Source organism: Rattus norvegicus, chromosome 2, assembly GCF_036323735.1.
Source record: "Rattus norvegicus strain BN/NHsdMcwi chromosome 2, GRCr8, whole genome shotgun sequence".
NCBI classification, from domain to species: Eukaryota; Metazoa; Chordata; class Mammalia; order Rodentia; family Muridae; genus Rattus; species Rattus norvegicus.
Window position 1 is genome coordinate 137,801,839 of NC_086020.1, and position 490,871 is coordinate 138,292,709.

A 490,871-nucleotide genomic window follows, 5' to 3' on the forward strand; every position below is an offset into this window, starting at 1 on the left:
GAGAAGACGTGGCCCATACTCCTGCAAGCCAGGATGTCCAACAATTGGGGATAAAAGAGCATCTGAAACATGCGTTATAAAAAGCACTCTCTCCTCTCTCTTCTCCTTTGCCCCTCTGATTGATCTTTCCTTTGCTCTTTTTTCCTTCCTTCCCTCCCTCCCTCCTCCTTCCTCCTCCCTTCGTCCCTTCTTTCTTTCTGTTTTGAGATGGGGTGGGAGGCTTGCAAAATTGCTCAGATTGGCTTTAAATTGACTCTGCATCCAAACTGTCCCGAAATGACAATGCTCCTGCCTCCACTCCCAGATAGCTGGGGGGGGTGGGGGGGGTGGGCGGGCATATCTGGGTCACTGGCCACTGTGTATGATTTTTTATGTGCCAGGCACTGTTTTGAGAGTTTACAACATTGAGCCTTTTTTAATTCTCATGGAAACGTAAAAACATTGTTTTTGTCGTTTTACATTTTAAAATATTTATTTGCTTTTGTGTGGGAGGGTGGGGTACGTGCACCTCTACATGTCTGGGGTCAGAAGAAAACTTTCGAGAGATTGTTCACTCTTTCTACTATGTGGGCTCTGGAGACCAAACTCAGGACGTTAGCCTTGGCAGCGAGTGTCCTTACCTGATGAGCCACCTTGCTGTCTGATCTCTCAGAGACTTTTGGGCATAGGTACTATGTTTACATTTTCCAAATATGGAGTAGAAGGCACAAAGCAAGTGATGCTCTCAAGGACACAGAAAAACAAATGCCTATGTTTCTCTCGGCTCGGCCACTCTTGTTCTAGAGTCTAGCCAGGTCTTTAGGTAAAGTCACCTCATTCCTCCTCCCATTCCATCAGCATCTCCCCACCCCCAAACGCATTTCTCTCAGAAAACAAGCAAAACCAAAGCAGCAAGGCTGGGCTGTAACTCTGGTTGCAGACTACTTACCCGGGCTCCCGAGACCCGGTTCAGTCCCCAGCACCAAGCGGAAAAGCACAGATACAGCGTGAGGTAGTTCGCTAGCTACTGGTTGTTGCAACTTCCTGGAAGCCCCCTGGCTGTGGTCCGGCCCTCGGTGTCCTGTTGGAGTTTACAGACCCACGGCTGTGGACAAATAGAAAAGTGAAACCGAGGGAATCTCACCGATCAGAAGATGACTGAGTTTTTTTTTTTTTCTTTTTCTTTTTTTTTTTTTCCCGGAGCTGGGGATCGAACCCAGGGCTTTGCGCTCGATAGGCAAGCGCTCTACCGCTGAGCTAAATCCCCAACCCCGATGACTGCGTTTTAAAGGATTCTTTGGGCAGAGGCAGCTCAGTGGTTAGGAGTACACGCTGTGCTTTCCAAGCGCCCGAGTTCTGTTCCTGACACTCATTTTGGGCAACTCCCAACAGCCTGTAACTCCAGCCCCAGGGATCTGATGCCCTCTGCTTGCCAACATGGGCTCTAAACTCATGTGCACATAGCCACACACAGAAACACGTGTATACATGTAAATAAACTGAGATCTGTTTTAAATAAAAGATTCTTTAGGACAGGTGATAATGTTTACTTAGCATGCATGAGGTTTGATCCACATTAATGCATAAATTGGGTATAATGATATATACCTATAAGATCAGCCCTCACTGGAGGGTTAGTAGCTCACGGTCATCCTTGGCTACTCAGAGAATTTGGGGTCAGCCTGTGCTACATGTGACCCTGTCTCAAAAAAAAAAAAAAGACATTTGGAAGATATTTGATTTGGAAAATGATTGAATTCCTGTGATAGTTGCTTGTTTATTTGACAAAAAAATGCTTGGCGAGGGTGAGAGAACTCTCCAACTAAAATGTTCACAGATCAGTGTGGTGCGTTGAAGGCCAATCAGAGACTCTGTGGTAAATTATCCCTAAAATGCATGTAAGCAGGGAGAAAAGGCATTTGTATTCACGATACCCTTTTCAAACCACTTTGCAGTGACACTTGGTGAAGCTCGTCTCTGGCACGAAGCCTAGTAAACGCACACGTGGCTGTCACATGAACTGTCTGGTACTCACCAGACATTAGAACGAGAAGTCAGTATGGCTGGGTTATCAGTGGTTTCATTGGTAGACGGAGCAAGTGCATGTTCTGATCGACATGCGGCCAGACCACAGCCGCTCATTCACAGACAGCGAGTGGGCTGTCTTCTTTATGCGAGTGTTTTTAAAAGCAACCACTTGCTTCTCTTTCAATGGTTTATTTATTTAAAAAAACATTTATTTCGTGCATGTCATGTTGCACACACGCTGTTAGAGGACAATTTGGAGGAGGAAGTCCTTTCCTTCTTCTGTGTAGAGCCTGGAGATCAAGCTCAGGTCATCAGGATTGGCACCAGTGCCTTTCTCTGCTGAGCCATCTTGCAATATGATCACAGTAAAGGTTTACAGTCTTTGCAAAACTCTGCAGGTCTCCAGAGACTGTCAGTAGTCACTTGCAATGTTATTCTCCCCCCCCCAAAAAAAAATAAAAATCATGGCTGTTTACAGAGAAATTTGTGGAAACCAGCACAACCCAAAGTTTAGCATTGAAAAAAAATTGAAACTAGATTCTTCTTTCATATACTATATCCTGACCAGTTTCCCCTCCCTCCACTTGCCCCAGCTTCCTCCTCACCCCAGAACACTGACATTCCAATGTCCCCTCTCTCCTGGATCCATCTCCCCCTTTTTTTCCTTCAGAGCAGATCTCTAAGCGACAACAAGCAAACATGACAAAATGAGACACAATAAGACAAGGCAAGAGCTGGGCAAGGCAACCCAACAGGAGGAAAAGTTCTGGGAGCAGGCAAACGGGTCAAAGACACACACACTCGTTCAATGAGGAATCCCATAAAAACACCAAGCCAACAACCACACCGTAGACTCAGGAGATCTAGTGCAGACCCATGTAGGACCTGTGTTTCTAGCTTCAGTCTCTGTGAGTCCGAGTGAACTCTGCTTAGTTGACTCGGTGGGCCATGTTTTCCTGGTGTCCTCTGTCCCCTCTGACTCTGACAATCTTTTCTCCCCTCTTCCAAGGGGTTCCCCAAGCTCCAAGGGGAGGCAACTGATTCACTGTTAATAGTAATGCCTGTGCTCTCTGTGTTCTGTTCAGAGTGTCGTCTCCTGTGCCAATGCTTGAACAGCATTGAAGACTTTTCTCCACTTTGTCTTCTATCAAGGTTCAGTGTGTGTGGCTTTAAGTTGAAATCGTTGATTCATGAGTTGAGTTTTGTGCAGGGTGATAAATGCAGATCTATTTGCATGCAGACATCCAGGGTACCAGCACCATGTGTTGAAGATGCTTTCTGTTTTTCAATTGTGTATTTCTGGCTTCTTTATTAAAAACCAGCTGTCCATAGGTATGAGGATTTATGTCTGGGCTTTCAATTTGATTCCATTGATCAATCTGTCTGTTTTCATGCCAATACCATTTAGTATTTATTATGGTAGCTCTGTAGTACAACTTGAAATCAGGGATGGTGGTAGCTCCAGATGTTCTTTTATTGTTCGGGATGGTTATGGGCTATCCTGAGGTTTTTTTTTTTTTTTTTTTTTTTTTTTTTTTGGTTCTTTTTTTCGGAGCTGGGGACCGAACCCAGGGCCTTGCGCTTCCTAGGTAAGCGCTCTACCACTGAGCTAAATCCCCAGCCCCCTGAGTTTTTCATTTTTACATATGAAACTGAGAATTGACCTTTTAAGTTCTGTAAAAGAATTGTGTTGGAATTTTGATGGGGGTTGTATTGAATCTGTAGATTGCTTTTTGTAAGATGGTCATTTTTACTATGTTAATCCTGCCAATCCGTGAGCATGGGAGCTCTCTTTTCTTCTGATATCTTCAGTTTTTTTTTCTTCAAAGATCTGTGGTTTTTCCTTGCTTGTTTAGAGTCATTCCAGACATTGTTTATTATTTGTGGCTATTGTGGACGGTGTCGTTTTCCTGATTTCTTTTTTGGTCCATGTATTTTTGTATTTAGGAGGTTTACCGGTTTTGTTGTTGTGTTTGTTTGTTTGTTTGTTTTTAGTTCTCTTGTATCCAGCCACTTAGCTGAAGGTGTTTATCAGCTGTAGGTGTTCTCTGGTAGGACTTTTTGGGGTTGCTTATGTATACTATCATATCATTTGCAAATGAGGATACTTTGTCTTCTCCCTTTTCTATTTGTATCCCCTTGATCTCCTTTAGTTGTCTTATTGCTCTAGCTAGGAGTCTAAGTACTATGTTGAATAGTTATGGAGAGAGTGGGTAGCCTTTTCTGGTCCCTGCTTTTGGTGGAGTTGTTTTGGGTTTCTCTCCTTTAATTTGATGTTGGCTCTTGGCTTACTGTATACTGTCTGCACTGTGTTTAGGTATGTTCCTTGTATCCCTACGCCCTCTAAGACTTTAATCATGAAGGGGTGTTGGATTTTGTCAAAGACGTTTTCTACATTGAACGAGTTGGTCATATTTTCTTCTTTCAGTTTGTTTCTATGTGGACTACATTGGTAATTTTTGTATATTGAACCATCTCTGCATCTCTGGAATGAAACCTGTTTGATCATGGTTGCTGATCTTCTTTATGTGTTCTGGATTCAGTTTGCAAGTATTTTATTGAGAATTTTTGCATCTCTGTTTTAAGAGAAATTGCTCTGTCTGTTGAATATTTATGTGATTTTGGGTGTCAAGGTAACTGTGGCCTCATAAAATGAATTGGACAATGTACCTTCTGTTTCTATTTTGTGGAAAATTTTGAGGAATACTGGTTAGATCTTCTTTGAAAATCTGGTAGAATTCTGCACCAAAACCATCTGGCCCTGACCTTTAAATGGCTGCTTCTGTTTCACTGGAGGGGGGGGGGTGTTATGTAGGTCTATTGGGGAGAGTGGGAATGAAGTCTCCCACTATCAGTGTGTGAGGGTCAATATGAGGTTTAAGCTGCATTAAAGTTTGTTTTATAGAAGTGGGTGCCCTTGCATTTGGGGCAAAGATATTAAGAATTGAAAGGTCCTCTTGATATATTTTTTCCCTTTTGTTAACTATGTAGTGTCCTTCCCATCTCTTCTGATTACTTTTGGTATGAAGTCTATTTGGTTAGGTATTAACATGGTTATACCAGCTTGCTTCCTAGATCCATTTGCTTGGGATATCTTTTTCCAACCCTTTACCTGAGGTGATGTCTATCCTTGATGTCGAGGTGTGTTTCTTATATGCAGCAAAAGGATGGATCCTGTTTTTGAACCCATTAGTCAGTATCTTTTTAAGGGATAATTGAGCCCATTGATATTGATAGATATCAATGACCAACGGTTATTGATTCCTGTTTTGTTTTGGGAATTTAACATTGATTGTATCTTCAATGCCTGCGATTCTCTCTTCCACCTATCTCTTGTAGTCTGTTGGTGAAGCTTGCCTCTGTAGTTCCTGTTCAAATTTCTAAATTGTTTATACCCAGCTTGTGCTTTCTTTATTGCTTCTGTTTCTACTTTCAGGTCTTGAGCAGTTTTATTCATTGCCTTCAACAGCTGGTGTTTTTCTTGGCTTTCTTTATGGGATTTATTCATTTCTTTTCTTTCCAGTGTTTGTTTGTGTTTTCCTGGAATTCTTTTTTTTTTAAAAGAACCTCTATCACCATCACCTTTAAGGTCTTTTTCTTGTACTTAAGCTGCATTGGAATCTTCCAGTCTTGCTGTCATAGCATAGCTGGACTCTGGTGGAGCCATATTGCCCTGGCAATTGTTGGTGTTTATGTTATTACAACACTGGCATCTGGGTTTGTGTGAGTATAGACCTAGCTGCTGGTTTCTGGGTTTGTCTTTGTTGGATGCATGTTGCCTGTCTTTCAGGCCTGATCTGCTAGTGTGTTCACAGGAAATGCTTGCTGATGTTGAAGGCTGGGATGCAGTGATGAGGTAGGGGAGGGGATGGCCCGTGGGATCCCCAGGATGCATGGACAGGTGTTCTGTTACAGTATTTAGGGGTTACCCTGAGAATTGGGTCAAGGGGGAGCAGAGAGAGTGGAGAAGGTCCTTTGGCAGCCTAAGTGGTCTTCTCACAAGAACATCTATATATTTAAAATGTACCCCTACCTCCGCACCAAAGGACACCTGCAAAGTCGTCAGAGGCTACCTGCTTTGTGAAACTTTAAACACTGGTTAGTTATACAACCCTAGTAGATTTCTCTTAATTGTAAGTACAAAATTTATTTCTCCCATAATGTGAAAATACTATACACCAAGTCATTGGATGTCCATTTTAAGCAATTTAACAGGGACACTCAGTTCTTGTCATGAATGCTCATGTTGCCAGGACAACTGCAAACTATGGGATTATAGCATTTGGTACCACAGAGAGGTCATGCTAGAAGACTGTGAGTGTCTTCTTCAGGGAGAATCTTTCCTGTATGCTTCATGGCTCTGTCTAGTATCTCACAACGCCCCTGCCATCATTATCAGCAGTAGATCATAGATTCATCCACCACCATGTATTTACTGAACATATATGGTGTACCTAGTGAAGCAGCAGTGGACAACATAGGAAATATCCCTGACTCAGGAACTTGCACTTCAAGGGGTAGAATGATCTTAATAACCCATCCAGACAAAACAAGATGGATTCCAGAGTGGGCAGTTTAAGTGTGCTGTGAACACTGGCTGGACTGAAGTCATGGAAATATAGAATTTCCAGGGAACAAATTGTCTGCCACACATCAGGTGGCTTAAGACAACCAAATTGGGTTATTCTCTCTCAGGGTCTCATGTAGCCCAGGCTGCCTTCTCTTCTGACTATGTAGCTGAGGATGGCCTTCTGCTTCTGATCCCATAGAGTGCTAGGGTTTACAGATGTGTACCAACTCACCTAGTTCATGCATTTCTGGGGATCAAACCTAGAGCTGTGTTCTTGAGCAAATACTCTACCAACCAAGCTGTGCCCCAACCCTGCCTTTAAAATATTGTTTTCATGTTTATTTAGTGTGTGTGTGTGTGTGTGTGTATGTGAGTGAGTGTGTGTGTGTGTGTGTGTGTGTGTGTGTGTGTGTGTGTGATGTTGCCATAGTGTTCAAGTTGAGGTCAGAAAGTAGCTTAGAGAGGACAGTTCTCTCCCTTTTCAATGTAAGGTTTGGGTCATTAGGCTTGGTGACAGGCATCTAACTCACTGAGCTTTCTATCAGTCCCCATTTGCTTATTTTTAACTAAAAAGCAGATTGTTGTTGAGAGTGAGTCTCACTATATAGCCCAGGCTAGCCTAGAACTCACAATCCTTCTGCTTCCGTTCAGGTGTACTGGGATCTCAGGCATGCACCGTCATGTCCAGGTCTCAAGTTCTGTGAAGGCCGGTGTCTGAAATGAAACATCTCTGGGCCCCTTGCAGAGAGTGATTTTCTTGCTTTTGCTCGTGGCTCTCTGAGCTGCATTGGGTCCTTTTGTTCTCTGGCTTCCACCTTCCTCGGATGCTGTGTGATTGCAAGTAGGACTTGCCATGGGCTGGGCTGTGCCTCTCCTCCAAATCTATCTGCTGAAGCCACAGCTCTCAGTTGTCTTAGTTAAGGTTCTACTGCTGTGAAGAGACAGCATGATCAAGGCAACTCTTATAAAGGAAAACATTTCATCGGGGCTGGCTTACAGGTCCAGAGGGTCCGTCCATTATCAGTATGGCAGGAAGCATGACAGCATGCAGGCAGTCATGATGCTGGAGGAGCTGAGAGTTCTACATTTTGAGCTGAAGGCAGCAGCAGAAGACTGTGTGTCAGGGTGGGTGTGGCTTGAGCATACATCACCTAAAATCTCAGTCTCCACAGCTACACACTTCCTCTAATGAGGCCACACCTCCTCCAAAAAGGCCACACTCCCTTATAGTGCCCCTCCCTATGGTCAGCCATTCAAATACAGGAGTCTATGGGGGCCATACCTATTCAAACCTCCATTCAGTTAGTGTAACTGGACTTGAATGGGGTAGAGAAACCCATAATTAAGGGACACAATTAAGTTTAAACGAGGTCCCAAGGTTGGAGTCCGAATGCTGTACAGCTGTGTCCACACGGGGTGAGGAAGAGAGGCCAGCTCCCTCACCCCCCACAGTCTTGTTTCTTCTTGCACACAGGTCGTTTTGTGTGTGTGTGTGTGTGTGTGTGTGTGTGTGTGTGTGTGTGTGTGTAGTGTATGATATGAAGACACAGAGGAAAAGCAACTGTCTCTAACCCAGGAAATGTTCTCACCTGAACTCATCCTTGATGTTGGATTTCAGAGCTTAGAAATGTGAGTGGGGGAAAAGGGAAGGGCACAATGGAGGGAGAATGGGACACGGACAAGACACTAGATGACACCACCTTTCTGAAAGGTTGGGGGAAGCAGAGGAAGGCTCAGAGTAAGTGCAAGGAACAAAGAAGAAAGCAGTAAGTGCTGGGGAGCTGTGCAGAAGTGTGAAGAGCTAGGTCAGCAGAGCCCTGTGAGCCATGGGTGCCCAGGTCAGCGTACCAAGAGCAAGGTGTATGCCATCTCATCTTCAGGCAGTGTGAAGTCTTGAGTTCAAACACAAGGAACCAGACAGAGCTCAGGAGACCAGAGCCACAGCTTGCATCTGGAATATCCTCCAAAGGTTTCTGTCCTAAAGGTTTGCTGTCTAGACTACAGGTGCTGTTGAGATGGGATGGAGCCTTTAGGAGGGGTGCCTGGTGGAAGGAGCTTAGGCCCTGAGAGCAAGTCTTTGCAGGGAGACTCTACCCACTTCATCACATGCTTCTGCCATGATGTGCTGATACAGCTCCAAGTGTACAGGGTCCAGTGATCGTGTCCTGAAAACTGTGAGCTGAAAATAAGCTGTCCTCCTTGTAAGTTGATATCTTGCCCCAAATGGGACATCTATATCAACCCCAGGACCTCACAGGGGGCCCAGGGGGCATCTCAGAAGAGGAGCTGTATGTGAAATGGTGTGTGTGTGTGTGTGTGTGTGTGTGTGTGTGTGTGTGGTGTGGTGTGTAGGGGGCCCTGGGAAATGCTGGCTTCTGAACACAATGTGACTGTTCTCCTTGTGGATTCACTGTGTGTGTGTGTATTGGGGAGGGTTGTTACCTGAACAGCGCTATACAAGATCAGTCTGGCTTGTGTGGGGTAGATGATGACCTCATGTGGGGTAGATGATGACCTCATGTGGGGTAGATGATGACCTCATGTGGGATAGATGATGACCTTCAGGACCTACCCCTTTTTGAGGAGCCACAGGCTGTCATAGTTCCCAGGGGAAACAGGACAATCATTGTTTATAGTGATGCGACTTGATGTGATGATTCCTGTGCCCTGGTGAATGGGACCGCGCTTACTGGACTTAATATATTATTTAATCCCCCCCCCCACACACACACAAAGTTGTGAAGGGGACATCATCTTGGGGGATTCAGGGGCAATTGGAGGAGGAATGTGGTACACATATCATATTTCATTGTATACATGTATGTAATTCTGAAAAATAAAGTTTTGTTTTTCTTTTTTCTTGTTTTCTTTTTGGTTTTCAAGACAAGGTCCTTGTGTAGCCCTGGTTGTCCCAGAACTAGCTCTGTAGACCAGGCTGGCCTCAAACTCACAGAGACTGGCCTGCTTTTGCTTCCCAAGTGCTAGGATTGAAGGTGTGCACCAACACAGTTTTTTTTTCTTTCTTTTCTTTTTTTTTTCTTTTTTGTTTAAGTTTATTATGTTGAGCACTTTGCCAAACAATGCTGAGCTTATTAACAGCATTTCTAAGCTTCTCTTACTACTCAGAGTGTGACCTTATGATGACCTTATGTGGGGTAGATGGTGACCTCCCATTGCCCCTTTCCCTGTCTATATAGCTTATGGACATTTTAGAATTCATCAATTCACCTACTTCTTGGCTGATGATCAAGCATTTTCAGAGGTGGCAGAGAACCGGTATCCAGAGGGAAGGGTCTTTTGGGAAATGTGTGTCTAAGATGGACTTAAGAGAATTGGTTGTTGATTGGATCCGAGAGGGACAAGAGAGAGGCTTTGGCAATCCCTCCTGAGATCCAGTTTAAGATCTGTGCTGAACAAGTGGATACTGCAAGTGTCCCTGGCACCAGGAGGCAGCACTGAAGCTGAGACAGCCTTAGCAAGGGTTAGCCAAGGACACGACTGGAGGGCTGAGCTGGGAGGAGGGGCCGAGGGTGAGTCAGTCTGGGGCATGATGGGGCTGAACAGGATGACTTTGCAGGAGCAGCTCCAGGGGAGGTATTTGGGTACAGGCTGCTGTCTGAAGCCAAAAGGAAGCTGTAGACAAGGGAAAGAGCAACGGGGTGGTCAGACTTTGGTAGAAAGAGAAGCTTAGAGCATCATAAAGAAGCTCTGGTTCATGAGAGTTTAAATAATAATCTGGAGCAAGGAGCCAGACAGAGCTCCAGAAAAAAATGGACTGTAGGAGAGAGACAGAGATATATAGAAAGACAGACAAGGGGGAGAGAGAGAGAGAGAGAGAGAGAGAGAGAGAGAGAGAGAGAGAGAGAGAGAGAGAGAGGCAAACACACAGACAGATAGAGAGACACACATAGAGAGAATATTAAGACCAAGATGGGGCACCTGTTACAGAAAGACGACAGGGAATCCTTTGTAGTAGAAAATGTTGCCTGTGGGTAAGACACAGTGTTTATTACAGAGCTCCATTCTGGGTGGCAGTGGCTCTGGTGACAGCCATTTTGGCATCCATCCTGGCCTGCAGTGGAGGAGAGGGAAGCTGGGGAAAGGAGATAACTATACAGGAGGAAGGGGGTGCTGGGTATAGAGGAGAATGCCGAGTGAGTGAGTGAGCACTTTGCTATTCCCTCTCTCTCTCTCTCTCTCTCTCTCTCTCTCTCTCTCTCTCTCTCTCTCTCTCGTGTGTGTGTGTGTGTGTGTGTGTGTGTGTGTGTGCATATGAAGTTCAAAGGTTGCTGCCACGTGTCATCCTCAGTTGTCCCTCACCTTTCTTTTTGAGACAACCTCTTCCTGTCTTGCTGACCCTGGAGCTCTCTAGGCAGGCTGGCCGGCAAGCAGGTCTTTGTCTCCAGCTCCCTGGTGCTGGGATTATAGGACTTCATAGCTATGCTCATCTTTTCCGTGGGTGCTGGGATCAAACTAAAGTCCTCCTGCTTGTGTGGCAGGCACTTTCCTAGCCTCTGATTTTACTTTCAAGGCAGTCTCTTACCAACTTCTCTCATTACCGTGGCAAAATATGTGACTAGACATGCCTTAAGGGAAGAATCTAGATTATGGTTTCCTTGACTTCAGTTCACTGTTTTTGCTTCCATCGATCATGGTAATGGGAGCATATGGAGGAGTCTGCTCAATTTATGTTGGGTAGGAAGTGGATATTAAAGAAGGGACCAGGGACCTTCAGAGGTGCACCCCCAGTGACTTGTTTCCTTCAGCTAGGCCCTGTTCTCTTAAAAGTCCTTCCACCTTCCCAGTTGGCATCACTGACTGGGCACCTGAGCCTGTGGAGGACTTCTCATATTCAAGCCGTAGCCAAGGAAACCGAGGAGTAAAATGAAACATGCTTAAGGACAATGGGGGCGAGCTTATAGAAAGAGGGACTGGCAGGCAGTAGCAGGAGCAAATCCCGCCACAGGAAGACCACTGAAAAGGGATCTCGAGTCCCCAACCCAGAACGATGGGAGGGACAAGGTTTATTATAAGAGATGAGGAGAAGGGGGAAGTTGGCAGTCGTACAGATTTGGTGAGGGGTTGTTACTGCTATTCTCTCCTAGGTAAAGTGGTTGGGGTCATCTGCTGAGGGAGGATTAGAGCAACAGAGCTGCAGGGTGGATTGGCACACAGGGTCAGGAGAGAACCAACTCCAGAAGCCAGGGAAGGCTGCAGAGGTCAGAGATGATGTCTGAGAAGCTACTGAATGTCAGCCAGTCGGAAGGTAAGAGGCTACAGGTCTGTGATTTCAGAGAGGTGACAATCTGCTGTGACAAAGTCAAGGTGAGTCCCTGAGTGCAGGCTGAGTGAAGGAGAGAGAAAACAAAGCCGTGAGGTGACACTGTGGTGGACACAGAAGTCTAAGATTTGGACAGGACTTAGGAGCTAGAGTTCAAACGGAAAAATAAAACCTTCCAAGGAAGCCAGTAGCTCACATTGTTGGAAAATCATGCCCCTAAACCCTCCTTCAATAAGTAACCTAGCAACAACTGGCACCATTAGCTGCCAAAATACAACACAGTCCCACTGTTGGGAGTCGGTATTCTCCCTATGCCCCTTTCTGAAAAGGCAGGGCCTTCTCTTAACACTCTTTCCCTTCTACTTCACACAGAGGCAGCTTCTGCAAATCCCCCTCCCACAATAAACCTCTCGTTTGAGATCTGCTGCATGGTGAGATCTTTGCAGCATACCTTGGCCTAGAGCTGCCAAAGGCACTCTCCCACTAAATCCTAACACTCATGGACTGGGGTTTTGACGTTAAATATTGGAGTCCTGGAACCAAGGCCTTGGACTAAATGTGGGAATGGTTTTCTTCTGACTGATAAAGGTATGCATAGCTGTTGCAAGGGACTGTTTTCTCCAAACTGTGACGAAACCTACTTGATGATTGACAAAGCCTTACCCCAAAGCACCTACCATGTGATCCAATCAATTGTGCAGTAAAGGAAAGCAATGTCTGTCCATAAGGAAAGTTGGCCCAATGGCCCGACTTAGTCAAGGACGTCATTCCAAGGCAGAGCAGTTTCCTTTTTAAATAATTAATCTTCAGTATTGACTTTGTATCCTGCTACCTAGCTAAACTCAAACTCACATGCTAGTGTTGGGGAACCTTGCTATTAAGGTAGCAGGCCCCCATGACTTTCTGAGCTCAGAACAAAATGGGGAGCTCACTTTCTCAGTGGGGCTTCCCTGTCTCTGCCTAACTGTCTAGAGAGTGTCCCTGAACACAAGTGGCTGGCCTTGCCTTTAAAGCGACCTTGTACAAAGCTGTCTGCAAGGCTGCATAACTCAGCACTTGTGCCCCTCTCTGGCTTCCTGGCCACATGATAATTAGGTGCAGTACTGTAACCAATCAGCCCTTCCTGCTCGATTGATACCATGAACAATTAGCACTTTCCACCTGTACTTCTAAAAAGGCCTTATATATCCCATCCCTGGAAAACAATGTAGATTTGTCTCGATGCAGTGGTCTCCGGAGGTCATTACGTCCCTCATTCTTTGCCTCTGCTCCTTTTGTCCCTTTGGGCTGGTGGCCACATCTTCTGAGGAGAAAGGGAGGGGCCATGTGTTAATTCTGGTATAGTTTAAATATTTTTCAGATATTTTATTTCTTTGCATATATCTAGATAGACAGGCACACATGAACTGTGGGCAAGGTCAAGGTTAAGATCAATGTGCTAGCTGATGATTCAACATATGGTGAGGGCTTGCTTACTCTTGACAAGGTAGCACCAGAGGGACTCTGTGCTCACATGGTAGATGACAGAAGGACCTTTCACATGGGTTTTGTTCCCTTTGATGAAGTAGGGCCCCTCACAACTTGACCAGTTATTAATCAGTTATTTAAACTCACATCTTAACCTTTTGTTTAAGTTCTGACATGTATCCAAACAGTGGGGGTTTTATATACCAGATATATTTCTTCATTTGTGTTTGTGTACTTGTGTGTATGTGCACGTGTGTGTGTGCGTGTGTGTGTGTGGTGTGTGTGTGCATGTGTGTGTGCATGTGTGTGTGCATGTGTGTGTGCATGTGTGTGTACATGTGGTGTATGTGCACGTGTGTGTGCACGTGTGTGTGCACGTGGGTGTGTGTGTGCGTGTGGTGTGTTTGTGTGTGTGTGTGTGTGTGTGTGTGTGTGTGTGTGTATGTAAGCATAGTACATGTACATCCCTGTGGAGGTAAGAGACTGATGCCGGGGAACATTCTTTGACCATTGTCCACCTTATATTTTGAGTCAGGGTCTCTCACTGGGCCTGGGGCTTACTGGTTTGGCTAGGCTGGTGGGTTGGTTAGTCCCAGGGTCCTCCTTTCTCTATCTCCTCAGTACTGGCACTTCACTCAGGTGCTGGGAAATCCAAACTCTTAGCGAACCATTTCCCCAGGGTCAAGTCCACTTCCTAACCACATTAGATAGTCAGGTGGTCTATGATACGGGCGAGATACAGCCTCAAAGATACTTCATCAGATACTGATAATACCCAAGGTCACAGTCATGCAGATATGAAAGCACCGACCATGCTCAGTGCTGGGGGGCAAGAGATTTGCCTTCTCTGGTTAACCTGGTGGATTTAGGTGACCCAGACCTGTACAATTTGGCCATTGGTGACATTTGCCATTTTAAAAAAGATTGTATAAAGTTTCCCATGTCTACAGTTCCTTCGGTGGCCATTTGAGTCACAGGGAAGAAGACAAAACCTCTCCAGAAATCGCAGTATGAATATTGGCAGCCCGAGGAGTTGATGCTCATGTGATGGCCCACTCACAGATTTTTGAAATATAGGTCGGGTGGAAAGGAAGTGAAACTTCCTGTTGAAGTTTCATTTATAGCATGTGTCTGGAAATTGCTAAATGTAATTTCTTGGTGTAAAATAAACTGCAGAAATCTGGGCTGTGTCCGTCTGCTGTATGTTTATGGAAGCCGTTCTGTCTGAAGCCGAGATGTTGTAAAATTATATAGTGTCACGAACAGCCACAATTAGTTTAACAGATGTGACCCCTCAGCTGAAAAGCCGCCAAGATCTTAGCAACCAGATCCGGAAAATATCTGGGAATTCCTAAAATCTATACAACACTACCCACGGGAAGTACACCATTGACATTTTATTTGTTACAATTTCTGTGTGTATCTTAGCACTTTCTATCTTTCTTTTTTAGTAGCTTAAAAAACAAACAAAAAACAAAAACAAAAAAAAAAACAAAAACAAAAAACAACCTATGGGGCTGGAATGATAGTTCAGTTGGTAAATTGCTAGCACCGTGGAGGTAGAGACAAGATAATGCCTACGGCTCAATGTCTAGTCAGTCTGCCAAATGGATGGACTCCAAGTTCTGGTGAGAGGCCCAATCTCAAACGTAAGGCAGTTGGAAGAAGAGGGCCAGAGGGAGGCTCACTGCGTGAGAAGGTGGCAGTGTAAGTGTGAGGATGAGAGTCAGGGTATTTCTCAGCCACATAAAAGGCAGGCAGGCATGGTGGCCACTTGTCACCCCTGTACTGGGCTAAGTAGGGACAGAAGATTCTCAGGGCCAGCTAAATGGCTAGGGTAGCTGGCGTGGTGACCTCTAGTTTCTGGGAGAGATGCTGGCTCACCAAATACAGTGGGGAACAACTAAGTCTGATACCTGACATCAACACAGGGCTTCAATACACATGTGCACCCATGTGTATACACCTCCACACACACAATCTTCCCCACCTCCTTCTGTCAACACAGACACACACACACACACACACACACACACACACACACACACACAAACTAAGGTGGAAGATCTAAGAAACTCTTCTGCCTCCACGGATATGTGCGTACACATGCATGTGCACCGGGCCATTCACACTCCTCCTACACACATATGGACCCTCTTCTACAACGCATACCCACAGAGAAACAATTCAAATAATGTTTTAGAAGAATTGAAGTGGTTGGGACCCTTTGAAGGCTAGAGGTCCCCAGCCATGGTTTTGCAATAAGGCTGTGTTTAAGGAAAACCATAGAAATGCCTTCAGTTCTATGTGACAAGCATGGCTAGTTACTTAATCTACAGTCTCCACTTTGATTTGGGATTTTTTATTCTAGCTCGGCATGAGGAGTGTGATGTCCTTGTCAACTTGGCCAGCCTTACAATCCCCTAGAAGACACATTCTGGTGGAGGTCTTCCAAGGGAAGTTTAACTGGAGAAGAGTGTAGCGACTCCATCCCACAGACTATGCTTTTGTAGTGACTGGAACCTGGAAAAGGAGAGAACCAGATGACTGCCAGAGGTGAGTTTTCTGCTTCCTGCCTCCTCCTCTGTGGCTGTGAACTCTGCAACCTTGTCCCTGAAGGGCCCTAGGGGCTTTGGCCAGCCTTTCACCCACCCGCTTCAGGTCAAGGCTAGGCTAGGTTCCAATCTTCACCCACAGTTCTCACGGGAAACAGGGACATTCTTGAAAAAACTGAAGAATGTCCTGAGAGTCACCTGATCCTCTGGTCCCAGATAGAGTTCGAATGCATGTCATAATCTGCCCATGCTTGCTAATCAATAGATTCAAAGGTCAATATGTTTAGCCAATGAGTTTGAACTGTAACCTTGCTGATGTAACCTTTACCCACAAAAAGTATAAAAACTGCTTGTTATAGCCATCCGGGGTCACCTTCTAGTCACTCAACATGACGGGCTGATTGAAGGTTGACCCTGACCCGCCAGAAATTAAACCTCTTGCGTTTGCATCGAACTCCATTCTCGCGTCTCACTTGGGGGGCTCCCAGTAGTTAAGACTCACTTTGAGTCTTACATCCCTATCACGATGAACAACTCTGTGGAGAGCTTTTGTGGCCCCTTCTAGAAACTTGGTGGTAAATTGACATCAGGCCAGGACAAAGAAGTAAGCTCCAGATGAGAATCTGACTTTGGGTTAGGACTCAGGAAATCGGCTCACATTAAGAATATTTACATTTGAGTTAAAGCAAAGCTCAGAGCAGGCTCAGCTGAGGCTTGTGAGGCAGTCCTTTTGTCCTGGCTAACCTGATTGGTGTTTAGAGATTTTGTTTATTGCCTTGCTTGTTCCTAGACCCTGAACCGATCTTATTGTTTTGCATGTACTTAAAGTGGTATAAAAGCAGACTGGGAAAAAAACCCATAAACCCCCGCTTCAACCTCAGAACTGTCTGGGGTCATGCTACAGTGTGGTCTAATTGTCTTTTTTCTTTTTCATCCTCGCTCCTGCCCTGGAGAACCTGTTACTGACTGAGCTGGCTCCATCCCAACTCCCTCTCAAACAGTGAGACAAAATAAATCCTTCCCTTCTTTGCTTCTTCTCCTTCAGTTTGTTTTTGCTTTTTTTCACACGAGGTTTCTCTGTATTGTCTTGGCTGTCCTGGAACTCCCTATGGAGAGAAGACTGGCCTTGAACTCAGATATCTATCTGCTTTTGCTTCTGGTGTGCTGGGATTAAAGATGTGCTTGGTCTCTCTGAGGCTTCTGTCAGATTTTTTTGGTTTGTTTATTTTATTTTATTTTTTGTTTGTTTTTGTCAGCAACGAGAGTAATGAATACAAGGACCCTTAGCTGTGACAAGGCTGCTGACAGATGCCACTGGGTGTCTGTCATAATGGGCACTGCTGACTGCCTGGCCACAGTCAAGGATCTACTTTTTTGATGGGCCCATCATGGATGACGGGCATGCTCTGTGACAAAGACTTTGATTCCCACCCAGCTTAGTTTGATTTTTCTGAGTTAACCGTAGTGATTCCGTTGTCCTGCTTGACTATGTGTAAGGGACAGAATGGCATGGTTCCTGCCCCTTGAACAGAGCCAACAGAGCCCGGGCCTCCACAAGTGTTGATGATTGCTGTGGGCATAGGCTTGTTTGAATACCGATACTTATTTTCATGTTCTTCCTTTGAGGAATGTCCTCTCTGCCAAGGTTAATGACTCCATGATAGAGACAGTACAAGTCCGGGAGGCAAGGGTGTGGCGAATGTCTCAGCAAAGTGGAAGAATGCTGTGACCTTCAGGAAAACCCTTAAGGCTCTGAGAAAGAACGCTGAAAACATGAGTTCAAAAATTTATAATTTTGGATTACCCAAGATACAATCTACAGACCACATAAAGCTCAAGAAGATTGACCAAAATGCTGATGCTTCAGTCCTTCTTAGAAAAAGGAACAAAAATATTCAAGGAGGAGATACGGAGACAAAGTTTGGAGCAGAGACTGAAGGAAATGCCATTCAGAGCCTGTCCCACCTAGGCATCCAGCCCATATATACACAGCCAACAAGCCCAGACAATATTACTGATGCCAAGAAGTTCATGCTGACAGGAGCCTGATATAGCTGTCTCCTGAGAGGCTCTGCCAGAGCATGACTAATACAGAGGCAGATGCTCACAACCAAGCATTGGACTGAGAATGGGGTCCCCATTGGGGTAGAGCCCCATCCAGCTATCTTACTGTCTGTGCTTGTGCTTGCTGTCTCTTTCTAAGAAGCAAGGGGTGGAGTTATGGGATGCTGATTCATGGGATAATCAAAAGGGAACATGGGTAATGCATGAATTGATATGTAAATAGAAACTGGGTTTAAGGATCCACAAGAGATGAGCTATCCAGAGACTTTTTAAAAAGTAGTCTTGAGCAGAATGTAGAGAGAGCAGTCCGGAAAGCTGTCTCGAGTGTAACATAGTCCATCAGCTTGGACCCAGGAGTTGACTTCAAGTCATTTTGTTTAGCTGCTCCCAGATATCCCTTCTCTGAGAACCTCTCTCCAAGCTAAGGCTGTTCCTTGGCACCTGACTGTGGCCTTGTGCTGGGAAACCTCCTCTATCTTCAGAAAGTTCTAAGAGGAGACCACCACTGCTGCCGTCTTCTGTTCAGAGACTCCGCTATGCTGTCTCCCTCTGGTGCTGGTGCCCGAACTCTCCTCAGAGTCCCTGCCTCTGTCGGCTTTGCTTGTCTATGGCATTAAAAAGTCTTGTGATGCCGAAAGTAACCGTGCACCTTTTGAATTGACCAATCATGTGTAACTGCGCGAATGCCCCTTACCTCCCCTATAAAAACCCCCGAGTTTGGAAGCTCGGGGTCGATTCCTCTGTCTCCTGTGTGGGATACGTGTCGACCCGGGATCCCGCTAAGACCCGGGATCTCGTTAATAAAGCTACCTCTTGCTGTTACATCAAAAAAAAAAAAAAAAGTCTTGTGATGTACAGAACAATCTCTGTCTTGGTGTTCATATCTGAGACTCTCCGGAGGCTCCTGGAGACAGAGCCCTCTCTTTGAGGGTTGTTGTGTTTGCACTGAATACCTTGAAGAACGGTAACCAAATGATATATCGGGGAATGCAGAATTGAATTAAATGGCTTAACCATCAAACTGTGGAGCAGCTTGTATGGAGACTTCTAGAAGAGTGTGAGAGAATGAATCTCTCTGAACATCTGAGTCAGAGTCAGTGATCATTGTCTGTTCTTTGCTCCTGAGATCATTCCAGCTAATATTGCACTGGGGAAAGTATCTTTAAATGACCATCAGGGACAGAGCTTTCATGGGCCCCAAGGATTGATAAATATTAGCTATTTGGAACCCAGGAAAGGCAGGACAATGTTATACAAAGACCTCTTGGCTTGATGTCAAAATAGGTGGCTGTAAACCCTACCTTTCATTTGTTTTTTGTGTGCTTAGCTCCTAAACCAGCTCTACCCAGTAGAGATTAGAATGCTACCTTTGATGCAAGTCATGTATAATTAAAATTTACCTGATAACCATATTTTAAAAAGTAAAAATAAATCAGTGAAAAGCTAGTATTTGGTGGAATCCAATATATTAAAAATATTAAATATGTCAGAGTAAAAAAAAATCAATCAGGTATTTTATGTAATTCTGTATTTTATTTATATTGCTTTAAAAAAAGATTTATCTTAATTGTATATGGATGGGTGTTTTTGCATGCATGTATGTCTGTGACCCATGTGTGTGCCTGGTGTCCAAGGAGGTCAGAAGAGGTTTCAGATCCCCTGGAAATAGACAGACAATCGTGAGCCATCATGTAGTGCTAAGAATCAAACTCCAGTCCTCGGGAAGCCCAACCCGTGCTCTTAACCACCGAACCATCTCCAGCCCCTATATTATTTTTAAATACCAAATCTTTGAAATCCAAGTTTCCATTCACAGTGCATCTCAGGTTAGGCTAGTTATGTCAGAAATTCTCAACACACATGGTTAGGCAGTTATTATAGTAGACACCGAGCTCTGTGGGATTCACAATCACACAGATTCCAGTTCTAACAGTGTGTTCCAATTCTTTAGAAATGTCACGAGAGTCTGAATCTCCATGGGAACGACCTCTGGGCATGCCTGTGGAGGAATTTCTGGATTGCATTAATGGAGGTGGGAAAGCCTTCTGAGTAACAGGGGAGAAAGAAAAGGAGAAAGCAAGAGGAAGATCAGCATTTATCTCTCTTTGCTTCCTGACCGCAGATGCAGGTAATCAGCTGCCCCACCCTATGACTGTGTCTTCTTTGCTATGGAAGTGATGGCAGCCTCAAACTGTGAGCCAAGATAAACCTTCCTTCCTTTCTTTGGTCAGGTATTTATCACAGCAGTGAGAAAGTGACTAATTCAAGAGTTTCTCAAACTCTTGGATTTTCACTTGTCTGTGGCTGTAATAAAACACCATGACTGAAAGCAACTTATGGAAGAAAGAGTGTACTGACTTACAGTTCCAGAGGAATAAGAATCTGTCATGGCAGGGATGCATGGCAGTGACTGGCAGGCACAGCAGCAGGAGAGAGAAGCTGAGAGATCACATCTTTAAACAGCAAGCATGTGACAGAGAAAGAATGCGATCTGGATGTGGGGAAAGACTATAAAACATTCCAATCCAATGAGTGATGTACTTCTTCCAGTAAGACCATACCTCCTAAACCTCTCCAAACAGCGCCACCTACTGGGGTAAAACGTTCAAATACCTGAGCCTTTGGGGCACATTCTCATTCAAACTCAGCCATTTTGTACATATATATGCCAGCCTTGTGTGCATGTTACATGCATTGTACATAATTAATGTGTATTTATCCCTATAATTTCAATGGTCCATTGATGTGATTGTTCTGTTGCATTACTATGCAAATTCAGTGTATTTGCACACTGCTGGGACTCTTTCTTTAGAGCAGAGTTGAATCCTGTTGTCTCTGTTTTGTTTTTTTTTTTTCTCGGAGCTGGGGACTGAACCCAGGGCCTTGCGCTTGCTAGGCAAGCACTCTACCACTGAGCTAAATCCCCAACCCCAATCCTGTTGTCTCTTACTTTCTCATCTTCAATTCTGTTTCAGGACTATAGAAAGTGAGGTTAAGGAATCTTCTTCCTTAGTTAGTCTAGGAAGGGAGTTCAAGTCTCTTTGATTTCCATGATGCACATCTCATGGAAGCAAATTGTTCTCTGTGAGAAGTCTACATTGTGATTCCCAGGTCTAAAGCAGTGACTCTGAGAATGTGACCTCAGTGGGAAGCTTGAAACTGTTAAAAAAGAACCATTTGCAAAAGTTTTTTTTTCAGGAGAAAAGAAAAGAAAAGGAAAGAAAAGAAAAGAAAAGAAAAGAAAAGAAAAGAAAAGGAACCACTCTATTATATTATTTTGGACGCTAAAGGGAAGGCTGCAAGAGCAAAATAGAAAACACATGCAATACTGTGGTGTAATTTTGTACACAGTCCCAGTGGCTCTGAGATGACAATGGAAGTCTACTATGTATCTGATTACAAAGGTGATGGGGCTGGATAGTTACGGTTCCAATCTGAAATTACCAATCCATATCTGGGAACAGGAAACTTGACAAGTGGCCATCCCCCTGAGGACCCTGAACGAGATCCCTGAAAGAGCATAGTGGCAAGCTTATTTGGTGAGGGGAACTGCCCACAGCCAGCCAGTCTTGATGGTGCCAAGGATCAGGGGGCTTTCCAAGAGGGAAGACTAGGGGGTAGTGTTTCTTTCCTTTGTTGTGTGTATCAGCTGGCATCTTGCTGGGTGTGGTGGTGACTTGTCAGGAAGCAGACCTGTTGCTAGGCAACCAAGAAGGCTGAGAAAATTCTCCTCCCCAAGGAGACTGAGTGCCAGGAACCTTCAAGAAGGATTTGGATATTAACAAACAAACAAAAACGTGCGGCCTTAGGGGGAATAGCAGCTCAAAAAGAATTTTTTTTTGGTTTTTGAAAAGACTGCTAGAAAATTATGACCTGGGTGGGCATGGAAGGGAAGTGAAAGAAAGGAAGAATAAGAACAAAAAGGAGGAAGGATCAGGTTTGTGTGTGTGTGTGTCTGTGTGTGTGTGTGTGTGTGCGTGTGTTTATACATATATATATGTGTGTGTATACATATATATATGTGTGTGTATACATATATATATATGTGTACATATATATGTAAATATACACACACACATATATACACACACATATACACACACACATATATATACACACATATATATATATACATACATATGTATGCATATTTGTTTATTACTTTTCTTGTTGCTGTGACAAAATACTTGGAAAAAGCAACATAAGGAGAGGTCCAGCAGCTTACTGTTCAGGTGGATGCAGCCCGGTGTGGTGGTGAAGACGAAGGCATCTTCATGGCGGTGGTAGCCATGCAACTGGGACTTCCTGTTTCCTTGTATCTTGGCCAAGGAGGAAGTGAGAGATGAATGTTGGTGTTCCTTACATTTTTATCATTTTCTGTTAATCTCAAAGATTCAGGGAGAAAGACCATTGACCCAAATCATAATGGCCAAATTAATTAAAGCAAGCTTTTGTATTCTTGTACTGGGCTGTCTTTCCCTAAGGTGGGATTCAAGAGCTTAGCCTTGGACATGGTCCAGATAAGGGTTTTTATAGTTCAAGGGCAGGGGCTTTCCACATGAGGACTTTGGCAGGCTAATGGGTGAAGTTACAGGAACAGTGCAGCAAGGTGGTTATGACAACAGATAGTCCTAACAACCTTCTAAAACAAAGGTAGGCTTGCAAGATGATCGGAACAACTCTTTGAGGCAAACACATGGTTACCATTTCAAAGAACAAGCTATGCAGAGCCATTTGCAGTTAAAGTTACAGGTGGGGCATAGCCCAATCCTTGAGAATCAGAAGTTTAGTCATAAACAGGAATGAACCTAGTTTTTCTTTACTATAAGGTGGCTTTTAAGCCAAAGATGGGAACAGGCTGGTTTATCATTTCTTCCCTTCTATTCGGTCTAAGCCTCCAGCTTATGAGATGCTGCTGCCCGGATTCAGGGGTGGGTCTTCCTTCCTCAGCTAACATACTCCCTGGAAACATATTCATAGACACGACCAATTGATAATAAAAACTGATCACCGCAGTCTATCACAATGGTGCTCAACCTATGGATCGTGACCACCCCCAAAGACCATCAGAAAACACAGATATTTACATTATGATTCATAACAGTAGCAAAATTACAGTTATGAAGTAGCAACAAAAAGAATGTTATGGTTGGGGATCACCACGGCATGAGGAGCTGTATTAAAGGGTCACGGCATTAGGAAGGTTGAGAGTCAGTGCTCTGTCATCAGTGCATGAGCCTGTGCAGGTCAGATGACAACTTTTTAAAAGATTGATTTATGTATTTTATATATGTGGGGTTTTGGTCTGGATGTACATTGCATACCAGAAGAAGACATTGGATCCCATGGGACTAGACAGTTGTGAGCCACCAAGTGAGTGCTAGAATTGAACTCAGGATCTCTGGAAGTGCAGCCAATTCTCTTGACCACTGAGCCAACACCCAGATGACAACTTCTGAATTCTCTCCTGTTAAAGGGTCCTTGGAGATCAAACCTAGGTTCTTAGTTTGGGCAGAAATTGTCTTTACCTACTGAGCCATTTCAGTGTCCATGGACTTTCTTACAGGCTTCCTTTCTATGTTGCGGAATGGTGGGGATCCAGGAAATCATGTACCTGAGTATCAGTTTGTCCAGAGGGGCTGACTTTCTGCCCATCCCCATTGTCAGGTCTGGTTGGGTTTCCCACCTAACTGGCGACTGAGCATGCAGCACCAGGGAGGTGAGCTAGCTCAAGGAACAGGCCGTTACCTAGTGAGTCTTTGTGAGTAAGAAAGAAATTCATCTTGGGCAGCCAGTGTACATGTAGTTCTACCACTGATGAAGGATCAAGCAAATCTGCTTACTGAGAAGGACATCTATCAGTCCTAACGTGATGCCTGTCTGCTGAGGAATGGCAGCTGCTAAGTACTAGTATTGGAAGTCCGCTTTCTGCAACTGAACCGCTGCATTTTTGTGAAAACGAGGAGGAGGTTTGTATTCACAGTAGAAACACTGCAATTAATAGTATACGGCAAACTTGAGTCTGAACTGAGATGTTTCAGGCAGGGGTTCACGGTGTGCTGTGTATGATTACATGTGCAGTGTGTGGAGCATGCTGTGGGTTAGCAGCCAATAATGCTTTGAAGTCATGTGACACCACACCGGCGAGCTCCCCCAGAAATGCCTCAGATTTATTACTTTCAGATTATTCATTTTTTATTTTGAGTTATTGAATTATTTGGTGGTTGTCTGTTCAGAGACCTTTTTCTGTTGCTAATTTTCTATCTGACCTAACATCCTTCCAACTAGCAGGTAAAACCTCTGGGATGCACTGGATTCATAGACTGCTGGTTTCTATCAACCCCAAAGCTAAGAACGTCATCCGATAGCATCTGAGACCTGAGCAATGGCCATCACTTTTCGATCACAGGCCTCCCTGCTGTTTGCACCATTGTGTTTGATAAGTATTCTGACTTATTTTGTTTTAGGATGATAATTGCTTGCATCTTGGGTTACGTTATTTGTGTAACCTGGATCTCTGTCCAGGCTACTCAAATTTGCCCCAGCATAAACTCTTCCTGCCTTTGAGGTGAGAAAAAGCTGTGTTTTGCGTTGACAAAAATCAATGTCCAAACTAAGCAAGATTGAAAAGTTCACAGTTGGCTTAAATCCCCATTTGAAAACTGACCACCCTGAAGAATAAAGTAAGTTTTCCTTTTGCTTCAGTCTCTGAACACACTGAAGAAACCGAAGGGCAGTCTGGAAATCTTTAGCCACAAGAAGAAGAGGCTGGAAGCAAAGTGGGCGACATTCTTCTGATAGTGCCGACACCCTCCAACACTGACTGGGGTCATTTGCCTTCCAGCTGCAAACCAGGCTGGTCTGGCCTTATTTGAAAGGGATACTCTAGCCAGGCCAATCTTCCCTCTGAGAAGCCCAACTTGCTGCCCCTAAGAAAGACAGCCTCTGAAAGGAGCTGCTCAGATGTTTATCAGGGCAGATCTCTCCCCCATGTTCTTTCCACTAGGGATTTTCGAACACTTGGGCACTTTAGACCACCATGTGCTCAGAGAGTATTGAGAGATGTGCTGGTATGGTTCAACTCCTGTGGAAGCTTCTTTAATCTCCAGCATTGTAGGGGCATGGTGGGCTCTTTGGTGACCCAAGCAATCGTGAACAGGGGAGCCTGAAAACCTTCTCTTGATCCTTCCTTAAATCAAAGGAATGAAATCCTCAGGGCTTACCATGGACTTCTAGGAATCTAAGCTAGGGTGTTAAAAGTAGATAGGGTTGGGGCCTGGAGAGATGGTTCAAGGGTTATGAGCACTTGCCAGGTTTGCATAGGCCCTGATTTGATTTCTAACTGCCCATGACTTCAGTTCCAGAGGATCAATACTCTTGTCTGGCTTTCATAGGTGCCTGAGTCCACATGGCGCTTATAAACGCATTCGGGTACTTACATACATACACAAATGTTTAAATAAAACAGAACAAAATTGAAGAATGGACTAGGAAGTGACCCAAGAGTATAGAAAAGACTTGCCTTGGTGCAATGTGTTTGACAATGGGCACAAGGTCCCTTTCCCCTTCTCTCTCCCACTGCTCTAGAGCCTGCTTTGTGAAGAAAAGTACAGCCCCAGTATCCCACGTACACCCTGGGTTTTCTTGTAATTACCTATGATTCTATAGACACATTGGTTCAGGCTGTATAACAAAATGCCTGGAGTGGGTTTGGTAATCAGTAGCCCCTGATGTTCAGTTCTGAAGGCTGGGTGTCAAGATCACAGTGTACACGGTGGGTGGGGACCTCCCTGGCTCTCACAGGACAGCCTTCAGGTATGTCCTGGAAGGACCTATTTTCTGCTTTTTATTTATTTTTGTTTTTCCCTGTAAATGTCTATGTGCCAGAGGCCAGCTCTGGCCATGTGTTCAGTGACTCAAGGAGGAGATGCTGGGTCGGGGACTAATGCAAAGCAGGCACTCACTCACACACACTGCGGATGAAGCAACTCCACCAGCTCTATTTTTCCTCTTAGTCCTTGTGTACCTTAATGAAACCCTCCATGCAGGGAAAAAAATCACATTACAATAATTTCTTAATCATGAGTTTCAATTACACACAATGATTACAAGTTCCATATCTTTAAAAACAAGTTATTTTAAATTCCACATCTGATCACTCAGCTGCTCACATGGTTTCCTCCCCTAATACATCTATACACTAAAGTAATAGTTTTTCTGTGGCAGATTAACAGAATTTGAGCAAGCCAACTATTTTAACAGACAGTTTCTTTTGAACTGGCAGGTAGCAGTAGCAGTTTGTGGTTACAAGAAAGGAGACAGACCTCATGTTGTTCTAATTTAACACAATTCTTTTTTAGATTTATTTATTTATTAATATAAGTACACTGTAGCTGTCTTCAGACACACCAGAAGCATCAAATCTCATTACAGATGGTTGTGAGCCACCATGTGGTTGCTGGGATTTGAACTCAGGACCTCTGGAAGAGCAGTCAGTGCTCTTAACCACAGAGACACCTCTCCAGCCCTTAACACAATTCTTATTCATCTAGCACAGTTAAGCATCTACCTACTTTTATACTGTGTTCATAGCAAAGTAAATGTATAGTTAACTAGAGAACTTTAGGTCAGAGACAACAGGAAAAGAAGGTCTGTTCGATCTGCTGCACAGTACTGAGTCCTCAAGGCACACCAAAGCTCACTAGCATATTTATAGCTATAAAGCCAGGAAAATCAGATTTTATAATGAACACTGTCTTAGTTATGGTTTCATCGCTGTGAAGAGACACCATGACCAAGGCAACTCTTAGAAGGACAACATTTAATTGAGACTGGCTTACAGGTTCAGAGGTTCAGTCCATATACCTACAAAAGCCAGACGAGGACACAAGATCCCTTTTTTTATAGATGGTTATGAGCCACCATGTGGTTACTGGTAATTGAACTCAGGACCTCTGGAAGAGCAGTCGGTGCTCTTAACCACTGAGCCATCTCTCCAGCCCCTTGCTTGGCTTTTCTTACCCAGTCTGAGAACCCATGAGATAGTGCAGCCGGCCACATTTATCTTGGGTTTCTCCACCCTAGTTAACCCAGCCTAGAGACTAACTCACCTTTATCCCTGGTAGTTTGTCTCTTAGATGATTCTAGAGCCTTTCAAGTTGCTAATAAATGTTTAAAAATAATTTATATGCAGATGTAGGTATCAATGTGTGATTATGTGTGTGTGCATGCATGTGTGTGCATATATGCATATGTATAGTGTGTGTGTATAGTGTGTGTGTGTGTGTGTGTGTGTGTGTGTGTGTGTGTGTGACTGTAGAGGTCAGAATAGGGTATCAGATCAGATCTCCTGGATTTGGAGGTATAGTTATGAGTGAGCCACCTTACATGAGTTCTGGAAATTGAAGCCAGGTTCTCTGCAAGAATAGCATTTGCTCGTAGCCACTGATCTGTCTTCCCAGCCCTGACAGTAAACATGAACCAGCTGTGATGGCTAATCTCAGTTGTCAGCCTGGCATCTAGAACCACATTTGAGACAGCTCTTTGAATGCCTGTGTAGATCAGATTCATTAATCTTGATTAGATTAATTGAAGTGGGTAGATCTGCCCACTGTGGGTGGCATCATGATGGCCGGCCGTCCAGCCGTGAGCCAAATATCAACCCTTTCTTCTTTAAGTTGTTTTCAGGAACAGGGAAAGCAGCGAAGACAACACTGCAGACGTCTTTATGGCTCGTTGACATTGTTGGGACATGTTGTAGTGTTATGTGACGAGTTGTGATGTGTGTGTCATATGTGTTATGTGTATGTTGAGACTTGCTGTATTGTGGTCTGACATGAATATTGTGATGTGTTTGTGTTGGGTGCTGCAATCTGTGGTGTGTGCCTTGTGATGTGATGTACGCATTGTTATCTGTGAGTTGAATATGTTCAGATGCACTGTATTGTCATATATGTTGTCAGGTATTGCTACATGTTGCACTGTGATGAGCTTCACTGCGATGTGACGTATTGTGATGTGCTGTGTGTTGGAGGTGCTGTGATGCAGTGTGTGTCTCCTGATGTGATCTGTGCATGGTGTCTGCTGTGTGTGCTGTGATGTGTGTGCATTGTGTAGGTGTGCGGGGAGGGGTGTATCAGGGAAAAGGCTTTCCAGTAGCTATAGGAAAGAGCTACAGCCTAAAGCCTCTCCATCAACCAGCTTGTCGCCGCCCTCTCTCTTCAGGACACTCTATTCTCTGACGTGGGTGGGATTAGTGCCCTGCCCTGTGTCAGGAATGGAGAGAAAATAGAATCAGATGTGGGTTAGCAGTAGGCTGCGGAAGGAAGAAAAGCTAATTCACTTATAGCCTGCCGAGAGCCAACCAAGTATCCCGGTGGGAGACGGGGCAGGCAGAAGGCTTCACTTTCTTAAATAGAACTCTGTTTTGACATTCTCCTTGCTGCCGCTCCCCCCACGCATGTCTGTCTCAAGAGCATTGGTAAGAGGCAGGAGTTTGCCTGTCGTTGCCCCATCTGGTGGCGAGTCTGGAGAACTGCAGGCTGCGGGAGCTCTGAGCCTGGTCCACCCTATGCTCAGACTGCTCCAGGACAAGGAGCAGGCTAGAGGGATGGAGTTGAATAAACTGAGAGGATCGCAATAGTGCAGAGTGCACTGGGCTGAAGTGAGTGAGTGACACGCGGACTTTGCGTCTTATTAGCTGGGTCATCTTCGGAAGTTCTTCGTCTTTTTGTTTTGTTTTTGGAGACAGGGTTTCTCTGTGTAGCCCTGGCTGTCCTGAAACTCAGAGATCTGCTTGCCTCTGCCTCCCGGGTGCTGGGATTAAAGGCGCATCACTATGCCTGCCTGGCAGTTCTTCACCTTTTTGTACCTCATTTTCTTCTTGTGAAAAATGTGGATTGTTACTGTGAGGATCTTGGGAAGACCCGTAAGAGTAGACAGTGGGGGGCGGGGGGGTTGGGGATTTGGCTCAGTGGTAGAGTGCTTGCCTAGGAAGCGCAAGGTCCTGGGTTCGGTCCCCAGCTCCGAAAAAAAAAAAAAAAAACAAGAGTAGACAGTGGGCTGTGTGGTCCCTGTCGTGAGTCACCCCTCTTCCCTGCTTCACCCCCACATTGAATTTCCCTCCCCTAACACGACTGTATAGCTGTTCTGAAGTGTCTGCTGTAGGCACTGTTGTGTTGAGATTAGTTGGGAACCAGAACAAGTAGCTGTGTGGGGACAACAGCAGGTTAGGGGCTTGGAGCCCTGCCCTTCTGTACTGTGAGGTCTCCCTTGGACTTACTGTTTCACAAGAGGTCTTATCTGCTTATACTCAAGAGGGTGTACACTCTCTGTCCCCTTTGGCATCTAGAAATAGGGACTTAATCATTTCTAAATTGGAGTTGACATTGGTGGTCCAGCCTGGGGGCTTGTGTTTGTTAGGTTGTTGTTATTGTTGTTGTTGTTGTTGTTGTTGTTGATACTATTACTATCGATAGGGTCACATTATGTAGCCCTAGCTGGCCTGGAGCCCCTGCAGATCCCGCCTCTCTGCCTCCTGAAGGCTGGCATTAAAGGCATGTGCCACCATAACTGGCCACATTACTAATTTATAAGATCCTCTCCAGGTCTGAATATTACTAGTTTTATGATCTTTTAAAAAAGACTTATTTACTTATTTTATTTATATGAGTACACTGTAGCTGTCCTCAGACACACCAGAAGAGGGCATCGGATCCCATTACAGATGGTTGTGAGCCACCATGTGGTTGCTGGGAATTGAACTCGGGACCTCTGGAAGAGCAGTCAGTGCTCTTAACCTTTGAGTTATCTCTCCAGCCCTAGTTTTATGATTTTAAAGTAACATTTACAGGAGCAAAAGTCAAAGGTAACAATGGCAAAATAGCTTGCAGAAGACTAGCATTAGCCACTCACAGACCTTACCAAAGACCAGCATTAGCCACTCACAGACCTTGCCATTTGTGTTAAAGGTGAGAGGGAGGACAAATGATTCTTACAAATGGGAAACAACAACATATTAACATTTTCCTTTCGTGGATTTTCGTAAAACAATAGGATGTTCTCTCCCCAGCAAGCTTTGGGGTCTAGGCATGCATCTGCAGAGGGCAGCTCTTGAAGGAACCTTGCTCTTCCTGTAGCTCTGCCTGTCTCCTTTGACAGAATGCTTTTTTAAATGCATGACTCAGCTGATGAACATCCCCTACCTGTTATGTGGAAAATACCACTCAGGAGAGGAGGTTCACATAAGCCCTATGTTTTCTCGGGGCCTGTGGGTTAAGATCTATGACTTGGCCGTAGACTTCGTAGACTGGATTCTATTAGTCTTGTGGGCTGTGGCTCTTAACTGAGCTTCTCGGTCAGGGTCCAGTTTCCCTCTCATCAAGTAGAGCCACCTAGAAACAAGTCAGAAAAGGGACGCCCTGCCCTCTTCCCCACTTCCTTCATCAGTCAGACCAACAGTATCTCCTCTCTAAGTTTCTTGACCTCCTCTCTGTCCCAAGCGTTCGACTCAGTGTTCCCCCTTGGCTCCACTGTAGCTGATAAGCTTCCTTGAGTTTTGGAATGTGGGGTGCAGGTGAGGAAAGGGCTGGGGTGTGCTCTGTTGTATTGCCACTTGAGAATTACCAGCCACGTTTCTGATGCTCCTGTCCCCTGTTCAGAGTACTGCTCTGGTGCAAGCGGGAGCTGGCACTGTTAACTTGTAATGAGGCCGTTCCAGTGGCTACTCTAGTGCGACAGACAAATCACGCCTAAAATTTAGGGCTAGAAACATTTAATTCTGCTCATGGGTTATGTGGGTTAGTGGGACTGGCTTGTGTCTCAGCTGGGGAGTAACTCCATGTCGGTGAGCTCGAGTCATGGGAAAACATCTTCAGTAAGGTGAAGCAGGTCATGCTAGCTGTCGGCTGGCGTTTACCACGGCCTTTACACGTGGGCTCTTCACGTGGCCTACACTTCCTCTCAGCATGGTGGCTCATGGGAAGCTGACTTCTTATACTGAAGGCTCCGGTTATGAGTGCATCGCTGAGTAAATCAGATGCTGTCCTACATTGCCCTGGAAGCACTGCCTGTCATCACACTGGTTACGAGTGAACTGAGGCCGCTTTAGGCTCTCAGTAAGGATGTACCAGCAACTTCAAGCTCACGATGCCAGGCATGGCAGAGAGTGTGTAGATATGCGGCTGTAGGGATTGACCAGTGGGAAGCTGGGCATAGAAGGTGAATCCTCTCTCCTTTCTCCCAGGGGGTGGAGACTGTGGCTGCACTGTTTTGTAGAACGGTTTCCCCTCACAGTCTGTCCAGAGATGTCCCGAGATGCTAGGTGGAGATGCCTGTTCAGGGACAGGCTCTCACCGCAGCTCATCTGGGTAGCAGCTGGCCTGCATGGCTCTTCCTCCTGGATTCCTGGCTCACTATTCTTCATGTGCTATTCAAACATGGCCCCTACGTTTATGCTCTGCCTGATGCTGACCCCTACAAGGACCCTCCCAATCCTACTGAGGTGGTCCGTCAAACCTTTTTCTCATCTACTGTATCTGCTCATACTGACACCCTACTGGCCAGGGCACCCCCATACCCTTCCCTACTAGACCCCTTCTTATGTCCAGTAGCCATGCCATCCTGATGCCACAGTGAGACTTAGTGCAAACTTCTTCAGCAAGTCTTCCAGCTAACTGTCCTTGGGTGGTTCTGCAGCCTCAGCACCATGGACCCTGTGAGTAGGATCACTTTTTTTTTTTAACCTATCACATGTTAATTTTATGACAGACAAACAAATATATTTTCTTTTTTTTCCATCTTTATTAAGTTGGGTATTTCTCATTTATATTTCAAATGTTATTCCCTTTCCTGGTTTCCATGCCAATATCCCCTAACCCCTCTCCCTCCCCTTCTATATAGGTGTTCCCCTCCTAGTCCTCCCCGCCATTGCCACCCTCCCCACAAGAATCCCATTCACTGGGGGTCCAGCCTTGGCAGGACCAAGGGCTTCGCCTTCCACTGGTGCTCTTACTAGGCTATTCATTGCTACCTATGAGGTCAGAGTCCAGGGTCAGTCCATGTATAGTCTTTAGGTAGTGGCTTAGTCCCTGGAAGCTCTGGTTGCTTGGCATTGTTGTACATATGGGGTCTCGAGCCCCTTCAAGCTCTTCCAGTTCTTTCTCTGATTCCTTCAATGGGGGTCCTATTCTCAGTTCAGTGGTTTGCTGCTGGCATTCGCCTCTGTATTTGCTGTATTCTGGCTGTGTCTCTCAGGAGCGATCTACATCCGGCTCCTGTCAGTCTGCACTTCTTTGCTTCATCCATCTTGTCTAATTGGGTGGCTGTATATGTATGGGCCACATGTGGGGCAGGCTCTGAATGGGTGTTCCTTCAGTCTCTGTTTTAATCTTTGCCTCTCTCTTCCCTGCCAAGGGTATTCTTGTTCCCCTTTTAAAGAAGGAGTGAAGCATTCACATTTTGATCATCCGTCTTGAGTTTCATTTGTTCTAGGCATCTAGGGTAATTCAAGCATTTGGGCTAATAGCCACTTATCAATGAGTGCATACCATGTGTGTTTTTCTGTGATTGGGTTACCTCACTCAGGATGATATTTTCCAGTTCCATCCATTTGCCTGTGAATTTCATAAAGTCATTGTTTTTGATAGCTGAGTAATAATTCCATTGTGTAGATGTACCACATTTTCTGTATCCATTCCTCTGTTGAAGGACATCTGGGTTCTTTCCAGCTTCTGGCTATTATAAATAAGGCTGCAATGAACATAGTGGAGCACGTGTCTTTGTTATATGTTGGAGCATCTTTTGGGTATATGCCCAAGAGAGGTATAGCTGGATCCTCAGGTAGTTCAATGTCCAATTTTCTGAGGAACCTCCAGACCGATTTCCAGAATGGTTGTACCAGTCTGCAATCCCACCAACAATGGAGGAGTGTTCCTCTTTCTCCACATCCTCGTCAGCAGCTGCTGTCGCCGGAGTTTTTGATCTTAGCCATTCTGACTGGTGTGAGGTGGAATTCAGGGTTGTTTTGATTTGCATTTCCCTTATGACTAAAGATGTTGAACATTTCTTTAGGTGCTTCTCAGCCATTTGGCATTCCTCAGCTGTGAATTTTTTGTTTACCTCTGAACCCCATTTTTAATAGGGTTATTTGTCTCCCTGTGGTCTAACTTCATGAGTTCTTTGTATATTTTGGATATGAGCCCTCTGTGTGTAAGATCTTTTCCCAATCTGTTGGTTGCCGTTTTGTCCTAGTGTCCAGTGTCCTTTGCCTTACGGAAGCTTTGCAGTTTTATGAGATCCCATTTGTTGAGAGTAGGATCATTCTTTGTTGTGGGCTGCCCTGTGTAACATAGGATATTCAGTAGCATCCCTGGCCTCTACCCACTAGGTGCCAGTAGCATCCCACTCCTCAGCTGTGACAAGTTTTTTAAAAAAGTCTCTGACATTGTCCACTGTCTCGGGAGGTGAGCTAACCCTAGACGGAGTGCCTCCGGTATGAGGTAAGGGTGCCAGCATGGCTCTGTGTGGGCCCACCCTGGCTCCTCACTTGCTCTGCCCTCCCACAACTCCAGAATTCTTTGATCATGACATATCCTTTCTCCCCTCAAGCCTTTTAACTGCTGCTCCTTCTGCTTACACACCAACACACACACACACACACACACACACACACACACACACACACACACACCCTTTTCCCCAGACCATTCGCCTAGCTGACACTCTGAATCGCCACTCTGCATCTTGCGTGAGCCTGATGCCCATCGTCCGTCTGGTCCTGGGAACCTCTCCAGAGTTCACCTGACTCTCTCACTTGCTCCTCTGTAGTGACTGTAGGCAAACAGAGCTACTTATTCTTATTTTCACAGTCAAGATACTCTAGAAACTTAGAGTTAAGTCAACATCCAAAGCAAGATGTCAGCTTCCTCAAAACATTTTATTTTCAAGAAATCCAGTACCCAGCACATGGAAGCACTTTTTTTTCTGGGGTTTGCCACAGACCCGGGTCGTGGTTTTCAAATGTGAAGCCTTTTCTGGATGTGCTGTTCTCAGGCAGACGTGAATCTACGTGGTCTCTGTGAGTAGTCTGGTCTGGAATTGTTAGTGCCGAGCAGTCAGGGCTAAGGATTAAGTCCTAACAGTATTTATGTATTTTTCTACCTGTGGTTTTGAGCTATTATGTGTGCCGCTTCTTGTCAAGGACTCTTGGAGACGATCTATTTGTTATCTCTGAAAAATTGCGTTTTTACAGATCATTTAAAAATGATTCTAGCAGACTTCCCTCCACCCCACCCCCCATTTCACTTCTAACTGACTTGTTTCAGTTTTGATGACGTGCATCCTCGGGGTAGTAATACCTGAGAGATCAGAGTGGCCTCTAAGCGACAGACAGTCCTGGTACTCCTGGGACTTGCGCCCCCTTGTGGTCCGACAAAACAGGCTGTGAAGACCTGTAGGTAGAATTGAAGGCACTGCTCCTAGTCTGACCAGGTGACTCTTTAGACGCCTTCCCTGCAAACTAGGGGTGTACCAAATCTGCTGAGAAGAACGTGAGAAACAGACTCGGGGGTGGAGGGAAAGGGAGGATGCACTGGGCAGCTTTGTCGGGAATTCTGGCCCCAGGTACTTTTTTTTTTTTTGGGGGGGGGGGTGAAAAATGTCAGTGACCGAAATTCTGTTCTGAGGAGGTTTTGCCAAAGCCTCAGGAACAAAGGCTAGAGCCAGACAGACACAGCCTAAGGAACACATAGAGGAAGAAAACAAATAAGAGCGGATGCCTAAGCTTTGAGCGCAGTTGCGGTCTTGCTGGATAACCGCCCTCCTGGCCTCCTGTATTACTCGGGATGGGGGCGGGGTGTGGGAGGGGGGAGGGGGAAGGGCAGGGGGGAGGGGAGGGTCCAGCTCGGGCTGGTAGATTTCTTGTTTTCCAGTGTCACTTTCCTTCCTGCTGGCCTCGGTTTGGCGGTTTGGCCTGCGATCTGGTCAGATGAGTGTTTTCCTGAGTCATGTGGCCGCTGGCCTGTGCTGCAGTTAACTGTTGCTAGTCCCCTCAGCCCAGATGTAGGCTCAGCGCTGCATTTCAAAGTGGAGGGAGTGAGGGAGAACCTCCTGATCTCGCTGTTGGTTCTTAATTGGCCAACCTTTTCTGAGGGCTGGGGATAGTGCTCCACCGACCTTTTCCTTCTACCTTAACAAACCCCGAGAGACACGGAGGAAAGCACAGAACCCACGGTTTCTCAGCCCACATGCTATATGTCATGCACACAGCGATGTCTTTGTAGGCTCCATAGGATCCTAGTGATGGGGCTGGGGGGATGTGTTCACACACAAAACAACATGGATGTCTGAATGACTCGCTGAACAAGAAGAACTAAGCACAGAAGCTTCAGGAAGTTCTCTGGTCACTCTTGTGTTGAAAAAACCCAAGAGATTCCTGAGTTCCATAGATGTTTATTTAACACCCACACATGCACATCCACACATGCAGCAGTCACACATACACACTCACACGTGCATGCGTATGTACCCATGTGAAGAGCAGCAAGCAGGGAAATCTCACTCATCCATAGACAGAACTAGCAGTTAAGGACATCATTTCTTGTGGGTTGGGGAAACATACACACGCGCATGCGCAGACACACACACACACACACATACACACACACACACACACACACACACACACACAGAGCACATGCAAAGAAAGAGTCCCTCTGTGAAGGAGAGCGGAGACTCAGGGAGCTGAAACTCTCTAGTCTCTCCTCGAGGCCTGGGGGTTCTGAGGCCTCGGAAGAGTCTTCCTCTCTTACTCTTGGGTCAGTGAGTTGAAAACAGGCAGAGTGGCTGATTGGTACACAACTGTCCTGACATATCCTTGTCAGGCCCTGCACTTGCTCAGCCAATCCACCAGTAGGGGATGTCGTGAGTTAGGACGGTAAGGAAGAAGTCAGCCATCTTGGAAATTTGCCACCTTTATTACCTAGCCATGGTTGCCCTGTCTGTTTGTCTGTTTGTCTGACCAACTGACTGTCTAGGGAGCCTGTCTAACTCCTGTTTTTGTTTTTGTTTTTATTTTTAACTGAAATAATAAACCAAGCATCGGAAGTTCAGTGGATCTTGGTTTCTGGATCTGTAAAATGGGTATAATTTACAACCTCATGGGAGTCTTGTGTGAGTTCCGAGAGGCTGTATGTCAGAAAGAAGCCCAGAAATCTGCCCATTCGTACCACTTCAGACAGTGCAGACTACTGAGAAGTGTTAACTGCTGACAAACTCAGAGCCTCTGCAGCGGGCAGGGCATGAGGTGGAGGGCTGCAGACAGAGCTCAGGGATTAAGAGTGCTTCCTGCTCTTTCAGAGGACCTAGGTGCAGTTGTCTGCACTCACAGAAGTTGACTCACAACTGTTTGTAACTCCAGCTCCAGGAGAGATCCAGCACCTTCTTCTGACCTCTGTGGACAAGCACGGATGTGACTCACATACATGAATAAGAACAAAGATAAATCTTAGGAAATCTCAGTTGCTCAGTTGGAGTGGATGCCAACTAAATCTGAAGCTCCACGTGTGGGGAGAAGACCCCGTGATGTGACCAAAGTTAAACAGAAAGGCTGCAGGTAGCAGAGCTTGGCCCAGTTGCTAACCTCTGAGCCTCACGGTAGCAATCTAACAGTAGAGGAAAAAAAATATGTATTTAGTTTTTACACAGATTCATGGAGATAACTTTGTGCAGGGCTGTCACTGGGTGAAGGTTAATACCTTGTCTTCATTGTTTCATTATCTTTAAAAAATATGTTTCTTAAAGATTCACACACACACACACACACACACACACACACACACACACACACACACACGCACATGAGGGAGGAAGGCCAGGGGTGTCACATCCTACAAGAGCTGGCTTTGCGAGTGATTAAAACCATGTGGCACCTGTGCAGGGGAACTGAACTTGGAGTCTCTTCAAGACCAATTACACTCTCAGTCAGGCCTCATGCTCAAGTGTATGGATTACCTGTTCAGGTGCATACATTGCTTGTACCATGATCCCCAGCAATTTACGGCGAGCTACCAGGATGACATCAGGGACCCTGGGCTCACCCTGAGCACCTCAGGCCTGTGATTTGGGCCCCAGTCTCTCGTTGCTCTGAGCCTGGTTGAGTTCAAGTATCAGACTCTGAGCATGGTCTTCAGGGACTAGGGCAGAGTCCTTGTCACAATCCTGGTCTAATAAGTGTAATCCAGTACACTGTTCAGTTGAAAACAGTCATAATTAAGACTATAACATTACTTAGAAACAAATTATTACATTAGTTTCACTTGTTATTGTTACAGCCAAAAGCCAGCCTGCAGTGCATCATCTACTTAATGCTGTCAAACTTTTGTTTAAGGTGTGGTACTATGGAATCTCCACCTTTTATATGCATGAGTGGTGTGTCTGTGTGGATATGGGTACTGAGTAAACATGTATGTATTAGCATGAATGTGTGCTAGTATGTGTGGCTGAGAGCAGGAAAGGTGTGTGTGTGTTGTGTGTGTGTGTGTGTGTGTGTGTGTGTGTGTGTGTGTGTGTGTGTGTGTAGAGCTGCAGCTCGGTGTGGGAGTTGGAAGGAGGACTTCTATTTCTCTTTACTAGCCTCTGGATTCTTTTATTTTATCCTCTCCTAAGCCTTAAATAAACTTTAGATGACTCAGGTTGAGACCTTCTACTACTGTCAAAAGCCATCGTGAAGCCATTCAAATGGTATTTCCAGTCTACTGGGGGAACCCGTGCAGCCTTGGAAATTATGCCTGCATTCTGGAGCCTGTGTTATGAGACGGTGTGGCCTCATCAACACACAGGGTTGGTCTCTCTGTCCTTACTGGAGGCTGGCAGCCGTGGGTTTTGGTAGCACACATGGCTGGTGATGCCTGTGGATAGCATCATGTTTGCTCCCTGGTGTTAGCTCATCTGCATGTGTGCAGGGTCCTGGAAGGACAGAACTATCACTTGTCTTTGAAGAAAAAGCATGTGCAGAGTGGCCTCTGGCTCCTACCCCAGGCTGTGAGCGTAGGTCAGTAGTTAGGAACAGTGCCTTCCCTTACTTAGAAGGAGTCGTCTTCTATTTCCTGCCTTTTGTTCTTTTATCTTTGGGTTTTGGCATGACACTCCAGGGTTGGATGATGGGCAGTTTGTGCCAAGGCTTGTTCTAACAGGACTAGAAGCCACCTGCCTGTGCCTAGGGCAGATGACTCCTCAAAACGGTAAAGTGCCTTTATCCTCTTTGGTCGGCTTCTCCTCATATAGCATGATAAGGCAAAAAGCCTCCATTTCTGAACAGCGAGAAAGACAGTCTGTATTGTTTAGCTTTGTGCCACTGTAACAAAATACAGGAGAAAAATCAGTTAAAAGGGAAAGAGGGCATTTTGGCTCATGGTCAGCTGCTTTGGGCCTCAGGTAGAACAGTATCTCTTGGCAGGAGGATGTTACATGGAATGCCTGTTGGTCTCATGGTGACTGGAGAGTAAGGGGGGAGGGCAGGGTCTCAATCCCTCTTGTAAGGGCACTCTCACAGCGGCCTCACGTCTTCCCAATATGTCCCCCTCCCCCCACCCTCTAGACAGGGTTTCTCTATGTAGCCCTGCTTGTCCTAGAACTCAGAGATCTGCCTGCCTCTGCCTCCTGAGTGCTGGATTTAAAGGCATGCACTCCAGATTAGGCCCTGCTCACTGAAGATTCGTCCAGCACTGCCAATGTTTTGGAGGCCAAGCCTTCAACACAGGAGCCCTTGGAAAACATAGAAGCAATGGGGTATTCTGTCTTGTATCACATTGTATCCTATTCTATCCTATTGTTGCTGGTTCCCATATCTTTGCAGTACATGAGAAGTGGGTACCATTCCTAGTTCACTTATCTGAATGTTTCTTTAAACCTTGCCTAGTTGGCATGGGGCTTTTCAGAAAAGTTGGTCAGAACGTCCTTGGGTAAACTTGAGCCATGTGGAGAGTATCTGTGATGCACTTTCAACCCAGACCATTGGGGTTATCAAGAGAACTGCCTCCCTGATTGCTTCTGAGTAACTCCGGGAAAGAGATGTATTTTCTGTCTCGTTCTTCCCTTGCCACACAGCATGCTGGCAGCTGGGAGAGTTTTGCCAGAGTGCCTTGCACCCTCCGGAATGATGGACAAGCTGTCATGATTTGGAAGCTCTTATTATATTTGAAGGACAGGGAGGAGAGGGAGAGGGTGGGCCAAAGAAGAATGTGGGGCTGTACGATAGAGAATGTTTGAGAGAAAACATTTATTTCATTATAGATATCATTTCTTTACATCGGTTATCAGAATTGTGCAGAAATAACATTTGTTTTGAGACTTGTTCTACTACATTGCCCAGACAGAACCCCACTTTATAGTGATGGGGGTCAATTCCAGGGCCCAGTCTGTGCTAAGCAGGTGCTAGTCTATGAAGCGGCATTCCCAGGGCCGAGCCTAGAGCTTCTAGAATAGTTATATTTAATGTTTCCATCTTATAAAAACAATTCATCCCCATAGTTCAGAAGCATTTTTCTGTTACCAACCCCTGATCTGCCTCATCCAGAGAATGGCATCGTCTCTCGAACGACACACTCTAAATGTACTTACCTGCTATTGTGAACATGTTGCTTACTCTCTTAGTTCCCTCTCCTTGTGTCTCCTTTTTTTTTTTTTAATTTATTTTGTATGTGTACACTGTTGCTGTCCTCAGACACACCAGAAGAGGGCATCAGATCACACTACAGATGGTTGTGAGCCACCATGTGGTTGCTGAGAATTGAACTCAGGACCTTCAGAAGGGCAGCCAGTGCTCTGAACCTGTTGAGCCACCTCTCCAGCCCCCTAGTTACCTCTTCTTAGCTGCGAGCAATGTCTAAGGTTGCCTCTCAGTGGTTCAAGGCTAGCATCCACAGGCCCTGGTTGCTGCTCTATGGTACATAGCTGGCATGTACAAGGCTCTGTGTTTAATCCCTAGTGCTGAGAAAGGCAAAGAGAAGAAAGGGACATTCTAAAAGAGTTGATGTGTCCCGCAGAGAAATGTCTCCTCTTCTTCAATCCAGGGGATGTTACAGAGAACATCTGTGACTCAGTAGGTAAAAGCGCTTTTAGTTCAAGCCTGAAGGCCTGAGCTCACTCCCTGTCCTCTACAGTGGGAGGAGACCACCAGCTCTGATCTCCACATGTGGGGTGTGGCACACACATACCTGTCCATTCACATACCTGTCCACACACCTGCACACACACATACCTGTACACACACATACCTATACACACATACCCATACACATATACACACCTGTCCACACACCTGAACACACACATACCTGTACACACATACCTGTACACATATTCATACCTGTACACACACACACTTGAACACACACATACCTGCACACACATCTGCGCACATATTTATCTATATACACACATACTTGTTCAGTTTATATGTATAACCTGAACATACACCTATACACACACCTGTATACACACATATACTTATGTATACACATACTTGTACACACATCTATACATATATACCTATACACACATATACCTGTACACACATACACATGTATACATACCACACCTACACCCATATATATATATATATTATATATACACACATACCTGTACACACACATACCTGTATGTGCACATATTTATATACATACACCTGTACACACATATCTGTACACACACCTATAGATACACACCTGTACACACACCTGTACACACACCTGAGCACACACCTGCACACATACCTGCACACACACATACACACACACACACACACACATACACACACAAACACACACCTGTAGACACACACCTGTACACATACCTGTACACACACCTGTATACAAACATACCTGTACACGCACCTGTATGAAACATACCTGTATACACACCTGCACACACACCTTTACATACACACTTGTTCACACACATACCTGTTCACACACATACCCATAAACACATAACTATACACACACACACACACACACACACACACACACACACACACACACACACACAGAAACTAGACTTTGAGGTCCGGATGAAAAGGACAAAAGGAACATTAGTTCTGTGTCCTTGTTCAGGAATGGACTTGGCACAGCCTGCCTCATCCCAGAGCCAGTGCTCTGAAGGAGCCAAGGTGGTGGCTTCTGGGATCTGATTCTTCACCCTGGCCTGTGGCTAGCAGTCCTAAAACAACTGTGTCTGAGGTAACCTGTGCTTTCCTTGCCAATGTTGTCTGACTGAGCTCTCTGCTGACCTTGGCCATTATTCCCCCTGAACATAGGTTTAAGATGCCATGCTTCTTAATGAACTTGCTTGGCATAAGTGACCAGCTTGTGCAGATCTCGCTGGCCCAGCTTTGATCTTTATTTCTTATCCCTGGTCCTTCCACTCAGTGGCTCATTGGTATGTCTGCTGGCTCAGACACAACAATATGTATTCAGGAAATAAAACACCCTTCCAGTTTTGTGGGCCTTGGTTCCGCAGCGGTAGAAACGCTGTCTCTGCAAGAAGGGTCAAAAAGCCTGAGTGAAGCCGCATCGCTTTCTACCTTTCTAGAGGTAGAAGCTATTGTGCACAGGATTAACCAGCCTCAAAACAGAATCGAGAGGTTTCTGGTGAGTGGGGGACAGGGCCATGAATAAGACTGACACCAGGGAGCCCGAGTGCCCTGTTGGTACAAGGTCAAGGGCATCTTTAAGCCACTGAGGAATAGCACATATGCAGGCATGGCCTCCTGGGCAGACAGGCCTTCACCGTCCAGACTGCTGGGCCTCAGCACCAGGCCCAGCCTCCGGGGCAGATGGTGTCTTTCAGAGCCTTTGCACTGAGCTTTGCTTCACCTTGTGGATATGGTTAAACACCTCAGAATCCTAGAGCAATAACTACAAATGCTCGAGGCCCAGAGGCCCAGTGTCCCCAATGAAAGAGTGTGTCAAAAACTGACTTCTAAAACAGAGAGGATGCACAAGGCTTCTAGAGGCTTTGGGCTTTTATTTTTAATTTGTCTCTGGGAGCTGGCGTTGAGGAATTGGGAGAGATCAGTGTGTGTGTGTGTGTGTGTGTGTGTGTGTGTGTGTGTGTGTGTGTCTCAGGATTTGTTCAAAAGAAAGACAGTAACTCAGTAGGCAGCCCAAGAGGGTCAGTCTGGAGGACACACACACACACACACACACACACACACACACACACACACACACGAGAACACGAATTCTGGATCTTCAATCTGCTAGGTGAGACAAGTCATCTTAGCGTAGATGTTGAGTTAGCATAGAAAAGTCTCCATGGGACAGAAAGTCACACTAACACAAAAGATTAGAGAAATCTCAGGAAGGTTTTGGGGAGGGTGTAGGGCTGGTGAAGAAGCAGAGAAAATAAGGCAGGTAGCTGAGGCGCTGAGGCTGGAAGGCTCACTCAGGGCGAGCTGGTAAGTGTGTGCATGCACGCCTGTGTGTGAGTGTGTGTGTAAGGTGTGTGTCTGTGTAGGGTGTGTTCAGGAAGGAACAGATATGGAGCTGTGCCAGCAGCCCAGCCTCGCCTGCTTCTGTGGTTTTCTGTTGCAGTGCAAAGGTTGTTACTCAACCTTGAATCCTGCTTTTTTTTTTTTTTTTCCTTTCCCAACTCTGTTGACTCAACTCTGTTGCCTTTATAAGGGAGAAGATCAGCCCATCAGGGTCCTAAAGAGCCTTCGTTCTTCAGCTGGCTTCCTACATACAGTTCTGTGAAAGAGATCAGAGAGTGAAAGAAAGATGGCGGGGGATTCAAGCCTGCTGGCTGCAGTCTCCCTTCTCTCTGCCTGTCAGCAAAGTAAGAACTCGGGAACTCTGTGTGTGTGTGTGTGTGTGTGTGTGTGTGTGTGTGTGTGTGTGTGTGTGTGTGTATGTGTGTGTGTGTGTTTATGACAGAGAGAGAGAGAGAGAGAGAGAGAGAGAGAGAGAGAGAGAGAGAGAGATTGCTTCAGTGTTTGGGTTTCAAGCCTGCATTTCGTTGGTAATCCTGGTGCCCAGCAGAGACTGCTCAGGGTGTCCTGCCCGCTCCTTCCCTGAGATGGGTAGAACTTGGGAATGTTCCAGAGACTAGTTCTCTCAGGGATGTCGTAGGCCTCAGGGCCCAGTGACTCTGTATCATTTATGGTGACGGTTCATACCTCAGTGCGGGGAGCACCAGGAGTCTTAGGCAGGAACATGAGCACAGAAAATGGAGAGCACAGTTATCTCTTAGGTGTGTTCACTGGGAGACTATTCCTGTTTCTAAAGTTGGCTGTAAACATTTAGCATTTTTTGTTTGGTTTTAAGAAAAACTGCCCATAGCCGATATGATCACCAGGGTAAAGTTCTGCAGAAATCTGCAGTTTAGATTAAGTAATGAGGTCTAAACATTGCAAGATTTCTTTACTAGGATGGTACCACCCCCAATTCTGCCTGGGGAAATGGAGGCTCTGTCTCCCCAGGAGCAAAGTTATTCAACGCATGCTGTCTTCCCTTGTGCTTAGTGAACAGAAGTTCTTTCCAAGAGTGCCTGTTTATTCTTTATGGGATGTATCTTCCGGAAACCTGGGTGGAGAGCTGGGGACAGTGCAGGCTGCACTCCCAGAAGCAAAAGACTGCTGTGCTTAGCGGCAGAGCATGGTCTTCACACTCACCAGTGGCTGGCCTAGCCAGTCTGCTCTGCGGATAAGGCAAAGTGTTAAACCTTCAAACACATGTTTTGTTTAGCAGCCTTTTCGGAACAGAGCAGGAATTTGCTACCAACCCCTGAAGAACTCGGGTCGAAGCAGACAGTGTGCTCTGGTCTTGCAGTTGCAGAGCAGACAGGGACAAGGGCTACACGTCTCTTCCCACAAACGCTCTCTCCCCACAGAGAGCCTTTTGTGTGCTGGCTCATGTTGAGGACACTGTGTTCTGGGACCAGAAGTGAAGCATTTCGATGGTGACGGAAGAAGAGAACAGGAAGAGAAGAGACCAGAAAAATGATGTTTGTGGCAGAAAAAAAAAAGTCTAATTGTTGGGGGTGGATGAGAAGGGGGAGGGAGACGGAGAGACAGAGACTGTTTAGCTAGCCACTTCAATGGAAGTTTGTTTTCATAGACTTAGGACACCTCGTGCCAAGGTATAAATAGCTCAGGCTTTTAAGACAGACCTACCAGGATCTGTGTGGTCCAGCCTTCCAGAAGTGCACCAGGATCGATGTGTGCGGAAGCTCACCTAGACCTGTGTAGTCCAGCTTTCCGGAAGTACACTTAGACCTGTGTGATTCAGCTTTCCGGAAGTTGACTGCTCCAGGCCAGGACATTCTGCTTTTCCATGTCCTCAGCACAGAAAGCCAAACAGGATCCTGAGTAGGAAGTACCTCCATGGCGACTGGCCCAGAATAGGTCCTTACCACTGTTCCAGTCCTAAACTTCTTATCTGCAGAGAGAAGCTGCCAAATAGAGAAGTGGCTTCCCCCGGGGAAGGCTCTGTGATTGAGCGGTCCTCAGCAGTGGACGAAGTAGCCCCCTTTACTGTCCCTAGCAAACAAGCATCCCCCAGCCCCGAGAAAGAGGAAAGATAAGAGAAATTCAGTCTTTCCACAGAAGGGATGGAATAGCTTGTCCAAATTTACCGTGCGCCATCTGCAGCTGGGTTCTTCCTGAGGCAATGAGCTCAGAGTGTAGACTGGGGGCTTTTACTCCAGAACCTGACGGCAAGTCCAACGTTCCTTCTCTTTGTGGATGCTCCCACACCTGTCTCATTTCCTTGGCCGGTGTGGCAGACAGGCGCGTACTGGCTGCAGTTCAGACTTGAGAGAAACTGACCTCTTAGAATGTTTACTCATTCCCAAGCCCTTCAGAAACCCCGTGGAAACCCTTAAGAAACCCCGTGGCAACCCTTCAGCTCGTTGGTTAATCCCGGAGCGCATAGGCTTCATTGGGCTATGAAGCAAATTAGGAGAAATAGTAAACAGTATAGGCCCAGCGGGGTGGTATTGGGGGCCAGAAAGGCCAAGTTCCAATTTCTCCGTAATAGACAGGGCTCCCTTCTTTCGTTGGTCCTGAGAGCTACTGGCTCGTCCACAGTTATTTTGCCCAGCAAGGGTGTACTGGAGGGTTGGACAGGAGGGTTGGACAGTACCCACCCCTCTCTTTCATATCTCTTCAGCCCTAAATATTACATATTTAGCATGTTTACTTCCGCTGTTTAAGCACTTCCGCTGTTCAGCTAACGGGGAGCCAAAGAGAAGGAAAGGATCCTGCTGGGGGAATCCTTCCCAAGCCAGGCTCAGTTCTGACTTACTTCTGTCACAGGGCAAGTGGGCTGTTTCAGGAGAAAACCGTTTATCTCCATGAATGCTCACAGAGGAGAGACCGAAGCCACACAGTCGGTGTGGGATTTTGCAAGAGGAAGCTGTTCCTTATAAAACACCAGTGCGTCAGAAATGAATGTTGAGATATTAAAGTGAGACCAAAGCCTGTTTGAGACAACCATCAAGGACAGGAAGCTGGGGGAGGTAGTGGGAAGGGAAATGACAGACGGCAGGAGGTAATTGTGAGGTAAGGAGATGAGGGAGCTGGGAGATAATTCAGGTGGTAAAGAACTTGCTTTGAAAATGCAAAGGCTTCGATCTCCAGAACTCATATAAAAACAAAATAAAACAAACAAACAAACAAACAACAACAACAATACACCTCCCCACCCCCTGCAAACTGGGCATGGTGGTGCAGGCCTGAAATCCCAGTGCTAGGGAGACAGAGAGAGACAGACAGATAGGTCCCTGGGGTTCACTGGCCAGTCTGTTTTAATTTGATGATTTCTAGTAGGTAGTCCTGGTTCTCAGCCGTACTCACACTTCACTGGTGACCAGTGAGGGGCCGGATTGTAACACGACATTCCATTCCCTTGCAGGTTATTTTGCTTTGCAAGTCGGACGAGTAAGATTAAAATACAAGATCGCACCTCCAGCAGTCACGGGCTCTCTGGAGTTTGAGAGAATATTTCGCGCACAGTAAGTAACACTTTTCACACAGGCAGGCCTGCCACAGACACAGTCTGATGAGGGGAAGCCCCTAAATTTATTTTCAACTACCAGCCCAAGTCACTCTACCTCATTCTCAGGCTCCACTATCATGAAACATCCAATGGGTGATGTTTGCCCAACTTTAGTCCAGAGCTAATAGGGTCATTTACCCAAAATGCTCCAACTTAGGAAGAAGAGTGTCTCTTGAGCATGGTGGCTGATCACAGAGTCCTCCCTGGCCTCCATGATGGCTCAGGAGACTCAGGTGGAACTAACGATTTCATATTTTCTCTTCTTTGGCTGTTAATTTCTCCAAGAACCATTTTCTAAAACCCGAAGCTTGTAAGGATGAGATGTTCCGAGTTACATGGGTTCTCAGAGTCTCTGCTCATCCTGTGTTCCCTGCCTTTTCGGACACACACAGAACCTTTCTGTCATGGACACCATGCACTTGCCTGCAGACATTAGGGTGACCTTTATACTTCATCCCCAAAGCCCAGTGCTTTGGAAACTGTCACCATCACCAGTACCTATTTGACAATGGATTCTTTTGCTAGTTTTTAGGGTTTTTCTTTTATGCCCAGGAGTAAGGTTCACCTATATTTTTCCTTGTTATGGTTCTTGTCTCATTTTGGCTATTAAAATAAAAATTACACCTTGAATTTGGTTTTGGTAAGGCAAGACCCTTGGGTTGACAACATGGTCTCTTGATCAGCCTCTCACTTCCAGAGGGTTTTATAGCCCTTTCTTTCCCTCAGTTTCAAAGTGTACCAGGAATGCCACTGACAGGACACAGTACAATTTTAACTAACATCAAACCATACAAGGAGAAGTCATTCCAGTCCTAGCTGTCTTTAAATCCTTTTGGTTTGTCAAGAAACAAGTATTGGTTTGATGCCAGGGTATTTGACACCTAAAAGTAAACATTTATTTTATGTGCACAGCCTGGAAACAAAGTGGAAGTCACTGTCTTTTGTCCTTGCCCCTTACACACCTTCCTGCCCCCCCCCCCCATAGCCACTGGCATCCATTTGGTAACTTTTGTATTTTTAAACAACTGTGATCTCGCTGCTGCTTTATTTGTAGACGGTTTTAAGCCTTGCCAGTTGAGGACCTTCTATGAAAGGACGTCATACTCTTCTCTTTGTAGTCTTGTAATTGGGTCACTATGTTGCATTAAACCCCGAGCCAGTGTAACATTGTGGTTAAGTAAACAACATTCGAAGTGCAGCAGCATAGAATTCTGAGATTATATTTCCTTCTTATGGTTAATTTGTTTGTTAGTTTCATTGTCTTAGTTTCATTCCTGAGTCTTCTACGGAATGGATTCTCTCCTCTGAGCACACTGAGATGCACTAGCAGCCTGCTATCATCCTGTTCCTGCTTTGAGCCAGGTCCGCTCGAATCCTCCCCGTTTTGCTCCAGAATGGAGGATGCTCTTTAGAGCTGCTGCATGGCTGTTATTCTGGGTCTTCCTGTCGCTACCCTAGAATTTCTTATACTCTCAGGTTTGGGTCACCTGGTACCTGGATTCCAATTTTTTTTGCATTACTTTTGTCTCTTATTTTGGTGGAGCACATTTATTAGTTGTCTGTTATAGCAACAGCTCCATGAGATAAGCAACTTGCAGAGTAGAAGGATTTATTTTGGTTCAGGGCTTTAGATACCCAACTCTGTTGGCCGTATTGGGAGGACATACATCATCATGGAAGCATGTGGTGGGACAGACCCTGTGCACCTTAGGGGTACATACAAAAGAGAGTCCAGGCCTCAGCATCCCCTTCAAAGGTCTACCCAAAGACCTAAGCCCCGCTCTTACCTCCACTCCCTGAAAATAACACACCAACTCTATCACATAGGGGCCTATAGGGGAACTTTCCAGATCCTCGCTAGGAAACCTGTCTGGATGCTTCCTGATTGGTGCTCAGGTTCATAGAATTTGGGGACTTATCCTTTTTAAGTAGAGCATAGCCCCTCACAGCCTGACATCTCTGATGGCCTGGCGAGGTATTCTTATTTCCACATGAAAAAATCTTATCTGTTCAGAATCATGAGGCAATTGTGCCATCACTCTATAGTGTCTTTGGATGCTGTTGACATTTGTCTTCTAGTCCTTGCCATGTGGTACGGGAACCTCGAGAGGTTCTGGGGTGCTCCAGGCCCCATCCATCTCTTCTGCATTACGTCATGCTGAACTCCAGAGCAGGCCTCCTAAAACTCGTGTCCTTCTGTCCTGGGAAACTAAAAAATATATTCTTCAATTTCTTCTTCATATTTTCATTCTTTTCTGGTAGTTGCTCCTGAGCTGGTCTTTATTTTCAGTTCCCGCATTTGGGGGCTTTTGTTCTTTTTGGAGAATTTCCTCACTGCCAACTGTTTACCAGCTGAAGGATTTTTGCTATTCATTGTTCTGACTCTCCGAGCTTATTGTCACCCCCTGCTCTTGCATGGCTGTTTTCAGTGATGTCAAACCGTTATGTCTTTGGGTCTCACGGGTCTGATTTGTTCTTTTCCATTCAAGAATTTCATTAATCACTCGAAAGAATTCTCAATCGTCATTCCTGTTTAAATAGCATTCAGCAAATTGTAAAGATATCAAAGCACACGAGTTTCAATTTCCCAAGCCCTTATGGCCTTCGAGTTCAAGTTACTTTTGATTTTGAGCTTTGTCTTTCGTTTTTGCACATTAAGTAAAAAGCACACATTGACTGCCTTACCTATGCATGACTATCTCCAAGTACGATGGCTTGGCCTGTATCAGTGAGTAAACCAAGAGTCCTTGTGGCATTTACAGCCGAGGAAGACCAAAGGCCAACAGCAGTCACCTTTGCTCCTCCGAGTTTTGTGTTCTGGAAACCCTTTGGAGGAGCCCAGAAGGGGATGCGGCCACATGGGTTGGGGTGGACTGCAAGCTGAACTAGGTTGGCTGGTAGTGAGACCCTGTAACCCAGACCTGGGGACAGAGCTGGGTGGTAGAGTGATTGCCTGTGTACCGATTGCCTTGGGTTCAGCACTATAACCCCACCCCCCAACAGAAGGAACAAAAGGGCTGAACAATCCCCTGAACCAACCAACCCACAACGGGTGTATAGAAGACTGGGAAGTGTCATGTGTGAGGGTTGCTTTGGCCCAACTGAACCGAGAACTCCTGGTTGGGAAGGATGAGTCGTCTAGCAGGTCAGATCTGAGACCACGGCTTGGTTCTATGCTCCTTCTCACTATTTGCACACATTTGATTCTCTGTTTCCTCCCTCCCTTTCTCTAGCTGGACTCCTTTAGTCCTAGAAATAACTCTGGACACAGTTGTAAATATTTCTCTGAAGTTGTTATTTATGAAATAACTACCCAAACTCAACTCGTTTGTCAGAACTCTGTTTGCTTAGCCACAATGGAAGAGACAGAGGCTAAAATAATAAAATAAGAGAATACCCTCATAATACCAAGGTGGATTTGGAGCCAAGAGAACTTGACTGGTTCAGGGGCAGCTCCCCTGCTTCCTTTGGAGGGGAAAGAGGGTAGTCCTACCCCACTCCCTGTATTTCTTCTTGAATGTTCTTTTGCACTAGTCAAGTTCTTGCCTTACATTCTGACATTTGGGACAAATCTAGCCAATTCAGATTCCATTTGTCGGGAGTATGGCGTCTAGTGAGGTGCCTGGAAAAACTACCTGGGCCAGAGGTCACTGCAGGCTTTTCTCTGTCTCTCCTACACTGGCTTCCTTAGTTCTGAGGAAGGAGTGCACATTGCTTTCTCCCTGTCCTGGCTGAAGCGTGGACAACTTCTTCAGCTATCCTCAACTTTCATAAACACGCTGCTTTCCCCCCCCCCCCAATTCTTCTTTACTGTACAGCCCTCAGCAGGGCCAAAGCCACTGCTCAGCCTATCTGAGTAGAATTATCTCAGCAGCATCACTTCATGGTGCTCTAAGCCCTGCGGAGGCACCGCCCTCCTCTTGCAGCAGGCTGGGGCAGTCATCTGGTAAGCTGAATGGCGATCGTTAACTCTTCACACTCATTTAAAACTTGAAGCCTGGAATTTTATAAACGTGTGTTGTATGGTGTAGGATATGTGCATACATGTACACACAGGGGCAGAGGAAGACATTGGAATCCTGTTCTCTATGTGTGTGGTGTGTGTGTGTGTGTGTGTGTGTGTGTGAGAGAGAGAGAGAGAGAGAGAGAGAGAGAGAGAGAGAGAGAGAGAGTAGAGGAAGACATCAGGTGTCCAGTTCTTATCAGTCTCTATTCCTTTAAGACAGAGCATGTCACCAAGCCCAGATCTGAGCTGTCAGTCAGCAAGCCGACATAGGCCATGTCTCTGGCCTTCACAGTGCTGAGGATTAAGGTATACACAGCCACAGCTGGCTTTCTTCACGGGTGCTGCAATCTGAACTCGGGCCCTTGTGCCTGTATACTCTTACCCAATGAGCAATCTCTCTGAACTGAGCATTTCTAAGGACGCTTACTGCTGGTCTGTGTATTAGGCACTATCTGTGGAGATCTGTGGAACTCTGGCCTGGCCAGAGCAGCCAAAAAGGTGCACTTTCGGAGGGGGAATCCATCTTCCAAGGCCGCTGCTGCTCTTGAGTAGTAAGACGCTTTGCTGTGCATATGCCAGCAAGAGCAGGAGGTGGCTAGGAGCCAAGGTCCCGGCCACCAAGCAGGAAGTGACCACAGTAGGCTTGAGCAGCTCCAGTGGTGAAGGCTTCGGGAGAGAACTCTCTTCCCCAAAAGTGTCCCAGTTCCTATATGGCAGATGTTCTCAGACAACCTCTGATGAAATAACTCTGTGTGCCTTTATTCCGTGTGCACAGGGCCTTATATAAGTTTTGGAGTGGGTTGGGGTTTAGAAGCAGATGCTTTCTATTGGCTTGGTCTGAGATGTTAAGGCTGCTTCATCTGGATGTGGAGGGGCTTCTGATGCTGTCCTCTCCATGGGGTGCTGTGGTCATGTGGCAGGATCCCAGTCAGATGCCCTTTATCCATTGAGTTGGATAAAGAGGATGCCCAAGGTCATGAATAATTCAGGTCGGGGATAGGCGGGGGAGTCTGGAGCCCAGCTATAGGTCGCAGGTCTGTCTGTGTTCATCCTGCTTCTATTGGCGGTTCAATTGCTGCATGGTAGAACTGGACCCTGCTGCCACCAGGATACACCTCCCGCTGTATTCCTACAGGCGGCTCACCCAATGGGGAACAATTAATTAATAATTAATTCTTATTTTTGAGGTATTCATTGTTAGGATTGGTATTTGTTCAGGACACACAAGACCATGTGCTCAGCACAAAGGGGATTTATTTGCCCCGGGAGGACAGAGGGCAGGGAATAAGGGACAAGGACAGGAGATAGAGAGGGAAGGAGAAGCGAACGGGGCGGGGGGGGGTGAGGGGGTACTTGTCCTAGAGTGAGACAAAGGACTGTTTCTGGATAGAGAGGAGACAGAGACATGGCACATGGGGAAATGGGAGTTTATAAAGCTAAAGGGGAAGCCCCGTGTAGGATGAGGTGTTTAACTTTAACTGGGCTTGTTAATTAGGTGCACCAAAGGGTGCTTTTGAAAGCTGGACCTTGGTAGTCATCCTCAGGAGGAGGAAGTGTCCAAGCAAGGGAATAGACCTTGATGGCAAGCTTTAGGAATGCAATCTAATGGTTTTAGCAAGGCAGAGGGAATGGGGGAGAAGGGCAAGGCCTGCCAGAGCCATGCTCACCACACATGAGCTGGCCAGAGTCCCTTCACTCACTACGTAGCTCAGATTGGCCTGGAATTCCTGCTTCCAAGTGCTGGGACTCCAGTCCTGGGTCACCATATAGCCTGTCCTACAAGGAGCAATTTAGACATGAACTCTTGTAACCCTTTTCTCACCCAGAGGCCTTCTCCGGGCATGATAAGCTGTCATTCTGACCCTTCTGATAAGAGTCATAATTCACAGGGTTTCTTGCTCCCCAAAGTTCACAGACCAGGCCCTGACACCTGTGAATTTGCAGCTGCTGAATCAGAGTGAATCAGCAGAAACGCAGGAGGGAGAGAAGATCTTCAAAAGCCTCACTGAAGTGTCTGGCCTGTCCTTATTTTCAGAAGCTTCCCTATCTACAGTGAACACATGGTTAGGAAGGTTCTAAGGCTGGCCAGCTTTGAGGATGTCCCCCTCCCCAGCTTTCAGAATGAGGCTGTTACAATCAGAAGTTCATGTTGTGTGTTCAGAGGTCTATGAACTAGAAGGGATGCTGAGAGAAGTCTCACGTGAGCAGCTTCCCGCCCACAAGAGGGTCGCCCTACGTGATGAGTTTTTGAGAACGATAGGACTTTTCTTGGTCAAGTGTGCATGAACCAGGGACTTAGGGTGTCTAAGTTACCGTTCTATTGCTGTGATAAGACACTAAGATCAAGGCAGTGTATAGAAGAAAGGATTTATTGGGTCTCGAAGTCTCATAAGGTTAAAGTTTATGACAATCATGACAATCATGGTTGGGATCTTAGCAGCAGCAGGCAGGTATGGTGCAAGAGTAGTAGCTGAGAGCTTACATCTTGCTCCACAGAGAAAGCTAACTGGCCCGACTCAGGCTTTTAAAACCTCAAAGCCCACCCCCAGTGACATACCTCCTTCAATAGGCTACATCCCCTAATTCATACTAAACACCCAGCCAAACTAGGGACCAAGCATTCAAACAAATGAGCCTACGGGTATGGGGATGGAGGGTGTGTGTGTGTGTATTCTTGTTAAACCACCACAGTGGGTGTTGGAAAATCTATGGCCACCAAAAGTCAGTGGTTCTTGAGTTCCAGATGGGGGTAAGCAAAGGACTTTATTGAGGGTCAGTAAGGAAAAAAAAAATGAGAAAAATTCCTGAGAGTGGGAGGGGTTCCCAGAGAGGGGAAAAAATATCCTAACACATTGTTTTGTGTAGGAGTTTTTGTAGGACTTATGGTAGAAACGAGGCAATGACCAGTGTAATTCCTGTTGCCTTGGTTTTCTGGGCAGAGCCAATAGAAACCCCCATACTCTATGCATGCCCTCCCCATGAAGGTGGGAGATGCTAATGCTGTTTGTTCACTGCCCACCCAGACAAGGGTGGTGGAAGCCCCCCTCCCTTTGTCTGTCTCTGGCTCACTCCTTATTAGCTGCTGACCTTGACTGTCTGATGGCTCTTAGCCTGCTAGCCATTGGCCTTGCAGGTGTCTTGGTGGCTGTTAACTAAACTGCTTGCATTGTTCTCGTATTTACACAATCAGCGTGTATTACAGCTGCCAAGAGGAATCTGCAGTCTTTCTTCTACCTTAGAGATGGGGCCGTAGTCTCGTGTATGGGGTGATTTGCGGTGGTCTCCTTTCTAGACCAGGTGGACAATGCTGGCTAGAAGCCATTCTTGCCTAATAGTAGATAAATAGTCTAATAGTAGACTATTTATCATTCGACAGGGGAACCATGCCTTGCATATATTCTCCAAATAATGGAGGGGGTTGGGGCCTCAGGGAAGCCAGCTGGCCTGCTGACACCGGCTCAGAGCTCTGAGGTCTGGCCTTCCTTTCTCCTTATCTACTTGGTTGTCTCTTGTTGCTGGTTCTCTAATTTATCTTCCTTGGCGCTCCCGACTTTATTGTTTTAACCCTAACCTTCCTGTTAATCTTTATGTGTTATCTGTTTTCACTGTACTATTTGTTATCAGAATGTACTCTTGTCTATCCCCTATGACTTGCATGAGCTGCTTCTGCGTCTAAGTATCCCACAGAGAGGGGAGGGCAACGTTGCAGCTTCTGTTCACTCTTAGAATCCCATCTTTTTTGTTCTGTGTGTTCTACAACACACATAGTATTGTTTTCTAGTTGATTGTCCCAAATTCTCAGAGGTTTAACACAATGGAAGTTGTGCCACACAGGGTCACCGGACTGAGCCCCAGAGGTGTAGGGCCGTAGAGGTGACAAATAGGACCAACTACAGCAGTTGGAATGGTCACAGATTGTCGGAAGCAATAGGGATCGTGCCTAGCTGAAGTCCAGGAAATGGCTGGAGTTCTTTGCTTGTGGGTCCTTAGATGTACATAGGATAGTTGGATGACTGCTGGGTGGAGCTACGATCCTAGCAGTGTCAGGGCTCCTTATTTATGGGGTCCAGGTGAGAGCGTTACATTTTACAACGGTTCAGTGTGATTGACAAGTCTTGGACCTGCGTTTTATAATATGGTTTAATCCCCCCCCCCATGCCCCTGCTCTAGTTTGATAAAAGTGCTACCTTTGTACTTGTGGGATGGGTTTGCTCTCAGTCTGTGCGCATGGGCGGTGCTGGACAGCTGGTGGTGCCTATAGATGGATCCAGGGCTACTTCCCTTTGCACGAATACCAGACATGGAGCCAAAGGCTGCTTGCTCACTGGGATCACCCCGGGGCCAAGGCACAGGCTGCAGCCACTGCTCCACACAGTATGGAGGAACACTGAGTGCACGTGATGGCCACGGTACCCAGCGTTTTCTCAGACTCTTACCATTTTCTCCCTTAAGCCTCGTGTCTCCTAAAACATGTTAGCACCAGACAAATCGGCAATGTATCAGGCTGTACTGGTCTTAAAACTTGAAGTTCCGCCTTCTAGAGAATATCTTAAGTCCAGGCCAAGCAGGACACTTGCTCCCCCTGCTGGCCCTCTAGTGAAGAGCTTTCCAGTTACTCTTCCTGGTGTGGAATTTGAGGCCCTTGGTGACATCAGCTTATAACAGTGACTGCTCCTTCCTACCCCCCTCTCCCATTTCTATATGGGGTGTCAATGTGCAAAGAAGTCAGGGCTATTACACCATGGGGGCTCTGATCAGAAAATGACTAGACACAGCCTGTCCCCCGCACCCCCATCCCCACCGGGTGCATTTACAGGGGAGGGAATATTTGACAGGCGATCATCACTAACCGAAGGGCTATTGGCACAGGAATCTTCCTACCAAACCTTGCAGGGAGAGTGTAGAGCGTAGTTGTTTAGGTGGTCAGAAAGAGGCTGAGCTTTCAAGGGGAAGCAGTACTACCAGATAGACAGCAACAAAAAGTAGAGATCCCCATCTGGCAGCCAGAGAATCACTGTTGATGTCTGAAAGATGAGAGTGAGACAGACGAAGGTGCAGACAATGGTGAATCACTGTAGACCGACTGGGTTTGAAATCACTTAGGAGACACAGCTCTGAGCTGGTCTCTGAAGCTGTTTCTTTCTTTTTTATTAACTTGAGTATTTCTTAGTTACATTTCCAGTGTTATTCCCCCTAGTCCCTCCCCCTCCCCTTCCTTATGGGTGTTCCCCTCCCCATCCTCCCCCCATTGCCGCCCTCCCCCCAACAATCATGTTCACTGGGGGTTCAGTCTTAGCAGGACCAAGGGCTTCCCCTTCCACTGGTGCTCTTACTAGGCTATTCATTGCTACCTATGAGGTTGGAGCCCAGGGTCAGTCCATGTATAGTCTTTAGGTAGTGGCTTAGTCCCTGGAAGCTCTGGTTGCTTGGCATTGTTGTTCATAAGGGGTCTCGAGCTCCTTCAAGCTCTTCCAGTCCTTTCTCTGATTCCTTCAATGGGGGTCCCGTTCTCAGTTCAGTGGTTTGCTGTCTGAAGCTGTTTCTTGATAGGCTTAACTGAGGAGGAAAGACCCATCCCACGGGCTGCGGCCTCAGACTAAATTAAAGGTATCAAAGGAAGAAGCCAGCTAAACACCACACCCACCTTTTTCTCCTTATTGACAGTGGAGGGGGTGTGGCCACTTGCTCCACACGGGTCACCAAGCCTTCTCTGCTGCGGCGGACTGTGAACCATACAATGCATCTTAGAGGAAGCAAAGTTTGAGCATGTCTGCATAGGTCTGAGGTCGGGTGAGTGCAGGAGTGCCTCCTACTTGTAATAGGAGAAGGGACCCATTTCTTTGGGGGATAAAGATGGAGAAATACAAAGTAACCTTCATTCTCTAGTCTTTGCCTTTCCAGGAGCCTACATGGAGCTATAATCAATGCTTGGCCTGATCTCTATGGGCTCTAACTACCCTTGGCTGATGCTGTGTGTTAGCGCAACGTTTGTATTTTCTTGATTACTTCTGGGAGTTGGGGTGTTCCCAGTGACAGCAGCTGGCTGGCTCGGTGTACCTGGTATTGTCTTGGGGTCAGGAGTGTTGTCCATACCTGGGTATCCTGGCTAGTTTTGTGTCAGCTCAACACAAGTTGGCGTTATCTGAAGAGAAGGAAGCTTAGTTGAGAAAGTGTCTCTACAAGATCCAGCTGTAAGGCATGTTCTTAGTTGAGGACTGATGGGGAAGTGTCCGGCCCATTGTGAGGGGCGCTATCCCTGGGCTGTAGTCCAGAGTTCTATAAGAAAGCTGGCTGAGCAAGCGAGTAAGCAGCACCCCTCCACGGCCTCTGCATCAGCTCCTGCCTCCAGGTTCCTGCCCTGTTTGAGCTGCTGTCCTGGCTTCCTTCAGTGATGAGCAGTGCTGTGGAAGTGTAAGCTGAATAAACCTCCCACCTCCAACTTGGTTTTTGGCCATGTTTCATTACAACACTATAAATGTGGACCTAACTAAGACGCTGGACCAAATCCCAGGGCTGCTTTGGGGGCTCCAGTGGAAGGAGGTGAGATTTCAGGGCTCTCTGTCCATCGAGCCTTGCCACCTGAGGCCTGGTACTGGTTCTGGTCTGGAGGCTCTCTAAGCCTTTCACGAAGGCTCTCTAAGCCGTCCACACCAGACCATTATTCTCCAGCTTGAGCTTCACGGAAAGACCCGCACTAGCCCTCCCTTCTCATTCCTCTTCTCTTCCAAGAGACTTCCTTCCTCTTTCATGTAGGGGAACAAAAACTCATCAGTGTGTCAGCTCTGTGGACAGAGCCCCAAAGAGACCACAGGCCCCCAGACCCTTCCCCACAGTGAGACTGGGTGCGGCTAGGAGACTCAGCTCAGTGTAGCATCTCTTTGTTCCTCAAAATGCAGCACCAGGGTCATTAATTCACTGCAAAGGAAGTCTGAAAATAGACTGTTGTGAATGATGCTTCTGAGGTGTTTAAAACGTCACGGCTGACTTTGAATAAGGAGATATGGGAAAACTCAGTCCTTAGGTCTGGAGTAATTTAGGGTGTATCTCGAAACCTAATAAAGGATGGGCCACTTGGGCGATGTTTCCAAAAAGGGCCAGGAAATTGCCCTGACTGTGGAAAGGGCTACAACCCTCCCATGCTGTCCTTCTCTTTTGTTCTCTAGGAACGATTCTATGGAGAGAGAAATGCTGGGAGGCAGGCTCTTAGCTGTAGCTAACTGTCGTTAAGCTTCCCATGAAGCTTTGCGCTTAACCTACCATAGCTACATACAAACTCATAAACTCATCACAGGCAAAAACATGCCGGGGTCATGCCAGGGCCGCAGAGAAAACCAACTTTGTCACTTCTCTGAGTGCTAGAGAGCTGAGCCTCCCCTTAGATTCCGAGGAGAGCTTCCTGGCCACTGGTGCCCTTCTGGGCCTTAAAGAGATGACAAGAAGAAAGAGAAGGATGCATTTCGACATTAGCACTTCCATTCTCCATTTTCCAGGCCCCTGGAGAGCAAAATGTCCTCACTGGTTTTGTTGGTGAGGTTAGGGCTTTCCATGTGTGCTTCAGGATTCCACAGCAGCCATGGCTTTTGTGTGAATGTGGGATTTGCCCATTGTTCATCTTCCTCACTTCTATTGAGGGCAAGGTTTAAATTTAGAGCCTTGAACATGCTAGGAAAACACCTCAACACAAAGAAACATCCCAGCTCTTAAAAACATTTATTATTATTATTTTTTTATTTTTATGTATGTGTGTGTCTTTGTGTGCATGTGCGCATGTGTATGGATCTCTGCAGAGGCCAGGAGAGGGCACCGACTGTCCTGGATCTGGAGTTACAGGTGCTTGTGAGACATTAGGCATGGGAACTGAACTCATGTCATCTACAAGTGGTGAATGGTCTCTTCCGGCTCCACTCCACCCCAGCCCCATTTCTGAAGTTTTTGTTTTGATACAAGGTCTCATTAAGTAGCTCAGGCTGTCCCTGAACTCACTCGGTAGCCCAGGTAGGGAGTAAATGTAAAAATTGCCTGCCTTAACCCCTTCCAAATAGCTGAGGTGACAGATATGTGTCACCAGGCTCAGAAATGACAACTTATTCTGTTAAGCTCCACTCAGATGAGCACTGAGAACACTGTCCTCCTTGGCTGAGCTATCTGCTAATGGGCTAGAGCTAGCCCGATACTGCACCTCACCCTCCCCTTCTCTGCCAGGCACAGATGGGTTAACTGCAGCTCCCAGAGAACTATTTCCTCATGCTTAAAATAGTGTCCAAATCTCCACCTGACTTTCCCACAAATAGAGGCTACGGAATGCTACTCTCTACTAATTTTAATTTTTACTTCATGCCTGTGATTATTTTGGCTGCATGTGTATCTGTGCAGCCCTTGTGTGCCTGGTGGACACAGAGAGCAGAAGAGAGGATCCTGGAACTGGGGTTACAGACACATGGGTGCTTAGGAATGAACTCAGGTCCTCTGCAAGAGCTGTCAGTGTATTTTTTTTTAAAAAAGATTTATTTATTTCATGTATGTGAGTACACTGTCACTCTCTTCAGACACACCAGAAGAGGGCATCAGATCCCCTTACAGATGGTTGTGAGCTACCATGTGGTTGCTGGAACTTGAACTCAGGACCTGTGGGAGAGCCGTCAGTGCTCTTAACGGCTGGATCATCTCTCCAGCCTGTCAGTGCTCTTAAAAAGATGTCAGTCAACTGGTTACCTTCCCACTGCATACAATGGGAATTAAATGTATTCATTTCTTTACTTCAGGTGCTTTTAGGGGAATTATTTAAAGACTTGAGTGGAAAGCTATGGGTGTGAGAGAATTTTTAACAAGAGAAATGCATAATGTGAATGAGTAGCCTCTTGGGCTACTTGGTTAAGGCGTGGAAATCTATTGAGTCCCTGGAGACCTGGCTCTTAGAAAAGAGCCGTGGCGGGGCTGGGGATTTAGCTCAGTGGTAGAGCCCTTACCTAGGAAGCGCAAGGCCCTGGGTTCGGTCCCCAGCTCCGAAAAAAAGAACCAAAAAAAAAAAAAAAAAAGAAAAAAGAAAAAAGAAAAAAAGAAAAGAGCCATGGCACACTTCACTGGTGAAGGTTTATGTGTAGAGAATGCTTCTTGGCCCGGCTGTGTGGTTTGAGCAATATCTGACTCTCACTTCGAAAGACTCCTGTTAAGTGGAAGGATCCTTTAAATTCCTCGTGTAAGTTCTGGTATTTGTTTGAGTTGGTGGAATGCTCACCTGCAGGTGGAGAATCGATACATTAGTGTTTCTTCGGGAATTAAGTTTCTTCTTTCTTTTTCCCCTACAGGCAAAACTCTTTGGAGTTTTATTCCGTATTCATCATATCGCTGTGGATGGCTGGATGGTATTTCAATCAAGGTAATTATAAGAACATGTCAACTCATTCCAAAGAGGACCGTGGTGTTTAAACACAATTAAGGGGCAGATAGATGACCATATGGCTACTGTTGCTGGACATGACTTTAACTATAGGAAGCAATGCCTTTATACATCCAAATTCTAGGTGCACTAAGATGGCCTCCATGTGATTTAGATCAGGAATTAAAAAATAAACCCAAACACTGGCTGTTGGATATAGGGGTAAATGCCTGAGAGCCAGACAGAGGCAGAGCCTCACCGTCTCTCAGATAGCGATCCCTGGTAATGTAGCTTGGTGGAAGAATACTTGCTTGGCATGTACAGGGCCAGGAGTCTGGGTTTGAGCGAATTCACACTGTCCAACATTAGCACCTTGGATGAGATGGGGCTCATTCAAGGTTGTCCGCCTGTGGACCACACCCAACTTGAGACAAACAGCCTGCTAGACACTCAGGGGGAAAAAAAAAACTGACTCAAACCTTGTCTTTGAACCTAATAATCTAATTGAACTGGATAAGCAGAACACAGAAAACAAATTCACCTTTACAACAACAAGGTTCACGGAGCACTTACTGTATGCCAGGTCAGTTTTTGAAGTTCATAGATTTGTAGGGTTTAAAACTTTCATATGATACAGTCAATCATTGAGTCCTATTTTACATACGGGGAAACAGAGGCACACAGGTGTTAGTGAGTTGTCAGGCCTGGTATTCACCAACGAGGAGAAATCAAGGACATAGCAGGGCTGTTGATATTTGTCCAACAGCCTATGTTTGGAAGGCTCAGAAGAACCTGTGTCTTGGATGTCACCGGCTTGCAAGCATCTGAGGGCTTTTTGTAGCCATGTGTTCAGGGGTTGGACCTGCATGGATGCACTAGCTGGAGGAGTAGAATCCCCTTTGGTTCCTGCACTGGCCTCTTTTGGTTTTGCATTTGATTGGTAAGATTTAAATAAACTGAAATCCAGCTGCTTCCAAGGAACCTTCATCAATCTCTTGTGATTTTTCCCGCCAACCAAGGAATTTCAGATACGGTGACCTTTAGAGAATAAGTTTTTAGCTTTACTCAACTCATCCTTTTGTTCCTTAATGGCAGGAGTGGAAGTGGCTGTTCCTCTTCATCTAAGGGCATATTAACAATGAATAAGGGACATGCCGTTAGATAATGGGATTCTGTCTCTGTCTCTTGACTCTTCAGAGTTTCCCATGATGGACTTGAATGAGGCTGACTGCCTAGAAGAAAAGGTTCTTGGGTAACTTGTCATTCTTTTCTCTCCTGAAGTAAGTTGCCTACTAAGGTGCTTCTGGCTATTCACTGGCATTGGGGGAATAATTCAGTAGGTTGACATAGTAGATCTCAACAGAGAGCATGCCTAGAATCTTTAACATCCTTATATGCCAGGGAGCATGGCCTCTACTCTGGGTTCCCGTGTTCTGATCCTTTGGTGCCTTCTCTCTTCAACAGTATCCCCCAGAGTCATTTCTTAGAGGACAGAACTCCTTCTGTTCCCTTTGCCCCACAGCACCCCCAGGGCTTTTTCACAACTGTTTCAAGCCTTTGATTTTCTTCTCTCCAACCCTTGTCTTCTTTACTGATAGAATAAAGGTGCTGGGGTAATGGCTCACTTCTTAGAAACCTCAGTTCTGATCCCAGCATCCACACAGAGAGCCTGGTGCAGAGAGGCACATGCATCTATAACCCAGTGACGAGAAAAGACGCTGGAGGCAGGTTCTAGCCAGTGAACTACAAGCTCAACAGGAGACCCCTGGCTAAAAAATTGGGAGGTTGGGGATAGTGACTGAAGAAGATACCTCATGTCTGATATGAGGAAGATATCTGCTATCAATCTTTGGCTTCCATAGTGCACACATGCAAATACATCCACAGGCACAAATGCCCATGTGGACATATACTTCATGCAACACACACACACACACACACACACACACACACACACACACACCTCACATACACACACCACATATACACCACACACACACACACACACTTCACATACACACACCACATATACACCACACACACACAGGCACACACATACACCCCTCACATACACACACCACATATACACCACACACACACACACCTCATATACACACACCACATATACACCACACACACACACACCTCATATACACACATAACATATATACCACACACACACACACCCCTCACATACACACACCACATATACACCACACACACACACACCTCACATACACACAGCACATATATACCACACACACACACCTCATATACACACATCACATATATACCACACATACACACACACACACACACATACACATACCACATATACACCACACACACACACCTCATATACACACATCACATATATACCACACATACACACACACACACACATACACATACCACATATACACCACACACACACATACATACACACACATACCTTACATACACACCACACACACACATACACACACACACCTCACATACACACCACACACACACACACACACACACACACACTTCTCTATCATAGAAAGGATCAGCTATGGGCAGAAAAGATGTTTGTTTCCTTCATTTTATCTTCTTGGGGTGCTGAGAATCAAACCCAAAGAATGGAGCCAAGCACCCTGCTGAACTGCAGCCCCATCCCAAGAAGAGTAACACCCAGAAAGGTAAATCTGATAACCAACTCTTTAGAAAACACCTGGCACATCCTGGACATTAAAACAATCTCGGTGACCAAGTAAAATGGAGAATTTAGTTATCCAGAATGTCACAGTCCCAGACAGAGGTGCTACACCAGTAGCTCTCAACCTCCCTAGTGCTGCAGCCCTTCAATACAGTTCCTCTTGGTGTGGTGACTCCCAACCATACTATTATTTTCTTTGCTACTCCGTAAGTGTAATTTTGCTACTGTTATAAGTTGTAATGCAAATATTTGTGTTTTCTGGTGGTCTTAAGTGACTCCTGTGAAACGGTCATTCATCCCCAAAACATCTCAACCCATAGGTTGAGATCCACTGCTCTAGACATTCAGTTTGTATCTGTGAGGTGCCGAGGAAGGGGCCTCATTTAGAGAAGACATCAGTATTTTGACTGTTGAGAACGGCAGCACATTCTGTTGTGCTTTGCATATTTGGGGGATAAAACTTAGATGTGGTAAAATGCATAGATCTTAGGTGTTCAGTGAAGTTTCACAGAGGAGCACACTTGTAGGAATCAGTTCTCTATCAAGATCTGTAACATGGCCGCCACTCGGGAAGTCTCCTCTTTCCCCTGCACCCATCCAGTTCTGTTCCTTCCACAACCCTGATTTTCCCACAGTTTGGTTTTACCCACTCTAGAGCTTCATGTGACGGGAACAATGCTGTATGCTCCGAGGTGCAGTGCCTCAGCTCACACCCGAGTGTTACTGAGATGCGGTGTGTTGGTTGCAAATGGAACTCTTCTCATTCCCTGTCAGGTGACAAGGGCACAGAGGGCTATCCCATTTGCTTATCAAGTCTCCCGATGACAAACTTCCAAACTTTTGGTGACCATCAATACATAACTCATAGTTATGGTGACCAATCACAGTTCTCACGAATGTTCTCGAATGGGCCTTTTTATGGACACATGCCTTCCCATTTCTAGAATAAATTCATAGAAAAAGGATAGTTGGTTAAATGATATTTTACTCTTATGAGAAACTTCCAGAACTTTCCCTAAAGGGGCCGTGTGATTTTGCATCCTAGCACTGATGTGTGTGCATTCCATGCACTTTATACTGTTGGGCTTTAAAATTCTCTAGCCATGCTGGACATGGCGGCACATGCCTTTAGTCCCACACTCAGGAGGCAGAGGCGGGTGGATCTCTGAGTTCAAGGCCAGCTTTATCTACAAAGTTCTATGAAAGCCGGGGCTACGCAGAGAAACCCTATCTCGAAAATATAAATAAATATAAGATCTTAGGCATTCTTTTGGGTACTTGGAGGTGGCATCTGACTGCAGTTTAAAAGCATTTAAAATGAATTACGTTTTACTTCTTACCATTGCTCGTGTGTGTGTGTGTGTGTGTGTGTGTGTGTGTGTGTGTGTGTGCGCGCGCGTGTGCATGCCATGTGTGTGCATGCTATGGGTATGTTGGAGTGTGTTCTACAGAGCCCATATGGAGAGCTAAGGACAGTGTTGCGGAGCCCCGTCTCTCCCTCCTGCTTTCCTGGTTTTGGGAGACAGTATCGGGTAGCCAGGTTTGAGTTGCAGGCTAACCTCTACCCACTGAGACGTCTCCCTGGCTCTCACTGTTGTTTTAACTAGCAGTTTGCTGACCTTGAATTGCCTTGAAACATCTATTTAAAATGTGATTACTGGCACACTTATTTATCATATTGTGTGAATTATATGTTGTTTTTCTTTTATTAACATAAGGATTCATTATATATTCTGGGCACATGTATTTTGTTTTTGTTAAAATACTTTTTCAGAAACATTTATTTTGAGAAACATTCATTAAATTCTCTAACTTTCCTTGATTTCATTTCTTCCATAGTTTTTGCAACCTGTCTGGGTCTCCTGTACATATACGCCCGTCACAAGTATTTCTGGGGCTATGCAGAAGCCGCTGAAAAAAGGTAAAGAGAGCCCAGTTGTGGCATATTCGAGCAAGTACCGCAGGGTCAATTTGCTCTTACTGAGAGGCAGTAAGAGCATGTGGAGTATTGGTGACTAAAATGGCCTGTGCTGTCTGAGGCCAGTTTTGCCAAGCCACACAATTAGGCATGAGAGGAGAAAATGGAAGTGTATATTTGTTCTTTGCACAGGAGCTTTGTTTGTTTGTTTTGGTTTTCCAGATAAGGTTTCTCTGTATAGCCCTGCCTGTCCTGGAACTAGCTTTGTAGACTAAGCGGACCTTGAACTCATAGAGATCACCTGCTTCTGCCTGGGTGCTGGGATTAAAGATTTGGGGCACCAGCCTCTGGCGAAGGCACTTGGGCTCAACCAGCAAGGCTTCAGCACTGTTTCTATCGTGCTTAGTCAGACCACCGCTGTGCGGGGCACTGTTTCAATCCTGCTTAGTCAGACCACTGCTGTGTGGGGCCCTGGGCATCCTCTTTACGTTTTGTGGAAGTTCTGAGTAGTCCAGTGACCGAGCAGCCTCTCCCAGGACCCTGAAGTCTCATCACAGCCCAGTCTGACACCTTTCTCCCTCACGTTCACCCTGCAGGATCATTGGTTTCCGGCTGAGCCTGGGCATTTTGGCCTTGCTGACTGTCCTCGCTGTCCTGGGGGTAGCAAGCAGATTCCTGGACGAATACCTGGACTTTCATGTTGCCAAGAAACTGAAGCGGCCCTTCTAAGTTTTTCTTCCCTTTCATGCTTGTAGAGGCCTCGGCACCACTCTGAAAACAATATGATGTCATGTGTGAAATAAAAACTTTTATTTGTCTTGCTGTGGCTTTGTGGAAACGCTCCCTTTTGCAGAACCCGGCCCTGCTCGAGAAGTGAGTTTCCCAGTGAGCCAACCGCACTAGGTGTATAGTCCCGGGCTCTTAGGATACAAGCTGAGGGTGTGACTGTTTTAGTGAGGACAAAGCCTGGCCCACGTGCTGGCATTCATGTGGGCCATCACTACAGCCTCTGACATGGCTTCTGTCTTGATGAAGAGCCCCAGGTAGAAGCAGCTCAGGCGGATGGACCCACAGCACTGGCTACAGAAGGGCAAGAAATGCCAGGAGAAGATGTTAAAGGCATGAAATAGTCAGACTAGAGAGTCATCAACTAATCACAACTCTGTGAAGGTGTATTTCATGAAGAACAAAGGAAAAGGGGAAACATTGCATCATTTTAAGGATTCCCTAAGGGGATGTATTCATTCCCCCTGACAGAGGATCTTGGGTCCCTGCAGACAGTGGCAGATCTGTATCTTGTGGGGCTTGTGGTGTAACTGAGGACACAATGGAAGCCAGGTGGCTGTCCTGTCTTTGTGTGCAGTCACTACCTGGCACTAGTCATTTGATATCTCATCTTCTCTTCTGACAATTGGGAGTGATTCTGGCTTCTGGCCTCAAAGACCTTAGAAAAAAGGATCTAGGTAGAGCCCTCTGTCAGCTGGGTGCAGACACCTTCTAGATACTCTTTAGTTTTACTAGACTATGAATAATAGAAAAGAAAACAAAAAGTAACAGTGCTTTCATAATAAGAGGAGCTAACGGCCTCCTGGACAGCACCGGACACCCGAAGGAACGCTGGTAAGACACTGGTTTGCAAAGGGGACATTTGGACTTAAGTCGAATTCCACCACTGGTAGGCGATCGACTCTGGACAAAGTACCCCTCAACAGGAAGTTGTAGGAAAGAAACCAAGCACTCCAGCATCATGAGACCATGTCTGCCCAGTCACCTTGAAAATGCCACACTAGATGTAGTTGGGTTTTATTGATGTTGATTTGGTTTTGCCCTATGGCATATTTACCACATCTAAATGTTATCTGGAAGAAGAAAAGAAGAAAACTTTCAAAAATGTTAAGATCTTAAAATAACTTCTCCTTTGATTTAGTTATGCACATGCTCATGCACACACATGTCCCCTCACACGCATGCTCACAAATGGTTAAACACATGTGGAAACAGGCAAAAGATGAACTCTAACCCAGGATGCCTCTGTAGTATTTTAATTACTATTAAGTTGGGCTATAAGACCCCAGTTAGAGCTAGCCTTCTCCACAGTGAATTTCCTTTTCTCTGTTTTTGAGACAGGGTCTCAGGGTTTTCTTGATTTCATGATCCTTCTGCCCCAACCTTCCCAGTGTCTGGCAGGCTGTAAGTCTCTGCTTGGTCTGAGAGTTGTATATGTCTTTATTAGTAAATCTGACACTTTTTACACTAATAAATCAGATTCATTACTTGGAAACAAAGTCATGAGAAGAGGGAACAAGGATTTCCTTTTGTCTACTACCGAAGCCTCAGAAGGGGTGAGGACCAAAGAGTGGAGAGATACTTGATAAATCCAGTAGGGAAAAGGGACAGCGGTGGAAGACCTTTGTGAGATTGCAACAACTTGGATACAGAGTAAGAACTAGAAGCTATGAGGGGATGTATGTTAGATGTTGTAGGTGTTTTAATGACACCGTGGCTAGGGTAGAGAGTGAATGCTCTCTGCGGCTGAGTGGGGATGTGGTCATGGGCCGTGTTTTGCTTTGAAATGACTCCCAAATTATGCCTAAGGAATACTCGGGGTAGAGTAGTGGCCATGATGGTGATGGCTGTAGGTACTCTTTCTGTATCCCTGATGGTTTGGAAATGTTTAAGGTTTTAAACTCTTAAAGAGAAGTTGAAACAAACCAACAAATAAACAAATTGGGTTTTTCATAGCTGGAAAGTTTCTTTTGCTCTGTGTCAGAGATGTGATGGGGACCATGCATTAGTGTTTGTCTGGCCCTAGTGGCCTGTGCAGGGACGTGGGGACTCCTGGGTATGTGGAAGCTGCTTGTTATCAGAAGTGAGGTAGGCACCTGTGACAGCCAGGCCATAGATTCAGAGTGTCCCGTGCCCTTTGAACTGAACAACAATGACCAGGGAGAATAAGAGGAGGGTGAACAGAATACAGTAAACCAGGAAGCAGCTGAACACTTAAGACGTGGGTCTTCTGTAGTCTTGTTCCTTCACCTTCTGCTTCTCTCCATGCTTGGACATCAACATATGTCCAAAGCATCACCTCAGCTCCCCTTTCTCAGACACTTGAATCTGGGAAGGTCCTTAACTCACGAAGACGGTCCATGCGTCTCATATGCCCAGTGATTTCCTAGGAATCTAGAAGCGTTGTCTCTTCCTCCCTACTGCTCTAGGACATCATAGCACCCGGAAGATCACACATGGAAACCTTTTTTTTTTTTTTTGAGATAAGGTTTTACTATAGGCTAGCCTCACACTCACCAGAGATCCACTTGCTTCTGCTGGGATTAAAGGTGTGTCCCACCACGTCCAGAAAGACAACAAAAAGCTTATCAGGACGGACTTTGATATGAACCACACACGGGAAAGGAAGATCCTGAGTCATGCCTAGGGTGGCTGCTGCTACAGCAAGGGGTTGGATGGTGACCACAGCTTGTTATTGTCCCTCTGTCAAATGACTTCAAAAGTCCTAGTCTCCAGAGACTTTCACACTGAGCCTGAAATGCAAAAATCTTACCACTCCCCTTGTCCCCAACCTCAATACTGCCTTGACTCATAGGATCCACCAGTTCTTGGCATTTTCTAGACTGGCAGCTACAACCATCTTGTAGAAGCCGCCTCTCAGGCACATGGTAGATGGTTGTGAAATGTTTAAACATGAACTTCATACCACACATTCAGTTTTATCTTAATAAAATTATAGATTTATTATTTTTTTAAGAAGAAAGGTATTCCATTCATCCAGTGCCCAACAGATTTTAGAATAAATTTTAAAGAGAGGAGTCATTACTCTTGTCAGAGTGCCATGTCTTTACCCTGTTGTTAACTCTCTCTCTCTCTTCCATTCTCCCTCCGACAAAACAGACTCATGTTTACCATCCTGCCAGTTGGAAGAGTCTGGGCTAGCCTACTGCCAGCCAATCTGGAAGCATAGACCACTGTGGGTAGGGCTAGCCTCTTCTTCCACAGTCAAGTTCATGCTTTCTCTTGGCTTATGTATATTAAAACTCACCTTTGTTTTGGAACTGCTTCTGCTCATGACTTCTTCTGTGATCTATTTTCCTGCTTAACTTGGTTTTGAAACGTGTTATTTTACCGTGTTTTAAGTTTGATGGGGTGTCTTGGGGCAGGTCTTCTGAAAGTGAAGAAATGAATTCCCATGTATAGGTTTATTAATGAAGGGCTTGAGGAGAAAAAGAGAGTGGGGCAGCAGAAGGAGAATGAGAAGAAACCAAGCAGAAGGGCAAGTGTAAGCCAAGCCCTCGCCTCTGCCTGATCCTGCCGCCAGCTTGGAGCATCGTTCGATCTCAGTTTGTCCAGACAGGTTAACTGGCCTGTTATGATTCTGCGGCAGTGAATTACTGGCTAGAGTTAGCGGAGGAGTATAAACCTGAAGCATTTTCAGCTCAGGGTGGGTACAGGGAATGCTGGGTGAGGCCCTGCACTGATGGAGAAACAAGGAACACCAGGAAGGGGAGGTGTCAAAGTGCCCATCTCGGTGGACAAGACTGCTAATGTTTTTTCCTAATGCATTCCTGAAATTTTTATCCATCAGATTATCTCTTCAGAATATTGTTATACATTTATTTGTGTGTGTGTGTGTGTGTGTGTGTATGTGTGTGTGTGTGTATGTGGGTGTGTGTGTGTATGCGCACGCGCGCATGCGTGCATAAACCATGGGGCTCATGTAAAGGTCAAAGGACAACTTGTGAGAGTAAGTCCTCTCCTTCCACCAGGATGGTTCCAGGGATTGGACTCCAGTTAGCAGGCTTGGTAGCAATCTCCTTTACCTGATGAGCCATCTTGCTGGCCCTGCCATTTTCTGAATGTGCTGGCTGAACCAGTTTTGAATTGTTCTAGTCCTGGATTTATAAACAGACTCATGTTAGACCTCCTCCCTCCCTTTTGCCCCATCCTTCAGGGTGCTCCAGTAAATTTAGAAAAATCTCTGTTTGTGTGGTTGAGCTAGAAAGGTGGCGAGTGATTGATTTCTACTGTTAAATACTCATTTAAATAACAACACCACAGTTCTGAGAAAGGAATCTGCAGTCAGTCCACCAAGACCCAGGCAGGATCCATCTGCCTAACTGGCAGCCGGACACAGAGAGGACCCTAAAGCCGACTGTGCTGTGGGTTGATTCAGATAGTGACACTTTATTGGCTGGTTGTTTTCTTCTTTCAAAGCGGCGTGTCAACATTGCTTCACTTCTACGTATCAGAGTTGTGTACATCCCATGAAGGAGATAAGCAATGCTTGATGCACAAAGTAAAAGCAAAATAGAAAAATCCGAATAGAATGGAGGGAGTTGCCATACGTCATACAGTAGAAATCAGTAATTAGATGTCATCTGAAGTGATGAGTTAGGGAGGAAATAAAAATACTCTATTTTAAACAAACATTATATATATATATATATTTTATATGTATACTTTTTACATATAGTAGACCCAGTGATATCTGTAGCATTGTAAAAACTTATTTACAAATAGCTTTTTTTTAGACATTACATATACATCAGCACCGTAGTAAAAACAAAACAAAACAAGCTCATTAAAATCTACCACTCTATTAGTTGGTCCTCAGACTGGGCACTTGCAGGAGGCTTTTAAAAGACAACGAGCCCCCTCTCTCCACCTCCCGTTTCTCATCATTGCTTGTATATGTCTTTCCTGTACGTGGCAGGAAAATGTGATAAATTTGTACTCTATGCTTTCCCGATTTACTATTTTTTTTTAATTTTTATTTTTTGGTTTTCACGTGTTTCCACTCAGTTTCCTAGTGGCAGTTCCTCCCCATTCCAGGAGGTCATAGTCACCTTGCCACCACCTCTTTGGAGAGGCACACAGCTCCTCACCCTGGTACCTCAGGCTTTACTTCCTGTCTGAGCAGGTCTGGAACTCTGGGGATATGGAGAACAAATCAGGGTTTCCCTTTCCCTCTCCCTGCATCCCACCTCAGCTTTCTATTGCAGTGCACCCTGTCTGGACTTTCTTGGCTATGGCCACTTTAGTCCCCACAGGCTCCGGTCTTCTGTAGTAATATGTATGTGAAGACATAGAAGGAAGCCAGTTTGTGGGACGGATGTGCGGGCGCGCATGCGCACACGCACGGTTAGGAGGAAAGTAAATAACAAGGACAAATGCCACATGACCTCCAAGATGGGACTGCGGGAGGCGAGGAAAAGACCAGGAGACGAGGCTTGTGACCATAGAGGCTGTTAACTCCTTCTTAGTTTTCACTTCAGGCAGGCATGTGTGAGTTCCAACGAGAACGGCTGCACAGCTTTGGAAGTGGAGTGAGTGCCTTTAGGATAGCGACCACACCTCCCTCTCCTCTCTGTAGTATCCAGAGCAGTAAGATGGAGTTATGCGGTTCAGCTTTTCCATCTCTAGCATTTGACATTTGTCTTTGTGATGACGGAGTCGAGAGCAAGACTGATTCTGGAGTGTCATCGATGACACCATCTGAAAGAACTGGGCATCTTCAGGCCATTCTTCCCTGGGGACCGCAGAAGTATGGGTGTGGCTCTTATAAGCCTGCAGCTCTTATCAGGGCGGCCCGCTCCGCTCCAGCAGAGACATTTGACTTTCCACACGGTGGAAGAAGATTCCAGTGCCGCCTTCGCATGCCGGGCACTGTCTGTATTCCTGCATTACGTTGACTGTGCCTCAGCGCTTCACTTCCTGGATCGTCTGTAGGGAGAAGTAAAGTCATAGAGGCTGGGAGGAGTGGAGGCAGGGGTGAGGGTGGAAGGGGCTGGCTTGGCAGACACCGAATTCAGCAGGAATCTTTCCACCCCATGGCCATAGGCATATGAAATCCAACTAAATATGTCAAATCGGATGGGAGCTTAACTAGAGCGATGGTCACCATGGCTGAAGCTGACCATCATGGCTCTGAGCTGGGCCCTTCTCAAGCATAGCTGGCTCCCCTGGTGAGGTGCCTGGCAGCAACACCTTACCATTCCTGAGGGTCATCGATGGGCAGGATTCAAACAGGCCTGGAGGATCTTTGCGTGTCTCCCTAGGGTCAGCTCAGGTGAGCTCAGGGTTCTTTGTTCCTGCCTCCAAATCCAGGAACGTGTCTGGAAGCATACATCTCTTTCTGACCTTTGCACATGGCGTGTGTGCATCCTCTGCTGGGCCTTTTCTGGCTGACGCTCCATCTCTCGTCTCCAAAGCTGAGGTCTCGGACCCGAGGCAGGAAGGCCTAAGGGGGCCTCATCTTGGGCCATAGTCCCTCTGGGCCGGAACAGCTCCTTGTGGGGATCTTGTTGCCTCGACTTCCCCGCCTGCTCTCTACATCCCTTCTCTGCAGGCAGGTCTTGGCTCCCCCTCTCTACTTGATTGCTCTGAGGAAGTCAGGGGGAATGGTGCCCCACGGAGCTGGGGATGGACACCCGTGCCTTCTACTGTCAGCCAGATGCCATTTTCTCAGTTTACGTGGGTCAAAAAAACAAAAAACAAGGACGGGGCTGCCATCCTGTTTCCTTTTCACTTGTGAGGCTTCTAGCAGAACAGCGGTTGGGTTCCCTCCTGACTAGGGATTACCAAACAGTTCATCAAGCTCTTGCATCCACTCATCCCCTGGGCCACTCTTGATGATGGAGTCCACGAGGTCTGTACTGTCTGGGAGGCCAGGGAAGGAAGCCCCGGCACCCTCACCGCTATAATTGTATGACATGTCCTGGGCAGGGTTCCGCTCGTAGGCCTGGCCCTGGTTGCCTGCAGCAAAGCTGCCACCTGCTATCTGCTGCTGTGCTGTGGGCTGGCTGAATGCTGGCATGCCCGGGACACCCTGACTCAGGCCAGGGATGACCAACGGCCTCCCCTGGCTGGCACCTTGCTGTCCTGCCAGGGGTGGCATCATCTGACGTCCCATAGCTGCTGGGTTGAGGGTTCTCACTGCGCCAGGGTTACCATCCATGACTGGCTGGCTCAGTCCCTGTGGGAAGTGTTGTTTGGTCAGTCTTGGCTGACCAGCTGCAAGTGGGTAGCTGGCGCTATTGTTGAATGGTCCCAACTCGCCACTAGTCCTCCCGGGCACTCCCTGTAAACTTCTTTGTTGCCAGTTTTGTGCTCCTTGCTGGACGGTTCCCATGACACTCTGAAGTCTCGGAGGGCCTTGGGGCCTAGGCAAGGCCTGGCCCACAGGTCCTTTCAGCTGCTGGTGTTGCTGGGAAAAAGCCGAGTTCACCAGCATGCTCTGACCAAAGCCACTCACCACGCCGACCCCTTGGCCGGAGGCTGGCTGCCTGGGTCCCTGGGGTTGGTTGTGTGGGATGCCCATGCCACTTTGGTTGGGGTGCTGCAACATTTGGGTCATTCCTGTGTTCATGTTGTACATTCCCGGCTGGCTGGTTGGAGGGGCACTGTAAGGGGCCAGTCCTATCTCTGACTGTGCTGCTGCTGTAGCCATTGTCCCTGGGTTCTGGGACGGTCCCATTCCCACCATGCCCGCATTCTGTGCCATCAGCCTTGATGTCCGCATGCTCTGGAGAGCTACTGCCTGGTTCCTCACAGCTGCTATGTCCTGGGGTGAACCTAGAGAGAGAGAGAGAGGACAGCCATCATCCACTGTTCTCCATATCAACGTATAAGACGTTGCTGGAATCTTCCTCAGGACGACAATCCCGAATGTGAAAGGATCTACTGCGGTAATAAATCTTCAGAGGAAAAGTCATTACTTTTAATGATCGTAACGCCCGAGTTGCGAACATTTTGCAAAATATTGAATAGCACAAAGTCAGAAATGAAAGTCACCCGATTCCCAGCATCCAGAGAAGATCCCTGCCAACTCTTATTTATATTTAAATAGACACAGAAAATTGAGGTCATGCCCCCCCCCCTCCCGTGTTCCATTTGTTCATGTTTCAGACGCAAGCTATTTCCTTCTCTGGGTACTATGCCATCAGGTCAGTGGGGTGCCAACTCCTTGGGCTATGCTGGGAGTGGTGGTCTGTGCGTGTAAGCCAAGCAGCTCGGAGGATAGGGAGACGTAAAGATCCTGAGCTCGAGACCAGGCTACGCACTGAAGTCCAGGCTCTCTCAGAAAGGAGGAGGGAGAGGATGAAAGGGAAGCCGAGGAAGAAGAATAAATCTGCTCACTGCACATTCTCTTTGTCGACCTCATGCAGTTCAGTAGAGAACCCACTCAATGACTCTACACTCAACTGGTTTTTGTTTCCCTTTCAGACATGAGTAGGCCTTGAGGTAAAAGGTTATTACCACTGCCTTCAAGCTGTTTGACCAACAAGGCATATTTTAGATCCACCTCGTAGCTCTCTGACTCATCATTGGCTAGTGCAAATGGGCAAGCGCCTGCAGCTAGAAAAAGAAGCCATCCCGTTTCTCCTTGCTCGGCAAAGACCCATCATGTCTTTCTGTAGCAAAGCCTACCCTTTTGGACTGGTAACCACTCTGCACCTCCCCTCCTCTCCCCCCCTCCCCCAGTCCCCTTCTCCTCTACTCTCCCCTCTGCACTAGGATGGCTGTCTCACCATGCAAACAAAAGACTGCTAGTGGGGCCGACGTGCACTAGCTTGCCCTTACGAGTTGTTTAATGATCAAAATGCTCTGTAGCCTTGAGGAAGGAAAGCAGTCGAGTCTTACACCCCACCCTGGGCTGGCTAGTACTTTTCTGTGACCACCGAGGATCAGCGGGCCTAATAGAGGCCCTCCAGGAGTCCTTTGTCCTTGCTCTCTTTAGTTTGCCAGTTGTTAAGTTCCTCGGTTCTGACCTGAGTATACACAGAAAGCAGTGCCTCGGCCATAGACTTGGGCTCACCACAGTGGGGAGCCAGGGCCAGCAGACACACAGTGGCCTCACCTTGGAACTGATTGACCTGCTGCACTGGGTATGGAGTCCGCTGTTGCTGGAGGTGCTGGCGGGGCAGGTGTGACTGGTGTAATTGCTAGAATAACAGAAGACAAGAGAAGCCAGAGGTGAGACAGGGGAGCACACAGTTGGGGACCTGCCAGCTTTCATGAAGGCAGTGTATTATTTTTCTCTCAAAGACTCAATTTTGTGCGGAAAAACCCCATATACGTAGAGGGGCTGCCTAAAGTCAACAGTGGGTGTGGGTGGATTTTCACAAAGTGGAAATACCTAGAAATCAGACACTTGTTAGAGGCCCCCCACTTCATTCGTCTCCCAGAACACCATTAACTTAACTTTGACCCACACAGGCTACCGTCGTACTTCATTGAAAGGAATTCATCCAGTGCATGTCCTGTGCCTGGTGAGGTTCCTTCAGCTGAGGCATATGCTTCCTTTTCACTACTGTCTAGTATTCTACCGCATGGACATACCACAGCGTACTCACTCTACCACAGACAGTCATTTTGGGTGTCCTAGTCTGGGGCCTGTTGCAGATGTCACTGCTCTGACACGTCTTCTGCTGATAATTACTTGTGCTCGATGCTGGACTTGCTGGCCATGTACCGAGTGAAGCAATTTTAACTTTGATTTTTCCAACGTCAGCCAGAGGACTGCTTTCCTTGGCACTCTGGGGATCTGGCTCAAAGGGACAAGCAAGTGCTTTTTTTTTTTTTTTTTTTTTTTCCGGAGCTGGGTACCGAACCCAGGGCCTTGCGCTTGCTAGGCAAGTGCTCTACCACCGAGCTAAATCCCTAGCCCCAAGCAAGTGCTTTTTAATGACCTAAGTAGATACTGTGGGTACAGGAACATAGGCTCCTCAGGGGCCATGTTTAAAAAAAAAAAACAGGCTAATCTTATGCCCATGAAGTCACACCACCTGTACAATACATGTTTACAAGTAAAATAGTCTGAATTTGCTGCTCTGAGGGAACCATGTGGGACTCCACCTATTCTGGGAGTTCAAGGCCTGCCTTTTAGTCTTTCTTCTTTGACTTGCGTGGGATTCTGTGCCACAAGCATCATTACCAACCTGCTGGGCGGGCTGTTCTGATCATTATAATGTTCGAAGGGAGAGACACAAGGGCAAGGGGAAAGAGCAGGGAACCAGGCTTCCAGTTCTCGGTGGGCCATCAAGCAGTCACGTGACCTCCGATGCCACTTAACTGCCTTCCTGCAGCTACAGAATATTCATTAAGTACTTTTTATCTGTGAGAGCCCAAAAGAACATGCAACCAGATCCCTGCTCTTCAGAGTGTTGATTATAAAAGCAACACCCACTGGCTACTTCTTACCACATGTGTTTACTTCCGTTTTCTCTCTCACGTTTATTCCTAGACAGGTCTGTAATTTTCCCAACTTCTTTCTTTTCCCCTAAAAGACCGGCTAGCATTCTGTCATCCACAGGAGAGAAACCACCACCACCACCACCACCACCACCACCACCACCACCACCACCACCACAACAACAACAACACCCCACAGCTTCTGCCCTGTTGGCCCCACCTGTGTGTCTCCCATGGGATTCTACAGAAAAAAAGAGATCCATCAATGTAGACCATTACGAGTGTAGGCCAGAAACCAAGCGGCCCTTTCAGGCGATGGTGCAAGGGTGTTATTGGGAGTAAGTGGAGCTCTTAAAAGTTTTTCCTGACCTGGGGAGATGGCTGAGTCAGGAAAGTAATTAACTGCCTCAGAAGCATGAAGATTCGGGTTTGAGTCCTACAGCCCATGTTGAAAGAGAAAAGAAAAAAGTCAGGCGTGGTCTAATCTCAGGGCTGGGGAGGCAGAAGCAGGCACCTCTCTGGACAAACATTCTAGCCTACGTCTCAAGCTCCAGGCCAATGAGACGCCCTGTCTTAATGAACTAGGTGGAGAGCACCAGAAGAATGCTACCCGCGGTTCATCTATAGCCCCATATGCTCACATTCACACACACGGACATGTTTCTCCTTGTCAAACTTCCTATACAGTACCTGAGTTTAACTGTCTCATTTACAAGAGGAACGTCTCTGGTTGGTGGGCTGGGGCCTGGCCTGGAGCCAGGATTCTCTACTTCTCTTCCCTGCTCTAAGCATGAGGTCTCAAACCACAGACGTTCCTCCTCGGCTTCAGTCTTCCTGCCTGTAAGTGATGGGACTTCAGAACCTTGACTGCTTATCTGAGACCTCAAGTGGGAAGTTCTGTTCAACCTCTGTGAGGGGCCACGCTATGTGCTTGTCCAGAGCAAAGCCTTATTAGCCTCAGCTCCCACCTGCTTTTAACCTTCGTGGCTCTGACTGCCGGGTCAACTGAGTCCCCGAAGATAGGCAGGATCTCAAATCTGTCCGTTTTCCATCACAGGGCCCCTCAGGAAACACAAGTGTTTCCAATATATTGTTTTCAGAACTGAAAGTGACGGGGCACGTTCAATGCTGCTGAGACTGAGAAAATCAGTCAGCCTGGTGCTGATGTGACGATCAATATTACTCTCAGGGCTGGGGTGCAGCCCAGAAGCGGAACACTTGCCTAACGTGTGTGAGGCCCTAGGATCCACCCCCAGCACGGCCAGTAACAGCAAAGAAAGCTCAGCAGAAAGTTGGGAGCATCCCACCGTGAAGGCCCCCAGTCACCCAAACTCAAAGCATCACACAGGGCACAGAGACATTCCACTGACATGGATGGTACATGGGCTATAGCTTTTTATCTACAACAATCCCTAATATTGTCATGTGTCCTAGGAGCCATTTCCACACATATGTGTGCAAAACATAGTTTTCTAGGGACTTTGCATTCTTTATCTCAAACTTGAACATAGGAAAATTATGCAAACCCACCTAACCTGCTAGATGAAGACAGGCTGGTTTTTAAAAATGTGTGTGTGTGTGTGTGTGTGTGTGTGTGTGTGTGTGTGTGTGCTTTGTGAGTCAAGGATACAGGAATCTCTGGTATTTTCTCACTTTCTATTTTGTTTGAGGCAGGGTTTCTGACTTGCCTCTGTACATGCCAGCTAGCTGGCCCGGTAGCTTCTGAGGGCCCCCCTGTGTTCCCCATCTCACTGTAAGTGCTGTCATTCCAGATGGGCACTACTTCACCTGAGATTAAATGCAGGCCCTTGTGTTTATACAACAAGCACTTTACCCATCTCCTCAACCTTCTGTGATTTACTTACTTATTCAAAATCATATTAAAAGCGAAAAGGACAGACAAGTCCAGACCCTGAGCTGGGTGATTTCAACTTGGTCCCTTATAGACTGTATATACGGTTGCTAGGGCAACTCAGACAGGTTTTTGTTTCCTCCATGTTTTCTAGGTGGTCCCATCTCATCACGATCCTGGGGGGGTTGCTATCCTGTCTCCTTGTCCGAAGGCATGGGTCTGACACACCTCTCCCTGCAATCTTCCACCTCCCCTTTTTGCTCCTCAGGGCTTGGTGGACCAGGCTGTGGAGAGACATGAGAGTATGCCCCTGGGTAGGCACAGATGAGTTCTGCCTGGCTACTCTGACTCCTTCTGAGTCTCAGTTGCAGCCCACGTATCAGAAATAATTTCTCAGGGCACCAGGCATACCTGAAATGCCCTGGTGGAGGAGAGATTTACAAAGCCCAGAGCCCCTTCGCAGCTCCATTTATCACTACCGGAGAGATATTAGCACAGCTCCTTGTCACACACCTTATGCAGGGTGAGAAGGATAGAGGTTTGTTTGTACAATGGCTGCCAGGTGGCTGACTGACCTTGGTCAGAAGGGAGATAATTACATGGCTGTTCAGGAGCATGAGCCAGGTATGCTCAGCAGTGCAAGCTTTCTCTCCAGAGGGTAACCAGTATTATTCATAACTGCTCTTCTGGGTGGGTAGGGGCCCTGGTGTGCCCACAGCCTACTCAGTACCTTGGAGAGGAAATCCCAAAATTCTAATTCTCTTACAAGCAAGGTTTGAGCAAGAGTCAAAGCTCTGCTGGGCTTTTCAGCCTACCCTGAGACACAGGGCATGCCTTGCTGTTCGGGATGCCCTATGCAGGGTTATTAGAGGCTCTCTTAAGAACAGATTTCTACACAATGGAATATTACTCAGCTATCAAAAACAACGGCTTTATGAAATTCGTAGGCAAATGGTTGGAACTGGAAAATATCATCCTGAGTGAGCTAACCCAATCACAGAAAGACATACATGGTATGCACTCATTGATAAGTGGCTATTAGCCCAAATGCTTGAATTACCCTAGATGCCTAGAACAAATGAAACTCAAGACGGATGATCAAAATGTGAATGCTTCACTCCTTCTCTAAAAGGGGAACAAGAATACCCTTGGCAGGGAAGAGAGAGGCAAAGATTAAAACAGAGACTAAAGGAACACCCATTCAGAGCCTGCCCCACATGTGGCCCATACATATACAGCCACCCAATTAGACAAGATGGATGAAGCAAAGAAGTGCAGACTGACAGGAGCCGGATGTAGATCGCTCCTGAGAGACACAGCCAGAATACAGCAAATACAGAGGCGAATGCCAGCAGCAAACCACTGAACTGAGAATAGGACCCCCATTGAAGGAATCAGAGAAAGAACTGGAAGAGCTTGAAGGGGCTCGAGACCCCATATGTACAACAATGCCAAGCAACCAGAGCTTCCAGGGACTAAGCCACTACCTAAAGACTATACATGGACTGACCCTGGACTCTGACCTCATAGGTAGCAATGAATATCCTAGTAAGAGCACCAGTGGAAGGGGAAGCCCTGGGTCCTGCTAAGACTGAACCCCCAGTGAACTAGACTGTTGGGGGGAGGGTGGCAATGGGGGGAGGGTTGGGAGGGGAACACCCATAAGGAAGGGGAGGGGGGAGGGGGATGTTTGCCCGGAAACCAAAGAATTATTATTAAGTATTAAATAAATTAAAAAAAAAAGAACAGATTTAGGCAATTCCTCGGGATAACACTAAACCAGGCAAAGCATCTAAAAACAAAACAAGTCAAAGGTAAGAGGGGTGGTCTGCAGGGAAGGTTTTCTTCCAGAGCTGAGGGTTAGATGGCTGGGGTGGATGAGTATGTTTGGGTAAAGGCATGTTTGTATAGGCCTTCTTTTAACTCACAGATTTCGAGAGTTGTAGGGAAAGGTGTCAGGGACTTTCTCCAGTTACACCCTCTCTATTACCCCTGTTCAAGTTCTCTGATAGTACTGTCTGCCTTACTGTATTGCTCCTATAGTCCTAGGGTTCTGTTGCTATGAGGAGATGCTATGACCACAGCAACTCTTACAAAGGCAAATGTTTAACTGGGACTGGCTTACAGTTTCAGAGTAAGTTTAGTCCATTATTCATCACAGTAGGAAGCATGGTGGCATGCAGACAGACATGGTGCTGGAGAAGGAGCCCAGAGGTCTACACCTTGATACAAAGACAGCAGAGAGACTGTGTGCCATACTGGGCATAACTTGAGCCCAGGAGACCGAAAGCCTGCCCCCACAGTAACACACTTCTTCCAACAAGGCCACGCCTACTTCAGCAAGGCCGTATCTCCTAACAGTGTCATTTACTATAGCCAAGAATTCAAACACATGAAACTATGGGGGCCATTCCTATTCAAACCACCACACCAGTCTAACATTTCCAATCAACTCAGTTGAATTCTCTAGTCTTTCTGATTTTCCCCCCTTTATGTTCCTGTGAAGGGCAGGGCCGTGAGCGTCTTGACAGGGACAGTGGTGACTTTCTCACCAATAGGAGGTGCCAAATAAGTGCTTGTTGAATCAGTGGCTTAAACCTTGGGGCATGTTACCTACCTGCTCAGCCAGGATCTGCTGCTGCTGCTGTTGCTGCTGCTGCTGCTGCTGCTGCTGCTGCTGCTGCTGCTGCTGCTGCTGTTGTTGCTGTTGCTGCTGCTGCTGCTGCCTCTGCTCCCGAAGGAACTGTTGCTTCTGATGTTCCATCAGCTGGGCGCGTTGATCCATTAGCATCTGCTTCATGATGGCTGCCTGTGGCTGGCTGCCTAGAAATCCAAGACCCCCAGGGCTCGCTCCGGAGACCATGCCGCCCGACCCTGGAGGCACAGAGTTCTGCATGGGGCCCGTGGTCCGGGGAATACCAACTGCATGCTGCTCCTAGAGGGATCAAGAAGAAAGCAATTTAGAGATTCTGCTGAAACACTTCCTGCCATTTCATGGGACACTTCTGGGAAGGGGAGTGGGAGCAGAGATGCTAGCTTGGGGATGCCAGGGGTCCAGAGTGGTACTGGTTATACCTCCAGAAAACCATCTTGTTGGCCTCGCCGTAGCAGAACTGGAGAGGCTACAGGGGTAGGGAATAGAATCAGAGAATGGGTCTGGGAAAAATGGGAAACCAAGTCATCTGTTTCAGATGAGATGACGGAGTGGCCGTATTACGATTTCAATGCTCTGTTTCTCTAAAACAAGGAAATAAGCCTCCGTGGGGGCTCACCATAAGTCTCAAAGTCAACTCTACCCTTACCTTCTTTCACGATCCTATCGCTTACTGTCTACTTTGCTAAGATATCTTAGTAAATAGGAGGGACGGGCACGGAAGCCATATACTGCTACAGTGCTAACACACAGACCTGATGCTTGACATTAGTTCAGCTAATCAAAACACCTGCTTTTTTGTGCTTGCGTGTGTGTCTGTTTTACTTTATTTTGGGTGTGTGTGCATTTTAATTCTGTCAGGCAGAGGTTTGCTAGTAGGAACTGAAAATATTTTATTTTGACCAAAGCTATGTGATCTCAAGAGAGGGACTTCTTGGGAAGACCAAGGGGTTCAGTCAGAGGGAGAAGGGCATGAGAAGGTAATGGTAAGGAAACATGATCAAAGCGAGTTATATACATGAAATGAGAAATAAGGCATTTAAAAAAGCTATGCAATCTCCTAATCTCTTTTAAAAATAGAATTGCATCCCATGTGTCTGGGATAGTTTCAACGCCAGGGGCTGGACTGGGACTCTTGGTCCTGTAATTACTTGTCAGAGAGTTGACAGAAACTCATGAGGACTGACCCCTGGGTATAGAGGTATTGTGCTAAGTAGCTAATCCCACAGAGCCCAAGGGGTATCTGGGAGAATGTCCTCAGAAGGGACATCTATGCAGCTGCACAGTGGAGGCTACCAAGGGAAATTTCTAGTGGACACAGGAGGTGTGTAGTCAGCTTCTAGACAGAAGAAGTATCAACAAAGCAGCAATGGCGAATGCTGTGGGGATGTCCTGTGGAGACAGTCCTTCCTTTCGATTCACTGCTGTTGATCAATTAGCCTGGGCACACAGGCACTCACACAAGGACAGGCACAGCCATACCTCGAGGCATTCTCATTGGGGCCCAACAAGAAGAACCAATAAAACAAAACATCTACTATTATTTTAAATTATAATCCAAGCTGGATTTTTAATATATCCTCCCCTCTGAGTGACTACTGTTTTGATATAGATGTGGTTGATTGCACAAGCAATTTTCTCTCAAAATGCAGAAACAAGTCTGTCTGCCTCTCCAGGCCCAGTTTGAGGTTGATTCCCCCATAAACCTGGGCTTCTTGGCCTCTGGTGCCGACCCAGGCAGGCGGTCCTTTCTGGTAAAGTTCCACCTAATGCTGCACCTCTACTTACTCTGCCTCTCTGCACCCAAACAAAAAAAACTGGGGAAGCAAACCAAAGCACATCGCCTCTATGGACCCAGAAACGATAGCTGAGGGAGATACGGTTAGTTTGTGAAGTTGTTCAGGACACAACAGGATGGTCCCTAAGAGAACCATCCTGATGCTGACGCTGAGTCTACTTCAGCATTATTTCCACTTATGTCCCTGAACTCTAACTCCACAGCACCAAGTACACGTCTTAGAACAGCCATTGTGTGTGTGTGTGTGTGTGTGTGTGTGTGTGTGTGCGCGTGCGCTCCTATGCACAGGTGCTTGCAGAGGCTAAAAGAGGGCGTTGGCTCCCTTGGAGCTGGAGTTTTAGGTAGTTGTGAGCCTCCTGGCATGGGGACTGGGAACTGAACTCTGGTCTGAGAAAGGCAGTTTGCATTCTTAACTGCTGAGCCATCTCCATAGTCCACAATAAAGGCTTTTATTTATGCGTGTTCTCCGAAATCAGGTGGAGAGCTATGGAATACTTTTAATGTTAACAATGGACCTTTATGACTGCAGGTATCCAGATGCACAGGAGATGCCCCAATCTTCTAGTTCTGCTTGCTACCAGTTTCTAAGCCCCTCCTTGCTACAGGGTCAAGCTGTTTCTTGCCTCCTCGAGAGACAAATGGCTGATCAACTTGACACTTAACGCCAGATCTAGCCAACCAGCAGAGGACAGATAATAGGTTTCCTCCCATGCATTTCAACCTGTGTGATACTTCTTGGTTTTGATGACGAGAGATTTGAAGGGAAAATGAGATCCAAGGAAAGACAACACTTTCTTCAGCTTTTTCTTGAAAGGGCTGTTCTTTCTGGCCTTGTTTCTCTCTAAGCACTGAGATTTTATTGCCCATGTGACCCTCTGCATAGCTGAGAGATATAGCCAGGAGTGAAGGACTTCGTTCACAGCCTTCTCTCCCCTCGGAAAATAAGAGAGGCAATCGAGGCGACGATGTTCATACAACCAGCCTCATTTTGTTCCCGTGGACACCATCAAGCTTCTGGAGTTACTTTCATTCCCCAAATGGTCCTGCCCCCAAAGTTGTTAAGGCTCCCAATGCAGACTACACCACCCAATATGGCTGCAATGTTGCCTTCCGTATACAACGTCTTAAGGGGCTTCTCAGCAAGTGCACAGGTGTGTGTCCCAAAGTGGGAAGGCACATTATGATTGGCTTTACAAATGAAGCTGGGGCAGGCGCTGTTTATGTCACGGGCTTCTTTTAACCTCAAATCTAAGAGGGCTTAATGAGAAATAGTCTGTCAAATTCTAGGATTCCAAGTCCCCGCTGTCGTTTCTATGGAGGACACATACTGGGTTGTGCAATTAGAGAAAACCAGAGTGAGCTTTCGTCATGCGACATGTAATGCCTTGGAGCCAAATGATGCAGTATTTTTAGTTTTAATTACTGGTTTGTTCTCCACTCCCAGCCCAGCCGACCTCCCCTTGCTTTCCACTCAGAATCTTAATACATTCTCTTCTCCTTGAATCCAATTTGCTACGCAGATCTTCGAGGCTCTCCAAACACTCTTACTTTCTCAGTAAAATAAGGGGAGAAAAAAAGAGATCAAAACCAAAGAACCTGTCTTACACATTCCCCTTCCGCTCCAGGGACAAGAGCTTTAACAATTTTCTAACGGCTAGAGCGGGGGGGGGCGTGTAAACAACACTCTAGCCTCCCCCAAAGAGGCAGTTTCCGACTTCAAAAATCAGAGGCGATAAAAATATCTCCCGAGAACAGCCAGCTGTTTATTTATAAACCCACTTGTGGGGAAACTTGCTTTCTCTGAAGGGATTTTCCCCCCCACAAGAACATGCAGCATTTGGGTGATAGGGACCAGAGATGCGGCGGGTATGGAAGGTCATTGGTTCCTGGGAGGGACAGGATGCGGACAATCTGTGTACTTGGATCCAGCAGACCCTGTGCTTCATCCTTTTCTAGGTGGCCCCAGGGGGATCCTCATGAGCAGCTGTTGTTCTGCCCGTAGCCCAGCAGAGGGTGGTGTGAGCCCGGGACCACACTCCAGGCCTTGCGCCGAGTTCCCCTCACCCTCCGCCCCCCATCGCAGATGGCTTAATCAGGGCTGGGTCCCCCGCCCCGCCCGGGCCGCCGCTGCGGACGTGGAGCCAGGCAGTCAAGTGTTCCTGCGTACAGCAGGTAGCCTGGCAACTGCAGCATAATACGGAGCAGATGGTGTTCGCACGGCGTGATGGACATCACACACGACAGCCTGAGACAATCCAGGAATTCCCTGGTGGCTCGAGGCCCTCTTTGCACAAAATGAGTTCTCTCACCACGGCGGTGCATCTTAAGGGGTGGAGGTCTCTCCCTTCCCCACACCGAACTGGTTTCTTATTACCGAGTTCTCTCCAGCCAGAGGGAAGAGGGACTTGGCAGGGTGGGGTGGGGGTGAGGGGCGGGAAAAGGACGTGGAAGGAAACCGAAGGATGGGAAGCGGGAGGAGAGAAAGGGGGGCAGTGGCGACCAGACCCAGGGGCACCTCGCTGTTGGAGGGAACAGGGTTCCTCTAGCTAGAGAGACACAAAGCCTGTGCAGGGAGAAGGGACCTCTGCTCACCCCGCAACCGCATTGGCCTACCAGTCGCCCAAATGAAATTTAGGGTTTTCGTTAAAAAAGTCCCCTGGGGCGTAATATAGCCTCTTCAACTCCAGCCTATCTGCTTACAAGTCCTCAGGGGGCTCAGGCAAAGGGCACAGGAGTGGGCCCGGAGCTCCAGGCTGGCTAGAGAGCTCCTCACTGTTTGGTGGTCCTAACAAAGACCAGGAGCTCATGAGTTGGGCGGGTGCCCTGGGCCCCCAGAGAAACTCAGCCTGACACTCTGGGGGTGGGCATAGTGCCTAGTGCCACCACTCCGCGTGTGCCACTACTCCGTGTGTTCCTGTAGCCCGGAAAACAGAACACTGGAGGAAAGGAAATGTATGTTGGGCAGTTGTGGGTAAGAAAGAGTTGGAATAAATCGATAAGCAAAAAGAAAGGATACCTAGAAAATACCCCCCCCCCCCCAACACACACACTGAACTGGGTCAAGTAATAGGAAAAAATCTTTAACCAATCTCGGGCCAAATGGATTTTTGACTGAATTCTAAGTATCAAAGACTTCATATTCAGTATTTAGAGGCTGTCTACAAAGGCAAATTTTAAGTGTCAGAGGGTTAGGGTATATAGAAGAGGACAGCTAAGGTCACACCTGCCCAGCAAGAATTTAGTGCTTTCAAGTCAGTGAGCAGCAGGCAGAATGAATCCATCACCCAAAGGACCTGGGTTGTGACTCCCAGAGGGACGGGCTGGCCATCATGGCTCCATCCAAAGTCCCTCGAAAATCTGAAAATCACATTTAAAAGTGGTCAGTGACGACGAAAACTTTGGAGATGAAAAAGGCTAAGAAGATGTGACAACCTCCTCCTGCTTCCATAAGAGCTATGCGTGTACAGCAATGGCCAAGAGCGCAGCTTCTCAAAGTGTGGCCCAGGCTCACCTTGCATTAGTATTCCCTGGGAGCATGGCAAAATTGCAGATTCCCTGGCTCCACCAGACCTACTGAATCAGACCAGGTTCTCCAGGTGATGGGGCATTCTGTAGTAGGTTGAGAATTACTGGAGCGAGTAATCCTGGCTGATTGCAGCCTGGCCCTGATTTGATTGCAAACTTGCATTTTCAAAATCAAGTCTGGGTGCAGGCTTGCTCTGGCTTTAGTGTGAAATCTGTTGCATTTAGAGTAAAACTCCCCCTCCCGGCTCGGGCCTGCTAGGTTCAGTGATATTTGTCATGAAGACCTAAGAATTCCCACGGGAACCAGGGACCATAACTCTTTCTAGAAGGATGGTATTCCATTTGCAACTGATCTCTGGAAGCTGAAAGGTAGCCAAGACCAAGGGATGGGGCTTGGGGGAGGGGTGTGGGAGTTGGGGGTTCCTTGCTGAGGGAGTGTACCTGGCATGCCCCGATTTCCCTAGGGTAACATGATAGAAAGCTATGGTTTGACAGATAGCCACCCTGGTTGGGAAGGGTTCCTTGTATAAAGAGGAGACTACAGGGGCCACACTAGAAGATAATGGGCTTGCATGAGGAACTCAGCATAGGCAAGGGCTCTGCTAGGTGCTTTTACCTATGTAATCAGACTCATTCCGTTGATTAGAAAGCACAAGTCTCTGAGGGGTTAGGGAACTTGTCTGATTGTCCCACAGCTGGCGGTGGCATCTTTGGGATTGGAACTTTTCTACCACCAAAACAGACATCTGGTCTCAACTGAGCAGACTGCCCAGAACACTCTGGAATGAAGAGCAAGCGGCAGGAAGGGGGAAAGATCGGATACAGAATTAAAAAATAGAAGCTGTTAGAATAGAAAAAAAATCAAAGAATGAAACTAAATGTGAACAACAAAAGCCGACTTCTTCTTCTTCTTCTTCTTCTTCTTCTTCTTCTTCTTCTTCTTCTTCTTCTTCTTCTTCTTCTTCTTCTTCTTCTTCTTCTTCTTCTTCTTCTTCTTCTTCTTCTTCTTCTTCTTTTTATTGTTTTCTGAGACTCCAAATCAGGATGTCTGTGTGAAATCACTTTGACATTTTTTTTTAAAGGGCAGATGACTAGGCTATCCAACCATAAGAGGAAAGATGAAACAAAGTAAATTAAAATCGGAGTTCCCTCTGAAGTCTACAAAGTGTCAGGGCAGAAGCACAGCCTAGGCATGGTGACGATCCTGTACAAAGTTCCTTTATCAACAAGTTTTTTTTCACGCTGGGGTTGGAAAGCAGCTTACAACAGACTCCTACCAGAGCCCAGACAGCCACCCCAAACACCTCTGCTTCATAAGATGATTGGAGAAGGTTGCATTGAGCAGTATGTTTTCAGCAGAGCACACTGGCACATGCTTGTAACAGTAACACTTACAAGGTGGAGACAGTTGAGGGCTAGCCGGGGCTACAAAGTAAGACCCTCCTATTGTTTGTGTGATTATATCCCCCAAACAGTTGAGTTTTAAGGCTGTGGCAACAATTTAGGGAGTGTTTCACTCAGACAGTAGTAACTAAAGGCCAGCTCTACTACAGAGAAGCTCTTTTCCTTATGGGGACCCAGGGACCGGACTAGGAACTCAGCTCCTCTAGGGGATCATGACTGAGACACTCTGATGGCACAAAAAGCATCATCAGGCTGTTACTGTTGCTGGATCTCTCTCTCTCTCTCTCTCTCTCTCTCTCTCTCTCTGTCTCTCTGTCTCTCTCTCAGATGCGCGTGTGTACACACAAACACACACACATGGGGGTGGGGGAGACAAAGGTTGATGTAGCCTATCTCGTTCTTTTGTTCTCTACATTATTCTTGAGTTGGATTTCTTTTTTTTTCTTTTTTGAAGATTTATTTTTATTTGTATGAGTACATTGTAGCTGTCTTCAGATACCAGAAGAGAGCATCGGATCCCATTACAGATGGTTGTGAGCCACAATGTAGTTGCTGGGAATTGAACTCAGGACCTCTGGAAGAGCAGTCAGTGCTCTCAACCACTCTGAGCCATCTCTCCAGCCCTTGAGCTGGATTTCTCACTGAGCCTGGAACTCATGGATTTGGCAGACAGGCTGAACAGCAAGGCCCTCCTGTCTCTGCCTCTTCAAACCTGAGATTACAAAGCTCTTTGTAACCCAGGTGCTGAGGATGGAACTTGAGTTCTTTAGCCATTGAGCCATCTCCCCAGCTCCTGCAATAGCTTCCTGGTTGTGTAGTACATCTTCAGGGTAGAGCGTGTGTTGTGCTTCTAGCTTCGTTCCATGGAAAAGAGACCAGGACTTTAAACTTATATTTTTCCCTAGTTTCAGTGAGCAGATAGATGATGTCTACTTAGCACTGAAGACAGCAAAAAATTGTGGCCACAAGTTTTTCATCCACATATTGAAAATGTCTGAAACAAATTGCATCCAGACTTTTCTCTTGTCATTATTTAAATAATACAATGTTAACAACTATTTACATAGCATTTACATTTTTAAGGTATTACAATACCTTACAATAGTCTAGAGATTATTCAAAGTATACGGGCAGATTGCGTAGGTCATATGTATATCCCATAATGGTTTAGATAAAAGACTTGAGCATTTTGATGTGTTGGGGTGTTTGTCCTAGACTCAATCCCCCTAGACTCTGAGGACAGCTGTATTTAAAACATGTATGCTGGGCTAGAGAGTTAGCTCAGTTCCTAAGAGTGAGTACCACTCTTACAGAGGACACACATTCAGTCCTCACACCCATTCCAGGCAGCTCACAACCACTAGTAACTCCAGATACACGATCCAGCGCCTTCTTCTGGCCACCATAGGCACCTACACTCACATGACAGATACACAATACACATATGTGATTAAAAACAAAATCTCTAAAATAGGCATGTTGTTGGCTTTCCTGCTCTCACTCACTCAGTCACAGAAGTTTTAAAAGCAATGTAGGAAAGTAGAAAAAAAAGAGGTAACACTTGTTTATAGCACTCCAAAATGTAATCTTAGAATTGCATTTGTCTCCTTAGCATGCAAAAATGTATTTTCGTGCTCTTGCTCATGGTATATAGCTGACAGAACATCCCATCAAACTCTGAAAGATGGGAAAATGGGAAAACGGGAAAACGGGAAGTTCCACCTTTCCAAATGCTTAAATACAAGTCACAGTACTGGCATTTAACCTAGAGGCTCATTCCTGGCAGTGTATTTGGTTCCTTGAGGTTTGTGTATTTTGCCCCTAGCACCCAGCATAGTCAGAAGCACAGCCTCGACAAGCTACTTGCCTGTGGAATTCAGCTAACTAGGCACGATGAACTCTACCCTAAGCCAATATGGGGTGTGGGGAAAAAGATGTCTGTACTGTACTGCTTCTTTGAGGGTCTAGTGGGGACCTCTGTGAATATTAAGAAAAGAGTTAAAGTTGGCAGTACTCTGTGAAGCCGTAAGAGCACAACCAAGGGAAAGGTCAGGTTTTCAAGGACTTTCTTGGGCACAAAAATACAACAAAAACTACCAGTTTTTCTTATCGGTGCTTTGACCAAAGTCACAGGCCCACCCTGCAGTAGAAACACAACTTTGAGAGTTGTGCTTTTCCTCTGCCTCTGATGTAAATTATAGACTTCTTCCGATCCTTTTGTTGCATTTAATTCTACCACCAAAGCGATGCTAAATTGGTTAAAAGTTCATTAGTGTGCAACAATAGTGGCTCGATTAAATAAATTATGGCACATCCATACCATGAATGTGAGGCAGTCAATAAAAATCATGCCTTCTTGGACTGTCTAATCACACAGGCGGAAGCTTACTCTGTGCAGCTGACAGAGAAAAAAATAAAACATCTCTGAAACACTAGTCACAGGAAATATCACACACACACACACACACACACACACACACACACACACACACACACACACCCCTGATGTAGACCAGGCTGGCTCTGAGCTCACAGAGATCTTCTTGCCTCTGCCTCTTGAGGGGAGGGATTAGAGGTGAGCTTCACCATTCCCAGCTCCAATTTTTGTACTTTAATATTTTTATATTATGAATGCACGACACTTTTATTTTGAAGTCACATTAATTAGTTTGTTTATTGCGTGTGGGGAGGTGGGGATGGGGGTTGTGAATCAAGGCAGTCAAATGAAGCTCAGAAAATAATTTTCAGTGAGTTCTTTCCCACCGCCACTCAGGTCTTGGGGACTAAATTCAAGTTGTTATGGTTGGCAGCATTGGTTTGCTGAGCATGGATGTACGAGACTTTCACGTAGACGTTACTTTTTCATTGTTTATGTTTTTGTTTTGGGGACAAGATCCCAGTTAGTCTAGGTTGGCCTCAAACCTGCTGTGTAGCCTAGGATGATCCTCCAGCCTCCACCTGCCCAGTGCTGAGAACACAGACCTGGGTCACCACGACCACTTAAGTACTTAGAGTCTAAGAGTGAGTCTAAACTGACATGGGACAGAACAAGGTTCATGAAGGACCCAGGGCATGTCCTGGGTGTGGTTGCTTCCCTCTGAGTCTACCTTCTACAACAGAGAGTGTTCAAGGCTAGAAGGTATGGGCAACTGGGCTTGCTCAACAGGAACCATCACTGTGTCAATGGAAAGCCCTGTATAGCCAGGAGAGGCTCGGAGTACAGTGAACACCTTCCAAATCCCATCTCACCTTTAGTGGAACGAACCTGCTCTCCATGGTGTCTCTTTACTTTAGGCTGCCAACCACAGAGATGGCTAGGGCTGCATGGTGGTGCATACTTAAAATCCTAGAGCCCGGGGAGGCTGAGGGTCTCTGAGAGCTCCAGGCTGTATCAGTTTCCTTTTCTGTTGCCCCTAGCATCCAGGGGCAGCCATTACTATACACAATACCTGACAGAAACAATGTAGCAAAGGAGGGCAGGAGAGATTTTGCCGCCATCCAAGAGGCTGCCCTCGGGCATCATAATATACAGACTATTAACAGTTGGTCACCCGCTGTTAGTGTTTCCACCCGTCTGACTTCTACCTGCTTTCTTTGACTTACAAACTGGGGATAGAATTGTCTCAGCTGTTGTCTACAACCAGGGTACTTTTTTCTTGGGCTTTCTCCCCTAGTCCAGACCTTCCTTTCCCAGCTTCCAGCCTTCTGATGAAGTTCCTAAAGTCAAGGTTGTGTAACGGGTACACAGGCCTATCTTGTGTTATACTGGGAGACTGGCCAAAGTTTCCATTTATAGACAAGAGCATTGCTGTGCGCCAAATGGAGCGCGGTACTGGTGTGGCTACAAGACGGAGAAAGGAAAGAGCTGGAGCTCAGGGCTTACAGGGAACCCTTGAACCTCCTCCGCTAGCCTGGGGACTGTGGCTGAGGAGACACAGCTCTAACCATCTGAGAGGAGAATCTTCCAAATAGCTACCCAATTCCATTCCCACCATACACTGCCACAGGAGGGTCAGGGCAGCCTGCTCTGCGGCCCTCATGACAGCTGGGCCCATCTGTAGGCAACCCACATGAGTATATGAGGCTGAGGAGGGGGCTGTTGTAGACCACTGCCCTTTGGGTAAGACACAGAGGTTGCCTTCTTGAACTCAGCAGTGGGACTACCAGAAGGAAACATGCCTGAGATAGGACCTGTTAGCATTCCATCAAGCAGTGGGTGGGACTGACAAAGCCCCACCCCTCCTTGAGGATCCATGTAGAATGTTACTGGGAAACTGAGACACAATTGCTTCCGTGGTATAGCTGCTCATAAGTTGCCCATGTTCCTTAAAATATCCTCTTACCCTTCTTCTGTAAGTTTCCTTAATTAAATTCACTGAACAAGCTTTGAGTGGAAGAGTTCCTTTGGTTTATGGTTGGTGCCTTGTCATAGGGCAAATAGTTACTTGTCACCCAAAGACAAGTTTGTGGCACTGGTGCCCTCCTAGCATCTGTAAGAGCAGCATCCTGCTCTTGGTGTGTGTGTAGGTCAGTGGACAACTTTGTAGGGTTAGTGCTCTATTTAAAATTTTTATACAGGTTCTAGGCATCACCCACAGGTTGTATGCTCTTGTGTGGCCAATCACCTGCTGGCCCATCCCCAGCAGTGTTTATGTAGCTCCTGATGTGCACCCCCTATCAGCCTTTTATGGATATTAGTTGAGTTCTGGGGACTCAACTCAGGTCTTTGTGCATGCAAGGCAAACATTTTGCACACTGGGTCATCTTTCCAGCTCTTAACTAATATTCTTTCTATGTGCCCTGGCAGAGAGAGAGAGAGAGAGAGAGAGAGAGAGAGAGAGAGAGAGATTGATTTATTTTTCTCACCCTTTCTTAGCCCTAATAACATTTTGTATTCATTTTATAAATATCTATATGGTAGATCTAAAAAATAAAAGTGGCCCAGCTATTTTCTTAACTGTGAGACTTAGGGACAAAATGGGACCAAGAAGCAGTTTGAGAAGGAATGTTGACCTCAATTAGTTTCCTACTGAGCTCCTGCATGGTGAAGGAGAAACAAGCTGGGTGGATGTGCAGGACACTGAACTCAAGGGCTAGCTGACTTGGTCTAAGACCGAAAGTTCTCTGCTCCTACTTGACAGCAGGTTCAAGGGTGAAAGAGGATTTGACTGGGAGTCTAGATGGACTTGTAGATTCTATTGAGTGGAGAAGAGAAGGAACCCCACCATTGGAAGGCAAAGGATGAAGAGTTTGCCTGGGTGTGGGGGAATCCATCTGTGCCAGTATATTGGGGAGAATGAATAGCAAGAGACAGGCCTAGACACAGGCAAGACGTCAGATGTGACCAGGGGACAACAGGAGCTGGAGTAGGCTCTCAGGTGATAAAGGCATCAGCCTAACCAGGTATCAGATAGAGCAGAGATTAGACTGGGGCTGTGGGACGAGGAAAACCGGCAGGGAGGATGGGGAGATAACTCCGTCCAGTCAACCAGTGAAGTGAGTCTGGTTTCTCCCTGTGGAAACTGAGGATGGAGTCGAGGTACTTGCTAGGTATTATCCCGTAGCACTCTGCAGCCTCTTCATCTCATGCAAAGTCCACGTTCTGGTCCACTGGGCTGCATCATATCTGACAGAGATAAACCTTGCCTACACATCAAGTATAGACTGAGGGAGCTGCATGCCTGCAATCCTGGAACTCAGAGAGGTGAGGCAGGAGGATCATCAGTTTGAGGCCAGTCTGTGTTATAGACTGAGGTCCTGTCTCAAAACTAAACACATAAAACAGAAAGGTAGACAAGATGACTCTTGTGTGTCCTGAGCTTCCCAGTCTTAAATAGCTCATTGCACGGGGTGGGGAGATAGCTCAAGGGTTCCAGCATTTGCCGTGTAAGCACAACGCCTAGAGTTAAGAGTCCCCAGCATCCATATAAATGCTTGGTAGGCATGGTGGTCCATTGGCAATTCTAGCAACAAGAGGGGTGCAGATGGGACCCCAGAGCAAGCTGGCCAGCCACTTTGCTGACTAGCTGGCTGGTCGGATTGCCAAGCTCTGGTTCACCTGGGAGACTCTGCCTAAATGAAAAACTGTGTAAACTGTGGAAAGTGTCAAGGCAGTTGTTAACAGCATCTCCATTGTGGGTCATCAGACCATCATAGACTTCTCAGGCTTGGCCATCAGTCTCAGAGATTCCCAGACACCATAACCACAGAGCTCTTGGTCCCATTCTCCATAACAAACCAAAGCACACCATAGCAGGCCTTTCACACAGCAAGCCCTCCTAGGAGTTTGTAATGGAGAAGACGAAATCTTTCCCACCACCCATCTCAGAACAGAAGGATAGGAATCCAGAGCCACCTGCCATGCCCCGGCCAGTGCCTACAGCGTAACGGGGTCTTGGTAGATGCATCTGGAGGCTGGAGGCTGTTCTGTAAAGAGGTTCAATAAAATCTTGTACAAAGACATTTTTAAAATGTGGACAGTGATCAAGGAAGACCTTTCATGTCAACTATGGCTCTCGATATGCACACACAGTAGTGCATGTGGACCTACACACATACACACACACACAGACATGTGTACACAAACATATATACCTAAACCCACACATACCACACATTTATGCACACACACACACACACACACACACACACACACACACACACACACGAGATAAGAATTTAATGTGTGTAAGTATAACCTTAGTACACCACATGCTTTGGCTTTAGAAATATTGAGCAGTGTCCTGAGAACTGTCAGATCCCCTATTTTCTGGGGATGAAAGGAAGCCAGAAAACAACAGAAAATAAGATCAAAACTACTTCTAGAGGAGGGCAACTTTTAATTTTGTGCCCCTTTCACTTGGCTCCCCAACTTTCCCCTTCCTGCTGAGCACTTCAGTCAATGTCTAGAAAAGCCGGACAAGGCAGAGTGAAAGTTTGGGGGTCGCCCAATTTGGGTTTTAATAAGCAGTCTTCGTAGCAAACACAGTAACTATTTTAGGCGAAAGTTCACGCTTAGACAGAAACAGTCAGCAAAGTCTTACTGCTATAACTTGCTCGCAATAGAAATACTGTGTTAAATAAAAAATAATGCTTAAGTTAGCATGTGGTATGCTCTATTTTTTTAATGGATAGTGCTACCCCTTCCACTAATTTTTAAAACTAAACTTGACATGGTGGTTAAAAAAGTATTCGAACAAAATGGCAAATTTGCACGAAGCCACTGGGATTAACAACCCCTACTGAAGTAAAGATTCTGCAGGAGACGCCAGGGAAGAGCTGGTTTTGTATTTTAACCTGGAGGCCTGGTGTCTTCTGTTACACACACGAAATACTTCCCTTTGAAAACAATCTTTCGCTTCTTCAGGTGACAGTCGGGTAAAGCAATGTCTGTCATTCATAACACTGAAATTTTCCTGCCTGAGAGAAGGATGCAGCACCTGCGGGCCCGGCATGTCTCCTACTCCGAGGGGAGGAGCTACAAATCTCTCTGAGGCTCTCAGGGCCCCTGCCACATCGGTCTTTCCCACACTGGCCTCAGTAGGAACAAAATTCCTCAGATGCCTGACACCAGCCAATTTGTTTTGCTTCCCCCTCCCCCCTCTCCACCTCCCCTTCTAATATGGCACATGCTGTCTGTGCCTCTCAAGGTAGCCAGGGGCCAGCAGCTCTAGCCTCCCCTTGTCTGAATGAGCCTCTTCTACTCTGTTCTGAAGGAGGAAGAGAGGGGCTAGCCATCAAATGTATGGGGAACCCAAACTTAAACACGATTTTGTTTCTTCCCCCTCTTGAGATACAGCTCTGGCGCATCTCGAACTTGTGACTCTTTGGGATTACAGCCTGTGCCACAGCGTCTGGTTTAAGAATTATTTACATATTACAGAATACTTAACAAGATTCCTGAGGAGTGAAGGAAGCAAGCAAGTGGAAAGCAAAACCTAAAGGGCCTAGGAAAGCCATGCCTCATGTACCGCCAAGTCATGCCACATGTACCGCAGAGGAAAACTACTCAGGGTAGAGGAATGGAGGGACAGGAGTGGGGCACAGGGCACAAGGAGCAGGGCACAGGGCACAAGAAGTGGGAGGCGATTGTCCCCTCCAAGCAGCTGTAAATCTTCACTTTAGACATGGAGGGTGGGACATATGGGTTTAGATATACAGTGATTACCTAGCAAGGGCTTGGATTTTATCTTCAATACCAGAGAGAGAGAGAGAGAGAGAGAGAGAGAGAGAGAGAGAGAGAGAGAGAGAAGAAGGAGGAGGAGGAGGAGGAAGGGAGGAAGGGAGGAAGGGAGGAAGGGAGGAAGGGAGGAAGGGAGGGGAAGAAGAAAGAAAAAAAGGAAAGGGAAAAGAAAAACAATAATAATGCCCCCTCCCAAACATTGTAGGTAATATTTATTCCTTGTCCACATTATCAGTCTTATGCCTGATACTTAAAAAAACTGGTGTGTGTGTGTGTGTGTGTGTGTGTGTGTGTGTGTGTGTGTGTGTATGGTGCCTCATAGTCCAGGTCAGGAAGGGTTTGGAGTCTTCTGCTACCACTCTGCACTTTTGAAGACAGCGTCCCCCACTGAACCTGGAGCCGGTTGACTGGTGAGACTGGACGGCTGGAAGCCCTCTATCCATCTCTGCTCAGTCTCTCTAGGGTTGGGTTTACAGTCGTGCACTGCTCTGCCCAGCTTACCAGTAAGTCCTTTACTCGCAGAGCTATCTCCCCAGCCATTTTGCCTGATACCTTTTAAGAGCACTGGGAGCATTGAGATCTCTATGGAGTCTTTGCAGAGCTAAGGACAAAGAAACCCCCCAGCAACATTGCCTAGTACCTTAAGCTTCTATGTCCTCACGGGCTTTTGTGAATGTGCTTCTATCCCTTTCTACTGTCTGGAGGCTGATGGGGGAGGCACTTTGGAATTGAGGATCAGAGGTTGGGATAAAAGGGGAAGACACGACCCATCTTGGGCTTTGCAGTCTCTATGCCTCTTATTCAGCCTACAGTGGCTAGAAGGAAATGGTCTAACGGGAGACTTAATTCCAGGAGGGGCTAAGATTCTCAGAGGAACTCAGCTCAGGGGGAAGAGAGAAGATAGCAACACACATACATGGGAATGACTGAAACTGGAGGCAGGGGAGTATAGGAGAGGAACTTGCCTGGGGTAAGATCAAGAATAGATGCTAGCTGGGGACACAGTTACATCTTTGTCCTCAAAATCATGTTAAGGTCTGGCTCGATGCAATGTTACTTTAAAAAAAAAAAGGCTATGCTTTCTTTCTGGGATTCCAATGGAACTTCCCTTCCTCCCCAAACCAGTCTAAACTTCCTTGGGGAATTGGGCAATTTGAAGTGTCAGCTCCTTAGATTGTGAGAAGGGCAGTTAGGCTGGGAGGAATGGAGAAGGGTCTCAATTCTAACAGGGTAGTCTGCTGGCAGCCATTTTGAAAGTCGGCAAAACACAACCTGACTTTGATTTGTTGGCCCCAGACGACAGCTTGTCTTGGTGACTCAGTGTGAACACTATTTCAGTTCCTGCATCTTGGTGAGCAGAGGGCGGGTAAGACGTGCAAATATATGAGCCCTTCCTTTAAAGTCCTAAAGAGTACGTATGCTTTTGTCTGAGTCCCCCAGTGTAACCAAACAATCCAGCATTTCTACAGGGAGTTCAATATCTGTCCATCCATCTATCTGTCTGTCTCTTGAGTGTGTGTGTGTGTATGTGTGTGTGTGTAGATTAGCATGTATGGAGGCTGGAGGACAACCTCATGTGTTTATCACGGACCACCACTTTCCTCTTTTGAGACAGGTCTCTCAACGGTCTGGTTCTCAGCAAGGCAGCTGCACTGGTTGGCTAGTGTGCCCCAGTGAACCGACTGTATCTGCATCCCCAGATTACAGTCTCGTGATACCATGTAGACCTTTTTAATGTGGGCTCTGGGTATCAAACTCAGGTCCTCTCGCAAGGACTTTACTGGTTAACCCATGTAACCAGCTCTGTAGCAAATATTTTCTCTCCAGAAAAGATTAGCAATTTACTCTAAGTGTGTGTGTGTGTGTGTGTGTGTGTGTGTGTGTGTGTGTGTGTACCAAGGAATGTTTTCAAGAATATATTTCTGATTTTAAAAATTAATGGTAATGTTTGGGGCAATGCTTGGATCTGACCTTATGTTTTTAATTTAAATTTTACATTTTTATGGGTATGAGTGCTTTGCCTGCATGTGTGTGTATACCTCACATGTGTTCCTGGTGCCCGTGGGGTCAGAGGATTCCCTGAAATTGGAGTTACGGATGGTTGTGAGTTGCCATGTGGGAGCTGGCACTTGGGTCCTCTGGAAGAGCAACTAGAGCTCTGGACGGTTGAGCTCTCTCCAGCCCCTACGCTTTTACTTTTGAGGTTTCTTTGCATTTCTACAGATTTGTTAAAAAGAAGCATACAGATGCTAAAATGTTGAAAAGCTTTCGCTAAAAGTCATTATCCCTCAGGTACCTCAGGGCCAAGACATAGGTTGGGCAGCGTGATCAGGGGGCAGCGTGATCAGGGATGTGCACACAGCCCCTGCCTTATCCGTTTTCTCACAGAGCCAAATGGGACTCTGACTTTTCTAGGCCTGGGCCCCGTAGACACTGTCCTGAAGGCACTTGAATTATCATCATCATCGTTGTCATTGTCGTTGTCATCATCATTGTCATCATCACCACCACCACCACTACCACCATCATCATTATGGCTCATGATCTCTGGCTACTATGTATGGGATAGAGAGACCCCACCAGAGGAATTTGAAAGACTGGAGTCTTCAGGACATGTGAGGGACTCCACCCTAAGGCCATGTTCATGTTCTACAATTTGTACAAACACTTCTGAGCAAATGCTGTCTTCATGTGGAATCCTCGAAGCAGAGGCAGCAGTGTTAATTGGTGAGGTTTCCACTCAATTGTGCTACCAAACAGGAGCTCTTGCTCCTTGGGTATGAATGAAACAGTCATTAGCTAATCTGCATCTCTGGAATTCCAGCATCTCTTTGCCCAACCCTACAGTGGAGGTGAACGAGAACACCACTGCCCTGCCCTGCATGTTCATTCTACCTCCTGAGTGGAATTCATGTTACTTAAAAGCAAGTTAAGAGACAGCGAAGAAACAATATCACCAAGTGACAGTGCATTTGACTGTACCAATAAGATGCCAAACATAGCTTCGAAAAGGCCAAGAAACATGGAACATTCTGGAATTAATCAGCAAGAATTCTTTTCCTTCAAGATATGGCAGCCCCAGTGCTTCCCACACAGCTCTGTAGCACAGGGAAGGGAGAGGGACAACCTTCTAGCCCCTTCCTGGATGGCAATAGAACATTTACAAATCTAATGCGGATGTCTCTTGCAGGACATCCTCAAGTGTAAATAAAAATCAATAATGGGGGGCGGGGTGGAGAGATGGCGGAGCGGTTAAGAGCACTGACTGCTCTTCCAGAGGTCCTGAGTTCAAATCCTAGCAACCACATGGTGGCTCACAACCATCTGTAATGGGATCCGATGCCCTCTTCTGAAGACAGCTACAGTGTACTCATATAAATTAAAAAGAAAGAAAGAAAGAAAAAAGAAAGAAAAAGACAGCATTGGCACAATGTTTGAGGTCATTCTGGTCTGAAAACTCCTGTTTTTTTTTTTTGTTTTTTTTTTTTTTAATCAATAATGGGAGAGAAGGAGAGAGAGAGAGAGAGAGAGAGAGAGAGAGAGAGAGAGAGAGAGAGAGAGCACGTGTGTCTGTGTGCGTGTGTCTGTGCATGCTTATGCATACCACCATACCTGGTTTATGTGTACATGTGTGTATCCTTATGTGTCTGGGGGGGTGTCACTAGCTTTCCTGAGGATACGCCAGTATTTGCTGCCTTTGAATTCCAATTGAATTAAAACCAGGTTTGCTCTAGAAATGGCCTGTGGGACAGTTTGGGGTTCTTTTCTCTTTGTTCCGTAGAGACAGTGAGCCATAAATCCAAGTTGAACCTCAGACTTACAACGAGTCTCTTCTCACCCTTACTGTACCAGTGATGTAACCTGACCCTCTGGAATCCCCACTCCTGCTCACTCTGTCTGACCCCAATGCCCATATTTGTTTAGTTCATAAGAAAATACATTTGAGGAGGGAGTTGGGTCCTCCTCAGCCCCCATAAGCTTTCTGTGTGTTGCCTGGAAAATGTCTTCCCTAAGATCTATGTATTTTGGATTTCTTAAGTTAGCAAGGCGCCTCAAAACCAGCAGTTCTCATGTCCTGGTCCCACCAACCCATGCTCGTTCCTCCCCACCCCCACCCGTGTGAAATTTTATGGCATTATTCATTTCTTTTGAGACAAGGAGTCACTTAGCACAGGCTGGCCTCGACTTGCTAGGTAACAGAGGATGACCTTCAGCTTCAGAACCTTCTCTTGTCTACTTGCAGTGTGCTGGGCTATCATACTGGCCTCATCTGCTTTAAAACGGAGGTGGGGAAACTTCCAGAAGTGCAGAGTGTTTTTGCTTCTGGTCTCAGCTTCAGAGAAAAATGAACAGTGTTGCAGGCAGGAGGAGAAGGCTCCTGCTTCAATTTGGGGCAGCCCACATTTTCTTCCTTCTCCAAAGCAGTGATCTCTAGATGTGGGAGTCAGTCTTTAGATGGGAGGGTCTCGCCCTGGGTTGTATGTGGTTCAGGCTAAGGATGCACAGTTTTGGGGGGGGTGAGATGGGGTACAGCATCTCCTAATGCAGCTCAGGCTGGCCTTGCTCTTTTGATCTCCCAGTCTAAGCCTCCTGAATGCTTGGACTACAAGAGTAGGCTGTAAGCATCATGTTAGGCTGAGGATGAATCTTAAAGGTGAGTTTAGCATGATTTGTCAAATAACAAAATGTGTTAGTTTTTTTTTTTTTCCCCCGAGACAGGGTCTCTATGTATCCCTGGCTGTCCTGGAATTTACAATGTAGACTAGGCTGGCCTAAAACTCAGAGAGATCGTCTTGCCTCTGTCTCCTGAGTGCTAGGATTAAAGGTATGCATCACTATGCCCAACTAACAAAAACTCTCTCTAAATCCCTCTCATATCTTTGCCCTAATGTAATATTTTTCTCCAAGTGAATTTAGATTCTTTAGAAGACTGTTGTACTTCAAGTACTACTTGGAGTGCTTAGATTTCAAGGAATATAACTCAAGATGGGCTGTAGGTACCCAGCAGGAGTCAGAAAGCAAGAAGGGGAGGGGATGGGTGTGGTGGGGGGGTTGGGGTAGATATTGACATAAATCTCACCCAGGCTACAATCCCACTCACAAAGTATCCAATTCTGATTTTTGTGTGCAAGGCTACGGTCTAGCTTTTTTTTTTTCATAAAGAAAGCCACCACTCAATGCAGAGAGCTCCAAGGAGCCCGATGTAAACGGAGGCCTTTTTTGCTTTTATTACCACTGTGGTATCGGCCCAGAATAGAAGCTGGAAGTCCATCATCTCCTGCGTGATCCTGAAAATAGAAGTTATCCTCCTGACCCAAGACTTGGAACTTCTCTTAGGCTGTAACTCGGAGGTTCATATTCAAACTTCCCTTCCAGCTAGATATTCAACAGTTTCCTCAATACCTTATGGACAGCCATGTGCAGGGCCGTATTTAGGACTACCATATTCTGTCAACTTTAAGACTCAGAAATTGGGTTGGGGATTTAGCTCAGTGGTAGAGCGCTTGCCTAGGAAGCGCAAGGCCCTGGGTTTGGTCCCCAGCTCCGAAAAAAAGAACCAAAAAAAAAAAAAAAAAAAGAGAGAGAGAGAAGACTCAGAAATTGAAGGCGCATACTCTATGTGTCTGGGAAAGATTGAAAGATTACCCCTAACTCTGGCATATCATTCATTGTAAGATGCCTACTAAAAAGAACACACACACACACACACACACACACACACACACACACACACACGGGGAGAGAGAGAGAGACAGAGACAGACCGACCTTTGGGAGTTGACTCTCAACCAACAACTAGCTGGAGTGGTAGTGGTCACTTGCATCAGTTGACTCTCTTACCACCCACAGCTACCCCTGCAAAGAGTGAGCGATGTAGCACTTCCTACCTTCTTCTCTGAGGAGAAAGAGAGGGCAGTTGTGGAAAATAGCCAAGACCCAAGGAGGCTTCAAAACCAGGGTTTCCCCTCTTGGTTGCACTCAGAGCAAGGCTTGCCACAAACAGACTTCCTGTATTTCCCCTTTCCTCCCTCCGTCCTTCCTTCCCTCTCCCATTCCTTCCTTCTTTCCTCCTTCCCTCCTTCCCTCCTTCCCTCTCTCCCTCCTCCCTCCCTCCTTTCATCCCTGCCTTCCTTTTGTTCTTGGAAGTGTTGAGGGTCAAACCCAGGACCTTCTGCAAATTTTCTACAACTGTAGTTTTCTGAATGATAGCGAGACAGACCAGAAGCCCCCATATGGCACTGTACATATTTCTTCCAAGACAGCATGTGTATTGATAAGAAGTATCAAGAAGAAAGATGCAGTATTTCTTACTCAGAAGAACACAGGACCAGCCCCTAAATAATACTGGCTTGGTTCTAGAAGTGAAAAAAAAAAATCCCGAGGTAGGCACTAACGTTAAACAACGACAACATCCCTCTACATTTTCTTTTTTTTTTTTTTTTTTTTTTTTGGTTCTTTATTTCGGAGCTGGGGACCGAACCCAGGGCCTTGTGCTTCCTAGGTAAGCGCTCTACCACTGAGCTAAATCCCCAACCCCTACTTTACATTTTCAATCATCTTTCTCAGGCTGCTTGTGTCACCAGCAGGTCCTCGTGCTGGTGCACGCCAAGGGTTCAAGGAAGGAAAGAAAATGGGACAGTTGTGTAGAGGCTGAGCAGATTTATTTTGTACCTATATGTGTAGGCATAAATTTTTCTCAACCTACTTTAGTAATGGCTCAACCTCCCCTCTGGACTACCACTTACCAGAGGTGATGGAAAAGGAAAGTTACTAGGACACAGGGAAGTAGATCTGTTTAGGAATAAATAGTTCCTTGGGGGCAAGTCCAATCTTCATTGTCAGGATATCAGCCATTCGTTTGGCCTAGTAGCAAAAACCAAATATGAGTCATCAGCCACAGTCCAGTCCTCTGGGCAGACACTACACAGGAACCAGCAAGGGCAGTTCAATCCAGAAACAACTGCAAGGTTCACCAACTGGCCCAAGGCTGAGGAAGCGGCACGAAGCCACAGGAACCTCACAAGAAGTTCTTTGACAAGTTTCTCTCTAAGGTGTTACCACAAGTGAAGCTGAGCAATGCGATGTAAGGCAAACCAATACATATATTTCAGAAAGTGAAGAATAATGAGGCAGAGCAAAACAAAGCAATCCTCCAGCTCCCACTGTCTGCGAGGTCATATTTATACTCCTGAACATCATGTGTCCTTTCACAGTTTGCTGTAGCAAAACGTTCTTTCACCTGTGTCTGCTTCAGGAAAACATTCTTTTATGTATGTGCTTTAGCAAAATATCCTTTAATCTGCGTGCCCCAGCAAAACGTCATTTGACATAACTGACTTTCTAAAGAAACTAGAAGTTTTCACTTCATATATGCTACGTCAAGACAATGGGTTATACTACAAACATGAGGAATTTATTCCTTCTGTCTTCACAAAGGCACAATGGTCTAAGTCTAATCCAGAAGTGGTTCAATTAGTAAAAGCCAAACGTATAGAAGATTGAGTGTCATATTATTCAATTCCTAATCCCCCCCCCATTCACATCCCTCTATCCACAACATGGGGTTGGGGATTTAGCTCAGTGGTAGAGCGCTTGCCTAGGAAGCACAAGGCCCTGGGTTCGGTCCCCAGCTCCGGGAAAAAAAGAAAAAAAGAACCAAAAAAAATATCCACAACATAAAATGTATCATTTTACCTGCTTTTGCCGGTACAGTTTAATAGCATTAAGTGGATTCACGATACTTTGTGACTATTTCAACTACTTTCAGGACTTTTTCATCACTCCCAACAGAAACTTTGTACATATTAAGTAGCATCTATTTTTTTCCCCATAGAAGCATTTTAACTGCTATTATGGGTATTGATATAAATTTGGAAAGGAATGTGGGGAAGGCATGATGGGAAAAACTCCGAGCTCAAGTTAAAGATGTTTTCAGATTTGTAAGTGAACTATCATCTACAGCCTTTCCAACAGAATCTAAAACTTATCAAGAAAATAAAATACAATTTTACAAAGTGATTGAGAGAGAACTGGGTACCTAGAGGTCTCTTACAGTCCTTCCTTACACACACCTGGGAGACTGAGGTCTGAAGTAATGGTTCACAGTGATGTTTAAAGCAAAGAGAACCGGCCATTGAACCCTGGTGCGCATGTGCCAGCAAAACGCTCATACACGTAACATTTGAAAAACATTTAAAAAGCCCACAGCAAACCCTTCATTGTGTAATTTATAATTCACATTTTAAGAACCAGGTTATTATTTTAATTTTGTGTATATATATACATGTGTGCCTAGGTGTGGGTGTGTGCATGTGAATTCAGTGCCTGCAGAGGCCAGAGGAGGGTGTCAGATCCCCTGGAGCAGGAGTTACAGGTCATTGTGAGCACAGGAGAAAAGACCTGAGAAGTCCCTGTACTATCTAATCAATTATTTTAAAGTCTTCCATTGTTTTCATTAAAACTTTAAGATGTGGCTACCCCTCTGCATGTTCAGAGTTTGGAAGAGGGGTCAGCATGTGCCCAGCTGTAATCCTGACTAGACACACACTTGGATCTGTGATTTGGACCTCTCTGAATGAGAGAGCAAGTTGTGAACACCGTGCCAGTGCGTGTTTCCTTCCGTCGTTGGTGTTACCCTCACTCTGCCTCCCCTGCTGCTTCCCTGTGTTTCCCATCAACCGTGCTCCCAGAACGAGCCTGTTCTCATCTCGTTTGTGCTATCTACTGACTTGTTCCCCTCAGTTCTTCTGTGTGATTCACATCTTCCTCCAGGCTTTTGCTGGACAAAAACTCTCATGGAGACTGTCACAAGCTGACAAATATGCCAAGTGATCCCCCCGCTTCTGAAATATCAATCACTCATCCAGAGGGTGACTGCGCTGAAGGAGACCTCTGGGCAGCGTGGCTCCTGAACTTCTCTTGATGAGAGCCGACAGGAGATTTTGTTAGATGTTTGTCCATCCATCCATCTGTGAAAAATCACTGTGATGGGTTGGGAGGCCGGTTGCAAACTGAACATAATGTGTTTTGGAGACAGATGTCCAGCTCATCACGGTCATCCAGATAGAACCTTCTCGCTCATATGATTCCTCTCTAATCCCTGACGTTTAAACTGACATGTAAGGGATGAGAGAGACATGCCCAGACAAGACTCAGGCAGGAATCTGTGGAGCACAACGAGGATGACGGAGACAGAAAACCACACAAAGCAGAGTGCTCCGGGTATGTCCCTAGGGAAACATACCAAGAGTGTTGGGGTGCAACCATGTACTGCCTTGAATATCAACACACCAAAGTATGCAAAACAAACGAAGTGAGCCCACTGAAGCACAGAGATGCTTGGGGGAAGCTCCTGTGATAACAGGAACTCTCTTCCCTCCCACCCTTTATATCCAGCCTGTCCTTCCCTGGGGCACAGCCTTCCCTCTTACCTCGGGCCAGCGATCCTCTTCCATAAACATAGCTGGTACTGTGCTGTTGTCTCTGTTCTAGGTGTGGGAGACACAGCCTAGGTCTTGTCCATAAATGATTTAGGCACCTGGGCAACCAGCCTCATAGTTACTAAAATAACTTGAATTTTAGGGCTGTAGGACAATCTTGGTTTGTATTTCTTTACCCTTTTTCTTACTCCCCATGAGAAATATGCATTATTTTAACATTTAAGATGAGAGAAGAAAGTTATCTAAGACCTAATCTACATCCATGGCCATGCAAGCACAGTTAATGACAGAAAATGAATGCACAATGGTAGGTCAGAGTGAAACATGGAGACAGAGCCAAGGTAAAAGTCCAGGTTCAAATAAGGAGCAAAAGAGGAAAGCATATAGGCTTCTGGAAAGTTCTAGGACAAAAGGCTAAACGCATGGCTTGTGACAATGTAGAAAAGATGCCGCGTTGGGGCTGTTGCCTCCCACTGTCAGTCTGGTACTGTGTGGACTGTCTCAGTTCTGCTCCTCAGGGTGATGCTGACTTGTAGTTTCCTGGTGGGTAGGAAGAGGCCATGGATGGCGTGGGATTGGATGAAGGCAGCAGACAGGAGGGAAAAATGAAGCTAAAATCTGCCTGGAGTGTTTGAGAAACTCCGGAGAGCCAAGAAGAAACTCAGCAAGCGTAGCAGTTAACCCAGAATTTAGGGTTAACAAGAGAAATTAGTTAGAGATGAGAGGACGAGATGCATTAGACCACATTCGTGCTTTGGATAACAACAAGCTTGGTTGAAATCCCAGCATCTGAGTAAATGTAGGCCCCAGAGTAAGTAGGAGAACTAAGAAAAGCCAATGGTAAGTACTTAGCACAGGACCTGGTCTATGGGCACAGGGTACTCTCAATATCCAGGGGAGATTCTTATCATCACTGTTATTAGAGGCAGGGTCTCATTACATAGCCCAGGCTGGCCTGGGACTTGTCATCCACTTGCTTAGCACTTCCTTTGTGCTGGGATGGCTGACAAGCATGTGGGACTGTGCTCAGCGACCGTTATAATGAGTAGAAGTGTTCTGACGCAGGTCTGTAGGACACTAAGGCCTTCCGTGCCACAAGAGCAGTACGAATGGAAGCGGTGACAAGGCTCTAACACCAATGAATCTGAAGTTACGCTGTAGACTCAGAGGGAGAATGTACCGCCGACGCCGATCAGAATCCATGCGGAGTACTGTTCAGCTCAGGACACTAATGTTTTAAGATGTGTCAAGAGGCCTAAGGGCATCCAGAGCTGTGGGACATGACAGAAACTGGACACATCTGGCGAGGAACAGTGACTGTAACATGGTCATAACTCTCTTGAGATCCCCCGAGAGCTACTACACATAAGTGAGAACAGAATTATTCCGCTGCCCTGGAAGACAAAAATGTAAAATTCTTCAGCCAAGTTTGCTTAACAAAGGGGTAGGTTTTCACAGAGTGGACAGAGGCGCAGCCTCCTGGATCCCACTACTGCACATGCTCAGAGAATCTGCATGGCAGATTTGAGGAGACTGCTTTGCTCCACTGTAATGGAAACAGCTGTCATGGCTCAATCTCACAGGGCTCTCCCTTGTCCCATTAAGTACTGTCAGGAAGGACATAGACTGTGCAAATCTTTCCCAGTCACAGGGTCATGCCCAGGTCCATGTCCACCCCAACAGGTACTCACTGATGGAAGTCCACGGTCAGATACTGTGCTAAGTGATAGATCTACAACAATGACATTAGGTCTCAAGGGGTGCCTGGTGAACAGAGGGACCCCCCCTTGGATCCTGTGGAGGGACAAGTGCTGAGGGAGACAGTAGAGAAAGGGGCCCTCAGAGCATACAGATGGTTCAGCCTCCCTAGTGTGACAGGGTCCAGGATGTCCATGGTAGGGGCCTGAGGGAGAACATTCTGGAAGCTGAACCGGGGTTGAGCAAGCAGAGTGCTAGTGGCAGTAGGATCAGCAGGAGCAAAGCACCAGAAGTAGGAAACAGCCCTGTGGCTAGGCAGTCAGGTGGCCGTGCTGACAGGTATGGCTTAATAAAGGCCTGAAACTTAGGCTAGTTGGTACAGAGGGGGCAGGAGTCCAGAGCACTCAGTGTTGTACATCTCTAAAAGCTTGCACGGCCCAAGCAAACACAATGGACTCTTGTTCAAGCTTCAGGATGCCAACAAGTCTCTGACAGCTAGAAATTATTTGTTGCACTGTCTGTCTAGCGGCTCTGAGTGTCAGTGGTCCATGGTTGTGACCAAGTGAGTGTCTCCTCTGAGATGCTGACTCTATTCAGAGAATAGGCTTATTCTGGCTTATAGTTCTGAGGCTTTCGGTCCACGATGCTCGGCTTCACTGCTTTTGAACTCGTATAGTGATGGGAGCATGTGACAGATAAAGCTGCTCTCGACATGAGATGCTTTAAAGTAGAGGGGAAGAGGAAGGGACCGGGGTCCTGCCGACACTTAGAAAGCAGACTCCTAACAACCAGGTCCCAGCCCTAGAAGATGCACTAACCCCAAGTACACCACAGGTCAGGGACCCAGTCTTTCACAGTCAGGCCTCTGAAGGAGACTTATCTGTGGCACCTTGCTACTGAGGTTGTAGTCTACCATGTCCGGATAGCTCCTTTGAGTTCAGAGCAAAATGGAGGACTCCTTTTTCCAGCAGAGCTTTCTCTTCTCTGCCTGATCTGGGAGTCTAATCCCTAATCTTCTATCTGAGGAAGGTCACATAGCTCTTGGCAAACCTGTAATTTCCTCTTTCCCCCATAAGAACCTATCTAACAAGTACCTGGGGTTCCTGGAGTGTCTCTCCATGCAGATGAGGCATTCGCAGTAATTTTAACTCCGGCCAGGGATTTTACGTTCACCCTGAAGACTCCTTCCCACTCTCCAATGTAGCCCTTGGTCACCCCTAACAAAGTGTATGTGCACTGGCTGTTTCTCTGAGGATTATCTAAGAGAGCTGTTTCATTGATTGCCGTCTTAAGGAGCTGAAACACAAACCCCACCCGTTCTGGACTCAGCTTCATCCTTTTGGCCTGGACACATTAAGGAGGAAATGGAGGATGCAGAACCCCAGCCGGCCGGTCCCTAACATTCACGCCACACTTATCCAAACCATAGCAATTATCCTGTATGGTGCACTTCATGAACATCCCAACTCTGTTTATCTAACTCACTGCTCTACTGCTTTTTCTAGACTGGGCCTGGAAGGCAAACATGAAGGGACAGGAAGGACCCAACCTCACAGGGTTCTTGAAACTACATGGAGAGAGCTTAGAGCAAGCCTGTGCCTAGTAAGCTTGGGTAGGTGAAAGCCACTGGCATTACTGCTCGTTTGCCTTTCTTATTTAACTTTTACTTTTGTGTCTGCACTTGCTTGAACAGACTTTTGTTTTGAGGCAGGGGAGGGTTATTGCTAGGAATCGAACTCAGGGCCTCATGCATGCAAAATAAGCAGTTTGCATCACAGTGCTATAGCCTCACCTCCTGTCCCTTTCCTTTTTGTTTGAGGCCAGGCCAGGCCTGGTGTGGGGCTGCATGCCTTTAATTCTAGCACTCAGGATGTAGAGGCAGGAGGAGCTCTGTGGGTCCAAGGCCTGCCTGGTCTAGATAGCAAGTTCCAGGACAGCCAGGGCTGCATAGGGAAACTCTGTCTTAAAAAAAAAAAAAAAACAAATCAACCAAACAACAACCAAACCAACAAACCAAACAAACCAAAGACAGGGGAGTTTGGCCTAAATTCCTCGTTCTGAAGACTCAAGGGTGACAGATTATATTCCATTCTTGAGAATCCAAGGACTTTATCAGGGATGACTGTAATCTCGGAGAGATTTCTCCTACCACAGAATAAGGCCTAGAAAGGCTCTGAACATTTTTCTTCCCGTTCAAGTCCTAGAAAGCGATCTTGGGGTGTCTCCCTGTCATTCAGGCCCCAGGCAAAGCCAAAGAACAGTTTGGAATGATGTTCTGAGCTGACAACTGCTGGGCTGTCTGTTTAACAGTTTACAATGTATATGGCATTAAAACATGCTGGGGCCACACCAGGGCTTTGGTCAGTTCTTGAGTCTGAGGAGAAAAACGGAAGGTTAGGTGTTAAAAACTTGGGGGTAAGGGAAATGACTTTAATTTCCAAAATAAACAAGACTGTTTAATCTAACTGAAACAAACAATCAAAAACTGTTCAGCACTACATAAAAACAAAAACAAAAACCAAGTCCTATTGATGTGGCTGGGTGCTGGACCAGGAGGGTATATTTAGTGTCACGCGCCGTAGGGCTGCGTCTTGAAGCCCGACAGGAAGTATCTGGAGTCACAGCTAAAGATATCTCTGCGTGTTTGGAAATTTATGAGCAGCTGTAAAGTGGTTCTATGGTGGGCAGAGGGCTGGAACAGGCTTCCTTTCAAATGAGAGAGGCCGCTGAATTAAACACTCAAATACACCAGGTTCGTGGCAGGCACAGCACACCTGACACGCTAAAAATAGCCGCAGTAGAAGCTTCTGTTGCTAAAATAATACCGAGCCGATGTGAGCCTTTTCTCCCTAGCCTAACAAGGACAGATGAAGGGGTGGAGGATGGGCCCCGAGGTTACACAAAGGGTGCTAGAAACCCTGGCCAGAGCGTAGGAGTAATTTCCTAGATGTGGCACTTTCCAGATATGAGCAGCTTCCGTAAAACCAATCGTCCAAAGTCCCAGTAATCAATAGATTATTTTTAATAACACAAGACAGAAATGGTTGCACTGAACAGGACTTGTATACCAGTCCTGCTGACGAGCGGTGCTTCTGCCCGCTCTATCCTGGTCAGGAACTGGTTATTTTTAAACATCCTTTTGCTGGCTTCCCTTATCAGCAGCCCCACACCCTGCTCACTCATGCTTGGCTGCAACCCCCGCCACCCACCCAATTCCATGCACACGAGCGGCGTGCTCAATGACGTGGAAAAGGGTGAGCGTGTGGGATTGATTGCATGTGGCTGCAGAGCAGGCCGCCACCCTTCACAGCATGATTTGTGGACCCAGGACAACTTAACTTTGAAACTTTCATTCTGTGATCAGAAACATTGTTTCATTTTTCTTTTTTCCCTCCTGATTGTCACTTTTGGGCCAAGGATATGAGCCTACTGTTTAAGCATGGGAACCTGCTTTCGACCCCCCAGAAGCCACATAAAAAAGCCGAGAATAGTGGTATGTGCTTCTGATCCCAGCAACAGGGAGGCAGGGATAGGTGGATGCCTAGGGTTTGGTGGTCAGCCAGCCTAGTCTAATAGGTGAGCCCAAGGTCAGTGGAGAGACCTTGTCTTAAATAAATAAACAAGGACAACAATGCAAGGGAGACTGTGCGGGGGGGCGGGGGGAGGTTTCGTGTGTGTGTGTGTGTGTGTGTGTGTGTGTGTGTGTGTGTGTGTGTGTGACACTTGAAGCTGCCCTATGGCCTCTATTACACAAAACCAATTGTCATTTTGGTTTTTGTGCACTGTAGAGCTGGTAAAGAACATCCTGGTAGCCCCGAAACTTTCTTGTGGTGATGGAGGGCCCAGCATGCAGAAGCACCATGTGGGCCCTAGGGATGTTGCTGTTGCAATAGTTACTGGGTATTTTCATCAAGGGTGGGGTGGGGGACAGCAGAGAGCACTGAGCACACGGACCTCAGTGTGTCTCTGTGGGTAATGGGGGGCTGCAGGAACTGCCTGCTTTTAACCTCAGCTTGAGTTGTTACCATCTTGGCTGGACTGCACTCCTGCTTTCCCAAGCTCACAGCAGGGCCGGGCCTGGTTGCTGCCATTGCTCACACAGGGACTGGTCCTTCAGGCTGAGAAGAGAGGGGCCCACCATCTCCAAAGCAGGCCTCTCTAAAGGCTTCTGGTCGGTGTCCATTTAACTAAGGAGGTGATCACACCTAGTTTATTTGTTCCCTTTCCCTCACAACACATTCCACTGGGACCAGGTTAGAAAACAGTAACATTGCCATGACAGTACTTGTGACACAAATGCTCAGAATCATACATACTGCCTCCGAATGGGACTTCATATGAAAAAGTGAAATTACTTCCTCTGTTAGATGGGGGGATTATGGCGATTTCTTTCCCTGGCTCCCTTTCTGCACTGTCTATGCTTGTTAAAATAGCCTTTACATTTCTTTTTGAGATTTTTTTATTTAATTTTATGTGTATCTTTGTTTGCCTGTGTGTGTACGTGCACAGGGTGAATACAGTGTCTGTGAAGACCAGAAGAGGGTACCAGGTCCCCGAGCACTAGAATTTCAGTTGTTAGCTGCCATGGGAGTGGGAGAAATCAAACTTCGGTCCTCTGGAAGAGCAACCAGTGTTCTCACCTGATGAGCCATCCTACCACCTCATTAAATAGTCTTTAAAAACAATTTAAAAATACAGTGTGACTTAACACTTTATAACATGGTGCCAATTACCCTGAATTTGACTTGACTAGGTGTGAAAGTATAAATGCTGGGGCATTTAAAGAAATACCACACAGACTAAAGGTCAATGAAATAATTATATTTTCAGCATCTAAAATATTTTAGGGTAGCCCGCTTCAATACAGATTTGCTTGTTTGTTTTTTACAAATGTAGGAAGCGGCAAATGTTGTTTTTCTACTTAGAACACCTTTGAAGTCTGATATTTAAGATTTAATTGTCCCCCAAAGGCCCATATGTTGAAAGGTTGGTCTTTGGCCTATGTTGGTATTGGGAGGTAGCAGAAGGGCCAAGTGGAAGGAAGGTAGGTTGTTGGGGAAATGTCCTTGGAGAGGTTGAGAAGTCCCCTCTTTCTCTTTCTTTTCCTTTGCTTCCTGGCCACCAGGAGGTGAGCAGCCTCCTGGGTCAACCACTCCTACCTAGATATATTGGTTCCCACCACCCCAAAGCAACGGATGGTTCAACAACTCCAAAACTGTGATCCCCAAAAAGGATCTCCACTTTTTAAGCTGTTTTATCTCAGGCATTTGCGGTCGTTATAGGAGGCTGGCTATCGCAGAAGTCTACAAGGTTTCCACAACGAAGAACCAAATATTTGCTGAGCACCTGCTGTGTGCTGAACACTGGACGAGGTGCTGCGTTTTTCCCTGTAGTTCACCCTCTCCCCAACTCCTCCCACAGAGTAGGAGCACTGCCTGTTTTGTGAGGCACCAGGAGACAACATCCTCCATGAGTTTTAGAGCTCTAGATGCCAAGATCGTGTTACCAATGAACTCCCAACGATGTGGGCTCTTCCAAGAATCGGCAATCATCAAGGACCACAAAGCAAAGTGGTGTGGCTGCTAGCCATCGGCCGCTCCTCACTGATTCCTCAAGGCTATAACAGAGTCAGTGCCTGCCCAGAGCGTCTTTTTCTCCAGATGGCTCTGAGGTCAGCATCTCCTTTAGCTTGAGTTTTAAAGAAAAACTCCTGACTCACTTGACATAGAAGTAGACGCAGTCAGGTGAGGTAAGGGTACTAACAGCTTGCTCACTGAAGAGACGAACAGCAGAAAGGGGAAAAGACCCTGATGCTGACTAGCATGTGGCTCTGACCGTCAGCCCTGTAACAGCCGTTGTGTGATATTAACAGCAGTAGACATGAAGTGTGAGCTTCATGAGGATGTGAGGATGCTGTCAATTCCCCATATTGCAGCGAAAACTGGGGATCCACGAAAAATTGGGGATCATGATGTGTGTTCTCCCTAAGCTCCAAAGAAATTTGCCTGTGACCACCATTACATCAAACTGTTCAATCCATTCATACCTTCTTTGCCTTTCCGGGAAATACACCAGCTAAAAGAATCACACCATAATAACTTTTCCAGTCGGTACTGGTGATAGATTTTAACTTAAAAAAAAAAAAAGTCTTCCAAACTAGGTCAACACTTAAACCTTTTTTTGTGGCACATGTTTGGAGAGCAAAGTTATCCGTGTCAGTATCAGCCACAAATGGTTGCTACTCTACACCAGACCACCGAGTCTTCTCCTCCAGGACACCACGTACTGGTCTTAAACCGTTTGGAAGGCTGTACATAGCTCTGCCTGCCAGCTCATGAAAACAGCTGTGTGAGTGGCCGACCCTATATTCTTTTCCCTTTGAATTCCTCCCTCTCAGGTGTGGTCCCCCTGACTTCATTTTACCATACCAGACTTCAGCGGCCATGTCCATAACACTGACATTTGGTGGGGGAAAGACTCCAATAAACTCCCCAAGTCTTTACATATCAAGATCGAAAAGAATCTAAACTTTGAAAACTACCTCATTCAAAAGATGTATTTCTTTCAGAGACCGACCTTAGCTTTGGATCTGCATGGAAATCAATGCACACTTGTGTGTGTGTATACACATGTTTTTCCGGAGCTCCTCTCTCTATTAAGGTTGGGAACTATTACCCTTCGTAATTACTCAGCTCCTTCTAGAATCTTCTTTATTTCTGATTAGTCCTTTATTGAGAGGGAATAGCCTGGGTGATATCCACTAGTGCAGATGAGGCTATGTCAGATTCCAAAAGGAAGATGATTTTTCTTTGTGATCCTTCAGAGGACGCCTGCTATTTGTAGGATTCGGGGTTGCAGCAGCTGCCACTGGATCCAGGCCTTTGGGGAATGGCATCTAATGATCCTCATGCCCATCTTCCGAGTGGAATATTATTATCCCATTAGTCCAACCTAATTTGGATCCTTTTCCCTAGATGCTCTGCCTTGTATTTTTCCACAGTGAGCTTCAGCTGCTGCCTGTCTACCCCTCAGCTGCCATCCTGTCAGATCTTCCTCAGGAATTTACATAATGTGGACTTGGCTTTATGATGTGACATTGTCCTCTGCAAACTTGCCGGGCTCCTGTTCCTCCCTAAACAATGCTTAAATAAGGAACTGTGCAGACGGTAGAGACAGCCACCCTTCCCCCTCAAACCCTGTGCAAACACTATGCTCCTGTGCCCACAGTAAGGCTTCCACTGGGTAGACCCTACCTGGCAGAGACCACAGTGCCCAAATCCTCCTGAGTCTGGCCAAATTACCAGTCACTGCCAGAGATGTAAACAGAAGTAAAGGGTTGGTGGAAAATGGTGTGTGTGTGTGTGAATGTATATGCCCATACATGTATTAAATGTATGCAAACGTGTGTGAATGTATGGCACATGTGTGTGTAACCATATGTACGTGCATGTATGTGTGGTTGTGTGTGCATACATGTGCACATGTGTTCTCCACCAACTTCCCTCATTTGATACCAGGGCAAAACAAACCCTCTGAACCCAGCAGAGGCAGAAGCGAGGAGGAAACCAGGCTGAATTCCTGAGACACCGGTGAGGTAGGGCCGCCTGCTCACAGGGACTGTGTGGGTGAGGAATTAACAGGAGGCGCCCCACTGAACTGCAGGGCGGCAGGCAGGCAGCCTGCACACTGGCCACCGAGTGAGATGCTTTGCTTCACAGAAAGTCCCATTCCCCCGTCCTTGGTTCAGCGATGTCCACACTTAAATCTGAAGCGCCTCAACTAATTTCATGAAGGATTTTGTCAAAGATATTTTTGAGATCTTATGTCATAGCAGCGTCCAGTAAAAAAAAAAATCACATACCTGAAGAGTATTTTGATTTACATAAGCAAGTTGTCTCATGATCCCTACCTGTTGGTATTAGTTATGTGGCTGAGGCCCACTCAGTCTTAAACCGCACAGGTCCTGCTAATCAACACGCCTGAGTTTTGACCCCTGCAGGAGCCAACAACACGATAGACAAGCCATACCAGATCCTCCGCCTCTTCTCGGAGTGTTTAGAAATCATACACTGTGAGTTCCTGGAGTCACAATAGTGGTGCTTTGCTGTGTTGTGTGGTATTGGCTGATGCATGGGCTCCGGGTAGACAGACACCAGGTTCTGAGAGCTATTGTTATTCTGAGACCAACAAGAATGCTTGACATTTCCTCTCCAACAACCCGCCTCTCCTCTTCTCCTATCTTCCTGATACAAGATAAGGGTTTAAATTTATTGCCCTGATCAACAGTGACACAGAGCATACCTCCCTCTATCAGAAGGGGACATGGCAGAATGTCCACTGGCTGAAACTCCACTGCAGTTGTAGCTGCTGTGGCAAGAGTCTGCCTGTTTAGGAAGACCAACCCACCCCTCCTTTAAGGCTGATCTCCTGGGGAATCATGAAAGGAATTAGTCGCTGAGCAAAGGCAGACAGCCTATTGAAAGGCCTGAAGGACGTTCTAGACGTGTAAAGAACTCTAGGGGCTTCGAGGATTCCATAATGAGCTCGAAGCAGATGGGCAGAGCTTCCTACTTCTGGGGTGCGTGTCCTTCTTCCATAGAAGATGATGCTCCCCTCATACGTGGAGAGGCTCTGGGATGATGGGTAAATTAAAACACACCCTCCTGAGAATGGATCTTAGGCTCATGAAACAGAAAATCTGGGACTGTAATCGTAGCCTCTTTAGGGTTTGTTCCAAGCTCCGCAGGAGAGAAGCATTTTCATGGTGGCGACACTCTAGTTCACTACAATGTCCTAATTCACCATGACAACTCTTTCTTAGGGAGACTACCTTGAGTGCGGCATCACACAGGAGACTCGAAGACTAATGGCGTGATCACAGGAAATGGACAGGTGCGAGGCATGCTTATCAACCAACGACAAAACTCAGCCATTTCCAAGACTTTACACATCAAGGTTCCCATGCCATGGGAATTTAGAGACACTCCCAAAGACACTAACATTACCTTTGCCTACAGTTAAAACAAATAATGGTGGGTGTCTTTGGAAGCCTCTGGCTAGCACAGTTGGGTAGAAGCTGTTATTTCCACAGATACCAAAGAAGTCTCCACGTTAGTTCCTGCTTTACCACCATCCTGTTTCTGTCACCAAGAATAAGCACTTCCCAGGCTCCTCTTGTGTTGAAGCTGGACAGAACCAGATATTAGTGTTAAGGGACAAGGCTTGGTTGGAAAATTGCACTTTGTTTCTAAAATAAACCTGACTTTTTTTTTTTGTTTGTTTGTTTGTTTGTTTTGGTGGGGGGAGGCTTCTCTGGGATGAAACCAGCCAAGCGCTGGCCTCTCTTCAGAAATGTCATCATCTCCCTCAGTTCATAGGTGAGCACCACAGACCTTCTAGATTCCCCAGTCTCTGGTGAAGCCCAGCACATGTCAGAGGCCATTTTCCTTGACAGGATATGGCTGGTGAGTCCACTCTGACAGAAAATAAGCTCTGAAGAAAGAAAGAGTGGACTTGAGCACGGAGGACTCCTGAGGGCAGAGAGGGAAGGTTTTAGAAACCGTGAAAGAGTGAAGTCACAGGGGGCAGTAGGAAATTCTCCAAGACTGGGTTGGAGCGGCCTGCATGTAAGGATGCCCACAACCAACGGCTTCTGCATCAGCAACTTCTCTCAACTCCTAAGATCAGCTGTCCAGTAAAAAGATATAGATTAAAGGGGAGAAAGAAAGGTTTATTCTGGCTTATAGTTTAAGGGGAAGGCAAGGCAGAGAAACCTGAGTTAGGGTTCAGTTCTTTCTTCCATCAGGTGGGTCCTGGGGACTGAACTTGGGTCCTCAGGGTCAGTAGTAAGTGCTTTTACCTGCTAAGCCATCTCACTGGTCCCAGAGGCCTCTCTAACCATCTCAGTCGCTTGAAATGAGTACATGCATAAGGTAAACATGAGATAATGAAGTTCTTACTCCCCTAGGAGGGGAGGCAGTGTGAGCAACCCCATGCTTCCCCAGAGCTTGGAAAGAACTTGGGGTGAACTGGTAGGACCTAGCATTGCTGTCCACATAGACAGTTGGAACTATAGAGTGTAAAACACTGGACAGAGTGTTTCACTAGTTCATCTCCACCCCACCTCTGAGTTTAGTCGTTAAAAGAAGAATTCTATTTCTTTTTTTTTTCTTCTTTCTTTTTTTCGGAGCTGGGGACCGAACCCAGGGCCTTGCGCTTGCTAAGGAATTCTATTTCTTAAGAGAGAAAAAAACAGGTGTAATTGATTTCTACAGAACCTTCCCAAACGAGGCAAGAGTTTCTCATTCACATCAACCAAAGAGATGTCTAGGATCAGCTGCTGGGGCTCTGAAGAGGCAGACTCCAGGGGGCTTGCTTGACTGGAAGGGAGAGTGATCTACAACAACCGGAACCAGCTCAGCGGGTCATTCTTACACACACTGACTGGGCCTTGGGAATTATTAGGCCTTTTTTGTTGTTGAGTTGAGGTTTTAGAGACAGGGTTTGTGCTCTGTAGTCCTAGTTAGCCTTGAAGTTTTGGTACTTCTGCTTCAGTTCTCAAGTGTTGGGATCATAGATATGAGTGACTACATTTGGTCATTTCTACACCTGCTCTTTTTGGTTTTCAACCAAGAAAAGATGACCAGATGTCACCTCACTCCTCTGGAGCAGTTCTTGTTCACAGGCTTCACCTCTTTGGTTTTTTTTTTTTTTTTAATGATGTTATGTCTACGAGTACACTGTAGCTGTCTTCAGACACACCAGAAGAGGGTATAGCATCCCATTACAGATGGTTGTGAGCCATCATGTGGTTGCTGAGATTTGAACTCAGGACCTCTGGAAGAACAGTCAGTGCTCTTAACTGCTGAGCCATCTCTCCAGCCCAGGCTCCACTTTCTTAAGAAGTTATTTTAGCATTGATGCCCTCCCTGTATAACTACTACATGTATCACAGCGAAAACTAAAAAAGCCCCACTCTCCAAAAAGCAGAAGGCCTTGGTGAATTTTGCATCACTGAGGCTGTAGGGGCTGAGGCTGGAAAAGCAATTTTCCAAAATACTGGGGAGAGAACTCAAATGTCAGTGGAGGATCCCAACTTTGATTTTTTTTTTTTTTTTTTTTTTTGAGCTGGGGACCGAACCCAGGACCTTGCGTTTGCTAGGCAAGCGCTCTACCACTGAGCTAAATCCCCAACCCCCGATCCCAACTTTGAAATAATACATTACATCATTTCTACGTTAACATTGTAACAAAATAAGTCCCCGTATGTCAAGAACTACATATTTTAAAAATCTCCATATGCACTCAGAAACTTTATTGGTAGTTTTGAAGAGGAGTAAGAAAACTAGCATCTAGAACAGGAAATCCACAAGGTAAAGACAGAGCAACCAATGGACGTGGGGGCTCTTAAGCTTAGATTCTATCCTTGAAACCAGTTCGCTAACTACAAACACAGATAAAAGAGAGTCAGGTATGGTGGCACAAGCATGGTAATGTTAGCAGTCTGGAGGAGGTGGAGGCAGGAGGATGATGTGTTTGAGGCTAGCCTGGGACACATAGTCTTAGTGACAACTGCCCCCAAACAAAACAGACAAAAGACAAGACTCTATCACTCACACCCTGGTCTTTATCACCCGAGCATCCTGGCCGATAGTAGGTGCATGCCAACGAACGCCAAGCCTTTTCACTGAGCATTGTGTCATCTGACGGACGGCTCAAGGATCTCGAAGCTCTCCTACTGTTTCAAGTTCTTCAACAGCAAAAGGAAGATATCAAAACTGTGCAAGGAGGCACAGCTCCCAGGAGGGAAAATGCCAATGGCCACACCAGTTTCCTATCACTCCAGCGTTTCCTCCGTACTGGTTAAGAATGTCACAGGCGGAACATCTTTGCTACAGAAAGCAGTCCTGACATGCAGTCGTGAAGCACAGAACCAAAGACTCCTCCATCTGTGGTCATAGGAAGGAAGAGAGACAGGCCCTGGTCAAGCAAAGGAGGTCCTGTAACCCTCATGAACTCAGTGAGCATCTCAGACTCACAGAGTGAGTGAGTCTGTGATCTATTTATACAGATGGAGATGACCATGTGGTCACTGGCTCACACACACACACACACACACACACACACACACACACACACACACACACAGGCACTGTATGCATTGTATGGACTGTGCACAAGCGTCCTAACAGCTTTGGGCCTCAGAACTGAAGTAGCCACTGAGTTAGCTGAGGGGAGAAATACTCAATACAGTAAGAAACCACACACAACAGGACCTGGTCTGCCTTTGTCCAGTGGCCTTCACTTTCATGAGAAATTATGCATGGCCTTAGAGAAATGCCAGCGTCATAAAGTAGCACTGAGCCGGCCCTTGGCACAGCTCCTTGCAGCTGAGCTCTGCTTCACAATCAGCAATAGCTGGAGTGCTCCCTGTCTGCCCAAGTCCTCCCGGGCAGCGGCACACTGGGCAAGCATTTATTTAACTGAATTGTGCTTTACTACGATCTCTGGCTAGTCTACAGGCGTGAGGACAAAGGCCATGTCTGTTTTGTTCACTGATTTTTCTCTGGAGCTGGTACACAGCGAGTATTCATCTCGGGAGAACGGAGGATACTCTTAAGCAAGGTCCCTAAGAAAGCACTGCATCTCTAATCTCACACAGCAGCCCAGTGTGTCAGGTACTGATCGGGTCTTGAGGCTGCCATTGTCATCAACTACATCACGTTCCCAATCTCAGAGTTGAGTGCTTTCAGAGGCCGGAGGACAAGAGACACCAGATGAAGGGCTATGGCATCACTAAAGAGGAGATGATGACTCAGCGGGGAATGGGAGCCCAAGAACAACAGGCTTTGAAGGGGAAAGTGGGCATTTTAAGCTAAAGGTGAAGGGACTCATATTTCCTCTGGAAGCAGCTGTCCTGCAAATGGGTTTCAGGCTAAATCCAAGCAAGTGATGGTAGCCTGAGTGTGGAATGAATGAATGAATGAATGAATGAACGAACGAAGACTAGAGAACAATAGAAATAATTAGGATTCAATCCTGAGGTCCACTCTTTTTTCTTTCTTTCTTTTTCTTTTTTTTAGAGCTGAGGATGGAACCCAGGGCCTTGCGCTTGCTAGGCAAGCGCTCTACCACTGAGCTAAATCTCTCAACACCCTGAGGCCCACTCTTAAGAATGACTACACTTGGAGGGTTTCATGTTTTACTTTCAGAGAGTGGGAAGAATAATTTTGTGAACTATGAAAAGAATTTAAATTCTGTGTTGCTCCATTACCGATCAAGACAAGACACGTCTTAATAAGAGAATCAGCAGCAGAAAAAAAAAAAATCCTGGGAGGGGAAACTGTTGGGGGAGGATCATGTTTGGGAACTAATTGAAGATTTATGATAGTAATTTTTAAATCGTAGACATGAATTAGTCTGAACTGTGATGGCTGAATTCACTACACAGAGTGGTTGCAGAATGATACAAATGGGTATGTGATATTATATTGAACCTCCACATTACAAGATTGTTGGAAATTAAGCTGTTTGTAACTTCCTTTGGAGGGAAGAGAAATATGTGTGCAAATGTTAATCAGGCCCCTGACCTGTCTTTTGGTGCAGTTTGATAGCCATATCTGGGATAGGAGCCAAACTCTCCCTTGGGAGAGAGCTAGCAGTCCCTAGAGCCTCGATGATGAATTGCAGCCTCTGGGAAGAGGAGAGGAAGTCCCCAGGACTAGAACAAAGGGCTGGTGCTGTGGCGGGTGCTTTGCTCCTTGTGGCTGCAAGTGGCGTCTATGACTCTGGCTTTCATACCACTCCTTTCTCAGCCCTCAGGATTCTTCATCCTATTTTCATCCGCTCTAGGTAAACCGGAAAATATTTCCTTCTTGACTGCGGTTACTCACACAATAAACAGGTAATAAACATTTTACTGCCTTGAGCAACCTCCTGCCGGCAGGCAGGCAGGAGAGAAAAGGCTGCAGAGGGTGACCCCCTACAGGACAAACTGCCGGCCACAAAGGAGGCTAGTAACCCTTTAACAGTGCTCACCTCAGTGGTTCCGGGAGAGTGACCCTGAGCTGCTGGCACGAATTAGCCAGCCCCAGCGCTAGGGAGTCCTCTCTGCTTGAGGCTAGCAAGCGAAGATTTGATTTCACCAAAAGGTAATTTAGTTGCCATTTCAAAGCTCTGTCTGTCTAAATTAAGGACCGGGATGAAACAGAGTTTAGAATCTCACAGCTTAAACCTTGAGCAGGGAGCTCTGAAGGAAGGAAGACCAGAGAAGTGGTTCTGGACACGGTGGTTCTCTTTCCTGTTTGCACCTTGCTTCCTAACACATCTTTACTTTCTTATTCTTCGTTATATCTTCTCTGTATATCAGATTAGATAATTCTTATCATTCCTTTGTCTTGTGCAAAATACAATGGACATCCTATCTTCCTTCCCTCCCCCCTCCCCTTCTCTTTCCTTCCCCCTTCCCTCCTTTCCTCCCTTTTGTTTTGCAGAACATCAAACCCAGGGTTTTGCGCATGCATCCCAATCCAACAACATATATGTACATGTACATGTATACGTATGTATATATATAATGTATGAAAACCATTTTATTTTACATGTATTTATTATCTGGGGGCACTGTGGAGGTCAGCCAGTTCTCTCCTTCCACCTTGAAGACTCTGAGAACGAAATTCAGATCATCAAGCTTGGTGTGCCATCCTAGTTTTCAATCATACTCAGGGTTCCCTCAAAAGTCTGCTACAAGGCTGGGGAGATGGCTCAGCGGATAAGATTCTTACCAGGCAAGTTTGAGGATCACAGTTCAAATCCCCAGACTCACAAAAGGCAGATAGATGTGTTAGTAGGCACCTGAAACCTTGAATCGCTTGTGGTGAGATGGAGATGGAGACAGGACAATACCTCCAGTTAGCCTGACATCTGCAGAGGTGATCAATGGGAGAGTCTGCCTCAAAGCAAGCCGGGAGCAAGGACTACACTAAAGATCCTCTGGTCTATACATCTGTGTGAGCATTCTCTGTTTCTCCCTCTCTGTCTCTCTCTGTCTCTCCCTCTCTGTCTCTGTCTCTCTCTCTCTCTCTGTCTCTCTCTTGTGCACATGCACACATATACTTCCCTGTTATCTTCACCTCAGATTTTTTAACTGCTTGGGAAAATATATTTCAGTTCTCTTTCACTGAAAGTATAACTCACAACTATGAGGAGACACTGTGCCTTTCCCCACTGTAGGAAAGAAGGCATGGCCAAACAGAATCGGATAAAGTCTGCCCCCACCACCGCCATTCAACTTATTTGTGCGAAATTAAAATCTTACTTACATAAACATTTCCCACAAAATAGCATGCCAAATTTGAATGTATTAGCCCAGGGCAAACGATAAATGCATAGATAATTTTCCAATTCATGTAGGATGAAAAAAATGATTATTTTTATAAATCAACAGTTCTATGAGGCCAGCTGCAGTTAATTTATGGTATCTGGTTCTAATCTTATTTCAGAATATTAATTTTTATTGTACTTTGTTGCAGAATGGCTAGGATTGGTAAGCAGGTACTGGGGTAGCACCCGGTGTAAAGGGGCATTTTTTGCTTGAGACCTGATTGGGCACTCATTCTCAAAGTAGCTACTGTCTGGACACAAGGACACAGACTGAAACACATCCTTTCTGCTTTGGCCTTTCCTTTGGTCTTTTCCTGGAAGGGCTAAGGGAGTAACTGAAAGTGAGGAGTCACCTGCTTACCAAACACTCAGGAGCACAGCAGAGAATGACAAAGCCACCGCCTGCAGCAGGGCTCCTGGGCTGTTTTTGGACATTTTGATGGTGGTGGTGGTGGGGTTGTTTTAGGTACATAGGGGTTTTCCCTTCACTCTTCTTTGGATGCTTCCTACAGAGAAAGGATGGAGGCGACACTCAGAGCAGACACTGAAAACTGAAAGACTTTAACTCCCCCTTACCCCCAACAAAGGGAACAGAATGGCCCCGGATGGGTACACACAGCAGCAAGGGGAAAGAGATCACAGGAGGTTAGGGATCAGACAGGCCCGGTCTTCATGAAAAGGAACAGCCTTAAAAAGAGCAAAAGGCAGGGTGTAAACCCTTTGTTTTTCTGTCATTAGACTTTTATTAGGCATCTGTCCTGATTAGCCTTAACTGTCAACTTGACACAGCCTAGAGTCGTCTGGAGGACAGCCGCAGACCAGGAATTCCTAGATCAAAGTATATATGTGCAGTTTTTGTTCATTGACATGGAAATGCTAGCCCACTGTGGGCAGCACTGTCACCATATAAGAAGGCTAGCTGTGGATAGGCCATGCTGCTAGCAAGCAGCATCCTCTATGGCTCCTGCAGCAATTACTTCTGGGTTGTCAAACGAGCTCATTGGATATAATGTTGTGTGGAACAGCAAGCAGGCCTGCCTACTAGTTCCTGCTTGAGTGTACCTCCCTCAAGGATGGCTGTGATCTGGAATTGTAGGAGGCCATAAATCCTTTCCTAAGTGACTTTGCTCAGCATATTTATCACCACAAGAGAAGTGAAACTAGAACAGTGTATTAGACTGATTATGCTTCCAGATTAACAAATGTCACATAGAGCCAGGCATGGTGACACACCGTTAGTCGCAGTACTTGAAAGGCAGAGGCAGGTGGATCTCTGTGAGTTCAAGGCCAGCCTGGTCTACATAGTGAGTCCCAGGACAGACAAAGCTACAAAGAGAGACCTGGTCTCGATGATGATGGTGATAAAAATGTCATAGAGAAAATGACAGAGGACCCAGAGACCAATGGCAGTGACTACAGAGATACAAAAGGCTCTTGAAATAAGATGAAAAGGGTCACATGGCTTATTTTGGAGGATAAAGGTTAAGGATGATGCAGCAGGGTTTGGATGCAGGGAGAATTTTAGAGGGGCACCCCTCAACTCTATGGTTTACTGGGCAGATGCTACTGACAAAGAGCAAAAAGTGAGAACCTTCAGTCAGATAGAACAAGAATTTGTGGAATGGCAGGCTAATACAAACCACAGGCAGACTGATAGGGATTCTGGCTTAGGATGTTAAATTTTTGGTTCTTGCTTGACCACTCATGAAAGACATGACCAATGTATGTCTTGCTTATCAGGTAAGAGATCCTAGGCTAACACTTCTCAAACTATGGGTGTCTAAGACCATTGGAAAGCACAGATAATCTACATCATGATTCATAACAGTAGCAAAATTACAGTTATAAAGTAGTAATGATAATATCTTACGGTTGGGGGGTCAATGGATCCTGTGTCCTCCTCATGCCGAGGATTGCTGTACCAATCACACAGAACTACCCTCTTTTCTCTGGTGGCCTTCAGAACCTGTGTCTTTAGGCTCCTCACTTGAGTCCTCTCTCCTCCTTGCCTTCCACCCAGCCACTCCTTTGGGCTACATAGACTTTTCCAAGGCCTTGAACAAGCCTGCTTTGTTCTGTCTTTGTGACAGTCGTTGCCTTCTTGGAACCCTCTTGCCTGGCTCTTTACTTGGCAGGCTCTTCTCAGTCTGGTCTCAGGTCAGCTCTGGTATCACCTGTTGCCTAAGATGTTGATGGTATAGTCAGCATGGTCTAGCCTCAAACAGGCACCTTACATACTTGGGTAACACAATAAACATTGGTACACTGAAAGAATAAATTGGCTTCAAAGGCAGGTTGCCACTTGCTAGACTGAGAAAGTGGCATGTGAGAAGAAAGACCATTGTGGGGGGTGCTGGGAGGCAATTCAGCTGGTGAAGGGCTTGCCATGTAAACACAAGGGTCTGAGGTCTATTCCCAACACTCACATACCAAGCTGGGTGTAGTACCACATGCTTGTAATCCTAGCATTGGGAAGGCAAAGATAAGTGGGTTCCTAGAGATTGTTGGACAGTGGAATGACTGATGTCCAGGCCCTAGTGAGAAACACTGTCAAAAATTAAAGTGGATGACACCTGAAAATTAACACTTGAGGTTGACCTCTATACACTTGGATACGTATATGAACATATACACACTACCTGGGACTCTACATAGGACTAGATGATATTTCCATGTTAATCATAATACTTCTCTCTTCCCTTTCCTCCCTCTCTCCAAACACTATGCCTAGGACCAGATGATATTTGGGCTAGAGAGAGACAATCACAGGCTTATCCACCTTGGCAGTGAGCCTCTTATCGACTCCATTGTAGTCATAGATAGAATTGGGCTGTACCCAAGGCTCAAGGAAGGTTGCAGAAGATAAGGTAGACAGATTGCCAGAGCCAGAGGGTCAGGGGGTTTGCTGTGAGATTTGTCTCCTAGTAAGATCAGAAGTGTGTGAACAAGGATAGTACCAATATGCATGCCAAACTCCATGGAAAAAAAAAGCCCATGAGGCCTCAGCCCTACACAAAGAACTATATAGTCAACTGAGGGAAGCTGAAAATAGGAGAGAAGGGCTTCCAAAAGAAAGAGCAGGGGGTTGGGGATTTAGCTCAGTGGTAGAGCGCTTGCCTAGCAAGCACAAGGCCCTGGGTTCGGTCCCCAGCTCCGAAAACAAACAAACAAACAAAAAAACAAAAAAACAAAAACAAAAACAAAAACAAAAACCAAAAGAAAGAGTAGACCAACCACAGTACCAAATGGTCAGCCCTGAAAACATACAGACAGGTAGCGTTATACAGAGTGAATGTGTTATATTTAGAAAATATATGGATATCCATATATGCATGCATTAGCAATTAATGAGAAAGAGGACATGGATTTGAAGGAGAGGGGAGGGGTTTGTGGGTGGGATTAGAGGAAGCAAAGGGAAGGGAGAAATATTGTAATTAAATTATAACCCCTACACCACTCCCCAAAAAAGGGAAGAAACTTGAGTCTTGGCCAACAGTTTAGTCTTCCAAAATTCCAGCTCTGTAGAAATCTGATGTGTTAAAGGCTTAGATCGATTTCACATTAGCTATACATGACAGGCAGGTTATTTGGCCTCACCCAACCTTGTTTCCCTCACATTAAAGAAGAAAAGATAAAATAACACAGACTGTGTATTATTTTGTAGACATAGCTATGTAGCACACAGTAGGTCTGGCTACCAGCCTGTGGTGATCTCAATGAGGAATGCTCTCCATTAGCTTATGCATTTGAACACTTGGTCCCAACTGGTTGCACCATTGGGGCTTTGCTGGAGGAAGCATGTCACCAGGAGCGGCCGCCACACCACTTTCAGTTTGTTCTCCCTGCTTTATGCTTGCAATATGATATTCTTGCATATGATAGCTCAGCTTCCAATCCTGTTGCCATACACACTGCTGGCTACCATGCTTTCCTGTCATGGTAGACCCTCATCCCTCTTTCTTCCATAAGTTGCGTGTGGTTGTGGTGTTTTGTCTCAGGAACAGCAAAGTAACTAATATACAGCTTCAGGGCAAACAGAACAGAACAAGCCACCAAGTGTATTACATTCAATCAGGATGTACCGAGGTTCCCATTGTCCTTCTTCATAGAGGATCCAGGAGGCCGGGCTGCTCCCTCACTCTTCCTGAAGCTGGAGCATCTTTCCCTCTCTTACACCCGCCATCTCTGGGACATTTGGAAGGCCCTTGTAGTTCTAGGTTCTTAGAAAAGCTGTCCTAATTGTGCCTGGAGAGAGCCTACTTTGATTCAAGATCGAACTATAGACATTTTACATGCAGTAGATTACCAAGGCCTCAGTAAGTTAGCCAAGACCTTTCCACCATGGCCAGAGTCTTTTGATTTATTCTTGACCCTAATTTCTGTATAGAGCTGAAGGGCAGGCTTTGAGGATTCTCTACACATTGATAACTCCCTGACATACAGACTTCTTAGAATGGTTTTACCAGAGCTGGGCTGTATTTGTTGTTTTTTGGTTAAAGACCCCGAAGTGTAGCTACTTGGTGTTCGAAAGAAATTGAAAACAATGTTTGTACATTCTGAAATTTCATTAGAAAAATTAATTTATGATCCTTGCTCCCAAAACCCTAGTTAGTGGTCACAATGTTAGCTGTTGTTTTCAAACCTCTCTTTTACATTTAAGATTGTTTCTAGAAAAGCAATAAACTATTTTACTTTAAATCTAGGAATACAAGTTAATATTTATGGCCTGTTGAAAGAAATAAATCGTGGACTAGGTCTGTGCCACGGGATTTGCTGGCATTACATGTGACTGTTGACGATGATGACAGCCTGGACATGGGAGAGAGGTTCTTTATAAATCAATAACCAGAGAAGGGGCTGGCACTTTGGTGATTTCATTTCTAGCCACAGCTGGCCAGATTGCTTATTGGAAAATAAAAGTCATGGTAAATTGAGCTTGACGATAACCAGGCTTGACTATGTAGACCGGGTTCTCCACTCGAGGCAGTTAGAGTGCGTGGAGGAGGGGAAGCGACAGGGAAAGGAAGCCTGTCACAGATCCATCTTCCTTATCTTGTAGGGCACAAGCCATCTGCTGTCTGTGTGAGTGCTGCTTTCTGTCAGCTCCTGGACTCTGTACCTTCACAAATCTTCCTAACCAATACCAACAATCTAGTCCCTCTCACAGGGCTAATCCTCGAGCTATGATTATAGTTCGGCTGTGGATTCGTTCGTAATTGGTGTTTGCTAGGCAGAATAGGAGTGAGGATTCTCTGCACTGCCTGAAGTGTAGCTATTTTACCTTTCCTGTTTCTCCAGAGGGAACAAAAATGAGAGTCATGCTGTGCACTAAGGGAATCATTTAATCTTAAAAACCCAAGGCTGGAGAGATGTCTCAGTGGCTAAGAGCACACACTTCTTGGCTGAGGACCTGCAGTTGGTTCCCAGCACTCCTGCCTAGTGACTCTAAATGGTCTACAACTCCGGCTCCAGGGGGCTAACACCTTTGTCCTCCTCAGATGCCTATGGGATGCCATCCCCATCCCCAGGTATATGCATAATTAACATCTTTTTGATTTTTTTAAAATAAATGCTGCCACTCCAGTCACCTTCCAAGTGTTCTTCTTCCCCATATGTGGCTAGTGACTATTGTGTTGGGCTGTGTGGTAACAAATCAACTCTCACTTCCCAGAATGTTCTAGCAGACAGCTGTAGTTCAGAAAACTGAATTGGTACCAAGAAGGCCTTCTATCTTGGTCTCCTGATTCCGAGGGCATGGTAACCTTTGTGGTAAAAGTGCTGACTGCTACAATGTGGCAGATCTCTAGCATCCTGTATCTTCCTGGTCTGCAGGGAAACACCCTGACCTGGGATGTGGTACAAGCATTCTGATACCTGAGACAAAGTGTCAACTTTTTATTTCCTCAGTAGAAACATAGAGCATGATGTGAGTCTTCCACCCAGCCACAGGAGACCCGAGGGTGTTTACCTTATATGAGCCTCTCCTACTGCTACAAGAACTTGTAACAAACCTGTCTTTTTAATCATCTGTCTGTACGTGACTGTGCAGGTGTCATGCACTTTCGCTTTGAAGACCAAGAACTACCGAGGCTATGATAATTCTCTGCTCAGAGGATAGCCCTCCAAGTCCTTGCTTTAAACTTTCAGGGTGCTTAGTCTCACAAACTATCATTCCAGCCAATGGACTTCACTAACTCAGAGTCCCAAGGGCAGCACTCTCGCTCTCTGGATGCTGCTTGTGATATGTACTAGGAATTCCTATGTTTTTCTTTCAGTTTTGGGACAAGGTCTTGCCATGTAGCTCAGGCTGGCATCAAACATGTAATCCTCCCGCCTCAGCTTCTAAAGTGTTGGGATTACAGGTATGCGCCTCCATTCCTAGTTTTTTAAATTCTTCACTTATTTACGACCCTCGGGGATGTTACACCTCATTAATAAAAAACATAATCGTGAGGGGCAGTTACCTAGGAAACCGCAGAACTATTCTCTGATGTGTAACAATATAACTGCCTTTTCCTATTTGGGTTGGGACAGCGTTTTCCAGAGGCACAGCCTGGTTGTTGCTCCTTTAGCGCAAGCACAGGAAAGAGAGAGCCTTCCTGCTGACCAACAGACACAAAACAGGGAGACACACAGTTTGAAAGGCAGGACCATGCTGTTAAACTTGGTAAACTTCATGCAGTTTAATTTTGGTGAGCCTCACAACCCCGGTGCTGTGGCTGGCCTGCGTTTACAGCAGGTGCTTCCCTTCGTGGTCCCGGAGCACTTTTATATGCATCATCTGCGTTGCGCACCCATCATGGCTCCTTTTCCCTCTGCTGATCTCATTTGTTCTCCTGCATTAGGCAGGGTTAATTATTGCCCTAATTTCCTAGGTAGGCAAACGGGGGACAAAGCAGCGAGACTCCGGCTTCACACAGCGCAGTGAAGTGTGGCTTTACTTCCAGGCCACCGAGCACAAGCCAAGCTTATTTCACGGCTGGAACATGTGACACGGGGGCACCTGTTCTGACACCAGCTAGTCCATTCATGGTGACACGGCCTCTCAATGAAGACTGGGCAAAAATCTCTCGACACCTTCAAGTCAAGGTGACTGACCAGAATGAAGAGCGTACTGTTGAGTAGGACAGAGATCACTTCATGACATTTTCTGCCATGTAAGACGCCGCCTGTCTCTTTTGATGGGCTGATAATATGATCGCCAATTTGGTGCGGGTTACAGGTTGAATGTACAGTGTCCCCCAGTGGCTCTTGCATTTGTGCCTTAGCTTCCAGGTGCTGGTCTTGTTTCCAAGGGACATAGGCCCAGCAGACAATGGACACCGGCTACCAGGAGGCAGGTGGGCTTCAGGATTAAAGCCTGGCCCAGCTTCTATCCTCCTCTCTGATTCCCCATCTTCCAAGATGTGAAAAAGCCACAAGCTCCCGCCACAACAGGCCACACCTTCCTAGCTGCTATGTCTTCCCTACCCAGAGGCTGTGATCCACGATGAACCTCTCTCTCCTCCTTTAGGTCACTTTTGTTGGGTATCCTGTCGTAGTGATGGCAAAAGTAACCAATACGGTCCAGCGAGGCTGAAATGGGCTGGGTGGAGGAGAGGGAAGAGGCCGTGAAGAATCTCGTCATGGAACAAGAGCACGGGGGAACGGGTTGAGAAGTGGAAGGGAAACAAAACGATGAATCACTTTGTTCATCCACAAGGTCAGATCATCGTTTTTAACTCTAGAACCTTGAGGGCTGTGGTTTAGACGAATGTGCCCTAACGGTCTGCGTGTTTTGGGGGGTTGATCCCTAAGATGATGGAGCCTTTAGGACTTGAGGGATACTGGGAGACCCTGAGGTCATTGGTATTTTTGGGAACTTGACAGGCTCATGAAGTGTGTAGTTGATTCTGCCTTTCGTGCTCACTGTGATGATGTGCTGTCCTTCCTGGAGTGTCCCGCACCCCACCCCCCATGGGAATGCAAGGCTCAGGATGTAGCCCAGTAGAAGACTGCTTGGTAGCATGTGCAAGGCTTAAGGTTTAAGCCCAAGGACCGCACGAAATGAGGAAGGAAAAAAGATTTGAAGGAAATAGTGGGGAAGGGGGAGAAAGGGAGGTTAATGGAAAGAAGGCCGGTCAGCCAGTTATTAGATCTTGGCTTGGACCAAAATCTCCAAAACTGTGAGGAAAACAAAGCTTTTTTTTCTCTTTATAAGTTAACTGCATCAGTTACTTTGTCATAGCAATGTGAAGCCGACTCCTCAATTAGTTTTTCAGGACATTTTCTGGGATAATCCCACTGATGTTTTTCCTTTTAAACCAACCAGGCATAGTGAAACGTTCAGTTCATGTGGACAAAGGAATAGAAGTATTAGGTCTTAAACGTCTATTGGATAGACGTCTTTGGAGGGTTCTCCCAAATGAACAGGACCCACATACATACACTAAATGCAGGTGGCCTTCCTGCTAGCTTGTGAGACTGGCCTGTAATGAAGGGCCAAGCTGGGCCAGGGAGCAGCTGTGGGAGGGCTGACAAGAGTCAGTGTGCCTGGGACCCATGGAGAAAGGCCCACTGGGCTTCTCTGCAGGCAGGTCGACCTGCTGCAGAGCTTGTGGCTTTTGGCACCAGGGTTCCATTTGTTCCCCCCAGCCCCTCCCCCCCATCTTTCAGAGGAGGATTTGAAGCCTCCGAGGAAGGACCCTATAATGTTATTTACTGCTATTTCCTTCGCTCCAAATTTGGCTTTAGGCTGCCTATTTTCAGTATTTGGGAGCCTCAAGACGAGAGCAAGGCATGAAACCTGCAGCTAATATGAAACTTTCCCCAGGGCTTAGCATTTAGCTGCAGCCCCAGCGGGCATTTTGAATTAAAAAAAAAAAAAAAAAAAAAAAAAAAGGTCCATGCAGACTTTCCAAGTACAGGGCCTTAAAGGCAACATGGCTCCGAAAGCCCCTTTGTGTTGTGGAGCTGTGGGAAGAGAGAGTGACACGCTGTTCCTATGTAAATGCTACCTCCAGGACACGGTTTTTACCAGGCACATGGCTCATTTCTGGTCTGTAACCTCATTTTTCCAGTGTCCCTGTGTACTTGTGAAGTTCTGCCCCTGGAGTTAGGTCCTAATTGGTGTCAAATGTTCAGAGACAAAAGCGAAGCGTACACATCATTCATGAGAAGGCTGTAGCTGCAGTGGCGGCCGGCCGTGGCTCCAGCAGGGCTTGTGGCCAGCAGGGCCTGTTGCTGCAGACCTGCTTAGAGCTACTGTCCTCTGAGTGCCACGCTAAAGATCTCCCTGTCATCACCGCCATCTCCCGACTCCAGCGCGCCTTTCTGCTGGAGTCCTCTTCAGGTCATCTCTATGTTGGCCTCGGTCTGGCTCTGCAAATCTCGGTAGGGTTGAGGGGGGACCTATTCATCTCACCACAGATTTGGGGGCCACTTAGAAGCCCTGCTGCCACCCAGCAGACAGGTAATCCTAATAGCCAGAACTCTGCAGTCAGCGAGCGGCCGTCTGATTGGATGCACATTCCTCTTCAAATTACGTTGTGTGACAGCCTGGGCTGCTGAACGCCATTTTAACATGCAGATTGACTCCTCCGAGGCTCTTCATTATGCATTTAGCGGCCTGTTTTCAGACTAACCAGCATGTCAGAGAGGCCCTATCCTTTTTCCACCTGGGTGGAAGAAATCGCTCGCTGACTGTGGGGGAGCCGTGGATATTAAAATGCATGTTTATTTTTCTGAGTATCCACATATAACACCGCCCCCCCCGCCCCCACCCCTGCCGCCGCCAATGCAGGAGGAGAGAAGAAAAGGGGCAGACAGCTTTGACTCTGAAGCAAAGAAAATGGCTATGCCTAACAAGCCAGTCTCTGTGGAAGACAGGAGCTGACAAGGCCAGGCCAGCCTGAGGCCTCCTGGCTGCCCTGGCTGCCCACAAGCCGGCCTGGGTGCGTCCACACAAGCGCTCTTCTGAGACACGCAGCCCCGAGTATTTTAAGCAGCATACTTCCAATTTCCTGTTTCTAAAATTGTCTCGAATCTTCAATGGCATTCCATGCAATCCTGGCAAGTCACGGGCTGAGGGGCTGAGCTAACTCCACTCCAAGGACAGGGAGAGCCCTGTGTCTGTTGAGGAACAACTGAGTAGGGCCCTGGGTCACTCATCCCTCATCTCTTCCTGGTGCGACTTAACCTCAGTCTGCTGGGACTTTGTCTCTGTGACCTCTCTGTGACCTCCAGCTGCTATTGGGCAAGCACCCAATAGTCTCAGTCTCTCTCTCTCTCTCTCTCTCTCTCTCTCTCTCTCTCTCTCTCCTCCCTCCCTCCCCTGCCTGTGTGTGTGTGTGTTGTACCTATGACCTCTAGCTGCATGTATGTGTCTGTGTGTCTATGACCGTCAGCTGCTATTGAGCGAATACTGCCATTTTATTTGTGTGTGTGTGTGTGTGTGTGTGTGTGTGTGTGTGTTGGTGTGTGTCAATGTGGGGGGGCTATAGGTATGTCTGGTATCTGGTGTGTGTGTGTGTGTGTGTGTGTCAATGTGGGGGGGCTATAGGTATGTCTGGTATCTGGTGTGTGTGTGTGTGTGGTATGTACATGTCCTTTCGAGATGATCTCTTTTCATTGTTAAAAAGGAACTGTATTGTACTAGCATTGGTTTTAAGATTCCATTTCTGTCCCCATAGGCCCTAACGGTGGCATTTTCTCCATTTGTTTGAAAGACTCCTTACTTTCTAAGCAAGGACTCCACTATTGACTACTGCCCCTCTCTTCTTGAGAGGACCCCAGTTCCTTCAGCTCCTGCTGTGGGCTGGGCTTGCTGTGGGACAGCACTTTCCTCTGTCATCCGACTTGGGAGGCTTTCCAAAGTGGAGCCAGGCTCTCCTGCCTCCATCCTTTGCTGCCTTGAAAGAATGGCTCTTCAGGGTCTTAAGAGCCTGGCTTGCTTGACCAGCATGCAAGCTCAGGGGCCAGGGTTGACCGCAGCCACTCTGCCACATGTTCCCAGAGGGCAGGCATGTATGCTTAACAGCTTCCGGGTCTTTTGGGGTGCTGTCAAATGCTGCTCTCAAAGATGTGTCTGGGGCTATGCTATTTACATTAAAATATTACATAGTATGTTCACAGGACTCCAGGCACAAAATGAAGTGAGGAAGGCGGAGTTATGTTCTGGATTCTGCCGGCAAGGCTGTCAGTGGGAGTGAAATGGTTCAGATGCTTGCTCTGGGACTGCCGTATTCCTGAGGAGAGAACCACCTCGTGGAAACTGCGGCCTTTTATTTTCACACGGAGTGTGGCGATCCCCACTGGTAGGAACAGGTCCCACGCGGTTGTGAGGCTGTAGCTGGCTGAAGTCACACTGCGGAGCATTATCTGAAAAGGTCTCAGCCAGCGAGAACAATGGCTACCCGGTGCCAGAGGCAATGCTCAGTGATCTGCCCCCTTCATGCATCTCGCCCGCCCTTTATTTGTTTATTTCTGTAACTAGAAACATGGGAGTTCTTAATTTTAAAGGGCTACTGAAGGATTTGTTCTCAAAATACGGTTTAAGGGAAGATCCTGGAAGGGAAACAAACGGAACTAATGGTATTAGTCAGGCCGCCTCCAAGTGAGGCTGTTTGGTGGGAACAGCTGCCATCCTTATCCAGTCTGCCTGGTGCTCATGTCAGACGAAGGAATTTGGAAATAGACGGATAAGGGATACTGTGCTAGGACACAGGCACAGAAGGCCATCTCTAACCCAAGAGGCCTCAGAAGAAACGGAGCCTGCCAACATAGTGATCTCAGGTTTGCAACCTCTCCTTCCTCTTTGAGGTAACGAGGGCCCTGCCGTTTGAGCCCCCTTCGCTTTAGTACTTGGTTAACTCCACAAAAGCAGGTAAATAGGAAGGGTGTAAATAGGGACGAAGGAGAGATCTCGGCATTTTAGGGATTTGCAGCATCTCCTTCTCTAGCACATCTTCAAGAAGGCTCATAACCTGCAAGCCAGATGCTGATTTCGCAGGGATCAGGGGAAACTGGGCTGTTTTGTTTTGAAAAAATCTCCACAGAAGTGGATTTGCTCTTTGGCTTCCTGTGCATAAGGCAGAGCTGACATTTTGAACTGAGAAAATGCCAGGAAGGACCTATCTAGCCCTTCAAATAAATCTCTAGATTTTTCTTTGAACCAATCAATCGGTTCTCTGAGGTGTCAGCCATAGCAGACATATCTGTCGATAGCACAGAGCGGTCAGGGTCGGCTATGCTTACAGTGGGCAGTGTGGCTGAGTGGGTCCTCAGATGTACAGCATGCGAGTATAAAGATTGTATGTTTCAGGGGTGAGGGCAAAGTGAGGTGAGGGCCAGGAGATCCCGCAGCTTCCAGTGGAAGAAGAGGGAGTTATGTTTTGTTAAGACTCCCTACTCCCTTCTACCCAGGACAGCCATGACAGGGCAGGACACAAACTGTGTCTGAGTGTCCACTTCTAACACCCAGGATATACTGAACCACGGAGAGTACAGTTAGAAGCAAAAATAAGTATTCCAACACATCAGAAATGTAGTAGCACAGGCATTTCTACCCATCCCCTGGGGCTGAAGCAGAAGGATTGCTGTGAGTTTAAAACTAATCTGGGCTACAGAGCAAACATCAACCAAGCCTGGATTACAGTGTAATACCCTGCCTCAAAAAAAAAAAAAAAAAAAAAAAAAAACAAAAAACCAAAAAAACAAAAAAACAAAAAAACAAAGAAAAACCTCCAAAAGTCCCCCTGAGAACTAACAAAACCCCAAAAGAAACATACATTCCTCCTTGGGTCTGACCACCGAGCCTGTTGGTTCTGGTCTCTGACCAGCAGTAAGCCTTGGGCTACACCACCCCTGTCCAAACCTTCGCTGGACCCAGCACCCCACAGAGAACATCTTGTCTACTACCTGCCCGCTCTACCCTGATTGGAGACAAATGTTTATGTAATCCTGTGCCCTTAGCAAATACACATTCCTAGCCCAAGCAGGGAAATCTCCAGTCAAAAAATCCCGGGAAAGCATCCCTCTGGGTCTTACTGAAGCATTCACTAAGTGCCACCTTTCCCCACCTCACGACAGTAGAAGAACCAATCCAGAAACAGCCTTCCAAAGCTGGCCCTGTCTTCTGGATGACACTTCCGCCTCCTTCCTCCTCCAAGTCAGTAAACTTCTACAAACCCCGAGCCTAACTTCTTTTCTAAATGATTTTCAAGTCCCTTTCCTGGGATTTAATAGGTCTCTGGATAACCTAGACTGGACACAGAATAGCACTAATGTTTTATCCATTACCTTAAGTTTTCGATATTATTTTTTCTTGTAAGCCCCCAGCATCCTATTGGCTTTTTAAATTGTTGTTGCATATTAGACAGGCATCCCCCAAGTTATGGACCACGACTCTTAACTTACTCTGCTATGAGTTCAGAGCTGATCAGAGATTATGAGACACTCACATGATTTCTCCCACAGTGCACTGCTTTACACTTAACCAAATTAGATTTCATCTACCTTCACGCTCCCCAATCCCCCAGTTTGCTTAGCTTTGCCCAAAGTGTCTCCTAGCAATCCTTAATTTTTTATTAACTGTGTCTATTCCTACTCAACTCTCCACCTGAGTGCTTTGGCCTCAGATTCTCCTCACCCTTTGGGAACTAAGGCTTTAAGAGGGATATCATGAAAATGGTGATATGTAAAGTATCCCCCCAAATTTATGAGGTGACTCCCGAGGACAAGCTCTGAAGTCACATGTGGCCCCGAGAAACTTTCTCCATGTTTTCGGATGTCATGAGGCAAGCTTGGGGAGGAACCGAAACTGGTTGCTTAGCTGCTGACAGGTCCCCTTTGACTCTGGCTTCCTTGGTGAGCAGGAGGGGCAGCAGGGTAGACGAGTGGAGGCCCTGAAGGCCATTCGCTCTGCCTTCCTCCTCCTGGGGGTATCAGGTCTGGATTTATATGTGTCTGTGTTCATGTGTGTGTGCAAGTGCAGGAGGCTTAGCCCACAGCTTGCACAGGGAGGTCAGAAGACAGCTTCTGGTGTGGCTCTTCACCATCTAACCACAGGACGGGATCTTTGTTGTCCCCGCTGGGTGTGCCAGCTGGCTGTCCCACAAGGCTCTCGGGATTTCCCTGGCTCTTCCTCCATTGCCCTATGTAGGCCCTGGGATTACAGAGGCACAGTTCCCCGGGTTTTGGGGATTTGAACTCACATGCCTGTATGCCAAATGCTGTGATCAATGAGTGATCTTCCCAGACTGAAGGCTTTTCTCTTAATAATTAAGCAATAACAGTAATTATTATCTTTATATATAATCTAAATACACATAATATATTTACATAAATGTATATTTTATATACAGATATTTATATAACATAAACACACACACACTTCAATTGAACAGAAGTGAGCTCAGCTCATTGGGTAATTGTTCAGAGTAATTTTCTTGAGTGTCAGGGAAGTACAACGTCTTGTGCCTTCTCTCTCGTCTTTGCTTCTGTCTGACTTGGAACCTCTCCACAGCCTGAGGAAGACCTTACAACAGACAGAATAAACTCCTCCAATAGGGCTGAGACTGCTCATGGTTTTCCAAGTTCTTTCTCCTGCTTACAGCTATAATCTTCAACCTCCCTGCCCACAGAGATGGTCCCAAACCCATGTTTTGGCCTATGTGATGTAATGTCACTTTGGGCCAGTTTGCTTTAGACATTCCCACAGAGAAAGAGTCACTGCCTTTTACTCCCAGAACAGGTTCCCTGCCTGGAACTCACTTGCACTTACAGTCAGAGCTCAAGCCATGGTGGACAGTAAGCAAAGAGAGAAAAAAATGGCAGAAAGGTGCATTCTTGACGACCAAGGCTACCGCATTAGCCCTGGACCCCTCAGTTCTGAACGTTCAGATGAGAGTCAAAAAGGAACTCGCCTGTTCAAGACTCTACTGTGGGACTGAGGCTGGGAGGAAAGTGAGGTCACATCTAATTCTTATGGACATAGAAGACTGGGCTTCAGTTGCTTTCATGTAACCAGAGCCCTTTAATGCTAGACAAGTGGCCTTAGAGATCAACAAGTTCATTGCAATTCATTTGTTGGATGACTTCAAACAAAAAGCCAGACTGAGAAGATGGAGAGAAAAACCCTATAAACTGTCCCTTAAACAAGTTTTGATCACACAACGAGCAGTAATACAGATGCATGTGTTAATATCCTAACAGGAACTCCCTGCACTGACATGGGAGTACGGTATCTAATCAGGGCTGGGGAAGGGTCTAGACCCCAAATGTGAAGCAAGGCTTGGATGCCCATATGGAAGCTGAGGGTGTTCATAACAATTTTTTACCATAGCCTATAAGTTTGTGGAGGCACCAACATTTTCTGTTCAAAGAACATGTAATCAGCTTTTAAAGGAAGTATTTGAACAGATAGCAGATCTCTCTCTCTCTCTCTCTCTCTCTCTCTCTCTCTCTCTCTCTCTCTCCCTCTCCCTCTCCCTCTCCCTCTCCCTCTCCCTCTCCCTCTCCTTCTCCTTCTCCTTCTCCTTCTGAAGGACTGAGAAGCTCGTGCAGATTTTCCATAGATCTGGAATGTGCTGGGCTAAAGCACCATGTGATAATTTCAGGAGATGTCTGTTTATCTGGCCAAGCAAATAACGGCTTGGCACAAGGGACATTCAGATCTTGTCTACAAGCTCAAGTGGGAAGCTGTGGTCATTCAGGCACTGTTAATGAGCAACTCCCTGAGGGGTCAACAAGGCTGAAGGGCTGGCTCCCTGTACAGGCAGACAGATGCAAGCAGGAAGCAGAGTGGGATAAGGGACCCGCCGCCCAGCTATGAGAATGGTCTGCTTTACTCTAGTGACCCGATGAGACGGAACGGCATTCACTTCTGGAATGAAGTAGATTAGCTCCAGGGATAGACCTGTACCCAAAGTCACTGTCCTGAGGTTTGAAACCAAATGTGTCACCCAACAAAGAAAGTGAAACAGGGAAAGAAAAGGAGGTGGGCAGCTTTTGTCCAGTGGGCTCACCATTTTGTTTCAAGGCATCATGAAGGGAGAGTGGAGAAGAGGAGTCAATGATGAAGGCTAAGAACAAGTACCTGGAGAGGAGGAGGAAGAGGAAGAGGAAGAGGAAGAGGAAGAGGAAGAGAAGGAAGAGGGGAGGACAGGGATGCTGGGAGGTGGCTTCATCATACCCAGGGTATCTCTCAGGATAGTGATGAGAAACCTATAGACTTCAGGTCCTTTGTGTGTCCAGTTGAAGCAATAAAAAGAGAATTTCTCAAAGCTGTGATGAGAATCACACAAAGCCCTGCAGGAACATGGCCTCCCATACGTTCCACGAACACAGCTCAAATGGGCCAGTAACAACACTAGTGAAGACGCCAGCAGGTGACTGTCCATCCTCTTGTGTTTTACGGCCTCTGTAATCTTATTTTGCACCATGTATAAGCAAATCACCTTTTTCAATTGTGAGATATATATACATACATATATATGTATATATATATTTTTTCTAAATGTCCCATTTGAACCCTTTGTAAGCGTTCAGTAGCATTAGCACATTCACAGTACTGTGCAACTCCCTTCCATCCACTAAGAGTTTTTTTGAAGCCCTTAGAGAAAACCTGCACCCATTAGTCACCATTACGTTTTGCCCTGAATTTCTGGAAACATCTCTTGCACTTTTAGCCTTATGAATTTTCCTAACCTAAATACCTCATCTGAAGGGTACTGGGTGCTATTTACTCTGTTGGGTCTCACTTATTACATTTGGCATAATGCTGTCAGGGTTTGTCTGGGCTGCACATAGTAGAATGTCCCGCTTTTTAAAGGTGGATGATGTCCCGCTGTTGGCAGTGCAAAACCACCCATAGCAATAGCTCCAGGCTATGAGCATGACGCCCCCTTCTGGCCTCCAAGCTCAGTGCACTCACACACACACACACACACACACACACACACACACACACACACACACACACAAACCTCTAACTAAAAATACTTTACAAAGTAAGTACCACATTAACAAAAACTAAACAGACTAACTTATAGGACATTAATTTAGTCTGGGAGGTAATTTGATAGACATTTTGCTTAAATATTTTTGAAGCTCTCGATAATACCTGATTTCAGAAGTTTTACAATCACAGAACATTAGTCATACATACATCTTTAAAATTTATGAAGTATCACCTCGTGCTGGAATTAAACAGGACACTCACTGTTCAGACAGATTATCTCATTATCTTATCAAATTGTGAATAAATTCTCCCTGCAATAGTACAAAGGAAGTGTCAGAGAGGGTCAGTGGTAGAAGGCTTGTCTAGCCTGTTGAGGTTCTGAGTTCAGTACCCAGCACATTAATGAACAGTGTTTTATTGCAAGTCACAATTCCCCTCCACATATACAGTTTTTACTTTATGGTTTCCAAGAAATCACCTTCAGTTCTAGCAAGCACTCAAGTCTGGGCTCCTGTACACGAGAGGCAAGTCTGTACCGTTTGGCTACATACACTTTCAACTCTTTAAACTCTTAATTTCAAAATGATAGTCAAGAGAGCTTTGTTCATGACGCTGATGAATGCCCTACTGGAAATTAACCATTTAGTTCTTTGGTTACAGAACACATTATTCTAAAACCAATATTCCTGAAGCCTGGGGATATTTGCAGTATTTTAGACCATTGTGTTTTAGCCATATGTTCTCTATTGCTCCCTCACTGAGGTAGACTACTGCGTAGTAACCAGCTTCCTGGCATTACTGCGGGAGATGAGGGTGTTCCCTTCCAGGGCAGTCTGCTGGAGACAGATGGGCCCTGTCATTAGGCTCTCTGCTAGAAGGTCTCCACGAATCAGAATATTTAGGCAGATGTACGTTACAGGTGAGAGAAATATTAATTTAGACAGTGTGATGCTTTTATTGCTGTGAATAAATCAATTTAATCCAACCAACGTTTAGTGAGCCCTTGCTAAGTCTTACTTGGAGTCCAACTGGGCAATCTGCTGGTGGAAATGGGGACAAGGCAGATGAAAACCTTGTTTACTGTCACATACAAAGAAATGAGGCTGAGGTGCACACTGTATTAAACAAACCCAAGAGAGACCAGAGAGGCCATCTACTTCAGTTCTTTCTAGAACAAAGAGGTAATGAGACCCTTTACAGATAGCATATTAAAAAATGGTATAGCTGCGTTTGGCTTACCTGTCACCCAGCACTCAGGAGACTGAGGCAGGGGGATTGTTGAGTTCAGTGCAAGCCTGGGCTACATAGCAAGACTTTGTCTGAAGAAACAAAACAAAACAATATAGATATTTTTGTGACTGAAACTTAAGATGATATCTGAACACTAATTAGGTTTCAAATATTTGAGCTGGAACTTTGATATTAATTTATGTTTCTTGTGAATGAATATAGTGTGAGTTAGGAACATTCTGCAGTAATACCCTTTCACAGAGGTTAAGTGAACTAACCAAGATTACACAGGCAATCTGTTCTGGTCTGAATTATACAGCATACTTTACACACGTGATGCTCTTAGATTCCTGGAAAAGACCAACGCCCTGTTCAGAGCAGAGATCTAAACAGGGAGATATGCTGTGGCTCAGAGTCTCCCTATAGAGGACATTTCTGGAAGCTAGTTAGCCTTCCTCTTCCTAAGAGCTCTCGAGTTTCTTCACCATCACCGTTGGCTGTGAAACTGCCAAATATGTGCATCTGACCCTGGCCATGTGAACATTAGCTCTAGGCTTTGAATCCAAGCAGACAAGGAGAGAAAAATGGAAATGACACATTTTGGTGGGTGGCATCTTGATAGTCTCAGTGGCATTTCATGCTGAGAGAGTCCTAGTGGTACCTTTAGTTTGCTTTTCCAGACATGATGGTTCCCAGGGTTCTGTGGCTGTCTAACAATTTTCAGATACAACACACACACACACACACACACACACACACACACACACACACACACGATTCTACTACCCTCAAAGCACCCAAATCTCAAAGCACCCAAATAACATACTGAGGACAGACACAAAGTTCTAATTGCAGATGGCTGGGTGTACCTTCTAAATCTGCTCAGGTTTGATTAACAAACTTCTCTGTGTATGAGTGGTTTGTGTGTGTCGCTGCACACCTATATGGAGGTGAGCTGATGACCTTGGGTACTGTTCTTCACTGGCCTGGAACTTTCTAAGTAGATTAGAATAAGTGGTTAGTGAACTCCAGGGATCCACGAACCTCCAATTCCCCAGAGCTGGGATTACAAGTTTGTGCTGCCATGCATGAGGTTGTTTTTTTTTTTTTTTTTTTAAATTAAGCCTGGGCCTTGGGAATTGAACTCAAGTCCTTACATTTTGAAGTAAACATTTTAGCAACCTAGCTCTCTCCCCAGCCCTAGGCTACCTGACCACCCAAGGCTGATGTTTGAATGTTCCACCTGTAGTATCTACCAGTGATTTTGAGAACATCATTGTCATTGTACACTGACGATACATTACTAATAAAAACAAAAAGACAAAATACCTCGACTAGCCCCTTTAACACTGGCTGGAACACCTTGCTTGGAAGTATTGTTTAAAGAGAAGGCCTTTGCAGAAGATCAATACTTGTGACCAAGACTCCCTGCCTTCACTGTGACCTGAGGTAACCCATAAATCATTATCAAAGAAAGATGACATCCAACGCCCTTCATTTTTAAAGTGATTAATCCTCCATCAAAAACTATAACATCGCTGTTCACTGCTCATGCTCCAAGACAGAACACTGCACGTCTGAGGAAACAGCGGTCATCAGGCATTTTATCCAAACACCACCGCTCTGCCCTCGTGTTCCCTGTCGTGGAACTAAGGAGGCACACGGAATGGCTCTGAGGGTGGGGGACAGTCACTGAGCCCACAGGTTCCATGCATGCAAGCCTGGCTTCTTCCGGCTGCATCCTGATAGCTCCTTCACTTTCCGTCACAAATGCTAAGACCTACTGAGGTGGCCTTGAGATGAGCCAGGCATGGCCTGTTCTCTTCTAGCCCCCAGAACAATTTCTTGGGGAGCTGCCAGTTTGTAGCTAAGATATAGCTTTGGGGGGTCAAATGTCCAGGCTGGAAGAACACATCCGTACCTGGTTCTAGCTAATGGCCCTGCCCACCATGGTCTGCTCTTCCGTGCTGCTGACCAAGATCACACAACTTCACACAGTGAGTGGTCAGGTACCATGAGGTGGTCTGCCTCGAAGGCGCAGTTTGGAAGGAAGGTGAGCAATGGTAGCTAGAACATTCCAACAGCTAAAATCTTAGAGGGGGTAGGGAGATAAGAAAGAGGAGATAGGTAGGTAGGTAGGTAGGTAGGTAGATAGATAGATAGATAGATAGATAGATAGATAGATAGATAGATAGATAGACAGACAGAGAGACAGGCAGGCAGGCAGGCAACATTCTTCTGCTTTAGCAATACAGTTCTCTCTTCTCAAAAAGTGGCAAAGGTTCCATTACACCTCATCTTGCCGAGAGCTCAGAAAGGACAGCCGCGCTGTTGGGTGAGAAGGCACAGTTGACAAGATACACGACGTGCATGGCACCTGTCAGGTATGTCAATAATACATTCTGAACTTTGGGTAAGCCCGAGAAACTGTCTAACTTGGAACTTCATTAGTAATACTAATAAAAAAAAAGTCCCAACCCAACAATAGACCTGCAGAGTGCGAGTGTCACAGACACGATACTGAAGAGCGAGAGCCAAGCAAGCAAACGGAAGCCCCTTCAGACACAGCCTTCTGCTCATTACACGGAGTAGAAGGATACTGGCTAAATCTGGATTCAGTTAGAGGAGGTCATACTTTATGTGTTGTGTGTATTGTACATGAAACATTTTTGAATACATTTTAGTGAGGGTTCGGGGTGAAATTAGCAGGTTTTTAACTCTAAGACGCTCTAAGGCAATTTCCCGTTAAATTGTCACAATCTATTTTGTTACAGGTGTTCCTGAGGGATGTTTAAAACTCCACCATTCTTGCTTTCTCTTTCATAAGAGAAAGTGGAGAGGATCTTTAGAAAGTCCCATTTTCTGGTAAGGAATGGTCTGCCTTCTTCAGAAAACCGTCAGACCCCCTTGGCAGCAGCCTGACAAGTCCTTTTCCTCAGAGACAAAGGCTGCAAACAGTAGAGGAGCATCCATCGTCATGGCGATCCCTTCCTGAGGACACTTCAGGCTGACCCCACTGACCACCGGCAGGACTACGGTTGTCAGTATATAAAACACGTCTGAAAGGTTGTAAATCACTCTAGAAGAGCTCCCCAGGTGGGTTCCGATTCAGGTCTGTACACAGAGCTACGCGCACGCACGAGGAACGACAGAAGCCTGCCACAGAGTGACATGCGTCCCAGACAAACACCTCTCTCAAATACCCAGAATCTCACTCCTCACTCGGGTGCCCGCCTTGCACGTCACAAGCCATAAGCCCCTGGGCAGAGAAGGGGGATGATGGGAGTGGTACCTCTTCGAGGGTGGAAAACTTATTTCTCTTGGGTATATAGTTTGAGGTGAAATTTCATAGAAGTTGGGCATGAGGGGTGGATCAGACTTTTTTTTTTTGTAGTGTGACTTCTCTTTAAATTTTTTTGGGGTGGGGTAAACAAAGGACAAGTCAGTGTTTTCCTGCTGGAGCAAATCATTCTGTGTTATAATCCTGGGCTTACTGATGGGACGACTGTTAGCGGCTTTAGGAACCATTGCTATCTAGTAGGGCTTTAGAGAGGGAAAAACTGGAGAAAAAAAAGAAGACATTTTACGCTTCGCATGTCTGACAAGGGTGTGTGGGGCCAATTTACAGCAGGGGCTTAATATATTTTTGATGAAAATTGCTGCAACGTGGCACACAGATTAGAGAGAAAACAGCTCTTTTGTAATGACAGCAGTAGATTCTGAAATGAAGCCCAGCTGGTCCAAAGATCCTACACGGATCCAGAAATGCGCTGTCTTCCCAGGCGTCACCCAGCATGGAAGAGGTCCTTCCGGCTGCAGGCCTTATTGACTCTCTGTGGGGGAAACTCCGAGGACCCCCACTTTCTGAAAGAATCAGTCCACCACAGGAAAGTCCGATGACACGAATGTGTTGAGAAGCCAGCCAAGCATTCAGTGAGGCTCTGGACAGGTCACTGGGTGTCTCATCTGACCCTAACCTATATGAAACCTGATGCCACAGTGACCCATCCATCGGCGGTGACAGTGGTGTCCCTCTATACCAGCAGCAGAAGGCGTTTACAGTTAGCAGACTTTGAAATATTACATACCACATGAGAAAACGTTTTCTCCAGGATTGGGAACAGAGTTCAGTTGCTACAGTGCTTGCCTGTGCACCAGGCCCTGGGTTCCCTCCTTCTAAACCTGGAGTGGTGGAACATGATGAGATTTGGGGGCAGGATGATCAGAAGTTCAAGGTCGTCCTAGTTTAAAAAGGGAGCTCGAGGTGAGCATGAAACAGAGGCCCTGCCTCAAAAATAAAAACCCAAACAGAAAAACAAAAACCCAGCAAACAAAAGAATAGTGGCCACTTGAGTGTGGCAGGTGGCAAGTAAGACTGGATTAATGGCAGCTACAGCAAAGACTCAGAAATTAGGTTTCCTAGACCTCACTGTCTGTATGACTCCTGGGCATGGACAAAGCCTTATGAGAGAAGGTTTCTCCCCTCCCCTCCCCTCCCCTCCCCTCCCCCAACCTCCGGTGCTGGAAGAAGACTCCTGACATTGTACGTATTAGGCAATGCTCTCCATCAATAAGCTGCTAATCTTGATAACCTTAGGCTGGCTATTTAATTTCCATAAATCCAATTTTCTCATCCGTACAATGGGCTGACACCTCACAGGCTCGTCAGGGTACCCTGCAGTGATGACGTCACAGCACTCAGACTCCTGCGAGTGGTCAGTGACCTTGAGGTTCTCTGTGGAGACGGCGGCTTTTAATTGGGTGTCACGGCTTAAAACATGTATGTCGTGTAAAACCCCCCTTTAGGGTTTAATCTCAAAGTTAGCATTGTTTTATTTTTATTTGGTATGGGTTTCACTAGGTAGTCTTGTCTGACTGTGAACTGACAGAGATCTGTCTGTCTCTGCCTCCTGAGTGCAGGAATTCAAAGCACGTGCCATCACTCCTGGTGGTCAGCATTGTTTTAAGGGAACGGAAGCCGTGGTAAGACAGAGTCATATCCAGGTGGTGACATTTAACCAACCACAGTCCAGTCAGCTGATGTCCTGGTTCTTGGAATGTCAGACACATCTGCAGGTTCACGCTGCTATGTGGGATGCTGAGCTGGGTATCTGGAGAACCAGGTGACAGGCCCTGGTGAGAATCTCTTGACAGCTAATAACATCACAGGACCCTGAACATATCAGTTCAGGCCATTTCACAAGGCAACTGACAAGTCTCTTCAACAAGCCAGGGTCACATAATAAAACAGGAAGGAGTGGATTGCCACTCTAGATGAAAGGAGATATAATACACATGCTATATCCTTGATGGGAAGTGGCATCCGTTGGCAGAAAGGACACCGAGAAGAGAGGGAGGGCACTGCGGGTTGGGCTGTGAGCACACGGGTGGAGGGGCCCAGCAGGGGCCATTTTACTGTTTGTGAACACAGACCCTGCATGAAGGCGCGAGGCATAATGGCTGGAGTTTGCCAATTAGATACTTGAACGAGAGGAATGGAACGAATGCAGTAAACATTCACTTAAGCCCTTGACCCTATCAAGGACACTTCGAAGACGTCACACTTAAACGTAACAGCCAATTTTAGGGATGACCTCCTTAAAAACCAATCATACCCAGTGGTTTTGTGATGCTGTAACTAAGGACGAAGTACTTTAATGGCTATGCTAGAGATACTGGTATTTAGAATTGTTAGAGACTCAACTATGAAGGTGGCAAAGCTATTGAAGCCTAGAATCTGCTTGAAAACGTTCAGATGCTAACACAAAAAAGAGGGAGGGGCTGCTCACAGAAGCATGGCACTGTTTCTGTAATCGAGTTTCCACATCATGTTTATGGGAGTTCAAAAAGAAAATCCACTTATTTTGAGCACTGGTGCAAAATACTTATTTGAAGTAAGTCTACATACTATGTTGAGCCTTATAAAAATTGCTGTCAGTAAAACGTGAGTTAATGTTGACTATTTCCAAATGTCCAAAAAGGAGCTGGGGTTGGAGTTCATTGGTAGAACTTGTCCAGCACATATGAAACCTGTGGGCTTGATTCCCCAGCACCACAAAAACACAACAAACAAACCAAAAACAAAACCCTCAAAAGATCGAACTGAACTCAACCCAGGGACCTTCAAGGTAAATTTCATTTCTGATATTCTATCCATAATCATAGATGGCTAAACTCTGAACAAAGTTCAATCCCAGAAGCAGCTGTGCAGGACTCTGCAGAGATGAGCACGAGAAGTTATATAGCCTGCCACTGCTCTTTGGTACTGATCCTGTTTCAACCCTACTGTTAGATGCATTGGAAAGACAAAAGCCACAGAAAGGCCACAGCTGTTACCTGCCTCAGCCTCTGTGGTTAAACCCACGGATCACTGGCCACTAAGCATGCTCCAATAGTCGTTTACCTGAAAATCCCGACAAGTGTCACATCATTCATCAATGACAATCTAAAAAACAGGTCATGGTCAATTCAACAAAAGCCCCAATTTCTCCCAGTTCAGATGGGAAAATTCTCCAGGTTGACATTTCACCAATTTCTCAGCATCTTCTTCTCAGTCTGATTTCCCAAATGAGATAAAATCAGCACACTTCTGGTTGGTACTGAGCTAAGGAGGTTGTCTACCTTAACAGGACTGTATAAATGCATCCTCCTATTTTTAAGTACTTGAAAACAGACTCACATTAGCTAGATGAGCCATTCCCACTGAGACACACAACTCTAGTCCTTTAAATGCATCCCCTATTATAGTCCTGATTCTCCACTGCTTGCTTGTGTGCTCATGTACATATGTGTGTTTGTGCATGCATAGTCATGTGGAGGTCAGTGGATAACTTGAGTATTTCCTTAGGTGCTGTGTGTGTGTGTGTGTGTGTGTGTGTGTGTGTGGTGTGTGTGTTTGTGTGTGTGTGTGTGGTGTGTGTGTTTGTGTGTGTGTTTGTGTGTGTGTTTGTGTGTGTGTGTGGTGTGTGTGTTTGTGTGTGTGTGGTGTGTGTGTGTGTGTGTGTGTGTGTGTGGTGTGTGTGTTTGTGTGTGTGTGTGTGTGTGTGTGTGTGTGTGCATGCACGCTGAGTCAGACAACCTTGGTTCTCAGGTGCTATCATCTTTATAATTCTCGATCCTTTTCCTGGCTCATTTATGACCTTCACCCATTAAATCTGCTAAACTCCAATGTCTAATACGTTTTCTTTTCTTATCTAGGCAGATTAAAAGAAGTTGGATGTCTGGGTCTCTAAGTAATTAGTTAAAGCAGCTTAGTCTTACGCATGGGTGTGAGAGGTCCCTTCCAGAACTTTCTTCTGTTCTGTGGCTAGTAGGAGCATTCCAACCCTTGCCAGCTCTACTATCAGCCCTGGTCCCCTAATGTCCAAGTTTCGAAGAACATAATGAAGGAAAAAAAAAAAAGCCCAACAACCTGGCCTGTATTCCCTGGACCAAATTTTGCGTGTAAAGAACTTCACATAATGAAACAACCAAATTCTAAAGCCAATTTCTTCCATGAGTTTAAAGTTTGATTTGTTGTCTCTGTTGTTCTTAAGAATCCCTTCAAGTGATTCTTAAGAAAATGTTACCCAACACCACGAATCAACTTCATGCTATAAGTGGTCTAATGATCAAGGTGACCATCAAGTGTGCACTGTGTGTGCATGAAGGGAAAACAGAAGTTTGAGAAGAACTCCGAAACCCAAGGAAGGGAAGTAGCAACACTGTCTTCCTTAGGCCGGGCATTCTCAGGTTCCTCTAAAGAAAACTAAGTAGGGTGGTGAAGCAGAAAGACCATGAGGTGGGAGCCCAGCAATGGATGGAAGGCCAGAAGGAGCCAGATGGTGTCTTTTCCTGAGTTAAAATACTCCACAGCAATGAATGACTGGTGGTCAGAGCCAATTGGTCCACTCCTACGACCGAGAGGGGGACAAAGGGCAGCCACAGTTGATTCCAGTTGTGGTATTTTATGACTATTTTTCCAGAGGGAGACCCTGGGGCAGCCTGGGACTCAACACTTAGATAGAAGCAAGCACATTTCCATGCTGACCCACTGATGTTTCAGGAAAACTGAGGGAAAAAACAGGAGAAGGGAAGGCTGAGACCAGATCTACACCAGGAAGAAAAGTGCAAATCTTTACATGAAACGGAACAGGACCACTAAGGATTGAAGTTACTCTATCTTTCACAAGCAATACCATACCAAATACAGGACCGGACAAGTTCTGTTGTGGTAAACATCAGAATCTGGTTATTTTCTGTCAGACCTTAATAGCCCACACTCTCTAATTTTTTAAAGATGTTTTATGTGTTGTCAACAGTGAGTTCAGTGATGTCAGAGTGGTTCAAACAGGAAGGACGACATTTCTTAGTGCTGTAGATTTCTCATGATTGCCTGTCCCCCTTTTAAGAAGGCAAAGTGGAACAGGAACCCCTGTGTGATCTCCGCAATCGTGAATTATATTCTAAAGCCATTGCTTTTGCCTTCTATAAACCCCTAATGGATGGATGGTCACAGATGCCTGTGAAACTTAGGAAATGACCTGGCAGTGAAAGGTGAAACTAGAAATGATATATTTTCTCTTTTAGAAATTTTGCAAGGCTGTGGCCCGGTGCTAGACTTGCCTAGCATGTGTGAAGGATTAAATTCCTGGGACATCATTACTTTTTAACAGAGCAGAGAAAGGTTCTTAAAACACAGCAAGGACTAGTGAAGTGCCTCAGAAGGGAAGGCACTTGCTGCCAAGCCTGACAACCTGAGTTCAAATCCCCAAGATACACATAGTAGTAGGAGAGAAGCAGCTCCTGAGAGCTAGCTAGCCTCTGACCTTTATGCCTATGCCGTGGCACATGTTCCCCACCCCCACTTAACAGAGAAATAAACATAACCAAAGCCTGAATGAGACACACACAGAGACAGACAAAGACACAGACACACAGACACACATAGACACACACATACAGACACACAGACAGACAGGCACATATACAGACACACACACACACACACAGACACAGAGACACACAGACACACAGACACACACATACAGACACACAGACAGACAAGCACATATACAGACACACACACACACAGACACACAGATACACAGACACACACACACACACACACACAGAGAGAGAGAGAGAGAGAGAGAGAGAGAGAGAGAGAGAGAGAGAGAGAGAGATATCAATTTCTTTTAGGTGCCACTCAGGACTTCACGATGTAGGAGAATTATGGTTTGGATCCTAAAAGCACAGATGCTAATGTGCTAACCATTCGGTTGCCAGCTGGTGGTTTTACTGGGGTGTAATGGAACCTTTAAGGGGTGGAACCCAGTGGTAAGAAGATAAGTTGTGGAGGCATACCTGTGAAGGGCTCAAGACTCCAGCCCCTCCTTTCTCCCGTCGCCTCTTTTTTCCTTCCTGATTGTCATAAAAGTAGCAGATACAGGTTTTGGGTTGTATGCTCTCTGCCTGACGTGTGGTTTTGCCACAGGCCCAAAGCAGCAGGGCCAAGGAACCGTGGACAACTCCTAATTCAGAAGGAACCTTTCCTAACTGTGAGTTGTTCACCTCTGGCACTCGCCCTGTCGATTAAAAGATCAACTAAGACAGGAAGCCCTCATCCCAGGAAGATGATCCAAGAGGCAAAACAGAGTCAGAAAGGCCTCTAGTTCACTTGTAGCTGAATGCTCACTCCACCTTTAATTTTTGAAAGGAACGGGAGATAATGACTCCAATATGGAAGACTAGTTTATAAATAGCCGCTTGCTTAGAATGAGTCAGAAGCTTGGAGCGCTGAGCTGTAAACAGCACCGATCTCACTTGTTTTGCAAGCAGTCATCCTGGTGAGCACAGGGAGGCTGGTGGATTGTTTTAGTGGCTGCAATATTTTTGGCCCCTATTTGCAAAGTTGGAGGAAGTCCCGGCAGAAAGAAAACACGGAATGACATTATGATGCCTCTGTAATGAGATGCATCCAGGTGGGGCAGGTGCTCCAACCAGGTCTAGTGTGGGGACCGCAGATGTCTGGATCCACAGACAGACAGGCCAGTGGGGGTGGGGAAGACCGTCCTTAGCGCAGGGTCTCATCATCTCAAGAATCTTCCTTAAGTGATAAGGGCTGCTAAGGAGCACTACTGGATGTCATGGAGGATACTCGGTCAAACTTCAACTTCAGTTCAATTTATGGGCTATACTCACACACATACCAAGAAAAATGACTTGTTCAAGTTTAACTAGGCACCATTTTTTGGTCTGTTTTCTGAATATACAACCTGATTCCCAAAGAAACTGAAAGGCAGAAGGAAGGGAGAGCAGATCAGAAAATACAGGCTCAGAAACAATGGGTTTTTGCCCCCTGCAGTGGTCTGAACAAGAATGGCCTCCATAGGTATATGTATTTGAATACTTGGTCCCCAGCTGGTAGAACTTTTTGGGAAGGATTAGGAGGTGTGGCCTTGTAAGAGGAGATATATCCCTGGGTGTGAACTTTGAGGATTCAAAATTCCACACCATTCCCAGTTAGTTCTCTCTACTTTGTGGTTGTATCTCAAAATGGGAGCTCTATGCTACTGCCCCAGTGCTATGACTTCCTACCTGTCGCCATGCTGCCCTCCATGATACTCATGGATTTGAACCCTGTGGAACTATAAGCCTCAAATAAACATCTTCCTCTATGAGTTCCCTCAGCCATGGCGTTTTATCACAGCAATAGAAAAGTAACTAAAACACAACCAAATGAAAAGTTGACATGTGCCCCTGTGGAGATGGTAAAACCTGGAACAGACTTCAGACTTGAATTAGCAACCAAGAGAAACAAGAACTGAAGGCAGTAGAAACAAGGCAAGGGTGTGTCCACTAGGCCCACCAGTCTGGTCGTGCCTAAGAGTCCGGGTGCTTCCTATCAGAGCAGACATGGAAAAGGTATACATTTCAGGAAAGAGCTATCTTCAGATCTCTCTCTCTCTCTCTCTCTCTCTCTCTCTCTCTGTGTGTGTGTGTAACACACACACACGTGCGCGCACGTTATTTATGGGGTAACCTATGATCTTTCCATGCCTGTACACATTGGACCAACTAAATGGCTATAGTTAAGTACTTATCTTGAAAGCATGAACACTTGAGTTCAATTCTCTAGAACATGGGGGTGGGGTGGGGAGAAGCAGGAGGGCTTGAGTTATACCCATGCTGGGGAGACAAACAAAGGTGACCTTTGTCATTTTCTGACCAGCCAACTTAGCTTACCAGGAAAATTCTAGGCTAAGGAAAGACTGTCTAACAACTGAGGCAGTCCTCTGACTTTTATGCATACGCTTGCAAACGCACTGCCACGTGTGCAACTGCATGCACACAGATGCACAGCACACACTACAAAGAGGCAAATAAATAAAAGCTAAGCCATCGTTTGCCATGGTTCTCTTATTACTAAGTTACGGGGGTGGGGGTGGGGGAGGCTGGATTTCATAAAGTGAAACAAAACAAAACCAATCCCCCTGTTTTGAAATTGGAAGGGCTGATGTTCCTAGGCGTCGTGCCATGAGGAGGATTTTGTCAGCAGGTGTTGGGGAGATGTAGGACTTAATGACCACGCTTGCTATCAAAACAGTGGAGAGGGCTAATTAGAGCAGGGAGGCTGGTTCTGGCGGAGGGTGAGACACTGGTGAACACGGGTGGCAGCTGAAAATTACTAATGCTGCCACCTGACTCCACAGCACTTCTTTAACCTTCATCCCCAGGAGTTAGGACGAGAACAGCTAGCGCCACCCAGAACTTTCCAGTTGATAAAATTCCCAGCTCTCTACCCGCGCACATTATCCCAGTACAACGAGGCTGGTACCCCAGGAGGCAGATCTTATTACTGCAAGTGATCATTGTAGAAGAGGAGACAGACAGTGTGCTAGGGGTGAGGGTGGCGGTGCTCTCCAGGACTGGTGAATGGAGAACAAGATCTACTGTAGGAACTGAGCTCCAAATGCCCACGCCCGATGGTTCCACTCCCTACCCATGGGGCACAGACTGAGCAGCATGCAGACCTCTGATGCAGTCTCCATAGAGAGTACACAGAGAGGTGTTGCCGAGAAAGTTGGCATGGGGAAACCCAGCTCTCTCCTCTGGAATTCCCCTGCAGAGCCTTAACAGTCTGGGCCTCTATTTTCTCATCTGATGATCAAGAAGGGTCAGGTTGCTCAGTCAGTCCCACCTCTCATTAGAGTTTTAAGACACTTGGTAACCACATGGCTATAATTTTTATCTGGAATGTTCTTCATTGGCCCAATATGGACTCCAGCTTTGTGCTACTGGTAGGTAGGTGGTGGCAACTTTCAGTGGTGGGTCTAATAGAAAGAACGAGATTCTGTGATGTTTGTATATGTTCCGCCCAGGCAGTGACACTATTAGAAGGTGTGGCCCTATTGGAGTAGGTGTGGCTTTGTTGGAGTAGGTGTGTCACTGTGTGGGTGTGGGCTTTAAGACCCTCACCCTAGCTGCCTGAAAGCCAGTATTCTGCTAGCAGTCTTCAGATGAGGACACAGAACTCTCAGCTCTGCCTGCACCATGCCTGCCTGGACACTGCCATGCTCCCACCTTGATGATAATGGACTGAACCTCTGAACCTGGAAGCCAGCTCCAATTATATGTTGTCCTTATAGGACTTACATTGGTCATGGTGTCTGTTCACAGCAGTAAAATCCTAACTAAGACAGATACCTAAGGAAGAATGTCTAGAGAGGCCCTGTGGGGTCCCGGCCTGTTCTTTCCCCTTCTACTTCCTAGATAAGCCAAGGATAAGTTTACGTAGAAAAGAAAATGACAAAAAAAAATTATTTTATTTGTGTGTGTGCATGTGTTCGTGCTTGTGTGTGTGTGTGTGTGTGTGTGTGTGTGTTCCTGTGTGTTCATGGGTCCGTGACAGTGGAAGCTGGAACAGGATAACAGACCTCTGGAGCTGGAATCACAGGTAGTTGTGAGCAACATGATGTGGGTGCTGGGAGCCAAACTCCAGTTCTCTGCAAGAGCAGTAAGTGCTCTTAACGCTGGCCATTTCTCTAGCCTCAACAATAATGGGGCTTCCCACTGTCGGCTGCCACTCTCACGTACCTCCACTGGCTGGTGCCTGAGGGTTAGCCTGGGACTCTGAGCCAAAGCAAACCTTTTCTCTTTAAAGTTGATATCTCAGGCATTTCATACAGCAATGGAAAGCTGGCTGACAGGCAAATGAAACTTGACTACACGGCTCTGTTCAGACAGATGGACACATAATGCTGGTGCAGCCTTGCTAACAACGCGGGGGTTCATGGATCCCAGAGACAAGAGGTGGCTTGGACGACTTGACTTCTGAGGTCTACATGTCCATCCTACATTTCTACAGGATCATCCCCTCTTTCCAGGATTCCCTTCCTTCCTCTTAAGCCACAGTTCTCACAGTGTCACCCAGGTTGGCCTTGACTGCAGCTAGAACTTCAGGCACACGACACCATGCCTGGTCAGACATCTTTTTTCATGAACATGCTCAGTTATATCTGCGTTTACTTTTACGTGAACATACAGATTAAGTACAGCAGCAAAGCCTTCGCTTAAAAAATAAATATATGTATACATACATATATGCTACACACATATATACATACATGTATATTTATATACACATAACCATATGCATACATATATGTATATATACATATAAGTATACATATATGGCATATATATATATATACATGTATATATGTGTGTGTGTTTTAGGAAATGAAAAGAAAAGATTCATTGACCTAAGCCTGGAGAGCTGACTTAAGGGAGAAGATTGACTTCAGAAACAGAGAATAGCGCAGCTGAAACGTTGCTACTTTGCAATGACAAATAATTTGGTTAAAAATGAATTTGTTATAGGTTAAAAGTTCATTTATTTCCCACTTACTTAATGACTAAGTGTGATAGGACTAGGGAAAGTCACTGATGGTAATATCAGAAAAGTGGTTGGGCATTTCTTGTCTGAAGAATAATACCTTAAAATGAGTTAATTTAATCCAATTAGTTTTCAGATGAAAATTATTTAATTACTAATGGCTTCTACCTTGTCAGGTTCTGTTGGGTTTTCACAGTCTAACCCCAATTTAGCTAATCAGGACCCTCTTTTTTAAAAATGCCACTTTGCAATGATTTCAGAAACAGAAATAATTAAATACTTGCATTACCCGAGAAAAACCTTAGTTAGAAATGAACAGGAATTATGTGAAGAAAAGGAAAGAATCATTCAGAGACGAGCGGATGGAAACAGAGTTTATTCTGAGTGGCAAGACATTGCTACAACAAAGGTGCTGTGTGGTCCAAAGTATTCTGTATGTTTATTGTAACTCAAACCAACATGCCAGAGGGGTTGGTTCGTTCGTTCGTTCGTTCGTTCGTTCGTTCGTTCATTCATTCATTCATTTCTTTATTTTTGAAACAAAGTCTCTCTAGCTTTGGCTATTCTGGGACTCACTGTGTAGATCAGACTGGCTTTGAGCCCACAGAGATCTGCCTGCCTCTGCCTCCTGAGTTCTAGGCTCTCAGAGGGATTTAATAAAATAGTTTTTTATAGTTATATTAAAATATCAACTGGAGGAATAGCTCAGGGAGTCAAAGAGGAGTGACATGGTGTGCTGGACCTAACCTGACACACACAATGAGGACAGAAGCTGTGTGGGTAGAGGAAGAACCCACAGCTCACTGAGGAGATGACAGTACAGAAAATGTCTGTGAGCTGCTAGGAAGCATGGGGACAGGAGGGGTTCCTAGCAATGGAAGTTTTGAGCCTCACAATTAGACCAATGGATATTAGAAACATTTATTTGCTTATTACTTGTGTCTGTGTGTACGTGTGTGCGCACATGCACAGGAGCACACGTGTATATGGATGTAGAAATCTGAAGACAACATTTGGGAGTCAGCTCTGTTTTCCCATCATGTGGGTTCTGGGAACTGAGGTCAGGTTGTCCTGCTTGACAGGAAGATCTGTTACCTGTTGAGTCATCTTGCCAGCCCACCTACACACACACACACACACACACACACACACACACACACACACACACACACACACGTGATTACTGTAAAAATTAACTTCCCTAAATATTTAGAAATCCAATATTTAAATATTTTGGTAGGAAGGAAGTCTTTATAAGCATTAAATATCTTGAAATTACAAACGAAGAAGGCAATAGATTAAAAAAACCCTGCCCATTAAAAACTTAAAACTAAAGAACATATTAAATACTAAACCTTTCACAGAGCTTATACATTTGTAGTACACGAGATGCTAAGGAGAAACATCTGTCTATTGTAAACGCCAGACACTAGTCATGATAAAAAGATAGTTTATTGGCAAACAATTAAGCATCGACCACAATTCTTTTTCTTGTTCTGCTTTTCTGAGATACAGCCTTAAAATATAACCTGGGATGACCTGGAACGGGTGAGCCTTTGCCTCTGCTTCCTGTGTTCTGGGACTATAAGCACACACAACAGCGCTCTACTGACTTGAACTTCTGAGTGGTGATCCAACCTTCCTATTAACCATGTGGACATGTATTAACTGTGCAAGAGGTCGTGTGGGAGTGTGGTTCTGAGGGAGTGGAGCTCTGGGTTTAGTCTCAACCATGCTGAAAATAAATAAACGAATCAAGCAATTACTTGGCGTTAACATTGCAGCTTAAGAAGAAATCATAGCCATTGAAACTGAAGCAACGGGTATGGTGGTCAAATTCCTTTAGATGGTGTGCCTTGGTCACTTTTCTGTTGCTGTGCTACAACACCCCAACACCCAGCCAAGAGAAACTTACAGGAGACAGAGCCTGTTTTGACTCACAGTTCTGGAGGGCTACAGTCCATCGTAGAGAGGAAATCTGGCCAAAGGAGGAGGAACCTGACTGGTCACAAGAAATGGGCACTCAGGAAGCAGACAGCAATCAGGAAGTGAGTGTGACAATGACACCTCAATGTGTGACCTCATTGTCTCCTCCCCCAAACAGGCTCCACCTCCCAAAGGTCCACAGCCTTCCCAAACAGCACCACCCGGGGGGGGGGGGACCAGATGTCCCAACACATGAGCCTGAGGGTGACACTGCACACACAGACCACAGAAGCACATAACCAAAATATTTTCAAATAGTGTCCAACCTAGCAATTTTTCTTCTAAGTCTCCACGCAATACAAGTAATTGGAAATCTCACAAATTTTATTTAGAGGGATGTCTGTAAACAAAAAAAGTAAATAATAAAATGTTCAACAAGAGGGGACAGATTGAATTTTAAATTATTGATGGTGTAGTCATAGCAAGGGAAATTATGTGGGCATTAAAAACCATGTTTTATAATAATGTTTAATGACAAAGAAAAAAATCCCCATAAGTGAAAAGCCAAAGATACAAAACCAAACGCTGTGTGGTTTAATGCTATAGAGTCAAGACTTCACACTGGTCTTCCATACACAGAGATGACTGGAGCAGACCCTTCCCCATGCTATCTGAGAGGAAACCATCTGGGATGGTATGACCATGTGTGATCCTAAAAACATGGATGCATACACACACAGACACACACACAGAGACACACACACACACAGAGACACACACAGACACACACACACACAGAGACACACACAGACACACACACAGACACACACACACAGACACACACACACAGACACAGACACACAGACACACACACACAGACACACACACACAGACACAGACACACAGACACACACACAGACACAGAGACACACACAGACACACACACAGACACACACACACAGACACAGACACACACACAGAGACACACACACAGACACAGAGACACACACAGAGACACACACAGAGACACACACACACAGACACACACACACAGAGACACACACACAGACACACAGACACACACACAGACACACACACAGACACACACACACAGACACACAACACAGACACACACACAGAGACACACACACAGAGACACACACACAGACACAGACACAGACACAGACACACACACACACACACACACACACACAGACACACACACACACACTTTTCAGGACAAGTGACAAGCAACCTGAACGGATTTGTCACCTGCTTCTATCCTTGGTCCTGCAACCTAATTGCTCCATGGCTCGAAACCAATCATTTGTTTCTTTAAGTTTTGATTTTCTTCAGCTTAAAAATAGTAACTGACAAGACACACTTTGTGACCTATAAATGTATACATACATAACTGGAAACTATCGTCGTCGTCGTTGTTAGAGATGGGGTGGTGGTGGGATGTAGCCACAGAGTGCTTGCTTTACCCTCAGAAAGCCCAGGGGACCAATTCTCAACACTGAACAAACTGAGTACATATAGTTAAAACCTCATCACTGGGGAGGTGGAGGCCAGAGCATCAGAATTCCAAGTTCATCTTCAACTACATAGGAAGTCTGCGGCCAACCTGGGCTACATGAGACCCTGTCTGACACATACACACACAGAGGGGGTAGGGTTATATTTTGGTGGGGGAACTGTTTAGGTCTTTAACTTACATGGATCTTGCAGATTTAAGCAAACACGTTATTAGTGCATTTCTGAGAAGTTCCAGCCTGAACCTCTTAGAGTTCATAAACTTGTTTCAACATGTACCGGAACCATCTTTGTTACTGATCACACCGGACGCGCTCATGCTGGTCCTTAACCTATGGCTAAATGGCCTCACAGCCGAGAGAGTAATGAGAAATAGAATGGAGGTGAGGTAGACAAGAGAAACCTTCATCCAAGGATGATGTGCTGGCTGACACAGCACAGGTATGACCCATGAAAAGGGCACACGTGTGCCCTCACACATGCTATGCCTCAAGGTAGAACATTATGTACTTCTAGGCACAGGGCACATCAGGAAGGACCTATCTTTGCCAACAGTACACTGCAAAAGTTGGAGATTATTGGCAAGGAAATTCAAGAGGCTGACTTGGTGACAGAAGTGCTGTGTGCTCTGGGCACTTGGGCAGGCAGCACATAAGCATGACGTGCACTCTAGCTGGATGCCGCTTCTCGTCAGACAAAAGAAATGACTGTGACCTTTAACTTATCAAGTCCCATGTTCAATGGTAGCACCCATTCATAGCCAGTCAGGGCTTTTCTCTCATCAAGACTGAGGGTGCCGTGGGGTCCCAGGTCTCCTTACCCCACTTCCTCCTTTCTACCTCTGGACACCTAAGGATAAGAAGGCCCAGACATTCATTTGTCAGAAAAGATGGGCAACTTCCCCCACATTCCCAGTTATGTTTCTAATATGCTGGGCTGTGTTCAAACTGTGTTATCCACCATTCATTTATCTATCTATCTATCTATCTATCTATCTATCCATCCATCCATCCATCCATCCATCCATCCATCCATCCATCTACCCACTCACCCATCCACTCTCCAAATAATTGTGTGTGCATATAAAAGAGCTTCCCAACGCCTGTCTCTGGCGACCTCACTACTTTCAGTGAATGTGCATCGGTGTGTAAGTGAAGGGTGCATATCCTGAGCCTGTGGCCAGCCTCTGCAGGTACCATGCAGTGCCTAAGCCCTGTGCTTTTATTATCACCATCTTTATTGGCCTCAGAGGGGAAAGGGTATTATACCTCTGTGGCTTTTGAGAGCCCTTTCTTTACTGAACTGTCAAGCCTCAGCAGTAGCTCCCAGATCACAGGATGGGGGATTTTTATGACCATGCCGCAGTTTTCATCAGGAGAAGTGAAAGAGAGGAAGCAGGTGACAGGGAATACACAGACAGATAAGCCTAACAAAGACCAAAGGCGAGTGGTGGCCATTCTTCTTCTTACCTTTGTGTTCCTTCCCTCCCACTCTTTCTGTCACCTCTGCCAATATCCTCTCCCAAATCGGACTCCACAAGAATCTAAATTGGCTTAACCTCAAAGAAACGGAAACATAAAGTTGTCTTTTATATTCTGTAACATGCTTTAAAAAATATGGCTCTCAGAGCCCATCTCAGTGTGAGCAGTCCTCTCTCTCTCTCTCTCTCTCTCTCTCTCTCTCTCTCTCTCTCTCTCTCTCGGCTAACGAGGGGAGGGGGAGAAGAGCCCAGTGTGAGTAGGAGTGTGTGTGTGTGTGTGTGTGTGTGTGAGAGAGAGAGAGAGAGAGAGAGAGAGAGAGAGAGAGAGAGAGAGAGAGAGAGGAGGGAGCCCATGAATGGCAGTGTGCGACTCCCTCCTCTGCGTTGCAGAGCTGAGAGGCTCTCTTCTCTCAGAGCAATTACTACAAATGATTTATGTGGCCAGTCAAGAGGGCCTGCCAGGGTTCTTATTTCATCTCCAGAAAAAGGAACTCTGCTGGAATGTTATCAGGGAGCCTGGGATTAAACTGACAGCTGCCTTTTGTTTTCCCGTGAAAGCTCTTCTCTGGACGGTGGCACGTGTGCGCACGCACTTTCCACACAGAGCCAGAATTCTAGGCTGCTAAGCCTGGCTAGAAAAGAGCCACAGGGAGGGAGCCACTGTTCACTGCAGAGGAGAGCTCTCTCTCCCCTCTGCACTCATCTTCAGAGGATGTGTACCTCAGTTCTGTTCCAGATGAGCCAGGCTCTGCAGGCTGGAAGACTGGCTCTTTATTGCGCTGTGCAAACACGTGCAGGGCACCCCGTCTTGACCCTCTGTTACCAAGCTCATCTTAGCTTCTGCCAGGGAATCAAAGGCCCCTCTCGATGTAGGTCAGCGAAATGTGACTCTGACTCTCTGACTCTGTCTCTGCCAGAGTGGCACATGTCAGCTTGCAGGGAACCAAAGGGATTGTGAAGCTAGGCGAAGAAGCAAAAATGCTGTGGTCTGGGCAGGCAGGGACGTGTGCTGGACACAACCATGGGAACTGTGCGCTCCTACCTGCAGATACCCCAACTCTAACAAACGATGGTGCTATTCCCTAGGCCTGGGTCACAGCCTTGGCTAGCCATAGCCTGCCCAGCCAACCCAGTCCTGTGTGAAGGGTGCAAGGAGCTGGCCAGCCCTGAGGCTGATTAAAGAATAGCATGTATGTGTGTGTATACACACATACATGCACACACATACACACATGTCCATGCACATACAGAAAGGTGCATACATACACATGTATACACACACACTCAAATGTACATGTGCATATACACATGTACATCATATACACACAGATGATTTTGCACACATACACACATGTGCAAGCACATACACATGTATACACACATACATGTATACACACATGAACATACACGCACACACCTATATACACATGCACACATGTGTACATGCATAGATATATATATACACAGATGAACACACACACACACACACACACACACACACACACACACACACACACACACGATGCCTTCCCCAGTGCTCAGACGACTGCATCGCGAAGTTATAAAGATAAATCATAGTGAATACAGATTAAAACCACTCTCAAGGGAACACAGAAGCATATAATGAAAGAGATTGGTGGGTGGGCTGAAAATGAGGAAAAGGTCTTACAGAAGAGGAAGGATTATAATGAAATATGTGGACTGTAAAAATCATCTTTACGGTTTTATATTTTCTGTCCTGGCCAGAGAGTCTTTTACCTTCTGATTTCCAATGTTTGTTCTTAACTAATACCTTGCCAAGAGGTAACTGTTGAGTGCTGCCCACCGTGAGGTCAATTTTTATCAACTCATGTGTAACTATTCAGGTCTCGCAGCATGTGCAGACAGAGGGCTGTGTTCACATATCCAACTGAAGAGGGGTGTTGCAGGGCTATGGAGAGCTCTCTCGGAAGAGAATTCAGACCAACAGCAGCGTATGATAGGTTAAGTGTGCTGCTGCCATTGCATTTTCTGTCCATTTTCCTTTATGACTCACTGCAGCTCTGTGAAGTTTCTAGTCTCCCTTCCCAGCGGCTATACATGCCAAGTGAGATTAAATAACTCCTTGCTTAGTTTGACAGACACCAGTAGGTATCCAGCTGATATTCCTTGCCCCCAACCCCTTAGTATTCTAACCATATGTGAGGAAGGATTTCCTAGCCTCCTTTACAGTTTGGGCTGATGGTCAGAGTTTTGTCCAGTAAGATGCCTGCAGAAGCCTGAGAATTCATTATTGGCCCCACCCCTTCTCCTGTTGCTTTCTAATTTCTTCTGTAGTCTAGAGAACAGATAAAGTTGGTCATGAAAACACACATGTAAAGTAATGACCACGGTGCTGAGGTGATGGGAAATACTCGTACACCGTCAATGAGTGCCTTTCCTCTTCCCTGTACTCGCTTCTGACCACACGAGGAAAATGAGACACCATCATATCACCTTTAACAAACTGCTCCTTACACAGAGAGAATCTGAACAGACAACCTACAAAGGAGAGCTGGACTGGAACCCCAAATCTTACTACATAAGGACCCCCACCATCCTTTGATGCCACTTTTCGCCCCCTGTGCACCTGTATTAGTCAGGGTTTCTATTCCTGCACAAACATCATGACCAAGAAGCAAGTTGGGGAAGAAAGGGTTTATTCAGCTTACACTTTCACATTGCTGTTCATCACCAAAGGAAGTCAGGACTGGAACTCACACAGGGCAGAAACTTGGAGGCAGGAGCTGATGCAGAGGCCATGGAGGGATGCTACTTACTGGCTTGCTCTCAATGGCTTGCTTACCTTGCTCTATTATAGAACCCAGAACCACCAGCCCAGGGACGGCACCACCCACAATGGGCTGGGTCCTCCCACCTTGATCACTAGTTGAGAAAATGCCTTACAGCTGGGTCTCATGAAGGCATTTCCACAGCTGAGGCTTCTTTTTCTGTGATAACTTCAGCCTGTGTCAAGTTGACACACAAAACCAGCCAGTATAGCACCCAAACTAGAGAGGAGCCTTGGACAAGGGGAGAAGCAGAGGTAGGTAGTCCTTGTCAGATAATCGATCATAGTTATATGGCTTACACCGCCACAGCATTGTTCTTAATCAAAGGAAGTCAGGAAAGGACTCAAACAGGGCAGGAACCTGGAGGCAGGAGCTGATGCAGAGGCCATGGAGGAGTGCCATTTACTGATTTGCTCCTCGTGGCTCACTCAACCTGCTTTCTTATAGAACCCAGGACCACCAGCCCAGGAATGGCACCGCCCACAGTGGGCTGGGCCCTCCCCCATCAGTCACTACTTAAGAAAATGTTCTGCATGCAGGTTTACCTACAGCCCAATGTTACAGAGGCATTTTCTTAATTGAGCTCCCATCTCTCAGACGACTGTAGCTTGTGTCAGGTTGACGTAAACTATCCAGCACATGTTAAGAACCTTTAAATTGGAGCACCTCTATAATGGGGTTACCCGTGAGGCTTACTCATAGGAAGGTCGGCTGATCTAAGTGCCACGCCTCTTCTGAGTCTGGGGTTTTCTGAAGGATTAACTTAAGGAGGAAGCTCCTCCTCCCAAGTGGGCGGCACCTTCCAGGCCTAAGGAACTCAGGAGAACAGAGCATCATTGCTTGGCCTTCCTGCTGCTGCCATTGACACAGGTCACAGGTGGCTTCCTTCATTCTTTCAATGTGAGCTGAAGACCAGGGCTCTCCAGGAATCTTCCAGATTTTTTGGGGCCGGATTGGGACTGATTGGGATCAGCCTTGTGGACTGAGCAGCTATGGTATTCGTAGCCCTTCTAGTAAACAGACAGTCATTATTGGACTACCCGGCTCGTGTCATGTAAGCCAGTGTAACAAATTCCCTTTGTACCATGCATGCACCCTACACGTCCTGCTCTGGTACAGAATGCTGAATAATACAGGCCCTGTCCTCAAGACATATCATAGTAAGCATTCCAAAATCTGAAACACGTCTTGTCGCCAGCTTCTCAGATGAGAGACACTCAAACCTATATTTGTCCTCTCTCCTGGAAGTATCAGGGTTTATGTTTTTGAAGAAATAGATAGATTTGGCAGAGGGGGAAGTGGGTGTTTCGTACTGGAAGTGTCAATCAAATGGAAATCAGCAACTCATGGTGAGATAGTCTCATCCCACACTCAATCATCTCACTACCCGGCTGCAGTACACTGTGACCACTTCCCTGCCGCCCACCCAGCTGCAGCCCACTGTAACTGCCTCACTGCAGCCCACTGTAACTGCCTCACTGCAGCCCACTGTAACTGCCTCACTGCAGCCCACTGTAACTGCCTCACTGCAGCCCACTGTAACTGCCTCACTGCAGCCCACTGTAACTGCCTCACTGCAGCCCACTGTAACAGCCTCACTGCAGCCCACTGTAACTGCCTCACTGCAGCCCACTGTAACTGCCTCACTGCAGCCCACTGTAACTGCCTCACTGCAGCCCACTGTAACAGCCTCACTGCAGCCCACTGTAACTGCCTCACTGCAGCCCACTGTAACTGCCTCACTGCAGCCCACTGTAACAGCCTCACTGCAGCCCACTGTAACAGCCTCACTGCAGCCCACTGTAACTGCCTCACTGCAGCCCACTGTAACAGCCTCACTGCAGCCCACTGTAACAGCCTCACTGCAGCCCACTGTAACTGCCTCACTGCAGCCCACTGTAACTGCCTCACTGCAGCCCACTGTAACTGCCTCACTGCAGCCCACTGTAACTGCCTCACTGCAGCCCACTGTAACTAACTGCCTCACTGCTGTCCAGCTGGCTGCAGCCCACTGTAACAGCCTCACTGCAGCCCACTGTAACTGCCTCACTGCAGCCCACTGTAACTGCCTCACTGCTGTCCAGCTGGCTGCAGCACACTGGCAGACGGACACACCACTTTAGACGGTAGTCTGCTGTCTCCTGTGGGAAATTAGCCTGACTGTGAGAATGACTAATAGAGGCTGCATTCCCTAAGGCTTCGAGGCTGAGCATCAGCACTTGAGAGTCCTTCTGTAGAAACGCCAGGCTCCTAGTTAGAGCATTAATCTCTCAGTCTATGGATGCAGAGGGAAGAACCACCACACGTTTAAGAAAAGCCTCTAACAACAACAACAACAACAACAACAACAACAACACAGCATCCAATTAACAAATGGGAAAGAGATGATAAAGGCAACAGAACAATATTTTTAAATTATGAACATAGTTTCAAATAAGCAAAATAAGAATTAGCACCAAGATTGTGTATGTGTGATGTGTACACATGTGGTCAATACTGGTATCTTCATTTTGCACTGTACATTTAAGTTTGTCCAAATTTTATTTTATGATGTGTGTATGTGTAGGACAAAGAGATGATGGTGGTGGTGGTTCTGGTGGTGGTGGTGGTGAGGATGATGGCGACGAGAGCTGTGGTATTCATGTAGCCTTCTACTCTATAGTGGAACATCTTTGCAGTCCCCAGTCCCTGTGATCCCTGGGAGTCTGGTGACTCCCTTCACTCTATACTATGTCTGCCTTGTGTATATCTCTGTCTGTAGTATGTATGTATATGTGGCACCTGGATGTGGTATATGTACGTGTGGTATGCTACATGTACGTATGAGATATGTGTACGTGGTGTGTGTGGTATATGTGGTGTGTGTGCACGTGTGTGTGTGTGGTGTGAGTCATGATACTCATTTGGAGGTTAGGGGTTGCAGGACTTGGCTCTTGTCCTCTACCTTGCCGCCTACTATTCTGTCTTAAGAGTGTTGTGATTGCAGATGTGCTATAGCATCTGGCTTGTTATATAGGTGCCCAGGGTCCAGTTTGGGTCAGCAGGTTTGTGTGGCTAGTGCTTTTACCTGCTGAGCCATCTCCTTGGTCCTCTATCTTAGCTTTTGAGGCAGGGTCTCTCACTGAACTTGGAGCTTGCTGATTTGTCTAGACTGGCTGGGCAAAGCCTCAGCAATCCTTCTGCTTCCTTCTCCCAGTGCTTGAATTACAGGTGTACACAGTGCTGGGATTACAGGTGAGCACAATGCCAGGATTACAGGTGCACACAGTGCTGGTATTACAGGTGCACACAGTGATGGGATTACAGGTGTGCAGTGCTGGGATTACAGGTGTGCACACAGTCCTGAGATTACAGGTGCACACAGTGCTGGGATTACAGGTGAGCACAATGCCAGGATTACAGGTGTGCACAGTGCTGGGATTACAGGTGCACACAGTGATGGGATTACAGGTGGTGCAGTGCCTGAATTATAGGTGTGCACAGTGCTAGGATTACAGGTATACACAGTCCTGGGATTACAGGTGCACACAGTGCTGGGATTACAGGTGCACACAGTGATGGGATTACAGGTGTGCACAGTGCTGGGATTACAGGTGCACATACACTGGGATTACAGATGCACACACAGTGCTGGGATTACAGGTGAACACACAGTCCTGAGATTACAGGTGCACACAGTGCTAGGATTACAGGTGCACACAGTGCTAGGATTACAGGTGCACACAGCTCTGGGATTACAGGTGCACACAGCTCTGGGATTACAGGTGCACACAGCTCTGGGATTACAGGTGCACAGAGTGCTAGGATTACAGGTGCACACAGTGCTAGGATTACAGGTGCACACAGCTCTGGGATTACAGGTGCACACAGTGCTAGGATTACGGGTGCACACAGTGCTAGGATTACAGGTGCACACAGTGCTAGGACTACAGGTGCACACAGTGCTAGGATTACAGGTGCACACAGTGCTAAGATTACAGGTGCACACAGTGCTAAGATTACAGGTGCACACCACCATAAACTTTTTACACAGCTACTGGGGATTTGAGCCAAGGTCCTCATGCTTGTACAGCAAGTGCTCCACCCACTGATCCAGCTGTCCAGCCCCAAGAACGGGGCATTACATGAATAAACATTTGGAAAAAAATAGGCATGGTGCTATACAATTATAACTCCAAGACTTGGGGGAACTGAGACAGAAGGCTTTTGAGTTTGATGCAAAGGTGGGCTATAAACCAAGACTCTGAAAATAAGAAGAGAAGAAAAACGTTTAACAGATTTAAAATACGATGGCAGAAATATTTTTTCTAAACATTAAAGAGTCCTTTTAAAAAGTGGAGGGGAACTCCAAGAGAAGCAAAACAGAGAGAAAAGGATCACAACACAGGTGATCAGCCTAGAAGGGGCAACATTAAATAACAGGCATCCCACGCTGCCAGAGCTCAGTGGAGGAAGTCATGAAGTCCTACAAGGAAACTTTCCAGGACCAGAAGATGGGAGCTTCCAGGCCTGAGCAATGAATATGAAAATTATTACTGCGGGGCACATCACTATGGAATTCCAAAATGCCAAGAACAAGACCGATATCCTAGAAGCTTCTGGAAACTTCCTGAGGAGGTTTGAATGGGGCAGGAGTCAGCTTTCTGGCAGGAACGGAGGGGGCTCACCTCAGTTCCTGTGGAGCATGGAGAGACTTCCTTTTTAAAGGCATCTGCAGGTGGGCATCCTCTATCTGGTCAGACAGAGCTAATTACAAATCTACCTCCCCTCCTACAAGACCTCAAAAAAATCATCTCTCCTCCTTCTTCAGGGTTAGATCAAAGACTTGTAGGCTACCTCTTTCCCTCAGGCCATGCTCTCTGACTCTCTCTCTCTGGGATAGATCTAGTAAGAAGCTTTTCTGTGGCCTTGCAGGCTCTCCATACCTTACACATGGAAGCTGTGCTCATGGTCTGACCTAGTGCCTGCTTTCATGACTCCTGGCTCGTAGGTTAGGTCAGGCAAGGTCACATGGTGTGGGACTTACCCTGGGGCCCTAAAACCTTTCAAGACAGAAAAATGTTGTCATCAGAATCTGAAGGGAGTCAGAGAACACAGAGGTTCCCAAGGTCGTCTAGCAGCCCCCATAGCTGCTCATAACCACAATTCTACGTCTCCCCCGATATTCTGAGAGCTGAAGAGTCTCTCTCCCTTCAAGACCTCATTGCGCTGTCTATAGCACAATTTTCCGTATCTCCTAAGCCCCTCACACTCAAGGCCCTACTGCAGTTGCTCGTGGCAGTGACATACTCTCTCCTAATAAAGTCCTTGAAGTGTAATTTGCTGTCAGCTCCTTCCAGTGAACACATTTTCTAAGTTATAGCCGTCAGGAACTGATCAGAAAAGGCGTTTCACTGAAATGGGTTTCTAAACGGAGCTGGAAGGGGCACAGGATCTGCAAGCAAGGGATCCGATGCAGGAGCGATACAGCGAAAGGTTCTGCCACCCGCTCCCAGCCATCTCAGCGCCTCTGCAGAAGGGAGCTGACAGGCACAGAGGTGTCCTTGAAGACAAAGAAATTCATCCTGTTTCTCATGTCTGCAAACGAATGGCAAAAGGTTTCCCACCCAGTGAAGGTTCTGTGGACGGTTTAAGATGGGGAACAGAGGAGGCAGAGTGAACAACACAGAAAACCAGCAACGACGCAAAAGTCCTAAATTGTACCCAGTAGACATGTCATTAAAGTTCACTATTCGAGTCGTTTACAAACAGTGTTTATTTACCTACCGAATGCACAGACACATATGCACACTAATAGAAAGCTTATCTAGATGTATATGTCTATATATACACACACATATATCTATATATGTATATATAGTATAATATATACACAGATACAATGTATAGCATACATGTAGTCATAATTTGGAAGGAGGAGAGACAGGAAGTTTGCTGGAGAAGTTGAAGAGCTGTGGGCAGTTCCCCATTTTCCATGCTTGAGAAATGTAGGATCAATCACAGAAATACTTTCAGAAAGAGATTCATTCCAGAAAAAAGAGCTGAAACATTTTAAAGCTTTTGAGAGCAGAAACAGGGTAGAAAGAAGAGTGTTGTGAGGACCAACCCGTCTCATCATCCATTCTCAATAACCTCTCATGGAAACATGGTGCCTGGATAACGATCAGATCGAATAGCAAAAGACCCAAGTAGTTAGTTAGCCTTGAACCCCTACCACAGGGCGAAGGTGACTGGATGTATCTCATTGCCTCAGGTTTCCACCACCCTCCTGTGCGATTTTCCCACACAGGAGATTGGGTACCTTGACCTCTCTGACTCAGGATTCCCAGAGTCTTGGTTTGTGGCTGTGGTGCAGCTGTGGCACACTGCATGAAGCTGTGTGGCTCAGGTAATGTTTTGGTAGAGCGTGGACAGCAGCAAAGTGGGTGTGACTTCTAAGATGTGTGAACCCCCAGGGATGTTACTGTGGTCTCTGGGACTTGGAGGGCGGCTGGGAGTTTTCTGGCGACTACGTGAATTTTACTTGCATCAGGGTTCTGCGAACCTTCTGTCCTTGGAGGCTAGCCCTTCAATTAGTAAAGAGCACAGGGCTCGAAGTGATGGAGAGACCCTGGTGATGAAGAGAGTTTTCCAGGCTACTGTCATGGCTACACTGTAGGAAAGAAAGAACATCATTAGAGTTTAGTCTAATGAGGTGACATTAGCTAAGCCAAGAAAAAGTCACTGCATGTAAAATACAATTATCTGGAGAAGAACATGTAGGTACCCTCGGTACAGAACGCAAAAACCAATTTTGATGAAATGAGAATAAAATTCTAGGAAAGGCAGACTGGGGAGCTAGAGGCTGTGCTTTTGCTAGAAAGACAAATAGATCTGTTCTGTAACACAGGGTTGCCTTAGACTCTGTAGAAAGATGGCGCATAAATTCTGAAACAGAGAAGGCAACATCCTGAGGTGGTTCTGTGCTTGTTAAAGGAGAATGTGTGTGTGCCTCTCTCTCTCTCTCTCTCTCTCTCTCTCTCTCTCTCTCTCTCTCTCTCTCTCTTTGTGTGTGTGTGTGTGTGTGTGTGTGTGTGTGTGTGTGTGTGTGTGTGCTTGTGTGTAGGCCAGAAAACATCTTGGATATTCTTCAGGCACTGTCTACCTGATTTCTTGAGACTGGGTTTCTCACTGGCTTACAGCTCATCAAGTAGGCTAGGCTGGCCCATCATCGAGTCCCAGGATATCTCCTCTTTCCCAACACTGATTACAAGCACATTTCACAGCTTCTGGTGTCTTATGTGGCTTCCCCATGCCCGAGCACTTTACTACTGAGCCACCAATCCGGCCCATGAGAATTCTTTTAAAGATCGTTTTTCTTAAGACAGGTGGACATGGCCTGATGTAGGAAAATACCCAACTTTTTCTGAGAGATTATTATGTGCTGGCCTTTGTTTTAAGGTCCTCTTGGAAACTAGATTTTTTAGAGCCTTTTCTTTAGATTATTTTTAAATCCTTGAAACAAATCTACAGGATATGTAGTTATTGTTCAAGCGGTTAAACTCCATTTTACAAAACAGAAAATTAAGTCACAGAGAAATGACATATTTAGGGTTGTAGAGATGGCTCAGCGGAGAGCGCATTTCTCTTGGGAAATTAATTCCCAGGTTTGGTTCCCAGTACCCACACTGGGCAGCTCACAATCATTGTAAATCCAGTTCTGGGGGGAATCTAGTGCCCTCTTCTGGTTTCTATGGGAACCTGCACACACATGAAGCCTACATTCAGGCAGAAATGATCATAAAATTTAAAAAAACAAATCTTAAAAATAGAAATTAAATTATCAGCTGGAGACTATAAAGAATAACCAATCGCAGGTTGGGACTCAAATCAAAGGCTTCAGAATTCCAAGCACTTAGTATGTTTATGTTTATAAAATTAAAAATATATATCAACATGTAGAGATCGAAGCAGGAAAAAAAGATCCTTCGTCGTCGGGGTGGGTTTTTCGTTTGTTTGCTTGTTTTTAAGGGACGACTACTACACTGTATTTAGTTTTTGCCTTCTGTAGATCCAGGTCAGGCTTCCTGAATTCAACTGGGAAAAGTTAAAAGTTTCAGCTCAGTACTGAAGTCTTCTCTGAAGATGGGTTTCAGAAATCAGATCCAGGCTCCTCCCTTGTCCGCTATTTATCTTAGACCTCAGGAGGTAAAAGCAGCTTGAGATGTAACACAGCCACAAAGAAGATGGCAGTGAACGGTAATAAATAACACGACTGACACGTGGGCCCTGTGCATTAGGAAAAAAAGGAAAGCCACTCATGGCTTAGAATGGCAGAAACAACACATCTGTGCAGATATTCACCCTGGATCCATTGCAAGTCTTTTAAGGTCCCGGGCTCCGAGAGACTGAGAATGGTGAGTCAGTGGGGAGGGGAGAGAGCAGAGATAAAAATAGAAATGTTGATTGCATTGTTACTAATTCAGCCCAGCTCAACCGCTCCAGCCCGGTGAGTCAACAGCAGCGGTTCAAAGACACAAAAAGGAGAGGTGCGGGATGCTCCGTGCCATGGAGCAGAAGGGACGCGGTCACATCTGCGCCTCTCCGACTAAACAGACCCATGACACTCGGGCTGTGTGGTGTGAGTTCAAAAATGAACAAGTGGAAAGTAGCGAGGGACAAAGTGGACGCAGATCGATGGACAGCAGAGCTCTGACCCTCTGGCAAAAAGCTGCCTTTTGTAAGAATCCTGGGCAGTGGGGGATGGGCGGCAGAGCCTGAGCTTAGAGGCCAACTTCCACTCTTCAAACACAGTATTGTTTTCTCTGGGGCATAAGGCTTACTGCCATTCCAGACTGGTCTCCATGGCAGCAGGGGAGGAGGGAGAGGAGAGGAGGAACAGATGGGGGTCACGGAGGTCTTAATTCTCATGCAGGGGTCCTCCCTGCCAGCCCTTTTCTCCTTGAGGACCTGTGACACGTTGCACCTTCTCGGGGGCCCAGGAAGCCTATGGTATTGGCTCAATTCAACTGGCTAGATCTTGGGAGCCTACTTTGTGCGGGTCTTTTGCCTCTAATTGGCAGTAGTATCTGTTGAAAATGGCCAGCCTCTGCTTGGTTGGAAAGCTGAAAATGAGGAAAAGACCTAGTTTCTGTTCCCCTAAGCTTTATCTTTTCCCAGTCCCGGACTATAAGCAGCCACAATGTCGGGGCGCACGGAAAGGAGAAACGCACAACTGCTTTCTCGCCCCAGACGCTAACCTTACCCTCTGTAGCCTTAGAGTTCCTGGGCCTGTCTCCTTCTTTCTAGTTCCTTGCACGTGTATGATACTGCAGGATCATGCTAGGTCAGACCCCAACCATGAGATCCCTCCGACTGTCTTCCGGAAACCGTTATCTTGGTATTAAAAATCTGCAGTGCCTGGTCTTTCTCACTCCTAATAGTCTACTCTATCCTTTGAGTGGTTTCATGGCCTAGGGGGAACATGATAGGTAGAATGAATGAACGAACGAACGAACGCATGAAAACAAACCAGGAGACAGACACCGAAGAGCTCATTTCTGTCTCCATCTTTTGTTTCATGTCACTATATCTCATCGTTGATAATAAATTTTCTCCTGCCCTTTACCTGCAATTTCTACCAAGGTCCAGCTCATAGCTCAACGGCGCCACCTACTTCCTAGGATTCAAATGCAGTGTCCTCTACTCTCTCAGGGCCTGGGGCCATCAATGTCACTCTGGTTTTTCAAGCCAGGAATCTGGACTCCAACCAATATATGGCTCTCCCTCAGGCTCCATTTTCCAATATCCGCAAAGCCCTTTCTGTGGGCCTTCAGGGCTTGGTGTCTATTGTACTGAATTCTATTCACTTTCTCCTGTCTCTCCATTTCTTCTCACCCGTTCTCCCAGCCTTCAAATTATAGGACTAAAGTTGCATCCAAATTAGTCTCTCCACGTCCACTCCCCTCCACCAACTGTGTGGTCAGATGGAGGTTTTCAAAATGCAAATATAGCCACACCACAACAGCCTGCCTGTAGGTCTTCGGTGGCTTCTCTTCACTGTTAGCATGGCGGGTAGAATCCTTGAAGTGATGTGACCCCAGACTATTTTCCGGCTTCACCCCAGCTCACTTTCCCCTGCATATGATTATGTCCCTTCAAGCCCTAGGTCATCACGACACTATATATTTTAGTCACCACCTTCGCCTCAGCCCATCCCCACACCACCTTTGAGATTTGAGCACTGGTTCCCAAACTTCAGAGTCCATCCCAATCTCATAGCTGTCTTACTGTCTTACAGCAAAATACTGCACGACACTATCTTATCGAGCAGTAATGGCATGTTGCCTTGTTGTATAATGTACACTTCTGTCACTCATAGTAGTAAGTCAGGAATAGAACGGCATCGTGTTCGCCCATGCACAGAAGCTAAGGAGTTGCTCTCTCAGAGGTAGAGAGTAGAATAATGGCTACTTGAGCCTGGGATGGGGAGCAGGAGGGACGGGAGAAGATGTTAACGTCAGCAGAAGTATCACTTCAGGAGGGTCCTTCAGGAGGAAGTTACTTTAAACATTCTGTAGCACTGTGGTACAACACCAACTGACAGCCATTCCATAAAATTTCAAAATGGCTGACACAAAGGATTCTAGCTCTTCCCCAGAGAAGGAGGTGACCTTTGTCTGAAGTGACAAATATGACAGTCACCCTGAATGAATCATTATATATTGTATGCATGTACTGAAATGTCACACTGTACCCTGTATGTATGCTCAATCACTGTGTGTTAATAACAAAAAATAAAAACATTAAAAAGCAAACACACAAACAGAAACAGGTATGGCGGCCCATGCCTGTAACCTCAGGAGGACAGCCAAAGCAGGAGGATTGCCAGGAGTTTAAGGCCAGCCTGGAATACAGAGCGAGGGTCCATCTTGAAAACCCCAGGGGATAAAGTACAGAACGAGGAACTGGAGATATGGCTCCATGGAGAAAGCACTTTCCACACAAACCAGGGACCAGAGTTCAGATCCCTAGCACCCACAAAAAAGCCAGAGGGTTTGGCAGCCTGTAATGACAAAGTCCTACTGAGGAGACAAGGGATCCCTGGGGTAAGCTAACTTGCTAAATAACCAGCTCAGCCAGCAAAGCTCTGGGTTCAGTGTCCGACTCTGCCTCAGTCAATAAAGTGGGGATTGATGGATGAAGACACCCGAGGTCAACGTCCGGGCTCTATGTGCACCGTGTATGCATGCGTGAGTACACTCAGAACATACATACTCCTACGCCACATGTCCACAAAGAAAAAATGGAGGTAAAACAGATTTCTCAGACTTCAAGAAACAAAGCTGGCCAGTCACCAGGGCTGTGTGTCTGGCTGAGTGGGTCTGAGTGAACCAGTCACTTGTAATTCCTGCAGGTCCCCATGTGATCTTGCAGCCGCTGGACTTTCCAGCCACTCTGGTGATCCAGGTCTCGGAGAAGCCCTTCTGGTCAGAGCCCATCTTCCTCCGCTGTTTATTAGAATTCACAGTTATTTCTCCACAGCACAGATTTTTGGAGGGACTATGACCATGTGTCTGCATGCTTGGTTACTGCTGTCTGTTTCTGTGGTTACTGATAAAGGCATGAAGTTAGGGAAAAATCTCCATTTTCTGTCCCCAGCATTTACTAAGTATCTGGCACACAGCGTGTGACAGTTTATATTTAAGCAAGAGTGACCTCGGTGATGACGATTTCTCTTGTCACTGAGGCTGTGCCGTCACTGCTCCCATTACACTAGAAAAAGCTGGACTCGTCGGAATGGATTTATTTGATAGGATTTTTAGAATAGGAAAATGATCAAAAACCATTGAATATCAATAGGAGCTGGAGAAATCACCACAAAACAGTCTTCTACCCATCATGAAGCCCACGTCCGTGAGCCCACGTCCGTGAGCTGGGGCATCTAATAATACAGTGCATGGAAGGAACTTAGAATGCAACACAGACTCAAAGTTGTCAGCTATCGTTATAGACTGGTATTGGAGTAGACTTCATAATTGGATCTCTTAGCTTCAGGTCACATTCTCTATCCTAAGGTCACATTCTTTGATGTTTTTTAAAAATCTGAAACACATGACTACACGTGTGAACTGTATCAAGTTGGAACTCATGTAGTATGTTGCATGTGTGTGGTGCTTATTAAGTACCCGCTGTATGAAACCATTTGACCTGCCCGTGGAGGAGGAATCTGTCCCAGCCCCTTCCCATTTCACATTCTCTCTATCCTTTATCCTGTGCTACTCCCAGGAAACACGCTGGAGGACTTGAGGTCGGCGATACAGTGTTCGTCTAGCACGAACAAGGTTTTGGCTATCGTTCTTAGCACTGCCACAAACCAAAATCAAACAGGTAAACACCAGCTAAAATGGGAGGCAAAATGAAATTGCCACTAAACGGGGGGAATTTATGAACATCTGGGAAAATAATTTCTGGCTCAGTTGGCATCTGGTTATACCAGGGCGGCAGAGAGAAGTCTTGGTGGCCAAGGACAGCAGTGGGTGCTCTAGGCTACGCAGGTGGAGAGAACTTAGGGGCTGCGGCTCAGACTCCCTGCAGTGTGGGGGCCACTGAGGGAAGAGGAGGCTCACTGTACCTTCAGTGACCACAGGAGGTATGAGAGAGAGGAAGCAGAGAAGAACCACAGGCAGCTTACGTGAATCTTGGGATGGGAGGCATGTTGGTCCCTCAGCAGCTTCTTGCCAACTCAGAGGAATCATAGACTCTCATCCCATTCCCTGGTCAGCTTTGGCTGAGGGAGGACAGGTATGATGCCGACAGTCATTTAGATGGCTATGTGGGCAAGGCTGGCTCCACTTTGAGGGGTTTTTTCTAACTTGTTTGTATGGATACCAGCTACCTGGCCATATGTGGAGGACACTTTACTGAACACTCCAGTATTCAGAGAGAGGATTATGAAAGATAAGCCAAATTCTAGAGTAATGAAAGAGCTTTCTTACAAACGCTGGACTCAGACTTCCCTCTGATTTAATCCTGCCCACCTAGGGAGACCTTTCCCCCCTGACCCTCCTCTTGGCATGTTTATACGCTAATCTGAAAGTCCTTGCAGTATGATGCAGTTTTCATGGCTACCAGGTTTCCCGTGTGCTGAGGAAGATGCACTTCTTCCTCTCTGACCCCTGAGATATTAAGATGCTGTTTTGAAGATTGGGCTTTCTCATCTCATTCCTGGTGCTGTTCATCAGCGCTACACACACTTGGTCCTTCCGTCTCTCATCCCATGCTTGGAGAAATGATTTCCGTTACTCTCATGCTGCCCCAAGAAAGCCCCACGGAGGGCTGGTGGTAGAGTTATCCTCATCACCGCCAAAAAAGCCAAACCCAAACCCGGTGGGAAGATGGCGCCCTTCCACATCTGCAACTCCAAGCCGACGTGTCATCCAGCTGGCTAACTTCTCTCACTGTCTCGGCAACGAAGCAACCGCCACACGAATGGTAGCTATCCCCCTGCAGCTTTCTGTTGGAAGAGACTACTTTTGAAGGGGCATGGAACAACACACACACACATCTGACATCTGAGTATAACTTTCAGTAAAGAAAACCCAAGAATCATAAAATGATTTCAACCCTGAGGTTGGGGTGTTCTATCACGTATTAAAAAACCACGTGTGTGTGTGTGTGTGTGTGTGTGTGTGTGTGTGTGTGCGCGTGCGCTCAGATGCCACAGCACGGATGTGGAGTTCAGAGGCAACTTGGGGGTGGGATCTGTTCTCTCCTTTCACCATGTGGGACTCTGGGATTGGATGCAGGTCACCAGCCTGGCAGCGCGTGCTCTGATGCCTGGCTTTTGCATTGGTTCCTATTCGGCCCTTTCAGAGGAACTTTGGTACTTAAGAAAAATCATTTTCCCCATTGTTGAGATTTTCTCTAGGTTCCTTCTTAAATTTCTTGTCTGGATTGAATTATGAAAAAAAATCTGCATTTTTTTATTCCATTAAAATGCAACTGTTTATGTCTTTGTTCTTTAAGATATTAGATCTGTCAGATGCAATGACTCATGTCTGAAATCCCAGCACTGGGGAAGCTGAGGCAGGAGGATTGCTTTGACTTTGAGGTCAACTTAGGCATCTTTCTTCAAAAATCTTTTTAAAAGGAGGGAGGGGACTGGAACACACCCTCTTTTCTTTTTTAAAATTTTTTTTTAGTTTATTTAATGTATGAGCGCTCTGCTGCATATACACGCACCTGCCTGAAGAGGGCATCAGATCTCCCTATAGGTGGTGTGAGCCACCATGTGGGTGCTGGGAACTGAACTCAGGACCTCTGGAAGCGCAACCAGTGCTCTTAACCGCTGAGCCACCTCACCAGCCCTGAAGCACACTTTCGTGATGGCTTGAATTTGTGTTTTCCTGAATTGCAATCCTATCGCCAAAGAAATAATTTTTTCCCTTCCCTTAAAAAAAAAAAAGTAAAAATATCAGAAATTACTGTTTTATAATCTTTCTTTCATTACTTACTATACCATGGACCCCAGGGCACTAAGCATTGTTTTATGGTACTTTAATAGAAGCTTAATGTCCCATAATTTATTTAGCTAAATCTCCACTTTTATCCATGTAAGAACCTCCCTCAGTTATTTACAACTGCCAATGCTGGGATGAACACGGTATCCACATGCATTCTTTTCTTGTTCTCTTCCCTTTCATTCCTTTCCCCTCCTGTTCCCTGTTCTCTTCCCTTCCCCCTTCTCTTCCGTTCCCTTCCATTCTCTTCTTCCCTTTCTGTGGGAGATGGAACTGAACTTTGCATATGCTAGGCAAGTGTGCCACCATGGAGCTGTAGGCCAGCCCTCATTTTTATGTATTGTACTGTGACAGGGTCTCACTGAGGGGCCCAGCAAGCCTGGCACTTGCAATCCCCTTGCTACAACTCCCCTCCCTTACCCAAGTATTAGAGATCATAAGCCTGTGCCACCAGGCTTAGCCAAGACATCTAAAATAAGCTCACTTCTCAAATCCTATCTCTGCTCATTTGTTTGTTGTTACACCGCTGGGAATGGAACCCTGGGCCCTGCATACTAGACAGGCATTTGACCACTGAGCCACACTCTTAGCTCTCTGATCTTACCGTTAGAATAGCTTTCTTTTAGAGTCACCAATGGTCAACCAGTGAGGTGCAAAGGGAGCAGAGAGGTAGCTGTTCTAGAATGACTCTGGAACGTTCTAGAATGACAAGGCCATTACCTCTGCTTAGCATAATGTCAGCCCTCGTTTGTAACCCAAAGCTAAGACATGTTTGGAATGGTTTTGTGTCTCTTGTCAGCATTTCTGGGTGGTAGGAAGAGGGCATCTGCCATAGACCTTCCTAGCTGAGCTGCTGGTCTCCTCACAACGGTGTGCAGGGTTGTGAGGTAAAGAGACAGGCACACACCAGAACCAAGGTGACCTTTTTGGGTGTAGATGCCACCATCAGTTTCATTGTCACCACCACCATCTTTGTTATTGTCCCCATGACCATGATGACGAGGGTGCGGAGGCCCTAGAAACAAGGGCTTGTCGACCTGAGAGGACTGACTCTGGAGCGGTCCCTAACTCTGTGATTAGCACTGAGTTCCTGCTGGAGTTCTGGGCAGAGGCCTCCTGCCAGCCTCTCATGGTATCTCAGGGCAACAGGTTCAGTGCAGGAAAAAATCCACCCTCGTACTTTTCAGCCCCAGGAGGCCCTTTATTGGCCCCAGACATATGGCCAGGCCACACGTTCTCCATCCTTAAGCACAGCATCTGCTCTGTCAGGAGAAGCCTTCGCTTGAGCTTGTTCCTCTCACTGACCACAAACAAGAAGGAAGCAGCTGTGGGCCGGCACAGACACCAGGACTCTGGCTGGATCGTTGCCTACATGGGATGGTGTAGGCCCCTTCCATGGTCTGCCCCAAACGTCAAACCCAAATCAGGCAGGGAGCCAGTCACCCTCCCTGCAGTCTCAGTTGAAGAATGGGGAAGGAGGTGCAGAACTGCTTTTTGCTTTTTGGCTAGACTGGTGCTCTCAGCATTACAGTGGTACAGCAAGTAGGCAGCCAATGGCAGAGGTGTGCCTAGCGCGTCACCTTGAAAAGCTCTGATGTCAGGCAGCGGGTGTGCACAGGGACCTCTGCCTGGAGCCTTCTTATTTGGCTGCAAGTGTAGAAGATAAAAAAAAAAATAGGAAAAGGAGAGCTTTAGAGTTAATAAGATGGCCACAGTAGATGGCAGGCCTGGACAACCTGGACATCTGTGTAGTTTGGCCCTTAGGAAACTCAAGGTGCTAGCTCATCCTCCTCAGAATATCAGTACGGGCTCCTTTGTCAGTCAGATGAGACGAAATGAACTAGCCATGCCTCTGAATTCAGGATTCTGATCATTGTCAAGAGGTTGCAGGGGAAACCACCCAGAAGGCAGGAAAGCAGGCCTAGAATCCAGCCGAAAGACCCAGACCTGTATGTTTCTGTGTTTCTGTGTATGTCTGCGTGTGTGTGTGTGTGTGTGTGTGTGTGTGTGTGAGAGAGAGAGAGAGAGAGAGAGAGAGAGAGAGAGAGAGGAGATTAGGAAAGGAACAACTGCTAACCACAGTTCTTATCACAAAGGCAGGATCTTTACTTCTCAGTTGCTGTCCAACTCTGCCCTTTCCTGGCATGTGCATACATACATACGGACAGATATACATGCACACACACACACACACACACACACAGAGAGAGAGAGAGAGAGAGAGAGAGAGAGAGAGAGAGAGAGAGAGAGACATATGCATACAGTTTCACTAACCACGTCAGTCAGGGCTAATAAAACTGAGAAGGAGGAACGGGAGCCACTGCTGTCCCACCTTTCTGGGTCTGAGGCTTCAGTGCGCACGCGCAGGTGCATAACGGCTTTCCCTGCCCTCCATGTTTGTGAATGATTCTGGTAGATGTGGCGGAATGGGATATAACTGAAGTCCTGAGCAGCTCTTAGGTCACATACCCTGGCCGTTTTCTCCATCTTTCTTCACTGGGTCCGCTTTCGCTCTTTTCTGTTGTCGAATGAGCCTCATAATCTATAACTTGATTACAGTTTACTGTCTGCTTGAATGGAAGCGACTCCAGGGTAGGGTTCTTTATTTTAAACACCTAGGTCAGCAGCTGGCATGGAAGAGGTACTCGGTAGATTTTTAAGGGACGAATGCCTATTCGCCATTCTAATTTAGACTCCAGTTAAGTGGATTGATGAGCGCAGAGGACTTGTTCATCTTCCCGAAACGTTTACCCACCCCGGCCCTCAGGCTCAGCACAGCTCCCCCTGTCCAAGCCACAGTTGCTTCTGACACAGCCAAGTAATCACTGTCACTTGGCCAAATTGAGGAGGAAGTGAAATATTTACTGGAGCAGAAATTCCAGGGGTCAGTAGCCTGGCTTGCGCCCACACAAGTAATGATGCTTAGTGACGCCCCGGCCCTCCTTGGTGCTTATTGTGAAGCTCAACTGGCCATTGTGTGGTTTTGGTCCGTGATTCGTGAGTGTTTAAAACTGCTCCACACCTTCAGAGTCATATTGTCACCAGAAACGCAAATAAACAAACAAACAACCCCAAAAAACTAACTAAATGCCCTTCTAGACTCAGAGCGCTTCACACACTTATTTTCTGTACATCTTTGAAAATGGTCTTGAAAAATATGCAGGAAAAATGGAGAATAAAATTAAAACCCCAAATTGGCAAGGTGGCTTTTAGTGGATAAAGGCATTTCCTGCCAAGCCCGACTACTTGGAAAATCAATCCTGGGAAATCACATGGTTGAAGGAGGGAAATGACTCCCACAAGCACAACACAACCCCCATCCCCATACATGCACACAGGGATAAATGTATAATAAATATATTAAATCACAATGCAACCAGGGGCTTATTAGTATCTCCCAGTTGCTGCAATACAAAGGGTAAATAGTTTGTCAACAGACCAGAGACAGCTGGCCTAAACTCTGACGGATTGTTTGAGGCAGACAGTACAGACCGCTGTCCTAGGTCTAACCAGCTTCCATCACGATGGAGGACGGGAAAGCGCTAACACACTTGAGGGTACCGAAAATGTCCAAATCCTGTGGTTTGTAGCCTACTCAGTTTGAATCAGAGGATCATGGATGTTGGATACAATCCTCATATTGTCAATTTGCACTCATTTCACTGGTTTGTAAGTATCAAGCAAGTCTGTTCAATAATTGACCTAGCAAATTAATCTCCCCCCCCATTAGTTTCTCACTCTTTAGCATGACAATATCAGATACACTGTCAAAGAGAAGGCCCCTTCGAACTTCCCCTCAGGGATGCATCTGTCTGCTTGCCCTCCCCACCAGCCCACATATTTCCCCCCTCCTCAGCTGCAACCAGGTTTCTATTTTTCCATTTCTATACTACAATAAGAAAAAGGGAGGAAGGGCTCTGGTTTTCCGGAGGGACCACACAATCTGAAAAGGTACTTTTCCAACATCATTAGCAGTTCATCTTCTGAAACCTCAGGGCAGCCCCTAGGCAGCCCCCCACTCCCACCCCCTACCCCTCTCTTTTGGTGTCGGCTTATCAAATTAATGAAGCCTATCTAGACGGAGGTAGCTGAAGAGCAATTCAACGCAGGCCCCTCCCTCCCTTTCAAAGGAAGCACAGGAAAAAGAATCAGTATCTTTCTTAGAATGAGAAGAACAAACAGGGTGTTGGGGGTGGGGTGGGTGGCTGAGATTGTCTCCTAGTTCAGTGGAGGAAGGAGAGATGGGTGTTGACTTTCTCTGCCTGAGTGTTTGCGAGGTAAAAAGGGGGGGCATTCATTTGCACACTGGGCAAGTCAGGGGCACATTTCCTACTTGGTAACTCGGAGCTCTGGGTAAGGACTTCTGGTTAAGAGCAAAACGACTCCTTTTGGTAATACACCTTCCCTCCGCCGCCCTGTGGTGGGTGGGTGGTGAGATCTCTATGGCTCTGCTCAGTCGTGCAGAGAGCATTGGCAGGTGGCAGAGGGTTGATGATCTCACTTTGGGGCAGCAGTGGTCAACACGGCATAGGGCAGAAACAAAGGCCCTCAGAGCCTCCCATTTTGCCTGTATCTAGAGAGGTAATTTTCAGTGTGACTCAGAAAACATCGACATCTCTCATCAAGACACTGACCTAATTACAGACAATGACTTCAAGGAAGAAAAATAGTTGCATGTTCTTTTATACCTGTAAATGCTACAGCGCCTCCTCAGCAAGCACTGGGCAATGAGGAACAACGGATGAGCACGGAGATCCAAAGCAGGAAGAACAGAGACGTGCCTGTTCTAGAAGATCACTGCGTTGAGGCCGCTCGCTACTGTAACCGTGTAACCCACGGTTGAGACAGAGGTGTGGAAAGTTTTGTGTCCCTTGTCAGTTTTTCAGTACAGAAGGGATGGGAGGGGATGGGGGCACATCTGCTGCAGATGTTTCTAGCTAAGAAGCTCTGGTCTCTTCACCAGCAACTGTAGGTCTCTGGCATAAAGAGAAAGGCACGCCCTTGACCAAGGTGCTATTTTTTTCCCCCACCTAAGAAGACTGCACTGTGGCGCCTATGCTAGTCTTTGAGAGTGGCTTCTAGTCAGCCCCTTTGTTTCAATGTCCAAGTCCCCTTCCACTTGGCCAAGCTGAGGTGGTCAGCCTCAACAGTGTCAGGAAGGGTTATATTGTCTTTCCCAGGATAAGTTCAGAGTTGGGTCCAGTCTTTGAGTAGTGTGTTCATAAGAGCTCATACCTAATTCTTATCAGCTTGGGGATTATTCATCCTGCTGCTACGCTGGAAGCTTTTATGAACATGGATCCCACATCACATCGAGGGACCTTGGGAAAGGTACCTGAACAAAACATTAAGTACAGTCAGCGCGCTGGTGTCGGGCGATTAAGACTCAATTGTGGGCGATCCATCTGAGGAGCGGTCACGTGCCTCTCACATATTTCTAATGCTCTTCCTGTTCACTCGGGCAACTATCTGCATGAGAACAACTGCTCAGAGGCTCCCTGAGTGTAGCATAATTGCCTGCTGTTAGGGAACCAGCAAGCCACTTCAGGCTTAAGCTGCCCAGAACTCCATCATTTAGCCTAAAACACAAACCCACGCTCTTTTGTGTCAGCAAAGCACCCCCAAATGCAGCCATCAATTTGTTCCTTCGGAGAACACACACACACACACACACACACACACACACACACACACACACACACACAACTCTAGCAGAAACATATTCCACCACTATAAAAGGAAACTTGATTCCTTGGAAAAATAATGGCAGACAATGGGAGAAGGAACAGCAGCTGCACACAAGCTACAGAAGCCAAGCCATCAGGACATGTGGCAAAAACCACCCCAGAACCAAAACCAAAAAAAACCAAACCCCAAACAAACAAACATGGATGGAAGAAACCCAGCACAAGCCAGGAGAGGAAGAAAGTAAGCAAGACGCTCTAAGTAAAAACAAACAGCAATTATTTTGGCTAAGGGGGAACCTTGAGTGGCGAGGTTAATGGAAACTATGCATGGCAGCTTGGGCAGGAACATCTACAGGGGGGCTCTGCTGTTGCTGCTCTTCTAGACGTCAAGGCCAAGTTACAGCATGGAGAAAGCGGGAGGAGCTATCACCCGCAAGGGTGATAGGCAGAGTCGGTCTGAAGAGTGGGTACCACAACTGGAGCAGGAGTCTAGTTGCCCTGTGATGTGCAGGTGATAACCGACAGCCATGCCCTTCAACAAGGAAGACTGGCTCCTTCCTACAGGGGACCCTGAGTTGGGTTCATGTTGAAGACACTAGAAGACGCTGACAGCAGTTCGCTTCTCTATTGGGGGTTAGCTTCCCTACATAGACTCTTGGAAATAACATGTGCCAGCATAGGTGAGTGCAATAAAAAAATTATAAAAGACTTGCGGGGAGGAGGAGAAAAGCAATTTGGTCATGAAGAAATATGCCCAGAGTCATTTTTTTCCAATCCAATATCTTTGTTAATTAAGCATTTTCCAACCTATGATGAGAGTACGAGTAGCAATCGAATACTATACCGCTCATTACTAATAAAACATATTTATGAAATGGAAATATAATGTGCCTATTTCCAAAATGTGGTTATAAATGACTGACTCTAAGCCACAATTTAAAGTGGTTTGAGAAATGAGTCTTTAATAAAGAATTGATGAGGATGATGACTGCTGAAAATAATTCTATTTGGTAAGATTATGTGGCTTGCTTATGGCAATTTGAGCTGAGGTGATTGCCTCAAATATTACGGCAAGTAACTAATATAGGAAAATTTAATTGATGATAAATACAGTGGTTGTGTGTAATTGAAGAACCCTGCATCTTCTTGTGCGTGAGCTAATTACCTCCAGTCATTTTGGTGCTGTCAAGGTGTGATTTATCTGGTATGTTTGCACGTAGTAGGGATTTAAGAGGTGACTGAATCGTGCCTACCATTAGTCCTCAATGTGGCTTCCTACATACGATTGTGGTTAAGCATGAAGCTATTGACATTAAGGAAAAATAGAATATGGCTCAGGTTAGAACCACATTGCATTTGCAACAGTGAAACAAAAGGTCAACGTGTCAGAACATCCAGATGTTAGGATGGATAAGGTCTCCACATCAATTAAAGCACAGTTCTGTTTTTAATGGTATTTAGTATTACACTAATAGGCATCTGATATAACTTCTTGGCTATCCCTTTGGAATATATGAATAAGGCCAGATCATCTCTCCACCAGCATCTCTCTCTCTCTCTCTCACTCACGCACACACACACACACAGTCACAGACACAGACAGACACAGACACAGACACACACACACAGACACACACAGACAGACAGACACACATAGACACACACAGACACACACAGACACACAGACAGACAGACAGACAGACAGACAGACAGACAGACAGACACACACACACACACACACACACACACACACACACACACACACACACCTCCCTTAGGATGCTGCAGCCCAGGGAACCAAAGGCCCTGGTGTTTAAGAGGCTGAAGTTGCAGTGAGGGCAGACGGATGACTAAGCAGCGAAGGGGACACCTCAGAAATCCAGGCCCAGGGAAGGTGCTGCCGAAAGAGGCCAGACAAGCATTTTTGGGAGATAATTTTTAAACAATTAGATGCTTGTTAATTTATTATCACTCTGTAAGAGTGTGGGCATGCTACAAGCATGCATGTGGAGGGCGGGGCATGCGGCAGAGAGGAGCTTGGGAGTTGGTTCTCTCCTCCCATGGTAGGATCCAGGGACCATGCATCAGGCTTACTTTTGCCCACTAAGCCGTCTCTCCTTCTGATCTAAAAGACAATTCTTATTTATTTTTACTTCGTGTGTGTGTGTGTGTGTGTGTGTGTGTGTGTGTGTGTGTGAATGAATGGATAGTCTTTCCTTGATGTGAAACGAGATAGAAAAGAACACACACATGGGATGTCAGCCCCTAGGGTCAGTGAGAACCATCTGCTTTGCCTTCCCCTAATGATCCTAAAACATCAGGGTAACAGAAAGGTGCCCTGAATCAGGCCACGAGCGGGGGCTTATGAGTCAGATCAATGTTGCCAAAGGCTTCCGAGCAGAGAATAGCCCGTGGGAAGACATGAAGACTCTGTGTTTGAACAAACGCCCCATTGACCCCTCCAGGATACAGGAGGCAGAGGAGGGAGAGGATGCTGCCCAGGGTGAGCAGGCTGACGACGAAGCTCTGTGACCCGAGGGTCTGCCTTGGACTTTCAGAGATGGACGGCTCAGAAGGAATTCTGCTCTCTGTTCATATTGATGATTTTGAATTGATAATGAGTAGGGAAAAAAGGCTTTCCAGTCCAAGGGAACTAAGTATTAACATGCAAACATACAGATTCATAAATATTACTTGTTCTTGTAGTACGTTTGAAAATCTCTCTCTCTCTCTCTCTCTCTCTCTCTCTCTCTCTCTCTCTCTCTCTCTCTCTCTCCAGTTTATGTTAAGAGGTAGTAAGTCTGTAATTTATTTGGGCATCAAGCCGCCGACAAGTCACAGTCATTTTTAGGAACGCTGCACTGGTCAGGTGACGTCTGGAATTTTACCTGCAAATCTGAGAAACCTCACTTTAAAGAAGATTATGTTATTCTAAGCATGCCGGGGAGAGGAGCCGTGGAAGGGGCTGACAACCACTGAGTTGGAGAGGAGCTGGGCGAGAAGTCTGAGGGTTTCTCAGCTCTCTGGAATACAAAGAAAGGTTTCTACTGTGTTACGAATGGAATGGAGTAAGGGGTCATGGAGAGGCAGATTTCACCTGAACACCAGGAAGGACATTTCCAGATCATTCCACATCTGCAAATGGATAGCAGTGACGAGCGAGGACTCAGCCGTTCTCACAGTCTTGGAGGGATTCTCAGTCTTGCCAGTGGTCCAGCCGGATGAACCGGATGACTCCTCTGTAATCCCAACTTCTCAAGAAGGCTGGCGAACCCTGAGCACCTCAGGACCGGATGGTCTCAGAACCACCAAATGGTCTAAATGTCCAGCGTCCACGTTAAAAGAATCAACAAATATTTTTTGTGTGTTGGGCCAGAGTTCAAGAAAGAGGAAAACAGGAAGATGGGTTCCCCTTATCCTGCTTTCCCTGGAGGATTTAGTCAGTGCCATCCCAGGGACTGTCACTGACCTCTTAGGGAACTGGGTGCTGAGCATAAAGTAGGCACTAATTAGGAAGGGAGGACTTAGAATCGGCTATAATGGAGCTGATCAAGGGCACAGGGATGCTGAACTCTGAGCCCTGACGAGCAGAACTGGTCTGGAGAGAGTTATGCCGGGACAAATGCGCACAGGCCAACAACTGAGGTGGCTTCTGTCACACCTGCCTAGGACACAATCATGCCCCTTCCCCACCCTGTGCCGAGAACAGGGGAGGAGGTGTCACTTTTCATAAGCAAGGGAGAGTCGATGAGGTCACGGAGGGGAGGTTTCTAATGACTTGTTGCTAAGCCAGCATAAGTATCAATTTCACACACTAGAGATCTATTTCTATTATTTGCGTGAAATCCTCAGGGTAAAAATTAGTACCAGACTGCTGTTTTTCCCTTTTTAATGATTTTAAAAACCCCATAGGAAGCTCTTAGGATTTTTTTCCTGGGGGGGGTGGGTCAAGAGATCATTTAAGATATTAAAAGAAATGTGAATTAACTAAACATTTCCAGATTTTCGGATTACTTATCAATTCCAAACTGAAGCCCCAGGTTGAGCTTAGAACCTTTAAGAGCCAGACGAAATTAGCTACCTGAGTGCAGCTGGGTTTCAATATGGAAAAACATTTCTCCTCATTTCCTGAAAAACCTCACACTGCATAGCAAAATAAGAGGGTGTGGTCTGCTCTTACACTGACCAAGAACAAGGTGCCAACTGTGTGTTCATGCTGGGAACACAACAGCCCTCGGGGCGCTTGGCATGAGAACACCTTTGCTTATGTGTGACCAAAGCTGAGATTCTGAACATGTGGCCAGGAGTGAGATAGAGAGAAAAAAAAAATCAATCCACCAAACATGACACCTCAAGGAACAAAGGGCAGAGTGGCTCCGGGAGTTGATCCCCTCTCTGTGTATTTTAAACGTGGGATTTGGAGAAAGCTGGGAAGATTTACCTTCAGTTCCTCTCACTCCCTGGAAGCGGGACTCATCACCTTGGTTCTGTTTTCCGGACTACATTCACTTCCCTGCAGATGGATCTGTGTCTCTCACTCTGGGTCTGACCCATCAGCCCCAATCGTGCCTGGCATTTCATCCTAAATCCTCTGTTTCAGCATCAGCATCAGCATCACAGGAGCCGGTGCTTCAAAACACTCTAAGGGTTGACCTTTGGGTGCCCGCGGTCAGGAACTCTATGTAAACCAGTGATTGGTTCTTTGGTAGGAAGTTTATGTGCCTGATATTTGTGTACATCACCCTGTGACCACCGTGGATCTTAAACAATAGCCCTGGGAGGAGGGAGGTGCAGCTCTTTTATTTCTAGTTAAGGAGAACAACAGTCCAGAGAGCATAGGAGTAATTTATGATTTTGCTGGTGTATTATCATCCTGTAATAAGTGCAACGTGAAACTGCCAATTATCTCATAAGAGGGGTTTCACCTTTTCTGTTGCGAATTACTCCATCAATAACTGTGGGTTCAGCACTCTCACGTTCCTGTGTCACTAGCAGTTTTTCAGCAGCAGAACCGAGCTAGGAAAGCAGAGAGAAAACACACACACACACACACACACACACACACACACACACACACACACACACACACACACACCCGACTGGTTACCCATAGAGGGCCAAGGAAAACAGACAAGGAAGGGGGAGGGGTGGTGGGATTGCCTGGAGCCGTCAAGAGGTCACAGGCACACCGTGATCAGCGGCAAACTCAGTTTACAAAGAGACATCTGTTCCATTGCTCCAGTGCATTGTGGCTAATTACATCCTGGCCCGTCTGTGAAATGACAGCCACTTATTCTCCAGTGAACCGTAAAATCTGTACATGTTCGATTTTGGGAGTGGGAGAGCACAGGCGTGGAGGCTGAAGTGGGGGGGAGGGGCACAGCCAAAGGGAAAGAGAAAAGGCAGGGGAGACCCCTTTCTCACAGGAGCAGGGTCAGGTGGATGAATGTGGATGGCCAGGGTAAGAATCAGAGGGTAGACACCTCCAGGCCAGCATGGCCCAGGCCACCATGGACATGGAGGTGAGACTCTGGCCTGGTTGTTGTGACTTTTCCTTCCTAGTCAAAGACAATGGTGCCAAGTATTGGTGGCCTGAACTTCTCCATCATCACTACCTAGGGCTGTGACCCAGGGACAGACTTGTTCATTTGCTGTAGTTTCCAGGGACTTGTAAAAGAGGCAGCTGGTCGGAAGCAGGGTGTAGCCCCAGATGGGCAGGGCAAGGATTTCCCATAAGCCCTCTGGAAGTGCAGGTCGGAGCTCTATTTCCACCTGATCCCCTGCTTTCACAGGAAAGCCGCTTTCATATACTGAGAATGGGGGCTGGCCTCAAAGGGGATGGGAGAATCGGCACCAAGCATTCTAAAGAGGGGGAAAATACATAAAAGAAGCCTTATGGATTAAAAAAACAAACACCCCAACCCCCCCAGCCTTTCCTATGAATTGGATTGACATTAAAACTTTATCCTAGCAGCAGCAGCAGCAGCAGCAACAACAACAACAACAAAAACTATAACACTTGTGTATCTTGGTGAGAAGGCCCAGGGGCATAATGACAGGGAGTAGAGACAGGGTCATCTTAAAAAATGGACTTCAATGGTGGGGTTTAGTGGGGTGCTTACCATTCTCATACAAAAGCACCTGTCAGAGGTATCATCCAGCCTTCTGTTGGAATCTGTATAAAACCCAACTGGTGATATGGCGGGGCTTAAACTGTGGTTAAGTGTGGGCTTCTCTTCCTCTTGGAACAATGCTGTGTTCTGTGGGTCACATTTAAAGTCACAAAAGCTCTCGAGCAAAGGATTACCCCTCACTTCTATTGGCTCTCATCTGTTTGCTGACAGGAAATGCAGTTAATGTACCCCCAGATCTGCTGCAGTGCAGATTCTGGGCCTGAGGGGCTCCTTGATGCTGTACAGCCTGCTGGCCCCCAAGACAGGAAGGCTCTGAAGCACTGAGGAGGGCACCTCGTGTGTGTGTGTGTGTGTGTGTGTGTGTGTGTGTGTGTGTGTGTGTGTGTGGTGTCTTTAGGCTGGGCCAGTAAGAGGGGGAGCTCAGTGGCCAGCAGTGAATGCATGACGCTGCATAAAAATGCTCTAGAAAGTTTTACTAATTTTGAGACAAAGCAATTTTAATAACTGTATTAACTACAGCAATGTCACAAAATTAATCAGAAGGTAACCACCACTGTCTGGGAGACGGGGTTCAGGAAGTTAAGCATAATTAGAGAGAAGATGTGAGACATAGATGAAGCCTTGAATCTGTGTGTACCCAAAGAAATTGGTTCTGCTCAGCTTCTAAAGGTCATCTATAGAGTCCTCAGTTTTTACTCCCATTCTGCTGATGCATTTCCTTTTGACTGAGGACAAAGGAACAACCCCAATGTCAAGAGAGGGAGCAAAGGAAGGGGTCTTCATTCTGATGTAAATTCTTTTGCTCTTTTTGAGACAGGTTCTCACTGTGTATCCAGGACTATCCTAGAACTTGCTATGTAGAACAAGATAGCCTCGTGCTCAGGCGCACAGAGATCTGCCTGCCTCTGCCTCCCGAGTGCTGCCATATCTGACTCCTGTAAACTGTTATGTGTGCCTAGTGTCCGAAGAGGGGTCAGAGCCCCTGGAACTGGAGTTACAGAGAGCTATGACCTATCATGAGGGTGCTGGGAATTGAACCAGGGTCCTCTGGAAGACCAGCCAATGGTAAGTCATTTCTTCGACACTTGATGTAAATTCTCGAGTAGCGATTTGGCTCCAAGTAAAGTTATTATAAAGGTTTTCGCGAAGAGCTGAAGGAAAAGAGAGATGGCTCCCTGCCCACTGTGTCAACTGCTACACAGATCAGGTCCTACAAGATGAAGGAGCTAAAGAATTCTTGAAATACTTCCTCTACCAGAGCGTGGGGCCAAGAACCTGACGCTTGTCACTAGGATTCCCCGTTCTTCCTCGGATTCAGCAATCGTGAGTGAGCTCATGATCTGCTAAATAGCGCCTCATCCTTGTCCAACGGATCCATTTATTTTTCCATGGAAGATTCTTTTGTTGGCCTGCCTCTTGCCCCTCCCCCATGAGCAACCGAGTTCAGGACAGATATGCTCTGTGTGTGTGTGTGTGTGTGTGTGTGTGTGTGTGTGTGTGTGTGTGTACACCCAGGATGCAGTTTTCTTGTTCCCACCCTACATTGTTTGTTGAAATAAATATGGAAATCAGGCTGAGCAAGCCAGCCAAGCCAGCCAAACTGAAATAAATTCATCACTCCTGGACTCTCAGGGGAGGGCAACAGTGCATTTTTTTCTAAATGATTATTTCTGAAGCACCGAAGGAACGGCTATATCACTAATGAGGCCTGTACACCATGACTGCTGATTATAAATGACTGACCTGCAAAGAGACAAGGAGATGGTGGGTAGGGAGACACACCAGAAGAGTGAGAGAAGCAGTTGGAAATAGAGGCTGCTACCACCAGGGCCGAGCTGAGAGGACGCATCCAGAATGCAGGCGCTCACACTCTGTTTTTCTCATCCAAAGCTCCACTCCCAGAGCAGCATGTGACTTACTCTGTGTGAGTTCAGGTGAGTGGAAAGTTTCCAAATGCCTTGCAGAGACAGCAAAACAGCTCATGGCTGTGTCCTCAGGGTACCAGAGGCAGCCCTCACTTCTGTGTGTAGATGTTCTTAGCAGATTTGCAGGAGATCTAGTAGGGACTCAAGGGACACAAGCCATAAGATGGCACTAAGTGGTGGCTCACCTCCCCACTAGGGACTGTTTCTTGATAGCTGCGAACTTGGAATACAGGATGGAAAGCCAGTTCTGGCATCAGATAGCAAGTGTGCTCTGAGCAGATGGTGGAGGCCAGGCTGGGCCAGGCAGACAAGTACGGATTCACAAACCAGGAATCTCAACGCCTGGTCTGAGAATGTCAAGAGGATTGCCACAAAAGTGAGCTTCGTGACTCAGTGGCACCCCTATTTTGTGGTATGGTGATCTAAGGAAATGGCTATATCATCTCTTGGCATGACCTGGCAGGACTCTTTCAGACAGTAGGACCAGTTGTGCAATGTTGGCAGCTAGAGAAGGCCTGGCAAGGGCTGGGGAAATGGCCAAGCAGCTAAAGGGCTTGCTGCACAGACACGTGGACCCGAGTTCAGATCTCCAGAATCCAAGTGAAGAGTTAGGTGTCTCAGTAGCAAGTATCTGAAATCTTAGAGCTTCTATGGTGAGATGGGGGGTGGAGACAGGAGAATTTCTGAAAGCACAGGCAGAGGGAAAGGACCTTCTGCACACATCAGACTAAGCGTTTGTGGCAAGGTATGAGACAGATCAGAGACTCTGATGGGTGCAGGGGCTCCTGAGCTTAGGGAAGATGCTTGCTGTTTGCCCACTGTGTGCCTTCCTGCATCATCCAAATAGGACTCCAGAAATAGGTTGTCATATGTCCCAGGCACAGCTGTAGATGCAGGGTCACCCGTCATTCACAGACCCAGTGCATTGGCTCTTCCTGCTAAACACTGTTCTAGGATATCAGCAACCAGTCACAGTGATTGGAAAATGGGCCAAGGATTCTGGCTTTGACCCTAGAATCCAATGATATGTGGCTTCAAGCATGATAGAGGAAAGTCTGTTCACCAAATTCGTTAAAACCGCCTTCATAAAACAGGGAGGAGCGGGGAAGGGTATAGGGGACTAATTATAAAGTTCCACTCAGTTTACTTCTGTTCCTCAGCCTGGCTGCCATTGCAAGAGAGACTCATGCTGCTAGCTCCCTCCCTGCAGCCCTCTAGGCAACAAAGAGCCACATGTCAGCTGAGAGAAAAGCGCCTCCTGATTCCTCATCTCTGGTGTGAATGCTATGGCCAGATCTGTCTTTTTCTCTCATCTTCTCCACCTAAGGTCAAAGAACAAACGGGGTCCCCCAAATAATCTTAACCAAAGAATGAAAGGTCACACAGGCCAAGAAGCAAGCTCTGAGCCTCGCTGCTTCCACAGAGGGCCAGGGAGGGGGCAGAGCGACCCCCCAGATCTTGCCTCATTCCTGTGTGTGGTTCTCTAATGACTCCGACCCTGGCTGTCATTCTAAAAGGCTACAGCAGCATGCTAGTGTAAACAGCTAAACCTGGTGTCATGTCAAGTTGTAACAAGGCCACTGCTGGTTATTTATTTATTCATTTATTTATTTATCACTCACTCATTCATTCATTCATTTTTGCGAGCACCCCATGCACTTAGCAGATTAAAATGCACAGCCTATCGCTGGCCTCCACAAGTCACACTTAGCAACGTTGAGGGAAAAAAACCACAAAAAAACAATGCTTTTGCTTGACAGGTGTTGCTTGGTGCCTGTGATAGGAAGTTAAATTTTTTTCCAGGCTGCCCATTGGCATCATGAAAAGGCTGCATTCACAGAATCTTTCTGCATGTGTCCACTGGTGACTACAGCCGAGCATCCTGAGGTCCCCTCCAATAAAGAGAACTAATTACCCTCCACCGTACCACCTGGGCTAGAGACAAGCTGTGTCAGGAAAGGGCTTTGACAAACACATTTATTTGTCCAGGACCACGGCCAGGGCCAGCAACCGCCATTCTTCCTGATATCAGAAGGGAGCCAGATGCTCACAAGATCAATAAAAGGTTCAGAGTTCACTGAGGGCTCAAGGAAGTACCTGCAGACAAGGCATCCCCCTGGGAGAGAGGACATGGGCTTCCAGCATGGAGGCCATGGTGACTCAGCCCAAGCCTTCACAGGGAATACTGGTACATGCACTGGGATGCTATAATGTTTGAAGTCCTTTCAAAGAAAGCGGAAATATTTGAAGGCTGTCAAAAGGCGGGGTGAGGGCTGACAAGGGACGAATGAGCGTTGTTTTCTGGATGCTAAAGTCCTTGCTTTTTAGTAGAAGAAAGGTGGATGGCGTGAGGATGAACATGTGTTGACACGAGCATGCCTGTTTTATACACAGCATACAACTGAGGTGAGCAAATGTATCATATGTGTAAATAAGGGAAGAGAACTCAGAACACACACACACACACACACACACACACACACACACACACACACACACGGGGTGGGGAGGGGTGATCTTAAGGAAATTCATGATCGATCTAACTTTCTAGCTCATTTGGTTCTACCCCGCTCAATGCCAAAGGTTTGGTGTCTGATGCGCCTGAAATGGCCTTCTTCAGCTGCTGGACATGTGGAAAGCTCTCAGGAACCCTATGCTCTCGGACTGTCTGTGAAGCTTCAGCGCGGTAAACCAGCAAGTCTCTGTTTATTAGCTGCCAAGTTTTTCCCCTTTAATTTCCTTTCCCTCTGAAGGGAAGGTAGGCAGGGTTAAACCTACAATTACTGACATATGCCCCTGCAAAGCTCACAGGCATCCACTGGACAAGGCAAGCTTGATCATTACCTCATCCCTCACTGCCTAAGACCTCAGCCCTACTGCCCAGCTCAGTAAGCAACGGTAAGAATATTCCATCGGTCTTCTGCCGAAGTTGAACATGTAATTAGGACACGCTTCCTCTCTGGGTATAGAGGATCACATTTAACAACTCATCAGGTCTGGTGAGATGGCTCGGTTGGTAAAACAGTCGCCACGCTATTTCAAGGATGAGAGTTCAACTCCCGCCAGCCACATAAAAACAAACAAACAAGCAGGCCTGGTGGTACGTATTTGCACTCCCAGCATTGGAGGCACTGAGACAGCAGGATATCTGGGGTTCTCTGGCTAGTCACCAGGGACCTGGGAGAGACTCTATTGGGAAAAATACAGAGGACATGTCCTGAGGAATGATACATGGGGCCGAACTCGGGTCTCCAGAAGCATGCGCCTCACACACACACAGAACCCACCAGGCAATAATTTCACTCATGATAAAAATTCAATTCAAGAATTATAAACTAAAATGCCAAATTATATACAGCTATCAGCTCCTAATTACCCATTTATCTGAACAATACAAAAATAAGACCTCAAGCCCAATTAAAATGCCCGGTGATTTCACGCAGCCCATGCTGCAGTCTACTCAGCTCACCGAGTTACCTGTTGAGTTTCTGGACCACCTGCCCACAGATGCCACTGATTAGATGTGGCTGAAGCACCCGTAGAAGTCAGTTCTAAACTAAAGCTCCTTCCTTAATCCGAGTCTTGTCAGCACTGCCTACTGGGTCTGGTCAATAGGCAAATTATTACTGCCCTGCTTGGCCTGATCCTGTCCAGATCTCCAGTTCAGATTTTGCTTCAAAACAATGGACATTACTTTAGTTCCCGAGGTTTCTTGTTTGGGGTTCAGTGAAGTGACCTCCTGTGGGTGGCACCAGAGCCGTGGAGAAAAACTAAGACCGACCAAAGGAGAAAGGCTTTGCCCGCAGGACCCCTGGGAGGAGCCATTTCCTCTTCTAGTGTACTGAGCTGACATTTTTAAATTATAATGACTCCATATTCCAAATGAGTCCTAAGAACATTCTGAATCAGCTAATTAATAAATCAATTGCTCTTCAGGCTGGCATTTATCAAATTCACAGCTAATATGAGAGTGGAGATTGAATGGAAGTCTGCAGCTGTTTTTCCACTGCTCCTCGTAGGACGATCGAGAGCATCCCACGGCCCAGAACCTTAGCCTCACGATGTCTCTGAGCAAAGCACTCGTGAATGCCCATGCTACACTGGGGCCCAACTTCAGTCTCAGAGACGACATCCTAAGGAACAACAGCTTGCTGCTGAGGTCTGACACACAGAGGCGCTCTTTTAGCCAGACTGGAGATCCATGCTGTGGTCAAGGCTGAAACGCCCTCATGGGGGACACCTAGATGTCAGTGGTGCTCACTCGCTATTACCTTGTTCATATGGCGCAGGGATGGCACATGAGTGCAGGCGAGCTTTTCATGTCCCTAAGACCTGGGTCTTCATCTCCAGGCTTCAGAGTCACTGTCAACACAATTCACTGTGACAACAAGGCTGTCGTATGCCCTGCCCTTGGTGTGCTTGTGTGGACTTGTATGTGTGTGTGTGTGTGTGTGTGTGTGTGTGTGTGTGTATGTGTGCCTGTGTGGGGTGCACATGTGCACATGGGCCTGTAGAGGAAACAGATAACTTTACCTTGGATGTTATTCCTTAGGTGCCGTTGTTCATCTTTTGTTTGCTTTGTTTTCTGTTTTGTGTGTGTGTGTGTGTGTGTGTTCTTTCCAGATACAGAGTCTCTCATTGGCCTGGAATTCAACAAGATGGCTGGGTAGCAAGTCCCAGAGATTTGTCTATCTTTGCTCTAGTAAAACAAGTATGTGTCACATGCCTCCTCCTGTGTGTGTGTGTGTGTGTGTGTGTGTGTATAAATTCTAGGGATCAAATTCACATCTTTGTGCAGTCAAGCAGGTTACCAACTGAACCCAGTGTGCACTGTTTTTAATTGTCTGCTTGGTGATTCTTTCCCAGACAAAATATCACAGCCACCTATGATTAAGGTGCTGATATTGATAGTGTGGGCTAGACAGAGAGCCGTGGCAGAAAGCCCACACGTGCTGTTCATCAATAACGGCAAAAGTTAGACTAGAAGTCAAGACGTCGGCGGGGTGGGGTGGGTGGGAGGTTGCTCAGAGGCCAATGGGTTGAGCAAAGGCCTGCCTTGGTTGAGGCCCCATGCTGATTACCCCACTTCTTTGTATCATCAGTACATTCTTTTTTTTTTTTCTCCTGGAGGAGACTTTTTCCTTGTGGAGAGAGATAATGGGCCTTGACTTTGCAGTCAAATAGTTACTCAAGCCTAATGGCTCTGCAAATTACTTAGACAGAATCTAATCGGGAGTGGAGATATCTAGGGTAGAATATGTGTGTGGGGATTCAGAAATGTCACGTTGTCCGACCGAGAGGGCACAGCAAAGGAGTCAGAGGACAGAGGAGAAGAGAGGATGGTGACCGAGGGGGACAGGATCAGACCTGTGACTACGAGGGAGTCTGTAGAGGGTGCCCCACATAGAGGATGCAATGGGAAAAGCACATCAGTGAAGTTGGAACGCAGAGCCAGCCAGAGGTCCACCAATGCAAGGGCTGAGGCAGGAGTGCCACAACTCTGAGACCAGCTCATACATATACCAGACCCTCAAGAAAGGTGGGGGCACTCGGGAGAGAGCTTGTCTAGTAATGCTTGCCATGCAAGTACAAAGAGTTGATTTTGACCCACAGAACCCATGTTAAAAAAGACAATCCAGGCATGGCAGTATGCATTTAAAAATCCCAGCCTGGGGAAGTGGAGTCAGGAGGACCCTTGGGGTTCCCTGGCTAGACAGCAGGCTCCAGGCTCAAAACCAAAACAAAACAAGGTCGGTAGGGGCTGAAGAGAAAGAAGGCTCAGCAGCAAAGAACACTGATTGCTCCTTTGGAGGACCCAGGTTTGATTTCCAACACCCACATGGCAGCTCGCAGCCATCTACCACTCCAATCCCAGGGGATCCAATGTCCTCTTCCCGCCTCTGTGGATACTCTAGTCACTCAGGGCACAGGCATGCATACACATAAAATAAAGACAAATGCCGTGTCTCAGTGGATAAGAGCACTTGTTGGGTAAGACAGAGGACCTTGAGGGGGGCCCAGGACTCGTGTGAAAGGCTGGGTGTGACCACATGGGCCTGTAACCCCAGTGTGGAGCAGAGACAAGAGACTCTTTGGACCTGGCCGGTCACCAGCCAAGCTCCAGTCTAGTGAGAGGGAACACAGAGAGAACGGTAAAGCCGGGTTCTTGATGGTCTCCTCTGGTTCTGCACGTGTATCCCTGCATACTCAATACTCAATCCCCTACTCCAGGGATGAAAACAAAAGAAGCAACTTCTACCCAAGTTCAGGGTATCCGAATCATTCAGATAGAGACCAAAGGAGAAAATTAAGTACAAGAAAATCATATTTTGCTGTTTAAGTTCACAATTTGTGAGAGCTTTACCAATGAGCATACTCTTCTTATGACTGTGAAGAGAAACCCCCAGCAAACACTGTCTGGAGTTACGTTTACTACCTTGAACTGGGAAGCCACTTGGCCTGAGCCACACTCACCACCCATCTTGGTGTTTCTGGATTTCCACCAGGTTCTTCGCACAGCACATTTCCCCAGGACTCTAGTTCTTATTTCCCAACTGCAGACCCATTTCATTTCAAATCTATGGTGAGTGGCAGATCCCCGCTTGAGAGTGACCCCGTCTCCTTACGTCTTGTATTATGCTAATTCCGAGATACTAACAGAACAAACACACAGGTCATTTCCAAAATGATTTGTATTTGCTCGACAGATTGAATCTTGTGCACTTGTAAAAGTACAGCTGGTTAAGTAAATCTCCTGGCAGAGGCGGGGTTTAGCAGGGCAGCGGCGTTCTTTAACTCCTCCGACTAGGGAGACGCTTTTGAAGGTGTGTAGAAACCCCAACAACTGTAATGACAGAGGATTCAGAGGTTGGAGTGACCCCAGCAAACTTTCTCACAGTTATTTAAAGGACTTGACGGTGACGGGAAGATGATGTGATAAGGTTTCCTCCACTCCGTGGATGACTGTGCGAGCCTGATCGATCGCTTTGGGCCTCAGTTTCCCTTCCTTCGAGTCGCCAGGAACCTTACCGACTAAACCATGGATCGTAATAAGCTAGCATAGCACTGTATTTTCTTTTAGTTTACCTGACGGACTCATCACAATAAAGTTTTCTTTTTATGTATTTATTTTTGTCTGTAAGGGAAGGTCAAAGGAAGAAATGATCTGCTAGAAATAGTTTAAACAGTATTTCGTACTTACATAGGTTTTTTTTTTTTTTTTTAATTTTAAAAGAGTCACTGGGCGGCAAAGGAAGCTTCTGCTTCCAGTCTTTGTCATTCCATTTGTGTCTGCCTGTAGTCAGGCAGGCAGAAGCAGAGCAAGGTGTCAGGCGTCTTCCTTCGGCTACCTCTATTGTTGCCTTGAGACAGGCTCTTCTGTTGAACTGGGTGCTTGGCTTTTTGGCTAGGCTCTCTGGCCAGTAAGTTGAAGACTCTACCTGATTTCCCTCACCCCCAAAGCACTGGGGCCGCAGGCATGCACAGCCGTGCACGGCTTTTTCTGTGGGAGCTGGGGATTCCAATTCAGGTCTTACTCTCACACACTAGTCATCTCTCCAGCCCTAGTTATGGTCTTTACAACATAGCTACCTGCTAACATCTTTGTTTCTGGCCTCCTGCATACCTAAAACAACTTACTGCTCACTGTCAATGGGAGATCCTGCAATACAAAAATTCAAGATGATTTATTTATGACATTTCGGAGCGGGGGGGACCTGGTATGGGTTTTTCCGAGCCGCACTTGGCTCTTTGATAAGTATGGAGAATGTTTGGGGGCAGGGCCGTCCTGGAGTGGTGTAATGAAACTGGATGGCTCTTCTCCTTTCTCACATCATTTCAGATCTTCACAGTTCACACTGAGGATTTTTCTGAATCCACGAAAAGGCAGGGCCGGAGACGGTGTAATGGGATTGAGCTGTCTCTGACTTGCAAATGGTACACGGTTCACCACTCCAAGAATTATTCTTCCTCCTGCCCCCTCCCTTCCTTGCTCCTCCATCAGAGTGTGCGAAATTGTAGCATTAAAGAGACACACATGCTGTTCCCTTCTAGGTCAATATGGCTTGCTGGTAGTTGTGGCAGAGGTAGAGTTGGGCACAGAGGGCAAGTTCGCACACTGATAATGTGTAATGGTGGAAGTGGTGTCCAATGGGTCCTGCCAGAGTCCCGCGTGCAAATTTCCAGATCATAAGGAGCTATCGGATGAACTGAGACAGGATTCTGAGCCTGCACGCCAAGTCTCTTAACTGTGAGCTGATTAACACAGTCATGCTGGCTGGAGGATGACTGCATGGGTAAACACAGCCCAGAGCAGGGTCTTCAAAGATGCTGTCTAGGCACGCCCCGTTACCAATCACCAAACTCACACAGGGTGGAATACAGTCTTTACGTCAGTTACTGGGACAGTCTTACAATGCTTCCATTGTTGTGGAAGGGTTTGGTTAAAAAGCTAAGCTCGTTTTGGAGGAACCAGTACCTAGGTAGGAAGGGTCTCTCACAAAGCAAGGGGCCTCACCACACAAAAACCAGTCAGCATGGGACTCGAATGGAGCCGTTTGCTATTTGTATTTATAGGATGTTTGATCCAGGGAGGGGGAGTGTGGTAGGGTTTCCCAGTCCCATCCATTTAATCTATTTCCCTCTTAAGCATGAATGTTTAGTAAATTATATATTCTAAGTGACCCCAGGGTGTGCAATCCCATCTCTGTTAATACACTTTTCCATTCCGACAAGGAGCTTCAGCGGGCTTGGAATAATCCTCTCAGTTGACAAAGGAAGCCCCAATTTCTAAGTTTTTAAACCATTAGTGGCTGATCAGTTGTAACAAATACGCTGCCACTCCTGCCGCTGCACCTAATGATTGAATTTTAAATATTCATGATGGATGGTTGTCTGTGTGCGCGCGGAAACGACAGCTTCGATGGCTGCTTCTCACCAGGGCACTGTTAGAGCAGAGGCAGAGGCGGCATATGTCAGATATTTTTTCCGGCTAAACACTCCAGCCATTAAAAAAATTATTCTATCATATAGCTACAGTGGTGTTGGCGTGTGAGACCTATGCATCCACACATCCAACAATGCGAAAACGGAAAGGATCCGACCCCCGAACGGCCCTTCAAGGACCAAAGAAAAGCGTCAAGCACCCTAGCAATCCTGGCAGTGGGTCTTTTGGAGTACCATGACTTTCGGTGATTTAAAAGTGTGTATGTTTGTATGTCTGCATTAAAAAAAAATTCCTCTACTAAACAGCACATCGTTTGTGAAAAGATAAAATGTTCACTTTTAAAAAATCCCAAGCTAAGCAAAAATAAATGAATAAATAAATTAATTAATTAATAAAGTCACAGCGATAATCAAATTCTGACCCAATTAAAAAGATTCCTGAGAAAGACATACTGACAGACTTGTAGTTAGTATGTAAGGGGAGTAAGCTGTTTCTGAGTTTCGGCTCTAAGGCTACAAGTGAGGCTTCTATTTTTCCTTTAAGACAAGAGAGGGCAATCAGCCTTGGAAGGAATTCAGTGCAGGGGGTACAGCATTGGGAAAGGGGACATGTCAGATACACCTGTGTTACAGAATGGCATTATACAAAAGGATCACAACTTGTGGCTCAGATCATAAACAAGAAGTATGAAACATCACCCGAGTTACACACTGAGACTGAGGCTGCTTTATTCTTCTTCCTTCCAGGAACTCCTCCAGCCCTTTACCATCTCCTCAGCAATGTCCTCCCTCATGCGTGTATCAACTGCTGTGGGCTGGTGTTGCTTCTTGACTTTCTGAGGGACTCATGGCTAACAGTAGATATAGCCCTCCTGACCAAAGAAAACGGGGTAGGGTGGGGCGAGCAGCATAGACATTGGAGAGAGCAGAGAAGCGCACACTCGAACTGTTCTAACAGTTATATTTACTATTCTTTAATAGGGACCGAGGAGTGTTCAAGACCAGTAACTAAGTGGTTAAGAGGAAAACTGTATCAATTGCTTGCCTACGATCAGTCCCTAGGGTTGCCTGCAGAAAAAGATTAGGGCGGGTACATGGAGAGGAAGGTTCAGAATCCATAACGTAGTAGACAAGATCTGACCTCACAGCTGATGCTTACGCCACACCTGAGTACGGGCTGGGCTTGCCCCACCCCAGGGCTTGCGTTCTAAGTTTTCTGATGTAAAAGGAAGGAGCGAGGTTGAGGGTGATGGAGGCAAAAGGCGCCTCGCTGGGAAAAAAGAAATAAAAAGGACAACTTCAAATCTTGAACATGAAGCAGCTTGCATTGTACCTGCTGTAACAGGAGCCTGAGTGACTAGCTAACTCAAATGAATGCGTCCTTTGTTATGCTGGCCTCAGCCTACCAGAAGGCCTTAACGCTTCATCCGTGTTTCAGAAGAATAATTTTTTTCCTGTAATTTACCATTTTCAATAATCCGTGGTCCTGTGTCCTAAAGCGTGTATTCTATGACTCGCCATCTCTTTAGTCTGGGTAAGGTTTCTGCTTGTCTAGTGGCCAGAGTTATTTATGTTCCATGCATCGAATGCATCTCCCCTTGACACCATTTGCTGCTGGCTAGTCACCCCACACCTGGAACCAGAATAACATAAATAAATAAAATTTAAAAGAGAAAGCGGTATTTTATGAAATCTAAGCTCTTTACGAAAGAGTCTTACGAACATTTAAACAAGAGCAAAATAGTTTAAAGACAACTTCAGTCATTATTACTCTTAGCATTCTATGCATCTATCTGTCTAGTCTCACTGTGCTGTAATTAGGCAGCCAGATGTCCTGATTTGCCAGAACCTTGGGGCACACAGTAGTTGTTTTAGTAAAGCTCCTTGGTCAATGCTCCCTTTTGTCCTCAAAGATGTCCTTGCTGGGATCATACATTCATTATCTTGGCCACAGCTTTCTACTAGCTCAAGAGATGGGCTACACTGGATGTCCAACATCTGGCGCTAACGCATTCCTCAATCTTATTTTCTTTGTTCCAAAAAGGACTAATGGCCATAGAGCTGTGTGTGTGTGTGTGTGTGTGTGTGTGTGTGTGTGTGTGTGTGTGTGTGTGTGAGAGAGAGAGAGAGAGAGAGAGAGAGAGAGAGAGAGAGAGAGAGAGAGAGAACAAGCTACCACCTTATTTTTGAGACAAGGTCTTTCTCTGACCCTGGGACTTACCGACTCAGCTAGGGTCTAGCTGCCAGACTGTCTGCCAGTGAGCTTTGTATCACCCTCCTGTTTTCTGCCTCCCTCAGTGCTGGGGTTACAAATGGAGCCCCTGAGGCAGGACTTTACATGGGTGCCAGGGAATTGAGCCATCTTCCCCAGTGCCTGAGAACAGAGCTTTTGAGGTACATACAGATCTCTGTCAGGGCAGAAGGAGGACTATTTCTCAAGATAAAGAGAAAACACATATATAGTCAGCCCTAGAGATCACCTATATCCTAAGGGCCTCTTTTTAAAAACAGAGAAGTCCTGGAAAGTTTATACATTTCCTTTTGGCGTCTTAATGGATTACTACATTACGATTAGGTTCTGGTTTCTGGTACTTTCTATAATTATTCTCTTTTTTCAAATACTAGATGCCTTCCCTCTGAAGGTTCCACTGGTTTTGTATTTTACCATGTCTTGGGGCTCTTGGAAGTTTAAGAACCCGGGTTGTGGGGATGTTTTTAGGTACAGTGTAACAATCTGACTTCTTGTGAATGGGAGGTATTGACTCATGGTCTGCTGTTGGCTGGCACAGACTGTGGGCATCATAGGTTTAATGTGCCATGTAGATGGCCTTTTTATGAACTTCTTGAGACGTTTCAAAGAAAGGCCATTTTACTTTGGCTTTGAAAAATCTACTTTGGATGACCAATGCCCAAAACTATAAACCTTGTAGTTTAGAAAAAAATATGAACGAAAAGGAACAGGGAGAGAAACCACTAAACTGTAAGAATACAGAATGTCTTGGGGCTTTTTCCTCTTCTCTAATGCCAAATCCCTGTTTCTACTTAGCAATAAGAGGAAACAGGAGCAGTGGCACGCCTGCTATCCCAGCCCTTGGGAAGTGGAGGCAGGAGGATCTCTGTGAGTTCACGATCAACATTGGTTACATAGCAAGACCTGGTCTCAAAAACAAAACAAATACATGAAAAATAATAAAACAAACAAACAAAACCGCCAGGACTTGGAAATGGCTCAGTGGTCCATGGTTGGTAGCATGTACTAGGTGCTGGGTTCTCTAGCATCACAAAACAACCAAAACCAACCAACCAACCAACCAACCAACCAACCAACCAACCAACCAACCAACCAACCAAAATGGAAACAAACGAGCGTCAGTAAGCATATGCATGGGCTGAGGTTCGAAAGCACAGAATGAATTTGTGGACATGGATTCTAATATGGCCACCCACATTGGTACACTGAGTAGGGTAGTCTGTAGAAGGATATTCTCACATGAATGTAATGGCCACCCATGAGTAGCTGATCACTCAAGGATGCTTCTGTTTAGAAGTGACTGAAGCATTCTCTTGGGTATGCGGCTGAGAGGCCACTGACAGGATGTGAGGCTTGAGAGATGCCCTTCAATGCTATCTGCCATTACTACTGGAACAGACACCTGACACAAACAACTCACAGAGAGAGTGTGGGTGAGTCTGCTCACAACTGTAGAGGGTTTCAGCCCATGAATACTCATGGCTCCAAGAAGGTAGCCCACTGCCGAGGACATAAGCAGCCGAGTGTAACTGCTTAATTCACCAGGAAGTGAGAGAGTGGAGGTAGCAAGGTCTGACAGACACCTTTGAGGTAATAGTCACCCACCACTTAAAAGTCCCAGCATTTCCCCAAGGCACCAATCTGGGGACCAAACCTTAACAAACAGGCTTTGGGGACACTTACGGTTCATACTATAGCAGTTAATTTTCTTTTGTCTTCTAGTCCTGTCCCTCTCTGGCCCTTTGGGGTTTTAGGTAGCCAGGCTGGCCTGGAATATACTACATATCAAAAGATGATCTTAAACTTCTGATTTCCCTCCTGTCCCTAGTGCTGAGACTACAGGCGTACTACAATGCCTTGTTTACATGGTGCTGGGGACCAGACTGGGACTTCCTGCTTTCTAGGCACGCTCTATACTACCCTGGCTATATCTTCAGCCTGCAGGGGCTAACTGCAGCAGTTTCCAAGTTTATGCTCTCTCAACAAAACATCCCAGGAGTACAAAGACCCGAGTACCTTGAGACTTCCTATTAATTCCAATGTGAGTTTTTCTAAGATGTTATCTCCCAGCTTTTATCAGCTTGGTGAACCACGACAGGATAACATGGATTTATAGTTTCCATTCCTGGAATCAGGTGGAAAGGAAGCACAGATTTTGGAACTATAGAGAACATTCTGGACTATGTTCTGGTCATGCTGAAGTTCATTCAATTAGGTTTTTAAGTCTTGGATAAAGCTCAGTGAAAACACTGGGAGGCAAAGTTCTCTGTGACTCCTCTACTAGTCAACTTATGCCTGTGTCACAGTCACAGAGCAGAGTGTGACAGACAGAGAGAGCACAATTGGCACAAGAAAGAGTGAAGTCTGCATCTATAGCTTGCTTTCATTCCCAGTGCTCAGTCAGCTTTGGAGGACTAGGTATTTTGGATTGTATGGAACATTTTTTTTTTTTTAATTTCTGAACTGTTGACGATCTGTTTCAGGGACTCTCTGTCTGCCAAGGAAGCAGCCTGGTTCATTCTCTCAGCTTTCCTTGTAGACTCAACTCTTGAGCAGTAGAAACTGTAGAGTTTTCACCCCACCCTGTCCTTCATTGGTCTGAGGACCTTGGGAAAGTCTTGAGCTCTCTCTTGTGGGCCTAGTTTTCCTGTGTGTGTGTGTGTGTGTGTGTGTGTGTGTGTGTGTGTGTGTGTGTGTGTGTGTGTGTGTATGTGTGTGTGTATGTGTGTGTATGTGTGTGTGTGTAGGTGTGCATGCACAGTGCATGTATGTGCTTGTGCCTGGAGGTCAACTCTGATATCTTGAGTTATTGCTCTCCAGCTTAGCTTTTGAGGCACTGCCTCTCGATTAACCCAATCAATGCTCACTGATCAGCTAGCTTAGCTGGCCCATGGCTCTGGAGACACATGCGTCTCTATGCTACCCAGTGCTAGGATTACAGATGTGCAAGCACACCCAGAGTTTATGTGGGTTTTAGGAATCTGAACTCGGGCTGCACGTTTGCACAGCAGAAGGTACATTACGAACTGGGCTATCCTGCCAGCTTTTATTTTTACTTATAAGAAGTAATAATACATGTGAAAATTAGCCATAAATAGGAACGCATCCTGCACGGCTATTACTGTCATTGCTGTCCTCTTGTATTATAGACAAAGACTTGATGGCACAGGACAGTCAGGGGATCAGCACTGCAAAAGAACTCCACTACAGAACTCCACATTGCAAGGCACCACATCTTCTCACTTCTGATTATACTCTATGTACAAAGGGTTAGACTCTGAATCTGTTACAGTTCCATCGAGTTCAAAGGGCGCTAGCTGCCCTTCACATAGCAGGAAAAACCTCAAACTAACAATGAACTAACCTTGCTAAGGACACCGATATCTCCAGGGAAGGTACAAATCTTATCTTCTCAAACAAAGTAGGTAGAGGCTGAGGAGGTGGGCTTCTGAAGGTGTGTTTGCTGGGAGCGATAAGGTAGAAGGTTGGAATGACGCTTCGGGATTAGGAAGATGGTTTGGAGGCCTCCAGAAGACAGAGTGTGAAAGGCTGAACCCAAGAAAACACACACACACACACACACACACCCCTCAGGAGACTTCTAATAATCTTTTTTATTTACTTCTCAGATCAGCTTAGGAGAACTGGTTCTCATGACTCTTGCAAGTTCATTCTCTTGCTGAGGTCTTCTGACACCAGAGTTGGAAAGTCAGAGACATTGAGTAGAGAAGAGACCTCAGCACCATCTTGAGGTTAGAGAATACGCTCTGACTGTCCACACAGTTTTAGTTCAGTGTGTGACACATACTCTGCCCTCGGGAATTATCCGTGGTTTTGCTACTCATTCATGCTTGGTTCCCTGAGAGCACATTGAGGGATGAATGGGAATCAAGGCTACTTCAAATCCATCTAGATCAAAGGACTAGAAAAAGTATTGATTGTAAACATAATTGTTCAGCCATGATTTCAAGAGATTCTCTAATCATATGCTAACCCTAATGTCCACGTGGCCCAGGGATGAGCATCTGGATGGACTGGATGTGCTGCCAGAGCCCTCCCAGGTCTACAGAGTCGATGATGCTAAACGACAGAGCACAATATAGAGTGATTTCTTCCATCTTCCACGTCACTGTCAGAGACATTTTCATGGAAAAAGCCATGCAGATGACTCACTGGTCTAGGAGAGGCCAAAGAAGAGTGCCAAGCCAGAGTCCCCAGCTCAAGAAATTTGCATCTCAAAAGTGATCACTGTACAATGTCACTTAGAGTAGGTGCTTTTGAGAGAGCCAGGTCACTCTTGTGCTGCATGCCGTAACCACGGATGTGGACTACCTGAGGGTTCAACTAGGTGGCAGCTGTCACCCAAGTTATTCTGATAGGATGTCCTGCTGTGTTTGCTGGCTCTAGCCTAGGTGGGGAATCGTGGACTTACTCTAGGACATATGGTCACGGTTCTCAATCTCCCTCCACAGCCCTCGAACATTTGCCAACTCACCTATGTGCTCTCGCCCAGAAGAAAGGGAAACCAAGCTTACTTAATCACTGACCTCCATCGACATTCAATTGGAATCAGTGGGTTTGAGCCTGGTTAGCTCTGTGTCTCGGGTGCCTTCACCAGGAGAGATGGGCACATCCCGATGTCTAAGGCTTCCAAAAGAGCTGCGTGAGGATGGATGGGGTGTCGATGGAGCGGGTGTTATATATTAAGTGATCCCACCCTCCTTCTATTTGAATATGAGCTTCATCCTACGCTACCTGCTGGTAGGTAATAAATCTCAGGACCTGACACTTCTGGAGGTCCGGGCAAATGAAGCTACCGCAAGATAAAGTGCATTTCAGGCAAAGAGATGAACCGATGTCAGAACAAAAACTTTATCAATGTATATATCAGGGAAAAGAAAGCTGTCCTCACAAAATGGCTTCGGGAGTGCTTTACTGTTGGAGCCATTTCCGAAAGGACCCTCTTCATTTTCTGCCTGTTTCACAGCACACGTACTGGATTTATCAGCCTAGGCACACATCTGCATCACAGCAGACCGACCTTTCTATTATATACATTTTTTTAAAAAATCAGAAGAGATCTCACCAAGAAGGAAAAATAATCAAGATATGATGGTTTGTAGCGCCAGTCTTGTGCTCTGTAGCCGCCTTTATAAAGTGTGCTTATACATGTGGTATAAGCACATACACCGCACTTCTAACGTTTGCTATGATTCAGAGAGACGAGCTCAGGTTAGTGAAGAAGAAATTACTGGTTTTAATATTCATCTGGCAGCAAAAATTTTTATGAGGCCATAGGAATGCAAAATAAACTCATAATGAGAAAAATAATTATAGGCTTCTTCATATAAGAGCCTTATAAAAATGGTTATATCCCAAATGAAGGCTGAAGAACTCTGAGTCACCCTTTAGGGCTGTTTACATTGTATTCCTTCTGAGTGTTTTGCCACGTACTGTCTCCGTCAGGGCCTGTTTGCAAATGGCGTTTCATGGACGCCTGCATCCTTCAGGTTCAGTACATTTCTACAAAACTGCCACTGAGCACCTGTTTGGGGACAAGCCCTTGCCTAAGGGTCTTTGCTTCCAGATAGGTGTTCAGTACAGTCTGATGGCTGGGAAGGAAGCGAGCAAAGGAAACGGGCACCTGATACAAGGCGTGCACTGTAAACTGGACGACTGTTGGTCTAGTTAGAGGCTGAAAGATGACGAAGGCTTTGATCGTATGTGTAGCTCAAGTTGAAAAGCGTGAAGAGAAGAGGACTCGAGAAGGTGAGCCTGATGACAGAAAGGTGTGTCTAAGCACCTGCAATGCCTGAGGCCTTCAAGGACCTTGGCTCTTTCCTCTAGCTTGGAGTCCTTCTGGGATGGCTGGGCGAACATGGCTGCTCAGCCAGTTGTCATCGAGGAGAGAGAGAACTGATGGCTTCCTCTTGATGCTCTCTACACAGGGTAAGAAAGGTAGACTCCAAGCCACCCATCCGAGGCATGTGAAGCTATGAAACGGGTGAACTGGGGAGAGTGACAGAGCAGCCGTGCAAGGCCTGTACCGTCAGAAAAGCAGCCCTCCCTTCTAAATGTCGGGGACTCTTGGGAGACTTGGGCACCCCATCCTATCACCCAACAACAGTACATCAACAACCACAGTCTTTACTATTATTGGGGAGTATAATCTGTAACTCTAAAGAGACTGCAACTAATAAACCATCTCTGAATGATGTTTTGTAACATTAACATGCTTAAGGCAACAATAAATCTAACGCACAAAGAGGAGGAAAATTGGCTTCTCAGTGTTGATGTAGTTCTGAATTTTAAATTCTAGTTGGGGGAAAAAAATGAATGAAAACCTCCAAAAGGCAAGAGAAAGACAACATCAGAGAGGGTTAATTAGCATAACGAAGCATTGTGACTTAAACAATGAATGGGACCTGAAGCAAGGAGGCACCACACATATTAGAGATGTTAACACCAAAAAGAGAGAGAAGTCGGCTTCCTCTACAGTTGGTTCAGTGTGGGCAGACACTCAGAGATTAACGAAGACAGGCTAGAGAACTGTGCCTCTGTGGGAATCCAGTAAAGAGGGGGATCTCAGTTTGTACTCTTGACTCTCAGCACCAGCAAAGCCATGGTGACGTGGGGACAGGCATGAAGGTAAGCTTGCTTCTGCACCAGATGGGAGTCTCCCCATGCCATGCCCCCGTGAGCCTGAATGGAACGTCTTATCCTAAGAGTCTCATGTTGGTATTTAAGAAATCAACACAGGGCTGCAGAGACATAGTGAGCAGCTCGGACAATGGGAACATGAGTTTTACTCCTCAGAATTCATGTAAGAAAAAGCAAGGGATGGTGCTCCCTAATCCCAAGTCGAGGAAGGTAGCGAGGAGGTGGGTCCTTGGTACTTACTGGCCAGTCAGCCTAGCCTAATAGGCAAATTTCAGGTAAAACTAAGAGACCATGTCTCAAAAAATCGGGGCGAATAGTGACGGAGGAAGATGTCTAAGGTTGATCTCTGGCTTCCATATGCTTACCTACGCACATGAACACACATACACTTGAGTTCTCATGAAGGGAATCAATACACTGACAGCAAGTTTCCTTGCCTATTGTCTCTGTCTGACCGTCGGCCCCATGCATCTTCACGATTACAGAATTACAGAGTTTGGACATTAGAGGACATGGAGTCCACTCAGCAGTTCATCAAGTAGCCATGAGGTCCTTATTCCCTCCTGCACGGGTTGCCGCCATCCTCGAGCAGCTGTGAATATTAGCTCATCCTTCCTCAGACGGAGCCCAAATTTGTCTTTCTGAAGTATCCACCTTCGGCCCTTGGGTAGAAGATAAATCTAAACCATCTTCAATATGAGAACCTTTCATATTCGAAAATGCCATTATGCAGTAGCCGAGTCTTTGCTACTTCAGGCAAAATACACTCAGTTCCTTTAACCTTTCATCGAGTGATTTTAAGTTTTTCCATTTCGGCAGTTACTTTCCTCTCAACTCTCTCTGGTTCCTGTAGCTCACTACTAAAGCATGTTATTTCCTGGACAAGCGGCTCCCCGGGAGGTCTGGGGAGGGCCTGCACATTGAACCACACCACCTTCTGTGGCTTTCTGGATGTTTCTATCAGGCTGAATATTGTGTGTACAGCATTTCCTGAGTAAATACAATGTGTAGCACCTTAACACCGGTTTTAGTTTGGGCAACAGTTTTGAGTACAGCATTATCTTATCTTCCTTCTGCTTAAGGCAGCGAGAGGTCGGGAAACTTGCCTAGAAAGAAGTACACAGCAGCTGCCGAGACTCATGTTTAATTCCTGACACACTTAATTCTTTCTGGTCAGTTCCAAACTGCGCGTGTTTCAGATCTGTTTTCCTCCCGTCAGTGAACTGTATTAATAATTCCTTTCAGTCTCACGTCATGTCCAACTCACAAATGTGCTCCTATGACTCTATACCTGCGACTCGTACGAATGTCTGTCAGGATTTTACTATGGCTGTTTTGCCTGGTGACTCCTGCCTTTTTGATGTTGTAACACTAAAGGAAATTGTATTTAGTCAAATTACAAGACCTTGTTTCTGAAAGGCACTCTTTGTCAGTTTGCCGAATGCTAAGCGCACAAGGCACACTTCTCTAGACCCAATGTAGGTAGTGCGTGCAGTAAAGCTCCTTGCAAGAAGTGTTGTGTCCTGAAACTAGATGGTCTACGGGGCGGCCATGCTGCCTGCACTCTTATGGCCCTGGGTGAATAGCCTATGCAGGTGCCCTGTGCAGTGTTAGCATGGACGTCCTGCTTTAGCAGATGCTAGTCTGTGCTTCCCACCTGTCAGCAACACTGAACACACCCAGGAGAACTAACCAGGCATGGAGAAACCCAGAAAATGAGCCGCGCTCAGGATGGAAAGAACCCATTACTGCCTCAGAAGTAAGTATAATGAAGATTCTGAAGATGACAGGTTCACTCACCGTACACAAGGCTGCAAGACAGAAAGAAGAGCAAAAGGGAGGAAGTGTGGGTGGCTGTTCCCTATTCTTGAACACATGAAGTGGACACGTACCTATGGGCATACACACCCCCTCCGGTCCACACAAGCACACACGAGATGCACACACAGAAAGGACTGCCTGAATAAATTGAGGCATTCCTAGAAGAGCTGAAACCACACTACAACGCATGCCTCATGTCCAGCCGTGGCTCTTCTCTGTTGCATCTCCTGGTGGCCACACCCAGGTCAGGATGGTCTTCATGGCGTCACTCCTGGCTTGCAGCTTCACTCCTCCCATAGAACTTCATTTTTTTTTTTTTTTGAAACAGGGTCTGATGTATCCCAGGATGGCCTTGAGCTCACTCTGCCTCTGAGAATGTCTCTGACCTTCTGATTGCCCTGCCTCTCTCTCCTGAGATTACAGGCATGTACCACCATACCCGCTTTGTACAGTGTTCGGTGGGAGCAGCTGGACCCTGGGCTTCAAGCAGGCAAGGCGAGAACTCTACTGGCTGAGCCACATCTCCACACACCCCCCCCGCCCTCGCCAATCATTTGCTCTTTTTCCAACTGGTCCTTTCCCAAAGTTACTTTTCCAAACCGGTTCAATCTCCCCTCCCTAGCACGTGACGCCATCTCCTCTCCAGCATTATCTTAGACCTTCATTATTTTTATCCTTGCTTCTCCACACTCAAAGCCACACTCAAAACCCCTCCCCCACCACTCAAACTGCCTCTCCATCCCATACCGTATACCTCACAACAACAACAACAACAACAACAACAACAACAACAACAACAACAACAACTACAACGTACTATAAATTCCCCCATTACAGACAGGGAACGTGCAGGCTAAACTCATTCCCTGACATTAAGAGCTGACCAAAGTAGCTCTTCCATGACTCAAGGCAAGTTTCCTAAAAATGTCACTCAGGAGCCACCGTCCAACAGTTCCTTCCCATGTTCACCACTGGTTTCAGACACTGCCCACACGACACGACACGACTTCAGGATGGCTATAGAGACTTTTCCCTAAAATGAAAGTGATCATATCTCTCCTCTTTTAGAAGCCCTGTTGATACTACTACAGGATTAGATCCTTATTGCCTGTTTCCGCAGGTGCTTCTCTTACGCATCACCAGAGATCTTGAAAGATGCTGTTAATCTTTGTTTCCTTCAGAGAAGAGTTCCCCAGTCTAGATGTGGCCTGGGTTTTGACATTTTCAAGTGCCCCAGAATATTCTAAAGGGCAAGCAAGTTTAGAAGTCACCACGTCAGGCACAAATACTCCTCCTGTTCTCTCTCCTGTCTCCCCTACTCCAAATCTTGCTATAGCTCTGGACATCTAGTTTGACAAAGCCCCGTATCTTTTCGAATTGCCTCCCATCTTACTTCCCTCCTCCAGTCAGGCAGGCATTAGACAGCAGGCAAGCCAGGGGAAAACGGCACCCGGCTTTTGCAGCTCTATCATCCCATCACTCTATGCCCTTTGGTGGCTAGACATCACTGAAGTGGCAATCAGGTTGCTCTTAGTAATATTAGAAAGTAGGGTACCAGGGTACTGCCCCATCTGTCTCACATGTGCATTCATGAAGTGTCTACAGCACCAAAATATCGGACATCATTAGAGTTACACTGTGGTTTTGACTTCCACACCCCTCATGGGCTTTTCTAAAGCATCACCTAGAGAGAAGCTCTGGGAGGGAGACCCCATCCATTATGACTTGGGAAAACTCGAGTCATTTTATCCTGTGACTGTGTCGTCTATCTCGTGAACATTTGGGAAAACTTTAAAAATCCACAGAACCGTGCCACTTAACCCTTTCAGGGCAGCCCTCTTCAGTCTCCCATTTGAACACAAGTTTTGCTTTCCTTAGTTAAACTGTCTTTGTCTCCTGAATGAATATTTGCCTCTAGGAAGATGAGAACTGAGAGATCTGTGTAACATGCCCACTCACGTAGTGCTCCCCTCTCCCCCTGCCTGTGGTCCTTCAGGCTATGAGTGATCTGGCTGTGTCCCAGAGATGCTGGGTGAGAGTGGATCTGCCCTTTCCTGAATCTGTATTCAGGGCATGAGGCTTGGCAAAGGGGATACCCCCATATACACATGAATGAGGGATTGGGAAATTGGTGCGTGCTGATATAGGAAGAGGAAGGGGTTGGGGCTCGGGAGACTAAGCTCTAAGCAACAACGATGGCCTTGCAGTATGAGGCAACACAGACACGGTGGATGGCAGCTAGTACAGACCAGATAAAGAACTGGCAGTACAGCAGGTCCTGAAAGATGACCGGAGCCACTGTGAGCCTCATTCACTGTCTCCTCAATACGTCTGCTTCTGATCCTACCTTACATTCAGAATTGTGGATTACTCAGAGCCAACCAGCTGGCTTTAGTTGGGCTGAACGATCAGTTCCTGAACACTGGAAGTCAACTGTCTACTTTGTTTCTCCTGCTGCCACTGGCATGTTTGGGAGTGTGGGGCTGGAGGACTGGAGGATTTTCAAGCACCCCACCTCTGAGCTGATAGTCAGGGTGCTGTTAGGACAACTGACACATCTAGGTCTGGATTTGTGCCACAAAGCTTTTCTTGGTCCTTCTACGTATCCCTCCCAGGTCACTCAGTGTTGCTGTTTCTAAAACAAAACACTTTGTGAATGGTAGACATGCTCTAATGTTGAACTGTCATTAGAGTTTTTCTCAGCTCGGCACAGTGTAGTTGAGTATGACTGAAAATGTCTATTCACGAGTCTACAAATATCATCATTTCAAACCCAGTAGCCATCCATTCTCCATTTGGTGAGGCAGTCACCATTTGGTGAGCTGTTCCATTTCACCTGTCTACTACGAAGTTACCCTTCCCTCTTTCTCTTTGGAGAATTAGAATCAACCTTCCCTTCTGGCCTTCTCTAGGGGACTTGGCCAGGTGGAATGCGTTGGTGTACCAGTGCAGGGCCAGCATCCAGCAGGAGGGGGAAGGGCGGGAACAAGACGGAGCCAGATGACCTTGGAGGAGAATTCATTACCGTCATCCCTGCTTTTAGCTCCCAAGCCATCATTCTTGTGCCTTCATATCCTTTGCTGCTGAATTACAGAGACCCCTGGCCTCTGTAAAAGCTGCATCCCTTCCTTCTTTAGCTAAACACAATCATAGATTAAGAGGCCTAATCTTTGTAGAGCGCTGCTGGAGTCTGTCTTCTTTCTCTTCTCCATTTACCTTCACACACCTCCCACAGTAGGAACTGAGCACTCAAGACCATGCCTCAATCTCCTATCTTCTCTTCAGTTGTGCTTCAGGGTCCTGGCCCTGGCCTCCTGCTTTTGAAGTCTTGGTTAACAAGGCCCTTTTCTGGCCATACTTACTCCTAAGTCTGTGGGATCCAGGTAGGAGACTTTGTCCCCACTTTCAGACCACGGTCTGGGTATGATGAACCCCACTTCACTACAAGGCTGCTCTCTGGGGTCTGTCCTTTGGTCCTGGTAACATTTCTACTGCTAGCCCAGCATGAGATGGTGTTTGCGATGGATGTTGAAGTTAGGGGGTCAGTGTCTCTCGGTGTGGGAGGCCTCTGTGGTAGAACATGGAGCCAGAGCACCTCTGTGGTCACACCCAGGAGGCAAGCATTTCACATTCAAATCTGGCCTTTGCTAGCTCTGTGAATGTAAACTTGTCAAGCTCAATTGGCTGGACAGACTTTACTTTGGTGGGTTTTCAGCTCAATGCATAATGACTAAATACAAGATATACGGCATCTGTACTCCCACCTTGACTCCCATAATGTTAAGGACGAGATTGCCTTGCCCAACCCAGAGAAGTTCCTACACGGTTCCTACTATGGGTTCTGCATTGTGAGGACAGAACAGTCAGGGCCAGGGGATTTTAGTCCCTTTCCTGTCACCCATCTCTTCCTTTGCACCATTCTTCTAGTTCAGGCTCTGACAAGGCCCCATCATCAACTGGTAAACAAGGAAGAGAAGTTGCTGGGCGTCAACAGAGAGGTCTTCATGGCTCCTGGGTGCTCTCAGGTCAGCTTGTGCCCAGTATGGAATCCATCTGCGGCACTAAGCACAGACACACAGTGACCTCTTTTTTTCCCCCTGTATTGATTTTTCTCTCTTCATCACTGTATTATTTCACTCCTCTTTTCTGATCCGTGTTTCAGACAGAGCGAGAGGCTGTGATGGAAGTCGGCCAAGCAAAGACGGAGGGTGGGGGAGCGGCTGGCAATTCCAGTCTGACGCTAATGATTTGTGTACAATTCAAGGTCAGAGAATGATATGTGAGGCTTGCAAGCCCACCCACACAAGCATACACAATTTAGTACTTGATTATATCAGCATATAAGCACTAATACATCTCATACCGCCTGTTCACTTGACTCTCCAATTAGAAAGAAAACGTGGAGGGCAGGGACCACATGGGAAGCTCCTATTGTTCCCCATCACACCCACCACCTTATTAGGTACATAATAGGCATTTGATAAATAAGTTTTGTTAAAAGAGGCTTGCCTCTGTTAATGAAATAAATGTGTTCTTGAAATGTTCTGAATAAAGTGAGTTTCTGTAAATGGAATCTGATTTTAATGACACCGGGAGGGTTGCAACAGGAGTACAGTGATAAATCCTTTTACAAACCAAATAATCATTACATTCTGATTGCCATTTTTTTTTAACCCTCTTGGACCTGAACCAGGGAATCTCCACCTGTGATCTACATGTCTCTCATAAACTACATCCACATTTATTTGGGGAATGCATGCATACTTTTTGTAATTTTTTTCTGTACCTTTTGTTATATTCTCAAAGAGATGTACTATTTTTATTCCCTACACACACACACACACACACACACACACACACACACACACACACACCATGCATAGGCACATACATGTATGCATGAACACATACTACACACACACACAAAACATATACACACACAGACACATACCACAAAAACACATAACACACACACACACACACACACACACACACACGCTCTCTATGTAGTTTGAGCTGGCCTTGAGTAGTTCACGGTTCTCCTGCTGTGATTATAGGTGTGAGATACCGTAACACCTTGCTCAGACAATGTGCTACTTAAAACACAGAAAAAGTCATAACTCATTGGCAACCTCTGTTTCTTGAAAAATAATGTGGCAGTAAGAAAAAAAAACAATAGTCAAAACTAACATTTGTTGAACATCTATTGCATACGAAGGAACAGATATTGCATGTAATGCTTCCTGCAAGGGAGACACTATCATCCTCTTACTGTAAGACAGAGAAACGAGAGATTCACCCCAGGTACACCATTACTACTGAGTGTGAGATTGGAACTAGGAATCTGCTGGCATCCAAATCTGGAATCTTTTCAACAAAATTGCTTGCTTCTATGTCTCTAATCTTATTTAAAATAATAAGGGTGATCCTGATAATGAGAAATAGTACAGGGCAACATTACTGCATCTGGACCTGGGAATTCGTCTCAATCTGTGAAATGCTCGACACGCAAATGCAACACCAGAGTTTGAGCCTCTGAATCCGTGTGAAAAAAGCTAAGCATAGCTGAGCCTGCTTATGACTCCAGTGCTTGGGAGGCAGAGACAGGCAGGTCTCTGGGACTCTCTGGCCAATTTGTCAACCTTATTTGTGAGCGTTAGGCCACTGTTAGACCCTGTTTCCAAAACAAAACAACAACAGCAGCGACAATAACAGCCACAAACCAAACGAACAAAGCACAGTCGTGGGGAGTTGGAGAAATGACTCAGGAGAGAAAGCATGTGCCACACAAACACGGAGACTGCAGTTCACACACCCAGCATCCATACAAATCCTGGGTGGGCATGTCAGTCTGCTCACGGCCCCAGCATGCTGAATAGCTAGACTGGTGATATCGGCAAGCTTTGAATTCAACTGAGAGACTCTGCCTCAAAGAAAAACTGATCAAAAAGACTTCTGACATTAACCTTAGGCTTCCACACTGGCATTTATGGCTGTCCCCACATACTCCAGAATGTGCATACATGTGCACAGATACATGTGCATGCTTAAAAAAGGGTAGATGACTCCTGAGAAGTGACACCAAGGAGCTTGTCCTCTGGCCTTCCCATAGACCTACTTGCATGCACACACACACACACACAGTCCTCCTCACCATGAGTACATATTCTTATGTCATACATGAGAAGGAAGTTAAGGGCATGTAAGGTGCTGAGGGTGTACCCCAAGTGGAACAGAGCTTTGGCGGGGGCGCACATTCAAGGTTTGATTTCCACACTAGTACAGAAGATAATTTGGTAGTCTTTACATCTGGCTAGCGAATGGTGCCAGTATTTGAATCCTGGTCCTCACAGCCTTTTGCTTATGGGATGACCTGTTTTCCCTGAGATGCATATTTATCAGTGTGCTGACTCTTGAAACCAACATAGCATCTTCTGGAGTTGAATTCTTTCTCTTCAAATTCCTTTAGAGATAAGAGCAATCCTTTCAATGCTTTAAGCATTAACAAAACACTTATTCTGTACTAAGGATGTCAGGTAGTGGATGAACCCTACCCTGTGTATGTGTGCATATGTGTGTTTGTGTGTGTGTGTGTGTGTGTGTGTGTGTGCGCGTGCGCGCGTGCACGTGCATTTTGTAATTAACCATACATTTAAGCCATAATCTTGGGGACTGTTTCTGAGCAGAGCCATTAATGAAAGTGCTGCTTATGAGCTGATCAGACGTGGACCCTCTTTATCCAGTCCTCAAGACAGCCCATCTCCATATTTAGCAGGGACTCAGGAACAATGGTGTTGATACCTATCATATATGGAAGATTGGACACCTGATCACTCAGGATTAATCTCATATGAATTTATTCCATTCCACCACCCACCTCGATACTACAAGAGTAAATTAATATGTTAAAATGCTGTTAGCTCACTGAGAGGAAATAATATTGAAATTCAGACTCTACACATGAACCTGGAAGATAGTTTCACGCAGAAGGGAAGGAAAGCTTAGATTTTGATCTGAAAGGGCTCCGAGTTCAAATCTCTATTCTGCCATTTACTAGCTATGCACCCTGAGAGAAATGTCACATGACCTTCCAAAGTCCCTACCTTCTGGAATTCAAGAGGAAATGACACCTGAAAGAGGGCGTTAAGGAATAAATGAGGACACATGTACCCTTCATGCTTCGTGTTTAAAGACTGTGATATGCAAGGATAATGCATTGGTTTGTTTCCCCAACAGGAGAAAGGACGCAAAAAAATTTTCTCCCCGTGACTGCTACTGGGGTTGAAAAGAAACTCCACCCTTACAGTAAAGCTTCAGGATGTGAATTCTAAAATAAGTCTCTTCCTGTGCATAGGTTTATCCAAATTTCCTTCCCAATTTTATTTATTACTGTTGACATTTCATTGCTTAAAATAATCTGTGTGATCCCGAGGGAGCCACAGAAAGGGTGGGGTGCTCTTTCTTATATGTCAACATTGGAATAATCAACATTGGAATAAATTGTTTCAATCTCATGTTTGTGTGGGAAGCCCTTGTGGTATGTTGCAGTTCTGCCTCCATGGCCGTTGGAGTCGGTAAGACGAAATTGTAAAAAAAATAATCTTAGCTTTCAGTAAAGACGGGAGTGTGGGGGGGGGAGAGTGCTGGCAACAGAAACATGTGACTGCTCACAAGCTCCTGGGGACTTAGCACTCCCAGCTCTGTTGATCAGCAAGCCAATGAGACCCAAGGAGCTGGAGATCAATGTTTTCAAGGCCCCATGGAAGTCAACTTTGTAAAATCAATGCATTTTGTGTTTTGATATGTGATGTCCTTCTGTGAAAAAGACAAGGAAGCCAGGACTACTATTGCAGACAAAAATTCTTTATCTGGAGAGAAAGATAAGTCCAAGAACCTGAGTATGAGGAATGTGAAAATGCTTACTTAGGTCCTTGGCAAAGACAGGCTAAAAAGTATTAATACTCAAACATCTTCAGATTGCCTCTTCCATGACCCCAAGACTTACAGACAAGAGAGAGATACAAGAGCACCCGCGTGCACAATCTACCACATTCCACTGGGATCCCTCAGAAAATAACTATATTCATTAAATACACAACATTTAGCTAAATACAAGGATGGTGGGAAGAGAATACCATGGAAGTCTCGCTTTCCATCATACCAACATTGTAGTGAAGAGGTAACTTTCTAGTACGAGTGAGAACCTGAGGCCAGAGTGCTGCTGACACCTCTGGGCGTCTCTCTCCAGTCACTTTATTTTCTACATGGAGGCAAAATTGCACCATGTTTTTGAGCTTAGATTTGAATTCAAAAGCCTTTTCTTTGGGTCCTAGGTCTGGAGGTCACTCTACGGCCTGGAACAGTTTTTTATTTTGTTTTGTTTGTTTGTTTGTTTTATTTAACATTTGATGCCCAAGTTTCAAGATCATTTGGAAATAACACAAAATAATTCTTGTGCTGCGCACAGATATTGAACAGAATATTCAGTAATCCGTCCCTCACTTGGGATCAGAGGTCCTTAACCTCTGCATGACTGGCATTTTGAGTAGACAGTTCTTAGCTCTGGGAGCTCTCTTATGCACAATTGAATAATTAGTAGCATCTCTGATTTCTACATACTTGATACCAATAGCAATCTTAAGTCCCTATCCCTACCATGGTGGAAATCAAAATTAACTCCAGATGTTGTCCCATGTCTACTGGGTGAGGGGCACAGCTTTATTTCAATCAAGTTCTGAAAGATAAGAATAACTCTGTCCTTCTCTTTGACATGGACATAGATTTTAATTTCTAGAAGTGTAACATATGTAATTATAGTTATCTGGGTCTATATTTCCTCATCCAGAAACCATTATTTTCAAACCATAATCTGGAGTTAGATTCTAACCCTGAATATTCTATTACTGTCTCATGCCATCAAAGACTTAAGACAATGTATCCCTAATTAAAAACCTACACAAACAGTGTATGTTATACTAGAAAACGCCAGAAATTCAGAGGAGCAGACAAAGTGAAGGCAAAGAGAAGGAAGTGTTGGAAAATAAAGAAAAGGATTATTGTGTGTAGTCCACTTGGTTAGAACTGGAGTCGTTTTTAAAAACACACGTGTACATAGATATAAAAACCACACATGTAATATATGCAACACACACACATCCCAGATATTTCTCATTTGCTTATGATATTTCAGTCATTAATTTTAGCTTAAACTACATTTTTACTATTGTTGCTAGTGTGTTTCTCCACATGGACAGACAGACACTTGTCCACAGACAGTCAGACAGACAGACACACAATCTTTTATACATATGCAATATCATATATATATACACATATACATATATATATATATACACACACACACATATATATATATATATATATATATATATATATATATATATATATATATATCCCCTCACATACAATATCCTTCAAGGAACAGCTGCTCAGGTTGAGTGTACAATCACATATGCGTACAAATGGATGGTTATGAAGTCCACACTCCTTCTTTGCTTCACAGAAATTTAGCTTTAACTGAATATACACTGACAAGCCAAATAGTGTTGACAATGGCCTGTGCTGGTCAACTCTCCTTCTCAGGCAGAGAGGCTGCTTCCAGTGTTTCAAGTCAAATGTGTGCTAGTCAAATGAGACTATCTCCTTTTCCATGTACTGCCACCATGGCCATTTCCCTGTTTGGTGACTTTTTCTTTGGCTCTCCATCCAGTGTTACACGCAGTCGGGTCCTAATTATTTTGTTCCAGGTGCGCTGTATCCAAGCGCCTCTCCTGCCAATTACTGTGATCAAGATAGTTCTCAGCTCTCTTTGGATTCCAGAAATGGCTGCCCACTGCTTCTTGTCTCACAGACTAGATCTTAGTAATGAGCAATGGAGGTTTCTTCCTCCCTGTAAGCCCTCCCAAGACCTCCTTGTTTGCTTCTCTGCTCACTTTTTATCCTGCAGGCCCCACCTCACAGTCCACCTGTCTTCTTACAGCCCCTTGCTGCCGAACATTCCATTCAAAATAAGATAAATCAAAGCTCTCGCTCTCAAACAAGGAAAGAAGCAGACCATTAATGAATTATCCTTATGGTTACACTTAGCTGCAGCTGGAGCTCACTGTCTATCATAGTAACAGGGCATGCCTTTGTGTTAAAGATTATTGATAACGTATTTATTTATTTAAACCACCTTTGAATCTTCGCCGAACTAGGCGAAGTATGTCAACTTCAGGTGACAATTTTCTTGTAATAATCTCTCCCATCACAGCCCATGCAGATAGGTACTTAAGCCAAAAGGCAGGCGTGCAAAGGCAGAACCCTTAGATTTCTTTGTTAAAGCTTCTGGGTGGGGATGGGTCTTAGTACAACAGCATTTGCCTACATGGCAAAAGCTCTCAGTATGACCCCTGGCACTGGAAAAGAAAAATAATATAATCATTGGATCTTAGATAACATGTCATTCTTGAATATAAATAGACGTTTGCATGCTGCTATCATTTTATACAATCTTTTAAACCCAGCTTTTAGTAGAGGAGAAATTTCTTAAGGGCAGAGGCCATGCCTTTTGCTTCCTCTGTGACGACGGCAGTTATGGGAACACAGCTGGGTGTGCAGTTAGGTTTGCTCCTGGAGGAATGTTACTAGGTGATTCATACTTGAAGAAGAAATGGAGAGAAAGGCCCGAGGGCTCCAAGGCTTTGTTTGCATGCAGTTTGCTGAGAATAAACACAAATGTGGAGAGAAATGAGTGTGTGAACAGTGGCCCCAGAAGGATTCAGAAGCAGGAAGTTACAGTGTCAGTAAGAGACACAGCTGGGTTGTGGCCTGTTAAGCAGATGACAAGGGGTAGAGACAACAAATACCTTAAAAAAAATTGAAGGAAAGGATTTTAAAGAGTTAATGACTCGGATTTAGTGCCTAACAAACATAGGTCCTCTCTAGTTCTGTTTCCTGAATTAAAGAAAGGCAAAGACATCACATTTAGCCATAGAAATATATTTTGTACTGTGAGACCTACGGTATTAGGCCTGATTATCAGGCTTGAGGATGATAAAGGGAAGGGATAGAAATGTCCAGTACAGCCAGGTGGGGCACACGTCTTTTTTTTTTTCCCTTTTTTCTTTTTTTTGGAGCTGGGGACGGAACCCAGGGCCTTGCGGTTGCTAGGCAAACGCTCTACCACTGAGCTAAATCCCCAATCCGGGGCACACATCTTTAATCCTAGAGGCAGAGGGCAGAAGGCAGGGGGCAGGGGGCAGGGGGCAGGGGCAGGGGGCAGAGGCAGGGGCAGAGGCAGGGGCAGGGACAGGTGCAGGGGCAGAGCCAGGAGGATCTCTGAGATGGAGGTTAGTGTGGTCTACAGAGCTAGTTACAGGACAGTCAAGGCTACACAGAGAAACCCTGCCTCGAAAAACCAACCAAAAAATCAGAGAGAAAGGGAAGGAGGGAGGGAGGGAGAGAGAGAGATAGAGACAGAGACAGAGACAGAGACACACACACACAGACACACACAGAGAGAGAGAGAGAGAGAGAGAGAGAGAGAGAGAGAGCGCTATCTGGTATGTGTGGAATCAGTGGCTCTCCTCAAGCTAAGAACCTAGTCTGAAGCCACACATTCTCACCACTGCCGGCTCAGTTCTCCCCTTGGCTCAGTTCTCCCCTTCACGAACCCTCCCTTACCAAGCCACTTTATGAAATGTCAAAAGCCACTCATGGCAATTATGGTGTCCACAAATATGTTCACAAATTCTTGGCATTCTCTTCTTATGAGAGGGTCTAGTCTTCCTTCCCTGGAGAGTAACTGGACGACATTCTGTCGCTGCTAACGTATGGAATAATGAAGAATGAATATCTGTGGTCTCCACACCGTCCATGATGGGCACTGAGGCCTCCACCCTGATCTCTTGACTTATCCTCTCAAGGGAAGACAGCTCCATGTCTGGAGAGCAGCTAGGGAAGCAGTACAGGCCTGAAGGCACTAAGGCCCCGGGCTGAGGCCATTTGAGGGCGCTATTAAGGGAGCAGAGACTCCAATCCCAGTGGAACCAAGAGGTGAGCTCAGTCTCAATGGCTGGGTATAACCAGAGAGGACCTTGTGATGTCCTGTGTGTAACTTGAGAGGCAAGTGCCAGTCGCTCTATTCCTGGACTCCTTCACCCCAGAAGCTGTTAAGTTTGCAGTATGATTTGTTATTCAGCATTTCATAAATAGCATAAGACATTTTCCAACAAAACACACTCTCTCTCTTTTAAGCTTTAGTTTTGTATTTCTAAAAATTAACTTTAAAGTAAAATAAAACAAAGAAAACCAAACAAGAGCCCCTAGTATTCTAAATGTTTTACAGAAGCAAGTACATAACTATTCTAATAAGACTATTACTGTTTGTTATTTTTAATAATAATAATTTAAAATAACAAATTATTATTTTCTAGATGAAAAATTCAAGTTCTGTCACTTGCTCATGGTCTGGTCCAGGAGATGATAAAATGTCAGAGTCTGCGGCAGGGGACTTGTTCTGGCTTCGAAGTGGCTCCTGATCCCACACTAAGTCACCTGCCTACCAGGGCAGGGTCTTCTCTCTGTCTCTCTGTCCCTCTGTCCCTCTGTCTCTCTCTGTCCCTCTGTCCTTCTGCCCCCCCCCCTCTTGGCCACACCAGGAAGTTCCCAAGTTATTAGAAGGTAAACAGGGAGGGAGCCCTCCCTCCAAAACCTGCCTCTTGTGGTTTGGGGAAATTGTGTTTATTCACGAGTTTCTCTCACTAGACGGCCAATTTAACACTCTGCCAACTGGCCAATTATTCCCGTTCATGTAGAGCTAAGTGGATGCTTCTCCAGTGCACACCTTTCCTGCTCAACATAATTAATGAAGCTCATCAAAACCCTGGAAAACAAGCCCAGCTCACCAGCCCCTCTCTGATGTGTTAATAGGGGGTCAGGTGTTCCTGACCCACCGCAGGATGTTTATGCCGTCCTGAGGTTGCTCACAAATGCTATGTGATCATGACAGGGTGTGGGCAACCAGGTTACTAGACACACACAGGATTGTGCAAGGATCTGAAGGGAGGGCAATGTCAGCTCAGGTAAATTATGATGACTGGGGCACAAGACTGGCTGGGTGGAGGGTGGTGGGGAATATAGTTTATTCCAGTGGTCCAGGGTGACAGTCTTTAGGGGGTGGTGTTAACGTATTAGAGCTCTCAGATAGCCAGCAAAATATTTTCTTGTTGCTTCACCGCTCCTGCTGAACCCTGCCTTCCTGATCACAGAGCAGATGTTTTTGTTGTGGTCCACAACTCGCTGTCCATCACAGAGGCTGCCACCCACAGGAGGCTGCTGAGCCCTTGAAATGTGGTTGACCTAAATCGAGTGTGCTGTATGTAGAAAGAGCGTGTCCAAATCCAAGGTTTGGTAAGAAGAGAAGAAAAGAATATAACATAGTGTTCATTTGGAGAAAAACAAACCTAGATTACATGTTGAAAACCCAGTATTTTAATATATTATGTGAAATGACAATAACATTAATTCCAACAGTTTCTTTTGACCTCTTGTAACATGGCCCGTGGACATGGCTCTCATTTGTGGCTTGGAGTGTGTTTTTTTTACTGGATGGTGTTCTAGAATCTGGGACATCTAAAACTGTCACAGCATTGAGAGAGATACAAAGGCCAAATGACTTCCACGCCTTTTCCCTGTGCCTGTTCTGCCACACTAACGGGTGATAGTAAAATGAGTGTTATCCACTGCCAGGTCTGCTGTGTGCTCAGATGTGAACTCCTCCAGTTTCATTCAGCCACCCTTCAGTCTCCTGGCTTCACAACACGGGTTTGGACTTGTGCAGGCGCACACATGGTGCTGTGCAGTATCCACAACTCATTCTTCCCACACAGTCCGGAAGAGCTCACCGCTCTGTATTTAGTGGTATTTTAGGGAACGACGTATGGACTTAAGAGTGCTGCTCCCTGTGGCCTGGAAGGGTTGCAGAGAGCACTAACACACAGAATAGGGTGCAGAGGGGGCTGCCATCATGCCAGCAGCATGAGAGGGGGCTCAGGTCCTCTGCCTGGAATGGGTTTGATATGGGGGCTTGTTCCAGCCAGAGCCGATCCTTTTCTTTGCATCAATGCCTTACATCCTGGCTCTGAACGTATCCCTGGCCTACCAAGCCCATGGACACATCTAGAACCTCGTTGTGTGAACTGGCTGAAGTCCAAACAGGACCGCCCATACGCATCTTCAGATGGGTCAGACCTAAAAGTATTCACATAGTGCAGGTGAGCATGTGCACGGACTCTCTCAGGAAACGCGTTACTGCTAATCAATGAGCATTATTAATTTGGACACTCCTCAAGGCCGCTGGTTACCGCTCAGCAGATAGCACTGGGCAGGGAAATGGCAAGATCTTATGTACGGATACTACTCAAGACCTCATGCTGGAAATCTCTCCTCATGTGACATTGTTTGAGTCTTTATATATTTCATCAAATGCAACAATATAGTGTCATAAAGATCAGGCCTGTTGAAGCTGCCCAAGTAGCAGGCTACAGTACAGGGATTTTCTACTTTATAAAAATTGAAATGTTTAGCGCGCACATATGCATGCGGGTGCCAATGGAGGACAGAAGGAAAAGATCCCAAGAAACAAAAAATAGAATTTAAAAAGACAATTTTAAAAATGAAAAGAAAAGAAAGAAAGCTTTGGTATAACGTGAGTCATAAAGCTTCCAAAACTGCCCTTGATCTCTGTTTCCTGTTGGTAGCCACTGCTGGACATGGAGCCCACCCTTAAGTATTCGTTTCCCCATTTTTTGTTTCTTATTTTATTTTAAATTTATTTTATTTATCCCTTCCCCCACTTTTCCCCTACACGTCCTTTGTGTAGATATCATGGCTTCCAGCTTTGTGTTTTTATGGAATTCCTGAGTATGTGAATGAGTGGGTCTCTGTATTTTATATGTTTCTTATGCCTTTTCTTGGGATCTTTTCCTTCTGTCTGTCTGTCTTGTTCAATCCTGATGTGTCAACTTTTGTATATTTAATTTTATTATTATCCCTTAGATGCCTGTTTGTTTTCTAGTAAGAGATAGAAAAGGTGGATCTGAATGGGGAGTTGGGGAGTGAAGGAACTGGGAGGAGACATGGCAGGAACTGGATATATTATGTGAGGATAAATATATTTCAGTCAAAGGAAAAAACGGAAAAGGCAAGCAAGGAAGGAAGGAGGCTGAGTAAGCTACGAAGAGACGTCAGCAAGTGACCCTCTTCCATGACCTCTGTATCAGCTCCTGCCTCCAGGTTCCTAAGTTCTTTTCTTGCTTTCCCTCAGTGGACTGTGATTCAGGATAAGTGAGCCAAACAGACCTTTCCTCCCCAAGTTGATTTGGTCATGGTGTTTCACCACAGCAATAAAAACCCTAACACAGAAAGTGAACTTGATGTCCAGAGTGAATGAGGGACCCATGTTATCTTCCAGACCGGACTCTCTGGGGCTGCACACTGGCTGATGGGATGTGGACATCTCTTTTTAAGTTCATTGGTCAAGTTTTCCAGTTTCCCATTCTTCTGTTGACCTAATGACTTCTATTAGGAAGAAAAGCTAGACCTACTCTTTTGTCTGTAAATACAAGAGATATTTTAGAGGGTCCTGGACTGGAGTCCAGGGTGCTGAAGAATACAGCTTGAGAGGAAGAGAATCAAGAGTCGAGGGCGAAGTGAAATTGGGCATGTGGTCCATGGCTTATCATTTTCAAAGCCCAGGAACATCTAAGAGAGCTGTCTGGCTGCCATCTTTGATATGCATGGGAACACAGAACCCAGAGCCATGGCCCTGCCAATACATGTGAGAAGAGACTTGCTCTGAGGGTGCTCTCTCAAGAGATAACGAGCCTCACATTCCCTTGACATGTGCGCTGTCCGCTCTACTGCCTGCCTTTGATCCTGCAGGTTCTGGGGAAGGTAGCTCAGCACACTCAAAGTCCTAAGAGGAAAAGACGAAAAGCCACCCATTACGTGGAAAGATCAGAGAGGATTCTTCCTTTGACTATGAGAGGGGTGGTGAGGACGGAGTCATGGAAAACATACTGCTTTATCCTGTTAAGACATTCAACAAGGGGCTAGGGAGATGGGTCAGTGGGTAAGAGCATTTCCTTGCAAGCATGAGGACATGAGTTTGAATCCTCAGCACCCACAGAAAACATCAGGATGGCTGCGCATGCCTGTCACTGTAGACTTAGTGAAAGTAGACAGGAGTATCTTAGCCAAAAAGGTGAGTTTCCAGTTCTGAGAAAGACCCTATCTCAAATCAATATGTCAGGCGGGACTAGAGGAAGACACCAAACTTTTTGCTTTGGCTTCCCTAAATGATGTTGTATGTTAAACACACACACACCCACACACCCACACACCCACACACACACACACACACACACACACACACACACCCACACACACACACCACACACCCCCCACACACACTACACACACCCACTCACACACACCCACCCCCCCACACACACCACACACACACACACACACACCACACACACACACCACACACACACACACACACACACACCACACACACACACACACACACACACACACACCACATATACACACACACTTTAAAAATTATCAAGTCGATAACTGCCTTGCTGGTTTGATGATGTCCTCCATAGTCCTGAATGCTTTTTCCCCAGGTAGTGGCACTATCTGGGCGGCTTAAGGGATGTGGCCTGGCCAGAGGAGCCTGGCCAGAGGACATATGTAACTAGGGCTGGGCTTTGAGGATTCAAAGCTTTGCACCATCGCCAGTTCATTCTCTCTGCTTCCTGTTTGTGGTTCAAGATGTGGATCTTGGCTTTCCTGCTACCTCAACGAACTCTTCTGCTCCTGGAGCCATGGGCCTGGGTCATGACACTTTGTAACTAACACACTGCCATAGGTAAGGAAATTTAGATCCTGAACAATGAGATAAACAAAGGCCGCCTTACTGTGTTCTGGTGTTAGGTACCATGTCTACATCATACAATGGCAGTAGCGTTGGTAGCAGTTGTGGGGGGTGGGGGTGGCGTGGAGGGCGTGGTCTAGAGTGCACCTTCCCAGGGCTCATCACAGATCTGTGATTCCCTGCACTTGGAACACCTCCCCGGGTGATTCTTAGGTCCATAAACGCACCAGAGCCTCTGCTTATGAGTTATAAAGCTCTCTGAATGAATTGGAATCTGCTTGTCCCATAGCACCTTTCAAGAGCATTCTCACAGAGGACCAATTAAAATCGCTTTCTTCCACAGTACTATTATAAAACTAATTCCTTTCTCCAAACTTTTCTCTCTTTTTCTTTTTTTGTCGTTTTCTCTAAGTCTCATATTCTCAGAATCTGACAGAATGTCAATCAGGATTTTTAAAAAAATCTTCCAGAATGTGTACGGAAATGATTTTATTTTACCCATGGATAGAAACCTTTCCTGTATTAGGTGAGTTTCTAAGCATTTTCGCCTGCCAGTTCCCTCGACTGGGAGGCCTGGAGTGAGCCAGTGATGAACATTCCGTCAATACTCTGCCTGGCGCCTGAGTTGCCCGGTACCATAGGCTTAGTCGGGGTCACAGAATCTAAATCGTTTTCAGTCCGCAAAGTAAGTCGATATTTTCAAGATTCTGTAAGAGAGTCGGTGTATGTAATCATGAGGTCTTACCCCCAAGACTGGCTGGAGGACACTGTTGGTATTGTGTCCCCTTAAATATATGCATTCCCAATAGGAAAACTTAATGTCCAGAGTCACCCTGGCTTCCTTTTGTTGCTGTGATAAAATTCCCTGCCCCGAGCAATGTAGATCATCGGCTCTCAGTTCCTGGTTATAATCCACTGCCATGGAGAAGTGGAGGCGGGAACTTACTGCCTTATAGTCACAGTAAAAAGCAGAGAACAGATACCTGGGTTCTTGTTTGCTTGCTGAGTGTTTAGTCAGCTTCCTCTACTCTTACATAGTTTGAGGCTCAACCCAGGCACTGCAGTCACTTACAATGGTCTGGGTCTTCCTATATCAATAAACAGTCAAGACTGTTCCCCACAGGCCAATCTGACCTAGAGAGTTCTTCAACTAAGACCCATTTCTCAGGTGACTTGAGGTTGTGGCAAGTTGACAATCAGAAACTCACCATCGCAGGAGTACCTTGAGTTTGGCTCAACCCATTCTGCTTTTTAATGCCCATGATGTTGGAAACGATCATATGAGTCTTGCTGTAATAGGTTTCCATATCAGGCAACACTTAATATTCAAACAGAAAGGTGTTGATAGCCACTACAGAAGTCTAAGTGGAACTTGGCATTCTCGAGTGCCCCAGTACAGTGATGATAAAAGAGTGGAAATTATATAAGCAATGAAGAGCAGAGAGAAAGAGAGATGGCAAGAGCAGTCAAGGATGTCAACGGCGTTTTGGAAGATCAAAGTTGAATAACAAAGCAGCGCAGAGAGAACATCATGCATAGGAGAGAGCTCATTCCCATCATGCAATGGGAGAGAGCTCGTTCCCATCATGCAGTGCGAGAGAGCTCATTACCATCATGTAGTAGGAGAGGCAGAAATCAAACAAAGTGTGATCAGCGATCAAGGTGGGAGGCAGGACTATTGCTGAAGTTATTAGGGTCAAAGACCTAAAAAAACAGGCTTGGCCATCCATCTTCAATATGCCAAATGAAGAGGTAAGGAAATGTAAAAATCAGGGAAAGGAGGTTTAGTCAACATGACCAAATTGGGAAAAGGAACAAGGCTGTTCAGTGATACCCATCTTTCCCACCAGCCAAGTCTGTAAGGTTCAGATGTAAACAGAGAGCAACAGATAGGTGTATAGATAAGCTGCCCTGTTCAAGGTGTGGCTTGCCTTGTTTCAGTGTCCGTCTGTCCTGCAAAGTGGTCTGGGAAGTTGTTGCCAGTGCCTGAAATCTCTTCTGAAGAGAATAATTCTTCCTCCAGTAGGCACTAGGGAGGGCTTTGGCCTTTCCCCTTCCATAGGAGGAGATCTCCAAGGAAATTCAAATTCCTTGGGAGACTGTCGGATAGCCAAAGGGCACAGTGTCTGTTTAGACTCTCTCCACGGGGAAATGGGCTGAAGGTCTTTGAAGAGGTAGACTCTTCAATTCCACAGGATGGAGGAAGGATTCCAACTGTACAGAGACAAAGCCACCTGACTCAGGAGCCCTGGGACCCTTGGTTTTAAACGAAAACAGAGGATGTAAGTGAAAATGTCCCCAGCCCTTACTGACACATTCCTCACTGTCACCAACACAAGTACCACCAACTCCCTTCCCATGCTCAGGTCCTAATGTTGTCAGCAATGAGCTTAGGAATCGCATCTGTCCTGCTCAGGGGAAAGTCACCTACGGACACTGAGCCAGGGAAACTGGCTGGGCTCTAACCCAGTACCCCAGGGCAAGGGTCCATGAAGAGCAAGTCCTCTCCTGTGCTCTGCCGCACTCCTAAACAGATGGTTAAGGAAAAGCTTCTGCTATAAAGCAGCATGAAAGGACCACACAGAAAAAGCGGCCTCAGAGAAACAGACTAAGCAGAGAGCAGAAGAAAACTTCATTTCAAAATGATAATTAGTGTTCTTCGGTTATAAAGGACAAGCCAGAGAATAAGAAGGAGCTTATAGAAATTGAAGACGTGGAAATTAAAAATGAAGCATTTGATATCAAGGTTGGGAGACAGCGTTAAGGAAATCTCATAGAACACGGGATAAAAAAGACAAAGACATGGAGAATAGAAAAGAAATGAGAATCGGAGTGCTCGAGGAGGCTCACAATGCAAAGGGAGACGTCCCCAGGAGTTCAATAAAATAGGAAGGGAAGCAGTATTAAAACTATCTTAAAGCCCAGATATAAGGAGCATATATTACCAGATGCTAAAATCAATTTCTTGGTTCCATGTATCAGGGGTAGGAAAGTGGTTTGGTAGGAGTCAGTGCCTACTACCCAAGCATGAAGCCCAGAGTTCAAATCCCAGCACTGAGGGGCAGGTCTATGCATGCCTGTAACTCCAGCATTGTGAGGGCAGAGGCAGGGGGATCAGAGGAACTTGCTAACTAACTCCAGGTTCAACGAGAAACCTTGTCTTAAGTGAATAAGGAGGAAAGGGAAAGAGCAGGACACCTGACAGTCTCCTCTGGCCTCCAAACCATGCACGCACACACAAACACACACACAGACACACACACAAACACACACACAGACACACACACAAACACACGCAGACACACACAGACACAGACACATAGACACACACACAAAGGTAAACACATATCATTGCATTACACCTAAGGAGGGAAAGAAGCCACACTAAGATCCAAAAATCTTAGATTCCAAAAGCTCCCAAAGTTAAAAGGTATAGCCACACGTCACTGGGCTTCTTGGTGATGTGAATGTCACAAGCTTGTGAATAAAGCGTGTGTTCCAACGTACAGTTCTGCAGTAGAGCTGGAGAAATGCAGTCCGTGGAGGTAAACAAGAAAGTGAATTCATGGAGTCAAGTGGCTGCCTTTGAGGAGCGGGTGTTGCTGACAGTATTGTCTCTCTGAACTAGGTACATGTGTTCTTGGGGAAAGTAGGCACATCTATTTAAGGAAACGGATGGAAAAGACTCCACTTGTTAAGTTGAGGACGTTCAGAGATTCGTAGGATGTTTGTGAATCCTGGAAGTCTGATCTTCCTGTCAAGATGTTACAGGGGACAGGCTGATACCAGCAGGGCTTACACATTTTTGAAACGAAAACGAAAACTGAAAGCCTCCCTACCTGGGGAAGCACAGAGCCACATACAGAAGGCACATGCATACAAAAAGCAGGCTTAGTCAGTCCTGTCGTTGCCAGGGAGAGAAGTTAACATCACCTCTTGGGTACCTGACAGGTTTGTTTGTGCAGGAATTATAGTGTGCTCTGGGTCGCCTGCGTCCCCGCGGGGGCCACCGGCCTTTGGTTTCCTTCCTCCATAGCTGCTGCTTGTTTTTTCTTTATCAGGCACAGTGGTTGGGTCTACCTTCCCAGCAATCTCACCATCACTGCGCTAGTTCAAGATAAGCCCCGCCTATCAAAGGCTTCTCTTTAGACTTCCTTTCCTAGCTCCCCTTGCCCTCAGAGACCACTTTGTGTCACTCACACCCACGCATTCTCGGGGAAGCCCACAGCCAGCTGAAAACATTTCTCTGGTCCACATGTTGATGATTTTCATCAAGTCGCTTATTAAAAAGCCTTGATTGAGTTTCAGACACAGAGTTGGGCACCACGCAAAAACTAGATGGGGGTAGAGATTTTATTTTTGAGAAACAGCAGGGGGGAAAATGGGAAAATGTAACAGACAAGAGCAAAGTAAGTGTGGGCTGTTTCACTTTGGAAATACGTTTATGCTTTTTAAAAGGCTCAGTTACGACAACTGGACGCAGAAGTTTATTTTTTAAAGGTGGGAGGCACGGAAAGAGACATGATCAAGGAAATAATGTAAGAACGTGTCCTGGAGAAGATGGGCAAAAAGCAAGAATTGTAGTGCTTTTTTTCTTTTTCCACTGTTGAAATCTTAGCTTTTTATAAGAATCATAAGAGATGGTAAGGGATGAAAGGGTATAGTCACAAAAGGGGAGAGAGGGTGGGAGAGAGGCTTGGGAGTATCCACGGAAGCAGAATGCACCGCCAGCACACACCAGCGACCAGGGAGCTCATTCACCTGCAAGTCCATTGGACTCAAATTGCTTTCGTAAAACAGAAAAGGTAGACCCTTACTTTAAAAAATAAGGACTTTTCCTAACTTAAAAAATATTTTTCCTGGTGTCAGAATGAATGTATATTATGAGAAGAAAGAATATCCCGGTCAATAATGAAAAGAAAAATAACCTTGATAAAATAGAATGCCATTCCCAGGGTTTTGGATGCTCCCCCACTTTCTATGGTACTGATAAGCACAAGCCACTCTGTAACATATTAACATTTTGAGGAGCCGCTTATTTTAATTGTTAGGGGCATTTCCATATGTGAAATCATTTGTAACCCCACACTTTCATTAATATTAATTATATAGCTGCCAAAATATTTCTCTTGGTCTCAATCTATCAAAAGTAACACTGAAGAGCAGCAATGGCTGCTCTCAACCACATCAGGATCTAGGTTCGAGTCTTGGCATCCACATGGATGCTCACACCCATCTGTAACTCCAGTTCCAGGAGATCTGAGGCCCTCTTCTGGCTCCCATAGGTAGTGCACTCATGTAGCACAGACAGACATGCAAGGAAGATGCTCACGTACATAAAATAAAAATGAATAAACTAATAATTATCTTTATTCAATCTGATCATTATGAGGAACAAAATACAAATTCTACAGAGTAGAATTCCTAGATAAAAGCCACTAAAAAACTTAAATGCTTGTTTGTTTGATGACAGGGTTTCACTGTGTGGTCGTCTCTTGGCTCAAACTCATACCCATCTGCCAAGATGAAAGGCATGCCTTACCATTTCTGGCTTCATTTTGTTGTTGTTTTCTTTCTTTCTTTCTTTCTTTTCTTTTTTTTTTTTTTACCTTTTAAAAACACTCAGAAAGTTAGTGCATTTCTACTTGTCTCTGGGAGAAACCTCAGTTCCTACTAGTGTTTCATGTGAATAACTACGTAACTTTCTTGAAATAAACATGTCCAACGTTACAGTATTTTCATTGCCTAAGTCATTCATTAAAACTCAACATTGATTGCGGCCTTCAAAGAGAAACAGCACTCTCACAGGCAAGCAGAAAATAGCATGGGCTAACATTTGGTGTCTTGTCCGTAACTCACGTGCGTGTGTGTCCTGTGCCTGCATACGGCACACGGTGACTACATGCAATGCTAGGCAAATGCTGGGTCCCAAGCAGACAAAGCCTGAAATGGTATATTTGTAGACAGCCACTCTCATGCTTATGTGAGTATCTGGAAACTTGTTTCAAATAGTAGGTAGTTACTGCTGCATCAGAAAAGCACGTTGCTTTGTACCCGCTGGGGCTCTGTGCTAAGGAAGAAGCAATTGTTCCAATGAGCCCCTGCCAGAGAAGGCGGTCCACCCTGGAAGCAGCTCTGAGATAGAAGATGGCAGCATGCAGATCTAGTCCAGAGCTGCTTTACCTCACTGCGTCCTTTTAAAACATGACCTCTGCGGCTAAAGGCCTCAGGGACTCACCTGCAAGCATTAGGGGCCTAAAGGATCCCTTAAAAAAAAAAACCCCTCCTGTTCCAGCAAAGACTTTGTTTCTGGTTAGCGTAAGGAAAGGGGTTAGTGAGAGCGAGGAGGACTGAGGGGTATCATCACAGCCACATATCTGCAGAACGGAATGAATCATCTTGGGTCTGGCTCAGAAGAAACACTGGCATAAAAACAGCTCGAGCAGAAGCATAATTTGTATTAAGATTAACAACGGATCATTTGACAGCACGCAATCCCAAAAGCCTGGTGACGCATCTGGGCCCCCCACAAGCCTCCTTGTGTATCGCCTCTAATTTTGCTCGCTTCTGAACTTAGTGCTAACGTGTGTAAAAGGTTGCGTTTCCATTGATAACCTGTTTTTATATTTTAATGAAATCAGTATAAAATTATCAAAGCCCACATTCTCAATACGCTTCCTACCACCTCCCGCTCGCAGCTGATGTAAAACGAAGCCATGCTTTTTGTTTGTTCAGGCAGAATGGCTTTAAACCTAGCTGGCGTGTGGAGACAGGAAAGCACTGTGGGACTGGGGGGTGGACCACTGAGAAGAGCGAGAATAAATGCACGGAGCTCAGGCCTGTCTATGCAGGCCAGCACCACCTCCAGCCCTGTAGCTTCCATGCAGCCTGGGGTTGGGGGTAGGGAATGAGGGTGGGGAGAGAGTGGAATGGGGCACTGTGGGAGTCGCAAGATGCAAAGTTGCCTAGTTATGGGGTGAGGGGAGATCTACCTCTAGAACCTGTCACTTGTCCTGATTCATCTATTTGGGGACACTGGATTCCACAAGGGTGGCATACAGGATAGTGAAGAGACCCACATAGACCCCATGAATTCCTCTGTGTTGGAGAGAGTCTCTGTAAGTGCTTCCCCCCCACCCCCAGCGCAAGTCTTGAAGTACCCCCTGGGCATTATCCCCTACTGGTCAGCCTAGGCAAAGCCACACATTCACTCCCAGCTGACAGCTGCCCATTGTTTGCCTCCAAACCACACAGGAAGAGTGTGAGCGCTAACCTTCTTCTAATGCCGCATAGGCAAGGAGCAACCCTTGCTGAAATCCACCTGAACGCCAGGCATAGGGATCGCGGTACTCCGAGGTCATGTGATAGCAGTATCTAACTGTTGTAGGCAAAATGCCAAATGTTTAAACACTGAACGGCCTTCTAAGACCCACTCTCCACTCCGAAAGTATGGGAAACTCTCTGACTTATAGAAACCAAGGGTCATATTTTCCGTCATTTGTAATCTGTTAAGACAGCTGCATTCGGCTAAATGGTATAAAATGGTGGTAGCCTAGGCACCGTGCCCTCCTATCCACCCTCGGCTGATGAACCAGAATTAAAACTTCAGCAGCGTACCATATTGGGTCATGTACGTTCTGCAGCCTGCCTGCCTTTCTCACAGGGAGAATTTGACATAATTTTAAGATTCCTTGGCTATAGACAGGAATAGGATGTTGGCTTCTTAGACATTCACATACAGGAAAGGTTTATCGGGCTATTCTTAACAAGAAACCGCAGCAAGATACACAGGGGAGGATTTCTGGCGGTTCTCAGGCCCTCACCCCAGGCCAACCCTGGTGCCCATCGTACACTCGGGACAGCCCGGCACGCAGGAGAGAACGGCTCCCAGCATGCCCCACTTCCCACTCACCTGACCGTGGGCAGGAAGCGCAGCATAGGCCATGGGTGGGTTCATCACTCCTTTCTGCTTAATGAGAAGCATGCGTTTCTGGTCCTCACTCAGGTGCGCCCTGGGAGCCTGCAGCTGCGGTGGAGGTGGAGGCTGCTGCTGGGGCGGCTGCTGCTGTGGAGGCTGTGGCTGCGGAGGCTGCTGGATGTAGGGCATCAAGGGGGTTTTACTGGGGTTGGCCATAGGGGGCGTCATTCTCGGACTCAAGTCCGCGTTAAAATGGGTCAGAGGCTTAGTGTTGCCATAGGTGAGAATATTGTGCTGTTTGTTTAAGGAGTTTGTACCCAAGTTATTTGGCTGCTGACTGATCATAGTCATGTGATTGGAAGGGAGGTAGTTGTTCATGGTCGTCTTCTGCAGGCTGTTGGCCATTGCAGGCACTATAGTGCTTTGGTTGTTAAAGGCTTGGGGGTACATCATTGGGCTATTTGGTTTCTCTGAAGCAAAAGCTGTTCCATACGGACTTGACGGAGGCCCTAAGGGAGACCAACTTGAAGTCTGATTTGAGTGCTGCTGCTGTTGCTGCTGCTGCTGCTGCTGCTGCTGCTGTTGCTGCTGCTGCTGCTGCTTCTGCTGCATGAGCTTCGCCCTCTGTTGTTGCTGGGCAGCCATCTGTTTGAGCTGCTCTGCTGGGGACATGTCAGAGCTGGGCACTGCCACAGAGCCTGACCCTGAACCAGACACTGCCGCAGAGACTGGATTAAGGAGATAGCCATTGCCAGGCCGAGGTGGGGCTTGACCTGGAGTGTGGGCCTGGGTTGGAGTCTGCGGGGATTGGACAGCACAGTTAGCTGGCGAGCTGGCAGGGTTTGGAGCCACGGGAGTGTTGGCCACGGATGGTAAGCTAGTGCCTGTGGAGACAGTAGAAAAGGGAGGGCCAGAAGATGAAGGTCTGGCCTGAGGCGATCCCAGAGAGACGTGTGCAAAAGGAGAGTGAGAGGCATCACTCTTCACACTCACGCTCTCCTGGGAGAGTGGGGTCTCCATGGCTGTCTGTGAGAATTCCTGCTCCTTCTTCTCTTCAAAGTCTTCATTGAATAGGTCCTGGATGTCATCTTCTGGAACCGTGTTGGCCAGTTCGTCTATGAGTTCTTGCCACTCTTGGTCATTAAGGTTAATGTCAGAGAACAGCTTGTTCTGATTAGAAAGGGATGTTTCTGATGTGTCTATGCAGGCGGGGTCATCCAGAGGCTCCTGTTTGAGGTCCTTGTTCTGCAAGATAGCAAAGCTATCCTCTAGATCCCCACAGCCATTGACAGGGAGCTTAATCTCAGGGAGCCTGCCATTCTTACTCAGGTCTTCTAGAAGCCCAGGGGTGTGGACAGCACTGTTCTGCAATGGCAAAGAAGGCTTGAGGTCAAGTTGATGGAGGGGAGAAGCTGAAGGCAGTGGCATGTTGCTGGGTAGATTGTTGATGGCTTCCAGCCCGGTGCTAAGATCCTTTCGGATGCGCTTGCTTGTTGGAGAGAAGCTCCCGTCGCAAGCACCATTCTGCTGGTCCCCATTTAGCGGTGAACGGGCCCCTTCCAACTTCCTTTTCACAGTCTCTTGCAGCTGGAAAAGACATGGGAGAGAAGACACCTTAATCTCAGAGGGAACTCTTAAACATTGTAACGTGAATTGTTGTGAACTGCCTTTGTGTGTTTCCAAGTTTGTGTTGATACATGTGACCTGTATGTACATGTATATGGAGGACAACCTTGGTCACTATCCACCTTGTTTTGAGACAGGGTGTCTCAGTGGCCTGGAGCGCACCCAGGAGGGGAAGCTGGCCACTGAGAACCCAGGGACCCATTTAATTCCGGAGTGTTGGGATTACAAATGGGCATGTGCCTCAATATTTTGTTGTCCTCTGTAGGTTTTTGGAACAGAACTCAGATATTACTAGCTGAATAATCTGCTTAGTCCACAAATTACATTTTAAATGCTCTAGAACACACGCAAAAGAAGGGGTGCTTCCAGTTTCAAAATCAGGTATCGCCATGAATAGAATTCTGTGAGAAAAGCCTTCATCTAAAAGCAGACTTCAGAGAGTGCAGAGATGTACAGGTCATGGCGAGGGTCACCGAGGAGCATTTTTCCAAATGAGAGACATCACACTTGAAAAAGGTATCCATCCTCAGTCTGCACCACACCACAACTGACATCATCAAGGAATTAAATTGACGATACTTTGAAGAACATTAAAGATGTCTTTTTTTAAAAAACCACTGCAGTGTAATAAACTTGCAAATTGGAAAGAGAAAGAACGGAAGAAAGAAAAGAAAGAGACCATGCAGACAGATCACCATGGCCTTTCCCCAGACCCAAAGTCTACAGCGCTCAATGAACTACACATAGCAGCCATCCTGAAGCTGTGGCACTTGGCTTTGGGTTTTCGTGGAGTGACTCTGCTATGCACTTCACCACAGGAAACCGAAGAGTTAGAAAGGCTCAAAGCTAGGAAACAATCAGCTGCATATCCTTTCGCGCCTCACGTGCTTTACTTGAATTATGCCCCTCCTCATCACCAAGTAATAGCACTTCCTGTTCTTTCTTCATTTATACTATGCCCACATACACGCTTGTTTACAGATACACATGCATACATGACAGCACAGACTCCCGTATGAAAAAAAATGCAATTTTTTTCTGAGAGTGGGGAACCTCACTTGATATGATACTTTCAAAATCCATTTTTTCCCTGCTAGTTTTGTGGTTTACCTTTTCTTTAGAGCTGAAGATCGGATTTTGTGTATGCAGTAGACCCTCGCTATCCGTGTATCTGTTGATGGACGACTAGGTTGGTTCCATTTTCTCACCACAGTGACCGGAGCAGCCAAACTGCCTGTGAGTGTGGATTTACACATTCCTGCACTGGTATACTGAAGACTGATGTTGGACAGAGCCTTAAACATCTGTGTGTGTCTTAGTCCATGTCACCTTCAGCATCGTCTGCTGCCTGGTGTGTTTCCATCATTTCCCATGATGCCACACTTGGTTTCCTCTCTCACTGTCGTGCATTCTTTGTTGTAAATGATGAGGATTCTTCCAGGTTTCTCCTTAACATTCCCCCTTCTGTTCATTTATGCAATTTTCTCTTCTACAAGCCTCGACCATCTTCCCAGGATGGACGGTCACAAACTGTGTAACCAGCTCCGTCCCTGATGAGCCCACTAACTCCACCTTACTTAGATGGTCCAGGAGCATCTACAACTCAGTTCCATCCTGACCATCCCCCCGTCTCAGGATCTGAACGGTTATCCAGGACCCAAGTGTGAGCATCCTACAGAGATAAGTTCATCCTGTGCCTACCCACACTGTCACTGCCCCTGACCAGGGATCTTCTCCGGGTGACCCGTTCACTCCCTCATCTGTTCTACCCATCGTTTAACTCTCAGATCTGTTCTCTAGACTGACACCTTCTTCAAAAGACACATTGCGGTGTGGCTCCTGTTTATAAGCCCACGCGGCCAGTTTACAATCTCAACTGCCATCTTCCGATCTTCCTGTCATGTCCTTCCACATCCTCCCCACACTCATTCAGTGTGTGTGTGTGTCTTCTATCAATTCTCCTTAAAGATTTTTAAAGAAGATATCTGTATCTGTATCTGAGTCTGTGTCTGTCTGTCTCTATATAATATACATATATATGTGTGTGTGTGTGTGTGTGTGTGTGTGTGTGTGTGTGTGTGTGTGTGTGTGAGGTTTCCTTCTTCCCCTATGCAAAGTATTTTTTTTTTTGGCTTGGAAAAATAAAAAAATAAAATCCTTCTTTCTTTCCTGGTTAATACTTCCTGTCTCCTCCCCTTCTCTGGTCAAAGGCTGCTCATTTTTCATACCAGATTTCAGATTCTTCTTACTGTAGGAAGCTGTGTGCCCCTCCCTTTCCAACCCCAGCCCACTCACACTCCACTGAATTAATTAGAATAAGGTTTTTTAAGCCGTCTATATGCCCCCATTGTAGGCATTGGCAGACTTTGTGCCAAAAACTTAGGGACTGTGGCTGCCTTGTTTCCTGGGTTTCTGCAGTGGTCAGGATCCTAGCAACAATTATTAAGAAGCTGCAAAAGGAGTCTAATTCAGAGATGCCACAAGTGAGTTTGAAGAAGAGTAGAAGCTTAGTGGCCAGAAGGAATTTCTGATTGCGAGTCTTCTTCACTCCTGGTAACGGGTGGGATGCTTGCCTGCTCCGAGGAGTGGTTTATGGACTCGAGTTCTTGCTAACTCTATGGGTTTATTCGTTTTATGCCCAGCTCATCTCTTTGACACTGTTCTTCTTAACAGAAGAACGGTGGTTGTGATCCATGGGTGTCCACAGAGTGGGAGCTGGGGAGATGTATGCTGACTGGATGAAGGCTTTCCCTTGGTCATGCTCCCCCTCAGCTGCATGAGAACAGGAGCCTATAAAGGGCCTCAGTGGTACAGGGTGGAGTCCAGAACAGTTCTTCCGCCTGGGTACCTCTTGCACTTGGCAGAGATGACCTTAGGAGTGGGAGGTGTTGGGTTCCCTCTGAACTGTACTTGGTAGACTTGGCAAGGCTCCAGAGGAGCCCCTCAGATCGTAACACTGATCTAAAGGTGAAGTGAGTTTTAAGGAATGTGTGCTTTCTTGGAAGCCGAGAATTACGTTTTAAAAAAGTAAACAGAGTCAAAGGGTTCCTTGAGCCACACTCCTATCTACTCATTTCCCTAAACCTTCCAGTTTTCATTACAAACCAGACCCCCTCCTGTTCACCCAGTCCAAGCTCCTCAACAGCTGAGAACAGGCAGGGACCTAACTGGAACCCACCAGAATTCACTCGACTTCAGAGACAAAGACACCCTCACGTTGCGGGGACACCACTAGACAGCGAAATGCAGCAAATGGGGAAACCGAGGCTCTGATCATTGGTGTGACAGTTGTTTGAATGCATGTAGCTCCGAACACTTAGAGAATCCGAGTATCACTGCCTGACAGAGAGAAGGCCAGGCACCCCCTGAAGTGATGGCAAGCTCCAGAAAAAATGAGTACTGTCTTTAAAAACGAATCTGACCTCATTTTAGAACTCACAGGCCCACGACTCTGTTCTAGGGCCTGTAATGAATGAATAGGACTGAGAAATACAGATGCTCTACTCGTCCCCTATAAAACAAAGGTGGCCCAGGCTACCCTGGCCAACGACGCACTCACCTCAAAGGAGTTAAGTGCACGAAACACTAGGGTCCAGCATTGTAAGGTGCTGGAGTCAGAGTGACTGCTTAACTCCAAGATTCCCTCCACCCACGCACTAGAATACGGTGTGGTGCTCAGCAATGGAGGCTGCGGTGCCTGAAAGGGGGCTTTCACTTCCGCTTGCTTCCAAGTCCCCAGCAGTTCCCAGCTGACAACCAAAGAATGAATTTGGAGAAATTTGTATAAATTGTCCCAAGTCTGGTTTCACCGGTTCCCAAACGGGTTAGTAACACTTAGCTCTCACAGAGCTACTGTGACGGGAGTCCATATGAGATAATGTGCAAACACATAATTTGGCACGTGGGACCCAGTCAGCACGCTCTAAGCCTGAGCTATACTATTTTTAAAATCCAGTCACGACTGCCATGGGGACAGAATGCATCCTGGATCTTCGAGACACAGATAGGTATAATGACGATATTTCTGCTCCCTAGCCAGCCAGACCTTAATGTTTTCCAAGCATCTGGAGTCGCTTTCTTAATATGAGCAACAAAAATCAAATTTGCAATTCAATCCCAAGTCCAAGTGCTAATGCATCCGTGTCCCAGATTGTAGAACAGGGGAAGCTACGTTGTTCAGGTTCAACCAAATACATTTCCAGTATGCCACCTGAATGGGGCTGCCGCAGAGTAGATTCCTTTCCCCAAGGGTCTCGCGCTCTCCGCTGCTGGCCCCTCTTAACCACATCTTGGTATGTATATTTCATGCCTCGGCATTTGGGAGTATGAGAAAGCCAGCCCTGAAGATGCTACGTTGTGGTTTTTATGTCCCGTGTTGTTATGTCCAGGATAGAGCAATCTTCATGCCCATTCTCTCCGTCTCATCGTGTGTTGTTTTATGGGAAGGTGGTCTGAAAATCTAATTCTCTCTCTATGTCTCTCTTGGGAGAAGGGGGTGTGGGAGGGAGGTGAGGCGCAGTGCCCGTGTGTGCTGGAGAGGCTGACAAGCATCTTGTTCAGTGGGTAGAAGCCTCGTTGGCTGCACAGGAGCAATTGTCTTGGGAGTCCCCACTCTTAGGGACTCAGGTCCACCTCAGCCCAAATAGCCTCTCTCAACAAGACTCGGGCCCTCTTGCCTCCGGGGGCAGAAAGCCTCTCAGTATACCGTGCTCTCGTGAACAAGCACAGAAACTTCACCGAGGCTTAACTAGCTTGTTTCCACGTCACCGCGGTTACACAGAGACGCTGCCTCCCATTAAGGGAAGTGGAGCTGCCAGTAGCTGAAGTGTGCCATTCAGCTAATGCCTGTGACAATATGGGTTGCCATCAGGTGTCAAGTACTCGGGAGACAATAATTCCCCTTGAGAATGCTCCAGAGATGTCCTCCGCTCAGCACTGTGGCCTGATAGCTTGTGTTTATGTTAAATTACAGGATATATATGAGCTGGGGAAAGTAAGAGAGAGAAAACCAGAGGCTGAAAGGGATAGAATGGAGCATGCCTAGGAGTCTGTGATGTTCCCCAGGTCGCAGGGGTAACAATAGAAGAAACCTGCACATCGTTGTCTAGTGCAACAGCTAAGATATGGAAAAGATCCTTCCACAAAGAAACAGATTTTTTAAAAATGTGATATAGGGCTGGTGGGTAAAAAAAAGAAATCCTGTTTCTGAGCCTGACATCTTGTTTGATTCCCAGGATCTACACAGTAGAAGAGAGAGAGAAGACATTCAAAGATTGTCCTCTGACCTCCACACGTACATGTGTATATACACTACAGTGCACACTGATACACACACACACACACACACACACACACACACACACACACACAGTATGTATTTTTTCAGCCATAAGAGGCACATATGTCAGATAATATGAAAATAGAAGCAAGCATCTAAGGGGACAAACCAGACAAGTGGGAGAGGGGGACTGAGGGGCGAAGGGAAGGAGATGCTTCATATATGTGTATGAAAATGGCTGAATGGAATAGTTTCTGACTGTATCGTTATAAAGCACATGCTACATGATCACAAAGGATCATGGTCATCCTTATATCAGGCCTTTGTGACAATGGGGCTGATGGTTCTATACTGGGAAGGAGACAGTGTTGGCATTGGGGGATGGGGAGGTGACACCTGTTACAGGGGAAAGCATGTCTGAGGTTACCAGGCCTCTACTGACATAGTGAAGTCCATGCTTAGCAGAGTCCCATGTGTCCCCTGAACCAAGGCGATGTCCATTTGGACAAGGACTTCTCTTTAGACTAAGGTAATGCCAAAGAAATTCTCATTGCTGTGTCCCCGATTTCATAAGACATTGTCCAGGATCGTTGAGCTCTGGAATATAGAGGGCAGTCCCATCCATAATAATCACTCTAGCTAGGTGTGGTGTAAGCCTGTGTGCCCAACACAGAGAAGGCTCTGGAGGGAGGTTGAAGAATTGAAGGCTAATCTGGGCTACATAGTGAGACCTGTTTGAGACAAAACAAGAAAAGCAAAATCAGCTCTCTGGGGGAAGACCTGGGAATGAACGGCCATCTGCCCTGCCCTCTACCCTTAAAGACTGTTTTAGAAGAGAGAGACCCATTTGACAGGACTTGAGACACCATGCATGTCTGAGGCTCATATCAGAGAGGTGGCTAAACCCACAGTCAAATTCGAACTCAGTTTTGACTCTGTAGCTGGCTTCACACCCTCACCCAGGACTGGGCTGAGTATCACCCTGCCTTCATCAACAACTAAATCAGAAGGTGGTGCACAGTACTCCCACTTAATACGCCTTCAGGAATCCTCGCTTCCGTCCCATGCAGCTATGTCTGGGCAGCCGTTATTCTCACCCACGGATTGTATGCCCATCCTCTACAGGTCGCTGCCTCTGTGGAGATATTCTCAAAAGGAACTTGGCAGCAGCCACCAAGGGCTTTCCATGAGGCTCCAGCTCTCTTCTTCCAGTGTGAATCTGATCATGCCCTTTCTTCATTCCAGACTTTTCTGGAACCGTCTGCAGTCACCGGTGTCATTTAAATGAGAGACACATAGCTGCCCTGCCCCCAACTTAATTCTATTCCCACCACTGGTCCTTTTCTCCTACTTTCTCCCCAACACCAAGCAACCCCAAACATTCAGTTGTATATTTATGCGTATGTGAACACAGGATCTCTTCTGACATAGGTGCCGTTAGCTGATTTTGTTGCTGAAACATCATCGTATACTTAAGATGGCAAAGGGGACTCCATTGGATATGCAGCCCAGCATGGATGCAAGGCCTTTGTGGGACTCAGCGTTATACCCAGTGATCTGTAGCTCCAGCACAAATTGTGTGATTGTTTTCTCTCTGATCTTCTCGAGTATGTGACAGTCTTCTCCATCTCCTCCACAGGGCCATCTGCCCTTCACAGCTACATGTGGACGTCATCGTCTGTGGTTGTTCTGACAATCCCCTCCCATGACTCCTGACCTTAGTTAGGTGACACTTTATGTCCTTCCCTGACATTGGGGTACACAGTGCCCTGTAGAAAGTCTTTCTTTCCTTCATGAATGGATAAAAAAACACTAGTTCTCATATAACCACATCAGGTTTATGGCATTGCTCCTCAAAGCAGGCACTCAAAAACGCCGGGCTCTGTGAGAAGGTTGGCACAAATCAACAATTTATCTTGGTTATCTGAAGACGCTAGAGACAGGCTCTCTCCTCTTTAATGCTTTTGAGAATTCCAAAGAGGATTCTACATGGGAGCTAAGAGAGGACATAAGATGGGGAAAGTAGGGTCTGAAATTCAGTCTTTTAGGGGCATTACCAGGGACATATCTTCTTTATTTTATTTTACATTATGTGTGCTTTCCCTTCGAGGATGGCTGTGCACCATATGAGTGACTTGTGTCTGCGGAGGCCAGAAGAGGGTGTCTGATCCCTGGATCTGGAGAGCGAGTGGCCAGTGCTCTTAACAGCTAAGCCATCTCTGCAGCCCCAGGAGGACAAACTTTCACATGCATGTGGACCCCAGAGACTAGACGTTTTGTAGATGAACTTTAAATATCCTCAAGAGGTCTCATGTGGTTTCTGTTCTTTTGTCATAGTTGTTCCTCTAGCACAAGTGTGAATGAGTTTCCTTTCCCGACTCTTAGAGACATGATTCCTTCCCTGAGATTTGAACGTGGGTCTGAATCTCCCTGCAGATGCTAGTGACCTCTAGGAGAACACTGGGTCATTTTGGTCCGCTCTGGGCAAACTTGAAGATGCTTCTCGAGAGCCAGTCATCACGTGGTTATTCTCTCTCCATTGTACGAGCAGGAATGAGACGAGGGACATGTGGGTGAATCTGACTTGCCTAGTTTGTAGCTGATGAGGTGACCTAGCATGCACATGTGGTAGATCTTCTCAGTGTGAGGCTAGAACAGAGTGCAAAGCACGTCCAGAACCCTCCGCAGAGGTAAGCACTCTTACAAAGCCTCTAAGACTTTGAGGGATTTGATTTTCCTTTTTTCTGTTTTCAAGCACTGCTATATGATAAATTACTTTTTAATTCATTTTTGACAGTGCATATTAATTGTTCAGAGGGGTTTCATGGTGGGATTTCCATATATACTTATGATGTACACTTGATCATATTCAAAGAATTTTATTTTCCTTAGTGCCACCCCCCCCCCCTTCAGTGGGTCCAGTTCCCTCGAAGCTGTTAACACGACAGATGTCCTGATTGGGCCTCCAGGATCCCTGACTTAGCAGCATCAGACAGAGGCCAGACTGGGACACAGGGTGATGATTAGAACAGGAATAGCAAGAGAAATGTCATGAATTCCTCGGGTTCTCCCAAGTCAGCCGGATTAGGATTTCCTGCATTTAGACCCTGGGATCCAGACCACAATTATTGCTGGATTCTGATATTTCGAAGTCTGTGATTAGACTGTTTTTAAAGACACACATTCGAATCACACAGAATATTTCCTACTTGCTCTGGGCGATCTCATAAGTAGAGCCAGGGCACTGCACTCTAGAACAGGGCTTTTCTGACCTCAGGTGGATTGAATGCGAGATTGATGGATTTCCATAATCTTTTCCACAAAAGGTATATTAATAATTAATATATAAATAACATATGTTTATATATATTAACAGTTTTCCCCCTCTGAGCACAGTAATATCTGTCACCTTTCCCACACCACACTACCAACAGATGGGGGAAGGACATTATGCACAGAACAACACAGAAAGGAAAAGGAAAATTGTACCCCAACCTGTGAGGCCCTGGGCAATCACACACATTCTCGGCATTTAGAGAAAAAACATTACCACAGGGGAGCGTACAGAACTTCTCACAGTGTGACTATATGTTATGCACTCATAGAATCCATAAAGCAGAGTAAATTTCTGCTTGTGAGAAATCCAGAATATGGTTGTTTCTCTGAATCCGTTTGGTTGGAAATTCTGGGTTTCTGGAAGAAATACTTGCTCAGAGTATTGGGAAACCTCTATTGTGAAATGCTTCAGGAAAAAAAAATGGGACCTCCCTCGCAGGGGCTTGCTATTAAGGGGCATCAAGGAAGCCTACAGGAGGCCTTGGGGATGAACCCTCGGCCCAGGGGCAGCACTATCCCCAGCATCGAAGGGTGTTATGTCCTCTTTCCCAGTTTTGGAACACAGACACCAAAATCCAGCTGTGAGGTCCTTAATCTATCTTAGACTTCTCTAAAAAAAAAATATGAATGACTGAATTTCGGGGTCTGATTTTATCTCTTTGTTATGGTCAAACTTGTAGTAAGTACCAACTGAATGCACCAGGACTCCATGAGAATGGATCCCGATACACCAGGAGCATGGCAGACATTTAGAAATGCTATGTCCCAAGATCTCAAACCTCCAAGTCTCCAAGTACATAAATGCCCACACAGGCTCTTGGCTTTTTCACAATTGAGTGAATAAATTACATTTCACCGCAGGTCACAGGAGCCCTGGGTCCTCTTTTTATGTGAGATTTAAGTAGTTTTCATGAGCATTGGTGAAAAATGAACCACTCATTAAAACCAAGACGGTAATCCTGACAGTCACCAGGGCTGTATGATTCTCAAACCTCTTCACATGGCTTTAAGCAGGATCCTTGAGGGTAAATTTCCATCAGATAACTCGATTTGTCCTTTAGTAAGTGACTGGAGATACTGCTGTTTCACCATATTCCAGTTGGTTGGAAACTGCCAGGCATCACGCTGAGGGCGTGAAACCCTAAGTTTTTACATCTATTTTATTAAGACAGGGTCTTACTGTGGAGCGCTGGCTGGCCTAGAACTCAACGTGTAGACCAGCCTGGCCTCAAACTCACAGAGCCACTTGCTTTCGAGTCCTGATGTGTGAAATTAAAAGTGTGTGATACTTCATCTGGTCCGTTTTTATTTTTTACTTTTTTGAGGCTGGGTCTCATGTAGCCCAGGCTAGCTCCCAACTGGGTTTGCAGCCAATTTGCCATAGCACTGTTCATCCTCTGGCCTCAGGCTCCCAAGTAATTGGATTACAGGGTCTACCACCATATTTGCTACTGTTTCATTCGCTACCTTGACGATAATAATAATAATCTCATAAAAATCTATGATGGCTGGGGAATGCTTCGGGAAGGACAGGTAACTCATGTTCCTCTCAAAGCTTGTTCGTCCACTGATGACTACCGCCCCACCAAACTCCAACAAAGCTTGCTGATAATTCTGAGTTTTAGAACCTGTTCTAAGGGTCCAAGGAGGACCCATCTGTGGCTGAGTCAGATTTGCCTTTTTCACAGAAATGCCCGATGCTTTTCTACAGGAAAGATGCTATGCCCCAAATCTGTCATGAGTATGGAGTAATGGTGGTTGCAGCTTGGCAGCAGCAGCAGCAGCAGCAGCAGCAGCAGCAGCAGCAGCAGCAGCAGCAGGAGGTATTGGCTATGTGCATTCAGTGACTTCCCAGCATGCAATAACTTTCCTAAAGCAAAGCTCCACAGGGACGAGCAGGCACTTTCAAAACTGCAGTCAGAACCCCGAAGGGCTCTGTCTTTCCTGCACACACACACACACACACACACACACACACACACACACACACACTCACACACACCACACACGGGCCCGCACTCAGGCACACACTCAGATGCTGCGTTTACTTTTTAAAGCACAAGAAACAGTATCCTTAGGGATCTCTCCCAGTGGTTCTTACTAGGAGTCATGTATACATTTTCTTTTCAAATGTATCTGTAGACATGACCCTGCGTTATTTTCTGAATTTTCCAATGGGATTTTATTTATAGCTATAAAGAAACAAAGGAAGGAGGTGAGGAAGGAGGAAGGAAGTGAACAGATGAAAAGATTTGATCGGTGTCATTCCCAGATGGAGACTTCTACCAGCAAGAACCACCAATGTACGGCAAGCGCGGCCAAGCCCAGGGTTCTGTTTATTTTCTGGGAAGGACGAGGTGGGAGGAGAAACACTTCAGAGAGCTTCAGTGCATTTCCCTTCCTTGCGTAGGGCCCAGGAATATTTTTATTCCACTGTTTACTCAAAATGTCCTCTTTCTCAACGAGGAGGAATTCTCACTTTTGTTTTTAGCCCCTTCATGAGAGCCTCTCCCTCTGCAGCTCTGAAGTCCTGTGCCAGCTTAGGAGATGCAAATGGCTTGGAGCTCCCAGATGTGAGGAGAGGCTTTTGAATAAAACCCCAGCACACATTCATCTCCCTTCGGAATGCCAAAGTACTGAAACAGGTCTATAAATAAAATCTCTGGTACCCCTCAAAGAGGTCAAGAGCCCCATTTCCATGTGAGCTGTCACACAGTGAGCACACCCAGGCCGCCAAGAACCACCTCTCACATGGACTCTCATACTCTCCCCTCACCCACACACCTCTGCCAGTCAGCAAACACACCATAATTCTTAATTCTAGACAGTACTGGACCCCTAGGCATCCGTTTCATTGAGTACTTTTGCTCTAGATGTGAAGGCTGAGGGTCTGGGCTTTCTTTACCAATAAGGAGACTGCTTTATGTCTATGGCTTTCCATGTGTGCACGTATGTGCACCTGTGTGCAGTTCCAAGCCTATGCATGCAGAGGCCAGGGGTTGCCATGGGTTGTTATTCTCTAACCTTCTCTACCTTATATGAGTCTCCCACATCAAATTCTACTACACAGACTGGTCTGGAGGCTTGGGGGATGGGGGCACTTCCTGGGGGTGTCTTCCTGTCTTGGCACTTGGATTACTGATGAGCACAGCCAAGTGACAAGGTTTTCCCATGAATGTTGGGGGCCACACTTGGTCTTTAGGCTTACTCTGCAAGCCCTTTAATCAGAGAGTCTTTAGACTTTTCCCACCAATGAGACATAAGGTAGGACAGGACGACTTTTCTCTCCTGATTGAATCCCCATGGGAAAGGTAAGATGTCTATATGCACATGTCATAGGAGGCACATGCTTATATACGGGCAAACACGGAGGCCGAAATGTCCAGGTGGACGGCAGAGCAGGCCACCCACCCTGCAACCTGGGAGCAGCAGCAGTCTGGAGTCTGCGGGCTGAGCTTTCCTGTGTGGGAGACGCTCTCGGCTTCATCCCAGCTGAAATTCATTTTTCAAAAGAAATTAGACCGAGGCACTGTTGTTATAGCAACAGTCAGAGTCATTTAGGCACACAGTCTCTTTTCTACAACCTCACTGACTTATGTGGGCAGCATTTCAGTTATGCAAGGGGAGTGGCCGAGGCTGAGCTTGTGCGGGCCCTTTATCGGCCTTGAAGATGAGAAAGCCGGAGTCCTCTACGGCCAATCTATAGCCCAAAGACAATACTGTGTGCTCCAGGGGGAGGGCAGGGAAGACATCTGAAAAAGCCCTCTGAATCCAGCACTTCCATCCCCTGGGGTAGGAACGGAGTGTGTCAGCTCTGGATTCCTTGGCTTAGCTAGGGATGGGCAGCCCACGGGAGGAATATCTGGTGAGAGGAGTAATGCAGTCAGTGAACCTCGAAGTGACTTCATTATTTCAAGTCTGTAGGACGTTGGGGGGTAGACTTCCTAATGTGACAGTCCACACCAACCGCTGAAGCCCATGCTCAGTTCCAAAATGACCTTGCTCTGAGGAAAATGCACACCTCTTGAGGGAGGATCCTCAGGTTAAAGGACCCGCCAGGGAAGAAAAGCCACCATGTTGTCTACATCCATACTAGGGATATACAAGGATAATAACAAACTGAGCCTGGTGCTTATGGCCAATGCTACAGGACACCGTGTCCCACCACTTACGAAACCACATGTCAAAGTCTAGCCACTCAGGGTCTTTATAAGGTCACTAAGGTAAAGTAAGGTCATTAGGGTGGTGGTGACTTCTTACAAAAAGCAGGAATTAGGCTACAGGTCACAGAGGGAAAGCCTGTGAGGACAGATGGCTACCTTAGTTCTACTAGCCCACTTGGTTGCTGTGCCAAAATGCCAGAGACTGGATACTTCATAAAGAACATTTGTCACAGTCTTGGAAGTCCAAGATCAAGATGCTGGAAGGGTCAGGGTCCAGTGAGCCATCTTCCTATGGAGTGACATCACCTGGGTATCCTGGCATGGCAAAAGAGCAAACGAGAAAGGGTCTAACCTACACCCCTTCAGCCTTTTAGTCAACACCAATGCTACTCACGGGGAACAGCGACTCGGAGCCCCACCTGTTAAAACCTCACCACCTGGGGATGCAGCTTCAACACTGAGTTCTAGGAGGTACTCAGGCCAAGGCAATGGCTTGGAAGAAACCAACTTGGCTGGCAGCTCACTTTTGGACTTCTAGCCCCTGGATTTGTGAGGGAGTAAATTTCTGGAGCTCACGAAGCCTAGTATCTGATACTCTGTCACAGCCTTGGCAAACAAGAGTCATCATTTGGTTCCCGCCTATCCCTGTCCGGTCTGGGTCTTAGTCAGGTCAGGGCACTTAATAACTAACACAAAGGATCATCTTGCACGAACTTGTCCAGCTGACTGAGCACGGCTGGGCATGAGTTCTGTCAGGAAGGAGGGTCGTAGTGAGTAGGAGTGGGTGCCCAACCTCCAGAACCTTCAGTGTGGAGACGACAGGGAAGCAGAGAAATAGTGTAGTTTGTAGCAGGCACCTGGACTGCATGTCTCTGCTTCCCAATAGTGTCCCAGGCTGGGGACCAGGCCTTTAACACATGGGCCTTTGGGGTCACACTCCACTAAACTGTAGAAGGCACTGGACAAGGAAGAAAGACTTCCTGTGGGAACTTACATGCAACCTAAGATTTGAGGCACAGCCAGGGGGCAGCAGTTCAGTCGGTAGGAACACATCTTTGTTCAGAGAAGGAAGGAGCGCAGTGTCCAAGTTCAAGTATGGAGAGGTGAGCTTGGAGGAAGAAGTAGGAGACACGGGGATCGGGAAGAACCAGCCCAAATCAGGGGGACATTAGGGGAGCAAGCCTTACTTGTGATGTTAATTTCTGATTTGATAATGATTAAAGAGTGGTAAAATAAATTACAGGCTTGGTAGCAAGTCCCTTAATTGATGCTTTATCTCTCCTGACCCTAAAGTTGGTTTTGTACCACGAACTTCTCCAGAGTAATAAGAAAAGTAACGAATGCAGAGAAACAGACACTTATACAAATAAAGCATTGTTACAATAAATCACAACAGGTAAAACCTTCCTAGTGATCAGTACTGTCTTACTAGGGTTCCCATATCAATGTATCAGACTAGGTGCCTTTTACAGTTGAGTGTGGAGTGTGCCCCCAAAGGCCCCTGTGTTAAAGGCCTGGTCCCCAGCCTGGGACACTGTTAGGAGGCAGAGTCAGTCTCTCTCTCTCTCTCTCTCTCTCTCTCTCTCTCTCTCTCTCTCTCTCTCTCTCTCTCTCTCCCCTTCTCTCCCTGCCTCTTGTTCTGCTTCATGGCCAGCATATAGTAAAAAAACCTCCTCTTCTACACATTTCTACCATAATGTCTTACATCACAAACCATGGCACCAAGTGACCGTGGGCTGAGAACATGATCCAGAATCAGTCCTTCCTCGTTCTAAATGGGTTTGCCCAGGTGTTTCCCATGTGAGAGTGATGATCAACACAGTGGCTAAAACAAGCCTAAGCTTTGACACTCTGACGACCAAGGATCAAGGAGTCGCTTTGTCTCGAACAGGCCTCTCTCTGGCTGACAGGGACTCCCGCTTTCCCCTGGTCCTCACATGGCCTCTCCTCTGTGATGCCACAGCTTTTGTGTCTGCGTCCAATTTTTTTTTCATGAAGACAGAAGTCATATTTGTTTCAGGCCCACTTTAACTGCCTTGCCATAATTTAAATAGCCCTATTTTCAAACACAGTCCTGAATTTGGGGAGACATGTTCAGCTCAGACGGGATCCAGTACCATTCTTGCATAGCTGATTAGAGATATTCTCAAGTCATAAATCAATAGAATACAGAATTGGCCTTAAAGGAAACAGTTGACAATCACTACTTTATCCAGGGCTTTAACAATGCTCTATTTAAAAAAGTGTCCATTTCCCTGCATTCCTTACTTTCGTTATTACTTTGATACTTTTCTTATTACTTTAATACTTTTCTTACTACTCTAGTACAAAAACAACTTAAGGGGGCAGGAGAGATAAGGCATCAATTAAGATGCTTGCTACCCAGCCTGACAATCTGAGCTTGATTCTTGAGACCTACATAGTAGGAGAGTATCCAACTGCCCCAGGTGTCCTCTGACCATCACATGTGAGCTTGGCGTGTGCATGTGTGCACACATGCGCACGCGTGTACACACACAGGCTCACGAGCACACACATGCACTAATAATAATAACAATTAATAGTTAATAATAATAATGATAATAAAATAAAATTTTTTCCAGAAGTACTTCCCATTCACTCTCTAATGTCCTATCTCTGACCAATCCTCAGAGCAGGCAGAGGTGGGCCTGCTGCAATTTAAGAGGCCCTGATTGTACCTTCTTGTTTCCTGAGAGTAAGTAAGTGTCCCTTCACGGTACCACCTGATTGCAGAGGAACACAACAGAGGGGGAAACTGAGGTGGAGGAAGATCCTTTTCTGGCTCCAGCCCAATATCCTAAGTGATAAGTCACAGGGCTCACGATGGGCCAGGTTTGCCAACTTTCTTCTCAGATGGTGGTGCACTGTCTATGTCCTGTAACACTGTAGAGCCCAGCAGGGATTCTCTCTCCCCAGCCAACCAGACATTATTTATGCAGTTTCCATTAGAATGCTACAGTCAGGTTTGCATAGTATTTCCTATAAGTACCTACTTGTGCATAGTTACGGCTCTCGTAAAACTCCCCCGGGACAGATTTTTTTGTTCCACTCTCTCTTCAGAAGTTAAAGTATTGTTACAACAGATGATGATTTTAGAGATATTTTTGAAGTCGTATGAATGGGAAAGAAAGGATTTTATTTAAAAAAAAACTATAATGAATATTTTGCCACCTTTTGTCCAATTTAGCTCCATAAATCAAACGAACTGATCATAAAGCCACCAGGCAAGGCAATGAAATAGATTTCACTGGTGACTGCCCACACGGCCAGATTGGAGTAAATGAGGTCTGTATTCATGTGGTTATCAGTATTTATAATTACCCCATGTGCACACACACACAAAATGTCAGGAACTTGAAAAGCAAAACTATGCGTGTGGTGTTTTCCAGGTCTCTCTACAGCCCAGCAGCTACACAGACTTAATTATGTGACCAGGCAGCAACTACTTAACCCGTCCTTCCTCCTTTACAAAGAAGGTGGTTGTGGTACGTGATCTCCAGAGAGGTTCCAGCTCCGAGGGTTTCTCTTTGGCCCCTGCATGAGATCAATAGCTTACATTCACAACCACCCTGCTAGACCCGGTCCACTCAGAAGCACACTTGAATGTGACAGTTCTTACTCTGTTACTAAGATCTTCGTGGTGTGTTGGAAAGGAGGCAGCCATTGCTCCTCTGCAAAGGTTTCTTAAATTTTGTATATTGGAAGGAAAAAATTATACCTGAGTCTTAATTACAATTATCTCCAAAAATCCTGCAAGTACACGAAGTGTGTAAATTACATGATTAATTTAAAAGTAGGTTTTTTTCCCCTCCCCTTGATGGCACATCTGGTGTCAGGTGCCGAGCTGGGTACAGAACCGGGTACGGTGGCTACAAGAGCTGCTTGGGATTCAGATGTCAGGGAACCTCGCAGCCTGCTACAAGCTCTTGCTTTGCCCCCCAAGTGTTGACCTGAGAATGTTCCCCTCATGGGTGACAACTATTCTGATGTGGCCAACACTGCTGTGCTGACTGACAGCCATAGCTCAGCCAAGTTATACGCCTGTGCATGGCTCTCCCCACTTAATGGTTTTAAACAAACAACTACAAGCGACTTGAAGACTCTGAATGCATCTGCGTAGGTCATTAGATATCAGGCCAGGTTATAAGAAGATATATGTAGGGCTGTTGATGTGGCTCGGCACGGAATGTGCTGTGCACCAGGCTCGGGATTGGACTCCTAGTACTTCGATTAAAAATAATCGAGTCTGAGTGGTGGTACACAGCACCTCTAACCCCAGCGCTCAGGAGGCTGAGGTGGCCAAGACAAGGCACCCAGTGGGACCCTCTCTCAAAACAAACAAACCAAACAAAAACTCCAACCAAACAAAAGACATACGGCAAACAAAAGACTGCATCTGTTGCTTCTCTTAGGCACCGTGTAGTAGCATCCAGCTCCGTTAAATTCTGACTCTACTGCCTGTATCTGCAACTTGGCGAAGGACCAACCTGATATTTCTCCCCACATACAAAGAGCTTACTATGTAAAAGGATCGGCCTAATAAAGATGATAAGGGGAATGCTTAACCTACTTAAGATAGAACGGAGCCTCAAAGACTCGAGGACTCAAGAGACTCAGATTTAAGTAAACAATTGGTGCACACATTTTAAATTCCTCTCGTACATTAGCGTGGTTCCCCAAGGGTGTTTATTTACTAACAGCTTGAATTGCGCCTGCTACTTCTGCCGTATATCACACTCAATATATATATTTACCACGATACTTCAATCCCAATTTTTCTCAATTCGGGAAGCTGTTTGCCCAAATTAGTTTGAATTAGGGAGCGTCTATTGTATTCATAAACTCTTCATCTAAACGGCAGAAACGACGGGGATAGCATCCGTCTTGGGTTGGCTGGAAGTCTACAGTTTGACTTCCAGTCTGAGACTGGGGAAGAATGAACACGGGCTGATTAACGGCCATTACTGATCTCTCGCAGCTGTAACTTATCGGAATATGTATACTCTAATACTGTACCCATGGTAATTATCTCATTACTGTGAAGTGTCACAGAAACGCATTATGCGAAGTGAGTGTTGAATCACAGTTAGCAATTTCTTCTTTGATATTAAACCCGAGGAGCTTCGTTGCAGCTTTCGCTGGCTGCTGTGCATCCAGGTTGGAGTCCCTTGGCAGCTCTGTCACCTGGTTCCCTCTGGGAAACTTCTCTGCACCTCACTCTCTAATTTGAAAAATGGGAATATTCGTGTGTGACTCCTCACCATGTTGAGAGGGAAGGCTAAGAGAAGATTGTCCCGAAGGTAGCTGCTTACCTCCAGGAAAAGCACGGAGCCATTTTTCATCCTGCACAGTGGTCACTCTGACTACATCGATACCTAAGAGTTGACAGACATTTCTGTGGGCCTTCTGATGTATATTCCTTACCATTGCTAAAACTAAATGCATGACAGGGTTGGGAATGTGGCTTGGGTGGTAGGGTGCTTATCTTGTAGGCATGAAGCCCTGGGTTGAATGTCCAGCATCTCGTAAGCAGGCACGATATAATTCCAGCACTCGGGATGATTAGAAGTTCAAAGTCATCCTTAGCAATATAGTAAGTTCAAGGCCAGGCTGGCTTGCATGAAACTCTGTCCAAAACAAAACAAAACAGACCTCCAAATAAATACCAAAAATGGCCACAATAAGCAAGATGACGAAGTTATCCATGCACTGGTCCAAGAGGGCAGGGACTGACTGGCCTTCTGTACATCACAGTGTTTGAGAGCAGTGGCAGATACCCACAGTCTTCCCTCACTTCTGAAGGCGTGGCCTTAAAAGTAAGCTGGTGAGTACTTGGGGGTTACCCATCAAACAGACAAGTGGCCTAAACAAAGCAGGTGCGAAAACAACCAGAGAGTAGTGCATCATGGGAAATGATGCATTGCTTAGATGAGAGGTGTCAGCAGAGATACAATGTATCTGGGAGGGATCATAGGGCCCAGGCATTAGTAAAATGCTTGACTTACAAGGATGGCAACTCATGTTCAAGACTGCAGAACACAATAAAGAAAACCAGGTGTGGTGGTATGATTTATAATCTCAGCTGGGGAAAGCAGAGGCAGGTGGATCCCTGGGGTCTCTTCCTGGTCTCCCTGCCCTGCTTACCAGTCCCAGTGCTGGGACCTCGATACAATTGGGACATTGTTAGAAATACAGTTCATCAGCTGTTCCCTGGCCTTTCTGAATCCCCAAGCCCAGAGTGCAGGGAGGAGTCGGAGACTCTCTGCTTAGATGCAGGACCGTTTGTAAGTAGTTTCACGAGAAGACAGCATGCCCTGGTGCGACTTGCCACTTGTGGCTACCTGAGCCCTTTTAAGTTCTATGAAGTTCAATCAAATTGCCCAAGCATGGTGGTATTCATCTTTAATGGGGAGGCAGAGGAAGGCAGATCTCTGTGAGTTTGAAGCCAGCCTCGTCTACAGAGTCAGAGTCATATAGTGAGACCCTGTCTCAGAAAAACAAACAAAAACAAAAACCATGACAAAAAATTAATTAAAGTTAAGATAGCTTCATGTGATCAGCAGGGACCACAGTGAACAACGAAGCTCTATAATTGTGCTGTCACTGTGTTAGTAAAGGGAAGGAGATGGCGAGGAATCAAGGTCAGAGATGTGATTCTTGCATATGAGAGACCTCTTTGGAAAAGCACTGTACCCTGTACCTCGTGAGGTAAAGTAACATTTTTTTTCAGGGAAAGAACTATGACTCTGCACGACAAAACAGATCAGAGAGCAGAAGAGACTGGCTCCAAGAGAGGAAATTAGTGTCGGACAATCCAAGAGCCCTACACAGGTGTCATATGCATATTTCACCGTGGAGCAGCACTGTGGATGAAGGTGTATGTCACATGTGTGTGCATACCTGCAGAGGCCAGAAGAGGGCTTCAGATCCCCTGAAGCTGGAGCTACAGGTGGCCGTGAGCTACCTGACACGGGTGTGGTAACCGGAGTCCTCTGGAAGAGCAGCAAGCGTTCTTAACCAGAGAGTCCTTCCTTGCAATTCCTAGAATTTCATCTTGCAATTCTAAATGTCCAAACCCACAGCCAGGAGCTTCCCATCCTGCCCCAACTTCTAGCCTTTAATGTCCCGCCTCTTTACTGAGTAGACGTGCAATCATGGCCATATTTGCCTTTAACGAATGGAATATCCCACTTATTATGATGTCCTGAAGATTCGTACGTGCCGTGGCACGCCAGACACCTTTCCCTTTGAAAGCTGAATAGTATTTCACGTGACAATGCTATAGGCTAAATGTTTGCGTTTCCCCACAGCGGTCCTGTGTTGAAATCCTAAACTTCTGGGTGCCAAGCATAAGAAATGTGACTTTGGGGAGTTTCTACGGTCATGTGGGCTCTACCATCATGAGAGGGATTAGTGCCCTGATAAAGGAGTTCCCAGAGAACATCACTGTTCCTTCTAGCAAGCACGACAGGTTCTCACTGCACAATGGGTCCACTCATGCCTTCATTTTTGACCTTGCTAACTTCCAAAGTGTGGAGAAAGGCATTCCCATTGGGTACAAGGCACCAGACTAAGGTCTTCCATTACGGTAGCCCAAGTGGACACACTGCAAAGGCCTCCCTCTGCTTCTCCATTTACCTGCTGATGGATCCCTGGCCCTTTTCTGGAGTCAGTAATGAACACAAGTGAACGAATGCCTGCCCGAGACCCCGTCTGCATTCTTTCAGGTAAAGCTCAGCAGTGGGATTGCTGGGACATATGGTAATTCTATTTTTAACTTTTTTGAGAAACTGACATCCCCTTTTCCTCTGCGCCTGTGCCGATGTGCGGCCCGTGGAGATCTTCGTGTTTGAGGTAATAAAGAAAGGCACATCAAAGCTATCAGAAAGGATGATCATAAGACAAAGGTTGGGGAGAGACGCCTCGGAAAGAGGGAAGAGCACGGCTTGCAGGTTCCGTTTTCTCGGTGACCTTGGATCAAGGTTATTTCTGGAAGAACACTGGAGGAAGGGATCAGGGGAGCTTGTTCTACAGTACTGGTCCCTCACAAGGCAACAGGGCACTCTGCAAAGGTTAGAGACGGTGACAGAAGTGCTACTGTGGGGTGAACTTTGCCTCTGATCCAAAATATGTTGAACTTCTACCCCATAATATATCAGAGTATGGCTCATGCTCTCTGAAGATAGGACGAGGTCATCCTGGTATAGAGTGAGTCCCAAAGCAATACAGCTGGGCCAACTTATAAGCAAGTGGTCATGTACACACAGGTGACACACAGGGAGAACACCATGGGACAACAGAGTTGGCAACTATGGGATTCAGTTACAAATCAAGTATGTAAGAATCCACTGGCAAACCCCAGAGGACACGAAGGAATGTGGAGGTAGCCATGCCTGCAACGAAAGAACAGCAGAGGGAGCTCGGCCCTGCTCAGTCGCTGACCTTCCCGACACGTAGGGGTGCAAGGACACACATTTCTAGTGTTTTCTAAGTCACACTGTCTATGGCACTTTGTTATGGAAGCTCAGGAACTAAGATAGCCACAGAGCATGAATCTGCAGTCGGCCAAGGTCATCCCACGTGGAGGCCGAAATGAGCAAGTCCAAATCACCGTGTGTCCCACTAACGAGCAGTATGTTTTCTGACCTCCGTGACAATCTAGGCAGTATGCCAACATAATATACACTTTGAGTCAGAGTTCTTTTTTTTGAATCTTTACCCTGCTCTTCATTTTTTTTTAAGATTTATTTATTTATTATATATAAGTACACTGTAGCTGTCTTCAGATAAAGCAGAAGAGGGCATCAGATCTCATTACAGATGGTTGTGAGCCGCCATGTGGTTGCTGGGAATTGAACTCATGACCTCTAGAAGAGCATTCAGGTGCTCTTAACCGCTGAGCCATCTCTCCAGCCCTGAGTCACAGTTCTTACTAAAAGAGCTTTCTGTATGCCCACATCAGTCAGAAATGAGGTACGTGTAGAAACACACTGATCACGGCTTCTAAGAGGCATGGAGTGGAGCTACCGCTACCTGAAGGAAACAAGCTGGGGGCGTCTCAACAGCTGTCCGGCTTGCATGTTCTGGGGTTTATTTCACCTACATTTTCCCGCTATTTTCTTTTTTGGAGTCACAATCCCGAATATGCCTTTGTTCTAATAAATGTCACAAATCTTCCTGGTTTTCAGAGTTTTATATATGTCTGCTTTTGTGTACTCAGTACCTAGCCCCAGTAAGATTTTGTGGTTGTTGGGATATCTGGATGGAACCCAGGGCCTTACACATGCTTATGCGCATGCGTACACCTCCATAGCCCTCCAAGGACCCTTTTGAAAAGCGGTAATACGGCTGTTTTCTGACGTCTACACTTGAGTTTTATGGAAAGAACTCAAGATTAAGCGATAAGCGCAGATGGATGAAGCCGTTTAAGAAAGGAAAGCTTCGTTGCTGGGAGCTAACTCTGGGCTCTCGGAGGTAGGTGTGTAGCCGGGGAGGGCTACAGAGCCAAGGGACCTTGTGGGGTCAGCATTTCCATTGACTTCGGTGTGAGATGGGGCTGAAGCCTTTCCCAAGGTCCAGCAGGTGTGGCCAGGATGAGTAGCCCAGACAGTGCTGATAGAGAAGCCGTGGAGATTATTCGGTTAATCGGAACAACCTTGAACACTGTCCAAGTCAAAACACAAATCTAAAATGCACACAGCCTTTCTCTCTCCCTTAGCTCTTTGGCTCATTTCCTTTCGAACATCATTCTAGCTCCTGTGAAAATTCACCTCTGTGAAAGAGGAGTCAGAGCACTCTAAAGGGCAGTTGCAAAGAAAAAGAAACAACAAAACAAACGAACAAACAAAAAACCCAGCAAACAAAATCCAAAATCCCAAAGAACTCTGGACACAAGGAAAAAAAAAAAAAAAAAACAGTCACAAATTCCTTCTCTCTATTCTCTCTCCCACAGCCCCTCATATTAAAAACAAAACAAAAAAAGTATTTAGATTTTGGCTTTTCATGAAAGACATTACTAAAAGTATCAGTGTTCCCAAATTCCAAAGCAATTTCACAACCATAAAGAAATGAGGGAGGAAATGGTTTCAGCAAAGCCTTAAAAAACAATCACCCCACGCTGCTATGTGGAGTATCTTTATAAATTATAAAAGGCTTTGCAAAAATTAATTCACTCCTTCAGTGGCAATGCCTGGAACATCATTTATGCACTGGGCCCTGTGTGAGAAGCTGGCGCTGTAGAGATGAATAAGGCGGAGTCCGCCTGGAAGAACCTGTAACAGAGAGAGGCAGGTAATAGTATTATTCACTATAATATACCCGGGCTGCCAATGGCTCTGCCTGCAACCAGCTCCGGGAACCTTGATTTTAATTCATAAGGAATCATATTGTGTGGAGGGAGGGAGGGAGGGAGGGAGGGCATGAGGAAGAAATGGAGGGGGGGGGGGATGACCACAGTAAATCTCATAAAGGTGGCAGATCACTCCAGAAACGGCACAGCAATCGGAGCTTAGGTCTCCTCTGAACTAAGGGCAGGGAAAGAGGACATAGCAAAATGCCTAACGGAACAAAAGCAAAGCTCTGAGAACACAAACCACAACACGAGGGAAATTCACAGTGGATCTGATGAGGGAATTATAGATGGGACTAAAATCAATTAAAAAGGAAAATGAAACAAGCTGGAATCAAGTCAAAAGCGTCTTTCCCTTCAGCACTGCCCCGGAGTATCAGCTGCAGCGAGACATGATTTCATAGACAAAAGATCCAAATCTGGCGCTAATACCCCAATTTGCACATATTTTAGGTTCAATTGAGATGAGCCAATACGAATATCAAACTCAGGTTTACAGATGTGACCGCGAACTTGCTTAAAACCATAGGCTGAGAAGCAACTACACACGCAATAAATCCGAAATCATTCAATTACCTTCACTCAACTGGGAGGCTTATATTTACCCAAAATAGGCATCAGCCTCCCATATTCCAAAGACATGCAAATGACTCCCATGTTGCAGAATCATTCTGGGTAGTTTATGACTCTGGTTTCAATTGTCAGAGGAGCAAGGGGAAAGGGTTGAGAGCGTGATCAGGAAAATACTACAGTTGTCAATTGGCAACAGCAACGTGTTAACACAGCCTCTTGAATTAACTGCTGTGGGAATGTCAGCTAGCAGGAAGAGGAGAAAAAAAACCCTCCTCTTTGGAAACAGATTCTTGTTGCAAAATTTTCTGAGTTAATTAAGCCAGCTTCCATATTAGCAAGGAGAGGTGGCCGTGTCTAGTCGATATTCGGTGGCTCGGAGAGTGACAAGGTTAGTGGGCCTGTGTCTATTTTTAAACTTTATTTTCGGATGGCCTCAGAGTTTGCATAGGCAGTATGTGTCTGTCTCATTACGTTCTACTCCAGCACATTAGCCAAGGACTAGCCCAAAAATGTCCCTCCCTTCTAACCCTTAAGGCGACCCAGAAACTACTGGATTCCTGCAATGGTGTATCCCAGGAGAATGTCTGTGTGTGCCCAAAGTACCTTAGCAAACCAGAGACTAAATGGCATTAGGGTGTCCTTTGACTCCCCACCTCAAGGGACAAGTCACCTTGAATGGCGCATGGGATTACCCTGGACAAATCCTTACCTCTCCTTCATCTTAAGTGAAATTTGTTTTGAGGAGGTGTGTGGGTGAGACAGGGAGGGGGTGGGGACAGAGTTCCTTTGGAATCAAAACTTTGGTGAAAACCTGAAGGGAGACTGATAGCAGGGCAGGGCCAAGTTAGCCACAACTTAGATTCTCAAAGTGATCATCAGACAACATGTTCTAAGGCCGAGAGCAGAAGGGGGGGGGGTGGAAGGGAGAGAAGAAGGAGGACGGAAGGGGGATGGGGAGAGGGAGGGGGAGAGGAAGAGGGAGAATATGCCAGGCAAAGTCAAGAAGTCAAATGTGTGAGGTAAGCATCATTTATAGAAACGAGGAGCCTGGGACTGACACAGACTAAATAAACTACCTAGGGTCACAGAGCCAGCTCTGTTGAGTTGAGGTTTGAATTTCAAGGTCCATGCTTTCCCATGCTAGCTCTCTCCGCTTGAGAGTGAAATGCATTTCTCATTCCCCACCGACAGCACTTCAGTCGTTGAGGAAGTAGAGAAAGGTATCCCTCTGAACAGGGCTCCCTCCAAGGGCACGGAAGGAAGTGCTCTTTGCAACCGGATTTCCTATCAGGGCAGACAATCTTCTGTGGTGTTCACAAACCAGTTCCGCGTCTGTTTTTGCAGAGGTCTAATCGTACACTGTCATTAGCTCAACTAATCCAATCCCAAAGAGGACGACACCACGCAAGGCAAGCCACCCATGCAAGCTGCGGTGATGACAGATCCCTCAGATGAGCGCTTTCCAGGAACGCTGTAGAGCCACTGACAGAATCACACACTTCCCAGGAAACCCAACAAGTGTCTGGACAGCTGGGTGCTCTCTACCTCACCTTAGCCTCAGCTTAAAAATCAGAGAAGGCCACCAACACCTCATTGCTGTCACTGCGAATCTTTACAGTACGCTGCCCCTACCTTCACTCTGTTCCACCACAACCTCTTCTCATATCTTTATGTTTCATTTGCCCACTTTCACGCTTTGGAGTGCACACACGCGTATGTGTGTGTGTGTGGGTGGGTGGTGTGTATATAGAGGCTGGGGGACAACCTCAAGTGCTGCTCCTCAGGCACCTTCTACCTCACTTTCTGAAACAGGGTCCATGTTGGTCCAACTCCCCACTGGGCTAGGCTGTGTGTCTAGCACACCCCGCGCATCTGCTTGTCTCAGTGTCCCCAGTGTTGGGATTACAAATGTGTGCCAGCATGCCTTGCCTTTGTGTGGATTCCAGAGACTGAACTCAGGTTCTCATGCCTTTGAGTCAAGCACCTTACAAACTGAGCATTTCTCCCAGCCTGAGGTTTGGATCTTATATGTCTCCCAAAGGCTTGGCTGGCCTGCCTGTGGCACTACCGGAACTGAGGGATGTGGGGCTTCATGGGCGGAAGTGAAGTCACTGCGCTGTTGACGCTCTGGCCCTCCCCTACCCATTCTGTTTCCTCATACAATCACTCTGCCACACGGCATTCAGCCATCACAAAACCTCGGGCCCAGAGAACCATGGAGTGAAACCTTCATAATTGTGAGCCAAAACAAACTTTTCTCCTTCGAGGGGACTCGAATAAGGTATGCCATCATCATGAAAGATGTGGAGTAGCACACCTCCAAAGTGAGGCTGGGCACTGTGGCCAGGGGCTGTAGAGGCTCATGGAGGTCACAGAAGCAAATGACCCGCCAACAGAGCTTAAAGATTCCGCCACGTTCCTCTTCCACAGTTTGATTGTAACTGCAGAATTTCCACAGTGCTCCTAGCCCCCTGTGGGCATCCTGCCACAGACACAGAGATAATGCAGACATAAGGTTCTGAATGACAGAATCAGGATTACAGAATATTGGTACAGCTGACTTCTTAAAATGAAGGCTTACAAAAAAAAAAATGGATTTTAGGAACTCTGGAGACCCTGAGAAGTTGTATGTAGAGGGAGGCTTAGAAAGATGGCTTAGGGGTTAAGAGTTTTGTGGGGGGCTTTTGGGGGGGGGGGTTTGGTTTGGTTTGTTTTGTTTTTCAGAAAGCAATCCAAAGCTTTTATTGGATTCTTAGTATGGCTGTTGAATCTCCAGAAGTTTCAAACCAGTCTCCTGCAGGTTACCAAAAAAGATTTGCTGGGAGCATCTGTAAGGTTGTGTGTTTAGGTCTAGAAAACCCCTCGTGGGCAGCTTTGCAGTCTAATCTTTTGGAGCTCTAGGCTGCACTAATGAATATTAATGAATTACAGTCTCCAATCCGAGAGACACCCGTGTGTTCTGCTGTAGTGGCCTCTGGGAGACTGAGATGCCACAGAAAGTCACCCAGGAAGCAGGTCACGTGGGGAAGTCCAGGATATTTAAACAGAGAATGAGAAAAGTGAGGGACAGGAAGGGCGTGGCTCCCCCTTAATAGTTGATGGTCCCCTAGTAGGAAAAGAACTCCATTTAACCTTCGTAGGTCGGACATGAAACTAAGATCATGGGTTACTTATAACAGGGGAAAGAACCCATCTTCTATCTCTGGAGGAGCTGGGGGAAAATAGATTAAGTTTCCCAGTGGCCTCCTGAGGCTAATGAGCTTCCTGTCGCTCGAACTTTCCCTAACCAGGCTACGCATTCATGTGCCGGGTATTTGTAAAGGTATTTCTTTTATGAGTGGAAGGCAGGAGAAAATGACTTCTGCGATTACTTCTAATGCTATGATCCATCTATTAAGGTTTCCTGTCTCTCCTTAGCATTTCTTAGTCAAGGATTCACATATATTTTCCATGTGTGGAATAGACAGGCACTCAGGGCAAATCACCTGAAAAACAGAAACGTGACTCTCTAAGTTTTGAGCTTTTCATATTTTGTTAAAGTGGTAGGTACGTGGGTGTGGCCAGCGCACAGGCCCCACACCTGTCACTCTCATGAGTTTCCATGGTTTTATCAGAGGTGGCCCCACCCTCCTCCAAACCTCAGTAAATGTACTGGCCGTGTCATCAATTCCCACTTTACCCTCTCCAGTCTATCCTCTTCAAGTAAGCCCAGCACTAGGGAAGCAGGGGCAGGTGGATCTCTGTGAGTACAAGACCAGGCTGGTCTATATAGTGAGTTCCAGGCCAGCCAGGGCTATACAGAAAAACCTGTCTCTAAAAAACAAACAAACTAAAACCCCAAAGCCAAAAACAAAAACAAAAACCTATCCTTCCCCCCAAAACAACAACAACAACAGAAGAAAAGTCATATCATGCTGTTCTGTCTAAATTTCTACAGATTTTCACATTCATCGAAGTTAAATTTGTCACAGGGCTTAGGAAATGCTGGTTGGCCTGATGTCTCCAAAGTCCTTTGGGCCCATCCTCTCCTGTACCAGAGCGCCCTTGCAAATATGGCCTGCCTACTCTGAGGTTCCCTATCTGTTCAGAGGGGCAGACTCAGCTCCAGGTGGGACCCTGCCTCCCTCCCAGCTCTTTCTCTCACTTTCATCTGTTCTGTCTTTATGGTGCTCCCCCTGTCATAGTTCATAGCCCCCTCACCTTGTACGCCTCCCCGTGGGTCACCTTCTCCACAGGAGTACAGACTCAGAGGTCGTGACCTTGCCTGCTATCCTTTCTTATGTGTCTCAGTGTCAGCCAACATCTGAGGGTTTTCCAGGAAGTACTGGAGAAAGGAAGGGAAGAGTGAATGAGCGCTTTCCTCTGCGAGTCTGTTCCCGGGGAAGGTGTATGTAGCCATGAAGATGTTCTTCTCCTGAGTCCTAAACATGACTATTTACTCACTCAGGCTTCCTCCTTTTGGAAGTGCTATACAGATCAGAAGCCCAAGAGGATTTTGGAATGACCCTCAAGAAGATCCTTCACAAAACTGAAATCCTAAGATTAGAGAGAGAAAGACCCTGCTGGAACCCTGAGCTTCTTCCCCTGAACCTTACGGCAAAATCCCAAACGGTCCCGATCTGAAGACAATCTCCCCACTCCACCCCACACACACACCACCGGGGCTCTCAGAAAACATCCTGGGAGCAAGGAACACGAGCTTCTGAGATGGGTGACTGAAGAGGTGGGAGAGACTCCTTCTCTGGAGTTCTTTAAAAATAGAGCAGCCATCTGGGATAGTTTAGATACGGCCTCAGCAAAAGGCGGGGGACTGGAGGGGGGTGGAAGATCTGAAGCTCATCTCCTCATCTTGGATTTTCTGATATTTCATTTTCACGTTTTACTCACGGCAAAAGTCCGGAAGGAGCTAGAAATTCACCTTTTCTTTTCAACCAAACATCCCATTTTGTTTCCAAGGGAATTCTACTGTGTCAGTAACCCCTGTGCTTCAGATGCGTGATTTGAATGCCACGGCTTTTTTTGTTTTGAAGGAAGTTTGGATAAAACTTAGCTTCCATTTTCTCTTTCCTAGAGAGGGAGCAAAGGCAGTTACGATGGGAAACATGTTTAGCCGCTAGGAAGTGATTATTGGAGACGTGCAAATCTAGGCTTGGGTCCTGGCCACCCCACTGGAAAGGACAGAGCAGGAGGAAACAGTGGCTGAAGGAACTTGGCTAGGATCCTGTGGAACATTCCACACCCGGACCTGTTGCAAGAGGTTAAGCCTTGGAAGCCTCGTTTGCTGTAACCATTGCTTCTCCATTTTGTTTGTTTGATGGAATTAAGCTCAATAAAGTCAACGTGTGTAAACAACAGGGAGTGTGTTTTTCTGACACGAAGTCATTTTCTGATTTGTTCTTGTTACTTCTGCTTTTTGCATCAAAACTTCACTGTCAAAAAAAATAATGAATTTTAAGACATAGAAGGTCACATTTTACTATTTTTACCATAGAGGCCACACTAGGGGAAAAAAAGAGCTTGTTAAATTTGTTTCTCAGCAGTATTTGCATGCCCTGTTTTTTTTTAAACCCAAATAAACTTGATTGTGATTATCAAATACATTAATTTTAAAATGCTCATTACAAGCACTCCTGTACACAACAGACTAACGCCCAGTCTGAGACAAGTTGTTTATCCTTAAAGAACACAAACAGCTTCTAACGATGACATTAAGTCAGCTCAGAGTGTTCATTGCAGAGGACCAGACCTCAGTTTCCAGAACTCATGTCAGGTGGCTGACGACTGCCAGCTCCTGGAGGTTTAACACCCTCTTCTGATCTCTAAGTATATGTCTATATAAACTCATAGAGACTCACACAAAACCTAAATAATGAAAATAACCCATAATAAATATTGCCATAAGTCAGATCAAAGGGTCTTCACAAAATCAGATTTGGAAATTGATCTTATCATGTCACATGATTTCGGTCACACACCTATAATCTCTCCTCCCCTGATTGGTCCTGGGACAAGGGCTGAGTGTCTCTACATCTGTTCTACTGTGGCTGTGAGCATTGTGCTGGAATATCAGAGCTTCAATATCCGAGGGTCAAAGGCAGAAATAAGGATTCCCTGAGGTAGTTATTTTCTTTGTTTTGTTCTATTTGTTTGTTTGTTTGTTTCCTCCTCCGCCTCTTCCTCCTCTTCCTCCTCTTCCTCCTCTTTCTCCTCCTCTTCCTCCTCTCCCTCCACCTCCTTCCCTGTCATTTAACATAAGCTGGGATCACCTGGGAGGAAGGAACCTCAACTCAGAAAATGCCTCTATCAGATTGGCTTGCAGGCAAGCAAGCCTATGGGGTACTTTCTTGATTAATGATAGATGTGGGAAAGGCCAGCCCACTGTGGGCGGTGCCATCCCTTAACAGGTTTTATTAGAAGCAGGCTGAGCAAGCAGAGTTCCTCTATGGCCTCTGATTCAGTCCCTGCTTCCTTCCAGGTTCCTGCCTTGAGGTCCTGCCTAACTTCCCTTCATGATGAACTGGAAGTTGTAAGACTTTCTAAATAATGCTTTTCCTCCCCATCAAACTAGGATATTCCAGATCTTACCCCTAGGATGGATCTCGGTTTGCAGAGCACCTGTCCAACATGTATGAGGCTCCATGTTCCTTTCCTAGCACTGCATAAACCAGGCATGGAATCCCAGCACTGGGGAGTTACAGCGATCCTAGGCTATACAGTGAATTTCAAGCTATTCTGCTGTATTTGAAACTCCATCTCAAAAAAGGAAAGAAAAAAGAAAAGAAAACTCTCAAAAACAAAGCCCAGAAATGAATAGTGTAAAAGAACATTAATGGAATGACTTTAAGATGTTTTCCTAACAAAATCTACAGGCTACTTTTTACACTTTGGTACAACTTGTTACAGAATTGTCTCTTGTTAAGGGAGGGAGGGTGTGGACTCATCTGCATAGACACAAACAGGTGAACCCTTTAACAGCAAAATTAAAGGTCTGCAGGGACCTTGCCCTCTGAGGTGCATGGCTCCAACATCCCATCTCTAAGGCGCCAGCCCCAGAGCTGGCATCCTGGAGTGTACCTGGTAAATGCTCCGTGGGAGGAGTTAAACTTGGGACATGTCATGGCCACAGAGCTACCATGGGTGTGGGGGACTTAAACCTCAGCGAGGCTGGACTGATTCGGGCGCAGCGAGGCCACAGTTGGAAATGGGCAAGGCAGACCTTCTGTCTGCTCTAGAATCTTCTTTGTGCTCCACTTACCCAACTGAGGCAACTAGGAAACACAGTGCTCCTACTTTCTCTGGCTGAACCCTGCCGCCTTCTCATCTCCCTTTGATCCAGTTTGCCTCTCATTTCTTTCTGGGCTTTGGGAGTTCTGTGCCCCTTTCCCGATTCTCACATTGCTCCCCTCAAGCTTCTCACCCCCTTTCCCGACTTCAGTTGGCCGGGGTTGACCTGCAAAGCATTGGTTTCCTATCTTTAGGCTCGCTCCTTTCTCCTTCCACTTCCGGCTGGCACACTGGAAGCTGGCCACTTTGTGTATTTACATACCACAGTTTTCTGTCTGCCTCCCTCCCCCAAGCAGCTTGCTATTGCTCCTGTGGGGTTTTCCTCACAGCCTTCCCTCACAAATTCAACACCACCACTCCCTTGGTGCAAAACAAGCGTGGGGAGCTTGCTGGGGCTTGCAAAAGGCAGGGGTGGGGGCTGCTTTCCTCAGGTCCGTTCTTTGCTACTGCCGGTGTTCAGGCCAATCTGTAGGGAGATGGCAATTCTAACATAATGAGATATTAATGAGTTTTGCACGTGTCCCTAGCCACAACACTCCTAGTCCCCTCCCCTTTCACCTTCCTCTTCTAGAAACCCAGAGAGAGTGGGTTCGGTCTCTAATCCTGCGTTTCTCCTTGGAGCCCATCCGGTCATGCTCCAATGGGGGCGTGGCTGCACTGCTCACCCCAAGCTACCAGCACTGCAGAGCACCAAATGGTGTGGCATCGCCTTGTTTCCTGGCCTAATGGATGCTTGTTTAAACACCGGAGCTGTTTGCACTGCTGCGGCTCACTGCCTGTTAAACACAGTCCTCTGAAACCCTATGCCAATCCAATAAAGGTATCAGCAGTTCAGTGTGGGGAGGCAATTACTATATAGTCCCAAGTGTGCCTTCTAAGCTCTAGGAAGGAAAATGTGATCGAACAACTAAAAGGAAAATCTGATTCGGCTCAGCATCACGTGGAGGACACAAGGCTTAGCTGCAGCCAGGTCTGTGGAGGGCAGAGGGAAATCAATCCTCGAGCAAGCACACATCATCAGGAGAGCACTAAGCCAGCCGGTTAGTAACACTGTCCCCCTGCCCTCACCAGAGGTGCCCGCCCGTCCTACCCTTTAGCTCCCTTTGGCCTGCTACCTTGCTTTGTCATCACAAGGGCTGCACTAACTTATATGTTAATGACGAACTGTCATTTTTCTGAACGCCCCTTCTCTCTCACCTTTAATTCCTTAAGTACTTACATAAAAAAATGGCTTTTCTTGTGCAAGATCATTACCATATCAAAGGAGTCAGAGAGGGAGTAAAAGTGATAGAGGTATAATATGCAAGCAGGCAGGAGAAGGCAAGCGTGCTCCAGAGAGGCCCGCGGGTCCCTCACCTCGAATTAATGATACCAGTCAATAAGGCAATGGATCTGTTTTCTGCCTCCGCTAAGTCTGAAAAATCAGGGGAATTAGACACTAGATTTACCTTATTTCTCACCCAAGAAGAAGTTTTAGGAAAGTGAATTCTTTCCCGGGTTATGAAGTTCTGAGCATGCTGGGAATTGGATTGCTTTCCCCTCTGTTCCATTTAAACCGCTGCTGCTCCAAAATGGCCCTTCTTTCTCTAGGAGGAGTGGGAAACAGCAGTGCGTGTGTCTGGCAACACTGAGGAACGCAATCCACAGTGCTCACAGGGGCGCCATCCATTTTCTAGGAATCTTGCCAAATTCCTGTCTATTCCCCAAGGTTCCTGGCGCAGGGGACAGAGCCATGATGGAGCTGAATGCTGTAGTCAGCATTTGCCAAGCAGCTCCTGCACATGGGTGCAGGAAGGAGCTGTGTCTGTAAGGAGCAGGGAAACAGAGAGCAGCGGGTGTGTGGGTTTCTGGTCATCAGGCCCATGTGAGCATCCAGCATCAGCAGACTGCTCAGCCGCACTCAGAATAGCATTCAATCCTGGGGCTTACCTAGAGCCCTGGAATAGCACAGAATTCTGGGAGCAGCACAGACCTGCCTCAGACCTGCACTAGCTGTCTGTTACTTCTGTGCTGGCCTTGGACAAAAGTCCAGGCCTTTCACCCAGAAGGGTTGCTGATCATCAGGCATCATGGCTCCACCAGGCATGGCTCTCCTGCCATCGTGGAAGAGGTATCACGCCCTGTCACTTCCCCTTGTCACTCAACATCTATGATGACTAATTAAAAAATGGTCATTTCGATGGCTTTAACTGTTGACACTCGGTCAGGTATTGCCCACTTTATATAAAGCACCAACTGCAAGAGTGGCTTGCCATGGCCAAGCTGGGCACTCTGTGAGGCATGTCTAATCTCTCTCAGACCACTACTTCCACCTAATGGTTTTTTTTTTTTTTTAAAGAAAAATGGGGGAGATGCACGGAGCCATATTGGATTTGGGCCTAGCCGCTTTTTGACTGCATGGTTCAAAGTGACTCTGGGCTGTTTGGCCACAGAGACTCACCCCGAAGATGACTGCCATAAATCTTAAGATTGTTGGATAAAGCCTCTCCCATGAATTTACGGCACAGGAGTATAACATTCAAGGGATGCCTCAGCTCGAGCAGATACCAGTTATCTCCTCAGTCAACACCCAGTGTCTCCACCACCTGACCTCATCGCCTGACTTCTTTGCCTCCAGCTATCACTGCCTATACCCTCATCTCCCCCTCCTTCATATTTCACAAAGGTCACTCCCCCTACCTGAAAGCCTTAAAAGCTGCAATGTTCATCCCAATAAACGAGACCTTGACAACAGAACTTTTGCTTGGTCTCCTTCTTCTCTTCACCCCCATTTTGGCCCACAGGTAGAAAGCCTCTTCGGGACCCTGAATAACTGGGTCCCCGCTGGCGGGGACACTCTTCATGATTCCATTCACAGAGCATCCTCTTTATTTCAGGCCTGGGAAAATGGGTACGCTGTGCACCATACAATTACAAAAATGATGATGGATCTTCCTTGTCCTACCTATGGGGAAGTGAACTGTTCCCACACACATGCACACACACATGCCACACATGCACACGTATACACTCACATACAACAGACCTTAATATTTTAAGTACTTTTCTTATTTTTTTAATCTTTGCTTGTTTGTTTGTTTTTTCAAGACATGCTTTCTCTGTAATAGCCTTGGCTGTCCTGGAACTTGCTCTGAAGTTCAGGCTTGCCTCCAACTCACAGAGACCTCCCCAAGTGCTTAGACTAAAGGTGTGGGTCCCAACCACCCAGTGACTTTTCTTTTCTTTTCTTTCTTTTTTTTTTTTGAGATGAAAATATGACATCATTTCCCCTTCCCTTTCCTCTCTCTAAACTCTCCCATGTACAATCCCTCTTGCTCTCTTTCAAATTCATGGCCTGTTTTTTTCTCTAACTGTTACATACATATACATATACACATACACATATATACATATACACATGCATATACAATGCATATACATATGCATATACATAAATGCCACCTGTTCAGCTTATGTAATGTTACTTGTTTATATCTTTTCAGAGATGATCATTTGGTACTGACTAACTGACGGTGTGCTCTTCTCTGGGGAAGACTGTCTCTCCATGTTCAGCATTCCTTAGTTGTCTGTGGTTCCTTGTCTAGGGCTGAGGATGCAGAGGCTCCCTTTCCTCCATAGACTGGTTGTCCAGTCCATAGATAAGTATGTCTATTGTTCTGGTCCCTGTCGGGCTCCTGTCTAGGTAGTCATGCAACTGATGGGTGTAGCTTCTGACACTTCTAGGAGACACAGCCTCACAGTAGACTGACTCCCCGTCTACTGAAATGATCCTCGAGATGTATGTGCAGGAGTATGTTGTAGATGTATCCATGGGCACTGGGCCCCATAACTCGGCATTTTGATTAGTTGTGGTTTGGTGTCTGTTGTACAAGGACATACTGGTGCTTGGGTGCTTCAGCGTCCTTGCCAGCTTGCTGGGATTCAGAGTCGCTAGGGACTCACGTCTTTGGTGTATGTTTGAGGGTTGTTTGGAACACCCACCCTAAATGTGGATGGCTCCATCCCACAACCTGGGTTCCTAGACTGAATACACAAGGAGAAAGTAAGCTGGTCGCTAGCAGTCATCTCCTGACCGTGGAGGCAACGTGACCAGCTGTCTCACACTCAGCTGCCGTGGCTTCTCTGACACACCATACCTTGGTGCTCCGAGCCAAAATAAACTGTTTCTTTTTTTTTTTTTTCCTTTTCTTTTTTTTTTTTTTTTCGGAGCTGGGGACCGAACCCAGGGCCTTGCGCTTGCTAGGCAAGCACTCTACCACTGAGCTAAATCCCCAACCCCTAAACTGTTTCTTTTAAAGTTGCTTTTAGTCAAGTGTTTTGTGACAGCGATTGGAAAAACAATGAATGTATGCCTCTGCCATTCTTATCACCATGAAATGTAAGTACGATTGACTATCAACGTCATCCACGTCAGGTATGCTGGGGTCGGACTCCACCACTTGCAAGCTACTGAAGGAGAATGAAAAGCTCCATTGATTCGTTCTCCCCAAGTTGGAGCACACTTTGGAAACTCACAGGGCCCCAGAGGTGAACAACTTTGTATCAATCTCTCTTTGGGAAGTTACTGTGATTTACTGGATACTTCAGTATCCACTCAGATCACTACTTCCCGAGAACCAAAAATTGCTAGAATTGTTATGTTAGAAATAACACCTGATATTTTCAAGGCTGAGTTGTTGAGGTTGGGAAACCCCACAGTAACACATAGGGAGGAGTTCAGTTCACGAGCTTTCTTTACTCTTCTCCCTTTCTTGTTTAGGAACAGATGATTCCTGACTGAGACAGACGTCTGAGATGGACATATGAAGATCTGAATCAGAGTCCCAGCACCCATGGCAAAAGGTATGGGGGAGGCCGTAATCTCAAAGTTGGCGGGAGTCGACCTCAGGCAGATCCCTAGTGTTGGCTGGTTGGCCAGTCTAGCCAAATCAGTGAATCTGCCTGGAGGTTCAGTGAGAGATCCCATCTCTAAAAGCATGGTACATCATGACTGAGGACAATCCCTGACACTGAACTCTGGTTTCCACAAGGGCCAAAACACAGATGCACGCTCATCTACACACACCTGCACACACATTCACACAAAACGCAGGTAAAAAAGATAATACGTGAGTTTTGCCATTATACTAAACACATAAATTAAACCCCAGGCCCCTTTGTAAAACATTAAAGTCTTTTCTTTAACCATCCCCAGAATGACTTCCATCTTGTATAAGTGGATGGGAGAGAAGATCTCTAGTGGGTCCTTCCACTTTTAATTAAATAAAGTGGCCAAAAGAGGGGCAACAATATTATTCCTAAGCCCATGAAAATAAAACTAAATAAGAAGAGTGACAGGAACGGGGCAGGTGCTACCCCTTCATTCTCACTGTTGACGAACATCTGATCTTGGATACTCGTAATGGCTATTCCTGGTAGTCAACTTGACTATATCTAGAAGGAAATATAATCCAGAATTGGAGGGCACATCTATGATCCAGATCTTGAGGCCGGAAGACACAAGTTTCTGACCTGGATCTTGGCATGGAGATCTTGAGGCATAGTCACCATGAAAAGCTTAGGCCCAGGCGAGGTAGTACAGGCCTTTAATGCCAGGAGAATAAGGCAAGGAGATCTCTGAGTTCAAGGTCAGTGTGGGACAAAGCAAGTCCCAGATATGGGCAGGGCGATACACACCTTCAATCTGGGTCACACCTGCTGCTGGAGACCTACAGAAGGACATTGAAGAAGGAAGATTCACTCTTCGCCTGCTTGCCCTTACTTGCCAGCACATCCATTGGAACCTACTTCTTCAGAAGATCAGCTGAAATAACCAGCCTCACGGGACTGAGCAACTGCTAGACTCTTGACCTTCCCATTCACAGCTGCCCATAGTTGGACCACAGACTGTAAGCCATCACAATAAATTCTCTCAATATAGAGAAACATTCCATACGTTCTGTGACTCTAGAGAGCCCTGACTGATACAGTACTCTCTGGTTCAGACCAACGCCTCAGTGGCTTTGTTACGTTCTACTTTTCCATCTACTTGAACATATTCAAAATATTCAAAAAGTCTTCAAAAGTATGACAAGTATGGGAAAGAAAACGCCTAAGAGTGGAGGAAGCAATACATCACGGTCCAGCCACGTGACATGGAGAACCTGGAGCATCCAATGAGGATGCTCCAATGTGAGAAGAGGAAGGGGGAGCACGGAAACATCAGCTGTGGTCCAGCCCAGAGGGCATCACAGCGTGCCAAGGAGGCCTACAATGACAAGACTCAGCTGGCTATGTACTAATGTCAGGAGAGGCCCAGCAGAGCCAGGTCCCCTGGCAGTATAAGGTATATACTTCCGTTGACCCCATAGAGAGGACTTCTTGCAAAGGTAGAGTCTCAGCTCTGTATCTAGAAGCAAGTGGGAACCCAGGACAGAAGACACAGAAAAAAAGTACTGGGTAAAGACGAAATTGAGTGCAAGGTTTGCCCTTCTTTGTTTAAAGAAATGACTACACTACTAATAGCTTCCCTTCAGAACAATTTTGTAAATATTGTACATTTTTTAACTTATAAAAAAGTTGCAAAACAGCTCAAAAGCCCTTTTTTTTTTTGTCCCTCACGCAAGTTTCTCTAATGGGATCTTACATAACCGTGACTCAATTTTCAAGAACAGGAGATTAACTTTCACACATATTATTAATTAATCTACAGACCATAATAGAATTCTTCTCTGTGCTCCATCGTTTTCCGTCATGGGACCCTACTCAGGATTCTCCCACAGTGCCTTTGGTGGTTTCATTCTTCCCAGTCTCTTCCTGTCTGCAGAAGCTCCTCAGTCTCTCGGGGTTTGCATAGTATCTTTTCACAAGTGGAACGAGGTTTTGCATTTTCAGAGAAGCTCAGTGATGTGTCCCATTCAGGGTATCATCACATCAAGCGACATGTGATGTCAGTGATGCTTCCCCCAAGAGCACTTGGTTAAGTGGCTATGAGCCAGCAACTCTATAGTAAAAAGTCACCCTCCTTCCCTTTGTACCCAATCATATCTTCAGGGAGCTGTGCTGAGGCTGTACCCCATGTCTCTTTAGCCTGCTCGATGCCCACCTGTTTGGACTTTTGTATGCACATCTAGTTCTTTATGATAGTTCGTGGAGACCTCCTTCGTTATGGCCTCATGGAGACCATGTTTCTCACGTTGCTTCCATAGTTCTCATTTGGAGTTTGACTTCAGAAAGAATTACTTGTTTCTCCTCTGCAAAATTATTAATACCAAATTGGGCTCTGAATATTTATTTGCTCTTGTGCCTACCACTCGACACTGCCATGTTTTCTTTAGGTAGGACAAGAGGCACTGGGAGAAAACCCAAGGTCTTATATAAACAAGGGTGATGAAGGTGTGTCTGAAGTCTTTGGGCTTTGCAACAGGGTCTTCTAGGCCATTCTGGCTTCAAAGTCACCATGCTCCTGCCTCGGCCTCTTAACGCTAAGATTATAGGTGTGTGGCACCACACTCACACAGGAATACTAAATTTCCAGTAGAGTAGAAAACTACTCAAAAGCAAACCTTTCTAGGTAGCTATGAAATTGAATTTACACATGATTGTTATCAGCCACCTCGACTAACAGTCACCTCTTAGTGGTCTCTTCTTGGATCGTTGATAGCACTGTTGAAATTAGGAATCATCCACATATTGCCCATTATCGCTCAACAGTTATTAAAATACCCCCAAAACCTGAGCCTCCATAGACTTTCTAAATTACTGTGTTAGCACAACACCATTGCAACAACTTTATTAACGTAGATGCAATTGTTTATTTTAGGAACAGCTTAAACTCAAAGATACTTAACATCCCCTCAAACACTGACAACACTTATCGCTTAGTGCTTTATTTACAGGCAATGGATAGGCTGCTTGGAGAATATTCATCTTTCAGATTCAGGAAGCAACCAAGAGCTGATTGCTATGCCTCAGGCTGTGTTTGTGATATTCTTACTGGGTATAAAAGCAAAAGGTGGGCTGGGGACATAGCTCAGGTGGAAGAGTGCATGTCTAAGATGCAACAAGACCTAGGTTTAATCCATGCCACTGCATAAACTGAGCAGGTTATTATACACCTGCAGTCCTAGTACTCAGGAGGTAGAGACAGAAGGTCCAGGCGTTTGAGATCCTCCTCTGTAGGATGATGTCATTAGGCAGCAAGGTGGGTCCAGGATAAGGTGAAGCCTATCATTGGATAAGAAGGACAGGTAAGTGGGGAAAAGTCTAAAAAAGGAGAGAGGAGGAGGAGCGAGGAAATCAAGATGGAAACAACAGAGCAGGATGATCCAGATCCAGGTGGACTAGGTCGATTTTGCCTTGTCTAGGTGGACGGTTTCCATCTTTATTAACTGTTAGTGAATTTATTCTGTGGATGTATTGTAGATTGAGAATTTAACATATAAATCTAATTGTTAAACTACAAGTTTCTAGAGCTTTGATTTTACCTGACTAAAGGGGATGTGAGCCAAGTTCTTGGCGGCAGGCAGAGAGACAACCTGTCTCAGTTCTGGACGCTGTGCTAGGCTATAGAATATAGGCTAGCAGGGTGCAGCCCCCAGGGATTCATGTGGAGTGGGAACATGCAGGAACCGGTTCTGCTGCTTTTTAAATTTTTACTGCAACAATCCTCTGTCCATTACACGGTGAATTTGAGACCAGCCTGCGATACATGAGATTCTTTCACTAAAGAGACAACACAAAACAATAACAACAACAAATGGAAGGAAGGAGGGAGGGAGGGAGGGAAGGAGGGAGGGAGGGAGGGAAGGAGGGAGGGAGGGAGGGAGGGAGGGAGGGAAGGAGGGAGGGAGGGAGGGAAAGGGGGAGGGAGGGAGGGAAGGAGGGAGGGAGGGAAGGAGGTAAGGAAGGAGGGAGGGAAGGAGGGAAGGAGGGAAGGAGGGAGGGAGGGAAGGAGGGAAGGAGGGAAGGAAGGAAGAAGGAAGGAGGGAAGGAGGGAAGGGGGAAGGAGGGAGGGAGGGAGGGAAGGAGGGAGGGAAGGATGGAGCTCTGATTTTCCTGGCATTCAGCCATGCTGGCTGGCAACAGGAAAGGCGGATGTGTGGGTAAAGAACAGTAGCTTTCTCTACATCAAGACGGATGACTTTGGAGACATAGACTCGGGGGCTGCTAGAAATCCAGCCCGGATGGACTGCTTGCCCAGTCAAGTAACCCAGGCAGAAGCAGGCAGAGCCCACAAATCACTTCTCTGTCCTTCAGAAAGGTGAGTAAGCCCCAAGCCTTATTCCAGACAAAGTGTCCCTTGCTACCCCAAGGCTCTCTCTGAATGAAGCAGCTGAAACGGTTCCTACAGCAGACATCCTTCCAGCAAAATCAGATCATTGCAATCGTCAGCAACGAAAACAAAATGTAACTGAATTACTCTTCGGGATATGAAAGTACCATGTGGAAGATGGCAGCTGGCTCCTCTTGTTTCTTCAGGGAAGTCAAAAGGGTCACACTGGAGAGTGGGCTTCAATCCCTGATGCTGTTCACCGTCAGAATCACTTCTGGGCAGTTTGAGGGGGTGAACGACAGCAAGGGCACAGATATTCTGAGGAAGGTTGCCCCCACCTCACGAGTACCATGACAAGAGGAGGCTGGAAAATACTATTCCCTGCCTCTCGGGACAGCTGAGCAGCAGTGAGGTCCTTCCTTGGGAAGTTGTCCTATCAGGAAGCATCCTTGAAACATAGGGGAGCAGGGTCAGCCAGACCGAGGGTAAATTACAAGCACTGAAGTACAGTGGGACAGTTAGGAGCAAAGCTACCAATGGCTAAAGATTGTTTTCACTGCAGTGCCTGTCGCCAGACACTCATCCATACCCTTAGTGGCTACTGGTCCTCTGTGCTTACAGGGCCTCTTATTCTCTAGTCAGTCTCTCTCTGTCTCTCTCTCTGTCTCTGTCTCTCTGTCTCTGTGTAGTCTTAGCTGCCCCACAATTTGCTCTGTAGACCAGGCTAGCCTGAAACTCAGAGATAGCACCTGCTTCTGTTTCTGCCTCTGCCACCTCCTCCAAGCTAGTCTCTTTTTCTTTATATTTTCCCTGTGTGTCTGTGGGGTGTGTATCTACGTGGGAGCACATCCATGTGGGGGCCAGATGTCAACCTAGACACCTTTCTCGACTGCTTCTCTATTTTAATTATTTAGTGTGAAACAGTCTTATTCATTATTACTGTGGGGTGGTGGTGGTGAGGTGTGTGTGTGTGTGTGTGTGTGTGTGTGTGTGTGTGCGCGCGCACGTGCGTGTGTGCATGCATGTGTGCATGTGTGTGTAGAAGACAGGCTCTATTAAAGAAGTGAGGTAGTTCTCACCACACGGGAAGGAAAAGATTATCAAAATGCCATCTGTCAGCTGAACTGCCTACCCCTTCACACACGGGTGTACCATGGTGCACACGTGGAGTTCAGTGGACACCTTCTCTTCTTTCATTTGTTATGTGGGAACAAGGGATGAGCTTATGCCATTAGGCCTGTACCTCCATCCTCTGACCCCTTTCACAATCTCACCACAGGGTCTCCCACTGAATGGAGAATTCCCTGCCAATCCTCCAATCCGTGCCTTCCCGGTGCTGGGATTATAGGCTAGTATCACCTAGCCTGGCTTATGTGGATACTGGAGAAACAAACCTAACTCTCCGTCCCTTTGCATCAGGAACTTGACCCACAGAGCAACCTTCCTGACCTGTGTAAGTAAGGAACGAGATGACTACGTCTTTATGTATTGTATCTTAATGTGCTGAGTCCATGATTTCCTTTGTTTCTGTGTATAAAACTGAAGGTCCTAATACTTTCTGGGTGGGCCGGCAGGCAGTATGAGTTGTGAGTGCTAGGATGAACACAGGATCATTTTCAGTTCCACAAGAAAGGAGGCAGAAAATACGGAGAATAAGGTGAAAGGTAGACTCCATTTTCTTCTCTCTCCTGGAGTGAGCAAGGTCCGGGGTGTGTGTCCTCCATTCTTATGAAGTCCAAGGTCAACAGAACCCAATTAAGAATCATAATGGTGACAGAGGGGCCCTAAACCAACCTATAGTCCTAGATGCCATACATCCTTGCTGTTGTGCAGTGGGACCTTTTTGGTGCCTGTGCCCTGCTCCTGTGGATATCACTCCTCAGCCATCCCTGGGTGAGAGACAGGGTGGCCCAATCCACTGAAACTACCCACAGGCTGCAAACCCTACCAGAGCCCTCAGGGCCACTCTCTTCTTCTCGGTGTGCACTGCCTAGAACAGCAAGTACCTATCAAATGCCTGTGTGTCCTTTGTTCTTCTGAAGAATCTAATTGGGCTTTTATGCTTCAGTACGATGTCTGATGCTATCGAATATGTCCCCAAGACTCTTCCTTTCTTAAAGAAAATTATTTATTTATTTAGTATGTATACATCATACAGCTTTCTGCCTGCATGTATGCCTGCAGACCAGGAGAGGGCATCGGATCCCATTACAGATGGTTGTGAGCCACCATGTGGTTGCTGGGAATTGAACTCAGAACCTCTGGAGGAGCAGACAGTGCTCTTAACGGCTGAGCCATCTCTCCAGCCCCCAAGCCTCTTCTACCAGTCCTCTACTCTCCAGGTTCCTGGACACTCACTGGGCCAATGAAATTCATCCTCTTTCTCAAGGAGCAGCAGCTTCCTTCGCCTCTCTCTCTCTTTACTATGTCCAGCCACCCACCCAACTCCCGCCAGTCTTTCCTAGTAATGTCTGTTGTTGGAGTGACCTTATGGACGGTGAGACTGGTAAAACAATGTCCTGATTTGCATAGTACTTTATATAGTTGTTTTGCTTGCTTTCTTTGCATTTTTTTCTGTGAAAAATACCATGTTAAAAAAAGGTATTCATTGCTCTTTTTTTTTTTAAGTTTTAAAATTGTGTGTGTGTTGTGCAACTTGAAGAAATTGGTTTTCTATCATGTAGGCTTCGGGGGGATTGAACTCAAGCTGTCAAGTAAGTGCCTTGACTCCCTAAACCATTTGGTTGGCCCATTCTTTTCTCTAGTCAAGGGGTGCTAATTTAGCTTTTTCCTGTTTCACATTTTGAATGTTTGGTGCAATCATTAGTTTCCTACTGGAAACTTAATTTATGATTTTTTTTGTTAGCTTGGAATACACACACACACACACACACACACACACACACACACACACGCACTCCTCCCTAATTTGGACCACCAGAAAATGGTGGTATGTTATCATGTGAAAAAAAATCATGAAGGACTTTAATCGAAATGGAGCCCTATTGATCTCAGGGCTGCCAAGCTAAGGTTAACTCAACGCTGCTTAGTTAACAGGTGCTTGGAGTCAGTTAAGTGCTTAATAAATAGGTAAAGCTTATTTGTAATTAGCATATTGATTGTTGACATATAAATGAGGGTCTCTGAAGTGCTGGAGGGGGAAGAAAATGGCTCGTTAGGCCTTGCTGGGCTTTTCAAACACCCCTTACAGGTCATTTACGTCAGTGAAATAGGTACTGTTTTCTAACCCTGCTCATTGGTAGTCTAGGAAGCACCCACCAAGAATTCCAAGTCAGTATGCTTAAATAATGACCTTTGTTCTGCATAAAATCTCACCAAAGACCCCCATGAAAGCAGTTCATCTGATTGAGCAGCCACTGCACAGACACTGCACTGATAGTGAGGGACAGAATCCAGCATGCTGAACACTACCCAACCTGCCATGGCTCCTCCTCAAGAGAAACAACCAAATTCCACAGATTTTGTGTAAAAGGAAAGGCCTTTCTCCTTTGGGTCAAAGCTGTCAGTTTCTGTTGCTTTTCTATTACTATAAAGAGAAACAATGACTCATGCAACTTATAAAAGAAAGAGTTTACTGGGGCTCACAGTTGCAGAGGATCGGAGTCTATGCCCATCATGGCAGGTACCTTGGCAGCAGGCACCTGAGCATTAGCTGAGAGCTTACATCCTTATCCCCAAGGAAAAGGCAGAGAGAGCTAACTGGGAATGGCATAGGAGCCCATGCCCAGTGACACACCTCCTCCAATAAGGCCATGCCTCCTAATCCTTCCCAAACAACTCCACCAAGTGAGGACCAAGCATTCAAATACACGAGTGTACATGGGCTGTTCTCTTCAATCCACTGCATTGTCTGAACCAGGATGAGACCATCACGGGAAAGGTCTGTGGTCTTAGTGTGGCAGAAAGTGTTTGGGGAGGGAGCTTGGTTCTTCAGCTTCTGAAATGCACTGGAAACAGGATCAAATGCAAGTGGCACTGAGCAGAATTCACAGGTCACTGAAGAGTCGAGGGAAGGATCGGATGAGTCACAAGGCCAACATCCAAGGACCTTACTATGAAGAAATAGAGCACGTGAGAGGAAAAGAACAAAGAAGGAAAGACTAAGAAGGGGAGAGAAATGGGGAGTGAAGGGGAAGGGGGGAGGGGGAGGGGGTGGAGGAACATATGAACAGGACAGGGGAGAGAGTGGCTCTGTGGCTGACCCTCAGGATGGGGCAGCTTGGCCCTGGAGACTACCCTGTTGGCTTTTTCTACTCTGGCTCAGCCCATAATCCGCCTTCAAAGAGAGCCTCTCTGTCCCTTGAGCTGAGCTAAGCTGGACAAGTCCTTGATGCTGCTCTGGAACATGCTCACACACCCAAACCACCCTCCTGAGAGGAGCAAGAGACACGCCTGGAAGGTTGTGCAAGCAGCAGGATGGATTCACATGCAGCCCTGAGAAATCTGCCTTCCAAGACAGGCAAATCTCCTCAAATGTCTCTGTATTTTGATTGAGACAGAGCTCAGAAGTCCTGAGCCCTGCAAAATCCCCAAGGCCCTACGTGAGCAAAGTGAAGAAAGCCGTCAGTCATGGAACGCCTTGACCCGACGCCAGTGACAGGGTGAGATATGTCACACTCCTGTAATGTTCTCTGTCAGGACAGCCTTGCTTGCTGCTTATTTATGTAATCCAATTGGCCAATCAAACTTCAGGTCTAATGAATGATTACAGTAGCAGATGGGTCTTGACCCACCGTTCCTTTCCACTTCCTGAGGTCAGCCTAGAGCTATGTCTGCAAACAAGATCAGCAGGGAGGAGAAAACCGGAGAAGTGTATGCTCATGTGTGAACAAACTGTGCAGTGAGTATGTGGACATGCACATGTTAGTGTATGTATGTAAGTGTATGTATGTATGTATGTGTGTGTGTGTGTGTCTAATACATAAGTCTGATATGTGAAAAGTATATGTCAATGGGTATCTAGGTATGATGATATTTGAATGTATGCTAATTGTGCATTGGGCAAAAATGTATACGAATACATATGCTAATGTATGTCTGGGTGTATTCATAAGCATTTATGAATATATGTGAATATGTGTTGTGTGTTACTGTGTATGTGTGCACGTGTGTGTACGGGAGTACAGTAAGTATGTATTTATCTGATTATGTGAATATATATGATAGTTCCCCATCGCAGGCAGCAGCTGCCTCCATCCTTCTGCCAAGAGGAAGGCCAAGAACGCTGTCTACTCAAATCCTTGTATCTTCTACACCATCAATAGTCAAAAAGGAGCCATGGGTGCCCTCCAGTCCTAGCAGGCCAAGCTAGGAGACCTCAGTTTCCACAGCGGAAGAATCTCAAAGGGGTTGGGAAGCCAAAATGCTGTGCTGCCCCTAAACGTCAGGAAAACCTGAGGGGCCCAACGGCCGCTGCTGTTGTTTTTCCAACCCTCTTTGCTACTTTGTACCTACACAGAAAGCAAGACTGTTTCTGTCTGCAGTGAGAAAATAGAGCCTAAGGCACACAGTAATTTTCTGCTTGTTGAATCTTGTGCCTGGTTTGTTTCAATAAAGCCAGGTTTCTGTGGCAGCACCTGGCCAATCTACAGGGCAGGCTCTTCGGAGAGAGTGGAGCCACGTTTAGCACAAGATCTCTGCTTGGCCAGCCACTCAATTAGAAGGAATGATCTTCTGCTTACTGCTCTGCTCTGGAGCCGTCCCCCTCCCTCAGTGAGACACTGAGCCCACCCACTTCCAGGACGCAGCCATCCAGGCAGATGAGGTTCCGGGGCCACCACAAAACCACGCCTTTTTACTTATTTATCTTTCTGACTGATTTTCTATTAATCCTCACACGTTTATTAGTTCTGACTCATAACAGTCCATCAGCTCTAAGAACAATAAATGATGCTTAGAAATTAATACCCGCATTTCAGCAAAGGAGGTTTTACATATTAAATTATCCTTAAAGTTATAAATAAATAACATGTGAAATAGATTTAAGCAATAAACATACATTCGGCAAACAGTCTTCAGTAAGTTTAATATTCTGCGAGCTAGAGCTATTTCGGCAATATCTTGTTAATAGGTTCTCCACTTCCCATCTGGCTTCTCCTTGCTGGTAAGATCATAAATCCAGCCCATCAAATATTGGAGCCGTTATTTTCCCAGAAAAAAAAAATAGGGCTTCTTATAATGTTCCTTCTCAGTGCTTCGGCCTCCTTACAAGGCTTTTTATTCATGTGTCTTTGACTTTTGTTCTTGTTGAATGATTTGGGCTTTTGTTCTTGATTGAAATTCTTAAAAACTTTATTTCATGCTTTCTGTTACTGGCCTTCTTCAAGTGCACTTGACAAATAAAACCGTATGTATATTAAGGTGTGAAGCATGGTGTTTTGCTCATGTATACATTTCAGAAGGACTACCAGAATCAGGCTAATTAACATGTCGATGGCTCCACACATTTGCCCCTTGGGTGTGTGGTGAGAACCCTTTAGATCTACTCTTGGCACTGGAGAGCTAACTCAGAGGCTAAGTGGTTTGCACTTCCAGGGGACCTAAACTTGGTTCCCGGAGTCCATAATGGTTGGTTCACAACTTCCTATAACTTCAGTTTCTGGGGGATCTGATTCCTCCAGCCTCTGAATGTACCTGTACTGAAGTGTATACACACACACACACACACACACACACACACACAGAGAGAGAGAGAGAGAGAGAGAGAGAGAGAGAGAGAGAGAGAGAGTCAGACAGAGACAGACAGACAGAGACAGAGAGAGACTTGTAAAAATACATATTAGAAGTAATCCACTCTTGGCAATTTTCAAGTATGCAGTAAGTACTATAGTTATCATGTTATACATTAGATTTCAGAATTACTTATCCTGTAAGATGAAACTTTATAGTCTTTGATTAACAATTCTTTGTTTTCCCAGAACCAGCTCTTGGAAATTACTATTCTACCGACTGCTCCTGTAAGCGCATATTTTTTGATTCCCCATGTAAGAGAGATCAGAAGTGTTTTTCTTTCTGTGTCTTGTTTACTTTGCTCAAATTATTGTCCTCGGGCTTTAACTGTGTTGTGTAATGACAGGATTTCCCTTAAGGAAAAAAAAGGTCAGAATAATACTGTGTGTCTGTCTGTCTGTCTGTCTGTCTGTGTCTGTATCTGTGTGTGTGTGTCTGTATCTGTGTGTATCTCCATGTTGTGTCTCTGTCTCCCTGTGTGTATCTGTGTCTCTCTGTGCATGTGTGTGTATGTCTGTGTGTGTTTCTGTGTATTGTGTCTCTGTGTGAGTGCAGGCGTGGGGTGTGTGTGTGTGTGTGTGTGTGTGTGTGTGTGCGCGTGTGCGTGCGCGTTCGCGTGCAGGTGTGTGTTACATCACTTAGCGGATGGTAAGGGCATTGCCATTTCTCAATTGTTGTGCACAGGGCTGCAATGACCGTTGGAGGGACAGGCATCTCTTTGAGATCCCGACCTTGTATCCTTTGGATATGCACTCCAGAACAGGACTGCTGAGTTGTGTCCTAGCTCTGATTTACACTCCTCCAAACAGATGTCTGTGGTGACTGACACTCCCATCAACGCCATCTAAGAAAACCTAATTCAGAAACTGTTCTGAGATACTATTGTTCCCACCTCCTCTGCCTTCTCACCTTATCCATCAATGAAACCACGTCACCAGTTTCCAAAAAGCCATTCTCCTTAAAGGAAGTCAGTCCTATTTAAATCTCAATTTCAGGAACTTTCCAAAAGTCGAAAGCATTAGAAAGTTGTATTGGGGGGGGGGGGGCTAAGAGACTGGTTTCAGGGCCAGGAAGTGTTTATTTGCTTGTTTGTTTGTTTGTTTTGCTGTATCACAAAAGGGGGGAGGAGCATTATCAAAGAACTGTGTTACAATTTTATCCAAAATAAAGCAGAACACACATCTCCACTATGCTTTTTCTTTTACAATGAGAACAAGAAAGACGTGGCACATGGTCTTGCTTGTCAAGCCATGACTCTTACTGGATAAATTCTCTAAAAGACACACTCGGAAGTTTTACCCTGAGACTCTTTTTTCAGTACTGAATTAAATCTGTATAATTTCATCAAATTTAGCCCCTCATGAAAATGCAATTATCGCACCCTTGTTTCATATAACTAAATACTTTATTCATTATTAACCTCACTAACAGACTTAATGTACAATAAGGAAACACCACAAGATTAGTGTCAGTGGCAATTTACAGTGAATTAGGGGTTAACGATGAAGGTCTAATCTACTCTACTCTGATTATAAATAAATAACACACAGGCAATAGACTTAAGTGATAAACATATACGCGGGTCATGAGATCCGTCGGGGGCATTTCTATTACTTAACATCACAGGCCACCAAACCTAGGACTGAGACTTTCCCCGCTCTCTTTCTTTGTCTTGGATCCCATCTTAATGTCTCGCTACCTCTGCACACAGACGCGCTTTCTGCTTACAACTGCAGAGAGCCGGATCCATAAATCACCTCACACCTGCATGCCTGCACGCAAATCCCAAACTCGCAGACGTCACATGTCACACAGATGCAGCTGCCTGGTCCCTGTCCCTGTTGGATGTTGGGCTGAAGAAATGAACACTGGTTTAGTACACTACAAATGTAGGGTTCTGCGTTTCTCCTGCGTCACACACGTGAAGGCATCCCCATCATGCCTTCTAGTCCCAGAATTCAGTGTTGCCCTGGCAATGAAGGCTTTCCAAGCACAGTGACATGTTCCGAAGTGACAATGGTAAACATACAAAGCTGCCCTTAATTTTGGGGAGGGGATCTGGCAGGAATCTGGCAAGAACGAAAGATCTTGGGTCTTAATAGCAAGAAACTGTGTTACAAGTGGGGCAAGCAATGGCTGTGTACACAACATCGTTGGTTTGTAGTAAAAGACACAGCTACAGTCATGATGTGATTGAATCCAGCCACACAGACTCAAACCAGAGTCTACTATGTATTAGCAATGTTTCTGACACCTATTCAAGTCAGAATCAGAAAAGAATGCTCAATCAGGAGATGTAAGGGCGTTCTAATACATACACTCACATTGGCTCAGCCAGTGATATATATACACCATATACTAACACTCCTGGTGAACAAGGGCAAAGCAAGTCTTCGATACTGAGGGATTTCCAAATACACATGTATTCACCATGAAATAACATTCTCCTTTTGCCTTAAGGGTTCCACTCAAGATAAAAACACAAAATAAAAATACTTCAAATCAATAGAAGTCAACTTTTTCTTAAACTTTACATATATATACATATATATATACACACATATATATACACACACATATACACACACACACATATATATGTGTATATATATATATATAATACAGTATTGTAAAAAAAAGGATAAGACCAAACTTAATGGCTTGTACTATCCACAGTGTCTAGCCAACATATAAACATGTTTAAATATATGTCCACTAAATACCATAACCTCTTAGTAACTCACTGGTTTACCAAACTGGTGGTCTCTCATTGGTGCCCTATCTGGGGTAAACAGACATGTGTTCATATTTGTTCTTCCCAGAACTTCAACAACACAGTCAAATTCCCGGATGACAAAGACCCCTGATATCTTTGAGTACGGCACCTTACAAGCTCTGTGCGTGTGTGCGTGTGTGTTTGCCAGGACACCTCAGGGTAAAGATGGGTTAGAGTGGACATTCTTTCTTCACTTTGTGACTTCAAACATGGCACTTGCTGGGAGTTTTGGCTTCCTGGGCCATAGAAAGCATTTCTAATTCAATTCTGTGGTAACCACAGAGACAGAAAGACTGGTAACTCGTCTGGCCTGAAGTAGTCATTCAATAAATACCACCAGGAACGGTTTATTTCCAATCAGGGTGAAAGGGGGATCCCAGTTCTTGTGGAAACTGTGTGGTTACCTTAGAATTCTCATACTTATTTTCAAAACTTGGCTTCCTCTTGCTTCCCTGCTGGGAACACTGGAGTTCTGAATGCCTTCCTGGGTACCAAGCTACTATCCCCACCCAGGAGCCCACCTCCTTCACACGAAGAGCACAGTGTGAGTTAGAGTCCATCTCATTCTGCATCAGCACACAGAGAGAATAGCTGGGAGATGCTACTATTAAAATCAATGTGGGTCAGGTGTTAGGACACATACGTACAACTCCAGCTCCCCGAAGGCCGAGACAGACGGATTTTGAGTTCAAGGCCAGTTTGGGCTGTACAGGAAGTCCCTGTCTAAAAACAAAAACAAACAAACAAACACCCCTAAGTATTACTTAGGGATTGTTTCAATTCTTAGACTTTGTTATGAATGGTATTGTTCTGCAATCTATGTTAAATATAGATCATGGTGCTGCTGATGAATGGGCTGGGTCTCACATTTGGGTTAGTTCATTTTCCACTCACAGCGTTATAAATTACCATATTCTCCGCCCCTACGATGTAGACTTGGTTTAGGGTTTCATTATGATGACTGATACTCTCCTAGTTTTCATAAAAAACATGCTGGCTTTTTAATTTTGCTTTCTATTTCTAGGTCAGCTGTACGTTATTGACAACTTACGCTGTCCGGATTATGGAATTTGGCAATACATTATATTTATACTACATTTGAAAATACTTTTCAGGGCGGATGGTCCCCCCACCCCCCCCACCCCCAGATTCAGTTGCTATGTATGTGCTTGGCCTTGGTGTTCTCACGGAATTATGAATATTTTGCAAAATGATCTGCTGACCCATGAGTGTGGATCATGATCATTTTCTGAAACAAAATCAGGGAAAGAGGTAGGAGTCTGAGGCTCAGGTACAAATCTTTCAGTAGCACTTAGCGTGTTTGTTAAGTGTTTTCCTCAAGTGTCGCTGAACGCTGGTGCGTGGTACTAAGATACCAGCTGGTAAGCAGAATTTGTTGCTGTTGCTGTGGTGGTACTGAGATTGGTGCCAGGAGGATTCTGGAAACAAAGGGGCCAGACATCATCTGTGTCTGTTGCATGTATGGGTGTGAATGTATGATGTGTGTGTGTCTGTGTATGTATGCTTTTCCAGGGAGATTTATACATGCTAAATCTGCTAGGGGATTTTCTGTTTTTGTACTACATGTAACTGAATGAATTACCAAGTGTTCTTCACACTAGAAACCTTTAATGCCAAACCAACCGGTTTCACTATATGCATTGTTGGTCAAGAACTAGAGGATGTGGAATCTATGATCATGCCATGTACAGGGCCTGTTGTGAAGGGCGCTGAACACAGGGTCAGGGCTCTGCTTCTTCTCACTCTTTGCCCTCCTGCTGACATGACACAGCCTGGACCATCTGTGGTCACTAAAATTCTCTGTTTAATCTGCACACAGCACTGTCCTGACACATCAGAGCACACATCTACCTGGGTCACTACCACGTGACCATGGCTTACAGTCAGCCCCCCAAACCCCCTCCCCACACCACACACTTAGGCTTCTGCTTAAATTGCTCACCAGAAAGATGATTTAAATCGCTTTTCAACAAATAGAATTTCAGTACTGTTTTTCTTACCAAAGTATGTTGCCATTGTCCAAACCTCTATTATAAACTGCAGAAAATTCAGGTGTATAATTTTCCTTTCGGAGAAACTGTATATTAAGTGTGTAAACTGTATAGAAACAGGTCACTTAGGAAACAGAACCATCATTTGGCCATTTTATTCTCCAAAGGTAAATAAAGCAGATATTGGCTAAAATCACAAAAACAAAAGGTTTTCAGCTTGCCGGGTTAATTTTGGCAAGCTTTTTTGGGGGGTGGGGGTGGGGGTGGTTGTGTTGAAATAATCACTGAAACTCAAAACAAGTGATACACCATTGCAAACTTAAATGTTCACTTATATGCACACTGCATTTCAGATACTTTTCTGTAATAATATGTAACAAATACACAATTTTTAGCAAATGTATAAATAAGTATTTTATTTCTAGATGAGAAACACGAGCTGAAAAAAGATGTAAAAGAATGTCTCACCATGGTTTAAAACAAACAAAGAGTCTCCCTAAATGAAAAACTTTGAAGCAGGATGTTTTGAAGGGTGCGTCTTCCCCTCTCCCATCACATAACTTCACACGGGTGAAAGCTGCTCCCCTCCTGGAGAGAAAAGTGTGATCATCTTCATGGCATACTGGTGAGAAAGAAGGTTTTTCAGAAGACAGGCAAGACAGGCAGGAAGGAGAATCAAGAGAGCCTGCCATTGTGGGGCCCTGAGATGACAGAAGCGGGAAAAGTAAAGGGTTCAGGCTTTGAATGTAGAGAGAAATGGAGTTGTAATCCGAGCCCAGGGAAGGCAGGCAGCCACGAGAGCCGGAGCCTGGCCGTGAGGATGCTGGAGGATTAAGGAGATAAGCCTGTGGTAGCATTCCTGGAATTCTTGGAGGTGACTGGCTCTGGTTGCTAGGGATTGCATGTGCAAGATCATTCTGGCTAAAACAGAGATGTAAAGAAAAGGGTTGGATCCTGCTTTTACAGATTTGTTTCTATTTTGTGTGTATGGGTGGGTGCCTGACACCCACGGAGGCCAGGAAAAGGTTTGCGATCCTCTGGGCCTGGAGTTAGGATGATTGTGAGCTGCTATGTGGGTGCTGAGAATCGAACCTGGATACTTAGGAAGAGCAGCCATTGTTCTTAACCGCTGGACCATCTCTCCAGCACAAGAGTTGAATTCTTTATCTGGATCTCTCAACTTAGATTCAATAACTGTGTACAGTGCAATCACTCTGTGAGTTGGAGACCCCGGGACAAGGGGCTGAGGTGCATATGTTACATACCAAAGCAGACCCTGCCTCCAAGTTCTTCCAGGATCCCTTATTCCCTACCTAGCATACCCCTGCCTCCAACCCTGAACTTTCTAGCCCAGGGGCTGGGTTGCCCTTACCCCAGGCTCTTCCCTGTATCATCCAGACATTTTGGTCCCCCCCTTCCTTCCCTCCCCCTCCCCATGGCAGCTTCACTGGCTTCTGTTCTTGGGGCCAGTGAACTCACCTGAGAGCAGCTCTAATCTGGCTTGGCCTCGCTCACCTCACCAGCCTGAAGTAACCTACCAAGGCACAGGTCACAGGTTCTGACAACAACCTGTGGGATATCCAGTACAGAAAACAAGGAATACAAACGCCATGGCTATGCTATGTGTGGTTGTAGGTGAAAAGACATTTTAAAAAGAGGTTTCTACTTTGCCTAAGGGTCAGCCCCCAGGTCTTGGAAAAGACCAAGGAGGCACTGCCTTGGGGTCTCCTACTCTCTCAGCTGGAGAACAGCATCTCACATTGTCTCATTATTTTTTTCCAGAGCTGGGGACCGAACCCAGGGCCTTGCACTTGCTAGGCAAGCGCTCTACCACTGAGCCAAATCCCCATCCCCCATGTTGTCTCATTTTGTTTTGTTCTTTTGAGGCAGGGTCTCTCACCAACCAGGATGTCACTTGGCTTTTAGCCAGGTAAGTCATGGAGGTCCTTGGTCTCCCCATCCAAGGGATTACAGGCAGGCCAGTTTCCTTTGTTTGCTTTTGAAATGTGAATTCTGGGAATCGAATTTAGTTCTGCTTGCAAACATTTAGCAACTGAGCTCTCTCTGTAGCCCTAAGTCTTACTCTTAAAGTTTAAAGTTTGATTTTGCCGTTAAGGGTAGATGGCTGCTGGATTTAAATTCCTTTTAAAATACATCTATTATTACCACTAGAACCAAACTATTATATAGTCAAGGCAGCGTACCCCACAGTACTCTGTAGTCTTCTGCACGTAACTTAACCAAACTTTTAATTGCACAAAGACACTCAAATGACGACAAGCTGTCACATTAATTTTCAGTCAAGGTCATAAACTTCACAGACTTTAAACATCCCCTCCCAGGACAGATATTTAGTAAACATTTGACCTGAGTATATTCTCCCACAACTGACGAAACAAGTGATTGAGATTTTACTCTCCCAAGCTCTGACTTAACTAGCTAAGGTTCCTCTTCCTATCTGTGTAAGGTGTCACAGGAAAACATAGCCAAATAGTTGTTTTTAGTCACGTGTGAAACCAATGGAAAGGGCTGGAAGGTGACGCCTGGGAGCAAAGAGCCCTGACAAGACGCCAACTCACTGCTCCTAAGAGCTGTGTTTGCAGGGCACCCCCTCCGCTGTGACTGGCTACACCCCATTTTAGTGCTAGGTATCTTCTCATGAGGAGTGACACATGGGAGAAATCAGAATGGAAAATACCAATAAACCCTACCAACATTCTTTCCCTACACAACAGGAACTTGGAGTCAGTTTGCTCTTTCTTCCCTCTGTCTTGGTTTCCTTGGAATTAATCACTCAAGACATACAACACTAAAGGTTTTCCTCAATGCAAGGTGTGGTAAACTTCTCACATGCCGAAGCTGAAGACAGCCTATGTGTCTCTTCTTCATTTAAAAAAAAAAAAAAGTCGAAGGCAAAGGGTTTCTTAATGATCTCAGCACACCAACCAGACTGATTCTTTCAGACTCAAGGAATGTGGGATTGAGCAAATTTTCATGGTTGATATGAAGGACGCAAGGCCAGAACCAAATACTTTTCAGTGTGTATAATGAACCTGACATCGCCAGTCATCTCAGTGCAGTCATTCTTTAGAAGCTAAACACACAGGAGTGTGTCAGTCCACAAAAGCAACCCCTGAAGACTGAAATAGCAACTATCCCACGTATACAACCGCCGACTCTGGAGCTAGCATAATGAAGAATTACTGTTTGTATTTGCTGTGTGTGGGCATGTGCACATGTGTGTCTGCAGACATGTGTGCTTATGCACATGTGGGGAGGTCAGAAGACATCCTGCTCCATCACTCTCTGTCAAACTGCCTTGAGACATGGACATGTTCTTTCACTGAACTCGGAGCTCAGCTGGTGACTAGCAATCCCAGCAATCCTTTCACCTCCGGCCCCACTCCCAAACTTGTACCATCCCCTGCTCTTTACGTGGGTTCTTAGGATTTGAACCTGGGTCCTTATGCTGGCTCAGCACAAGCTCTTACCCACTGAGCCATCTCCCCAGCCCTGATACTTTAAAAAATGTAAGTTTTCATTTGGAAAAAATATATATTTCTAGCAGAAGAATGTGCGTGTTATTTAAATCAAAAGGAAAGCCTTCTCAGCATCCCGGATGGTATTCTCGGTTTTATAACTAAACAAATATTATGAAGTAGTTGGAAAAGTTGAAAAAGATGAATATACCCCACTGAGGCTCAGGAAGAGTATCAGGTCATTTAGGGTCAAACATCATCTGTAAACCTCACATCAACTCCTGATCTCATGTTCCAAAACCAATACAAAAGTAGCATACAAAGTTCTCCAGGCGCACACACACACACACACACACACACACACACACACACACACACAAGTCCATGCATGTATGCACACACACACACACACACACACACACACACACACATTTTACAAAAGAAAAATTGCACAACCTCTCATATTGCTTTGTTTTTAACATCAGTCATGAACATGGCAGTCATGGATATGACTCATTTGCATAAACATTCTTTCTGAAGCCACGTTCACAAGTAGGCATGGAAATGTGCCCCCACTACCCTTGGAATGGAGGCGGCCCAATTGATGACTCTCTGAACGAACTACATTTAAATGGCAGGTGTCTTCTTGCTTTCTAGACCATGCAGCTCAATCTGCGCATAGTCCACTTCCTCGGTTCCTTTAAGGGCTGCCTCCTCTCCCCAGGGATGATGTTTGTCCAAGAAAGACAAGCTATACACACGGTGAAGCCCTGCTCCGTGTAGTACTGAAGTATTGTCATGAAAACAACAAATTCCTGAACATGTTAGGTCAGACTTGGTGTTATTGAACAAAAGAAGTAGCTTAACCCTTACCTTGCCAATCGCTTCCAAGTCTCTAGTAGAAAGGAGGGCTGCTTTTAATACATAGGGCTGAAAGAAGGTCCTTAGAAGTGAGTTGGGGGTTCATATACCTCCTACTTGACACCCCCTAACTGCTACATATCTCGAACAAATTAACCTAAGCCTTAGTTCCCTCAAACGCAGCATTACAAATATGCTGCATTTCACTGGATTATTTTGAAGATCACGGGTGATCATGTATGCCAACGTGTGTATATAAGTATATGAACACATCCTATAGTGCCTGGCATGTAGAGAAACCCAAGGAGAGCCAGTACTGTTTTAGAAATAGGATTTCTAGAACAATAAACTCCATGAGAAAATTCCCCAACCATTTACGAGACAAATTAGATGAGCGGGAGGCCAACGCATTCCTGATGAGCCTTCCTCCTCTACCCTCTATCTTCTTCACTTGACCAGTGAGAACAATTGGGCCTTAAGAGAATATTTCGGCTTTCAATTAACTGCTTGGAAAGGCTCTAACAACTGTATTTAACTGCTCTCGGGCAATTAGACCACGGCCATTGCCACATCTGCTGTTTGCTCATCAAGAAGCTGCTTCCAAGACATTTAACATTCATAGGTATATCAGCTCATTATTAATACCCTAGAAAGTCCCTGTGGCACGGTTAACTGCGGCGCAGGATTTGGTATTTAAGAAGGCTCCATCCTGGTTTCCCTTCATGTAAGAGGATTATGAATGGAGTCTCCCCAAAGACAATGTTATAAAGTTATCTTAAACTTGTAAGGAATTACAGCAAAGCTCTGAGGCATAAAAGTACCTAGCAACTTCTTTTCGGCCATCTCAACTTTCTACTCAGTTTTATCTCATTATCCCAGCAAATGCTTACTCAATGCTGTGCAGATGAGCAGACGTGATGACTCATCACACGGACGGACAAGGGAGACACTATGCATGCTGTCCTCAGTGAGGAAACTGAGGCACTGGGTAGATAAACACGGGCTCGCAGTATCAGAGCTGGGACTTGAACTCAGGCAGTGGCACTTTGGGGAATAAGCTTTTACATGGTGTTCCCTCTTTTCCTATCTGATGCCATTCTGCAAGTCCCCAAGCAGGGACTGAAACCAATTCCTCTGAGCCCTTATAGAAGTTGTTTTATCAGGATCGAGCTCCTACTGTTTTAGGGCTAGGTATTGGCCCATGCACTTGTCTTCTGAAACCAAGGTTATAAAAAAAAGAGACCATTTTCAATGAATATCCATTATTTCAGAGATTATGTCACAGACAATGTGTACCAAGAAAACCAACCAGCCTGTCACTGAGACAGATAACACAACTTTTATACCTAAGACACTTTCAACATTTGACTTACAGGAATATGACTAAAATGTTCTACTTTCAATGTACAAATATAAATAAAATTTGTCAAACAATAGAAATTATAATTTCAAAATATCTCTGAGTGCTGCTTGGGGGAGAGATAATACTCATATATTCTCCAGGAAGGGCTCATGATATCTATCAACCTGACTTGTCTATAGTGCCCAGAAATTGGGTCAAATGCTAGTTTAAGCTGAGCATGATGCACGTGTCCATAATCTTGGCAGCTGGGAGGCTAACATAGGAATATAGCAAGTTCAAGGCCAACCTGTGTTAAGTCTGAGAGCCTATTTCCAAAAATAAAAGCCAAATAAATGAAGAGAAAACAACACCCAAAAATTAAAATCCTATGTCTATAAAAAGCAAAAGAAAAAAAAGTCTTCTAGCTCAGGTGTTGTGAAAATAATTTTTTTAGACATCGTCAACATTTACATAAGCATCTAGTACACACTGCGACATAACATTTCATCTGCAAATGTTTAGACTTGCAAACTTGGTTTTTTTTTTTAAAGATTTATTCATTTATTATATATAAGTACACTGTAGCTGTCTTCAGACACACCAGAAGAGGGCATCGGATCTCTTTACAGATGGTTGTGAGCCACCATGTGGTTGCTGGGAATTGAACTCAGGACCTCTGGAAGAGCAGTCAGTGCTCTTAACCGCTGAACCAACTCTCCAGCCCGCACACTTGGTTTTTAGTAAGTCTAAAATGTTGCACCTAGCAGCATTTATAACCATCCTTGGCCCCGTGCAGCCTCAGGCTAGCCTTGGACCAGAAAGGCAAATGATTTTCTGTATTGTGAGTGGGACTCATCCAATGGATTGAAGTCCTTTGGAGCAAGGATAGATAGATAGATAGATAGATAGATAGATAGATAGATAGATAGATAGATAGATAGATATAGGTATAGATATAGATATAGATATAGATATAGATATAGATATAGATATAGTTAGATAGATAGTCATAGCCTGCTTCACAGAAAACCCGCATGGGTTTCCAGCCTGAAGTCTTCAGAGTCAAGACTATACCAGCCATGCTTATCAGAACAGCCGCCCAGTCCGCTCTCTAGGCTTTGAACTTAGTACATCCCATATTCCCATTAATGAGCCCATTCCTTTTAAAACTATCTCTCAGCCAGTCCTGCCCTCCCTCTTTTCCCAGCACAGACTAAGTAGGTACACTCTAAAAAGCAGAAATAGAGCTACCTTCTTTTTTTTTTTTTTTTTTTTTTTTTTTTTTTTTTTTTTTTGGCAACCCTACTTTTAAAAATGACTTATTTTTCTTTCCTCTGCACGGGGGTTTTGCCTGCATGTGTGTACTTCGCCTGGGTGTAGTACCAAGGCGGCCAGAAGAGGGGGTCAGACTCCTTGGAATGAGAATTAGAGAAGTTGCGAGCTGCCCTGTAGGTGCTGGGAATTGAACCTGGGTCCTCTGGAGGAGCAGCCAGTGCCCTTAAATTGCTGAGCCATATCTCCAGCGCCTAGCCTCGTTCTGTTAGGGGCTTAGAGGTGTTTGGTGAGATGTGAACGGAACTGCTCTGGGGAAGTCTGCCGTCTGTTTAAACAGTACTGAGACAAGTCAGCTGTCTTCTTTCCCTGTCTTCTTTCCGGAGAGAAAGGGCTATTGGTTCTGTGTCTCTGGAGGACAATGACGCCCCCAGCATCCTTCTCCCACTGCCTCTCATGCTAGTGGCTGAACCATGATGCACAGATCCCACCTCTATCCTGATTTCCCAGTTGTCCCAGGCAGGAAGACGAGTGGTCACTTCCTGAGTAGTACATCTCTACATAATAGTCTTCTCCCTACTCCCCTGGTTTCGTGGTGAGATATTTCAATCCACATGCCCTGTGGGAATGACTGTGGTTTGATGGCTACAAAGACACACATGCTGGTTGGTTGCCATCCCCAAACAGGGCCCCAGAGACTCATAGCTGCCCTGCTCGGCAGCGTTTAGCCCAGTCCTGTTGTGCTTACACCATGGACTTCTGTGTTTTCTGGGCTAGCCAGAGAGACGTGAAGGGGTAGGCAGTTCAGCTGACAGACGGCATTTTGATAACCTTCTCCTTCAGGTATGGTGAGAACTACCTCACTTCTTTGATGGTCCTCTCTTCCATCTACATACACGTTTGGTTTGACAGTCTTGTCCTACTTCCCTATCAGGGCTTCCAGTTTCTCTTGGGCACAGTTGCCAGAGCTAAGCTCCAGTGGGGAAGTGCTTGTTTCCCTCTGTCCCTTTCTCTCTCTCCTATGCTACCTTAATTGCAAGCTTATGCTTTGTAAAAGGATAGAGGCCAGGGGAAGTCAGAGTAGGGAAATCCACCTTGGCCCAGAGCTCTCTTGGCTTCCTCAGTAGCAGGCTGGATGCCTTAACTGTTTGTCATCCACAGTTACGGATGTGCTAACATGAAGAACAGCAGCCACAGCAAGTATGGAAGCGGTCAGGACCAGAAAGCACACGCGAAATGCCAGGGCCCGTGAGGCTCCATCCTTTTCTCTGCCCTGATGTCTCCAGGGAGGCGGCAGTTGGCCAGTTGAGGCCACATGACAGGGATCTCACTGCTTCCCAACCACCACCACCCCTGCCCCCTCCCCCCCATGCCCCGCGCCCCAGCTTCTGCCCTGCTATCAAACCACTCCATCCCCATGTTTCTATTTCAGGGGCTGACGTAGGCTGAGCTGTGGAGGAGGGAGCCATTGCCTCCTAGACTTCAGGCTTCCCTTCCAGCTGCTTCTGCATTTGTGGGGGAGGAAAGGCACGGGTTGCCACGATTCTAGCAGCTTGACGAATGCCACCCTGGTCAATGTTTAACTTAACAAGAGTTCTTTTATTGCTGGCTTGTGTTTGTTCTTTTTTCTTCTCTCTCTCTCTCTCTCTCTCTCTCTCTCTCTCTCTCTCTCTCTCTCTCTCTCTCTCTCTCTCTCGTCCAATGGCAAGGAAAGGTTCGTAAGCAAAAAAGGTTACCAGGAAAATTCTGGGTAGCAAAGCCTTGCACTGAGGATGGGGTGGATGGGGATGGATGGGAGCGGATCAGGGCAGATGGGGGCAGGTGGAGGCATTAAGCTCAAGCTTGAAAAGGTTGATTGTCATATGACTCTAGAGATCCACAAGCAGGCTGGGATGGGTGGGTGTCAGAGGGTATCCCTCTCTTCTGGGTACCTCCTGGCTTAACTGTAAAGAAGTCATTTAGAGGCAGGTCAGGAAATTATCAGGTTGGAGCTGTGGACACAGTTCAGTAAGTACCTGGGTTCTTAGAATCCATGTTTTTTGCTTTTTTTTTTTTTTTTTAGTCATGGTGGTGTGCATTATAAGTTGGTTAGAGAGAGAGAGAGAGAGAGAGAGAGGGAGAGAGACAGACAGACAGACAGACAGACAGACAGACAGACAGACGAGTAACTTGGGCTAGGACTATGAGCTAGCCTAGAGCATCAGTAAGTTCCAGGTCATTCCTGGTCTTGTTGAAAAGGAGGTGGCAGTAAATGACACCCAATGTTGTCCTCTGACTTCCTCATGCACACAGTGTGCACCCCGCCACAGGAACACATGCACACAGTGTGTACCCCACCACAGGGACACATGCACACAGTGTGCACCCCGCCACAGGAACACATGCACACAGTGTGCACCCCGCCACAGGAACACATGCACACAGTGTGTACCCCACCACAGGGACACATGCACACAGTGTGCACCCCGCCACAGGAACACATGCACACAGTGTGTACCCCACCACAGGAACACATGCACACAGTGTGCACCCCGCCACAGGAACACATGCATACAGTGTGCACCCCGCCACAGGGACACATGCACACAGTGTGTACCCCGCCACAGGGACACATGCACACAGTGTGTACCCCGCCACAGGGACACATGCACACAGTGTGCACCCCGCCACAGGGACACATGCACACAGTGTGCACCCCGCCACAGGGACACATGCACACAGTGTGCACCCCGCCACAGGGACACATGCACACAGTGTGCACCCCGCCACAGGGACACACAGGCATGCACCCCTCCTCCCAGAGAAGGCAGCCGGTGTCCTTCCCACAGACTGGAGTGGCCTCGGGGAGCACGCTGACCTCCCACTGTCCTCCCGAGTGCCAGGAAGACATAAGGAGGGAAGCAGCTGTACTTCAGAATGGTACCCAGCAGAGGTGGCCACCTTCCTCACTGTGTGAGTCAGGGTTCCTGTGACTGTGAGGGGTGAAGGCTGGTGGGTGGAGGTCCATCAAACAGAGTAGCTCTCTCAGATGTGCTCCTACCTAAAGATGTCGTTTTTTAGCTGCAGGAATGTGGGCAGGAAGAAGGCTACCCTCAGGTTTGGCTCACACAGACCTCCAACAAGATCCCCCAGGGTTCTCTAGACCCTCTCTACTCCCAGACCTCAGCTGGAAGCCCCAAATCCGAAATTCCCTCCACCACACTCCAGGAGCTCCTAGAAGATGCGCTGTCTGTGGGTCTGGCTGTCTGTGGGTCTGTAAGTGGTCGCATTTACGTTTGCATGAGAGAAAAATAAACCAGACAACAAAACACCGGGACCTTAGTGTTTCTCTATCTCCAAAGTTACTTTAACTGTGCAGGATTGATACGAGGTTTCAGAAGCAAATGACCCATTAGACTCAGTGATACAGACCCTAAGCCTACGGTTATATTATTTTGAAGGCGTATGCCTACAAATACATTTATATTTGGGGGGTATTACTGGCAGACGTACAGGAAAATAGGACCCTTGGTTGCCTGGAGGGAAGGGAACTGACAAGTGGGAGGAACGGGATATGGTTTGTATATGAGTGTGCACATGTGTGAACACATGTATGTTCAGAAACACAGGTACACACATAGAAATACATGCTTAGGTCCAAAGACAACATTGGGTATCATTTCTCAGGTGGTGGTGTCCATTTTGTGGAGAAGAGTCAAGCACTCTGCCTGAACTCCTTATGTGGGCTAGCCTGCCTGACCACGGGGCCCGTGGACTGGCTGCCCGTCTCCCTAGTGCTGGGGTTACAGTCACACGCTACCTGCTGAGCTCCTTTTACACTGGTCCTGTGGGTGGGACTCGAGTCCTGGACCTTGTACAGCGGGCACTTTATGAATTGGGCTCTCTCTCTCCCCGGCCCCTGATAACTGTTTTTAACCTCGTGAATTCGTCCTGTGAGCATGCATTACCTACCATAAATTACATACAGAAAATACAAATTTTGAGAGAACACAGTTTGCATTCAGAGGATGCTTGCAGACATTGTTGGTCCCCAGGGCCTCTTTTGAAAACCAGTGGTACAGAGTGTTGACTTTTAAAAATACATCAAACTGTACTTCTCTTGAGAACTCAAGGGACAGACGGAAGTGCCACGCAGCTGTGGGGCGAGTGTTCTCGTCCATCCTCTCAGGAAGTCTTTCTAGCGCTGACAGGAGGCCCCTCCACCCGATTATTCCTAGGTGTGAGTTGCGATTTCACAAGTAGGCTTTTCAGAAAAGGGGGCTCCAGGATGGAGAGATGGCTCAGCAAGAAGGTGCTTCTCGCCAAGTCTGATGCCCTAATTCTAACCCTTAGACCAGAGTGAGAAAAACTGACTGCTACAGTGATCCTCTCATGCCTGCATGTGCACACACTAAATAAATCAATGTAATTAGTTGTGGTTTGTTTGCTTGTTTGTTTAAGTAAAAGAGGCTCTCTAGGCCTCTTTCCTAAGAGTTTTTTTTCTTTTCTTTTTTTCGGAGCTGGGGACTGAACCCAGGGCCTTGCGCTTGGTAGGCAAGCGCTCTACCACTGAACTAAATCCCCAACCCCTTCCTAAGAGTTTGGATGTGAAGACAAAGCCCAGTAAGATGAACTGTTGCCAGTGTGGAGGAAGAGCCCTTTCTCATGGGAACAGAGGCCCATGGGCCTCCCTGGTCTCTGCTTTATTCTAACATTTAAAAGCCTGGATGCAAATGGGGGATTGACTTCTGAAACCCAAGTGTGTTTGTGTGGAGGCTCTGGTGAGGCCTGGGACGATGGTTGGATTCCCCAGCACAGTGACACCATCATGCAAGAAGCAACAAGATCCTATTTAGTATTAAAAGCTTTAGGTTGGGGACCTTAGACTTTAAAATCCATCAAAAAGAGTAAATTTTTAAAAGAAAGAAGGGGTTGGAGATGCAGCAGCGATTCCATGGAAAATTTCTCAAGGATTTCCGCACATCCCTAGGTATTTGGCAGCAAGTTCAGATGAGTGGAACTTCCATTCACAACTGTCCCCAGAATCACAGGACAAGGTACAAGCTATGAGGCCAGTGCCACAGGTGGGCCTAGTGATTGGGACACAGGGACAGGAAGGGCAGGTGGCCATAGCTGATCAATTTCCAGATGAGGAAGGCAGCAGGGATGCACTTCTCACGAGAAGCTACATGAGGAGTCTAAGGGGGCCAGCAGGTCTCACCCTTATCTCTGAACACACTAAAGCCATTTGGACCAAAATGCTATTCAAATCCAGCCCCTCTGTCATGGAAACAACTGCTTCATGTGATTTTCTCAAAATCAATTCTCCAAACACACAAAGGGAAAACTGTAGCCAGTACGAACCTTTCTTTTTAACAAAGTGTGTCAGGTATGTTGACACAGTGATGGAAGCTGGACATTAGGAGAAGGCTGAGGAGGAAGTTACCATCGCATATAGTTTGGGGTGTCTATCTCATGTAGTCATGGCTTGTGGGATACAGAAATAAACTAATAAAAAAAGGGGGTGCTTACAAAAACTCGCTGCCTGAATAGAGTTTATATTCCAGTGGAAAGAAACAAACTAAAATACTTTAAAACCCTAAAACACACTGACCAAGACAACTTATAAAAGGAAGCATTTAATTGTCGACTCAAATTCCAGAGGGTTATAGTCCATCAACACCAGTATAAGGAACATGGCAACAGGCAGGTTTGGCACTAGAGTAGTAGCTGAGAGCTTGCATCTTGTTCCACAAACACAAGGAGTAAGAAAATCAACTTGGGATGGCATGGAGTTTCAAAACTGTAAAGTCTACCAGCAATGACAGGTTCCTCCAACAAGGCCACACCTCCTTCCACAAGGCCACGCCTCCTAATCCTTACCAAACAGTTCCACCAATGGGGCAGCAAGCATTCACATATAAGCTCATAGGGGTCGGTCATTCATTCAAACTACCACAGACATTCCTGAGGTAGTTTTTCCTTAAAGCAAGTTGGTAAAGGCTATACTGAGGTGACTGATTAGTGACAGGGTGTACTGGACAAATGCTCAGGACAGAGACAACAAAAAGTGCAAAGACCCTGTGGAGTAGAAGTGTGCTTTGCTTAGCCAAGAAAGAGCAAGGGCAGGACTGTGAGTAAATCATAGATGCAGGGGCAGCAGGAGATGAAGGTGGGAAGAACACAGGCGCTATGTTGGGGCATCCGGATATGGGGGAGGCTTGGCTATTCTCTAAGTAAAAGGGAGCCAGAAGAAATGTGTTTCAGCAAAGAAACAGCTTGCTGAGACTCTTGGGTAATGAGTGTGGATAGAAAGGAAGGATAGAGGCAGGGTGACCCTGCTGTGGTTCCAACGCAGTTGAGGCCAGCCTTGGTTAAGGGCTGATGTGAAATATCCATTTTCGCTATGTCTGAAGTTAGAGCCACAGAGACTTGTTGACTGACCAACTTCAGGGGCACAGTATGTGACACAAAGGTGAAGAGAGTGCACCAGATCTGCAGAGCAGTGACATTATCTGAGGAAGGAAGCCTACAGGGGCAGGAGGACTGAGGAGGATGTCGGACTATAAGGAAAAGAAGGACTTTCTGGCAGAGGGAACATAGAGGAAAGATGTAGGGCTAATGTGTGGCTGTGTTATCATGCTCATCCCACAGACCCAGAGGCTGGGGACATGGTGAGCAGACACTGGAGAGACTAGGGTGCCAGAAAGAGGACAGATGTGGGCTGGGGGAGGCTCTGTATACCACACAATGAGATCAAGACAGAGTGAGGGGTGGGGAGCATGTAAGGCCCAAGTGAAAGAGAACCATGGGATGGGGTGGGTGAGGATGGGCTTAACCTTTCAAAGCAATCCTCTGGTCACACTACGGGGGCCTTGTGGAGAGCCTGAACAAGAGCAGAGAGTGGTAGGCTCACAAGAGATGCTTGGCAAGTTTGTCAAATATCTTCAGGTTGAATCCTGATATTTCCTATTGAGAAAACTTGAGGATTATTGTTAGGTCTTTTTGCTTGTTTGTTTGTTTGTTTGTTTGTTTGTTTGTTTGTTTGCTCGAAACGGGGTCTCAAGCTCTGACTATCCTGGAACTCACTCTGTAGACCAGGCTGACCTCAAACCCATGGAGATCTGCCTGGCTCTGCCTCCCGAGTGCTGGGATTGAAGGTGTGCATGGCCATTCCCGGCAACTGTTAGTATTTTTAGATCTAAATGCTTATCTGGAAAACAATTAAGTTTAAATTAAACACTCTCTGTCTATGTTTTGGAGGGAATAATAACTTTTAGGAGCCCTAGCCATAGAAAAGTAAGGTTAACACTGTTTACTGCATTTCTCCAGGTTCTTCTTGATGAGCATCTCCCATCGACCTGTACATGCACTCCATGGCTCTCATCCTTCCAAAACACAAGATGCTGTTAGCTGTTCTTATCCTGAAGCTGCCTGATCCCAAACAACTTCCCTGTGTTGTCCTGTGTATGGGGAGGCTTCGCCCTGTGCTGTCCTGTGTATGGGGAGACTTCGCAGGCTCCTGTGAAGGTAGCTGACAGGGAGCCACATCGCTCATGGGGAGCGGACATGTGAGCTCTCAGTATTTATTCCTCTGCAAAGCTGGGGCTCACACAGGGCTCAGCAGGTGCAGCACCTGCTCTCCCGCATCCCCGAGTGGCCAGGTGGACCACATTGGTGACCTCCTCCCAGACCTGCTTTGGAAATATGGATGGACGTTGCTGTGTAAAGCCAGCCAGCTGAAGGGATATAACTTCTTATTTCCTGAACAAAGCAATTGGTTCAATATCTCTGAGTTTCAGTTGGAACACTGACCTTCTGTCAGGACAGCTTGTGGAGAAGTCACCTAATCCATCTGAGCTCCATTTTACTCCCTGTCAAATGGGATAATGATGTCTAACATCTCAGGACATGTAAGGAGGCAATGGAATCTCACTGAAGTGGCTCTGACCTCAAAACACAGCTACAAATGAAAAACATGCATTCTATTACTGTGAAGGGAGACACAGATTGTGGCTGTAGATGCAAAATTCGCTCTACCATGAGAGCAGAACCTGGAGGATAGAGGGTGATCTGCTTTCTTGTTTGCTCAGTCAACAGAACTCACCGCCCTAAGGTTCTACAAAAGCCACGGAGCATATTCTGGTGATGGACCAGGACCGTGCAAAGTCAAATTCTGATACTACTCAGAGAACCGGGCTCCTTTAAAGTGTCAGGACTAGCAGAACGGTTTTGGAGCTTCACTCCTGGCAAGCAAACCCCAACTGTTTACCTTGGCATAGAAAGTAAGAGAAAGTCAGGCCCCGGAATAAAATGCCTGGCACTAAGTCCTTCCCTCTTCCTGAGGCTGGTCAGTGAGAAGGGGCAGAACAGAGGGACCAGGTCACTGAAGCCTCTACCCCTGTTCAGAGTAAGGCAACACACACAGGAGAGTGCAACCAACCTATTTGGATATCACTCCACTGGAAACAAACATAAAAGAGAGGCCTCATCCACAGGAGATATGGAGGGCAGGAAGGGGAAGACCTGTGGATTTCACACTCTGCTGCGAGCTCAGAAGAAGGGCTCCCCATCCCTTTTAGCAGCTGACACCACAACACAGACTACTTTGTCCTGGGCTATTTCCATTCACCTGTTTAGATGAGCAGACATTGCAGTTGGCCTTTTATCCAGGTACTGACTAAATTTCAAGTACGTGACATTTTATGTCTCAGGAAACTCAAGCACAGCTAGGCTGTGCAATTTCCCAAGGTCACACAGCAGGAATGAAGAGAGGTACCCAGGTACTCTAGTCACAAACGCCTTACCATTGTTTCTAAGGGAAGGACAGAAATGGAGAAAGTAAGGAGCAACTCTACTATATGCTTCGAAGTGGGGTTCAGATACCCCAACTTTCTGTGCTCTTAGGTTCCACAATAATTGGCACCCTCATCCCATTTTACAGGTAAAGAAACAGACTCTGATAATATGCCCAAAAGTCAAGGACCCAAAGAGTTACAAAAGGATCTAGAAGTCACGCGCTTGCGGTGCAAGGGATGGGGACCAGAGTTTGTTCCCTAGGACTCACAAGGACTGTCATGGTGGTTCATGAAATCCTTTTGCTAAGGAGACAGACAGAGAGGTAGGTTCCTAGGACATGTTCTTAGACAGCCAGCTTAGCCTACTTGGGAAAAGTTTATGCTAGTTACTTGGTTTTTTTTTTTTTTACTCTGGAAAAAAAAGGGAAACACACACACACACACACACACACACACACACACACACACACACACACACACCCTGTTATGGACCATGCAGAGGAATGACAGCTGAGATTGACCTCTGGTTTTTACATGCATGTGCACAGACATACACGCCCCTTTACAGAAGTTGGCGACCAAATCAGCAGGGAAGCTGATAGATAAAGAACAGGTGAGTCTTTGGGGGAAGAAAACAAAACGCATTAAAGAAGAGAGGGAAAGGGTGAACAGGTGAGTCTTTGGGGGAAGAAAACAAAACGCATTAAAGAAGAGAGGGAAAGGGTGACCACGGAACAAGTAGTGAGAAGGCATTTCTGGATCCTGAGTCTTTTTGTTTAAAGTTTCAGAAAGATGGGAGCTCCAGTGATTGGACTAAAGAGAGGCTCGTACGTCAGGCCAATTCCTGTACACTCTGCAGAGCTTGTACTCAGCCAGCTGCGTGGTCTAGTCTTGCCTTCCTGCCCTCTCACACACATCCCCATCCCTTAAGCATCACCGAATAATCTCCCAGTGACTTTTTTTTTGCCACAGTTGCTAAACCACAGCTAGAGTGTTCCCCCAACCTGAAGCCAGAGAGGAGCCGTGCAATTATGACACAGGAGCCAGACAATCTCATTAACATATCCGTGACTGACACAGAGGATCATTAATTAGGCATTCCGAGCATAAGTATATATGTATAAATTAGCATCTATTCACCATTTAAACTGTAAGTGATTTTTCATATCTGAATATTAACTATGTTGGAAAATTACTAAGTTTTCCTGAGTGAATCCCACAAACAATGCCCACCCCTGATATCAAGAACAAAATGCAGAGAAGAGATTCTGTGAACAGAACAGGACAGGGAGAGAATCGTCATTGCTCTTCATCTCTTGGTACCCTCGTGGCTCTGCCTCCTGTTCCCAGTACTTCCAGTCGCTCTCCCTGCCTGGAGTCACAAGTGACTAGCTGTGGACAGCACTCAGCTATAAATGCTCTGCCTCTGTCTGTCCTTGTCCACTTGCTCGTTTTAAAAGCTCATTGCGTATGACCCGTGGACAGAGGGCGAAGTGGATATATATGAATAAAGTGAGCCGGGCCTTTGAGAGCTTTGGTTGGCTTTTAGCAGGGAAGCCAAGAGCACCTGAGAGGTGAAGGGTGACAGCTACAGAAGAACAAGTGCACCTGAGAGGAGGAGCAGCTCCTGCTGGCAGTGGGAGGACTGAGGAATGGTCGTGAAAGAGGATGATGAAGGATGAGTGGTAGCCATGGACCTGACAAAGTTCTAGTCAAGTGTCATGTCATTGGCAAATCACGACAAAGCCAATTCTCTAACTATGTGTCTTCTAGAGCCAGTAGAGACCCACCTCCAAGTTTCAACACTGCTGATGCCCTATCCCCTCAGGATTAGAAAGCGACCAGCCTCAGGATGGTGAGAGCAGCAGCTATCATCCTTCTCACACGTGACAACGACAGCACCTACGCTCTACAGCTTATGTGGGTGCCTTGTTTTCCTGTGTTGTCTTGGACTCCTGCTAACAGGTCCGCCGTTCCATGATGAACTTTCTCGTGGCCAATGGCACTCTTTGTGTGTGTCTGGGGGCAGGGGGTGTAGATGTCTTGAATGACTCTGCAGCTGAGTTCATTTTGCCCAGGGGACGCTCACTAGTCTGTGTGGGGACTGAACCCCCCACCTGGGCACACCGACCCCATGAGTTCCACCAAAGTATCTCTTTCTCAGATAGTACCAGAGCGGTTTAAGTCTTCTCTCTTAAGTAGGCAGCTCGTAAGTAGGATTGATCTTGGAACTTTCTGTCAGATCCAGTCAGTTCCGACATCCACAGCAGTAACCATCCATCTGGGATCAGAAAGAGTCAGGGGCACAGGCTTCTCCTTGTGGGTCTATGGCAGGGCGGACTGTGAAAGATTTGGGGGCATAAACTCTTAGTTTGAGGCATCTCTAGGGTCCTAACTCTTGAGATGTCCTGGATAGGGTTGAAGACCTGTCTCTGTCTTTCTGGACACTTCTGTGACAGAAATGATGGCTGCTATCAATGTCAGATGAATAGCAAGTCCATTTCCAGAATAATAAACCCAGCGGCTCTCCTAGGTAGAGGTCTGGAGCCTTTTCCACTTTGGAAATTGGCAGGTATTGAAGCTTGGAGGCACTGATGGAAACAAACAGCTTGCCAACAAATGGCCTAATCTAGGAGAACACTGGCTATTACTGAGGAAAGAACCAACGAGAATCAGTGTGCTGATTTCTTCTGTGCTCCTGGCTAAATAAATATCGATCTCCTACTTGTAGGGTCAATTCATGTGTAGCAATACAAACATTCCATTCTCGTGGAATAAGAACTATCTCTGTCTATGAATACTCATGACTGAAGCAGCAAGGTGATTCTTGATTTCTGGCCTACTGTGGGGAATAACAATTAGTTAATTGGAAAGCTGTTCATTAAGATGGTGTTCCGTACTCAGGCCTGTGCCCGGCATGCACCAGACACAAACAGATTAGGAAGTGGGGGAGGGCAGTTAGTTAAAGAGACCCTTGGGGTCCAAGGCCAAGTTAGTCCTAGGAATTCAGAGGAAAATAAATCAAGGAGTGGGGGGGACCCAAGGTCATTTCAAGGAGCCTGTTTGGAGGGAAGATATGGAATTGGGTTTTATAGATAATGAGGGTATTAAATGACCTTTATGATAAGAGACAAAGCATGAACCTTAGAAAATGCACAGAGAAAAAGAATCTGAATTAGGTAACCTGAATAAAAAGTTCTTAAATTCAATTATTCATAGAAAGAATACACACAGCTTGTCGGGTGCTCTGCTGACATGGATTAGCTTTGAGAGATAATTGGGTGGGCTGGGGATGTAGTTATTTGGAAGAGGGTTTAGGTAGCATGCAGGAAGCTCTGGGTTTGATCCTTGGCACCACATAACCCCCCGCCCCCACCCCCAGTATGGTGGTACACGCCTATAATCTCAGCACTTGGGAAGAGAAGTGGGGAGCCAAGAATTCAAGGTCATCTTTAGCCACATGGCAAGTTTGAGACTAGCCTGTGCTACAGTAGATGCTCCCTCAGAGAAAAAAAAAAGAGGGGGAGGGAGAAGGCAGAGAACGAGTGAGGGGGGAGGGAAAGAGGAGGAGAGAAGGGGAGAGAGAGAGAGAGAGAGAGAGATAGTGAGAGAGTTTGATTTTCACTTTCTCTTCTACTATTACCGCTTACAAATAGACAAAAGCTCTTTCCACAGTGGCCTCTGACCAAAAAAAAAAAAAAAAAAAAGAGTCCTGGTTTTTAATGCCTGAGTTCCTCTGTTGTACTAAGGACTGCTTGGTAAAGCTGCACACAAAGAGATGTTCTGGGGCCAACCTATGGAGACACGTTCCAATTTAGGCCATGGAAGGAAAATTACAGGGCAGACACAGAGGCAAGTTTAAAATTAGGACAAACTTCACTTTGGGCTTCTTAAGCCTCAAAGAGTTAGTAGATGAGGCAAAGGAAAATGAAAGAAAAAAATATATATCAGGAAGAACTTGAAAAGCAAAATCCCCAACTTCTGCTCCTTTCCGTGGTCCCCGTGGAATCCAAAGCTTTTGGAACACCCGAAAGAGGTAAAGAGCTTTTTTTGCCCTTCCATTACTCCACAGGAAACCATGCTGTACCACCGGTGAGGAGTACCTGGAGGTACAGAGCTCAGGAAAATCCTGGTTGGGAAGGAAGGAAGGAAAAGGACCGGAAGTAAGTAAGACCGTACATCCTGTCACTTGGTGCAGGAAAATGAAGGTGGCTTGGTTCGGTGTGGAGCTACAGCCATCAGTCACTCTCAAGGCTGAGGCAGACGAGAGCCTTGCCAGGCACACAGAGCTTTTTGCAGGAGCGCTGAAATCATAAATCCTGTCCCCCAGCGAGTCTGGTAACTAACAGTAATATTCCTCTAGACCACTGCAGCTAACAATCGACCCTCATCCTCCTACGGAGATGCCTCTTGGGGATGACACGAATGACCCGGGAAACCAAACTATATTTTCTCTTTGCTTCTTCTTTCTCATCTGTCCCTCAGAGCTTGGAAAGCATCACCTATATTTTCCTGCTCTTGCGACAACTCACACTTTGTAAAGTGTCATGATGAAACCCATTATTGTTCATACTAATAAAGATGCTTAAAAAATTAATGATCTCCTCCCCTCCCCGACTAAGAGTTGTAGCTTCAAGGAGATCAGTGATTCCTAACTGAATTCTTTCTACTAGTGTGCAAAAGGAAGTTTGTCACCTGCCACCACATTTTCAGGAAGCTCAATGTTTTGCCGACACAATTCCCAACAGCCAATCATCGGTTAGACTGTCTTGAGGTGACTAGTGAGTCTGAGCGGGAAGGAGCCAATCACATGCCAGCTTCTTTGCAAAGCCCCACAATTGGCCTATTATAGGCCCAAGCCTCCCAAAGTTAGCTGCAAAATCACTCCCTGAGGTGAACTGTCTCAGTATATTAGTTTCCAGATGCAATTCTTAAGAGCCAGGAATAAATAATAAAACAAGGGGGAATGGCTGCTTTCATGTGTGACGTCCCTGCTGATGACCTGAAGCCCATGTGCCAGGTTGGTTGCGGAAGTACTCACGTCTTCTGTCTGTAAAGCAAAGCTTTAAGTGTACGTACACTCCTCATCTCATTCATCAAGATTGTGAAGGAAGGAATAGGACGGGAAATAAGGCAGACCGTACGTCCCGTCACTCGGTGATCCTTAGTGCCACATAACCCCCACCCCCAGTATGGTGGTACACGCCTATAATCTCAGCACTTGGGAAGAGAAGTGAGGAGCCAAGAATTCGAGGTCATCCTTAGCCACATGGCAAGTTTGAGACTAGCCTGCGCTACAGTAGATGTCCCTCAGAGAAAAAAAAGTGAGGGAGGGAGAAGGCAAGTGAGCCGAGGGGGAAGGGAGAGAGCGGAGTCAAGCATTATCATCCCTCAGGTAGTCTTTACTCCCAGGAGCTGGGTGTGTTAAACCTCCACCATTTTAGTCCGGCATGTTAATAAGTAAACTCATTCTCTCAGGGCACCTCTTCAACAGGTGCTGCCTTTAGGATCTACGATTCACTTTGTCAGAGTGATTTCAGCACGGCTTGGAGCACGACGAATTCCGCAACTTGATCCCATTGAAATATTTAGTACCCGCTGATATGTTCAAACAAATTCGCCAGATCTTGATTATGTTCTGGCAATTAAAGCTATTAAGTCAGTAGACAGACAGCGGGTTATTTCATTGCTGGTTGAAAAAGCCAGCGCTCTTTTCTCCCCCACTTTATGTGACAGAACTGTAATTAGCCTTAATCAAATACTATTTGTGCTTGGTGCCGTAACTCTGCTTCCTTAGCCAGGAAACACTGCCAATCTAGGAAAAGGAGAAATATGATCCTGGTCAGAAAGCAAGAAAGATATTAGGTATGAGGTGTCTAAGACCATTTTGTTCTGAGATATTCCTGTAAGTCTAAGGCCGTTGTACAATAAAAAAAATTAATTTTTAAAAACTGCCCCAGGGTGGGTGGTGTAGCTCAGTGGTGGCTTAGCATATGTAAGGCCCCAGGTTCTACTTCAAAAGTGTGTGTGTGTGTGTGTGTGTGTGTGTGTGTGTGTGAGAGAGAGAGAGAGAGAGAGAGAGAGAGAGAGAGAGAGAGAGAGAGACATGAGGGTCTCCTGTAACCTAGGCTGGCCTGGAACTCACTATGTGACTGAGGCTGAGTTTTTAACCAGCCTGTTTCTGCCTCTCGAGTACCAGGATTACATAAGTGTGCTACCCCATCAGCTAAATAAATAAATGCATTTTTAAAGTTTTAAGTTATTTAATTAAAATGTAAAAGAGGCAAGAAGAAAGGAAGGAGAAAGAAGTCCTACTTAGGGTAGCTTCCACTTCAGAGCTAACAAGTCAAAGGTAGCCTTGGAAATCATTCAGAAAACGTGGTCACTTCTGAGGTTCACTCTCTTGCCACATGGGGGACACTCAAGTGCTTCACAGTCCCCAGAGTAAATATGTTTGTTGGGGACGGAGGGAACAATGCCCCAAACAGAACAGATTCTTTCACATGTATCCCATCTTCTAGTTTATTCCTCTGGGTAAGTTAAAAATCCCATTTATTGAAATATCTCCAGAAAGAGTTGTCGTCGGCTGGAGCTCGATGCTGGGGAGCGAGTGAGTGGAGGGGGTGGGGGTGGAGGACTTTTAAAATCTATTTGATTTGTCTGTGCAAATCAACTGAGGGGCCAGCAAAAGGATGTGCTCTTGCCTTTGTTAGGGTTTACTGCTGTGAACAGACACCATGACCAAGGCAACTCTTATAAAGACAGCATTTAATTGAGACTGGCTTACAGGTTCAGAGGTTCAGTCCACTGTGATCAAGGCGGGAGCACGGCAGCATCCAGGCAGGCATGGTGCAGGAGGAGCTGAGAGTTCTACATCTTCATCTGAAGGCTGCTAACAGGATACTGGCTTCCAGGCAGCTAGGATGAGGGTCTTAAAGCCACACCCACACTGACACACCTACTCCAACAGGGCTACATCTTCTAATAGTGTCACCCCTGGGCTGAGCATACACAAACTATCAGAGTGGCCATCAGACTTGTCTGTAGCGAATGCCTAGTTGATACCAGAGCTGGACCATTCTGTCTGTATCCATAGTGCCAGAACCAGTAACCGGGAAAGTGCCAACAGCCAGAAGCACTGTAGGTTGTCTACAGGTTGTCAGTGAGAAGGTTGGTCAAGTCTGCCAACCAAGAGACACACACCTGCATTTTCTTCAGCTGATAATTGCTGGTGTCAAAACTTCAAAAACACAGCGGTTAAAAAAAAAAAAAAAAAGAAAGAAAGAGCCTTATGCTATGAGGCAGACTGTGAACAGTGAGAGAAACTCCCTTTTCCTGCCCAAAGTGCCCCAGTTGAACTAGGGAGCAACCAGGGACAACCAAAAAGCCGCAGCACGACCTTTGTTTATTATCGTGTCTACTCTCTCCTGTTTTGTTCCTCAGGTATAAAACCTCAAACTGTTTTGTACCTTAGAGCGTTATCTATCAGGTTTTTGGTTTTGTTTTTGTTTTTTTTTGAAATCTTGCTAGAAAAAGGATCCCAGGGTTTCCCTCTGGGGTGTTTTAGTCTGGCTTTGTAAACCAGGATGCCAGCTGAGGCTGTAAATAATAACGAACTGCAGGCATGAGAAGGGTACGAACATCTTACAGTGCCATTTTCCTACATCCTTCAGTTGCATGTGGGGTATGGGGTGTGTCACACTGTTTAAGCTTCCTGTGGAGACTGACAGTTTTCCTAATTCTACGATTACTGATGGTCTCAAACTCGCCGGGAGACCAGGAGACCACGTGACCATGACTCATCAGCACAGTTACAAACCAGATGGTAACTCTGAGCCCAGCCTGGGAAGCTTCCATTTCCACTGTTTGGAGATTGGTTGTTGATGACAGGATTTTCATAAGCACCATTATGTCAGCCTGGAAAGATGGTGGACAGAGGAGAACGAGCAAGACTGTGAGATTAAGGAAGACTCTTACCCCCTCTAGAGGAATTCCATCATTTTAGGACACGACTGTGGAACTGTAGGAAGACTCAGGAGCACCCTGTCATATGGCTGATGCTCCGCTGACAAGGGTGAACCACCCCGCTCTATCCCCTGGCAAGGTTACTCATGACTGAACACCAGGAAAGCACGACCCTTATAACTCACCGACAGAACTGTGGTCACTGCCTCAAATACCACATAGTGATTTTCCTTGTTCCGGTTTTTAAGCCTTGGAACCCAATTATAAACGACAAGCAACGTTTTCTTCTACTCATCCCCCCCACGCGTCCCCAATTCTTAATGAACGTAACACACTTAGGCTTTGAAAACACAGCAAGTCCTGGCCTGCAGCTGTTGTCAGTTTGATGGTAGAAGATCCTCTTCCACAGTTTGTTTCTAGTACAAATCCGGTCTTACTGAACACAGAATGAGAAAGAAAGGTAGATGGCGGCCAACCGAACAGGTAATAGCAAGCACCCACAAGGAGGGAAGAAGCATTAGTTTTGCTTTGTGAGTGTGTGTTGGGGGGAGGGTTAGAGGTCAACCTCACTTGTCACTCCTCAGATGCCATCCTGTTTTTCTGAGACAGGGTCTCTCGCTAACCTAGGGCTGCCCCATGAGATTAAAATGCCAGGCCGGCGAGCCCCTGGGATCCCTTGGTCTCTACCTCCTCAGTATTGGGATGAGTTCTGCAGTCTCTTATGTGGTTCCTGGGGCTCGACTCTGGCCCCCATGCTTGTGAGGCGAGCTTGAAACCAACCGAGCCCTCTCTACAGAGCCTCCACTGTGATTACTGAAATAATAACTAGAAATCGTAACAATTTAGGAAGGGGTCAAAGCATTTCAAGTTCAAGATGGCATCCCTCTTTTTAAATGTTTTCATTTAGTGGATGAAAAGGAGACACACCACGAGTCGTTCTGTTTTTACAAGTAACTCATCTTAAATGACAACCCTGGGGGCTGGGGATTTAGCTCAGTGGTAGAGCGCTTACCTAGGAAGCGCACGGCCCTGGGTTCGGTCCCCAGCTCCGGAAAAAAAAAAAAAAAAAAAAAAAAAGACAACCCTGCGTGTACAGCCAGCACGGAATCTTACAAAGCAAGCCACTTGAATTGTAGTGAGCGAGATAAACACACTGAAAAGAAACTTCTCCTCGTGAACTGGAGGGTTGAGCGCTCTACCTGCGCACTTTGCTCATCACAGTTTGCCCTCCTGTGTGACACGGGTCAATCAGTCCCCGTGGCCTCCTGAATCCACAGAGAAGGCTAAGACAACACCACATTATTTACTGTTCCCGACAGCTGCCCCTGATGGTAGCTTGATACCCTTCTGCATTGCCTGTATCTCAGTTGATTTGCTTCAAATAGGAAAAGTGATTTTAGGGCATGGGGGGATGGGTCAACTAGTAAAGCGCTTGAGGTGAGAGCACGGGAGACCTGAGTTCGAGACCCAGCAATTTCATAAAATCAGTCAGTCACAGTGGCTCACACTTGTAATTCTAGTGCTGGTGAGGAGGGGACCAGGGGCTTGCTGGACAGCTAACCTGGGCAAATGATATGAGATTCCATTTCAAAAGTAGGGGGCAGCTCCTACAGATGGAGACCCATAGTTACCCATTGGCATGTGCACATGCTTGAACAGAAGCGCGCGCGTGCGCACACACACACACACACACACACACACACACACACACACAGAGGCACACACAGTGAGATCTATTTGACCATAGCTGTAGCTACAGACATAAACACGAGTGGACACACATCGATATAGTCCAATAAACTGATACAAAAATTTAAAATAATCACAAATACATTTAATAAACTTGATTTCAAAACAACAGCAAAAACACTAATATTACCAGATGGAATAAACAATAATGACTGCACATTAATCACAGGAAGGACAGCTCTTCCCATATATTGTGGACTCTTCAACACTGAGTATAAAGAGAGAGAAGGCAGCAGCTGCAGGTGTTGGACATCTCTGGGAAAAGGTTATAGCCCCATCTATGGTCGGCCATCTTTGGCTCCTTCTGGGGTGCCTGTCTTATGGGTGGCACTTGGGGAAAAGGAGAGCATAGAGGGCTTGAGAATCATCAGAGCACAACCTCAGCTGGGCTGGGTGTGAGCCTGTAATCCGAGTCTCCACGGGACGCAGAAGCAAGCGGACCAAGGTCAAGGCCTGCCCGCATTCCACAGTAAGCTTAAGGCCAGACTGAGCAACGTGGTGAGAACCAGTCTGATGATAAAAAGTAAAAATAAAAAATAGCTCCCGGGTAGCATGCACAGGCCCTTCCTTCAGTCTTCAGGACTGGAAATCCTGCTACGGAAATAGAAATAGAACCTTACGTTACGTCCCTGAAATCTGGAAGATGTGCAAAAAACAAAACCAAAACGCCCTCTGTGTGTCTGCATGTGTGAACTCGTGTGAATGTGAGCACACACGTGCCAAGTCCGAGGACAACTTTGGAGTTGGTCCTGACTATGTTCTATGTTGTCTGAGGCTGGGTCTCCGGTTGTTCGCTACCTCAGGCTAGCTGGCCATGAGTGCCACGATTCACCTGCCTCTGCTCCCCGTTTCTCCTTAGGAATCCTGCAATCGCAGAAGCACACTATTACATCTATCTTTTTGTGGATTCTGGGTATCTAAATTCCGAGCTGTCATAATAACACAGCACTTCAGCCTCGGAGTCCTCTCTCCCCTGACCTTGGAGGCACACATTCCAGAAAATAATGAAAAAAGTCAGATTGGTTTTCTTTTTAAGACACATGTGATTTTTTTTTTCATGCAGGCATTTTTCTCAAAGGAGTTCTGCCACCGTGAGGGCTATGAGCTGTATCAGGCAATGCGACACAGAGCATCCTACCCAGAGTCCCTTTAACAGGGAAATCAGTTAGCAAAACACAGATGTAAGCCAATTAAAAAAAATCACAGAATCTTCAGGGTTGGGTTCTGGCTGGCACGGGGTAAAGCTGATTGTTCCATCCACCCAAGGTGAAGGGAAATGGGACTCACTCTCCGTTGTCCCTAGGCTACTTGTAGACCTCACTTCTGCTCTTTTGACCACACTTGTATGTAAGTTCAAACCCTTTCCCAACAGACAGACACACAAAGCATCCCATGAGTTTTGAGTCATCTTTGAGTATCCATCCTTAGAAATCCATGGAATGAGGTTGGGAAAATGGCTGAATGGGAGAGTTTGATGTACAGGCACGCACATACAAAGTTGGGCACCCTAGCATATATCTGTAATCCCAGAGATCCTATGGGGAGGCGGGAGATGGGAATGGGGGAAGCCATAGAAGCTCACTGCAAACAATGAACAAGAGAGCCTCTCTCAAACAAGGTGGCCAGTGAGGACCTAGACCAAAGGTTGTCCTCTGACCTCTACAAATGTATACACACCACTGTATACACTCACACTCCTGACTCCCCCTAAACCCCACCCCCACACACAGACGCCCAATCCCGGCTCAGGTCAACAGGACTGTAGACTAAACCTGAACTCCGGCTGCTCTGTCTCAGGCCCCGGGGTTGGTCCTTGAGGCAAGGAGGCACTGAATCTCCTTGCCGAGACTGTTCAAAGAACCGTGGACTGAGCTTTCCAGCAGCACACAGCAAGATCAGCACAGAGCCCGAGCTCTTAGGCTGTGTTAAAGTGAGTGTAACTGGATTAGACAGAAAACAAGAGTGAAACAGGGCCAGGTGCCATGTATCCGCTATCTCAGGTACTTGGGAGACAGAGGGAAGAGGATGTCGAAGTTCGAGGTCTGCTTGAGTTACAGAGTGACTTGAGCTCAAGGTCAGCCTGGATAAGAGTTGAGAGAAAAGACTGAGTAGAGCCTCGGTGGCAGAGTGCTTGCCTGGCCCACAGGAGGTCCTAGTTTCAGTCCTGAAAACACAGAGAGGAAGACAATGAAGAGGCCAAGTAAGAGGTGGTGGGGGAGGGGAGAGCAAGCCAGAAAGAGGAAGAAGGATAGAGCTGATGGCTACTCACAGAGAGGGTGAGGAAGCCCAAGTTACAAAGTGAGGCTAGGAGGCAAGCCAATGGGAAGTGTCCTGTGATGCCCCAGAGGTTGGCAGCTCAGACTGTGATAAACAAGGGCCCTCAATACACCAAACAATGCTCTGTGAGTGTAGAGGAGAGACGATTCACACCCTCCTCTCACTTCCAGACCTTCCAGAACCTGCCAGAAAATGCTAGGCCCATCAGATGCTTATATAAGCACCTCCCTTGGTATCTCCAGGGCAGAGTAGGTTGGCAGAGGGGTGTGTGTGTGTGTGTGTGTGTGTGTGTGTGTGTGTGTGTGTGTGTGTGTGTGAGAGAGAAGGGAGAAAGAGTTAAAACACTGATGCCTGAACCAGTCCCTCCTCTTTTTAATCCCGACTCCCTTTTGTTTTCCGGACATGTTTGCATCAGATGCTATACTTGAAAAAAAAAAAAAAAAAAGATGAACACACACAATCTTCTTTCAGTGCTCTTTTGTCAAGGGTCTTTATAAGCCGACTGAATTCCACATTTCATAATTTATAACAAACTTTTCATCTGGGCATTAAAATGCAGGCCCCTGAAAAGCTGTCTAACAATGGTAACTTCCGACAATGCTAACATATTTATGTAAAAGAATCTGCAATACAGATTTTTATGTTAATACTCCTTAATCTTCACTTCTTACATTTCAACTTAACCTCCCTCAGAGGAAATGGCTTCTAGAATCCCCTTCAAATATTCATATGGTCCATTGTAGACACTACAGAAAGCGCACTCCACATAACATCCTTCCTCAGCCTTCAGCCTGCCTAAGTGTTGGGAGTCATGACAACACTAGTCATTTAGCACCCCTGGCTCACAAAAGTGCATTCTAAGCTAAGCAGATGCTAGAGGGGTATGTGCTGGGGAGCGAGTTGGTATCTACTGTTGAAGAAAGTAGGAAGGAATTGACTTTAGAAACTGCTACCGTCATTAGACCAGGGACAACACTCCACAGTATTTGAAGCATGTTTCTGTGGTGGTTTGAGTATGGTTGGCCAAGAAGTGGCACCATTAGGAGGCGTGGCCTTGTTGGAGTAGGTGTGGCCTTGTTGGAGTAGGGAGTGTGTCACTGTGGGGGTGGGCGATGATAGCTTCCTCCTAGCTACCTGAGGATGCCAGTCTTCTCCTGGATGCTTTTGGATTAAGATGTAGAACTTTGGGCTCCTCCAGCCCGGAGTCTGCCTGGAGGCTGCCATGACCATAATCTAAATCTCTGAAACTGTAAGGCAGCCCTAATTCTTGTATAAGAGTTGCCTTGGTCATGGTGCCTCTTCACAGCAATGGAAACCCTGACTAAGGCATAATTTATTTATTCTGTGTTTGCGTAAGGGGAGCATGCCACAGTGCCCATGTGGAGAGGTTCAAGGAAAACTGTTAGGAGCCAGGTCCCACCACGTGGGGCCCAGGGATTGAACTGAGGTCCTTAGATTAAACACATTTTTTATCTTCTGAGCTGTGTCACAAGCCCAAGATTAATTATTGCTGTTGTTATTATTATTGTTGTTGTTGTTGTTATTATTATTAGAGAGAATGATGAATTAAGAGAAATAAGAATTTGCCTGCAAATGAACAAGGGCATCTACAAACACTAACCATAATGGTAACAGAATACATCTGTTGTCAGAGAAAACTCTAAACAGATAAGGTGAAATGCACAGAATGCATAACCAAGTTGAGCTGGAAGAATCAAGGCAGGCTTCATAGGAGAGAGAGTATTTAAGACAGACTTTGAATGAAATGAGTCGAGTTTTAACAGGGGGAGAAGGAAGTAAGCAAGAAGGAACTATTCGCATAGTTAGAAGGCAGGAGAGCGGAGGGGTGTGGAGAGCAGTTGGGGAGGAATGTTGTATGTTAAATGGGAGAATCCTGGTGGTGTGGACCCAGACAACTGTGCAGTCAGTGAAGAGTCACTCAGGGCTTCTGAATAACATGGGCAGGGTAGCAGGGCAGCTGGGGAGGGGGTGATCAGGCAGCTTAGGTGGCTGATGACGGGTCACTTGAATTCAGAAACTTCACATGATTTTCTTTCTCCAAATGAGAAGACATATGATCCATGAGGAATCTCTACCCTGGCTAACTTGAGGCAGAGCTGGGGCGCTGGATTCCAAGTGCCTCTGATACATATCCTCACTACAGAAAATTCCACTGAACTTCTGGGTCTCCTTTCTATTAAGAGTACCTTATGACCTGGGCCTTTGTAACTACACTTCCAGTGGTCCAGATACTGCTCGGCTATTCTAACCCCTTTAAGTTTCCAGATGTAGACATGAAATTTCCCCAGATCACAGATGAGCAAACAAAAGGTCTAAGCTATAAGCTTATTATTATTGCTGTTGTTCATCAGACACTTACTACCATTGTTAATCAGATTCTGTCTGACTCAGGCTATGTGAGCACTGGAACATGATCTCTCTATTTTAGGGACCTTGGAATTGGTTTTCCAATGTCTTCATAAACTGATGTTCCTTTAGAGTTTCCAGAGAAGCAATGCTTTCAGCCTGGGTGCCTTGTAAGTGCTGTCCTCTGAGAACTGACACTTCCCACAGAGCTGTGGCTATGAATCTGCACCAGTCCACTGGTCTCTCTCCAGCAGCCACCGCCCTGGGGACTGTAAGCTGAACTACCAATGCTCTAAGATGCTTTGCATCTTAACTTGGCAGACGCCAGTACCAGTGCAACAGCCCTTCTGCTGGGAAATGTGCAGGGAGCACTGTATTTGATGCCGTCACTAAGGAAACAGATACAACAAAAACACCGAGTGAAACTCCAGAATCCATGAAGCTCCCAAATTCGAAAATAACAAGGCCACAAATCAAGAATGGTGGCTCCTGGTGAAAATTCCAGCACGCAGAAGGCTGAGGCAGGAGGATGACTATGAGTTCAAGGACACATTAGCTAGGGTGAAATCCTGCCCAGCCTTGCCTCTACAAAATAGTGCAGGAACACGTAATTTGCCACATATTTCACAATCATGTGAGCGTGCGAGAGGCCTCGTTGGCCCTTGGTGACTTCTCTGTTGGAGAGTTTCTCCCTTGAAAGCATTGGGTAAGGTTCTTTTTCCCTCTTAATTCTACATGACAAATTCGTTCACAGTCTAAACTGAGCCTCTACCTTTAATCTGCTAGATGTTTTCTTTTGCTGTTGTCAAGAAAATCTTTCCCCTACTGGCTTAACTTTCTTCCCTCCCATTCTTGTTCTGTCTCCACAACTAGAAATTGGCTGTCTTTGTGGGAGTCACTTCTCATGAAGACGCCATGTTTTTATCACACCATGAAAATGACCTCACCCTGACTTGGAATGGGCAATAGAACAACACTTTGGGGATGGGTGATTGGCAATGGGGCTTGGCTCAATCACTTGGTAACCCATGGCAGCTTGTAAATTTAAAATGCAAATTTCTCAATAGAAAAAGCTGCAAATATCTTTGATCCCAGACATTTGGGGCTTTTATTTGTCGGGTTGTTTGCATGGTTTGCATGTGTACATGAGCATGTATTGGTGCACATGTGTGTACATGTATGAAGAGGCCAGCTGTCAACCTCAAATGTTGTTCCATAGGAGCCACCTGCCTTCCTTGGTTTTTGAGAATCTCTCACTGGCTTAGAACTTAACAAGCAGTTAGGATGGTTGGCCAATGATCTCCAGGGATCTGTCTGTCCCTCCCTCCGTCCCTAATCCCAGAATGACAAGTATAGATCACCATGCCTGACTCTGGGGGAAGGTGTTTAAATTTTTTATTATATTTTATTTATTTATTCATTTATTGTGTGTGGTAGGAGTCGAATTTCTCCATGTACCATGTGGGTTCCAGGGATCCAACTTGAGTGATCAGTTTTGGTGGAAGGTTGCCCTTTAACCTTTGAGACACCTCAGAAGCCTATGTTGGGTGTCTTCAAATACACAAACTGCTATATCTACAAGCACCAAGGATTCATTTGGGAACCAAAAAAAGTCCTTCCCTTGACAGCCACACTGAGAACACAGTAAGGTTTATGACAAAATGATGCCCAGCCCATTGCTCAAAGGGCTTGTGAGCTAGCTCATCACGAAATGGCTGCCAGAACAAGTGTCAGACCTCGTGAGGAAGCAGTTTCTAGCAGTTCACAGCTATGATCTGCTTCCACTAGAGGCCGGCTCACCAAGCCCATGGTGAGCTCATGCTTTTTTTTTTCCCCATGAAAGTCACTGAAAGTGGCCTCTAAATTAACAGTGAATGATGCGTGAATGTGAGAGGACTCTGGGGAAGATGGAAGTGTTCTATATCATAATTTTGGTGGTTATTACACAGATATGCACATTTATCTGAACTCCATTAGTAGAATTTTACACTGAAAATTAGTGAATTTTGTTTCAGGTCAATAATATCTAAGTGAAGGATTAAATATCAAGTCTGAAGAACATTTCCAAAGCCCTAGTATATCTTAAGTATGAAAATACACATGCAAAGTTTTTGATACTTCTCAAGGGGAGTTTAGGGCTTAGACACCGACATGCCACAGAATGGGAGAGATTTCCTAGAATCTATAGCCCAAATATAAGATATTTCATTTTATCTTTCAGATAAACACACTATCTGGATTATCTTTCAGTCAGACTGTGTTTGATGAGTTCACGGAGGCTTTAGCTGTTTCCATCTGGATTTGTGGCCACCAGGTTTCATCTGTTATATGACTAACCGGAGTGAGGGTCTAGCGTGTACCATAAGTCAAGTTACTTGGCTCATTTGGGTATTTTACCCTTCTTAAACCTGCTGTAATCACACCACGGTCAGCTAAGTGAGCTGGCTTAGTCACCAGGCCAGACCCTGGGCTGCTCGCACTGGACCTTAAGAGTGTATGTGTTCTCAAGCAAGCAGGATTCCTCCAACGAGGCATTTCAAACCTCAGGAGCTTTGCTCTGGCCGCAGAGCACGCACAGCCAAGGCAAATGGAATTCACTTTCCATACTCCTGTCTGTGGCTTTGGTCATTAGAGGAGCCAAGCTCAAACAGTGCTCAGTTTATTGGCAAAGATTAAAACACTGGAAAATGTATTATTGATTTGTCTGGTTGGATCTAAACTGTGAAGGTTAGGGTAATAAGTTCATGTCTTGGACCAGAGACTTTTGGAAATCTCTGTTTTGTTGAGCAAGTATTTCTGGGAGAGGGCGTCACTCTTAGAGCTGCATTTTAGGGTCAGAGATTATGAAGACACATTAATTAGAGCTCCAGAAATGGCCAACAACATCTGTGAACATCTCAAGTTCATGCCTGGAGTCAAAACTACTAATTTTCCAAAAAAGACAAACCAGAGAAGGTGATTCATGCCATTTGTTTGTGGGCAACAAATGGAAGGGAAAACGTAATCTGTTTTTCTATCCAAACAGCTTTGATAAACCCTACTGAAGCAACAGCAATGATAGAAACAGACGAAGAGACACGGAGTTATCATTCTCTCGTGTTTCATGGAGGGTGACTAGAAAAGCAATATTCTTCATTCTTTCTCCTAATCACAGTTACAAGCAAATTACTCAGACCTAAGGCCAATTCACATCTAAGTATTTTACATGGCTTCCTGCATCCAGAATATATGAGTTCAATGTGTTGTTGATGTATTAAAGGCATGCATGTTCTTTTGAAAATGAACTAACCGGGGTTGGGGATTTGGCTCAGTGGTAGAGCGCTTGCCTAGCAAGCGCAAGGTTCTGGGTTCGGTCCCCAGCTCCGAAAAAAAGAGAGAAAAAAAAAAAAAAAAAAAAGAAAGAAAGAAAATGAACTAACCAGCCAGGCCTTGTGCTAGATGCCTTTAATCCCAGCACTTGGGAGACAGAGGCAGGCTGATCTCTGAGTTCAAGGCCAGCCTGATCTACATAGTAGTTACAAGACTGTTACACAGAGAGAACCTCTCTCAATGAACCAACATAAAAACAAACAAACAAAAAAAGGAAATCCACTAACCAAAAAATCAGTTTACTTTTACATTTATTTGAACTTAATAAGTACCTGTTACTTACATACTGTCTCAGTGACAATCACAGGGGATTCTGAAGCACACAAGACATGGCTTCCACTCTTTATGGCCTTCTAATCTCATTGAGACAAGCTACCAACACATGGAATAGCTGAGCAATGTTCTAGCCTTGACTCAGTTTTCCCACTTGTAAAATGGGAGTCAAAACAGATGACTCCCGAGTCCTCCCAAGTCCACACAGCTTTCTAAAAGAGTGTGCATGTATGCGTTAGTGCATACGTACGTGCATTTTCATGGGCATTCACTTAGCACGCCCCATGTGTGGCCAGAGGACAACACTGGACATCAGTCTTCCACATTTGCCTTGTTTGAGACGGTTTCTTGTCCACCACTGCATGGGTCAGGCCAGTTGGCATGTGAACCTTGGGGAATTCTGTCTGTACCTACCCCCTATCACCCACTCTCCCCACCTCTCCCTGTTGCTGTAGGAATCCTGGGATCACAGACATACACTACTCTGTCTGCCTTCAATTGGCTTCTGGGAATTAGAACTCCAATTCTCATATTATATGCCAAGTACTTTACCCTCAGATCCATCTCCTTGGTCCCTACAAAGCTTTTAACTGATACTCACATGCTCTGCCTAGGAAGCCTGTTAGAGTGGAGCAGTCAAACTCAAATGTAAATAATCAAATATACAGATAAATAATCAATGCAATCAGAAGTCTGAACTGAGAGAAATCGGCCACAGGGTGTGGCAAAGGAGTCTAGGAAAAGCAGGAACTTCAACTTGGCCTTGCGAATGGGACTGGAGGGGAGCAGGAGGGGTCATTCTTCCCCGGGAATGTGGAGGATTTGCTCAGCAAGATTGAAAGGATTCTTGAGCAGGACCAGCTAAGTCAGGTTTGTCATCTACTCTGTGGTTTAAAGGGTTACACGCCGTCGAGTGGTCACTTTAAGTAGGAGAAGCCACTGATGACAGTCCTTTCAACCTGTAGGTCCCATCATCCTATTCTCTCTCAGGCTGTGCAGCTATACCTCGCTTCTCTCAGAGGAAGCCAATGGCCTCGCCAGTGCTACAAGGCTCTGTATCACTGACTCCTCCTGTTCCAAATGTTTCTCTCCCATAAGAGCCTCCAGAGACCAAACCTCAAACACCAAGTATGGCTGATGCCTTTGAGCCTGCTTTGCTGGATCTCTGTGTTCGGCTACCCTTTCCTGTATTTGCTCAGAGATCTTTTCCTCGGTTTATTTACTTGCAGTACTGGAGGTAGAAGCCAGTCTCATCCATGCTAAGCATGTGCTCCACCAGTGAGCCATAAACATATTTAAAATCTCAGCCTATATTTTATACAAACAAACACATGGGCTCATATGCGCGTATGAGCACGCACACGCGCACACATACACACACACACACCCTACCTGTCTCATCCTGCCTCATTTTTATTTAATATCTACCATATTCCACCATACTATACAATCTATTTGTTTTATCAACATCTGTCTCCAGCCTTCAAGTGGAATGAGCCCTCTTAGAAAACAATGCAAGGCGGCCTAACAGTCAAGTCCAGAGACATAATAAAAATAGCCAGTGCAACAAGGAGTTGTTGGAGGGGAAAGGGGAGAAAGGGAGAATGAGAGATTGCCTGCATAGAATAGCATCTGGCACAGAACAGGAATCAGGATTTCCCTGTCCAGCGAACCACATGGATATAACTACATGAGACAGGTCTGAGATCAAGGACACAGGCTGAACTATGAGGATAAACAAATACAGAGAACACAAGATCATGAAAGCTTTCACTAAAACAGCCATCAGGGAGAGATAGGTCTAGCTCTGGGTAGCCACGTGAGGCAGCGGCATGCAGAAGGGGCAGCACTAACTCAGCACCCATGGTCTGGACTGAAGAAAGGGCTTGGCCATCGGAGTTTATTTAAAAGCACGTTCGAGGGTAAAAAAAAAAAAAAAAAAAAAATGAAAAAGCCATGCTGGGATGCATACAGTTTTATAAACAAGGGTCAGTCTACGCAACGACAGTTGGCTTTGACACATCTGATCTCTGTTTTCATCCTGCAAGCATTTCTGCAGATGGTAGCGAGGCAGTAGGGACACAGGTCCCTTAAAGCAGCTCAGCCTCCAGGGCGAGTGGCCTGGGGAATCTGGTGCACTCTGCTGCTGTCCATCAACTTGCAGGAGCCTAGGAGAGTCCGGGACCAATCGGTCCTGCTTTCCTGGTTTTCCTCATTTCTCTTTTCTCCTCATCATGGTCCCTTTGCAGAACAGCAATCAACAGGACCACCAACCATGGTAACACTGGCATTTGCTGAAGCATCACAGCAGGAATGAGAGGGGAAGAGGGTCTGGGACAGCCTTTGCTAGTCCATACAGAATCTTTATTTACCAGTGTGAAGGTAGAAAGAACCCAGGGCCCCAGGCATGCTGGAAAAGTGCTTTACCAGTGAGTCAGGCTTCCAGCAAAAAAAGAAGACTATGTCTAAGGCTAACTTCTTCACATTATTTTTATTTAAAATTTGTATTAGTTCTTTAAGGATTCCACACAGGCATACGATATATTTCAATCCTATCCTCTGCCTAACTTTGATCATACTCTCAGTCAGCTAAACTCCTTCTGAATCCAGTCCCAAACACCAACCTTCTTCAGCTTTGAGGCCAATTTATGCTGTTTATGTTTAGCCATGGCTGTGGGGACATTTACTGGGGCCTGGTTGATGTATCAGGGGACACACACACACACACACACACACAAACACACACACACACAAACACACGTGTGATTTATTGTGAACGAGTTTCTTAAGAAATAATGAAATACGATGCATTAACTCCTAGGTCATCCAGCATCACTTGGAGCCACATATGATGTCCTCATGGACAGGCGGATATTCTCTTCTCGTTACTGGATGGTGGGAACGCATGATGCAAGCTTTGAAAGACAGCCCTGTGCTTCTGCACACTTCCATTCTACTATAATTTCTTTTAAAAGTTTTTCATGAAACATTTGGTTAATTCATTGTGTTTCTATCCCCCACTCCCTGACATTTAAGAGGAGTCCTTTCACCCACAGGGCTCATTTGGCAATAGCCAGGGGCAATGTCTGTGGAGGAGACTAAGGGGATCCTACTCATATTAATAGACGCAGGCCACATGCTATGGTCTGAATGCTTGTATTCCCCTGCTCAGTCGTTGGTGAAGTCTAACAGTAGGAGCTGTTTAGCTTAGGAGGGTGGAGCCTCATGAATAAGGTTAGTGCCTGTCATGGTTTGAATATGCTTGGTGCAGGGAGTGGCACTATTAGGAGGTGTGGCCTTGTTGGAATAGCTGTGTCACTATGGATGTGGGCTTTAAGAGCCTCACTCTAGCTGCCTGGGAGTCAGTCTTCCACTAGCAGCCTTCAGGTGAAGATGTAGAACTCTCAGCTCCTGCACCATGGATGTTGCCCTGCTCCTGCCTTGATGATAATGGACTGAACCTCTGCACCTGTAAGCCAGCCCCAATTAAATGTCCTTATAAGAGTTGCCTTGGTCATGGTGTCTGTTCACAGCAGTAAAACCCTAAGACAGTGCCCTTGTAGATAGTCAAGAGAGCGGCCTGCTCCCCTTCATGTGAAACCATTGTTAACTGACATCTCTAAGGCATAGAATCACGGACTCACCGGACACTGGATTCTGACCTTGAGCTTCAACTTTGACCTCCAGAATTGTAAAAAATAAATTCCTGTCATTTAAAAGCTACCTGATTATGGTATCTTATTATAGCCACCCCAGAAAACAACGCTAGGTGGGACTGAACATTCTGTGATACAAAGAGCAGCTCTTGCTGTATAGAGATCTTTAATTTAACATATCAGTAATGCTGAAAGGGAGAAACTCTGGCCTAATTCACCCAACAGCGAGCCCCAGATTATGATAAAGTGATAACCTTTTTAGTTTAAGTGTCCTTCACCAAAGACTAATGCTAGTTAGGAACATTTAAGCAGAGCCCAAGAGGGTGTTTCTGTGCTGTTCTCTGTTCCTACAGAAATCTGGAGAAACTTAACCATGGAATTGGGAATCAGACAAGCGGAGAAGGGGTAGAGATTCTGGCCAGAAACCACCTCACCTTACTGTTGTCAGGTGAGCAAATCACCCACTGGGCCCCACAGCTGCCCAGTTGCAAAGCTGGGACCTGAATTCACCTCAACCCTCAGTCTGTGCTCCTTCTGCTCGAGTACTCAGCAGACATGAAGGCTGGCGCCCAGGGGCTCACGAGTAAGTTCCCTTCTCATGGCAGCTGCAAAGAAAGCTTTGGCAGGGGCTGACGCATGACCATGCAGCTCAGAAGTTTCAGTACCAGCTCTGCCTGCCTGTCACAGGCCCAGATACTGAGAGCAGAGGCCTCTCAAGGAGGCCTATTAGAGGGAGCATGAATAGCCTGAAGGGTGCCAAGTGGCTTTTAAGTACCATTTCTCTCTGAATGGAAAGTCCCAGAGAGAGAGAGAGAGAGAGACAGAGAGAGAGAGAGACAGAGAGAGACAGAGAAAGAGAGAGACAGAGACAGAGACAGAGAGAGAGACAGACAGAGAGAGACAGACAGAGAGAGAGAGACAGAGAGAGAGAGAGAGAGAGAGAGACAGAGAGACAGAGAGAGAGAGAGAGAGACGATAAAATACTTAAAACTCAGAGAATGGCACAGGATGGTCACTGTGCTTTCTCCTAGGCACAGGGAGATGCCCCTTCCACCTCCAAGACATGTTTCCTCTTACCCCTGAAAACACACGGACAACAGAACAAAAATGGCGTGCCACTTTGAGCCTGTTGTCATCCTCTCCCTCCAGGGCACATGGATGAATGGACTATGGGTCTCTTTCGGGTCTGCATTCTCAAGCCATACTGGTGATTCCCTTTGGGGTCCCAGGAGGCTCGTTCATCCACATCGACCTTCCCCATTCCATCTCCTACCTCTCTGGGCCTTATGAAAACCCAACAAGAGGCAGACGTGCATGTCATTTCTCACTTCTAGATGTCACGGGAACAGGGGCACATCCCTTCACTTCCGACAATAGGATTAGCTACTTATTCAAAACCTAACAACGACTAAAGAGACACGTCTTCCTTCCCATGCGACATTAGGAAATTTTACTATTGGCTACCATGTACTTGGCATCTTGCATGTGATTCGCTGGGTATGGTGTATTCTCTCTGCATCACCCATAAGGCTTCCCACAGTTCTTCGAGGAAGGTGATCTCATCCCTATTTTAAAGGCAAAAGAACTATGGGGTGAAATAACTTATGATTATAAAGCCTGTAAATAAAAAAAAACCCTGAAAACAGTCTTGCCTTGTTTGTTTTCTCAATGTGTTGTGAATCAGAATAGACATAATGAGGTACAAGGAATGGAGTGTGTGTGTGTGTGTGTGTCTGTGTGTGTGTTTGTGTGTGTGTGTGTGTGTCTGTGTGTGTGTGTCTGTATGTGTTTGTCTGTATGTGTTTGTCTGTGTGCATATGTATCTGTGTGTCTGTGTGTGTGTCTGTGTGTGTGTGTCTGTATGTGTTTGTCTGTATGTGTTTGTCTGTGTGCATATGTATCTGTGTGTCTGTGTGTGTGTTTGTGTGTGTGTCTGTGTGTCTGTCTGTGTGTGTTTGTCTGTCTGTGTGTGTCTGTGTGTTTGTCTGTCTGTGTGTCTGTGTGTATGTGTGTGTGTGTTTGTGTGTGTATGTGTGTGTTTGTGTGTGTATGTGTTTGTGTGTGTTTGTGTGTGTGTTTGTGTGTGTATATGTGTGTGTGTGTGTGTGTGTGTATGCGCACCTGCATGTGTGCCCTTGCCTGTGTGCTCCTGCATGTGTGCGCATAGGGGAGACCAGAGATGACAGGCATCTTTTCTATTGTTCTCAAAGCTTGGGTTGCAGATGTGCATAGTCCCATCCTGGTACAAGCACATGACTACTGGGGTCGGGGGAGAACACAGTCAGTCCCCATATGATAGAGTTGAATGCCAAACTGAACAACTTAGAATCACCTGGGAAGAGAGAGAGGTGGGTTTTTTTTTCCGTGTGTGTTTGTGTGTGTGTGTGTGTGTGTGTGTGTGTGTGTGTGTGTGTGTGTGTGTGTGTGTGTTGCATGCATGTAAGTGAACCATATGTATGCCTGGCACCTGTGGAATTTAGAAGAAGGTGTTGGATCTCCTGGCACCGGAGTTATAGATGGGTACTGGGAACTGAATGCAGGTTCTCTGGAAGAGTAACAGGTACTCTTAACTGCTGAGCTATTTCTCCACCTGCAAGGGAAGAGAGTTTCAATTGAGTACTTGTCTCTATCCAGTTGGCTTGTGTTTATGTCTGGTAGGGGGATTGTCTAGACTGTTAATTGATGTTGGAAGACCCATCCCACTGTGGGTGGTGCCATCCCCTGGGCAGAGGGTCCCATCCCACTGTGGGTGGTGCCATCCCCTGGGCAGAGGGTCCCATCCCACTGTGGGTGGTGCCATCCCCTGGGCAGAGGGTCCAGAACTATATAGGAAAGGAGAAATATAGCTAAAAAGCAACAGGCAGACAGCATGGGTGCATTCATTTTCTACTCTGTTCTTAGCTGTGGATGGGATGTCACCAGCCTTGCCTTCCCTGAGATGGTCAGCTGTAGCCTGGAACTGTAGCCCAAGTAAGTCATTCCTCTCATGAGCTGCTTTTGGTCAAGGTGCTTTCATCACAGTGACAGAAATGAAACTAGGGCATCATGACAAGTAGATTTGGGGTAAAAGAAAAGTTATAAAGATAACACAGACTGTTCTATAAGCTTCGGCATGAGGTTTCTCCAGTTATATCTTCTATCAGCATGTTACATTTGTCACAGCTAATGGACCAACACCGACACATTATTATTAACTAAACTTCACTCTGCATTCAGATCTCCTTCATTTTCACCTAATGCCATTTTTCCAGGATCCCACTCAAGATACCACACTACACTGCATGGCTCATCTTATTAAGCTCCTCTTGGCTGGGCTGGCTTCTCTGACTGTTGTTTACCATAAACAGTTTAGAGAGGATGCGGCAGCGGCTTGGAGAAGACTGATCAGCTTGTAGGTTTTTGTCATGGCTAAAGGGGCATTAAGGAGAACCACAGAAGCATTATTAGTGTCATAAAGTGTGTGTGTGCGCGCCAGAGCACGTGAGTGCCCACATGTGTGCCCTGGCATATGTGCACATAGGGGAAACCAGAGATGTCAGGCACCTTTCCATTGTTCTCCACCATAAGACAGGGTCTGTCACCAACCCCAGAGCTTGCTGTTCTTCAGCAAGACCCCTGAGCAGACAAGCTCCACAGGTTCCACTCAAGGCTGGGCTTGCAGGTGTGCATGGTCTCAGCCTGGTTTTTGATGTGGGCTCTGAGGATCAAACATAGGCACTCTTCCAGGTGGGTCATCTACCAGTCCTATCGCCATCCCTTGTTATGAAGGATTCATGACAGCAACACCATTTGCCACTGCCAAGGAGAACCTTCCCCTTCTGGCTGAAACAGAAATGGCTGAACTTCCTTGCTGTAAAGTGGTTGTTTTCTTTTCCTCTCTCCCAGTGCCTTTCAGAAGGAAGTCACTCCCCTCCCCACCAAGTGGGGAATTTGATTCCTTGACAGTGGAGTATCCACAAAAATGATTTAGAACTCCTTTGTGCGGGAGATATGTCTTTCTCCCCATTTATTTATTTGCAGAATAATTTATTTACATCAGTATGAACTTGTAAATGTTTATCTTATACTTTGAGTTATTGCCCAAGGCTTTATTTATTTTTGCTCAGTTTGTTCTAGCTTTGGCCACCGGGAGTTCTTTTAGTTGGCTCCCTTTGACATACTTCCTCACTCTGTGTGTGTGTGTGTGTGTGCGTGCGTGCGTGCGCGCGCGCGCACGTGTTATTTAATTCTTCATTACAAAATTCCTTCAAGCTTTTCTTCTATATTTCTTGGCCCTGCTATACAAGCAGTCATTTCTTCAAGTATCTCTGGTTCCTGTCAGTCCTGGTTGCAGATGTGTCTGCTGTTGGGTTTCAACATTCATCCTGGGATGTCTCATTTGACAAAGCAAGGGTGTGGGTTTGTGTATGGTAACTGGTGAACACACGGGTCTGTTTCTGTATGTCCCTAATTATTTCTATTGTATGCTGAAGTTTTAAACTCCAATGCGTTACCATGTGAGTCACCAGAGTCTCCGCTCTTTAGATTAGTAGTCGTAGTGGTAGTCGTAGTCGTAGTAGTAGCAGATGTGTGTGGCTGTGTTGGGATATATACGCATGAGTGCAAATGTCCAGAGAGGCCAGTGGTGTGAGGTTCCCTAGGGCTGGAGTTATAGGCAGTTGGCATGTGTCTGAGTTGGGTGCTGGGAACTGAACTCCAGCCTTCTGCAAGAATAGTACAAGCTCTTGGTCAGTGAATGTCCCCAGTCACAAGTCTTCCAACTTTGACACAACTCGAAGGGGAGAAATTTGCCTCCTGCTATCTCCGGTCCACTTATTTAATTGTTCAGTTCTAATGTCTCCATGTGATGGCTGCCTCAGAATGTTTAATATCTACATGGGATGATGAGCTTGACTGGAGTGCTGGGGTAGGGCTGCTTTGCCTTTAGGATATCTTGTTTTGTTATTGACGCAGCCTCTTAATTAAAAGCCTCAAAGGATCCTCCTCTCTAGGCTTTCCCAGTGCAGGGATTCCAAGTGTGCACCACTCTCCCCGGATTGTTTTCCGTTTGATGTTATGCATTCATTACCAGAGTCATGACTCAGGCCAGCCCCCTCACCTCCAATCCCTTCAGATAGTTCATATATTTATGACAGATTTTCTTTTGTCATAATGTCTATATGTCTTCTTAGAATCATCTGACCTGCTAAATGTTTTTCTTAAATTTGCATACAGGAAAGCACACATCGATGCATGCACCTATGACTGCATGAATGAGGTCATGTAACATAAGTTTAGACAAATACAGTGTCACATGTTTATCATTACAGAATTATTCAGAATAGAAGCACTACCTAAAACATGTTCCACGCCTACCTACTCAAGCCTTCTCTTCCCCGAAATCCCTGACAACTCCTGCTGTTTATATCCCTACAGTTTTCCTTTTATAGAATGCCATAGAAAATAGAAGCATCAAGTGCATGGGCTTTTCTAAGCAGCTTGAATGCTGTGATGTGGAGGTCACGGCCAGTCTGTTGAAAGCTGCTGGGGGTAAATAAGCTCACAAGAGTGACCATTAGATCTGGTGACATGGAAGGCAGTAAGTGAGGGAGAGCGAGAAGGTGTGAAGTACTGTTGGGAAATTGAAAAGGCGCACGCAGTGGGGAAGGAAGAGTTAGTGTGCTAGGCCTTGGAGCAACCCTGGGAATCTGTGCCCAAGAACCTCTGGGGGTGGGGGGTTAGATAGTACCAAATTCCAGACATGCTATGCGACAACAAACATAGATATTTATACACTTTATGATAAAGTTTAATGTATGAGTCCAGCATGGCAGCATATACACCTTTAATCCCAGCAAAAGCAGGCAGATCTTTGTGAGTTGAGGGCCAGCCTGGTCTACACAATGAGTGAGTTCTAGGACCACCACGGCTACACAGAGAAGCCCTGTGTCACTCAGTCAGTCAATTAATCAATCAGTCAGTCAATCAATCAATAGACGTATGTTTAATTTATAAAGTAGACAAGTAGACAGAGTATGAAACTCACAATGAGCCAATAATAAACTAGAACAAGTGTAGGGATATGCTGCATCTGAATTTTGCATCTCTTTCACAATATCTTATGGGATGGGGGAGGTAGGTGGTAACGAGCTTGCTGCATTATAGGAAGATCTGAGTGTGACATTTAGCACCCACATTAACAACAACAGAACAGGTAAGTGTGGAGGTGGGTACTTGGCATCCCAGCACCAGAGAAGTGAAGAAGGGTAGATCCTTTTGTGCAAATTGAAAGGGCCAGAGGCAGTGAGAGACTGCGAGGAAGCATGGTCTCTGTGCATGACAAGGAAAACTAAGGAACTTCCAGCACCTATGGCTGGATGCATGACATCAAGTGAGCCCAGAATGCTAGGATGTGTTCATGAAGACCCACCCCTAGCCGAGGAGCTCTCCGCAGTGGCTGGTGGGGGTGTTGTGGTCTCGAATAGTTTGCCTATGCTCCATGGGTAATCCCATGCACATGAAGACATCTCTATTTGGACTCAGTAGTTTATAAAGAAGGAGAAGGAGCTGCAGTAGCACCTGAACTTGGGAGGGCATGTGGAGAGGAAGGGGCCTTGGAGGAGTGGGAAGAGTGATGGAACAGATATGGTTAAAACATATTGTGTACATGGCTGAAATTCTTCAAGAATAAATGCATAGCTTGGTGGTTGTCTTGAGAACTGCTTGATGTAATTCTGTGAAGTAAAACAGATTATGATCAACAGTGGCACCGCCCACCTAACTTGGAAGCACTCATCTCGGCTAGCTGTGCCATTCTGAGAAAGGCCCAATCAAGCACTGTGGGCGTTTCTGCCCTCTCTAGACATTGCTTGTGCAGGGCGGGGCCCACAGAAAGCCTTGTTCACAGCACGATGCACCTGGCCAGGCTTGCCCCTTTCTGTGGAGAATTAGCTGGCGTTCCACCACGTGCTCCTGGGAGCACTTAAACAAGCAAACCAAACACACCCGAAGAAGCCACCAAGACCTCCACGTGAGACCTCCGAGAAGTTCCTTTAAATACATTTGAGAATGCAAAGTCTCCAAGAGCAGCTATGGAGACAGCTTGGATCTGTGCTGTCTGAGGTAACTCCTCTTCACACCACTGTTTTCACACCACTCTCAACCTCCCGGCTGCCACCACTGACCTCGTGAGTTCAGTGACAGACCTGACTAAATCCTATCCTACAGCCATAGATCCCTTACCATGTTTCCTCGAGGCAGGCATACTGAGCGCAACGCCTACACAAAAAAAGGAAGCACACTGGGTCCTCTACCTGCAGCAGCTCTCGCTGTTCCCAGAGTCCAATCAGGACACGGTGGTCTTTAGCTTTTGTCTTTCTAATTTTGGTCACCAGTCATTGGAGGGCTTGCACAAATGAGTCACAGTCTGTTTGCTTTCTCCCTTTGGATCACCTCCTCTACCTTTTAGTTTGCTCTTCCTAGGACTGAGTATTAAAGTTCTCAAGGTACACCCCGGGGACGGGCCAGTGTGCCCATGGAGAAAATGTCTTGGAAGAAAGCAGTTCAGTTCTCGAATCTCCACTTCTTTTCCTAACTCTTCTCAGTCATTATCAGTAGATTGAGCGCCGACGGTTGTGCACACAGCACAAAACTGATTAGTTGTGATTGTTCATTATTCTCCCACTTCTTGTTTCTAAAAAATCTGCATTACAAACAACCCTCCGGGATCCTATTCCAATCAACTTACCTCGGGTCTCACATTAATATTCCTAATATAACCACCATGCAGTTCAACTCCGCCTTTGTAAGCAACAAAACCAATGACCCCCAAATCACATATCTCCGTGCAAAGAGAGGCTGGAGGGGTTAAGTGCAGGGCAAACTTGATTTTGCGAAACCTAGACCTTCCGGGCGCTTGCACAGTCACCAGAGCTACTGGCCCTGGCTAACACGGGAAACACGGCAAAGACACAGTAAATTGTACACGGGAAGCAGCCATCGGCAATTTGCCTGGTGGGGTCGGATAGCATGTGGCTGATAGGTCTCAGGAGATAGGCAACAAACAGCCATGATGGATTAAGTGATTGCTATTGGCTGTGTGCTCGCTCTGAATATTTCACCATGGACAGTAATCAATTACCAGAGACCAGTAATGATACCAATCAACTGCACTTAGCTCTTCTGCCCCATCAACCCGAGGACTGCCGACCCGCCAGCTGGAAAAACAGGCTCAGGGCTGCTCAAGAAGTGATCTGTGGGGTAAGCACGGCACGGCTTGCAGATGGGGGAAGGCAGCGCCTTCTTGTTCATGTTAAAAAGATAAATGGGTAAACTAGACATTTACCTGCCTTGCGTTAAGGTTTACTTTAAAGCAAACAACATTTTTTCCCATCTCCCTCCCAGAGGGCAGGAGAGGCTGGTTTATAAATATTTTGGCCACATATGAACGGTCAGCAGATTTGTGCAACCAGACAGCCCCAAAGACAGCGACTGAAGGAACAGAAGCACAGTGCAGCAGGGAACCTGCTCTCCTACTGTCCTGAACATCACCAGTCCCTGTGGAACGGTTGTTACGTTACCACTCCCATCATTACATCCTGTGGCAGAAATGCCAGGCCATCTCTGTTTGTGTACAGAGTTCCACAGTCTAGAATCTGTTCTTTGGAGGGTCCACCGGACAGTGAGAACGAGAAAGAGGCAGCCTATGTCTCTGGCATGACAAAAGACAAGCCAGTTCCTGGGGGGGTGGGTCCTGCATCTGTTCTCTCTCCCTTCCAGGTGAGCTCCATCGAAATGACAACACACGTAAGGGCTGCAGGCTGGAAACAGACCTGCGGGTTACTGGGTGGGCATACCGTACCAGGCTTCTGAGGCCACGTTGCTCAGTACAAGATCTTTTCCATGGAGTGGCGGCTTGTCTGAGTACCATTTCAGTGGGCAGTCATGGGAACTAACAATGATGTGGGCTCATTGGAAAGGGGTTCGGGAACCTCTGAAGAGTATTCCACACCACATGACACTTGCTTCTGCTACAAATGCCAGGTCCCATTTCTGTAAGCCGCAGAGAACAGGAGCATCTAAGTCTGTGGAAGTCCTCCCCGAGCTGCCCTTTGCAGGCCACCTCACTTCTAGGTGACCTGCCTTAAACTTGAACAATATAGGGATAGGAAACAGCAAAAGAAAACTCTCAGGATGGGGGCTGGAGAGATGGCTCGGTAGTTAGGAGCACTGGGTGCTCTTCCCGAGGTCCTGAGTTCAAATCCCAGCAACCACATGGTGGCTCATGACTATCTATAATGGGATCCGATGCCTACTGTGTGTCGGAAGACAGCTACCGTGTTACTCATAAAAATAAAATAAATCTTTAAAAACAAACTCTCAGGAGAGTGGAAATATTCTAAATATTGATGTCCTACTTTGCTTCTCTGCTGCTGTGATAAACACCATGACCAAGAGCAATTAGAGGACGGAAGGATTATTAGAGCTTACAGGTTACACATGGAGGGAAGCCAGGACAGGAACTCAAGGCAGGAGCAGGAGCCAGGAAGCAATGCAGAGGTCAAGAAGGACTGCTGCTCCCTGCCTGTCTGCTCACCGTCCTACCTTCTTATCACAACCTAGAACCCCAGTGGGCTGGTCCCACCCACAGCAGGCTGGTCCCTAACACATCAATCATTAGTCAAGAAAATGGTTCCTTAGACATAACCAGGGAATGACCTGATGTAGGTTTCCAGATTCTAGGTGGCTCTGGTTTGTGTCAAGTTGACAAAACTGGCACAATTTGAGTCACATAGGTGAATGTATTCAAAATAGACAAACAAGAAGGGGACATCTATTTGTATGTAAGTTTTAGGCCAAAAAAAATGGGAAAGTAAAATGTTAATAAGTAACTGTCAACTGGGTTGGCCGCTGGGTTCAGAATTGCAACGAGCATTCTTATCTTATGCTTGGTACCATTTTCAAGTGGGGCACACTTCCCTGTGAGTGCTTCAAACCAAGGACAGTGCTAGCTGCCTCTGTCCCTTCTCAGGCTGCCCCTCAGAGGCAGCAGAGCTAGGGAGAGAATTACTAAACTCACTTCTCAGCAATGAAAACGGCTGCGGAACCGAGAACATAACCCACAGCCAGGGCTCTGAGAGGGCTCCTGCAGATGCAGGAACCATGGGCAAGACTACAGACCTCCCAGAACGCCCAGTCACTTCCCTCCACTGAACTACTGCTCGCGACAGCGTGTGCAACCTCAGCTGTGGGGTGAGCTGTATTCATCATGAGAATTCAAGGAACCATAAAGTCCCTGGACCACCAGTCCAGACGCAACTGAGAGAACTGGAACTGCCTTCCCTTCTCCACCATCATTCAAAGATGAAAACACCTCGGATGCTTTCTGCTGCCGTCTCCCTATTGTGGTCAAGCTATTATGGAACTCTGGACAAAGGGTTTGCTGATGGGTGTGTCTAACTTCTCAGTTGAGCCATCTCCAATGTGGGATTCTATTAGTCATAGCTTATGAGTCATGGTGCCCACAGGACTCACTGTGAGAGCCAGCAACAGTCTTATTCTGAGACTGCTAACGTGACCAGGTGACACATGAACAGCTTCCTCCTTCTGTAGAGAATTAATTCTGATTTTCTTTCTTCACAGCTGCCTTTGCAGGGCTTCTCTTCTAGCAGTGCTACTCTTCTTGAAGAACCAATGATGGGATATTAGCAAGGAACACAAACATATGTTGATTGTATTGCCATAAGCCTGGCGTTCTAATAATTCTGTAAGCTTCCAAAGAAGGGAAGCAACAAACAGTACTACTAGCTAGGATACCTATCAAAACCACACCAACAACCAGCAAGAAACCATAGCCCTAAGGGTGCGGTAGTGGCACACATACCTTGGTGTAACCAACAGCCCTCTAATTGGACTTAAGATCCTAAGAACTGCACAGTAAGGGAGAGACCATGCCTGGTACTAGAAAGCTAGCTAACTAGTCAGTGCCAGTGAAGTCATGGTTATTAAAGGTGAACCTACAACCACTACTTTACTAAGACAGCGTGATCCCTAACAACAATCTAGAAACAGCTGCCCTTATACCCTCAGATAAGTGGAGTTGTCATGCTTCATCAAGGAAACTTCCCTCTGCAACAGACGGAGACCATTACAGAAAACCACAACCAATCAAAATACAGAGCTGTGGAGCCCAGTCCCAATGCACACATTTACAAAACACCCCTACATCCAAGGCTCAGGGAACATTGCTAAAGAGGGGTCCAAACATTGTAAAAACCAAAGGATACAGAAGTCTGCTGTAATATGGTGTCTCCTAGTAATATTAGAAGTGTACCCGCACGGCCGTCCAAATGTGAGCTCAATAAGGATGACCCCAGTGGACAGGAGAAAGTCCATGAGGCTTCAGCCCTACACAAAGAACTACAGACAACCGCAGAGGAGTGCTGGAATGTAGGAGCACAACTGATCACCCAGTGCCAAAGGATCAGTCTGACAACATACATAAAGGGGGTGCTTTGGAGACTAAACAGGTTATATTTAGACTTATATGTGCACATACATGTACATGCACAGAATGCATGTGATAATAGTAAGAAGAAAAACAGAGAAGAGTGGGGAGGGTTATATAGAACGGACAGGAGGGAGGAAAGGAAATGGAGAATACAATTAAATTGTAATCTCACAAAAAAGAGAGAGAGAGAGAGAGAGAAACTTAAACAATAATAATTTGGCTCATTTGTCCCTCACTTTTGGTATCGAAGAGTGTCTCTTTGCAGAATAATTTAAATATTTTATATATTAAGGATGCTAAAAGTCAATCCACTGGTAAAAGAAGAGATCATGCCCATGAGGAAAAGGATACAATCAGAAGAAATCTTTAATTTGTTAAATGGGACTATTTCCTGTGCCTTGAGGCTTACAGGAAAGCCCGTTCCCCAGTCAGCCTGTCAGTGGAGGAGGCCTTTGACTGGTATTAGCTATCGCCATTTGTCTGCACCTACATACAGAGCCTCAGAACATGAACCTGAAGCCAACAGGTGCATATGCATATATAGCTAGTGTATGTTCTCGGTATATCTATCCCTTCATCCATCTGCTACCCCTGTGTGCACAGTTTACTGCTGGCCAGTGGTTGAAGAACCATGACCAAACACCTCAGGCTGCTGAGACGCCCATCCACAGCTGACCGGTCTGTGTGTGGATGGGGATATATAAGCCATTTGCATCTGGGTCTCAGCTCTTTTTCCCCATTGGACTTCTCCACATCCCTATCATACATGTACTTAGTGACCTAAGGGCAGGCACGGAGTACACAGGCTGTTCAGGTCTCTGTGGTATCTGCTGAACATGTGAGCTGCCTCACTCTGCATCCTGAAGCCATGGCTGTAACCTCAGGAAGAGAGAGCTAATGACTGTACCCAGTTACTATCCCCAAACCCTTATGGTCACAGATCAGGAGCACAGCTCAACATTCCAAATCGAGGAAGCCCCCCTTGACAGCAGCAGTATCCCATGACACTTCATCCCAAGATTCCTCATGGAATCTGAACTAGACAAAGCACCAGGGAAGACCTCCTCAGATTCTTCTTTCGTGACAGCTCAATCAATTCTCCAGTGCAAGCACTCCTCAGATTGTTGAACACCTTTAGTTTACAGAGCACTGACTTTTTCGCTTTCCTGCCTTGGATGTCCTGAGAGAAAGGGCTGCTGTTAATTTCTGCATGTGGGCTAGCCAGGAAGCCTCCTCTCAGATCGTGTTTTAAATGCTGTGGACCCTACAATGAAACACAGCTCTTTAGGTCATATATCATGTGTAGGCTATCAAGTATGATCTTAGCACACCAAGTTCATGCACTTTTTATAAGTCAAAATTTTATCTTTTGGTGGTCCCTCTTGATATTATAGGTATTTGTTTTATTTTGCAGTGATAGAGATCACACAGGGAGCTTTCTATATGGCTAGTCAAACACAAGGGAGCTACAGTCCTAATCTGGATTGTTTTCTGATATGAGAACAGTAACACCATAAAGATTTAAGTCAAGACATTTCATGGCCCACTTCCAGATTCACAGCAAATCATTCTGGTGACACAGGCATGGACTATCCTACACATTTTTGGAAGACATGACTTAATTTCCTGTTAAACGTAGCATAGTTATGTCCTGTCAAGCATTTATACCAGAATATCCATATAGATATGCAAGGAGTATTATGTGTGTTGGGGAGGGGGTCATGGCAGGGAGTGTGTGTGTGTGTGTCTGCACACGTGCACGCCGATGCACTTACTCATGCCTGTGCCTGTGAAGGCCAGAGGTCCGTGTCAAATGTCTTCCTCAATTGCTCTTCATCTGACTGTTTGAGCCAGGCTCTCTCACTGGGCCTAGAGCTCACTGAGTAGGCTAGCCTGGCTGGTGTCAGCCCAGCACTTCAATCCAGTGCTGAGACTACAATCCTGAGGCACTGTGCCCAGCTTCTGCATGGGTGCTGAAGATCGGTGCTTCATGCTTGTGTAGCAAGCACTTGGCCCACCAAGCTTTTTCTCCAGCCAGTTAGAAAACCCTCCCCCTTTAAAAGAAATGGAGATTAGGGATGGTAGCTCAATGACACACACACACACACACACACACACACACACACACACACACACACACACACACACACACACAGTCTCTAAAGACAGCCAAGCACACGTTAGTTTGCCACCGTCTTCCTCTTGAATGTCACGGTAGGTTTTCCAAGTAATCTCAGACAAGTATCTGATCGAGACAGGGGCTAATGTTAAGGAGGACTGCCATTTGATCATATGCGCCACCTGTCCCAGTCACCTTCATTTACCTCAGTCAAGACTGCCCAGTGCTCCCAATGGCTCTATATTGCTCTAGGCCTGAGATAGTGCAGCAGAGTGGTAGTAAAGCCATAACCCCTGTCCCCCTATTCCTGGCTAAAATTGAGGTAGCACTGTGGCAACAGTCAACCCTGGGAAATAAAGAACCTTGCCTACATCAACTGAAACCCACCCTGGCTGGTAAAGCAAAAATCAATACCAGCCCCTTAAAGGAACATAAACCTATTTGCCTGAGATCATGTAACAAATTGATACAACAACCAGGAAAATGACCCTGGATGCTGGCCCTTTAATCACCACATCCCCACATCCCTCTGCTGATATTGAAACCAAGTCATAGGAGCAGTTACCCAAACCTTTATCCCTGATCCCACTCATGCTTGAGAATTCTCTCTCCAGAGCAGGAGAATGACATTGGACGAGGGCAGAGATTGGCTCAATACTCCAGCTGTGATGATAGCATCCTCCATGGAGAAAGGAAGGGTTAAGAAAAGATTTAGCCTTCTCTTTTTTTTGCTAAGTTCAATGCAAGCATGATCAAAGAGCAGGATTGCAGATAAACTGACAAAAACCCAGATTGATTTTGCTGTTCGGCCCCAAATCGAATAGATGTGTGTTAAGTTTGTGACACACCACTCCAATTTACTCCATGAGCAGTTGTGTTTTAACCACCATCAGTTCTGACCATGTTAGAACACATTTGCATTTGCTTCTTCGCTGTGAGGAATCCAGTTTGAAAGTTCCAAATTGTTTTCTTATGGGGCTGTTGGTCCATGTATCCTGATAACTGTTTTGAGACTCACTGAAGGGTGGGGGCAGCATACATTGTAAGGCCAGTCAAAGGAACCACTTAGGAGACACCCTCAAGAACTCTCCAAGTCAGGCAAGAGCACAGAGCAAGCCAACGTTGCTTGGGTCATGGTATCTAAGAGGCAGTGCTCATAGACTCTGGATCACACCTTTACTTAAGAAATGGGTCAAAAAATCACAGGCGACCTGGGGACCAAGATATGGCTCAGTGTTTAAGAGCATTCGTTGTTTTGGAAAGGACCAGAGTGTGCAGCTCCCACATCAGACTGTTCACTATTACCTGAAGCTGTAGCTCTAGGGTATTTAATGCTCTTTTCTGGCTTCCACTGGCACCCAGACCCACTCACAGTAAATGATGATCAAATCTCCCAGGCAAGCCAGGCCTGGTGGCACATGCCTTTAATCCCAGCACTAGGGAAGCAGAGGCAGGTGGATCTCGGAGTTCAAGGCCACACAAGTCTACACAGTGACAGCCAAGGCTACATATTACACATACCTTGGCTCAAACAAACAAACAAACACTACCACTACCAACACCAACACCAAAAACAACCAAGACAAAGGCTAGACCATACCTTTCACCTGTTTGCAAGCACACACACCCACTAGCTCAGTGGCGTGTCAAGTTATACTATTTGACATATCAGGTAACCCAAAGTGCTCCCAGTCTATCCAAATGACCCTGTGAACACTGCACCAGGCCTTCCTCACATCCTATGAGTTAGTAAGATCTACATGCGACTCACCAAGGATTGTCACTGTTTAATCACATCCTCAGCCCAAGAGCCGTGTTCATCTATGATACGAGCTTTTCTCTTTTTCCTTAAAACTAACAAAAAAAGAACAACCAAGCAAAAAACATTGCCCAAAAGAGTGAGATCCACACTTGAACTTCCAAGTCCTTTTCAAAGTCACATATAAAGATGACTCAATCAATTGCAGCTGTCATTCAACACCATTGTTTTTCTTTTGAATTTTCCAGAAATTAAATTTATGTATTTTTTTATTTAGTTTTGGAAACAGGTCTTCACGGTGTAGGCCCAGCTGGCTCTAAGCTTAAGGCCTTTCTATCTCAGCTTACTGAGAGCTTGACTAGAGTTGACGCAATCACACCAGGTTTATTTCTTTTGAACTGATAAAAATTGAATAGACTTAGACTGAACCACAACACATGCATACCTTCTGTAATAGATACATAGAGCAGGTTAATATATGCATTACTTCATGTATTTATCATTTGTGTGTGTGTGTGTGTGTGTGTGTGTGTGTGTGTGTGTGTGTGTAAACAACACTTAAATGTCTAGCATCAGGTCCAGTGAAATAGCTTAGTGGGTAAAAGGGCTTAGTGTACAAGTCTGACATCCTAAGTTATCTCCAATGGACAGAGAACAGATTCCTTAAAGTTGTCCTTACACACACACACACACACACACACACACACACACGCACACACAGACCCTGAAATGCTTCGAGCTTTGCCCTCTACAATCCCAGCCCTCAGCCACCCTCATGCCACAATCTAATCCTATGACTTCTTTTTCAGATTCCATGAAGCAGTGAGGCTATCCAATATCTGCCTTCCTGTGTGTGGCTTACTCTCGTCTTTTTCTACCTGGAGTCTGTTCTGATTAACTTACAGTTACATCTGGAATAGATATAAAGGTGAAAACGTATGTCCGTTGAGGTCTAAGGTGAGAAACTCACATAGGCACGGAGGCAGAAAGCTTGAATCGTGATTTTTAATAAGTCACAGTGGGAAAGAGATCAGTTAACTTCTCATCATTTGTGTTTTCATGATGTGCTCGTAAATACTCAGAAAAATAATGACTTTAAAGTCCACTAGAGTCTAGGCTCTAAAAACTAGATTTCAGATGGGAAAGCCAGGACTGGCTGTCATTAATTATGAAGTGGTGGCTGGCTGGCTGACACTATGTCATTGACACATGGCCCTTAAGGAGCCTACCCTCTAGGGAAGCACATCACAATATTCACACACCGCAGACAAGCCACACGACACAACCACAAGTATCATTTGACTTCTTCACTCAATGTACTTAAGCTAACTTGGCAGAAGAGAAATCTGTGTGCATTAAAATTCATTTCCCAATGATAGAGCATCACTTTTACCACGGGCTTCCCAGTGCTCCTTTCTCTGCTGCTCTGGTGCCCTAAGCCAGCACTGGCAGAGCTCGTGGCACTGGCTGACAGAACCAAGGGCAGAGACAAATTCTGACTGGATCAAAACTTCAATTTATCCTCAAACTTCCCCTAGAGTTGGGAGGAACATGGATGGCATGGGGGGTTAATAAGACTCATGGGCTGGTAACAGTACCCAAGATTGCCCTGCCCTGTCCCCAGGCCTACTCTGCCTTTGTTGTGCCCCCTTAGGCTGAGGACACTTAGAAATGATGCTGGCATTGCTTCTTTGGGGACATTGATGAATTAACTTATGGTGTGGGACTGTGAAAGGCAGCCTGGTACCCAGTTGAGGAGGTTTGAAACCCTGGTGACCCTGAAGGGACTGGAGGAGTTTCACCTGACTCCCAGGAAACCAGGCCAGTCACTGGCCCACAGCCCTCCATAGATTTATGGCCATCAGTCACATAAGGGCAAAACCTCAAGCCCCTCCACAGGTAAAGGAAGTGACCTCAGGTCAGGTAGGCCCAAGACAGATCTCCATTATAATGAGGTACCTAAAGGTCTGAGGCTTAGTCCATCACCCAGACACTCCTCCCTGCAAAAGGTATTTAATCTCAGGCCCATTCTGAGAAGGGGGTTAAACGGTTCTACTCAGCCACTCTCTGCCATGACAACACCTTAAAACCAAGGACTGTCTCCTTCCATCAGGACCTGCCCTGGGGAGCTGTAGAGAATGCCTTCGCCTACAGAGCAGCTGCTGTCTAATCTCCTGTAGAGGGCCTCCCTGAGCTCCCAGCGGGGCAGTCACCAAGCCTGCAGCCCGCTGCTGTCCAGCCAAGGACTACTCCCCGAGGGACCAGCCTGAGCACCCCCCACCCCCCACCCCCGACTCTGGAATAGATCCTACTTTCTCAGCTCTTCCGTGGCATCCCAGCCATGCCTGGATGCCCAAGAGCCTGAGAACTGAAGGCCTCACCTCCCTGCAGGCCTGGGGATACCCCCTGAAGCCATGTCTTATGGCTTCCCACAGTCAGACACTCACCTAGTGACGGCGTGTGGTAAGTGGACAAATTTCCTGTGTCCAGCCTCTCCAAGCAGCCCGAGCCCTGTGGAGGAGTGGACACCAGACCCCAATAACCCTACAAGTGACAACTGGCACCAGTTATAATCCTACATTAGGGAAAATCCCGGAAGGAACTGTGGACAGAGTTCCAGATACAGCAAGGAGAAATACTTAAAGGCAGAATTACAGGACATGTCTTTAACATAAGGAGAATGAGCCAAGGGACTGGAGAGATGGGTCAATGGTTTAGAGCACTTGTTGCTCTTTGCAGAGGACCGGGGTTCAATTCCTAGCACTCACATTGTTGGTCACAGTCACCCATAGCTCTAATTTCAGGGGGATTTTAACCCTCTTCTGGCCTCCATGGGTGTCAGGCGTGCACATGATGCACATGCAGTTATGCAGGCAAAGTGCTCATAAATATAAAATAATACATAAATCTAAGAAATCACTTTTTAGAGAAAGAAGCAAACAGTATTAAGGGGAAGCAGAAATAGGAACTATGGCACTCTGAATTCAGCCAAGGAGCTAGTAGCAAGAGAAGAGCTTCAGGAAAGACTTCCTCCAGTCTCACTGGCTTCCTCACAGGGGTTGACCTGGCAACTCCCTTATCCTGTGCTTCCACAGTATCTATTTTAAAGTGGGTTGGTAACATTTTGTCATTGACATCAGGCGAAAGGAGCCTGTGGTAGTAACTTGTGTTCAGATTCAAATCTTGACTTGGTCCACCACTGGTACTGTGTCCCAGGCAACCTGTAGAACACTCCTCAGACAGACTCAGTTTCCAAACTCACAACAGTGTGGGACTGGGCTTCTAGGTGGAAGCTTGCCCAGGGATACCATTTCTATTTGTGAAGCTCTTTGAGTTCCCCCCAAGGATGGTTTCTGAATAAAACAGAAATGGCTTTAAGAGCCTTATCAATCCCACCCTTCCCCGCTCTTCTCCTCAGAGCAGGCAAGAGAACCACTTAAGAGGCATTGTAAGCGCCAGGTAATGGGAGAGAGTGAGGCTGGAAATGGGCTATACAGAGGAAAGCCCCACCAAGCCATTAACACTTCACTTTGCACAAAACAGAATGTGGATCTGAGTGTTTATTTCAGTAGCCTCCAGGAACGCACCAGGCACGGCCATTTAAATTCACAAGACGTTTGGTCGAATTTCTACCCTTACAAATAAAGGCACAGAAGCGGGGACAATGGTGGTTTTCTCAGCACACCAGAATACGGGGTTGGGTGTTCTGAAACACAGTGACTTCACTTCTTGTGACTACACTTCTGAAGGGCCAGTTTCTCCTCCCCGTCGTGCCCCCTCGCACATACTCCTCCGCAACCACTGCTGATAACTAGAAATGCTACCTCAGGAGCCCACCTCCTGGGTCCACAAAAGCTGTTAAAGGCATCCCTGTCAGGTTTATTTTACTTCCTGGAAGCTCATTAAAACCCTACCTTTCTAATATTTCCTTAGCCGAAATGATCTCACGGATTCCTTGAATCACAAACCACTCAGAGAGGGAAAAGGTGTGAGGTGTGAGGAGGGAGCTGGAAGAAGAGAAAGAAAGAAAGGAAATGGGATTCACAGAGGCTGAGGGAGGCTGTCTCCAGGAGTGCCTGTGACACAAGTCACCCACCACAGACAAAGGACACCATCAGACTGAGGGAGACAATAGGGGCTGCAGAGAAGCAGGCAAGGCAGCTGAGAGCACAGACAACAGGGACTGCAGAGGGGCTACAGGGACCCCCACCAACCAGCTGTGCCCTAAACTCCATGCTGCACTTCCTGCGTGGGAAAGAGGGCTATCTCAGCGTGTGTGTGTGTGTGTGTCTGTGTGTGTGTGTGTCTGTATGTATGTGTGTGTGTTTCTGTGTGTATGTCTATGTGTATGTATGTCTGTGTGTGTATGTATGTATGTATGCATGTATATGTGTATATATGTCTGTGTGTGTATGTATGTGTGTGCATTTATGTATGTATGCATGTATATGTGTATATATGTCTGTGTGTGTATGTATGTGTGTGCATTTATGTATGTATGCATGTATATGTGTATGTGTCTCTGTGTGTATATACGTATGTATGTACTGTGTGCATATGTGTGCATGCATGCATGCATGTATTGAGTGTCTGTGTGTGTGTGTGTGTGAGTGTGTAATAAAAATGACAACAAAGACATAAGCCCTACCTTCCCCGTGGCTCTATCCCACAACTCCAGCTGTCTTTCCACCTACTGAGTGAAAATCAGCAAACAGAACAGAATGGGCTTAGGTTCTTTAAGAGTTTAGAATGTCTTGTGAAGTAAAACAAATGACTTCGGGGACCAAAGAGCCTGTCTAAGGGACTACATGGGGAAAGGGAGGTGGTGAGTGAGTGGGGGTGCTTCCCTGCAGAAGCCAGAGGTTCCTCACAATGTAGGGATCCTTGCTGTTTTCCTGCTTAATTTCCAAGACAATTGAGGGGGGGGAGTGGGAAGCCTGTTAAAGTTACACACACACACACACACACACACACACACACACACAGGTTAATAACCCCAGGACTCCCAGTCATCCTTGACAGAAAAGGGAGTGAGGATTTGACAAACAGTGTGCATAAAATCTTCCTTACACTCAAAAACACTCAGAGGAGAGGGGGGAAAATCAGCTCAGAAGAACTGAGGTTTTAAAAGTAAACCATAAGAAAGGAGAAATGAAACCATGCTTAGCAGACACACCAGGCTGCAGGAGCCAGCACAGAGCCAGCTCCCAGAGCCTCCCTCTGATTACAGAAAAAACACCACCCAACAGCTTCGGAAAAGGTTGGGTGAACGGGGCTGCTCTTTTAAATAACGACAGATTGGAAAAACACTTCGATGTAGTCAGACAACAAATGAAACATCTTCTCTTACTAGGGAGATGCAGAACAAGTGCTCTGGGGAAAATTGATTTCCACCCACCCTTCAGCCTCCCTAAAGGAGGTTAGAAAGAGACAGCCAAAAGACATGTATCCTGGAGCTCAACCTAGATAAGGAAGGCCGTGAACATCTGTAGGGAGAAGGGCTCCTATCTCCTAAGTCTGAAGAAGAAGCGGGACCTGTACGGGAGTCAGGCTGAAGTAGAATGCATTTCAAGTTTACTTGCTTTTAAGCTCTGCACAGGGGAGGGAACGTGGGCCTTGTTCACCAGTACAAGCTGAATCCTCCGTCATCTCCCAGCAATGACAAGACATAACTGAACTTCAAGCCAGCTTGTGGGAACCGAGGCCAGTTTTAAAGCACTGGGTGGGTAAGCACATCACGTGATCTTCAGTTTTAGGCTGTGGATGCTCACCCTTGGCTTAAAGATTACCACAGAATGGCTGTGCCAATGTTTTCTAAACCAAAGTGAACTCCATGGAATAGGCTGACTTTTTATTAGAACAATTGAGATGCTGAAAAAATATTTTTCTACCTTGGCACTAATTCTAAGGTGCCATGAGCGGAGGGGACAGAGGAGAACCTTCAACGGATCCCGCTCCGGGCTGCATGAGCAAACAAGAAGTCACCCAGGGACACTTTAAGACTTCGCCCGTGGTACAGCAGGAAAAGGGCCGTTGGGATGTTATCTCCTTCAACTGAGGTACTTCTGTTGGCCGCAAAAGGTCAAACAAACAATTGCTAACCTAGTGTCTACCAATGCAAATCAGAATCCGATATTCTCCCAAATTAAAATAACAAAACAGATAATAATAATAAGTTTGATCCCCCAACTCCTGCCCCAGAAGCTCACGTGTTGAAGGCTCCAGAGGTGGTAGGACATTTGGAAGGGGAAAGAAAAAGAATTAAGCCATTGGAGGAATGTCCTTGAAGGACGCTGGGACACTGGGATTCTGGGACCCTGACCCTTTCTAGGGTCTCTCACTTTCTAGTGAGGGGGTAAGACATTTTCTTTTAACATACTTCATCCAACATTGTTTTCTCTTTTGTAAACTTATAAGCTACAGGAAACACTCAGATCTACCGCTCATGGACCAAATAGACTCCACCCAGATAAGTACATCTGCCTAAAGTTCCCACTTACTCCCTATTCCAGAGGGTAGGATTCCTCTGGGTTTCAATATGTTCTAAGAAAATATTTTCTTCCAAACGTGCTTAATCTCTATCTATTTTATACGTGTGTGTGTGTGTGTGTGTGTGTGTGTGTGTGTGTGTGAGCATGTGTGTGTGAGCATGTGTGTGTGTGTGTGTGTGTGTGTGTGTGTGTGTGTGTAAGCATCTTGTCAAGTCCAGGTACTTTCTACACCCAGGACAGCTACAGAGAAGCGACCCCCAGATGTTCCAATCTCCTCTCACAGACACAGACGCTTCTATTGGACCTGTTCCTTCTGACCAATCCTCAGATGGTTCCACAGACCCCAGACAACAAGGGAACAGCCAACTCTCCTAAGTGGACAAACATCCCAGACCCACTTTTCTAGGTTCCCTAGAGATACACCGCCCCCAAACAAGCATGGGGCAGTCAGAGATCACAACGACCTTATTCCTGCTCCACCATCACCTCTAATTTTTCTTTTTTAATTAAACCAAACTGGGGGAGAGGGGGCTGTTAGCATTCTGACTAAGTTCCACCCTACAGTTGCCTGGCAACAGCCAGGTGTGCCTGACCCTATAAAAGGGCAAGCAGTCCCTCCTCACTCTCTTGCTCTTGCTCCTGCTTCCTCTTGCTCTCTTGCCCCTTTGTCCCTTCTCTCCCCATTCCCCTCCCCACTTCTCTCCATGTGTGTGCTCATGGCTGGCCTCTACTCCTCTACTCCTCTACTCCTCTACTCCTCTCCTTCTCTTCTCTCTCCCCCCCCCCTCTCTCTTTCTGCCCTACTATCCTCTTAACTTCCCTCTCCATGCCCTGAATAAACTTTATTCTATACTATACCATCGTGTGACTGGTCCCTCAGGGGGAAGGGATGTCTCAGCATGGGCCTACTGGGACGCCCCCTTTCCTCAGACCTCCATAGAACATATCGCCCCTCTCAGTATCCTTTTATAAATACAACCAACATGGTATGTTGCTTTGTCATAGGCCCAAAACAATGGGACCCGATCATGGACTGAAGCCTGCGAAACTGTGGAAACTGTGGATTCAAACCTTTCTTCTTTTATTGGCGGTTACCTCAGGTGTTTTGTCACAGAGGGGAAGCTGAAATAACTGAGAGAGAGGCAAGTGATAGCTTCAAAAAGGTATCCATGAAGTCACAGATATGTGACAGAGTGTTGTCCTGTACAGTATGTGAAGAAAACACCAAAGGACCCCTTGTCTGCCTTTTGTTGAAGCCCCCTTGTTCATAAGTTGCCATAGGCACTGATTTGCACACAGAGAAAAGTAAGCCCCAAAGGACAAGGACTAAGAAGAGGACAGAGGACTAAGAGTGAGAAGAGCTGGCGGCAGCTAAAATTGCACCATCAACTTGAAGGAAATAATCTGTACTCATTAAAGAGCAGAAAATCCAAGTGGAAACAAAATGGGACCGGTCCTTCTTAGAAATCACGATCATTACGGCTTTTGCTTCCTGGTACTCATCTAATGCCAGTTCCTAGTAGCTGAAATAATCAGGGGTTTGGAACACATGGCCAAGTGAGGCTGGGAACTGTTAGCTTATGTCACTGTTTCAGGGAAGGTCACATCAGCTAGAAGAAAGAAATAACCACAGGAAACATGGGTTTCTGGAGCTGCAGTCTTTTGACTTCTCAACCATTTTGCATATGTATGTGTGTGCTTATGTATGTGCATGCTGACATGCTCACGGAAAAGCCAAGGAACACATATTGTTCCTCTTTAGTAACCCATCCTGTTTTGTGAGACAGGATCTCTCACGGGGATAGCTGTCAAGGACCCAAGGACCCTTCTGTCTCTACATCCCCAGCACTGGGATTGCTGGCCCATGCCACCACACCTGACCTTTTACTAAGGTGGAAAGGCCCTCGAGGTGCTTGTATGGCAAACATAAAACCAAGGGAACCGTCACCCAGGCCCCTTGTTGCCTGTTTTAAAGTGAGCTGTTTGGAACTGAACAGGGTATACGATCCAGTGCTATTTTAAAACCATCCTACCGGGCAGCCTTCGAACAGCCAGCTGGTCACATGCTTTCATCGAGGCTAACTGAGAGTCCATGGAAGCAACGTAGTAGTCTCACAGCGCACCAGTCCTGACCTTCTGACTCCTGCCCCAATATCCAGGAGAAGCCGCAGTCTTTCATCTCCCCAACCCCTGAAACCACTGCCCTGGTCTAAAGCCACCTGCCTTTTTAAAGGAAGGCCCCCGAGGTCACCTTAATCCAGTAACTCACAGTCATTTATTCGGCCTTACTGTCAGGGAGAATTTTTCATCAGTAAGAAATGGCATTGTTAGGTGGTGTTAAGTCAATTTATACTGCGGAGAGAAGAGATTCCAAGTGTCCAGGGTTAATATTTGTGATATTTACCCAGGGCCGTCTCAGAGTTAGAATATTTTAAAAATGCTTTTGTGGGCTGTTTACAGGTAGGTGCCCTTTTCCACAAGGTTGTCACGTGTGGACCAAACATTTTCTGACCGCACTCCCCCCCCCCCCCTTCAAATAAAGTAGGTTTACTGGGAACACATTTTACCCTGTACCAACAGCACTGAGAAGGGAGTGAGGCTAAAACTAGGAGCTGGTGGGAGAAGACAATGCAGACGACAGATCTTAGTCTTCTGTTTCTCACAAGTTCAAAGCCGGCCTTCATATTGATTTTCAGATGTGAGTGTACACAGTTCATCTTCTGGATAATCCCCATGTGCCTTCCTCCCATAAACAAATACAATTTATGAGATGGGGGGAAAAGAGATGAAGCTATATCGATGAACAACCTTCCTTCCCCCCAGCCCAGCCACAATCATTAACCTAGCATCCCACTGCACTCCCGTGATAGAGCAGACATTCCTGTCAGGCCTATTCTGTCGGCCTCTATAAGATGTAAATCTCCCGGAATATTTGCCCACAGAAAAATCTCTTCACAAATTAATTTGACAGGAAAGGGACCATGAAATTGTCCATAAATTATACTATGCATATCTGACTTAATACTGAATTTTTTGTTTGTTTTGTGTATGTGTGTGTGTGCATGTGCATGCATGTGTATGTGTTCCTGCTAGCGTGTGCATGCATGCACATACATGTGGAGACCAGAAGTCAAAATCACATGTCTTTTTCAATACTCTTCATTTTCTTTATTGAGACACGGTCCCTCACTGGACCTGGAGGTCACCCATTCAGCTGCCCTAGATAGCTAGTGAACCTCTAAGAGTGTTTGTCTCTATCTCCCAGTGCTGGAACCTCAGACACAAGCCACCGTGCCTGACTTGTCATATGGATGCCAGGGTCCTCACGGCAGCATGGCACTTTATTAACTGAATCTTCTCCCCACCCTCCAATGCTTTAAATTTCTAAGAGACTCCGTATCTCCCAGATGCTAACACCTTTCAGGCAGTGACTTAACATTAGCTTCAAGTTGGAGTGATACTGTGACAGACACTCAACATACAGCAAGTATTTGCATTGTGACCTGAGGTCAGACAACAGCTGAAACAAAGGTGAGACAGCCAGTGTCTACTGTATCAATTTTGGTCACTAGAAGTTTGGGTTACTAAATGATAATGGACAGAGAGACACAGAGGAGTCACATCTAGAAGCAGCAAACCCAGGATCCCACAGGCCTCCTGCTGAGGCAAGTGTCTGGCTTCTCAACAGAAGGAGCTTTCCCTCAGCCCTCCCTGTGCATAAGGCTCCTCAGCCCTCCCTGCGCATCCCGCTCCACTCCTGACCCACTTTCTCTCCTCTGCACACAGTTCAGCGCACAAGGCGTTCTCACAGCCTTTGTCCTGGGCCTCTTATTCTCACCAGCAAGAGCTTATTCCCCATTAATTTCTCTTGTCCTCAATTAACCACACTGATGTATGCTTAAGAATCCTTATATCAGCTGCTTTCTTATCTAACTGCAGAATGTGCTTATTATAGTAAGACTATTTTAAAGATTCTGACGTTTTTATTAGTTTTAGTTGTGTGTGTGTGTGTGTGTGTGTGTGTGTGTGTGTGTGGTGTATATGTGTCTGTCTGTCTGTCAGAGGAAAGCATGTTCACAAGGGTAGGAGGTCAGAGACATCAGCTCTCCCTGCAAATGTCATTAAAGACAGTTATAAGCTACCTGAGGTGGGTGCTGGGAACTGAACTCAGGTCCTGTGGAAGAGCAGTGCCCATTATTAACCACTGAGCCACCTCTCCGTCCCTGTAACAGTGCATTTTAAATATCACTTCACTAAGCAGCTCTCCCAAGTCATCATTCTTAATAATGTAGGCACAACTTTATTCAGTCAACCTCTGAAGAGCACCTACTACTCGTGTCAGAACTATCCAGTGACTCAAAGATAAGGAAGTGAGTGGAAAGATAAAAATCCCAGCCCTGAGAGAGTCGGCATCCAGTACTTTACAAGACTCACAAAACCCCAAGCAGCTGTGTGAAGTCACAAGATATCATCAGCTGAAGCTCCAGGACAGCAGGTCTCTTCGCACTATACCGTGTGATATAGTCCAAGCTGGAGCTACCACCATTGAGCAAGAAGATGGGTGATCAGAAAGATAAGCAGGTTTGTCCTGAGAGAAGCTGTTTTCAGCTAAGGCTGAGTGACGGCTTCTGCTTTCCTTCTTTTAAGGCGCACACCTCTTCCTTAACAGGCATGGAGCCTTGGGAAGAGGTGTCAGGCTTTCCTCTCCACCACACTCACTTCTGCAAAGCCTCCGTGCTGCAGACGAGAGGCCTGGGTAGCTCTAGGTCTTGGCGAAAGGGGGCTCATTTCATGTGACTCTGAAGTGCATTCCTGGCACTCGAAGATGGGACAGATTTAAATCAGATGCTCTGACTGAGGACATTCAATATGTGCGAGTATTTATATTTCCCATGTGACATGTAAATGTGTGCCTCTCTTTTGTGTGTGAGTGTACAAGTACGTGTGTGTATGTATGCATGTGTGTGGAGTGTGCGTGTGTATGTATACGTGTGTGTGAGTGTGCACGTGTGTGCATGAGAACCTGTGCTCAGCGGCTGATGGCCACTGACTTCCCTGTCTCTCCTTATTTTCTCTAAGGCAAGATCCTTAACTACCTACAGCAAGTCTCAAAGACCAGCCTGATTCTCTCTCCAACACTGGCGTCATGGCAATGGCCTCCGTGGAACGGAACTTGGATCCTCACCCTTGCACAGCAGGTGTGTTACCCACTGAGCCATCTCCTCAGCCCCCAGAAGTGTTTCCCAATGTTAGCATTCCGTCCAAGTCCATCCTCAACTATGTGCGCTTATTTGCTTGTCGAGCGAGAGCTGCCTTTTAATTCGTCCTCTTTCTGGGGAGCAGATCTGTTGAATCACTTGAAAATTAAAACTAAGGTTTTTTTTAATTATTATTATTTAAAGAGATACTGTTTGTTTTCAAGCACATCACCAACTAGAATGAAGTCAACAAGTGTAGCTGTTCTCAAGCATGTTCATGGAAGGGTTTATATGTTCACATATCCATAACCATTTCACAAGATCTGATCATGTTAGGGAAAGCCCCTCGGATCAAATAAAACTGAAGTGTCAAAATATATTGAAAGGGGAGGGAGGGTGGTGATGCACCTGACAAACTATCAAGGTATTTCTAATTTGAATTAAGGGAAAAACACAAAATAATGTTCCCATCTGACAATATATAGAAGACCCAAAAGCTTAGCTTAGGTGACTTTGCAAAGAAAAGAAATGAAAGGGGTATCAAGTAGTTTACTGCGAGTTTCTAACATGCACATAAGCACACACCTCCGCAGAATTAGTGGCTCAATTGAAGTTTATAGGTCTAAGATTTGGTTACTTTTGTGTAAACTGTACTTGTTTACTTACTATAAGGTGGAAGACAGCATACTTAACAGTTGTCCTGCTATTCAATCTACTTGAGCATTCCACCTCTGGGGAAAGAAAGGGAGGAAAAGAATTCCACAAAAATTATCATGGAAACATATTCCAACTTAAAGTACCAAAAGTTGTGAATTAGCGAGCCTGTTAATTTGTACTCTATATTAGAGAAGTAAGTTGTCTCACTCTCAGGGGGGAGAGGCCTGGAGGTGCTTCAAGCCATTACCTATTATTCAATAGCTCTTCAATCAGATGAATTTTCTTGCCAGCAAGGGATCTTAAAATAGCAAATTCTGAAAAACAATTCTTGTGAGTTTTGCAACCCCCCCCCAAAAAAAATTACTTTGGAGACAGTTCAGAGAGAAAGGAAGATGAAGGAATTAGTGCCCTTTAGATTGAAAGGCAATCTTTCGCTTGTAAAATCTGTCTTATTTCCCCGGATGTTGGAAAGCAGCCAGCCACACCGCATGGTACAGGCTGTGACGAGGGCCATACCTGGGAGGACCATGAGACACTGATGGTCTTGACTCAGCTGCCGGCCGGCCCATCAGCCCTGTCTTCCCATCCCCACCCCTTGGCCCATCAGCCCTGTCTTCCCATCCCCCTTTAGTCTCCCTTTATCTTCTTCACGTCTGTCCAAAGCTGAGAACCCCATGACTACATCTGCAAAGATCCCACAGGCCCAGACTTCAATTCTTCCCTGAACTTTACCTCCAGACAAATGTTCCTACAGGCTATGTGAGGCATCCTGCAACCCCCTTTGCTTGACCAAGTATGTCCAAAAGAAAACCGATCTAATCCCGAGCCTCGCCTAACATTTCCAGCTGTAGGTTCTAACCCCTCCCTCCTCCTCACAGCCAGTGATGGGAGGATCGTGGCAGATCACACAGGGATAAGCACCACCAAGTGAGGGACGGTGCAAGTCACTCAGGTCTCTACCTTCCTCGAGTGTTGAAAGAGAAATCAAACTCACTCCATCACGGAAAAGATGCCCCGATGACGGGATTCGTCCTACTATCTGCAAAAAATATCACCTCTGTCCATGATCAGTGTGGCTAAGCACAGCCAAGTAAAGCACTGAATTGCACCTATACAATAACAGCCAAGCCCGAAAGTGTTAAAAGGCCATGCAGTGTTCACAGCACTTAGCAGACAGTTTATTTGAACATATGGCTAGGTATAGCTATTTTACTGGCAGAAAATCATTTTTCTACTGTACTTTCCTTCTACAAAATATCAATCAAATGCTTTCAAAACTAAATGCTTAGTATGCCAAGGGCACCAGGCATCTCTGTCACCCTCGCCATGTTGTCTGTCTTTAGCCCATGCACGTACGTTGGCATTCTATCGTTCTCCTCCCGGTTCACATGCCATCTCTTCCTGGGAATGTCTTCCCTATGTTCTTCCACGGATACCTACAATTCTGACTGTCCTTTAAGGCCTAAAGCTCTACTGTGACATTTTTGCTGTCCTCACTAACCATTAGGCTCCTCCTATGTCCTGTGGATTCCTCCTATCTTTCCTATGAGAGCATTTTGTCTTTCACCAGAAACATCTACCTCATGGCAAGTCACTTGCTAGGTGCCTTATGCATTCTTTGAAGTAACTGTAGGTATTATTTCAATTTTACAGATGATAAACTAAGGTTAATTGAAATCAGACAACGTCCTCAGAGCCATACAACCTTGGGCCTTCCTAAGGGACTGTGTGCATACATAGGGGAGAAATCTTGGCCATGGAATCTTCTGTAAGAAGGATAGCAAGGGGTTCAAATCCAGTCGTGCCTAATTGTGATTCTGCCCTCTTCCCACGATGTTTTAGGACTTGAATCTTACTTCCCCACCATTTAGTTAAGTTCTTGAAGTCAAGCAACATACTTTGGTTATTTGTGTTCTTCCTACCCTCTCTTCTCAATCTAGAGACCCTTGTGTGACTTCACGATCCTAGGCTAACACTGTTAACAGCAGCACTCAGTCACCTTGTGCTTTCCCGAATGAGTGTGGTGCAAATCCCATTTAATCTCCAGCTTTCCTGGGAGCATTTCGCAGCTTTGATGAGGCTTCTGCACACATGTGGACTAAGTCATTCTCACCAGCGAAGTTCCAGAAGTTATATGATTTGGAACTTCCTTCCCACATGCTCTGCTAATCTGGGTTTCCGAATCTGAATGACAACTTTACAGTTCTTCCCAGTTGGCTTTCTAAAGGGACCGACATCTAACACTACTCTGACTTCCCCATAGCCTCCAGGACAGAAGAGCTAAGGGTTCACCATCTAACAGTGCTCTGACTTCCCCAGGACGGCAGAGATACACCACAGGCACGTCTGTTAACGCTGCTCGACATAAACGTCCAACCAAAGCCACAGAGAAGAGGGTGAGAATGAGAAGGGCCTAAGAGTGAATTGAAAACCAGGGCTGCCAAGAAGCCTAATGCAGACAAAATTTACAAGAAGACGGCTCATCAAAGCAGGAATGTCTACAGAGACTTAGGTGCATGAGTCACCATGTAAAACCAAGCGCCAGCACGGAGCGATTTCATAAACAGTAATGTGTCCGAACAACCAGATGCTGTTCCATCAAATGCATGACTGCAGCAAATGCTTTCTGCACATGGCAGGGTAGTTGCACACGTGAGCTCAGACATGTGAACTCACTGGCTACTCATGCACAGGCCCTGCACAGTGAGCCAGAGTCCAAGTATGGGTGACTAAGGAGACACTGGGAGCTGAAGGACACTGGGGGAAGGTCGGTTTTCTACCAGAATACAGCCTCTCATATTTGCCCATGTCCCAGTAGACAGCCATACACTCATGTGCATATGGATAACACTGGTTGACTCAGTGGGTTTAAAGGAGTACATGAAGTTCAAGTGTGGTGTGGTGATGGAGTTATAGGAGGAACAAAAGGAGTGGAGTGGGGATGGAGTTGATCCAAACACATGATACCAATGCATCAAATCCTCCAAAACCGAGTTAGAACGCTTTATTAGGTGTCCCCACTGATACATGCAACAGCTCCGGGAGACTGGGATGGAGAGCAAAAGCCAAACCTGCAAAGGCAACACAATTCACTTAAGTCTTTAAAATGGAAAAACAATGTAGAAATAGAAAGGGTGTTGGAGGAATAACATGAAGAATGTGGCTGGTCATGAAAGTCTAGGTTCACTGTGTCCACATCCAACCCTGGTTCTAAGATTGCTCTGAAGGTTTCCCTCATGCTAGAAGGAAAGAAAACAAGGGAAGATTCGCCTCCTGGGAATGGACAGCTACAGTCAAACACGACAACCTAAACATGATAAGAGTAAGTGAATGATATTAAAGGCATTAGTTCTTCAGGGTGCATGATCTCCCTTTAAACTGAAGAGGACTTGCGTGGCCAAGTGAGGGTACAGATAGCTCAATCTTAACACTTCGAGACCCAAATCTGATTCTACTGGAAACCTAAGGATGCCTTCCTCCACCAGAGTGGGTGCTTCTGCAGTCTGCGTAACAAACAAAACCTGCACAAAACTAGGCAAGTGAACAGCACTCGGTGAGAGCATTAAAACCCTCCCACACCAACGTTGCGAATCTGTGAGTGCAGGAAAGGGCACATCTATCGCCTCATGGAGTATAATGAATAAACTGAACAAAATACATTTTGTGGCAGTAATGGGATAAACTAATGGTTTGGTAAGGTGGGTGTGTGTGGAGGGGGCTGTTTCTCTTAACATACCAATGCTCCTTTATGGAAAGCACAGGAAAGAGAGCACAGGACAGCTATTTAAGCCTGGATTGCTTATTCTAAATAAGGCATTAGCGAAAAGACAATGTCAACTTTCCTACAATTCCTTTCTTGCAGATAATTCTCCATGAAGGGGGCCACCCAATAATTTGTCTCACCAGGCTTAACTTTTCTCCACTCATTCGTTAAAACAGCCATGAGAATTGCTGATAGTTTATGATCCGGTACTGCTTGGAATTGAGGATGACAGGAAAATGAACTAGAAATCATTTTCTTGCTGCTTATATTTTAATTATTTATATTTCTCTGTGTGTGTCTCTTTGTGTGTGTGTGTCTCTCTGCGTGTCGTTCTGCATGTCTGTCTGTCTGTCTCTCTGTGTGTCTCTGTGACTCTGTCTCTCTGTCTCTGTCTCTGTGTGTGTGTGTGTGTGTGTGTGTGTGTGTGTGTGTGTGTGTGTGTGTGTGTACTGGTTTGAGAAGCTGCCAAAAGAAGACATCTGGTTCCCTGAAGCGGAGCAAGAGGCCATTATGAGCCACCTGATGTAAGTGCTGGGAACAGAATCTCAGTTCTCTGGCAGAGCTGCAAGCACTGTCTTCAGCCCCGTGGAGTTTAATTTTAAACAAAACAGGCTGAGAAGCGAATGGTTCCACAATTAATGTTTTCGTCACTTTTCTGTGCATGGAGAGTAGTGTTCTTAAGTCTCTACAAATTGCAAACCACATTTCTTCAGGCTGCACGCACATCTACGCACTTTCTCAGCTTCTTGCGATGATCAGTAACCCAGTAAGAACTAACAGTGAGTCAGGAATGGAAAAGACAAAAGATCAGAAAAGCATCGTTTAAAAATAGTCAAGTCTTGTGAAACCTCTGCTCAAATTGCTAATATATGCTAAGTTCGTAACTGGAGATTTTTTTTCTTCTCTTCCAAGTTGTTTACAGCTCAACCTCCTAACCAGCTTGGGTCCACGGTGCTCTCTGTTAAGTGACTTATTTCACTCTTAGACCTCTTGCACTGACCTCAGCTTCCCTCGCCAGCCAGTGTCTTTCTCAGGGACTGGGTATGTTCTCTTGGTCTTGAAAACTTCTCTCAATCAATACTTTGACCAACTACACAATAGGAGATAAAAAACTGTGCGCATGTGCCTATGTGTGTATGACCCTTCCCAGGTTCCTCAGAGAACTGTCAGAAGCATACTTTAAAGATAATAATTGAAATAATTATTTTACCAAATAACAATGCCCTCTTTCCTTCACTGTTGTCCCCCACTGGACCAAGGCTTCCTTTCTGGAAAAATGGGAGTGGCCAAAGAGAGATAGAAAAGGAAGGAAGAAATGGACAGGCCATTTTCTTTGCGCATGCTCCTTGTACATTCAGGTAAGTATTCCTGGTCTGGGCTGGTCCACCGCATGGGAAAGCACCTAGCAGAAACTCTGAATACATTTTAGACTTGCAGATTTATCTTCTCATTGTGGTATAGTCTAGGAGCCTAAAAATCGTTCCAGAAAACCTTAAAGGATACTCTTGACGCACCACAATCCATTCTGGCAGATCCTGCAAAGCCCTTGAATAGATACAAAGTAACCACCCCTTTGTTAGGGTGCCTAGCACACACTATTTAAATTGCTTGATCTGCCTGCTTAATTTACCTGAGGAAAGGGGAAAAGCCTTAGAGACTTCAAGGACCTCTTACTACGGACATCTGCCTCCAGGTTTTCTCCTTTTTCACGTAGAGACTACACACCTTCAAATACCAATTTTAAGCAGAGCAGCTGTTTGGGTGGCAGAGACCTTAAGACCCAGGATGCCCTAGAGCTTCTTTTCTCATTTCAAAGGGATCTTTTCACTGCCAGCAGTAGCCCTGCGCTCTCCCTCTGACCTTTGTGGACTCCTGTGTTGCTCGCCCTAAGAAGTATTAACAACAGCCATGACCCACCCTGTTTATTCAGAGTTAAGCATTAACGAGGCTGAGTCCTCTAACCTGCCACCATCTTTCCTCAGGAAGGAAGTGCCTATGTAAATACTCTAATGCAAACATCCCAGCTTTTCCTAGGGCTTGGGAAGACCAGCTGACAACTAGAAGGAGAGAGGGACTTGGCTGCTTGGAACTGTACAATGGAACTGGATTCCAGGCTGACTGTGCACCTGATCAGTGCCGTCCAACTGAGGGACACTGAGACACATACCCCTGGATTTGTTCATCGTGGCTTCAAGCAGTTTGACAGTTAGGAAATAGGGCAGGAATCTTTTTACAGCACAGAAGAGATAGGGGAATCGTGTCATGGAACTCTCTTTGTTCAGGGCTTGCCTGCTTACCTGTTTAGTTTTTGGTGCTTCTTTTCGTTTGCTTGTTTGTTGTTTTATTTTATTTGCGTGGAACAACTATGTGGCCAAGAGAGGGTGGGATTCTGTTCTGAGGAGACAAGAATGCTGGCGATAGGGCACAAAAAGGGACCAGGAGCTTCATTAAAGCTCCTCTCAGATATGGTTTGTTGGACACTGGAACTGCAAAATTTGCCATGAGGCCCAATACTGCAGAAGAAGAAAAAAGATGGGGGGGGCAGGGATTTTCCCCCCAAAGTCAGATTTTCTGAAAAAAACAAAAAAACAAAAAAAAACAAAACAAACAAACAAGCAAACAAAAAACGAACAACAACCAAACAAAAATGGCCCAGTCTCATCAATTTACCCAAGCTGATGCGTGGGTGAGGTGACAAGACAAAAAATCCCAAAGTCGGCCAGCTGCCTGTGGAACAAAATGAAGGCAGACACAAGCTGCCTCCTCCATATCCACAGAGAGAGAAAGCGGAGGTCACTTTTCCTTCTTAAAGCAACCCACAAAGCAGTCACACAAAGATGCAAACACATACCATGGAAGACAGAGGTTTGCTTGTTTCCGGCATAGCCCGAGACCCTGCACTCGGCAACGCCACTCGCATGCCGGTTTCTACCTCTGTGCTGTTTAGGAGGACGGACTTTGGAGTTTTACCAGCTTTGAATTCGAATTTAACCATTCCGGAGCCGTGCGAGCTCAGACAAGCTATTCCGATGTTCTAAATTATGGGCATTTCAGAAATGAGCACAAATGACTTAAGTAACAGAAATTAAATGGGGATGGGAGAGAAAAGAACAGTTTGCTGGGAGTTCTTAGCATCGACCTTTACAGATGCCACCATTGACTCGGGTGCTGTGGGTCAGGAGCCTCTGAAGCACTGCAGTCCCTGTAAGTTCCTGCTGGCTTACACTACTGTTCAAGAATGTAATATGGGAAAACTAAGGTACCAGGTTGCTAAGTGATCACATCTAGGTCTCAAACTGCCAAGTGGCAAGAACATTTACCTATATTCCCTATCTTTACCATATACATACATACATACATACATACATACCATATATATCTCTATCTATCTATCTATCTATCTATCTATCTATCTATCTATCTATCTATCTATCTATCTATCTATCTATCTATCTATCTGAGTTAAGAGCACTGTCTGCTCTTCCAGAGGTCCTGAGTTCAATTCCCAGCTATCTCATAGTGGCTCACAACCATCTGTAATGGGATCCAATGCCCTCTTCTGGTATGTTCTGGTATGTCTGAAAAGAACAACAGTGTAAATTATACTCACATTCTCTCTCTCTCTCTCTCCATATATATATATATATATATATATATATATATATATATATATATATAATCTCCCCCAAGGTAGGAGAAATGGCTCAGTGTCTAGGGGAGCTTCCTGTGAAGAAGGGGACCAGAGTTGGGATCACCAACACTATATAAAAAGCTGGGTATGGCTAGACAGGCCTGTAATCCCAGCATTGTATTGGCAGACACAGAAGGACAACTGGGGCTTGCTGGTCACCAGTCTGGTCCAGGTGCACTGAGAGACCTTGTCTCCTGGCGCTAAGGTAGAGAGTGACAGAGCAGGACACTGGACAGCCTCTTGCTCATGCACACAAGCACACTGCTATGTTCTGTGATACCTGAAGCAAACTGCTTCCTACTGTGTAGCTTGCGAGTGAACAGGGGGAGGTGGATTTTAATGGGAGAATGTGGGAGCGCCATGCTTTGAGAACATGGCTCCAGGAATAAGCTGTTCATAAGCAGAGATCTCCCTTCATTTCCCCTTGAAGTAAGTAGAAAGTGAGGGAGGCTGGAAAAACTGTGGGGAAGGACAGATGCCCATTCTAGTAGGTACAACCCCTGAATCACCCGCCCCAGCTATCTAAGTATGCCAGAGTGTAGAAGTGCAGTGGGCACCATCAGGAGAGAGAAGAAGCAGGTTGGGAGACACTCTGGCCTCCACAAACTTGCCGGCTCAAGAACTAAGTGAGTCTACTATTCCTTGTGAGGTCTCTTATTGATTTTCTCTGTTATTAATATTCATGTTTGGCTGCTAAATGAACTCTACTGAAGCCCTTGCATTTCTTTGGGCCATACTTAGAAAACTAGGGTGTGTGATGCATGGTTTGTCCTACTCTGTGGGGGCAGGGGTTGTATCCACTGGAGTGGACACCTCCCCCATTCATCGTGTTATTGTATATTCTTTCTGTAAAAACAAGAATGGAAAAAACTTCCGTCTTTAACTCAATAACCTTTAGTTTTATCTCTGTTTGAAAGCAAAATAACATACAAATAAGTGTAAGAAGTGAAAGTTTTATAAATTTGAATAAAGGACATACTTTTTTTAATATTAGGAAGAATCCTCTAGATTGCAATCAAGTTTTTAAAGTTGAAACGTCAGAATTGACATTTCCAGGGAGAACATCTAAGAACGTGGCCTGAGAATCATTTATAAGGCTCTGTTCATGTCTATGTCCTGGGTGAATAATGTTTATTAAGCTTGCATATTTAAGTGGAAATATATTAAAAAAAAACCGTGTCTGAATGCCAACATGTTTTCAAGAACAAGTGCAAGCTTGTTTTAAGGATCCCCTGCACATTCTCTGCCTCTGCTTATGCCCCCAACGGTCTCTGGAACATGAATGCTGGGACATGAAGGCCTGATGTGAGTGTGTAAAGGGCCCATTGTCTCAGCTGTCTCTGGGTGACCAGAGAACTCCAAAGATGGGCTTAGTAGGGAACGAGTTGCAGAGTGACTCTGTAGACCTCAGTTTCTATGCTGTAGCCCCAGCCACGGATGTATAAGAGCCATGTGGCTGGAACAGCCTGTGATCACCATAGGGCCAGGTCCTTCAGGACACTCAAGTCCAGAACGGTTCAGTGACTTTGTCAAGTCACCCAGGAAGGGAGATGGGAGTTTGGTGAGCTCTTCACGTGTTCCCATGTTCTTAGAATCTTTCTATGAAGGTATGTTAGCAGACAAGTTGATCAAAATGCCCTGCAAACAGTGGCTTGTGTGTTCAACAGATGCCTTCCCTCACTGAGATCTCATTATCTTAAGGGGGGAAGTGGGGGCACAAAATATTTCTCAGGTTTATTCAGCTATGGAAAGTTCTATGTGCATGCGCATGCACATGCATGTGCCTGTGCGTGTGCGTGTGCGTGTGTGTGTGTGTGTTTTGTTGTGGTTTGGTTTTTGTTCTTTTAATTTATTTTACATATATGAATACACTGTCTTCAGACACACCTGCAGAGGGCATCTGATCCCATTACAGATGGTTGTGAGCCACCATATGGTTGCTGGGAATTGAGTCCTCTGGATCTGTTCAACTGGGCCGAGCGTCTTATTTACCTTGTGAAACATCTAAACCATGGCCATCAAAACACAGAGGGCTGTAATTTGGAAAGTCAGGGACACTATAATACAATTAAAGAACAGGAAGTTTTGATCTCTGGGTTCCGCCTAAGAGAGAGCAAAGGGGAAAGGCCTGACTTGTGGAAGAAACAGATCCCCGAGCCTTGTCATCCACCAGGTTCACCCGGAGCCATGAATGTCTGCTCTAAAAGTTTGAGAGAAATGTGAGAGAGGAGCATCTGGAATTCTGTGAAAAAAATTCTCACAGAAGCCAATACAAGCTAAATTAACTGTCTTCCAGCTCACGTACCAGACTCTCCCACTACTCTTTGAAGACACAAGAAAAAAAAAAAAAAAGTTGTCCATGGGAGAAGGGAACAGACCGGGATTTTAAAAAGACTTAGGGGGCCTAACAATAAAGATGGACTTTACTAGCCAGGCTGTGGTGGTGCACACCTTCAGCAGGCCGATCTCTGTGAGTTCGAAGCCAGCCTGGTCTACAGAACAAGTTCCAGGACAGTCTGGGCTACACAAAAAAACCCTGTCTCCAAAAACAAACAAACAAACAAACAAACAAACAAACAAATGACAGACTTTGCTGGAGTCTGACTGCTAAATACAAGTTAGCAAAGATGGTTTGAAGGGTCTTATAGAAGAAATTTGATGACGGGTTAGATATTAGACATTATATTACCAAGGTAAGATTGCTACTGAGAATGTAGCAATATAAAAAACAAACCCACTTCAAAACAATATATTTCACGTGTATGGATGAGTGTGTGCCTCCGTGTATATAAATACACCACATGCCTGTAGAATCTATGGAAAAGGGCTTGAGATTACCTATAACTGGAGCTTCAGGCAATTATGAGCCACTGTGTGGATGGACCCCGGGAAGTGAACCTTGGTCCTCTTCAAGAGCAGTACACTCTCAATGCCCGAGCCAACCCGCCAGCCCCAGAACTTGCCACCATTTAGAGAAGCAATCTCAAGTACACAAGGTGAAGTGGTGCAGTGGCCTTTTGTTTTAATGAAAACAAGGAGGAAAAAGTTGAGAACGCCTTAACAACCACTGAATCTGAGTGGTGGCACGTACGGGACACTGTCCTACTCCAAGCTTCTGCATATGTGACATTTTCATGATTTTTTAAATATTGTGATAATAAACACGAAAGATTTTATCATGATAAAAAGAACTACATGGTAGTTAAAGTGTTTTGAAAATAAAACACTAGAGAAATAGTCAGATACAGAGCAGGCTGCTGTCTTCTACAAAAGTAGGGACCGAACAGGAAGGGGAGCAGACTATGGGAGCCGGTTGGGGGTAGGGAGAGTGGCACAGGGAAATGCAAGGGGAAGACCACAGCTTCCGGTGCTGACCTAGTTTGGGGGAGATTTTGACAGGATTCACTGCCCACTCTAGGTGGCCATCTTTTCTTTTACCTTCCTTTAGAAGTGCCCACCCTTCTCGGTATTCTCAACTTCTCTTTGGAGGATACTAAACGCCTTGAGTCTGGGCTCCGTGTCTACTCTATGTTGTTGGCTCCCCGCCCTTAGACGTCATCAGCTCAACTCCCGCGCATGCGTGCTTAGCTCCTCTGTGTTAGACCACCATTGTTATTTTACTCATAAAATTCCAGCTCCATAAAGCCAAGCCACAGTTCGTCTCGGTGTTCAAGCTGTGCTTTCCAGACGTGTGTCTTTAGGACAACTAATACCCTGTAATACTCAGGAATTAGACAAGGTCATGCACATTTAAGGTGCAGTGGCCACAGGTGACATTTAGGAATTGGATTTCTTTTTCCCAAGAAGGTGACCACATAGCTAATCATCACACTTCCGCTAAGTGCATTTATGGGAAGTTCTACAAAGCACATTATCAAAACGCAAATAAAAGCATTCGGAGGTATGAATAACTACCACACGAATCCATAGATCACACTCTATAAATACCCAATTCCTTAGTGTCTTCTTCCCTTTCCTATGTGGAAAACCACTTTGCTTCTAAAGATGACCTGGTTTGGTGCTTATAACTACACTTAATGGCAAATCCTGCTTTTGTCATCTGAATTAAAATGTGATATTTGCAGTTGGAGAGATGGCTCAGTGATTATGAGAACTGGCTGCTCTTTTCAAGGGCCCAGGTTCAAATCCCAGCACCCACACAGTGGCTCACCACTATATTGTAACTCGAGTCCCAGGGGATCCAATGCTATGTTCAGGCATCTTTGGAGATCTCCGAGCAATAACCACTTATGTGGTATACAGGCATGCATGTAGGTGAACGTCTATTCACATAAAATAAAAATAAATAAACGTGTTATTTTCCTGTTCTAGTTTTTTCATGAATATCTATTAATGGTGGGACACCATCCTGTCATCAAGTAGAAACAGTAAACTCTTCCAGTTTTTTTCTATTATAAGGCATCTGGTTGTTGCTAATTGCTTAATATTATAAAACACATGACTAATATATACTTCTACCTGCACTGCTTTCTTAGGCAATTATGAGTGTTTCTAAGATGCTGGTCCTCCAGATCATTATAAAAACAATGGGACAAAAGACAGTATCTAGCCTCACCTTAACACAAGGAATCTTCAGGTCCAGAGAGGAACCCAGTCTCAGGGGAGTACAGAAAAGAGTACAAAGAGAGCAAAGTGTGGTGGCACATGCCTTAAGTCCCAGCACTCAGGGGGCAGAGACTGGCAGATCTTTGACTTCTAGGCCAGCCTGGTGTATAGAGTGAGGTCTAGGGCAGTCAGAGCTACAGAGAGAAACCCTGTCTCAAAAAAATAAATTGTAGAAGACATACAATGTCCTCTTTTAACCTTTGCCAAAAATGTATACATCTGCGCACGCAGGCACACACACACACACACACACACACACACACACACCACATACACACACACACACACCACATACACACACCACACACATATAAATGCACACACCACAGATAACAGTGGTGGTGATGATTATGTTGGTAACAATATTAATAATGAAAGGCACAGGTGCCATTGACAACTGAGTGTGCACTGGGCTCACTCCCGCTGCTCTCTGTGATACTGTTCCTGGAGAAAGAAGTTTGTGCCTCAAGGCAGAAGTGTGGAAGTCCTTGCAGCCAGCCTTGATGGAACCCTAGTCCAGTCCCCTTTGTGGTTTTTGCTCCAAATGATTTCCTTACAGCATAGGAATAGGACTCCCAGGCTCTAATGTTTGGAATTCCATCCCTCCCCACCCGATCCCCCACTCTCACAGCAAACCCCGGTGCCTCGAATGTGGCACCTCCATCACCTTACCCCATGCTATAGACAGCTGCTTTCGTGATCTTCCAGCTTAAATTCTGCTTTAGATTCTTAATTAATTAACCAGTATTGGGGATCAAACCCAGAGCCTCAGAGACGCTAAGCAAGCCTTGGATCACTAAGAAGCTCTGTGGAATCTCACCACCTAGAGTGCCCGAGACAGAGCTCCTTCCAAAGCCAACACTGCCATGTTGGTTTTAGTCAGACTAGCAATGCCACTCAGTTCCTAAGCAGGTAGGCTTTATATTGGGGCTTGCCCCGACCACTTGAAAACACAAATGTAATGAACATGCTGTTTACATCCTGTCCTGGATAATTAATGAAGACTGTAAAAAGAAAGAGACCAGCTGAACCCAGACCCCCACCTCCTTGAAGCCTAGTGTGCTGCTATTTATGATGGCGGTGTCCGTCCCCTCAGGCAATTTTCAATCAATTTGACACATTCGACTCAATCCCAATGCATTTCTGAGTTACATTTCCTGAGACCTGCTACCAGTTCTTCCATTGATGGCTGGGTGTGTTTAAAAATGATAATATAACCAGCGCCCTCTTTTCGTCTATTGTTTTGTGATTTTTTCCCCCCAAAGCACAAGATCAATTAATTTAGAGCAATCAAAGAATCTTGTCAGCCGTGGCCCATGGCTGCAACACCTCACACACGTTCGTATGCTTCTTCTTTCCAATTGTTCTATTATTTGTGCGCAATGTAGTCTCCTAATTCATTTATGCACTCAACAAACATGGAAGTCTTACTAAAGGCAGGCACTGTGTTTGGAATAGAGCCGGGACTGGTTTGACTTGGAAATTAATTATTCAGGGGCTCTTGTTTCCGTGAAATATTACAGAGTAGAGTGTCTCCTAAACTGACACTCAAGGTACACATGAGCAAGTCTGGGGTACAGAGGGCTGAAAGAGGAAGAAATCTGTCTGACCTCTTACTGACAGCCATGCTCAACAGGTTCCCAGGGCAAGGAATCTGGGTGGGTCACGTAAGATAATACAGAGAATCTGGGCTTTGATTGCCCGTGATATCTCTGCCCAGGAGAGTCTAGACGCCTTAGGGTTAAGTCTGCATCCTCTCTCTCCCTCACCTCTTGCTATTGTTTCCAGTTTCCACAGGACACCATCCCTATTCTGATGAGTCCATTATTACGTGCGTTAACCCTGGCAAACATGGCATATCGTCTCCAGACCTGGCCTGTTTATTTCTTTTGTTTGTCTTCTCCGTCCTCCCACCCTCCCTTCCTCTCTCTTCCTCTCTCCTCTCTCTTCAACAAAACAGGTCTTCATTACTGTTTAATTATCCATATTTGTCTTCTTAAAAGGCCAGTTTTAAAAAGTAGTTCAGAAGCTCAGCTATTTCACCATCAATAGCTCTGTCATTTGCTCATAATCGTTAAGCTTATCTCCCTATCTCTTAATGCCGGGCCGTCTTTATTTCTGCTGTCCCCTCCTCTCTCTTCTTTATTATGTTTGTGTTATTACCCTCTGCTCCAGTGATTGCCATAAATACTTCCTGGCTGGAACTTTGGAACCTTTTTGATGATTCATGAGTTCCTTGGAGCGTTCTACAGACAGACTCTGTCTCTGTCTCTGTCTCTGTCTCTGTCTCTGTCTCTCTCTCTCTCCTTCTCTGTCTCTCTCTGTGTCTCTGTCTCTGTCTCTCTCTCCTTCCCTCTCTCCCTCTCTCCCCCATCCCCTCCCCCACTGTCTGTCTCTTTTTCCTTGTACTTTTGCACCGTTGTCATTATTTCTTCCACAGTATCTGTTTTTTTTCCAAAGATGTCTGGCCTTCATGGTGAAGTCACTAGTCCCGAGTGAAACATCTGCCCCAACTTACAAGGTGTGAGCTGTAGACACACTTGCACACAATTACCCTGCTTCCCACATAGGGGCAGAGGCCCAACTTCTCAATGAAAACAAACTCCACTGGGGAGAAATGGCTGGTACTTGTGAGTTTCCTACCTCAGAGCAACACCCTTGGCTTCTTCCAATGATGGTTCCTCACTTAAATATGTTGCCATCCTGACAACAGCTTTCCCACGGGCCAAATATGCCTCAAAGCCAGGGAGCTGAGGAAAGCAGTTCATGCTGTTCTTCTCAGGGTGACACATTAATGTTTGTACTTAGGTGCTGAGGCCCTTGTCCTGACCCTGGTCCTGTGCTGGCTGAATTTGCCCCTCTCATTTGTGGAACTCTATGAATCCCTGTCTGAAGTACACAGATACATTTTTAAGTAAGGAGCTATTATGGGGAAAAGATTCATTTTGACAGTGTTGTGAGAATGATAGCCCAAACTGAAGATGAGAACCCATTACTATATTAGTAATATAATAATGTTTTGTGAGTGTCACGCCCATCTTGTTAGTTTAAAGTTGTTTTATAAGACCGGGACAGGAGACTCCCAATTATTGTGTAAATGTTATTTTTATATCAGTTTGGCAAATAAGCACATTTTTCTCCCCAAACTGCCAAGGTGTAAAGGTGCCAATTTACTGCATTCTACAAAATTCGTACCAGATAAAGCAAACTCACTTTTAGGCCCATACCGTCAATCTTAGCAAAAGATCCTTTGGCTAACTCAAGACCATTTGCTTGGCGGCCTAAAGATGATGGCTCATTTCCCCCTCCTTTGTCTGAGCATGAACTTCTCACAGGGTCTCCATGGTCTCACCCAGGAGTGGGCACAGCATTGTGCTATGCCGCTGTGTGAAGAATCCAGAGAGGCGAAGGGAAGCATTGCTTGTCACGCCTTTCTCTTTGCCCATCCTAATATCCCCAGTCTTCATTTTCCCGGTTACTTTTCTCTTCGCTTCTAACGAAGATCCTTCCCATCCCTCTGTACACCCCCCACCACCACCACTTTAAGGATAATTACTTTTTTTTTTTAATAGCACAGCAGTAACTTAAGGCATCTTCAAGAATGTCGGGGATTACACGATTTTAAAAATCACAACTCTAATTGATAAACGACAGTGCATGTGGCTTTGGATAAGAAACACCAGCTCTTGGAAGAGGCCTGCCCCACACTTTCTAACTGACCGGGGGAAGCCTGTCTCCTTGGGGTGGAGACTAACACCATGGGAAGCCGAAGCCAAAACCAGCTTTTCAGAGCAGGACAGAAGAAAATGGGGCCAGGCTCAGAATAACTACTCCAAAACGTGTCATTCTTAGCCCATCTAGCTCTTCCTAATCTTCCCTTTCCCCCCTGACATTTTTTACCCATTTTGCCCAAGCCTCCTGAAAAGGATGGACGTCTTTACCTCATCTCAGCCCCTGCCTGTTCTCTAGCTCCCTGGGCATTTTACCACCCCTCCCTCTGGGCTCTCTACCCTCATCTCCTAGCTTACTGAGATCCAAATTCGGGCTTCCAACTGCTGCCAAAGAAGTGCTTGAGGGAGAGCTGTGGGCTTACCCCCTGCCACTGGGCCAGCCTCATCTCAGAGGAGACATTTTAAACCCCAGGGATGCTAAAAATCATCATCATTATTACCTCCCTAGGCACGGCGGTGTCAGCAGAGATGGAGGCTGGGAAACTCTAAAATTACACAGGTCGGTAATGCTGCTCTGGCATTAAGATCATCAGAACGTCCATGATCTATTGGCAGCACCAGAATAGACAGAACCTAGGAGGAAGCCACCGCAGGGTGCTCTCATCCTGGGTCCCTGCTGCAGATTAGCAGGTGAAAACACCTTGTCTTCAAAATGGCCACTAGTTAGGGCGGAAGACAAGAGGCGAAACTAAAAGGCAGAAATTCAAGCTTGAGGAGATTAACAAAAGGAAAGCTTCTCCAGGATTTTTTCTAATGCTTACTCGTCCCACAATTTAAATATTTATTCTTCGCACACAGCCAGCGTGTCCACACAAAGTCAGCTGAATGTTGGACCCGGGGCTCTCCTCCGAGGGTCAACGCTGAGATTTTTGTGTGTATAATATTATTAGAGGAAGGATAAATATTTAAAAAGAAACCAGTAATTTTTCCTTATGGACTACCGTAAGTTCTCCAAACACTCTGAGGAAGACCGTGCCGCCTCCTGACAGGACAGCCATCAAGCGTCGGGAGCCCGATGAGAGTTTCCCCCTGCAATTTTGTGAAATTTTGACTCAGCTCTGCAATCCATCGGCAAAGGCTTTACTGTGTTAGGGAGCGACATTTGTTGAAGTGGGAATTAATTTAAACTTGAGAGCAGCCCTGTGCTGACGTAGAAGCGTCCCTCAGTATCAGGGTCGCCATAACATTTCTGCAGTACCTGAGTCACGTGCTGCCTCTGCCTACCAAGTGGCCTCCGAAAAGGGGTTTTGGTTTTGGTTTCCGGGGAGATTTCTCCTTCTTTCTAGACTAAGCGTGATCTCCCCATTTGAAGAAGATGCTCAAATTTGCTTCTGGATCACTTCCCAGCCTTGCCTTCTCCACACATTTCGATCTTTGCTGGGGGAAACTCTGTCACTGGACTAAAGGGGTAGTCTCTGTCTACCTCGGCCGATGATTGCTGACACACCTTAAAATAACAAGGACTGAACAAGTAAAAAAAAAAAAAGCATCAGAAGAAAGCATTGGGGTCCCATCTGTAGCTGAGTGCCTTCCTGTACCAAAGGGGCTCCTCCAGACCCATCCGTGATGAGCTTCACGGGTGGTTCTAGAACCACAGAATTGGACATGGTTTCGAATAAAATGTAGTTCTTTTCTCTTATTTTCAAAGGTGGTAGAGCTCACAGATAGTAAAGGCCCTCCAACCGCAGTGACGGGCAAAGCTGAAAGCTCTCACCTCTTCCTGCAGCACTAACTGGTCCAGTTGATTGACCTCAGTGTAAAATGCATGAAAACATCAGATGTGAAAACTATGTACTAGCCAGGTGTGGTGGGAGGCAGAGGCGGGTGGATCTCTGTGCTTCGGGGGCAAACCTGGTCTATAGAGTAGGTTCTTGACACCAGGGACTATAAAGAGAGACCCTTCTCCCCCAACCCCCCACCACCCCATTTCAAAAAAGAGAAAGAAAGAAATTGTTCTTAAGGAAACCGAAGTTTCCAAGTAGTTATGGTAAAGGGGGTACTTAAAATGTTCTTGTGTCTACTCTGTTCCTTGTCAAACCTAGGCAGGCTCAATGATCTGTTCTTTATCGATATTGTTAAGCTACCTGAGAATTATTTTATGACGTAAACATTGGAGTGTGACACCCACACAGCCATTGCGGGTGGATTGTTAGAACGCCGCGCTCCAAAGCCTTTGGCAGTATAAATTAAGCTTGAACCATTTAAAACACACACACACACACACACACACACACACACACACACACACACTTCCAGGTAACGGTTACGTTTCTGGAATTACTGGGTCTTTTGGTTTTCTTTCAGGAACAAGCTAGTTTGTAGCCTAAGTAAATCTGTAGATTTGCAGAAAGCTGCAGAAGAACAGGCTCCAGCCATGCTTCCTCTAACCAGGAGACTTGGAAATCCTGCTTCAGTGTGGTCTGTGATCTTCACTGTACCTGAAAAGTGGATGGCAGCAAGGGCTTCCCCATGCTCCTCATGACTGTGTCCTGTTGAAAGGGCACACGCACGCAGAGAAGTGACTGTCAGTGGGGGGACCTGAAGAGGGGAGAGCTTACACATGAGCTGGGCTCCGAGGGCTTGTGGAGATGGGAGGACCAAGCCTCAGAAAGACACAGAATGATGAAGCACTGTCTTTGAAGGGCCTAGGCTGAAGGGCCAAACACATTAAGACAATGACCATAAGCGAAGGCTCTGACGGCCACACTGACAGGCATAAGCTCTTTGAGAACACTGACCCAGGCCATAGATTCATTGGGTGCTGGATGCTACATGAAGAGCACCACATGATGACTGAATGCTGAGCTTCAGGACCAGTGAGAGGGCACAGCAGGGAAAGGTGCCTGCTGCCAAACTGGATAAACTAAGTCTGAATCCCTGGGGTCCACGTAGGGAAGGTCAAAACTGACTCTACATGCACTACAGCATCAGACCATCTTCCAAAAACAATTTAGTTTATGAGGGGGAGCTGAGCTTCAAATCAGGGCACTGAGACGCTCACCAACTCCATGACTTACTACTTCTTCAATCAAGGTAAGTCAACTTTGGTCTCAGTTTTTGCAGGTGTAGAATGAGAAAAAACAGCAGGACCCACAGAGAGGGAATATTAGGAAAATGGAGTCCCTTATGAATACAGAATGGGTAAATGTTCAAATGCAGGCCAGGTACCAGTCATAAAATGGAGTGAAGTCTGCATTTAATAAGCAATAACATAAGACTCTTCAAAGAATGTCATGCTCTATGTGAAAAGTTTTGTGAAATACATCAAACAACTCGTGTGCCTTTGGAAACACAGGAATCTAAACATAAACAAATCATTTTGTGCCAACCATCCTGTGATTGATGTATCGTCACAGCATACAATTCCTCTCAGATGGACCAGCAATATTAATACTTGTAACAACAATGACAGGGCTGGAGAGATGGTTTTGGGAAAAGAACCTGCTATGAGAGTGAGAGAACCAAAACAACCCTGAGATTTCACCTCACACCAGTGAGAATGGCTAAGATCAAAAACTCAGGGGACAGCAGATGCTGGCGAGGATGCGGAGAAAGAGGAACACTCCTCCATTGTTGGTGGGATTGCAGACTGGTAAAACCATTCTGGAAATCAGTCTGGAGAATCCTCAGAAAATTGGACATTGAACTGCCTGAGGATCCAGCTATACCTCTCTTGGGCATATACCCAAAAGATGCCCCAACATATAAAAAAGACACGTGCTCCACTATGTTCATCGCAGCCTTATTTATAATAGCCAGAAACTGGAAAGAACCCAGATGCCCTTCAACAGAGGAATGGATACAGAAAATGTGGTACATCTACACAATGGAATATTACTCAGCTATCAAAAACAACGACTTTATGAAATTCGTAGGCAAATGGTTGGAACTGGAAAATATCATCCTGAGTGAGCTAACCCATTCACAGAAAGACATACATGGTATGCACTCATTGATAAGTGGCTATTAGCCCAAATGCTTGAATTACCCTAGATGCCTAGAACAAATGAAACTCAAGACGGATGATCAAAATGTGAATGCTTCACTCCTTCTTTAAAAGGGGAACAAGAATACCCTTGGCAGGGAAGAGAGAGGCAAAGATTAAAACAGAGACTGAAGGAACACCCATTCAGAGCCTGCCCCACATGTGGCCCATACATATACAGCCACCCAATTAGACAAGATGGATGAAGCAAAGAAGTGCAGACTGACAGGAGCCGGATGTAGATCGCTCCTGAGAGACACAGCCAGAATACAGCAAATACAGAGGCGAATGCCAGCAGCAAACCACTGAACTGAGAATAGAACCCCCGTTGAAGGAATCAGAGAAAGAACTGGAAGAGCTTGAAGGGGCTCGAGACCCCTTATGAACAACAATGCCAAGAAACCAGAGCTTCCAGGGACTAAGCCCCTACCCAAAGACTATACATGGACTGACCCTGGACTCTGACCTCATAGGTAGTAATGAATATCCTACTAAGAGCACCAGTGGAAGGGGAAGCCCTGGGTCCTGCTAAGACTGAACCCCCAGTGAACTAGACTGGTGGGGGGAGGGCGGCATTGGGGGGAGGATGGGGAGGGGAACACCCATAAAGAAGGGGAGGGGGAGGGATTAGGGAGATGTTTGCCCGGAAACTGGGAAAGGGAATAAAAAAAAAAAAAAAAAAGGAAGAAAATGAGAGAACCTTAGTTTTGACCCCTAGAACCCACGAAAAGCCAGACACAAAAGCAGGTTTATAACCCTAGTTCTCCTTTGGCAGGATGGCCAATGAACAGAGGATAATCCTGGAAGTTCATGGGCCAGCTAGCCCGGCATTTTCCATGGCTAATATTAAGAGATCCTGTCTCAAACAATATGGGAGGCAAGGACAGACACCCAAGGCTGTCCTCTGCCTCCACACAGATGCTATTTATATGCATTACACATACACATGGGGGTGAGGGAAGAGAGAGCCAGAGGGGTAGGGAGGGAAGGAGGGAGGGGAGAGGTAGGGAAGGAGGGAGGGAGGGAATTATAGTAGCGATGACTTTGGTAGTTGACCAAGACAACTACCACGACTACAACCACAGTAGACTTTGTGCCGCACCTGTACCTGCAAAAGGTTCCCACAAGCTTAATGGTAGTTGCACACACCTTTGGGAGGCACAGACACATGAATCTCTGAGTTTGAGGTCAGCCTGGTCTACAGAGTGAGTTCCAAGACATCCGGGGCTATGTAGAGAGAACATGTATAGAAAACCAAACATAAAGCAAAACACTCCTATAGAACCCACAAGAATTCTGTGATGTAAGCTAACCAAATATTAGGAGGGAGGCAAGACAGGACCCAGGAGTATTGTCTAGGGAGGCAACAGGTCACCAACCATCTCTAGAGAAAATATGAACTGAACACTAACTGTCCTCTAGACTCCACTAGGAAACCAGTTCCTTACTAATAGACTTCTGATGTGATTTTACAACTTCTGGTTGTGATTTTACTTTGACAGAAATGGGATAGATTACTATCCCTTAGCAGTTTGGGTTTTTTGTGCATCCTATACTCAGTTAGGTTTAAACTCAGCAATTCAGTAACTGAACACATGTTTGTCTGGTTTTGGGTTTGAAGAGGAGATAATCAAAAAGGCATTGCTATTACTTAATGGTATGTCCATTCCCAGTAAACTTACTTCTAGAATCAGTTCCAGCTCACGATAAGTAACTGAACAATGTAAACATATTGGTGGGACTAATAAACGAGTAGAGGCAGGCAGAGACACATGGACATCCCTTGCTGGAAAACAGTCGCCAGATCCAGCTCAAAAAATGTGCTCATTGCCCAATAACACAAGCCAAGGAATTTCTCAGATTAAGTGCTCAGGTTTAAACCTTCAGGATGTTTGTGACCCACAAACCACTATTCTTTTCAGGTCTGATATTTGAAACCAGGACCCACGTCTTTATTTTGTCTCATGCTGGAATTGCCACTTCACACTACATATATGTGGAGACAAAGCATGTTTTTACCTCTAGGTAATGGATGTGAAGGACCACTCCTAAAATGCCATAAAACCCTGAAATTTAACTGAAAATGTGGCTCCCTCTGAGTCTGAGGACTAAAGCTGTACTTTAGGTCTTTCATGGCCCTCTATCTACTTTTCCTTTGGCTGGTTCTTGCTGACAAATTCAGAGAAAAGCGAAGGGCACAGTGGAGATTCTCTCTCTCTCTCTCTCTCTCTCTCTCTCTCTCTCTCTCTCTCTATTTCTCTCTCTCTATGATAGAAATGGATTTATACCAGAAACAAAACACTTCTGTGAAAGAAAAAGACTGTACAAGAAGTGCAAAGACGAAGTACACACATGTCCTCAACGGCTTGTCCCTACATTCCTGACTTATTCTCCTTAAAGTCTATTTAGAAACATGATCGCCAGTCCATTTAGGGTGGATGAGGTTTTCCTCCCTGTCGGGTACTGAGAGGCAAAAGTGTTTATCCTGTGCCTTTGAGGCATCCTGGCCTAGTTTGTGCTGAGGGGAGGGCAGGGTCGTCTTGCGCTTGCTCATAGCACAGTCTGTATCATGACTCTCGGAGCCATTTGCTTCAGGTAGATACGGCAATGATGTAAGAGGTGCAGTGAGAGGCTGTGCTCACCCAACGTCCAAGAACATGGTGTTCCTGGACTCTGCCTTCAGTGGGAGGATACTCTACACAGAGAATGAAAGATTACAGGGTCTTAAAAAATCTATCCTTCCTGAAAGCAGCCAGGGCACTGAGGGGCCATATCGTGGCTTTTGGAAGTCACGTACTGAGCTAGACTGGCAGCTCTCTCCTGCTGAAGAACTGAAGACTGGCTGTGTGCCAACAGCTCCCCATACAGCTCCAGAGGCTGTCCTGGAGCAGAAGGGGCACAGAACCCATTTCAGTTGAACCACCTTGCTCTAGCATGGCTGCTTCCATTGGAAGTGGCATGTCCTCACCACGACCGCCTTTTAAAATAAGATCTCATACAGTCCAGGATGATGTCAAGCTCCCTACATAGCTCAGCCCAGGCCAGACTTGAATTTATCTAAGCATAGATAACAGGCACGCACGACATGCCCAGTCCCTCCTCTGCATATTTAACAGTCACACAAGGCTTCAGGATTTGGATTGTGAAGAAAATCCTGCTTTCTCTCATTACTTTTCCCAGTAGTTGGTCTCCTGGAATTGATTACTTAGCACAAAAACTCATGTTCTACGTTTTAGGAACACCTTCAAGGTGACAAGGGCTCGGAGACTCTCGTGTATGTGACGTGATGACAAAGGTTCCTCGTACTTTTCAATCCCACTTTCCAGGATTGACCAAACTTGCTCCAACATGGATAGCCATATCACACTGTGGATATCACACATATCCAAACTGGCAAGGGACATCACTATTGGTGCAACTGAAGGAGAAGATGCTATAATAATAACTATTATAATTATCTATAATTAATCATTGCTATTACTATACATAATTATTATTTTTAACATTACACAATATTTTATGTAATATTATTATATATGATAATAATAATATAGATGATCTCATGTAGCCAAGGTTATCCTCAAACATGCTATGAAGCTGAGGATGACCATGAACCTCTGATCTCCCTCCCTCCACCTCACAGGTATGAGCCCACCATTCCTGGTTTATCAGTGCTGGGGATGGGATGCAGAGCTTTGCGCACATCCCTAGCAAGAGGTACCATGTCAATTGCTGTGTTGTTCGCTGCTGTTGTAGAGCGCAACCCAGATCATCCCCAGGAAAACAAGGCACTTGCAACCCTTAGCTGTCACCTCTAGGAAAGTCTCAAACTAGGGGCATTTATAGAGAAGACTGTAAGTGACTTCTGACTCTTGTTAAAATTCGACCAAGAAATTCCTCGGACTACACTTCAACATAAACTCTTAACACACTATTATCTTTATCGCTCTGCAACTGGAGCTACCTAGACTTCAACAAAGGGCCCCATTTAAATGACAGTGCACTCGACCTACAGATAGATCATTTCCTCTAAAGAGCCTGAAGAACATGAAAAGAAGGAGTCCCAATGACGTCTACTGATTGTCCCCATTTGATGTGATGTGACTCAAGGACACCAGGAACCACAGTTCCGAATCCAGGACTGTAGGTTATTGCCCTGCATGAAGGTGCCTGGTGTGAGTTACACAGCTAATGAGCTACCCAGGCCACCAGTGTTTGAAACATATTCAGAAATACACCGTCCTTCAGTAAGACAAGGCCCTGGGAGCTTAATGGTGACCTGACACATGTGAATGTCAAGGCAAGCTGTTTTTTTTTTTTTTCCCCAGAAAGCCATTTGTTTAACAAACTCTCAAAAGACCCCCTGATGAGATGCAATCTATGAGGGCCTCCAGTCTTAGGCTGAGCAGCTCAGCTGTGTGGGGCTTTCTTTCAGTGATAATTGCTTTGGCTGTCCATTCCACCCATCAGGTGATAGAAAACTATCAATCAGCATAAATGCAATTCGAGAGAAGTCTCTTTAGCCAATTAGTCAGTAATGAGAACATTAGCCGAGAGATCTTCTGCAGAGGGCACCTTAGCCATTCCATGCGAGTCTGAGGGGATGGCAGTCCCTGTGTGATTAATAAAGATCACAGGACACTTCGGAAATTCTACACGGGTGAAGAAGAAAACCGAAAAACACTTGGAAGAGCTACATGTTTTTACCGTGGACTCCTCAAAACAAACACAAGGAAAGAACTGGAGAGCAAGGGAAGCCTGAAGGACTTGTAAATGCCATCCCCCTGGTTGCTGTTAAGACAGGAATGCCATGGCTTGTCCAAGGTCACCCAGCTGGCCCACAATGGTACCTGTCCCACTGACATGAATAAAATTGTTAGGGATGGCCAGGTTGGTGATGACTGCAATCAGAGCCCTGGGGAAGATGAGTCAAGAGAAGGTCAGGCATGGAGAGTTCAAGGTCACATAGCAAGACCCTGTGTCAAACAGCTAAGAGTCAGGATGAGTAGGTAGATATTTCCTCTGCAATGAAGGACCAGCCACTCAAGCACAGGAGCCTGAGCTCAACCTCTAGCTCCCAAATAAAAGCCAGGCACAGTGGTGTATGTCTATTACTTCATTTGGGGCAAAGGAGTAGAAGCGGGCATATTCCTGGAGCTTACTGGTCGACCAGCTTAGCTGGATTGATGAGCCTCAGGTCCACTGAGAGACTCTCTCTCGAAAAATAAGCTGAGAAGCAATGGAAGAAGACACTTGATGTCCCATTGACCTCTGACCTCCATATGGACCTGTGCACACAAAGAGGTAAACCTGAACTCCAGTGTGAGCTCGCTTACCAAGGGCTATAGATATAACTCAGTGGAAGAGCACTTGACCACCATGTACAAGGCCCTATGCTTGATCCCCAAAATAAAGAAAATAAATAAATAGATACAGAAGGAGGAAAGAAGGAAGGAAGGAAGGAAGGAAGGAAGGAAGGAAGGAAGGAAGGAAGGAAAGTGAAGCCTGCTAAAAGCAAAAGAAAAAGGACAGTCATCAGTAGAGAGAGAACGTTCCATGACTTCTATACATTCCATGTGTGTGGTTTGCTCTCTAGTGAAGGATCTTTTGTGTTACTCCAGTGACTTCTGGGGTCCAGACAGACAGTCTTGTGTCCTGAGGAAGAGTCATATATTTTTAGATCAACAACCTCTAGGCCCCTGATGGACCCTGCCATGATACTACTAACTAAATTTATGACTTCAACAATGACCTCAGTTTCCCCACATGTAAACTGTGGATAACGACAGTCCCCATCCCCACCTCCAATGCTGTCCTGAGGACTCAGTCCATCTACAAAAACCACAAGCAATAGAGCTTCCCATGATATTAGTATGCGTGGAACCCAGCCCAGGTACCACTATATAGGGATGTGCCTTGGGGGGACAAGTCAGTGAGAGGCTGACTTCAGCTTGTGCAGGAGTAACACCATGGAAGGGTAAGGCAAACTAAACAATGCTGTGACATTCTTTAGCAGGATGGAGGTAAGAGAGTAAACTCCAAGAGAGAGAGCCGAGGTGAGGCTGAGGGTGCTTACGGGTGGGGTGGGAGTGCCATTCTGTCCCAACACAGTGAGGTAGAACCCCCTACGGCCACTCACTCCTACAGACTACCAGTCAAGGTGACATAACAGACCTGTGTCCTGTGTACACAGTGGTCTCATCACTCCCATCTGAGTCACCCAACCCTGAACCTGACGGTGACTTCACTTTCCCCAGAGACCCCAGCATCTGCTCCTGCTGAGCCTTGCAGTTCTTTAGACATGGCGTATGGCACTGTTTCAGGGGCAGTGTGCTGTCACTGCTTACCATGCCCTATCTGTGCACTTCTTACCCCCTCACAGAGTCTCCAGAATGCAGGGGGCCAGGCAGATTTTTTACTAAATGGCCACCTCCATGATTGTAAAACACACCAAACACAGAACCCACCTTGACCTGGCACACCTAAAAATGTCCCTTTAGGAATTTTTTTCCTTCCCTCCCTCACGCTAACCCTCCTTTCTCTCTTTAAAGGGGGACTTGGTGTATCTCCTAGGATGGCCCTGAGCCACTATACTTACAGTCAGCATTGAGTCCACACCCCACCCAATCACTTTTTTACCACTGAAGAGCAAATGTTTCCCTCTTCTCATGTCTGCTAACCTCTCCACTCACAAGTCCAGAGAAAAGGAAGGGACACGCCTGCCTCTGCCCTTGATAACTTGTGCATCAGTCTCCTCTGACAGGGAAGCCAAGGGAGAAGACACAGGACAAAGCTTTACAAGGGTCCCGGAGACTGCATTCCCACGTCCACTGTGTTCTCTCACAGCACGGAGGGCTCTCTGTGTCTGTGATTGGTTACAGGGGAAGAAAGGAAAGAAACAGATCTTGGATGTAGGAGGTAGACCTCAGAATGTGCCTAACCTCCCTAGAGAAAGGTTCCCAGTGTGGTTTCCAGCCACCATGGCACGCAGATCTCTGAGTTTGAGGCCAGCCTGGCCTACAGAGTGAGTTCCAGGTCAGGGCTACACAGAGAAACCCTGTCTTGAACCTACCCCACCAAAAAGATGGCAGAGTTCCTGTCTTCAGGGGGAAGGGGAGGATCCTCCCACTTGAGCGCACACAGATCCTTGCCTCTAAACCGAAGGTAGTGTGATCCAGACCCCTACACCCAGCATACGCTGTGCTGCAGCCCATCGGACTCCATGTTCAACAGAGATGAGTGCTTTCTAAGCGTGTTCCTCTAAAAGTCAACAAGGCAGAGCCGGAAACGCCAGCCAAGAGGACATCGTGATTTTGTGAGAAATGAAAATGTAAAGCTGCAGAGAGAGTAATTGCTGTGTTCATGCCTTCCGTCCTGACCTCATTTAACCAGAGCAGGGGGGTCAGTCCAGGAGCCTACTCTTCCGTTTTAACTAGGACTCAAATGTACGCGTTGCGTCTAATAACAGTGTTCTTCCACCGTTCCATAAACATACAGGATGACACACTCGTCCATCCTCTTCCACTCCTTAGCCATTGTGACAATCCGAACTAATACAGCTAATTCCACTCAAGTCCCTGAAAACACTGAACTACAATTGCCACTTATCAAGTGGCTGAGCCAAGCCATTAAACTCGCCTCTGACACTCAAGTCTCTAGAGCTTCCATGGTGACACCATCCAATCCTTATGTTGTGGTGAGTCACAGTCGCTAGTTTTTAAACCTCTGCGTACTCGACATTCAACATAATACTTTACTTTGTCTTATAACGACAGTTACTTCATTTTACTTTGTCTTATAACGACAGTTACTTCATTACGAATTCTTTATAAATGCAAAATAGTTTGTCGCAATTTTCAAGAGGTGAGTTATAGCGGTGTGTGACTGGGTCTCAGAACAGCCATGAACAACATGGCCGCACGCTCAGCAGTAGCTCTGCCTCTATGGGCAGTAGGCCAAAGGTCAGAAAATAAAGACAGCCAGGAATAGAGGAATATAGAGGTAGATGACAAAGGTGTAGAGAGGAAAGCCAGATGATAAACTGACTCAAAATCAAACAACCAGAATTGAATTCAGAGCTCCTCCCCTCAACAGACTGAAGATCTCACCCCTGGCATTGTTTTAAAAATATCTATTCTTTTAAAAATGTCTAGACAATGATAAATACCAAGAAAAACTATACGTCTGGGACTTAAAGGGGAAAGCTGTAATTCTGTCATCCAGAAAGATGGCCTTTCTGCAAAACTACATGTGTAGCTATCTCTTATTCAAGAGATCAATAAATAAAACAGCGGATCTTCAGTGTGGTCTAAAGGCCGTCTACAGATACCTACCCACGCCCTGATTCCCTCATGTCCCATGACATACCAAGTTACTCTTTGTGTCTTACTAACAGCACGTAAGTAATGCCCCCAACTTTTACCTTCATAGAGGAGCTGGGATTGAACCCGGCCATCTGACTGCAGACCCCGTACCACTGACCATTTTATTAAGGCACATGTGGATGGATGAATAGGTGGATAAATGAAAGAGCCACAGTGGCTATGTCTAACTTGTGGCTTGAAGGGCTGTAGGCAATGCTATGTATACTTAAAAAAAAAAAGTGCTGGGTAAATAATCACATGGTATACTCCCCCACCCCCGCCCTAGGCCCCTCCTTTGTTTCCAGTCACACAGAGGTCCCGTGACATCGCAATGATGCAGAGATGCGAATACAGGATGACAATGTGTGAGGAGGGACTCTGGAGCTTCCTGTGGGCCCCGGGTGCTTCCTGTTGGAGAAGAAACATCTGCCCTGCTTCTCTGGCACGGACTTTACATACAGTCTCAAGTTTCAGTTAGCGGTCCTCTCCACTTCCTGTTCCAAACTATTGGGCAAGACTTGAGTTTCACCTTCCTGAGACCTCAAGACTAGGGTAGCGGAACGCCCTGAATAGCTCAGTGACACTGGGCTGCATCATCGGGATGGGGTAGGGGAGAAAAGCAGGTCCACCTATAGGGGCAAAGCAACTAGCTATTCAAAGTCAAGGTGGTTTCCATGTGTGCCTCGGCTCTATGGACATGGTGACTGCACCATGGACATGCTATACACATTTTCGGGTTGGTCCTCTCTTCCCTTTACCTCCCAAGTTCCCACTGAGGTCCATCATATTCACATTCATTTACCCAAAACTCTGTTCAATCCCCCCCCACCTCAGTATGCAGGTTTGTTTTTCCTATATTTGAAGACTATACTATTCAAAAGCACTGGTTTAGTGTGTGTGTGTGTGTGTGTGTGTGTGTGTGTGTGTGTGTGTGTGTGTGTGTTAAATGGCAAAGTATAAAGTGTAAACCAGTCATCTGGGGCATTTGAGACCATACAAAATTTCTGGTCGTTTCCGACATCCAACTTCCCTGGTAAGGAATTATTAAATGAGAACAATGGAAATATCCCAAAGCCTGCAGGATAATTCCATTTTAGGATCACAGTGTTGACCCCGGCACAGCTTCTACACGTGAGCACGGTGTGTCTGAATCTCGCCTGTGCCCACACAGATCTAGCTCTTGAGAGGATTCAGAAAAAGCAACCCTCAACCAGCTTACAATACTGAACTGTGAGTTAAGATACATGTGGAGGGCTCACACCCAGAACCAACTTCACCCCCAGGGGGAAATCAGCAAGTACTAATCCATCAGTGCAGTAATGTCCCATCTGTGTACAGTGCCACCACCACTCTTCAAGCTGGATAAACAGCCACGCTCGTTGATGGATATCTTGAAGACACCAAAGCAAAAGGAGTCGATGTCTAATACGCTCCTCCCGGTAAAAGGGGAATAATAAGGCATATGCCATTTCCTTTTGATAGCGATGTTTTAAGAAGAAATAAGCAATGGTTAAAAATACTTTTAGTTTTGCTGGGCAAGTTACTACCCAGTCCCAAGAGAGTTAGATTTTAAAAAAAAAAAAAAAAAAAAAAAAAAAGGAAATAGATTGGTGTGTTTTCTGCTGTTTTAGTGAGGGCTCTGGGCCCAAAATGTTTTAAAGCAGAAAATTGGTAACACTAGAGATATTGTCAAAATACGCTTTCCTCTGGTTCGGAAATGGAGAGAGGGAGGGCTAGAAGGGTGGAGTGGGAAGGCACTGTCACCAAAGCATTGTTAATACGAACTGAATCGCACTACAAAAGGCGATGCTCCAACACGGAGAATGGAAATTGTTCTGTATTATCTCGGATTGACAATATGACAATCGCTCATTGAAAGTGGGTGACAGCTGTGGCATTAGAGCTCCGTGCACGAGGCAAGACGAATGAGTGGTACAAGTTCTTCCAGAACGGGCCCCTATTTCACAAGAGTCCGTCTCTTCCCAGAATAAATACATGCCAGCTTTTTGCTATCTCAGCAAATTTAGCATCTCTTTACAAACCAACCTGCTACCAGTGGCCTCAGAGTGCCAATGTCAAGTCCCTGCTTGGCGGATTTGCGGCGGCTGGGAAATGCCAAGTCAAAATGCCATGCGAGATCTGTACAGCTCTTCAGCAGTCGAAAGGGCAGGGGGTGGTAAAATGCCCATGCCCGGATGTGTATGAACTGACATCAAACTACCCCACTGGAGCAGCTGTTCAATGTCTATCTTGGTAGCAGGTTCAGTACACTAGAAAGGTGGGTGTGTCTTACACCAACTCGCGAACCCAAAAGAAATAACATTATACACGCAACCTAAATGAAGATACGCAGGGACTAGAGGCACTTAAGCACATGTTTAGCTATAACAGAAGTCAGCCCTGCTTCACAACACACACACACACACACACACACACACACACACACACACTCTCACACTGGCGGCAGGGGTGGGGGTGGGGGATGGGGAACACAGGTGGACCAGGAAGATGGCTGAGACAGTAAAATGCTCTCTTAACCTATAAGCACAAAGACATGAGTGTAATTCTGAGTACACACATAAATACAAGTCAAGATGGGGCACATTCTTGTAATCCCGGTGCTGGGTAAGCAGAGACAAGCAGGACCCTTAGGACTTGCTAGCCAGCCTAGCTTAATTAGTGAATTCCAGTCTCAAATTAGTAACTTTGTCTCAAAAGAAAAAAAAAAAAGGTAGATGATACAGGCAAACGATATTAAAGAATTAAAGATGAAGACTTGCTTCTCGGCCTCCACACATATATGTACCTGCACACACATGAACAATTACACACACACACACACATACACACACACACACACACACACACACACACACAAAAGAAAGGAAAAAAGACAAAACTTCCCACACGTAACATGAGAGAAAAAGATACATCTTTTTTACACTTAGACATTAGTATTTTTATTTCTAGCTTCAAATGCATATTTTACATTGTATCTCCAGTACATTGAACACACCCTTAAACACATCTAAACCTAGTTTTACAGTTTATCTATGGTACCTTAAACACAACAATGGAGTATGGAGATGTTTTGAGATGCGTATGTATCAGAACCAAGTTAAATTATCTGCCTCCTCCAAGATTACATGCAAAGCCATTTCTTCTACTTTTTGCAGCAGACAGCATAGAGCCACCCTACGGTGAACAGTCCTCTAAAACTTCTTGCCTCTTGCTCTTGCAGTGTGGTACCCAGTGGTCAAGTCTCCTCCACTCTGTCCCACTACTCCCAAATGGGGGCCACTCTACTCCCAAGTTCCACGTGTTTTTAAAAGATAAATTGTTACGCCCTCCAGTCTGGTATCTCCTTTCCTTAAAGTGGGAGATTGGAATATTGCAAATATGTTTCCATCTCCTTAAGCGTTCTAAAGTAGAATCCAAATGGTCACAGGCACCCTTTCCCTACAGGCGGCACAGCTCCCTATCCTTGGGCATTCAGGCTGCATCTCGTTTTTTCAAAATGAAAAACAATGGTGTCCTATAATACATTCGTACAACCTGTACAGCTCTCCTGTGATTCTGAACTGGGTGGTAGTCACAGCCTTTGTGGGGTAGGGACCTGGAGGAGAAATGAAAGGTCAGAGAGACCCTGAAACACGGGAGAGAACAGGGGAGGAGCTGTGAACAATGGGCCGGGGCTCCATCTTGAATTGAAACAGAACCACTTATCCTACTTGGCCAAGTTTTCCCCAGTTAAACAGAGAAATCTGAGTTGGCGAGGGAATAAAAGAATAATGTGGCTCTCAACCTTCCTAACGCCGTGACCCTTTAATGCAGACCCTCATGTGGTGGTCACCCCTGGCCATAACTGTAATTTTACTACTGTTGTGAACCGTAACATAAACATTTGTGTTGTCTGGTCATCTTAGGTGACCCCTATGAAAGGGACGGTCAACCTTCAGAGGGGTCACAGCCCACAGGTTGAGAACATGGAAACAGGAATTCTGTAGATCTCCACGCATCCAAACTCAATATTAAACATAAGTTTCCTCCAACATGCGTGAGCATGATGTGGGAGTTGCAGGTTTCACTGTGTATTTCCGGCCATCTTCCAGGCTGCTATAGGCTTGGAATAGAGCTGCACCTTCTGGGCCTTGTGTGGTTAGCTGGAATCATGGGGCTCTTTCTGACAAGAACTGTGAGTAGAAAAACAGGTGTTCTTCCTAGAACATTCCATTACTCAGCTTAGACCCCCTCCACGCGCTCTCTCTTTTCTTACAAACACCAGTGTAAGACAGTAGCTGGTTTAGTCAGGTCCCAAGGTCCCCAGGTGACCATGATAAGCGGGGTCTTTATTTCCCCATGAGGTCATATCCTGGCAACTACAAACAAGAGGACAATGGTTGTTGAAACCCCTACATTATTTCTTACTATATGTCCTTGCTTCTCCTGCCTGGCCAGTTCAGCAGCATTTAAATGTGCTTCTCCGTGATCTGCTGATCTAGTCTGAAAGGTTCACAGGATATCTTCTCTATTCATATAGTTTGAGATGTGGCAGATGAGAGGCAAAAGTTTTCAGGTTTCCTGGCTTTATTATGCAATGAACCAACAGGTATTTCTTCCTTGCCAATGGGGGAGGGAGCCATTCTCAAAACACTGTTTTAAAGAAGTTTGTGGCTCTGCTGGTAGCAGTCTGGAGAGATCATGCAACCCTTAAGAGTTGTTTAAGAGCAGGGACCGAGCGAGAGTTGTTTATGTGACCAGGGCTACTGCCCTTGGGAATGACCCATAACATTCTCATGGGACCCCGACTAGTTCTAGTGAGAGTGAGATGCTATAGAGCAAGCTTGACCCTGAGGCTTTCTGGATTTAGTTTGTTTGCTTGCTTTTTTGAAAAGGAGACTTGCAAAGTTGCCCAGGCTGGCCTTGGACTCACTCTACAATAACCCAAGCAAGCCTTAATCTTGCCACCGTCTATCCTTGGTCTTCCAAACAGCTAGGATTACAGGCCTGTGTCCTGCAACTTCTTGTTTTGGTATATGGCCCTTTCCCCAAGCTCTCACTAGAAAGGGTCGGAAGATTTGGTCATACACCAGAACCCACAGAAAGCATCATATAATTTATCTGGCTTAGAAGACACTCTTTAGAACAGCCTGACTTGGAACTCACAGAGATCCACTGGCATCTGCCTACCCAGTACTAGAATTAAAGGTGTATGATACCACACCAGGCTGTAAACTTTAAACAACAAAAAAAATGTTTAGACTTCTTTTATGTGCATGGGTGTTTAGCACATGTATATGTATGTATACTATGTGTGTGCCTGGGGCCTTTGGAGATCAGAAGTGGGGAATGGACTCACTGTAGCTATAGATGGTTATAAGCTACCATGTGGGTACTGGAACCAAACACAGGTCCTCTACAAAAACAAGTGCTTTTGAGCACTGAGCCATCACTTAAGCCCCTGTAACTTTATTTTAATTAATTATTTAGCCTTGAGTATTTTGTTATGGCAATGGAAAAATGAACAAATGAGGAAATGTGACAGGAGACAGAAAGGACAAAACTCTGTCCCTGAACAACTTAAAATGGGGGAGATATGTAGTTTCCAATTTTCCACAAAGGAGGAATTGAGAGCTAGCAAATGGCCTACATGGATAGGAGCCTGGGCAGGGGTCAGTCTAAAGCTGCTTGAACAGCAAGCTCATTGCATGCCATTATGCACTTATCTGAAGTGGTGGTTCAGGGATGCCAAAGGGGAGCCTGGGATAGCATCTAGAGATAGGCTCTGTCTCTATACAGAGACCAACATCAGGCTTCTGATGGTAGGGCCAAGAGTATAAAGGCTCAACTCAGAAGAGAAGACAGAAAGTTCTAAATGGGGGGGGGGGTGGCCTTTAGTCCTTCAGGGGGCTGGAAGATGAGGTCCCCATGGAAGAGACAGAGGGAATGCTCGCCGAGGAAGTGAGGTGTGTTTTTGACGCCACAATTTCCACTAGAAAAGAGTCAGTGTGGAAGGAAGGCACAGCTGACAAAGCAGGGCGTGTGGCAGACACGCAGAAGAGTCCTGCAGAAACATCACACCCAGCACCTGCAAAGGCTGTTAGAGTCGCAAGTGTGAATCTGAAAGAAGAACACCTAGGGACTTAGAGGGATGGCCTTTGGCCAGCTGAGTGAGGAGGTGGGTGTGAAGCCAGGGTTTGAAGGAGAAAATTCTCAACCAGGAAGGAGAGAAGAAACAGAGCAGGTCCTGGCAGGTTTCCTTGGCTGGAGCATGGCGCCTCTATCTCAGTAATGAAGTCAGGGCCTGGCTTCCAACTCTGCTCTGGACAAGGGGTGGGGGTTGAGGCTTGGGGCTTGGGGTTGGAGACGAAAAATATTAAAGCTGAGCTTGAGTTTGCTGAAGGAAGAGTGGAGTGCATAGAACTCTCTGGTCAGTCCTCCCCCCCCTCTCCTCCTCTCCCTCCTCCTCCTCCTTCTCCCCCTCTCCCTCCTCCTCCCCCTCTTCCTCTTCCTCCTCTTCCTCCTCCTCCCCCTCTTCCTCTTCCTCCTCTTCCCCCTCTTCCTCCTCCTCCCCCTCTTCCTCTTCCTCCTCTTCCTCTTCCTCCCCCTCTTCCTCCTCCTTCCCCTCTTCCTCTTCCTCCTCCCCCTCTTCCTCCTCCTCTTCTTCTTTTTTGCCCATTTTAGGGGTTTTACTTTGTCATTGCTAAAACAGACCCAGTAGATGACAAAGGTGTTTCAGGAACCTGACATTCCATAATGTGTAAACTCCTCTGGTCTAACCCAGAAGAAACCAGAAGCAGGTCGAACAAGAGTGGTTAGGAATCTTGTCTAAATGCTGCAAAGGCAGCAGGCAGCACTGGCTACCTTTGCTCTTCAAGACTAAAAGGGAAACATTCCGGTTCCTCAACCTTTGTAAACATTTCCCAGTGTGATCCCTCCGGCTTAATCTAGCTTTAGCTGTGTTTCCTCCTATGAAAGCCATTTAGCTTCGGTTCAAACAAAAAGACAAAAATTTATGTAGAGGATGGGAAAGGCAGATGGGGAGGGAGAAGGATCTTTTATTCTGCAGGATCCCGAGTGAGGAATAGAATAGATTTCATCCTTTTGCCAGGACACCCAAATGGCAAATCCAGGAAGAGGGTAGAAGAAACACCTAACACAGTCTGCTAAAGGCCAGGGGCCACTTCAAGTTATCAACCCCTACTCCGGCTGCGAAAGCCTCTCACCTTCATCACCAAAGAGAGCATTCTCCATGAAATCTGTGCTGTCCTAAGGTCAGATCTGCAAAGCTATAATTATCCAGGTAGCTCGGGTCTGATGTTTCTCAAAATATCCAGGTAATTATAGGAGAAAGGTCATTTCCTCTATATAATCTCAAACCTACCACTGGCTGTCTACACTGGCAGTTTGCCAGTCAAGATCGCCTGTCATTTCACTTTGTTCTTGACTAGAATGTGCCAAGGACTAGGAATCCTAATGGAGGAGTTTTAAAACTGACTTTTATACGGATACTTCTTCCTTCATTCTGCCCCCCTCCCCCCGCCCCCAATGTGCTGATGGTATCCTCACAAGATGTAAAAACACCCTCTGCTAATTTTTAACATTCAAATGAATTGCATTCTGGGAAGAAGATATTGTGAAACGGAAAGGAAAGGAGAGGGGTGAAGAGGAGGAAGAAGGAACAGAGCGGCCTCAAGGCCTCCAAAACTGAGGACCTTAACTGCTTGACCCTGTTCCTGTTCCGAGTGAGAAAAAGCACAGGTCTTGCAGGTCAACAACCTGCTTTTTCCAAGTATGGACTTCGACAGCAGGGGTAGTTTGGGGACAGGAGGAAGCACATCTGCATGGAGAAGCCACTGTTCTTTTGCTTCACAAAGGAAAAAAAATGGCATTTATCCCAAGTACGACAGAGCGTGGTTGGATTCGCCTCCCCCATCCTTTCTTCCCTCTTCCTCCTCCCATCACCCTCGCCACCGCCCCTTCCTGTCGGAAGAGAAAAGGTGGGAGGGGGAGGAGGACCCACCGGTCACAGGCGGCGCGGTGGGATTCTCTTTCTCTGGCTTTTACCATCCAATGGGGGTCAAGACGCTATTGGTTCAGCTTCATGTGCGAGCGGGTGCCTCTCGCTTAGCAACAGCGAGCAGCGGCGGAGGCAGGAAGCAACGCCACCTGGCCCAGGGAGTGTGTGCTGCTTTAAAAGGGAGACAGAAGGGGAGAAGAAAGAGCAATCTAGCTTAACATATTGTACTCTCAAGAACGAGGCTTCATCAGGCTGATAAAGACAGCCAGCCAGGCAAAACCCGGACACGAGCTCCGTCCCTTGAGCGTGTCTGTATCACCCGAGGTGGTCTACACATAGTTTTTGTTTTAAAGGACAATCTACTGTACGACCAGGGAGGTGGATGGGAAGATGGTTATCTGGGAGGTGGGGGTGGTTCTACTCTCAGTGAGTTCAGTCAGTCTTACTTGTTCTCATATTAGGGTATTACTAGAAAAGACAAAGTAAAATTGGGTGTGCTTGAAAAAGCAATTGGATAGGTGGTAATCATGACTTCATTTTTTTTAAATTAGTCAACACAGTGCTAAATTCCATCGTAGTGGTCGACAATTAGCCTTTTGGAGTAGAAAATGGCAAAAGAGAAAGACAATCCTGTAAAATGTGGGGGGTGTGTGTGTGTGTGTGTCTGTCTGTCTGTCTGTCTGTCTGTCTGTCTGTCTGTCTGTGAGACCTGGGGTGTATCTGTAAGAGATATGTGGTGGTGGTGGTGGTTGTGTGTGTGTGTGTGTGTCTGTCTGTCTGTCTGTCTGTCTGTCTGTCTGTCTGTGAGGCCTGGGATGTACTTGTAAGAGATATGTGGTGGTAGTGGTGGTAGTGTGTGTGTGTGTGTGTGTGTGTGTGTGTGTGTGAGTGAGAGAGAGAGAGAGAGAGAGAGGAGAGAGAGAGAGAGAGAGAGAGAGAGAGAGAGAGAGAGAGAGAGAGAGACCTGGGGTGTCTGTGTAAAAGATGTGTGTAGGTGTGTATGTGATGTGGTGTGTGGGAGAGGGAGATTTGGGTTTTTCCCTTTGCTGCTTTTGTGATCCAAGGGGCATTCCGCAGAGACTGGGATGAGCTCTGAAGCTCTCCCCTGCCTGAGTGTGGCAGACTTCGTGCCAGTGACAATAAGGAAAAGCATCCAGCTAGTTCATATCCCTTCAAGGTGCGTAACTCCTCCCTTCCCCTTGTTCTAGGCCTCCCAACCATGCTTTTATAAAGACCCCTAACTTCTGTATCCACTAAACCCCAATCCATCCCATAACATCCAAGAGCCGGTCTTAGACTCCAAACCACAGATGACAAAGTTCCTCCCTTTATTTCTCAGAGGAAAATTAGTCAACAGGGATCTTTCCCTGGTGTCAACTGGTGCCCTGAGACAAAGACCAATACTGTAGAGGACACAGATGGGCTACACCCCCAGCACTGTCTACACCAGACCCAGTTAACCCCTTCTGTGCTGAGTTGGAGAAGCCACTGACTATAGTGACACCTACTGCTCAAGAACAGTTGTACATCCTTCTTCTCCAACCACATTCATGAAGCAGCCATTCGCCCCACTCCTGGGCACAACAGCACACTCCTCTTCTACCCGGGGTTAACCGGTAAATGAGGGCACTCGAAGCCCCTCACATACAGGCTGGCACCTGACACTCAGGTCTCCTCTGTAGGGATACAGCCGCTATTAGCAGAGATGGACACAAGATGGACAGAAAACAGGTTGATAAAAGCCCACAGGCTCTGCAAGTGAAACCATGTTATTCATCCTCTCAGAAATAGACTGAATTATTCAGGGAGAGAGTATCCACTGACCTTCACAGAGAAATACATGGAGTAAAGTTCTAGGGAGAAAGAGTCAGTTCACTTAGGAAAGCAAGTTACAGTCTTCTGAAGCCTAGCTTAAAAAAAAAAAAAAACAAAAATCAAAAAAAAACCTCTGTAGTGATGGGAACAGTACCCACAAGTACAGGAGTCCTGCCTCCAGAAAAGATCAGGCAACAGTATAAACAGTTCTGGTTACGCACACAATACCACCACCATCCACACACATATCACACACATCATACATACAGGCACACACAAAGCACACACACAAAATACGCAACACACACACACTATACTTTACCCATACCACAATACATGTACCCTATACACACACCACACACACACTACACTACATGTACCACATACACACCACACATAACTCCCCCCACATCACACATACCACATACCCACCTATAGATACCACACCCACATACATACTCACATGACAGCACATATAGACACAGGCACACACATATACCACACATACAAACACACACACATACATATACCACACATACAAACACACACATACATATACCACACATACAAACACACACACACACACACACACACACACACACACACATTCTCTATACATACAACACAGACAGCTAAAAAGGTACTAGGCTTAAAGTCATACTAGAGTGTTAAGGACAATTAGCTTGGATGATTACCACATCAGCCCTTCAGAAGTCCCTAACTCCTTTCATCCTGGGCAAAGACTGGATAAAGTGTCTTCCCCCACAGAATCTGCAGGGTAAACAGGACACACAGCAATGCAGGAAGCATCATTACATGTGTAGCATTTGATTCCCAAACACCCAGGATAACTGGACATTGAGCCTTGATATTCTCATTTCCCAACCAGGAAACAGGAGGGCTGCAGCTGGCTCGAGACCCCAGAGCAAGCCAGTGAATGCACAGACGGCCCAGGCTTCCTGACGTAAACCCACCCATTGCGCTGAACCAGCACTGGCTGACATGAGGATGACCAGCCTGCCTCCTCTCTGTGTGTTCATTTGCCCCACCGTATCAGAGATGTTCGCGTTCCTCATGGGCTTCCTCACACTTTCATGAAATGGATTAAGGTCAAATAATGGGGATGTAGAAAGCTTTAGTGAAACCCAGATGTGGTTCAAACACACGCTAGATAGAAGGCTGACTCTGCCCACCTGCACTTACTAAACCCTCTAATGTTTACACATCAGAATGTGCGTTGAGTGAAAAGCTACCACTCAAGAAATCACACTCACTGTCCAGTGACAGAGCCACAAGGCACTGCTGCTGGGGGCTGGCAGGAGGGGGCAGCTTGAAGGCTAATTAAACGAAACTGTGATGTTTTCATTCATTACACAGACTCGCTGGGAGGCATAAACCTATGTGGCATGTGCGGAGCAGAACTCCATTCTGTCACAGGTCGCCTGGCCCTCGTGTGGATCTGTCCCGGAAGGTGACAGTGTTTGAAATGGCAGCCTCAGGTGTCCCTCAAAACCAGCTCCCTTATTCAAAGTATCTAAAAAACTCTACTTGTTTTTTCCTAACAGGGAAGGTAGGTAAACAGTAACCAACGTCCTTTGCTTTCCCAGAATTTCTAAGCATGAAGTTTCAATACCCAGAATGACCCCAACAGACAACAGTAGGAGTAGCTGAATTCCCTTCATTCAAAATGTCAGAGTCGTAATCTGTGGACTTAACTGCAAGAGAGCACATGGCGAGATGCTACATGGTCCAGCTGTCAACAGCTGGTGGCTCTATCTCGGTGCTCGGAAGATACAGACCACTTAAGATCGCCACTCCTGGACTTCACCTCCTTCAGTGGGTGAGCATATTCCTTGGACTGTCCTAGAATGCATGGCATTTGACTCTGCCACTTGCTCCCAAGTCAGCCTGTCTCTTTGGGGAGCACAGTAGCACACACCTGTGCCCTTGTGGGTGCCACGAACCCAGACCCTTGGTTTTCCCCATTGTCCCACCCTGGCTTCCAGACACTTGATCAGCACAACCAACAGGGGCTCCTACTTAATCATTTCAGGCCTGCCCACCTTTGTCACAACAGAGATCACAGCCAGTCCCACCACTCCATATGTATGTGTGGGGATACATGTATGTACTCATACAAATGCACACTTGTGGATGTGCCTGCATTTATGTGTGTGGAAATCATAAGTCAGTATTGGGTATCATTCCACTTCTTTTTTAATATATATATATATATATATATACACATTTGTATGTATGTATGTATGTATGTATGTATGTATTACACACATATAGTATGGGTGTGGGTGTTTTGCTTGCATGTGCTCCTTTTTTATTTTAATTTTAAGTGTATTTACGTTTTGCCTGTGTGTTTGTCTGTGCCAGGTCCCTGAAGAGGACAGAAGAGGGCGTCAGTTCCCCTGAAATTAGAGTCTCAGAGAGCTGTGGGCTGCCATGTGGGTGCTGGGAACTGAATCCAGGCCTTTGGAAGGGCAGTCATTGCTCTTTAAGCAGTGAGCCACCTCTCTAGCCCCTGCCGTCCTGGTTTTTGAGAGGAAGCTCCCAGATCCAGCTAGGCTGGCTAGACACTGAGATCCACTTGTCCCTACCTTTCCAATGCTGGGGTGACAGGCAGATGTAGCCAAGCGCAGCCTCCTACATGAATTCTGCAGATCTGAATCCAGGCCACATGTCTGCAAGGCAAATCCTTTAAAACTCAGCCTTCTTCCCAGCCCCAATACCACATTTATAAGTAAACAAAAGTATGGCAAACATGTAGGCATACATATTTATATGAAGAACCTCTGAACAACAAGAGGGACACCAAAATCCTTTCTGGAAAGGGCTATTTATTAAATAAATATCGGAAGCTTTGAGAGCCAAAGGTCAAAAATCAAGGCTTTTCTATAAATTTTACACAGAAAGGGAAAAGATTTTCATAAAAACTTGATAGACGAAAATCAAATTGCTGTTCATGAACTCTAAAAAATCTGAATTTCACGTGCCATATTCTTTCTCTTTCAAATTTTCTCCAAACATTTAAAAATGTTTTAAAGGCCATGTCGGACACACAGAAATAAATGGCGGGCCAGGGATTTGGTTGTGACTGTCAGCTGTTCAGCAAGTGGTTAGAGCTGGTTAAGTCTGGGGGACAGCGGAGGGAACAGGACAATTTTCTCCTCACTTCTTCATAACAGTGTCTGTGGCTGTGCCAAGCTGTTTTTATCACCACAGGTCTGCAGTAGGATTTGAGGTTGGGCATTATACTGCTTCCCACTGTGTTCCCACTGCTAGGCTTGCTTCGTCTATTCACACTCTTTTGCAGTCTGTATGAGTTCTTGGGTTGGTCCCCCCAATCTGTGAAATATATATAGCATCAGAATTTTCATGAGTATTGCACTAAAATCCATAAATCAATTTAGGCAGTCTGACCATTTTTACAATTCTAATTCTGCAACCCAGGACTCAGAAGGTCTCTCCACTGTGTAGTCCAGAACCTTCATCAATTTCCTTTCTCAAGAAATTTTTTGAATTTTTTCATTATTGAAGTCTTTTATTTCTTTGATTATGTATCTTATTTATTAATTTAGAACTATTGATTATGAATAAGATATTTCCCTAATTTATTTTCTAAGAGTTCAACAAAAGCTACATACATATATACATATAAATGAATATATATTTATTTTATGTAGTGCAACTTTATTGTGTTTACTAGATCTCAGAGTTTTCAAGTAGATTCTCTAGAATAGAGTCTTGAAATCTACAAAATAAGGATAGTTTGATTTCTTCCTTTACCTGTTTATATTCTCTCTCTCTGTCTCTCTGTCTCTGTCTCTCTCTCTCTCTTTCTCTCTGTCTCTGTCTCTCTCTCTCTCTCTCTCTCTCTCTCTCTCTCTCTCTCTCAACTGTTACAGCTAAGAGTTTGAGCTCCATATCAAATACTTTAAATAAGACAGGGAAAGCAGGGATCCTTCTCTCATTCCTGATTTTATAGGAAATTCTCTCTGTTCGCCTCCGTGTAGTACAATGTTAGCTTTAGGCATGTTTTTTATATATAGCCTTTATATAGCCTTTGAGCTGTGATCCACATGTTCCTATTATCATGAAAGCATGTTGAACTTTGTCAGCTGCCTTTGTGGCATCAACAAACGTGACGATGTGGTTTCTGTCCTCAAGTTTACTTATATGGTGTGTTACATTGATTGGTTCACACATATTGAACCAATCTTGCATCTCCAGGATGAAGCCCACTTGGTCACAACCTTCTTAGCATTTCCCCGAATTCAGTCTCAAGTATTTTCAATTATGTTCATCAGATAGATTGGTCTGTGGTTTCCTTTTTTATGACAGCCAAGAAGTGGATCCAATACTGGTTATGCCAGACCAATGACTCGTTGCAATGAGCATTTGCAAGTAAATGTATGTACACAAAAGGGGGTGCTGTGGGACACACTGGGGCACACTATATCTTCCAGTATGATATGGGTTTTACGGTTTGTTTATTTTTGCTTTTTATTTTCCTTTGAGGGGAAGGTTGAAAGAGCAGAGGTCAGATACAAAGGGATGGAGAAATGATTGGGATTGGGGTGCACAATGGGAAACTCACAAAGAATCAATAAAACGCTTTTTAATATGGTTATGTAAAACGGAATATTACTCAAGGTAAAGAAAAATAAAGTCATGAAACGCATTGCAAGCAGGATTGATCTGGAAAGTATAATATTAAGGTAGGTGACCCAGACTCAGAAAGAAAATTATGCGCTTTCCCTCATCGATGGATCCTAGCCTATAATATATACAAGCATATTGGTAAACAGATATAACTATGGGCTTAATGTGACATTTAGGAAGGAGGTCAAGAGGAAGTGACATTAGTGACAAGGGAGCGTGGATGAAGGCAAGGGACATGGGTGTCACAAGAGGACACTAAGCTAAGCGTCTGCTCCATCCTAGCTTTTTGCTTTGTCTTGTTTGGGTGGATGAGTGAGTTTTGGAAGTAGACAAGCTGGCAGATCTGTGAGTTTGAGGCCAGCCTTGCCTCAAGGTCTACAGAGTGAGTTTTAGGACAGCCAGGGCTGCACAGAGAGAGCCTATCTTGAGAAACAATAGACGTGAATAGTGTAAGTGTAAACCCTTGAGCGAGGCCCAGTGGCTTCGGGAATTCATTATACCTGTGAAGCTGCACCCCTGAGTGAGTGAGTGGCTTCCTTAAACCAGCCATTGCGCTTCTCACTCGAGAGTTAATTAGAATAAAGTAATTTCGCTTAGATTTTTTCCTTATATCCTAACTTTCTTCTCCAAGACTTTCTTACCTATGACAGGATGAGGAAAGCTTTGATTGTGTGGTGTCATCTGTCAGCCAGCGTAGTGTGTATTTAATCCTGTATCCTTAATGAGTCTACGAGCACCCAGCAGGCAGAGGCCCTGCAAAGCCATCTGTGATCACCAAGGCACTAAGGACTCTCCACTGAAGATTCTGTGTCAGTACTGTGTCAGTACCTGTTTGCTCATTCCATGCTCAACCACAGCTACTACATTTCTCTCAACTGAGAAGTATTTAATAAATATTTTGGATCAGCAGATGGAAGCCAGAAAGACAGGAATTTTGTCTTTATGCATTAAAAAAATGTTATTTTTTTACTTTTAGAACTGTCCAACAATAAAATATGCTGCCTCTTGAAATAACACATTTCCTCACACCAAAAAGTATTCAAAACACAAGTGTGTGACCATCTGTCAGGGATTCTGTAGATGGAATTCCTGTATTATTTAGGTCAGACCACATGGCCTCCAATATCCTCTCTCACTCAAGAATTTGTTATTTTGACTGACTCCTTTCCCCTTCCTCTCCCCTCCTCTCCCCTCCTCTCCTCCCTTCTCCTCTCCTCTCCTCTCCCAGACAGCTCATTTATTTGTTAAAATTAAGTGATTCAAAGAAGGGCCACAAGCCTACCCCACAGACAGTCAAACCCCACTGGTTTGCCATTTTTGATAAGTCTACAGGAATATAATAAGAGGGTACTCATTTGTTTCTTTCAAGATTTCAAATATTTGCTAGATTTATAGTTTCCAGCAGTAATCTGAAGATCCCAGAGCACTAAGTTGGTTTTGTTTTGTTTTGTTTCACTGGGGGGGGGGGTGTTTCTTATTTGATAGCCCCTGAAGAGGGTTGGCTTTTTGCTTTTATTTATTTTATTTGCCTTGTAAAAGGCTGTCAGGGTGGAGTCGCTCATCAGCTGACTAGAAGACAACATGTAAAATATTTGTATTTGTACATTTGTATTCTTGTCTTGACTTTGACTTCAACCTTCTAGATCCTGTAGAATCCCAGGAAAACGCTAAATTGAAAAGGAACTTGAAAACACTCTTACCTCCCTTGTGGGGGTAAGATACAATTCCTTGGACACGCATTTCCGTAGAATGGTGTCACGCCATAGGTTCAAATGATGTGATGTTCTTCCTCTGAGTTCTTGCTGAGCAATGCCACAGGCCAGGCAGGACTCAAAGCATCGGGTACCGGGAGCGGAAGACCCAACTTATCTAAGGAGGTACGCTGGCCATCTAACAACATGGGTGGGGTAGTCACTGACTGGCTTTCGGAGTCTATACATGCACGGTCCCCACTGCTACATGGTTCCTTCCCATCTGAAGCCTCCATTACGTCAGCAAATTACTCAGTGTTTGAAAGAATGAATTCCCTAAGTTTCCCTTCCCAACTGTTTCTAGCGGGCACGAGGACATTTCTCCATTGAGGGCACACAGTCTACCCCAGCTAACCTGAGTATTCTTATTCTTTCCATAGACTCCTTGAATGATTCAGGAAAGATTTAACCACATCCACCTCCTGATCTTAAACACAAGCCAGCACTAACAAGGATGCTGTGCAATTATTAAGCGATTACTGGGTACAGGCACCAAGGTAAAGGCACTAAAACAGAAGAAAGGCTAGAAACAGCCTCTGGCCAGCAAGACTGTTCAAAGTTAGCGGCTAGAGTGACATTTTGTTAGGCTTACAGGGAAAGCAGAATCCATGGAGCTAAAGTAAAGCCGACGTCAGGACGTCTCTTAGAAACCTGGCAGTGTCTAATCCTGTTTTCTTAAGTAGAACACAGCATCTCCTGGATAGTCGTCACCGGCATGAACGTCAGTAATAGACGCCCAGGCATGGGCAGGGTCTAAAACCAACAGAGTCCTCTGAATTGTCTCTTGGTCTAAAGGACTCCAAATGACTGTCTTCCCTGCCTGCCAGTTCGGCTTTTCTCCTATTCTCTGCCAACTTTACCTCTCGGGGGTTGATGTTCTGGATCCCAAAATGGTCACATGCCTTGTCACAGTTAAATGTGAAGCTGTCCCTATCCCAAATACACACTTCTTCCTGAGCTGTTGTTGCTGCTGCTGCTGGTTTTTCATTTTTGAACATACTCCCAGCCTACAGACAGTGAAGAACTAGAGGGTAATAGAAAGAGAGTGACAGGCAGAGTTACTCTCATTTCTTTTTTCATTCAAAACTCCCTTTCCTGAAAGCCAGAATACGGAGTCTAGAGAAGTCTGATCTTATTGACCTGATAAATTAGCTACCATACTTTATCCATTCATCTCTCTCACTCTGCCTGCTCCACTGCTCTCAGTGAGTGGATGGACAAGTAGATACCAGAAGCCATTCACCTCCGTACCCTGCCTGTCTGGGTTAAGTGACTTCCAGTGTCCGTCTTTCAACACCGCATCAGCTCACTGTGCCTCAGCTCTCTGCTATCTCATTCTCTAGGTCTATTAACCTTTGTTGTGTTTTCCTATCCATCTGATCTTTCAGTTTGTTTCACAAACTGTTTTCTTGTTTTGTTTTGTTTTTGTTTTGTTATGGTTGCTGTTCCAAAAAGCACCACAATGAATTTTATTTCATGTAAATTCCTAGTCTCCTGAATAAAGTCTTTGGGTATAAACATGAATCATCATGTTACTAACTGAATATGAAATCTCAGTGTAGACCAAAGACTAAAGGAAGTATATGAGAGAGGGAATATGTATGAGATGCAGGGAGGAGAAGGCTGGAGATACCCCGTCTCCTACAAAAGAACACTGTGTCTAGCATGAAAATTCTGGTAACGATATCTTTTCTTCTTTGTGGGCTGAGCAACTACAGTTCAGGTAAAGACTGTTTTCTAGGGTGTTTTCTCTCACTGCCAAGGCTGCCCAGGAGCAGAGCAGACCCAGGCACCAGTGCTCTCAAGAACGACTCCTGCTGTTTCTACTTGGACTAGACTTCCATTTTGAATCATGCATCTGAAAGAAGTAGAGAAGTGGGCAACCTGTCACCAGAAGCTTCAGGAAAGCGATAAGCCTAAGGAAGGAAAGAAAGCCATGTCTCCTGCCTGTCTGACCCGCTGTGACATCCCCAGCATAGTCTTAGGGACAGAGCAGGTATTACACAAATATGGTCAGGGTCTGGGAAAGGCAGGGGGTTGGATCTAGAGAGAAGGGTTGGCTAATCGGACCGAAGCACGGTTTGATTGTATGATAAAGTTCTGGCATTCTAAAGCATCATAAGGAGACTATAGTCAACAATTATTGTATAGTTCAAAACGGCCAGAAGGAAAGATTTTTAATGCTTCTAAAAAAGAAATGATCACGGTTTAAGGTAAGGGATATGACAGTTACCGGAATTTGATCACACTGTATTCATGTGTAGAAACATCACACAGTAGCTCATGAATTTGTACACCTCTGTGTCAGTCAACCCCTAAGTACTTCCCAGAGACATCAGAGGATTCAAAACAAAACACAGGAATACCTAGTGTCAGGGAGGAGGAAAAATCACATCCCTACTATGTGCAGACTGGGGGACAAGGAAGTATACACACCTGGTAACCCCATGGTTCCTAAGAAGTACAACTAAGAGCATTGTGAACTGGTGATTTAGGTTAAGCACAGAAGAAATGCTAGGACATTACTAATCTGGTTCTTAAGGAAATAAAATACATTCTCATTATAAAAGTTAATTAGGGACTGGTGAGGTGGCTCCATGAGTTAAGTTGACAGTCACCAGGTCTGATGACCCGAGTTCAATCCCCAAGGGACTGGTGGTGGAAAGAGAGAACCGGTCCCAGCAAATTGTCCTCTGACCTCCACATCCAAAAACTTTAGCATGTGCTCCCCCCCACATAAATAAATATCTTTAAAAAAAACCACCACTTAAGATCATTATGTTTTAAAGATATAAAATAAATGCCTATACGTTCGAAGAAAAAAATGGGATTAAGCCTATGTGAACCAGAATACAATCTGAGGTGGAATTTCATTAGTTTGTATTAGTATAATGTAAGAAGCCGATCCTTACAGAGCCTCATTTGAAGGTTAACCTTGGTAATTTCAAGTTTGCTTATAAGAACTAACAGCTAAGGAAAGAGATAGGAAAAATATCACATGATGTTTAATTTTGTAGAAACTGTCAAAGTTTCTAAAAACATGAAAGATACCCCAAATGGAGGTAAAAATGTTTTTCTTCAATAGACCAGTTCTTGGGTATATTTGGAATTTCAAAGATCCCTAAGTTCCGGCTTTATGCAATACCAATTTTTATTTATATTATTAAAGGTCTGACAGTCAATTGCTGGGATTCAGAATGACATGGATGGATGGATGGATGGATGGATGGATGGATGGATGGATGGATGATGGATGGATAGACGGACAGATAGACAGACATTCAAAGTGACAACCCTGAACTCGAAGTCGAAACTTTGAACCAAGTTGAGCTAACCTCCCCTAACTTAACCCCACTTCCCCTCCTCTGATACTGCTGACTAACCCAGACCTTAGAAGAACTGGGAAACATTACTCACCATGCAGAAGGCCCTGGGTTGTTTGATCCCTACCAACCCAAAACAAACTAAAACAAAAGATGTCTTTGAGTAGGGCATTAGGACAGGAATCACTTGACAGTCCCTTTGACAACACAAGTGCAGAAAGTCACTTCAAAGGAAGCAACACTACAGGGAGAGTCATGTATCAGCTTATTGTATGGATTTCTCCTAGAGAGTACGCCAGTCCCCACATCGATATTATAAAACACTGCTGTGGTAGGGATAGGTGTCTCCAACAGGTTCAAATGTTAAAGGCCAGGTTCCAGGCCAGGTTCCAGGCCCATGGCATTATTGGAAGTGGGGGAACCTTTTAGAGGTGGGAATAAATGGGAGGTGTTAGATCAGACATTCTTAGGGATATAAGGAACAGGCATCCTCATCCTCCTTCTCCTCCTCTTCTACCTCTTCCTCTTCCTCCTCCCCCTCCTTCTCCTTTTTTGGGCTTCCCAGTCACTATGAAGAAGTAGCTAGACAAGGACACACTGCCTCATCACAGCCCCAAAGCAATATATCCAAATGGCTATTGACTGCAACCTTCAAAACTCACCTGATCTCCTCTGAGGTTCTTTATTTGGATATTGTGTGGCATTGATGGAGATCTATCAGTCATCGCCTACTGCAAACATCATACTGATATTCTAATGTCCTCATACGGTTTGCAAACTGTATATCCATTTAAGAACAGATACTAAAGATTTCGTATTGTTCACATAAAAATAACTCCAATTCTTAATTAGGGCATTTATACAACAATCGATATAATAACACATGATTGGAAATATAACTGTACAAGCCACTGGATTTGGGGCAGAGGATTCAAATTCCAGCTAATATCCAATGCTAGAAGAACAGAATAATCTGCTCAGCTAAATGGTTGGGAGAAGCAGAAAGAGTTCAGAGAAATCCATGCTTTTATTTCAAGTCACCAGAAAGTAATATGATGACTTAGAGTTCCCAGAGTCAGGAGCTACCAAAAGGCACGCGCTTTGCGCTTTCAAAGCCGACCCTGCAGCACCCGTGAGCAGGGGTGAATTTTCAAAGCTGGACTCACTACTCTCTCTTCCTCCCTCAACCCTCACACCAAACCCAAGTCAGACTTTTCCAGGGAACAGTCCTCGCTGTTTCTAGAATTGAACTCAAAAGAAAACACAGTCCTAAGTCAAACATTTCGGAGCATCAAGGAGCCGGATCACAGAGAGAAGTCTGCGTAATGAAAAAGACCCCCTCCCGATGACATGGAAGGCTGCATTTTCTCTCTAGCTGGGAGACACGCTGCCCTCATAGAGGAGGAAGATTGACAAGGAACTAAAGCCTCTGCTTAGAAAGTCCTGTATAGGAGGATTCTAAACAGTTTCTGTAATGAAAGCAACGAACCCCTTAACCACGGTGCAACCCAAGGGAGGTAACAAGACCGATTTTATAGTCGGTTATGCTGTGGCCGGCAATAATTTGTGTCACCTAGATACACCTTCACCTATTTAATGAATGGAAATGGCCTTCGAGGGGAAGGCAGGCTGCAGTCTCCTTCCCACAGGGGTCACCTTGGTGCACAGCTTGTTACTTCGACGACGTCATTTGGTACTGGCAAACATCCCTACTTGCTGCCAGAAGAACAGAAGAACGTGACAATATGGTGCCTGTATATGCTACCACCAGAAAGCCCAGTGTTTTGACATTGTTACTGAAACAAACTCCACCATTATGAAAGCGAAGTTGAATCAAACAGTTGGTGTGGCAGAGAAAAACATCTGCTTCTGAAGCCTTTTTGTTTAGAAAGACACTAAGGAAGGGGATGTGAGCTCCGAATTCACACCAGCACAAATACCTCCCCAACCCCATGTGGGCAGTGCCATATGGGAGCAGATACCTTCCAAACCAGGACATACATACCTGGCAGATGTGGCTGACTCAGCTGTGCTGGTGGTGCATCTACGGGGATAATTTTCTGGATAGTTTCAACTTTCCCTTTTTAGATACCAAAAGTAGTACAAATAGAATAGAAAACCTGCAAAGGGAGCATAAGCTATTTCGCCTTCTTAAACAGAGACTGTGGTCAGGCAGCATAGTTCAATGCTAGTCCAGTAGGTATGAGAATTCCAACACACGTCGCCATGTTAAAACTGACAATTACTGATCATCTCCAGTTCTTGAATTACAATGTCCTCTGGTTTTTGTTTGTTTGTTTGTTGGTGGGGGCAGGGGAGTGTGTTCTTTTTCTTTGGGTCTAAGATTTAGCTAAATACACAGTCAAATTGTAAGATGCCATGAGGCACTCTCTGACGCATTTAATATACAAATCCATTCTTTACGTGGTGAGGGGGAGCACTGGGAGAGGAGTCACTTAAAAGTGCACATCTCAAGCTTCGGAAACATCTATGTTTCTTGAAGTTGCTGGGAAAATGCCGTATAGCCCTTTATTTCTTACTGAGGAAAATCAGCCGCAAAATGTGAATAACTCGATCATCATCCGTATTTAATCACACAGAGGGGCCCACAATCCTCACAGAGGTATAACTGGGTGGAGAAGCTGGTTCTATAACGTGCCTCCGGAAAAGACTGAAATACTTATTTCATGAGTAAAAATGGCATTCTGCTAAGTCACGCATGACAGGAAGTTATAAGAAACACGCGTGGGCACGTTCTTTAAGATGAAGTGTATGTGGGCCACAGTCACGGGGTTTTCCCACTCTGGTGGCATCTTCAAGTGCTTTACTAATTTGCAAGTGTTTTTGTTGCTTATGTAGTTGGGCAAGAGGTGGCCTCTTCACTTTCCAGACTTCAAGCACTAGGGGTTTTGCTGCTTTTTTTTTTTTTTTAATCTAATTCCTCAGGGAGAAGTAAACACTAACCATGAGGCTTGGGACCCCTGTGGCTGTGCAAACTAACATGGACAGAACCGAGATGGGCTCCCCAGAAGCCCCAGTACTGGGGAGTACACACAATAGCCCTTCCCCCTCCCTCCTAGAAAATGCTATCTCTGATGCCCATCCTTCCTTACCTCACCAGAAGACCAACAGCTGTCCCTAAAATCAAAGTGGGCCCCTTAAGTTTTCTTCCTTTGACCTCTCCTCTAATTACCAGAGAGGGTTTTCCAAATTATCTTTTGCAAAGTTCTGGTCCGCGATGAGGACTCCGAACCACCCATCTCTTAAAAATGAAAACCCTTTACCCAAGTTTCTCAAATAGAAGCCCTTTAAGTCGCTTGGATGGCATTTTTCTAACCACCTGGAGTGAAGCTGTCCCCACTCGGTCTGGTATGCACAGGCATTTGAGGAGCGAGAGTCTTGTCCATCACAATGTCACCATCACTCAAGACCAAAACCCAGGCATGACGCTGAAGCAAAGATTTGCTTTCTATGAATGGTCAGCAAGCAGGGTCTCAAAGCCACTTTCTGAAGGTACAAATAAGATGTGGCTCTATCAATTCTGCTGAGATTACGTTCTAGGGTATATTTGAACTATAGTTTACTGTTTCTTTCTTGTATAAAAGTCATCAGAGTAGAATGGATCTCGAAATCTTTTCATTGCATTTTTTGTTTTTTTTTCCAATCCAGGACTGGGTGTGTGGATCAGTGAAAGAACAATGGACCAGCATGAGAATGAAAGGAACATAGCATGCAGACAAGCAGGCCAAGGAATGACAAAACAGCGCAGGCCACAGAGCTCCTACCTTGCTTTCACAAGCCCTACTTTCAGTCTATGTTATAATAGAGGCTCAGCAATCTGTACCTGTAACCCCAGCACTTACGTTTTGAGAGCAGGAGGATCAAGAATTCAAGGCCACCATCCTCAGAGATGTAGTGAAGTCTGAGGGCAGCCTGGGACACGTAAGACCCTGTCTCAACAATAAATAACTATATGCATTGCTAGCCTGTATCTTACTGTAGTAGATGGAAAAGAGTGTGGTTATTGAACATGTTGGCTGCCTGTCTGAGTTCACTCCTTCTCATGTAATACATAGCTGGTTTCTTCTGCACTGGCAATCTACAGCAGGCTCTTACCCTCAAAGTGGGAACTTTCAGTCCATGACTCTTAACTCTGTCAGCTTCAAGATCTTCAAGGTTAACCCTGACCCATGATGCTCCTGCATTACAAATTTTGATCTTTCGTAGAGCTTCCCTTTCAGAGTCTCTATATGGGAGTTGAAAGGTTTATCCCTCTTTAAAGAATAGCTTCATCTGAAGCCAGGGATATAGCTCAGTCAGGAAAGCGCTGTATGAGCCTGAGGACCTGAGATCACTCCCTGGTGTGTATGTACACCCACAAACATGTCTGCACACACATTACACACATACAAACGCACAACCTGTGAAAATCAGACACTACAGTGTAACTTAATCAGTGTGTAATTATTCTCCTGGAAGAAAGGGTGTTCCTCGACTGACCTCCCCTCAGAGTCACATTCTAGCCCCTCCAACAGACAGCTCCATGAGGAAATGGGCCAGAATGGTTCCTGGCGTGAAAAGGTTGCCAGATAAATACCCAATCAGTGAGAATGTGACATCTTAACTTTTGACAGGGTTTACTCAAGGTCTTCTCTCTTATACGACTGAACTAGTCAGGCCTCCAGAGGCACACGATTACCGGCAACTGACAGACAATTTTCAGGGGGCATTTATATGTGTCTCATGAGTTAGCCTGACGAAAAAGGATAGCCGGAAATGAGTAAATCAAAGACAGAAAACATCAGAGACTTTGATCTGTGCTTTTCAAGATTGACTTGACTTATATAACCTTAATCACACACACACACACACACACACACACACACACAACACACACGCACGCACGCACACACACACAGGATTTGGGGTTAGGGAGAGGAGTTCATTTAGGCAAATGCTTGGCAACCACCTACAAAACCTTGGATTCAGTCCCCAGGACCACACGAACCTGTGCAGTGAGGCACACACCTGTGATCCCAGCATTCCCTTGTAATCTCAACACAGGAAGGTAGATGCAAGAGAATCAGTAGTTCAGGGTCAACCTGAGCTACAAAGCAAGTTGGAAACCAGCCTGGGCTACATGAGACCCTGTCTTAAAACCAAACAAGATAAAAGAAAACAAACCTGGGTGAGGTTGCCACTTTGTTACACAAATTACAACTGTTCTGAAGCGAAATGCTATAACAGCGGAGGTGGGAATGTTACCCCCACCAGGTGACTGCCTGGCATCAATGGCTGTAAGGTGGCTGGCATCATAGAGTAGGCCACCTTTTCCCCATGCATACAGTCGGTGGCTGACTGACATCTGCTAGCTCTGGTCCCTGTCTGTCCACTGCAATGCTGTATGATACTTACAAGATAGAGTTTTTCTCTCAAGTACAGACTTAGACTACACGGGTCACATCGCCCAGTTTGATGCTGATGTGAAAACATGTGCCCTGGGAAAAATTATCCAGGAGGAAAGAGCTTCACTTCAAACAAGAATACTTGTCTATTCACATGGGGAAAAAGGGGGAGGGACCAACAGAAGGGAAATCACATTACTGAAATGTCTCCAGTGGAGTTCAGGGATGCAAGGAGGGGTAATTATGAAAATAATGCACAGTAACTGAAGTCCAGCCCTCCATCACCCCATGGTTACCAGGGGACATGCATAGGAGCATGAACCTATGTGGGAGTTGCCCCCACAGGTGACAGACTGACCTGGTCTAAAGGCTACGCTGGGCACACAGAGCCTGGAAGGCCTGGACCCTCTCCTGCCATCAGCTGTTGCTTCCTTTCCAGAAGATTATGGCCAATTACAGCACCATAGAGCTTCACTTTGACCCTACTATCTGTAGACCAGCCCTGAGAGGCGAACTGCAAATCTTTAAGTGCCAATTACCCGGACTTGAATGAAGGCGATTTGGTAATACAGTGGCTATTTTTAATCCCCGAGATTTCCAATCTTTTATGTAAATGGGTTAGGGCTAAGAATATTTATATGAGCAACCTCGAGGATCAAGTTCACACACCAATCTCTGAATGATGCATTGTGGCGTGCATTCCCCTCAGTACCAAAGCTTTCTGGAAGGTCCGCACTAACTTACAGGAAGTCCAGATAGGACTGGAGGTAACTGCTAAATGTTCTGACCTCAGTTGGCCTTTCAGGAGATGGGGGCCGGGAGGAGAAAGAGAATAAAAAGCACTGGGGGAGGGGGAGAAAGGGGATAGGAGAGGAAGAGAAAGTCAGGGAAGGAGGAGTCAAAAAGAGATGCAAAGGTCTCAGAGGTTTTTCCGTCTCCTCCACTGGTCAGGGATGTGACTTGAGTCCAGGTACCAGAAACGCCAAGAGTCTTGCCAATGCCAGAGAAGTGCTGGGAACAGCCACAGTCTCAGGGAGGGAGGCTGCACACATGGTATTATAGCACACTTTGCTAACAACGCCTATGTCTTATTAAATTATAATGTCCCAGAGCATAACAGTAATTGACCCAGTGAGAAAGGAGTGTGAGAGTTCATGTTAAGTTTCTGCCCTGCCCCTCTAGTGACAAAACGTACTCCTCCACCCTCAGTGAGTGTGGTGGTTTGAATGTGCTTGGCCTATGGGAAGTGGCACTATTAGGAGGTGTGGCCTCTTTGGAGTAGGCGTATCCTTGTTGGAGGAAGTGTGTCACTGTGGTCGTGGGCAATGAGACCTTCCTCCTAACCACTGGACAGCCAGTCTTTTCCTAGTGGCCCTCAGATGAAGAGGTAGAGCTCTCAGCTCCTCCTGCACCATGTCTGCCTAGATGCTGCCACGCTCCCACCTTGATGATAATGGACTGAACCTCTAAGCCTGTGTCTTAGTTAGGGTTTTATTGCTGTGAACAGACACCATGACCAAAGCAACTCTTACAAGGACAACATTTAATCGGTAGAGCAGCAAGATGGCTCACTGGGTAAAGGTACTCATTGCCAAGCTAGAGCCAACTGACTCCTGCCTGTTGTCATCTGACCTCCAATATGTGCACACACACACACACACACACACACACACACACACACACACACACGCACACACACACACACACACGCACGCACCAAATGAACAAGGCAAAAAGCAATAGGCAGCAAAGGTATGAACACCCATGAACACACATACATGTATATGTTCGTGTATACACATATACACCAGAGAGAGGGAGAAAGAATATGTGTAGTAAAATACTGTGGGGGGGGATTAGAATCGGTTGTTGTTGTTTTGTTTTGTTTGGGGGGGGCTTGGTTTTGTTTAGAAAGGAAGGAAGGAAGGAAGGAAGACAGACAGACAGACAGACAGACAGACAGACAGACAGACAAAGGGGGGGAAAGCCCCAAGCTGACACTGAGCTGGCTGTCACTCTGTTTATAAGGACGGGGATAATCGCTGACTTGCTCACCACCACATTTCTGATTGTGGCTTCACTCAGCACTCAGAGAGCACTTCAGAGTAATTTGTTGAATGAGTTGCCTGCATTCACATCAAATCAATGGCTGGGAAAAGATCTCTCTTAATATTTTAGCCTAAGTAAGTACTTCAACTTCGAAGCTAGAGATAATCGTATTTTAATCCATAATAATCTTGTTTCTCCATTATGAAAATGTTTTCCCTTTTTGAAAGTGAGCTTACTTTTTCAGTTCACTGATGAAGATAATCAGAATGAAGCAGAGAAAACACTGAAGTGGGGAGAAGGATGGGCTTTGTAAGTGAAGGCAGGGCCCACAAAAACAACAGGGACGAGTGCCACGCTTGGCTTGTAAGCAGGAGGACCTGATTCCGATCCTTTTAATGCCAGAACTATGGAGAGAGAGAGAGAGAGAGAGAGAGAGAGAGAGAGACAGAGAGAGAGAGAGAGAGAGAGAGACAGAGAGAGAGACAGAGAGACAGAGAGAGACAGAGAGAGAGAGAGACAGAGAGAGAGAGAGACAGAGACAGAGACAGAGAGACAGAGACAGAGACAGACAGAGACAGACAGACAGACAGACAGACAGACAGACAGACAGACAGACGGGCTCTGGAGCTCTCTCCCCAGATAACTTACCCTGCTGGAATTGTTCTAGGGCAGTTAGAGACCCTGACTCAAAAAAAAAAAAAAAAAAAGGTAACTGGTATTTAAGAAATAACACCCAAGTTTGGCCTCTGGCTTGCACACACACGAAATGTACTTACACACAAAATGAAAAAAGAGAATGAATGAAAGAATGAATGAATAAATGTCTATGGGCCTCTTGCAATTGATGCTCGAAACTTAACTGAAAGTGCCCTTTGCTCGGGGATGCCTGAGTCAGACACACACACACACACACCAAAACCTTCATAAGCAATATTACCTCCTCCCTGAGAAAGGACACCACCAGAACAGCCACTTTAAGATGAGTTACTAAGGGGGTGGATGCCCACCAAGGGTGACTTGTGTATGGTTTAGTTTATATGGCACTCAAACTTGCCTTCGACCTGCACCCACACGCAGGATCCACCACTCTGGAGTTATCAGCAGTGACATGCGTGGATCTCCTCCCTTCTGACAACCCAGTCTTGCTCTAGTGTTGTTTCAGCCTGATCTGGGGTGCTTTTGACAACTACTACATGCTTCCCACAGACAAGCACATTCCACTTGCCCAAGTCCCCTCTGCTGGAGTCATCTCGGTCTATTGGGCCCTTGTCACCATCAGGAGGTACCTCAAACAACTGTCTTGCAATGGTTGTTGAGTAGGGCACACAGGTACCTAGGCCCCACCCTCCTTCCTGTCACTCCACCTATGCAAACAGCAAGCCTGCCCAGATTCATTCCATCCACTTGACTTCACTGATCCATTCCTGGAGATACATCTGCAGCTCTCAGAGGCCCTGCAGGGGCCAGCATTTCCTCAGCTCCTAATTCTACAACTTGACCTAGAGATGGGTCCTCATATCTGATCATCCAGCTAGTCCTGTTAATTCACATGCTAAAAGTGGAGGTCAGCAGGGCTCAGGGATCTATGCTAAGTAAAAGATCAGCCCAGGTGGGGAGGGAGGGAAAAAGAGAAGTGGACATGAGCTCCCATCCCCAACCAAGACACTATCTCCTATTGAGGGCCACACAAAGGAAAAATATTAGTGTTCCTTCACAAATGGACTCTCATTGGGTATACAGAACAGACTTGGGGAGGCTCCATCCACGTTCAGCAGTCGATGCCAACAGGAAATGACTCAATGGTATTTTGAGTGATTTTTTTTTTTTTTTTGGTCTCATGTTGCTTTGTTCGGACATTTTTTGTAACCTTACTGGTCTTTTGCTTTTGAGTTTGTATGGGGTGTGTGTGTGTGTGCGTGTGTGTGTGTGTGTGTGTGTGTGTGTGTGTGTGTGTGTGCATTCATGTACATGCAGGTGTGTGTGAATGCGTTTCTCATGCTGTGTGTTTTGTTTTGATTTCTAATTTGCCAGTTTGTTTTCTAAAGACAGAGAGAAAGAAGTTATGGAATTGGAAGGGGGGGAGGTACGGAGAATCCAGTAGGAGAAGGAGGAGGGGAAACAATGGTGAACGGAATATTACATGAAAAATATTCATTTTCAATTAATGCTTAAAAAAAAAAAAGCAGAGGACCAAGACGTCTACTTCCTTTTAATGTCAAGAGATCCAAAGTGGTATATGAGAATAAACACCAGCTTGCATATTAACCTAGGAGAAAACAAACAAGCAAGCATTCATTTCTCTAGATCCAAACCCTCACAGGACCCATACTTTCAAAAGCAACAACAACCTAATCCAAATCTCTCATGAAATGCATTGAGAGACTTGCTCTTTCCAGATTCGAGAAAGAGATAATCTTTACATTTCTAATTTTATGGGGCCACGATGAAAAAGAAGCAACTCGTGCGTCTGCTTTCTGTTCTCAGTGACCAGCTGGACAGATGGTCAAGAATATCATTAGTTAAGAAAGCTCCCATTCATTAACAGAGAGTCCTTGGCCAGGCTGGGGTGGGGTGCAAGAATGTTCCAGAATGTGTTATTTGAAGAATGTGTTCGTGTCTAAGACATGAGTCCATGTGGTGGATGTGGGGGAGGAAGAACAGATAGCCTGTTGTGATCAAACAGCAGCCATGAGTTCCTCAACACTGGCACGTCCACCAGACACTTCCGGCTCCTGTTCCACCCACTCGGTCGGAAAAAAAAAACCAGGGGGAGGTCCCAGGAGCTGTCGTGATTCCTCCATTCGAGACACGATTCCTCCCAAAGAGAGCTCTCTCCCAGGAGGTCGAAGAGAAACTGCCATCTTTTTGGCTTCTCATCTTAGCTCATACAGAATAAGAAAAAAGAAACAGAGGGTCTGATGTATTTGTCCCCATAACTACGATTTCAGGGTGAGCTTTCTGTAAATGTAATTCACCACCCCATTTGGCCAACAGACAGTATATGAAGGGATGGCCAGTACTAAGTAAATCCATGAGAGGACCCAAATCTGTCCAACTGTCCTGCTTCCTGTACCAGATCATACCCACATTTCCAGCCCAACTCCTCATTCACAGCCACCAGAGGGACTCTGATGGATGGATGAGTTCCCTGGCTCTATTCATCTTTCTTCACCCTCACCTCCCCACACCCTGCAACTGAGCACCTACTGGGTACTCGATGTTCTGTCAGACATCCACAGGGTTACAGGGAAGTGAGGACCTGCAAATGCTTGGCTAGTGGTTTTACAGAGGGGTTTGTGAGTGGAGATCAATCAACATCCACAGCTTCTACACAAATCAGTCTTCAAAAGGGCCCATGCATTGACTTCACTATCAGCCCTCGGACCCGGAGAGTTTTGTGGAAGAGATCAGAGATGCCGTAAGGATGAATGAGAAGGCAGAATCAATCAAGAGGCAGATGGGGAGCATGGAGCAGGAAGTCAGAGAAAGGAGGGGTTCAGACCGTGAAGGATATGGGAAGCACAGCCCCACTCATCCATCCCCTGGTGGTACCCTCCGCTGTCTTCCTTCTCTCTGCCAGCAGCGGCTGGGTCTCAGAAGAAACCTAAGGCAGGATCTCCAGCTGCTGCTACAACACACCCTAAACAAGTCCCAACTTTACAAGAACTTGCAGCAGCCCGCGTGCTGGCTTACCTTCTCTAGACTTCACACTTATATCTTCCTGCAGCAGGCTTTACTGCCCTCTGCAGCTTGGCAAGGTGAAGCCACTGGCCCAAGGTCACATTGCTGACAAGTGACAGGACAGGAACATGATTTAGATCATATCCCTTTCAGTATCAGACTCCTGGATACATTACGGTATCCAGGACTCCTTTCTGTACCCTGACCAAGCCTCACTTGAGACTGTCCTAAATTAACTGTCCCCGGTTATCCAGATATGGGAACTGATCCCAGGTCACTGGGAAAGTAGACAAGCCAGGACCGGAAAGTTCAGTGCTCTTATGGCTACTGGTAAAGACACCCCTGCCTCAGTCTCCAGTGTGGAGGGCAACCTCCACTATGATGATGCTTTAAAGAGCAAACTGGGAGACTCGATCATAGATAAATGGCCTTCAGGAAGGAGGGGACATAGGACATAAGCAATTGTTACATGCACTCACAGTTGGTCTCCTCTTCTTAGGAAGTTGGACAGTTAATCTTCCTCCTCAACTACATTTCCTCCTACTCCTGAAAATGAGTCATTTCGACCATGAATGAGGAAGCAGCTGATGTTTCCCAATGACTCCATACTGGAGCAAATTCTGTATTAGTCCCCATGGCCCGCATACAGGTACTCATGGCTCCAGACAGGGTGGAGCAATATATTGATTTTTCTTAATTGTTATGAAAATGTCTTAGGCTAACCTGGAAAACATTCAGAATCACAAAGGTATAAATCACTCTAAAATAAGTATTTTACAAAATGCAAGACAGATGTTTGGACTTGCTTGCAGTGCATTAAAGAAAATAACACAATACTCCCTTGAACAAAGAATACCGCAGTGTATATGGTAGCTAATTGTGAAGGGAGAAAAGAGTGTTTAGTCACTTACAGTTTTGAAGTGAAGGTTAATTTGCGGAAAATGAGAAGTTAAGATGTGTGTAATGAACCCAACCATACACAGTATCAGACATGGGGGGCAGGCTACTCAAGGAATTAGAACAGGAGGCCGAGGCATGACAGGAGAGGCTGAAGTATATCACATTCAGGCTCTTTCTGCCATTCAGTCATGATGGGCAGGTGAGCCTACCTTGATCAGGATGTGTGTCCACAGAACGCTACTCAAACTATGGTCACTGAACTCATGTCCCTAAAACACAGTGTTTCACAGAGGTTTTGGGGTCCAGCCTCCATTACATAATGAGATATTATATACATATATACACACACATATAGACATGCACACACACATATATACATTATACACACACATATGTGTGTGTGTGAGTGTGTGTGTGTGTGTGTATATATATATATATCCCCATTAGGTTAGTGAACACCCACTGTGGAGTTACACAAGAAAGTGTTCCAGTTTCTGATTGTTTGTATAATGCACAACACAGAAGTCTATTTAGTTAGCAGAGGTTACCCGCCATAGCTATTTTAGCACAAAACACCAATTTTGCTCAAACCAACATGTAACTTTATGTCTTTTAGTGCTCCCATATGAGGCAACCCCCCCCACGTGATCTTTTTATTTGTTTATTTATAAAAGGAAATTCTGTACCGAGCACTATCCTATAGGGAAAGGGAAATTAATCATTTTAATTATTAAGCCTAGCCAAATATTTGTATATCCTTAAACCTCATATACATGAGCAGTTTGGTGAGGATATTCTCCCTTGTGCCTGACTATAAAGGGCTGTGTTTCAAGACATGGATACGATATGATTATACAATATATTCCTCTCGCTCATATAAAATAACCCTCTATAGTAATATATCGCAATGCTTTTATTTGAATGTCTGTGACTGTATCAATGCTACTTTGTATCCTCTAAACATATATTAGACTTCATTTGCCTAGATCCTCCCCTGACTCCACAAGAGAATTTGTTTCTAAAGAAGCATAGGTATAAAACAGAACAAAAAAATATTTAATGTCATGAAATTAAACTCATAAAGAAAACAAAACTCTAAATATACCCAGGGACCTGAACACAAATGTAAACCCATGTCCAGGAACCACTCCTGAACCATCCATCGAATCCCCACTGTCTTCTCATTAGATAGAAAAAGATGAGGGCTAGAGAGATGAGTCCTGAGGGTAATGTCCTTGCTTTGCAAGTGTGAGGATCTAAGTTCGAATCCCCATCACACAAGCAGAACCCCAAAGTTCAGTGGCTGACTGAAATGGTGAGCTCCCGTTTCAGCAGGAGACACTGTCTCAAAAAATAAAGTGGATGAAGGGGAGAGAAGACTGAGGAAGACTTCCTAATGTGGTCTCTGGCCTACACACATATCTTCAAAATTAACACGATCCCCAGACACATGTGCACCACACACACACACACACACACACACACACACACACACACACACCACACGGAGAGAGGGGTTGGGGACAGGAGGGATGGATGAGGGAGGGAGGGAGGGACAGACAGAGGGAAGGGGGGTGAGGGAGAGGGAAGAGAGAGAATAGACCCAAACACCCTCAGACAACAAGGGCATTATTTACCAGTACTACCTGTTTACTGAAATAAAGCTTTCTACTCCCTTGCAAGCAGTTTTCGAGCTCAATTGGTAAGTGTAAATTTCCCATGCTGTGCAGTGATATACTGAAGGACAGGCCTCTGGCTCTCTACAAACTGTACAAGAAAAGACAGGTCAATGGTGCCTGGATTCGAGGATCCCAGCAGTCAACAACAAGTCTTGCTGGCACTGTAAGACTGTTTTATCAAGTGGCTTTAAGAGTTAGCTGCTACAGCTGCCGAGGTCACCTAAAGAGGCAAGCCAACACAGCCCCACCCTGGAATACACACTGAATGGCTACCATTTTAGGTCCTCATAGGCAAGGCCTTTTCCCACCAACGGCTCTGGTGGACGGCACAGCAGTTGTTTTTTATGCTGCCTTTTTTTTTTTTTTTTTTTTTTTTACATTAGGTTTGTTTTCGCCAAGTTTACTGCTCGGAAACTCCTCTTAGAAAAGGACCCTCGCTTTGAAGACCCCTTCTAAGAAATGTCAAGGGATAGTAAACATGAAAGAGTGCCCACAGCACCACCCCTGACAACAAAAGCAGAGCCTAAACTCTTCCCCATAAACCCATGCTCTGTGGTCTCTCCCACCCTGCAGCCACCCGAGAAGATCTGTGCAGGGAATGTAGGCAACAGAGGAGGAAGCAGCTGAAAGAATCCTTGCTAAGATCTCCCTCCTGCACCTCTGGCCAGGTCAAAGGGCTCAAGGAAAGGGTGTTTTACTGCTCCTCTGCTGTTCAGGACCCGAATGGCAAGTTTGTTCTGCCTGGGGCCCTTGTAGAATGAGTTGGCCGCAGTGAAACCCGACCTTCCACAGCTCAGACCTTGCCTTATTTTTTAAATCAGACAACAGAGACCCAGAATGAGCACCTTCCTCCTCTCTTGAGAGTTTTAGGGCCTACTGTGGAATCCACCAGAGGAAGGTGACCATGACAGATGACAAGCCTACTTGGTATAAGATTTTTCAGGCCTCCAAGCCAAGGGCCTGGACTTCAGGAAGTAAAAGTTGAAGTGAAGCAGGCCTAGAGTCCCATTTCCCTCTAAACAAGACAAAGCGCTGCACAGACTTTCTCCACTACAGAACGAAACCGTCCGAAGAGTTGAGAAAAGGAGATGAAAAAGAAAAAGAAAAACTGGATTTGAACTTGTCACAAAAGCTACAAATATACCCGAAAGTAGTAGATTAGAACTCTGTCTAATGGGTTATAACGGAAAATCATGTGACCACCCTGTTCTGGTACAATAAATCATCGTCGTTGTCGTCGTCTGACCTGTTTACACACCATTTTACAGTTTACTCTGTAGCTTCTCCCACTGACCAATCTTATTTTGTAACCACAACAAATCTAAGAGTGAGAAGGGGTAGAAAGCGACCCTCCTGGTTTGAGGATACAGTTTGACTGCTAGTATGCTTTCCTAACATTCGTGGGTTCAAGCCAAAGCTCTGACAGGGTAGGGTGACCACACCTATAATCCCAGCACTCTGTCGGTAGAGGCAGAAAGACCAGAAGTTCAAGGCCCACTTCGACTAGACAGTGAATTTGAGGCTAGCCTGGGGTATATAAGACCCTGTCTGATGAGAAGGGAGGGAGGGAAGGAGGGAGGGAGGGATGGAGGGAGGGAGGGAGGACCACTGCTCGGACTTTCCAGGTGATCTCAGAAACAAGCAGGGAGCTGTAAATACAAGTAAGGTTTTATTTCTTTCCTCAGACCTCAGCTCATCTACAATTCTTCTCAGATGGGGGTAGGGAAAGAAAATTCACTCTCATCTTATGTCAGTAACTAAGACATAGTTGATGTCCAACAAATGACTTTTGGATAAATGAGCACTCCCTGACACAGCCTTCAGTGGCCCTTTAGTTTGACTGCCCTGGGCCATAGCTAGAAGGGCCTGAGGGAGTCTTGTGTGGAATCTTAAGAAGTCAGAAAAATAGGACAGTGTGTGGATGGCTAGCTCCGTGGGTGTCTGTCAATGCCATCTGGCTTACTCCACAGGGCTCCTGAACTTAGGCTGTCTCTAACTCTAAGGCCAGTCAGAACCCACCATGCTACCTCACCCTGCTACCCAGGCGACTCCTCTTGGTCTTTACTTCTACAGCTCTCTGTCTTACCAGGAGATTTGATCTAGTGTTCTCTGCTTTTAACTAGGCCAAATGACGCTTTGCCAATGACAGGGTCTGGGGATTTTGTTGGTTTAGAATCAACTTGTTCTCTGTTTCTCCCAGGCTGCTAACAGGCATTTGGCCCAGGTGGCTCCTCCTCCAGGCCTGAGCTCTCACCCACACACCAACTCCTGCTGGCTTCAAAGGAAAGCAGTGGCAGAAGAAACACCCAGATTAAAGAGGAAGCCTGCTCAAGTGGAACTCCCTCTTGGTGGGAACCAGGTGCAACCCTTTGCTAATCCCCTCCCCGAGGAAAAACTAAACTTCCCTCTGGTCCTTTCTGGGAGATTTCGTGTTGGTTTGGGTGAGCTGTCTGTTCTTATTTGTTTTATGGCCTTGAGAACTGAACCCAGGGCCTCACAAATGCCGGGCATGTGCTCTACCACCAAACTATAGCCCCATTTCTCTTTGCTTTGCTGAAGACAGGATCTCTATAGTCCTGGCTGTCCTGGAATTTGCTTTGTAGACCAGCTGTCCTCGAACCCACGGAGATCCGCCTGCCTCTGCCTCCCACTTACTGGGATTAAAGGCATGCAACAGCACTGCTCAGCTTTCTTTTCACTTTTTGGAGACAGAGTCTCATTAGGTTGCAAGGGCTAGGCTCGAACTCAGTGCACAGCTAAAGCAGGCCATCCTTCCACCTCAGCCTTCTAAGTATCAGTTATTTCAGTCCTATTCTTTCCGCCTGGCTGAGTTTCTTCCTACACACCTGAAGGTCTATGGTGTGTCCCAGTGTCTTGAATACTTGACGACAGGATCCCACAAGACCCAAGTTAATGAAACTTTATCAAATCCTGCAGAACAAGCAAATGGCCAAAGACCCCTGGGCTATTTTGTCCTTAGTGATACATACCACTTTAAAGCCGGGTATGATGCAGTCACATGGTAGACCCTCAGCTGTTTTGTGTGTTAACCATTCAACTGCTTTCCAGAATTTGCTGCCATGTGGGCAGTCCGCTAAGCATGCATGCTGAGCACGTGCAACACCGGGCTTTCATTGCTCTCCCAATCAGACTCCCCGACGGCAACCACAATGCTGTTTACTCCATTACACATCTCCACTACACCAGTGGCAACTGTATACTGTTTACCTCTCGACATTACATTTTGAGACCCTGTCAAGACATAGTAAAAGGTACTTCACAGCCCAGCTTCACTGCAACAGCAGCCATTTTTATTTTTCCTCCACAGCGCTCAACTTTCCGCATCTTGAGTTTTGGTTTCAAATACCCCATATCCTCCCCCACTCCCACATTTCATTTCCAATATTTCTTTTTTCACTTCGAGATACTGCAAGCCTGACCTGAAGCCAGCATCTACTTCCAGACCTTCTAAATGACAGGGGCCCAGAAAAAGAAGGCAGCAGGAGACATTTTAGAGACTAGTGAGTGAGTCACAGAAGCAAAACTTATTCTTCCAGGAAAAGAGAATCCTTTAACCTAGTTAAAATGAAAGGCTGGGTGCGTTGTGTCCAAAGTTACGTTTGTTCCGTAGCCAATCAAGGGAGGACACATAGTTCCAATATTTAAAATGTGATTCCCATCCCTACCCCCACCCCCGATCGGATGAACAGTAACCAGGACAGCTACGCAGTTTAACACAGGATTTCAGTTCATGCTGATGCTTTTGCCTGGAGATAGCTTGGAAAATGTTTCCCTTAATGTCCCTCCAAAAGGTTTTGGGTTGGGATGGATTGGGTTGTCTTGTGGCGTACCCGCTCCGGGACCACAGTAGAGCTGTTAGCTGGCTGGGAACAGGATTTAGCCAGTTGAGGGACTGCTCACAGGCCAGCACCTCATGAGGAAGCAGGAGGGCCTAAGTGGCTGTTGTCTAACCTGTTCTGTGTTGTCTTTGCCTATTCCTTCCCAAGCTCTTAACAGGTAATAGGGAGTTAAATACTTGCTGTGCACTCACTGGGCCGGCCCAAGTGCAGCAGCCAGTAACTTCAAAGGACACACTGGCTTGGATTTCTTTCACAGGGGACAGAGCCCAGGCTCCAGGGCACATTATAAAACTGGAGGAGGCAGTGACCTCATTCGCTGCCACTGGTCACTTGAGACACACTGAAACACACACACACACACACACACACACACACACACACACACACACTCCCCAAAAGAACTATCTTCTTTGGCTCACTGGACTTTAAACTCAGGAGTCAGGCCCCAGCCTAGTCCTCTCCATTCCTGACTTCCTCCACTGTTGTGTCCTTACACCAGCTTCTGGGAAGAACATGGTCCCCAAGCTCCTCCACTAAACAGTTAGGGACCAAGCATCCTGAACATCCTGTTCATTTCCTCCCTTGTCTCTGTCATGAAAGCAAGTGTCACGTACCTCATCATTTTAATTTCTAATATAGTTCCACAATAAACAAGACTGCATCCGTGCTACCTTGAAATGCCCAAAGGGGTGTGGCTATAGCCTAAAAACTGGAACGCCAGTTGAATTGAAAAGTGACATCTGAAAACACTGACCTCACTAGGGGGCTACGAGTCCTGTGGTTTAGGTCGCTTCTCGGGCTGAAAACTCCACTTAGCCAGAGAGCTACATCGACTTTCCTGCAGAGAACCTAGACCCATGACCACTATCAATTGTCCATTCCGCTGAGACACTTTCTTCACTCAGATCCAGCACGAGTCTTCTTTCACCCACGAGTCTGGTCCTGAAAAGGTCCTCCAGCCGCGTTTGTTTTTCTGCTGCATCTCCCTGAACCCACTTTGATGCGCTCACAGGCTCGGACCCCTAACTCTCAGCGTCTCAGCTCCAGTCTCTGTTTCCTTCATCTCCTTTTGTCTCAGAACAGAGGTAAAGAAAGGACTGGTCTAAGGGTCAAAATCCTTCTGTGCTTTTACATGCTCCAGGCCACTGATCTTACCCTCCGCTGAGAACAGAAGACCAGGAAATTTCAGCCACTCTTTATGGGAGAGGGGAAAAAAAACAAGCAAAAATGAACCACTTTGTGACAAACACAAGGTGTGTGGGTGAATGAGGCCTCCAATCACCAGAGTTTTCAGGCTCTAGCAGACATGATGAACCCGCTCCACTACTCTCTCTTGTGCAGAGAAAGTTCTGTCAACAAGAGACAGAGCTACCTAAAGAGGAAAGGGGACTAAGAGATGAGAAAAGATTTCCCAAGAAATTTTCTTCATTTTCACTCTTGTTCCCATTGATTCGCTTAGAAAAAAAATGCAAACATGAGCCATACCCTTCTGCCAGGCTCTGGCCTGTGAAAAAATGTCTGTGTCAGGGCTGTGAGATGGCTCAATGGTTAAGAGCCCTTATAGTTCTTCCAGAGGACCCCAGTGAAGTTCCAACATCCATGCTGTGCAGCTCAGCTCCTATAATTGTGTCACTAGGGGATCAGATGGCTGCTCCTGGTAAGCATGCATGGGATATGCCCACACTAACACAGACACACAGACAGTCAAGCAGGCAGGCAGGCAGACAGACAGACAGACACAGACACACACACACACACACACACATACACACACATGCACGTACACACACACACACACACAGTTCCATGTTTATAGGAAGACATAGTTAAACGTGAGGAATCAGTCCAAGTGTTCTGTTATACAATAGGGTGTAACAAGGTAATAGAATAGGGTACAAATGATGACTTAAGGATATCCCAAGGTAGCTAAAAGTGATGGCTTTCCTTTTCTCTTTATGCCCTGACTTAAAAGCAAGTTTCGACAGTAAAATGAAGATGAATGTAGCCAGACGGAGAAAAATCCAAGAAAATTCTAATCCAACAGTAAAACACTACACCTATATTGTTGCAAAAGAATTTCAACTGAAGTGCTTTGTTACGACGACAAAAGCACGCATTGCATAGAAAAGATTCCAATGCCCCAAAGTGACACGAGACGGCCATCAGATCTTTCAGAGTGCGCTGCATAAATGACTGGAGTTTATGAACACTTCTCTCATAACTGTGTTTGCCAGGGTGGGGGGGCTCACAAGTGCTGGTGCAATGTCTTAGGCACCGATGGGCATCTTAAGAGTCCTTCTGCGGGGCACAGCGCCCACCCCTTCAAACTATCAGAACTGCTTTTCCTTTGTACTGAAATGAACCTGATCGGCTGACTAGTGGAGCTTGCTTACACCTAAAAATTAAAGCAGAAAGCAGTAGAGGAGGAAACTACCTATTTCACAACGGCGTTGAAATCTCTCCGAGTGCATGGGCATGAATCCAACACAGAAACGAATACTGAAATCTCTATCAAGTCGCACAGTCAGGTTGCAGTTCAGAAGCAGGCAGAAAAGAAAGAAGAAAGCAGGATAAGAGGTGACTTTCAGGAAGGGGGAAGAGCTCAGTGGTCAGCTAAGTGTTCACCTGGCAAGCACAAATAACTGAGTCAGAGCTACAGGTCCCGAGAAAGGCCTGTCAATGTTGATGAGGCACAGGCAGGTGGTCCCTAGGCCTTGCTAGCTGGCCAGCCTAACCAGGTCAGCTTGGTCAGCGAAAGACCCTACCTCCTGTTTTGTAATCAGGGTGTCCACACTTGTCTTGAGCACGTTCCCATAGCACTGTACATACTCACCCTAACTACAGGAACCCGTGTTTAGCCAAAGAAAATACCTTACTAAGCAGCTGACTGTTTGGGGTTTATTTCCAATAAATATTCTCATCCTGACACGAGATACTTCAGTCATTTGGAGTTTCAGGCAGTGCTGGAACACACCCTTAATCCCACCACTGGGGATTCAGAGGCAGGTGGATCTCTGAATCCAAGGCCAGCCTGGTCTACAGAGCAAGGACAGCCAGGGCTATACAGAGACCTGTCTCAAAAGCAAAACAAAACAAAACCAAAAGCAAACATCTGGAGTTTCCTGTGGTATTTAGGGAAGCTTTAGCTCTCTTTGAATCATTGCCAGACTCAGCTGCATTGGACTGGCACATGCCTTTAGTCCCAGCGCCGGGGAGGCAGAGGCAGGTGGATCTTTGAGTCCAAGGCCAGCCTGCTCTACAAAGCAAGTTCAGGACAGCCAGGGCTACACAGAAAACTCTCTCTCTCTCTCTCTCTCTCTCTCTCTCTCTCTCTCTCTCTCTCTCTCTCCTCTAATTATTTTCTCAGAAAACTACATTCTGTGTACACACACACATACACATATACACACATTTAAATTTATAGTTGCCGTGTCATCCTGTGACAACTGTTTCCTTCAGTTGATTGTTCCTAAAGCATACAGTCATGCAATCGGGGGAAAGAGGCCCAAAAATATTTGTTTCATTATAACTAACAATGTAATCAGGACAAGAAAAAAAAAAAAAAAAAAACCCAACCAGAATTCCCTGCTGAAGGAAAATGCAATTATAATTAGCCTTCTGGAAATGAGTAACAATCAAGCATAAATACTCGTTAATAGGCTCCCACATAAGCACATGAAAACAAAATTGACCCGGTCAAAGAAAGAACACCTTTCTCTTCTTCCTGGGCCTCAGACCTACCACCTACCTGCCTCCTACACCCTTTCTCCAGAAGAAAACAACCTGCTTTAGCATGGTGTAGCTGCTCAGGCATCTAGGTGGACTCCCCTAGTCTCCTTTGAATCTTTTTCTTATATCCAGTGGGTATTTCTCAGACCAGAACGTCTTTTTATTCCTCTGTTACTGCCGCCCATGGCCCTGCCTCACTTCTGCCACTTTCCCTCTGCATCCCATGTCGGGTAGGAACACAACCCTGGCCTGGTCCCTCCCCTGGACACTGCTGAGCATTTTGTGAAGCCTAACGAAGCTCCATCCGGCTCTCACAGCTCTCTCCCGATCTCTTTAAGGTGTTAGTTCATAGCTTCTGAGGCAGCACGTTTTCTTAGCGCTAAATAAGATTCTAAGTCTCCTCCGAAGAGCTTTAGGATGTGGACTGAAGAGGTTTTGCTGTACCCATTTCAAGACATCTAGTGAGTAAGTGTAACGTTACTAATGCAGTGTTCTTCATTGTGTCTCCCAAAGCGTGGTTCCTTCATGGATGAAGCTGCATAAATCATTAATCTGGGAACTCAGAAACCAGCAGCCCCACAGCAGTCAGACCCACCAGCTTGTCAACTTGAATAATCCACCTGGAAACACTGGACATGATCAACGCACGGAAAGATGGCAAGGCTAACAACACTCTCATCAATGAGTCATTGAGAAGAAATGTCAGAGAATGCAAAACAAGTGTTGGGCCCTCAGTGTACACTGTTCTCCCACCTAAGGCCAGTTCCAAGGAAGACACAGATGTGCATCAAGAAGGAATGTGTTAGCAGATGAGTCTAATCCACACACCTTCCAAAAGAAACTAATTCTTCTCAAGGAGTCATCATAAGTAAGCCTCAGTTTGCCGAATAACAATTATAAAACAAGTGGAGCCCCTCGTGACAAGCAACCACATGCCCTTAATCCCAGCGTGATCTAGCAGGTGTGGCCAGGGCTCAGCAGAAGGAATTCCCTGCTCAGCCCACGTCCTTAATTAGCTCCACAACCCTGGTTAGGCAAGTCACCTCATCTCCGTAATAAGATCTTAGTCTCTGCCTTTCTTGTTGTTGTTGTTTTGTAAGAGTTAATCCAGTTCTAAGATTTGACTTATGAGTGTTATGAGTTAAACATTTCCCAACACCCAGGACAGTCTGAAAGAAAGTCAAATGCACTGTGCTAAGTGAATAAGCCAGATAGCTGGTTCACAAGATAATCGATGGGGGCGGGTGGAGAGCAGATGGGGTTGCCATGGATTTGAGGATGGGATTGTATGCTGCAGTGGGACAGCATAAAAATGTCCTTTAGGGACAAAATGATCCATCTTGTAGTACTTACTAGTGGTGATGACATTTATCAACCTTCCCAGAGCAGCACACCAAAAAAGAGTTAACATTATTTCTTATGAATTAAATTACTTTTTAAACAAAAGTATTTACTATATATAAGCATACTGTCACTGTCTTCAGATACACAAGAAGAGGGCATCGGATGCCCTTACAGATGGTTGTGAGCCACCATGTAGTGGTTGGGATTTGAACTCAGGACCTCAGTGCTCTTAACCACTGAGCCATCTCTCCAGCTCATGAATTAAATGACTTAACTCACAAAAAAAAAAAAAAGAACAACTTTTTCCCAATTTTGTACAATTTTTTATAAACCTCAACATGAGTGCAGTGCCCCCAAGAGAGTAACACTGTGTATTTGCTGTAACTATTTGTTCCAAGAATGATGACCCAATCAATGTGTTCAATTAGTTAGCTGATCGGTTTTTGTGGTTACTGTCTTTAACCTTTCTGGGTAGCCTTATTTCTCCATATGTTACATCTAAGGACAGAAAACCGAAGGAACCCAAGTGGGAAAGATGCTTGGGTTGCAGGCCTTTGTGGCCTTCCTGTCGTGCTTGAATGCTATGGCTTCCTCCACGGCTTGTCCTAAAAAGAGACCAGAAACGACAGACAGCAATGGCCCAGCAGTCAACAGCAGCGATGAATGTTTAATGAGCACTCAGTCTGTTCCGGGTACTCTCCCAAGCGTGCCCAAATAGTCCTACTAAGTGCTGGGAAAAGCCAATCATTTAGTTCTCAAAATAAGCCTACCAGGGGGAAATACTGCTATCCCGTTTGGCAGTTGAGGCAATCCAATGACAACAGGTGGCGGAGTCTGAATTTAAACCTTAAACAGTGTAGCCACTGTTTCCCACAGAGCTAAGCCATTGTATTGAAAAATTTCATTTTTAAAGTCCTGGGCGTGTGTGTGTGTGTGTGTGTGTGTGTGTGTGTGTGTGTGTGTGTGCTGTATGTGTTTATATGTATCAGGGGATAACCTCTAATATTGTCCCTCAATCACCATCTATCTGTTTTTGAAGACTGAGTCTCTCATTTTTCTGGAACTCAAAGTAAAGATCTGCCTCCCCAGTTCAGGGAACCCCAGCATTTGCCACCCTTTGCTTCTTTCTCAAGGGTTCTAGGAATCAAACTGGGCATCTCAGGCTCATACAGCCAGCCATCCCCACAGCCTCGGGAAAGCTTTATTTAAATAATTTATTCATCTTCTTGGAAAGGCTATGGTGACTAGCTACATAAACCATGAAATCTCATTGAGCCTTCCTTCAGAGGATGGACTGAAGCCCTTCTAACAGTGACAAGCCAGCTTCTCTACCAAGACCTGGTGACATCCCGGAGAGGTCTACCGTGGGGACCCTCCAAGAAGACTCAGTCTGCCTGCCAGACACAGCTCCTAACCAGGCCACCCTCCCGACTCCCAGACAGGCTGGCTGGGAACTAGAGAGTTTCCTAAATGCCTTTCAACATCGGACAGATGGAGATGCAAACTTCCATTAGGCAGATGCCAGATTCTCCTCCAGTTAACTCTGCTGTTTCATGCAGATTTGGGCCTCCGGGTAGAAGCATGACTGAAGCAGACCAGTTCCTGTTCTGGAAATGGCCGGCTCTCTCCTAAGGTAAGGCAAACTAAGTCATTCCCATAACCCAGAGGGAATTCTTAGTAAAAGGGGAGAGAGACCAGGCTGTGCTGTGTAACACCAGCAAAAAGCGGTGAGCCTATCAGAAAGCGTTTTTTTTTTGTTTGTTTTTTTGTTTGTTTTTGTTTGTTTGTTTTTTTTTTTTTAAATGCTGGGCCCTGCAGAGTTCCAAACGCAGTAGACAGCAAGCAAGTAGCCGGAGAGAAGGGGCTCCCGGCTCCCCTGTGCCTTGTTTAGTCGGCTTATATCAAGTCTAAACTAATCATCTTGATGGTTGGTTATGGCCAGGATAGGGTTTCGTGGCCCATAAGAACCCCACATTTCTCTATAGTAAGGGCTTCTACTGAGTAGGCAAAAGAGAATTCATAGTTTTATTGATTTCTTTCACTCAGACTGGAAAGGGCTACAAACAGCAGGGAGGTGTCACCTCTGCTGTTCATTGCTATACCTGACTGAGAGACTCAGTTTTGGAATAGAAACTTAATAGAAAAAAAAAAAATCAGAGGGTTAATTGCCTGCCTGGTGGGAAAGATGGCAGGTCTGGCTCAGTTAAGGTCCTCTGCGACCATCGAACCCTTATGACTGACAGTTACCACGATCGCCTCCTACTGTAAAGGAACTTTTACAAAATCTCCAAATTAAACCAAGTATCTGTCTAAGCAGAATCAAGGACCCAACTCTCTCAAATTCTCCCCCGGGGGGCAAGAGGGGAGTGGGGCTGGGAAGTGAGGGTAGGCAAACTTGACTTCCCCACCCAAGTAGAGTCAAATGAACAGGGAAGCTGGGGAAGGCCTGTTAACCCAGAAGCCTGCCTCCAATTAATGTGATATTGCTCCTTTAAAACCCTGTACGCACGGCCTGGCTGCTCCTGATCCCGAGGCTGCGGCACCGTAATTGTCACTTAGCCACTTAACTCCCCGCAGCCCGACTCACTCGCTCCTCGTGGTTTATCTCTCAGCCAATTACCGCTGTCATTTGCGTTTCAATGTGTGGAATCAGAGGCCAGACCCGGGAAACACAGCACAAGAGAAACCCCCTTGGGGGACTGGAGCCTACCAAGACCTAGTGGCTGATGGGGTGAGACGCAAACAACCCACCAGTGTGGGAGTGGCCTTGAAGGAGAGGCCCACTGCCCTCCAGCTTGTGTTCCTTTCCGGGCCTCTTCACTGGGGCAACCCAGAAGAAGAAAATCTCGCTTAAAACGTCACATCAGTGACAAATAATGATGACGGTATTAAAAAAGCAGTAGAAATTTAGCCGTAGTGTGATGGTGGACGGGAGGAAGACGGTCACAAGGAATGATTACTAAGTCAGGACAAGCAAGAGAGACAGAAGCCAAGTCAGGGAAATCTCATTTCAGGCCACACCGCTCTTCCAAGCAATGAGGGTGGGGGCCGGGGACCAGCCAGTGGCCGAGCCCTTATCCCCTTTTCTAGCCCCGCCCTAAAACCCCAGGGAACTTGGGGGTCTCCTCGGCTAGCTCAGCTCGGAATGGACACATGAGAGCTTGCTTCTGTGGTCTCCTGGATTTTAGGTCCGCGGCAAGTCATGTACTGAGTCTCCCCATTTTAAAAGAAGCCATGTGGGCGTGGCACAGTACCACAGCAGTCCCCTCACCAGGCTGGAGATCTGGAGTTACGGACCAGCCAGGGATTCCTAGGAAGGCTATCTCAAAGGGTACTCTGTCCTTCCCCCAAAACATTCCTTAAAGGCACAGACAGCCAGGTGTAAACTGGCCCAACAGAATCACAAAAGGGAACAATAACAAAAACCACTTGTGAATCTTCCTGTGTAGAATCAGGATTGGCAAAGATGCCCTCCCCTTGATGGCTGAGTAGAAGTGGATCTTGGCTTCTTAGGGTTTGGTTTCCTCTGCCTCCCACACAAAAGCAAAATTCCCTGCACAGTATTATAGTTTTTATTCCTAGAGTTTTAAACCACTCCTGCCTGCCCAGGCAACTTTCTAGCTGAAATGAATTAACTTAGCTGGGAGTCTTCATTTGGAACTGGATCTACCTGAGTGATACACACACACACCTACACCCTGACCACACAAGGTAGAGAAAGAAAAGAAGCTGAGATAGCTGTGGGAACGCAGCTCCCTCATGACACCGTAGCCAAAAGGATGATGGAGGACCAGGCAGTGGGAGCAGCCAGCGTCCACTGACATTCCATCCTCCTCAACTCCAGCAGCAACCACAGGAGGAGGGCCTAAGCCGGAAGAGACCTGTTCTAGCTGGATCTATCTCAGCCTGTCTCTGGGTTGAAAATAAAACTCTGAACTTCTCTGCCAATGAGCTCTGCCCAGCCCGATGACGTCCCAGCACGTCAGTTCTATTTGTGGGCAAGGTCCCTGTGCACCAGGTGAGGAGGAGTCTGGGAAGAGGACTCTGGGATGGTGGGCCCGACTTCCCACTGTGCACAGACGAGATCTGAAAAGAGCTGCTGGGGTGCTAGTAATTGCACACGTCAGCGAGGGCTGTGCAAAGGAGAGTGGGCTCAGAGAGCTAATTGCTATCCTCCGGCTATGTGCTCCTCATTGAATACCAGAGCGGGAAATCTGATCTGTGCAAAGCAAAGGAAAATCACCAGTAAAATAAAACAAGGAGGCAGCCTGCCCACGCCGGTCACAGCCTCCCATTTGTCCTCCCTCATCTACGGTCAGCCTTATTATTAAGAAAATCTATAAATCCGGAGCTGCTGGATTTTTCTCTTTTCTGTCATCACATTGGGGACAGTTGAGCAAGGAGACTGGCTCCTCAGATAATGGTGGCCGCAAAATGAAGCTCCTAAGGACCCCACGAGTCTAACTTTCTCCTCCTTTCCACTGTGTGTTTGCAAGGCTTTATAGTCGCCGTCGCCGTCATTATCGTCTAAGCAGAACCACCATTCGAGCCTCTCCTTCCTTGCTTTCTCCCACTTCCTCTGTCAGTTTCTCAGCTCAATAATAGCTGGCTCTCTGGATCCTGAAGTGTGCGATAAGCTGCTCTTTTTCTTTTGTCTCAAGGCCAAAAGACTTTCTGGAGAGGCGAGCTCCACTCGTCCGCCATGAGTGACAGCCCAGCGGAGCTTTGGCAGCCTGCCACCGATAGCCAAGAGCGCTGAGCCGTCCAATCAGCAGCACGGATCCCAGCCTACTGCGACAAGGGCGCAGCCTTTCTTCAGCTTGGCTGCTGACACCCAAGGTCCTCAGAGTTGCCTCCACCTGTGGTCCTGCCTCTTCCTCAAAGGACCTCACAGGGTACAGACCTTGGGTTCATCCTTCTCGCTGTGGTTTCCGTCAGATTCAATTTGACTCCTGGGAAGAGCTTTAGCTCCTCCCACCTTACCACTCCCAGCATTTTCGGCTCCCCCTGTCTTGACAGAGCAAAAATCAATGACTCTGACACTTGTGGGTTATCCAGGGTAATAGTGAGAGCCTGCCTTAGACCTCAGTGCCTCCCCACAGACCTACACACCCCAAATTGGAAATAATGTCTTCTTTCTAAAGAGACCCTCCAACTGATGGTCCACCCTGTCCTCCAGGCTGGGGTCTTGTAACCTCCTCATCTCCCATCTCCAAAAGCAAAAGCTTTTTGCATTTCATTTTCTTCACATTTCTCAAAGCTGGCTCCCAGAACCCAGAGATGAGAACACCGCCCCTTAGCTCTACCCTGAGCACTTCTGTGTCTCTTACCCAACACCAGGAAGGAGCTAACACTAATGCCCCACTTGGTCCAAGCCCCTCAAGCATGGCATCTAAAAGCTGTTCCCTTCCACTATTGACAAGTTCGGTCCTGCCTGCATCAATCTTCTGCTCCACTAGGAATCTCCCATACCCTGCTCAGTCTCCATTATCCCTCCTACTTCACCCAGCTAAACCCATGGCTTCGCTCAAGGGCTCCCCAACTGCAGTCTGGGCTCCCTCCACGATGCTCTTCCTGGCTCTTGTAACTCCGAGACACATCTGTGTCACTGCACTGAGCTCCTGTGGATTGTGTCCACTATCGCAGTCTAGGCCCAGAACCCAGTGACACGGCATGGACACCTGTTACACACAGTAGACTCTGAGCATTTGGGATATCGGATCTGGACTTTCAGATTACCGGTTAATGCCTTCTGTTTCTTGCCACAGGGCAATCAATCAATATCTGAGTCTCAATTAGATCCATTTGGGAGTTATCTATTTACACACAGCAGACGTCCAGACACCGAAGACGATACCTATGTAACATTTTGTCTGGCAACTTCTGTGCTTCGGGGGTACCTAACATGACGAAGACAATGACGTCAACCATGACAGGAAGCAGGAGATGATTAGGCATCCGTTTATTCTCCGAGGCTGTGGAACTGCTCGAAACAGCACAGAATGAGTCACACAGCAAGACAGCTCACTTATCTTAAAATCTTAACTAACCAGAATCCAGCCATGCTCCTGAGAAGACAAAGTATGTTCCAGAAAATTCGCATACACACCAGAGCTTCTTCAACTGAGAACGCATGGAGTTGTATATAGTCTGCCTTCAGAATACTTTTTCTGGTTTTAAGTCTACCTTGAAGGAGTAAGGAATTGGTTCAGTGGATAAAGAACTTGTGGGGCAAACTTGAGGACCAAAGATCAGATCCCCAGTACCTGGGTAAATGCTGCTGGAGGCATGGTGGCCCACCTGTAATCCTAGCATGCAGGATTACCTGGAACAAGATGACTGGCTAGATTAGTCAAATCAATGAGCTCTGGGTTCGACTGAGAGACCTTGCCACAATATATAAAGTAGTCAATGTCCACCTGTGTTCTCATTCCCCAGGAACAAAAATAGCAGAAGGGCAGAGTAGAAATGTGCTCCAAGGGGCCAACATGAACTTGGGAGAAGTATTAACCATGGGTAAAAAGAGGACAGGAGGCAAACTCTAAAGGAATACAAAGAGCACAGTGGGAGGCCTTTCACATTTAGAACCGCAGAGCTCTAGAATCTCCTGACAGCAGCACATGCTGGGACAGGCAGACTTTCCCCACAGTGATGGCTGAGATTACAAGAGAGAGGCAAAGCACCTGCATTGCTCTCTGCTTAAAAAGGGCATCACGAGTAGCTTAAGAACCGTTCTTAGCAAGGAAGTCTTATGAGAATGTTTCGACGCTACCAAAGCGCCCCGTGTTTATCTGGAGTTGGTAGAAACCACAGAGACCGGAGAAATGAGCCATCACTTAGCTTTATCCAAGGTGGAAGTGGAGCATCATTCACACGCCACAGGCCTCGCCCACCGGGAGTGTACAGCCTGAAGGCCCTCGATGCTCAGGGGGATGCGTTTTTGTATGCATTCTATTTTACTGCATGGGGAAACAAGAAGCTACCAAAGGCAGCACAGTCTCCTCGTCCAGGAAAACCACAAATGGCCTAAGATGACATTTAAGCTGGTGAAAGAGCAGGAGATGAAAGCTTTTTCAGGCAGCTCCAGTTGCAAATAACTTTCTGTTGGTAAACAGAGCCTCGTGTGGCCCAGGCTAACCTGCAACTTGCTTTGTCGCCAAAGATAACCTTGAACTTCTTCCTCTACCTCGAAAGCCCTGAAAACTGCAGGCAAGCCTGTTTGTATGAAGTGCTGAGGCTTGGACCTTGCAAATGCTAGGCCAGCACTTTATCAACTGTGCTACACTCCAGTCCTTCTTTGGCCAAGACAGCCCAGGGCCTGTCACTCTCCTCTCTCTCCCTGAACCTTCCACCCTTTTATCTCAGGTCTCTCGGTTGTACAGAAGCAGCTTTGATGAGGGTGAGAGCCAGTTTTCTTCACTCCATGACAGTCACGTAGTCGCCATTTCCCCACCAGAGCAACCAAAGAAAATACAAGGCAGGGGACGGCAGTGGACAGTGCTTTATTGCTCAGCAAACATGGGGGTTGGGATGAAAGGACTGAAAAGAGTTTTGAATATACGAAGGGGGAAAACTCCCAAACAGGACATAGTACAGGAAAAGAGTAAAGGGTTAGCAGAAGACAAAAAGAAAAAAGTTAATCCTTTAAATGATATGGAAAGTAAAGATAAGAAAGTGATGGGACGGGTTGGGGATTTAGCTCAGTGGAAGAGGGATTGCCTAGCGAGCGCAAGGCCCTGGGTTCGGTCCCCAGCTCCGAAAAAAAGAAAAGAAAAAAAAAAGTGATGGAACATAAGTAGACATTTCATGGCTGCGTCTTGGCGTTCACTGTTCCTCCTGTGGACAAGACGGAAGTAAACACATCTCACAAGATGGGGAATGCAATCTTTTCAACGTTGTATCTCTAACTGGCTGAGGCACTATTTGAAAGTATTAGGAGGTGTGGCCTTGGAGTAGGAGTGGCCTTGTTTGAGGAAGTGTGTCACTGGGGATTGGTCTTTGGGGTTTTCGGATTCTCAAGCCAAGCCTAGTGGCACTCTCTCTCCCATGTTGCCTGCCCATCCAGATACAGAACTCTCAGCTACCTCTCTAGCACCATGTCTGCCTGCAGGCCGCCGTGCGTCCCACCATGGTGATAACTGGACTAAACCTCTGAACTATAAGCCAGCCCCAATTAAACGTTTACTTGTCAGAGCTTCTATGGTCTTGGTGTCTCTTCCCAGCAAGAGAAACTCTAAGACAAGCATTTATTATGTGCTTGATCCTGAGAGTTCTTGAGGCTCTCATTTTCAAAACTGAGGTACGAATAAAGGGGATCAGTTTGCACTGAGATAATATTTTGATGAAGAGTATTTATGGTACACTCAAAATATCTGCAGAGATGCCAAAGGTTTAAAGCTATAGAAATCTGAGTTTGAATGCTGTGTTATACATAAGGAGTTTGCCTTGCACAGGTCACTCAACTTCTCTGGACAGAGATCTCTTGATCTGTTGAACAGAGAACTGAGTTTCCTTGTTAGGAAGATTTAATGAGAGATCAGATGTCAAATGGTCAGTAGAATTTGGCATGTGGCCATCATTGGGTCAGTACACACACTGAGCATCTGCTATGTGCCAGGTTTTATCCAAGGCACAGGCCTGCAAGCAGTTCAACAACAGAAGAGAGAACTGAGGTCCCCCCCATCTCTTCATCATTCACATGCCATCCCCAGGAACTAGCAAGGCTTCTGCAAACCTGCACTGAAACCAAGTGGACACGGAACTGTGGACATGGAACTAATTTTCCAATCACCGTAATTTCAAAATATCAACGTAGCCTGAAACAAAGTGTGGCGGTTTGAGTATGTTTGGCCCAGGGAGTGGCACTATTAGGAGGTGTTGCCTTGTTGGAGTAGGTGCGGCTTTGTTGAAGAAATGGTATCACTGTGGGCATGGGCAGTGAGAACCTCCTCCTAGCCACGTGGGAGCCAGGCTTGTCCTAGTGGCCTTCAGATGAAGATGTAGAACTCTCAGCTCCTCCTGCACCATGCCTGCCTGGACACTGCCATGCTCCCACCTTGATGATAATGGACTGAACCTCTGAACCTATAAGCCAGCCCCAGTTAAATGTTGTCTTTATAAGAATTGCCTTGGTCATGGTGTCTGTTCACAACAATAAAACCCTAACTAAGACACAAGGGTTGTATCTTCTAGTGAGTTCTAGCTTGTAGCCCAGCAGTCTGAGCACAAAGCCTGTGGCTGCCATACTGAACAGGTAATTCACCTGAGAACCAAAAAGAAGAGGTCTTGAGAGACCCATGCCCAGTGCAGACAGCAAATGAACTCAAGAGACAGACACTGGGGCTGCTTTTGGCTCTTAAAACAAGAAAGACGAATGGGGGTGGGGAGAGGGCAGCAGTGGGGGAGGGGAATTGTGGCTCTACTCAGAGGAAGCTCCCAAATGAACTGCCCCATTGTTTCTGGAACTCTGTGAGTCATTTTCACTTTTCCTCCTCATTCCTTCCCAGCCCCCCCTCCCTTTGGTGTCTTGTGTGTTCATATGGGACACAATAGAGTCTTTGTTGACAAGACTCTACTGTGCAGTAAAACCAGATATTAGGGCAAGAATAAGTGTGTAAAATACAGGGACAGGAAAATTGAGAGAAAGTGTAGATTTCCTATACTTCCTTATCTGCAACATTTCACTCAATAGAACTGGCAAACTTTTTGTTTGCCAATAACAACAGGAATTACATGTTTATAAATTAACTCTATCCAAGTCAGACAGACACACGCTTGATCCACAGGCACGCACATAACTCAAAACTAAACATTTTTTTTTGCAAGTCTGAAACACAATTCTGAGCCCTTTATTTTTCTTCCTGACACAACCAAGCATCATAATTCGCAAGTAAGAAACTTTCTTTTCAGTGGGCGAAGCAGCAAGGGATTATTGGAAGCCAGAGGCACTGTGTAGCCCAATATCCTTGGCTTTGAAGTCCAACCCTATTCACTTCTCACTATCTGCCATCAAGAAGGGTTTTAAATGTCACCAGACCTTATTAACCTCATCTGTAAACCTGGTTTTTCAAGAACTAAGTAAAAAAGACATAAGGAGAGACTCTGGGACCAGCTGTCTTCCAAACTCCCTTTCCCCAATGTGCACCATCACAACCTTTAATTTCCCTCCATTTTTACCGTGGCTCTCTCTACCCATAGTCCTCCAGCTGGTTTTCAGCCTCTTGTCAGCAACCCTTCTAAACCATCCTAGACCTACTATTAGAAGTAGCTCTCAAAACTTAGAAATTTGATGACAGTACTCTATGCCTCAAATCTTGCTTATGGCAATTATATTCAAAACAAATCTGTATTCAGAACCAAGTCCCCCAACCCATCTGTTCAGGCTCATCCACCCCTGTCCCTATGTGACCATGGGCCCCCATGCTCCAGGACAAAGTCATTGTTTCTGGAACATATCATAGGCTCTGGCACACTGACTTTTACTGTTCTCCCTGATGGGTGTCCCTCAAACACCACTCCTCCCATCTGCAGAGAACCTTGTCCCCTTCAAGACTAGCTCAAGTTCTACTTCCTCTATGAAAGTCCCCTGGTTTCCTGGGATGATTAAGGGAGGCTAGACTTGTGCACTGGTAAGCCTTTCTCTAGTTCACTACTGAGCTATGTGTCAAAGGCTTGTTTAAAAGTCCCTGTAAAATCAAAATTAAACCACATGTGTTGTTTTTTTTTTTTTTTTACTCTAAGAGGGGTAAACCAGAGCATAGGTGGAAGCAAAGCTCAAATCTAGAGATGCAAATAGCTTAGTTTCCAACATCTGGGGCTCACCCATGATCTGATGGGTTCCAAAGAGCTTGGTGGCCCCGACTCTTGGCTCTGCCAACCATGACAAATGCAGCTTGTCTCACAAGCACAGTGTGGCTCCACCTCCACATTTGCTGTTTTTTCTTGGTGGTCCTTCCACAACCCTAGCATCTCCACTATTCTAGAAACTTCACTACAACTGAGGCTGCAGCTTCACCAATGACCTCTCCCAATGCTACCCCCTCAGGAGCTCTCCAGGAGCTCTTCAACCCTACAGTTTTTAGGCAGCCCAAACCAGCATAGTGTGGTAGACTTACACATATTATCAAGTTTTGCTGCCAGCTTGAGATATAGACTTGACCCCTCTGGACCACAGCTTCTGTGTGCTGACCCTGAGAAAATATTCTCAGAAGATTTCAATTCAATAATGCTGGTCTCTTATAACCCATAGCTGATTTTTGAGCCTCAGGAGACCAGCATCCATTGTTCTAGTAAAACAAAGTTTTCCCTTCCACAGTCTTAATAGAAAATATCACACAGCTGACCAGCCTAGAGGGGGATATTTGCTTCCCTGTAAAACTACTTCATAAGCTAGGCCTCCATTGTCTGTGTTTTTCAAACACTTCTATCTTCTAAGATCCCAGAGAAAAACCCATTAAGCTACAAGCACTCGATGGCTTTTCCAGGATCAAGGTTCAAAACACTTCCAGAAGGTTCAAAACAGCTCCATAATCCTCCCTCAAACAATACGGTCAGGTTCACCTCGGCAACATCCTCTTTAGTTCTAATTTCCGTCTTAGTCTGTTTTCTGTTGCTGTGACAAAATCCTGACTACAACCAACTTATGGGAGGAAAGGTTTATTTGGTTACAAGTTATAGTCCATCACTTAGGGAAGTTGGCAGAATTCAAAGCAGAACCCATGAAAGAATGCTGCTTATTGGCTTGCTTTTTCTGGTTTGCTCAGCTACCTTTCTCACAAAGTTCAAGCCCCTCTGCCAGGGGATGGTGCTCCCCACACAGGCTTGGGCCATCCTACATTAAATAGCAGTCAGAAAAACACCTCCCAGCCATGCCCATAGGCTAATTCTGCAATCGAGGTTCCTTCTTCCCACGCGTGTCACGTTGACAACCAAGATTAACCATCACAATTTAATACAACAAACCTATGATGTTTACCAAGTTCTAATATTATTCGTTTAAGACAGTGTCTTGTTATATTAACCAGGCAGGCCCCAAATGGACAATTGTACTGCCTCAACTTTATACGTTCTAGGGTTATAGATGTCTACCGTTCTACCTTAATCCTACCTCCATTTTAAAGTTGGGAAGCTAGGGATCTAGAGAGATTTCATAAAACTCTGGTACTGATTTTCTATTACTGCCATAACAAAATAGCATAGACCAAGCAACTCAAATAACAGAAATTAGTTTTCTTCCAATTCTAGAAGCTGGAAACCCAACATGAAAGTGCCAACAGGGTTAGTTTCACCTAGAACTTCATGGCTTGCAGACAGCTGTATGCCTTCTGGTCATCTTTCTTGTGCCTCTTCCTTTGTTTATAAAAGTACCAGTCATATCAACTAGGTCCCCATCTGTACTCCACTTAGCCATACTACCTTGTCAATGGCCTCTTTCCAAATACAGTTACAACCTAGAATAGAGCTTCAACATAAACCTCTGAAGCACAAGGTTCAGACCATCACAACTCCTGAAATTGTTGATCTAGTTTTAATAGGCGTGGGGTATGTGCTCTGACTTCCTCACATTTCTTTTTTTTTTTTTTTTTTCTTTTTTTCTTTTTTTCCCCGGAGCTGGGGACCGAACCCAGGGCCTTGTGCTCGCTAGGCAAGCGCTCTACCGCTGAGCTAAATCCCCAACCCCTTCCTTACATTTCTTAAAAGTCACCTATTGTTGTCTGTGGTGTTTCAGGGTGTCGCTGTGTCCCTGCAAAATGGTCTTGTTCAATCATCCACGACAAAGGCAGTGGGAGGGAGTAGAAGTGAAGGCAAGTAGGGAAGCCAAAGCTGATAAATCCAGGATAAAACTCAGAGAAAACGAACTAAACTGACTAGCAAGACAGGAAATACAGATCATACCCAAACCCATTCTTCCAGAGTCAATGCCCCGCTCACCCCCAGTGATGTTAGTTTCCTGATCACAGGAGGAAACTCCTCCACCCTCCTCTCCCATAGAGGAAGGACTAACCTTCCCACTTCTACTAGAAGTCATCTGGGGGGGAGGGGAGCACGACTCAGTCACATGCATTTTATAAAATTATACGATAATATAAACTGATCGTTTTTCCCCATCATTGTATCTTGCAACCCCCAAATTTCAAAACCCTCCTTGGATTGTTACAGAGATTATAAACGCAATTAATAAAGATTTTCTGATTAGTCAGGATGCGTCAAATCCAAAAAGCGAGACACCAGTTTGTCTTTCCTGCAGATAACGCAGCTAAGTAGCTTGTATTTATAAAGGAAAAGCTTTCAACTATATTGGATTTTCTTTCTTCTTTTTTCTGTCTAAGGACAATAATTTACAGAGGCTGCACAGAGGATAGTTAGGTGCGTTTCCTAAATGGGTATTTGTGTTCTGAAAATCCTAGTTGGAATTCTTGCATTGTTGCTGCTTACAGATGTGTTTGCTTGGGTACCGAAGGAAGAGCGAGATTCTTTTGTGTATAAAGACATCTTTCATACAAAATTAAACTAGCGCATTAGAGACATGCTTTACACAGAGCATAGGATGTGTTCAAGTACTTTTGGCTTTGAGGAGTATGAGTGTGTGTGTGCGCATGCAGCTGTTATGTGTGCAGGTGTGTATGTGTGTGTGTGTGTGCGCAGGTGTGTGTATGTGCAGCTGTGAATATGTGCAGGTGTGTGTGTATATGCAGGTGTGTGATGCAGGTGTATATGTGTGTGTGTGTGTGAGAGAGAGAGAGAGAGATGTGTGTGTGTGCAGCTGTGTATGTGTGCAGGTGTGTGTATGTGTGCAGGTGTGTGTATATGTGCAGGTGTGTATGTGCAGGTGTGTTTGTATGTGCAGGTGTGTGTGTATGTGCAGGTGTGTGCTGCAGGTGTATATGTGTGTGTGTGTGAGAGAGATGTGTGTGTGTGCAGCTGTGTATGTGTGCAGGTGTGTGTATATGTGCAGGTGTGTATGTGCAGCTGTGAATATGTGCAGGTGTGTGTGTATATGCAGGTGTGTATGTGCAGCTGTGAATATGTGCAGGTGTGTGTGTATATGCAGGTGTGTGATGCAAGTGTATATGTGTGTGTGTGTGAGAGAGAGAGAGAGAGAGAGAGAGAGAGATGTGTGTGTGTGTGCAGCTGTGTATGTGTGCAGGTGTGTGTATGTGTGCAGGTGTGTGTATATGTGCAGGTGTGTATGTGCAGGTGTGTGTGTATGTGCAGGTGTGTGTGTATGTGCAGGTGTGTGCTGCAGGTGTATATGTGTGTGTGTGTGAGAGAGAGATGTGTGTGTGTGCAGCTGTGTATGTGTGCAGGTGTGTGTATATGTGCAGGTGTGTATGTGCGTGTGTATGTGCAGGTGTGTGTTTATGTGCAGGTGTGTGTGTAAGCACAGGTGTGTGTATATGTGCAGGTGTGTATGTGCAGGTTGTGTATGTGCAGGTGTGTGTATGTGCAGGTGTGTGTGTAAGCACAGGTGTATGTGTATGTGCATGTGTGTGCTGCAGGTGTGTGTGTGCATGCGCACGTGTATCTGCATGAGTGTATGGATGTGTCTGTCCATGAGAGGGTTAGAGGACAACCTAGTATCTCTTTCCTCCTCAGACACCATTTTGCTTTTTGAGCAGCGTCCTTCCCCTGGTCCTGGGCTTAGCCAGTGCAGCCAGGGCCAGAGCAAACCTCAGCAGCAAGCCTGTCACTGCCTGCCTAACGTTGGGATCACAGATGCACACCGCAGTGCTTGGTCCATCACTTACCCGGGCCCTCACGCTTGCCGGGGAAACTATCTACTGACTTTTGTTTTCCCAGCCACTTGAGTGTTATTTGGAAGATATAAAAGACCCAATTCTTCCCCACTTTTCTCTACAGCAGCAGAACTGAAGTACCTTGGGAAGAGACAGCCTACGTCACCCTTTGCCTGCCCATTACTAGGTCACCTTGCAAGGCTGTGCAGACGACCAAGTCTTTCCATCTAGCACAGCTGAGGAGGTAAAAATTCTGCTTCAAAACCACATTCCCAGCCTCACCGGAGCAGAAACCACATTTGATTTACAGGATAGGACTGACATATCGGTCTGGCAATGGTTCAAGGGAGAATATGTCTCCATTATCCTCCTGCATTAATATAGCACATACTGTGGTCTAACCATCGGGTCAGTAGTCTCTTTTCAAAAGTCGTGCACTTTATTTTAAAATGTTATTTGGGGTGTGTGTGTGTGTGTGTGTGTGTGTGTGTGTGTGTGTGTTTGATGTGTATGTGAGAATGCATACCATGGCACACATTGGAGGGCAGAGGACAACTCTATAGAGCCCGTTCTCATCTTTCATATTTACATAGGTTCCTGGGATCAATCATATCATTGGTCTTGCACGGCAGGTGCCTCACACACGGAGCCGTCTCTGTCCCATCCATGGTGATGCACTTTTTATTTCTTTACTTTCCACTTTTCTTTTCTTTTCTTACTTACTTATTTTATATAGAGAGACTTACTGTGTATCCTGACTATCAAGACCAAGCTGGCCTGGAACTCACAGAAATTCGCCTAGGTCTGCCTCTGCCCCCGGTGGACTGGGATTAAAGGCTTGTGCGACACACCCTGCACGAGCCACCTCTCTGGCCCATGACGGTTCTCTCTGACACAAAGCAGAGATAATAGTCATTTTTAAGCAACACCTTATGTGAAGAAGAGTTAAGGTCAGGTGTATATGGCACTCCACCAATTAACCAACCACCGGAATTTAAATCCACACACACTTTTCTCCCTGAAGTTCCCAAGTAGGGGTAGAAGATGTAGAGTGAAGAGGAAAAGATAGTTAATAGTTCTGCGAGAATCCTCTGCTTAACTGGAATTTATTCCAGTGTCCTTGTCCTGAAGCCCCTTAACCGATCATATGAACACCCCCCATTCTCCCTAAAATCACCATCGATGCCATGTAACTGAACCATGCCTGAGAAAACCCTGTGCCCTACCATGAAAAAGATACTTGGCAAAACGAAGTTCTTTTTTTTTTTGTAGAAACGCATGCAGACAAAACACACATTCATGCCGATATAACAAAATCTGGATCAACTATCACGGTGACGGACTTAATGGAGGTGGGGGTGGAGTTGCAGGTTGCATGTGTGAGAGGCAAGGCTCGTACGCTCTCAGCCCAGCAGTCGTGCCTCCTGATCCACCCTACCTCTGCAGACGAAGAGTAAGGTGGCGGTGAAGACAGCCCACATGAACTCCCAGGACCTCATAGAAGGAACACGAAGAATAAACAGTGAGGATACAACCCGTCAACTCCTGTGTCTGGCAAGACAGTTTATTCCCAGCAGGGCATTTTTGAGTTAGAGCACATTTATTTCTCTTGTTTACAAAGCTTGGTATTGATAAAGAATAATGAACAGCGGCCTGCTTAAACACTTTCATTGATGAATTGATAAGAGTGAGCGTGTAACTCTGGGAGGTTGCTGGAGGGAAACAAAGGGACAAACCCTAAAATCCTGTCCCAGAGTCTGGCCTATGGCACACCAGTGGAGATGCCAGCCCACTGATACTAAAATTATGAGATCCTTGTAGGGCAACTGCCCAATAAAACACGTAACAAGGTGTTAGAGAAATGGTTCTGTAGTTAAGAGCACTGGCTGCTCTCCCAGATGACTTGTGTTTGGTTCCCAGCAACCACACAGCAGCTCGCATCCTTAATTCCAGTTCCAGGGGGAATCCGATGCCCCTTCTGGCCTCCACAGGCACTGTGTACAGAAGGTACACATGCATACACTTGGGGACTCGCACAAAAATACACATAAAATAAAAATCATTAAAAAAGAAAGCTCAGAGAAGGCTGGAGTGTAGCTGGTTAGCACAGCGCCTGCTGAGTGGTCATGGCCGGTCAACATCTTCGGCAACACAGCAAGTTTGAATCCAGCCAGGGCTCCAGGAGACCCTAATCTCAAACAAATAAATAAAGAGATAAACGTATAACTGACTATGAGGTGGCTCTGATTTTCCAAATTCCAACTCAATTTTAAATGATCTACTGTTGTTGGTTTTCTATGTCCATTGTGGCTGGTGTCCACACTTAACTCTTAGGACTAATCCCAGCAGTCTGTATTAGGCCGCACTGCCAGGGCAGCATTCTTAAATGAAGGACTCTCTCAGTACTTCTCTCCCCCTAGAATATTTTCATAAAAGCAAACTTTTTTCTTTTCTTTTTAAGGGCCCCCTTCTGAAACATGTAAACACACTGGGGGAGGGAGAAAGCTCAGATTAACTTTCCATTTCCTGTTTTTCTGAAATTCCTCTCCTTGATTAGACATCCCTTGCTTACAGCCAGACTGGATTGACTGATCCTGTAGCAGCACAGTCTGGATGGCCACAGAAATCTCTGAGTAGTCCTCAAGCTCCCTCAGCCTCAGTTCTGGGCAACTGGTTCCTGATCTCCTGAGTAAATCTCCCTACATGGTTTACATAGCAAAGGGCTGTGCCCCACGTCTTAGGAGTCTGATTGAGCAGAGGGAGGTGTGTGTGTGTGTGTGTGTGTGTGTGTGTGTGTGTGTGTGTCACTGACAAGGGAAGTATGAAAACAAAGAAGAATGTACTTATGCTGCCGTGACCTTAACTCTGGTTTCTTTTTCCAAAACTAGGGGAGAAAAGGGGGGGAAAAAAGTATTTCCAAGTACTGCTAAAGCGCTAAGTCTTCATACTAACTGGGTAATGTGGCCATGTGAGGACAGGTAGTGTCTGCCAGCTTCTAGGTTCATACTATTAGTGGCTTCATTTCTTCCTTGTTTTTCCCTTTCCTTTTCTTTCCTTTTCTTTCTTCCTCTTTATATTTTGGTTACAGGGTTTTTTTGTTGTTGTTGTTGTTGTTGTTGTTTTGGTTTTTGTTTGTTGTTTGTTTGTTTTGGAGACAGGGTCTCTTATTCAGTAGTTCCTGCTGGCTTCAAACTCAGGAACCGCCTACCCTACCTTCCTGGGTGGGGAATTCCAGGTGTTGGCCACTGCTCTGCACTTCACTGCATCATGCTAACCTGTTACTCTTTCCCTGAGTCACCGGTATATTAATTGTCCCCACTATACAGATAGTGCCCACAACCAATCACAGTGTGACAGCAGATTGGTTCCCTGGGGTTGAAAGGAGACTAGACTTACCAAACACCTGGGGTTAAATTCTGACATGATTCTGAAAACTTGCATGCCCATGGAAACACAGGGGAAACGTCTGGAGTCCTGTGTGGAAGAGGCGGTCCCCACCACAGGGTCCGAACCACATGATCAAGCACTCTGGTCTATAAGCTGCAGAAACGGCTCAGTGGTCAAAGGCTCGCATTTCTCCATAAGAGGCTCAGTGTTCAGCTCCCAGCACCCGCGTTAGATGAGTTGTTTTCTCTACTCGTTCTGCCTAGGAAGAAGGATGATGGGGAGGGAAAGAGAAGGCACTGGGGACAGCCACCAATGGAAAGAAAGCCAGAAAAGGCAGCATAGAGCCTCCCACGCAGCTCTGAGCAACCGGAAATTGTAAGGCCTCAGACGGCAAAATCACCAGCACAGACTTGAATCCCCGGTCACCAACGTGCTGGACTCAGCGCATGCGCCTTATATAAACCTTTCCCTAGGTCCGCAGTGCTCCCAGGCCAATACATATGTGGGTGCACGTTATTCGTGGGAGCACAGTCACCCGTGCATATTCACATGCACACTGTTCCAGCATGTGCCGTGGTACGTGTCGTGGTACACCTTCACTCCTGCTATCTGCTCAGTCTGAAATGTCCTTCCTAGTCACCTGACCTTCCCAGCGGCCACTTTATTTTTTAGTTTAATAGCCAGCTCTGTCTATCCTGAGATTCTTTCGGACACTCCTGGATCTAATACAGTACTTCAGGAACTCTGAAACACTCTCTCGTCTTTCCAAAAGAACCGTGAGTTCCCTGAAGGCAAGGCTCAACCTGCACATCTCTGAAACGGTATAGAGCATGGACTTGGACATACCACATTGCATCTCGATCCTGTTTGGTAACCTACTGTTCAAGATTATCATGGAGATTTAACAGTCTGACTGCCTGACACACAGTAGGTGCTCAACAAACGTCAGAGTCATCTTTCTTCTAACTGACAGGAACCACCTGCCCATACACGTGGGCTGGACAGTACTTAATCGCTAACACTCTGGTCTGTTTGACCACTGGCGAGTACGTCAAGTGAAAATGGAGCCAGACTGCCTAATGCAAATGACCGGTCTTCCAGAAGACTCCCCTGTTCTGCCTGACTCTCAAGAGCATGTCCTCCCTTTTGAGACTTCTTTTGTAGTCTTTCCTCTCAGATCTAACATGGAAACGGAGAGTTCTATATTTTTCTTCTTCTTCTTCCAATCTTTGCATAGTTATTTGAAAATTACAAAGCTAGCCCTAACTTGTTGAGACAAAGCCTCAGCCACCAACACACTCACAGAGCAGGCTCTGTGTTAACCTCTGAGGGATCGATTCAAGACGTTCGTGGTTTTAAAGGAAGAGAGAAGAAACCAGGGGAAATGGAGAAGAGGCTGGAAAAAGTAAAAAAGTGGGGGAGTGGGGGTTACAGTAACTGTGCTGGACAAAGAAAGATCCTTCCTGTTCTACGTAGTGTGCACAGCAGAATAAGGGTCCAGCTATACGAAGCTATAGGAACGTTGTGCACAGCCGAGCAAGGTTCAGCTGCATGATGCGACAGGAACCTCTTGGAATTTTCCTCCAAAGAAACAGCCAGCATTCAGTGACACTTGCTGACAAAATACAGATTCAAGTTCTGTCAGTGTGTGCTGCTGGCTGCCTCAGCCTCAGCCAGGACCCCAGAGGACCCAGCATCCTCACCTCTTCTGACCTCTTCATGGTCACATGAGCTCCAGAAGGAATCCTAATTACGTACACAGCACCCAATACCCAGAAACCATTCTTTTTAATACTCCACTTTCCATCTTATTAATAAAAAAAAAAAAGTAAAAACTCCCACTTCCTTAGAATCATTAAACAGTGCTTTAAACGGAAATCTTTTTTTTCCTCGACCAGGCTGGCTTTTCTCCGGCTGATCCTGTAAACACTGCTGGCAAATTTTCCTCAATGCCTCTAACATATTTTCACTTAGCACCAGTTTGATGTATAAGATCTGACAGCCCGGCAGTTACAGGCCACCTGCATCACTGTCGCCATGACAACAGTGAAAGACAATCCATGATCCCGTACCCTGGTCACCCGTTTCAATGCAGCTTATCTGTCCAAAGCCACTGAGTCTAATGGAAGAGTAATTACCATCTTCCACTCATTGTCAAAATTCCCACCATATAATGCTCTTCAAAATTATTTTATCCCTCTCACATGGCTGCTTTGCAAAAAATGGAAAGAAACCTTGAGTGGAACGGGGGGGGGGAGGTCCAGAGAAGGAGAAGGCTGTGACTGGTATAAATGTGGCTGACTGCATGAACTGTCCCTTTGTAGCCTTGGGGACTCTTCAGCCAGCGAGAGAGCTCCAAGGATGGCCTCGGCTCACTGACTCTCATCTGAAGGTTCAGGAAAATCTGGGTCAGGAAATAAGACGGTAACTTTTCCCAGCACAACCTCTGCACAGGCTTCACAATCCCTCAGGATATCAGGCAGCCAATGTGGCGACACATGGCAGCACGGACGTGGTCAGCTGAGGCTGGCCCAGTGTGTGCCTGTCCCCTCCTATGACTGTCCAACTGACTCTTCACAACCAGTACTGCTCACTCTTGGTGGTGGGTACAGCCCTGTCTTCCAGAAAAGTCTTGTTCACACTGTATTAGAGAGTGGCCTTTGACCAGCAAACACTTTGTGGGAAACCTTCAGGAGAGAAGCACTTACAGGAAATAGTAATCAAATTTAAAGCAACATTAAAAGTCACGTGGGCTTGCAGAGCAAATTCCAAAGAGTGAAAAACTGGATGAAAGGGCAGAGAGTGAGATAACTCTTCAAGGAACTCCTTCCTGGCTGGTGACCTGAACATGGTAAGGAAGGGGGTTATACCCTTCCTTAGCCTCAGTCACTTCCACAGGGATAAAGCCAGGCCCAGTAACTACCAAGAAAGTCACACAAAGCACTATCTGGATGGTGGCTAACGTAAAAATATTCCCATTAAGAAAAGAAAAAAGCAAATCCAAAAACTAAAATAAATATCGATCTCCAAAAGGACAAAAAGTGAGATCAAATCTAAGCATAAACAACGAATTCCTAAATTAGTATTTATGCACCTGTCAGAATGTGGTTGGTATGTTATATTTATGGCTAAATCCGAAAAACCATAACCATAAAACTCTTAGCCAGCTGTCAAAACACTACAGTTATGAACTGACATTACGTAGGCTTAATGTATTAAACACAGCACAGCAAACACACAGCAAACCCTGAACGCCCCTTAGCTGAAAGCCGTGTAACACAGCACCTGTCTGGTGCGTGGGGGCAAACTTTTTGTCTTTCTTGAACTTTTAGACTTCTTACCATCCATTACCAATCTTAGGGGCGGGCAAGAAAGGATGCTGAGCTGAACCTGTGGTTGGGCCAACTAATGGGAAAATGCAATAGATGTGGCAGGGGTGGGGGGACATTATGTGTGCACAGGTGCATGTGTATGTGCACATGTGTACAAGCCAAAGGTCAACCAACCTCAGATGTACTTCCTTGTATCCACCTTGACTTTTGAGACATGTTTTCTGTTAGTTGGAACACAACAATTTGGCATGCTGGCTGGCCAACAAACCCCAGGGATCTGCCTGTCTCTCTGCCTACCCGGGACCAGGATTAAAAGTGTGTGCCATTCCAGCAGGCTCACTTTATTTTTAACGTGGGTGGCAGGGATGGAACCCTTGTCCTTTTTCCCACTGCACCATCTTCCCAGCCAAGGCTGCATAATATTCTACAGGGCATTGTGGCTACAGATGCTTACGGATACACTGGATGTTCAGTCATTCTGTGGAGACTTGTTAATGCATGTCTAGACCACTCCAATCAATGCTGCTGAGTTTAACACGTTTGTATAATTATCTGTGGATTTCACCTAGGTTTATACTTCTCTCTGATGGTAGAATTTCACAAACAAAACTCAGAAAACATAAAATATCTCAAGCTGGCAAGATGGCTCAGCGGTTAAGAGCACTTGACTGTTCTTCCAGAGGTCCTGGGTTCAATTCCCAGCAACCACATGGTGGCTCAGAGCAATCTGTAATGGGATCCGATGCCCTCTTCTGGTGTGTCTGGCAGGTAGAGTGCACTCATATAAATAAAATAAAAATAAATCTTTAAATAAATAAATAAATGCCTTGATAGCACGCACAGAACTGGGAATCCCAGGTGCCATTTGCAAAACTCATTTCCTATCATCCCACTGTTAGAGACCCAACTTATGTCAGTGTTCCAATGATGTCTTCGGAAATCTTGACCTTGAAAGTTTCCATCATCCCTGTTTGAAGAGCAAACTTGGGCACAAGCTCCCAAAACCCCCACCTACGGTTGTCAGGAGCTCCCACGGGCGAAAAGATTCCATCTCTTTCCTTCAACTTTGCACAACCCAGCCCTCGCCCTTGCCAAATTTGGAATGCCTTCTCAATATGGCTCCCTTCAGGACTAAAGTTCCGGTCCCTTTGGCTGGGTCTGTCTGCTATTTTCATCATGGTTTGATGAAGCTTACCCTTTTTTCTTTTAGAATAACTTAGAAATATCTCTGTGGTCTTCGTACTGCATCTTATCAAGAGGCACATGGTGGCTGGTTGGTGGGACTGCTCACTTTTGATTCCCACACTCTGGAGGCAGTGCCTGGCGGGTGTCTGGGAGTTCTATGCCCGCCTAGCCTATGATGAGTTCCGGGCCAGCCAAGGCTACAAAGAAAGATCCTGTCTCAAAAGCAAACAAACAAAAGAGGCATGATAAAATGAAGCTCTGATAAAATGAGGCTGGACCATTTGGTTAAAGAGAGATCTTCCCCTGCTATCAAGTTATTAAATTTGCCTTTGTAATTAAAAAGTCATTTGTGGGTAGCTATTGTGAAGCCCTGTAAAATGCTTTGATCCTGATCAAATATTCACTTACTAGTTCTGCACACACCAGTGAGTTCATAATTCTGCCATTCCTCTTTATAGTTCCTATGGGCTCTCAATAACTACGCCCACCTTGCACTTCATTCATTTATTCTATCAACTTCTGTATTGGTATTTACTTATGGATTCATATTTTACTAAACAGGTTATTATCCATATCTATTATGATGGTCATATCTCCCAATTTGGCCAGTAGGAGCCCATCCATCCATCAATCAGGCCTGCGCCCCTTTGATCTGATGACAATTCCCTCTATTTTGTAACTCAGAAAGTCAGTCAAAGTTCATGCTATATTTTCCTTGCCTTCTCTCCTCTTCTTCATTCCTCCATGGTATGGTCTGCAACTTTGGAAACGTTAACATGGTGCTTTCCAAGGCTGTGATCTTAAGATTTTTCAAGGGTGCAGTGTCAATTTAATTATCGATCTCTTTAATCTAGGATGGAGACATCCGTCTGCAGAAGAAGCCAATGGATATGCTCATTCCTAGGATCCTCAGAGTGCTGTATTTTGTTACTGCTCACACAACTGAGCTCTAAAGGTCATGGGGCAGTGAGAGGTTGGGGAGGAGGAAGATTGCCTGAGAACACAGAGACGAGTGTCCAGAACCAAGGTGCACGATGCTGAGGACAGGACAACGTGCCACCTAGTCTGTTCTGGGGGGAGCCAAATGGATCAAAGGTTCCTTCAGATCAGTGTGCCCAAGAGGGATGAGTTCTCTCAAAATCACCCAGCATGTGCTTCCCCCAAACAGCACATGGTTCCATTTTATACACAGTTACACAGTAACCTGTGACTTATCTGCAGAGGAGAAAATATCGTGTTCTTCTTTTCAGAACAATAGAAGAATGCAACATAGAAGGACTTCCATGTGATGTCCAGAAGCAAGATGTGTCTGGTTTCATCCTGAAGAAAACACAACATGGAGTGGAAAGGAAAGCAGAGGAGTCTGCCCAATGCTAGGCACTCCCAAGGGAGGGGACAGACCAGTGCACTTCCTTGCATTCTTCCCACCCAGTAAAACCTTCCCTGGGCTCTCTTGGCTCCGATGCCAAAGTTTGACAGTCGGGTGCCATTTTCTCAGTGGGGCCAGTCATATGGCCCCTGAGTTGGCCTAGATAACTTAGGTCTTCCAGAGTCTTCTCTATTAAGAAGTATCAAGGATATTGCTACTCAATGGCTTCCAGCACAACTCTAATTATCACTACAAGTAGAAAACTTTGACCAAAGCCCGGGAACAATGTTTAGCAGGGGTTTAAGAGTCTGGCTGGCTGTTGTTCAACCAAGTTCACTTGTCTAGGAACACCAACCTTGCACTCAAGTAAAGCAGAACTATGATTAGGACATCCAGAGCCCCTTCGATAGGTGGGGTGACAAACTCTATTGAAGGTCACATGTGTGCAGTCTGACGTGCAACCTGGGAAGTCAGCATGCTAACGGGAATAAGCATGCTGCCCTCTGATTTGGGGGTCATGAGTGCAGGCAGGCCTGCCTTTCCTAGTCCACTGTCCTGCTCTCAAACCTACTTCCAATTTCTCCACTTTCACAGCATGCAGACACTGCTCACTCCTCTCACTCCCAGAGGGCTGTGCTATTTCCTACACCTGCTGCACCTTTGTCATATCCTCTGCAGGGCGCACAGGAGATACAGACTTCTCTCTAGACCCTCTAAGCCACCCCTCACCTGCCTGCTTCTGCCTTCCAAAGCAGAATGGAATCATTCTGGCTTCTGGGTTCCCACAAACTTTCTCCAAGTCCATTCGAGCCCTTATGATACCATACTGCGAATGACCTGGGCAAATCTCAGAGACGTTAGTGCAAGACCCCATCTGTGTTCCTCTGTGAGCTTTCTACACTCACTAAAGTACCCAGCTAAGGGGGGCTTTCAAAACCCATTTGCTGAATTCAAGAGTTGTGTTAAACAGCAAGAGCTCTTTCTCCTCTCACCTAAGCAGGGGCTTGTCTTAATTAAAATAAAACTACAATATTATTAGGGTTTAAAATCATATAGCCCTATATAGCTGCATATAATTACAGTGCAATCAAACCTCTGATATTTTTAGGCGTCTCCTTCCCTAGAAACCCTCTGTAACTACTCTTGATAAAATACTGATGAATTTGTACTCAGTAAGTTTAGTGTTTGTGGTTCTTGGGTGTTTGTATGTGTAAGTGTACATGTTTGGGTGTGTGAGACAGACAGACAGATGTGCATGTGCTCACATACAGACACAGAGAGAGAGAGAGAGAGAGAGAGAGAGAGAGAGAGAGAGAGAATACACTTGCCATATGGAAGGCTGAGGACACCTGCAGTGTCTGGTGTCCCCCGCTGAGGACACCTGCAGTGTTTGGTGTCCCCCTCTCCATCTTGTATGAAGCAGGCTCTCCAGTCACTGCACACGCCAGGTTCTCTGATTTTCCCTGGAAGGAGCGATGGAGTTACACACCCATGCTAGAGTGCAAGGCTTTTGAAGTCCGGTCTTCAATGCTTACGTGACAAGCATTTTATCTGCTGAGCCATTCCTTCTGCCTTCTGCTCATTTCCAGAGACTTTTTATTCCCAAATATGTAAGTAGAGTGAGGTAACAAGTCTCCATTACCCAGCTCCATTTCCGGCCTATACTTCTTCACCCATATATAAATACCTGTTTCCCCTTCCAATATTACATGAAAGAAAGTTGTAGCTATCATACTCCACCCGTAAATACTGTAGAATGCACCTATAGGAACTTAGGGTTTCTTGGTTCAAATACACAACCATAGTATGATTATCACATCCAAGGAGGACTTAGCAACTCTCCCTACCTCCACCTAATAATCATGAGTGTTGAAGCATCTATCCTTTCAATGTGTTTGCCCTTAGGTTTTCAACTCTGCTATGCAGCTCACAGACTAGGTGTCTTATCTATATAAAAGGTTCCAAGCTCGCTTCTGACATAGACACAGCATCCCTACACTTCACTTCAACGCAATGCACTAACCGCTGAAACTGTGTTCAACGTTTGTCCTACACAGATATGCAAAACCATTTGTTTTCAATTCAATATTTTCCTACTCAGAGATCTAGAGTAGACATCCACACAGAAGTTCTCACCACTTGGTTCTTCATAGCCCCTGACAATCCTTTTTTTTTTTCCAGAAAAAGGCTTAGTACATGTTTTCCTTCCTCTTGGAATTAAAGCTCTCACTCTCCGTGAACACAAATGCCTTCGCTCTCAATTTCTGCTTTTAAAATAAAACTCTGGTTAAGGGGGTAAAAGCCATTTATCAGCAGTTCCCGAACAAGGAAGGAACACTTAACTATTGTATATGCCTCCGTACATTTAACTGAGTATGCAAATGAACACACAAAGTGAATGTTTCCCCCACAATAGCCTGTGTTGTCGTGTGTGTGAAAGACCATTCCAGTCCAGCCTGAGGGAGGAATGGGCTCCTGTGCTGACACTGGCACTAACGCTCAGACACAGTGCAAGGTCACTTCTTGGGGACTCTAGATAGGCGTAAAATACTCCTTGACCTGGAACTGGAAACAGGTACAAAATGTTAATAGATCTAATTTACGAACTGAGACATTTCTGGAAAAGGTGAATGTTATTTATATACCCGGCAATTTCATTATTAGATAGATAGTAAAAGAACTATTTTGTGAAATTAAAATTCACACATGTGTGTGCTTTTAAGGCACATATATGTGTGTATATGTATATATATGTATATGTATATATACATACCTTTAAAAATATATGCATGGAATGGGAGGACTTGTGAACATGAGTGTAGGTACCCTTTAAAACCAGAAAACAGCATCAGATGCCAGGGACCACACAGTTGAGTGCCGGGAAGCAGTCAGTATCTTAACTGCTGAGCCCTCTCTCTAGCCCCAAATTGAATTCTTAATAAAGCAAATACCATCCTTTTGAATTTTGCATTTGAACCTAATAATTTTTCCCATGAAATATGCAAATGAGCCACACATTCGCATGTCCACTTAATCATAGAAAACATGCACTGGTCCGCCTCGCTTTGAGAGAAAGATTATGGAGAAGCATGCGCCAGTATGAACTACGACTATTAAAAAATCCAACCTGCAACATTCCGGTTTACTGACATTATTTCTTACTATTTTATTGTTTCCTCGAGACTTGGAAAGGATGATTCTAAAGAAACAAACATGGTGGGACTACAAAACGGCTAAGCAGGTAAAAGAGCTTGCCACCAAGCCTGAGGAGCTGAGTTTGATTCCCGGGCCAACCCATGTGGTGCAAGGATTAAAATCAACTTGTCTTCTGACCTCTGTGGTAAGTGCCCCCTAAAACAAATGAGTGTGATTTTTAAAATGTAAATGAAAATACTGTACTGAAGAGGTTAAATATAAGGCCGTAAATCTCTCTTTGTTGATACTTTCACACAATACCAAAGGCTGTATTCTGGCTGGGTTCGATGGCATTTGGGAGGCAGAAGCAGGTAGATGTCTGTGAGTTCAGGGACAACCAGAAATACCGAGTAAGATCCTGTCTCAGGGAAGGAAAAAAAAAAAAGAAAAACAAAAACAAGAAAGATAGAGCTGCATTTCAAGGGCTACATATTCTGAACATCTGGCCAAATTAATAAAGCTATACTGCATAAACGGGCTCTGAAGTGCTGCTCAGGCGCTCTCCTGGGAAAGACACCCACACAGAGATGCGTGTCTCTTGCATGTTTGGTGCTACTGACGGACACGAGAAATCAAAAGAAACCAAATCATCGAGCTGAATCATCTGCCTGGGTTCAATCCCTTCCTAATGCCATGAAAGAAAGTGCCCCTCTAAACCCAGGCACCAGTCTCACTGCTTCCCGAGTTGTCACTCACACCACACTGCCTGGGCAGCTGTGGGCTCTTGCAGACAAAACCATTAGAGCTGGCTGACACCCCACGGGGCAGGAAATGAATCACCGCTTTACTCAACCGAAACTGCGGCAGGTTTTAAGGAAGCTAAGCACAGTTGGCCAAATTGAATCAGTAGCAGTTAGCTGGTAAAGAAGTGTCGAGGGACTGTGACCAATGACAAAGGATTAGCATTTTGGATCTGCTTCTCCACTCTCAGAGCAGGTTTGTAGCAAGCACAGGTGCCTCACATAAAGTGTTCTGGACTGCGCAGACCGCCCGTGGGCTCTCGCGAGCACCCTCAGGACGACTAGACACCTGAGCAAGGAGACGCTCCCTGGTTGGATATCCAGAGGTTCAGGCCCTCTGGCTGCCTTTGGTTTCCACTGGAAGAATTTTTTAAAAGGGTCAGTTTCTTCCTCAAATTTAAAAGTTCTACATTTTGTTCTCAAAAACTAGGGACCTGTCTCATGTGAACGAAGTGAGCCTTAGATTTTAATATAAGCAAAAATGGGAGTTTGAGGAAAGACTGTTAGCTTCAAATTTCTTAATACAACCTGAAAGCAGACATTTGTGTGGCCAATGACAGTGATCTAAACACTGAATTCTCTTAAACACGGGCTATTGTCTTCCTTCAGATGATGTTTCTCTTCCTTGTCCGCTGACCACACAGAAACCTAATTTCTAACCCGAAAGCTAGTTTCAAATGTAGCTTTATGTTTTATGCGCATTTTTAATACAGGCCTTTAAAAGTCTAATTTGCAGAATATTTCCCTAAGAAAACAATCAGGTGTTTCCTAGGTAACAAAACAAGGCACTCCCAATTAGAAGAAGTCTTTTCTACAATTCTGTTTAGAAATCCACAAAATACATCCAAGTCGACAGATGACAGAAATTGGTCAAATCAAATTTCTCCTCTCCAAGGCTCACAGACATGTTAAAAGTTTCTAAATTACAGCCAGATCTCCATAGAGTTACAAACGTCTCAGGTTAGCACCAGAGTAGAACAGGTTTTGTAAGCACCCCATTCGACATCTGAGGTCATTAGTTCATGTTTGAGGAGAAAGCTACTTGGCACAGCTGGTAAAAGCACTTGCCACCAGGACTGACTGCTTGAGGTTGATGCCCAGGGCCTGCACAGTAGAGGGAACTGACTCCCGAAGGTGGTCCCTCCAAATGTACATTGTGGGACACAGACACACACACAGAGAGATAGACAGACAGAAGACAGACAGACACACACACATAGACACACAGATACAGACATACACACATAGATATACACACACACAGATGCAGACACACACACAAACACACAGATACACACAGAGATACAGACACACAGATACACATAGATGCATACATACAGAAAAAGACACACACATACACATATAGAGACACACACAGATACAGACACACATACACATATAGAGACACACATACAGATGCAGACACACACACACAAACACACAGATACACACAGAGATACAGACAGACAGATACAGACATAGATGCATACATACAGATACAGATACACAAATACAGACATACAGATACACACAGATACAGACACACAGACACAGACAAATACAGATACAGACACACACACAGACACACACACACACACACACTAAATGTTATTTAAAAAGAGAATTTTTTTTCCAAAAGCCAAGAAAACCCGATATAGTTCATATGTAATAATTGGGAAATCTGTGTGTGACATTTCTAGGGTTTCTCACAGGCCACTGCACATAGTAATATATGCAAATACCTCAGAGTAACAAACCTGAAAAGAGCCCACTGACTGGCACCTTTTAATGCCTGCCGTGAACAAGGAGATCTGTGAACACAAGCCTTTCCTCATCCTACAACTAGACATTTGACAGGAAAGATGTCACTCATCAGCCACAACCTCGACATCCAAACATTTAAGAGTTTGGGTTTGTTCTGTTTTTCCTAATGTGTTCGGTCTTCTCAAATATTAGTCATGGGCCAGAGTAGACGGCAGTGACAGAGCATTTGCTTAGCACACATGAGGCTGCAATAGCAACAGATATCTGTGGATAGAATAGATGGAACCAGACTTCCCCTTACTGCTAGAGAGCCTCAGTCCAGACACGCCGCCACTCCTGTGCCTCAGTTTCCCCAGCTGAAAACATCCCAACCTCCCTGGGTAGCTCTGGAGATGAAACGAGTCACTGAGTGTGCACAGGCCTAGTGCAGTGCCTATCATACTATAAATACCACATGAGTGTTAACCAATCCACGGGTGAGGACCGGCATTAGAACCACCACCATGACAGGCTTGCTACCTATTCTACACCAGTATGAAAAAGTGAATTCCTACCAAGACCACAGTATGTAACACTGAAGGTCAAACGTTATATTACGGCAGACTGTACCAGGGGAGACAACCCAACTGTCCCCAGCTCCAAAAGTAACATCTGTAAGGGTCCCTTCCAAGCCAAGTCCAGTGCTAATCGGATTCTCTCATTGTCCCACAGGCAAAGGAGGACACACCAGGGAAGGACACAGGGTAGTGCATGCAGGGTGTAAGCGTTTAAAGCAAACCAATTATTTTCCTAAGGGATATGCAGATAATGAAGGCTTGCCAGGAAGAGAAGTGACAGACGGTCACAGCGTCTGATAAAGGTAACCTGATGCATAGTCTAATCTCCTCAAGTGTGGGGAGCTGAACCCAGGATTTGGGCATGCTAAGTATGCACGCTGCCTCTTAGCTACCTCAACCCTTAACACAGCTACTAACTGAAAATGAACTACAGCTGCATTTCCCCAGAATTCAGTCAAAGGCCAGGTGTACTATCAGGGTGCTTTCAAAGTTCACCTAATTAGGCCAACCTCAAGATTTTGCCTTAACCTCCGCTCTGGCCAGAAAAACAGAGGGATCGACACGACATAATCCTTTCTAGGGGCCATCAAAAAGATGTTACTGTGAAAAGTTTTAAGATATCCTATAAGCTTAAAGAGAACCAAGATTCGGCCAATGAGGTCTCCTGTCAGAAATCAATTTAATTACACTTGTCTGATAGCTCCTTGAATATTCACTTCATATTTTCTTTTCTCAAGTCTATACACACACACACACACACACACACACACACACACATTAATCTCTTGCATTTTGTTACATATAATCCTGTTCCCACAGTTCTAATTTTAGATGTAGTTAGTCCACCAGAATTAATCTTTTCCCATATAAAGACTGGTCACAGCTCCAATCTGGTAGTTTTCCCTTAAATCCCCCCCGCCCCCTTTATAGAAAAGCATATGGGCTGTGTAATTTCCAGTCTTTTTGCTTTGAAATTACCTGCAGCTAAGAGATGATACCTTCCTAACTCGTTCTCAGAGCGGAAGACTACAGCAAACTCAAGTTTACAACTCATCTGCATCCTTGGGAGCCAGTTACATGGCAGTGTCTTCAGTCATTATTTCAGAAACACACACAGCGGTTTAAGGGAAAGTACTTCCAGTATCAAAGGAAATCTTTTGGACTAAAGCTCTGAATCCCAGCTGAGGGGCTGACTTAACTTTAAGCTTTACACAGTGTCTGCCTGTTGCTAAGTTTACAGGCAAGATGTTTTCCGAGACCCTGGATACACTGTAGACAGAAACACTGAGAGACGCCACCTTCATCTAGAAACATAATGACAGACTGCTCCGAACTGATTGCTTGGCTCTTTAAAGCTTTTGTTTTTCAGTCTTGTGCAGTTGTCCCCCAAGCAGAGACACCTGCTGTCCCCATTACAAATGGGAACATGTCACCAACTCCAATTCACTCCGTGGCCCAAGTGAACATCAACAGGCTAAACACACCTTGGCGTGACATGGATGAGCCAACCGTAAAAGTCAGATGCTCTTGAGCACTGAGTCCATCTTTCTCCCGATTACGACAGTGAACGGGTTCCAGGCTCTACAAGTAAGCAGACGTGTTCTTCCACTAGCCAGCATGCATAGGGCACACTGTGAAAGGTGGGGAGGGTTGCGCTAAGTGGGCTCATCTGGAAGGCCTCTGCCTATCACTATCCGAGCTTGTGCTGACACCCAATGTGAGACGCTGAGAAGCAGAACTATACAGAAGGATCATATGAAATGACACAGTTCGGTCAGGGTGACTCCCGAGTCAAGGCTGGGAAAACATGTAAATGCACTAGCCATCTACGTACTTAACACTGATAGAACAGAGGGTGTAGTTCTATGCTAGGGCATTTGCTTAGCATGTGTGAGGCTCGGGGTTCAATCCCCAGTGCTACAAAGAAACAATAAAAGCAGACAAAAACCAACTCTGGTGAAAGAATAACCAAGCTTCTCTCTGCTTTGCAAAACCATTTTGTAAGTCTGAAAGTGTCCCGAAACAAAGAACACCAATATTTAACTAAAGATTAGGCCAGGCCTGCGGTGCTTGGAGTGCCGATGTGCCTGATAAGGTCTGAGTCTTCCTTTGCCTGCTCTCTCCAGCCTCCTCCAGCCTCCACGTGACCAGTATGCTCACACTATCACCAACAAGACAAAAAACAGATAACGTGAGCATTGTCAATGTCCTCAAAGGAAAAAAGTGGGCAGGGGGTGCTGGGGATTGAACCCAGGGCTTCCCCGATGTCAGGCAAGCACACTGCCATGGCACTGCCTCCCGACACTATGGTTTTCAAACCAATTCCTTTCCTGTTCTTGTTTTGTTTTGTCTTTCCTCTGGAAAAGGTGTATTATTGTGGCTTACAAAAACACGACAAGCCAGGTGGTGGTGGCGCACACCTTTAATCCAAGCGCTTAGAAGGGAGAGGCAGGTGAATCTGAGTTCTAGGCCAACCTGGTCTACAGAGAGAGTACCAGGGCTTCCAGCACTACACACAGAAACCCTGTCTCAAAAAAAAAAAAAAAAAAAAATCCAGCCCAAACCAACCAACCAAATAAAAACAAAAACACCACAAAATAAACCATAAAATTAACTACAGAATCAATTGGGGAAATACACGCATGGGTGGCAGTGTGCACAACGCTTTAAGTCTGCAAAATTATGCTTCCAGTTTAATACAGGCTCACCTCTGAATAGTGCAATAGTCGGGGGAGCGAGGAAAAGGGAGGGGAGGAGGGAGGGAGGGGGAAGGGAGGGAGGGGAGAGAGAAAGAGAGAGAGGGAGACACAGAGAGACACAGAGAGAGAAGAGAGAGAGAGACAAAGAGAAGAGAGAGAAAGAGAGAGAGAGAGAGAGAGAGAGAGAGACTCCCTCCCCATTTTCTATCCCCTGTCTCCTCTCCACCTTCCATGTATCTTCCATTTTCTGACACCTGAGTCTAATCAAGTCTGTGGAATCTCCTTTAAGGCTACAGAATAAAAGAGGGCATGTGACCTCAAAGGGAGAGCCATGCTTGAAGCCCACAGTGCTTCCCCATCATTTAGAGGGAAATGAGATGCCATTTCAGGAATGCAAAAAAAAAAAAAAATTCTTACATTCAATTTGGAGGAAGCAACACCTTCAAGAGACCTCTGATTTCTTTTTGTGTGGACAGAGACTGCCTACCTCCCCGAACAATAAAATAAAAGATAAAGTATCGAGAAAGTTCTCAGGCAGAAAGGGGCAGAGGACGAGGAATGAACCCTCACCGAGTATCCTGGGATGAAAACAGGCCAGTCTGTGCAGCCCAAAGAAAAATGGCATTCTCCCTGTCTCCTTTCATAACCAGCCCTAAAGCGATGAAGGCTAGAATGAAGACTTACTCCAGTTTTGAAGAAAAAGGCTACTTTGATTTACTCTCAAAATCTCTAAGCCAGTGCCAATAATCTCAGCATTCTCTCCTCTGCAATGTTCAAACTGTGCGCGGTCCAAGCTCCTTCTAGAGAGACAGACCTTTATCCACCAAGATCCTTAACAATCACAGCAGCTCTTTTTCTCCACATCACCTAATGGCTGCCGGAACCTGCGTCTTAACCCCTAACCATGTGCTCTATGTCTGGTCAGCACCAGCACCAGGAAGTCAGCTCCCATAGAGCTGAAACAGACCCTGCGTTAATGCACCCTCTCAGACACCTGCTTCTTGACTGGCTGTCAGATACATCACAAGGGAGCTCAGGTTGTCTTCTGTGCACTTCTAGCAGATTTTGAAGGCAGCGCCCAGTTTCTAACACAGCACAGTGATTTCCTTCAACAAGGCTGACCAGGGCAGCATGGGCTGGTTGCTAGGATGGCAAAGCCCTCAGCCATGTTCAAGTCTCTCTTGAAGGAAGTAACATCTATAGGTAACATCTGTCAGGGATGCTCTCTCAAGGGCCAGAAGACCCACACGAGTCTTGCCTCAGAATCTGGGGGTGTAGCTCAATTGTAGAGTTTTGGCCTAGCATGGGTAGAATCAATGTGCTCCACCCCCAGCACTCCATTGCCAAGCAAAGTCCACACCTGTAATCCCAGCACTTGGGAGATGGAAACAAGAGAATCAGAAGTTCAAGGTCATCCTTTACTATATTAGAAGTTTGAGGCCAATCTGAATAAGAAAGCCTGTTTCAAAAGTATAAAATAAAATATAAGAGGTTCCCCGTGAAAAGCCTAGTACCAAGAATCATACAAGAGTCCCGCCGTCATATACTGGAGCTGGGTTCCTGGGGCTGCAGTTCTAGAGCACATGAGACCCAGGATTAGACAGACAGACAGACAGCACTCACACCACAACATGTGGTGTTTTGAGTTAGCATTTTGTGACTTAGGAATCCCAGGCTTACTTCCAACTTGAATCAGTTACTAGTATCTCCTAGAAAACATGGGGTAGATTTTGTTCATATATCAAGAAAGCCCAAGGTGCAGATGGCAGCTGGGGAATCCTACTTTCTGGCATCAGGACCACAGAACGACCCTAGCACCACCAGTACTTAGTCCACATGGGCCCCCTAGCCAACACCAAAGAGGCGGATTCTTCCAAGAGAAATAATTCACCGAAATTGTTTTCTAATGTCTTTTAATGAAAGAGACTGAGCAATGGTGTTTGTGTTTTGTCTTGTTTTTTTTTTTAATTAAGTTCAACTTATTTTTCAACACATTCAATGTCTGTGTGTTTACCAGAACACATTTGTGCTCACAGTACAACAGGAACTAATGTACACTGGAGTACTCTCAGTAAAATGAGCGTTTTGGTAAAATAGTAGCTCTTAAAGTATGTTTTCTGAAACAATGAATAATTTCATCACATAAAATTATTAGTAATTAGCTACATATAGTGGTGCAGGCCTGTAAGTGTAGGCCTTAGAAGGTAGAGGAAAGAAGACCATGAGTTAGTGGCAAAGAAAGAAGGTAAGAGGGGAAGAAAGGAAGGAAGGAAGGAAGGAGGAGAAAGAATGGATGAACTAATGAATGAATGAATTATTAGTAATAATAGGACTTTACTCATCATATTCCCCCCTTGAAGGATCCAAACTGTATTACATACATTCACATATTTGTGTGTACAAGCCAAGCCAACTGCTCTGGCCCCAGGTCCAGGAGGAGATGGTACAAGTCATAAAGATGCAACACCAGGCTTTGATTTAATGGATCGTATTTTAAGATGATAGAAGACCAATATTCTGAACAATAATACTTGAGCCCAACAGTACCCTGGAAGGCAAGATCTTGTCTCTATAAAGTAACATAATTGCACTAGGGACAGGGGTATGGTATAAGAAGACCATAGTGACTGGAGACATCTTGTCCCCCAAAGCCAAGCCAGCCTTTGAAGGGACCCTTCCTGGAAGGTGAGATTCCCTCCTGGCTTCTTTTCCTTCCCACTATGCTTGCTGGTCCTCCCCAGGCAAGTCTGCTTTCTGATCTTACTACAGCCTTCTGGAGACTTCCTTGGCTCTTGCTTTCCCATAGCCAATCCCAAGATGCACTTGTTTTACCCTGTGACAAAAGTAGCTACCTTCTCCTTCCTTTTCATCCTTGATCTTGGTGATCATGACCAACTGTACTCTTCCTTCCTCTTCTTCCAAACCACACTGAATATTGTGCTTCCCAAAGTTCTGTCCCTACCCTTCTCCAGGCAGAGGTACAAGTGACACCTTTAATCCCAGCACTTGGGAGGCAGAGGCAGGTGGATTGCTAAATTTGAGAACAGCCTGGTCTACAGAGTGAAATCTGGGACAGCTCTGAAACTCAGAGAAAGCCTGTTTCAAACAAACAAAACAAAAACAAAAAACAAAAAACAACAACAACAAAAAAAAAAACCCAAGGTTCTCTTTTAGTTCCCAGGTTGCCAAGGATGGGAACCTGGGAATCACCTCCAGTATCTTTCCATCCTCGACTTGTCTAGTCGATGAGTTTCTCATTGAATAGTTCATCTTCATCTCTACCCACCACTCCCTGACTTTAAGCCCTTCAACATTTCTTGCTGGAATAGTCAATGACAGCCTGACTGGCTTTCCTACCTGCAAATCTTTGACTCAAAATTATCTTTTCCCACGACCACCCAGTGCCTTATGCAAAGTCTAGTGAACATACATCCCACTGCCTTCTTACAATGCCCCTGTGGTTTCCTGTCACTTGTATCATGGAGTTCAAGTCCTGAGCACTGCAGAGAAGGTTCCCAGTATCCCAGTGTCTGCCTATCATGCAGGCCTCTTCTCCCACCACTCTCTCCTGAGCCTTCAGTCCCAGCTCACCCAAACATGCCTGGTATCCTGCCACCTCTGTGTCGCTCATGACCAGTGTCCACCACTACCCATAAACACTCCTGGTTGCATTGCAATGTTTGACACCAGCCTCTGACTTACAAGTGACACTTGGTGGAAAATAGTATGTGGTAAGTCTAAAACGAATGGCCCAGAGAAAAGTGTGAGGGAAAATTGGGACTCACATGGATTCATTTGGACTGTCACCATGGTACCTGGACATGTTAAACCATGTTTTCTATAGAAATACAAGAAAGCTAGCAAAAACTCGGCTCCTCCTCCTCAAACCTAGAGTCTCTGTCTCCGTCTCTGTCTCTGTCTCTGTCTCTCTCTCTCTCTCTCTCTCTCTCTCTCTCTCTCTCTCTCTCTCTCTCTCTGTCTCTCCCTCTCCCACTACCTCTCCCTCTCACTGGTACCTTCTGAGCCCTACCATCAGAAAGCACAGAGTGGGCATCTGGTGATATGCCAAGAATAACAGCTTGTATTTATAGAATGTGCATTATATACCCAGACTGTCACTGAAATTTCTACACAAATTACAACTCTGTCATTACATAAATACTAGGAGGAAGGGACTACTCTACAGATGGGGAAACTGAGCCCAGATGGGAGGTACCTTCCCTGAAAAGTACTCAGCTTTAGCATGAAAGAATGCAAGTCAGGCCAGATATGCACATGTCAGCTGGTGTATGCGCGCACATAAATATGCATATGTTTTGGTTGGTTCTCCAATTTATGTGCACATTGAGAGCTAACCAAGAATGAAATGATGATCTACTGTGCTGACAAGCTTCTGAACCACTGTCCTGCCAAATAAAATGACCTTGCTAAATGACAGCCCCTGCCCTTGTCTAGGGTCTCACTCAACATCTGCAGCGCCACAGACAGCCGCTGCTGCATCTGCAAAGGCTCTTGGCCAGTGCCTGGGCTCCCTTTAGCTCCCTTCTGTCCTACTTAACAGCTTGCTCTAAACTTCTCCTCCCATCTCTGTGAAGAGTCCTCTAGAACTCTTAAGAGGCAGGATTGCTTCTTTATAGAGTGAGCATTCGTTACCCCAGAAGGTACAAAAGCAATGGCTCCAGAAGGCTCTAGATACCATGGGTGAATAAAACAGCAGAAAGCAGTGAACTTGGGCAGGCACCTCTGTGCCAAGGACAGAGTGCTTGGCTATGCAGTGCGTCTAGGGTCTTCGAGGAAGTGCTGGGGGCTTGTCACATCCCATGGAGTGTCATCTCTGCACAGAGCTCATACTAAGCACACAGCTCCATGTCAGCACTGAAAACAGGATGTGGCACTGAGGACCAACTCACTTTAAGAGTGGAGGCAGTTAATGAACTAGACCAACCAAGAGACCTACCATAATAGCAAGCGGGCCACAGGTAGGACCACAGACAGAGCAGTCAGCTACACAAGTCTGAATGTTGAAGCAGAGACACCAGTCAGAAGCCAGTAATGACAATCAGAATCCGTGGGTTAGGGAAAACTCTTCACCAGTTCCCCCAGCCCTGTTCCAATGGCACCAGAAGAGAGCTTTCCTGAGTCCCCAAGCTGTGAGTTTCTTGCTGGGACCAGTACTAGAAGTAACTGTGTACACTTAGTCACACAGACCCAGGAGCAATGTTGCTGGGTTCTACCACTTATGAGCCAGGACAAGCAACTGGGACACGCTGTGACTCAATACCCTCATTTTTTAAATGGAAATGACAAGTATAGCAGTCACAGGGCAACACTGTGGAGGTCAAGGGACACTCCTTATGAAGTACTACGGTGTCTGGCATGTGTGTAACTCTGGAGACGTGACCTGTCGATGCGGTCAGTACCTTTTTCCACAGCTAGGATCATGGGAATCCATCCCTTCCAGGACCACCATGAATGGTAGTCAACAGCTGGATGCTGTGCATACCAACTGTCCTGCTGATCCACACTCTGGCTTCAAGGTTGAGCCAACATTCTACGTGGAGGTGCTACACTCTGGAGTCTTGCGTGACCTTTTCCTTTTCTGAGTGAGCCTTTTTGGCTTTACACAGTTTGGGGGATCAAACTCAGGTCTCCTGCATGTTAGGAATGTGTTCTAGCCCCGAGCCACACCCTGCATAGCTTGAAAGAATTACTTTTGAGCAAATTAGGACCAAGTGATTTTGGACTGCAATATTTATCACCAAGAGGTGAAGGCCAGAGAATAGGTAGATTTTTCTCTGTGTGGTTACTTCCCCTGGAATGATGGACTGAGCCAGTGAACCAGAGAACAGAAACAAATAGGAAAGGAAGGAGAGGCAGACCGTCAGAGGGGCAACTGCCAGTGCCAAAGCTCAGCTGGTCATTCAGAATGAAGAAAAAAAAATGAACCTTGCTACTGTTCCACGGCTCTGCAAAGGCAGGAAAGGCATCAGTCACAAAACTAAGTATCTGCCGGAGGTCCCAGACGCCCGGAGTCATGCAAACACCCAAAGCAGGCACACCTCAAGTGTGTTGTTCCTCACTGTAACCCGGGACACACGGCTTATCCAGGAATCATCCGTATAACTGCTAAGCAAAAACCAGGCACTAAACGTTTCCACCAATCTCATTCACCTCGCCCTTCCTTCCTTCAACCTGGTCAAATACACACCTCCACCCACCCACACCCCACCCACAACACCACCCTCCAGCAATAATACTTTGGGATTGTAAAAGAATATGACTTGTTCTCAAAACTATCTGACTTTGATTTAAAGATCTTGGAGGAAAAAAAGTTTGATTAAGGAGACCACTATGGACGGGCAAATACCAGTGGATGCAGAACACGCTAGACATGTATCACCTCAGAGAAGTGTTTGATCTTGTTGGGGGTAACATAAGCATGCTATGTCTCTCTCTCTCTCTCTCTCTCTCTCTCTCTCTCTCTCTCTCTCTGTGTGTGTGTGTGTGTGTGTGTGTGTGTGTGTGTGTGTGTGTATGTTCATGCTCATGTGAGTACAGATGCATGCTACAATACATGTGAATACCTACGGACAACCTTGGGTATTGGCCCTTGCCCTCTACCTTGAGTCAGGGTCTTATAATTTGCAACTGAACATGCCAGGCTAGCTGACCTGAGAGCTTGCAGGGATTCCTGTAGCTGCCTCCCACCTTGTTGTAGAACCCTGGGAGTATAGGCACACGCTCCCAAATCCAGCTTCCCACGGATTCTTGATGGAATCAGGTCTTGAGGCCGATGAGGCAAGCACTTTACCCACCATGCCACTGCCCGAGCTCTAAATTCTTAATTGATTTAGAAAATGTGCTGACCCACCTGCTAACAAGTTAAACCTCTCCAAAAGCAAGGAAACAACATTTACATTTATTTAATGTGCCCCCTTCATTTGTAGATATGGTGAGTCCTGTGCGCTTTCTCCTGGGTTATTCACAATTTTATCTTTCCAGACATGCCTTAGGAGGTTGAGATGGGAGCATTGTAGGTTCAAGGCTATCCTAGTATATCAAGCAAATTTGAGGCTAGCCTAGAATACACAAACATAAGACACTCTCTCAATAAAACAAAAAACAAAAAAACTAAACATATTTTCTAAAGGAAGAAAGGAAGCTCAAGCAGCTGCGATTAGTAAAACCATGTATTGTTTGGAAGAGGCTACCAATAAGAAACTGAGAGTCTGAGAAGTCATCTGAAGGTCACTGTCATATCCGCTGCAAGGGCTTGTACGTTGCACTTTGAATAGTAACATTTTTTATAAGCATAAAACTCTTGAGCTGTTTCTTGCCTTTATGGAAGGAAGAGATTTACCTACAAATCACCGAGAGATGACATTTACAAGCATGCTTTGGCTTCACTCTTAGGGGTAGAAGGATGGCACTAACTACATGATGGGAAGCAAAGCAAGCCTGCAGGCCTAGTGGAGGAGCTGGAATCTAGTCGTGGAAGGACCGAGACTGTAATCAGGAAGGATGTGATGAAGCCGAGTTTCACTGTCTGTTAAAAACTAACAAAAAACACTATTGCCAGGGCCCATGGTGCACATCTATAACCCTGCACTGCAAGTGGAGGTGGGGGGGGGGGATGGGGAGCTCATGGCCAGCCTCATCTACGTGAGCCCAGTCCCAGAGATGGCAGGTGGGGGGGGGGGGGGTTAAGTATAAGTATGATCTGCTGGATAAAACCCTTCAGTCACATGACTAAGAGTTTGTTGTATTTTTTCTGTGGTTAGGCGTAGAGAAGGCTAGATACTCTAAGGACTTACAACAATATGGCCTAGATCTACAGTACAAAAAACTTGCATGTCATAAATTGAGTTTTGGGTTTCTTTTTCCTATACACAGGGCCTTATGTAACTCAGGCTAGCCTAGAACTCCCATGTATCCAAGAGTGGCCTTGAACTTTTGATCCTACCCTGCCTCTATCTGGAGTGATGGGCTCCCAACCACTCTCTCAGAGGTCTGTGCACGTTAGGCAAGCACTCTCAGCCCATGACTCTATTCTTACTTACTGTAAAGTGGTCTGACAGATCAATCACGTCAAGTCATGTCTTCAGAAATTAGGTGGCTGGATCACAGTCACATGATTTGAGTGACAGACCTGAAGTAAACCTGCGCTCCTGGCTCCCTGTACAATACACTTCCTTTAACTAAACTGCCTCTCCCAGGCAGCAGTGAGGGTCACACCAGCTTTGACAACAGGAACATTGTTTATATGTGATCATCAGAAATTCTGTGTGTGTGAGACACAGGCTAACACAGCTAACAGGGGAATGTACTGGTCTGATGATTTGCACTGGAAAACCTAGAGAGAAGAAACCTCCTCTGGGGTGCATAACCAGAGTACACAGTCCACAAACCTCAGAATGATCGAGAAAAGCAAGAAACAGAAATTAGGTGTTGTCCCTGCCTAAAGTGGGGTCCCAGCTCTGCAAGGACAAAAGTTGCCTCCTCCTGAAGCACCTGCAGAGGCCTGGGATTTGTTCAGAACCACAAAGCTTACCCCTGAAGGGAGCTTCCACAAGCTGTCTTTAAGAAACATGTGTATGTGTGGAGGGGGGACCACTTTCTCTCCCCATTGCAAAAAAATCAATTCCTGTTAATGAGTAGTCAATATTCCAATGTCTGCAGGCATTCTTTGTTTTGATTTCTTTCACCACCACCTTTCTCTTTTGTTCTTGTAGCTCTCACCTCTGTGGCCATCTCATCCCCCTAGGCCATCTCCACTCTCAGGTTCAGGTACAACCGTGAGGGTTGATGCTGATAGTGAGGGAAGGACATTTGTAACCTACACCATGAGGCTGAGATAGGAAGGTTCAACCATCTACCATTGGCCTTCACTCAGAGCAGACATTCCTTGTATCCCTCACCCCTGTAAAATCAGGAATTCCACTCCAGGGTGTGGAGCAGGAACGTGTGTGTGTCTGTGTGTGTGTGTGTGTGTGTGTGTGTGTACGTACACAAGTGCATGTGTGCACGCAGAGCACAGAAGACAAGACTCAGTTATCAGGAGCCTGGTTTATTGAGACCCTAGCCTGGAACTTGTGAAGGCAAGGCTGGCTGGCTAGTGTGAGCCATGAACCTGCCTGTTTCTTCCGCCCCAGTGCTGGGGTTTGCGATTGCATGCTACCACATCTATCATGACTGACTTCTTTTACAACCTGGGCTCCAGCGCTTGACCTCAAGTCTGCAAGGCAAGGGCTTTCCTGACTGAGCTATCTCCCCAGTTCACCGGCTTCAATTTCTATCTGGGACATCATGATGTCATCATTTCCACATGCCTCTCCTGGTAAGAAAAGTAACATCTCTCCAAAGGAACTGCAGTCAACTGGGCGCTCAGACCTTGTTTACCGTAGGGAGGTGGCAGGGTGGGGCCGTACAATGTTGTCAAGCCTGCAACTCTGCAGCTTTTATTCTCGTTGTTTGGTTTTCTGGTCTTATTTGTTTATCTGTTGAGTCAGGGCCTCTCTGCACAGCCCTGGCTGTACTGGAACTTACTATGTAGCTCAGGCTAGACTCAAACGCAAAGAGATTCCCCCTGCCTCTGCCTTCCAAGTGTTGGAATTCAAGGTGTGTGGCGTCATGCCTCGCAGGGCTCTGCAGCTCTTGATTAGCCTGGTATTGGCACACATGCCTCAGAAATACGGAGCTGAAGAAGGGCTGAAGGGGCTGGAGAGAGGGTCCTGTGATTAAAGAAGGGGTTGCCCTTGCCAAGGGCCCAGTTCGAGTCTCAGCACCCACATGGTGGTTCACATACATCTGTAACTCCGTTTCAGAGCGAGCTGACACCCTCTTCTGACTTCTGTCGGCATCACACCTGCACATGGTGCACAGATGTACTTGCCAGCAAGACATTCACACAGAAAACAAAATGAATGAACAGACACAAAGGGAAAGTCCAAGAAAGGGAGAGACACGTTCTTCCCCAGCTCTTCTGTAAGTACAGAACTAAGCAGGGGAGAGATGTGGGAAAGAGTGGACAAGGAGGGTCCTTACCAAGTGCCTGGCATAGGTTTCCAAACGTCACTTCACTTCTACGCACACCTGGTCCTTCAAAATACCAAGAAACGAGGCAAGAAAGCAATGTACAGGTGACCACAGCTTGTGGCAGCAGTGCAGTCAAGAGGGAGAAAAAACATCTCTTCTAACTTTGTCTGGGATCACCTGAAAACTCTGAACTTCACGAGGTTAATAGGAGAGCAGATAATGATCCGACAAGGGACCCATGTCAGGTTGTCTGAATGGTACTCAGAAGCAATCGCTATTGAGAGCCGGTGACCACTTTAATGGCACTGGAAGAAGGCAGAATCCATAAGACAATCCTCCATACAGCCCTGGGAGCAGGCAGCTGAAGCCTTTTGGCACTGTACAAACATTCCTGGAAACTTCAACTCTCAGTTCATTCATCCAACATGGCCAGGTCAAGTATTTCCTTCATTCGGGATATTTTCTTGTATTCTTCTTGGTATCCATTTAGGTTGTTGTGGTTTGGTTTGGTTTGGTTTGGTTTGGTTTGGTTTGGTTTGGTTTGGTTTGGTTTGGTTTGGTTTGGTTTGGTTTTTCAAGACAGGGTTTCTCTGTGTAACAACCCTGGCTGTCCTGAAACTCTCTTTATAGACCAGGCTGGCCTTAAACTCATAGAGATCTTCCTGCCTCTGCCTCCCGAGTGCTGGGATTAAAGGTGTACACAACCATGCCCAGCCTCCATTTAGGTTTATAAATATATGGCTTTACAGACATAACTGCACGCAATTCTCTTTTGTTGAAAACTTTGGAAGTTTGGGGTTTCTAGAAGAAAGCTGCCCACCAGTTGCTTAATATTGTATCAGTGAGATCACTTCCAAGTGTTAGTACTGACTATCAAAAATACGTGGACAGGCCAGACAAGATGTCTTATACCTGTCTCGGCACTCAGGAGGCTGGGGCAGGGGGATCTTGAATTGGACGCGAGCCTAAGTTATAGAAAGAGATCCTGTCTCAAAAATATTAAAAATCTATATAACTTAAAAATTAGTGGATAAACTTTTCCCAGCCCTAAAACTCATCCTCTTATCCAAGTGGGAATGCTGCCCAAGGGAACCTGTGTTGTCAATCATGGACCTCTAAACCATCATACTGGCTTACCTTGGTACCTTAGGATGATAACTATATGCTATATAAATACACACTCTCCAGACAGTGCTTACAATGGAATCACAGGGCATTTTGTGTCTGTTTGGAACAACAGCGTAAGGACCACAAAGTGATGGGTTGTGGCACTTGTCAGCTACAAGGCAAAGAACCCCCACCATTCAACTACAAGAGTCCTCTAGGTATCAAATAATTACAAGACAAATCTCATTAGGGCACGAGGTTTTTTTGTTTTTTTGTTTTTTTTCCTTTTTCTTTTTTTCGGAGCTGGGGACCGAACCCAGGGCCTTGAGCTTGCTAGGCAAGCGCTCTACCACTGAGCTAAATCCCCAACCCCAGGCACAAGGTTTTTTATACACAGAACTCAACTGACCTCAGAATTCCCAAAGATCCTGTTTCTTAACAGTTTGTAAAAAACAACATGGTTAGATTTCAAGATTCTGATTTCTTCTTCCCAAACTGGAGCAGCTAAACCCACAGACAGAGCATCCAGTCCCAGGGTTGTTTGGCTACTTGCTTATTTGGTCACTTGGACAGTGAGCAGGGTCTTGCTATATTTGTCTCACAAATGCACTGCATAGCTAGGATATCTGCTAGCATTCTGAAAATACAAAATGACTGTAAGGATATTTACAAACCTATGGGTGGGCTGGAGGTGAGGAGATGCATGCTGGCCACCAAGCCAGACAACCTGAGGTGGATTCCCAAAATACACATGGTGCAATGGTGGACATAGAGGAACCAGCTCTTGAAAGTTGTCCTCTGACCTCTATGTCCACTCTATGTTATGCGCGCGCGCGCGCACACACACACACACACACACACACACACACACACACACACACGTGTACGCACGCATGATACATGTTAAAAAAGATACTTAGAAATTCCAAGGAAACAGGATACGTCAGCTATAGAAAATGCTACCCCTGATTAGGACCCCAAAATGGTTGTCATTTCTTACTGTCTTTTGACCTTTCTCCATCTGTTCCTTCACCCTTTTGCCATCTTTGCATCTTCCCCTCAAGAGGTGATAACGGTCACAGGAGAGTGAGGCCAGGATACAGAAGGAAAGCATTCGGCTTGTTCTACAACCTAGGAGACCCAAGGGAAGGCTTTGTCCGGATGAACTACCAAGGAGAGGCTCACACACAAGTTGCTGGTACAAACCAATTAGCAAGTCAACAAAATTGAGGACCGACTCTTGCCTCAGGATTTCTAAGTCACTTCAGGGGCAAGGTACAACAGTTCCTAAACCCTGACTTAATACAGCAAGCACAAACTCATGTACGGAAAATTTCCAAATAGACTAATTCTCTGAACTTAAAAACATTTTTGTTGGCTGGAGAAATGGCTCAGTGGTTAAAAGCACTGACTACTCTTCCAGAGGTCCTGAGTTCAATTCCCAGCAACCACATGATGGCTCACAACCATCTGTAATGGGATCCAATGCCCCCTCTTCTGGTGTGTCTAAAGACAGCTACAGTGTACTCATATAAATAGAATAAATAAATCTTTAAAAACAACAATTGAAAACCGTTTTTGTTCAAGGCATAAAATCAAAAATGAAAAAGATGAGGCCAAAAAAATATATCATTCCCATAGCAGAGCCCAATGCGTAAATAAAAATCTCTGATTAGTCATTAGTAGGATATACATACATACATACATACATACATACATACATAGCAGCATTGGTCTTGAAATGACATTTCTTCATGAGGAAAAGAAATAGATTTATTCCAACATCATAACCAAATCAACCTTCATAGGGTATTCTACATCAAAAGGTTTCTTAGGGACTAGGAAATGGTTTAGTGGCTAAAGCCCTTGCCACCAAAGTATAAGGCCCTGAGTTCAAATCCCCAGTGACCATGTAAATGCTCAGTGGATGTCACAACCCACTTGTAGTCCCAGCACCCTGAGGGAGTGGACAGGTGATTCCTGGAACAGGCTGGTCAGCCAGATTGTGGTATCAATAGTCGTGCCTCAAATATAAGAAAGCATTGGAGAACGGTACATAACCCCACCTCTGGTCTCCACACGCACTTGCGTGCGCGAACACACACACAGGCTAGCACCAGATACACACACACGAAAGGAGGTTGGAAATATCATGGAGACGAGGATATGGTAGCTTTTGGTGTTCCTCAGTCAAAGTGTGAGCGGCATCTATTTCCTCCATCCAGTTCCTGGAATAAAAATATTCTCCCACACGGGCATAATAGCACAGGCTACAGCCTCCCCTCATGGAGTGCGAGCCTCACTGGGTCTTGCCTTCTGCTGTGTTTGAAAGAACCTTTCCCAGGGCCATGTGTTCTTTGGGGGATCGTTTCCATATTTGGGGGGCAAAGAAAAGGATCCAAATGGGTGGCCTTAAGCAACAGAGATTAGAGACAACCAGGACTCGGTGACAGAGAAACCCTGGCCTTGGGAACAGTCAGCACAGTGGCAGAGGAGACATCTCAGAAGAAAGTGGAGTTAATCAGCCTTTTTATGCACACACACATGCTGGCTTCACACATTCAAAAAATAGACCCAGGCTAAGCATGGGGCCTGTTTTAGCCCTATGTAAAAATTGGATAGAAGGGGACTCTCTTTTTTTTGGTAGCAGGAGCCCTGTCTCTAGCATCCCAGCCAGCCTTAGCTAGTTGAGCCTTCGGAACGGAGAGGCAACTTGAAAAGGGCTCTGAAAAATGCTAAAAATACAGACAACTTTCACTTTCACCAGGAATACTGAGTATCCAGGATTCTATCCATTTATTAATTAGTATGCATGTAAAAAATGCTCTCTTTGCAATAGTTGCCACAGAGCTACGGTACAAAAAAGGTTCCAGTGTGTACTAGTGGGACAAACGGTTTGCTGAGTGACCAAAGTCAGGAGCAATGAATGCTTAACCAAATGTAAGCTCCTGGGTTTGGCCTGAGACTGCAATAGTACAGCAGGCCGGGCCCCGGGCCAAGAGCATGCCTGCCAGGGAGACAGGAAGTCACTGAGAGCTCCCACAGACCCATGGCTGAGAGAGTTCCCCAAACAAAAGGCAGCCACTGACTTCCACAACCGGCCTGCCATGATACCATATGGTCAGCAGTATTGTCGTTCCACAGCACAGAGGCCTGTCTTCAGGGTCCTGTGTGCCACGTAGCTGTCGACCAGGTATCCGTCTTACGATTATTTCATGATTTTTACGACTTTTCTGTGAATTCGCTTCTGTGGAACCTAGCTTGGTGCTCAGGGAGAAAAATGTTATCTCCTGCCCCTCCTGATTTAGCCTGATGAATCACCTGTTTTCACGTCAAAGGGTAATGAACGAACACCAAACCTACTTGATATGATATTTGTTCCCCAGGCACGGGGGAGGAAAGTGGGAAATGGCTGTGTGGACAGAAGGAAAAACTGGACAGTTAAAGTTTCTTGCTCTGATCCCTGTTGACCCAGGGTTTAATTTATAGGGGGGACCCAAACCTTTTGGCCCTTCCCTTTCTTCTCTGGGAGTACCCACTTCAAAGAATTCTCCAGTCACTGTGTGGAGACCCTGCTGCTGGGAGCTACCATGGGCAAAGACGGATTGGCTTGACTATAAACACCTTGCAATCATTTTCTTCCTCAGCGAAATAAAAAAAAAAAAAAAAAAAAAAAAAAAAAAAAGCCCTTCACAATAAGGCTCTCCTAGAATACTCTAGCTAGGTCCTCTGTCGTCTCTTCCCCCAAGATCATGACAAACTCCATTGTTGATAAGGGCTTGATTTGGCTCACCAAGGAAGAACCGAACCATAGAAAAAACTAAAGACAGTGAATTCCAAACCATTTACCCTCTGCCTTGAGGAATCTCCCACTCCCTCTCTCCCCCCACCCCCTCTTACTCCTCACTCTGTCTCTGTCTCTTAGATTTTGTTTTGTTTTATGTGTGAGTGCCCTGCCTGAATGTATGTATATGCACTGAGTGTACACAGTATCGGAGTCCAGAATTCCCTAAAACTGGAGTTACAGATGAATGGGAGCTGCTGTGCTAGTGCTGGGATTTGAACCAGGGTCCTCTGGAAAAGCAGCCAGCACTCTTAACTTCTCAGCCATCTCTCCAACCCCCTCATTTGTTGTTTTGTCATATTTTCTTTTAGAGACAGGGTCTCATATAACCCAGGATGGACAGGAACTCAGCAGACAGCCAATGATAATGCTGACTTGTATTTCTCCTGCACCTAAGTGCCAACTGCCAGTGTGGCGGATTTCATGCAGCGCTCAGAGCCGACCCAAGCTTCCTGCATGTTAAGCAGGCACTCTGCCAACTGAACTACATTCCCAGGCCCAATCTCTTACTTACTCCATGCTTTCTTATTAGTCCAGAAATTAGAAAATTAAGTAAATAGTAGGGTAACCCACCCTACTCTGAAGCTCTTTTTTCATAGATATTGAGAGCGTTTACCCCTTGCAAGGAAGCCCCACACTGAGAGAGGGACAAGAGGAAGTCAAGTGAACACTCACTGAATCACATCCCTGAGGATACCACCCTAACTACAGGAGCCGACAAAGTGAAAGGGAACTGATTTTTAAGGTCAGGTGGTTATTAAATAGTTTCCTCAAAAAATAATTCAGAATTATGAGAAGTTAAAGGGCACGTTGCACACAGCCTAAGGATTTGCCATTTCTTACTCCCGCACCAAGCGCCTTGAATTCCTCCACTGGAAAGTCCCATTTTAAAAATTAAAAAAGGCCATACTGTTAAACTATGAAAACTGTCTGATTTGAAGAAGAAAAATCACAGAAGTCATCACTTCCTTTTATCACCTGTGCTGTGACTCTTGACAAGGGAGAGTCTCCTGTGTGGCCCATTCTCCCCACGTGTAGTAACTGGAGCCTTTCCTTAGGCAGTCCTCTAGCCGCTTCCTCTCGCGGCCTCATTTCTGTAAGTCTGTCAGAGGTAATTATCTCTCTCCTCAAATTTATTGCTCTTCGGTGTATCATAAACTCATAGATTACACAAAGTTGATGAAAACAAGGTTAGTCCGCGCCGCGTTGCGCTGCGCTGCCGCTGCGGATGGAAAGACGGTCATAAATAATTATCTGGAGGATCCACTATCTGCTGATAGGAGGAGGGAAGTACAGGGGAGAACCACAGGCAGCCAGTCCCCTGTCCTCAGCCTTATATAGCAGCCCGCTCCCCAGGAACCAATCCCAGAAACTCCTACAGGGTGAGAGAGGCAAAAAACTTTTCAGGTTTGCAAGCCCTTGACCCTCCCGAGGACTGATAACTGTGTAGCCTCCCAAACCAATTCATACAGACAACTGGGACCCCAGGGGAGGGGCAAAGCAGGATTCTGACGATTACAAACTATCATTAAGCTACTGTTACGTGTTCTGGAATGTTCCAATTCCCATCTTAGCCAGGAATGTAAAAGTTACCAAAAGCCCCCTGAAGGATCCCCACTAGGGGATCCTTTAAATCTAAGAATGGGATCAAACTCGGAAAAGGCAGCACGCATCTTGGATTTCAACCGCCTGGGTACCAGACAGACCTGCGCCTAAAAGACCTGCTTTGTCACCACCAAAAATCACCTTTCCATCCGCTCCACTGTGGACTACAGAGAGATTCCATTCGGACAAATAAAATCAGCCGAAAAAAATAGATTCTTGCCTGCTTATGTGCTGGGACGACCAACAAGTTTCTCAAAAATTCCTTTGGCAAGTTCTGAGGAGACAGCGAAGAACCGAACTCCGAAACAATTCTCCCCTTGCTTCATTAAAGAAGAGGAACGTTGTTTTTAAAACTTAAATAGCAGCTGCAAACCATTGAGAAATTCCTGGTGAAACTACACAACACATTTCCAACCATTTAGCCATAACAACTTCTAAGCTGAGAAAGTTGCCTCTTCTGTAAAAGCAGCTGTTTACCCAACATCTAGGAATCTGAGGGGTGGGGGCTGGGGGGGCTACTGCAAAAATGTGACTGGAAGAGAAAGATCTGCACACATCACCCGGAGGTGAGGAAATGCCTGAGCTAATTGAAGACAAACAGCACCTGGGAGCTTAGCAAAGACCTCCACTCCCAAGGGGCAGAGGCTAAGAGGGATGGCAGTGTTAGATTAGAACTGAAAAGTCAGACGTGGGTCCTTCTGGGGAGCTGCCCAGCCTTTGCCAACTCACACCTTCTGAAACCTACACTCAAGAATAAACAACCGAAATTACTTTACCTCATTTATTTTAGTCAATATCCCTACAGCCGCCTATATGTTAAAGCGCCATAAATCAGATATATTTGCCTAGAAGTTAACATTAACAGCCCAGTTGGACCGACTGAACTTTCTCCACGGATATTCTCTTAAGATTAGCCTTGACCCTCAAACACAGTTTCCCCTAAAAAGTGATGACAAATTAAACATTCCTCAAGCACCTACTTTTTCTATGTTTTTTTTTTTAAGAATTCTATAATGTGGCTGTTTATACTGGTCATTCCTGGACCTGTAAAAATGGAAGAAAATGTTTTCAGAGGGGTTAGAAGTTAGACATTTACCACAACAAAGGAGTACTCTGAATTGTCTTTGAAAATGGTTTTTATTATAATCAGGCAGCATAAAACATCCAGTGATAAAAACGCTTGGGTCACCGTGTACTCTGCTACTACAGTCAATACGAAGACCAAGGTTCTATCGCAGACCAAACTCAAGGCGTTATGTAGTGAAAGTCATCCAATGCAAGACGGAGACTCAGAAACACCAAAAGTGGAGAAATGACAAGACACACACCAGGGAGGCAAGTAGTTACGTCAGTAAGGAAGAGGCAGAGAGGCTGGGATAACTACTGCCCACAACTCTTTTTTTTTCAAGACTCTTTGTTTATAACACTGGGTGTGCAAGGTTCATGGTGAGGAGAAAACTTTGTTATTCTGTGTACACAGCAACTCTCACCACGTAAGCTACCGAAATGGAAGGAATCGGGCGATTGTTATGAAGAAGACTTTCCCTCCATCTATTCTGAATATGTGGTTGCATTAGCCAGCCAGAGGCTTTTGTGGGGCATAAGCAGCTAGACGGACTTGGGGAGATAGCTTAGCTGGTAGTGCGCACGCACGTGTGTGTTAGCCTCACAAACACAGGGACATGAGTTTGATCTCCCAGAGCCCACATTTAATTTAAAAAAAAAAAAAAAAGAGCCACCACAGGATGGTGCACTTGTAATGGTGGGTTTCTGGGGTTCGATGGCCAGACAACTTGGGGGATACTTGGGGAGTACCAGGCTAGTAAGATAGTCTGTCTCAAAAACCAAACAAAGCAGCAACAAAAAAGTAGACTGCACCCAAGGCATGGCACTTGAGACTCTCTTCCGGCCTCCACCTGGATGCACACATATGCACACACATACCCAAGCACACGAAAACCTGTGCACACAGAAGTAGCTGACATGGGCAACGTAGTTATAAACGAGTACAGTGCTTAGTTTGCTGGCGTAACTGGGGAAGAGAAAGAAAGAAGAGGTCCCCAGTTACCTTACCACCTCGGCTTTATTTCTCTAGCCACCCACACCGTGCTCGGGGTCTAGGTCCCAGTGTCACCATGGCAAAGATGCCACAAAAGGGTGACAGTGCAGATGAGAGAGAGAGAGAGAGAGAGAGAAAGAGAGAGAGAGAGAGGGTCAGAAGTACAGGAGGCAGCAGAATTGGGGGCCTAGCAAGGCCATGCACCTCAAACCTGGCTCCTGTTCAAACTGATCTGCCTCCCTACAAGGAAAGACCAGGCCTTCCCCTGGGGAGAACACGGCTCTATAGAAAATGGTCTGCTCAGACAAGCTTGCCAAGAGAGACTCCTGCAGCCCAGCAAAGGCACAAGAGCACAGAAGCAAAGAACAGTCCAGCCACGGTGAAAGCATGGAGTATGGTTGTCTCATGTGAGAAGGCCGTTCAGCCTGAGGCAAATCCAAACAGCCACAGTTCTGGAGGGGGCCATGTTGGACCAGTTCTGTGAGAGGACTATGGAGGTGAAACATCCTCCAGCATTTCTCACAGTCAGCTGGTCAACATGAGGTTATTACTGCATCACACAGATGACCGGATTAGTCAGGTCAATTTAACCCACAGGAAGTGGCATCTCACAGGACTGAGATTCTGGTCACTTGAACACACAGTCATAGGCACTCCAGGTACTGCCTGGCTAACTGAACACCTCCCACCCCTCCCCCACACACCAGAGGCCCAGGAAGTGCAACACCAGGAAAGGCAAAGAGGGCGGTGGGCTCAGTCAGAGCCTCCGGTTTACAGCAACAGAGGAGGGAAAGCATCATTGCTGTCAGACAGGACCTTTAAAACTCACTGACATCCTAGAAAGGATTCAGGGTGCAGCTCAGTGGTAGAGCACTTCACTCTCAGGCAGAAGGCCCTGGGTTCAGTCCTTATCGCGACATGACAGAAAAGTGCTATAAGCTGTGAGCAGAGGCCAATGTGGGCAGAAATCATACATTCTGATTCACTGTTCCATTTGTTTATTTTGTTAGGGTCAGTCCGTTCTCTTCCTCCTAACATGGGTCCTAGGGATCAAATTCATGAAGTCAGGCTTGGCCGCCAGGGCTCGTACCCTCACCCCTAAAACTATATTGTCTGAAGAGACAGAATTACCGTTTGTCCTACAGTGCACCGTCATAAGTCATAGTAAGCCAAGTCGGGTTAAGAGACTTTTCTGCCAGCTGCTTATTTTCCGCTTACCCTCAACATGTTCATGGAAAAGTCCACCCTCGCTACAGAAATCCTCAAATCTGTATGAGGGTTGTGTGGATAAGGGAGCTGCAACGTTTAATTATCAAAACCTAAGAAGGAGATGTAAGACCTTGCCTCAAACAACAACAACAACAACAAGAACAACAAGAAGCAAAGGAGGAGGAGCCGGCCATCGTGTCTACCCACAGCAGTCCTTAGACTACACGGTAGAACATTCATGAGTATCAAAAACAAAAAAACAAAAACAAGAGTGGAGGCCCTAGGTGTCCCACATGAGGCCAATTCCTAAAGTGTAGCATACGGAACTGGATATCGAAGGAGCTCAGTCGGTAGAGAAGCCCAAGGTTCAAGTCCCAACACCGTATCGATGATGTGCAGCATATGCGTGCCCTTAACAGCAGCACTTGGAAGGTGGAGGCAGGAGGACACCACGTTCAAGCTTATCCTTGGCTACTTAGCAAGTTCCGGGCAAGCCCAGAATTACAGTGACTTTGTTTCTCTTGGTTTTTTTCCTTGGTTCTTTTTTTTCTTTCTTTCTTTCTTTGTGTTATTTTGTCATTTTTTTCCCCCGGAGCTGAGGACCGAACCCAGGGCCTTGCGCTTGCTAGGCAAGCACTCTACCACTGAGCTAAATCCCCAACCCCTTGGTTCTTGTTTTTTGTTTTTTGTTTTTTTTTATTAACTTGAGTATTTCTTATATACATTTTGAGTGTTATTCCCTTTCCCGGTTTCCGGGCAAACATCCCCCTCCCCCCTCCCCTTGGTTCTTGTTTTTAAATTACATTTATTTATTTATTTAGTTAGTTAGTTAGTTAGTGTGTGTGTGTGTGTGTGTGTGTGTGTGCGTGCGTGCATGTACAGGTCAAAGGAGAACTTGTGGGAGTCAGTTCTCTCCTTTCCTCATGTGAGTCCTGGGTATTGAAATCAGGCTGTCAGGTTTAGCAGCAAGCACTGTTATTCACTGAGCCTTCTTGCCGGCCCAAATGTATGTGTTTGCATATATAAGGAAAACTGTAGAGTACCTACCTACCTACTTAATCGGGAGTGGGGGGGGGTGTTTATTTTAGGATAATAATGCAATATGACTCCAATTATGTAAAAAATCTAATATGTAGTTACAACTGGTGACAATAGAAAGACAAGACAAATATACTAACTTGTGGTGATTGAACTGTTTAGTGAAAGGCACGGAGGGGAGCCATTCTTACTGTTTACCTTCATTTAGTAATTTATTCAAGCAGCCTTGTGAGCTTCTCCTGTCACAGGTAGGTACTTTCAGAATCACAAAGACATAAGAATGAAAAAAAGAGGCATGCCCTACCCTGGTCCTCCTCCCGTGTGCCAGCCAATTCTAAAACTCTTGCTGGAACCCTGCCACTCACCAATGCGGCCCATTCCCTTGAACAGCTTCCATTTTCAGAAAATTGGTTTTAGACCAAAACCTGGTTTCTAATAATGCTAACCACTGATCCTAAATTTATGCCGCGAGGTCTACAAGAGCGCCTCTAATCCTTTCTTCTCATGACAGCTCTTCAAGTCCTACCACCGGCCATTACACTACACACTCAGCTCTATCCTCCGTCTCCACTTGGCTATGGCGTCGTGTCCAGCCCTTTCGCCTTCCTGCTGGCGTCTAGCTAAGCGCTAGCTCCCCTTTTTGTCTAATTTCCTCTGAAACCCTGATGGCAAGTCATGATCACGAGGCTACAAGAGCCACACAGTCAGAAAGAAAAACCGGAAAGAAAGCAGAAGACGAAATTCACCTTCCGCAACAGTCATGCCCTCATCTTTCCTAAAACGAGCTAGTTAAGTCTCTATGGAAATGACAACTGTAGTGGGGCGTGGCCTCAGGCCAGCATAAACCATCAGGGCGTGGCCCCGGGCCAGCATAAACTATCAGAGACTTTGCCTCAGAAAAAAAGGAGGAAGGAAGCTTTTCTTATAGAAATCAATATTTAGAAGGTACAAAGTATCACCTTTGGGGCTTTCCTAAATGTAGGTACAAAGTATCATCCTCAGGGCTTTCCTAAATGTTAGTTTGTTGTTGCCATGAATATGAACATAACTAATACAACCACAAACACTATATCTTGAAACTGCGTGAAGCATGCAGCTATGCCCTGCTGTCCTCCAATGAGGACAAGGGTGTCCCTTCACCATGGAGTTCCCAGAAACTTCAAGCGTGTCCAACACACAGCAGTGGTTCACAACCAACTCATTCGATCTCAGCTTATGCAGGCACTAGGCTAACTTTAGCCCGGAGGAGTTCTATTTTCATTGTACATTTGGGCAGGAGGTAACAGGGTAAAAACAAAGTCCTCTATAAAGACACAGCTAAGGGGTGCAGCTCTTACTCTACTGGTGCATTGGATCCTAACCACCATGCCTTTACTTTTGAGGCAGGCAAGGGGACAGCACCAACAATCCTGAAGGGAAACACCACTGCATCCCCCAGTGAGCTTGGACAGTCGGGAAACCCAAACATCACACGGCTTTCCAACCCATCAAAGCCCAACACTTCTCTCACTCTTAGTAACAGGAGTATTCTGGAGAAAGGATGGGGCAAAACCACAGGACAAAAGTCCACCCAATCCTTTCTTCTACATTATAGGTTAACGAGTTACAGTTCATCATGGAGGGAAGCCAGGGCAGGAGCTCAAGGCAGGAACCTGAAGGCAGGAACCTCAAACCAAAGGCCATAGAGAAACAGTTTACTGACTTGCTCCCTCAGGCTTGCTCAGCCTGCTTTTTTATTCAGCTCGGCTGTCCAGGCATGGTGCTATCCACACTAGGTTGGGCCGTTCCTATCAATCACCCACGAAAAAAATGGCCCACAGGTTTGCCTACAGTCCTTCTCATGAGGACGTTTCTTGGTTGCAGTTACCACTCCTCAGAAGACCCTGCTTTATTCCAAATTAACAAAATAACTAACCACCGTGGGTCTTCTCTGCTGGGCATGTGTCAGAATGCCTGGTTTCTACCACGGAGACAACTGTAGCATCTGTAAATTATGACAATCAAAAAAAAATCAAGTCTGGATGAGGATAGACCACTTAAAGCAAACCCATGCCACACTGTTGTTAGGTACAAATGATCAAGACTCACCATTTCTCCTTCATCTAACCCCTCTCCCCCGTGTTTATCCAGGGATTTGCTCTGTCCTTCCATCTAGCCTATCCATTCTTTCCAGTTAGAGCTCTGACCGGCTACCAGCCCCTTTGGATTCATTCACAGCCTCCCAGTGACTACTCCCCCGCCTGACAATCAATGGCAGGATAACCTGCCCCTGTGAGGATTAACAGGGATGGTTTGTCTCTCAGAGCTGACGTCATCGTTTCCGTCAGAGGCTGGCGCTACACAAGGGCAAGCATAGCACTCCAGCCCATTCCCTTGATGGGAAAGGAGTGTCAGAAGAAGCACACATCGCATATCCTAATCACTTCCTCTCCAGCAGAAGTAAATGCTGACATGGCTGAGGGCTAAAAGGTTCCCGTTCCGAGCAACATAACACAGCCAGATGCTAGCCACCTGGACAGGCGGTTAAGGGGTTAGGAAGGGAAGCCTGGAAGTCGTTAGTGTAAAATTAAGTATTTCATTGAAGTGTTCTCTAGTTGTTAAGGAAACGCTGAAGGGGATGAAGGTCAGTTATTAGTATTTTAAAAGATCCCATTTCAGCATAAGGTCCCTCCCAGCCAATGGGAAGTCTGACAGGGTTTAAAGGCTGTGCCTAAAGGATCCTTAAGGATCACGTTCCTCGACTCAGGAAGTACTGCAAAGCTTTCGTGGCTTTTATTAAGTTCCCCAAGACGGCATGCTTGCCTTCCAAACAAACAAACGAAAAGCCTACCAGTTGCTTCCCTTTCTTTCACTTGTGTGCACGTGGCCCTAGGGGGAACAGAACATAGTTTCTTTCTCGGAGAAAGGGACTCAAAAACCTCTCCAGCGTTTGTCAGACAGAGCTGCCAGATAGCCTCCCTCAAAGAATGAAAACAAAATGTGCTTCCCTTCTTTGCCCCTGCTAAACAGAACCCTGTGACTTCTAAGGATCTGTTAAACGGTAGGCTCCCAAATCCATTTCATGAGTGATTTACCCACTCTTTTCACCTTTCCTCGAAACCTTAAAGAAATGAGGTGCAGAAGAACAAGCCGCTCATCGGCAATAGCCGACTTCCCAAAGCTATATGCCTGTCCCGCAAACCTGAAAAATGAACTTTCGGATGTGTCTGTTTGACATACATGCTGTTTTCTTAACAAAAACTTAATCTGCAGAGACAAAACTTTATCAGCAGCAGGCATGGCAGCCCAGCCCTTTAATCCTGGCAGTCAGGAGGCAGAGGCAGAGGCAGGCGGATCTCGGAGTTCCGGAGTTCCGGAGTTCCGGACCAGCCTGCTCTGGGACAGAGGGAATTTCAGGACAGCCAGGGTTACACGGGGAAACCCTTCTCGAAAACCAAAAGCGACAACAACAAACCTTTACCAGCAACTGTCCATAAATCGGCTTTTCCCTCCTTCAAACACCAGTGTCAAATGAGTTTGAAATAACAGAAGAGTGAAGCACGTCGTTCTTCTTGAAGCATCATGGGAAGGGAATACGTGGTGCCTGAAGCTAAGCATAAAAGACTACACTGATGTAATAGCAATCTGCTCTCCCCTTCAAATGCAATAACAACGAAGGCCTACGAAGACTGTACACTGTCATGCAGATTGAGATAAAATTAATAATTCAGCTTCTATGAAGTACTACATAGACCGTGTGCCAGTGCTATGCAATAAATAAAGTTTAAAATTCAGTTTACGCCATGTTATTTGTGCTAAGGAAGAGTAAACAATGTGCATGACATTAAATCCACACCAACCCCAAAACCGATGTCTTATCCAATTGTCTCTTTAGGCCAGAAGCACCTGAGTTAACTCTGAGTTAACTCTTCCTCTGCTTATTGCTTCTTCCCAATTTGTGAAAAAGGTGCTAAAAAAAAAAAAAAAAAAAAAAATGAGAGAAAGAGGGAAAAGGCCAGAGCAGCAGAGCAGAGAAGGAAAATGAAAGCAGGTAGCCAAAGGCCCTAAACCCCCACCGGGAGCTCAACCACAGGATTTGAGACTCCAGGCAGATATGGGAGAACCTGGGGCTTGGGTTTGCAATCTTTCTGTGAGAGGTGGACGTCTAACTGGCTTCTCACTTCTCTGTGGTGGGTAACGTTTTAAAAGGCAGGCTTTGGCCGTCATAAGCTCTGGGGCAGAGCAGAGAAAAAAGAACTACTGGAAAACAAACAGGAGCTCAGCACCCACAGAAAGTTCCTCAAGGAGCTTCTCAAAGCAGAACGCACCCAAAAATTACTGTGTACCTCGAGAAACTGTTATACTAGATCCTGGGGAGGTGGGTACAGGAGCACAAGGGAATGCTTGCTCACTCACAGGCATTCTTATCTCTACCCAAATAAAAGGCCCTGTTGGGAAAACCTAACAGTGACCTGTGGGCCTCACAGGCTTAAGTAGAAAGTAACTCAATGTAAGCCAACTTTACAGCCCATGATCCTCATCCCTCGTACAGAAACCAAACAGTGACCAGAAAATGTGCGTTCCTCTCTTACTATGTGCCAGATAATGCAACACAACATCTAAAGTGTGCCCCTGTGATCCTAAAAAGACAGGAAGAGGAGTATCAAAAAATGCTAACTCCTTGGGAGTCAGCGTTACCCTGACAGGGACTCAGCCTGAATCTCACTATGTAGGTTATGATTAATGATTAACTGGATTTCTACACTGCTGGCTGACTGCTGGCCACTCCATACTAAATAAAATGTACCATGACCAAAGAATAAAACTGGATTATATGTATTGCTGCTTGAAAACAATGCATTCTGAAATCTAAAGGGGAGAACATCATATTGTTAAGGACAGGGAAATAAAAGTTCACAGTTTTCTTAAGATGGGAAAGTTGCAAAGACCATCCTCCTTGCCCATGATGGCAGCCAGATGGGTAAGTCCAGGCAAAGGTCACCATAAAATAAAAATTTAAAAGGCAAACAGAATTCATGGAGAAGAAAGTTCAGTAGTGGGCTAGTATGTTGGCATTTCCTGGATCTAAACCAAGGATGGATGGGAATGTATTTTGATGGGATGCAGTTATATTCACTATTCGGTGATTAATACATATATAGTCCAATGAATTTTATGCGATAAACTCTTCAGAGCATGGGTTCCATAGATTTACACACTCTGCAAACTGTCAATAAATTGTTGGGATGGTGACAGGGAGAGGCCATGAACAGCACAGTTCTCCAGGGTGAGTAAGACAACAGCCATTTTGAGATGTCAAAACCACACTGATGTGCTTCTTGATGTCTCTAAATGATGACATCCTGGTCAAGTCAATCAGTCTTGGGCTTGAAAATCAAAATGTATCTTAACACTGGACCCAGAACCTGTTCCAAGTGCTGGAATGAACTATTTCGACACCAGGAAAAGATCTTAGGAAAGACAACTTCTCCACTGAAATTCTTAAATTCATGAAGTCAATAGTTCCCAGCAAAGGGTCTTTGGGTGTTTGGGAGTGGCGGGAGGCTTCTGTAAAAATAAAATGGTGTTGGATTTCTCCCTGTGTAGAAAGGACATGTCACTTCAAGTAATATATGCTCAAATCTAGGAGTGCTGCCTGCTTCACACAGCAGCCTACAAGAGAACCCACAACAGCCTAAAACAGGCACCAGGCAAGATTACTTGCTCCCCACCTCTCCCCACCTCCTCCTATCCCCCCACCCCCTCCTACCCCCCCACCTCCCCCACCTCCCGTTGCTTTTGGCTTGCTAGTTTGTGTTGCCTGTCTTTCATGTCTGTGCTTGTAAATGTGTAAGACAAAAAAGCAAATCCAAAGAAGCAACGCCCTCATTAGACTGTCCTCTTAACCCAAGCCAGGCAGAAGGAATCGATCGATATTTAGTACTTTGGACTTATTGGTCCTAAGAAGGTAAACAATAGCAATAAAACAGAAAAGAATCCTATTCGATTTTATTTTTATCATCACTGTTGTTTGGCTGTGGCTGATCACCGTTTTTTCTTTAGGGCTTTCCAAATAGTTGAGCCCAATCTGAGACCTAAATTTAATTGCTCTGTGCCTCACCAGAGTACCACTAAAATCCAGCAGTCAATTCAAGAAAATGAAGAGGAACATTTTCTTAGTAACCCATCTTGAAGGTTTTTTTTTAATCTATCTCATACATAGGAGAAGCTTAAAGTATCCTTCCATCTCAGAGGCAGATGTGAATTCTGAAACTAATTATTTTCCAGGAAAATGTAACCCATAAAGGATGGTTACGAGGTTAATTTCTGTCTCTGTACACAGACTCTATACACACACACACACACACACACACACACACACACACACACATCTTTGCTTAGGATTGAAGCGCTTTATTTTCACCCCACGAATCACACATACTTCACACTGACATCTGTGAGGTGCCTGCGATTCGTTCGGCAGAAACTAGCATATACTGTTTTGTACATGGGTTTGGTATTTCTATACGTCAATAAGCTAAATTATTGAAAACTGATAGAAAAAAATTGATTTTCGGGCGATCGTTTTTTCAAGTTTGTTATTAACTTGCTGAAGTAGGATTCATTGAGAAATTTATAGCTGTTGTCTTCATCTATCCAAATAAGCCTTATATTTTCATTTTGAAGTTAACCGTTGGCTTGGGCGAGCTCCTTCCTAGGTAATCTCAGAACACAGGCTGGCTGTAACTGAGGGTGTTTTAACATAGAGGTAACCCCCCACCCTTGTCTTCCTCCGGTTAAGGGAGTACATAGCCCAGAGACAAAACTTTCTGGTCCCTGACTCTACTCCTCTCGCCTCCGTCTCTAAAAAAAGACAGTGGCTTTTGTTCCACAGTCGTTCAGTACCACCCCCCCTCCCGGTCCCCCATCACCAAAGGTCATAAACTGTGTCAGAAGACGGGAATTTTGGACCTCACGCAAAAAGTCCATTTTGATGCAATTGGGAACAGAAAATGTGCAAACATTAAAGGGGACTGAGGGGTGGGCAAGGATGGAATCTTGGATGCCTGGCTTATTCTATTCCAATCTCAGGTTCGCTATCTCCCATGACTGAGAGCGAGGGCAAGGAGGGGGACTAGGGTACTGCGAGGGACACCGATGCCACCTGGGTCCCCCAGCTACAGTCAAGACCCCGGTCTCGTCCCAGCTCAGGGCACAATCAGGAAAAAGCTAGTGTGTGCGTGGTTCAGAGCTTCCTGTTTTTAAGAGAGAAGCTCCCAAGAAGACTCTGGGACTCGGGTTCTTCCTCCCACCGCGCTGGTGGCCTGGGGCGGCGGAGGGGGCAGGGCCGGAGGCGCTGGGCGGTCCCCCGGGCTGCGCAGGGCCGCCAGGCGGACAAAGCGCCTCCCGCTCCCTCCCCCACAGCCGCGTTCCAAAAGGGAGGGGAAGGAGGGCCTGGGGTGGGGGGTGTTGGGGGTGGAGAGGGAAGCACGAGAGGGAGAGAGGGGAGGAGGAGGGCGCTGCCGGCGGGACTAGGCTGGAGCGCACTGAAGAGGGAGGGCAGGGAGGAGGGGCCAAGGAGAGCAGAGAGGAGGGAAGGATTCTTGAAGCCCAAGATAAACAAATTGTTCCTCTTCACGTGCGGGGTGGGGGGTGGGAGCGATCCAGCTCTGAGGCCTCCCCTCCCCCACACCGGCTCTTTGTCACCGCCCGCCCTCCCGAGCGCCCGGCGACACTGGCACCACCCCTGGCGCTCCGAGATCCGGAACGTGCGCGTCGCAACAGAAAGCACTCGGAAAGGGCGGCCGGCACCGGGCTCGGCGCAGCCGGTGAAGGCACGGTGGAAAGAGCGGGCGCGCTCCGTGGAGAAGGCTATTACCGGGGCCCTGAACCTAGCGACACGCTGGGGGAGGGAGTACAGACACCTTTCCCAAGCTTCCGGCCTCCCCCTCCTCCTCTCCTAGGGAAGAAAGCTAGAGAACCCTAGAGAGGAGATAAGAGAAAGGATTCCACCCTCGGGGTTAGGGGTGGGATCGGCCCCTTCCTCCCCTAGCACTTAAGCCATTGGCTGCGCATCCTCCCGCGAACCCACCCACCCGGCCATTTAAGCCTTTCTCCTCCCTGCTTTCCTCCACTCCTCCGGGCTCGTTACCCGTCGCAGGAAAGTTGGTGGAGTGCGAGGTGGGGGCAAGTTGAAGAAGAGGATAGGGGGCAACCATAAACCTAGAGACAGGGTCGGAGCACAGCTCTGGCAACCCCCCGCTCCCCACGAGCCGCGTCCCTCTCGACCCCTCGCTGCTGCCCCTGCCACAGCCGCCGGTCTAGAGCGACGAGCGCAGCGCTCCCGCGCCCCGCATCCGCGCGCGCCCCCACGAGTACGCGCGCGCAGCCACCCTCACTCGCATCTCACCCACTTCAAAGTTCATTCACAAAACTCTCAGACTTTTCCCAAGCCCAAAGGAGAGGAAGTCAGGGACTCTTCCTTCCCCTCCTAAGGGTTCAGGGCCTGGCGCCCACTCAGAATGTGCGACAGCATCAATTTCTCCCTGCACCGGGCGGATGTGTGGAGAGGGGTGGGCGAAAGGGGACCTATCTGGGGAGGCACGGTGGTACGGCGAAAGGTGAAGGCGGGGCGCGGAGAGGAGGAGCAGCGTGGTTTCTACTCCTGGGTTCACTCTCGTTCGAATCGATTTCTAAGACAAGGAGGGGGAAACTTTTGCTGCACCTCACTCTGGCACTAAAGCTCCCTCCTCCCCTTGGAGTCGTGACTGGCTTCTCTCCCTCTCATCCCTTCCTCCCCAAATCTGACAACCCTGACAGATTAACAGGTAGCGGCGGCGGCGACAGCGTTTACCCTAAGAAAAGTTGACGTTAACCCTTCCACTCCATCCAACCTCACCCCCGGTGCAAATCAGACCCTCACAGCCCCCAAGCCAGAAACTCCACGCCCCCGACCCCATCGCGCACCCCAGCGAGTCCTCACCATGATTAGCGTATGGTTCCTCTGCTCGGCTGAGGCAGCCTCCGCATCTTGCTGGGCTTTACTCGGGTGCTGCTGCTTGCCGGTGCCGGCGCCCGATTTCTTGGCTCTCTGCTCCAGGGTCCTCTGATAGAGGCTCACCGTGTCCCGGCGCTCCAGCTCCAGCTGCTCCACCTGAGCCTGCTGATACCTGTTCTCGCAGTTGACGTGGTGCCGGCGGCAGCCCTCGATGCGCTGGCGGAGCCGCTCGACTACCGTGCTGTGCTTGGGGACGGCCGCCGAGCTGCCGCCGGGGCCCCCGGAGCCGCCGCAGCCGCCGGCAGCGGGGTGATTGCTACTCGGAGCCACCGGAGTGCTATTGGGAGTATTCACGCCGATCCCGGCCCCGCCGAGGCTGCTGCTCAGGCTGCTGTTGATACAGATACTACCACCATTCGCGGCAGCAGCGGGGGCTGCGAAATCCCCCATCCTGCTCCCGGGGCACACTATTTTGGAAGAACTTTTTTTTTTTAATCCACCCCCTATCAGCCTCCTCCTTGGGTCCAAGGATTAAAATAGTTTAAGTGGAACGCGGGGGAGACGCAAGCACATGGATGAAAACAGCGATCCCCACGGGGTGGAAAAAAAAGAGGGGAGAGATTTTTGGGGTGGTTTTTTTTTTGTTTCCTTAAAAAAAGACTGTAAAGATCGAGGGGAGAAAAGGGGGGTCTTATCAGAATACCATCAGACACCTATCAATAGAATCCCAACAAACTGAGCCGGCAGCAGATCGGCTTGCAACTCAAGGGGAGATCCGCTCCTCGCCTGGCTCCTTTTAATAATCCATTATTTTCTAATAAATTCCAGGAGGTTTCCGGTGGTTGGCAAGCATTTTCTCCCTACGTACCGAAAAACACACCCCATGTACACACACGAGCGTGTGCCTCCAGTGCGGACACGCGCGACACACACTCACTCCACGCCGCATCGGAAAACGGCGAGCTTGCTTATTGCATTTTCCTTCCACAAAAAAGTTTTGGTGTTTATGCCGCCCCGTGTTCTCAAAGTACTTTGGCTGCTCAGTTGCATTTCACAGGAGCCTAGACATCGAGTCCTCGGGCTGGGCAAGTAAACACATGGACAGTCCGAGGCGACTGCAAAAGTAGATCGCTGGAGTCCTTTGCGAAACGCCGCCGCGCGGAGAGCAGCCACTAACGCTCGGCCAGGCTGCCGCTGCCGCCGCCGCCTCCGCCACCATCACAATGATCAACTGCTCGCCGCCGCCGCCTCCTCCTCCTCCTCGCGCTCCTCCACCTCCTCCTCCTCCTCCATGCCAGCGGAGTGATATCAGGACGCGCGAGCTCAGTAAACACGGCAGCGGCGGCGGCTGGAGGCCGTGAGACGAGCCCGGGGACCCAGTGCAAAACCTGGCCCGGACTCTCCCCGGCGGGAGCGGGCGCGGCGCGCACCGACCTGACTCCCGCCTCCCTTGCCGTCCCCCTCCCGCGCCCTCCCCTTCCCCAACCCAGCTGCTCCCCGGGATGGGAAGCACGACTTGCCAGGAGGACAGGGGAAAGCAAAGATTGGGGGGGATCTTAGGAGTGGATCACCTTTTGACCCGTGTGTGTGTGTGTGTGTGTGTGTGTGTGTGTGTGTGCGCGCGCGCGCGCGCGGCACGCGTGTATGTGTGTGTGTGTGTGTGTGAGTGAGCGCGCGGCGCGCGTGTGTGTGTGTGTGTGTGTGTGTGTGTGTGTGTGTGTGTATGTGCGCGCGCGAGTGCGCGGGGACGCGCCAGGCTGGCTGCGTTTCCTCCTGCCCAGCGAGGTATCCAGCGAGCCCAAGTTGTTGTTATACATTTATGCATTATATTGCAGAACTGTGCATGACCAGGCAGAAACATTGCAGCTTCCCAACAGTTATCATTCCCACCCATGTGAAACGAAAAGGTCAAATGAGTGGCTTGTTTTCAAGACCCAGAGAAGAAGACCCTGCTAGTGAACTCTTACTCAAAATTCTAGGACCCTCCTAACCCAAATACTTAATTTTTTTCTTACGTTTATTTATTTATTGGGAAGAAAAAGTGCCCAGTGCCACAGTGCACTCGCGCCTAGAAGTCAGATGACAGTTTTGTGGAGTCCTCCAAGGTGGGTACTAGGGTTTGAATCAAGGTTGTCAAGATCTCAGATCTCAACTTTACCTCCTGGAAATCTCATCTGGCTCAAGTACCCATTTCTCAATGAACAGAAATAAGCAGTCAAAACAAGACCTTGGGATATTATTTATTTCTCTGTACATAACGACTGTTGTTATTAGGGGGATTATTGTTTTATTTATCCCTGAAAAAATTAAAACCAAGCAAGCAGGGACTTGGAGGTGAGACTAACAGTACATTTTTAACAGACTGTTTTGAACACTAGGTGCTAATGACTACGGCAGTAATTAAGGGTCCTTCCTAAATCAAGTGGAAAGATTGCAGATTTCATGTGTTAGAACTATAGAGAAAAAAAAAAAAAACAAACCAGCATTTCACAGTTTGTTGTGACCAAAACAAAACAAGCCAAAAAAAAAAAAAAAAAAAAAAAAAAAAAGCAGGCTTACCTTACTGCTAGATACATTTCTATTTCAATGGATTCACAACATGGTACAATTGAAATGGAGTTAATACAGAAAAGTAATCTCTTGTTTTATTATCATGCGTTAGCTGCCCGGACATCAAGTATCTATCTGACAAGAAAGGGCTAAAAACACAGGGAATAAAAGAACTTTGGGCCTTGTTTTTTTTTTTTTTGTATGACAAAACTTTTCCTGGGGAGGTCCAATGCACACGCCTACTCATCCCAGACAGAGAGCCCATAAACCAGAGTACAGATACCACCGAAGTCCAACTTGGTGAACCAATGAGTTTTATTGGTGCTACTTACAGGAATATGGGTGAGGGGTTCCTTCAGGAGCAGAAATGACTCAAAGACAGCTGCATCACCACAGCCAAACCCAGGGTGGCTGACAGCTCATAAGCTCTGGGAGCCCGGAGCACACTGCACAGCCTGCAGCAGCTCAACAGGTTGGACAGTGTCCTTTCCCAGTGCCTCGGTTGTTTTAACCCTCTTCTATGCAGCTTGGCTGGTTTCTGCAGCTTCTGGGCAGCCGATTTGATCCCAGTCTTCTTTGTAGCTTGGCTTGTCTGAGTCTTTTTTTTTTTTTTTTTCCCACAGTTTCTCTCCCAAGTCTGAGAGGGACTCTTAGCTTTTATTGTTAACCCTGGCAAGGAGTGGCATAGTGAATCTGGTCAGTTTCTGGGACTTCCTGAAGCTATTTTGATTAACTTACCTTCCTGCTTAAAGAGCACTCTGAGGAAACTGTTACACACTTATGAACTAGGCATGAGGTCTGATTTAAAGACTCTTCATTTCTTGGTTTCACTGATTAGCAGCGATGCTGTTTCTAACCTCATAGTATCAAATATCTGTAGCTATAGTTCTCAATCAGGTCTGTATGGTGAACTGTATCTTTAACACCCACTGAATCATTTGGTTTTGAAAAGGGGGAGCAAATTATTTACCTTGGTGAAAGGCTCTAAGAGGTAAAAACCTAGTGTGAGAGAATCTCTCCTTAAAGTCATCTTCCTTTTCTGAAGCCTATCTAATTAACAGGCAAGCTCCTGAGTCATTAATGCTCCTCAAGGCCAGCCAGAAAACTAATCTGAGGGGCTGAAGAGCTGGCTCAGAAGTTAAGAACACTAGCAGAGTACCAAGGTTTGGTTTCCAGAACCATGGTAGTTTACAACAGCCTAGCATCCCAGTTCTGGAGGATCTGGCAACCCTCCTCTGGCTTCTTCAGTCTCAACACACACACACACAGAGCACATACATGCAGGCAAAATAACGAGAAATACATCCCTGTTAAAAAGAAAATTAAGCCAAGTAAGCTGTATACGAAAGAATCCACTTGCACTCTAAGAAAATATAGGAAATGAAATTGCAAGGGAAAGAGATGAGCAGGTATCCTTTCTGATGTGCTCACAAAGAGGTCACACCCATGGCTTCACCTCAGAGGGGATGCTGTGCCTCTGAGCATGCTCCAACCCTCACCCCTACTTACTACACAGCCAAGTCAAGACTGCAACATGGTTTACCCAGGCAAGAAGTCAGAGGGTCTGAACTACAGGGTCTCTGGTTTCGAGACATTACTATTCATTCTATTTTTTTTCTTGAAACTCAGACTTTAATTTTTCCCCCCATGGAGAATTTCCTATGCTGAGAAAACAAAAATAACAATAATTGCGGCATTATGAGTTAATGTTCTTGTCTATCTTAAAAGGAAACTGAAAGTACATGGAAATTTGCATCCTTCTCTTTGGGGGACCAGTTTGTAGAGGAGTTTACTTGGTGATGGTACCCAAGAGCTCCCCAATGGTGAGTAGAGCTATTCTTGCATAGCAACAGCAAGTTGGACCTGATTTTAGTGCATGACATAGGCCATATTCAAAAGAAGAACACAGTTCATAAAATCCCTCTTTCACACACAGAATTACCCTCCTTTTCAAAGTGGTGGGAATGGCCATCACAAGCAGAAGTCTTTGAAAACACCAACTTGGACAGGACTCCACTATGCATACTTGAGGTCAGAAATGACATCACAGTTGTGAAGGGGGTCAGAAAAACCAGGAAGTGAGCAGGACTGGAGAACTGAACAACACAGGCCAGTCACCATGAAGTAGTGATGTTCTTATACTGTAGTGACCTCAGCCAAAGAAGAGACCTTTGTCCTGGCTGTCTCTAGACCCTCTGACACATCTCGACAAGCCTGCCTAGATTACTTGGAAGTCTAGAGAAAGCCAAGTCCCAAAGGCAATGATTTTTAACCCTCTGTCATTACCAGGTATTGATCCTGTGAGCAACTTTGTCTTTTATTTGCACATGCTATGGAGGGCTGTAGACTCACCAGTAATACTTGATGGAATGGAAAAATAAAAGTAATCTGAGATGTTCGGGGAATGGTGGCACACATCTTTAATCCCAGCACTTGGGAGGCAGAGGTAGGTGAATCTTTGAGTTTGAGGCTAACCTGGTCTGCAGTGTGAGTTCCCTGTATAGCCAGGGCTATACAGAGAAATCCTGTCTCAGAAATAAATAAATGGATGGATGGATGGATAGATAGATAGATAGATAGATAGATAGATAGATAGATAGATGACAATCCTGTCTCAGAAATAAATAGATGGGTGGATGGATGGATAGATAGATAGATAGATAGATAGATAGATAGATGGATGGATGGATGGATGGATGGATGGATGGATGGATAGATAGATAGATAGATAGATAGATAGATAGATAGATAGATAGATAGATGAATGGGTAGATGGATAGGTGAGTGGGTGGATTGGATGCATGGATGGATGGATGGATGGATAGACAGACAGACGGACAGACAGATA

The 490,871-nt window shown here is 45.9% G+C and overlaps 2 protein-coding genes and 2 long non-coding RNA genes across 11 annotated transcripts; 3 read left to right on the plus strand and 1 right to left on the minus strand.

Moving 5' to 3' along the window:
- The first annotated feature begins 10,997 nt into the window (after nucleotides 1–10,997).
- Nucleotides 10,998–16,924, plus strand: LOC108350009 (uncharacterized). The gene is made up of 3 exons (XR_005500946.2): nucleotides 10,998–11,843; nucleotides 15,697–15,881; nucleotides 16,834–16,924. It is a non-coding gene; the product is annotated as an uncharacterized LOC108350009 (long non-coding RNA).
- Nucleotides 16,925–19,948: 3,024 nt separating this feature from the next.
- Nucleotides 19,949–64,826, plus strand: Mgst2 (microsomal glutathione S-transferase 2). Of its 8 annotated transcripts, none has more exons than XM_063281578.1 (6): nucleotides 19,949–20,072; nucleotides 42,625–42,778; nucleotides 45,856–45,955; nucleotides 59,311–59,381; nucleotides 63,922–64,003; nucleotides 64,597–64,822. In XM_063281578.1, the coding sequence occupies exons 2-6, from the start codon at nucleotides 42,721–42,723 to the stop codon at nucleotides 64,727–64,729; spliced, it is 444 nt and encodes a 147-aa protein (XP_063137648.1). In that variant the 5' UTR covers nucleotides 19,949–20,072; nucleotides 42,625–42,720; the 3' UTR covers nucleotides 64,730–64,822. The 8 variants fall into 8 exon arrangements, with proteins under 8 accessions (XP_063137648.1, XP_063137647.1, XP_063137645.1 ...); XM_063281577.1 differs by lacking the exon at nucleotides 19,949–20,072 and adding an exon at nucleotides 33,678–34,019; XM_063281575.1 differs by lacking the exon at nucleotides 19,949–20,072 and adding an exon at nucleotides 34,270–34,432.
- A 4,602-nt stretch (nucleotides 64,827–69,428) lies between these two features.
- On the minus strand, nucleotides 69,429–486,777 carry Maml3 (mastermind-like transcriptional coactivator 3). Its single transcript, NM_001107675.3, has 5 exons — nucleotides 485,459–486,777; nucleotides 233,723–235,315; nucleotides 79,675–79,992; nucleotides 73,872–73,956; nucleotides 69,429–72,586 (listed from the first exon to the last, which is right to left on the minus strand). The coding sequence occupies exons 1-5, from the start codon at nucleotides 485,921–485,923 to the stop codon at nucleotides 71,583–71,585; spliced, it is 3,465 nt and encodes a 1,154-aa protein (NP_001101145.2). The 5' UTR covers nucleotides 485,924–486,777; the 3' UTR covers nucleotides 69,429–71,582.
- Nucleotides 275,469–282,680, plus strand: LOC134485617 (uncharacterized). Its single transcript, XR_010063813.1, has 3 exons — nucleotides 275,469–275,598; nucleotides 276,890–277,063; nucleotides 282,549–282,680. It is a non-coding gene; the product is annotated as an uncharacterized LOC134485617 (long non-coding RNA).
- Nucleotides 486,778–490,871: the final 4,094 nt, after the last annotated feature.

Coding starts and splice junctions, on each gene's coding strand:
- Maml3 (NM_001107675.3), bottom strand. CDS start 485,923: ATGGGGGATTTCGCAGCCCCCGCTGCTGCCGCGAATGGTGGTAGTATC. Junction 235,316..485,458: donor GGAACCATACGCTAATCATG/GTGAGGACTCGC, acceptor TGTCTTTTCCAG/CTGCAAGAGACTGTGAAAAG. Junction 79,993..233,722: donor CGCTTCCTGCCCACGGTCAG/GTGAGTGGGAAG, acceptor TGATCCCTCTAG/GAGCAGCATGCAGTTGGTAT.
- Mgst2 (XM_063281578.1), top strand. CDS start 42,721: ATGGCGGGGGATTCAAGCCTGCTGGCTGCAGTCTCCCTTCTCTCTGCC. Junction 42,779..45,855: donor TCTCTCTGCCTGTCAGCAAA/GTAAGAACTCGG, acceptor ATTCCCTTGCAG/GTTATTTTGCTTTGCAAGTC. Junction 59,382..63,921: donor TGGATGGTATTTCAATCAAG/GTAATTATAAGA, acceptor TTTCTTCCATAG/TTTTTGCAACCTGTCTGGGT.